At 35.4% G+C, this 429,041-nt stretch overlaps 68 protein-coding genes, 4 long non-coding RNA genes, 2 other non-coding genes and 2 pseudogenes across 117 annotated transcripts in view; 39 read left to right on the top strand and 37 right to left on the bottom strand.

Annotated features, from left to right (window-relative positions):
- LOC111810625 (1-aminocyclopropane-1-carboxylate synthase-like) overlaps positions 1 to 653 on the bottom strand; it is a 2,297-nt gene extending 1,644 nt beyond the window's left edge. Inside the window, exons 1-3 of the mRNA XM_023697357.2 lie at positions 447 to 653; positions 230 to 361; positions 1 to 31 (exon numbers count right to left, since the gene is read on the bottom strand). The exon at positions 1 to 31 is cut by the window's left edge and continues 130 nt beyond it. Coding sequence (XP_023553125.2) covers positions 1 to 31; positions 230 to 361; positions 447 to 620 — 337 coding nt within the window. The 5' untranslated portion in view covers positions 621 to 653. The remainder of the gene's footprint in view (positions 32 to 229; positions 362 to 446) is intronic.
- Positions 654 to 6,678: 6,025 nt separating this feature from the next.
- On the bottom strand, positions 6,679 to 10,152 carry LOC111809751 (uncharacterized). The gene is made up of 3 exons (XR_002817297.2): positions 10,078 to 10,152; positions 9,810 to 9,933; positions 6,679 to 7,092 (listed from the first exon to the last, which is right to left on the bottom strand). It is a non-coding gene; the product is annotated as an uncharacterized LOC111809751 (long non-coding RNA).
- Positions 10,153 to 13,050: 2,898 nt separating this feature from the next.
- LOC111810405 (WRKY transcription factor 22-like) lies at positions 13,051 to 18,127 on the top strand. The gene is made up of 4 exons (XM_087117227.1): positions 13,051 to 13,433; positions 13,505 to 13,739; positions 17,895 to 17,968; positions 17,999 to 18,127. Exons 1-4 carry the CDS (start codon positions 13,147 to 13,149, stop codon positions 18,111 to 18,113), a joined length of 711 nt encoding a protein of 236 aa, XP_086973353.1. The 5' UTR covers positions 13,051 to 13,146; the 3' UTR covers positions 18,114 to 18,127.
- A 2,017-nt stretch (positions 18,128 to 20,144) lies between these two features.
- LOC111810631 (uncharacterized) lies at positions 20,145 to 25,701 on the top strand. Its single transcript, XM_023697364.2, has 7 exons — positions 20,145 to 20,591; positions 21,607 to 21,906; positions 22,744 to 22,890; positions 23,653 to 23,993; positions 24,136 to 24,658; positions 24,780 to 24,812; positions 24,890 to 25,701. The coding sequence occupies exons 1-7, from the start codon at positions 20,414 to 20,416 to the stop codon at positions 25,402 to 25,404; spliced, it is 2,037 nt and encodes a 678-aa protein (XP_023553132.2). The 5' UTR covers positions 20,145 to 20,413; the 3' UTR covers positions 25,405 to 25,701.
- Positions 25,702 to 25,953: 252 nt separating this feature from the next.
- On the bottom strand, positions 25,954 to 27,485 carry LOC111810592 (protein LURP-one-related 17-like). The gene is made up of 2 exons (XM_023697321.2): positions 27,083 to 27,485; positions 25,954 to 26,936 (listed from the first exon to the last, which is right to left on the bottom strand). The coding sequence occupies exons 1-2, from the start codon at positions 27,344 to 27,346 to the stop codon at positions 26,556 to 26,558; spliced, it is 645 nt and encodes a 214-aa protein (XP_023553089.1). The 5' UTR covers positions 27,347 to 27,485; the 3' UTR covers positions 25,954 to 26,555.
- Positions 27,486 to 29,225: 1,740 nt separating this feature from the next.
- On the top strand, positions 29,226 to 37,439 carry LOC111810945 (respiratory burst oxidase homolog protein A). The gene is made up of 14 exons (XM_023697805.2): positions 29,226 to 30,075; positions 30,161 to 30,323; positions 30,795 to 30,843; positions 31,556 to 31,669; positions 33,156 to 33,578; positions 34,236 to 34,619; positions 34,728 to 34,823; positions 34,972 to 35,087; positions 35,558 to 35,725; positions 35,823 to 35,979; positions 36,130 to 36,312; positions 36,392 to 36,520; positions 36,769 to 36,847; positions 36,935 to 37,439. Exons 1-14 carry the CDS (start codon positions 29,400 to 29,402, stop codon positions 37,042 to 37,044), a joined length of 2,847 nt encoding a protein of 948 aa, XP_023553573.2. The 5' UTR covers positions 29,226 to 29,399; the 3' UTR covers positions 37,045 to 37,439.
- A 2,736-nt stretch (positions 37,440 to 40,175) lies between these two features.
- LOC111810946 (putative membrane-associated kinase regulator 2) lies at positions 40,176 to 42,255 on the bottom strand. Its single transcript, XM_023697806.2, has 2 exons — positions 40,932 to 42,255; positions 40,176 to 40,832 (listed from the first exon to the last, which is right to left on the bottom strand). Exons 1-2 carry the CDS (start codon positions 42,250 to 42,252, stop codon positions 40,753 to 40,755), a joined length of 1,401 nt encoding a protein of 466 aa, XP_023553574.2. The 5' UTR covers positions 42,253 to 42,255; the 3' UTR covers positions 40,176 to 40,752.
- A 4,953-nt stretch (positions 42,256 to 47,208) lies between these two features.
- LOC111809632 (uncharacterized) lies at positions 47,209 to 52,809 on the bottom strand. Of its 2 annotated transcripts, XM_023696000.2 has the most exons (16): positions 52,365 to 52,808; positions 51,672 to 51,793; positions 51,492 to 51,580; positions 51,376 to 51,411; positions 51,199 to 51,295; positions 51,066 to 51,108; positions 50,886 to 50,986; positions 49,824 to 49,888; positions 49,240 to 49,736; positions 49,081 to 49,168; positions 48,886 to 48,996; positions 48,238 to 48,806; positions 48,025 to 48,163; positions 47,886 to 47,954; positions 47,673 to 47,801; positions 47,209 to 47,543 (listed from the first exon to the last, which is right to left on the bottom strand). In XM_023696000.2, the coding sequence occupies exons 1-16, from the start codon at positions 52,583 to 52,585 to the stop codon at positions 47,430 to 47,432; spliced, it is 2,490 nt and encodes an 829-aa protein (XP_023551768.1). In that variant the 5' UTR covers positions 52,586 to 52,808; the 3' UTR covers positions 47,209 to 47,429. The 2 variants fall into 2 exon arrangements, with proteins under 2 accessions (XP_023551768.1, XP_086973840.1); XM_087117714.1 differs by having other exon boundaries at positions 47,673 to 47,954; positions 52,365 to 52,809.
- Positions 52,810 to 54,493: 1,684 nt separating this feature from the next.
- Positions 54,494 to 60,738, top strand: LOC111810688 (FAD/NAD(P)-binding oxidoreductase family protein). Of its 2 annotated transcripts, none has more exons than XM_023697435.2 (10): positions 54,494 to 54,605; positions 55,152 to 55,263; positions 55,395 to 55,494; positions 55,860 to 56,003; positions 56,286 to 56,344; positions 57,218 to 57,285; positions 57,361 to 57,412; positions 57,614 to 57,787; positions 57,876 to 58,475; positions 60,276 to 60,738. In XM_023697435.2, exons 1-10 carry the CDS (start codon positions 54,598 to 54,600, stop codon positions 60,489 to 60,491), a joined length of 1,533 nt encoding a protein of 510 aa, XP_023553203.2. In that variant the 5' UTR covers positions 54,494 to 54,597; the 3' UTR covers positions 60,492 to 60,738. The 2 variants fall into 2 exon arrangements, with proteins under 2 accessions (XP_023553203.2, XP_023553204.2); XM_023697436.2 differs by lacking the exon at positions 54,494 to 54,605 and adding an exon at positions 54,641 to 54,960.
- An 860-nt stretch (positions 60,739 to 61,598) lies between these two features.
- On the bottom strand, positions 61,599 to 62,311 carry LOC111810312 (dirigent protein). The gene has a single exon (XM_023697005.2). It carries the CDS (start codon positions 62,283 to 62,285, stop codon positions 61,698 to 61,700), a length of 588 nt encoding a protein of 195 aa, XP_023552773.2. The 5' UTR covers positions 62,286 to 62,311; the 3' UTR covers positions 61,599 to 61,697.
- Positions 62,312 to 64,727: 2,416 nt separating this feature from the next.
- Positions 64,728 to 80,205, top strand: SECA2 (Preprotein translocase SecA family protein). The gene is made up of 31 exons (XM_023696945.2): positions 64,728 to 65,050; positions 65,148 to 65,282; positions 65,385 to 65,454; positions 65,550 to 65,614; positions 65,720 to 65,840; positions 66,318 to 66,409; positions 66,613 to 66,678; positions 66,954 to 67,018; positions 67,096 to 67,183; positions 68,241 to 68,306; positions 68,448 to 68,563; positions 68,788 to 68,878; positions 70,574 to 70,657; positions 70,725 to 70,817; positions 70,932 to 71,027; positions 71,117 to 71,202; positions 73,251 to 73,329; positions 73,425 to 73,538; positions 73,645 to 73,740; positions 73,831 to 73,894; positions 74,011 to 74,300; positions 74,641 to 74,696; positions 76,375 to 76,492; positions 76,578 to 76,658; positions 76,935 to 77,014; positions 77,572 to 77,626; positions 77,714 to 77,783; positions 77,866 to 78,055; positions 78,157 to 78,280; positions 79,348 to 79,422; positions 79,506 to 80,205. Exons 1-31 carry the CDS (start codon positions 64,865 to 64,867, stop codon positions 79,665 to 79,667), a joined length of 3,174 nt encoding a protein of 1,057 aa, XP_023552713.2. The 5' UTR covers positions 64,728 to 64,864; the 3' UTR covers positions 79,668 to 80,205.
- A 143-nt stretch (positions 80,206 to 80,348) lies between these two features.
- LOC111810613 (disease resistance response protein 206-like) lies at positions 80,349 to 81,059 on the bottom strand. Its single transcript, XM_023697343.2, has one exon. The coding sequence runs from the start codon at positions 81,047 to 81,049 to the stop codon at positions 80,480 to 80,482; it is 570 nt and encodes a 189-aa protein (XP_023553111.2). The 5' UTR covers positions 81,050 to 81,059; the 3' UTR covers positions 80,349 to 80,479.
- A 2,131-nt stretch (positions 81,060 to 83,190) lies between these two features.
- LOC111810311 (cation/H(+) antiporter 18) lies at positions 83,191 to 87,543 on the bottom strand. 2 transcript variants are annotated; one of them, XM_087117716.1, is made up of 4 exons: positions 87,379 to 87,543; positions 85,949 to 86,257; positions 84,793 to 85,794; positions 83,191 to 84,692 (listed from the first exon to the last, which is right to left on the bottom strand). In XM_087117716.1, exons 2-4 carry the CDS (start codon positions 86,147 to 86,149, stop codon positions 83,496 to 83,498), a joined length of 2,400 nt encoding a protein of 799 aa, XP_086973842.1. In that variant the 5' UTR covers positions 86,150 to 86,257; positions 87,379 to 87,543; the 3' UTR covers positions 83,191 to 83,495. The 2 variants fall into 2 exon arrangements, with proteins under 2 accessions (XP_086973842.1, XP_023552772.2); XM_023697004.2 differs by having other exon boundaries at positions 85,949 to 86,217.
- Positions 87,544 to 90,303: 2,760 nt separating this feature from the next.
- Positions 90,304 to 93,219, bottom strand: LOC111810911 (cation/H(+) antiporter 18). The gene is made up of 2 exons (XM_023697751.2): positions 92,875 to 93,219; positions 90,304 to 92,656 (listed from the first exon to the last, which is right to left on the bottom strand). Exons 1-2 carry the CDS (start codon positions 93,073 to 93,075, stop codon positions 90,485 to 90,487), a joined length of 2,373 nt encoding a protein of 790 aa, XP_023553519.2. The 5' UTR covers positions 93,076 to 93,219; the 3' UTR covers positions 90,304 to 90,484.
- A 1,911-nt stretch (positions 93,220 to 95,130) lies between these two features.
- On the bottom strand, positions 95,131 to 98,065 carry LOC111810403 (cation/H(+) antiporter 18). Its single transcript, XM_023697110.2, has 3 exons — positions 97,850 to 98,065; positions 95,982 to 97,531; positions 95,131 to 95,900 (listed from the first exon to the last, which is right to left on the bottom strand). Exons 1-3 carry the CDS (start codon positions 98,048 to 98,050, stop codon positions 95,261 to 95,263), a joined length of 2,391 nt encoding a protein of 796 aa, XP_023552878.1. The 5' UTR covers positions 98,051 to 98,065; the 3' UTR covers positions 95,131 to 95,260.
- A 4,901-nt stretch (positions 98,066 to 102,966) lies between these two features.
- LOC111810402 (uncharacterized) lies at positions 102,967 to 112,283 on the bottom strand. The gene is given in 17 exon segments (XM_087117575.1): positions 102,967 to 103,098; positions 103,228 to 103,359; positions 103,995 to 104,168; positions 104,254 to 104,375; positions 104,418 to 104,538; positions 105,454 to 105,622; positions 106,539 to 106,603; positions 106,907 to 107,044; positions 107,046 to 107,231; positions 107,987 to 108,110; positions 108,231 to 108,320; positions 108,634 to 108,765; positions 108,890 to 109,599; positions 110,828 to 110,942; positions 111,085 to 111,192; positions 111,301 to 111,385; positions 112,125 to 112,283. Coding segments are annotated over 16 exon segments (2,532 nt in total). The 5' UTR covers positions 111,315 to 111,385; positions 112,125 to 112,283.
- Positions 112,284 to 116,162: 3,879 nt separating this feature from the next.
- Positions 116,163 to 121,807, bottom strand: POP1 (ribonuclease Ps). Its single transcript, XM_087117752.1, has 11 exons — positions 121,539 to 121,807; positions 120,262 to 120,839; positions 119,905 to 120,001; positions 119,673 to 119,780; positions 119,358 to 119,588; positions 118,695 to 118,813; positions 118,101 to 118,619; positions 117,610 to 117,718; positions 116,920 to 117,512; positions 116,666 to 116,842; positions 116,163 to 116,569 (listed from the first exon to the last, which is right to left on the bottom strand). The coding sequence occupies exons 2-11, from the start codon at positions 120,690 to 120,692 to the stop codon at positions 116,374 to 116,376; spliced, it is 2,580 nt and encodes an 859-aa protein (XP_086973878.1). The 5' UTR covers positions 120,693 to 120,839; positions 121,539 to 121,807; the 3' UTR covers positions 116,163 to 116,373.
- Positions 121,808 to 123,209: 1,402 nt separating this feature from the next.
- Positions 123,210 to 125,203, bottom strand: LOC111810159 (6-phosphogluconate dehydrogenase, decarboxylating 3, chloroplastic pseudogene; annotated as a pseudogene).
- A 1,099-nt stretch (positions 125,204 to 126,302) lies between these two features.
- On the top strand, positions 126,303 to 130,905 carry LOC111810626 (putative glucose-6-phosphate 1-epimerase). 4 transcript variants are annotated; one of them, XM_023697359.2, is made up of 9 exons: positions 126,303 to 126,337; positions 127,152 to 127,239; positions 128,475 to 128,549; positions 128,807 to 128,863; positions 129,676 to 129,839; positions 129,924 to 130,058; positions 130,127 to 130,229; positions 130,324 to 130,423; positions 130,523 to 130,905. In XM_023697359.2, exons 1-9 carry the CDS (start codon positions 126,318 to 126,320, stop codon positions 130,690 to 130,692), a joined length of 912 nt encoding a protein of 303 aa, XP_023553127.1. In that variant the 5' UTR covers positions 126,303 to 126,317; the 3' UTR covers positions 130,693 to 130,905. The 4 variants fall into 4 exon arrangements, with proteins under 4 accessions (XP_023553127.1, XP_023553128.1, XP_086973879.1 ...); XM_023697360.2 differs by lacking the exon at positions 126,303 to 126,337 and adding an exon at positions 126,344 to 126,939 and having other exon boundaries at positions 128,475 to 128,520; XM_087117753.1 differs by lacking the exon at positions 126,303 to 126,337 and having other exon boundaries at positions 126,344 to 127,239; positions 128,475 to 128,520.
- Positions 130,906 to 134,434: 3,529 nt separating this feature from the next.
- LOC111810595 (ethylene-responsive transcription factor CRF1) lies at positions 134,435 to 136,048 on the top strand. Its single transcript, XM_023697325.2, has one exon. The coding sequence runs from the start codon at positions 134,895 to 134,897 to the stop codon at positions 135,855 to 135,857; it is 963 nt and encodes a 320-aa protein (XP_023553093.2). The 5' UTR covers positions 134,435 to 134,894; the 3' UTR covers positions 135,858 to 136,048.
- A 1,954-nt stretch (positions 136,049 to 138,002) lies between these two features.
- LOC111810400 (stellacyanin-like) lies at positions 138,003 to 138,849 on the bottom strand. Its single transcript, XM_023697106.2, has 2 exons — positions 138,600 to 138,849; positions 138,003 to 138,519 (listed from the first exon to the last, which is right to left on the bottom strand). Exons 1-2 carry the CDS (start codon positions 138,763 to 138,765, stop codon positions 138,122 to 138,124), a joined length of 564 nt encoding a protein of 187 aa, XP_023552874.2. The 5' UTR covers positions 138,766 to 138,849; the 3' UTR covers positions 138,003 to 138,121.
- A 1,306-nt stretch (positions 138,850 to 140,155) lies between these two features.
- LOC111809741 (arabinogalactan protein 41-like) lies at positions 140,156 to 141,679 on the bottom strand. Its single transcript, XM_087117339.1, has 2 exons — positions 141,281 to 141,679; positions 140,156 to 140,624 (listed from the first exon to the last, which is right to left on the bottom strand). The coding sequence occupies exons 1-2, from the start codon at positions 141,396 to 141,398 to the stop codon at positions 140,527 to 140,529; spliced, it is 216 nt and encodes a 71-aa protein (XP_086973465.1). The 5' UTR covers positions 141,399 to 141,679; the 3' UTR covers positions 140,156 to 140,526.
- Positions 141,680 to 144,219: 2,540 nt separating this feature from the next.
- Positions 144,220 to 146,923, top strand: LOC111810399 (uncharacterized). Its single transcript, XM_087117664.1, has 3 exons — positions 144,220 to 144,372; positions 144,878 to 144,992; positions 145,085 to 146,923. Exons 2-3 carry the CDS (start codon positions 144,896 to 144,898, stop codon positions 146,782 to 146,784), a joined length of 1,797 nt encoding a protein of 598 aa, XP_086973790.1. The 5' UTR covers positions 144,220 to 144,372; positions 144,878 to 144,895; the 3' UTR covers positions 146,785 to 146,923.
- Positions 146,924 to 147,464: 541 nt separating this feature from the next.
- Positions 147,465 to 153,387, top strand: LOC111809966 (myosin heavy chain-like protein). 4 transcript variants are annotated; one of them, XM_087117611.1, is made up of 6 exons: positions 147,465 to 147,630; positions 148,662 to 148,724; positions 149,204 to 149,261; positions 149,610 to 149,768; positions 149,853 to 152,038; positions 153,009 to 153,387. In XM_087117611.1, exons 4-5 carry the CDS (start codon positions 149,675 to 149,677, stop codon positions 152,033 to 152,035), a joined length of 2,277 nt encoding a protein of 758 aa, XP_086973737.1. In that variant the 5' UTR covers positions 147,465 to 147,630; positions 148,662 to 148,724; positions 149,204 to 149,261; positions 149,610 to 149,674; the 3' UTR covers positions 152,036 to 152,038; positions 153,009 to 153,387. The 4 variants fall into 4 exon arrangements, with proteins under 4 accessions (XP_086973737.1, XP_086973736.1, XP_086973738.1 ...); XM_087117610.1 differs by having other exon boundaries at positions 149,175 to 149,261; XM_087117612.1 differs by lacking the exon at positions 149,204 to 149,261 and having other exon boundaries at positions 149,853 to 152,034.
- A 1,021-nt stretch (positions 153,388 to 154,408) lies between these two features.
- On the top strand, positions 154,409 to 157,931 carry LOC111810233 (uncharacterized). Of its 4 annotated transcripts, none has more exons than XR_015411783.1 (6): positions 154,409 to 154,627; positions 154,896 to 156,968; positions 157,050 to 157,110; positions 157,199 to 157,422; positions 157,516 to 157,709; positions 157,798 to 157,931. XR_015411783.1 is itself a non-coding variant. In XM_087117730.1 (6 exons), exons 3-6 carry the CDS (start codon positions 155,050 to 155,052, stop codon positions 157,586 to 157,588), a joined length of 2,277 nt encoding a protein of 758 aa, XP_086973856.1. In that variant the 5' UTR covers positions 154,409 to 154,627; positions 154,896 to 154,955; positions 155,017 to 155,049; the 3' UTR covers positions 157,589 to 157,931. The 4 variants fall into 4 exon arrangements, 3 of the variants coding, with proteins under 3 accessions (XP_086973856.1, XP_086973855.1, XP_086973857.1); XM_087117730.1 differs by having other exon boundaries at positions 154,896 to 154,955; positions 155,017 to 156,968; positions 157,516 to 157,931; XM_087117729.1 differs by having other exon boundaries at positions 157,516 to 157,931.
- Positions 157,932 to 158,716: 785 nt separating this feature from the next.
- On the top strand, positions 158,717 to 161,876 carry LOC111809770 (high mobility group B protein 13). The gene is made up of 8 exons (XM_023696194.2): positions 158,717 to 159,205; positions 159,357 to 159,479; positions 159,572 to 159,843; positions 159,923 to 160,094; positions 160,175 to 160,345; positions 160,441 to 160,538; positions 160,627 to 160,711; positions 161,485 to 161,876. Exons 1-8 carry the CDS (start codon positions 158,783 to 158,785, stop codon positions 161,596 to 161,598), a joined length of 1,458 nt encoding a protein of 485 aa, XP_023551962.1. The 5' UTR covers positions 158,717 to 158,782; the 3' UTR covers positions 161,599 to 161,876.
- Positions 161,877 to 162,470: 594 nt separating this feature from the next.
- On the top strand, positions 162,471 to 166,696 carry LOC111809769 (putative GABA transporter 2). The gene is made up of 7 exons (XM_087117732.1): positions 162,471 to 162,681; positions 162,845 to 163,075; positions 163,494 to 163,591; positions 164,708 to 164,894; positions 164,986 to 165,116; positions 165,937 to 166,173; positions 166,250 to 166,696. Exons 1-7 carry the CDS (start codon positions 162,609 to 162,611, stop codon positions 166,637 to 166,639), a joined length of 1,347 nt encoding a protein of 448 aa, XP_086973858.1. The 5' UTR covers positions 162,471 to 162,608; the 3' UTR covers positions 166,640 to 166,696.
- Positions 166,697 to 166,814: 118 nt separating this feature from the next.
- LOC147789389 (uncharacterized) lies at positions 166,815 to 167,793 on the top strand. Its single transcript, XM_087117733.1, has one exon. It carries the CDS (start codon positions 167,242 to 167,244, stop codon positions 167,632 to 167,634), a length of 393 nt encoding a protein of 130 aa, XP_086973859.1. The 5' UTR covers positions 166,815 to 167,241; the 3' UTR covers positions 167,635 to 167,793.
- Positions 167,794 to 168,866: 1,073 nt separating this feature from the next.
- Positions 168,867 to 173,116, top strand: LOC111809640 (uncharacterized). 7 transcript variants are annotated; one of them, XR_015411778.1, is made up of 8 exons: positions 168,867 to 169,105; positions 169,988 to 170,243; positions 170,321 to 170,540; positions 170,788 to 171,192; positions 171,289 to 171,320; positions 171,499 to 172,044; positions 172,522 to 172,605; positions 172,736 to 173,116. It is a non-coding gene; the product is annotated as an uncharacterized LOC111809640 (long non-coding RNA). The 7 variants fall into 7 exon arrangements; XR_015411777.1 differs by having other exon boundaries at positions 172,461 to 172,605; XR_015411781.1 differs by having other exon boundaries at positions 171,499 to 171,584; positions 171,751 to 172,044; positions 172,461 to 172,755.
- LOC111809639 (putative WRKY transcription factor 41) lies at positions 169,567 to 171,503 on the bottom strand. The gene is made up of 3 exons (XM_023696013.2): positions 171,066 to 171,503; positions 170,813 to 170,941; positions 169,567 to 170,519 (listed from the first exon to the last, which is right to left on the bottom strand). The coding sequence occupies exons 1-3, from the start codon at positions 171,386 to 171,388 to the stop codon at positions 169,910 to 169,912; spliced, it is 1,062 nt and encodes a 353-aa protein (XP_023551781.2). The 5' UTR covers positions 171,389 to 171,503; the 3' UTR covers positions 169,567 to 169,909.
- Positions 173,117 to 175,345: 2,229 nt separating the features above from the next.
- On the bottom strand, positions 175,346 to 175,984 carry LOC111785148 (subtilisin-like protease SBT2.5). Its single transcript, XM_023665609.2, has 3 exons — positions 175,829 to 175,984; positions 175,612 to 175,759; positions 175,346 to 175,539 (listed from the first exon to the last, which is right to left on the bottom strand). The coding sequence occupies exons 1-3, from the start codon at positions 175,918 to 175,920 to the stop codon at positions 175,450 to 175,452; spliced, it is 330 nt and encodes a 109-aa protein (XP_023521377.2). The 5' UTR covers positions 175,921 to 175,984; the 3' UTR covers positions 175,346 to 175,449.
- A 3,193-nt stretch (positions 175,985 to 179,177) lies between these two features.
- LOC111810231 (ethylene-responsive transcription factor ERF061) lies at positions 179,178 to 180,207 on the bottom strand. Its single transcript, XM_023696876.2, has one exon. The coding sequence runs from the start codon at positions 180,126 to 180,128 to the stop codon at positions 179,196 to 179,198; it is 933 nt and encodes a 310-aa protein (XP_023552644.2). The 5' UTR covers positions 180,129 to 180,207; the 3' UTR covers positions 179,178 to 179,195.
- Positions 180,208 to 185,598: 5,391 nt separating this feature from the next.
- On the bottom strand, positions 185,599 to 189,771 carry LOC111785146 (uncharacterized). 4 transcript variants are annotated; one of them, XR_002813627.2, is made up of 6 exons: positions 189,614 to 189,771; positions 189,355 to 189,507; positions 188,816 to 189,278; positions 187,512 to 187,639; positions 186,195 to 186,758; positions 185,599 to 185,940 (listed from the first exon to the last, which is right to left on the bottom strand). XR_002813627.2 is itself a non-coding variant. In XM_023665607.2 (5 exons), exons 2-5 carry the CDS (start codon positions 189,430 to 189,432, stop codon positions 186,297 to 186,299), a joined length of 1,131 nt encoding a protein of 376 aa, XP_023521375.2. In that variant the 5' UTR covers positions 189,433 to 189,507; positions 189,614 to 189,771; the 3' UTR covers positions 186,006 to 186,296. The 4 variants fall into 4 exon arrangements, 2 of the variants coding, with proteins under 2 accessions (XP_023521375.2, XP_023521376.2); XR_002813628.2 differs by having other exon boundaries at positions 185,599 to 185,934; XM_023665607.2 differs by lacking the exon at positions 185,599 to 185,940 and having other exon boundaries at positions 186,006 to 186,758.
- Positions 189,772 to 196,001: 6,230 nt separating this feature from the next.
- LOC111785144 (endoglucanase 6) lies at positions 196,002 to 199,989 on the top strand. The gene is made up of 9 exons (XM_087117751.1): positions 196,002 to 196,313; positions 196,411 to 196,623; positions 196,774 to 196,974; positions 197,287 to 197,376; positions 197,517 to 197,681; positions 198,258 to 198,542; positions 198,632 to 198,980; positions 199,071 to 199,133; positions 199,213 to 199,989. Exons 1-9 carry the CDS (start codon positions 196,119 to 196,121, stop codon positions 199,509 to 199,511), a joined length of 1,860 nt encoding a protein of 619 aa, XP_086973877.1. The 5' UTR covers positions 196,002 to 196,118; the 3' UTR covers positions 199,512 to 199,989.
- Positions 199,990 to 200,364: 375 nt separating this feature from the next.
- Positions 200,365 to 206,022, bottom strand: LOC111810227 (long chain acyl-CoA synthetase 4). Its single transcript, XM_087117750.1, has 19 exons — positions 205,706 to 206,022; positions 205,124 to 205,187; positions 204,927 to 205,016; positions 204,774 to 204,830; positions 204,534 to 204,582; positions 204,328 to 204,404; positions 204,119 to 204,158; positions 203,909 to 204,003; positions 203,450 to 203,617; positions 203,154 to 203,264; positions 202,991 to 203,078; positions 202,710 to 202,776; positions 202,311 to 202,386; positions 202,089 to 202,206; positions 201,709 to 201,954; positions 201,480 to 201,619; positions 201,194 to 201,376; positions 200,972 to 201,091; positions 200,365 to 200,644 (listed from the first exon to the last, which is right to left on the bottom strand). Exons 1-19 carry the CDS (start codon positions 205,855 to 205,857, stop codon positions 200,603 to 200,605), a joined length of 1,983 nt encoding a protein of 660 aa, XP_086973876.1. The 5' UTR covers positions 205,858 to 206,022; the 3' UTR covers positions 200,365 to 200,602.
- Positions 206,023 to 207,772: 1,750 nt separating this feature from the next.
- Positions 207,773 to 213,872, bottom strand: LOC111810226 (mitochondrial inner membrane protein OXA1). Of its 5 annotated transcripts, none has more exons than XM_087117679.1 (11): positions 213,726 to 213,872; positions 213,452 to 213,511; positions 212,370 to 212,850; positions 212,173 to 212,263; positions 210,916 to 210,963; positions 210,687 to 210,745; positions 209,925 to 210,000; positions 209,688 to 209,819; positions 209,098 to 209,205; positions 208,399 to 208,453; positions 207,773 to 208,267 (listed from the first exon to the last, which is right to left on the bottom strand). In XM_087117679.1, exons 3-11 carry the CDS (start codon positions 212,843 to 212,845, stop codon positions 207,999 to 208,001), a joined length of 1,314 nt encoding a protein of 437 aa, XP_086973805.1. In that variant the 5' UTR covers positions 212,846 to 212,850; positions 213,452 to 213,511; positions 213,726 to 213,872; the 3' UTR covers positions 207,773 to 207,998. The 5 variants fall into 5 exon arrangements, with proteins under 5 accessions (XP_086973805.1, XP_086973803.1, XP_086973804.1 ...); XM_087117677.1 differs by having other exon boundaries at positions 212,370 to 212,854; positions 213,726 to 213,871; XM_087117678.1 differs by lacking the exon at positions 213,452 to 213,511 and having other exon boundaries at positions 212,370 to 212,854.
- A 439-nt stretch (positions 213,873 to 214,311) lies between these two features.
- LOC111810301 (RING-H2 finger protein ATL22) lies at positions 214,312 to 216,535 on the bottom strand. Its single transcript, XM_023696994.2, has 3 exons — positions 215,944 to 216,535; positions 215,701 to 215,866; positions 214,312 to 214,866 (listed from the first exon to the last, which is right to left on the bottom strand). Exons 1-3 carry the CDS (start codon positions 216,475 to 216,477, stop codon positions 214,373 to 214,375), a joined length of 1,194 nt encoding a protein of 397 aa, XP_023552762.2. The 5' UTR covers positions 216,478 to 216,535; the 3' UTR covers positions 214,312 to 214,372.
- A 3,991-nt stretch (positions 216,536 to 220,526) lies between these two features.
- On the bottom strand, positions 220,527 to 221,521 carry LOC111786247 (uncharacterized). 2 transcript variants are annotated; one of them, XM_023666563.2, is made up of 2 exons: positions 221,033 to 221,521; positions 220,527 to 220,775 (listed from the first exon to the last, which is right to left on the bottom strand). In XM_023666563.2, exons 1-2 carry the CDS (start codon positions 221,426 to 221,428, stop codon positions 220,743 to 220,745), a joined length of 429 nt encoding a protein of 142 aa, XP_023522331.1. In that variant the 5' UTR covers positions 221,429 to 221,521; the 3' UTR covers positions 220,527 to 220,742. The 2 variants fall into 2 exon arrangements, with proteins under 2 accessions (XP_023522331.1, XP_086973798.1); XM_087117672.1 differs by lacking the exon at positions 220,527 to 220,775 and having other exon boundaries at positions 220,832 to 221,518.
- Positions 221,522 to 226,058: 4,537 nt separating this feature from the next.
- LOC111810397 (uncharacterized) lies at positions 226,059 to 230,047 on the top strand. Its single transcript, XR_015411767.1, has 7 exons — positions 226,059 to 226,236; positions 226,830 to 226,896; positions 226,996 to 227,057; positions 227,164 to 227,253; positions 227,359 to 227,495; positions 229,348 to 229,405; positions 229,529 to 230,047. It is a non-coding gene; the product is annotated as an uncharacterized LOC111810397 (transcript).
- Positions 230,048 to 230,452: 405 nt separating this feature from the next.
- On the top strand, positions 230,453 to 230,525 carry TRNAA-CGC (transfer RNA alanine (anticodon CGC)). Its single transcript has one exon. It is a non-coding gene; the product is annotated as a tRNA-Ala (tRNA).
- Positions 230,526 to 230,640: 115 nt separating this feature from the next.
- On the top strand, positions 230,641 to 237,701 carry LOC111809863 (Pentatricopeptide repeat (PPR) superfamily protein). Of its 3 annotated transcripts, none has more exons than XM_023696327.2 (13): positions 230,643 to 231,173; positions 231,690 to 231,862; positions 231,999 to 232,076; positions 232,794 to 232,873; positions 233,190 to 233,274; positions 233,970 to 234,386; positions 235,194 to 235,301; positions 235,640 to 235,707; positions 235,870 to 235,957; positions 236,037 to 236,108; positions 236,182 to 236,235; positions 237,234 to 237,340; positions 237,420 to 237,701. In XM_023696327.2, exons 1-12 carry the CDS (start codon positions 230,765 to 230,767, stop codon positions 237,309 to 237,311), a joined length of 1,710 nt encoding a protein of 569 aa, XP_023552095.2. In that variant the 5' UTR covers positions 230,643 to 230,764; the 3' UTR covers positions 237,312 to 237,340; positions 237,420 to 237,701. The 3 variants fall into 3 exon arrangements, 2 of the variants coding, with proteins under 2 accessions (XP_023552095.2, XP_023552094.2); XM_023696326.2 differs by having other exon boundaries at positions 231,684 to 231,862; XR_002817325.2 differs by lacking the exons at positions 236,182 to 236,235; positions 237,234 to 237,340; positions 237,420 to 237,701 and having other exon boundaries at positions 230,641 to 231,173; positions 231,684 to 231,862; positions 235,640 to 235,790; positions 236,037 to 236,088.
- Positions 237,702 to 239,268: 1,567 nt separating this feature from the next.
- Positions 239,269 to 243,396, top strand: LOC111810689 (UDP-glucose 4-epimerase GEPI48). Its single transcript, XM_023697437.2, has 9 exons — positions 239,269 to 239,549; positions 239,711 to 239,760; positions 240,390 to 240,525; positions 240,632 to 240,733; positions 240,817 to 241,044; positions 241,140 to 241,218; positions 241,998 to 242,080; positions 242,366 to 242,457; positions 243,209 to 243,396. The coding sequence occupies exons 1-9, from the start codon at positions 239,367 to 239,369 to the stop codon at positions 243,297 to 243,299; spliced, it is 1,044 nt and encodes a 347-aa protein (XP_023553205.1). The 5' UTR covers positions 239,269 to 239,366; the 3' UTR covers positions 243,300 to 243,396.
- A 749-nt stretch (positions 243,397 to 244,145) lies between these two features.
- On the top strand, positions 244,146 to 250,927 carry LOC111809960 (dynamin-related protein 5A). Its single transcript, XM_087117524.1, has 16 exons — positions 244,146 to 244,469; positions 245,032 to 245,095; positions 245,178 to 245,285; positions 246,034 to 246,135; positions 246,532 to 246,582; positions 246,816 to 246,877; positions 247,254 to 247,344; positions 247,538 to 247,602; positions 247,812 to 248,006; positions 248,128 to 248,247; positions 248,459 to 248,529; positions 248,634 to 248,859; positions 249,322 to 249,372; positions 249,934 to 250,162; positions 250,312 to 250,451; positions 250,540 to 250,927. Exons 1-16 carry the CDS (start codon positions 244,341 to 244,343, stop codon positions 250,666 to 250,668), a joined length of 1,833 nt encoding a protein of 610 aa, XP_086973650.1. The 5' UTR covers positions 244,146 to 244,340; the 3' UTR covers positions 250,669 to 250,927.
- Positions 250,928 to 251,697: 770 nt separating this feature from the next.
- LOC111809961 (SGNH hydrolase-type esterase superfamily protein) lies at positions 251,698 to 254,924 on the top strand. Its single transcript, XM_023696456.2, has 5 exons — positions 251,698 to 252,101; positions 252,223 to 252,350; positions 253,432 to 253,671; positions 254,020 to 254,275; positions 254,360 to 254,924. Exons 1-5 carry the CDS (start codon positions 251,756 to 251,758, stop codon positions 254,587 to 254,589), a joined length of 1,200 nt encoding a protein of 399 aa, XP_023552224.2. The 5' UTR covers positions 251,698 to 251,755; the 3' UTR covers positions 254,590 to 254,924.
- Positions 254,925 to 255,684: 760 nt separating this feature from the next.
- FTSHI1 (FtsH extracellular protease family) lies at positions 255,685 to 262,537 on the top strand. The gene is made up of 15 exons (XM_023696792.2): positions 255,685 to 256,591; positions 256,664 to 256,751; positions 257,388 to 257,822; positions 257,945 to 257,998; positions 258,081 to 258,146; positions 258,780 to 258,875; positions 258,961 to 259,089; positions 259,547 to 259,599; positions 259,934 to 260,129; positions 260,491 to 260,605; positions 260,674 to 260,948; positions 261,406 to 261,489; positions 261,590 to 261,702; positions 261,783 to 262,032; positions 262,135 to 262,537. Exons 1-15 carry the CDS (start codon positions 255,873 to 255,875, stop codon positions 262,342 to 262,344), a joined length of 2,883 nt encoding a protein of 960 aa, XP_023552560.1. The 5' UTR covers positions 255,685 to 255,872; the 3' UTR covers positions 262,345 to 262,537.
- A 333-nt stretch (positions 262,538 to 262,870) lies between these two features.
- Positions 262,871 to 266,001, top strand: LOC111810907 (F-box protein SKIP8). Of its 3 annotated transcripts, none has more exons than XR_015411614.1 (4): positions 262,871 to 263,716; positions 264,086 to 264,282; positions 265,204 to 265,549; positions 265,760 to 266,001. XR_015411614.1 is itself a non-coding variant. In XM_023697743.2 (3 exons), the coding sequence occupies exons 1-3, from the start codon at positions 263,231 to 263,233 to the stop codon at positions 265,460 to 265,462; spliced, it is 942 nt and encodes a 313-aa protein (XP_023553511.2). In that variant the 5' UTR covers positions 262,871 to 263,230; the 3' UTR covers positions 265,463 to 266,001. The 3 variants fall into 3 exon arrangements, 1 of the variants encoding a protein (XP_023553511.2); XR_015411613.1 differs by having other exon boundaries at positions 265,718 to 266,001; XM_023697743.2 differs by having other exon boundaries at positions 265,204 to 266,001.
- Positions 266,002 to 266,146: 145 nt separating this feature from the next.
- On the top strand, positions 266,147 to 267,141 carry LOC147789388 (uncharacterized; annotated as a pseudogene).
- Positions 267,142 to 267,786: 645 nt separating this feature from the next.
- On the top strand, positions 267,787 to 270,259 carry LOC111809673 (RNA polymerase II transcriptional coactivator KELP). The gene is made up of 3 exons (XM_023696053.2): positions 267,787 to 268,189; positions 268,339 to 268,444; positions 269,700 to 270,259. Exons 1-3 carry the CDS (start codon positions 267,914 to 267,916, stop codon positions 269,792 to 269,794), a joined length of 477 nt encoding a protein of 158 aa, XP_023551821.2. The 5' UTR covers positions 267,787 to 267,913; the 3' UTR covers positions 269,795 to 270,259.
- Positions 270,260 to 272,954: 2,695 nt separating this feature from the next.
- On the top strand, positions 272,955 to 273,672 carry LOC111785895 (uncharacterized). The gene has a single exon (XM_023666255.2). It carries the CDS (start codon positions 273,005 to 273,007, stop codon positions 273,581 to 273,583), a length of 579 nt encoding a protein of 192 aa, XP_023522023.1. The 5' UTR covers positions 272,955 to 273,004; the 3' UTR covers positions 273,584 to 273,672.
- An 80-nt stretch (positions 273,673 to 273,752) lies between these two features.
- On the bottom strand, positions 273,753 to 276,121 carry LOC111785894 (DCD domain-containing protein NRP-B). The gene is made up of 5 exons (XM_023666254.2): positions 275,059 to 276,121; positions 274,859 to 274,959; positions 274,349 to 274,432; positions 274,162 to 274,272; positions 273,753 to 274,072 (listed from the first exon to the last, which is right to left on the bottom strand). The coding sequence occupies exons 1-5, from the start codon at positions 275,825 to 275,827 to the stop codon at positions 274,031 to 274,033; spliced, it is 1,107 nt and encodes a 368-aa protein (XP_023522022.2). The 5' UTR covers positions 275,828 to 276,121; the 3' UTR covers positions 273,753 to 274,030.
- A 9,943-nt stretch (positions 276,122 to 286,064) lies between these two features.
- Positions 286,065 to 290,125, top strand: LOC111810594 (auxin response factor 9). The gene is made up of 14 exons (XM_023697324.2): positions 286,065 to 286,623; positions 286,697 to 286,812; positions 286,906 to 287,001; positions 287,099 to 287,155; positions 287,233 to 287,385; positions 287,480 to 287,564; positions 287,681 to 287,771; positions 287,857 to 288,021; positions 288,118 to 288,231; positions 288,325 to 288,397; positions 288,488 to 288,635; positions 288,722 to 289,344; positions 289,444 to 289,631; positions 289,715 to 290,125. The coding sequence occupies exons 1-14, from the start codon at positions 286,587 to 286,589 to the stop codon at positions 289,851 to 289,853; spliced, it is 2,085 nt and encodes a 694-aa protein (XP_023553092.2). The 5' UTR covers positions 286,065 to 286,586; the 3' UTR covers positions 289,854 to 290,125.
- Positions 290,126 to 291,941: 1,816 nt separating this feature from the next.
- On the top strand, positions 291,942 to 296,376 carry LOC111809762 (cellulose synthase-like protein G3). The gene is made up of 5 exons (XM_087117226.1): positions 291,942 to 292,632; positions 293,033 to 293,182; positions 293,310 to 293,435; positions 294,871 to 295,314; positions 295,390 to 296,376. The coding sequence occupies exons 1-5, from the start codon at positions 292,024 to 292,026 to the stop codon at positions 296,278 to 296,280; spliced, it is 2,220 nt and encodes a 739-aa protein (XP_086973352.1). The 5' UTR covers positions 291,942 to 292,023; the 3' UTR covers positions 296,281 to 296,376.
- Positions 296,377 to 296,927: 551 nt separating this feature from the next.
- LOC111809652 (cellulose synthase-like protein G3) lies at positions 296,928 to 300,484 on the top strand. The gene is made up of 4 exons (XM_023696029.2): positions 296,928 to 297,615; positions 298,666 to 298,941; positions 299,011 to 299,454; positions 299,534 to 300,484. The coding sequence occupies exons 1-4, from the start codon at positions 297,010 to 297,012 to the stop codon at positions 300,425 to 300,427; spliced, it is 2,220 nt and encodes a 739-aa protein (XP_023551797.2). The 5' UTR covers positions 296,928 to 297,009; the 3' UTR covers positions 300,428 to 300,484.
- A 501-nt stretch (positions 300,485 to 300,985) lies between these two features.
- Positions 300,986 to 304,187, top strand: LOC111810258 (cellulose synthase-like protein G3). The gene is made up of 3 exons (XM_023696912.2): positions 300,986 to 301,634; positions 302,371 to 302,646; positions 302,723 to 304,187. Exons 1-3 carry the CDS (start codon positions 300,990 to 300,992, stop codon positions 304,067 to 304,069), a joined length of 2,268 nt encoding a protein of 755 aa, XP_023552680.2. The 5' UTR covers positions 300,986 to 300,989; the 3' UTR covers positions 304,070 to 304,187.
- Positions 304,188 to 304,651: 464 nt separating this feature from the next.
- On the top strand, positions 304,652 to 308,434 carry LOC111810259 (26S proteasome non-ATPase regulatory subunit 8 homolog A). Of its 3 annotated transcripts, none has more exons than XR_002817392.2 (7): positions 304,652 to 305,138; positions 305,294 to 305,372; positions 306,012 to 306,114; positions 306,662 to 306,925; positions 307,105 to 307,216; positions 307,594 to 307,787; positions 308,131 to 308,434. XR_002817392.2 is itself a non-coding variant. In XM_023696914.2 (6 exons), exons 1-6 carry the CDS (start codon positions 305,034 to 305,036, stop codon positions 307,732 to 307,734), a joined length of 804 nt encoding a protein of 267 aa, XP_023552682.2. In that variant the 5' UTR covers positions 304,652 to 305,033; the 3' UTR covers positions 307,735 to 307,929. The 3 variants fall into 3 exon arrangements, 1 of the variants encoding a protein (XP_023552682.2); XR_002817391.2 differs by having other exon boundaries at positions 308,126 to 308,434; XM_023696914.2 differs by lacking the exon at positions 308,131 to 308,434 and having other exon boundaries at positions 307,594 to 307,929.
- Positions 308,435 to 314,143: 5,709 nt separating this feature from the next.
- On the top strand, positions 314,144 to 317,999 carry NLP7 (NIN like protein 7). Of its 3 annotated transcripts, none has more exons than XM_087117662.1 (5): positions 314,144 to 314,567; positions 314,778 to 315,361; positions 315,510 to 315,557; positions 315,686 to 316,628; positions 316,709 to 317,999. In XM_087117662.1, exons 1-5 carry the CDS (start codon positions 314,300 to 314,302, stop codon positions 317,848 to 317,850), a joined length of 2,985 nt encoding a protein of 994 aa, XP_086973788.1. In that variant the 5' UTR covers positions 314,144 to 314,299; the 3' UTR covers positions 317,851 to 317,999. The 3 variants fall into 3 exon arrangements, with proteins under 3 accessions (XP_086973788.1, XP_086973787.1, XP_086973789.1); XM_087117661.1 differs by having other exon boundaries at positions 315,656 to 316,628; XM_087117663.1 differs by having other exon boundaries at positions 314,309 to 314,567; positions 314,768 to 315,361; positions 315,656 to 316,628.
- Positions 318,000 to 319,028: 1,029 nt separating this feature from the next.
- On the bottom strand, positions 319,029 to 321,346 carry LOC111809712 (bidirectional sugar transporter SWEET7-like). Its single transcript, XM_087117263.1, has 5 exons — positions 321,234 to 321,346; positions 321,105 to 321,141; positions 320,654 to 321,032; positions 320,310 to 320,429; positions 319,029 to 319,548 (listed from the first exon to the last, which is right to left on the bottom strand). The coding sequence occupies exons 1-5, from the start codon at positions 321,274 to 321,276 to the stop codon at positions 319,384 to 319,386; spliced, it is 744 nt and encodes a 247-aa protein (XP_086973389.1). The 5' UTR covers positions 321,277 to 321,346; the 3' UTR covers positions 319,029 to 319,383.
- Positions 321,347 to 326,762: 5,416 nt separating this feature from the next.
- LOC111810572 (protein KINESIN LIGHT CHAIN-RELATED 1) lies at positions 326,763 to 331,192 on the bottom strand. The gene is made up of 3 exons (XM_023697293.2): positions 330,409 to 331,192; positions 328,428 to 329,336; positions 326,763 to 327,236 (listed from the first exon to the last, which is right to left on the bottom strand). The coding sequence occupies exons 1-3, from the start codon at positions 331,035 to 331,037 to the stop codon at positions 327,002 to 327,004; spliced, it is 1,773 nt and encodes a 590-aa protein (XP_023553061.2). The 5' UTR covers positions 331,038 to 331,192; the 3' UTR covers positions 326,763 to 327,001.
- A 944-nt stretch (positions 331,193 to 332,136) lies between these two features.
- Positions 332,137 to 333,631, bottom strand: LOC111786927 (uncharacterized). 2 transcript variants are annotated; one of them, XR_015411774.1, is made up of 3 exons: positions 333,473 to 333,631; positions 333,297 to 333,355; positions 332,137 to 332,510 (listed from the first exon to the last, which is right to left on the bottom strand). It is a non-coding gene; the product is annotated as an uncharacterized LOC111786927 (long non-coding RNA). The 2 variants fall into 2 exon arrangements; XR_015411775.1 differs by having other exon boundaries at positions 332,137 to 332,504.
- A 5,021-nt stretch (positions 333,632 to 338,652) lies between these two features.
- LOC111810286 (phytochrome-interacting ankyrin-repeat protein 2) lies at positions 338,653 to 341,187 on the bottom strand. 2 transcript variants are annotated; one of them, XM_023696972.2, is made up of 4 exons: positions 340,852 to 341,187; positions 340,507 to 340,646; positions 340,237 to 340,408; positions 338,653 to 339,155 (listed from the first exon to the last, which is right to left on the bottom strand). In XM_023696972.2, exons 1-4 carry the CDS (start codon positions 340,961 to 340,963, stop codon positions 338,941 to 338,943), a joined length of 639 nt encoding a protein of 212 aa, XP_023552740.2. In that variant the 5' UTR covers positions 340,964 to 341,187; the 3' UTR covers positions 338,653 to 338,940. The 2 variants fall into 2 exon arrangements, with proteins under 2 accessions (XP_023552740.2, XP_023552739.2); XM_023696971.2 differs by having other exon boundaries at positions 340,507 to 341,182.
- A 1,155-nt stretch (positions 341,188 to 342,342) lies between these two features.
- Positions 342,343 to 344,483, bottom strand: LOC111809789 (uncharacterized). Its single transcript, XM_087117482.1, has 2 exons — positions 344,272 to 344,483; positions 342,343 to 342,741 (listed from the first exon to the last, which is right to left on the bottom strand). The coding sequence occupies exons 1-2, from the start codon at positions 344,392 to 344,394 to the stop codon at positions 342,658 to 342,660; spliced, it is 207 nt and encodes a 68-aa protein (XP_086973608.1). The 5' UTR covers positions 344,395 to 344,483; the 3' UTR covers positions 342,343 to 342,657.
- Positions 344,484 to 345,236: 753 nt separating this feature from the next.
- LOC111810385 (aspartic proteinase CDR1) lies at positions 345,237 to 346,739 on the bottom strand. Its single transcript, XM_023697092.2, has one exon. It carries the CDS (start codon positions 346,704 to 346,706, stop codon positions 345,402 to 345,404), a length of 1,305 nt encoding a protein of 434 aa, XP_023552860.2. The 5' UTR covers positions 346,707 to 346,739; the 3' UTR covers positions 345,237 to 345,401.
- Positions 346,740 to 348,604: 1,865 nt separating this feature from the next.
- LOC111810266 (vitellogenin-2 protein) lies at positions 348,605 to 350,003 on the bottom strand. The gene has a single exon (XM_023696923.2). The coding sequence runs from the start codon at positions 349,884 to 349,886 to the stop codon at positions 349,029 to 349,031; it is 858 nt and encodes a 285-aa protein (XP_023552691.2). The 5' UTR covers positions 349,887 to 350,003; the 3' UTR covers positions 348,605 to 349,028.
- A 1,886-nt stretch (positions 350,004 to 351,889) lies between these two features.
- On the top strand, positions 351,890 to 354,680 carry LOC111810116 (Protein kinase superfamily protein). Its single transcript, XM_023696692.2, has 5 exons — positions 351,890 to 352,584; positions 352,662 to 352,797; positions 352,871 to 353,007; positions 353,112 to 353,235; positions 354,093 to 354,680. Exons 1-5 carry the CDS (start codon positions 352,171 to 352,173, stop codon positions 354,536 to 354,538), a joined length of 1,257 nt encoding a protein of 418 aa, XP_023552460.2. The 5' UTR covers positions 351,890 to 352,170; the 3' UTR covers positions 354,539 to 354,680.
- Positions 354,681 to 355,076: 396 nt separating this feature from the next.
- Positions 355,077 to 358,321, bottom strand: LOC111810115 (Major facilitator superfamily protein). Its single transcript, XM_023696691.2, has 3 exons — positions 357,930 to 358,321; positions 355,682 to 356,613; positions 355,077 to 355,594 (listed from the first exon to the last, which is right to left on the bottom strand). The coding sequence occupies exons 1-3, from the start codon at positions 358,236 to 358,238 to the stop codon at positions 355,123 to 355,125; spliced, it is 1,713 nt and encodes a 570-aa protein (XP_023552459.2). The 5' UTR covers positions 358,239 to 358,321; the 3' UTR covers positions 355,077 to 355,122.
- A 1,890-nt stretch (positions 358,322 to 360,211) lies between these two features.
- On the bottom strand, positions 360,212 to 366,150 carry LOC111810000 (uncharacterized). 3 transcript variants are annotated; one of them, XM_023696528.2, is made up of 8 exons: positions 363,430 to 366,150; positions 363,208 to 363,326; positions 362,945 to 363,090; positions 362,745 to 362,862; positions 361,612 to 361,680; positions 361,455 to 361,508; positions 360,930 to 361,171; positions 360,212 to 360,722 (listed from the first exon to the last, which is right to left on the bottom strand). In XM_023696528.2, the coding sequence occupies exon 1, from the start codon at positions 365,912 to 365,914 to the stop codon at positions 363,446 to 363,448; it is 2,469 nt and encodes an 822-aa protein (XP_023552296.2). In that variant the 5' UTR covers positions 365,915 to 366,150; the 3' UTR covers positions 360,212 to 360,722; positions 360,930 to 361,171; positions 361,455 to 361,508; positions 361,612 to 361,680; positions 362,745 to 362,862; positions 362,945 to 363,090; positions 363,208 to 363,326; positions 363,430 to 363,445. The 3 variants fall into 3 exon arrangements, with proteins under 3 accessions (XP_023552296.2, XP_023552295.2, XP_023552294.2); XM_023696527.2 differs by having other exon boundaries at positions 360,212 to 360,725; positions 362,745 to 362,851; XM_023696526.2 differs by having other exon boundaries at positions 362,745 to 362,851.
- On the top strand, positions 360,506 to 361,504 carry LOC111810002 (F-box/RNI superfamily protein). Its single transcript, XM_023696529.2, has 2 exons — positions 360,506 to 360,665; positions 360,966 to 361,504. Exons 1-2 carry the CDS (start codon positions 360,514 to 360,516, stop codon positions 361,216 to 361,218), a joined length of 405 nt encoding a protein of 134 aa, XP_023552297.2. The 5' UTR covers positions 360,506 to 360,513; the 3' UTR covers positions 361,219 to 361,504.
- A 768-nt stretch (positions 366,151 to 366,918) lies between the features above and the next one.
- Positions 366,919 to 368,447, bottom strand: LOC111810425 (HXXXD-type acyl-transferase family protein). Its single transcript, XM_023697131.2, has one exon. The coding sequence runs from the start codon at positions 368,445 to 368,447 to the stop codon at positions 367,068 to 367,070; it is 1,380 nt and encodes a 459-aa protein (XP_023552899.2). The 3' UTR covers positions 366,919 to 367,067.
- Positions 368,448 to 376,973: 8,526 nt separating this feature from the next.
- On the top strand, positions 376,974 to 380,490 carry LOC111810252 (pectin acetylesterase 8-like). 4 transcript variants are annotated; one of them, XM_087117479.1, is made up of 13 exons: positions 376,974 to 377,131; positions 377,509 to 377,636; positions 377,710 to 377,792; positions 377,865 to 377,994; positions 378,078 to 378,157; positions 378,227 to 378,313; positions 378,388 to 378,512; positions 379,214 to 379,274; positions 379,367 to 379,420; positions 379,498 to 379,575; positions 379,669 to 379,774; positions 379,853 to 379,998; positions 380,081 to 380,490. In XM_087117479.1, the coding sequence occupies exons 2-13, from the start codon at positions 377,516 to 377,518 to the stop codon at positions 380,204 to 380,206; spliced, it is 1,197 nt and encodes a 398-aa protein (XP_086973605.1). In that variant the 5' UTR covers positions 376,974 to 377,131; positions 377,509 to 377,515; the 3' UTR covers positions 380,207 to 380,490. The 4 variants fall into 4 exon arrangements, with proteins under 4 accessions (XP_086973605.1, XP_086973603.1, XP_086973604.1 ...); XM_087117477.1 differs by having other exon boundaries at positions 376,986 to 377,131; positions 377,475 to 377,636; XM_087117478.1 differs by lacking the exon at positions 376,974 to 377,131 and adding an exon at positions 377,153 to 377,221.
- Positions 380,491 to 381,011: 521 nt separating this feature from the next.
- On the top strand, positions 381,012 to 383,491 carry LOC147789387 (Profilin family protein). The gene is made up of 5 exons (XM_087117480.1): positions 381,012 to 381,177; positions 381,267 to 381,336; positions 381,810 to 381,919; positions 382,982 to 383,096; positions 383,269 to 383,491. The coding sequence occupies exons 1-5, from the start codon at positions 381,114 to 381,116 to the stop codon at positions 383,351 to 383,353; spliced, it is 444 nt and encodes a 147-aa protein (XP_086973606.1). The 5' UTR covers positions 381,012 to 381,113; the 3' UTR covers positions 383,354 to 383,491.
- A 2,245-nt stretch (positions 383,492 to 385,736) lies between these two features.
- LOC111810315 (uncharacterized) lies at positions 385,737 to 389,141 on the top strand. Of its 2 annotated transcripts, XM_023697011.2 has the most exons (7): positions 385,739 to 385,920; positions 386,056 to 386,311; positions 386,697 to 387,725; positions 387,902 to 388,096; positions 388,182 to 388,333; positions 388,549 to 388,659; positions 388,863 to 389,141. In XM_023697011.2, exons 2-7 carry the CDS (start codon positions 386,126 to 386,128, stop codon positions 388,927 to 388,929), a joined length of 1,740 nt encoding a protein of 579 aa, XP_023552779.2. In that variant the 5' UTR covers positions 385,739 to 385,920; positions 386,056 to 386,125; the 3' UTR covers positions 388,930 to 389,141. The 2 variants fall into 2 exon arrangements, with proteins under 2 accessions (XP_023552780.2, XP_023552779.2); XM_023697012.2 differs by having other exon boundaries at positions 385,737 to 386,311; positions 388,203 to 388,333.
- Positions 389,142 to 389,562: 421 nt separating this feature from the next.
- On the top strand, positions 389,563 to 396,548 carry LOC111809889 (beta-amylase 8). Its single transcript, XM_023696359.2, has 10 exons — positions 389,563 to 390,156; positions 390,811 to 391,032; positions 391,727 to 391,807; positions 391,933 to 392,136; positions 392,670 to 392,864; positions 393,092 to 393,256; positions 393,576 to 393,836; positions 394,906 to 395,118; positions 395,854 to 396,073; positions 396,365 to 396,548. Exons 1-10 carry the CDS (start codon positions 389,743 to 389,745, stop codon positions 396,394 to 396,396), a joined length of 2,007 nt encoding a protein of 668 aa, XP_023552127.2. The 5' UTR covers positions 389,563 to 389,742; the 3' UTR covers positions 396,397 to 396,548.
- Positions 396,549 to 397,114: 566 nt separating this feature from the next.
- Positions 397,115 to 402,123, bottom strand: LOC111809890 (uncharacterized). The gene is made up of 2 exons (XR_015411708.1): positions 398,384 to 402,123; positions 397,115 to 398,317 (listed from the first exon to the last, which is right to left on the bottom strand). It is a non-coding gene; the product is annotated as an uncharacterized LOC111809890 (long non-coding RNA).
- Positions 402,124 to 404,067: 1,944 nt separating this feature from the next.
- LOC111810341 (NDR1/HIN1-like protein 12) lies at positions 404,068 to 405,174 on the bottom strand. The gene has a single exon (XM_023697053.2). It carries the CDS (start codon positions 404,775 to 404,777, stop codon positions 404,175 to 404,177), a length of 603 nt encoding a protein of 200 aa, XP_023552821.2. The 5' UTR covers positions 404,778 to 405,174; the 3' UTR covers positions 404,068 to 404,174.
- A 2,447-nt stretch (positions 405,175 to 407,621) lies between these two features.
- Positions 407,622 to 411,378, top strand: LOC111810334 (uncharacterized). Of its 2 annotated transcripts, XM_023697042.2 has the most exons (8): positions 407,626 to 407,999; positions 408,194 to 408,262; positions 408,576 to 408,605; positions 409,359 to 409,391; positions 409,872 to 409,942; positions 410,590 to 410,671; positions 410,752 to 410,844; positions 411,050 to 411,378. In XM_023697042.2, exons 1-8 carry the CDS (start codon positions 407,892 to 407,894, stop codon positions 411,110 to 411,112), a joined length of 549 nt encoding a protein of 182 aa, XP_023552810.2. In that variant the 5' UTR covers positions 407,626 to 407,891; the 3' UTR covers positions 411,113 to 411,378. The 2 variants fall into 2 exon arrangements, with proteins under 2 accessions (XP_023552811.2, XP_023552810.2); XM_023697043.2 differs by lacking the exon at positions 408,194 to 408,262 and having other exon boundaries at positions 407,622 to 407,999.
- Positions 411,379 to 415,131: 3,753 nt separating this feature from the next.
- LOC111810919 (abscisic acid 8'-hydroxylase CYP707A2) lies at positions 415,132 to 417,717 on the bottom strand. The gene is made up of 7 exons (XM_023697764.2): positions 417,467 to 417,717; positions 417,053 to 417,371; positions 416,515 to 416,901; positions 416,242 to 416,410; positions 416,045 to 416,151; positions 415,764 to 415,882; positions 415,132 to 415,672 (listed from the first exon to the last, which is right to left on the bottom strand). The coding sequence occupies exons 1-7, from the start codon at positions 417,652 to 417,654 to the stop codon at positions 415,579 to 415,581; spliced, it is 1,383 nt and encodes a 460-aa protein (XP_023553532.2). The 5' UTR covers positions 417,655 to 417,717; the 3' UTR covers positions 415,132 to 415,578.
- Between the last annotated feature and the right edge of the window lie 11,324 nt (positions 417,718 to 429,041).

Below are 429,041 nucleotides of genomic sequence, written 5' to 3'. Positions count from 1 at the left end.
CTCTCACTTTCGCCATGAAATTCGCCACAGCCTGTGAAAATTCAGTAACTGTGAGATCCCATATCGTTGTTGGGAGTAGAACGAAACACTCTTTTATAATGGTGTAGAAACATCTCCTTAGAATACGCAGTTCGAAAGGAAAAGTCCAAATAAGACAATACTCGATAGCTGTGGATTTGAACTGTCTGATTAATTAAGATTAGTTTAGTTAATTTAGTTTAAAACATACGTTTCTAAACTGTGGCAATCCATGGTAATCCTGGAAGTTGGCTATGTCTTTAAACTCATGAACTCCTTCAACGCTACAAATGGAAGCTTTTGGATTGTTTTTGATCCATTTCTCCACGAATTCAAAAGAAAGCTGCAATTTTGAACAAAACCCATCAACCAAAAACACCAAAAACTTGAAATTTGAGTGAAATTTCAGATCAAAACCAAGTGGGTACCTGATTTTCAGCCAAACCCATTTGAATAACCCCACGAGGATTCATTGTTGGATGAAATGGGTCAGTGTCATAAGCCTTCCAGCCATCAAAATATGGCGAATCCTCGCCATGGCCGTTCCCTTGGGCCAACTTGGACAAGAGTTTGCTAGCAGTGTTGGTTGAGAGGTGCACCATTTTGAAGTAGTGGAAGAAAGTTGATATCTTGTCTTAGAGAGAAGGCTTGTTAATGGTAGTTGAGGAGTGTTTTTCGAGTATTTATAGCTCTTTAGCGTTGCAAATTGGAGTTTTTCTTCCTTGTGGAACCTATGAAGAAATTTCTCTTTAAATTACGCACATCATCCACGTCGTCAGCGCGTGAGAATTGTTGCCTCTTTTTTTTTCTTTTTTTTTTTTATGTTCCAATTATAATTCGATATCCGTATTCAAAGTTTTATTTTGATCCTTACACTCCGACATGAAATGGGTATGTAACAGTCTAAGCCTACTGTCAGTAAATATTGTCCGCTTTGACCTATTACCTATCATTGTCAGCCTCATGATTTTAAAATGAATCTAGTATGGAGAGGGTCTAGCCCTACTACTTTGACTAGTGTGATCATTGTTTAGTGACTGACTTTGATACTATTTGTAACAGCCAAAACTCATCACTAATAGATATTGTAGTTTTGGCCCGTTACGTATCACTGTTAATCTCACGATTTTAAAACCCGTCTACTATGGAGAGGGTCTAGCCCTACTCCGACCAGTGCCTCGCACTGTCTGATGACTACCTCTAATATCATTTGTCACAGTCCAAGCCCACCACTAGTAGATATTATCACGTATTGCTGTGAGCTTCATAGTTTTGAAATGTGTATACTAAATAGAGGTTTCCACACATTTATAAGAAACGATTCATTATTCTCTCTAACTGACGTGGAATCTTACAGTGTAATCGAAGCTTGGCCAAATTATATAGGCTATTGAGACTAAGGTTTCTTTCCGTTCAACTATATAAAAAGTTAGGAGATTAGAACCTTTAACCTATTAGTTACGTTTATAGTGATAATAAAATTAACGCGTCCCAGAATTAAGGAAAAAAGAAAATTTAAGAATCAAAATCATATTTGAACTCAACCTTTATTTACAACATATTTTTCAAGGCAAAAACATGCCCAAATTACCATTTTTTTTATTTAAGGTTATGAGTTTGAACTTATAGAACTTAATTGGTTTTAAAAAAAAACACATTTAATTTCATTGTGAGGATTTGAGAGGGTGACGTCAAAAATAGTAAAAGACAAAAAATAATTATTTAGTTTTTTAAAACTATCAATTATTACTTTTCTAAAAAAATAAAATTTTGATTTTCCGAAGAAATTCGTTAATGCCAAATTAAATCATTAATTATCCAAAATCAAACATTAAATTTTTTTATTTTAGGCAAAATTATAAATTTATTAATTATCTAATAAAATTTTAAACTTTTAACCTCAACAACCGTACATATATATATATATATATATATAACGTAAAAATAACAAAAACCCCCAACGAGCGCAACCTTTATGTTGAGTTGCCAACCGTTGAGGTTGGAACCCTAAACAGACTACCGGTAATAAGTCAGAGGAAGGTGAGGATGACGTCAAGTCATCATGCCTCTTATGTCCTGGGCGACACATGTGCTACAATGACCAGGACAAAGTGTCGTGATCTCGCGAGGGTGAACTAACTCCAAAACCCCGTCCTCAGTTCAAAACATTATAAAAGACAATATCCTCGCTTGATATCAATAATACACGTGTTAGATCATGCGTATAAAACATAAAACGAAACGTCGGAACCGACATTTTAGGAATTGGATAGGGTAAGATAGAATAATAGAATGGGGGGAGAATCTGATAGGGGTGACCTAAATTATTAAGGCAGTGGAGCCATAAGAAACGCGGGAAATGTCCTAATAATAATAATAATAAATAAATAAATAAATAAAAAAGAGTTCGTGGGTCTTAATTTAAGCCTTGGACTGGACACTATCCAGTTGGCAGATCTGACTTTAATTAAATTAAAAAAAAATAAATTATATATATTTTAAAAATAAAATAAAATAAAATAAATAAATTCATTAATTATAGAATCTCTTGTTGGTGTATCCCTTTTTGCCAGAAGGTTTTTAATTTTATTTATTTATTTATTTATTTATTTTTATTTTTGGGATACAGCTCTTGGGACTGTTCCCCATTATTTGAGAAATTATTCGGTGATTAATTATTAAATAATTTCTTTATGTTTTCTTGTCCCCTTAATTTCACGTTTTTTATTTTATTTTATGCAAAATGTTTCTTCTTGACATAATAAATTTAATTATATTTTAATTTGTTTATAAATTACGTCGATAGTATATAATTGTATGTTATTATTTGTAATAATTAAAAATTGGTTTTTATAAAGCAATGAAGAAATAAATTTAGTTGATATTTAGTTCGTAATTAAATTATAATACTAAAAAGAAATAATAATAATAATAATAATAATAATAAATGAAATAATTTTGGGTTTTATGTATTTTTCTAATCCTCTCGTGTGGAGAATATCCTATCTGATGATGTTTTTTTTTTAATAATTAAAAATTACTAATTTATATTTAAATTACAATATTAAAAAAATAAATAAAGGAAATAATTTTGTCTTTTTAGGTATTTTTGTAATCCTCCCGTGTGGAGAATATCCAATATGATGATTTTTGTATTAAAAAAATAATATAAAATTAATTAATATCGAATGGCTATAAAGTCGTCCACTTTATCTTTAATAATCGACAAATTATTATTTTAAAAATTAGGTCAGTTTTCCATTTTTTAAAAAAAAATTGATTAATTGTATCCTTAAATATTAAAAGTTGTTTTTTTTTTAAATTTTAAATTACGATCAAATTATAATAAATAAGGTGCACTACGTTGATATAATTAGTATTTATGAAAAAAAAAATTAAATATTTTTTAATTTGACTTTCTAATTAGAATGAGAAATGTCTATTTTACCCCTATTTAAAGAATTCTATTTAAATGGATAATAAAAAAGTTAGTCGGGAGAGAGATTTCTCTCGTTTAGCTAAATTGAACCATGAACACAAGATTATATTTACCGTCTCCACCCCAATTTAAAAATAAATAAATAATTAATTTATATGACTATTATAGTATATTTTTGTTTATGAAATATTGTTTATAATTTTTCACTATAAATTATATCGAAAAAGGAAGGTTTTCACTAAAAAGTTTATTTGAAAGGAATATATATGAATAATAATAATTTTATTTTGGGTATTTAAATTAAAATTGAGAAAAAAAATGAGAATTTGAATATAATGTGTTTTAAACATGTGGGTGGATAATTAGGACTTACGTCCACGCCTAATGTTGAAGAATAAAAACTTTGGACAAGAAAAAAAAAAAAAAAAAAACACACAAAGGTTGTCACGCCCGAGTTTGGTTAAGTTCCATTCCACGTAAAGTTGCAATAAACAATATTAAAAGTCAAGCCTTGGTTTAGAATGTTTACATACACGTTAAAATTTGGATTGCCCGATATTTACTTCGGGTAGCTCCTTCACCCTTTTTATAAGAAATGTTCATATGATTTGATAACTCGACCAATTCGAACTACACAACCCAAATCATAAAATTTGGATTGGGTTTGATTACATTTTTTTTTTCCGGTTTGGGTTGGGTTGACTTTCTAAACAATCGAAAATTTTGTTCATTTTGTTGGTTGACATTTTTTTGGGGTCAGAACAATTCGACGAACTAAAAAATACAGTTACAATTCAATCCCTATCTTACTTTTTTTAAAACCAGCGTCAGTGATGTATTGTAATTTGTAAATATTTTATATTTGAATTTTATAAAATTTTAGTTATTAATATAACATGTACCGTGGATAAGTAATATAATATTCAACTTTTAATTTTAACTATTAATATGACTCGTAAATGTGATTTTAAACCGATTTACTCTATTTATTAATATTATTTTAATAGAGTTCTAGTTGATAAAATATTTATTGAATAAAGTTTCAAACTTTATTAAATTATTTATTAGATATAACAATAAACGTTTAAAAGAAATAGTCTATTATTAATTATTTTTTAAATCTTTCCTCTCAACCCATTGTCAAATTAAAAAAAAAAAAAAAAAAAAACTAATATTAAGTGATATATGTATTAAATTTTCATTATAATTTTTTAAATTAAATTCCTAATAATAAAACAATATATAAAAATTTAAAGAAAGTGGAGAGAATTATTGAATATTAAAAAGAAAAGAAAATAAATAATAATAATAATAATAATAAAAGAGTAATGGATCATAATAGGATGGAGCTGTCAATAATATTAATTATAATTTTATCATTTAAAAAATTAACAAATATGCATTTTAGATTAATTTCGAAGTGCCAAAAAAAAAACAAATAAATAATTAAAAAAAAACTTGAATTTTGACCTAAAAATAATTTTTTAATATTTTAATTATATTTAAGTTAACTATCATCCTCCAATATGAAAATAGTTTAATTAAAAAGTAACAGGTTCAGTTCATTGTTTTCAATACGGTCCGAAGTCAAGAAAAAAATTACTATTTTATCATAAAGTCGTGTAAATACGAGTATTGATATCGGAATATTGAAATTTTGTTCGTTGACTCTTTTTACCTGTTTTTTTGAAAAAAATTGGAACGTTTACTTATCAAAATATCAAATAGTTGAAACGTTTACTTATTAGTGGTTTGAATCGGAAATGGTTGAAACTATTCCAAATTCAGTCCGAAATAAATTTCTTGATTTTACATTCGGTAAAAACTTTATTTATTTTTATAAAATGAATGGTCAAATAATGTGAAAAACAACGGAACATAATGATTAGGTTATGTAGAAAATTGTTGGTGTAATCCTCACCATATCTTTTCATCTTTCAATATTTAATTAAATAAATTTTCATATTTTAATAATAAAATAATAAATGTTTTAAAATAAAGTCAAATTTTATATAACTATACTCGAGAAGTTAATAATTTAAAGTGTATTGGTCTGAGTTTTTAAATATTAATAAATAAATAAAACAAATTATATATATTTTAAAATATATTATATTTGGCGAGTTATGTCAAGCATAGTAATAATAATAATGGTCGGTTAATTGTATATTGAGACATTTGAAGATTTTGTCGGTGACACGTCAACATGATGATGTGGAAAGTGGTAATACAAAATGTGGGATTGGACAAAAATTGACTGCAGGGGATTTATGATTAGAGGCTTTTGATATATTGAAAACATTATAATAAACTTTGTTTGTTTGTTTTTTTTTTTAATTATTGAAAAGATCGAAAAGATAACCGACCATGTAGTAACCAAATGCAACCACATTTAACATAACTGTAACTGTCCAAGTTTATCAGATATTCTTCGCTTTGGCCCGTTATGTATCGCTGTTACCTTCACGGTTTTGAAACGCGTATGCTAGAGAAAAGTTTCTACAACCTTATAATGTTCCCCTTCCTACCTAACGCGGGATCTCACAATCCACCCCTTTGGGGGCTAGCGTCATTGCTGACACACCGTTTGGTGTTTAGCTCTAATACTATTTGTAACAGACCAATGTTACTGTTAGCAGGTATTGTCCGCTTTGGCCCGTTACGTATCACTGTCAACTTCACGATTTTAAAACACATATGTTAGAGAAAGGGCTTCACACTCTTGTAAAGTTCCCCTCCCCAACCAATGCGAAATCTCACAATCCGGCCCCTTGGGGGCTAGCGTCATTGCTGACACTCCGTTAGCTCTAATACCATTTGTAACAGCCCAAGGTCACTGCTAGTAGATATTGTTTGTTTTGGTCTGTTACGTATCACTGTCAGTTTCATGGATTTAAAACGTGTATGCTAGAGAAAGGTTTCTACACTCTTATAAGGTTCCCTCCCCTGCTGATGTGGGATCTCACAATCCAAGAGAGCCAGCGTCATTGCTGGCACACTGACGGGTGTCTAGCTCTGATACCATTTGTAACAGCCCAGGCTACTACTAACATATATAGTCCGCTTTAGACCATTACGTATCACTGTCAACCTCACGGTTTTGAAACACATCTACTAGAGAGAGGTTTCTATACCCTTATAAGAAATGTTTCGTTTCTCTTCCCAACCGACGTGGGATCTCACAAAAAGAGTCTCTAAAAGTTTTAATCAACATTAAAATAAACATACAATTAAAAGTTGACTCACTCGGAATGAAAACAAGGAAGGAAACAGAAGAATAATAACAAGGGAATGATTGTAGGCAATTTCTATTTTTCTCCCACCATACCATTTTCATTTTCATTCGCATATTGTTGAATGATTAAAACGTTTAATTCAACAATCAACTTACAATCGTTTGCAGGCAAACTATGGAAAATTCAAAGTATTTACAAGAACGCGCATTCCACTTAAGATGGAGCACACTGTTGTTATATTACACTTACACAGCAGCAGTAATGGGAGGAATAGCAGGGCAGGGCAGGGCTGGGCTTCTGTATGAGCAGCAATGCTTCTGTTTTCGCTTTACGAGTCAGCTCCCAGCAGCTCAGAGAGGTTTGTTCTGATAGCTTCCCCTGTGTGGGCTAAGCTTTGGCCTTTGAAGTTTCAATGTGGCATCCAAGTTTCATAAATCAGTCTCACCAGGAACCAATAAAAAATAACACCAAACATGTCACTGTCACCAATCAGATTAATCGAACTTTGAATCTAAAATGTACTGAATTCGAACTATTCGTTTCGACTTCGGTTAACTAGATGGATTCAACTGCCTCATATGTTCATGGGAGAGGCACAAATTTTCAAATTTACTGATGCTTTAATATGGTATCAAGCAGAAAGTCCAAAAGTTCATGCCCCTATTATTCTCTTCTCATTTCACATTATTTGTCCACGGGTTGATATTTAAGGAAACGTGAAGAACTTCGTCATAACTCGACAACTTCAACTTTTACTTTAACGAATATTGAAGAACTACAAAGCATGGGGTACTACCCTTTCCTTAGGACTCTTTAAGAACGTTATCTCACAATGTCTAGACCACCTTGCATGCACCTCAATGACTCTTACACGATAGTTGCCCTAAACCTACTACATTTAGTTACCGAGATAACTTAAAGGATATTAAATCTTAGGTAGATGACCATCATGATTTGAATTCATCCCCTTAAGAGTTTGTGATGTGTATAAGTTACACCAGGGCCATATAATATCACCTCTGTTAAACGAACACGACTCTCCACAATGGTATGATATTGTCCACTTTGAGCATAAGCTCTCATGGCTTTGCTTTGGGCTTCCCCAAAATGCCTCACACCAATGGAGAGAGTATTCATTGATTATAAACCCATGATCATTCCCTAAATTAGTCAATGTGGGACTTTCATCTAACACCTCCCCTCGAACAAAGTACGCCTCCCCTTAATTGAGGCTCGACTCCTTTTTCTTTTGGAGTCCTTTGTTCGACATTTGAGGATTTTATTGACATGGCTAAGTTTAGGACATGACTCTGATACCATGTTAGATGAACACGACTCTCCACAATGGTATGATATTGTCCACTTTGAGTATAATCTCTCGTGACTTTGCTTTGGGCTTCCCCAAATGGCCTCATACCAATGAAGATAGTATTCTTTGATCAACAACCTCCAATGCATTGTCTAAGCATTTGCAAAACGAAACAGTGGATCAAGTTACTTATCCTGACATTTGAGTGAAGGACAATCTAGAAAGCAGGGGCACACTGGTTGTGGCCAAGCATCTATGTCTCAGGTAAGAATATGTTTAATATGAATCCAAAAATCTATAGTGCCTAATTCTATTATAAACTTATTCTTCCATTACTGATATACGTCTTAACTCCCCCACCCCAACCAACATCACTTCATCAGCTACATGACCAGTTGCACAATCTTATCCTCTCTACGTAACTAGAAGATTAAGCTATACTGAGGAATCATAAAATGATATAATGGAACGAAGATGCAAGTGAACGGTCAGTCCAAGTTAATGCAGTACAATTGAAGTTGGTTATGAGACTATATCTAAGGTCCACTTAGTAGACTCGGAACTTTCTTTTAATAATACAATGAACATTTTCTATCAGAGAGTGTACATGTAAGAGCGAGGTTTCCACACCCTTATAAAGAATGTTTTGTTCCCCATAACCCACTCCCTTGGGACCAGCGTCCTTGCTGGCACACTGCTTGGTGTCTGACTCTAATACCATTTGTAACATTCCAAGCCCACCTCGGACAGATATTGCCCAATATTGTCCTCTTTGGGCTTTCTCTTCCGGGCTTCTCCTCAAGATTTTAAAATGCGTCCACTAGGGAGAGGTTTCCACAGGTTTATAAGGAATATTGTCCAAGCCCACCGTTCCACACGCTTTTAAGGAATATTTCGTTTGGGCTTTCCCTTATGGTATTCCCCTCAATATTTTGAAACGCCTCCACCAGGGAGGGGTTTCCACACTCTTATAAGGAATATGTCGTTCCCCTCTCCAACCAATGTGGGATCTTACAATCTGGAATAGTTCGTTCCCCTCTCCAACCAATGTGGGATCTTACAATCCGGAATATTTTGTTCCCCTCTCCAACCAATGTGGGATCTTACAATATGGAATATTTCGTTCCCCTCTCCAACCAATGTGGGATCTTACAATCCAACCCCTTAGGGGACAACGTCCTTGCTGACACACCGTCCGATGTCTGGCTCTAACACCATTTGTAATAGTCCAAACCCACCACTAGTAGATATTGTTCTCTTTGGACTTTCCATTTTGGGCTTCCTCTCAAGGTTTTAAAACGCGTCCACTAGAGAGAAGTTTCCACACCCTTATAAGGAGTGTTTCATTCCCCTCTCCAACCAATATGAGATCTCACAGTATCAACCGGAAACAAAAAAAATAATGAATGTACTCAATTTCTTGAGATGCATACAATTTGACACAAGCACTATTTCACTCCTGAGGAAGAACTCGACATGAATCACGACACTCATAAAATCTCTTTAATAAATTTAATAGTACTCTTATGTGACATATACATATCAAATAAACCAATAAAGTTGAGAAAACAAACAGAAAAGAGTACGTGTCTTGGTTTATCCACTATGCTATTGAGGGACTCTCTAAAGAGAGCAATACGCAAGCATAAAAGATATCGTGACATCAAGTATGCAAGCATATAGATCATCTGTACAGTGTACCAAGTGGCTCAATTTAAACAAGTGAAGTCAAAGAGGACATGATTCATATATAAACAAAGCAAAATTTAGTAAGTACGCAAGAATTTGCTACCACATAACAATATACAGCTTCTTGAGTAAAAACAGATGATGGAGCACCCTTTCATTTGGATCTGAACTTGGAAAGATCAGGAAGCCTCAAAGCACTCAAAATTTCATCAATCAACCACACAGTGAAGAAGAACACCACCCTAAATCAACAACAAAACTGAGCTAATAATTCAAAGCAAAAAAATACACACAACTAATTTGGTAAAAATTTCCCCATTTCTTCAGCAGCAGAGCAACCAACAAGAACAAAAAAGAGAAGAACAACCAAGAACCAAAGAAATTACCATCGGAATGAGCCTCGCAACAGCCTCTTCCCCCAATAATCAAAGGATACCCAGGCTCCAACTTGTGAAGATCATGTCCGGATCAACACAGACGAAAGGCAGCGAAGAGGACGAAATACAACACAGATTTCTTCTGCGAAAGAAAAAGGGATCGGTGGGAGAGACGAAGAAGAGGGCGGGGACAGCCATGGAAAGGGGAAACGAAGCGCTGAGTGAAAGATTGGTTGTACTGTTGGCGCCATCAAGGTGCATAGGGACGGCCGGACGGGGTCCCGTCGACGCCTTATTACATTCCTTATTAAGTTCTTTCATAAAAAAAAAAAAAATAAATAAATATTTAAAATATTTTCTATTTTCTATTTTCTATTTTATAATTTAAATGTAGTATCTATTATTTAGTTTTTTAAATTAATGTATTTTCTATTTTCTTTTAACAATATTTTAAAATTTTAAGCCAAACTTAATTTTCATAATGAATATAACATTTTTTTTAAAATATAAGAGACTAAATTAAAACTTTTTAAATTGTAAAAAAAAAAAAAAAAAAAAAAAAAAAAAAAAAAAACCATTTTATATTGGGCCCATGTAAGTGGGCTTGGGCAGAAATAAACTGATCGAAAAGTAGGCCAAGCCCATGGGCCCAAATCGAATAGTTCATTTGATTAAAATTTAATTGAATTTCATAGTTTTTTCATATATGAATTTGGGAGGTCATTTAAAAAATAAGTAATAAAACCATAAATATTTATACTCAGCTAATTTAGTGATTTACATGAAAAATTAAGTGCATTATTTTCTAATTTTAATTTTAATTATAGAAACTTAATTAATATTGAGTTTAATATTTTTAAAAAAATAACATAATTTAGTTTTATTTAAACTCAAAATCACTTTAAATATATATATATATATATATATATATATATATATATATATATATATATATATATATATATTAAGAAAGACCATTTCAAAGCCACCGTTTGTCCAAGTTGCCCATTCCGCGTGGGAAAATATTCTCATAAAACGTCACATTAAATGGCCCATACTATGCACTAAAACCCAAAAATTAAAACTATATAATATGATTGTGACTCGTAAGTCGATCCTAATTTCTTCTATTTTTATTTTTATTTCCTCTTTCTCGCGAAACCCTTTTCACCTTTTTTTTCAATGGCTTGATCTCGAGCGTAACCTTAAAATCACAATTGATGTTTTTATTTATTGAGCTATGCTATTTATACTCGTTTATAAATTTTAACAGATCTAATATTTAGCAATTATATAATTTGATTAAAATAAATATATTGGTTTTTTTATTTTTATTTTTAGATTTGATTAATGAATTTAAAATGATTGACTTATACTATTTTATATTATTGTTTATTATAAAATAATAAAGGTGTTATTTAGAAATGATGTTAGCATGATGTCATCTTAAAAAATAAAAAAATAAAATAAAATCTATTAAAATAGTATAAATATCTTAAACCTTTTTTCAGTTGATATTTATTATATTATTTAATTGAATAATCTTTAACGTGTGGAAAACTATGAAATGATTAAAAACATTAATAACCAAATAATATTGTTATATTTTAATGGCTAAATTCATTGTTAGGAAGAAAATTCTTAGGTTAAATTTAATAATAATGATATTATTTTAGGTCTAACCTAACGTATTAAATTTAGGAATAAAATATTAGATAAAATGGAGTTAATTAGGGATTAAAAGGTTTTAGTCCTTTTTGCAATAGATTAGGGCAAGGCTGGTGCCAAGTTGCAAAAGAGGACTTTATTTAATTAATTATTTATTTATTTATTTTAAATTTATAATAATTATTTTTAGAAAATAAAAATTGAAGTTTGACTTTTAAGGTAGGTTCTTGAAAAGTAGGATTGGGGATTTGGGAGTGGGTTTCTATAGGACGAACCGCCCCATGGTTTGCTTCGAGGACTGACGGGGCTCAAACCCGCAGCGACCTATACGATGTTGATCTCTCTCTCCCAATCGATACGATTCGTTTCGATGGGACTTTTTTGTTAGTCGATGTCGATGTAAGGACGTGTTGTTGATAAAGATTTTGAGTTTGAATGGTATGATATAGGACCTGATTGTAACGACTTACAAAGTATAAATCCTAAACCCTGAACTCTAGTGTGTCAGTGTTCTTGACTTTGGACTAACCGATAATTTTATATAGAAAAAAAGTCTTACATATTTTTTTTCTTTGATATGTTTTTATGAGAGACTAAAGCTACTTGTTAGGGGTTGTGTGTTAAGTTGAATTGAGTCGGATTTAAACTTTTTTTTTTTTTTTTTTTGTAGACTCAACCCAATATTCGAGTCGTAAATTTTTAAACCCGACCCAACACAATCATAAAGTTTATTGTTGGGTTCGGTCTAACACTTTGTTTAAATTTTTATTTTTTTTTTATAAAAAAAAAGTAAAAATTATATATTTATTTTCAAGTATTTAATTAAGATTTCAACCCATAAAAAATAAATAATCAAAAGAAAATAATTATAAAATTAAATAAAAATAAAACAAATGTTTTATATTTAAAATTAATAATAAATTTAAGTTTGTTCAACTCAATTTAATAATTGATTAATAGATTATTTCATCTATAAAATTTTGATTTATGAATCAATACCGAATTTAATTCAATCAAATAATTTTATGATCCAACTCAAACAGTATAAACTATATAAGTTGAGTTGATCCCGTTTTTTTTTTAATACTCATAGTTTTATATATATATAATTTTTAACGTCAATAATTATTAAAAAAACAAATCAAAGAAAAAGGTGTGAAAATAACACAAGATTATATCAATATCATATTAAAAAAAAAACAATAATTAATTTCTCCTCTTCACACATCAAACGAAAAAAAACACTTTTTAAACCCGTTGACATTTAACAAAGTCAACGAAAACACAGATTAAAGTGTGAAACAATCTCCAAACAACAATTTCACAAGATCCCATTTCTCCAATTATTTAAACAAAGTTTGAGCAAATTAAATTTGCTCAAAGCTCTGAACTTTTCAAAGTCAGCCTCCCATGGAGGATTGGGATTTGCAAGCAATTGTAAAAGGATGCAATGGATCAATTACTCCTTCAAGAACAGCAACGCTCATGGAAGATCCAAATTTGTTCTCTTTTTTGATCGAAAAAGATGAACTTTTAAGTTCTTGTTCAGTGTATGATGAGTTTGAAGGGTTGTTTGGGAGCTCCGATGACTCTGCCTCTGCCTCTGCCGCCGCCATTTCTGGTCTTCTCAGAGAGCTTAAGGAACCGGAAAAGCTTCATCGGAAGAGCCAAATCGCTGCAACTAAACAGAAACAGAGGTGGGTAATTCGAATTTAGATTCAAAATTTTATCTTTTGAAGGATTTGACTGAGTTTTGATTTGGTATCAGCAAGAAAAGTCGGCAAAACAGAGTCGTGAAAGAGGTGAAAGCAGAGGGGGTGTGTTCGGATTCATGGGGATGGCGGAAATATGTACAGAAACCGATTAAAGGGTCGCCATATCCGAGAAGCTATTATCGATGTAGCTCCTCCAAAGGATGCTCTGCTAGAAAGCAAGTTGAACGGAGCCTCTCCGATCCCGGCGCCTTCGTTGTCACCTACACGGCTGAGCACAACCACGCTGAGTGACACAATCGCACTTTCGAAGGCAGCGGACTAGCGATTGTGCGGCACTCACTTTCCAGCGACAAGTGAGTTAAGCCAATTTGTTCTTGCGTCGCCTACGGCCAAGCGACGTACGGTCGAGCCTCTAGCCTCGGTTTTAAAAGAAGGTTTTAGAAAACGAGGAGAGAGAGAGATTTTTGAAAGAGAGATTTTAGAAAGAGACGTTATATAAGCAAGCAAGAGAAAGATAACAACGGCTTAGCATATATAACCTTGGGTAGGGAGAAGTTGACGACTAGTCATATCCCCCTATAGTACATTCTGGGCCATTTTAGTTCTGTCAGGCCTAGACATGATTTTCTTGAGGTGTCATACGCTCTAGAATTACAAAGGGAAAAACACTAGAATGAAAAGACATGACAAGGGTTTGGCTTGTCATGGGCATGCGGCCATGGGCAACAGGCCCTGGACAGGCATGACCGTGACATCCTCCCCCACCTAATTGGTTGACGTCCCCGTCAACCGACTACTTTCATACCTTGCGATGTGGGTGGCGGCGGAGTTCAGATCTTCGGCGCATTCCCAGCTTGTTTCCTCTGTAGGGAGATTCTTCCATTTGACAAGGAATTCACGAATCGTCCGTACAGGTCTTCCTATCTTCCTAACCCTGTCGGCTAGGATCTCTTCCACTTCCTTTGTTTCTTTTTGTTTCAGATCGATGCTCGGTCTTGTGGTTGTATTTCGATGGTCGTCGTCTGGATCAGGGTGATAGGGCTTCAAGTTGCTCACATGAATGACGGGGTGAATTTTCATCCATGCGGGGAGTGCAACTCGGTAGGAGGTAGCCCCAATCTTTTTAAGGACTTCAACCGGGCCTTCGTATTTACGAACTAATCTCTGGTCCTTTCGGCTACGAAACCTGATCTGTTCTGGTCTCAGCTTGATAAGGACTTGATCTCCTGCACGGAAATGAAGGGGGCGACGCTTCTTGTCCGCCCATTTCTTCATATGCTTGGAAGCCTTCTCTAAATATGCTCGGGCTATATCTGTCGTCTGCTTCCATTCTCTTGTAAAGTTGTGAGCTTGAGGGTTTTTTCCTGCATAAGGATGATCAATAATATGGGGTAAGGCCGGTTGTCGTCCACTTACAATTTCAAAGGGACTCTTCCCTGTAGACGAGCTTGTTTGACAATTGAAGCAAAATTGGGCGACATCTAACAATTGTATCCAGTTCTTTTGGCGAGCGTCGACGAAGTGACGTAAGTATTCTTCGAGCAAGCAGTTGAACCGTTCTGTCTGTCCATCGGTTTGAGGGTGATAACTCGAGGAGATGTTCAAGGTTGTTCCCAAGAAAGCGAATAACTCAGTCCAGAATGTCCCAATGAATCTGCCATCCCTGTCACTGATGATGCTCGACGGAATGCCCCATAACTTTACAACGTGTTTGAAAAACAGTTGGGCTGTGAGTTCCGCCGAACATAGTTTGGGAGTGGGGATGAACGTCGCATATTTTGAGAACCGGTCCACAATAACCAAGATGGCGTCATATTCCCCGACTTTTGGGAGGTGTGTTATGAAGTCCAGAGATACACTTTCCCAGGGTCTTGTTGGCACAGGTAGAGGTTCCAAGAGTCCAGAGACTTTGGCTTTCTCGACCTTATCCTGTTGGCAGATGAGGCACGTCTTGGTGTATTGCATGATGTCGTCTCGCATGTTTGGCCAGAAGTACCCCTTCTTTATTAGGGCGTATGTTCTTTGCCATCCCGGGTGTCCGGCCCATAAGGTGTCGTGACATTCTTGAATGAGCTTCTTCCTCAGTTCCCCCGTTCTTGGGACGTACAATCTGTTTCCTTTGGTTATTAGGAGGTCCCCCTCAACCCAAAACTGCCGTATCTTTCCAGCCTTAGCTAGTTCGACAACGGCTTTGGCCGATGGGTCTTTGTGTAAATGTTCCTTGATGATGTCGCGCATCGATCCGTCGATCTTACTTGAATGAATATGGGCTAACATGCACAGGGCCGCATGTTCGCCCTTCCGACTCAGCGCGTCGGCTGCTTGATTACTCTTTCCCGCTTTGTGTTCAAACTTGAAGTCGAATTCAGCCAACGACTCCTGCCACCGGGCTTGTTTTGCTGTTAATTTTGGTTGATCAAAGAAGTGGCAAGTGGCGCTGTTATCCGTCTTCACTACGAACTGCGATCCTAAGAGGTACTGTCTCCAGAGTCTATCAGAGTGCTCTTGCTCAGTCGAGAGTTTATGGTGGCATCTACGAACATAAGCCCTTTCTCTATTATCTCCTTCGGTTCGACTTTCCGTTGGAGGGCTGACAAGAATTTGAGTGCGCCCATTCGGGGGTTGTCGTGATCTTCTTTCTTGTCTAGCAAAGTCTCGACCCTTGCCTCATTGCTCTCTTGAATGGACACTTGGAGTGCAGTGAGAGAGGCCCGATGAGGACAGTAGGATACCTTGTGGGGGCCTTTACATAGCATGCATTGCAAAGGCGTCGTCGGGTGGTTCTTTTGGTGGTAAGGCCCTCGAGATGTCCCCGCTTGATTGTTCTGAGGAGGTCTATCCGTCCATCCATTCGATCTGTTGGGGCTTCCATTTCGATGGCCTGGTGGTCGGTATGGTTTGCCCCCATTGTTTGGGGCTGGTGTCGCTCTTCTTTGGGATCCTGCTTCGTTCCCACAGTCCACGAGTCTCTCGGCGCAGGCCATTGCGGCAGCTAGGGTTTGGACCCTGTTCTCATGTATCTTTGTTTTGGCCCACGGTTGTAGACCATTTATAAAGAAGAACACCTTGTCCTTCTCTGCTGTACCCCTGATATCCAGCATCAGGGTTGAGAATTGTCTGACGTAGTCCCGTATGTTTCCAGTGTGTTTTAGGGCTACTATTTTCTCCATTGCTATGTGTCCTGCGTTTTCGGGGAGGAATTGTTCCCTCAACTCTCTCTTGAGGTCCTCCCATGAGTCAATGGTGCACAATCCATCCTCGATGTCTTGCACCTTCGTACGCCACCACAGTTTGGCGTCGTCTACGAGATACATCGCAGCTACAGTCACCTTCTTGTCGTCGGTACAAGCCGTTGTGGCTTTGAAGTACTGTTCGACGTCAAAGATGAAGTTCTCCAACTCTTTGGCGTCCCGATTCCCTTTGAAGGCTCTAGGGTCTGGGAACCTTAGTTTGTTGGATCCTGCATTAGTTTGTCCAGCCGTGACACCTTCCACGGCTTTCATGGTAACTTCAATTCGAGTGCTCATGGCGGACATCCTTTCTTGGAGGTCGTCGACTGTTGATCTGAATTCATCAGCCAATCCATTGAACAAACTCATCATTGTGTTTTGTAGTACGTCGAACTCTTCGCCACGTACCTCTTTGTGTGCGACAGAGCTATCCGGACTATCAGACGGTTTTGGGCTGCTCGTAGGAGCAACTCTTTCTTCGAGCGAGGTCACTCGAAACAACAGTTCTGCGATTGGCAACCCGTCTAGGCGGTTGCCCATTGCGTCGACTTGGACGACTTTCTCACTCAGTTCGGTCACCCGTGTTTCCAGGAAACGGAGGGTGTCAGGGACTTCTTTGAGGAACAGCATTTCCTCCTCTATTAGCGTAAGCCGATCGGCTTGTGCTTTGGGTGTCGACTTTGTCGTCGACATGATTTCGGTCTATATGACGTTACGGAGCTAACAAAGCTCTGATACCACTTGACACAATCGCACTTTCGAAGGCAGCGGACTAGCGATTGTGCGGCACTCACTTTCCAGCGACAAGTGAGTTAAGCCAATTTGTTCTTGCGTCGCCTACGGCCAAGCGACGTACGGTCGAGCCTCTAGCCTCGGTTTTAAAAGAAGGTTTTAGAAAACGAGGAGAGAGAGAGATTTTTGAAAGAGAGATTTTAGAAAGAGACGTTATATAAGCAAGCAAGAGAAAGATAACAACGGCTTAGCATATATAACCTTGGGTAGGGAGAAGTTGACGACTAGTCATATCCCCCTATAGTACATTCTGGGCCATTTTAGTTCTGTCAGGCCTAGACATGATTTTCTTGAGGTGTCATACGCTCTAGAATTACAAAGGGAAAAACACTAGAATGAAAAGACATGACAAGGGTTTGGCTTGTCATGGGCATGCGGCCATGGGCAACAGGCCCTGGACAGGCATGACCGTGACACTGAGCCTACTCGCCGTAACGCCCTTGCCGGAACCACGAGGAAGAAGTTTCCGGCGCCGGAAAACACGAGTTTGGATAGGTCTGTGGCGGAAAACACGAGTTTGGATAGGTCTGTGGCGTCCGTTGAAGAAGAACAGCCAATGGAGGGAGTTGCAGAGGGGGGAGTTATTATGGATTTGCCATTCGAATTCTTTTCTGGTTTGGAGGATTTTCTTTTTCAATGACCTTTTTTTTTTTTTTTTTTTTTTTTTTTTTTTTTTTTTTTTTTAAGAGAATGTGAATTGGAAATTGTAAAACTTAATTTTTTTTTTAATTTAAAAATACAAAATCACTTGGGTGGAGTTACGTCAAAATAGTTTACAAAATAACACGTTTCAAAATTGTGGATATGAAAATAATATTAAAATAACAAAAAGGAAAATGGCTCGATCTAAAAGTTCTTCCTACTAGCCACACGGCTCTACATGCTACCATCATCAACCGTGATCTACTTGTAGGCTTTCTCTTATTAAATGTTTCTTAAGCTGTGTGCTTAGTCAAGGTCCTAGAGTGTCAATTCCATAGTTTGAGTTCATTTCTAGCCGTCTCAGGTCCATAAGGTTCACATAACCTGCGTACTCAAATTCTAATATCTAAATCAACCATCTGGACATATTGGGGTTCAAGGTCTACATAACCTCTTATTTTTTTACTTTCCAAAGTCTATAAAATGAACGTCCTAACAAATCATAGCATGTCATAGTACTATGAAGACATTTAAATCAATCAAAATCAAATTTGATAATTTCCACCGGATGATTTAGCCATCGGATCTGCCGGTGTAGTGAGTCGGAGGGTGGCTCAACACAGTTGTGGTGGTGACTCCGTGCAACAGAGGCGTGCCAGGCCATATGCACGCTACAATCAGGCACTTCATGAAATGGTGAACTAAAGAAAATTGTTGGATGAAAGTCTTACATCGACTAATTTAAGGAATGATCATGGGTTTATAATCAATAAATACTATCTCCATTGGTATGAGACATTTTAGGGAATCCCAAAGCAAAGCCATGAGAGCTTATGCTCGAAGTGGACAATATCATATAATTGTGGAGAGTTGTGTTAATCTAACATGGTATCAGAGCCATGCCCTAAACCTAGTCATGTCAATAGAATCCTCAAATGTCGAACAAAAGTATTATGAGCCTCGAAGGCATAGTAAAAATGACTAAGACTCAAAAAAGAAAAAGAAGTCGAGTCTCGATTAAGGGGAGGCGTACTTTGTTCGAGGGGATGTGTTGGATGAAAGTCCTTGAATTTATAATCAAAGAATACTATTTCTTTGGTATGAGGCTTTTTGGGAAGCAAAAGCTATGAGAGCTTATGCTCAAAGTGAACAATATTAACCATTGTGGAGAGTCGTGTTCATCTAACAAAAATCACCTCGTAATCACACTCGGATTGAGCTCACCATGTGAGACAACACGGTGGCAGAGCTAGGTGGCCGTGGCAGGCTGACACTGACTGAATCGGAAATACGTGTCTCCGGATGTAGTTGACATGGAGCCACGTAAATCGCAATTGAATATCCCAGAAACGGCCCAAACTCCAATTTCTCGGCCCATTATATATTGGACCTTGCAAGCCGGCCCAATACACATTTTTTAATAGATAAAACACGTGTAATTACATTAACTAAAAGATTTTCTTACTTTTAGTTCTTCTTTTTATTATTATTTTTTTAAAATTATAATATAGAAATATCACATGAAAATAAAACAAATACTCTAAAAAATAAGTATAGAGACATATATTATTTTAGTAGGATGACAAAGATTTAAATATTTTCTTTATAATATTTAACTAAAAAAGTCATCTAAATAAATAAAATTAAATAAAATTAAATGTAAATAAAAACGGTTACTTTATTTAAAAGAATATTGAATATTGTCGTAATTATACAAAACAGGTGTACGCGAGCGAGTAAGACACCGAGGGATTTATTTAGAATATTTTTATAATTATCGACGAGGTAGCGGTACGTGGCGGATGATAATTGGGCGGACGCCAAATTTATCCTTATATAATTTGGGATAATGCCACGTCAAGGTCCGTAAAAGACAACGAGAGTGGAGACCCGTCTCCACGCAAAGCGGGTATTCGCGGACGACCACTGACGGAGAACGGAACGGAATATTCGACCGTCGATGGTCCGTTTCCAAAAAATGACACACATTTTCCCGAAAACTATATATACTCACCATTGTCCCAAATTCGTGCCCTAAAATACTCTGATTTCTCCTACGCATAGCCGCAACATGCTAAACACTCCCGTTTCCCCTTATTTTCCTTTCGTGTTCTCGCACCTAATTCACTTTTCTTGATTCACTTTCCGATTCGAGTCTCCCCAGTAGGATCTTCAAATGTTCTTCTCTGTGTTCAGATTGGTGTCTTCTGGCGATGGAGTTTTGAAGTCATTGGAGATGTTTGGCGGCTGTTGTGAATCGACTTCGGTTTGTAGCTCTTTTCAGCTAGGGCTTCGGTTATGTATGCTCTAGAATTGACTTATCCGGTTGATGTGGTGGTGTCGAAGCTCATGGGACCAGACGGCTCTGTTAGAACAGAGGTAACAATCGAGGAGGTTGAGTTGTGTGAGGCGGATCGCGGTTCTGCCCCTCCTAGCTATTCATTTCAGCATTTCAGCTCGTACGGTAGTAAAAAAGGTGGAATAATCGTAATTTTTTTTAGTAATACTGCTGTTTAATTTTAGATTTGTTGCTGGTTTCGTGTTTTTACCTGCATGCGGTGGCATAGTCATCCTTGTGCATTCGAATTGGCTATAACCGGAGGTTTTGGAGACTGCTGATTGTTTTTCGAAAGATATGGCAATGGATTTAGTGCTTGGAGTTTTACGCATTGGTTGTGGATGAACGAATTGTATGTAAGAGGATGAAAGTTATAGAGAGATTTGAGTCACTTATTGTTGAAAACCGATGAGTTTCTGTAGCCCCATAAAGACCGCCACCACTTCGTTTTACCAGTTTTTAATAAATGTGTTCCGGAAGATTTTGCCAATTGAAGTGCTTTATATGAACCCTAGGCGTTTGGAGGATGTCTTATCCTCTCTTTTTTGCTCTGTCATTATTCATGAAAGATTCGTCTTATTAAATGCGTTCCAGTGGATTTGGAGTGAGGTTGACTTGGGATTCAGTATGCAGATTACTCAAAACATGGCATTCATTTGGGCTTGTATTTTGTTACTTCGAAGGAGAAATATGATAAAGAGAAAATTCTTCTCCGGGGATGTCCCAGTAGAAATATCAAATATTTTGTATGAGAAGAGACATTGTCTTTATTTTCTTTATTCGTTCACTGGATGGTGTATAGCATCTGTCTGCTGAAATCCTGATTATGGAATAAGGTCTATATGGTGAATTTGGAAAATTTGATGAAAAGCTTGCAACTTTTTTATAGTTATTCTATAGATGAATGATGTTGATAGCTGGCTCTGGCTACTGCATCTGTGAAAGGATCGTCATATGTTTAGAATATTTAGACTTTGTGAGTGTTATATTTTCACTCTTGATCGTATATAATCCATGCTATTTCACTTCGAGATGACTTTTATAGAATTTATGTTCACGAGTCTCTGGCTCATCATCTCCTTTATCTGTCATTTCTCTTTCATCACTTTCCATATTTTAATGATCTAATGTTCTATAAATGTCGGTATTTCAGATGGGACGAGCTCTATCAATGATTTGGGTCCTGTTTCCTTAGATAAGGTTCCTGATGGAGCGGTTTTTAAGGATGGTGAAAATACATCTGAAGATTTTGAAAGTAGGAACAAAAGAAGTCATTTGTCCACTTCAAGTCCGGGAGTACAGCCACGTAAACCGCTAAAGGTGTCAAGGGGTAGTAGTAGTTTATGTTCTAAGAGGCCACGTGTGGTTCAATTGGAAGATCCTTTATTCTTAAGTGGAGCTGATGACGTATCTGATAAGCTTGGATCATACCTTAAAAAGTGCAACTCTCATGGTAATATGATATAAATGTTCATCCTTTGCTATTAGTTAAATTATTCTTTTCATATCCAATGGCGGTGTTTTTCCCATGCAGTTTATCTATTACATATTTCAGATAGGAAATGATAACTTTTATTTTTAAAACGAGTTGATTATGCTGCAAAAATCTGATTAAAAATAAAATATAAAGCAAAAAACTATCCAAACGCTTAGCCATAACTACAAGTAAACAAACCTATGATGTGTGTACTATCCTCAGAAGAAGTAGGACGAATTAAATCTAAAACTTAAAAGTACACCCCCGCAGTTGTTTAAAATTATGATATGTGGGTTGTTTTTAAGATGCATGAGTAGAGGACCATGTTAGACAATCCAGTGAACTTTTCTCTCCATTTGTTCATGTCGTGGTTTTTTCTTCTTCCTGCCTTTATTTGAACGTTGTGATTCTTTCATTTATTGTAAATTTGTGAGAGAGGGAGGATATTTGGAAAAACATTTGTGGTTATTTCATTTATAGGATATATGGGAATTTCCGGGTCAAATTTGTAATGTTATTAATTGACTAATCTAATGTACCATATGCTTTCGTTTGGTAAAGTTAAGAAATCATTCTATGCTCATGTTCTGTTTACTATGTATTTAGAAACTAGTGGTACAATGGTGATTTGACCCTTATAAATCTGTATTATCATGCAAGCTTATAATGTGCAATATCTGTTGTCTTTATGTGATTGAGATTGGATATCATTTTCCATTTTCTATACTAGATTTCTATGTTTTCCTTGTGTAAGTTGATGGGAAATCAGGAATTTACTGAAGCTAGTTTATTGTATACCCCACAAAAAAACAGAGAAAACTCAACTGTTGAAACAGAAGAGTAGCCTAAGCAGCAAGCGGGGTGATAAGAGAAATCTCAAGGTGTCATTGAAGACAAAGTTTGATTCATTCTCTACAAATGCTGGAAATGGCTCAGCTGCAGCAGGGAGCAGTTTTCATGGTATGATGATATCATGTGAATTATTTATTAATTTGCTCAGAAACTTGCATTATCTGGTTATAACTTGTATTGAAGATGTTCTCCACTGGATAATGCAGATGTTTTAAATTTCTAATGGTAAAAACATTCTTGGTTTGTTGTGAGGAAAATTTGTCACTATTGTCACAGAACCTAAATGGAGGGACAACTGAAGTATAACCAAATCAAGACAGTTCTAATTCTAATGAGTATGTGTTGGTTTGCTTGTTACTTCAATAACTTTTGTAAATATATGAGTTAGTTTATTCTTTTAATGAAGTTATCCCTGGAAAGATATAATCACACGAAGAAGCCATTTGAATGCAACATCCCACAGTGCAACGGGCCACCTATCTAAAGATAGAACGTGACTCTCTTAAATTCACCTATTTTACTTTGTCTTTCAACAAGAGTTGTAGCTTCAGTATATCGTGCTCTACAAAAATGCGTTGCGTCCCAGTTCCTATGAGTGTTGTAATGAAACTAATTTCTCTTTACCTTTCTTTGATTTTCTTTTTCCTCCATCACTAATAGGTCATAACTTCACCTTGTTTTCAGTTTTGCTAGGAGTTTATCTGCTAAAATCCATTAGTTGTTGTTACCTACGATTATGATATAAGGAAACAAGCCACTGTTTTATAATTTGTTTATAATAATGCTTCTCATCGGTTTTCTACTTGTGTTCATCTGAGTTCGCATTACACAGCATAAAATTACTTACGGACTTTATGAAATTTTATGCAGGATTATACGGGCTGAAATCAGGTGCTCGTGAATTTACAAAGCTTACGGATGATCCACCGCTGAACGATATTCTTGATGGTAGTTATGAGTGTGCTAATTTAAGTAAAGACAAAGGTAAAAAAGACACAAATGTAAATGAATGTTTTCTGCAGTCAATTAGAAAAGCTTGTTCTGTTCTTCAGCTCCCATGGCCTGTCCGCCCGCAAAATATGGCAGAGTCAGATAGTTGTTCTAACAGCAAACCGGATACAAGTCTAGTTAGTTCTGTTTCAAGCATGGAAGAAAAAGTGAATTTTGATGTAAAAGAACTTAGTGCAACAGATTCACCTTCATTAAACAAGGTCAGTGCGTAAGAATTTGACTGTTTATCTCTCTAGTCAGCCGTAGCTGTGTGCACTTGCACTCAAACCCCAAACACTCACTGTATCATCGTGTTTGTTGGTTTAAATTTATTTTTATTAAGTTGCTTGTTTTTCCATGAAGGTGGAAGATGCCTGCAACAATTCTGAACCTTTGACCAATGCACTTGATTTTAAATTATACAAACCTGATCACATGTTCATGAAATTGGGCCTTCCTATTCCAAAGGACTTGAGTTCTTTGCTCCAGGATGCTAGCAAGTCCTCTGTATCTTCAAACAATGCAACAGATTTACGTTCAGCAAAGCAACAATCTCGGCGAGCTATGTTGCAACCATTTGCATGGTCACATTCTTTTAATGGGCACTCTAAAGCAAATTCAGAATCATCCAAGTTTTCTGCCAATAGGACCACGTGTCTTGGTAGGTGGTGGCGAGTTCGAAACTTTTCCAATATACCTAGTGCTACTGCTGATTGTTTTACGAAAGACTTGGAATCGTTGACTTTTAACCAAAGTTTATTTCCTTCAACAATGAGAGTTGTTGGTCCTGATGATGGAAGGTCCTCTATATCTGTTAATCCTCATCAATGTGGATGGGATTCCCTGTCTTCTGCAACTTGTTCGAAAACTTCCTCTGTGCTTGTGGGTAAGGATTTATTGGAAGGCATTTATACCGCGTAATTGAGATACAATATTCACCTTGGAACCGTTCTGCTATTATCGTTCATTTTACTTAAATCGTGACGCTGTTTTTGGTCTAATTACAGAATCTCGAGGGAAGATGAATAACGAGGCAAATGGTATGAATTTCAACTTTCTTATCTGTGTGATACTTTGTATATTTGATAGCTGTGTTATTGATATTGCTTCTCTACAGAGCAGCAGTGTCCAAGAGTAATGGCTGCTGCTCAAACTCTGTACGATATTGCAACTTCTGCTGCATTGAGGCAAAACATAGATGGGATGGTAAGGTGGCCAAAAAAGGCATCACAAAAGTCCATGAGAGCTCGCAAGTTGAAATCAGAGGAAACTGAAGAATTATATACCACACCTACAACATATGGATTGTGGTCCAACAATTCGATCAAGAACGAAGGCCATCATGCTCATCCCTCGAAGAAGCCAAAGCTCGGAACAACGGAGAGCAGAAGAGACGTTGCTCAGACCAATTGTAAAAGAGGACCATTGAATTGGACTACACCCCGATCAAGTAGATCGTCACCCAGTAAGTTCATTAGAGATTCGGTTTCGGAAGCTAAACCTTCGACAGCAGGTGCCATAAAACAATCATCATCTATGATGCCTCCTCCAGCAACTCTTTTGTGCAAGGCTGGCGAGGGTCAACAAAAGACACGGAAGTTAATGCTCATGGATTGGAAAAGAGGGGGATGAACAGGTTAGATTGCTCGAGAAACTCATAGTTTTATTATATCCATGCCTGCCTAACAAAATGCTGTTATTATTAAATTAGAATCACTTGTCTGAAGTAGTGCCTTGGTTGGTTGGCTGGCTGTACATAATATTGTTGTAAGTGTTGGATTAATGATTGTAATGGTTAGGGTTGAATAGTGACACACGCTTTCTAATTGTTGTAACATCAAACTTCATTCCAGAACGCAGTAGCAAATTCTCTGCCACTGTGTGAAAAGTATTTGACAAGGCAATAGAAATTTTAGTTCTTTCTTATTACTATTTGCTTGTGCTCTTCTCTATAGTCCTCGCAACTAAGTCGAATTGCTTGACGAGACCGGGGATGCAGACCATTTTGCTTTTGATTTGAGGGGAAACCCAGCTGCTACCGGTCGGGGCAGACAAAACATTGACCCGCGAACCTGCCCAAAAAGTGGGGCGAAAATCTACGCTTCTGCTTACAAAAGACTACTTTCCAAGCCGAATCAGACGGAATATCCGCTGAATACGATAGATTTTTAACATTAAAGATTGAATGATCTAGGAGAAAATAGTTCAAATGTAACTGTCCAAGTCCACCGCTATACACCTTTATAAAGAATAAGAATGCTTTATTCCCGTCTTCAACTGATGTGGGATCTCACAATCCACCCCATTCAGATCTAACACTGTCACTCGTTTCTCTTTTCAATCGATGTGGAATATCGCAATCTACCCCCTTTGAGACCTGAGACCCAGAATCTTTGCTGGCACACCGCTTGCTGTCCACCCTTTTAGAGCTCATTATACTCGTTGGCACATTATTAGGACTTATTATAAGTTTTCCGTCCTCGCTCCCACCTAGTAAGTTGTTCTGTTCACAATGTAAAATTAGTAGAAACAACGTGTGAAACCTACCCTAAATACTTGCAAATATCTAAAATGTATACATATAATCAAATTTGTTTATAAATATATAGGCCGAGATTTGTATGAAAATGAAATAGACAATCAAATGTTATTACCCTCATTCTTACAAAAATAGGATTACAAAAAACCCGATCAAAATCAAAACGCACTGCAAAAGAAATTATGCACAAGAACAGAAGAGGAAGAGGAAGAGGAAGATGAAGAGGAAGAATCAAACTGGAATTCTAAGAGAACATCTGATCCAGAGCTAAAACCAGAGCCATAGCCAATCCGGGATCAAAACCAGGAAGAATCACCAGAAGGAAAACCTCCGCCCCAAAGCAAACGCCGCCTTTCACCGCCTCCTTCCTCTTCACCTCCGCCACCACTGTCCTCGACGCGTCCAAAACCTTGCACGATCGCTGACCGTACGAACCTTCCACACTGTACGCATACTTCTTCTCCGAGGTTCTGTAATCGTATACGTATGCGAGCACTTTCGCATTCGGAGCGACATGTAGTATGTTCATGTTCTTCCTCACTCGACATATCGGTTTCTTCCTAGCCCTAGTTTCTCCTCCTACTTCCCCTTCGTACACGCACCAGTTCTCCGCTAGTCCAAGCTTCTAATCAACCAAAACATACACAGTTTAGAATCCAATCCGCCAGAAATTACCGCCAAAATCAGAGCGAGTTACACATTTAGTTCAATTTCATCACAAAGAAGAAGAAGAAGAAGACAAATCAAGCGCGTAGTTGCGCAACGACCGACCTTGGAGCGGCACATTGTAAGGACGGAGTTTCCGAGGCCGTCCATCAGAATCACTTCCTCCGGCCGTCCGGTGTAATTATCGACTCTGTATACGATATTTCCGTTACAATCAATCACTGTGAAGCCGTTACAGGTGAGTAGCAGTGACTTCCTCCACACCGTCAGTGAGACAATCGCGGCGGCGCCGTCGCCGCCTCTCTTGACCTCCTCCGCCGGCTGGGATTCCTGGTGCACTGCTCCGGATGAAGATTTGAAGAAGAGCATCTTAATTCCTTCCGGTGTTCGTTGAATGTTGATTTGTTTTCGAATTTTTGAGGGTTTTAACTCGAAGAGGAAGCAGATATTTATAGACTCTCATTATCGGACGGAACTTGGATCCTCCATGAAAACGATGACTCTGGATCACCAGGTAGGCTCCACGTCTCTCCCTCTATTTTTTTTTTAAAAAAAATTAATTAATTAATTTTAATATATATTTTTCTTTTGGAATAATTCCACCAATATATTTTTAATTTATATTGTAAATTATAGTTTATTACTATTTTCACTTGATTTTTTTAATCAAATTAAAATCCTACCAAATAACACTTACTGAGTGATAACGAGCCACGTGTATGCTTAATCTCCACAGCAAGCGACACGTGTAGCTTTACATCTCCTGCTTTCCTTTTCCATTTTTTATATTGGAATAATTGTTTATAAAATATTATTACGAATAAACATGTTTTTTATGTTAAAATAAGCTCTCGTGACTTTGCTTTGACCTCATACCAATATAGTTAGTATTCCTCACTTACAAACTCATGATCATTCCCTAAATTAGCCGATGTGGGACTTTCATCATCCAACACCTCCCCTTAATTGCGGCTCGACTCCTTTTTCTTTTAGAGTCTTTGTCCCCTCGAACAAAGTACGCCTCCCCTTAATTGCGGCTCGACTCCTTTTTCTATGACTTTGCTTTCACCTCATACCAATATAGTTAGTATTCCTCACTTACAAACTCATGATCATTCCCTAAATTAGCCGATGTGGGACTTTCATCATTCAACACCTCCCCTTAATTGCGGCTCGACTCCTTTTTCTTTTAGAGTCTTTGTCCCCTCGAACAAAGTACGCCTCCCCTTAATTGCGGCTCGACTCCTTTTTCTTTTAGAGTCCTTGTTCGAAATTTCTTGTTCAAAATTTGAGGTTTTTAGAGTCCTTGTTCGAAATTTGAGGTCTTAGTCATTTTTTACTATGCCTTCAAGGAGGTTCGATTCCTTTTTCTTTTAGAGTCCTTGTTCGAAATTTGAGGTCTTAGTCATAGTCATTTTTTTTTACTAATCTATTGACACGACTAAATTTTAGGAGATGACTCTAATACCATGTTAGACGAACACGATTCTCCATAATGGTATGATATTGTTCACTTTGAGCATAAGCTCTCATGGCTTTGGTTTGAGCTTCCCAAAAGGTCTCATACCAATGGAGTTAGTATTCCTCACTTATAAACCCATGATTATTCCCTAAAATAGCCAATGTGGGACTTTCATCATCCAACACCTCCCCTCGAACAAAGTACGCCTCCCCTTAATCGAGACTTGACTCCTTTTTCTTTTGGAGTCTTAGTCATTTTTTACTATGTCTTCAAGGAGGCTCGACTCCTTTCTCTGTTGGAGTCTTTTGTTCGACATTTGAGGATTTATCAATCTATTGGCACGACTAAGTTTTAGGGGATGACTCTGATACCATGTTAAACGAACACGACTCTCCATAATGGTATGATATGCTTTACTTTGAACATAAACTCTCATGACTTTGTTTTGATATTGTCAATGTGGATCCATAAATATGTTTTAAAAAATTAATATATTTATTAAAATTGCTACAAAAAGAACTAAATAATTTATGAAATTGCTTCAAAATATTTTGAGTTTTTTATGTTTTATAATTTTAAATTTATCACTACAAGATGGGAAAAAAAAAATTAATAAAATAAAATAAGATAGTCTCCCGCCTTTTACTTGGTGTCATGCATAGAGTATTGGAATGGAATGGGTCCATATCAAGGGTATAATGGTAATTAAGATATGACAGCTCAGCATATCCACGGTTTTCCCGTTTATGCAAGATTAGGTACAAATAATTTTTAGTTGGAGAAAATCATTGCCTTCTCCGTTCAGTTCCTTCAGATTCCGGACGCGCCTTCTCTGCAACTTCTTTGCTCACTACCGATTGGCGGACAGCTGACGACGACGGCACGGGAACGTTCGTCAACTGTTGATGATTAATTAGTTTCACAACCTGGCAGGCACGTTTTCGGTCTGCTAATGAATCAATGACCACAACTGCGGAGCAGGAGTACCGATGCGGATCGGACGACATTACACAACTTGACACGATGATCTTTGAATCGTCGCTGGGAGCGGAGTTCGGCGCGGCGGAGGATTTTGTGGAGGTGACACTTGATGTGCAAGAAAACAACACGATTGTGCTTCGAAGTGTTGAGCCGGCGACTGTGATCAATATGGACGATAGCGTCTCTGGCGGTTCTGGAATGCCGGCTTGGACTCCTGCTTCCATTTTGAGATCTACGTCGGCGAAGCGGAGTTCGTCGCATCGGTTTCGGCAGTTTTCTCAGGAACTCAAAGCGGAAGCGAGAGCTAAGGCGAAGAATTTTTCGCACGAGTTAAAAGCCGAATTGAGGCGGTTCTCATTGAGCCGGAGCCATGCGTCTCAGGCATTCGCCGCGTCATCGTTAACCGTGAACACGAACAGTGATGTTGGAGCAGAAAACGGAATGGATTCGGCTTTAGCGGCTAGAGATTTAAGGAGGCAACGAGCAAAGCTTGATCGAACTCGTTCCGGTGCTGAGAAGGCTCTCTATGGATTAAGATTCATAAGCGGCAATAATAAAACGAGGGGCGTCGATACGTGTAGTGAACTTGAGAGCAACTTCAATAAGCTTGCCAAGGACGGTTTTCTCAGCCGCGTCGATTTCGCTCAATGCATAGGTATAAACTGGCTGCAAACAGGTAATTTCAGTATTTTTTGTGGAATTTTTAATTGATTTCGTTGTTTTCCTTTTAAATTTGAAAGGAATGAAAGATTCGAAAGAGTTTGCTCTCGAGCTGTTCGATGCTCTAAGTCGGAGGCGAAGACTTCAGAACTCCGATCGAATTAGTCGAGACGAGCTGTTCGAGTTCTGGTTGCAAATTACCGATCAAAGTTTCGATTCCAGGCTCCAGATCTTCTTCAACATGTAAGAACTCATAGCATATTATGATCTTAATTTCTTTTTTTCAAAGAATGATCAGGATACTTTTTCTCCCTTAATTATTTTCAACAGAAAAAATGTATATTAGCTTCGCACCAGTTTAGCAGTTAGCACAAAAAAAAATTTAACGTTTGAACTTTGGAATATTTGTTTTTGTTAAAATAAAGGGCATAAATTAATAATTTTTTTTTTTAAAAAAATAATTATCGTGTCAATTTATTATTTATTAAATTAGAAAAAATGAATTATATTATTCTGGAACAAATTTAAAATTAAAATCTTCTAAGTCTAGGAAATAATTAAATCATACCTAAGAGTATTTTGTAAAATTTATAATAAAAGGTAATAATATGCTATCATATATACTCTTTTTAGTTGTTATTTTATGTTTTACAGCAATAATTTGTTTTATTTAAACACCTTGATTTAGTAATTTTAATTAATTATACATGTCAGGGTTGACAAGAATGAAGATGGTCATGTCACCGAACAAGAAGTAAAAGAGGTAAAAATGATATGGCTTAACAACTTCTAAACTCTCATTCTGATGGTATTTTTGGCAATAAAAAAATGAACTGCAAACAGCCTGATCTGTTTTTTTTTTTTTTTTTTTTTTTTTTTCTCTGTATATATAAAACTATACGTGTATGATAAGATTAGGAAGAAAAATTCAAATTATTCATATATTTTAGCCTACAGAAAAGAGGAATGATATAATTTTAAATCTATCATACAACTAACATAGAGCTACTTGTATATTTTATGAATTGGTCGTGATATTATTAACATTTTTTTTTTATACCAACTTCAACTAAAATATAAACAAAAAGTGACCCTTGGTTGGTGGGATCCGGTAGCCTTTATTAAAGTCCCGAATATTATAAAGTAAATGCCATTGACATTCATCTAAAAATAAAATTATTAAATAAACAAGAATGCCGGCATTCTGTTCTGACTTTTTCTTTCTTGTCATGGTATGGAAGAATTATGGAGTATGAAGAAATGGTATCTTGAACTCTTCAACACTTCAAAAAATTTCAGCGCCATATTCTATATTCTGTGCCAAATTATTATAATTTGGTTCCATAATTGTGGTTAGTTAATTAGAGTTTGAATGCATTTGTTTAATTTTCATAATTTCAATTATAACTTCTTGCCAAGAACAATTTCATGGTTGATTTGTCTAACTTTATATTTTATATTTCTGGGATTGGTAGATTATCATGCTAAGTGCATCCGCCAACAAGCTATCTAGACTAAAGGAACAAGCGGAGGAATATGCAGCTCTAATCATGGAAGAATTAGACCCTGAAAGATTAGGTTATATCGAGGTCTGTTTTTTTTTTTTAATTTAATTTTATTATTTATGATACAATTTTAATCAACCTGTCTCTTAAAACTCCAAACTAGTAATTACAACCATTTAGATATAAGGTTTTATAGAGGAATCAATTTAACATAATTTAACAGATGAAAAATCACTCATATTAACTAAAATTGGCTTTATATATTTTGATTCGAATTTTTATTCAATATTATCTTAATTCAATATTTAAAATTTTTTTATGAAAATTCTTGGATTTTTTTATTAAAAAAATCTTATAAAATGGAATTCTAAAGATTTTAAATTAATTCAATTATTAGTTTTTAATTAAACCAATCAAATTAAGGAGATCTTAAAAATATAATATTTTCTTATTTCATGGTCTTAAACACATGATAATTAATTATTCTTTAAAATTGTAGGTTTCTCGTTCTTAAAAAAAATGTTGATAATGTTACTTCTAAATTAATTAGCATTCTCAAACTTTTAATTGCATTGTTCAACTGTCCCTCTTTCCACGATTCCAGGGCGGGTAGCCATTCGTTTACTTAGGTTTTCAATTTCTTTGCCAAAAAAGAAAAATGTTTTCAATCTTTTTTCGGTAAGGTTGTTCTCAATTAGGTTGGTCACCTTCAAATAACTTTTGGTTGAATGATCATTTTCCCCTCCTTTCGGATTTTGATGGTCAATTTGTTGATTTAGTTTTATAAACATCAATCTGTTGCTCTAACAACTCTGACCATGGGAATATGGTTGGAAAAAATATCACGAAGTATGATCTATACCTCTATAATTGCTGGTGGTAGACGTTAGCGCTAGTATTGCACTGCCACTAGGCTGCACCTAATACGCCCAGTTCCTAGCAACCTGGAATCATATCATTGATACCCATGGAATTGGATTTTGTTATCGGGAACTTGTATCATGTCTTATTTAATTTTGGTGGAAGCTCAAATTTTGATGGATTGGCTTCTTTAGATTAGAAAAAGTTGCAACTAAGTCTAGATTTATAGAGCATGGTTCCTTTCAATTTTTAGAAGCGGATCCATATCCTTACAATTAACGCCAATAAATTGGTAACTATTTCTTCATTAACAAGTTGAAATCTATCTGGATGAATTTTATGAACTGCAATGCGGATTAAAAACATTTCTCGAAATACTGAGCATTGAGCAAAAGCCTTGCAGTTCAGGAGTAACTATTTTATGTTTGCCGCATAAAGAGCGAGTATAATCATAGCTAAAATTAAGGTGCATGTTCATATGAACTTCAATTGATTAAAGCTACATACGATTAAAAAAAATCATCTTTAACTTTATTCGCGAAAATTTTAATTTATGTATTGGATTATTTCTTAAAATCTTAAACTAATAATTGTGATTGTAGTGCATAGATGTTTCTCATGCAGTAGTGGCGTAGTTAGTTTTCAAGAACATTGACAGAATTCTGACTACTGATGAATTTTTTACTTCTTCCGTTGAACAATCTTTCAGCTATGGCAATTGGAGACACTTCTGCTGCAAAAGGACACATATATGAACTACAGTCGAGCCCTCAGCTTCACCAGCCAAGCCTTGAGCCAGAACCTACAAGGCATTCGACGAAGAAGCCCAATTAAAAAGTTTAGCACGAAAGTGCTCTACTTTCTGCGAGAGAATTGGAAACGAATTTGGGTTTTGACACTATGGATTATGATCATGGTTGGGCTTTTCACATGGAAATTTCTTCAGTATCGACATAAAAACGCCTTCAGAATTATGGGATACTGTCTCACCACGGCAAAGGGTGCGGCTGAGACCTTGAAGTTCAACATGGCTCTCATTCTTTTGCCAGTTTGTAGAAATACCATTACTTGGCTAAGGAAAACAAGAATAGGGTACTACGTCCCTTTCGACGACAACATCAATTTTCATAAGGTACACGCTGACCCTGCCATTCTCATCATTGCTTTATTTGAGTATTGATCCATCTGCTTCTCAACAGTTTCTAGGGCTGTCTAATCTGTCTTCTTTTTTCATTGGTCTTTTTTAAGCGAGGAAAGTTACGATCTCGGAGGTTAAATTAAAATTTCAAGTATCTGTTCTTGACCTGGATATAGAAGATATATATTCCGAAATTATTAGATGGTCTAAATCGTAGTTTCAAATTTGTGTGTAGTTTCCAAGTTACTCGGAAGTTTCTCCCTACCAATGTGTACTGGAGTTAGTGAAGAACGTACTGATTTTACTAAGAAAGAAGGATTGCTTGCTTCAATCTTTGAATTGGTCATATATATGTTGCGTCGAAGGAAATTTCAAATATGTGGTTTTTGGGTCTTAATGTTTAATTGACACGGGTGTATCCTGGTGTAACTTGGATATCTCTTGTAAGTCAAGGTTGGCTAAGAGTCATCAGGTACCACTCAGTTTACCATGATATTGTTAATTGCAAGAATTAAATAGTTAAAATACTATAGCCATTGAGGTTCCTATGTTCATTTCTTCTGAATGCCCCTGCAAGTTTCCCCAGAACTTGGAATATTTTTTATGTACGTAGCATCACTTTATCACTCTTTGGTTGTCTTACCTGTGTAGACAATTGCGGTGGCCATTATAGTTGGCATCATTCTCCACGCTGGAAACCACCTAGCATGTGATTTTCCAAGGCTGCTTAATTCCTCTGAAGCTGACTATGCGTATGTGATTGATGACTTCGGCAAGAATAAGCCCAGCTATATGGACCTTGTTAAAGGGGTTGAAGGTGTTACAGGAATCATAATGGTGATTTTCATTGCAATAGCTTTCACACTTGCAACACGATGGTTTAGGAGAAACCTCATTAAGCTACCCCACCCTTTTGATAGACTCACTGGATACAATGCCTTCTGGTATTCACACCACTTATTCATTCTTGTTTACATATTGCTCATCATTCACGGCTTGTTCCTCTATCTCGTGCACAAATGGTATCTTATGACGGTAATCAGTTATGGTTTTCTTTAGCTTTAGCTAATGCCTCACAACTACGTGTTCCTTCACATTATACTAAATTAAGAGTTGCTTAACGTACTAATTTCATGACTTCAGACTTGGATGTATGTCGCTGCTCCAGTTTTGCTGTATGCTGGAGAGAGGATCCTGAGATTCTTCCGCTCTGGATCATATAGTGTTCAAATCCAAAAGGTTTGTTTGAATTAAGAAATAAAATTGCACCAAAAAGAACTATGGGTTACATGTGGTCCATATCTCAACTAATATATTTCTGGTTTATAAATTACCACTGTAATGTCTGTGGCTTTCTCCTCTAATCATTCCTTTGTGATGCATTTAGGTAGCCATTTATCCTGGAAATGTTCTCAAATTGCAAATGTTCAAGCCGCCTCAATTTCATTACAAAAGTGGACAGTACATGTTTGTTCAGTGTCCTGCAGTTTCTCCCTTTGAATGGTAATGAAAAACCAGATTTGCTAACACTTAGTTTTTAGAATAAGCTTCCAATACAACCCTTAGTAAGCTAAATACAAAACTAATACTTCAAGAGATAAACGAGCACATATCCTCCATGTTGACTTCACCGCTCATTCACAATTTTCTTCAAGATTTCATTTGTTTCAATCAATATTTATGTACCTCTAAAAATGACTGTTTTACAGGAAGAAACAAATCAGATATTTAAAACAGTAATGTAAATCATAGTTTGAACTCTTGGTGATGAATGGATCTTAGGTAACTTTTGGATCAACTTTGTGAACACTGAACGGTATGGCCATATTAGTATTTCTTAAGATAACTTTTTTCCTTTCAAAATTGTTTCTTTCTAAGTTCTATGAAATATACTAAATTTTAATTTGTTACATATAAATAAACTTCCTTATTTTCACTTCAAGTCACCATCAAATGCTGAACTTTGCATGCAGGCATCCATTTTCAATTACCTCGGCTCCTGGAGATGACTACCTTAGTATCCATGTACGGCAGCTTGGTGATTGGACCCAAGAGCTTAAAAGGGTTTTTTCTGAGGTTTGTGAGCCTTCCCTCTCCGGCAAGAGTGGTCTTCTAAGAGCTGATGAAACTACCCTTAAAAGGTTAATATTTTCCTTATAATATTCCTTTCCTAGACCTCCTTTTAGCATGCTGCATTTCCTTCATATTAATGTTGGAAATTTATTATGCCCATGTCAGTCTGCCAAGGCTTTCAATAGATGGACCATATGGTGCCCCAGCACAGGATTATCATAAATATGATGTGCTACTACTTGTTGGTCTAGGCATTGGGGCTACACCTTTCATCAGCATTTTGAAGGATTTGTTGAACAATACTGTGAAAATAGAGGAGCAGGTAATGACTTGTGCGGATGTATTCTGACTCCGAGGGACATAGTTTCTTTTGTGTCTGCTTCTATTGTAATCAATCAGTTTGTCACAATCTAATAGCCCCGTAATTTGAAAAGGACAATACAAATGTGCTTATACACATTGATTCTCTCAGGATTCATCTACTGGTATCACTAGCGTTGGAAACCTCAGTTATGTGAACAAAAATTCTCAAGCTCCTAAAAGGAAGAATTGTCTGAAGACCACAAATGCCTACTTTTATTGGGTAACTAGAGAGCAAGGGTCATTTGATTGGTTCAAAGGTGTTATGAATGAAATCTCCGAGCTGGATCAAAGGGTAATTCATGTCTGTATGTTAGCAATTGGATTTCATGGCATGGCTGTTAATTGGGAATTTCAATTGTTTTGAGTTTTAGGGGGTAATTGAGATGCATAACTACCTTACAAGTGTGTATGAGGAAGGAGATGCTCGTTCAACTCTCATTACCATGGTTCAAGCCCTCAATCACGCTAAGAATGGAGTAGATATCGTGTCTGGCACCAGGGTAAAATCACAATCCTTCACTGCAGTTTCTAATACCTCTTTTTCAGATCCTTTATTATGTTTACTGAAGTAAATGTACAAACTTGAAAATTATGCCAAATATGCAATCAACCAAACCTTGGAAAAAATAGCGAGGAATTTTATGTGCTCCTATATTGACTAACAAATTTTGTGGCCATATTAGTCCTTGATTCACAGTGTCATCGTTTAGACATCCCCATATTAAAGCTTTTGTTGGCCCCAATGCAGGTGCGAACCCACTTTGCCAGGCCTAACTGGAAGAAAGTTCTCAGCAAAATCAGTTCCAAGCACTGTGGTGCAAGGATAGGTTGGTTGATTTCAACTATATAGCAGTAGAAACTTATCAAAGAAATCTTACCTTTTCTCATATTGTGGTTTTGACATTTTCTACTAGGTGTCTTCTATTGCGGTGCTCCAGTTTTGGCCAAAGAACTTGGCCAGCTCTGCCATGAGATTAATCGAAACGGTCCGGCCAAGTTAGATTTTCACAAGGAACATTTTTAAGATAAGTTTGGATGCATCACTTTCTCCCTCATTCTCATCTCAAAAATATGTCGAGATTAAAAATTTCTAGAATTGTAGAAGTCATGAAAAAGAAAAAGAATAAAAGAAATAAGATTTATAACTTGTAGAGACTAGGTAGGAAAGCAGAGACGAAAAAAAAGAGTTGAGTTATACCAGATGACTTTGTAGATTTAGCCATATTAGTCCAAGCACAATCACAAATAAACATTATGGTTTAGTAGGATTAGGAATTTTAAACAGGCTGAGTTCTTATATTTAGAGAGGGAATTTTTGTTATTACTATTGTTCCTTGAACGCCATGTGATCATCCCATAAAAGTACAGCGTCAAATTTTTTTTCTTCGAAATTAATGGACACTTCTACTCTTGTAATCATTGAACTTATGGTAATGCCTTATATGGATCTCTATTTTAAAAATCATGTTATACTACTTCCATATTTTGCTTGCTTAATATTCTCTGTCCAAATTTCCTTAATAAGGATCATGGTGATATACATGCTTGGCATATCTTAACATCTATATCAAGCTCTATCTGCTTTTTCTAGAAAATTTCAAGGTTGGGACTGGAGAGAACGAAGAGCTGTACTAAGATCTTGAAGCATGGCAAGTCTTGTGGTATGTCATTGCCATATTATCTTGTTCTAGGTGTTATTTTGACATTCGACTAAAGATTTTGATAGAAAAACCATTTATTAAGACAAAGCACATTTACATAAAATTTAGGGAATAGTTGAGTTACTTGACACACGATTAGTCGTGAAACTACAATCTTATTGTTGAAAGGATAACATAGCAAGTTTGTTATATAATGACTCAAGAACTTTTGAGCTTTAGATAAATGTCCTGTTTTCTAAAAACTTGTTTTCCTAACCTCTTACCTGGCGAGGGCCGTAAAAACCAAGCTTTGATAGGGGACAAAGAAACCTTTTGAATATCGTCTCGGATTCATACATTTCCCCCGGTCACAATCTCGGCTAAGAAGAGACCGGGAAGGAAGGCATGGACTTCCTGTTTGAAATCGAACGGGAAGACGAATGATCGATTGTTGGGAAAGGAGTCCCACATTGACTAATTAAGAGGAGTCTCACATCGACTAATTAAAGTGTTTATTATAGATTTACTTGAATACATCATACCTTTTAGGAAAACCAAAAGTAAAACCATGAGAGTATATGTTCAAAGTGGACAATATTATATCATGGGGAGCTCTATAATTCCTAACGTGGTCTGCTAGTTCGAGTCACCAGGAAGGAATGGGGCGACTGGTTGTCGTGTTTGGTAGAAGGAAACAACGAGGAGGAAGAAGAATACAGAGTGAAGTGAAGACGAGTACCGATGACGTCAATGGGTTAGAAAAACAAGTTTCTAGAAAACTAATCATTTATCTTAAAGCCCAATTGTCTTTTAGTAATAATTGGCTAGCTTGTTAGGCAATTTTAGCTCTATAGTTGCTTTAGTGGATAATCTCTCAGTAAATAGAAGCTTCATATTTGTACTAAGGATGAATGATCATTAGGAACAACTTTTGACTTTGAATAATGATAGACATTTGGCAAATGGAATTTTTGGAGAATGCATTAGGATGCATTACTAGCAGTAAAAAGCCTTTATACGTCCATGATCTCAGCTGAAGAAATCTAACGTATTATTAATCAGTTTAAATCTGATTATCCATTAGAATGACTCAGATCAAGAGGCATTCCAAAGCCTCCCAATAGACATAGTATAGTGGTGCCTCTGATCCTCGTTTAAAATTGTAGGAGAATCACAAGACAAAAAGGATGAAGACGAGGTCTCCTCTTCCTTAGATCCAGACATATACGACAAATTCAAAACTAAATTAGAAACAAAAAAAAAAAAAAAACAAGTCCTCACATGTCGACTCGAAGAATCCTATTTGAAAGTTAGAAACACACCGTTTATGATGAGTTAATTGATGTCTAGAAGGGAAGAACTGCTGGTCAACCTCTGTAGCTTCACATGTAGGAGACATTACAATTACAATTACAATTAATCATCTGCCTAATCTCTGTCTCCCGCTGACTTAAAAAGGATAGAAATGAAAAAGGGAAATGGAGATGTGAAAAATACCCTTTGTCCATATGCTACCATAGATGTATGTCTCTGTAACAATCCAAACCCACCACTAACCACTAGTAGATATTATTATCTTTGGATTTTCCCTTCTAAGTTTCCTTTCAAGATTTTAAAACGCGTGCATTAGAGACAGGTTTTCACACATTTATAGAGAATGTTTCTTGTTCTTCTCTCCAACTAATGTAGGATCTCACAATCCACCTCTTTTAGGGGCCCAACATCCTCACTATCACACCACTCGATATCTGGTTCTAATACCGTTTGTAACAGTTCAAGCCTACCGCTAGTAGATTAGGTACTCTTTGGGGTTTCCCTTCTGGGTTTCCCCTCAAAGTTATAAAACGAGTGCACTAAGGAGAAATTTTCACATGTTTATAAAGAATATTTTTCGTTCCCTTTTCCAACCAATGTGAAACCTCACAATTTCATATAATGCCCTGGCCTCTGCACCTGATCAAGTTAGGATATTAATTTTTCAATGGCAACACAGAAGAAAAAGGAGAGGGAAAAGGGTTGTTGTACAGTACAATCAAAGGAGAGTCTGAATCATTATACTTGTGAGATTTTGTAAGTTTCTGCCTCCTTCATTCAACTCTTCATCTTCTTCCTCCAATGAATGATGAAGATTTTAAGCAAGAAAACTTCTATCACATAGTTAAGCTTTTTAGAGTAAATAGTAAGGGCAGAACAACTTAGAAGGAGAAAAAGAAACAGAACTCAGAAAGGTCCAAAAACCCTCTGTTGGAAAAAATCTCCACCATCCATTGAGACAATAATACGTTTATATGTACTCCAAAAGATATTGAAACATAGAAAGAAAAAACAACCATGATATGGAACAAGATAGCATTCCCAGAAGCAGTGATTCTCATGGGACCAAATCAAAACCTTATGTCTTGAAAAGACAGAATTGAATCCATATATAAATACCTAATATTTTAAAAACTTTAGCTCAAGATTTCAACTGATTCATGAATATGGAGACCCATCATCATTAACCTCCATAAAGGCATTCAATAAATCCCCACATGCTTCCCTTTCTTCTTACTTTTAGACCATAATCCATTGGATAAAACAAGAAATGGAGAGAGAAAAGAAAACAGAACAAACAAAGAAACTCATTTTCACTATTTAAGTAAAACCCACTTTTCCCCACTTCTCTGACCACTAAACACACCATTTTTTGCCACAGAGAACACCCTAAGTTAAGACCCACATCCTTTACCAATCTCAAAAGCCAAAAAAAGCAACATAGTTTCATAGCACCCACTTGAGCTCAGTGGTTTTTCAGCTCCAATTGGTATAGGCAAAGGAAAAATCACATACTTAGGGGCAACTGCTCTTGGTTTGTGTGCATCTTTCTACTGATTACAAAAAACGCATACAATCCAATATTTCTTCCCTTCTTCTCTTTTCCCTTCAATGGAAAGATTGAACTTTTACTTAGAAGCCACCCCAGGAATTCAATCCTAACCCAACACAGCTGGCTGCATATGTTACATATACTACACATATTTATATATAAAGCGAGAGAAATCTTCAGGATATCGACCCAAAATTTCTCGCCGTTTCTGTCGGCTTTAATCTGATCATTGTTTTTCTGTTAAATCTGAAGGTTTCTCACGCAGAGTGTCGCTTACTGACCTTGATAGCAAGGAAGACTCTGAATCTGTCATTGAAAGAAATTATCCGTTAATGAAGAGAAGAAGAAGAAGAAAAGGGTTAATTTTTAATACAAGTAACGGAATAGTTAGACAGTTTTATTCACCTCGAGATGCGTTGAAGGATCTCTTGCAATGGAGAATCGCGCTCTGGATTCCGTCTTGTTGCTGGATAAGCGAATCGTCCCTTCTCGAGGGAGCCATCCCTGGTGGCGCCGCTGCTACGGCGGAGGAAGCTGACCGACTTTTCCCCAAATGCTTGCAAACTACTCTTAGTTTAGCCGGCATGTTCCTGCCCTTGCTGTTGGCGGTGGTTGTTGGTGCTTGCACTTGCACACCATCTGTCTGTGTCTGTGTCTCTGTCTCTGTCTTTGTCATGGGTTTCTCCAACGGCGGCGAGGTGGGTGGCGGTGCACCGGACTTGGCTCCGGCTGCCCCCAAAATAAGCTGCCCGGATAGCCTGAACTTCTCGCCGTATCTCCTTGAAACCCGAATGTACAGAGGCTTCACCATCTTCAAGTACTTTTGCATTATTACGTCTTTGGAGAATCGATTTTCCTCCGAAGTTAGTTCATCGGAGCTTTGTTTCTGGGGTTTATTGTTGTTGTTGTTGTTGTTGCTGCTGCTGGTAGTTCCTCCGGAGCCTCTTGAACTGTTGTCTCTGGTAAACAGAGACATGATCGGAACTTCCTCCACCTTAAGTTTCACAGCGAAAAGCTTACTTTTCGTCTGGTTCTGTTCTTTTCCCGGTTGGTTCTCGTTTTTCTCCGGTGGGATTTCCGTCGTCTCTTCCTTCACCTCAGTTTTGGTCATTTCCCCTACAGATCCATCTGTCTCTGGTTTCTTTTCCCCGTTCGATTTCGACTTCTTGAGACCCGACATGAATACCCTAAACTTGGCAGCTGATTTCAACAATGTGACACGAAGCTGCGGCCTGGCGTTTGGTTCAGAACCGCCATTGGAGGAGGCTTCAACTGGGACAAGCTTTCCCTTGAAAAACAAGTCATCAGAAGGAGAAAACGCGAGATTGGCATCGGCATGTTCGTTGCTAGAGCCAGATGACAGCGTGAAGTTGAACTCTTTCTCACCATCCGAATCCCCATCTTCTTCATCATCATCTTCTTCTTCTCCTTCACTTCCACCAGCACAGTTTCTCCTCCCCTCATCATTTCCCCCCTGTTTTCGACTCTCATCCTCATCAGGAACAGCAAACTCCAAATCAAAGAACGGCCCATCATCCTCATCATTCTCCTCATCACTTTCCGCCTGGTTCTGCGGCACGGCGGTGACAACACTGACAGCGCCGGCAGCAGAGCAATTTCCATTAAAAGCAAAATCAACGGTGGCAGCAGCAACAGCAGCAGCAGGAGGAGGAAGAGTAGCACCGCCGCCCCCTCTCCAGTATTTGAGCAAGCTGAAGCTTTCCATGGTTGGGAGAGCCAGAATAGAGGAATGGGTTAGGTTTAGAGAAGAAGGGGGTAAAAAGGAAAAGAGAAGCAAGTATAAGATAAGTGGGAAAAGGAGGTCCCTTGAGGTCGAGGTCAGTCAGAGGTTTCAGGAGAAGGACGATGGTAATGGTTGTTGCACTTTGCAGGTCTGAAAATGGGAGTGTGTCACAGAGTTGGTAAAGAAATACCCTTTTTTACCAAAGAAGAAAGATAAGATTTTTACGTTTATTTTCTCCCATCTCCATTATATCTTCTTCACAACCTTAACTCTGCCTTCAATTAAATTGATGATGGCGGAATTCATTATTGGGGTCAAAATTAAATAAATGGGTGGAGACATGTCAACTCCCAACCTTTTAATTAGGGTTCACTTTAATTTTCAAAATTTTCAATTTTTTTAGTTTATAATACTAGTTTTTACCGTCAATAAATATGAAATATATATATATATATATATATATACTTTTTTTAAATGTATTAGGGTTGAATTTTGAAGACAATATTAACACCAAAATTGGGTATAGATAATTAAAAGAAAAATTGGATTATTTACTATTTTTGGGTTTGGAGTCCAATTTCCCATAATAATATGATGAAGTGGGCCCCTTTGTACTGAGACGATAGCCTCTCCGAATCTTAAATGGGCCTCTCAGGGGTTGCCTGAGAACAGTACCCATCGGCTCCATTTCTCAAATAATTTTTTTTAAAAAAGAAAAAAAAAAAGGTTAATATTTTTCATAATTCATTGAAAAGCTTCCACCTGCATAAAATTCCCCACTTTCTCCTTCCTTCTCTTATCTGTGAATCCCAACCTACACGTGGGGTTATGACATTACATACCCCATACCCCCAAACATAAAGTTTATTTTATTATTTTTTTTTCTCTACATATTTCATTATTATTAATAAATTATTTAACGAAAACATGCTCTCAACCACGCTAAAATAAATTTTCTTCAAAAAAAAAAATATATATATATATATATATATACTAAAAATGTATTTGTTGGATGCAGCGTAATTTAGGGAATGATCATGGATTTATAATCAAGGAATACTGTCTTCATTAGTTTGAGGTTTTCTGGAAAACCCAAAAGTCTTATACTCAAAGTCCTAAAGCAAAGTCATGAGAGCTTATACTCAAAATTGACAATATCAATCTATTATGGAGAGTCGTGTTCATCTAACATGGTATTAGAATCGTGCCCTAACTTAGCCATGTCAATAGAATCCTCAAATGTCGAACAAAGAACTCCAAAAGGAAAGAAGTCTAGCCTCGTGAACAATATCATACCATTGTAGAGAGTCGTGTTCATCGAGTAGAAACAATTTAATTCAAAAACACTTAAAAGCGTGTTCATCGCTTTTGTTTGGTTTTTTTTATGCTTTTCACTGCAGCTCTTTCCACACTTTCAAATGCCGCTCCTTTCTTTATTTCCTTAATAATCGAGTTGGCTATTTTTGTAACGTCAATGGTAGAGTTTGCGAAGAGAGTTGAAAAAGAAGAAAGAACCCCAAGATTTGTTCCTTGAAACGCCCTTATGAAAAAGGTAAAATAGATTGATGAGATAAATGGAAGAATTTATTAAAAATGTTTATAATTAAGTATTTTTTTATAAATAAAAATATATACTTTTAAACATGGTGTTGAATTTTCCTATTTTGAAATAAGTAAACAAAAAAAAAAAATCAAACTATAGTTTTAAAAACTAATTTCATGGCATGAGGACTAATAAGATAATGAAACAAAATAATTAAAATTAATTTAAAGTCATAATGGATTTATTTTTGTAAAAGAATAAAAATAATATATTTTGGTAATGAAAATATAGAAGTGGGTACCCTTGGGTTGTCCTTGTCCCCCCAAACATAGATTTGTTTGGTGACCTTAGTTCAAATGTCATTGTAATATATATATATATTTCATTAATGAAAGAAACATATTATCCAAATTAATATATCATAACATCTGTTGCCAAAAGATGGGAGCTTGGACCTTCCACGTGTTTTTTTTTTTTTTTTTTTTTTTGTCTTTTTCCTTTTCCAAAACAATTAAATTTTCATATTTTTTTTTTAAAAAAAAAACAACTTTTTTCTTGGTGGGTTCAATGCATATTTATAAGTTAACAACAAAGTGGGGACATAAAAGATTTGGTGACGAATGAAACTAAGAATGAAGCAATGTTAAATGTTTGGTTTAATATGCAATTTAAAAATTCAAATTTTAAAATAAAAGATTCGATCAAATCAAAGTCGTGCTTCGTGTTTGGATACATGTGGTTGGAAGCAGATTCTAAGATTCGATACGTGTTTGATAATATATATTTATAAAACATAAAATTAATAATGAATATAAACTATTATTTTTAATAAATTTATGAATTTATTTTAGCGTATAATTCATAACACATATTTTAATTTAATAAAAATGAGATTAATAATTGAGTTTATAATATGAAGTACAATGCCCACATTAACATAGGACAAAACCTTAAAAAAAATAAAATAAAAAATAAAAAATAAACGGTTTAAAGAATCTTAATTTTAGTTAAATTGGTTCCTTGATTGGGATCATAAAATTGGAACCATATCTCGTTTATATCCACCTTTGTCGGATAAATTAACATAAAATAGTTATATTTACTTTTTAAAAACATATATTAATTGGCATTTAAAAAAAATTATCCAAAACTTTTTATTTAAAATTTTAAAAATAATATTGAAACTTTTGATAATTTACGTCTACTTCAAATTTCTAAGCTATTTTTTTAATTTATTTTAAAATAAATTACGTTAATATACCACAAATCTTTTCAAAATTCTAAAAATCATCGACTATCACAAAAACATATTAATTCTTCACCTATTTTATAAGGGTACAGTAGAAATCACTAAATTTTTAGATTTGAAACAAGACTTGGTTTGCTTACCCATTTGACAACTATATTTAAATTTAGGAAGACGTCTAAGTAATAAATGAATTTTTTGAGATATTTGAAATCAAATGCATATGTCTTAATCTTCTATATCATATGCAAAGTCGAAAGACACTTATCATTTGTAGGACAATCATTTAAATCAATAATGTACACATTAACATCTCTATTTCCAAACGAACATTTTTCCGTATTATATATATATATATATATATATATTATTAGTGAAAAAAAAAAGAAAAAAAAAAAAGATGAGCATCTAGTTTATTAGAATGATTTGATTGGAAGTATGATGAAAAATGAGTATAAAGAGAACAAAAATGAGTTGAAAAATGGAAAATATTTCAAAAGAGAGTCAAAGGAGAGCTCTTTTCTCAATGCCTCAATAATTGCAACTCAAACTCTATTTTTTATAATATCAATTTTTTTTTCTTTTTTAATTTCCAAAATAAATATTAAACTTCACAAATTTGATTCATCTTATTAAAAAAAAAAAAAAAAATCAATGGAATTAGAAAATTAATATTCTAAAAATATGGACATTAATTTAGATTTTTTCGATTATTATTATTATTATGTTTTTATTAGAGATCAATCCTGAACCTAATGGATTACAAAGGAATCCACGGGTGACGAAAATTTCAAAGTCCAGCTGCCGAAAGCACGATATAACAGCTGCCGAAAGCACGATATAACAGCTACCGAAAGCACGACATAACAGCTGCTGAAAGCACGACATAAAGTAGCGCCAAAGTGGGAAAAAAAAAAACATTTAAACCTAAATTAATTTTAATATTCAAGATGTTTTTTTCTTATTAAGTGAATTTGTATTATTTATATGTTTATTTAATTTTTTAGAAATTTTAATGGGCCCATGGAGGTATATAGAGACAAAATGATGATGGTAAATCACAAATTTTGGCTTTTTTTTTTTTTTTTTTTTTTTTTTTTTTTTTTTGGGAATTACACATTTTCTTCCTTTTATTATTTCTTTTACCTTTAGTTTTTGTGTTTTACTTTATCACATTTTTTACCTTTTTTTTTTTCTTTTTTTAACCTCCTTTTGTCTTATTTGGACATTTAATCAAATTCAAAAGTGACTTCTTTTATTTATTTTTTTAATCCAAATAGTGATGACGATCGATAGAGGCCGAATTCAAGCCTTGGAGCTCTTAACGCCATAGATGACAGGATAGAAGAAGTGTGGGTCAAATAGCATCGAGAAAGAGAAAGATAGGAAAGATGTCAAGTCATGTTCTACTATCAGCCATTCATGAAGAAATGTTCGAGAATTGAGATATTTTCATAAAAAATCATTACACCTGAACATACTTAAAGAAAAATCGTCACATATTTATGTAATACTCAATTTTGAATGACTGAATTTTTTTTCTTCTTCTGTAAAATGAATGTATAACAGCCCAATCTCATCGCTAATAAATACTGTCTCTATGAGTTTTTCCTCCTATGTTTTCCCTCAAGATTTTAAAACGCGTCTACTATGAACAGTGTCTAGTCCTACTCCGACTAGTGTTTTGCACCGTCTAATGACTGACTCTAATACCATTTGTAACAGTCCAAGGGCAGTGTTGGTAGATATTATCCGTTTTGATACATGCCACTATTGGTAGATATTATCCGTTTCGATACATGCCACTGTTGGTAGATATAATCCGTTACGTATCGTCATCAACCTCAGAGTTTTTAAACGCGTCGTCGAGAGAGAGATTTTCACACCCTTGTAAAAAAATGTTCCGTTCTCCTCTCTAACCGATGTAAGATCTCACGTAATAACTTGCTTTCTTGATATCATTAATCAAGAATCTCGCAAAAAAATGAACATTAGTATGTATAAATTCCACGAACACCAGTTAAACTTAACGTTTGATCTCTCTCTCAGTTAAAAAAACCAGGATCGGAATTTATATCCTTTCATCGAAACCTCCTAAATTACATTGATTTATCCTAAAAATTGAATCGAAATTGGATACAAACAACAATTTAACACAAAATATAGAACATAATGAACTAAGAACCAAAAGAAAAACAAGGTCTTTTACTGTCAAGAACAGCGCCAGCCGCCCATCCAAAGAAACTAGCTGCCTAAGTGGTAATGTAATAACATCCCGACAACAACAAAGCTCCATAGAAATGGAACAAATCATCAAACATCCATACATAAACTCTCCTCGTATTTACACAAACACACAGCTCATGATCCTCACAGGAAATAACTCAACTGTTGCTTCTTCCTACACCCTCCTTCCCCATATAACTCATTCCATTGCTTCAATTCACTCATCATCGACCCTTCCGCTGCAAAACTCGCTGCAACCTGAAAACCAACCGTTCAAACCGTCTTCCCGTTAGAATTCCCGTCTTTTTTCTCGATACGAAGCGTACTCTCCCTATGCCTACCTACCTAACAGGCTCGAACTAACAATGTGAGAAACGTCGACTTTACCTGATTCTTCGCTTGTTTGAAATCCTCCATATTTAGCGCCCTAAGAGTGATGACTCTTTCTTCCTTGCTTTCGCCATCTCCATCCCCTACTGCCTTATTCTGCCCTTCAGCAGCCCTTCGTTTTTTCTCCTTCGAAACAAGAAAACGAACGATATATAAAGAAACAACGACACGGGGATTGAAGTATGGCTGTGATGATTCCCTCATACTTACCATATCCTTGAGTCTTTCTTGCTTTATTAGCTCCCGAACGGGTCGATATGCAGCCGTCATACAGAAGTTCTGGTTTAAAACGTAACGGATAAGTCGATAAATTATTAACGTTTTCGAGGTGGAAAAAATGAAAGCAAACCTTGAGATCACTTCCACTATATCCTTCTGTGAATGCAGCAAGGAGCTTCATGTCTAGCCCTTCTTCAACCTTTTCTTTCCCCAACAGAGTTGTTAATATCATTTCTCTATTCTCTGCTGTTGGTAACCCCACCATTATTCTGTTCATAAAAAGCTTGGCCTTTGGTTAATCAATGGAGAAGGGTACATATTCAACAATGTTGTGGAGAAATACCTTCGCTCGAATCGACGTATGATGGCTTCGTCGAGGTCAAACGGCCTATTGGTTGCTGCAAGAACGAGCACGCGCTCCCCTGGCTTTGTCAACAGTCCATCCCAATGAGCCATGAACTCGTTCTTTATTTTCCTCATTGCCTCATGCTCGCCAACTCTCGTGCGCTGTCCGAGCATACTATCTACCTCGTCCACAAATATGATCGTGGGAGAGACTTTGGCTGCTAATGTGAATAAAGCTCGAACATTCTTCTCGTCTTCTCCGAACCATTTCGAAGTTATGGTCGACATCGATACATTAATGAAGCTTGCTCCGGCTTCTTTCGCTATGGCCTTGGCTAACATAGTCTTTCCAGTTCCGGGCGGTCCGAACAATAATATGCCTCTACATGGCTTCAAAAGACCTCCGAGAAATAAATCCGGCCTTCGTAAAGGAAGCATTACAAGTTCTTGAAGAGAATCTTTTATCTCCTCCATCGCCCCGATATCGGAAAATGTAATATTAATCTCGTTCGCTGGTATGACCTCCGGCCTAATGCGTTTCTCGAACTCGTTGTCTGGTTGAACTTCCTACGTGACAGGTGATCGTAATACAAACATCAGTAATGCCATTCATAGAGCTAGCAAAGGATTATAAGAAGAGACCTACCGGGGCTTTTGCAGCTGGAACCGCGGTCTCTCCCTCGGTTTTCGTCACTGCAGCAGGCGCTGCTTCAGCTGTGGTATCAGCTTTTGCTTCGGATTTCGCCGCTCCCGAGTCCTGGATATAACAATTAAAGCACTCGATGATCTTATTCGACCGTCCTCGAGGTTAAAACAAAAACGATCAAACTAAAATATGAACCTTTGAAGCTTCAGTTTGTGCTTCAAGCTGTACTGAATTCTTGCCAGTGGATTTTCCTGCTTGGAATATGCTCAATCCATGGGACAAACTGCTCGATCGACAACACGATGAGTACTTAAAACGAACAACGAGAACTCAAACAAAAAGAATTCATCTTACCTCTTGCTCGAAATGATCAGTTTTCCGTTTCGGTATTCAGGATCCTTGTTGTTCATTAGATGATAAGAAACTGCAGACACTACAATCTCTTCTACGTAGTTACTGAGAACCATCGTATCAGCAACGCAGATCGAGTCGAGATCATCACAGTCGAGATCATTTGCTGAAAGAACTTCGATGATATGGTTTCGGTTGTCCTGAACCTTGATCTTTTTCATATCTTCTTCCAATTGAGACTTCCAGCTGACATGCTGAGATTCATCTTCGGGTGGCCTGATCTCGATATTATAAGGAAAAAGAGCGGACAGCCGCTCGTCCACCTCCATATAATCATTGCTCGGATCGATAGTACGCGAACCGAGTATCAAAATTGATCCAGACAGTTTTTGTAGCATTTTTTGGAACAAGTTGTAGATCCTATTTGAGGTCGATAAGAAACTATCTACGTCACGAAGATATAAAACAATCGGACTCGCTTTCGACACGTATACAAGAACCTGAAACCAAATAAAAATGACTTATTCTCTAAACAAAGATCCTACAGAACTTCAATTGAATCAGTAAAGAATGCAACTCATTGTTACCTTATATAGTGACTGTATAAGCAGTTTCTCCTCGAACGCCCAGCTGCTCGTGTGCTTAAGGGAAGCTACAAACGATAAAACTTAAACTAAGCCGAGAAATCGGAACAAAGCACGACTAAAAGCAGATTTTTTTGTAACAGTTCAAGCCCACCGCTAGTAAATATTGTCTGTTTTGGCCCATTACGTATAGTTGTTAGCCTCACGGTTTTAAAACATGTCTACTAGGGAGAGGTTTCCACACTCTTATAATGAATGCTTCGTTCTCCTCTCCAACCGATGTGGGATCTCACAATCTATCCCCCTTGGGGGCCAGCGTCCTTGCTGGCACACCGCCCGGTGTCTAGCTCTGATACTGTTTGTAATAGTCCAAGCCAACTGGCCACCACTAGCAGATATTGTCCACTTTGACCCGTTACGTATCGCCATCAGCCTCACGGTTTTAGAACACGTATACTAGGGAGAGGTTTCCACACCCTTATACTGAATGTTTCGTTCCACTCTCCAACCGATGTGGGATCTCACAAATCTACCCCCATTGGGGACCCAGCCGTCCTCGCTGGCACACCGCGGTGTCTGGCTCTGATACCATTTGTAACAGTCCAAGCCCACCGCTAGCTGATATTGTCCTCTTTAGCCCATTACGTACCGCCATCCCTCACGGTTTTAAAACGCGTATACTAGGGAGAGGTTTCCACACCCTTATAATGAATGCTTCGTTCCCTTCTCCAACCAATGTGGGATCTCACAAATCCACCCCTTTGAGGACCCAGCATCCTCGCTGACACACCGCCCGGTGTCTGGCTCTAATACCATTTGTAACGGTCCAAGCCCACCGCTAACCCGTTTTGACCCGTTACGTCTCACCATCAGCCTCACAGTTTTAAAACACGTCTACTAAGGAGAGATCTCCAAATGCTTCATTCCCCTCTCCAACCAACGTGAGATCTCTCATTCTTCAAACTCAAAAAAGATCACAGAACATCTTCAGCAACCAACAAACGAGTTTCGATTTTCAACGACATGTTTAAGTTCAACAACGACACGAAGATTTGAACAACAAACCTGACTTCTCGACATTGCACTGGTTCGCGAGGTTAATAATATTAGCAGCAGCAGACGAATTTCTTCGAAGTTTCGGAAGATTAGAAGATCCTTCCTTTCCCCTGCAATAGTTCAAGCACTAGATACATTACAAGACATCCCTTCTTCTATAACAATTAAACTAACATAGACCAATCATACCACGACGCTAGTTCCACACCACTACGTTGCCTCCGCAACGAACCTACAACGTGCACCAAAGTTTAGAGACTAAAACAGAATCGAAATCAACTTAAAATCATTATAGTTCTAAACTCGAAACTCAAAAACCGACCTGTTCTTTGTTCTTCTCGGGGTGGAAGGATCGAAAACGATCCAAATAAGCTAGACAATTTCTCCAATGTAGACTCTGAGGTAGACCTTCTAAAAGCCTAACACAACAAAAGGGATCATAAACTTGATTTCATGAACAAAAACCAAATAAAAATGACATCTTTTTAAGGATTCATACAGATTCCTTGACAGAAGTCCCATATTTGCTCTGAATCTGAATCAAACACAGGTATTAGTTCTTGATTCCAATGAAGAAAACCCCACAAAAACTGAAATGAAATTAAGAATCTTCACCTTCAAGGAGAAGTCAGTGATATCTAAAAGCAACAATTTGGCCTCGAAGTAGTGAGCCAATGCCTTGGCAAGCATTTGCTGGTAAAGCTCTTCATGAAGGGAACATAAGAACACAAAGATTACAACCTTTGAACATGATTTTTGGAAGATTGAAGTAAAAAGATTAGGGAGAAATGAGACCAGCTGGGCCAGAGAGTAAGATGGCTCGGCTTGCAGGCGAGAGGTTTCGAGTGAACTTCGAAACTTCAGCGTGTTTCAAATGCACGTACGCCGCACTTGTTAATACTACTCGTGTTTGTTCACTGTCCACACAAAAATAGAGTCAAGTGTCACTTATTTAGTTCATAACTCTCGTTTATTTAGTTCGTAGCCCTTTTGGTTAATAGTTCTGATTAAAGTTTTAAGTGGATATATAGTTTCGACACGAAAGAACATAAACATAGTGGTCGTCCAATGAGATGCTACTTCATAATAAGATAGTACCTCTTGGTAGCCGTACACATATTACGTGCTTACACTTATTTAATTTATTATTCTTCGTATTTTAATTATTTTCAAAATAGGATTTCGGCTTGTTTTATCGAACTCATTTCATATCATAGTTCAAACATTAAAGATGGGGTTTACTAATTCTTTTCGGTTCCCACCGAATAGAACCCCTGGATCATCTGTCAAGTGCTGAATCAATTACTTCTTTTAAATGTGGCCTTTTGATCATTTTATTTCGATACATGAATTATCTTGATTCATGACATTAATCTTTGTATCTATTTGTTTAATTTCTATCTGTGAGGGTGTGTGAGTGCGATCAATCTTGTTTCAGCTTCCGTTAGAACGGTATCAATAGCAATAAGAGAGAGGGGGGAGAGAGACCTGAGATAATAAGGGAAATCTTCAAAAGTGACTTTGCTTTGACGGCCATCAACAATCTGTTTAAGCATTTCCTGTTCGAGCTTGTCGGCGGTGATGAGGTTGGAGGAAGAATTAGAGGCGGACCATTTGGTGACGACGCTCTGTCCGGTGGCTAATCCGAGCCCCACTCCAACTCCGACGCCGACACTCAACGCCGACAGCAACAAACCCTTCTGCTCCATAATTAATAACCCAAAAAGCCTCTCTTCCTTTAATTGGGATCACAACGATCAAAATTCCTTATAATAAAAATGGGTCATCAATCAAAATTCCTTCCGACCTCTTAATTTTTCTTCTCTTTTACACAAAGATGGGTATTTTTAGGCGGAGCCGGCAGAACCGGATCTGAGTCACGGCGGCGGAGGGGAGTCGCTGCGGTGGTGGTGGGATATGTCCTCTGTTTGGTCTCTAGTTTTTTAAGGCATACACATCGGAGTGCGTGTTCCTCGGGTGGTTACGTGGCACTGTGTTGACGGTTGTACGAATCGGCAGGTCGGGTTTTTCCCCTTTTTTATTTCTCGGACTGTCCCACTCACGCGCCTACGTCACCCTTTTCTCAGAGTTTGCGCCGAAATGCGAGTCCTCGAGATGAGATAAGGTACCATTTTTATATACTTTTAAGTATATGTCAGTTTCACAGCTTTAAAATGCATTTGTTAGGAAGAAGTTTTTACTTATTTCTTTAATCGACGTGGGATCTCACATATAAACTATAGTTCAAACCAATTCTCGATCAAATTTGTTGGCTTGACCCAAAACTTTTCACTACTTATTCATATGTGACCTTAGTAAACAACATTGGATGTCCATGCACTTTTAATTGCAAGAAGTGCATAGACGTTTCGTTTCGTATCAAGCACTCATGGTATCTTTTAAGATTGTATCCAAAGCAAAACTATGAGAGTCTATACTCGACTATATGATACTATTGTAGAGAGTCGTATTTGTGTTTATCTAACTCCGACAACCCAACCCGAAAACAGAAGAAGATGAATATTGATTTGTGAATGCCAAGTTGGGGTTGTAGTGAAGGGAAAGGAGCCGACATTTAGCACGCAGAACAAGGTAGGCGCAACTGAGGTGGCTGCGTTACCCCTTTCCCGAGTACCCTATTTTGTACTGTTTTCCACAATTTCAGTACCAAATTCTAACTATTTCTCGTCACAGGACCAAATTTTGAGACACACACTTGTTGGAAAATGTGTCTCTCATACAATTTGCATCGCAAGTGCCCAAGTTTCTTCCACCATTTTTCTTCTTCGCTACTTTCTCTAAATCGAAACTTAGGGTTACAATGTTTGTAGACACAATTCTGTTCTTAGGTTCAATATTTGTCGCTGAACTCCTTCTACGGCACCTCAAGTACCTCTGCTTCAGGTGTTTGATGATTATAATCAATATGCTTCAGACTCTCTTGATACAAGACAACCTTTTTAATTTAACTGATTACAACCCTTTCCTTCCCTTGAAAGAAAAATGTGAATTTTTTGTATTCTCTGTGTTATAGATATGATACGTCCCCAACTTCAACAATTTTAATTATGGGTTTATTTGACATGTTTCCGTATATGTCAAATAAGAAATATTATTGTTTGTTTTATTGTTATTGTTTTTCTTCTGTGCATAGAGAGATCTATTATCAAGAACAGGAAAGGAACGAATAGACAAGAACAATTGGGTCTAATTTAAAATTAGGTACGTGGTAATATTTAAAGAGTAAATAATAATTAAAAAAAAAACATAATATTTTTAACACAACTTGTAGGAAAATAAGATCAAAAGATAATATAATTGTAATTAAAAAAAAATTGGAAAATTAATTTCAAATTAAATATACATTTGGGCTAAAAATAAGCCTTCTTTTTCACTTTTGGATTTTTTACTATACCCCAAATTTCCTCTCGAGATTGGGCTCGAACTATTTCGGCCCAAATTGAGGTTGGGCTCAAACGATTTCAACCCAAATTGAGATTGGGCCCAAACGATTTCGGCCCAAATTGAGTGGGCTCGAACGATTTCGGCCCAAATTGAGATTGGGCTCGACTATTTCGGCCCAAATTGAGATTGGGTTCGAACTATTTCGGCCCAAATTAAGTAGGCCCAAAAGAGGGACGCTATCTCAAGGAGATCTCTCGGCCCCCTTCTACATTTCTTCGGGCGTCTTCTGCTTCTTCAGCTTCTGCAAAGGAAAAGAATGAACAGGTATGTAACTCTTCTTCTTTCACTCTACTTAAATTGACGGAAAATATGAATTTTCCTGCTGTTGGATCGTATGAATGATGAGTGTTATTTCATCTAAGCTTTGTTTGTTTCCGGGGAAAATGGTTTATCATCTCGGTTCTTTCTCTTTCCCTTACTCAAAAAGTCCCATGGGTTGCCAATTCAGTAAAGTCCTGTTCTAAAATTTGGCCAACGAAGAATCATGATCAACCCAATTGAAAATTTGTTCATTCAAAAGTGTTCGTTTAATTTAATTTCAATTGGCAACCTACGACCACAGCTAGTTATTTTCTTCGTTGGTAGCTGCTCTCTACCCTCCGTCATAAGACACATAAATGTAGGTGAATAAAAATCTGGCATCCATGGCATAGAATTTTGTATTGGGTGCTCTCTTTTGATACTGGATTTTTAATCCAATATTTTGCTGAAGCTTTTTTTAATCCTTCGTAAAAGGGTTGTTTCGATTTTCCATCAGAAGAGAGCTATCTGCGTTGATATTGTAATATGATATAATATGTGCTGAAACAGGTTAGTTAGAAGAAACCTTGTCACTAATGTCTTTGGACCGAAGACTCGATTGAAGAACTTCTGCTCTGCTTCAGCTGCTAAAGTTTCTGGCTCAAATGGAGACCATAGCTATGTAATACTATAATACTACATCTGATAATGAGTAATATTGGTTTAATTCTTCTCAGAAGATTGTCTTTGCTTTTCTATATTTCCCTTTGTGTGACTGAGAATATTCATATATTTGATGCACCCAAATCTCAGGTGCAAGGGGAGAAGCCAGGTTCCACAGATAGCTTTCCTCAACATGACATTGCTATAGTTGGAGGCGGCATGGTAGGCATGGCCTTAGCTTGCTCCTTAGGTAGGTGATTTTTTGGATGAATAATTCCGCAACTTGTACTATGTCGATACACAAAGCACTCACCATTCATGTCTTCACACTTGAAATGATGTATTGTTGGATAACAGAATTGTTCTATAATTTCGTTTTCTTTTTAGCGACTGAGAGTTATCAATGTACGTTGGAGTCGAATGCTTTGCTTTTGTTGTTTCATGGATCTTTATTTGCTTGTTTTTTGTGTGTTTTGGTTATAATTTTGTGATTATCTTAGAATATCTAGACTCTATATACACGGGAAGTCCTTTTCGTCTTGCAATTTTAACTATAATTTATGAAATTAAAAAATGGAATTCTTATCAATAATCTTACTGTTGTTTGTATTGCAGCAAGCATGCCATTGACTAAGCAGTTGTCTATTGCCATTATCGACAGCAATCCAGCATTAAAGGGTGGAGTCAGCATTAAGAAAGATGGTCCTCCCGATCCAAGAGTGAGCACAGTGACTCCTGCAACTATATCTTTCTTCAAAGGTGGTGAATTTATATAGTTATTATAAATATTCTAAGATCTGATGTTTTTTTTTCTCACTAAAATCACTCTTAGTTATTGAACAACACTGTTATCTAGGCTAACTTTGTCAGAAAATTTGAAAGCATATCATTTTTGTTTCATCCTTTTGCTGTTCCACTGTACGCAACATTGTGCATCATTTAAACAATCCTTTGAAGCTGACACGTAATGTTGGCTTACCTTTCATCTTCTCATATTCCAAATTATTATTGAATTCAAATAACAGAATTCTCATTGGGCAGACATTGATGCATGGAAATATGTTGAACAACAGCGGCATGCATACTTTGACAAAATGCAGGTATAGACTGTTCTTTGTAAACTATCCTTTGGAAATTCTAGTTAAAGGAATATATTGTTATAGATCAGTTTAAATACTTTTTCTATTAGTAGGTCCAGCTCCCTTGTAATTTCTAATTTCATGTCACAGTTGAAAGGGATTGAGTAATTATTAAGATCAATAATACTTCATCCCTTCTTGTGCTTTAGTTATAGCTATTTGAATGTTTTGTTTGTGGCGCATGTATACATTATAGAAGAAGGTAGGTGTGAGGTTTTCTACTCACAATCAGCCTAAAAACTCAATCAAACACAAGCACAACAAAAAATCAATAGCAAATAGCACTCTAAGAAGCACGGATACTCTATTTCAGTAGAGAATTTGTGGACAACGTTTGGACGCGCTTTGGACATGTCCAATTCTCTAATTTGCGTGTCCACTTTTTTGTTTTCGGTTACGCATGTCAACACCCAGATACTTGAAGGGGACACACTAACATATTTTTTCCCTTTAATTTCGTGTTTATCCCAGCCCAAGGTAGAAGCCCAAAAAGTTTATAAACTTTAAATAAAAGAAACATAAAGAAAAGAAAAGACAAACAGGATTTCTGGTCTAATACTATTGCCTTTTTGTTGTCCTTGATTCTAAAATCCTGTTTGAAATGATAATTTTTAAGAGAAGAAAACACGAAAAATATTTCACGACCTTGTTGGATTTGTTCTGTTGCTTTCTAAATTTGTTGTTCATATATAATTACTACTTATTTTTTTAGCATTAACTTGTTAGAAATATGTTATATGCTGCTAGTGTAATGCATACAATTAAGCTTGGGAAGAGTTTTTCGTGGTTAGAAAATTAATCGGAACTATCGTATCATCTTTCAATCTTTGTTAGGTTTGGGACTATACAGGCTTAGGTTACACAAAGTACCATGCAAGAGATGTAAATAAAGAATTTTTAGGGTAAGCTCCAGCATGCAAAATGAAAGCAACTCAATTAAATAGTTATTGGGTGTACTCATTTGGCTTTGGATTCAGCTGCGTGGTGGAGAACAAAGTGCTTCAAAGTTCCTTACTATCACGCGTACAGGTAATCCTCAACTGTTAAATTCCTTCACTGATAAATGGACTTTCCAAACTCTTTGAGTTCAGTGTTCTGCTTTGCTTAAACTTTTCATTATAATGATAGATTTTATCACTGAAAGCCAAGCCGCATCACAACTGTTTTCAATTTATTTCATAATTATGCTTGCACAAAATATCAGAATGCTGAGTACCTAAATTTCAACAGTGTACAGATGCTCAAACAACAATATATTCTTCCAGATTAACCTCAATGAACTTAAGCCCAAGCGGTTCACCAACAGTAGCAGCTAACGTATCGTCCAAGACAACATTGAATGAACCAGGACATTTAGCCAAATTGGAACTGAGTGATGGCAGCAGTTTATATGCAAAATTGGTGGTAATTATCTCTTGTAGGAAGGAAAAAGTTTCTAATTTTGGAAAAGTTGCTAGTTATTTTTCGACATTGTATCCGAGTTTTCTTGCAGATTGGCGCAGATGGTTCCAAGTCACGTGTTAGAGAGTTAGCTGGGTTTAAAACGACCGGATGGAATTACTCACAGAATGCAGTTATCTGTACGGTGGAGCACACTCAGGAAAACTTTTGTGCATGGCAACGATTTTTGCCTTCTGGACCGATTGCACTTTTACCACTTGGGGATAACTATAGCAATATAGTTTGGACTATGAACCCGAAAGAGGCTACAGATCGTAAAGTAATGGATCGGGATGATTTTGTGAAGGATGTAAATTCTGCTCTGGATGGCGGTTATGGTCCTTCTCCACAGTCGAGCATATTTGGAAGTCAAAGCTTTTTTTCATGGCTGAAACCTGATGTCACTGTTTCAGTAGATGAAGGATTTGAAGTTCCTCCAAAAGTGGTCAAGTTGGCATCTGAAAGAATGGTCTTCCCATTGTCTTTGAATCACGCCAAGAACTATGCTTCCAAGCGTGTGGTTTTGATTGGCGATGCAGCACACACTGTTCATCCTTTGGCTGGTCAAGGAGTTAATTTAGGTTTTGGAGATGCCTTTTCTCTTTCGAAAGTAATTGCTGAAGGAGTTGCACTTGGAACCGACATTGGAGAGGTGGGGTATTTTTCTCTAATACTCTTTCATCCGTTGTCCTAACTATTGTGTTTATCTTTTCATTTTTTTAAATTTAGTCTGAGTCCAAGTTTTTCATTTTGTCACATGGAAGGTTGTACTGTAGCTTGTCTAGCCACAATTATTAGGTGTCATCTGACCCTTATATTTGGGAGTGGGAGACTATAGGTTAAAATATACTCTTTGTCCCAACGAACAGCCTTAGGTTTGTTTTCAATTTGATCCCAAGGTTTTAGAAGTTTGAGTAGTGCCCTCAACTTAAGAACGAACTCAAGGACATAGTTGTAACAGCCGAAGCCCACTGCTAATAGATATTGTCCTCTTTGGGCTTTCTCTTTTACGCTTCCCCTCAAAGTTTTCTAGAACGCGTCTGCAAGTGTGAGGTTTCCACACCCTTATAAAGAATGTTTTGTTCTCCTCCTCAACCGATATGAGATCTCACAATCCACCCCCCTTCGGGGTCCAGCGTCCTCGCTGGCACTCGTTCCCTTTTCGAATCGATGTGGGACTCGTTCCCTTCAGGGCCCAGTGTCCTTGCAGGCACACCGCCTCATGTCCACCTCCTTCGGAGCTCAACTTCCTCGCTGGCACATCGTCTGATTTCTGGCTCTGATATCATTTGTAACGGCTCAAACCCACCGCTAGCAGATATTGTCCTCTTTGGGCTTTCCCTTTCAGGCTTCCCCTCAAGTTTTTTTTTTTTTTTTTTTTTTTTTTTTTTTTTTTTTTTTTTTTAACGCGTCTGCTAGGGAGAGGTTTCCACACCCTTATAAAAAATGTTACATTCTCCTCCTCAATCGACGTGGGATCTCATATTGGTTGTTGTTTCATTTTGTCACATGGGAGGTTGTCCTGTAGCTTGTCTAGCCACAATTATTAGGTGTCATCAGACCCTTATATTTGGGATTGTGGGACTATAGGCTAAAATATACTCATCGTCCCAACGAACAACCTTAGGTTTGTTTTCACTTCGATCCCAAGGTTTTAGAAGTTTCAGTAGCGCCCTCAACTTTAGAACTCAAGGACACAGCTCTACAACCTATAGAACACATCCTGTTCACGTAACTGTACAACCTCAGACTTATCAATTGTTAAAAAATTTCCCTTAATCCTGATTAGATTTAATAAGATGTGCGGTTCTTGACGTGCCAAGTTGTACTTGCCTGACAACCTTAACATCCAGGGATTGAATAGCAATGACCAACAATAGATTTGAATTTTTCATGATATTTCCTTTGTTTTCTTGTACATGCTTAACATCAGTAAGTCGAACTTATGTGATAGTTTTAGCATGTATATAACTCTGAGCGTTCGGGTTAGTTTACGTTACTTGAATTGAACTCCATGGAATAAAAATAACCAAAGCCTTCAAAGGCATCTAAGTTTTGATCTTGCCTTTTTAATCACATGTCAATCCATGTTGGTTCATTTGATTGACCCATTATATTTGGTAAGAAGTTCCTTTATCTTTAAACTGAAGGATGATGCATATGTCCATTTCCTGAAGTTTTCTGTTAGTGGAGAGTTGCAAGGCACTCTCGACCCTCCAAATTGACATCTGATCCATTAGGGGGACTTCATAAACATGCTCTTAAATTCAACATCGTCGTCCTCATACGACAACGACTGTACTTTATCTCTGTCTTTGTTTTTGAAATTCTGCTTGTAGAATGAAGAAAGTTGGTCATAGACGACGAACCAAAAACACCATCGTTATCAGATGGTCTGTCGTTTTCGTTGCTTTTGTTATTGAAGTGAGTTGAATGAATGAACTTCATGCAGGTAGGATTGATGAAGAAATATGAAGCAGAGAGGAAGCCTGCTAATATTGCTATGATGGCCATTCTGGATGGCTTCCAGAAGGCGTATTCTGTGGATTTTGGACCTCTCAACGTCTTGCGAGCTGCTGCTTTTCATGGGGCTAACTATATTTCTCCTCTTAAAAAGAGTATTATTTCATATGCCTCCGGAGATCAAAGGCTGCCTCTCTTCACTTGAGGCTTAAATAATACACACAAAGGAGACTGCAAATCTTATAGACAGCAAAATGAATTGGTTCTTTTTTTTTTCTTTTTTTTTTTTTTTTTCATTATGCTTTGGAATAAAATTTGTTCTTTGTAGAGAAATTTCGTAGTGAATCGTTTTCGCTTATTAGAGGCTGACTCTCTTTTCTACTAGACATAAAATTAAAATTTTGTATTTAATGACACGACTAATTAATAGAATATTAAACTTTTAATTTTAATTTGGTGTATAATACATTCATAATTTAAAAAATTGAATAAATCAATAACATGTTAGATAGCTTTTAAAATGATCTATTAATATAAAATTGAAAGTTTAGCGATTTATTAAATATTGCAACAAATTGATTCTATAAAAAAAAAAAAAAAAAAAAAAAAAATTAAGGCTTAAATTAATCTAATAATTAATTAAATGTTAACTTGTACAATTCCAAATTAATTTGATTTTTATTAATATTTGGAATTTTGACTTGACACTTACCTTCATCACTTGTTTCTTAAGAAATTTCGTAAGAAGTTAATGAACAGAAATGTATCATAATTTCATGCGATAACACGACCCTCCGCAATGGTATGATATTGTCCATTTTGAGCATAAGCTCTCATGATTTATTCTTTGTTTATAAACTCATGATAATTCCCTAAATTATGCGACGTGGGACTTCCATCATCCAACACCTCCCCTGAACAAAGTACGCCTCCCCTTAATTAAGACTAGACTCCTTTGGAGTCTTAGTCATTTGTTATTGCCTTCAAGGAAGCTCGACTCCTTTTTTTTGGAGTCCTTTGTTCGACATTTGAGGATTTACCAATCTATTGGCACGACTAAATTTAGGACATGACTTTGATACCATATTAGATGAACACGACTCTCTATAATGGTATGATATTGTCCACTTTGAGCATAAACTCTCATGGTTTTACCTGTAGCACTCTCCCGTAGGTCACTGATGTGTGACTTCATCAAACACTATAGATAATAAATATCAATTCTTTTAAATTTTCTTAAAGGTGATTTCGTTTTAAGAAATTTGAAAATGGACGAAATTGAAATTAATTTTTTTTTTAAAAAACGGTCAAATAAACCTTATCCAATCAATTTATTACATTACATTGAAATCAGATTGGAATTGGAACAAACGAAAACGGGAGAGGGAAAAAACAAAAGCCCTAAAAATCATCACCAACATTCAAACAGTTTAATATCCGCTCGAAGCCGAAAATAAACTTCCCCTTCAAACGAATCCGTGGACAGAGTCGCAATCCCTCTCGCCATGAAGAAATCCCCCGTCCCACCGATCACCGAAACATCTCTCGTCTTGTTCATCAACGGATCAGCGCCAGCGAAGTTCAAGCTCCCTCTGTGTTCCGTCGAGTTGAACACAAACGAGAATCCAAGCCACGCCGTGAAGATCTCCTTCTTATCGTAAATGTAGAATCCCTGAGCCCGTCCCACAGGAGTCCCGTGCAGATTGTTATCGACAGTGATCGGATCGTCAAACACCACCACATCGCCGAAGTGGTTCATTCCTGTAAGAACCGTCGTATTTCCCCAAGCCGGAGCTCCGACAATGGCGGCGGTTGCGTTCGCAGCGTTTTTGCCGTTGTAGAGGATATCGTGGAAATAGAACACCAGACGGCGGCAGGGGCGGCGAGAGCGGAGTTTTCCGGAAGCGGCAGCGGCGGAGAATGCAGAGAGTATGAGGAGGAGGAAGAAGAAGAGATTGGGAATGGGAGATTTGGGAGCCTTGGGAGCCTTGGGAGCCATGATTGTGGATGAAATTAGGGCAGTATTTGAACATGGAATCGGATTGCGATGGTTCTTATAGAAGATGAGTGGAGATTGAATGGGGGAAAAAACAAAAAACGGAGGTGTAACTTGGGATCGAAGAAAAAAGAAGGAAGAAGAGATTGAGGAATTTTTGTTCTACGTTTCGGGATGCTTAATGTCTACTTCTACGACTGATAAGGGATTAGTTGGTCCACTTGCGGCGGCTGGGTGCGGCAGCGGGCTAAATAAATTTTCCATAATTTCATCATGGGAAGGTATAGTTATTTATTTATTCTTTTTTTAACGTTATAATTTATTTAAAAAAAAAAAAAAAAACTTGTGAATTTTTATTCAAAATTTTAATATTACTTCATAAATATTTTTGGAACGTGCTATTTTTGAACTTTTAAAAATGTTTAAAGCGTTTTTTATTTTTTTTTATTATAAAATTTAACGATATTAACGAAACTTTGTAATACTGAAATGAAACTCTTTTTTATAAATTAAAAGATTTTATTCTTGAGCACAGGAGTATATATATATATGAGAAATAATATGGTTTAAAATTTAACCGATCTTAGTTTTTTTTTTTTTTCATACGATGATAATAAAAAGTATGCGTTATTAAATCATAATTTTTAATAATGTATTTGAATCTTAATTTTTTTTCGGGAGTTCATTAGAAAAAAATAAAAAAGATATTTTATGATTTAATTATTTAAACCAGAGCCGGTAATTTAGACTTGATGATTCTGATATTGTTATACAACTTGTTTCTAAGAGTGAAAAATATCCCCACAAATCAACACTTGTCTTTTAAATATTGTCTTATCTGTAAACATATGTTTCCTAAGAGTTTTTCTTATCCCGAACATAACTTTGAAATTTTTATGATTGCGCTACCGAAATAAAAAGTGCATTTTTTTCGGTAGCTATTAATTTCGTTATGATCACTCTCATTTGGATGTAAAACCACTTAAAAAGAAGATGCACATCGTTGACATATATAGTAACTATCTATTATTATTATTTTTTTTTTGTCATTTTTTACTATATCCTTATATCACTCTGGTTTCGATGTGGTTTTGGTCTATTCATGTACCTTTACTTTACTTAGACGTCACATACCCACTAGCTTTTGTCTTGATTCCTCGAAATTATATCATAATGGATTGTATAACGCCTCATGACTAGGATTATGATTAATATTAGAACATATAAGTGTACTCGTTCATACCACCAAGATTATCTAAGATTGTATTATTTATTACAAAGTGGTGTAGTTCATATGTCCTTTCAAACGTTTAAATTGATTAAAAAAATTATTTTCAGATGAACAACAAACATGAGAATAAAGAAAAGAAGAGATGAGTAATGACACAGTTGGGCATGTCTTATGAGATTCAAATTAAAGCAAATTTAATTAAAAATTAATGTAATGGGGGAAGTTCTTTACCTAATTGGTGGGTGAACAAAACCCACCAACTGTTTGTTTGTTATGATTTATTAAAGTCTGTATTAATTAGGGACTTTTTAGTCTGTATTTTGTGTTTGTAACTGATATTAGTGATACGTTATAATTTGTAAATGCTTCATATTTGAGTTATATAAGATTTTAGTGGTTAATATAATAAGTATGGCAGATAAACAATATTTTTAAAAAAAATTAAAAAAACAACCCTACCCAACTTAAAAATAGAGAGTTAGGTTGAGTTAGATCAAGAATTCTGTTCCAGTTCTTTGAATTACCAACCTAACCAACCCAATTTTTGGAGTTGGTTATTTTTGTTAAAACTTTGGTAAAATTATTATTTAATCTATACCATTTATGGTATATTAGGAGAGGCATTGCAAGAATAAATGTATTATGAATGTGTTTGGATATGCAAAGGCACTGTCTCGGATGTTCTCTTAACCCAATTTGGAATGGACGGGAGGGAATCACAGCATGGAGAATGTCAACGTCTTATAGTAAACCTAATTTTAAGTTATGGGTCGTATGGAAGTTTATCTTATTAGGTGAGAAGGGTCCCTAAGGTGAAATTGATCCTAGTGATTTACTCTACACGACATCTAAATTTAGTAAAAGTACAATTAACCACCGTTCTAAAGTTACAAGAATCACAAACTATTTATTTTATTATTATTTTTTTATACGTAGATTTGCAAATAATACAACGTTCATCTGGTTCTTTAAATTTCTATATCCTTTTTTAAAATATTAAAAAAAAAAAGAAAGAAAAGAAAAAGAAAAGAAAGTAATTAAAAAATAAGGGTTGCTTTTAATCCATAAGGTTTGAATTTGGGCCCAAAATAAATATGGGCCCAACTTCTCAACTACAGTGAAGTTTGGGCCCAAAATAAATATGGGCCCAAACTCAACTGTTTGGGCCCAAAATAAAATCCAGCAATCAGTTATCACAGCAAAAAAATCACATACTTAGCACAAACCAACGGCGTCACTTCCGTACGGACGGCGAAAATACGGCTACTCCGTTGAGGCTCGGGGTGACCGAGCAATACTCTAACCGGTTCTGTCGAAGGGGTGCACTGGCAAGAACCCTGGATAAACCTGCATGGCTACCACTCATGCTTTTCCGAAGCCCCCTTCCTTGCTGCCGTCTCTGCGGCCCACCATTGGCTTTGTCAGTCCCATTTCTTTCCAAACGTTGTCATCTTTTCCCTTCCCTCTCCGGCGACACCGTTCAATTGTCACTTCCTCATCGGCGGCCACCGCCTCTCCCGTTGTCGCGTCATTGAAAGTTTGTGTTCTTTAAAACTTACTTGTTTCGACGTCTTTTCCTGGCTGCAATTCTTCTGTTTGAATCTTCACTCTGTGTATTTCTATTGTTGGTTCAGGAGACTTTGGGGTCTGTTGGAAAGACTTGGAGTGATTTAACGAGCATGAATTATTGGGTTGTTCGTGATTACTATCGTCTTGTTAACTCCGTTAATGATTTTGAGCCGCAGATGCAGAGCCTCGCTGATGAGCAGGTTCATTGAATTGACTTGTCTTCTCTTGGCTGTAATTGCTTTTGATATCCATGTAACTCTACGGCCCAAAAAATGAAATTAACTGAATTTTTCAATATCCAGCTCACTGCAAAGACTTCGGAGTTCCGGAGAAGGCTTGAACAGGGAGAGACTTTGGCAGACATTCAAGCTGGTTGAGGCATTCTATTTTCATCTACCTGAATTTCGAAGCTTATATTCCAATTTCACTTGTTTGTTTATTAATTCTTCTACTTACAATCCTTTCAGAGGCATTTGCGGTAGTCCGTGAAGCTGCAAAAAGGAAGCTTGGAATGCGCCACTTTGATGTACAGGTATCCGTTTCCTTCATGTAATTTGGAGTTAGAATTTCTTTTGACGGCTTGAAATGGTGGTGGTTACTATGGTGATCAATGTGGGTTTGTTTATATTTACCACAGATTATTGGTGGAGCAGTGCTTCATGATGGTTCTATAGCGGAAATGAAGACTGGTGAAGGGAAAACGCTGGTTTCTACATTGGCAGCATATCTCAATGCCTTGACGGGCGAAGGTGTTCATGGTAGGACTTCAAATTGTACTTTGCGTGTGATATTATCATGGCTTGTAGCGAATTAATTGAAGTCATCCTGTAGTAATCGGATATGATAATATGTCAACAAATGTTATTTAATAAAGAGAGGAAGAAAGGAGCAAATCATAAGATTGTTACTCGTACTACCTTATTAGTTAGGAGCAAATCATGTTTGTTGAGATGAAGTATGATATTATAGTCCTCACTTGGTGATCCTGTTCTGGTAAATCTTGAAGCGTTCTATTTGTGTTACCAGACATTTAGAGCATAAATTGTTCTAGCACATTTTGTTAAAGGTACCTGTCCTGAGTTACTTTCCTTTTATTAATTCCTTGTCTGTATGGTTGGTTTTGTTTTAGCTTAGAAGTGGCACACCCTTTGAATTTGAAAGGAAGTGTACGGGGTCTTTGTATGTTCATCTGTTATTTTTTTTGGTCAAACTCTAATAATATCTCATTTTTCTAGTTGTAACTGTGAATGACTATCTGGCTCAACGTGATGCTGAATGGATGGGTCGTGTTCATCGCTTCTTAGGTTTATCAGTGGGTTTGATACAGGTGATTAGCAGTTTGCTTGTTGTCCGTACTTTACATGTTTACAAGATATTTTGTTATAGTTATCAATGATAGAGGACAAAATCTTCCTCCTCAATCCATAACGTTTCTATTGTTTATATATTTTTTTTGGGAGGAAACGATGATTTCATTGATGTATTTCAAGTTTTCACTTCATTTTGATTTCTTTTTAATTCAATAAACAGAGGGGGATGAAGGCTGAAGAGAGGAGATCCAACTATAGTTGTGATATCACTTACACGAATAACTCAGTAAGTCATATTTTCGTTATTTGTTTGTTGCATCCTGCTGCACTCTTACCATTGCTTAGTTGATAATACTGAGGCTAGAAGTGCTGGTTGATTGGCAGTGTTTTTGCTCTAGTATGAACCTAAATGATTATAATTAATGGACATCCTTCATCCAACACCCATATAGTCTGAGAAACCATTCCGTGTTTTTTTCTCCTTAATGACATAGCGTAAATCTGAGGGAATCATACCGCCTCTCCCTTCCTGACATCGCATAAATCTGGGGTGTTTTTCAGGAACTTGGCTTTGATTATCTACGAGACAATCTAGCTGGAAATGAGGAACAGCTTGTGATGAGATGGTATGCTTATGACGCAACTTGAACTTGATTGCCATAGCTTTGTTGCCCTGCCAGTGACATTATTATGTAAATGACAGGCCAAAACCGTTCCATTTTGCTATAGTTGATGAAGTTGACTCAGTTCTTATTGATGAAGGAAGAAATCCTTTATTAATAAGTGGTGAGGTAAGAATTTATTTTACCCTCTACATTTTCTTTGTAATTATTTGGAAGTTCAGTATCTTAAATGGAAATCTTGTAAATTAGTAGTGCAGTTATATTGCACGTGGAATCTTTTTGTTAGACTTGCTATTGTAGAGAGAGATATAAAGAAGGAAGAACGAAAATTTCATAAAGCTGAGGAGATCTCTAACCAATCCTATTGAGCAATTTTCTTAGCTTGGTATGTTAAATAGAAAATTTCATAAAGAAAGAAGAAGGCAGAGGTGAGAGATAAGAAGAAGACAGAGACGAGAGAAAAGAAGAAAACAAAGAGGAGACAGAAATTTCAGTTTTGTTTTTTAGATAGAGGTTTTTGGGTTTTGGGTCATTTTGAGCAATTTTCCAAGCTTGGTATGTTTGGTTCAAGTTTGCGATTGTGAGAATGCTAGTCATTTATTCGTATTTCATATGATGACTAAGTTCATTTGGGGAAAAGCTCTCGGTATCTTTACTTGGAACATGCCTTGGTCGGAGAAGGATTTTCTATTGCTCTCTCTCATTGAGCAATAGCATACATTCAAAACTAAGTGCGAACTCTCTCTGGCATTTGGTTAAATTGTAATTTTCCTACTATTTGGAAATTTGAATTTAAAGAAACTGATTGTTTCAAGATTTGGAGGAGAAAATTTCGGAGGGCTCTTGGGCTATTCTTTTCAACTTCTCCAATTGCAGCCTTCCCTCAATGGATTTTGTATATTGTTTTATTATTTTTTAAAATGGATATAGAATTTTACATTGATGAAATAAAGAATTACATAAGGATAATAACAAAGTGTAGGAAAAAACTAGATTTCAAAATTTGAAGTCGCACACACTTGGAAAAAAACAAACTATCTAAACCTGAACTGCCTAATTTCAGACTTTGCATAAGCTTGACATCAATGGATTTTGTAATCTTCTTCGGTAATTTCCTTAGTTTGGCTTTGGTGAATTTTGAATCTATCATTTTTGTGTTCCTTTTACTGTACTGGAAGCAGTTTTCCATAAAAAATTGTATTGTCTTTGTTATTTTCTTTCTTAGGCTAGCAAAGACGCTGCCCGATATCCGGTTGCTGCTAAGATAGCTGAGCTGCTTGTGAAGGGAATTGTGAGTTGATCACTTAATTTATTTCTCCATTCGAACTCTAAGATTCTGAGAGTCTTTGGCTTGTTAAACAGTAACAAGAGGTGCACATACTCTAGTGTTGTTTCTACTCAGCATTTTATTTTATTTTATTTTTGGTTTCAGCATTATAATGTGGAATTGAAAGACAATTCAGTAGAGTTGACCGAAGAAGGAATTGCAATGGCAGAGATCGCTCTTGAAACCAATGATTTATGGGATGAAAGCGATCCATGGGCTAGGTAATGGTGCTATCTTTTGTTTTGAGTTTTATTTTGTAAATATCTTTTAGTCTTGGTCTTGAACCTTCACCATGGAATTCTCTTTTGTATTTTTTTCTGAAATTATTTTTTAAAGAAATTGTTATGTGCTTTTAATTCTTTTTTACTTTATTTTTTTAGTAAATAATATTCTCATCATATATCGGAAGCTGAATCTTTCTCCTTTTAAACTTTGGCACATACAGATTTGTGATAAATGCACTTAAAGCTAAAGAATTCTATCGACGAGATGTCCAATATATAGTCAGGAATGGGAAGGCTCTTATAATAAATGAGGTAAACTTATACTTTTGTTATAATTGCTTTCTTACTGTGCTACTATTGCCATTATTGTTAATCATTGTGTTGGTGTTGGGTTCGTAGTCTACTTTAATTTGATCTTGTTTTAAAAGATTGTGAAGCATATTATGTTCATTCAAAAATTTGTGTTTGAATGAAAAACATGAAAAACATGAAACATGTGTTTTCTATAAGAAAAACATGAAACATAAATATCATTTTCAAAGGTGTTTCATTGGTTTAGCCACTAGTGGCGTAGGTCCTTGGTTGAAATCTATGGTTATGACTTTAAAATCCCATTAGACAGCCTCTGCCAGATCTAATTGAGGACCCTGTAGAGTTAATAATCTCTAGTTTTAAATTTAGTGAATTTTAGAGTTTAGGGATGACACGGCTGGAAAAGAAAGCCAAGTCATAGCACATCTCCTAAAGGCAGTTTTTTCAAGAGTTTGGGAGCACATTACCACTTGCACTTTTGTGGGTCTCTTGGGTAAGAGAAACAACAAAATCTTCCGAGGCGCCTGAGAGTTACTCTAGTGATATTTGGTCCCTTATTAGATTCTTTGTTTCTATCCAGGCCTCAGTTTCAGGATTTTTTTTTTTTTTTTTTTTTTTTTTTTTTGTTGTAATTATTCACGTGGTCTTATTTCTCTTGACTGGAGCACATTATTGTAGTTTGGCTCCCTTTTGTGGGCTTTTTTTGGCCTGTGTATTCTTTAATCTTTTTACAATTAGGGTCAAGTTTTCTGATAAAAAAAATCATTAAGATTATGTCGAAAATGCAAATCCCAAGCATCAGATAAGGCAATCCAATTTTCACCCACAGTCAAGTGGTTAGTCGCTAGAGGCAAGGAAATATAGTTGTGAGGACCCCACAAGTAAAAGCCAAAGAAACAGACTGGCTGTTTCCAAGACATCTTTGAATATGAGTAGCAACAATATCAATAGTAGAAGCTCCCTGAATCGGCAAAGGCCAATGACAATTTCGTGCAGTCAAATAATAGTTGACAACAGTGAGTTCATGCCAAGGAGCATTAGCTCATTTAAGAATCTCCTCATCCATTTTGCCAAAAGAGCTAAATTATGCTGCTGAAATTTTTATCTATGCCTGGCCACCTAGAGATTTAGGAAGTTGAGTCATTTCCCATTTAATATTATGCATACCACTGTTGCCTCTAGATCCTTCCTAAAAGAAATCACAAATAAGTTTCTCCAAAGATTTAGCTAGCTTTGCTGGTAGCTTAAATGATGATAAGTAATAATTCGGGATGTTTGAGAAAGTAGCTTGGAAAAAATTTAGTCGCCCACCTTTCAAAATAAAAGCATATTTCCAGCTATGAAGCTTATGTTGTACTTTCAATACCAGGCTGCCAGAAAAAAGAACAATTCGAACGGCCTCCCAAAGGAAGCCCAAGATAAGTAGAAGGCCAATTACACTGCTTGCAACCAAATGTCGTTGTCAAATACTCCATTTCTGAATCATGAAGATGAATATCCAAAAACTCACTCTTAGCAAAGTTAATATTCAGTCCAGAAGCAATATTGGAACCAAATGTTGCAGAATTCTCCGTGTATTTTCTGAATTGTCATGTATTTGTTGTTTCTTCCATACAATATTGGCGGCATTCTTATAGAACTTTCAGGGGTGAGCATATAGACGACCATATCTGACAATGAATTCACTTTCTGCAGCTGACAGGCAGAGTGGAAGAAAAAAGAAGATGGTCTGAGGGAATACATCAGGCAGTAGAGGCCAAAGAAGGCCTGAAGATTCAGGTATTTTTTCTTAGAAAGAATAAAAGATAACTATTGTTGGTTTAGTCTAATTTTGTATACTTGTCAGGCTGATTCGGTTGTAGTGGCACAAATCACATATCAGTCTTTATTCAAACTCTATCCCAAGTTATCAGGGATGACTGGAACTGCAAAAACTGAGGTGGGCACTAATGTAGAGGAATCAAATTTGATTTCATATATTCTTATTTAGTCATTTTTGCTTTAAAGAATATTTTGTATCTTAATTATCATATTCTGATATATATCATTTCAGGAGAAAGAGTTCTTGAAAATGTTTCAGACGCCTGTAATTGAAGTGCCCACAAATTTGCCAAACATTCGTAAAGATTTACCTATCCAAGCTTTTGCGGTAGGGCTTTAATACTTCTTTAGTCATCTGTAACCTTCCCATACAGTTCAATTTTCAACTTGACCTTCTCTGATCTCTCTTTTTGTTAGTCTGCTAGAGGAAAATGGGAATATGTTCGCCAAGAAGTTGAATACATGTTCAGACAAGGTCGTCCTGTTTTAGTTGGAACCACCAGGTATTTTTTACTCACCTTTTTTTTTTTTTTTTTTTTTTTTTTTCTGGCCAATGTGCCATGTAATTTTGACCCTAAATGGATCACATATATATGTTTTCTAAATCAAGTCCCCTCATCTTTACAGAAGGATTTCCATTTACTAACAGCGTGGTTGATTTTATGTCCTTTCTGGTAGTATATAGAGCTTAAAGCTACTAATGCCATCTGTGATGATCTTTGGCATTTTAAAATCACTAATAAATAGAGACTGCAAAGGTGCCAGATTACATTTCAAGGAGCTAGGGAGGGAACCCAAACGCCTAGGCCCTTTACTTTCTTGATAAAGATGGAAAGGCCCCGACGACCATGTTTAGAAATTTGGTCTGTGCATTAGGTCCATTCCTAGAAAAATGTAAGTTAAACCTTATTCCCAAAAAACAAGGGACAAGGAGTAGAGAATTAAAGGAACTTTTCAACTCTGTCAATTATGAGAACAATTGTTGTATTGACACTGTGGAAGGGAAGCTTAGTGTAGATCAATGAAGATTCCTCAGTGGAATGTCAGGCGCTTTGGGGCTACGAAGAACGAGGAATTATTAAAGATACCTAGTTTTCATTGATCTTGTCTAAGTTTTCCTTAAAGAATCGGAGCTGTAGAAAGTGAAGAACATCAGATGGCTTATTATTCTTTCTGTTGGTATTGCAAGGGGACCGTAGCTTTGTGGAATGATAGGTTCACCTTTGCCGATGATGTTTTCAATGGGAGTATCTATCTTTTTGACAATTGACTTGGGGAACAAATCAGTTTGTTGGGTCTTTAGTATCTATGGTCGAAGAAACACCTTTGGAGGGAAATTTATGATTCTGAATGTTTGGTGTATGGGTGAAGTTCAATGTTCGCTTGATGGGTGCGAGAAAATCTTCACGTCATTCTATAAACAAAAGCTTGAGAAAGTTCAAGCAACGGTCCTATGCCTCTCATGATTCTCCTATTTCTAAATGGGACCTTTACTAGGTCCACCATGAGAGAGCGTCTGTCTCTTATTGGTGGATTTGTTCTTTCAGATGATTGAAGTGGTAGGGTTCATTCGTTCCAGATTCTTACATAGGGAAAGGAATATTGCGAGTATTTTTCCCATTCTGCTTGTAACTAGATTTTTAAACTCGCCATAAGTCCTAATGTTTCCCTCACCCAGGTTTCGATGACTTGATAAAAAATTGTGGTTGAATTACTATAAGGTGGAAGGCTGGGCAAGATTTTCTTTAAATAAATAGCTTAGCTGCTGCAAATTGATCTTAAAAAATTGCATTGATATACTTTTGGGGCGATTCCTCAGTTTTGAAGATGAACATTGCTACCTCTCTATCATGAACCGAGAGTTAAGGAAGGAAAGCGGTGGCCTTATCAATAATGTACCCAGTGGAAGGGATAGAGAAAGACGAAATAAATTAAGATTTCGGTACTTATGATTGGAAGGTGGATTTTAGAAGAAACCTTACTGATTTGGAGGTGGTTAACACAAGATACTTTGGAGACAGCAACTTTGTAAAGTCTAGGAAAAGCTTCAAACAAAGGCACACATATCAACCATTTGTATTTCCAGAAACTAGTTTTATTACCTTTGCCAAGCTTAATTTTGTACCAACCTGCAGAGGATTGGATATTCTTCATGATCTGGGGCCCTTTAACATGTGAGAAACATTCATGGAGGGCCACCACATGCTCATTCCAATGATACATCGTGGCAGTGACTTTCCTCCACAAGATATCCTTCTGCACCATAAAACGCCAGCCCTGTTTGGCAATGAGAGCCTGATTCCTCAATCAATAGAAGTTTTTTCATAGAATCTGATTCCTCTCCATCATACTTTTTTTCAAAAAAAAAATTCTTTTATTCAAGGTTTTGTTTCTTTGTTGACGAGTATTTATAACAAGTTGATTTTTATATTTTGAGAAATTTTTTTATGAATGTTTTACTATCCTCTTTTTTATAGGGGAGGATTTCTATTTCACTATTGTAGGTATTATGAGTATATCTACCCCAATGTTCTCTTATTTCTTGATGCAGCGTTGAAAATTCTGAATACCTATCTGACTTATTGAAGGAGCGAAAAATTCCCCACAATGTTTTGAATGCACGACCCAAGGTTAATATCTTACTTACTAAAACTGTATTTTGATTGATTTGTCTAAATCCTCTATTAAAACCTTTTCGCCCTCCCGTTTCTTATAATTTACCCAGTATGCAGCTAGGGAAGCTGAAACTGTCGCACAAGCTGGAAGGAAATATGCCATCACCATTTCAACAAATATGGCTGGGAGAGGCACTGACATAATTCTAGGAGGAAATCCAAAAGTAGGTTTAGAAGTGAAATCAGTTTTTAAGTCAGTTTAGTGAACTCTGTCCCTTTCTATGAAGAAAAGTTGCATCATTTTTTAAATTTCTTGTCTAATACTTGAAGATGCTTGCGAGAGAAATTATTGAAGACAGCCTGCTTTCATTTCTGACAAAAGAATCTCCTGATTATGAAATTGATGGCGAAGAAGTTTCAAGGAAGGTAATTAACTATGGTTATTTGTTTTTTTTTTTCTTTTTCTTTTGTGAAACTGCTGCCTGAATTTCATATCCAATTTATTTTGTTTTCTAGGTTTTGTCCAAGGTAAATGTTGGACCATCATCATTAGCTTTGCTAGCCAAGACAGCTCTAATGGGTTTGTATCTCTTAAAATGTTTTGCCTCAGAAATCATTTTAAATAAATAGGATTTCACTTCTACTACAAGTGACGCAAATATACTGAACTTTGTTGCTTTGTCTTGTGAATTCCAGCTAAATATGTATGCAAAAATGAGGGTAGAAACTGGACATATAAAGAGGCAAAATCCCTAATCTTGGAGACGGTGGAAATGAGTCAGTCTATGAATTTTAAAGAGTTACAGAGGCTGGCTGATGAACAGGTTGAGTCATACCCTCTTGGCCCCACTATAGCACTTACCTATTTGTCAGTTCTAGAGGATTGTGAATTGCACTGTTCGAAAGAAGGGGCTGAAGTAAAACGTCTTGGAGGTCTTCACGTTATAGGAACATCTTTACATGAGTCCCGGAGAATTGATAACCAGGTTGGCTTTCCCCCTGAAATTTCACCTTTTATGAGCAAAATAATTTTGGTACAAAACTTGGAAGTGAGATTCTATACTCAACAGATAGATATGCTGGTTTATGTACATTGTTTTACTCCCCTTTGTAAATTACATTTTAAACTTAGTGGTATATACCATGATAAAGAAGCTACTGTTTTTTGGTTCTTCTCAGAACATTTTTGCTGTGTCATGGTAACCATCATTGTCTGATCCTTGAATTCGTAGTTCCTTTTTATTTTTGTCCATTTTCCTGCGGGAAAAGAGAATTCATTTTTGGACTTAGATCTTAAATCTAAATGGTCTCATTGATATCTTATAGCTTCGAGGGAGAGCAGGAAGACAAGGAGACCCTGGATCGACCCGATTTATGGTCAGGTAGAATACTACCCCATGATACAAAAAAGCATGCGGACATACAATTTGCCTATTAATGTGCACCTCATTTGAAGTCTGTATATACATAGATGATATCTAGTGGGATGATAGCATTCAGCTTGAGACTGGAACTAAGATCCCTGGTTTTAATCAGTTTTTTTCATCCATTTTTATTGTTGTTATGTGTCAGTATAAGAAATTATAGTACAAATATGGCAGTGTTGATCAGAGAGTATGAATTGACTCTTAGAACACATTGAGCCTAACTTTGAACAATACCAGCTTTTCTGTATAAGAAAACGGGTTCCACCACTAAATCCTTAAGCTGATGTCTAAGGCAAGCTAGGTGCAACAAGGATCCCTACAAGAATTGAAGCACACCTAAAAGGATTAAATTTCTGGTATGGCAGCAGTCTCTTGCCTAAACATTGCTGTTGGCTGCGAGGTGTCCTGGATAGCCTCATCTCCTAATTTATATTTTCTTTGTAAAGCTGAAAACCCTAAACCTATGCACTGCCCTTTGACCTCCAAGATATGGAGGTCATTTTTAAAGCTTTTGATTGGCGTCCATTATATTATATGTCGATATTTTAAATGCCGGGCTAGGTGATCTCCGTCATTGAGAGTGATTAGAAACTTCCTCTGGAAAGGTAATGGAGATTCTAAGGGGCTGTACCTCCATTAGCTGGAAAAAACTTCTCCCCCTTGATAATGGCGGCCTTGGTTTATATAGCCTTAACGAAATAAACCCAGCCCTCCTTGCAAAATGGGTTTGGAGATACCCTGATGAAAAAACAGCCCTATGGAGGAAGGTGATTTATGAAATATATGGGACCTCTCTCCTCAACACGAAATCAGGGTACCTTTCCCTTACATCCGCCAAGGGCCTACGGAAACCATTGTGAACTACTGTTCATTTGTTCTTGACTGGCTGACTGACAGAATTGGTGAGAAAGAATCTCCCTTTTGAAAGACGTGTGGCTTGGGGAAGAACCACTCTACCGAAGATTTCCTCTTATTTTTAAGCTCTCCCTCAATAAAGAAAGGGCTGTAAAAGAAATGTGGCTTGCTGAATTGGGTTCTTGGAACCTTAGGCTAAGATGAAAACCAAGAGATGTGGAGATTGACGAATATGCTACACTGATACAGTACTTGGCTTCGGTCATCTTATCACAAAGGATGGACAAATGTCTATAGAAATTGGAACCAAATGGAATTTTCTCCTTAAACTCCCTTTTTCTTGATCTCTCTCACACAAACAGCGAGACTTCTCCACAATTTATGACCTGATTTGGAAGGAACACTACCCTAAGAAGTAAAATTCTTTCTCTGGGAGCTCTCTCACAAGGCCAGCAACACACGAATGACAAGCTACGAAGAAGGATTCCTCACTGGAATTTATCCCCGCATGGTGTTCTATTTGCAAACAGAGCTTAGAGACCCATTCTAATTAATTGTGAAATTTCAAAGGCTCTCTGAAGACATCTTTTGCTGTCTTTTATATGGAAAATGGTTCTTCTGGAGGATCCTAAACTTCTAATGTGGTGAGAGAAGAAGTGTAGAAAAACAATTCGGTTTAAGCTGCAGAAATAATGTATATAAAAAAAACTAAAAAGGTGTATGTAATATCTTTAACTTAGCTTGCTCTAGCTAATTGATGATCTATAAATTTTGACAGCTTGCAGGATGAGATGTTCCAGAAGTTTAATTTTGATACAGAATGGGCTGTGAGACTCATTTCTAAGATAACTAACGATGAAGATATTCCAATTGAAGGCAGTGCGATTGTGAAACAGGTAACAGTTTCTATAATCTTTTTAATCATCCTTTCCGTTTAAATAAAAGATTATGTTACTAATAATCTTTAATTATTGTTTTTAGCTCTTGGCCCTACAAATTAATGCAGAGAAGTACTTCTTTGGCATACGGAAGAGCCTAGTTGAATTTGATGAGGTGTTAGAGGTCAGTTTGTAGGAGTGGCCAAGTTTTTATGGCAAATTTTTATCATCTGATTAGCCCATGTACTCCTTGGAGGATAGGAAATGCAATACTGGCTTCAAGGGGCCTATATTAAGTAATACCTTCTGCCATTGTCATCAATTAGCCAACTATTGCTGTTGGTTTTTGCTTCATTTCTAGAAGAGAACTTTAGAGTCGAAATTGGATTATATGATTGGCTTGAGAAACTATACGACAATCTTATGGTGACTGATTGAATGTTCGGTTTCCTTTGTTCAGGTGCAGCGCAAGCATGTGTATGACCTTCGACAGTCAATTTTGACGGGCAATAATGAAAGCTGCACACAACACATATTTCAGTGAGTGTACTTTTAAATGTAAACGGCTAGGCTGTCATCTTGTCTAACCAGCTAACTCACCTAGAAAATAAACTCCACACTTGGATGGATTTTCTCGCTCTTGTTATTTTTTAAAACAAACTTATAAAAGAAACCGATCTTTCATTGAGCCAAGTGTGAAAATGAAAAGGTTTAATCTTCACTGTACGGACTACTAATAAATACTGTTCTACTAATAAACTCCACACAAGTCTATATTATTCCTTTTGTAGTGTCAGCGTGGATCATAGGAGGGATCATTGTCGTCACTGTAATGGAAAATTGTCTGCATTCAAATTTAAGATTTTGTTCGAATCAAATAAAAACTCTCAAGGACCTTATTCTTTGGATTACATTATAACATCTATGTATAACAAATTTAAAGTTGGAGAAGGTAGCATGTAATATTCCTAGAATAACCCATAGTATGCACATGCACACTCACGATGAGACGGAAAACATCATTAGTTTCCAGTGATTATAAATTGGTTTCTTCTCAGTTTTTGTCAATGTTTGCGCTAAATTGTAGTTGTTTATAGGTATATGCAAGCTGTGGTTGATGAGATCGTCTTTAATCATGTTGATCCAATGAAGGTGTGGTGATTATTATTAATAGAATTCTTTGTACAAATTTTATGTTTTGCTATCTAATAATTCATCTTTTAAATGAACTTCTGTCAGCATCCCAGAAGCTGGAGTTTGGGTAAACTTGTGCAGGATTTTAGGACAATTGGGGGGACGATATTGGAGGGTGAGTACTAATTTGTGAACATTCCTCTGATTCTTGATCTTCTTATTGATCTTGTGACTTCAACGGAGATGTTCTTCTGAAGACTTGGGCGCAGAAATCACTGAGGAAGGATTATTAAAAGCCATCATGACATCTCATCAAACGATCTCTACGGATGTTTGCAATTTCAACCTTCCAGAAATGCCAAAACCTCCTAATGCTTTCAGAGGAATTCGCATGAAAAATTCTTCATTGGAACGCTGGCTTTCAATCTGCTCTGATGATTTGACACAGTGAGTATGCACCAAGATTTTTTAGAAAAAAATAGTTTTTCTTCTAAATTTTGTTCTCAATCCTACTTCAGAATAGCATTAATGATGAACTTGAAATGCAGAAATGGCAGGTACAGGATGATTGTCAACCTACTTCGCAAATACCTTGGGGATTTTATGATTGCTTCGTATTTAAATGTCATTCAAGAATCTGGTTATGATGATTTATATGTGAAGGAAATTGAGGTAGCGTCCTTGCTCCATTTTCACTTTCTGATGTTTCAAAATACTTGATTTAAGGGTTTTTTTTTTTTTTTTCCTTTTATTAATTAAAAAAAAAGTTTTAATCAAGGAAATGAAAGTACAAAGGAGGGCTTCACAATAAAGGGGTCAAAACAGAAGGGGGAGTGCAGAAGCCATTTTTTTGGAATAACAAGGGATAATAATAAAACAAATTTGATTTAAGAGCCCAGAGGATAACATTAAAATGCACCACCACCTCCCACACATTTTCCCACGAAATATCTACCCAAAAAACATCTTTCCTCCAGGCTCGACACTTGCTTTTGAATTTACCAGGCTTGGGAGGAGATAGTTGCAGAGTGTTTGCATTGCTCTCAGGCGGATATCGGCCAGGAACTACCCTAAACCCTAAACCCTAGAACTCCAATAGACATGTTTTAAAAACCTTGAGGGGAAATCCGAAAGGGAAACCCAAAGAAGAGGGTATCTGCTAGCGGTGGACTTGAGCTGTTATAAATGGTATCAGAGCTAGACACCAGGTGATGTGCCAGAGAGGAGGCGGAGCCCCGAAGGGGGTGGACACGAGGCAGTGTGCCAGCAAGGATGCTGGGCCTCGAATAAGGTGAATGAGGGGGTCCCACGTCGATTGGAGAAGAGAACGAGTGCTAGTGAAGACGTTGGGCCCTGAAGGGGGGTGGATTGTGAGATCTCACATCGGTTGGGGAGAAGAACGAAACATTCTTTATAACGGTGTGGAAACCTTTCCCTAGCAGACGTTTTAGAAACTTTGAGGAAAAGTCCAAAGAGGACAATATCTGCTAGCGGTGGGCTTGAGCCATTACAATACATCAACCCAAGCAATAGTTTTTTGTGCACCTCTTGATTCCTTTCCGTGTAAAAGGTTTTTTTTCATTTGGGACAAAAACATTTCCGTGGCAGTGGATAATGGACTAACGTTAACAAGTGAAAAAGTCTCTTAAAATCATGTTATCTAATCAAATGATACTGAATGTTCTATTAAATTACAGCTCTTCCTTTTCTTATGCCTGTGAATTTTTGTTTGAACGCAGAGAGCTGTTCTTGTGAAGACTTTAGATTGTTTCTGGAGGGATCATCTCATAAACATGAACAGACTCAGTTCTGCGGTACATTCATTACTTTTTGCTCTTTTTTCTTTCTTTCTCCAAACTTTTTAGTTGACCCTAGTTTTACATGGAACATTTGACAGGTAAATGTAAGAAGCTTTGGCCACAGGAATCCTCTAGAGGAATACAAGATCGATGGTTGTCGATTTTTCATCTCAGTGCTCAGTGCAACTCGACGACTCACTGTGGAATCACTCTTGCGTTACTGGTCGTCCCCAATGGAGACTCAAGAAATATTCTTTTGATTATACAGTAAAATTTTCATACCTCATGATTTCCATTGATCTGGCTATCATATGCATTGAAGCCAAACATTCCTCCTCCTCCCTAATCAAAGCCAAAGGCTGAATGTTATTGCCCTGCCTTGTCCTCTAGAAGCCTTCTAACTCCATCATCTTAAACAGCAGCTTGCATTTTTGTGATCTAAGGTTTTGAAGCATCAACTTCTGTAGATGTATTTTTACTGATGAGTTAGTAAAGCATTGGGGCAACCAAAGCCATTCTCCATCGACGTGTAGTTTACCATTACCGATCGATATGCTGTATACTCGTGAAGTTATTTATATCATACGTGGACGAACGCTTTGGAGTAGCTTGCAGGTGTGAGCTTCTTCATGGTTGATTTCAAGCCAAAAGAAACTTTTCTTCTTAATCATGTAATGTTTATGTACATGCTAGACTAGTGATTTGCTTACTTGTAATGAAGAATAAAGGAGATTAGAGGTTTTTCTTTACCTCTTCAACAGTTAACAAAAATGTAATACAATCGGAGTTGTTAAGTCATCTCGAATGTTCTTAGATAATCGGTACTATTATTTTTCAATAATATAAGTATTACTTCAATTTTCATTGATTTTAGTCCCACTTTTTGTTAGTCCTTAAGTAGTTAAGTATATAACAAATAACACATGAGGAACACAACAATCTTTCAATATCTTTCTATCACAACTTTTATTGAACCAATCATTTGGCAATAGTTCTTTTTCAAGAACATTACATCATACATAAATACGATGATAGAAAGAACAAAACTAAAGCGAATAATATCAGCTCAAAATCACCAACATTCATAGAATTTAATATCAACACGGAGCCGAAAGTAGACCTCTCCTTCAAAAGCATCAGTCACAATGGTAGCAACACCACGGTGCATGAAGAAGTCTCCGGTACCACCGACGACGGAGATATCCCTAGCCTTCACCAAAATTGGGTCAGCTCCAATGAAGTTGATGGTGCCTTTATAGGCCGTGTAGTTCAAAGAAAATGAGAAACCAAGCCAAGCCGTGAAGGTGTTTTTGGTGTCATAAATGTAAAGCCCTTGAGCTCGACCCACTGGCTTGGAGTGAAGGTTGTTGTCCAAAGTAATGGGGTCGTCAAAAACAGCTATGTTTCCAAAGTGAAATTGGGGCGCCAAAATGGTCAAGTTTGCACCATGTGGGGCTGCAACAATGGCGGAAGTGGCATTGCATGCGTTGTTTCCATTGTAAATAATGTCATGGAAGTAAAGAACAAGCTCCCTACAAGGCTTGGGTCTTTGCTTCTTTCCCCATGGGAAGGCTGAGGAGGAAGAAATGAAGAACAAGAACAAAGCTAGAAGCATAATGCAATTCCTTGCTGTGGAAGCCATTGAAGCTTTTGTGAGTGAGCTTTCTTGGTTCATTCATGGCTTTATATAACCAACAAAAATGAGTATGCAATTCAAAACATCAATGGGGTTTGCTTATTGGACTTTGCTTCTTTAGAGTTCACTCCTACCTACTCCCATCGAGCATGTCATCGAGTCACTTTCAACACATACATAACTGCATCGAAATTCTAACCCTGAAATTAAGGATTTTTGTCGCTATTCGTTCAACGTAAATCATTCATGGTGCATATACAAAACTGCATTTATCATCCCCTACTTTGATTATTAAAATTTCCTTAATACCATAATGCATGCGTTCTAATCTTACTTGATCATTTTTTATGCTAGATCTTAACAGTAAAATATCATACACGTTTATAAAAGTGAGCTAGAAATGTGTTTGGTATGAACGTTACCAAATAATATTTTAATTTTAATCTTTTGTATCTATGGGTATATATTCTAGGTAACATAATGCTATTAATGGGAAAAAAATTTAGATTATTAATTTAATGATTCAAACTAAATGGGTCACATGAAAGTTGTTATGCTTTATGAGATAGTAAATTGCATTTTAATGACTAAAAGTGGACGAAAATTAAGCATCTTTGACTTGTTTTTATTAATTATTAATACATTGACCTTATCGAGCCTTTCTAGTTAAGCAATCCATTCAATGATTTAATTATTTAAAATGACTTCGACTTCTTTATTGAAATGTTTATTAACAAATTTAAAAGTTACGCATATTTAGAGATGTTCATAGAGATGAGAGAGTACGTGGAGAGAGATTTTTCCTTATTAAATAAATAGAAGTTTAAAAAAATTTATAAATATTATTATTTCTATGCTACAATTTTGAGACTGTAATTGTAATCATTTTTATTTCAAAAAATGAAAAGAATTTGTCGTGGGAACCCAATCTGCATGCATTCTTCATCGTTCCACCCTGCTTCACAGAGATGGGGATGGGGAAGGCTTCTCCGACTCTGTCCCCGCCCAGCCCGTGGACATTTATATTATTTAAAATAAAAAGGCATTTAAATTGAAAATATAATTGGAAGATAGGTGAAGAGTAGGTAAATTAGGATTTGATTTTCCAATTGGTGGGTGGAAGCCTAAGCCTAACTCTTACCATTCATATATATATATATCTATATATCTATATATATATATTTGTTCAAATCATGGTAGGTAAGAAGTTGGGTTCAATCCCTCACTTTCCCACTTTTTAAACATTTCTTTGTCTTTTTAATTCACCCAATTATTTTTTTCTAAATATAATAATTAAGCTTATGGCCTTTACGATGGGAGGTCGAGGCCCATGTCACCGACCGTTGGTCTATTTTCCTTGTTCAGATTTGATCTACGTGGAAAATGAAAAACCTCGTGTCAATATTGTTAGGTCATGGAGTCTACCACTTATTGATAGCTTACTCAATAGGTATAATAGTAGTTAAAGCTGTATATGGGAGATAATTATATATAGTAAATTGAACTATAAATTTATATATGAAATCGAGGTCTCGAAAATAAATAAATATTTTTATTTTGAGAAACGAAAATCATTGAAATTGAGGATTAAAAAGTCATGCATGCTGTCTTCCAAATCAACCTTTATTTTTGTTATGCTATCATTCAACAAGTTTGAAAATAGACAATAAAATGATTCTTTGATTATAAATTAATTTAGTTAATATTTTGAAGGAATCTATTGACGTGACGTATGATTATATACAAATATTAGTTTAGAAATAATCGATAAAAGTTATGGGTACTCGTAGTTTGAGTTAGGTTGGGTTTAAGAACATTTTAGACCTAACCCTAAACTCGTGGTTGTATATGAATAGTTGTTCATGTCAGTGAAGTCGGTCAATTGGACTGATAGTTTCATTGTTGATGTGATGCAACAGTGAGAGTGACACAAATGATTGTGAATGTGATGTTGAGTGAGATAGGCACGGAAGCAAAATATGAGATCACACATCGGTTGGAGAGGGGAACAAAGCATTTTCTATAGAAATCTGATAATCTCTTCCTACCAAACGCGTTTTAAAATCGTGAAGCTAACAGCGATACATAACGGGCCAAAACAGACAATATCTAGTAGTGGTGGGCTTGGAGTGTTACACAAAACAAGATAATGTAAATGCCCATACCTAGTTAAGGATAAGTTGGGCCGCTAGGGTTTCTTTTAAGAACGAAATGGGTTGGTTCGGTTCAATCCGAGACCCTCGACTCACGAACCGAATAGACTTGTTCGGATTCAGAAACAAAAGGTCTGGTATATCTGCAGCTTTAAGTAACACTTGACATGTTTGAGACTAACACAAAAAGAAAGGGAATTAGGAAATCTAACGCTGTGGTTCACAAAGATGCTGCTCTCAGCTCTCCTATGTGCAACTAAATCAACCCACCACTGGACTATAAAAGCAAGAAGCACACACTATGCTGATTCTGATTCTCCATCACCAGAATCTGAAGCTGAATTCACCAGCGACTCGGGACGATATTGCTGCACCACCAAAACCGACGCCAAAATCGGGAGATTTGGGGAAGTCAACAGGTTCCCGACTGGACCGAGCTCTGGACAGTCGCTTCTGTTTAAGATATACGTCGCTTTGACATCTGGTGTTCGGCCAACGAGATACAGATTGCAGTTTTTCATCTCCTGCACTGTATCCATTACTTCTGCAGCAGTTCTTATGGTTTTCTCGACATATATGATGGAATCGTTCTTGCACGTATCGTGCTTGAACTCGGAAAGAAATTCATCATCCTGAGAAACTGACTTCACAGGAGAATTGCCAACAGTATCAGCACTGACTATCTCCCCAGCAGGCTCGGGTTCAACGAAGAAACGAATAACCATCAATCTAATGCCAGGGTGCTCGGCCATACGAATTCCATAAGAAAGCGCTTCGCGATCATCTCCACCACCAAAGAAAAAAACAGTGACGAAAAGCGAAACATGGCTCGATGAAACATGGGTTGTTCCACCAAAACTACGATCAACTAAAATTCCAACCGAACATCGAGCATGCTCGAGTACATTCTGATTAACAACACGAATGCTGCTACGAGTAGTCTCCAGCGAACCATCCACCCTCTGGTGCTTATGAAATGGAAGAATTATGATTGCAGTTCTTTTCCTCTCAGCAGTGGCACAAATATCTTCATGTATATCAGACATGGAGGAGATCGCCGTCATCGGTCGAATGAATACTCTGCTCAGTTGTTGGTAAGCTTCAAATGCGACAATAACATGGTTGGAATCTGACCTCCGACCCTTGATCGAGAACGGCAACCCGTTTTTCCTCGCCTTGTGAACCATTAAAATGGCCGAGGACCTCTCGGACAGCTCCATGAGATGCATTGCATATACACAAAGCTCTTTGTCCTTCTCGGTTCCTCTCGACACCTCGAGCAGATTAATAATCGACGGAATGTTTCCTGCACTATGAAAACAGGTCATAATCCGAAGTTGTGTGTTCTTGTTTTTCCTTTCAATCTTCCTATGCTTATAATCAGCTATTTTGGCACTCCTTGCCGGTTTGTATACAGCAATGACAAGGGGAGTGGTAATGAAAGTAGTAAAAAGAGCCATTAGAATCATTATAGCAAAGGTTTGGTCATTCAAAACCTGAAAAATCAAACAAAAAAGCAAATCAGAACACCAAAACACGAAAAACGACGATAGGAAGGTCCTCGACGAGTGGAAGTAGAGGCTTAAGATACCTTACCTTTCTGTCTTTTCCAATATTGAGAACAATAAGCTCCACCAACCCTTTTGTGTTCATTAGAAATCCTAATGCAAGAGCCTCACGAACGGGTACTTTACAAAGAATGGACACGAGAAACGTGCCGATGATTTTTCCAGAACAGGCGGTAACGATAACTAAAACTAGGAGACCCCAGGACTGTGCTCCTTGAATTGTGGCTACATTAGTCTTCAATCCACTTGAGACAAAGTAAAGAGGCAGGAATAGACCAGAAACAAGATCCTCTATTTTCTCTACCAATGCACCTACTAATGGTCCATCCTTTGGAACTAATACTCCGACAACAAAAGCTCCAAACATAGCATGTATACCGATAAAATCCGTGGCAAATCCAGCAGCTAGGACGATCGCCAATGTAGCGCATATGTAGATTTCACGTACCGGCTCCCCTTGAAAACACTGCTTGGTCATCCATTTGAAAACAGGGGATAAAATGACAATAGCAGCTATAACAAAGCCACAGCCAGATAAAAGGACCCAAACTGCAGTTAGGGGAGATTTATCAGAACCAGATAACGCGATGGCGAGAGCAAGGAGAATCCAGGCAGCTACGTCGTTTACTGCTGCAGCAGACATAGCCATCCTACCAACATCAGTTGTCAGTAGTTTAAGCTCGGCAAGAATACGAGCTAAGACGGGAAATGCCGTTATCGAAAGTGCAACACCCATGAATATGAGAAACGCAGAAGCATTTACACCTTTGGATATGGTTTCTCGAAGAACAAATGATGATCCAATTCCTAACGCAAACGGAAGGCAAATTCCAGTAATGGCAATGCCAAGAGCCTTCTTTCCAGTACGACGTATCGACTTTATATCCAACTCGAGACCCACAAGAAACAGAAAGAATAACAATCCAATGTTCGCTATGGTATCTAACAACGTGATACTATTGGATGGAAATATCGTATGAAGAAAGTTCTTGTTACGTCCGAGAGCTGATGGTCCTAGAAGTATTCCTCCCTATCAAATTAGTAATAAGACGTAATTCAGAAGGGCGATCGCTAGCAGTCGAAATAAACTCATAGCAGTTTCAACTTCAATTCAAGAGTAAAAAGCATTACACTCAAATGAACCAAATGAACACCATTAGCATCCAAAGAACAAAGAGACTTACAATGATTTCTCCGATCACTCGCGGCTGTTTTAACGGCCTCAGAAGAAAAGCAAGACCACGAGTAAGAACAACTACCAAACATATTTGTAGAATGACAAGAGGAAGAGCGAAATCAAGAGGATTATCGCCCTGGAAAATGCCGTTCGATGTTGCTTTCATTGGAGATGGACATTTGGTTACTGTCGTAGCATTCGAAGCCATTCTGACCCCCGAAAATTTACCAAGAACAGCTTACTTTAATCTCAGTTCCTGTTCAAAATAGGCTTCCTCTGCAGTGTGAACAGATTCAATCAAACTGAGCACCCAGATCTGTACAGAAGAACAAAAACAAAAAAGAAACAAACACACAAGCAAAGAGGACATTTTTAGAACATGCCATGCTCTGTGATATCCCACGTCGGTTGGGGAGGAGAATGAAACACCCTTTATAAGAGTGTGGAAACCTTTCCCTAGCACATGCATTTCAAAAATCTTGAGGGGAAGCCCGAAAGGGAAAGGCCAAAGCGAACAATATCTACTAACACTGGGCCTAGGCCGTTACAAATAGTATCAAAGCCAGACATCTGACGATGTGCCAGCGAGAAGGTTGTTCCCCGAAGGGGTAGACACGAGGTGGTGTGCCAGCAAGGATGCTGGGCCCTGAAGGGGGGTAGATTGTGATATCTCACATCGGTTGGGGAAGGAGAACGAAACACCCTTTATAAGAGTGTGGAAACCTCTCCCTAGTAGACGTGTTTTAAAACCGTGAGGCTGACGGTGATACGTAACGGGTCAAAGCAGACAATATCTACTAGCGGTGGGATTGGGCCGTTACATGCTCAACCTCATATACAAATAAGTCAATATTTTTGACAGAAACTGAAATTATCCAGCTGGGTTCATCTCAATTCAACCTAATTACTTGGTAGTAAAGAAAACGCCACTCTCCAAATTTCTACTTTACACAAGAATCAAAGCAGAACCACACAATATTTAAAGAAAAAGAAAGAACAACCGCACAAAGTGTATAAACAAAGGACAGAAAAGTTTGCTTTCGTTGAAGGAATAATTAACATTTTGGGTTTTTAATGTGAGGTCATCAGTTCAGCACCAAAATATTTCTAAGGAGAGCGATAGCACAAAGTTCATACAAAGGAATCACTACTTGAAGAACAAGAATAAGAACAAAATCCAGAACCAAACAACAGGAATCAATAAAATAAACAAACCCCACAAAGAACAATCCAACGAAGAAAAACAAAATCACCAAAATTCAAGAAACAGAGAAGAAAGTTCAATATCCAGAAACGTTTCTAAATCAAAATGATGAAACTAATATGCAATCCGGTGGCGGCCGAAGACAATCGTGGATTATTTACTGAATTTCTACTGGATTGAGCTTGTAAAACAGAACAGGGGATTAATAGAACAAGTACGGAAATAACGCTTACAGATGAAGAAACGAACTGCAATGGCAATCTTCCAGTGCGCGAGTGATCGACCTGATCATAAGATCAAGAACAAAATCTCCATTCCCGTGGAGTTTTCGATTTCTGCGGCAGAAAATAGCGGCTTCCTCGAGTAATAGAATACAAATGAGCTTTATATTGTAAGATTTGTGAGACTTTTCTCAATTTTTGCTTATAATGCGTCAAATCAAGACCCCACTTCGACTAAACTAAATTCTATAAAACAAATTAAAAATAAAAAATTTTAAATTTAGTGAATAAAACCCAAAATTGTAAAATGAATATGATAATTTGAACTAATATTTTTTGTTTAGTGGGCTCAATCGATTCATCATGCTCTAGCACCTTTTGTTAAGAACAAATTAGAAATTAACTTTTCGTATTATTAATATTAATGTAAAGGTAAATTGTAGGAATAAAATTAAGTATAATAATGGCACTTCCAAAATAAACAACTCAAAAGTGGCTTTTGTTTTGATTAATCCCGAGTTTGCCTTTTCCGATTCGCTTTTATCTCTATATTATTCCTTTTTTAAATCAACCTTAATTCAGCTTTTTTTGCTTTCAGGGTTTAGCGTCGCTATCGCAGACACTCATTCTTCTCTCCAATCAATATGAGATACTCATAATCCACCTCCTTCCGTGGCTCAGCATCCTCACTACCACACTGCCCGATGTCTGGCTCTAATACAGTCTATGCACATATATATGAACCCATTAGGCGAAAATCTTTCCTGCAATCCATAATGTACGTGCATATCTGCTGTGAGAAGTAACTCATGATCAATGTATAATATGTATGAGATCCCGCATATAAAGTCATGCTTTCGTAGGTTTGATATGGCATGCATACTTGCGTGCCCTCGTAACATTTCAATCAAACTTTAAATCAATTAATAAACATGGTGGGCAAATGAATTAGTCCAAGTCAAAATGCATTTTTAACGACTTCAAATTTTATTACAAAAATATTTAACGCACGTAGAAAAATCGACATTTTGAGTATTAAATTTGAATAAATTAAATCAAGTTAGTATTATTTATTATTTTGGTTAGTATGGTGGTTTAAATTAAGTATGAATTTAATATTAAAAAATTATAAATTAGTAATTGTTGAAAATTTTAATACGTATATTTACATCCGTTGATAAATAATTATTAATAAATTATTGTTTATTTAACTTATAAAAACAACTAATTTCAGGTTCAATGAATCTTTAGGATTGTGAAATGACTTAATTTAGAAGCAAAATTTAGTCAAATTAATATTATATTTATCAACTTTCACACTCAATATATTTTTTTTTAAATTTTTTTTTATTTTTTTTATTTTTGTTGTCGTGTTTGATGGGAACAATAAATTCTAAATTAATAACATGAGATCCAAGCCGGAAGAAGAGTGTGAAAACATTTTCTATTAGAATATATTATAATAATTAGTTATAAAATATATTTTTGTTATAGAATATATCTTAGATATTCGTGTAATCTGTTAATATTTTTTTTTAGATTTGATTAGTAGTGTATTTTATTTTATTTTCAAGATTTAGTTAGTTTGTATTTTCTTTATTTTTATCCGTATTTAAACATATTAATGAAAATTTAACGGATACTTTTGATCTCACCTATTGATATAATAAGGAATTACTAAAGAGGGGTAAGATTCGGATTACCTTGTCGATCGAATATCTCAAGATAAGAATATTGTTTGAGATTCGAATCACTCCATAAGCAAGATCGATCATGTCTAGCTTCAATGATTCTTGTTGATCAAATATCTCAAGGCAAGAATACTTGATTGAGATTCGAATCACTCCACAAGCAAGATTGATCATGTCGAGCTTGAATGATTCTATATGCAACCTAAACTACATAGAATTGCAAAGAAACTTAGCTATTGGCTAAAGAAAAGGCTTCTATATTTTACAAGTCTACTTACAAATATAACATACCTGGCTTTATATATATAGCCTCAAAATGAAACATAGTTATAATTAACCCTGATGTAACCCTAAAATAAATAAAAAGTCTTAAAATGCATTAATAAAATACAGTAACTCTAAATTACTCTAAATTGTAATCCACCCAAAATTTATAACATGAAACTTCATTCTTCATCAATGTGGCATGAATTGAAATATCAATATTTTCTTTACATCTTCATTAAAGTATATTGTATGATTGATGTCACTTGGTTCATATCACCTATGTTTATGGCACTTTTCGATTCCAATTCTATTTTTCATTTTAACATCTCCCTAATCGACGCGGTTTAAAACCGTGAGTCTGACGACGATATGTAATGAACCAAAACGAATCATATCAACTAACGGTAGACTTAGACTGTTACAAATGGTATCTGTGAGTTTGACGACGATATGTAATGGACCAAAGCGGACAATATCGACTAACGGTGAACTTGGACTGTTACAAATGGTACCAGTCATATACCAAGTAGTATGTAAGTGGATGTTAGACGAATTGCAAGATCTCATGATGGTTGGAGAGAAAACAAAATATTTCTCATAGGGATCTAGAAACTCCTCTCTAGTAAAGGCTTTTCGAAAATATATATAATAGGTCAAAGCCGACAATATCTACTAATTTAAATATATATTAATGGATCAAAGCAGACAATATCTTAAGTTATATTACAAATTTTACCGTGGTATCTAACAAGCTCTACATTTATAATTTTGTGCATAAAAGATATTTAATATTTCAATTTTATATTCGAAAAATATCTAATAAATAAGAGTTTTATTTGAGACAAAAATCAAGCACATATCTCAAGATTGTACCAGGCAGGAGACACGTCTCATGCCGAAGCGAATTGAGATTCCTCTCCGTTAATTAAAGGGTATCATAAATCATTTAAATATTTTGAATGACGTAACGAGAGGTTCGTGAAAAAGAGACGAAACTTTATTTTTATTTCTCGGAGTTCAAATAAAGAATGAACTCAAATCTAATCGGTATAAGAAGTCTCCTAAATCCCAAATCTATAATAAGACAAAAATGATTGGAATCAAATATAATATAAAATCTATAAATTTCAAAATCCCATTTTTAAAAATGGATTCTTTCTTCAACGTTCTTCCTCAGTCGATTCCCCTTTGGAAGCCGAATCCGCGATCAACTGTAAATCACCATGAAACTGCTGCACCACCAGCACCGACGCCATCGTCGAGAACTCCGGCAACGCCAACACGCCGCCGACCGGCCCAAGTTCCGAACCCTCCACAACATTCATATTCAAACTCCTCACCACTTCCCCTTCCGGCGTTCTTCCGACCAAAATCAAATTACATTTATTAAACTCCTTCATCGCTTCAACGGCTTGGCTCCCTTTCGTCACGTATCTCTCTTCATATACAATCGACGCCAATGCCATTTTATCGGCATCGGAATCGGTGGAACCGTTGTCTTTTACATCGACGGTGACGGATTCCGCCGCGAAATCGGCACTGGGGGAGAACCGGACGACATGTAGGCTGATTCCTGGATGCTCTGACATTCTTTTCCCAAATGCCAGAGCTTCACGGTCGTCACGACCGCCGAAGAAAAACACGGTAACAGTGGAAGAGACGTTACTAGCGCAGACGTGGGACCCACCACCGAGGCCTCTGTCGATCAAAATTCCGACAGAGCAGGGAGCTAGTTCCAGAACTTTTCGGTTGACCGACCGGTAATCAGTCCTTGTCGTTTCCATGGATCCATCCAATCTTTGATGCTTGTGAAACGGGAGAATAATAATGGCGGCCCTTTTCGTCTCGGCGCTGTTACAGATGTCTTCATGCAAGTTGGACAGAGCAGAAATGGCGGTCATTGGCCGGATTGAAACACGACTGAGCTGTCGGAATGCCTCGAAGGCAACGACGATCTGGTTTGAATCGGCACGGCCTTTGTTCCAAAAGGGTACGCCATTTTTCCTTGCTTTATGAACCATAAGAATGGCAGAGGATCTCTCTGTTAGCTCCATTAAATGCAGAGCATAAACACAGAGCCCTTCCTTCTTTTCAATTCCTCGGGATGCCTCGATTAAATTAATCGTCGCCGGAATGTTGCTAAATGAGTGGAAACAAGCAAGAATTCGAAGCTCCGAATTGGGATTTTCTCTTTCGAGTGTTCTATGTTTGTAATTTGATTTGCTCTGTTTTTTCTCCGGCTTATAAACAGCTATAACAACAGGGGTTGTTATGAACGTTGTGAAGATCGCCATTAGAACCATAATCGCAAATGATTGATCATTCAAAACCTTCCTGTCTCTTCCAATGTTAAGTACAATTAATTCCACCAAGCCTTTCGTGTTCATCAAAACCCCCAAAGCTACTGATTCTTTAATTGGCATTTTGCAGAGCAGAGCAACAGAGACAGTTCCGACGATTTTACCGAAACTAGCATTGAAAATGACTAAAACGAGCAGACCCCATGATTGAGCTCCTCGAATTGTTGCAACATCTGTTTTCAATCCACTGGAAACGAAGTATAATGGAAGAAAAAGACCCGACACGAGATCTTCAACTTTCTCCACTAGAGCGACGGCGAATGGGCCTTCTTTCGGAACCAAAACTCCGATCACAAAAGCTCCGAACAAGGCATGGATTCCGATCAAATCCGTAATGAACCCAGCCGCCAAAACCAGAGACAAAGTAGCACAAATGTATAACTCCTTCACCGGCTCGCCTTCGGAGCACCGTTGCGACATCCACCGGAACAGAGGTGGAGCAGAGCAAATGCAAAGCACGACAAAAGCAGAGCCAGAGAGAAAAACCCATAAGGAAACAAAAGGGGAATGTCCGGTGCCGGAGAGTGAAATTGCCAATGCTAGAAGGATCCATGCCGCGACATCGTTAACAGCGGCAGCCGACATAGCCATCCGACCAACATCCGTCGTTAAAAGCTTAAGCTCAGCCAAAATTCTAGCCAGAACAGGAAACGCAGTAATGGAAAGAGCTACACCCATGAAGACGAGGAGTGCACCTTGATTGACGCCTTTGGAGATGGTCGATCGGAGTATAAATGAGGTGCCAATGCCAAAGACAAACGGGAGAGTGATTCCGGCAAAGGCAATGCACATCGCTCGTTTTCCGGTACGGCGGAGAGCTTTTGGGTCCAACTCCAACCCCACCAAAAACAGGAAGAAGAGAAGACCCAAATTGGCTAACGTGTCCAATACAGTGATACTCCTCGCCGGAAAGATTGTGTGTAAGTAATTCACGTTCCGGCCAAGCGCCGACGGACCCAGCAAGATCCCGCCCTGCACACCGCCATTAACAACAATTTTTACATATTCCACACTCAAATTTCTTAAAAAATAAATATAATTAGATACTATATTTCTCAATCCAAATCCAAAACTAATTTATTATAATATATAATATATTTAAAAAAAAATGAACATCCCTACTAATAATCATGAAATTGATAATTAGATGGTCGTGATCGAAAGAGATAAGAGAATTAGATGATACATACGACGATCTCAGCAATGACACGAGGCTGACGAATGGGGCGAAGAAGAATGGAAAGGAGTCGAGTGAGGAGGACGACGAGACAAATCTGAAGGATGGCGAGAGGGAGAGCATAATTCAAAGGGTTATCGCCTTGGAAGACGCCATTAGAGGTGGCCTTCATGGACGCCGGACAAGCACCGGACACGGTCGCATTGGTCGCCATTGTTAGCCGCAGAGATCTTGAAAGCCCTCTGTTTCTTCTACTAATTGTTTGTGTGAGAGGGAACTGAATCGGAGCTCCAGTTTTGTAGCCTTCTACTTCTCTCTCCCTTTCTCTCTCTACTGAAACTTTTTCGCAACAATTGCAAATTTTATGGTCAAGAATTTGTTAAAAACATGGTCAATTCGATCCCCTTTTTTATTTCTTTTTTATTTTTTATTTTTTTTTTCCCCAACCAAAACAAATTCAATAATTACTTACTTATCCATTTCCTTCCTATTTAATTCTCCCTTATCATTAATCATTTTTAATTTTATTTCCCAAATATAATCAATTTTGTGTATATCTTCCATTCAAAAAATTAAAAAATTTATGTATCATATCTTAATTTTTTTATTATTTAATTTCGTGTTCAATATGTTGGATGATAAAAGTCCCACATCGACTAATTTAGTGAATGATTATGGGTTTATAATCAAGAAATACTCTCTCCATTCTTACTAGGCTTTTTGGGAAGTCAAAGTAAAGTCCTGAGACTTTATGCTCAGAGTGGACAATATCATACTCCTGTTGAGAATCGTGTTTATCCAAAACAATAAATACTTTGTATCTTATAGTTTTTTAAATTTTATCTAGTAGAATAATTAATGTTTATAATTAAGACGTTTATAGCTATGGTTACTTTTTTTAAAAAATTGGAAACTAAAATAATTTATAATGCCAAATTTGAAAATATAAGTATGCATAAGTTTATTGAAAGTTATGAATTTTTTCTTTAATTATGAGGATATTTTAAGAAAATAATTATGACGTCAATATTGAAAGTTTAATATCAATTAACTTAAAGCATATTCTTAGTTTAATTGGCTACCATAATTACCAATTGGTTGGCTGGCTTAATTAATAAATAAAGAAAAAATAAAAAATAAAAATAAAAACATTACAGATTGGTTTAAATTTAAATTTAATTTTTTTTAATTAATTTATTTATTTTTATAGAATGGGTTTATTTGGTTAGAAGAATTTTAAAAAGTTTTAATTTCATCCATGGATTTTCCATTATTGTTAATATTATTTAAATATAGACCCGACATGCTAATTTATTAGCGAATAATATTTGACATAAAGTTTAAATCATACCATATAAAGGTGGGAATACGCGACATGTATTCTTCCATTTTTATAGAAAAGAATTTTTAAAGTTATGCATCATTTAAAATAGGAATTTTGACCGTAAACGACTTTTATTAACTAAAAAACAAAAAAAAATATTTTTTAATAAACCTATCGTAATGGATAGCCTTTACGTTGGGAATTAATAGAAGCTTAGTTGTGTAGATAAATACTAATTATTATTTGAAAGATTGACCGTTCCATTTTAATTAGGGTTAGTTAAGTCAACCTTAAAAAATGCAAATGACTCGAGTATGGTTAAGTTTATCTATTGAAAATTAAAGATTTAAACCAATGTTTGATACATAATTTTTATTTATCTTAGTTTCTAATAATGATACTAATATTTAATATGATTTTATGGCGTAATTGAGAGAGTCTAACCCTATTCCGATCAGTGTCTTACACTATGACTAACTCTAATACCATTTGTAACAGTCTAAGCCCACCGCTAGCAGATATTGTCTCTCTGGGCTTTCCCTTCTAAGGTTCACTTCAAGCCTCAAGATTTTAAAACATCTCGAAAGAGATTTCTCCGGTCCTCCTCTAATTGATGTGAGATCACACAATCCACTCCTTTAGAGACGTATCATCCTCGTTGGCCCACTACTCAATAATATCACTTGAACTCTCGCATCAACTTTAATGTTAGTTGCAGTTAAAATACGGTTACAGGATATAAAATACTTGTTAAAATTCTAATAACTATATAAAATATATTATAACAATTATATAAAATATATTTTATTATACAACAAAATATATTTTATAAATATCGTTCAAATTTCATAATAAATTTACTAAATAATTAAAGAGTGAAATTTGATTAGTAGGAAGGTTTAGGATTATATTTAAAATTAATTAAAATTATTAAATAATTATTAACACCATTTTGATATTATATATATATACAATTGGGAAAACAAACTTTGCCATTTAACTTCCACATAATTAAATTGAAATACATACAGATATTTAAATTACACACAATTAAAATTAAAATTTTCAAAAATATTTACTCAACGTCTTCCGGCAAGACCATGGCTGTGGACGTCGACGGAGATGGCACCAACGGACCTCGAAACTGTTGCACCACCAACACGGAAGCTGCCGTCGAGAGCTCCGGTGATGTCAACAAGCCGCCGACGGGACCCAACTCCGAGAACTCGGCATTGATCTTCAAATGGAGGCTCTCAAAGACTGGCCCTTCCGGCGCCTGACCGACCAATATCAAATGGCATCGACTGAACTCCTTGATTACTTCAACCGCCTCGCTGCCTTTCCCCACCGCCCTCTCCTCGTACCTCACCGACTCGTCCTCTGTTTTCTTCTCCTTGAACTCCGTCAGTATAGTTTGATCAATGTCAACCACCGTGGATTCCACGCCCATGTCGGAGCTGGGAAGGAAGCGAACCACGTTTAGTGTTATTCCTGGATGCTCTGCCATTCTCCGACCGTAGGCGAGAGCTTCACGGTCGTCTCGGCCGCCGAAGAAGAAGACGGTTATGGTGGATGAGACATTGCTAGCACAGATATGGGAACCGCCTCCTAAACCTCTGTCGACCAAGATCCCGACAGAGCATGGTGGCTGCTCTAGCACTTTTTGATTTACCCATCGGAAATCAGCTCGTGTCGTCTCCAAAGATCCATCGAACCTGCCAATTCATTATCAATTGGGTCAATTGCCTGGTCAATTACTGCTAGATTCATTAAAAAAAACAGGGGAATTTTGAAACCTTTGGTGTTTGTGGAATGGGAGGATGATAATGGCGGCGCGTTTCCTCTCGGCGCTGTTGCAGACATCTTCGTGCATGTTGGAGAACGGAGAAATCGCTGTCATTGGACGAATAGACACTCGACTTAGTTGCTGAAAAGCCTCAAATGCCACAACGATTTGGTCGGAATCGGACTTTCCTCCTTTATTCCAGAAGGGTAGGCCATTTTTTCGAGCTCGGTGGACCATAACAATGGCGGACGACCTCTCCGTCAGCTCCATTAAATGCATTGCATAAACGCAAAGCCGCCGACCACGGGCTTCTTTCCCCTCCGTCCCACGGGAAACCTCAATTAGATTCAAAATTGAAGGGATATTGGTAACAGAGTGAAAGCAAGCCAAAATCCGCAGCTCAGAATTGGTGTCCTGGCGCTCGATTGTCCTGTTCGTGTAATCGGATTTGCTCTGTTTTTTGGCCGGCTTGTAAACCGCCATTACAATTGGGGTAGTGATGAAGGTTGTGATGATCGCCATTAGAACAAGAATTGCAAAGGTTTGTTCGTTTAAAACTTTTCTGTCTTTCCCAATGTTGAGGACGATCAATTCCACAAGCCCTTTTGTGTTCATTAAGAATCCTAAAGCCAGAGATTCACGGAATGGCATCTTGCAAAGCAGAGCTACTGATATTGTGCCGATGATTTTCCCAAAACAAGCGGTGACAACGACGAGTACGAGAAGACCCCATGATTGAGCTCCTTTGATTGTCGTAATGTCGGTTTTCAATCCACTTGATACGAAATACAGAGGGAGGAATAACCCCGAGACCAGATCTTCGACTTTCTCGACGAGAGCTCCGGCGAGTGGGCCGTCTTTTGGGACGAGGACGCCGACGACGAAAGCGCCGAACAGAGCATGGATTCCGATTAAATCGGTGATGAATCCAGCGGCCAAGACGGTGGATAAAGTGGCGCAAATGTAGAGTTCGCTAACCGGCTCGCCGTCGGCGCAACGGAGAGATATCCACCGGAAGACCGGCGGGAGAGTGAAGAAGCAGAGCAGGACAAAACCAGAGCCACAGAGGAAGACCCAGAGGGCAACGAGAGGGGAGTTGCCGGTGCCGGAGAGGGCGATGGCAAGGGCGAGGAGAATCCAGGCGGCGACGTCGTTAACGGCGGCGGCGGACATGGCCATTCGACCAACGTTGGTGGTTAAGAGCTTGAGCTCGGCGAGGATGCGGGCGAGGACAGGGAAAGCAGTAATGGAGAGAGCTACGCCCATGAAAACGAGAAAAGGAGGGCCGTCGACGCCTTTGGAGATGGTGGAGCGGAGGACATAGGAGGTGCCAATGCCGAGGAGGAAAGGGAGGGTGATTCCGGCGGCGGCTATAGACATTGCACCCTTTCCGGTACGGCGGAGGGAGTGGGGATCTAACTCCAACCCCACCAGAAATAGGAAGAACAAAAGACCCAAATTCGCCAACGTGTCCAAAACCGATAAGCTTTTCGCCGGAAATACTCTGTGTAGGAATTCGTGGCTCCGCCCTACCGCCGACGGTCCCAGCAATATTCCGCCCTGAAAACATCAACTCCGCTGTTCAATCACAGTAAATATTGATATTTCTCAAAAATTATAAAAATAAATATTTAAATTAATAAATAAAATTGAAAAATTATATATATATTATTTATTTATTTATTTATTCTCCAATTCACAAAAATAATTTTTAAAAATATATTAATATTAAATATTTAAAAACAAATAAATATTTACATACTATCATTTTTTTAAATTAAAAATAAAAATTTAAATGTCTAAAATAATCTATTAAATATTAAATACTAAAATTAACTCATAAAAAATGGTTTTTAATGAAAAAGAAAGATTACTTACGACAATCTCAGCAATGACTCGAGGTTGTCTAAGCGGTCGGAGAAGCAAACCAAGAAGACGCGTAAGAATCACTACCAAACATATTTGAAGAATAGCCAAAGGGAGAGCAAAGTCAAGAGGGTTGTCGCCTTGAAACACGCCGTTCGACGTCGCTTTCATTGCCGCCGGACAGCCAGCCACCACTGTCGTATTGACCGCCATTTCTACCCACCAAAAACCATTCAATATCAAATGTAGCCGATTATAACTAAATATAGAGGTTAAAACTGGCTGTGATCTTCAATCTAGTACATGAAAATCCTAAAACACAACATCGAGTAGTAGTAGTGCATGTTTACCCGTGATAACCAACACTAGTAAAATCCTAAAACACTACCTCGAGCAGTAGTACTACATGCACGTTGACCTATAATAAACGAACTCGTTAACTAAATTATAAAATAATCACCTGAATATGAGAGTTTGTATCTCCAAAAGCAGAAAATAAATAAGATGAAGAATTTAGGGACAACCACACCTCCCTTTTATATCCAAACCACATCTTCGTGTGCATGCCCTTGTTGGAACCAGGGTCATTTTGGTAATTTGGAAATTCAAATATATTTTTATATTGATCGCTACTTCTTCTTATAAATATTTTGAAATCTTATCCATCCCAACGATTATGGATTTTATATTATCACAACTCACTATCTTAAATTTCAATATAAATTATCTGACACAAAATAATAAACTAAAACCACATCTCGACCAGAGTAGATATAAAAATATAAAATTAGGTTTACAGAGATTATATAGTTATCTGTGCAAAATTACTAACTATATATTGGGACAATATTCTAATCAGTATATTAAATACTAATTTTTTTTAATTAATTAGTATATTTATATACGTAAATAATTATATTAAGAAAATGTCAGGTAATAATTGATATTTTATTTATCGGTATAATACTCGAACATGCGTCTAGATCCCTAAAAGGTAATAGTAACATTTTTAAAATAATAGTGGGATTATTTGACACGACTTTTACAAATTGAAATTTATTTATGATTAAATATTGAAATTTAATTATGGGTTTGTGGGTTGATTAAATATAAAATTTACAATAATTTGCCCTAAAAAATTAGCATATTAATTTAAAATTGGAGTGAATGATGGCCCTCCACATCATGTCTGAATAAGCTTTGACTATTTCAATAAAATATTAATATATATTAAGTAGTCAACCAATTTGCTCAAGCTTGGAATGTTCAATAAGTTAATGTAACCATTCTCAAAAACAAAATTGTAATTAAATTTCTTATATCCCAATTGATAATATTTTTTATTTTTGTTTTAAATTGTGTTAATTCTTTATCTTCAACTCGCTAAATTATGTCATTAAGGAAATAAATTATTTAGAAATTGTTGTCGGTAATTTTAGATTCAAGAAAAAAAAAAGCGAATATAAGACCTAATTAAGATAGATGAAAAGGCGGGAATTCGAATTTCGAGGCTTGATGGGAGGAGAGTAGAGCTCGACTCAATTCTCTCAACCTCAACTCGGGAGAACGGCTGATGAATGCCCTTCGCTAAGAGGACGTATAGTGAGCTTAGTTTAGATACTCTCTTGACCTAATTTATGAGGATATGGGACGAGATCTAGGTCAAACTCTCGTAAAATACACTCTTTGATTTTCCTATTAGAGTCCCACATCGACCAATTTAGAGGAAGATAATGAGTATATAAGTATAAAAAAATTCCTAACTAATGACATTTTGTATTTTGCAGCTGCCACCGATAATAATAAATATACATTTGATAATATTATCTATTTTATTTAATTTTCTCGGTATTTTATTTTTTTTATTAGATATACAACAAGGTTGAAATTATAATTTTATTTTCAATTATAGGAATTGTTGTTTTCTAATTTTGAAAAAATAAAGTGAGGGTAACATGTAGATGCAATTAATAATAATAATAATAATAATAATATTTTGCTTTTTTTTTTGTGAATTTTAATGAAGTTGTGTGATGTCCCGCATTGGTTGGGGAGGAGAACAAATCACCCTTTATAAGGGTGTGGAAACCTTTCCCTAGCAGACGCGTTTTAAAGCCTTGAGGGGAAGCCCGAAAGGGAAAGCCCAAAGAGGACAATATCTGCTAGCGGTGGATCTGGGTCGTTACAAATGGTATCAGAGTCAGTCACCGGACGATGTGCCGGCGTTCTCGCTGTTCCCCGAAGGGGGGTAGACACGAGGCGGTGTGCCAGTAAAGATGCTGGCCCCAAAGGGGGGTGGATTTGGGGGCGGTCCCACATCGATTGGATAAAGGAACGAGTGCCAGCGAGGACGCTGGAGAACAAATCACCCTTTATAAGGGTGTGGAAACCTTTCCCTAGCAGACGCGTTTTAAAGCCTTGAGGGGAAGTCCGAAAGGGAAAGCCCAAAGAGGTGGGTCGTTACAAGTTGTAATTCTGGTTAAAATTTCTAGTTTGGGACAATAATGTTTGTGATGTAAAAGGTTATCTGTTTGTTGGTTTATTGGAAACCTATGTTTTGTGTTGACTTTCAAAATTTGACTAAATGGTTCAATTATTTTTCTTATTCTATAATCTTTACGCTATCATCTTATTTTATTTTTATTATATAGTTTTAATATTAATTACAATCTAGAGGATAGTGATTGGATGGGAAAATTTGTTCCATAATTAAATATATATATATATTTTAAGTTTCTTTTTTTCTTTTTTTCTTTTTTTTTTTACGTAAAATTGATGCATGTGTTTGCTCATAATTTTTTTTCTTTATAAATCCATTTGTATATTAAATTTAAATGTGAATTTAAAATATCACTAAATAATTTAAATTAAATTATTATTCTAAAAAAATACGCACAAGGGAGTCCCACGTCAGCTAATTCAGAAAATGATCATTGATTTAATATTAACTTTTTTTTTTTCTCGTCAACAACTCAAAAATCTACGATACATCATTTTGTAAATATTAATAATAATAATTTGTTTAATCGAGCTAATATGTTAATGGTAGAGATAAAAAACGAGATTATTATAAATTTGAGGGACTAAAATCTCGAATTTATTAATTTATAGGCGTAAATGCAATTCACGTCAAACTTGACCGCTTTAATTTATATATGCTTTTTAAAAAATTGAATCTAAAAACTAAAAATAAAAATAATACTTAAAAACTTTTTTTTTTTTTTTTTTTTTGATGGTTGAGGTAGTTTTAAAATGGGGAGATTTAAGATGTCTTATAAATTGTTATAATCTAAAAATATGGTAGGAAACTCGATATCGACCAATTTGCCCCGATTCTCTAAAAAATAAATGAAAATTTTAACGAGACGGGTAGTGAAACAGATGACGTGAATGTGGACAGTGAATTTGTATGTTAATGAAATTAAATAAGAATATTGATTTCTGAACGTGCTTACGAATCAATTGTGGTGGAAAGAGACATTGACTTTTCTCACTCGTAAGACATCTTAAAATAAAAATTAAATATTAGTATTTCATAGCACGCTTAATTCAGCTAAAATTTTAATGCAGATAACGACACTCATATTCATTTACACACTAAATTAAAGCTCGACCCGTGTACCAAATTAAAACGCTGTAAATATACAGAATTTTTAACCTTAAAAAAATAAATAATGTCACTTTCGTTTCAATAATTTTATTTTATTTTATAACGAGTAAATTGGAAGGGACGAAAATTAGAGGTAAAGCTTAATTTATATTATTAAAAATTGATTAGTTTAATGAATTATTGGAATTAGTGGTTAGGTGTAATAAGATGGCACGTGCGTGACGTGCGTGGGAATTATTGAAGAGAATATGAGGTGGAGTGTGACATGGCACCCTGAAGAGAAAAATAAAGGAAAAAGAAAAAGTCAACCAAAGCTTGGGACACGTCATACTCGCTCAAGCCATTCAGATATTCGAAGTCAACGGAAATAAAATTCCAAAAAAGAATATTCCAAAAAGATATAATTAAAAAAATATAATATGTTATCCCATAACTGAATAGTACGGTTTGACTTAACCTCAAATCTTTTCTTTAATTTTCTCTAATTATATATATATATATATATATATATATATATATATATATATATATATATATATATATATTTATACTTTGAATTAAAAGTAATTCAGATTTTGTTTAAGAAAATATTTTGTATATAATAAACCAAATATTGAATTGGGAATTTATTTATAAAATAAGTTTGCTTTTATTAACGGTGGAGTCAAATAAATCAGAATATTCTGGTTTGTATTCAAACTGCTTAAAATGTTTTTTTTATTAAAAAAAATGTAATGGATAATTTATCATATATTTTAGTTAATAATTTAAAGTTGAGCAAAACCAACTAATAAATATAAATAAATAATTAAAAAAAAACAAAATTATTTAAGATTCTTCAAACTCTTCCATTTTTTTTTTATATATAATATCATTAATTGTGTCCAAATACAACTCCCAAAATTTTATTTCTTATTCTTTTTTTTATTTGATAAAATTTACATTTTTAGTCAATAATTTAAACTTAAAATTAGTTTAAATTAATTTTTCTTATAGAATTTAAATTTTCTATTTAATTTATTAAATATTTCCCTTTAATTTGTTAAAATAAAATATTTTTAATGTATAACGTATACCATCAAAATAATCCTAAAATAATTTTTTTTGTTTTTTTTTTTTATTCTTGATTATCATCATAAATGTAAAAAGAGTATTCTAAAATCTAATTCATAATTCAATTTTTAATAATTTCTTATAATTGTGATTTTAGTCGACTCATTATAAACAATATCACATTCTAATTTCAATTCGGTCGATTTTCGTACTTATTTCGGCTCATTCTCGTGTCGATTTCTAGTAAGTAAACGAAGTTCTAAGGTAAATTGTTTTATTTTACATCAGATGTTAATATGAAACAAAGAAAATAGATTATGCAATGACCTGAACTGTGTGTGTGTGTTCATATACAGTATGAGGGAAGCAGCTCCCATTGAACAAAACAACATATGATACAACTAATAAGCAATTACAAAATTGATCATATATAATCATCCAAACTACCATGAACCTTATATATGATTTACTCAGCCCTCTGCTTCCTCTTCTTAGACAAAATTGGATTTTGAGACTTGTCTTGATCGTTGCTAAACTGAGCAGCCGTTCGGGCCCTCAGTTCTTCCAAGCTCTCGCCTTCTTTCGCTCTCTCTAAGACCTGATAGTTGTATTAAGAGAAACCATAAGAAACGCGTCGTCGGTCCGGGTTCTACACTCTACTGTAACTCGAGCATCACATGAGGTAAAAAGTAAGGCAGTTGATTCACAAGGTGAGTTCAAGACTTACAAGATGTCGGCCATACAAATGGGTGTTTGAAAGTGCTTGAAATGCATTTTGTGCTTCCTGCTTTGTTACAAACTCCACAAATGCAAAGCCTCTATGCTTTCCGAACTTCATTGGCAGTCTTAAGCTCTTAATCTGAGAAAAGATAGATATTAAGCAGAGCAAAAGAATTGACTGCAGAAATGGATACATGACCTCATATAATTTGCTATAATTCAATCGTCGTGAAAGAATCCAAAATCTTTGTGCATAGAACCAGCTAGAGGTACAAAGTTCATTTTCCTGAACAAAAGAATAGTGACAATTTCTAGGTTGACTTTGGGATGGCTTTAAATAAAATGTTTCTAAGAGAAGCACTCCAACTATAATCTTTAGAAGAAGCAATAATTATATGGGTTTTTTTTTTCTAAAACATACTCTACAGGTGCTTTTTAAGTGATTTTAATGAAATTTTGGACGAAGTGACCCAAAAATTGTATCAAACTCACAAGAGGATATTGGTGCTTTATATGAATAACTGTAGGTGTAATGTAACGGTTTGAAAACCTCTCCAAGAAGGGAATATATTAGATTTCAACTTGAATGATACGAATCTTCGTATGAAAATATTATCGAGGCAGTGGTAGCACGCTCCCTTCTCTATAGGTTAATAGCCTTAAACTCATATTCATCTTAAAAATTTTGACAGCATCTCCAAGTAGAATAAAACTCTCAAATATTACTATCAACGAGTGAAAAAAACTGAAATATTAACAAAGAGAAGAGATCACCTGTCCGTATGGACTGAACAGTTGTCTTAGATCTTTCCCTGTCGCCTCGAAGGCCACATTTCTAATGAGTAACTTTGTCGAACTCTTTTCCTTATCTACTTTTCTTTGCCCTTGATTATCCTTCTTGACATGACACATTTGTAACATGACGGCATGGCCATCCAAAACAGTTCCCTGATGCAAAGAAAGGAATTAAGAAATCTAATTTATTCCTAAACTGATATGCAATGTAAAAAAATTGCATTGAAAGGATAATCACCTGCAAATTACTGCAGACACTTGTGGCAGTCTCCACCGAATCAAATTCCAAAAATCCAAAACCCATTGAAACGTGCTGTCCTTTTTTTATATGCTTCTTTACCTGGTAGTCAAGAAATAAAGCTAAAAAATATTGAACTTCTCGAGATCAACAAAATGAATTGCCGAGATCAAGGTATACCTTGGCGCTCAATATTCTTCCCCCTTTCATGTGTTCACTAAAATGCTTTCTCAAACTTTCGTCAGACGTTTTAAAATTGAGGTTCTTGACGAAAAGAGACCGTGACTGAAAAAAATAGGACAGAAGTAAAAGAAAGTAAATAGACTGGATAGACAAGATAACTACGCCCCCACATTCAAAAAACTTATTGAAAATGTACAACATGCAAAATGCAAAAGTACTTGATTCGTGGATTTATACAGTTCCACCGGATAAATATTACAAAGACTCGTAAAAGAATAAGCTGAATGATCTCCATATGCATGTATCTACCATGAGTATCTTGATATAAATGCTTGTTGTTTTTTTCTTTTCTTCATCATCTTTCTTTTTTTTTTTTTTTTTTTTTTTTTTTCGTTTTCTTTAATAGGAAATATGTATTAGGAGCAGCCAACAACCTTATGACCACCAAGGGGCAACAACGCAGGCATTGCCTAAGAGGAGTGAAGAACAAAAGGCCTTGAATCTAAGTTGATGAGAATTTTGGGCAAAATGCCTCTGATTAAGAATGTTAATGATACAAGATCCAAAAAGATTAAACCAAGATTTTGACTTAGCAATATGATTCTGGCGTTTGCTTCTTCCCAAATGAGCAAATGAGAGCTCAAAAAACGATAGGAATAGCCATTTATGGACAGCATGTGAAAGAGAGAGAGATACCAGTGACCTACTTGTTAACGTGCTCTGACAGCATCATTGGTATGTGCACAGATATAAGGAGGGAGCACACTCTCCGGCATTTATAATACAAGATCAGCAATAAAGTGAAATACTATTGCCTGAGAGGCGTCATCCTAGACTATAATTTCCTAAGAAGGGGTCATCCACCATGAGTTAACAATGCATGTTCTCTTCATTGACAACCAGATAGAAAACAATGTGATCATCGATTTTCCAGCGTAAGTAACGAGGACGACACCATCAACCATCACAATGGCTAAAAGCAACGAAAAGGAGGGGAAACAAGAGAACAAAACAAACCTCAAGCCTGTCAGGGTCAAAATCAACATCTGATATTCCATCCATTGCCTGCTCCAATATCACCCTCCTAGCATCACCTTCACCAACTTTCTCGTCCTTCACATTGCCATCCATTGGATTTTGACTAAGAATATTGTCAGGAGCCCATTCCAAATATAACGGAGCGTCCCTAGGATAATGCCAAAATGAAAGAACCATTACTTTTAGGGGGGGGGGAAACCCAGCTTTTTTTTCAACTTTCCTTAGCAATATATAGGGTGAGAATTCAAACCTCTAACCTTTTGATAAAAGATATAATACCTAAACTATGCTCTTGTTGGCAAAAATTAAAATTAAAAATAAATAAAATGATAACTCCCCCACATGCTCACATCAATAATAAGAGAGGTAAAACTATATTTCAAATTTCAAAATAATTTGAAAACAATACAACCAAACACAGTATTCTTAAAGTGAGGGCAAAGATTAAAGGTAGCACTTGCATTTGTGCATCAAGAATTAATTTCGCCAAACACTTGACTCAAATAAACTTCACAAGATAGCATTTCAATGAACAAGGCACGCTCCATGTTCAATGCAACAAAGCTTTTGATCGAAGTAAAACAAGGGACACTCAAACAAATAAATAACAAAAGGTAAAACTAAAAACAGAGCAGTGGAGTATTCAAGCATTAAACATCAATGTTCAACAGATGAAAATGTTAATAGAAGGTAAAACTAAATTTAAAATACCACCGCTATTCACTATCCATACTAACATAAAGTCATTGCTAACAAAGGGGCAGCAAATGAGTAATACTCAACACCTTCCTCATCCATGTTACACAACAAAAACTCTTACGGGATAAGACAAATTAAGAAATATATTTTCTGGAAGATGCACCAACTCATCGTTAATTATACTGCAACCACTCTATTTCCGTATAGTAGATAAAGATGTCATAATTCAAATAACTACAATACTTTTAGCATGATAGTTATACTTCAACCTATGATGTCTGCATGGTAAAACGTAACTCCATTAAGCATATGCCACAAAATACCACAGTTGTTCTCAAACATATAAGAAAAGAGAATGAGCTCACTTGTAACGCTTGTATGCTAAACCTTTAAAAGCAGCACGGGCTACAGATGGCTCAAGAAAAATAACCTGAATCTCAGAATAAAGCAGAGCAAAGGTTAGACGACAATAGATGAAATTGAGAAAGTCCATAAAGTTTATCATAAACAGTTAAAAGATGATTTTATCGGAGCCACCAATACTAAATGGTGCTTCAATCAATCCAGCTGATAAAAAGTCAATCGTGATAAATTATAATTGGTGGGCGTAGATGAAATCGTTTATTGTAAGATTAATCACGTAAGTGTTTAGAGAAATAATCAAGTCTATGATATATTAACTTATAAATATGTATATATATATATATATATATGTATATACAGCAAGAATTACCAAAGCCAATATCTTTGTTGGTGGAAGAATGATCTTGTCCAGACTCCCAAATTTCCCAAACATATTTGCAAGTTCTCCTTCAGAAGAACCATAAGGCAAGTTTTTCACAAGAAGAATATGATTGCTCCTTTTTGTGTCCATCAACTTTACCAGAAGCAAATTCCTCTAAAGATGCAACATTTACTCCAGCATTTGTGAGAGCCTTCTTTGTCTCTGCAACTACTTGAGTTTCACCCAAAGCAACTCGTACAGCAAGGTCATCAGACTCCCGGTCCAATAACTCACCCTTACTAACACCATATTTTCTAGCAATATTTTCAACAACCTACAGATAAAAGAAGACATCAAGGTACGTGACAACAAGCTCACAACAGAAATTTATTATTTACAATAATGAGGGTGGTAGAGAACATTGTATTTCATGCCATGTTATCATACTAACAGTGCCCTTGAAACAGCTTTTGACCAAAAAAAAAAATAATAATAAAAATAAAAAACACTTTTTCAAAAAGTACCTTTGAAAAAGTACTCATTTAAAGTGGGTTTAATACAGCATTTTGAGTGAGATTATTTAGATTATTAAAAGTGTTATTTTAAAATAATAACAAATAAAAGCATTTTAAAAAATTGGATTAATTTTAAGACTCTGTTCAAAGAAACACTTGAGAGTTTTATTATCCAAAAAGACTTTAAAGTGATTGACCGGAAATCTTCAAACTATGTAAGAAGAACAAAAAAAAAAAAAAAAAACAAATTTGTAAGTAATTGAATCACATTTGAATGTAGTGCAACCAAATAAATTTGTTAAAGATGCAATAAATAAAAAAATAAAAAAATAAAAAAACATTTTTTTAAAGATATTTTTTAAAAAATACTTGAAACTAAAAGTACAGTCAAACACGCTTTAGTCTTCTTTCTACAATGCTTAGAAAATGTCCCCTACTCTTTATTTCACTCATGCAATGGCTTTTGTATGGACAGCAAACGACCAGTCACCATATTCATCTTGTACTTTTTCTTTTAAGAAAAAATATATATATAAGCAAGTGGAAAAGAGTAATAGGCTAGGTTATGCCATACTGTGTCAGGGCGCATGAATAAACTATTCCATGCTCTTGTATTGCCACTAGCTTCAGACGCTTTTTTCTCTTCCTCTCTCTTTTTCTTGAAGGATTTTGACCTTTGGTCCTCTAAAATATTTTCCCTGTTCAGTGAGCAACATTCTCCATTAAACATATTGATTAGAGTGGGGCGGAAAGAAAATAGCAATAGCATTCAAAATTGGGCAGTCCAGTCCCAGAGAGCACACACTAATGGAACTTACTCTGGTTTCTCGAATGTTTTCCTCATTTGAGCGGGCATGACATGCAATAATCGCCCTTGGAAAATTGAACTGTCCAATTCTTCAAGTGCCCTTCAGTTACAATATAATTGAAAATTTTTGTTAATAGGTCCAATCGTTTCAAGGATGTACAAGAAGTGGCAACATAGACAAGCATACTGCTGTATTTTATTTGAAGTTAAAATCTGAAGTTCAAAAGAGAATCTTCAACTTTTTCCCATAGATCTCTAAATTAGACCAACCCAACAACCTAGAAGGAGGTTGAGATTAAGTATACATCCTCGACTTGGCCATTAAATCCACAAGAAATACAATATGTCAAGACAAACAAAGATAAATAGGAACAGTTACGCGAGTAAAACATTTTCATTCACCAATCGCTTACCTTTTTGCAAATTCTGGATGACCGTAAAGGATATAAGCAATGCCTTTAGAACGTCTTGTATCTTTATCAACTACAATATGTACCTCCGAGACAGTGCCATATTTTCGGAAGTGCTCTTCTAACTCTTCTTCGCTGATGATAAAAGCTCAAAAAACATATTTTTAAAATCCCTCTATTTACAGCAAATTTGTATGAATGAAATTTAAACAAAAACAAAGAATTGGCACAGTTGAATAATTGCAGAAAAGATTATTACGTCGCTGCATATGGAAGATTACGAATAAAGAGTCTCCCATTCTCCAGCATTTCATCCTTCTTATCTTCCAGAATTGAAGAGGATTCCTCCATGTGGAGTAAATCTGCATCACAATGATTGGAATGGTCCTCTTCTTCGGCCTCTGTTTCTAGTGGTAACTTGGAATCTACCATCTGAACATCCTTCATCTCCATTTTTTTCTTAATAGTTTCATCCTCATTTTTAGCATCCTCATCAATATTATCATCATCACTGGTCTCTGAATCTGACCATTTCTTCGTCACCCTGCTGTTAAAATATTCCATATCCGAAATTTTATCATCATGTGCAGAGTTAGTATGCAATGAAGTTTTCATTTCCTCAGCTTTATCTCCATCAACATTCACCAACTTCAGTTTTTTTCCATCTATCTTTTTCATGTGACTTGGTTTCTCCTTTCCTTTTCCGTTTTGATCAGTTTCTGGAGCCATCAAAATGTCATTTGCCCACACTTTTGAATTAACCCGAGGTTGTGTCACTTGAAGAAACTCTTGGATTTTAGGGTCATCATCTTGAATACTCAATTTAAGGTCATCACCCTCTTCTTTAGACCCCAAAAAACTTAAATTTTTGTCATCTTCAACTTCCATCCCATCCTTAATGCCCTTCTTTTCTTTCGAATGTTTACTCCAAGGTCGGGGAATTTTTGGATCCCCGACTTTCCATGCACTCTGAGAAAAGAAAAGTAGGGTTTAGTAATTATAAAGTCAACGTATGTATCTTCATATCCTCAGGGCTTCAGGGAACATTTCTTCACTACCTATGCACTCTAATTGATTATCTTTACACAAGCAAAACAATTCAACCTTATCAAAGATATGATTCCAACTAAAGATCTCATACACAGAATACTTAATCAACATACTTTGCAAAATGACCAGGCATTGCCATTGCAACACAACTCGATCAAAGAAAATATATGAAACCATCTTGTATAATCACTTTCTTTTCTCAAATTGAAACCGAAATAACATCACTGAAAGATCAAAACAAAAGTGGAAGATAAGCCACCTCCCTAGCCATCACAGGGCTTCAAAGGCAACCAATTGTCAAAAAGTAAAAAAGAAAAAAAAAAAAAAAAGTTACACCAAATAGAAGCTAGGCATTTGATAAGGTCCCAAAGGTCAACGAAATCTAAAATTCTTTTCTTCAAAGATCCTTCTATTCCTCTCCATCCAACAAATAGTAGTTTTTCCTATATGTAATCCAAATAACTAAAGTGATATAGTCTTCACCTTAAACAAAGGCCCACACAAATGCGAGATGACACTTCATTAGCAATAATCGTAGCAATAGGTAAACTAAGGTTTGATACATTCTGGAAGAATCAAAAGGTGTTAGGGTTTAGGAGGCAAATAAAAGACCGAATCACTAAACCAATGGAACCATCAAGAAATCTAATGTGTTTGATATGAGATGCTTCTAAACTCTCATGATCCTAAACCCTTTAGTTTTCCACTATCCTCTTAAATTTTGCTAAGAGCATACCTTCAATTCAATATCGTTATAACTCCAACTAATACGTAAACTTTTCTACGTCTTCTTTGAGCACTTGAAGCTAATGAATGAACAAACAGCCCGACACATACATAATAATGTTCTCAAGAAGAATAGCAACAAATAATCAAAAGAAAGCAGCATAGATTACATCCTTTAATTTCCGGAAAAAATAACATCTGCCTTGTATTGTGTTTTAATAGTATTGTGATTGGTGCTAATCATCAATCATTTGATGTTTTGGTACTATATGGTTGGAGTGAAGAGTTCAAATTTCAATAGTAACAAAAGATCACAAGCAGAAAACTTCCCCGGACCAAAAGCAAAAATATGAAACATCACCAATAATGTAAAATAACAAGAAATAGAAAAACTGATACAAGGCGAAAGAGTACTACAGACCTCACAGGCGATCCTGTGAGTACTGAGAAAAGATTTGTTGAAGTATTGTATCGCTGCTTGAGCTTCATGCTCCGTGCGAAACCCAATGAAAGCAAATTGTCGGCTCTTCCCATCCCTTGAAAAAAAAATTAAGAAGAAAATAGCAACTGTAACCAAAATCTATGAAGTAAAATCATTATGATATCCTGTAAGATTCAAAATGACACAACCAGAGGCAGAGACATTCAAACGAATCAAGAATGGGATATGAAAAATACTTGGTCCGCATAAGCTTAACATCTGTAATCTCTCCCTTTTCAGAGAACAAAGTACGAAGGCGATTGTCATCTATGAACTTGGGCAAATTCTTCACACATATCCTAGACCTGTTATGCAGAAAATTCTTGATCAAATTTCTTTTAGAAAATAACATACTTTTCCATTTGCCGGGGGGACATATGAAACTTAGCAAGCAAGGAAAAGAGTGAGCTCACGTGGAATCAGCCATTGTAATTTGAGGCAATCGGATCAATTTGGATTCTGAAAACCCACGTGAAACATACAGGATCTAGATGCAACCTGGATGAAATCATAAACAAAAGGCGTAAGTTGCTCAATGCCACTCATTAAGCTAGAAGGTAAAGAAACACACAGATCAGAACATAACCCAGACGTATATCCTTGCTGTTAACAAGAAGTTATTAGACATCAAAAGGCGTAACACAAATATTTCATCCAAAAGGTTTAAGGTATATCTAATCTACCCTGAACAGTATCTAAGGCTTCTTGAATCAAGCAAATGAAATTCAAAGCATATATATACGGCTCCTGTTTCTGCTTAATTTAAAGAATCATTGGTTATCGTATAGGTTAATCCAAGAGAATTTCAAATTTATCAAGAGAAACCCACACACATTGTCTTCACTCCAACTGCAGTCTACAAATATAAATATGGTTGATATTGGTCAATTAAAATAACTCCTACAACCTAGGAATTAAAAAGCGAATCAGATAGTGCGATAGACTACTTCGAATGATCCTCTGATAAATAAAGTAGAAGGGAGATGCTGTAAAATTCATGATCGCGGAGAAAAGGTAACTTCCAGCTGAGCACAGCGATCGAAGCCTCAATTGCAGCAAATCAAAACGGCAGTACACCCACGCCCCCATAACCACAAGGCTTTTTTCCTCGTCGCCATTCGGCTATTCTTATTAACGATATATAAATTAAACAACAACTCCTCCATTCTTTCATTAGACCAGTCTTAATTCGTGTTTTCCAAGTGAGAAGAAAGACATATGCAGATCGGAGGAATACCAGTAACAACAACAGTGTAGAAAACGGCGCAGGACCGCTTGGAGGACGCTGCGGTGACGAAAGCCGGCGGCGGCGGCGGCGGCGGTGGCGACACCAAGCGATGAGGAGACGACGTTAAGAAGAAGAAGAAGAAGAAGAAAGTGGCGCGAAGCATGGGATAGTGAGAGGAAGATTAAAAAGTTAGGTTTATTTTATTTTATTTTATTTTATTTTATTTTACAATAAAGGCCAAGTTTTTTTTTTTTTTTCCTTTTTTTTTTCTTTTTGAAAAATATTCACTTTTTTTATTAATTGATATAATTCAAATTATCAAAGTACCCTTCCCTCCAAATTAAATAAATCAAATCTTAAAATTATATATTAATTAAAAGTAAATTAATATTCGTATTAGTTTATATAATAATTTTCACTCGCCTCGTAATTTTAAAAAATATTATAAAAATTAAAAATTAGATTAAAAACTAATTTTTATAATAAGATTTCGTTTCAAGTACACTACAACTATTGTTTCCAAAAATAAAATAAATAAATAAAAATAAATAAATATATTAAATAATTAAAGAGGATAAATCCAAATCTTGGGATGAAAAACAACAGGATTTGTTTTTATTAAACTAATTAAACACAAGAATTTGTACTTAACCTGTGCGTGGGATTTTTTTATTTTATTTTATTCATTTTCGAGAAAAATGTACTTTCCAACATTACCCTTTTCTCTTATTAAATATTTTATCTTTTATAATTTAAATTGCATGAATATAAAAATGTTTTATTATATATAATATAAAATTAAACAACAATAATATTTCGATAATTAGAATTAAATACATATATAAAAAGACAAAAAGGGAATAGTGAGGGCAAAATGGTAAATAAGGAGACATGTACTTTCCAATATTTCCTTCTTTTTTTTTCTTGTTAAATATTCTATGTTTTATAATTTAAATTGCATGAATATAAAAATGTTTTATTATATAATACAAAATTAAACAACAATAATATTTCGATAATTAAAATTAAATACATATATAAAAAGACAAAAAAGGGAATAGGGAGGGCAAAATGGTAAATAACAGTGAAGTGAAAAGGAGACATGTCTAGGAACTTGTTGCTGCAGCCATGAGGGCAATGTCGAAAGCCGAGTTGTCGTAATGCGTGTACCACCACCAGTTCATTCTCCACCATCGTTCTCTGAAACCCTAATTCACCACCGCCGTCCACCGCCGTCCTCCGCCGTTCTCCGCCGTGCCTGTATCAGCTACACACAAAAAAATAAAGAATAAAGAATGGAGAAGGGAAGATTAAGGGAGCTCCCTTCAGTCCAAGAAAGGAAGGTTTAAGATTCAATCTGTCTCCTGCGTCATTCACTCATTTAATGAGCCATTTTGAACTCAATATTTGGATGAATGAGTCAGCAGCTAATTGAATCTCACCGCCTCCCATTAGTGGACTAAAGAAAGCTCCCTCTTTTACGCCTAAAGTTTCAAACTTTGCACGACCCAATTCAGATATGGAGCTTGGTTGTAAGTTCCATAGCCATGGAAGGCCTGGGATGCCTTCAAATTTCGAACCAGGGTTCTGAGAAGAAGAAGAAGAAGGAGATGGAGTGAGAGATTTGAAGGGAATTAAGGGGTTTTATAGGGGAAATTAGATAGAATTGGGGAGTTGTATGAAAAAAAATAAAGAAATTGAAGGGTTTAAATGAAAGTTTGATGGGTTTTGTTGATGTTTATGAAAACCCTAATTTAAATTAGCCAATACGAGCATAGTTCAACTTATATAAACGTTGGATTAAACATAAATAAGTTTATGGGAAACCCTAATTTCATCTAATTGTCAATACGAACATAGCTCAACTGATATAAACGTTGAATTAAACATAGAGGAGAAGATGAAGAATGTGTGAAAGTTGGTAAGGTTTGTTTTTGCAAAGGGAAGATGTTTCCGATGAGCACAACCCATTTTGACCAACTTTTTGCCCTTTTCCTTTGTCCCCAAAAGAACAATCCCTAATGATGCAAACTCGGTCCAATCAAACCCTTAACTCGATGTCTAGATTTGAAAAAAGATTGAAATGATTGAATTCTGGGTATAGGTCGTTACAAATGGTATAAGAGCGGTATTTTTCTCGATAAAATATAGTTCGGGTAGGAACCAAAATGGAAGTTAGTGGGCATGTGCCACCCGAGTAAATAAATGATATATGAATGAACCAATATCATATTCGAACGAGGGGGTTCTGAGTATAGGATAGCTAAGAAATACCTAAAAGAATTGAAATGGTTACTACTCTATTCATTCTTAATACAATATTGAACGAAAGTGGTGCAAAACCTATGGTTGTTTTAACCTTTCTCGTTGAGTTGGTTTGCGTTCGGGATCGAAAACAAGTACTTCATCACGTGGGTTATTATTGAGAACATTTGATATTAGTGAAGATGGTCTTATCGGTATTGTTAAGAATATCGTTCTTCTTAAAGACTCCTCTAACTTGATTATTAGTGAGTAGTCGTAGTAGTTGAGTCACTCGAGCATCATTCTCGACTCTAATGTCGAAGCGTGATTGAGGTAAATTGTGAAGGTAAAGATTATTAACCACTAGTTGAGTGGGGTGAAATTAAAATTAGAATTGAAGGAGTAGAAGAAAAATAGAAAGAAAAGCAAGTCAATGATAATTTATTTAAAGATGAAAAGACAAGACAGTGGCAGTCAACCACTATTTCATGTTACAACGCATGTCCTGGGGACACAACAAAATAGGGCCTCACAAACTGGAAGGATGTGGGACATTACTATTTTCTATTTTCTCTAATAATTTTATTATGAAATTTATGAAATTTATTATTCACTTAGATTAAAAATCACTTTATTATTTGATTTTTTTTTTATTTTTTTATTTTATTTTTGATAATTTAATCGTCAAAATATGACCATTTTATCTTTATTTTTTAAAATTTGTAATGATTTTTTAAAGTAAAAATGTTATATACTAAATGATTTTTTAATGTATTTCCGAGTATATTAAGAAAACTAAATATAGCAAAAATGGAAGTTCTGCAACTTCCCTATAATTTAAAATTAACTTAAATCTATTCATCCAGTGGTTCCGACTGAATTTGAGGAGACATAGACCTAAAGCTTCTAACATGTACAGGGCCTCCTGGAACCAAGAAACCTTTTCGATCTTATTAACCAAAGAAATCAGGCTACAAATAGCTGGACATATGGACGAAAAAAAGAAAAAAATTGCACCTTAGTACTCTTTCTTCAGAGGAATCCAAGACGAGAGAGTAGTCCTCACCAGTACCAGTCGATAATGATCAAAGTCGAATCGTAAACCTACTTGGCTTTTTTTTTTTTTTTGAGTCTCGATGCCAACTTATGTTCAATTGTTTGGCTTTGATCTCAATCATAAAGTTACAAATAGTCTCAAAGTCGACCATAGTGCTCTTAGTCCGTTAACCTAGGGCTCTACATTTTGCCCTTACTTAAAAAAAACTATATAAGAAAACAGAGGGGTGAAATACATATTAAAATTATAAAATTTGAGCTTCAACTTTCTGAATCAATATCAAACCAAAAAAAAAAAAAAAAAAAAAAAAAAAAAAAAAAAAAGCTGCAAATCCCAGGCTTTGGTGATTCAGGAAATGGCACACTTTTCTTTCACCATTTGTCTAATCAGCCATCACTGTCTCTTCTCTCTCTCTCTTTCACTTTTCTCTCTCTTCTGTAAATCCATGGCTTCCCTTCTCTCTCTTCTGTAAATCCATGGCTTCCCTTCTCTCTCTCTCCTGTAAATCCATGGCTTCCCTTCTCTCTCTCTTCTGTAAATCCATGGCTTCCCTTCTCTCTCTCTTCTGTAAATCCATGGCTTCCCTTCTCTCTCTCTCCTGTAAATCCATGGCTTCCCTTCTCTCTCTCTTCTGTAAATCCATGGCTTGCCTTCTCTCTCTAATCCCATGCTTCCCTTTTAACCATTATTGGTCCATTTTATAAACAGATATACATTTTCTCATCTTATGGGAAGACAGTGATATCTCTGCCCTAATCAACCAGAGACTTAGATTCCCATTAATTTTTGTACTCTTTACAGAAAAAAACATCAATGATTGGACAATTCATTGGATACATTTCATTACCTGAAGCTAATTAAGCTCACCCAGAAACTACATAAAAAAACAATGATATTTCACCATACCCCATTTTCTACATGTTACAAAGAATGAACCTAAACATCACAATTCTTAAGTTACATAAATTCTAAATCATTTTCCTTCTGCTCAAGGATAACAGTAGCAAGTGCAACTCGGTATGCTGAAGATCTTAAGTTCCTAACAAGCACGTAAATTTGTTCTTTCTTTTTTGAAAACATACCGTTGAACTGTTGCTCTCGAAGACGAGCTAGTAACGTTGCTTCACAAAGACCCTCTGCAACCGGCTTCTTGCTGCATGAATGATGTCAAAATATCATAACTAAGAAGAGAATGATGTGTTATTATACATATAAAGTCTATGTTTTGAGATAACCGAAGTATCCGAACCTTCCGTGAACGAATCCAGTGGTGATGAAGCCGATGGGCCACCTGTGAGATTCTCCAGCAGCAGCATCATTTTCTGGTAATTGTAGTTCCCACATTGTGGGCGACTGTTCTCTGAGTTTGAAGTAGTGCCTTACAGCAGATTCGGGAATTCGGAGTGCTTTTTCGTCGTCTGCTGATCTGCATGAACATATAGAATGAATGTTAAGTGCCAAACTTTTGCAACATTTTAACGAAGTAATGAAAAGATAAATCACCTTGAAGTCCACAAAGATAGATCAGCTGACTTGGGAGCACAAATAACAGCTCCCTCTTCAAACGCACCTTTCTTATAAGCGCGGAGAATCACTCTAAGGAAACATGATTTGCTGCTATAACTTATTCGGTCGATACTACTTTTGCACTGATCGAGTGTGCTTTTGTTGTTAAGATACTCGAGAATTCTAGCCTTTTTATCTCGTCCACGAGGAAATAGAGGCAAATGCCCAAGGTTTATTTCATTCAAAAATTCAAACAATGAAGAGGATGTTCGAGCCACGATTCCGTTGAACAATTTCTGATCGTGAACACCAACCACTGCAGTTTCACAATTTGCATCATCAAATATCGATGATGAATTGGCGTGAGCCATAGTTTTCTCGGTACAAGCTCCATTGATCTCCACTCCATCACGTCCCTTGCTAAGTGTCAACTGGACACTATGCCATGGAGGTGGAATGGGAACCCTAAAAGATCTTGAAAAGGAAGAAGAACACTCAGCTTTGTCGTCAACTGCGGTAGATTCTTTTGTCATGAATCGTGAGTACGCAGTACAATCAGGGAAATCCCAAGGAAATGATGGCAATCCCACCTACAATTTAAGAGAAGGGAGATATAGGTAAGTAAATATGTGATTTCTACTACTGGGGGATAATTTGAAACAAAACTTTTATTGGAACATTTCTTACTTCACATGCAATCCAGTGTCTCTCTCTCAAACCGATTGCGCGAGCCCCCCCAGATATTAGAGGAATCCAAAATGCCTTAACCCAACTTACGGGTAATATGATTGACCATCTGAAATACAAAGAAGAAATGCATTGCCATTGTTAAACATTCCCTAGAAGACCTGCCGTCACACCTCATTATCATCCATGAAAACACACAACAGAAAGATGAATCAACTCGAGTCTTGTGAAATGAACATGGTCAAAAGGGTTGAATGTCGAGTAAAATAGAACCCTTCATATGATTTTGAGTACAAGTTTTCAAAGAGAATATACACTCAATGAGAACAATCATATAGAATAAGAGGGCAAAACAATGCACTAGTTTAATCATCAGAAAAACCAAACATGTAGACATTGAGCAACCAGAAATCAGAAAAATAACCCAAACTCCTTACTTACACTAAATAACAATGTAAGTGGAATTCACAGAATCAAGAAATAGAGGTTACCTTAAAAGAGTACTGCTTTCGTCATTCTCATTTAAAAGCAATGTGGGACAAGCACTTGAGCTTTGCAATGAGCTCAGATCTTTCGCCATCTCTGCAGACGGTTCATCAAGGCAAAAGCGATTCATCCGTGTATGATGTCTTGCTGCACAAATAACAGTATCTTCCACAGGGGCCCTCATTCCAGTTTTGGCATCCCACAATTCCTTGTTCTCAAGTAAAAAACCATTTTCGTCAATTCTTGAATCCAAAGATGATGATAACATTTCATTACTTTTTGAAATTTCTTTATCTTCAGAAAGAATTGCTGAGGAATCAGCAGGGTTATGCATTGAAGTTGAATCTTGAACGTCTGTAGTCTTTTCATTCGGTAGCATTCGAGGATCTTTGAAAGCGATGGATGCAATTCCATATGATGGAATGTAATTCTCGTTTTCGCGATTGAACAATGTCTTCAAATGAGAATTACCATCAGGACCCCCAGTGGAATGCTTTTTCAACTGCCAAAGATTCTGTGAAGCACTGCAGGAGTAAAGTTAGTTATTAATCACTATGGATAGCATTCTTCTATGACAGTAAGACAAGATGTTATTCTACCGTGTCATAGGCTGCAAAAACTTTTCAAGAAGCTGGGATGCCTTTGAGCCAAATACTTCCAATTTTGCAAGTTGCCCTTCTAATGAAGAACAGTAAATTGGGATATTTTTCTCATCCATCTGAAGAAAAGACAAGACCTCAGTAACTAATTGTAAAGCAAAAATCTTTTCAACATACTAAGTGAACTTTCAGCTTTTTTTAATTGAAAAGATAATAGTATCAAGCTTGAAAATTTTGCAAGAGAAAATTAGATGATCACTCTAAACATAAAAATTTGCAAGAGAAAATTAGAACTTTACTTGGAGCTGAGCTCATTTAGGGAAGTGGGGAGATTTTCAGTTGGCCCCTCCACTTGTAGTGATCTAGAGAATGTTTTATTCTCATTCCTATCGTCGACAAACCTTCTAGGGTACAAATTTAAAAAATTCACTCAATGTTTTGCAGATACTTTTCTTGTTCATTCGCATAATATCCTTAAAAAAAAAAAAAAAAAAAAAAAAAAAAAAAAAAAAAAGAAAGAAAGAAAGAAAAAAAAACCCATAGACTAGAGAAAGACCATAAAAAAAGAGGGTAAGGGGAGATGTGATGTCCCCACAAGATCAAAGGGCTACAAAAAGGAGGTCCAACTGGTCATAATCTGATGGACGTGAACATAATATTTACCTCCTTTTGGCAAGCGAATTTTAGAGCATCATATCCTTCACTAGAGGCAGAAGGATGTAACCAAACCCAAAGCTGGCGTGAAGTAGAAGACGAGTCTACGCCATCTATTGTCTTAAATACACTGCTATTGTGATTATTAACATTGATTTCCTTTTTTCGACAAGGACATGGACGCCACATATATGTTACAGGAGCAATTGCATTAGCACCCGGGGTCCTGGAATCATGAAGCTGCAGAAGAACAAAGTCTAAGTAATTACACATCCAACTACTTGCATCATTAAATTAGTAATACTAAGTAACCAGATGACATACAATTGCTCTACCATAAATAACACCAGAAATAATTGCATGAGAAATGTCTTGAGAATGAGATACTATGGATGGTTCCAACACCATTCCTAGAGCCGAAATCAGAGAGTCCTGTAGGCACATGAGAACGGCCTTTAGAAAACAAATGATCAAGAAAAACAGAAATTATTTAAAACTATAAACAAGTCCTATTCACATGAAAAATTGAAAGGCACAAAGGAAAGAGGCTTCCCACCTCTGGACCCTCCAACTGGACGGGAACGTAATAACTAGCATCATGTATAAGCACTCCATCATTGTACCATTTCAGAAGAGCTCTAGAACCCTTACCTCTGCATAACAGAAGACCGATTTTAGTTCTAACACATAAAAGTCTCAAACTGCAATTGTCCTTCGCATAAACAAAATTCTAGAAGAAAAAAACTACATTAACAAATAGGTTAATGGTCCAACTTCCGATCTTCGAGGATTCCAACTCAAGAACTCTTTCAAAAATTTCACATTTTAAGATCAGCAATTACAATAATTATATTTCCCTTTTTCTTCTTTCAGGACATTAAAGAATATTAAACAAGAAAAAGTAAAGTATTACCTGCCCTGCAACCCTAGAGGGAGATGAAAACCCCAAAGCTTAGTCATAGTGAAACGCTTAGCATGCCAAACATGTGTTCTAAGCCTTTTGGTGCCATCCCCAGAAGTAGAAAATCCAATGCCATGATTCATTTTAAGCTCAGCTCTGCGACGTATTTTCCGAGAAGCCTTCTTCTCGTTTTTCGCTAAATCCAGATGGGTGGTATCCAATTTCATTTTCTTATTTTTCCTTTTCCTAGAAGCATTAGTTAAATAAGAAGAAGTTCTTCTCCTCTTTGACCTTTGATCACAAGTATTACTATTCATCCGATTCAAAACGATGGATTGAAGAGCTTCAAGCTCAGACGCCCGAGGGTCTACAAACTTATGCACATTGAGATTTCTGGGAATTGACCTGTCCTTACCACTAGCAGTGACGACTTTCTCCCCCATCCTGATATTTCAGCAAAAGTTCTTCAACTTTCAATGCTATTGTATCAGAAAGAAGTGTTTCACGTGCTCCAATTCTTCTCCTTGGCTCAAACTCTTTCAAAAAGATCTTGATATTTACAAGTTTGATCAAATAGTACAGGGGCAAATCTACAAGAAAACAATTATTAAAAAAGCTTTAATTCCATACAACCATCAGAAAAGGAAACCATAACCTATAATAATATGAACAAACCATAAACCCCATCCAAGGATGAATGAACATTCTATACTCTTCTGCCCGGAACTGAGGCTAACATCAATTGAGAAGTGTTTCCCTAAAATAACAAAGCTTTATGCAATGATACTACCAGGGTTTTGGATAGACATTGGACAGAGAAAAGATTATAAGCCGTTGGATTACACGTTTTCCACTCGACACCAATTATTATTTCAGCTACTTCGGATTCGCCAAAACCCAAACCCAGAACCAAAAAACATCAAGCCCAACAGAAAACCCCATTCTCTCTTATAATATGCTCATTCTGATTCAACATGTGCATTAAGCACCGAGATGGTTGCAAAAAGCAAAAGGAAACAGAGAATCGTGTATAAACCATAAAAAAACAAAATCAACAGAGAAATCAAAATCACGATAGCAGAATCAGCCCAGAGCACCAACAGAGAAAGTAAAAACCATCAAAGAAGAAAAAAAAGGCAATAGAGAAGAAGCATTATCACTGTTTATGTGGAAACCTGACAGAAGAGATGGAACTAACAACGTCAGGGTTTAACGAGCATGAGAGATGGAAGAAAAGACGGGAAAACGGAACGAAAGAAGAAAGGAAGATATAGATTTTGGAAGCATACCTGTAAAGAGATAGTGGAAAACTCACTGCGAACTGCTAGAGGGAAGCGGCGGCGCCGGCACCGGCACCGTTAAGAGTGGAAGACAGTAGGCGGCCGGGGGCGGTGGGAGGAAGATGAAACTGCATAGGGCTTCTATTTCTTTTTATTTATTTAATTAATTTAATTCAATGTGGCGGCTGAATTGCTAGATTAGATAGGTTAAGTACTTAAGTTTTTTCTTGGTATTTAAATATTAGTATTTAAAAAATTACTAAAACACAATATAATTTAATGGAATTTATTAATTATATTATGACGTAAATGCCATCGTAGAAATAAATTGTAAACTAATAATAAATAAATAAAACTATTAGTGTTTTTTTTATAAATTATTGAACACTTTTAAAAATTAAATACAGAATCTTTCCGTTCAAATTTTAATTGTTCTAATAATTTTGAAATTTTGAATTAATTGTTAATGGATAATTTAGAATAAGAATTTTTTTTTTTAAGTACATTATTATTTTATTGTTTATTTGTTAGAAATAAAATATATGAAAACAAAAACCATTAGCATTATATAAAGGACGTGATAATTTAAAAATTATAAAAGATTCTTTTTATATAGATGGTTAGTTAGCTACGGCCTTCATGGCGTTGGTTTGACCCAGGCCGTATACGGTCGCTTAGGACCTTGGTTCGACGCAGGCCGTATACGGGCGCTTAGGACCTTGGTTCGACGCAGGCCGTATATGGGCGCTTTTTACTGGGCCAGCCTCCCGGCAAATCTCTCCGGAGGCTGTGGGAGAAGAAGCTAATTTCAGTCATTTTGGCATTTCATCGAACACCTTGTCGGTGCCCCGCGTTAGAAAATTGGTAGAAGTGTACCAAAACTTCAGCAACTGGGCTTCTTCTTCCTACTTCAAAATTCCAGGCTTCTCATTCCTAACTCCACTCATTCGGTTCATGGGTTTCAACGCGACATCACAAAACTCAGTATCAACACGATGGAAAGCCGCAAAGAAATACACTTCCGAAACCTGAAATTACCTTTAGGCAAATCGTCGAACACTAGATGTGCAGGGTTTGATGAGAAAACAGGGTCATGCATCCTAATTTAGGAAATAATCATGGATTTATAATCAAGAAATACTCTATCCATTAGTGTGAAGTGGGGGAAAATCCAAAGCAAAGCCATATGAGCTTATACTCAAAGTGGACAATATCATAAAATTGTAGAGAGTCGTGTCAAAGTGGACAATATCATATCATTGTGGAGAGTCGTGTTCCTCTAACAATGGTTTCTATCGTAGCTTTGAAAACGAAATAGATTCAGGTAATGGATAACACAAGCTGATGAAGAATTGGTTCTACAGAGTAATGCCAGTTTCTGAGAATTCAAGTTTTCCTTAGCCTTATTTTCATCCACTTTCTAGCCTAACTAGAACCATATTCTAATTCAACTATACATTACAATATGGGTTTGAATCACCGTCCCTTAGTTTACCTCAATTTGTTAAACCATACATAAAAGATAAACCATTTTAAGGTTTGAAAATTTCAGAAATCCTTAGGAAAAGGAACCTACAAAACTATTTCAACCACGCTCTAATTCATCCAAGATCAGATGCCAGATTGAAATAATCAAAATCCTCAAGGCCTAAATCAGAATTTCAATATTTTCACGCAGCATTAATGGAAGAATAACAAGACTAATGATTAAACAAAAGGGAAATTCCTTCAATTTGAAGTACAAGGAGATGTAAAGAGAACTAACACAATACAACTTAATGGCCATCCTTACTGCTTCTTCTCTCTTTCTTTCTTTCTTTCTTTCTTTTTTTTTTTTTTTTTTCTTCCTATTTTTCCTTATTAATTATTATTTATAGCAAATACTTGAAGCCAGTAAAACTATCTGCTATCTACTCCCCTAAGAAGCATGGAAGACTGTCCAGATTGTGATACAAAGAAGAAAAACTACCAATTTTTGAAATGGGCAAGCAAAATCAAGTTGGAAATGTGTACCCAATTGAAGCAAAGAAAGAAAACCAACCAAATGGGCAGCTCAAAAGCTCACTTGAGAATGCTAGCACCAGCGCCAGCATTGCGAGCGAGCTTTGTCCACTCTGTGTGGAAGGAGCCCTGGCGATCCACTCGCTCATATGTATGAGCCCCAAACAGGTCTCTCTGCGCCTGCACAAGATTGGCAGGCAGCCTAGCGCGCCTGTACGTATCGAAATAGGCAAGGCTAGCACACATACCTGGAGTGCTGATCCCCGCCGATATGGCCAACCCAACCACCCTTCTCCAAGCAGCCTGCCTCTGCACCATCTCTCTGGCGAACTCGGGATCCACCAACAAGCTTGCAAGGTTAGGATTGCGCTGATATGCCTTCTTGATCCTGTCCAAGAACACAGCTCTTATGATGCACCCACCTTTCCAAATCCTTGCCAACTCTCCCAAATTCAAGTTCCATCCCTTCTCCAAGCTCTTAGCCCTCAGCAAATTCATTCCCTGAGCATAGCTGCAAATCTTGGAGGCATACAAAGCCTGCCTTACATCTTCAATCAATTTCTTCTTGTCAATCCCACTCCTCACGGACCCCACGCTGTCATTTAGACCCGCCTCCTTCAACACCTCAGCCGCACTTTCCCTCTCCTCCTTCAACCCACTCAAGTACCTACAATCCAACGACGCTGCAATCGTTGGCGCTGCGATGGAAAGCTCAGCAGCTTGCTGCACAGTCCATTTCCCAGTTCCTTTCATCCCAGTCTTGTCCAAAATCTTGTCCACTAATTCACCATCACCATGTTCATCTTTAACTTTAAAGATATCAGCTGATATCTCAATTAGAAAGCTCTCCAGCTCCCCCCTGTTCCACTCAGAGAAAATATCAGCCAATTCAGAATTCGATAACCCTCCAACGTGTTTTAAAACGTCGTAGGCCTCGGAAATCAGCTGCATATCGCCATATTCAATACCATTATGCACCATCTTAACGAAATTACCCGAACCCCCTTCACCTATGTAAGTAACGCAAGGACCATCGTCGACTTGAGCAGCTACCTTCTTCAGAATATCCTCAACATTAGAATAAGCCTGAAAAGACCCTCCAGGCATCAACGACGGCCCATGGCGAGCACCATCTTCACCACCAGAAACCCCCATCCCAAGATACAGAATCCCCCGATCAGAAACCTGCGCAATCCGACGCTCAGTATTCTCATACCACTCATTACCACCGTCAATGATGGCATCACCAGGCTCCAAGTGGTCGGATAGCGCAGCAATGGTCTGATCGACAGGCAAGCCAGCCTTAACGAGGATAATAACCGATCTAGGGCGCTGAATAGATAGAACAAAATCGCGAGGATTGTACTGACCAAACAGAGGGAGATTACCTTCGTTATGGGCGCGATCTACAGTCTCATCGACCTTGGAAGTGGTACGATTGTAGACGGAAATAGGGAAGCCTTTCTCGGCGATGTTGAGAGCGAGGTTTTGGCCCATGACGGCCAAGCCAGCAAGGCCTATGCGAGAAAGAGCTGCAGAAGCTTCCATCGTAGCTCGGAAATGGAGAGGAGAGAGAGAAAAAGTGATGAGTGAGAAAGAGACGGAGGCGCCGAGGTCAGAAGTGGAGGGCGCTGTTTGGATGATGATGATGAAGAAGAAGAAGAAGAAGAAGAAGAAGAAGATAGATAAATAAATTGAACGCAAAAAGAAAAAGAAAAAAATTGTTTTTTAATTTTTATATTAAAAATTAAATTGGATTAAACGGACCAAGAAAATATCGTGACGGACTCGTCGAGGCTGTGAAGGGTCACTGATTTAATTTTTCTTTTTTCTTTTTTCTTTTTAATTTTGGAAAAGGAATTATTATTTATTAACCTAAAATTTGCTTCTGTTTCAGGCGGCTGTACTTAGGAATGCCCTTTCAAACGACGACGTTCCGAGATGGAAAGTATATTGTGATTAAATTTTCAACTAAGAAAAAAATTAAAATTCATAAAAATAAAATAAAATATGCAAAATAGTCCCCTTGGCCTTTAATTTTTCAATTTTATCTTTAATATATTAAAAATTCTCAATTACGTCGGGTTTAGGGCATACCAATTCATTCGAATGAATTAGACGGGTTTGACCTCTTACTATTATTTGTTAATTGCAGCGACGGTGGGCACATTTGTTGCTTTAGCATGCACCATGGCTTCTAGTGTATGCACTAGTGGATAACTGCTACACTCATTTAGTACTCCATCTTGGTTCCGTACCATGGACATCTCTAATATTTGAGACATCAGCTACTATCTAGACAACTTTATAAGTAACTCGGAGTGTCTGAGGAAAGTGATTGAAGCACCTTAAGGCTTAAGGCATTCCTACGACAATTGCTCTCACGCATGCCTGGTGACGGTTATCGAAAGTCAAAAATTTCTGAATTTTTTAGCTTTTAATTTGATATATAATAAATATTAAATTTATTTTTTTTTAATTATCCTTCTAATAAATTTTGATATATTCAATATATATATATATCTAATTCAACCCCTCAAATTTTCTATATTTAATTAAAAAAACATTAATAAAAAATAAAAATCAACGAAATTCATCCAACAAAAATAATTTTAATTAATTACGTATGATGAGAATGAGAAGGTGTAACAAAAGCTTTGATTATGTTAATTAATTATGTCTAAAAGGTCGTTAATTCAGGTATTAGGAATCAAAATTAAAGAAAGGGCCTACCAAAGCTGTATTTTGTGGCAGCCACTACACTTCCAAAATCAAAATTCAAAGGCCATGGCTGAAACCCAGCAATAGTAATGGCGGCTACCTTCACCCTTTTGCTTCCTTACCGTAATTATACGTTTTTCGTCTCTCATCTGCAAGTGGGTATTTGTTTATTTCAGTCAATCGCCATCCTCGATACTTCCTATTCATCCCATCCTTTAACAGGACGATGAGGATCTGAACTCTTGTTCATTTGACCCTTTGATTTTTCTTTATAACTTGGGCGGTTGTATCGATTCGAGATTTGTCTTCCTTCGTGTTGGGGTTCGGGATTTCTCTTGTCTTTGATGATCATCGATTCTTTTCTCCATTAATGGTTTTTGACCTCGAAATTGGCACTGTTCGAAGTTATCTGTTCATCAGTTTCTTGGGTTCTTTGGGGGTTACTGTTACGCAATCGATTAGCGGTTCTTCGCATGGATTGGTGTTCTTTTGATTCTGATATGCTTTATGATTAAAGGGTTTGAATCTTGTTTATTGCTTTTGTCGGTGGATTTTGGAAAATTCGTGGTATTAGAAACTTTCTGGTGGGGGAAATTTGGGGCTAGTTGTTGTAGTGGGTGGGTGGGATTTTGGTTTAAATTCACGGGAGAAATGGTTTGTCACAAGAAAGTGTGTTGAAGCCTCGAGGGTAAAGCTTAAATTTCTCATCTGCTTCTGAGATATTGCAAATTTCTGTTCATCCTCTTAGTTATTTCAATTAGTTTGCTGTTCTTCAGCGTTGTTCATCCTTTTAGAGAAGGGAAGGGGAGCAAAAAAAGAGTGAGTGAGAGATTTGTATTTGTTTTTGCTTTATTAATTTCCTCGTTGTGTTTTTGGAATGGATCATTCTGGGGCGGCCAGTAACCAGAAACCAGCAGTTGAAGTTGCCAAAGACAAGAATGGTGTGGACCAAGTGCTGCTTAGGAACTCTCGTGGAGCTTCAGCAAGGGTACCATATCCCTTTTATTATTCATCTATTTTACAGTATAGGATTCTACTTTAAATTATAAGTTTAGTATTGGATTTCGACCATTTTCTCTGTTTAGTCCTAGAAGCTTGGAAAGTTTTGATCACTTTGATTATGACTGAGTTGCTGTGATGTTGTTTATAGTTTAACAGATCGATAGCTTTGTCGTGTCGCTTTCTGATTATGTGTATATGAGTGGTATATTATGTACATGGTCTTTGTGATGTTTCTTCCTAGTATTGAGAATCTGAATGTGATATCCATATCGGTTGGAGAGGGGAACGAAGCATTGCTTATAAGGGTGTAGAAACCTCTTCCTAGTAGACGCGTTTTAAAATCTTGAGGGGAAGCCCAAAAGAGGACAATATCTACAAGCGGTGGGTTTGAGCTATTACAAATGGTATCAGAGCTAGATACCGGGCAGTGCCAGCGAGGACGCTGGGCTCCCAAAGGGGTGGATTGTGAGATCCCACATCGGTTGGAGAGGAGAACAAAACATTGCTTAAAAGGGTGTGAAAACCTCTCCCTAGTAGATGCTTTTTAAAACCTTGAGGGGAAGCCTGAAAGAGAAAGCCCAAACAGGACAATATCTACTAGTGGTGGGTTTGAGCTGTTACAAATGGTATCAGAGCTAGATACCGGGCGGTGCCAGCGAGGACGCTGGGATCCCAAAGGGGTGGATTGTGAGATCCCATATCGGTTGGAGAGGAGAACGAAGCATTGCTTATAAGGGTGTGGAAACCTCTCCCTAATAGATGCGTTTTAAAATCTTGAGGGGAAGTCTAGAAGAGAAAGCTCAAAGAAGACAATATCTACTAGCGGTGGGGCAAAATGTTATCCCGTGAAACCTTTACATTAGATCATCAAGTGTAATGGAGGAGATCCAATGAAATTAACCAAATCATAAAAACGAAGTTTTTAGGCTTGTTCGAGAGTGTTTTTGTTTCATGTTTTCGAAAATTATGCCTTACTATAGACTTGACCGTTGAAAGATACTGTCTTGAATTGTACCCGAATTTCAGAAATCCGATTTTGTTTTTGAAACTCAGCTAATATCTATTGAAATCTGAAAATTTTAATGAAGGACACATAGGAACAAGTAAGTTCATAAGCTTATTTTCAGAAAATAAACAACAAAATTGCTATCACACAAAATCATAAAGGAAATAACTGTTCTTGTTCTTGATGTGTTCTTTATTGCTGTATCAATAATTCAGGTTAGCTTGCATGGAGGCCAAGTTCTTTCATGGAAAACTGAAAAAGGTGAAGAATTATTGTTTACCAGTACTAAGGTAATCTCATCTTCTAGTTCTTCAACTCGCCAAAGCCTAAGCAGAAACAAAAGCCTTTGAAATGCTACTCATTGCTAGGCAAAGAACTGTTGTTTCAATGTCATTTTTGTTTTGTCTGCTCTGCTTTGATTTCATGGCTTAGATTAACTTTCTTGGATCTCTCGTAATTAGTCGGGTCGGGTTGAGTCGAGTCTCGATTCTCACAATTGTAAATAACATGTATAAAAACTTAGCATTTCCTTTCTTCTCCATTGTAGGCAGTTTTCAAGCCACCAAAAGCTGTGAGAGGAGGAATTCCAATCTGTTTTCCGCAGGTATGTAGTGCTTATTTATGTTTCTCCCCTAATTTGGTTCGTATTACCTAATGTAACTATTGAGACTGACAGTGATACGTAACAGACCAAAGCGGATAATATATGTTAGCGGTGGGCTTGAGCTATTACAAATGGTATCAAAGCCAAACATAGGGCGGTGTGCCGGCGAGAACGCTGGGCCCCAAGAGGGTGGATTGTGAGATCCCACATCGGATGGAGAGGGGAACGAAACATTTCTTATAAAGGTGTGAAAACCTCTTCCTAGCCGACGCGTTTTAAAACCTTGAGGGGAAGCCCAGAAGGGAAAGTCCAAATAGGACAATATCTACTAGCGGTAGGCTTGGGCTGTTACAAATGGTATCAGAGCTAGACACCGGGCGGTGTGTCAGTGAGGACGCGAACCTCAAAGGGGGTGGATTGTGAGATCCCACATCAGTTGGAGAGGGGGACGAAACATTTCTTATAAAGGTGTGGAAACCTCTCCCTAGCAGACGCGTTTTAAAACCTTGAGGGAAAAGCCCAAAGAGGACAATATCTGCTAGCGGTAGGCTTGGGTTGTTACAAATGGTATCAGAGCCAGACACCGGGCGTTGGGCCCTAAAGGAAGTGGATTGTGAGATCCCACATCAGTTAGAGAGAGGAACGAAACATTTCTTATAAAGGTGTGGAAACCTCTCACTAGCAAACGCGTTTTAAAACCTTGAGGGGAAACTCAGAAAGAAAAGCCCAAAGAGGACAATATCTGCAAGCGGTGGAATTGAGCTGTTACACGTTTACATTAATTTTATTGATTTGTTTCATTATATATGTAGTTTGGGGCTCGTGGAAACCTCGAGCAGCACGGGTTTGCTCGAAACAAGATTTGGAAAATCGACGATAACCCTCCTCCTCTTACTCGTGGCGAAATCAAAGACAAATCCTGCATCGATTTGCTTCTTAAACCGTCTGAAGACGATCTGAAAATATGGCCACATAGGTTAGAAATGAATTGATTGTCTCCTTTCAAACCCAGATTATGAAGCTCAAGATAACAACAACTTTTTTTTGTTTCTCCCAACAGTTTTGAATTCAGACTCAAGATCTGTTTGACAGCAGATGGCAATCTCACTTTAATATCACGAATTCGTAATATCAATTGCAAGCCTTTCAGTTTCTCCATTGCATTCCACACATATTTCTCCATTTCTGATATCAGGTATGAGTAGCTCTTTGCATACTCTTCTGTGATGGTTTCCAATGACACTATCTACTGTCTTCTTACAGTGAGGTAAGGGTCGAGGGGCTTGAGATTCTCGACTATCTCGACAACTTATGCGATAAACAACGGTTCACCGAGCAAGGAGACGCCTTAACGTTTGAATCCGAGGTAAAAGCTAATAATAACCCAATTGTACTTAAACTCCAAGTTGATATTGGTTCAAAAGTCTAGTCCCTTCATTAACTATTCGTTCGCCCGGCAGATCGATCGGGTTTATCTTAGTTCTTCAGATCTCGTGGCCGTGCTTGATCATGAACGAAAACGCACATTTGTTATAAGAAAGGAAGGACTTCCAGATGTTGGTAATATTATCAATCCCCTCTGATTTTAAGCAATATAGCCAAGCAGCTTCCTTAATAAGAACAAGATGGTTGTTTGAATTCTGGTTTCTGATCATGCAGTGGTGTGGAATCCATGGGAGAAGAAATCGAAATCCATCGTCGATCTCGGGGACGAAGACTACAAACAAATGCTATGTGTTGATGGAGCTGCAATTGAGAAACCTATTACATTGAAGCCAGGTGAGGAATGGACGGGCCGTTTGGAACTATCCATCCTCCCCTCGAGTTAACGACCCGACCCAACCCGACCTGACCCAACCCGTAAGGTCATGTAAAGAAGAAAGGATCGAGCCCGGTCGAGATCCCGGTAAAGCCATTGAAGTTTATAAATGGTGTATATGGTAGGTAAGTAATTATGTGGTTTGTTCTAATCAAATTACTGAACTGTGATATACTATAGTTGTCACATACATGTCATGTATGTATGTATGTATGTGATGATTATTTGAAAATTTTCCCTTTCAAAATTAATTTTATTTTATTATAAAAAAAAATGCCCACTGGAAATAACGTTTATGACCTTTGGTTTTATTTTTTAAACAAGAATTAATTTATGAAACTTTATTAAATAATTATAATAATTCTCCTATATAAGAAAATACATTATCTAAATATATTGAAAAAAAATAAATAAAAAATAAATATTAGTCGAAACGATTTTTTTTAAAAATGTAAAAAAAAAAAAAAAAAAAAAAGGCGTCACGTGCTGGTGACACGTGGGAAGTACGAATTTTGTGTACTCGAAACGTGTGAAGGTCAGCTCAGTGGGGCCCACCTCAATCTTCTCCTAATCTAATTTAAATATCATCCATTTTTTAAGCGGGACTAATTTCCTTTATTTAAAAAAAAAAATGTTATTAATTAATTCAACCCAATTTAATCTTTTTTTATTGGTCAAATGTTCGATTTTAAATAAAGAAAAAGAAAATCTTTCAATTCACGGTGATAGTTGATACCATATTTATTGACATATTTTATTTTTTTTTTTTTGTTCTTTAAAAAAAAAAGTATTATTTTGTAGATAATTGTGATTAAATTACTATATATATATATATATATATATATATATAATAATTATTTAATTTTTAAGGAGCGTTTTAAATTACGTATTGAATTGTATTGAAATGTTGAAACCAGGTGACGAGTAGTCTTACCTTATTGTTTGTGCACGTTTTGTGGCTCAATAAGTATGCAAAATTTGAGTTGTGACCAAACATTATAGAACCCAAAAGCCACCAATTGAAACAAAAAAAGAAAAAAACAAAAAACAAAAAGCAATATTTTCTTGTAGTTTGTGTCCATTAATTATGATGTGAGAACAAAAACAAAGGATTTTGTCGAATCCCATGTTCTTCTTCCTTTGTTTTCTTATTATATGTTTGTATTTCACAACTTGCTTACCAAAAGACACTCCCTTTTTAATTCCATTTCTTTGCTGCCTCGATTCTCATTTCCCTTAATTTTGTCTTTTTAAGTAACAGTCGAAACCTACGGTTAACAATCAATCCAAACCCACTACTAACAACCGATATTGTCTTATTTGAGCTCTCGTTTATAGGCAGTTTTAAAACTAGGGAGAGGTGTAGGCTTTTCCTCATGTAAGGTTTTAAAACATGTTCACTAGAGATAGATTTTCACACCTTTATAAGGAATGAGTTTTTATCTTCGATTGATGTGGGATCTCGCAATCCACCCTCCTTGAGGGTCCAACGTCTTCGCTGACATATCACTCGGTGTTTGGCTCTGATACCATTTGTAACAGCACAAACCCACTCTCGATAGACATTGTCTTCCCTCAAAGTTTAAAAAAGCGAGAGAAATTTCCACAATCTTATAATAAATGTTTTGTTCCGTAATCTAACTGATGCGATATATATATATATAGCTTTTTCAAACCTTAATCCTCGAAATTACTTTTTCGTACTTGCGTAGACTTTTCGTCTACGAGTTTAACAACAAAGGCCTTAAGGATTATTTTAAAATAAACTTCAAATTTCAATACTTAAAGTGAAATCTTTCACCGTTCTGGATAATCAAAACCAATTTCGTAATTCATACGTATTTTTTTATTATTTCACTTCGTTGCTAATCAAATGGTCCATGACACATCTAGTAATTACTAGCTAGGTGGGTTATATCTAACAACTAGACGTAACTAAAGTTACAAAGGTACTACTTAGACTCTATCGTTTTTTTTTTTTTTTTTATTCAGCTCGTCTATTTCAATAGCTTAAGATGACTTTTGACCCTCGAGAATTTATTTATTTATTTTTTTTTTTTTTTTTTTGTCTCCTATACCGCTATAGATAAGATTTGGTTGAATAGGATTTTCAAGACAGAAAGTAGTATGAAACAAAGTTTTTATACCAGTGATATCTTTGTTATTTCCTTCCACATTGTAAAGTCACCGTCACAAAGATTTTATTATCACCATGTGAATACTATTCTGTCTTTTTTAACACGTATAACTCTAAATATTATTTTGTCTGGTAAATTATATTTATGATTATGCATACATTAAATATATAATTTATTGTAATATTATTAATAATGAAATAATTATATAAAGCATATGCTTATAATCACTAGAAGTTACCAAATAATCCAAGCAAATTAAGCGGCAAAACAATTTCCTGTCCTCTTCAATATTTTCCAATATTATTTAAATTAATTAATATTTTTGCTTATTATTATCTAATAGCGATTATGGAAACCCAACCACCAATCATTAAACGACACCCAACACCTTTTTATTTTATAATACAATTAATTATTATCAATTCAACAATATATAGTAATTTAAAATTTTAATTATGTTACATTTAATTTTGATTCACTACGCTAAAAAATTATTATAGAATTAATCTCAGTTAGTTTTTTATTTAAAAAAATTAATTATACTAAAGTCCAAATGGCACGTAGACATTTACAAAATTGCCCCTATTTAACCGTTTCTGTTATAAAAAATGGCTGCAACTACGCGAATAAGAAGGGAGGGTAAATCAGTAAAAAGTGCAGAACGGCGTCGTTTCTGTCGATTCTCACTCTTTACATTTCAGCCAAATTAATTATAATTAGCTTCTTTTTTTTTTAAGATTCTAATTATATGTAAACAATAATAACAGTTTTTAAGTATGCGTGGGATGCGAAGCACAGGAATATTTCTCTTCTAATTATTATGAAATTAATTTAATTTTATTTGAAAAAGAAAAGGGGGTGACGATGTGGGTACTTAAAAATGGCGCCAAATTCAAGGCTGCCTCCCACGTTACACTTTGCTGACACCATAACGGTCTCTTAAAAACTTCCATTCACTACTCATTTTACAAAATTGCCCTTCTATTTTATTTTTATAACCATTATTTAACCCTTTAATTAGATAATTACGAATTTTTAAAGATTTTAAATATCTAAAATTTGAAAAAGAATAACCGAAAGCATAATAAATGGTAATTAAAAAAAAAAAATGGTTAAGATTCAATTTAGTTTTAGGACAAAATCGTCTCAGTCAACAAAAATATCACCTTGAATCGCTAATTTCCATAACAAATCTTTTGCCCAGTCAGCACCCACTCTCGTCCCTCCAGCTCCGTTGGATCTCCCACTTCTTCAATCCTCTTCTGCCACGTGTCGTAATCTTACCTCCCCTGTTTTTGCGGCAACTCGTGAAAATATCCCCCGTCGCTGGCATTCCAACTCCCCCCCCCCCCGACAATGGCGGCGCGTGTGAGTGTGTGCGCGTGTACTATTGGAAGTTGGGGGTTGGACCGGGTTTTTTTGAAATACGGGTGTTAAGGGGATCCTATAAAACAGGGAGGTTTGGTTATTCGCTGGGATTTTGTTATCTCCTTCTTCACTCTCCCATTTTCTTTCTCATTTTCCGGGAAAATTTAGTGGGAAAATTTACAGACGCTTTCCAGGAAGTTCAAAGAACAGAGTGAGTGCGTTTAAGGGAAAAGGGCATTTATTCCTCTTCTCTTTCTTCTAAAGCTGCTCTTACCCAACTTTCCTTTTTCTCTTCCACTTCCTCCAATTTTCCCAGAAAATTTCCCTTTTCCATTTCCATTTTCATGTCCTCCTTTTCCCCTTTTCTTCCCTCTTCAATGAATGCTTCTGCGCTTCCTGTTTTCGCCATTTCTTTCCCTCTCCTGTTTACATCTTAATCGCCTTTTTCTACAATTTTCTTTTCGGTTTATTCAATCTTTTTTGTTCTTATGATCACTATAATCACAAACGAATAAGTGGAGTAACGTCGCTGATTAATCTCCCAGCTTCTCTTTCACGTGTTCTTCAATTTTGCCTTTATTCTTCCATGGAATCTTCCCCTTTCTTTTCTCTTTTTACCCTCTTTCCCTAATCTCTATATTTCACTTGCATTTCGCTTTCAATGGTAGCTCTCTGAATCTGCTCTGTTCTTCTTCCTCTGTTTTTCATGGAACCAATGGACTTGTTCTCCAGTCCTGTTCTGCCGCCGATCAAGTACACTGAACATCGTAGCCAGACCAGACTCGTTTCTCCGCCATTAATGACGCCTAAGGTCGTTAAGATTTCTGTAATGGACGCGGATGCCACGGACTCTTCTAGTGATGATGAAGAACAAGACTACGCTTGTCGCCGAGTTAAGAAATTCGTTAACGAGATTACAATCGAGGCCTCGCCGGTGAAGAGTAGCCGAAAGAAACCCACCGGCGGGAAATCGAAGTTTCCGGCGGTTAATCGGGATCCATTGAAGCAGCAACCGACGGGAGGTAAGAAATTCCGCGGCGTACGGCAACGGCCATGGGGGAAATGGGCGGCTGAGATTAGAGATCCTTTACGACGAGTACGGGTTTGGTTAGGCACGTATAATACGGCTGAAGAAGCCGCTATGGTCTATGATAATGCTGCCATTCAACTCCGTGGACCCACCGCTCAAACGAATTTCATTCCTCCGCCTAAGTTCTCACCGGAAGCCGCGGCGGCGAGTTCTGGCTATGTCTCGGCCGAGGAATCCAACGAGAATCTGTCCTCTCCGACTTCTGTTCTTCGTTGCCCGTCGCCATCGGCAAACGACGCCGTATCCGGAAAAACCTCAACAACAACGACAACCGGAAAAGAAACCGGCCGAGACGAACCGGAGAAGATTTCGGAATTCTCGTTCCATTCAAACTACGATACGTTTTTCCCTAATGATATCTTCGACTTCCGACCGCCGGTTCCGTCTCTGTTCGGCGAGACGACACTCAACGACGGCTTTTTGAAGGGCGACTACGGCAGTAGTATGTTCATTAACCCGGCCGATGATTTCGGGTTCGGGTTCGGTTTCGGGTTTGGATTATCCACGTGGCATACGGTTAAAGATTCCTTCCAAGACATCAGCGACATATTCGGGTCGGACCCTCTTCTTGCGCTTTGAGGTTTTTTCTTTTAATTTTTATTTTTTTTAATAGGTTGGATTTTCGGCAATTTTGTGAGTGTCCCATTTTCCTTTTTTTTAATTAGTTTTTTTATTTCTCGTAAATTTTGGGGTTTGTAATTTGTCGATGGTGTATCAAAAATGAAACGGTATCTTCCGTCACAGTAACGGTGACGGACAAATTTTGTGTACGTCTTATCTTTAGCTCTTTTTCCTTTTAACGGACTAGCACGTGCACGTGACACGCACATTTAATAAATAAATAAAATAAATAACCTCTAAACACGTGCCAGAGAGGATACACGTCTGACGTGGCTCCATTGTCAAATAGCCGAATGTCACCCACCAATTTTTTTTATATGATTTTTATTAATTATTTAATTATCTCAAATAAATTTTAAAAATAATTATATTTTTCTGTATAAAGTGTTTAGTAAAATGCTAAAAATACAATTTAAAGTACTTTTAAAAAAAGTATTTAGTTCTTTTTTTTTTCTTTTTTCTAAATGAGTTATAATTAAAATGCTTATTTGTTTCTTTCGATGCTTTTTTTTTTTAATAAATAATTTGTAAAAAAAGTTATAATAATCAAAATGTTTTTGAAACTTTTTTAAAAATGCTTAAAAAGTAATTTAAAGGGCTTTTAAATTAAATGTCTACTGAATCTAATACTTATGCCAAAAACATTCTATATTTTTCAATATTTTAGGTTATCTTTCATAACTATTTAATTTTTTTTTATAAAAAATAATACTATAATTAAACAGTATTTTCCACGTGGAAATTCTTTATTTGTTATTTACTTTTTAACATTATTTTCAAAATCGTATTAAATTTCCAAACTAACTGCATTTTTTTTAAATTTAGCTAATGTACTTAAAAAAAAGAACATCCTTATTAGACTAGTTAGTTTTTTTTTTTTTTTTTTTTTTTTTTTTTACGTAAACTGAAAAAAAATAATAATAATAATAATATATAATATATATATATAAGGTGGTGCCCAAAAGGCGGTCAGGCGTTAGATTGTACAGAAGAACAGCCGCAGGGAATTTCCTCCCTTAGCCAGCTGGGCCCACCAAGACTCAATCCTAACCATACACGTAAGCATCAGACAACTATTCCTGTCCGATCACATGGTCTGTATCTACTGTACAACCGTCTTGCAAATGGGCCGTCTGGTCCCCCAGGCCCAGGTCTTGTTGCTTCTGGTTCCCGCCCATACCCACGTGGCAGATATTCTGATAGTGATTGGATCCCCACAGAATCAAGCAATGGGGTCTTGCGCTGATGTGGACCTTCCTTTTGTTATTATTATTATTATTATTTTTGGATAGGTGTGAAATTAACACGTCAGCAATACCCCCCACCTCCCAATCACGGGCCTTCTTCAGCTCCCCCTGGCCCAATCATTGCCACCGTCCATAGCCAAGTTGAAGAGCCGCCGTCAACCCGATGCAAATTAAATTTTCTGTTCTTTTTTTAAAAAAAATTATTAATTATTAAAATATTGGCAGCATGCTTAGTGGCATGGTGGCATGTTTAACACATGCAAGACAAATGGGAAGTGGCGCTTCCAATAGCAGAATCTCCCTTAGGAGGGAGGGCACAAGTGAGTAACCCGTAAGAATCTCTCTTAGGAGGGAGGGCACAGGTGAGTAACTCGAATGAATCTCTCTTAGGAGGAAGGGCACGGGTGAGTAACTCGTAAGAATCTCCCTTAGGAGGGAGGACACAAGGTGAGTAACTCGTGAGAATCTCCCTCAGGAGGGAGGACACAAGGTGAGTAACTCGTGAGAATCTCCCTCAGGAGGGAGGACACAAGGTGAGTAACTCGTGAAAATTTCCCTCAGGAGGGAGGACACTAGTGAGTAACTCGTAAGAATCTCCCTTAGGAGGGAGGGCACAGGTGAGTAACTAACTCGTAAAAACATACTCTTGGAAGAGGGGCATGGGTGAGTAACTCGTAAGAACCTGTCCTTGGGAGGGAGGACATAGGTGAGTAACTCGTAAGAACTTGTCCTTGGGAGGGAGGCACGAGGGAGTAACTCGTAAAAATCTACTCGTAAGAATCGAGTTAACGGAGTAACTTGTAAAAACTTACTCAAATATAATAATTTTGAGAAGAAACAAAAAGATCCCAAGAGAGAACAAAATTATATATATAATATATATATATAGGTTTTTGATTGAAGTATGGAAACATAAGAAATTATCAAATTTGAATAAGAAACATTAAAATATGCAAAAGGTACAATAAATGGAAATCAAAGTAAGGTGGAGAAAAACATGGCAATGGCGGCCAATCCCGCAGGAACAAGCAAGGCATTGGCATGGGATGCTTTGGTGGCCGCGGTTGGGGCTGCAGCCGGGGCTACGTTTTGGCTCGGATCCAAACTCGTGTGAATCCCAAAAGTTTCAAGGTTAAACGGCAATGGGTCCGCACCAGAAGTGCCATCCTTCGAACCCACTTGGACGTGCAGCTTCTGCCCAGCCTCACAATGCTTCCCAATTCCATCGAAGTAGTAGTAGTCCCCTGCCTCGGTCAGGTTCAGGATGGTCGGCCCAAGATAGTACATGTTTATCACATTCTCCTCACCACATACCTCGTAGTCCGCCTTCTTCACCGCCACTATGTTGTTCGCACCGGGCCGGTAAGGGAAAACTACAAAACACCAAAAACACATATTAGGAATCACAACTCTCCATAATAATACGACAAACACATGATTTAGACACACATACCGAGTTTGTCTCCGACACCGAAGGTTCTAGGCTTAGCCCATTCATCGTAGAATGTAACGTTATCGGGTACTCTCCAGCCATGGCTTGCGCCCACAATGTGAGTGAATGCATTCACCGATGATCCCATCATCATCATTATCGTCATGATCATCATAAAGTTGTCCATTTTGGTCCGCTCTCTCTTTGGAGATTAAGAGAGAGAGATCAGAGAGGAGCGTAGAAATGAATGTTGTTTCTCCTCTAAATCAAAAGGGAACAAAAAGAAGAGAAATAGGCAAAGGGATTTAGTTTGTTCTTCTCCGTTAATGGTTGCTGCTTCTTTGTTTTGTTTGTTTTCATCACTTGGCCTATTTTTTTCACCAACATACCTATTTTAAGTATATCCTTTATTTATTTATTTATTTATTTATTTATTATTATTATTATTATTATTAATGTTTAGGTTAAATTATAAATTTGGTCTCGAAAAATTATATTATTGGGTCGACATTTTTTTAAAAAATAAAAATAAATATTCTCATGGATTAATAAGAAGTTAAAATATCATTTTGGTCTCTTTAAATTTTGTTATAATCTTTTTTATATTATTATTATTTAAACATTTTTTAATCTCTAATAATTAAATTCTATAATAATTTTTTAAAAAATATTTAATGGCTAATGGCTAAATATGTTACTAACTTATTAAATATAAAATAAAAAATTCAATGAGATATTTTTATAATTATTAGACAAACATCAATTCAAGAGTTAAATGGGTAGCTTTAAGATTTGTGCAATTTTTTAAAAATATATATAATATATTTGGTACTATAATAAATAAAATCTGGACTAATATTATGTACGTTAATAACATTAAAGTTTTAGGGTTATTATACTAATTGATTTAATTTGTTTCATAATCATTTAAAATCTTAATTTCACACAATATATTAAAAAAGGTTTAATTTTGGTCGGAAAAATATAGTTAAAAATTCGTCTAATTTATTATTAATATATTTGGATGCATGCCACTAAGATTCCACTTGACAAATCAAATGCAACTTGTCTATTGAAAAAAAAAAAAAAAAAAAAAAAAGAAACATCAACTTTTTATATTTAGATCTAAAAAAATGGTTAGAATCTTATAGATCTTACTATTTGTCCTTTTATATGAATATAATATTCTAGATGCAAATTGAAAATTTGAAAAGTCTTATTAAGCTATTTTTTAACAAATATGAGAATTTAAATTTACGATTAGGATTGAGCTATACTCATGATGTTCTCCCTAATTACGATTAGGATTGAGCTATACCCGTGTTCTCCCTAATTACGATTAGGATTGAGCTATACCCGTGTTCTCCCTAATTACGATTAGGATTGAGCTATACCCGTGTTCTCCCTAATTACGATTAGGATTGAGCTATACCCGTGTTCTCCCTAATTACGATTAGGATTGAGCTATACCCGTGTTCTCCCTAATTACGATTAGGATTGAGCTATACCCGTGTTCGTGTTAATTTCCACTCTTTTTCACTAAAATTCAAATATGAGAGAGATAAAAGAAGGAGAAGAAACATGAAAAGGGAGCCAGGAGTCGCATTCAAACTCAGGACACTGTACACAGCAATACAAGACCACACCAACTGACTTTCATCATTATAAATAAAATAAGAACAAAACAGAAACACCAAAGGAACTGCTACAATATGCAAAAGAATCCAAATCCCTCAAGACCCATTTGCATTTCTAACTAAATTCTCTTCCTCTTTGATCAAAACAGGTTCCAAAGGAACTACAATATGCAAAAAAAAAAAAAAAAAAAAAAAAAAAAAAAAAAAAAAAAAAAAAATCCAGTCCCCTCAAACCCCACTTGCATTTCTAACTAAATTCCCTTCCCTTTTTTGATCAAAGGAGGTTTTCTCCAAGTGCTTGATACAGTCTTTTAGAAGCTGTTGGATAAGTCAGCGTTGTGGATGAGATATGTGAGTGCCAATGCCACCAACATCAACACATAAGCTATCCCTTGGTCTATGGATGTCCCTGTGAAATGACGTTTTAAAGATACCAATTAAGTTCACTAAGAAATCTATGAATTTCAACCCTAATTCCTTAGGATTTTGCATTTCAAAGAACTATTTAAAATGAACTTCTGAGGATAAGACATCAAGACCAAACACCTTTGTTCTAAAAGGTAACGTAATAGTAGTCAGGCCAACCAAATAGCAAACAGAATTACTTTGCATAATCATGGCAATAGGTTTAATTACACTCGCAAATTAATAGTTTATAGAAACTATAAGATAACTTTATGCTGTTGTTACGAATACAAGAAAATAGCTTCTGTATTATTTGTCATTTCTAACATTTGGTCCACAAATTGATGCCAATGACCTCTCGCAAAATTGAGAATACAAATACGTGTAGGAAAATAGATCCACCAAGGCTTGAACAAACAATCAAAACTAAAGGGGAAAAGAAGTGAAGATTTGCGCTTAATATCTTTAATCACAATTCATCAAGAAACGGAAACCGAAACAATGTTTTGGTAACTCAGAAACTGAAACTCTCAAAATAATCCGGAAACAAAGAATAAACAAACAAAACTCATTTCAAGCCAGAGATCAACAGTCCACACAGATCTAGAACAAAAATACAAAACAAAACTTAAAGAAATAGAAACTAAGAAGAGAACTAACCGTCGCTGGTGGGAGCGGGTGCCGGAGCCAAGGACTGAGGCTGAGCAACCGGCAAGAAAATAGCAAAGATGAGCGCAGCCTCAGCAACAAATCCAAAAGACGTCCTGGAAACCGCCATTTGACTCCGAATCGTGCTGTGATTTTCTCCTCTCCTTTCTTCAGGCGATGAATCGCAAGAAATGTAGTACCGAGGCTCGATCTCTCTCTGCGATGCGTCTCTCAGATCAAGAGGCTTTCAGTGCCTTCTTCTTCAATGGCTTCAAAGAGGCTCGCAGAGAGAGAGAGAGAGAGAGAGAGAGAGAGAGAAAGGAATCTCCCTTTCCCTCCTCGAAGGGCGAATTGGAGAAGACGATTAAGAGAAATCTCTGAACGGTACAGAGGCAGTTCAGCGATGGAGGACGGGGGAATCCAAATCTCCAATGCAGTATCATTTTATAGGGTAAATTATTTATTTTTTTATTTTATTTTTAAATTATTATTATTTTTTAATCCATTTATATACGTTTTAGCAATATTATAATTTTTTTGCTTAAATTAAACCTAACTGGATTAATTCAGTTTTATATATTAATGTTTGATAAGTTCACAAATTTAAATCTTTATACACACATATGGTAAATTCAAAAACGACAAAATAATAATAATATTACAAAATTTTATATTTTAAAAAATAAATTAAAATCGCACCTACCAAATAAATTAATATTTCATTGTGTCGTTTAATAAATTAATATGGGACTGTCTCACTAAAACACGTTTGAATAGAACTACAACTCGCTAGACATGCCAGTTCACCCCTATTTAGCTCGACGCTGCTTGAAATCTAATATCATGCGAGTGTGTGCAAATGATCGAGCACCACACCAGTGCAATATTTTGCAACAGATCAAGTTCGGTTGTAGAGATCCCATGTCGTCTAATATATATATATATATATATATATATTTTGGTATAATTAGGAAAAGAAATTAAATAGATGGATAGAATATTAATTAGATTTAGTATAAAAAACTGATTAAATGAAATTATGGAAATATGAGAGAGATAACCGGGAAAGCCGGTAAACAGGAAAAGTCGTGAAGGTTTACGACCGTTATGCGAAAGTGGGGCCCACTGGCCACTAGCATGCTTCCTGGTCACTGTTTCCTTCTGCACATGCCACCCATGCCGTATTTGACAGTCTATTATTTGCCTTTTATTTTCTTTTTTATTTTTTTTTTATTTTTTATTTTTAGAGGGATTGACTATTTAAAAATTATTAGTTTTTTAAAATTTAAAATTTGATTATTTTTCTTTCACCTAAATTGGTAATCAATTAATTTGTCACGCATTTCAACGAAATGACACGATCAATAATTCAAACATTTATTGATGCTTGTATGTTACAAATAACCATCCAATTTATGGTATACTTTTCTCAAATTTAAATACACATATTTAGTATTTAAATTCATATGATAAACCCAAATTTATAAAACCTACATATTATATACTAATTTAATCACGTACGTTTGAATCAAACAAATTGTACGACGTATTAAACTATTAAACTAAAAATCAAACGTCCCCAATTCTACCATTTTTTTCAAACGTTTCCAACGCGTTTTTCTTCTACTTCTTTCTATCCTCGGTTACTTAATAATCAGTTCTTCAAGTGGTTGAATCTCGTGCTCTCTCTCTAATTCCTTCGACTCTTTTATATGTTTCATTTTCCTGTAGGTTCAACTTCAACTTTATCCTACTCGAACGTGAATTCAAAATAGATACTTTACTCATAAACTTTGATATGTGGAAATCACTACAAGGGGAGTAAGATTCGGATTACCTTGTTGATCGAATATCTCAATGCAAGAACATTGTTTGAGATTCGAATCACTCCACAAGCAAGATTGATCATGTCTAACTTCAATGATTCTTGTTGATCAAATATCTCAACGCAACAACACTGGTTTGAGATTCGAATAACTCCACAAGCAAGATTGATTATGTCAAGCTTGAATGATTCTACATGCAACCTAAACTACATAGAATTGCAAAGAAACTTAGTCATTGGCTAAATGCAACCTAAACTACATAGAATTGCAAAGAAACTTAGTCATTGGCTAAAGAAAGCAAAAATGCTCCTTTGACTACATTTTCAAGTCTCTTCGTTCATATCAAACTTGACAATGATTCTAAACGCACATGCAGAAGAAATGAGAAGAAACTCGTGTGAAATGGGGTTTGGTTTTATGAAGAGACAAACTGTGGTAGGAAATGAGAGTTGCATGAACGTCGTGAACCATCGAACCAGAGAGTCGGTAGAAGTCTATACGTGCTTTTATCAATCTTTGAATTTAATGGGCCTCTTCTAAGAGCCCAGTTTCGAGTTGATTATGTAAAAGTCTATTGGATCTTCAAGCTCTTTTTTTAAGCACAATTTGAACTTCTAACTTTAGTATGAATATACGTTGTCACAGCCTCTCGTAGACCTAACAAGATGGAGAATCCCAAAAAATGAAAGAAGCAGAGGAGACCGAATGAAAGAAGCAGAGGAGACCGAAATTATATTTGTGATGTCCCGTTGGTCGAGGAGGAGAACAAAACACCGTTTATAAGGGTGTGGAAACCTTCTCCCCTAGCTATATGCATTTTAAAGCTAAAGCCCAAAGAGGACAATATCAGCTAGGTGTGATAACTTATTTTTCTTTTTAAACAATATTTGTCTCATCCAAAAAAAATATTTTATTTTCCTAATTATTTAGAAAATTCGGTTGAATAAAATATAAAATCAGGAAAAAAAAAAAAAAAAACAATATCTATTTATTCCCAAAAGATCGTATCGCGTTTGTTTGACGATAAAATGGACGAGATCCGAGTCATTGACTTTGTTCGTAAATTGTATTAAAAGCGGAGGGCAAATGAGCGAAAGAAGCGCCAAACTTTGCATCTCCCCGGAAAGACAGAATTAGATCGTTTTCCGCCTTTATTTAAGTTCTATTTTATGTTTTCTTTTCTTTTCTTTTTTTCCTATTTTTATTTTTTTTTAAAAAAATTCTTTTTTCTTTTTCCTTTACAGATCCAGTAGGTCACAGGCTCGAATCAATTCCCAGGTAATTCAATTTCCATTTCTTCTTTATCAAATCTGCATTTTTCTTTTTCGTTCTTCAATGGCTCGATAAACAAATTTGAAGGTTGAATAGAAATTCGACGAGAACGAATCTAAAGTCAAGGAATCGTAGTAGAATTTCTTTATTTATTTCTCGAGAATCGTTCAATTTTCTTAGCAACGAAACACGATCCTAACCCAGTTTTCCATTTATTTATGTAAACTTAATAATGGGATTTATTGAAAGATATTATTGGTCGTTCAATTGTCAATTCTCCGTATTTATTGATAGAACGACATCGTTTTCACTTCTTTAATATTTATATATATATTATTTTACGAAAATGGAACGATGGAAACCTTTTAGTAGTAGACATATTTTAAAATTTTGAGAGAAAGGCTGAAGAGCTTAAAAAGAATAATATCTGCTAATTAATGCATCAAATAAGTCGGTCTTATGATATTTATTTGAGTAGGTTAGTTTAATATTATTTTTAAATCAATATTAGGGTTTAGTTTTTGAAGAGATGGTGAAACATCGGGTGCGAAAAGGATTAGCAGAGTGTAGTGGGATTGATCCAAAAACGGACGAAATTGCGGAGCAGCAGAAGATGACCAAAGCAGGTGTGTTTTTTTTTTTTTTTTAATGATATCTAACCGTTTCGTTTTTTTTAATTTGTCTCGGTTGTTGTTACGGTATGTGGTTTTATTTTCAGAAATGGAACAAAAGATGTCGAGAATCTTGAAGCTAATGAAGAACAAAGATAAAAGTAGAGTGCTGAGAGAGTCGAAGAAGGAAACGGAAGTTGTTGGTTTAGTTGAAGATCTGTACAAAAATTATCAGTCTATTTATGATCAATATGGTCATCTACGTGATGAAGCGGAAAGAATTGTTAAATCTGAAAAGGAAAACGAAGAGGATAAGGAAGATGTTTGTTCTTCATCTTTAAGCTCTAGTTCCGACTCTGATTCGGAGTACTTTTCGTCGGAGGAAGTAAATATCACTAGCAGTGTTCATAATTTACAGAATGAACAGTCAAGTAACTGGTTTGTTCAAATTCAAACTGAGGAACTCGAAAAGCAAATTGTTCAGAAGAATGAAGCTTTGGCTAAGGTTGATTTTCTGCATCGGGAACTAGATAGTGTACGAACACAGAAACGGGAAATGGAAAATAGGAAGAACAAGGAGATATCTGAGAATATGGCTTTGATAGGAAATTTGAAAGAAGAATTGGTCGAAAAGATTGGAGTTGAAAAGAAGATACTGGAAGAGAAAGAGAGAGTTCTTGCTCGGAGTAAGGATCTGGAAATGGAAATAGACACTCTGCATTACCGAAGAAGGGAAATAGAAGAACAGAATATTCGAATGAGATCAGAAAATCAGTGGCTGAACACTAAAATTTCTGAACTGGAGATGGCATTGACGAGTAAAGAGACAGAAGCTTCTTCTCAGACGGTCGCGTTAATGGAGCAAGTCAAGAATCTGAAACATACAATAAATGGATTGCAGACGGAAAAAACCAAATTAGGGCAAGAAATGGAGCAATATAAACAAGAAGTTTCTCACCGATTTTCGGAAATGGAGGAGGAAAACAAGAAATTGAGAATCAAAATTGTCGACCAGGAAACAATCCTAAAGGAAAAAGAGGAAACGATAATTAAATTCAACGAGAAATACAAGAAAGCGAAGAGCTGCTTACCTGATGTCGCCTCGAGCCTGATAAACACAGAGAGGAAGATGGAAGAATTAGCCGAGGATCTTCGTTGCGGCCTGGAAGATAAAATCCGTTTATTGTCGCAAAGGATTCTCGTTGCGGAGCAGCTACACAACGAAAGCAGAGAAAATTTCAGAGTGAAAAACAAAAGACACGAGCAAGAGAAGAGACATTTCGAACAAAAAATCGAAAAACACGAAGAGGAACTGATGAAACTCAGTAATGTGAACGAATTCGGAATGGACAGAGTAGCAAGAAGATTCGAAGAAGAGAGCGTCAAACTTCTAAATCACATATTATGGATTACAAAGGAGCTCACGTTCGCAAAATACTGGGTTAGAACGAGAAATAACGAGTTAAAACAACTAAAAATCAATCTGACTCGATTCGTGGCTCAGATGGAAGAAAAAGAAGAACAAGAGTTCCTGTTAAGAGAGAAACTATGGAATCTAGAGGCGAAAATAAGCAAAGAGGGAGGAGAGAAACTGAACCTGATCAGAACCCTCGGGCAATTCGAGAAGAAGATGACAAAAATGGAGAACTTAGTTAAGGAGAAAGATGAAGAAGTGTTCCGACTTGCAGAAGAGAAGAGAGAAGTGATTCGACAATTATGCGTTGTGATCGATCACTATCGAAGCCAGTCTGATCATCTCAAGGACGCCATGCTCGGGAAGACGGTTAGAAACAGAAGAATGATTTGATGCTGCTTTTATCTATTATATCAATAGGTAACTTTATTTTTTGTTCGTTTTCTCGAAAAATTTTGGAACATGTAAACGAAAACCAACTATATACACACATATATGTCGTTTTTTATATGAAAATTTTGAATTTTGAATTTCCCGAGTTTATCTTAAACCAAACGAATTTATGATTAATATAAAAATTCAGTATTTATAATAGCATCTGTCATAGCATACAAATCTAATGATTGTTGCTTCACTTTTAGGAAGAGAACGAGTGAGGTGTCACAATCGCACTCTTTAAGGATTCAGAGTTTGATTGTGCAACACTTGGGTCATCGTTGGCTCGGGGATATATGCTCGAGCCACCGACCCTGCTCTTGAAAAATAATTTAAGAAAACAATGTTATAGAAATTAACGAGAATTAAACGATAAGAACGACATTGATAGCGGTGGTAGATATGATTTTGACGGAACGTCATTTTCTCGGTTTCTGTAATTCAAGGGCGACAAAAATAAAAGAAAAAGAAAAAAAAAAATTAGCGGGAACGACCAAAACCAAACAGTTCATACGAAAAGAAAAGGGGTGGGATTAAAATCTCAGTGGCATTTATGTAATTATACGACGATATTAAGGGCAAAAATATGGGATAATCTTTAAATGCTATATCAGTCGCGCTTTGTGTATTTTGAGCGCTCTAATCTTTAAACTTGAACCATTTTCTCTTCCATTATTATATTTTCTTCCTTTTTCTTTTCATTTTTTTAATTCTCATTTTCTGTTAATCTCTTCGATTTCTCTCTCTCCACCTGTCTTCCTGCTTTTCCTTGCTCTTACCTACCCGTCTTCCTCTGATTTCCAGGTGATTTTCTTCTTTTTTCTTAATTCTTCTTTCAATTTCATTGTTTCGTTTCTACTGTAGTTCATCTTCTGATTTCGTTGAAATTTTGCCTTATAACTTGATGTTGGAGTTCAATTCGTTGTGTAATTTTCTGGTGTTTGTTCTCTTTACATCGATTCTCTCATTTCTTGTTTCTGGAATTTTCGGATTGATCGGATCCTTGTGTTTGGATCGAGGTTGATGATTGCTTGAGTTCGAAATCGTTTTGGATGATTTCTTTTCTCTCTCAATGTTTATTTGGTTTGATTGGATCTTCTGTTGAGTTTAAATTGATAGTTTCGGATAGCGGATGGACTTCTTTTTAATTGAGTTGAAGCGATTACTGCTCCTATTTTAAAGCGAATCTGATGGTTTTAGGATTTCTGTATGAATCTATTCCGCTGTATACTCGATCACTTCAAAACTTTTCCTGCTGAAACAGAAAATGTTCTCACTGTTGGATGATGGAAGTCCCACATCGACTAATTTAGGGAATGATCATGGGTTTATAAGTGAGGAATACTAACTCCATTGGTATGAGGCCTTTTGGGGAAACCCAAAGCAAAGCCATGAGAGCTTATGCTCAAAGTGGACAATATCATACCATTGTGGAGAGTCGTGTTCGTCTAACATGGTATCAGAGCCATGCCCTAAACTTAGTCGTGCCAATCCTCAAATCCTCAAATATCGAACAAAGAACTCCTAAAGAAAAGGAGCCAAGCCCAGTCGAGCCTCGATTAAGGGGAGGCGCACTTTGTTCGAGGGGAGGTGTTGGATGATGGAAGTCCCACATCGACTAATTTAGGGAATGATCATGGGTTTATAAGTGAGGAATACTAACTCCATTGGTATGAGGCCTTTTGGGGAAACCCAAAGCAAAGCCATGAGAGCCGTGTTCGTCTAACACTCACAACGATTTTGGTTCCGCTAATTTGTTAGAGTTGATTGGAATTTTGTGCTTATTTTCCTCTGTAACCGATTCTTGTTTCTCGATGTCTCCGTGCCGGATCCAGGAATATCACTCTTGGTTGATCCGCCATGAGGAAGGCGGAGGAAAGAGTAAAGTGAATTTTCAGGTAACAAATTTTGTCTCTATATGGAATTAATATTCCCGCATTTAATTTTCTCATACTTATCGTTCAAATGGAAAAACCTATAATTTTATTTTTATTTTTTAAAAAAAAAATCTGTTAATTGGCATACATTTCAAATTTGTGATAATGATGTAGTCGTTTTGCATGGCACAACCAACAAAAAGGAACAGCTTATCTTTTCTAATGTAATAGCTGTCTTTTCTGATGAGGGTATCTTCGTAATTGCTGAGTTCGGCGCTTTTTAGAAGTTATCGTATGCAGCATATGCTATCGTGCGCCGTTTGCTTACATTATGTATTAGAATGAAATAGTTTCCTAATTATCATATAAATCATGTCACGCTGTCTTTATTACGAAAGTCATAATGTTTTAATTGAAATATGCACTAGGCTATTATTTACGTATTTTTCGTCGGGGTTTTAATCGATTCAGATTGTGATAAAAGCTGCTTTTGTAAGTAGGCCCCGGCCATGTGCGATCTGGTAGAGTCTATTTATTCATGAATTAGCTGCAAATAATGTAAGCTAGCTTGCCCTATTACCTAAACTTTCAATTTTTTAAAAAAATTTAATACTATTAAATGAATTTCTAAATTTTTCAATTTTATATTTAATAAATACGTGTCCTTTTTTTATTAACTTTTTATAAAATTTATAAATAAAAAAAGAAAGTACAAGGATGTTTTCATACTTTTAAAGTTTACTGTTCTATTAGATAAAAAGAAAAAAATTTAAAGTTAATAAAAAAAATTATTTATTACTAGTATGCTGATATTTTCCAACGTGGCATATGTGTACATCTTCTTTATCCCTTAAATGTTCTTTAATGGTATAAAAATGTTCGAGTAATTTGAATTTTATTTTTCAGGCTTGGACTCTTGAACGTCCATGTGCTAATGTGCGCTTGCTAGGGGAAGTTGATATTCCCAGGAGATGACAAAGCACCGGTTCAGGAATTCTTTGAAGTCTCTATTTGGGAGTTACCTTGATCCAGAAACAAATGAACGGCTCAAAGGAAATAAATCAGGTAATTAAGGGATATTTTCCTTTTGATTTATGTAGTTTTTGGTGGTTTTCACCCATTATCTTACATTTTACATTTTTGATGCAGTTATCGAGGACAAGGTGAATAAAATTAGACAACTCATAAAAGGTGAAGATCTAGGAGTAGAAGACCACGACCAATCAGAAATTCGCAAGAAACAGTCCATTGATGAATTAATTGATGATTTCCTTAACGTTTACCAGGCCCTCTATGAACAATACGACAGCCTAACCGGAGAATTGAGAAGAAAATTTCAAAAAAGAAGAGAAAAGGAAAGCTCTTCATCTAGTTCATCCGACTCGGATTCAGATGATTCTTCAAAGAAAAAGGTCAGCAAAGATGATCGAGGGTTGGAGAGAGAATTCCAAGAAGTTGGTGAAATCAAGCAGGAACTTGACGCAGCACTTTCAGAAGTAGCCGATTTGAAAAGGATATTGGCAACTACAAGTAAAGAACATGAATCCCTAAATTCAGAACATCTGACAGCTTTAAGTACGATACAAGAAGCAGATGGAATTATCAGAGATTTGAAGGTTGAAGCTGAGACTTGGGACTCTCAGAAGTCTAAATTTCAGCTTGAAATCGAAGAACTGAATCTGGCGTTAAGTAATGCTGGTAGGAATGAATCTGAGTTGAATGAGAGATTAAAAGGTATGGAAACAGAGATGAATAACTACATTGAAGAAAAGGAGACTGCAAGGAGGAAGATTGAAGAAGGGGAAAAAACTATAGATGAATTGAAGGCTTTGGCTTATCAGTTGAAGGAGAAGTTGTCAGCCACAATGGAAGAAAAGGAAGCTCTGAACTCACAGCACTTGAAAACTTTAAGTAGGGTACATGAAGCAGATATGATCACAAGAGATTTGAAGGTTGAATCAGAAACCTGGGGTGTTGAAAAATCTAAATTTCTTCTCGAGATTGAAGAGCTGAATCAGAAACTGGGTGCTGCCGGAAAATTGGAAGCGCAATTGATTGAGAGGTTGAAAGATATTGGAATTGAAAACGAATATTTGATCAAGGAAAAGGAATCTGCGCAGAGGACGATTGAAGAGATGAGTCAGAGGCTGAGCAATGCTGTTAAGATAGAAGCAGAACTCAATGGAAGATTGAAAGATATTGAAACTGAGAAAGATGGGTTGATCAAGGAAAAGGAGATTGCATGGAAGGAGATTGAACAAGGTAAACGAGTTAGAGAAGAATTAAACGCCATGGTTGATCAACTGAACAGTCAATTGACAATTACAGCAGAAGAAAAGAAATCTCTCAATTTACAACTTGAAAATGAGAAAGTTGAGTTGTTGAGATCAATTGCTGATCATCAAAGAAATCTGAAGGAACACGAGGATGCATACAAGAAGCTAAATGATGAGTTTCAAGAATGTAAGCTAAAGCTTGATAATGCAGAAATGAAGATGGCAGAAATGAGTCGAGAGTTTCATAATGACATTAGATCAAAGGAGCAAGTGAAAGATGACCTGGAGCTAATGGTTGAGGATCTTAAAAGAGAGCTGGAAGTAAAAAGTGATGAGATAAATAGCCTAGTTGAAAACGCTCGCACGATCGAAGTCAAGCTTCGTTTATCAAACCAGAAGCTTCGTGTTACAGAACAATTATTAACGGAAAAGGAAGAGATTTTTCGGAAAGCTGAATTGAAATATCAAAAGGAACGGAAATTGCTTGAGGAAAGAATTCATGGACTATCTGCAACAGTTGTTGCTAACAAAGTAACGTATCAAAAGGCGATATCAACTGTTTCAGAAAACATTAACAGTAACCTCTCTCAACTGGAATGTGTCATCAGGAAATTCATATTGGAGTATGCAAAGTATGAGAAGTGTGTTATGGAGACATCCCGCGATCTACGGCTTACAAAGAGTTGGGTTTCAAATGCTATTGAAGAAACAGAAGGCCTAAAAAAAGAGGTGGCAGACCTTGGGAAACAACTTGAAGATAAGAAAGAGAGGGAATCCATATTAGTACAACAGGTTGAGAAGTTGGAGATTAAGGCCAACAAGGAAGGATCTGAGAAGGATGGATTGGTTGAAGCAATCCACGAACTTGAAAAGAGACAGAGAGAATTGGAGAAGATGATGGAAGAGAAGAATGAAGGTATGGTGGATCTGAAAGAGGAGAAGAAAGAAGCGATAAGGCAACTTTGCATGTTGATAGAGTATCATCGGGACCGCTATGATTTTCTCAAGGATGAGGTCTTGAAGTTGAATGTTAAAGGAGGCCAGAGTGTAAGATAGTAAGTAAGTCAATCACCACTCCCTTTAGTACTCATATTTCTTTTTTGTGTTGGATGAAAGTCTAGCATCGACAAATTTAGGGAATGATCATGGGTTTACAATAAAGGAATACTCTCTCCATCAGAATGAGGCATTTTGAGAAAACCCAAAGCAAAGCCATGAGAGCTAATGCTCAAAGTGGATAGTATCATACCATTGTGGAAATTCGTGTTCATCGAACATGGTATCAGAGCCATGCCCTAAACTTAACCATGTCCATAGAATCTTCAAATGTCAAACAAAGGACTCCAAAAAGAAAAAGGACTCGAGCCTCAATTAAGGGGAGGCGTACTTTGTTCGAGGGGAGGTATTGGATGAAAGTCCCACATCGGCTAATTTAGGGAACGATCATGAGTTTATAATTAATGAATACTCTCTCTATTGGAATGAGTTTCTTAGGAATCACGACCCTCCACAATGGTATGATGTTGTCCACTTTAAACATAAGCTCTCATGGTTTTGCTTCTGGTTTTTCCAAAAAAACTCGTACCAATGGGGTACTTATAAACCCATGATCAACCCTTTAATTAGTCGAAGTGGGACTCCTCTCCCAACCATCCTCGACAAAGTCTTGGACGTGGCTAATTAGTACATCTCTTGATATACCTGCTTTCTTTCCACCTTTTTTTTCTTTTGTTATTTTAATGCATATTGCTTTCTTTTCTTGCATGCAACTAATTGATTGACTGACTTTGTCTGGTTCCTTTATTAATATGTTTCTGAATCTTTTCTAGGCAGTCATTAGCCACTCAGGGATAATTGCTAGAAAGTTGTTTCTTAGCTGATCCATCAATTAAGATATGACTTTCCTTCGATTTTTAGAATCTTATTCTTTATTCTTTAAGGCTGTAGTGATTACAAGGATTGCTTGTTTTTGTTTGTTGTTTTTTATTTGAGTATAGATATTTTAATGCCTTTCATTTTCCCTTTGTAGGTATGTTCTAAAAAAGAATGGAGATCATTCGAGAAATAAATCAAAATTGTAGAAAAACGACAACGGTAAGGGTATTTTAGGATCCTTTTCTCTAAAGAGCAAATTCTCTATATTCAAAAGAGAATTTGACGTTGTAGGTAGATGTAAAATTGCAAATTAGATCCCTAACTTTGATTAGGGTATATGAGATCTTCACATAGAAATAAAAAAAAATTTAATGCACTAGAGGAGACATAAATTGCTCGAGATCTAGGCCTAGTCGTGTCGACAAAGATTTATAGAGTTTGAGAAAGACGACTCGATAAATTATTTCTTTTGTATATTTATATTTGTATTATAGGTTTTTGTTTATTTAATGTCAAAGGGAATTTTTTTTTTTTTTTAAGAATGATAAATTTTTTTTTTTCATGTCAGACATTTAGATATAAATATTTTATATGTGTTGGATGAAGAAAATCCCACCTCAGCTAATTTATGAATGATCATAGGTTTATAATCAAGAAATACTCTCTCCATTTGTATGAGGTCTTTTGGGGAAATGAGAGCTTATGCTCAATATCACACTATTGTGGAGAGTTGTGTCGAACAATATAAATGTTTTTCATTATTATAATAATATTTTTGTTGGTATTTATTTTACGCTATGGTATAAAAAGATAAGAATTTAGATAGAAATGTCAGTAATAATGTTATAATTTTGGAAAGAATACTAATACTTTTTCACAATTTACTCTATTTAAATCATTTATATATATAAAGAAATCCAAGGTAGAGTTAGATACAAGAAACAAACTACTCGATTGACTTCATAATTTTCGTCTTTTTTTAATAATTTATTTATTCAGTCTTTTAAGTTATTATTATTTTATTACTTTTTATTTTTCTCATATTAACCCCATCGTGCTACGGTTAAAGTACACTATTTACCACATCCTCTAGAAAGTTGACTATTTTCAACCAACAATAGCAAAAGAAAAAAAGAAAAAAAAATTTATTAATAATATTTTCCGACAAAAATTTTCGTATTCTAATAGATTCAACTATTTTTTCAATGAAAAAAAAAAGTCAATAAAACCCAGTCAATTAATATTTATTTTTTAAGACATTAGATTTCTGCCAAACACGTGTATTTTTTTTTATAAATTATACAAAAATTTCGTGAAATTTTTGTATTTTGTTTGTTTAAAAAATATTTTTGTGGTAATAAATATTATTTTCAACGAAAAAAGTAGCGACAGCTGGCATTTGCTTCATTATGTGCCTTGTCGCACCTGATTGCTCCCCACGTCTCGATGAGGGTATAATTGTAATTGTACTCAACGTGTGTGTAGCCTGATTGGTCAACGTTATTTACTTTATACCATTTGATTGTATCTGCGCTCTCCTTTATTACACAACGCGGGAAAGTCACCTAATTACACCTTACGATGCCGTTTTTCTGACCATGACAGCGTTTTCATGTTTCTCTCCATAGCTTTGAGATAGTCCAAGTTGAGTGATTCGAGATAACCGTGTCGGCATCTTGAAGGTCAAGTTGTCAATAATCTTCCCTCCGTTGCAATCTTCTCGTAATTACAAATTCCAAGTGATCGGTTGAATTCGATTGCTTGTCTCATTAGGTAAAACTCGCTCTGTTTTTCTTCGAATCTACGAGGAAATTGAATGGAATCTTCTATTTCTTTGTATTGAAACTTGTCATGGATTTGTGATTTTGGTCGATTTGTTCTTCAATTAGGTTAAAAATGCCCTGATATGTTTCTTTATGGATTGAAAGGGTTTTGATCGATTTGGGGTTTAGGGATTGTTTGATTGCTTGTTTTCTTTGCTGCGTTTGAAGAGTTTCTAATTTTGATCTTCTTTTGCGTTCTGTATTATGCTGATGAGCAGATAATTCGAGTTCTTCGCTGTCCCAGATGCGAGAATCTCTTGCTTGTACTGTTCTTAGAGGTATGAATCTGCTTTAATCCTATTATTCTCTCTTGGTTAGCTGCTGAGAAATTAATTTTAGGTGTTTTCTGAGTCTAAGTGGGACTGTCCAAGCATGGAACCATCTGTAAAAGAGAGGGTCTTAAGGTCTAGAAGGACTGTCTTTAGCAGTAGTTCAATTAGAACAAATGATAGAGAGGATATAGATGATTATGAGAGGAGAATTGGGCAGGACACCAAGGGGGTTTGGTCTATGCAGAGTCTTGGTGATAAAGAAGTTGGTTTAGTTGAAGAAACACAACGTATCGAGAATTGGATTCGACGAAATAATATCGAACATGACATGGATATTTATGTTAATCCTATGGGAGCAGCGAGAACCCGAGTGGCTTTTGAGCATCAAAGAATTGAAAGAGATGCATTCACAGGGTATTCTGGAAACTCCATGGCTATTGCTGATAGAATAGGTGTTCCGAATTTTCATTATCCTAGTGATCGACCTTCGAGTTCTAATGTGGATCGGCTCTATGGTCATCCGGAGTCTAATCAGGACTATGAACGTCCTTTAGATGGTTTAGACCCGAATCGAGCTGAACTACTTAGAAGGTTGGATGAGTTGAAAGACCAAATTATTAAGTCTTGTGATGTGGGAGATAGACCAAAAGTTGTTGAGAGAGCTGCAGTCGATCCGTACTATGGTCGAGCTACTTATAATGTCCCGATGCAATCTTCGACAAGAAGCCCGCCGCTCATCTATGAGCCTCATTATGTGGATCGGGGCAATGGAACCTTTCCAGCAACGGGTCAACATCAGAGAAATGGTGAGGATTTTTTGCATCCTCCAAGGCATGTTGTGAAAGATACACCACTGTATGAGGATCGGTTTCAGGAGCAAATGAAAAGAAAGACAAACTATCCTCCACGGCTTCCTCACGAACACTATCCAGAAAGCTTCATGGATTTGAGAGCGCCAAACTCTCCTATAAGCAATGCAAGCAATCCAAAAGAGTCAATCAAATCTAGCACGTATCGTAACGAGAATCCTGTAACAGTTGGACTCACGGCTTCCAATCTACAGCGTGCTGGTCGGTTTCCATCTCAAGATGCACTTCCACACTCGAGACAACTTAGTGAGCTTGATTCAGAGATTGATGGTTTCAGTCCGGTTCGACCAAGAACATCTGTAGTTTTGCGAAGAAATGGAAAATCTCGTGATGCCATCGCTGGTGGTGCTCCATTCATTGTGTGCAATAGTTGCTTGGAATTACTAAAACTTCCCAGAAAACTTTACAAGTTGGAGATGGATTGGCAGAAACTACAGTGTGGTGCTTGTTCGGTTGTCATTATCGTAAAAGTCGAAAACAGAAGGCTTGTCGTTAGCGTTCCAGCTGAAGTCAAGCCCAAAGAAGTTTCTCCTGACGATGGTTCCCCCAAAAGAGTTGTCAATGCTACCAGCTCTCTAGAAAGCTCTGATAATTCTAGTCACAAATCGATCGGTACCGACCACAACAAGCCCTCGGACGGTCGAGATTCAAATCTTGGTGAAACTAAAACGCAGGAGCTAACTTCATCTCTCATTTCTTCCAAGGAAAAAGAGACCCCAGCTATAACTTGTGATCCCCTGCCTACAAAAGATGCACCATCTTTAACAAATTCTGACAACCCTTCTTATGATGAACCTAGCAAATACAGAGAGGAAAGTGAAAATAATCAGGATACTGCGATAAACGATGTCACTGGACCAAGTGAGTTGGACGTCTCGTTTGAAGATTATTCGAACATTCATATTTCTCAAGATTCTATGGAAATAAGCAAAGAAGAAGAAGAAGAAAATCAAAGCAAGATCAAAAGCAATGAAGAATCTGAAACCTTTTTTGTGGATCTCAGTAAGAACAACTTAAGAGATTTTTCAAGATCAAGTGAAATTACTGATAATGGAAGGCCTACTGTTTCTGTTAATGGCCAGACTCTACCAGCTCATGTAGTCAAAAAGGCTGAAAAGCTTGCTGGGCCCATTCTCCCAGGAGATTATTGGTATGTTTCTTTCTCAAAAGTTAAGCTTTGCTGATTAATGATTTTAAGATGAACAAAAGTTATCTTAATTGTGGTTACCAGGTATGATTATCAAGCTGGATTCTGGGGTGTAATGGGACACCCATGTCTTGGCATTATTCCTGTGAGTTCAGTTGATTTTTAGCTTCTTTCTTATGGTTTAATGGCTCGAATATGTTAATGAACGAACGTTTTCTCTGCTCGTCATGCAGCCATTTATCGACGAGTTCACATATCCAATGTCGAGGAACTGTGCTGGTGGAAACACTGGAGTTTTTGTCAATGGGAGAGAGCTTCATAAAAGGGATTTAGAGTTGCTTTCTAGCAGAGGGTTGCCTACTACTACGAATAAATTATATAGAATCGACATTTCGGGAAGAGTCGTAGATGACGATTCTGGAAAAGAGTTATATAACCTGGGAAAACTCGCCCCGACGTAAGCTCTCCTGCTCATTAAAATCTCCTATTAGTTTGCTGAAACTTTCATAAACTGAACTTATTTGACCTTGAACACTCTTTGAAACAACAGCATTGCTAAGGTAAAACATGGATTTGGCATGAAAGTACCAAGAACACTCAAAGTGACAGACACAAGCATTTAAGTTTTGGAAATCCTCCTTCAGATGCAGCACAGCAGCTTCCGTTTCGTGTAAAAGAAGCCGATTGCCAATGCAGCAATCGACCCAACCCGACTCGACGCTTGTACATTAAATCAAATCAATGGTACACACCCATACCTTGTGGAACTCGAAATTTTCTTTAGATTCTTTCTGAGTTGTGAGATTGTTTGTCTGAGTATATAAATTTGAAGTTTGTGTTAGGAGGTGATTGCATTCAGAAATGGCTCAAAACTCGGGGAAAAAAAAAAACATAAATGTTGGTGAGAATTTCTCATCCATGTACAAGGAGCAAGATTAATTAATAACCATGAATTCATGTTCCTACAATGTTAGAATTTTGGTATGTTCCTTATCCTGTCTTGTCTTATCTCGGATGTCTTGACTAGTTGATTTATATCAAGATTGGTAAAGGTTAGTGTAACGTTGAGTTGTTATTTTATTAACGTACTTGGGTGCATGGATATATCCTTTGAGTAATATATTGCCCATGAATTTTAGGCAACGAGAAAAATTTCTCCCACTTCATTTTCTCCGATTAAACAATGATTTTGCACTTCGTTTCGAGTAGATCCGATGGATTAATTTGTATATATTGGTCACTAAGTGACTTTCCATCTTATTTTAATTGTAAAAAAAAAAAAAAAAAAAAAAAAAAACTCGGATAATTATTTTTATAACAAATTTCAAAATTTAAGAGTAAAAATGAAATTTTTTAATAAGAATTTTTTCCGGATAATAATTTCTATAATTTAACCTATATATTTTTAGATAAAATTTATTTATTTAAATTTTAAGGTAAAATTAATTATATAAAAAATATATAATCATTTTCTATTCACAGAAATATTCTATATAAAATCATCGTCTTTCTTTGTTATATTTATTTACAGTTTCATGTATGAAATGCTTGCTCCCTTCATTTTTCCCGAAAAATAAAGGAATTTTGGTATATATATATATTATATAACCTTCATCAACCAACGGTCAAATCGGATTTCAAAACAGGTCTTCAATCTGAATAATTGATTTGAATTTTGAAAAGAAAAAAAAAAAAAAAAGATCCGACCGTTGAGCTTCATCTCTCTATAAAAGGGACCCTCTTCTTTACAGAATTCTTACAATACGCCTCAAGCCCTACCCTGCTCTCTGCTCTGCTCCCGTTCCCATCTATCTCCGATGGCTTCCACTGCTGAAATTCCGAAAACAAAGAAACCCAGAAACAGCCGGAAGGCTCTGAAGGACAAAAACTCTACACCGGAGGAGCCACAATCTGAATCCTCCATGGTTACGAAAGTGACACAGCCATCGGAAGAGGAGATCGTCCTTTCTCGGAATCAATCTTCGGCTAAGAAACCGAAATCCAAAGCTGCGCCGAAGAAGCAGCCGGCGAAGCAGTCCTTCGACAAAGAGTTGCAGGAAATGCAGGACATGCTTCAACAATTGAGGCTCGATAAGGAGAAGACTGAGGAGCTTTTGAAAGCCAAAGATGAGATGCTTAAGCAGAAGGATGAAGAACTTAAGACGAGAGATATGGAGCAGGAAAAGCTCCAGATCGAATTTAAGAAGTTGCAGAAGTTGAAGGAGTTCAAACCTACTATGGTTCGTTTCTTAATCTCTTGTATCTCGTGTTTCTTTCTGATTCTTGCTTACTGAGAAGAAATGAACAAAAAATGTTAGTAAATCCGAGATGGATCGTCGGATCTCTTTAGGTTTTCGTTTCTAATTGTTGAAATTTTTTCTTCTGAATCAGAACTTCCCTATGATTCAAATTCTGAAAGATAAGGAACAAGAGAAGAAAGAGAAGAAGAAGTGCGCGGAAAAGAAGAGGCCATCTCCACCTTACATCTTATGGTGCAAAGATCAATGGAACGAGGTAGATTATACTGCTGATAATTCATGGTTATGATACCTGTTAACTGTTAAGCAATTGCTCGTGAATTTCATGTTTACGGATTTTGTCCTCAGATCAAGAAGGAGAATCCAGAGGCAGAGTTCAAGGAGATCTCGAACATTTTGGGGGCGAAGTGGAAGAATGTCACAGCAGATGAGAAGAAGCCATATGAGGAGAGGTATCAGGCTGAAAAACAAGCCTATTTGCAAATCACTTCTAAAGAGAAGCGTGAAAGTGAGGCGATGAAGCTGTTAGAAGAGGAGCAGAAGCAGAAGACAGCCATGGAGCTGCTTGATCAATACCTTCAATTCAAAGGGGAAGCCGAGAAAGAGAACAAGAAGAAGAAGTAAGAGCCACATTCACTCTATCTTCACACTACCTTAATTTTCAAGTGCCTTACAGATGTTTGATAAAATGCCCCTTAGGAAAGAGAAGGATCCATTGAAGCCCAAGCATCCCATGTCTGCATTCTTTCTCTTTTCAAATGAGAGGCGTGCATCCCTTCTTGCAGAAAACAAGAATGTTCTAGAGGTAGCGAAGATAACAGGTGAGGAGTGGAAGAACATGACAGAGAAACAGAGAGGTCCTTACGAAGAGGTTAGCACACTTACTAAAAACAGATTCCTTGTTCATATTTTCATCCAAGATCGGTATTAATATCTCTTGAGAATTTGCAGATGGCGAGGAAGAACAAGGAAAAGTACATGCAGGAAATGGAAATGTACAAGCAGCAAAAGGAGGAGGAAGCAGCAATCCTCAAGAAGGAAGAGGAAGAACTAATGAAGCTTCATAAACATGAAGCTCTGCTGTTGCTGAAGAAGAAAGAGAAAACCGAGACTATAATAAAGGTAGAAGAAGATGGTTTTTAAATTGTTCTGTCATAATATCCCTGGATTAGCCATTGACATGAGTTTCTGGATGTGTGATGACAAACAAAAAACAGAAAACAAAAGAGGAGCGGCAGAAGAAGAAGAAGGAAGGGAAGAAGAGTGTTGATCCTAACAAGCCCAAGAAGCCTGCATCCTCTTACATCCTGTTCAGGTTGAACAAACTAAATCAACCCTTTCTAAATTGCTGCATTTCAAGAGGTTTTTATATATACTGAGCTGGTTTCTTGTATGAACTGCAGCAAAGAAGCAAGGAAAAGTGTAATGGAGGAGAGGCCAGGAGCCAACAATTCCACAGTGAATGCACTGATTTCAGTGAAATGGAAGGTTTGGACTTTAATGATTCAAATATTTTTGTTGTTTTATAAACATTTTGTTTGGAATTCTGGGTGTGCTGAGTATAATGGTCTGTTCTTCTGATTTGGTTTGGGGATGATCCTTTTTTTTTTTTTTTTTTTTTTTTTGTTCTTCTGATTTGGATGATTCAAATCTTTTTGTTGTTTTTAAAACATTTTGGAATTCTGGGTGTGCTGAGTAATGATCTGTTCTTCTGATTTGGTTTGGGCTTTGATGATTTTGTCTTTTTGTTGTTTTTTTAAAACATCTTGGAATTCTGGGTGTGCTGAAAATGGTCTGTTCTTCTGATTTGGTTTGGACTGTAATGATTTAAATCTTTTATTGTTTTAGTTAAGAACGAGAAATAAAATTCATACCCTCTCCACGAACAGGTAGAATGTTATTGACCTACACTCTTTATTTTCACTACTAAGAAGGCAAAAGTGTTATTGACTCTCTTCTCAAAGACAAGTTTAGTGTTGTTGACCTTACACCGACAAGTTGGATGTGATTAACATACCCTCTCCAACTTGAAGGCTAATATTTTATTTTATGGAATATATTTATATATTATATTTTAATATTCTTCTTTGTGATTTAATTTATAGTATATTTTATTTTATTTTCTATATTTAATTAGTTTATATTTTTTTTATGGGTAGATATTTGTTGCTAGCTTGTATCCTATTTGAAACTTTATAATATTAAATTTTCATTCTTAACCGTATTTAATGACTGTATTTCTGATTTGGTTGGGTGAACAGGAACTAAGTGAAGGGGAGAGGAAGATGTGGAATGATAAAGCTGCAGAAGCCATGGATGCTTACAGAAAGGAATTGGAGGAATACAACAAAACTGTTGGTGAAATTAAGGCCTGATTGGTTCCTAACAATGACTTTTTTTGATTAGTTGCTGCTAATCTTGTCTTCCTCCTCTGATTAGTTTGTTATATTATTTATTTTATGCTGATGATTTCTCGAGCTCTTCCGCTCATGTAAGTTGTGTATGTTGAACACAATTTTAGTGTTTAACACTCGCACACACTCTTCCGCTGATCTTAGAAATGTATGTTTGAACACAATTCTTAGTGATAAACACTCAGCATACACTATGTAGAAATTATTGCCTTAAATAGAGTGTAGGAGTATTTATCTTAGAGTCTATAATTTATTACTAAAATATTTGATCATTTATTTATAAAATATTTTAATTTTTTTTATTAAAACAATAGTTTTATGTTTTAAAATATTTAAGTGTTTTTATTCTTAAGATATCTAATTTATTACTAATATATTTTTAAATTTCTATGTATTTTTTAAAAAATAAAATATAAATAATCAATTCATAGTTTTCAAAAATTCATTAAAAAAAATTGTAACCATGTGCCAACGTCATCTAGAACGACCACATTTCTAGCGGGTGGATAAATAATTAGAGCTTTTATAAAAAAAATAAGTTGTTATTTTATTAGCAAAAAAATAATTAAAACAACGAAATTATATATTTTTTTATTGCCAAAATATTTCAAAACTAAAAAATTTGTTAAAACTGTGGTTTCTAATATTTAGAATTCAAGTTAGGATCTGTTATGTTATATTTTTTTAAAGATACATAAATAATTTAATGAAAGATTTAAGATTTTGCTTTGTTGATTAAATAATTTGTGAATAAAATAATTTAGTTGCTGCCATTGTTATCAACCCAAAACAATAATATTAAATAAATAAATAGATATTTTAAAAGCAAACAAGGCACATCGTTATTACGAAATTGTTTGACTTAATTCCATCTTTAAATATCATTCGCCGGAACTTCTCAATATCAGTTTCGCCTCCCTCTCCGTACCGGCCTTGGATTCCACCACCGCCCGCCGACAGCGACAACTACGATGGGGATTCAGCTTCCGGTCACCGAAGACCGAATCTCCGACGCCGGAGCATCATTCGTCCTCCAATCCAAAGGTAACGCAAACAAGAAGAAGTATTAAGAAGAGAGGTTTTGCGATGTTTTGCGATCGTCTCTGTTTTAAAAAATTTCGATTCTCTGGAACAATCGAGAACAACAACGGAGTTTTATTATGAGTCGTTGATTTTTGTTTCCTTGGATTGACGAATAAACAAACAGGGGAATGGTGGCATGCGGGATTCCATTTGACGACGGCGATTGTCGGACCGACGATTCTAACGCTGCCGTACGCGTTCAGAGGATTAGGTTGGGGATTAGGGTTTTTCTGCTTGACGATTATGGCAGTTGTGACTTTCTACTCGTATTTCCTCATGTCGAAGGTTCTCGATCACTGCGAGAAAGCCGGTCGCCGTCACATCCGATTCCGGGAACTCGCCGCCGACGTATTAGGTATCATTTTTAAGAATATCCCTTTCAATTTTCTACCTCGAAATTCTCTGTTCTAAAAAACGCAAAAAACTTCAAAACTCGTAATAATTTGTTTTTATACCATTTACTCTTATATAATTCTCATTTTATAATTCTTTTATTTATTTATTTACATTAAAAAAAATTACTTAATAATCAAATTCTAATTTGAGCCAAATGGATCAACCATTGAGATCTTTTGGTTTTAATCCACGCGGAGATGCATAGACCCTAAGCCTTTTTTAAGCCTTGAGAGACGTATGAGTATCACAAATTTGTCAGTTTCTTATAGCGCCGCGCCCCCACAGACCAAAATTGTTCTACCATTCCTACTATTTATTGATCTCTGTCTCCCTATAAATGGGTCGTATTTTGGATCTTGATTTTGAACTTTGAACAGGATCTGGATGGATGTTTTACTTCGTAATATTCATCCAAACCGCGATCAATACTGGAGTCGGAATTGGAGCAATCTTGCTTTCCGGGCAGTGCCTTCAGGTATCTCATTCTTGCAAGCTTCGCCCACTGATTTGCAGTTCACTCTGTTGTTTAGTTACCGTTTTTATGCTGTGTGGTTGATGTATAGATACACTCAGTACGTACTGCTGCTGATATTAGTGTGAAATGTTGACCCAATAAAAGCATGTGAAAGTTTTGTTGATCTTCTTTTTCTATTCACTTTTGGGTCGTAGTCGTCCATTTATTAGGTGGGTGGTGGCTATCTTTTTCTAGTCGGCCTTTGAATTCTTTCAGACTTGTCATATTTTTTTCACACCTGTTAGTTGTTACATTTTGATTTTTAAACATTTTGAACATTTTCTTGGCTTATACACTTGTAATGGCCTAAAGTCTATTGTTAGCCGATATTGTTGTTTTTGGCTTTTTTTTTCGGGCTTTACTCAACACTTTTTAAAACGCGTCTGCAAGGGAAAGGTTTCACACCCGTACAGTGGGGGTTTCGTTCTCCTCCCCAACTAATGTGAGATCTCACAATCCACACCCTTATAAAAGGATGTTTCGTTCTCTCCCCAACCAATGTGGAATCTCACAATCCACCCCGTTCAGGGTCTAGCATCCTCATTCCTTTCTCCAATCGATATGGGACCACTACCAAATCCACCCCCTTCCAATCGATGTAGGACTACCACCAATTCCACCCCCTTTCGGTGCCCGGCATCTTTACTGGCACATCGCCTCGTGTCTACCCTCTTCGGAGGACAGCCTCCTAAGCTGGCACATCGCCCAATGTCTGGCTCTGATACCATTTGTAATGGCTCAAGTCCACCGCTAACGGATATTGTCCTCTTTGGGTTTTCACTTTCGGGCTTTCCCTCAAAAAAACACGTATGCTAGGGAAAGGTTTCCACACCCTTATATAAAGGATGTTTCGTTCTCCTCCCCAACCGATGTGAGATTTCACAATACGGGTCAAACTGAATTGATTGGGAGAGTTTAGGAGCTAGTTTGAACGTCTAAGACTGGATTTAATATGAACTTGAATGTGTGGACAACATGTTTGTAGGATCACTTTTCTTTTCTTGTTTTCTGCTGAAATGTGAAAGAAGAAAGGAAAGATTGATATGGTTCTTGTTTACTGTTGGGGATGACATACAGATAATATATTCAAACCTTTACCCAAATGGATCCATGAAACTGTACGAGTTCATAGCGATAGTAACAGGAGTGATGATCATTCTGTCTCAGCTTCCAACCTTCCACTCTCTTAGACATGTCAGTCTGGCTTCTCTGCTTCTCAGCTTGGGCTACGCCTTTCTTATTGTTGCTGCTTGTATCATTGCAGGTACTATTTATTACCATTGCTTTAATATCCCACGAGTTTTGAAATTTGATGTCCATGGTTGTTTTTTTCTTCTTCTTTTGTGTTATTGAAGCAATGAGCAAAGAAGCTCCAGAAAGGGAGTATAGCTTAGAATCATCACCAAAATCAAGGGTCTTCAGCGCCTTCACATCCATCTCCATTTTAGCAGCCATTTTTGGGAACGGAATCCTTCCTGAAATCCAAGTAAAATACTAATCAACCCAACTTCGTTTAAATAAGATTAACAATCTTAATATTCTATATAGTTATAATGATATAAATCTTCAAGTTTGTACACATAAGTTATGAAGACATTGGAAATGCTGCAGGTTAGAAATCACAACTCTCCACAATGGTATGATATTGTCCACTTTGAGCATGAGCTCTCATGGCTTTGCTTTGTTGAGCATGAGCTCTCATGGCTTTGCTTTGTTGAGCATGAGCTCTCATGGCTTTGCTTTGGGCTTCCTCAAAAAGTCTCATACCAATAGAGATAGTATTCCTCACTTATACACCCATGATCTTCCACTAAATTAACCAACGTGGGACTCACTCCCAATAATCCTCAACAATCATCCCCTCGAACAATGTACACTATAAGCCTCCTTTGAGGCTTATGGAGCTCTCGAACAGCCTCCCCTTAATCGAGGCTCGACTTCTTTCTTTGGAGCCCTCAAACAATGTACACCCTTTGTTCGACACTTTAGTCACTTTTGACTACACCTTCGAGGCTCACAATTCTTTGTTCAATATTTGAGGATTCCATTGACATGACTAAGTTTAGGGCATGATTCTGATACCATGTTAGAAATCACGACTCTCCATAATGGTATGATATTGTCCACTTTGAGCATAAGCTCTCATGACTTTGCTTTGAGCTTCCCCAAAAGGTCTCATACCAATAGAGATAGTATTCCTCACTTATAAACCCATGATCTTCCACTAAATTAACGAATGTGGGACTCACTCCCAATAATCCTCAACACTGCAATGAGCATGTTCAAATCCCTATATTTGTGAACAGGCAACTCTGGCAGCTCCAGCTAGTGGGAAGATGGTGAAAGGGCTTTTGATGTGTTACAGTGTGATATTTGTAACTTTCTACGCCATTGCAGCATCTGGATATTGGGTGTTTGGAAACAGGGCAAGCTCCAATATTCTGCTGAGCCTGACGCCGGACACTGGACCTCCATTGGCTCCCTCTTGGATTCTTGGGCTCGCTGTCATCTTTGTTCTTCTTCAACTCCTCGCCATTGGACTGGTCAGTGCTCACCTCTCATAATTGCTGCTTATGTTTAACTATGAATGATACATGGATAGTGGTGGAAAACGGGCAGGTGTACTCACAAGTGGCATACGAAATAATGGAGAAGCAATCAGCTGACATGAAGAAAGGAATGTTTTCCAAAAGGAACCTTATTCCAAGGCTCATTCTTCGCTCAATATACATGATCATCTGTGGCTTTTTTGCTGCTATGCTTCCATTCTTTGGTGACATTAGTGCCGTGGTGGGTGCTATTTGCTTCATTCCTCTTGATTTCATTCTACCAATGCTTCTCTATAACATCACCCACAATCCTCCCAAATCCTCCCTCACCTATTCTATCAACCTCGCCATTATTGTCGTCTTCACTGGGGTTGGACTCTTGGGTTCGTTCTCTTCTATACGAAAGCTTGTTCTTGATGCTTCCAAGTTCAAGCTCTTCAGTAATGATGTTGTCGATTGATCTAAAAATACCTCTAAATTTTGTATCCAATTTAAAAATACTCTTAAAATTTCTAAATTTTAAAGGTAAGAATATAAAAAAAGAATGAAAAATATTTAAGGGCATACTTACCTACATGTACTTACACATTAGAAACGGGAAAAAATGACGAAAAAGTCGTAGAAAATGGGAAAGAAAATATCATTTAAAGGTAAAATAAATACAACTCTTTAATAATTCGATATCCAGACCTAAAAAAATAATAGCACATTCAAATTTTTTCCTTTCGTCTAGGATACTACAAAAGAAAATGAATAATGAAGGGTTATATGCTCTCGGTCTTTTTTGACTATTTTCTTTTATTCAACTTATCATTTACCATTTGTAAGTAAGTTGACTTTTTGTTCTCTAGATATCGGAAAGTTGACTTTTTGTTCCCTAGATATCGGAAAGTTGACTTTTTGTTCTAAAATATTTTCTTAGAAAAATAATAATGGGGGAAAACTCCAAATATATAAACAAAAAATTAAGACGATAATGTTGGGATTAAGATGAAGTAATTAATGTGTAAGATATGTAAGGGAAAAAATTGTATGGCTATTATGGCATGGGCGTGAACCATAATGAAAAGTGGCCTCTTCTTTAAACCATTCCCTTTCATACTATCAATGAATGCCTCACTTATCCTCCCACACCCGAGCTCCGCTCCCCCTCCTTGCGTCTCCATGCCCATGTCCAAGCCTTCCTCCAAGTTATCTCGCTCGCTTTCCAAAATACTCCGGTCGCTTTTCCGATCAAAACCTAACTCAAATAGCTCCATTTTTCTGACTCGAGATCAACCCAAAGATGGGTTTTATGTCTTCTATGAAGTCGGGTCGCTCTCGACCATCCCTGAAGTCCCCGAGGCTGACTTTGGAGCCGGTCTTTCGCCGGAGATTAGCTCTTTGGTGAAGAAGACGGCTTCCGAGAGGTTCATGCCTAACTCCCTCCGCATCTCATGTTCTTTGAATATTTGAATATCTAGATTATATTTATTAGAAATTATTTGTGCAATAATTATGTTCCTATGTACTCATTTTTTTTCCTTTTTTTTTCTTGTAATTTTTTTTTAAATGTTTAGGTACGATAATCATGCAGCTTAAGCTTGCATAAATTTGAATATCAATGGTAGAAGTTCGTTTATAATTTTTATTATTCAAATAAGAATTAATAGCATGTTAAAATTACTATATTTTGATCCCTCCTTGAATTAAAAAACTTACTTAATTCATATTATTTAATAAATAGTTACAAGAAATTACTAATTAAAATGTGGAAATAGTAACGGACAATTTTATTAAAATTACTATTTTAAATTCACATGTCATCATTTTCGATAATCGATGCAATATATATAGCGGTGTTTAATTTTCTTATAATTAGATACTCAAATTTCTCCTTTAATATTGTTTTTAAAAAAATAAAAGAAAATTTCTCTCTAAAGGCCAATTTTTAAAGCTAAAACAATAATTATTAAAATATTTATGTAACATCTTTTCCCTATATTGCAATAAAAATAAACGGTTTTATTATTTTTGGGAAGAAATTTTTTTAGAATTATAAGAAATTTACCTCTATATCTTGAAAATATATTCACGTAAAATTAGTATTTTATTTTACTAAATTTGATAAAATTAATTTCCAACTAACAATAGAATATTAATTTTGATATTTATTAAAAGATTAGATACTAAATTTAAAAATTTATAAGTATAAAAATAGAAATAAAATTAGAATCATATGAACTCAAATAATTACTACCTTAAAAAAATATTTACAAATTTTTAAAATTATCAATAATATTTTAAAACTATTTTTAAAAAATTGAACCTTAATAGCCTAAAAATTGAAACAAAAAAAAAGATAATTTATGACGTATATATTGATGATTCCGTTCATATATTCACGATAAAGAACTTTTTAAAACTTTTGTTACATTTAAAAATTTACGGGTACGATAAAAATATTTTTATTTTTATTTTTTAATTTAAGTATATTTATACACCGTAAGAATTTTCATCTAAAATTAAAATTTTAATTTTTTTTAAATTCTGATATTTATTCAAACTTTTAAAAGTTTTTTTTTTTTTTTTTTTTTTTTGTTGTCTTTATTTTATTTAAACAAATTCGTGAAATTGCCCTTTTTTTCTCCTAATATATATATATATATATATATATATATATATATATATATATGTATGTATTTAGATAAATCAGCGCGCAAAACCCTGAAATAAAAGGGCTAAAGATATTGTAGCAGGTGAAGGCGCGAACAAGAAATTGAGAGTTGAGATGGTGAAGGCTATGGTTGGCGACTTTGGACGAAGGCGCGGTCTGTTCAGCTTGGAACTATGCCGCCAACAGATTAGCCACGGAACCCTCGTCATCTTCGATTCTCCTGATCCTTCTTCCTCATCGGCGTCCTTAACTCGCACCTCAAACTTCAAGGTTTTTGAGTTTCATTTCTCTGTTTCTATTTCAGTTGAACTTCATCATCTTAGGTCGAATTAACAGTTGCTTAGAGATAAGCTTACTTTTTTGAACGGTTACTAGTCTACACTTCGAAACTCGGCGGCATTGTAAATTTTTGGAGATACATCAATTATGTTACCAATTTCCTGCCTCGATTATGTTTAGTGGAACCTTTATGTAAGCTGCGTGTTCGTCAGGCAAGAGAGAGAGGAAAATAAGAGAATGAGGAGTGAATTATTGGGGGTGAGGGAGTGAAATTGAGTTCATGACGGCTAAGAGGATAGAAGTGTTGGTATGAGCATCGTTGCATGCTTTGCCGGAAATTGAGTCTTATTTTACCTTCTTACAAAGTAGAATAACTAATTCAAAGCTAGTAGAGGCGAAGCCGAGGGGAACATTCAAAGCCAACAAGGAAGTAGATGTCATCTCACTCAATCTACGAATATAAATAGTAACTTTCTTAGATTATAGAAAATGCACGATACACTACAAGGATATATTTTTCAATTACTATTATTGTTATGGAGCTTCCTAATTTTAAACAAGATGTGCAATGCTTAGTCTAATATTGATGCAATCAATTGGGATCAAAACTAATAAATGAACCAAAAATCAACCTGCTAATTATATTACTAATCACCCTGCTTTGCTAACATTTTAGAAAATGAAATCTGGGTAGAGAGAACCTTCCTTTCTTCTGTCTTAGTGTATGATTGGAAGCTATATTCTGTGGGATTTGTTATTCGCCAGGATGCAATTTTATTCTCATGCCTCCGTGATTTAGTAGAAAAATCCTGGGGAATTAAATGGGAAATTTGGGTTGATCTGCTCTGAATTAAATGGAAAATCCCAATCCAGGATAGGGGATTTGGTAGCTGAACTGTTGGCTGAGAAAATCTCATGAACATCAGGTTCTGGATGTTGTACATTATGAGCCCCTCCTACGTCGCTCCTATGGCATGGCGATGGAGTGAAGTAGTTCGAGTCAGCTGTGGTTGGGGATATAAATGGCTGAGTATAGCTTCCCAAGGTGCTGTGAGTATCGATGGCTAAATGTGAAAAGCCACCATTTACAATGTCCTTACATCCCGCAGAAGTTGAGCCGAAGCAGAAGGTAGATGCCTTGCTTTCGAGCTTTTCGATGTTCTCAATAGTTTGATTACTGAATAAGTTCTCTTGCGAAAGCTGCAGCTGATGATGGTCGTGGTCATTTTCCTTCTTTTCTTGTATTTTTGGTGAATGACATGATTGGGCTAAATAGTTTCCTTGGGAACAAGTGTGCTTTCCTCGATAGGTAATTTCAAACACAGAATGATCTTCATCTGATCTCTGCACTTGCTTTATTGCCCAACAATTCTGTGTATTGCGGAAAGTGCATCTATAGTAGCTTCTGCAAGTATACAGCAAACAGGTATTAGATTTATTGATGTGAAACAATAATAAGATTATAAATTATAGTTCTACAATATATTTTGATATGGAAAATTGGATTCTTGTATTTTATTTGGTTTGGTTTCATGATAATTTTTTCTTTATTTCTTTTAAGTTAGCTTTAAAGAAAGTGGACTTTGACTTTGAATTTTTAGTTGCCGACATTTCCTTATGTCAAATGGTATTAGAATATATGTTAGTGTATGGCTTGCATGTTTTTCGAGCAGGAAGAAGAAGAAGAAGTTATCTCACCTGGGAAATGTTGCACCAAGTATGTCCTTTTGGCCATATTTTCTCCAGCTATAACCATCCTCATGGGGTCCTTCGAATCCCGTCTCGGAGTTCACTTTCACTTGTTCTGTCCATCTGGGCTGTGTCTTTCTGTAATCACAGAATCATAAAGATTTTTTTATTTGTTTCCAAGAATTAAACTTGTTTACTAACTAAGCTCATATTTGTTCTAAGGTTGACTTTGAAAAGCTAGAAAGAAAATTCTTAAATTCACCTCTTCTTTGATTCTTTTCTGGGGTCCTGAGGGTCCTTGAGGCCTTTACCAGAGTCATCACTAGAAAGACTTCCATTAACAGAAATTGGAGAGCCTGGCAAAGCAAAAGCTGCTTCTACCATTTGAGGTTGACCCATTGGTCCACTCCATTTCAGTATCGAAAGAGCCTTCTCATATGAAGATATAATTCCATGTACTAATGATCCTCTGCTTTCTTCTGCAGATGCTGAACTTAACTCTGCTTTCAACTGCTTGGTAAGCTCCATCCCCTGAATTAGCTCACCAATGAGTGACTTTTGATCCCAGCTCCACCCACTTTCCATTTTCAATTCCTCTCAGTTTCATAAAACGAACTGAACCACCCTACCCTACCACTGTGCTAGTTCATGGTAGGAAGAACAAGAGCTCAGTGCATTTCAGTTTGGATTTGTAGGTAAGTCAAGAAGCAGAAGCTGGAGGAAATGGAAGACCCAAATGGTAAAGAATCAGAGACAACAAACATGGAAGTAGCCAGATGAGGTAATTTGGTTAACTGGGTATATTTGTGTTTATTTAAAACTGAACTGAGAGGAGAAGAAGAAGAAGAATGCTTTGGTTTTAAGAAGAACCGATCTTGGTTTTATACAAGTTCAAAAAGGAAGACAACTTTATTTCATTTTTCTTAAAAGAAAATGCTGTTGAACAGTTAGAAGTTGGGGAAACTTTGACTGAGACAGCCCCCTCTGCTGCTTTCTGGTCTTTGGTCATTGGCTGAGTGGAGACTAAGATTAGTGTGGAAGTCCAAGTTCTAAAGCTGACCAAGTCCACTTCCACTTCATAATTTAACTTCCAAAAGGGTTTCTGTTTCTCTCTCTAGATCCTACGGCTGTGATTTGTTGAGAATGAAAATTTCATAATTGAGATAGTGAGACAAGTGGAAAGTCAGAGTTCAAGCTTGGAGAGTAGACTAAGAATTTTCAAACCTTTCGTCCGCGTTGTGGTATAGTAAACAACTACTTCTCATCTTTATTATTATTATTATTATTCTCATTTTCTTTAAATCTCTAAAGCTTATGATTGTGAGTGGACTGCTCTTTTCATGCTATTGTTTTGTTCTCTTACTGATTTTTCCTTAATCGTACTTAGATTAAATCTTAGACCTTAGTATTAGAAAAGCTTGGTCAAAATTAATGATTTCTGTGTGCATATTTGTTTTACTAAATTTTGTAATTTGGTCATTCTGGTTGGGCTTGATTATTTTTATCTGATATGACGTCATAATAGTAAGGTGATGTGAGGTGATGTGATGTAATTGAAATTGCTACATTAAATTTCATTGACACTCTAATGGTTTAGATACCATAGGAAGATTAAACGAGTTTACAGTCTTTGAATCAATAGGTGAATGATTTATAGGGCGAGTGTCTAAAGCCTGGGTTATCTCTCTGAATAAGCTTATTCACTGGAACTTGTATAGAGAAGGATTTCCCGCGGGACTGCCGGTAGCAAAGGCGAAAAGACGAGAGTGGTCTAAGGGCCCCTTTCAAAAGAAAGGGGAGAGGTTGACCTTTCAGACAATTTCATATTTAATTTTTAGTTAGTATCTTTTTGGTTAATCACATATTTAATTTATGTGTCGGGTTCTTTATCTTATGCATTCTTGACACGAGGGATGAAATTCTTATTCTCAGGTAAATTGACTTGTTGATCTGGTACGTTGGATCAAAGTTTGAAGTCTTTGAGTGTTTTAAAGGTATTTTCATCGTGTGTTAAAGTCTTTAAGCATTTAAAGGAAATTTTGGTCTTTAAAGACTTTAGGTCTTTAAATTTTATAATATTCAAATCGGCTTTCCTTTCAAAAAGTCTTCAGCCTTTTGATCTTTGTAAGTCTTCACAATGCTTTTAAACGTGTTTGTGTGAGCTTTAGGTTCTATTATTTGGATTTGGGACACTGAACTCGAATTCAAATATTATGACTCATTTGACTAAGCTAGGCTTATTTGATTATATGGTCATTGTGAACATTATAAAAGCTTCAATTTGTAATTAATTTAAATTTAATATTTTTTTAATTTCTTCAGACACTTGCGATGATTCCTAACTATCTTATTGTCTTTTCATTGTTGTTCACCCACCAACCAAATTCCAACATTGAAATGATAAAAAATTTTCACTTTATTTAAATTTCAAAAAATAACTCTTCATAGTAGAGATTAAAGTTAATTAGTCGTTAGTCGTTGCAACGCTTATATAAGTTTAGGTAAACTTGTCAAGCTTCTTGGTCGTTGAGTTATGCCTCAAACACCTTAACATTCTTTTAATAGTAGAAACTTCGAAAAAATGTCTTAAATTTTCTTTGTTGTATCATTCAATTTAATTGTACTAATTCACCAATTATTTTTAAAAAAATAATAATAAAATATTGATAAACTCATTAATTTTAATAAAAGAAAATAATAATTTTCATTGCATTATTTTGTTAAAATTCATAAAGTTTCGTAAATAAAAAATTTATCTCTAATATCATTGTTTTAACATTTCTCAATTTCAAATTATAAATATGTTTCGTAGTTCATTAAACGGATAAGAAATTTTTTTATAACGATAATTGGAGTGGAAAATCATTCGAGGGTTAAAATTGTAATACTAATCCACTCTTGAAGTGTAACGTAACAAAATAAATTGGTAATTTTGGAGATCCAAATTGATTTTTTTCCCCTAAAAAGTTATTTATTAAAAAGTGTAATAAGCTTAAATTGTAATATAAAATTTACTTTAAAAATTATAATATAAATCTCATAAGGTTAGGTAAAGTATCAAATAAAAGAGAGTAAAATGGAGTGTGCATAAAAAGTGGTCAAAATAGAAAATTATTTATTTAATAATCGGCCTTAAGGCCACGTGTAAAGGGCCGAACAAAGTCAACGGCCTATTAAGAGTTAAAAATTTATGGACCATAAAAGAAGCCCATAAATGTAGTGAACGGCCCATTAAGGATTCAAAACTTATGGACCATAAGAGAAGCCCATAAATCTAATAGCCGAGCAAAGTGAACGGCCCATTAAGAGTTCAAAAATTCTAGACCATAAGAGAAGCCCATAAATCTAGTGGCCGAGCAAAGTGAACGGCCCATTAAGAGCAAAACTTATGGACCATAATAGAAGCCCATAAATGAAGTGACCGGCCCATTAAGAGTTCAAAAATTATGGACCATAATAGAAGCCCATAAATGAAGTGACCGGCCCATTAAGAGAAAATTATGGACATAAGAAAAGCCCATAAATCTAATGAAACAAATTAGCTAGTATTTTCTTTTAGCCGAGTATAATAGTGATGAAAAGACGAAGATACCCCTTTAAGAACATTTTAGTGGGGGTTGAGGCAAAGGTTATGCTGCAAGAAAATTTTAACCTTTTATTTCCATTGTTTTATTCATATATAAAACTTAATATAAAAAGATACAAAATCATATGATATTTATATAATTTTTTTTTTTTTTTAAATTTACTCATTATTAATTTTTTTTTTTTAATAAAATTATATAAATATCATATGATTTTTTTTCTTTTCATATATATATATATTCTAAATAAACATTTTGATCCTCTTGTTAACGTATTTGAAAGGTCAAGAGTAATAAATAGTACCGAACATAATAAAATTACTATTAAGTATGAAACAAAATGAACATATAAAACGCTCTAAACAATACACTCAATCCAATCTTATTCATAGAGTATCTCATAATTTGTTTATATATTCAATAATAAGTTAAGTTATGTTCTTGTAGATCCAAAAGAACACGAATAAGATTTGAAATGCTCTGTCCTTTTTTAAGGTATTCCTATCCGACTTCCTCTCAAGATTTTTAAAACGTATTTGTTGAAAAGAGGTTTTCATATCCTTTTAAAGAAGGTTTCGTTCTCCTCCCAACAGACGTGGGATCTGACAATTCACTCTCCTTCAGAGCCCAACGTTCTCATAAACACTCGTTCCCCTCTCCAATCGATGTGGTATCTCACAATCCATCTTACTTGAGGGTCTAACGTCCTCACTAACACTCTTTCTCTAATAAATGATATGAAAATAAAATTGATGGGGGTGATGAAAAGCTACTCAAAAACCTTACTCTGAGGGCCAATACACATTTGTTTTCCATGCATGTGATGAACAGAAGTGGACATGACCCACAAACGCCAGACCTTTTTTTATTCTTTTACTCTTCCTTGGATTTTTCTTCAAAAATATATCATCTGTATAAGCTTTGATTTAATACACTAATCCAACAAAAACATAACCCATTAAAACTATATAATAAATTTAATTATTTGATTAATGCATTCCCAACACAACATTAACTCAACTCAAACATACAATATTCAATTTAGAAAATTACTTAATTCCCTTAACTTGCTGTTGCATTAATCGGCGGCGCCGCCTGATCTTGATTCTTCTCCACCACCCTCACTCCCTCCGCAGATCTAAGCACATCCGCCTGCACAAACCAAACCACTTATCATAAAAACCATTCCCGAAACTGATAGCTATCAAACGAGACCTTCAATACCTGTTCTTTGGTGATTTCGACCGAGAACCCGTCGACGATGAGGAAAGACGAAACCTTTCTGTAAGTTCCAGGCTCCAGACACCTCCCCAGAACCCCATCATGCTTTCTACTCAGATACTCATCAAGCTCATGAGCCCCTTCCCCAGATCTCCAAACCAAAAAAACAAAACAATCAGTTTCAAATTCAAACAACAAATCATTATTCATTCATACACACCGATCAGCTCGTAGACGTTCATATTCAGGATCGTAGTTCATGAAAACAAAGTAACACGCGCCACCGCCGCCGTCGTATCTGTTCTCCTGCATTGTGGCTTTCTTCTGGGTTTCCGGCGAAGATAGGGAAAATATGAAGCTATTTATGCATGAACCGAATCATCGCCGGATAAATACATAAATCATAATTTAGTTTTCCAAATAATTAATTTTTTTTTTTCAATTTAAAATATATATTTCTTTACAAATAATAATAATAATAATGCTTATTTAACTAGGAAGGCATCGAGCTCATAAAAATTTAAAATGATTAAAAAATTAAAAAAATGTTTGAAATTTTGTAAAGGGTTTCTAGGGTTTCGTGTGTTCATGAATTTGGAATCTCTTAAGCCAAATGGATTAATTTTTTAATTTTTTTAAGATGAAGGGTCAACCCTAATTAACCATTAATTAATTAAATTTTAAATAAAAACCCCACATTTTTCAAGATTTGGAATATTTTGATCTCTACGTTGGTTATTGCTATAATTTTAAGTATGGATATATTTTTCTTATTTATATTATTTTTAAAATAAAGTATTTATAAATACTAGAGAACTAAAAAAAATAATTATAAAATATAGTTGTAATTACTAAAAATTTAAAATCAAGTGATTATCGAATAAAATAATAATTATTAAATTTAAAATTTATATTTTATATATGGTATTTTTCATAAATTTATGTAACATTATGTGAAATTCGTATTTATTTCATGGATAGAAAAGAACGTAACATGTAATAGTAAATGTAATAAAAATGTAGAAACACAAAAAGATTAAGAATTAAAATTATATATTTATATACTTAAAATGTAAATAATATTATTTTTAGAATGAAAAAAGAATTGTGAAAATATGTGTAAGAAAGAGGATGGAAACCAGGCTGTGTGTCAGAGCAGATTTCTGGCACAGTGAAAGTGGTCACCTGCATTAGAAATCTCCACGTGTCAATAAGAGAAGGGGACAAAGGTGGGGGACCCTGGAAATTAACATGGGCCTAACCACAGGGAATCTCTGACCAACACGAGAACTAAATGTTTTTCTTTGACTACTTTTGCTTATTATTCCCACTTTGCAAAACTAACCTCTTAATAGTCCTGAGAGCTCATGCTCAAAGTAGACAATAGTATACGAGTACTCAGAGTCAAGCTCTTATCTTTGAAGATGTAGTTATAGGTTCCTGAGAGCGGGTTTGGTCGGGTCGTCACGTGTCTCGGGCAGTTTGGCGGGCCGAGAAGAGTGAGAAAGGGGTTAATATAATGGTGGTCCTTCACCAATATCCAGAAGAGTGGATTGTGTGTTCATCACTGCAACAGCACACCTGGATCAGCTGAAGCTAAGTTCATGGGCTCAGTGAACAACCCTTGGTTCTCAGAATACACACACACCCTCTGCTCCTCCTCTGCACCATCTTTTATGGTCAAACTTATTTTTAATATATCATATTATAACTGCCACTTGTATACATATATATATATATATATATATAATACACATATATATACATATACATATACATACATACATTTATATATATATACATATAGATATAGATACATGTACGTATATATATATATATATATATATATATATATATATATATATATATATATATATATATATATACATATATATACTTATATTATATTTTTGTTTCGTTTTTCTAAACCTCTAATTTCAATTAAATGACTTTAAAAAATAAAATAATAAAATAATAAATTCTCTAATTTGTTTTTTTTTTTCTTTTTTCAAATGAAACATTTAAACGGGCCTATATAATTAAAAAAACAACTTTATATGGTTCCAATAGGTGGGCCTTTATAATGGGCCAAGAAAAAGTTTGGGCCTCTTCACGAGGAGAAATGTCCGAATCTAATCTTGATGCCTTTCATTTATTAAATTAAATTAAAAGGATAAATAATAGTAATAATATATAGACAGTGATAAGAAAATGAAGGCTGCCCGTTGACCATCTTTCAAGTTTAAACCCAAGTCCAGTCAACGATAAAATCCTATCCCTCCTGCCCGAAATTATCTCTGCCAAACCCTATAAATACCAATTGTCACTCCCCTTGTCCTTGCAATTGTAACCATGACCATGCCCAAACTCACCCGAACATTTGTTCGCTTCATCGTTGTCGCGATCGTCTCTTTCTCCCACGCTCGCGATGGTTTTGTTTCCAAGGCTTCGACCTGACACTAGAGTTGTCGAGGATTTCGATTCTTAGTCCTCGATCTTCCTCCCGAGTACAAAGCTTCAAAATCCATGATAGAGACCGAGTAGATACACACCGAATTGAATTCTTCTCAAATTACCGTTGTTGATACGATGAAGATAGGTTCAGATCCGTTAGTCATGATGACCTTCCATCCAATCAACCGCGAATAAAAACAAGGGATTGGAAGGAAGAGAAAGAAAACAAGGGATTGGTGAGGAATTTGCGGAAGTTGTGAAGATACATGTGTTATATATGTTTACAATAAAGTTAGGTTTACATATAATATGATTGATACTATGTGTGTGACTAAAACTTAATTAATACCTACCCTACACACCAATCCATCTATCTATTTGCTTACTCATATCTTATAATTATTTCTACCTTACTTATCAATCATTATTACTTACCCAATTTAAGTAATATAGGTAATTAGAGAACACGAGGAGACGATTATCTCAAGGCATGGTACAATCTACAGGTAAGATTGACAAGATTTGGAAAGGCAACCCGAGTGATAGTAAGAGATTCATAGTACTTGTGGTCCCATCAATAGTACCTACAACTCCACGAATTGAATATTCATATTTTAGAAAGTCGGGAAGGGATCCGTTTGTAAAGAGTGATTGGAAAATGGGCACGGTCTACTCTTAGGGCCCAAAGGGGATGGGTCAGATCCAATAATTAATTATTTATTTATTAGTGACATTTTTAGTGAAATTGTCATTTTTTGTACGAGAACATGAGATCGCACATCAATTGAAGAGATGAACAAAGTATTCATCACGAGGGTGTGAAAACCTCTTTCTAGTAAAATTGTGAGGTTAATAGTGGTTGACGAAAACAGATAATATCTACTAGCGATGGACTTAGACTATTACCGTGAATGACACATGATATAATTTTCAAATTACAGACGGGAGCTTAGAGAAGTTACATGGGACGGTGTAGATATGAATAGGGCCACCTTTACTTCACATTGCAGTGAATTAAAAAAATAAAAAATAAAAAAATTATAGAAAAATCACTAATGATGGTAAACATAAATTTCAGTGTATAATATTTATTAAATAGATTCAGAGAAGAGAGGAATTTCATTTAATTTAATTTAATTTGCAAGAACTTCCCAGATTAAATCCGGATCAAAAGACGGCATCTTCGCTAATGAAGAATACCCTTCACAAACCCCTTCCCCCGCCACAGCCACCGCCGACCCGGACGACGACGACGACACCGGAGGAGAATTCTCCGACCTCCAAAACCCATCTTCTTCCGAAACTGCCGCCGACGAACACACCATTTCACCTCTCCAACACCACTCCGCCGATACCGGTGATGGCGACGGCGACGGCGACGACATCGAAGAGGACGCAGAAACGGCGCCGTTTTTGGGAATCGATTTCTTGCCACTCGTTTTACCCCTTTCCCTCTTCATCTTCAAACAAATGGCTTGAATTTTGGCATCCACAGAGTGTTTCAGAGCTTTCAATCGGCTACAATCAGCAAACCCCAAATTCCTAAAATCCTTCAAATTGGTAAAATTCAGCCTCGCATATTCGCCTCTCAGCTTGTACGCCGCCCTATCATAGGCATAAGCGGCAGCCTCCGCCGTGTCATAGGTCCCCAACCAAACCCTCATTCTGTTCTGCGGCAACCTAATCTCCGCAACCCATTTCCCCCAATGCCTCTGCCTCACTCCCCTGTACAGCTTCTTCTTCACCGCCCCCGGAAAACCCCCATATCCGCCGGAAATTCCAACTGGGTGGTCGCGTTGTTGATGCTGCAGATTCGGCGACGAGCATCCATGGTGATTCTCTACGCAGAATTGGTGGACCAGATCTCTCTGACGGAGATACACAGAGGACCCCAGCGCCGGCTCCAACACAGGGGCGGCGGCTGCGGCGGCGGAAGGCAGACAATAGGAGAAAATAGAATCGAGAGTGTTGGTTGATTGACGAGATAGGAGGAGATTAGAGAGCAGAGTTCTGATGTCGGTGAGGTTCATGGAATTGCTCTGTTCTTGTCGCATTTTGTTGTCCATGGAGGTTTTTTCAGGTTTCTGGATTATTTTCCCTGAAAATGAAAAGATGAGGAATTTGGGTGTAAAATGGCTGTATTTATAGGTGAAGACGGGAGGAGAAATTAGAAAAGTTTTAAACTTTATAACACCCCCACTGCCCGGGTTCGAGGATTCTGAATGATTTTTTTCCTCCTTTTTTCTGGCCTTGAACTGGAGTTATAGGTCATTTGTTGTTGAAAAGCACTTGAACTGGAGTCAAATGGCGTTGACTTTTTATAATTCATTTAATTAATCACTTCCATGATCTTATGGTCTCTTATTATTAAACCATTGTCACTAATTTTAAGAGAATTAAAATAAATAATAAAATCCTAGTAAGTTTTATTTTTTAAAAATCCAATCATACGGAATTCAATTTTAATTTCAAGAGAATATTCTAAAATAAATAAATAATTGGGAAAATAATAAAAAATAATTAATAATTGTTATATAACTTCACTTCTTGTACCTCACTCATATTTGAGTAATTAACTATAATTTTTATTATTCTAAGTTAAAATAATAATTGTTTTTTTTTTTATATATATATATAAAATAAAATAAAAAGGATCCCGTGTGGTCCCCAATTTTTTTTTATCATCCGATCAGAATAGCTCCCAAAAGCTACTTTTCGGATTAAATGCCTATGAGAGAGAAAATAAGGAGAGAGACGAAAAAAAATCTTTTGAAGGCAAACGAGGATCCACTTTCACACGTGTCGTCACCTTATTGGATACTTACTTTAATGTGATCTAATTAAATGGGTTGCCAACGTAAGTTTATATTTTGATGTTTGGTTTTAATTTTTAATTATGTTTTTTTTTCTTTTCTACAAGTTCAAAAAATCTTAGATTATTAATTTGTTATAAATTTTCTAATAATGGTATTTAATTTTTATTTTTAAAATATTAATAGGAAATAAATTAGTATTTAATAGATTTTAAACTCTATCCTAAAAAAAAGTAACATAAAATTGGAACAAAATACAAAACCTTAGGAGTTCAAAACAAAATAAAAAGACAATTCAACAATATATTTTTAATCCTATTTAAACAAAAAAAAAAAAAAAATTAATTCATAATCAAGTCTATCCAATACTAAAATTTATTTTTTTAATTTTATATTAAAATAATCGATGTCATAATGTTCCAAAAACATGATAATATTACGTGCATTTCTTTTAAATAAAGAAAAAAAAACTCCCCATTTATATAAAATTTTGAAGCATAGAAAATATTGGTTTTTTAAAAATAGCAGTAAAATAGTAAAATAGTAAAACAGGGAAGTGTATTGGGTAAAAAATATGTAAGCTATTTTAAGGAGCTATGTGCATAATTGAGATTGGTAAATTAATGTCATTTAATTCAATTTTGCTCCACATGGTTACCTTTAATGTCGTCTATTTATTTCAGTTTCCAACACCCCATATGCCCATTACATTTTCATCTTTAAATAAATTAAAATTAACTCAAATATACATTTATTTATTTATCTTATTTTCTAATTTTAACACGGACAAAAGCCTTTATTTATGTATTTATTTCTATTTCAATCATTTCACACACTACTTACCTTTAATTTCTCTTTTTTTATTATTTTAAATTATATATATATATATATATATATATATATATATTCAAACTTATATAAAGTTAGAGACGAAGTACATCATACTTCCATGTGATATGTTATATGCTTTTAAAATGATAGGTAACTTTCATTCTCGTCTTATGTATTTATTTTTTCCCACAAATAAATAGTTTCTAAATTCAATCTAATTACCATATTTTTCCATATATTTCTCAATAGCCACCACGTTGATTCAACTAATAAAGTTAAATTTTTAATTTCAACATTTAAATCTTCCCTCGTCTCAATTTTTATATTTATTATTATTTATTGTTTTCATAAAAAACAAAAAAAACAAAAAAAAAAACAAAAAAAAAAACTATCTTCCTTTTCATAAATGATTATCCACATCTTTGTTAATCTTATTTTAATTTGACACGTGAATTTTTTGATTTAGTATATATACATATACTACATTACCATTTATTTTATTTTTAGTTTACAAGCTAAGAGCTCAAGTTCATTTCTCTCTTCAACCGATGTCTATCTTAAGATCTATCTCCCTTTGAAGCCCAGTGTCACGGTCATGCTCGTCCAAGCATGTTGCCCATGGCCGCATGCCCATGACAAACCCAACCCTTTATGTCTTTTCATATTCTAGTGTTTTACTTTTGTATTTCTAGGAAGTATGACGTTTCAGATATATGAAATGCCTCATAATGTACTATAGGGGAATACAACTAGTTGTCAACTTCTCTCTACCCAAAGTTATATACTATGAGCCGTTGTTATTTCTCTCTTGCTTGCTTATATAACGTCTCTTTCAAAAATCTCTCTCTGTTCTTGTTTTCTAAAACCTTCTCTTAAAACCGAGGCCAGAGGGTCGAGCATACGTCGCTTGGTCGTAGGCGATGCAAGAACAAATTGGCTTAGCTCACTTGTCATTGGAAAGTGAGTGCCGCACAATCGCAAATCCGCTGTCATCAAAAGTGTGATTGTGACACCCAGCATCCTCGCTAGCAATTGTTTCCCTCTACGGTCGATGAATTTAAAATGTTATATGTTAATATGTATTTTTTTATAAGGTGTGGGGCCGAAAATAAAGAGAGTAGGGTGGGAAGGCATTAAAGAAGAAAAGGTAGGCGAAGGCATGAGGAAGAGGTGAAAGAAACAGCGCCGTGTTTCCAAATATCTTTCTTTCTTCTTCTGCTTCATCTCGTGAAAATTACAATTTTTTTTTATTATTAATAATAATAATAATAATAATAATAATAATAATAAAAAGCTCATTTCATTCCATGTGAATAAAAGGTTTACAGGTAGCCCTTCTCAAAGTCAACCCTAAACCCTCCATGCCTCGCTGTCATATCCTCTCCTTCCTTCATTCATGTCTTGCATGGGAATGCTTACATCTTCCCACTTTTTTGGATACCCTACTTCTTTTCTGTAATTACATTATTACCCTCCAATCATACTTCTTATCAACTTATTATATCACTCATTACCTAACCATCTGACCCACTTCAACATTTCCTAACTTAACCACATCGTTTTATTGACATGATATCCTAATGAAGTTACAAAAACGAGATTTCATGTCGACGATTCTGTTGACATGACTATATTAAGTGCATAACTCTTATATCCATTATTAGGAACAATAGGCTTTTATTATGGTATGATATTGTCGATTTTGAGTATAATCGACTATGATATCAGTTATTAGAGACATGGGTCTATACAGTGGTGTGATATTGTCGACTTAACCAATGTGGGTCTTATTGTAATTATGTAATGGTCGAACCAACTTTGGTTTGTATGGGTGTTGCATGGACGTGGATGAGTTGGAACATAATAAACTTTCCCGCAATCAATGCTTTAAACAGGAAGCTATGAGATTTGTTGAAATCATATCCCATTTAAAGCTACACATAAAAAGACAGCCCAATTTTTGTTGACTTTGCACCACAACGAAGAAGGAAAATCAAAATTTGTTGACTTTCAAAAAGCTTGTATTTCGGGAGGTTTTTGTCAAACAATCCGGCCGGCATCTGAGCCGACTATGCCTGTGGTCCCTACCTTCTACACTTGACACGTCACCCTTTCCGCCGCTGTAAATCGGAGCTTTTTCGTGCCCCCACGTGTCACCTTAGCATACCCATGAACTCAGAATTTTTCTAAATCTCGTGAATGCCCTTTCCGGGACCTGCCCACGTGAAACCACACTACACGGCGTCGTTTCCCCCCCCCCCCCCCCCCCCCTTTTTTATTTCTCGTGATATTTATTTTTGTTTTTTTGCATCATTATGACGTCATAATGACGGTAAAAAAATAAAGGCCAGCAGCTCACGTGGCCCACCCTCCAATGTCTCATCCCTTCGTAAGGCAGGTATAAGCTCACAAGTTTTGGGCTCCTATTCTTCCAACAAATAATAATAATTAAAATATTTATTCGTTCTTAGATGAACTCAAAAAATGGAATAAGATTTAGATTTTTAATTAAATTCAATTTAAACTATCTAACACAAGCCTAGTCAACAATTTAGATAAAATAAACTTATTTACTCGGAACTATTTACGAATGTTTTATCAAATTGTAAAAAATAAAATTTATCATTTTAATTATAAAAACTAAATTCTAATTTTATGCTTTATATCTTATTAAACTTTTAATATATACTCGGATTCATGGACGAAATGTTAAGGCTTATCAAAAACTTAATCCAAGTGAGTGAGTTATTTATTTTGTAAATACTATATATATTTATGATTTTATTTTTTTTTTGGAATGAAAGGATATAATGTGATCACGTGTATGGCTAAGGATGGCTTGAAAGCAAATCATTCTCTTATCTTTTGATATTTAAAATTGGAAAACATAAAGAAAAAACATTAAAGTCAAAATTAGGAAACCGACCATTTCAGATGATGAGATGGACTGTTGTCTGTGGATTTGAAACTGCTTTGACTTTTGACTTTCTAACATAGGGTAGGGTAGGACGGGGTAGGGTTGGGTAGGTTTACATATTTAACGCCGCTTTTATTTTTAACATTTTACCAAAATGTATATATATATATATATATATTCTTTTTAACTCAAAATACAAAATCACAAAATATTTATTAAGTTTGAATTTGATACTTTTTATTGTAAAGTATGTATTAATGTCTTAGAGATTTTTATTTAACCAAACATGAGTAGGAATAAGAGAGGGAGTAGAAACAGATTTCTTATTATGAGATATATGGGACTAGGCGACGGGGATTATATTAGGTGGGTATGGGTATAAGGAAGGGTTCCTCATTTCTGTCCCACCTTATTGATATTCTAGACTTAAAAATGTAGAACGAGTGATGATACTCTTATATATATAACTAAAATAAGCCATATTACAATCAAATACGCTTATGTATATAACTAAAATAAGCCATAATACAATCAAATACGTCGAAAAGGGTAGAAGAATATAACATGATTCTTCTTAAATACTACCCAAAGTCTATTTTATTTGGTTGTATAAAACTAAATAGTAGGCCTACTTAACATTTAATATCATATCAATAGTTGCTATTTATAATATATATATCTAAAATTTCACAGCAATATACTTCTACAATTATGTTATTTTAAAAATGATTTAATGAAGACCTGATTAAGATTATTTTGTTTAATATTAAAAGAAATTTTGTTTCAATTTTCAAATATACTTGTTTAGAAAAGTGACAAATAATACTAAAAAATAAAAATAAAAATAAAAAATAATACAATAATGGATAACTGCATTTATTTCAGTGAGGAAAACATCGCTTTCCTTCAAATGGGTTTCAGAGTTACCCTAATGCTACGGCCACTTCCTCTTTTGACTCCCAACTTTATCAATAATTAAAACCAAAATTAAATCACAGATTTAATTTTTTTTATTATGTTTTTATCCAATTAATTAATTAAGTAAACAGTAAATGTCAACCTAACTAATGTATTTTGAATGGGTAATTAAATAGAAATACCCAAAAAGCATAAAAAAGAATATTTGTAATCAATTTATTTAAAATAAATAAATAAAGTAACACTGAGTGGTTTGGTTGTCTTCCTCTCCTTCATGCCCTCGTTTATGGGTAAGTTTGACTGTAGCAGTGACTTAGCCGTCGTTTCATCACCGACGCCACTTGTAATTACACGTGGAGCTGTCTAATTGGGCAGTTTTTTCTTCCACATTGACTGTCACTTTTCATGATTTATAACCAACATCAGGCCATCTCATATGTAATTACAATCATCGTTGAATCATATTAAAATAATAACATTGTTAAGAGATACGTTGATTGATAATAAAAGTAATTCGTTATGACATCATGAGGTTCTCATCCACCACATCCGTCTCCAATCCAATAGCCAAAGGAAGATGTTGGATGCAAATACAATAACAATCATATGCTTGTTGGTTTAAAATGACAGGAAAAGGGTAGAGATGAGTGTACCTTGAATGATGAAATCCCGACCGAAAACCCCAGATAATCGGATTTCGGCATTCGAGCGGTTTCTTTCTTTTGTGTATGAACGTGTGAAGCTGACACTAGTGACTAATCTTTCCAGCTCTCCTTATTCAACCGTCGTGAGGCGAGGCCCATCGACGAACGACTTGGAGTAACAGGCAGGGAAGGTTTGTGTGGTGTGTCATCATCCCAATTGTCATCCCAACTGTTTTCCCATCCGTCGTTATTGTCAGCAACGGATTTACCTCCAATGGAAATAGGGAGCTCCATGTCCAGCCTTTGGTATTTAGAGTTGCTACTTGCAAAACTTTTACGACGAATGCTAATGAACACTGAAGCAGCTGCAATTGTCAGAATTACAGCAAAAGCTAAAAATGCAATAATAGGTGGCTTTGCCAGGTAGCTGAACCGTGAGGACTTGGGAAGATTATCAGAATCTTTGGCAATATTGAGTTCAACAAGATCCCTAAAATCAAGACTACAACGGCCGCTACCTGCAGTCAGAATGATCGCCTTTCCATCTCCACCATTGCTGACTGAAACTTTTACCTACATAATTTGATTACTTGGATGTGTAGATTAAGATGAAACTCTAGCACATATATCCTACAATTAGCTAAACAAATTATACAAGAATCTAAACTATGTACTTTGAAGACATTATGTAACATGATCAACGAAATAGATGTGATCACTTATTGGATTCAAATATGGGGATAATTTGTCGACTATTTATTCGATGTTAGCTGGATTGTCAGAGAAGCATAAGACCAGTCTGACATAAAAAAAATGTATACAAAGTTCTGGTTATTCTGACCGACGGGGTAACTGGTGCAAGAGGCAAACCAAGTTATCATTATCTTCTTTAATGTGTCAGAGATAATAGAAGAGTCTTGTACAAAGTTCTTTAATGTCATTTTCAACGAAAGTGTAGTACAAAGAATTTTCACCATGTCTTCTTCCCCTCAAATTACTATATGTCCTGCGCATAATTCACTCATAAGCTTGTCTCGCAGTTTAGCCAATGTTCTAAGGTTAAGTGCCCTACCCACAATTACAATGCCTGGATTGGAGAGATAGCTTGGTATTTTGGAAGTTCAGATACAAGAACGATCATCACAATACCTAATGTTAATGTCCTTGGGAGCTTAGGGAGGATGTCTTATCATCCGTCTTTTTTGGAAGACATGATCGGGGGTTGGTTAGTCGTTAATCTTTTCATTAAAATAACAATCATCTAACTTAAACAGCTAATTATTTAAGGTTTAGTTTTCTTAAGCATCAAATGTAAGGGTCAAATACCTTTTTATCTTCTTTCTCTTGAAGTTGAACTTCACTCTGCTCCAGATGAACAAAATCGGGCGCAGAAATTTTCACAGTAAGAGGACCTGTTCCCTTGTTCTGGATTAGCAACGAAAGTTGAGGAGATTCTGCAACATTGTGTTCGAAAATATACATTTATAAATAGATATGATTCATAATCTAAGATCTTTACTGTGATGGAGAGCACTAAGAAAAGGCAAATACAGCTGCAAGATGTTAGGTTCATGGATAGTAAGAATATGTAAATTTCAATATGTAGCAAGCCCATTATTTTATCCCTAAAAGTCCAAAACCAATATTCTTAACATACATTTAGGGTTCACTACACAGAAACCCCAATCATTTAGAGATCAGATTTGATATTGCCCTAGATATCAATTGGTTGCTGCACATTCATTGTGGGTACCCAGATGCCAATTAGTTGAAGGAAACCAACATCAAAATTCGAAAGATTTTAGTTGGCTAGATAAAATTGGTTATTATTCAGATTAGAAGTTGGATTGGAAAATGATTCACAAAGGAAAACATTGAAAGAGAACTATCAATCACCACCTTTAACAAGTCCATCTATGCTTTTGGGTTGAATCCATGGAACTTGAAGCAAAAAAGTTCTCCTAAGAAAATTCTCCTAAGACTTCTATCCATATCCATAATTGTGCGAAATGATGCAGCTGATTTAAGAGTAGGGCAAATTCATGGCCAAACAAGCGAATTCATCCTAAAATTAAGAGAAAACTCTCTAGAACAAAGTTCTATATTTCAAGTATGATTTCAAAACATCCTTTACAAATCTCACAAGTTGCTATTTATTAAAGAAAATAAAACAAATAACTCTTTAAATCCATAATACTAATTAAGCACTAATTAATCTAAACTAATGTTAATTATCTAACGACTCACCCTTGGAATTTCACCAGGTGTTGAAAATCCAAATAGAATAATAACTATGAATATTCTGTAAAAGAAAATCTATAACTTTTAAAATTGGGGGGAATTAGAACAATAGTTGGTGTCTAACGCTAAAGTTATGCTGTGATCAAGATTATATAGGCTCCTATCCCACCTAGCAAGCCCCACATTTTAAATCAAGAACATGGGAACCTACTAAAATCATAATCACATATTCAGACTAGGGATATAAAATAATAGCAAAATTTCAGAGAGATTAAAGAACGACCGCTTGCAGAAATATATGGGGCAAAATGCATTAGAATAGTTACAAAAAACAGGTGAGAGTGCCATATTAGAACGAAAATTAAACTCAAATTGTTATAAATGCATACCATTTCCTGGAACTCGTAAGCAAGCAACAAGCTTATTTCCCTCATCAGTGCACTTATTTGATGAACCACAATCCTCACCCGAAGAGCCATCCTTTGTTTTCAATGCTGAAGTTACCAAATTGCCGTCCTTCTCACTATTCTTAGACGCTTCTTTCGAAGCTGAATTATCTACTGGCTTCCCCTTCTCTTTCTCTCCCTTATTCTTTCCTTTCTCAACTAAACCACCGTCACTCTTTACTTTATTTGCACCTTCTTCCGATGTTGTTTCACTTTCAGGATCCTTCTTAATTTTATCCCCGCTGCTCTTAACACCCCCGTTTGAGACGCTTACTTGGTGTTCATCCTTCTTTTCCTTACCAGCAGAAATAGAATTGAGAACCTTATTAGAACCAGTGTCCTTGCTTGCATCGTTTACTTTATTCACTGTTTTTGAATCTAGACTGGAGTTCGCAGTTTCTTCCACCTACATTCAAATTCGTCGAGATGCTAAACAGAAATGGAATATTCAATCCTACAAAATCGAAATGAACCTCTCGTACCTTGGAATCAACGAAGCTGCAGTAAAAAATTAGCAACGCCAAAAAGAATCCAACCGAAATGCGAAACAGAGTCTTCATAACGTCAAAGGTAAAAGAACAACAAGATCTCTTCCCTTCGCACCAACATCAAACCATAGTTCCTAGAAACAGAAACTAAAGTAAAATCATCAAACACCATGGGTCAGCTAAGTAACTAAAATCTACAAGAAAAAATGGACAGTAAGTTGAAATCAGCGGAGCAAACTAAGACATAGCTCACCTAATTGAAGACGCCAAATGATTCCATGGCTTCGTCCGATGATCCATAAGCTCTCACCCTCTGCTTCTGAAAGAAGCAAGGAAGAAAGGTGAAGGAGCTCGATCGTAGGGCTCAAGTTCAACCGCAATTTTGAAAAGTATCTGAAGAACACAAGGCGAAAATGGCTTCCACTGAAGTCAATGCTCACAAATGGAAGCCCATTTTCGGCCCAATTGTAAATATCACAAGTGGGCTTTACAGAGTTTGTGATGGGCTGCAAAAATGCTTGCAATGTTTCCAAAGTTTTTCATAATATTAAAAATTTTATTATTTTTATTTCGATTTTACCCTTCCATATTTTAGATATATCATGGTATATAATAACTTTATCATATAAATTAATCATGCATATAAAATATAACATTGGTATATTAACATTCATAATGAAATATATTGATGTCATTAATGTTAAACGAACACGACTCTCCACAATGATATGATATTGTCTACTTTGAATATAAGCTCTCATGACTTTGTTTAGGCTTCCCAAAATGCCTCAAACCAATGAAAATAGTATTCATTGATTATAAATTCATAATCATTCCCTATATTAGCGGATGTGGGACTTTCATCATCCAACACCTCTCCTTGAACAAAGTACACCTCCCCTTAATCGAGGCTCGACTCATTTTTCATTTGGAGTCTTAGTCATTTTTTACTATGCCTTCGAGGGGGCTCGACTCATTTTCTTTTGGAGTTCTTTGTTCAACATTTGAAAATTTACCAATATATTGACACGACTATGTTTAGGGCATGGCTCTGATACCATATTAGACGAATACGACTCTCTACAATGCTATGATATTGTCCACTTTGAGTATAAGCTATCGTGACTTTGCTTTGGGCTTTCTCAAAAGGCCTTAAACCAATAGAGATACTAATATTTGATTATAAACTCATGATCATTCTCTAAATTATGTAAGTATAACTTTCATCCTCAAATAATTTATGGAAGACCATAAAATTAATAAATCTGGTGGCTGTCTTGAATTGAGAGAAAAAAATTAAGACATCCAGCGGCTGTTGACTGTGACACAAGGCTGTGAAACTGCGGTTTCATCTTTCGTCACCACGTGGCGTCGTTTAAATGGTGGTGATGCATGGAGCACGTGCACTGAACAGTATCATTTCGAGAGAACATCACGTGGAGGGCCCCACTCCTTACTGACAGAATACACGTGCTTTCACATTATCATAATTTGATGGTCCATTTAGAATGAAACACGTGTCAACCCATCCCCATGCAACGGCGCTCCAACACTACCTTTGTGACTCCTGTAAATGACACGTATGAAAATTGTTTTTCTTATTAGTTAAAAAAAAAAAAAAAAAAAAAGACTTCTTTTTTAACGGCGTACCTTTCAGTTCTGACAAATAGAAGCCATTGCGTAATTTGGCTGTTCCCGTCCGCCGACGGAACGCGACAAGCAACCCATCGTAAGCCGCCACGTGTATCACGCCCCCCTGTAATTTGCTAAATTTACAAAGATTACCCTTTTCCCCAAAATTTCGGATACCCCATTTTTAATTTTATTTAACTTAAAAGGCAGAATTGCAATAAATATAATTATGTGGGCTGTACTGCAATTAACAGCCCAAAAGTTAGCTTCCCCACTCACTCGGTGACGTGTATTATTTGAGTTTCATTTTCAATAAATTATATTATAGGATCAAGGATAAGAAAATTATTCAATGTAATTAGTATTAATATCTATCCAATTAATAAATTATTTACATCCTAATTTTTATTCGCATGGGCATTCTCGGCATTTCATTATAATTACTATTTTTATAATGTATTGTTATGGAATGAACTTTCTACCCAATATCTCACTTTACGAAGATCTGCCAATATATTTGCTAATAATTTAATAGTTAAAATACCATTTTGTCCTTGTATTTTTTAGTTTTATTTTAGTCTATATCGTTTCAAAAGTCTAATTTTAAATATTTAAAAAATATATAATAAATCTTAAAACTAAATTTAATTATTTTACTTAATAAATATTTTTGGTACTCACTGGTATACAAATTTTCACTCATTTATTTGATTTATTTATAATTTAATAGGTAAATTTGAGGCTAATTAAATATTAATTATATTTTTAATGGGGGCAGAAAAGGAAAAGAAAATTAGTTGTTGTGGGGAAGCATCCAATTCCTTTATTGGGTTTATGGTTTTATTTATTTATTTATTTATTGTTATAATAAAGAACCACACCTTCCATGTTTCCACCACGCTAAATTCCAACCAAACCCACAATCGTCACTGTTTTTATTATTTCCTCTACCTTTTAGGTTCCATTATCGTGTATCATGATTTATGAACTTCTTTTATCATAATCATATATATATATATATCTATATCGATTTTCTAATAGAAATAAATACCAAGGTAAATTATTATTATTATTATTATTAAACAAGAAAGTTGACATATTTAAATATACGCTAAACATGTATGTACGTTATTGTATGTACGTTATTTTCAACTATCTTAATTACTCACGAACTTAATACTAACTTTAGCTTTATAATCTTTGTTTCTGACCATATCTAGCTAGCTAGGATAAATTTTTTTCCTCTCGGTCTATAATTCCTAATTTCTTTCGTACTTGACCCTATGAATTCAATTGACGTCTATAGTTTTTGTTGTTACCTTACCATGGTTAATTATTATTTTTTTTTTAACATAATTGTGGTATGGCATTTTGAAGAGTCGATATTGCGGCATGCAATAATAAGTGCTAGCATTGACCATTGTTACTTCCAAGACATAGGCATGGGATGTAGAGTATTAAAGACACTGTCTAATAAAGACTCCTTCCATTATTATTTAAATAATTATTTGGGGAAGCATGCATTTTATTATTTAAGCAAAAATATTATTTTCTTTTTTAAATGATATTGTCGTTGACTCAGTCAACCTATTCCAACTCAAAAAATAAATGTGGAACATTTTTCAAATATTAATTATTACATTTTTTTTATTCTATTAAAAATAAAAAAATTATATTTTTTAACACCTTAAATTTGGAATAATTTTTAATTTTTCTTTTATGATTTAGTGGAAAATATCTTATAAATAGGGGTTAGGATGAAAATGAAATTTTAAATTTTAAATTAATATTTAAGTTTGAAAAAATAATGCATTTTAATAAAATTTTATTATTAATAATATTTAGAAGAAAAAAAAAAGAAAAAAAGAAACTCCGGAAATATTTGTCGGGTCGGGTGGGGCCCGCTGAATTAAAAAAGTACTTATGCTCTATCATTCCCCAAGAAGTAACATGGCACGTATCTTTTTCAAATCCCTCTGGGCCCCACCCGGCTTTTCATCACGCGCCTGTGGACTCTCACGCGCATCGCCCTCTTTTTCTCTCCAAATGTTTGGGATTTACTTTTAGGGTTTCAAAGTTTTCATGAAATTACCTAACATAATAATATTTTATATCTATCTTTAATCATTTTAAAACGAATTTAACTAAATAAATAATAATGTGTTAACCATATAACTATGGGTTTTATTTTAAATAATCTTGTTCGTACCATTTTATTCACTGATCATCGCTTAAAATAATATTTGGAGTACCTCTGTTTATTACTTATTGAGAAGCTGTTGAACTAAATTACTGTGTACACAAGTCTAGTTCATTACATTTTGTAAAAGCTCGATTTGGGACATTGAAGTCTATTTTGCATTCAAGAAGTATTTAAGCGTTTTTAGATTGATTTGGATTAAGTTGATAGTTCTGAAGAGTGGGTTGACACTATAACCGTTTTTCAAGCTACTTTTTGGCTCTAAAGGATTCGTCCATACTTTTAAGACACTTATGTAATTATAGGAAGTCATGTCGATACATAATGCTTCGACAAAGCATCATTCTTTACCCTTCAAGTCTAAGGTACGCCGAGCCACAATGTATTGACATAGCAAACTGTGAGATCTCACATCGATTAGAGAGGAGAACGTGTGCCAACGAATACGTTGGCCACCAAAGGGAGAAGATTATGAGACCCCACATCAGTTGAGAGGAGAACAAAACATTCTTTATATGGGTGTAAAAACATTTCGCTAGTCGACGCGTTTTAAAAGAAACTATAAAGAGAAACTCGAGAAGGAAAACCTAGATAGAACAATATCCGCTAACAACACGTTTGAACTGTTACACAAACTTTTTACCTACTCATAAAATCGCATAGATATACACGTGTCTACGACGATGCATTGCATGTCGGCCTAAACGCTTTTTGGTGGTAAAAACTGTTTGAAGTATCAAAACTTTAATGGCATCCATAGTTGGTTGACATTTAATTTATATTCTCACATATCTTTTCTTTTTTAATATTCAGATTCCAAAATAAACGACCCTATTAAAAAGTAAAAGGGATTAAAACCCTTTATCATTTACCACGTGGTAAATTTTTAAAAATAAATAAATAAATAAATAATCCCATAGCCTTGGGGATAGAGCTCTAGGATTCTCAAACGAAACTTCATTTTGAAACCAACCACCACTTTTTTTTTTTTTTTTTTTTTCTCGAGACCATAAAATCAATTTATTTTAATATTAAAATTTTAGTTAAAAAAAAATATAATAAATAAATTTCAATACTAAAAACAGCCTCCGACAACGGGTAAAAGTAGCGGCAGAAATGGCCGGCGAGACCGTCACACAACCGGCGCCAACCAGTCATCACGGGAGGTTGCCGTTTTCACACTAGTTGACGTGTCAGGTGATCCTGTTTTTGTTTAATTAAAATAATATTAAATTAAATAATGCATAATTAGAAAAATATTAATAGCCCTCCTTAACTATTATTTCTTGGAGACCGTTGATTGCGGTTGGGAATAAAGCAATCTGACAAGCACCGATCTTTTTGACCGTATCTTCTTTTGTCATTTTCCTTCTTTGCCCTTCTTTAAATTCTTTTCAACTCTTTTTTAAAAACAAATTTATTTCAAGAGAGAAAAAATAATAATAATAATAATAATAATTATTGAAGTATTAAAATGGTAACATTTAAATTTAATTAAAAAAAAATAAAAGTTTATAACAATTTGAAGAATAAATGCATGGTTTTGCACATGAATTGGGACCACATAAATTAGACAAAATTAGATACGTGCCATGTTAAATTAGGAACCATAACAATAATTAAAGTTTAGGTTCCTTTAATAGAATATTAAACATTATTTAGTTAGGTATATATTTCTTATTTTTCAATTAACTTTAAATAATTCTTTTTTATATGGGTATATCAATTAATTAATTAAAGATTAAATGTAACTATTTACTGACGATATTTAAAGTATGATTAATTGTAACATATTAAAATTCACGTGGACTTAATAGTCAGATAGGTTTAAATTTGGCTACTCCAATATAAAAAATAAAACAAGACGAAAATGTTTTTGAACCCCACCCAAAAAAGTGGACGCATTAAAAGAGTTAGGACCATATAATTGTATATTTAAAGAAGAAGAATAGTGAAAACGATTTACTTAAGAAGGTTAATCATTTTAATCTTGATTTGTACTTTCATTTCTAGATATATATATATTTAAATGCCTTAATTTTTTTTAAAACATTTTACCTAAAAATAAACAAATTTTCTTTTTCAAAAATTGAAATAAATTAAATTAAAAATTTATTAATTTAATTATACTATTAACCATAGAAAAGTCTCAAAATTATTAAATTATTATTTAAGTGTAAAATAAAGGAAGAAATGAAGAAATTAGTATGGTTATTATTATATTATTTTTGTGCTGTCGGTGGAGTTGTATAATATTAACCAATAAAGAGAGAGAAAAAAAAAACAATAAATGTGAATAAAAAAATAATAATAAATAAACTGAGGGATTGAGAAGTGCTGATTTGTCGGGTTGTCGGGCCATCGAATCCTGAATACAGGCCACCCTTCGTGCCCGGAAGATAAGGTGAAATTACAATAATACCCTTTCATTTAAAGTTTTGATACCAATTTCTCCAAGTATTTTCTAATAATTTACACTTCTATTTTGAAAATTTTAGAAACTATTATTTAAAAATAATTATTTTGTGTATTTTTAAATTATTATTTTTTAATTAAGACCAATATCTATTAAAAAAATAAATAAATAGAACAAACAATTTTATTTTTTTATTTTTTTATTTTTTAGAAATGTTAAATAAAACATTGCATTATTAAAGCTAATAGTGGTATGTGATTTAAGAAAATAATTAATTGGAATTTAAAAATCCGTTTAATTTTTAAAAGAAAAAAAAATGATTTGCCATTTTTGCCCCTGTAGGGGACCTTTCCAGTTCCCTCCAAGCTTATTTAGTGCCCCCATCTTCTTCTTCCACTCCCCACACTGCCGTTCTCTCCGCCTCTCTCTCCGCCTCTCTCTCTCTCTCTCTCTCTTCCCCTTTTGGGGTCCTCCCGCCGGCATTGCCATTTCCCCCTCCGATTCCTTAAAATGGAGAGTTCCATCTCAGCCATTGCTCTGCTTCTGGTAATTTTGGTCCCCTGTGCCCTAGGCGGCCATGACTACGGTCAAGCTCTAAGCAAGAGCATTCTATTCTTCGAAGCTCAGAGATCCGGCTACCTTCCTCACAATCAGCGCGTCAATTGGCGCTCCAATTCCGGCTTGCAAGACGGCAAGGCTAGCGGGGTAATGCCTTCTATTTCAAACTCTGTTTGGTTAATGAGAAAATTGATGTGTGGAATTTTCTCGGGAAAGTGATTTGGGGGTTTTTTGTTTGGTGTAGGTGGATCTGGTTGGAGGATATTACGACGCCGGCGACAATGTGAAGTTCGGACTGCCGATGGCATTTACGGTGACGATGATGAGTTGGAGCATTATTGAATATGGGAAGCAAATGGCCGCCAATGGCGAACTTGGCCATGCCCTAGACGCCGTCAAATGGGGCACCGATTACCTCATCAAAGCCCACCCAGAACCCTATGTTCTTTATGGAGAGGTACCCTTACCTTCCTTTTCTTTTGTAACTAATTATAACTAATGTATCACTAATTTTGATTAATACTGGGAATTAAACAAACATTAAATTCTAAATATTTGTGATTGGTTGGTTTATTTATTGAAATTATTTTGAATGGGAAATTATTAGGTGGGAGATGGTAACACAGATCACTACTGCTGGCAGCGCCCGGAGGACATGACGACGGACCGACGGGCTTACAAGATCGACCCGAGTAATCCCGGGTCGGATCTCGCCGGAGAAACCGCCGCCGCTATGGCCGCCGCCTCCCTCGTCTTCCGCCACTACAACCCCGCCTATGCTAACGAGCTTCTCTCCCATGCCCGCCAGGTTACCCAATTTAATTATCATTTTTTTTTTTTAAGAATAAAAATTTTACAATTTGAAGTGTGAGCTATACCCAACGGCGCATGCTAGTAAAACTACCGCAATTAATAGGTTTATTTATTGCATCATTAAATGCTGATTTTATTTTTATATATAAATATAAAGTATTGTGTTCTCAGAAATAAATATTTAGTAGAAGAAAAATTATTGGAACAAATTCCATAAATTGAGTGATGTGATACAAGTGTCGGTGGTGTGAAATTACGAAAATGCCATTGAGAGTATAATTTAATTTTAATTTTTATTATCTTTCAGCTGTTCGAGTTTGCGGACAAATACAGAGGGAAGTACGACAGCAGCATCACTGTCGCGCAGAAGTACTATCGTTCTGTTAGTGGCTACAATGTGCGTATCATCCTCTTTTTTTGGGCCTGCATGGGCCACTTCGATTTGGGCCTAATTACACCAAGCCATTATTAATGGGCTTCTCCAGAGCCCATTACTAACTAATTATCATCACTCACGTGTCTAGATTGAATTTGCAGGATGAGTTACTGTGGGCAGCTGCATGGCTATATGAGGCAACAAACAACCAATATTACTTGAATTACCTCGGAGAAAATGGGGACTCCATGGGAGGAACTGGTTGGAGCATGACTGAATTTGGCTGGGATGTCAAATATGCTGGTGTTCAAACCCTTGTCGCCAAGGTTTGTTGATTGTCTGAATAGTGTTAGGAATCATGACCCTCCACAATCGAATGATATTGTCCACTTTGAACAGAAGCTCTCATGGCTTTACTTTTGATTTTATCAAAAGACCTCGTACAAATAGAGATAGTATTCTTAATAAACCCATGGTTTCTTTAATTAGCCGATGTGGGACTCCTCTCCCAACAATTTTCAACAATTTCCATGGAACAAAGTACACCCTAGAGCCTCTTCTGAGATCTATGGAGCCCTCGAACAGCCTCTCCTTAATAGAGGCTCAACTCATTCTCTAGAGCCTTCAAACAAAGTATACAATTTATTCGACGTTGGAGTCACTTTTGACTATACTTTTGAGACTCACAAGTTAAGGACACAACTTTGATATTATGTTAAGAATCATGATCCTCTGCAATGATATGATATTATCCACTTTGATCATAAGCTTTCATGGGTTTATTTTGGACTTCTCCAAAGACCTACCAATGAACGATAGTATTTACTAATAAACCCATAATTTCCCCAGTAATCCTCACAAACAGAAGATTATAAGAGTGATTTGGGTGTTTGTGATGGCAGTTTTTGTTGCAAGGAAGAGCGGCTCACCACGGGCCGGTGTTCGAGAGGTACAAGGACAAGGCTGAAAATTTCTTGTGCTCTTGCATGAAGAAAGGTACTCGCAATGTTCAGACCACGCCCGCCGGTCTTATTTTCCGACAGAGATGGAACAATATGCAGTTTGTTACTAGTGCTGCCTTCCTCGCCACCGTCTACTCCGACTATCTTTCTTCTGCCGGCGCTAATTTGAGGTGTGCCACCGGCAGTGTCCAGCCTTCCGAGCTTCTTCGCTTTGCACAATCTCAGGTACCTATTATTCATCAAATGAGAAAAGGGTCATCATTATTAAACCAGATGGAATGTCTGTTTAATTTAAAATTCTAATTCTCAACCAGGTGGACTACATTCTTGGGGACAATCCGAGGGCTACGAGTTACATGGTGGGGTATGGAAACAATTACCCACGACAAGTTCACCACAGGGGATCTTCCATTGTTTCCATCAAGGTCAATTCTGCCTTTGTCAGCTGCAGGGGTGGCTATGCCACATGGTATGGCAGAAAGGCAAGCGACCCCAACCTTCTCACCGGTGCTCTTGTGGGTGGGCCTGATGCCTACGACAACTTTGCTGATGAAAGGGACAATTATGAGCAGACTGAGCCTGCTACTTATAACAATGCTCCAATTCTTGGCATTTTGGCCAGACTCAGTGGTGGACATAGTGGCTACAATCAGCTCCTTCCAGGTACTAAGCTCATTACGATCATTTGGTTTCTCTTGAAGCATTTTCGAGTATAATCATGGCGCACTGATCATCATTCTTTTCTTTCTACAGTGGTTCTTCCTCCACTTAATCATCCAGACCCATCTGCATACCCCAAAACACTTCCATCTCCAGGTATGATGACTTTATAAAGACCAGCCAATCTTTATTGATCATAGGAGGCAAAAATTTGACTGAAGAGCTTGTTTTGCAGTGTCGTCTTCTACCCCGATTACCGTAGAGCAAAAGATGACGACTTCCTGGACTGCTAAAGGAAATACATACTATAGATACTCTACAAAAGTGACCAATAAGTCATCAAAAACTCTCAAAGACCTGAAACTTACAATATCCCAACTTTATGGCCCTCTTTGGGGGCTGGAGAAATCTGGTGAATCATATGTCTTCCCATCGTGGCTCAACTCATTAGCTGCAGGAGAAAGCCTTGAATTTGTGTACATTCACACTACTTCTCCAGCCAACATCTCAGTTTCCGGCTACACTCTCTCCTAAATTGGAGGAAGATTATTAGAAACCAAACCAAGAAGATACAGCATACAACAAGCTTTTTGGAGTTCATGGAGTGGTGTAAGAAATGTGCAGTTATAGATAGTGAGGTTGCATCGGTTTCTTTCTCGTCGTTTTTTTCAGAAGAAAGTCAACATTTACGCGTGATATGGATTTGCTTAGGTTTTTTAGATGCAAATCAGCCAAATAATGGCGCTGAAGTTGGGGAAGAAAGGAGAGAAGGGAGTTTGAAATGGTGCTCATCCTCTTTCTCCACCTCTTCAACGCTTTATAGACAGAATGAATAGCTGAGAGTGTCAGAGAAGCAACAAAAACATGGCTTCTCATAGGATTTGCAAGAGAGTTCTCTTTTCTTTCATTGTACTTTTGAAGTAGCTTTGTGTAACTTTTAGATGTGTGTTCTGCAACATTTTCTTCATTCACACTCAAATATAGTTTGTGAAACATGGTGTGCTTTTGCTTATCTTGTTTTCAAGGTGTTGTAAATCATCACTAAATCTTAAAAAAAAAACAAAAAAACTCTCAAATGGTTCATACATATACAAGCATATATGGAGGAGATGAAACAAGAAATACCTTTCTTTCTTCCCTCTGCTATCTGCCTGAAATGAAGAAATGAAGACCTGCAAGGAAACTCTTCTACAGATGGTCAATTTTAGCACAATACAATTCAATTCATCTAAGCATATACAATTTATCTAAGCATATCCAATAAATCAAATATTCGAAGACTATGTCTTAGTCTATGATATTTAAGTGTCATCTCAGTTTGGTCTCTCTAGTCCTTCATAAGTTTCAACGATAAAATGTAGTAATTTTTACTTGTTTGTCAAAGTAGTAACTTCAAAACAGGCATCCCCAATTTAAAATGATATCTGTCTATAATACACAACAAATTGATTCAATATAGCAGAGATGTTTGGGTCAATTTCCATGTCCCCTAAAAGTACAGATTTGTCATTCACATAAATGGATCGATTAGGTGGATTAGTGACCCATATGTACAGTAAGAAAGTATCATTTCAATAGAAACACTGTAGTCTGGCAATGGATTCCATAAATGTCGTCTTCAGTCATTAGGGCTTCTTTGAATTTTTGTACATGCTGTCAATTACATTCTGCACAAAAAGAACAAAAAATGTAATAAACGCAGCCTAAAGATATTGGAAAACTATTCCAAACACGTCATTTACGAAATAGAGAATGGATGAAGTAAACAACACCTCAGAAACTAAATGCAAAAAAACTGAATGCCAATGAGCAAAAATTTAGGGCCAAAGCACAACGATTATGTGTTTTAAGATAAAGGTCGAGTACCATGAAGTTTAAATTCATTCAAGTTCTAATGATTATTTCTAAGTAATTTATTTTATCCCGAATAAGTTTGGCAAGTTCGGGGAATTTGATTTAATTGAAGGGAGATAGGTCGTTATTCGAATACGAACCTTATAATATTTTAGCAGCTGAGGCCTCTTCTTCTTGTATGTTGGAGTTATAAGGTCGCGTTCCATATCAAATGGTAGAGGATCAAGGTGAATGGCTTTAATAAACTCAAAGCCTTTCAACTGCCAAGAACAAGAGTGGGATTCATGTTACTTTTTGACAATCGAGTAAATATTTGTTTAGTCAAATCAAAAGAAGTCTAGCAAATCGGCAGGAAATAGAACCTTCTTCTCTTTTGCAATTTTGTTGAGCTCCCCAAGTAGGTAGTCCTTTGCCCTCTTATCCTCACAAAGTGCATCAAAGTCCCCTTCGATTCCGTTTTCGTTTGCCCAACGTTCGAGTGCTAGCTTGTTGGGGTTAGCAACTGCAACTAGAAAGGACTCAAAACTGTTCCCGTAGACCCAGATCTAAATTGAACAATAGAATACCATGCATAAGGCACAAATAACTGAAGATTTCTTTCTAATGTATACAAAACATTTCTAAAGCTGACAAAAGTTTAGCAAATACCATGTCTATAGCAGATACAAGACCATAAATATTCTCCAAATTTTCCACGGCAACATATTCTCCTTGAGAAAGTTTGAAAATATTCTTCTTGCGGTCAATAATTTTCAAGCTGCCATCCGATTGCCACTCACCAATATCACCTAAAGAAAATGGAAAAAGAAGAGGTAAATTTATGATAACAAACCATAGAAAACAGAGGAATGAGTTTTATTGCACGGATTAAGATTACCTGTATGGAACCAACCGTCAATCATAACCTCATTGGTTAGGTCATCACGCTTGTAGTATCCAGAAAACAATGGTTCTCCCCTCACACATATTTCACCTCGTGGTGTAGTTGAAAGGGCATCGTATCCCATTTCGGGTACAGATTCTAGGCAGACATCCACATTCGGCACTGGAGGGCCAACTGTTCCCAACATTGACAGTTCATTTGGCAATGAGACAAAAGTCCCAGCACAAGTCTCTGTCAAACCTACATTAGCATGAACATAATCATCATTGAAATATGGAAGGAACAAAAAGTGAAGGAATGCCAAAAAATTATAAGATATCTATACGAGTCCATGAAGAGCAGAAACTTCAGAATATACTGCCGGGATTATATACCATATCCTTGTAGAACATGTGCACATGCCACAACTCTCAAGAAAGCTTCTACGTGTGTAGCTAGTGGTGCAGCTCCAGAGAGAATAAGTCTCACATTACCTCCCAGCCCTTGCTTTACCTGATAGAGAACCCACGAGAACAAAATATGAATTTAAAATTTTAGTAAATCTGAGGATTATCATGTCAATTAGGAGGTGCGACACGAAAGAAAAAAAATGCCACCTTACTGAAGACAAGTTTGTCACAAATGGGAGATGCCTCGCCATGTTTATGCCCCTTTTGCATGTTACCATATTTACTGCACCAAAGGATAAAACCGATTAGAGTAACAATAAGAGAAATAATCAATAACTGGTGAAGTTTTGAGTTCATAACAATACCCTAGAAACACCCTCTGTGATAAAATTAAAAAAAAAAAAAAAAAAAAAATGTAGATCAAATTATCATCAAGTTCTAAGGCAGTTAATGAACCATGCCCAACATAGGCGAGTTTGTATACACATATCACATGCCACAGTTCATAAAACTATCTTCCAAAAAAAATAGGATAACATTTAAAACTCATCAGCACTATTTACCACGCATATTTTAAGAAAATTAACCGAAGTGAAACTGACTTACTGTGAGTATGCAAGATTGAATAATGTCTTCCTAAAGAATCCCCCTGCATCTAATCTCTGAGTCAACCCTGAGAAAATATAATAACAATTATTTTGATCATGGGAGATATGAACTTGCATTCAAGTAAAAATATTAGCATCCACAGACCAAAGAGATAAAACCAGTACTTCAATTCATACAATTGGTTTTGCGTATAGAGACACATGTCCTCAATTATTATTATCAGGCAAAAAGGATTATGACGACATCAAAATCATATAGTTCACACATGGACAGCTTACCAGCATAAATTCTATCTAAAACACGTGGAACGGCACAGAAAATGCTAGGTTTGAGCTCCCCAATATCTTCAACCAATAGTTTAACATCCTGCAGAATAAAAATGGTAAGGAACATTTACAAACCTTATATTTGGTGCATGAAGAAAATCAAATGATTACTCACCCCACGCCAAAACCCAATGGAGGCACCATGTAAGATAAACAACTCCTCGAGTACCCGGTCAAAGATATGTGCTAGTGGAAGGTATGACAAATAGACATCTTTCGCATTCATCTGTATGAGAGAGAGAGAGAGAGAGAGAGAGAGAGAGATAAGTAAGAAATTGTGCTATTAGACACGAGAAATACAATGCATATCAATCTAGATCGACTGTTCCATAGGTTATGTTGGTTAAATTTTCATTTCCAGGTTATCATAGATAAAAGATTGTGAAGTACAAATTTACTAAGGAAAACTACCTCTTCATTTACACTCTCTAATAGACGCTGGACACCAGCTATAAGTGAAATTATGCTTTTGTTTGATATCATCACTCCTTTGGGATCTCCAGTAGTCCCACTTGTATACATGATTGTGGAAATGTCACTTTTCTTTTTCATAGGGAGATCAAAATGCTGATTTTCACCCTGTTTAAAGCAGACACCAAAAATTTGATGAGTAATACTTTTCTCATTGTGATGAGAAATGAAGGAAGTGGAAACAACATTTCAGTTCATCATCCATATATACCTAGATTATCTTAATGATGAAGTTATCAGTTCATCATCCATACTCAGAAGTGAAAACAACATTTCCAAACAAAATGTTACCATGGAAAACTTTGTGCAGTTGAGACAAAGAGTTTCAGGCAAGATACTAAATTATTTAACAAGGGTGACCTTATGCAGGTGAGCCAAGAGATCAAATATAATACTTACCAGAAGCAAAAATTCATCCCAAGAAAATATTTCAAGCCCATACTTCTCAAACTCCTCTTTTAGATTAGGTGCAACCTTGCCAAAACTCACAATTGCTACAAACAAACAAATGAAATCTTTTAATAAAAATAAAAAATAAAAAAAAAATGAAAATGTTGCTTCAATAGGCACATCATTGGAATGAGAATCTAAATAGAAATAAAAATTTACTTTTCAAGTATTTGGTTGTGCTTGGGAATGTTTTCAAGACCTGAAAAGAAAAATATAAACTTCATATGATCAAAACTACCCAGTAGAAGTCAATCTGCATAAATGAAGATACTAAATTCTCAGAGAGTAAAGATGCATATTTAATCTGCATATATGTAATTCAAAAATAAAGATAATAAACTTCTGACTTCCACCATATAAGTCGGTACCTCAGGAAGCTTCTTCTCTTCTACAAAAACAACAGAAATCTCTGCATGGCAAATAATAAATTCCACAGCTCCAGCGCCTGAACAATGAATCAGTATGATAGAAAGTTCATCAGCTTCCTTTTATTTTACTGATGAAAGAGATACAGAGCGTGCTTGATATTATACTCAAACCACACAATATAATTATAAATTTAGAACAAGCATACCTAATGTGTCGTACAAGGGAACACAATAGAGCCCATGAGCATTACATGCCTGCAAGTGAACTTCAATGTCATGCAATATTCGTCTAGAATAAAGTAGCAATAACTTAGACGGATGTCAAGAATACAGAGACAAGTTCCAAGTCATCCACAAATGCATTAACAGTTAAAGAAAAAACTCTCGAAGAAGATAAAAGATGAACGGTATCAAGAAAGAAGTCAGGAGCAAAAGTTAAACTCTACCTCCATGCTTATTATCCACTCTGAGCAATTGGCACCGTAGATACCACATTTTGCTCCCTATAAATAGAGATTAGTTAAAGCATTAATCCACAAGATTTGCAGAGATGTACTTGCATAAATGAATCGAATAACCTCGTGAGGATGGAAACTTACTTCCTCAAAACCACGACTGCGCAAAGAATTTCCAATTTTTATGACCATATCGTACACTTCCTTATATGTTAGCCACACATATTTACCAGCCTGCGATAAACAGATCCAAGATACAACTTATTGCAAGGTCTTAGTAGATGATAGAAAAACAAAAACAACACTTTGGGGCGTCTGGATTATATGCAAGATGCATATACCTTCCCATTCACAATCTCACGTCGGCCAAGCATTCGATTACCAGGGTTTCTCTCCACTGACAACCTGCAATACAACAGGAATCAATGAATAAATTGATACACTGCGTAATATTCCCCAAACTTTTCCCCGGAAGGATTGCATAGAAATACGAAGGCCTCAACATGATAAGCTCATGCACAGCTGAGAGCCGAGAGAAAGGTGTTGATCAAAGCTCAGAAACAAGAAAAAAATAATGGAACAGCGAAGGAGGATGAAGCTCAAATATGAAAATAAGAACAGAGCAAGCAGAATACAGACACCTATCATGATACAATAATTTATATCTAAAGAAAAAAACATTTTAATCTCAAGCAATTTAAACTACGACAGTTCCAATTAAAGCAGCAGAAACAACAACAATGAACTTCGAAACTTTGAACAAAACTAATCGAACTGAACTTAACTTAACTAACGATATCAATAAAACAGGAAACCATTTCCACTTAGTTTCCTTCCACAACTGAATACCAAAACAGAGCACAAAATGCAGAATCTAGTAGCGGTTTTTCACAGCAACAAAGTAGATAGTGAAGAAAACACACCGAAATATATCCCAACAGCTATCCAATCCTTCAATGGGAAGCGGAAACCCATCCTTAGCGAAAATACTTCTGTAAACAGGTCCAATCGAAGGCCTTCCATCAATGGCGGCCTTAGACTCCTCCACCTGAATCAAATACTTCATCTGCGACATCCTTCAGCCTCCGCTTTACAGAGCAACAATCCAAATAACGAGTCTGTAGTGTATGAATCCTTCAAATTTCGATGAATTTGAGAAGCTGAAGTTGGTTTTATACAGACATCAAAGTACAGAAGTCGTGAAGACCGGTGGCTATGGGTGACCTGACCAAGTGGCGTATGTGGTAAATACACCCACTTTTCTTCTTTTTCTTCCTTCACGAAAATAATTACAAATTTAGTCCCTCACTTTTTTGGTATTACCAATTTAGCCCCTCAATTTCTTTAAAATTTAATTACATTTTTTAAATATTATGGTGCACTATGATGTGATATATAGCCAAACAATAAATGACATATTGTACTTACTCCACATAAGTTTTAAATTTAATATATGGGTCCAAAATTTTAACATTTTAATTAATATACACTTAAAAAACGTTATTTATTAATAAAAATATGATTGAATTATATTCATATAAGCAAAGTTTTTCATTATTATTATTATTATTATTCTTTTTACAAATTTGATATTAAAAATGAATTTAATTTTCTAGAAAGAGGAAAAGACGCAACAATAATAAAAACTTTACATTTCTTTAAAAATATTTAATATAAAAAAAAATAATTACTGAAACTGAATGGGGGAGAAATAAATGTAATTTTAGTGGGCCCCACAGAGATTTATTTTTATTGTATTTTATTTTATTTGTGGGGGAGAGAATAAACTTGAATGAGGTTGGGATTGGGTAGACCCGTTTGGGATTGGATTTTGTAGAGTTAATAAACGGTCCACGTCAACATTTAATATTTTTCTTAAAATACCAAATTTATGTGGGGTTTACGTATTCCATTGTTTTTTTTAATAAATAAATAAAATATTTTATTTATTTTGTTAAAAAAAAACGATGGAAATCATATGAAAATCATTACATTTAAATTTTATTTAAATTATTTACTATTTTCATGAATTATATACAACAATTTAATTAATTTTTCAAATAATTTTGATGGATTCTTGATACAAATGGGTATTTTTTTTTAGTAATTAACCAGTTCTAAAAATTTTGCGTAATAATTTTTTTTTCATTAATTTTGATGCGGCAAAAATATTTGTTAATGGATAGAAAGAAAATTAAAAATTGGATAAATGAGTGAATAATTGAATTAAGGAGAGAGTTCTGGAAGTTGGCTATACACATCAGGTTAGTTGGGAATTTATGTTTAATTTTAAACGTGTCTCTAAAATATTCATTATTGTTATAACCCGTCTAATAAATTTTAAAAATTTTAAATTTACCTTTAAAAGATTTAATATGGCCGTCCTTTATAAACTTTCAATTATATATGAAAATTCTGTATTTAATAGAATTCTAAAATTTTAATACAGAATTTTCATATATAATTGAAAGTATAAAGTTTAACGAGATTTTAATACAAGATAAATATAAATAAAGTCAAAACCTATCCTTATATAGTATGAAACTATATCATAAAATTGGGCAAAAAATCAAACGTCACAATTATGGCGAAACTTATTGTAATTTGCTTCCAAAATGGACCTTCAATTGGGTTGGTTATCCAACTCGTAGAATTTTTTTCCTAATTTTGGGTGTTTTTTCTTTATTTATGTGTTCAAATAATGCCTAATTAAGTTGCACAAAATATAAAAATTGCTTTAAATTGATGATCAAAATATTTAAATTATTGATAAACCCAAAAGAAAGGACCAAAAGAACATGAACAGTTAATAAGATAAGCATTTAATCATAGCATCCCAGAAGCAATTAATACTACTCTCATTCAATTGGGTCATTTGTTGTTGGTTGATTGGTGAGCTTCTTCAAATGGTTCATTCATCTTGTGTGAACACTTTAAATTTGGAGTTTGTTATTTAAGCATAACCAACTTCTTGACTTTACAACAACACCTTAAACACAGATCATCCAACACTTTTCTAATATCTCAGCTCTGTTTTACAAAGTATTCTTTTCAAAAATCCAAAATTCAGATTCAACTTGTAGAATTTCTTACAAGCAAACAATTTATTTTCTTTTCTAATATCTCTATCTCTTCCTGGGGTATCAAAATTATCGAAACTACAGAAAGTTAAATAAATGTAATAACACATCAATACCTGAAACTGAAGTATAACCCTCACTTTTTCTTGTTCTTCATCTTTTTCCTTCCCTTCACTTCTTTTTCCAAACTTCTAAGCCTCTGACTGATGACCGACGATGATGGGATTTTCCGGTCTTGCGACGGTGACAGTTCAGCTGTTAATGTGGTGGCGGTAGGTTCAGGTGCTGCTGTTGCTTGTTTCATAGCTGTAAGAAACGAGAAGGCAGGTTGTGGAGTGGTATTGGTGTTTGCTACAGGTATTTCTGGAACACCCAATGCCTTCTTAACCCCGGGGACTTTGAGAACTGAAAATTGTCGAACATGTCATTCAGATTTGTCAGGGGGAAAAGTGAACAGCAGAAAACTATACAAATCTATTAATCAGAGGAAAACAGTAAAAGATCAATGGTGATAACTAGGAGCTTGAACAACTCACCAATCCCGTATACAAGTGAGAACACGTTAGACGTAACCCAGTAACAGAATATTGCCTGCATGTAATACCAGAGTAAGTGACCTGATAAAAGTTGAGATATACAAGGGAAGCTATTCCCCATCCAATGCCACAATCCAATTTCCAGGTATTATGAAGCTTGTAAGGAAAAGAAGGATCTTGTAGCATAAACTCCCAAGCACAATCATATACATGATGCAGCATTAGATGACTTTTTATGTGTAAGATATTCTCTTCATACTATGATGGAACTTATCACTTACAGATTACTTAGTGATTTTTTAATATAAGACCCCCGGTTCTACCAAATACATGTAATAAAAAATTTATCAAAATGCACAATAAATCATAGATGTGTACATGTATGTTACTTAAACCATCAATCTCGCTTCAGATCTTGTCATAGAGTTAATAATTACTGATTTCAGAAATCAAAACTTAAAAAAGACTTTAAGATGTGAAGCGAAGAACAAAAGTGCAGGATGCAACTAACCATCAACTTCGCTTCAGATCTTGGCATTATATTATCATGACTACTAGAGAAAGTGCAAACATTAAAATTAATGCCAGTAACAAAATTGAGAGCCAGAATGAGGTGACTGCTTGATGTCCGGTGCTTGCACTCAACCCAGAAGGAAACAAACAAAAGCATTTTTCCTGGTACAAAAAAATGGCAAATACCTTTGGAAAATTCATGGTCAAGGGAACCGTAGCTATAGCAAGACCCCTCATCACATTTTTCATTGTGGCAGCTATAGGATTACCTTCCATACCTTCTTGCATGTTGTACTGAGAAAATGAAAGCAGTCAGAATTTAAGATTATTTGTGTAATATACTACTACAAAAAAGAAATAATATTGTTAACAAAAACAAAAGGAAAATAAAAGTTATGAAACCGGTCAAGTGAATCGATCTTCATGGGAAGATGCGGATGCAGATGATGCAGATGAAGATGAAGATGAAAGAAAAATAATTCTCAAGTGGCTCTAAATAAGTGATTAGGGAAGCAATTTCGTTTCAACTTCAGCAAATTAAGCTCAGTTTCATTCTACTACCAATGGTTACTCCATGGAGACTTTGCTAGATTTTTTATTGGTCCAAGATTTATGCTACTGTGATGCTACAAACGACTAGTCTAGTACAAGTACCAGGAAAAAGAAAAGAAACAAAATAATATTAAACATAAAGAAGGGATCCATGTATCTAATCCATAACAAGCCATAACTGCAGGTTTGGGAAAGTAGACAACTACAAATTTACGAATGTCTACCTCCACGGTGATCCAGAATGTCAGCGCAGTTAAAACTGGAAAAATGTACATAGTATCTGGAGTCGTGAGATCAACAAACCAGTATGCTCCACCATTTTTAAAAGAAGGCATTTTCTCTGCCATGTTTGAGACCTGCCAAAGAAAATAATGATTGAGAACAATAAAAGTAATAAACACTATACGTCAATACCTAAATGATTTATCATTAGTCATTCCTAAGTATAAAAAATACATTACCCCAAGGAAAAAACTGATGAAGACAGGACCCTGAATAAAAAGTCCCTTCAATGGAGTAAATGGGCTCACACCAAACCTGCAAGGACAAACTCATGAAACTGAAGACCAACCAAAAACAGTATGTCGAAACCTCCAGAGAGGTCAAAGAGAAAACCAAAGCACACTGATTTGCGAAAGAAAGGTTGCTAGATGAAAATGATCTACAATCACGTTTTATCACTTTTTTATTATTTTGTTCATAACCCCCTGCCACCACAAATAAGAATAGTTTTGTTCGTTTATGAACTTTTGTTACTAATATAAAATAATGATTTCACAAGCTATAAAACTGCGACATTATTTCAAAAAATAAGAATGCTATTGTATATATTAAAAGGACAAAAAAAATTATGGCAAGTTTGAGATACTAAACATTTAGCAAACAAAATAATAACATTTGTTTCCCTGTTCAAGTGACTTCAACCACAGCCCAATCAAGAAAATTAACCACTGCAATATGGACATATTTAAAACTATTCACTATTGGGGGCCTAACAGCTAGCTTTTACCAAAAACCTCCTGATCTGTATTATTTGGTTGCAGGAGGATCCATCTCTTCTGACTTCCAATTTTGAAAGCCATCTTGTTCGTGGGATTGAGAAGTTAGCTGGTCATTACTTCAGCTAATTTTCCTTACCTTTCTCTTGGTCACACACAGACACACTTAAGCCACAGAACGCTATTTCAATTTGATGTGTCTCAAGTTTTAAAAAGTGAACTTACTCATTAAAAAGTTTTTTCATTTTTTGTTGACCCTCAGCAACAGCCCTGGGATCCATACCCTGATGAAAAAGAAAACAGGGGAAAAAACTATATAACTTCATTACAATTTTTCAAAGAGTGAGTAAAGTGGTGCATGAAATACACTTGCTTTTACATTAAAGAAAAATTGTGATATGATAATCAATAAATGATACTGATCGCATATAAATACAAGAATTGGACAAGATACCTTTTCTTGCATCTCCGTCTTAACTTCCTCCAAGTGAGGCCTTAACAACTATACAACAAATGAGACTTGATTCAATCTTTAATCAAACGCCACAATCCCCAATTAAAAGTTGCATATATTTCACAATAGTGAAATATCAGCATATAAGCTTGCATCACATTAAAACTGATAACATAGTAAAAGATGCAGAAAGTGCAACAAAAGCCAGAGGGAAAAGGTTAAAAGAGATAACAGCAATGCCACAAATTAATTCTATCACAGAAGGTGACAGCTCCCGCCATAACAAGTGGGTGAACCCTAAAAGTTGCGAACCTCACCATTCTTTAGCCTCTGTAGCATGATCAAATTGCATCACCCAAAAATTTGGTTGAGCAAGGATATAAAGATATGTTGAATTTAATAACAAGCTAGAAAATTCTCTATACAGCTAGAAAAAGAATGTGGGACTACATCATAAGAACATATCCACATGCATGTTTTTCCCTTCCATTAGATCATTGTTAGAATTAAATGCAAACGAAGAAGCAGAAGAAATATAAAATATTAAGTTCATCATGCCAATTCAATGAAACGAATGAACAGACATACAAGGTCAGAATTCCAATTTGCAGCCAACTTACCTTCTTCCTGGCTCTAATTAACCAGCTCTCTAGACACAAAGTGGCAGCAATTAAGATAAGCAAAAAGGATGTATATTTTCTTTTTTCCCACCCTTTTTTTGGATAACTAGGACATCAGAGGCTTCACTCCTAGCAATTTTGTTCATGGGACACCCCCTTAACCTCGGGAAGGCTTTGCTCACTACAAGACCGCCTCAAAAAACCAAGAACAACGAGGATTTCCAACTATTAAGTTTCCAAACAGAGACTACAAGCTATCTCTGACTCTAAGTATCCTCACAGCCCTTACCACCCAGATAACACTTAGTGTTAAAGGATGCATGTGTCTTAGAGAAAGAAATAGAAACTCATGGAAAAAAATATCTACAACAACCACAATTTGAGTCACGTCAATATCAGAGATTTATTAAAAGACTGCTCCTTGGTTGAGAATGAGGACTATGAGCTGTATTGACTATTGTTCTAAGGTTCCAGTGCCAAGGCACTGGGTCGAAAGCTCAAAATAAATCCCTTGATGACGCTACAGTAACCCAAAAGAACAATAAATTATGAACAAGTGCTAAAATCGAAGAATTTGCATCTAGAAATTGAAGTTGGAGTAAACATGGAAAATCGAGTGCATAAAAAACTGACATACAGTAAGCTTTGCAGTAGATTTTAGTTGATTTATCAAAAGTGGGACTGTTGCACCACGGATCAGTAGGGTTGTTAATACAATGCAAGCCCACCTGACGGATTCCAAAAGTTAGATTATCAGTGAACAGTTAGCTATAAGAAGTTCATGGCAAAATATATGATAAAGAAATACAAGTATGAAAAATTGCGGATCCTCACCAATTTAATCCAGTAAAAGAATGAATACCATCTATAAAGTACTGCACACCCTTGACAGAGAGAAAAGAATCAGCAGCAGCAATGGCTACTTCATCAGCAACAGAAGCCTGAGATACAGCTGATTGAACGGTTGTATCTGTGAGAACTTCTGCAACATCACTCATGAATTCAATTTTTTCAGACCCTTCGCCAATAGTACTTGACATGTAGCGGCAGAAAAAGGAACCAGCGCTCGACGAGAGGAAAGTGTTTGGATATTTTCTATCATGAGTAAAAAAATTAGACCTGGATGACTTGTTAAAGCTGGTTCCAAATGATCTGCTCTGCAGGAAACTATTGATTTTTTCATGGGAAATTGAATCTCCATCCAAATGTTCATTTTTACGGTCATTAGTATGACCGAAAATACTAATCGATGGATGACACTGCCGGGCTATAAGATTTGCTCTTGTGCAAAGGCTGCGCCTGTAAGCCATTGATACTGTCTACCGACAAACAACAAGTAATCATATTAAAAAATTGATTGCAGAATTAACCATGAAACAATTACGTTGGAAAGCAAGAAAAATATTTTAAAGCCGTATTGAAAGACATTCTTAATATGGTAAGAACAGACTAAACACCAAATTTAATCCAGTATGCCTAATTATTGGTTTTCCACATCAATGGGAGCACAGCCCAGAGTGCTCCAAGAATTTACTTTATTTTCATCCAAATCATGCATTGGCCGAACTTTTTTGCCCACTAGAATCACATTCATCAACCTCAACCGTTGATTCACGTTCCTCCTTTCTTCCCGTACTGGAGCTATTTGAGTAAACTCTCTTTCCGCTCCCCCCAAAATAATAACAATAATTTGATTCTCTTCTTAGTTATAGCGGGAAATTTTCTCGAGTGAATTCAAACATCCATCAAACCAATAGATAAGAGTCAGAAATCAATACCTCCAACTCCCAAGACAGCATTAAAGAAATTTCGAGCCTATGACTATCAGGAAGGGACCAAATGTATGCGCACCTATCATTTTATTACCTCCAAATTGAATCTTAAGACAATCTTTCTAAGAAGTCAATTGAAATTACCTGTCTAGAGCACAGTCATGTAATTGATTAATTTTCTCAGATTGCTCGCTTGCTTTTCAGCTGCAAGTGATAGATTAGTTTGGTTTGGATGTTGCTTTAGCCATAGAGTGAAATAAAAGGGTAAACAATGAAAGGAAAAACAACGAGTTAAGCGATTCGAGTTAGGTAAGACTGCATAAAACGCACATCCAGAACGAACACTAATCAGATTAGGAGATGGTCAAGAAGATGGTGAACAGAACATTAAAAAAAAAAAAGTAACGAAAAGAAGTACCTGATTGAGAGCTCGACAGTGATCGCGAGGACGGAGGCGGAGAAGGGAGGAGGCCGGAAGAACAGTGCCGGAATCGAAGCGTGGCGCTTACGAAGAGATGCAAATCAAGGTTTTGGGTTTAGAAGGGCGAAAAAAAAAATCAAGTGAAAAGTCTTTTTTACCCTTATTAAAAACTAAAATATATATACACCACTAAATCTCAAAATTGAGTATAAATATTATTTTATTTTGGGAAAATAATAATATTAGTAATATCATATATTTATAATATATTATACGGAAAAAAGATTTTGTCCATTTTGAATATTACAATTAAATTGCTAATTACTGATTTGGCGGAATTATATTAGTATAATAATATTTTTTATTTTGGTAACTGGACAGTTCGATAATATTTTATATTAATTTAATAATATTCTTTTATTTTGAGTGACAAAGGTATATTGAAATTATGATTAGTTTTGTACCTTAATTTACAAATATATGTGATTTTCATAACAAATGGTAAAAATCGTCAATTTTTTAAAAACCAAACTAAAATTAAAAAATAAAAAATAAACAAAAATTTGTCAAAATTATGCTAAGATTGAAAGCAGAAGCATCCATCTATATATATACACAAAACGCAAACAACTTAACAACCTTCACTAGTCATGACGTGGCAATGACCCTACCGACCCCGGGGACGTCGGCATTGACACCGACACAGTCTGAGAAGGTGTGGAGGTTGCGGAGGAATCCTCCGGCGAGCTCCGGCACACTGGACACGTGGCATTTAATTTAAGCCACTCATCGACGCAATTGGCATGGAAAAAGTGACCACAATCTGGAATGGTTCTGATCGCTTCTTTCGGCTGATACTCCGACAGGCAAATAGCACAAGTGGTGTCGCTGGGCTTTGGGAGTCGTCGGCTCTGGCCCAATATGGTTTTGGGGAATGATTCAATTGTCGGCCCATCGAGGCCTGCTACGGCGGAAGTGGGCTGGCGGCCCATTGAAGGAGAGAGATATGATGATGGACTATTGAGGCGAGCAAAGGCCTTGAACTTGCCGCAGATGAAACAGATCAGCCCAATAAGGAAGAGGACGCCTGGGATTGCCACGCCGATGATCAACCCGTATTTGGCACCCCGTGGAATACCTGAAAAAACATAAATTGTTATTTAATTATTATAATAATTGGTCAAACCAATTTCTTTTATAAACAAACTAAAACGTCGATTTTGGTTTATTTATTTATTTATTTATTTATTATTATTATTATTATTATTATTATTATTATTATTTGATTCAGTCAAACTTCAGTTCACCAATATTTTAGGCCTAATTCTTTTCAAACTCTCCCATTTTATCTCTAATCTCGTTAGGTAATACAAATTGATGTGACACTTCCCAAAAAAATAAAAAATTACTTATTTATTTATTTATTTTTTTTTTTTTTTTTGTCCCCTCCACTAATATTAAATCATGTAAAGTCATCTTCGACTAAAATATAAGACTAAATTTATATATATATATATATATATATAATGTTAATTGACGAAATTTAATGAGTAAATTGAGAAGCAAAAATAAAACTCAAGCACTAAATACTAATCTTTTAGAACCCAAAATTGCAATAAATAAGCGGAAAATAAATAAAGAATAATTATTATTTAAAAAAAAACACAATTATAATTATCTTTTTCTTAAAATTGTGTGGAGGTAGAGAGCCTAAGTTATTATGGCTTTACTTTCGACTTTTCAAAAGACTTCGTAAGTTTATCTCAAATTAACCGAGGTGTGGGATGAAACAGACACATGTTTGTTAGTCTTAAAAGACCACTCGCCCTTCGCACTCTTTTTAGTTGAATTATTCCACCGTCCGATCACCGGTAAAAAAACTCCACTCGCCTCTCTCGAGTTCACAAATATCCCCGGCGGAGAGAAAATTCAGAAGAGATATAGAGAGAATGGAACAATCAAATTAACATACCGCCGTTTGGAAGATTGAAACACTCGATTTCGGCACTCGAATTGCTTTTGAATCCACAATCTCCACCGCGCATCTCGCAATATCCGCAATCTGGCTCGCTCCAATTCACCACCATTCCTTCTTCAAGCTCCATCCCTGTCAACGGAAGCCTCTTCGTCGCGATAACCTAAATATAATCACAATCACAAAATCAAATCACTAATTTCAAAACAAATCCTAACAAGACGATGTTTCGATTTATACGTTACACGGTGATGGCAGGAAAGCGGAAACCGCCTTAAGGTCTCTGTTCGGCACATTGATTACAGAGTGGTTTCTGCCGCTCATACATTTGATCTTCCGGACACGATCGAACGGCAACGTATCGACGTAATAGGAGCAATTAAGGACAGTATACTGTTCTAATCGATAGTTAGAAACAAACGGCGAGTTCTCCAGATCAAAAGAGTTTACAACTAGTCGTCTCGGAAAACATTGATCCGGATCGTTTATCCACAGCCTCTGAAATCTGTAATCAATAAACTCCACCACGAGGTCTCCAGCGTTCGGGAGAGTGAGAATCGTCTGGCTTCGATTGTTGCAGAACAGGTCGAAATCCGGCTGGAATCCACATCGAGAATCCTGCGAATTCTTCAGTCGAAACGGAAATCGAACGGCCGGCAAGGAAACGCCACTGCAGGAGGAACTTTTGCAAAGAAACTGCGATTCGGCTCCGTCAAGAATCAATAAGCGTAAAAGGAGGAGGAGGATGGCGACGGAGAATTTGGAGGGGGCCATATGAAAGCTCCGATTGGAGAGAAGAAGACGAAGAGCCGAAAAGGCATGAGGCTCAACAATTGAACATTCAGAGTTTTCGTAAATTAATTAATTAATTAATTAATTACAATGATTAAGGGTATATTTGTAAATTCACACAACTTGATTTGACTGCTATCGAAGTGGATTATTGTAAATATTTTAAGTGGCTCATATTCTAAGGTACGTTTTAAAATAATAAATGGCATTTTTTATTTATTAAATTAAAATTAAATAATTTTCTAATTTTGTAGTTATTTCATTATTCTAATATTGATGGCATGTTCTTCCAATTACCCTTTTAATTAAATTTTAATCCAAAAATATATATTTATGAGTTATTTATCCCAATTTAAGTTGGGTTAGGAAATGACAATTTTATCCTTATATATATATATACACAAACACATGATTCATACTCATGCGACATATTTAAATATTAATGCATTATTTAAACAAGCAGTTAATATGAGGATAATGTCCCAATTTAAAAATATATAATGACGTGTCATGTGATTACTATACCAAGCATACCATAATGAGTAATTTTGAATATAATTTTTTTAGATTAAATTGATGTGAATCCAATATATCAATAAGACAAATTAAAATCAATATCTTTACTTTTTTATTCTTAAAAAAAATTAAATTATGCCGACAAAAAAACATTAATTGTTATTATTATTATTATTATGAAAAACACCGTTAATTAATTTTAAATGTAATTAACTTAAACAAAAAGAATAACTAAATAAATTATATAAAATTATAATTAGCTTTTTTAAAGCTAAGAGTATTAAGCTTTCACATCTATTTTACTAAAAAGAAAGAAACATAAAGCATCAATCAATCATTGTTATCTTGCATTAATAACGATTTAGTTGACTATCAAATAATGATATCGACCTTTATAACAACGTCTAGAAATTACCTCGTTCCAACTGTTGGATGATAAAAGTCCCACATCGGCTAATTTAGAGAATGATCATGAGTTTATAAGTGAGAAATACTAACTCGATTGGTATGAAGCCTTTTGGGGAAGCCCAAAGCAAAACCACGAGAGCTTATACTCAAAGTGGACAATATCATACCATTGTAAAGAGTCGTGTTTAACACCAATTACATTCATAATTTTTTAAAAAAATATTATTTTGAATTCGTTCAATTTTAGTATATTACTTTTAATGGCCCAAAACGAGTCTACCTTTAAAATTAAATTTAATTATTCAAAGTTGACTTTTATCGAAGATGACTAAATTATAACAATAAATTTTCGTGTATGAATGACGGAATATGTAGATTAATAAAAAAAAAATGAAATTCAAAGTATAACATCAAAATGGTATTTTAGTAAATAAAAAAGAAAAAGCTACTTCGTGTATAAAAGTAAATATTGAATATTGAAATCTATATTTAAAGTAATTTGGTTATTTTTCTAAAATCGGCCGCTCTAATTTGCAAAGAGAACACTTAAGCCGGCCGTAATAGAATATTGGGCCGTAAATGGATGAAGCCCAAACGAATACTAGTTAATCGGAGCCGTTCAGTTGGGCCCATAAAGTAGGATATTGGGCCGTAAAAAAGCCCAAATAATTGCCGGTTGATCGGAGCCCATCAGTGGGCCCATAGAGTAGGATATTGGGCATTTACTTGGGTTTCTAAGACGATAATAATAATAATAAACGGTTTGTTTGTGTTAAAAAATGTCTCGCGTCAATTTATGTTATTAATTTTTATATTATACTAACAATATAGATGATTATAACTCGATCAAATCAAAAGGAAGACCATATTGTTAGTTAGTCATTTTTTACTGACTTCGAGGAGGCTTGAATCCCTTTTCTTTTGGAGTCCTTTGTTCGATGTTTGAGAATTTACCAATCGACTAAGTTTAGGGCATGACTCTGATACCATGTTAGACAAACACGACTCTCCACAATAGTATGATATTGTCCATTTTGAGCATAAGCTCTCATGGTTTTGCTTTGGGCTTCCCCAAAATGCCTTATACCAATGGAGAGATAATTATTTGTTTATAAACCCATGATCATTCCCTAAATTAGCCGATGTGGGTATCATCTAACACATATAAGGCTCTTCACTCTCCTCATATGCAAGTCGAATTGATCTACGCGATAAGCCTACTAGTTTTCATATTGAAATGAACGGGTATAGTCATGTTTTTTTCCCGAAACAAAAGGCTTTAAACCAAAAATATAATGTGAAATCACGTTACACCTTAGGTAAGGAAACCGTTCGAGGAAATTAAGGCAAATATTTTGGATTTGACTCCAAATGTGAACTCGATATTTTTCAAACATTAGGTTAAATAGAGCTTCCCATCAAAATGTATTAGGTAATACCAAAGATTCTTAAAAGAAAAAAAAAATAATAAATCCTTATTTCTTTAATATGTAAAACTATGTCGTTTTCCTATTGTTGACGGTCGGAATGTTGCGTAACCAATGTTTTATTTGTGCCATTTCCATATTTTAATATAATTAAAATTATTTTGTATTTTATATAATATATAATAATTAGAGAAAAACACGTGATTTAGAAACACATGTACTTCAACAAAGTTGTTATATTTAGAAAATTATGCTTCATTTTTTATTTTTGGAGGGAAAAGATGAGAAAAAAAAAATAATAATAATAATGTTTTTTTTTTTTTCTTTTCCTACTTGGATAAAATAAAAGCGTTTTATTTATTTTAAATATTTGAGGGGAATTATAAAACATTTTATAATATATTTTCATAATAAAATTGTTTTAAGCACCAAACCACACGACTACGTGATTAAAAATTAATTAAATGTTTTTTAATTAAAAGAGAATGTTTATCATAAAAGTTGACACGTGTAGGCCCAGAATTAAATAATAATTAATTCCGGGGAAATTTGTGAAATTACAAGAAGGCACATGGGCTGTAGGCTGTAGCTTTGCGTGTCAATTTTGTTAATTAATTACACGAGAAATTGAGGGTCCGTTCGAAAATTTCGTTTTGTTTTAAAAATAATTCGTAATAAACTTTTAAAAGTCTACAAAAATTAATTATAAAAATTCCATGTTAGAAACTATATGAAATCGATATTTTCATTAAAAAAAACATAACTGCTTAATAATTATTATCTAACTCAATATAAGTTGACAACCATTCATCTTGTAAACTAAATAAATAAATAAATTATATATATATATATATATATATATATTTTATCCTTACTAAAAAACTTAAAATATATTTTACAATTTGATCAAAAATATTTTATTGGCATCAACATTTGTGATATTGACATTTATATCACATTAACATTTTAAACCTTACATAAATCATAAATTACTATCTCATTGGCCAAATTGAATCTAGATCAATAATAATCAACATGTATTGTTGATCAAAAGTTCAAATGCCCATAAAGTTAGGGCGATTCAAAACTCGATCAACTCAACTTGATTCAACGATTTAGATTGAGTTACAAACTCATTTAGGTTGAATTTAGTTGGTTCACGAGTCCTCTTAAACCTATAATAGGGTTGACTAAACCAACTCGAGTTTATTATTCATTTTAAAATATATTTTTGTTTACGAATTCCCAACGGCCAATGACGGTGGCGGCAATTTCATAAAACTTCGACAAAATTAGTGGGCAATTGCGTGGAAGGAAAGAAGAATTGGATGGGTAAGTTTATTAACACGTGATTAATATCATGATGAACACTACAATAATAGAGATCGAATCACAATATTTGAGAGGCTTATTTTATGTCTTAATATCAACTAAATTATGTTTAGTATACTAATTTAAAAATAAAGATAAAAAATATAATTCTTTTTATTTAAATATTATTTCCATTCATTTTAGTATCGTACTTTTGATATTTTGTATCTTTAAAAACAGACTATTTTGATCTAATTTATTTTTTTGAAACTCTTTATCTACAATTTTCTCGTCTAATCTGTTCTTCGAAACAAATCGTGTGGTCAGGAACGTGAATCGAACCCAAACAATAGGAAATATATGTTAAAAATTCCACAAAAATAATGTTGGAAGTTTGATTGCAGTTAGTAGCTTCACATAAATGCATGAAATGGAATGAACTACTCAACTACCGATCATTACGGCTTGCTTTTACTTTATCAGACAATTCAAAAGCCGTAATTTCTAGAAAGCTACCATTAATGTTGACTCTTAAATTCAAGCATGTGGTCTCTCTTTTTTCTACGTAAAAATTGGAAGCCGCCCTCACTCCAGATCCAGACATCGGCCATAACATGTCTGCAGAAATCGGTGAATGGATATCAATGCCTCTGTTCTTAATGCTTAATACATAATTTCTACAAAAAATTTGACACTGTGTGATAATATAATTTACAATCCTAACTCCTAATTACACCAATTGAACTTATAATCTACTAATCACAAGGAAATCAGAAGCAAAAATTGAAAAGAAATGCAAAGATTAAGAATATAATTTCCGAAAACCCTAGAAGTTCTCCAAGAAGAACATAAGAGGGGAAAATTCAATTGACTACCATAGAAGAGCTAACGCGAGCCGCAGGAATCCGCATGAGCTCACTCGCAACATCTCCGAATTCTAGAACGCCGCCATTGGAGCATCTCGAAAGCATCCGATTCGCTTCTTGCTTCGTCAATTTCACCGTAATTCTAACCACTTTCTTCTCTGTTTCCTCCTCTGTACTCCGCTCCTCTCTGTCAATGGCGATTATCACCGGTTCCGTATCTGCAAATCTCACTCTCTTCTTCACTTTCTCGATCTCCGGCTTCCCCTGCGACGGCAACTGCGGCTGCTTCTTCTTGCTCATATCGCCTCTGTATACGTTAGTCGTCTTCTTCGTTCGTCTGCAGCGATTACTGATCTCAACCGCCTGCAACTTTTTGTTCAAGCTTGAAATCAAATTGCCGATCATGATTTTTCAGATCTGAGAGAGAGAGAGAGAATTAGAGAGAGGTGAGATTGTGAGGAAGAAAGGGAGGGAAAAATAACTATTTATAGAGGAAGAAAATGCTTGAGAATTCAAAGCCATGTTATTTGCTTATTGAAACTTTTGGTCATAGACATTTTTTTTTCTTTTCAATTATTACAAAAATTAAAAAAAAAAATCGATTTTTACTTCAATAGTTTTTCATTATTTACCATCAACAATAATTTAAGAAAGATAAAGATTAATTTCTCGATTAAATTACAAATTTTTAATAGAATTTTAAATTATTTGTTTAATCCGCTTGAGTTCAATATCAGAGTCCATGAAGCCTGAGCGGGTATTCGGTCTAAAATTAGGATTAATCGAAACGACCCAATGTGATGTCCCACATTGATTGGGAGGAGAACAAACCACCATTTATAAGGGTGGAAACCTTCCCCTAGCGTTGTAAAGCCTTTAGGGGAAGTCCGAATGGAAAAGCCAAAATAGGACAATATTTGCTAGCGGTGGATTTGGGCCGTTACAAACCATCACAGTATAAAATAATTTTACTATCTTTATACGATACACGGGCTACTTTTCTAGCTTCGAATATACATAAATTGAGTTAAATATAATTTATATAAAAATAAAAATCAGGAAAATCAACATGTTTGGGTCAAGTAATTTTTGTTTATAGTGTATTTTCCAAAGTCTTTAGATGTGACCAATGGACCAAAACTTCCACAAGAAAAGGAAAGCTCTTTCCGTTTGATTCTTACAACTCCCCTTATGAAAATAGATAAAATTAAGTAGCTTTTGGGAGTAGGACCCACTTCCAATGCCAAAAATACCCCCACTTGACTTGGTCCACCCTTTCGTTTCATAAGGGCAAAGTAGTCATTTCATCATATCCATATTTTTTTTATATCATCAACTTAAGTATAGCTCAATTCGTTAACAATTTAACTGTTAAACTTTAGTGTACATTGTTTCGGTCCAAGTATTTTTAAACTTATAATGAATTTTTGTCCTAAGCTATTAATCACGATCTACATATTCGATAAACTCGATCCTACCTTAATTATACTTTTATGGTAAAAAAAAAAATTTCATTACCGATTTAAAAATATAATGTAGTAGATGGCACAAGATAAGACCAAGACTTGAAAAAAAGGCACGATTGAAGTTGATTTTTAGAGGTTAAAATAATAATTCCACAATTACACGGTTTTATTTGAAACCTAACGATAAGTCGAAATTAAATCATCAGTCATATAGAAAGACCTAATCAATTTGGAGTGTAGAATTAGTTTTATTTTAAGAAAACTACAATTCAACATGTCGGTTTTCTTATGCTTAAATGCATGCTAACGTTCTTTTCAATTCTCTTCGCATCATTGAATTGGTCGTTGAAAAGTTTCAATTGTCTATTTCACGAGAGAAGGTGATTTGGATGTAGGAAAAATGTTTAATTCTCGTTTTCGTAAAAAAAAAAAAAAAACTAATATATAGTAAAAATAAGGAAATAATTACTAAAATAATTGAATTTCAAACGAAAATTGTTAAATTTTATTAAATAGAATTCTACCCATTAACCACTCCATATATCATTTCTCAAACTCGTTCTTCACAATGGTTTGACCATTCAATTAGTTTCACGATATTAAAAATTATGGAAAAAAAATATCAATTTTTGTTCTCAAACTAATTTATATTTTGTAACGGGTCAGATCCACCGCTAGCAAATATTATCCTATTTGGATTTTCTCTTTCGGGTTTCCTCTCAAGACTTTAAAAGTTTGTTCTCCTCCCCAACCAATGTGGGACATCACAATCCACCCCCTTCCGGACCCAGCGTCCTTACTGGCACACCGCCTCGTGTCTACCCCCCTCGGGGAACAACGAGAAAGCTGACACATCGTCTGGTGTCTAGCTCTGATACCATTTGTAACGGCCCAAATCTACCGCTAGCAGATATTGTCCTCTTTGGACTTTCCCTTTCGGACATCCCCTCAAGATTTTAAAACACGTCTGTTAGGGGAAGGTTTCCACACTCTTGTCAATGGTGGTTTGTTCTCCTCCCACCAAAGGGGGACTATCACATATTTTTTAAATTTTAATAAATGGTTGAAAAGTATTATAATGCTTATGCTATGATACTTTTTCAATAGAATGTGGAATAAAATTCATATTTGCACATGGTTTCAATTATAAAATATTTGTATGATAAAAAATTGATAAGATTCTAATGAAAACTACATTAAAATTAAATTTGGTTGTATCACATACCGTGGGCAAGCATCATGGGGCGAGCGTTTCGAGCATCTTCCTTTGAAAATGATATTTCAATGATAGTACTGAACGACACAGATCTACTAGTATTGCGCCCCAATTCATGTATTAGAGGTTGGATCATCTAGAATATATGCCATAAATGGTTAGGCACGGACACGAGAAAGTCTAATACTTGAGAGAACTTGAATGGATGGATGTTCGAGATGTCTCGATGAGAAGTCTAATGCTCAAGAGAACCCGTATTCATAATTGCACCAATTTCGAATGCAATCCATTCTCTCCCTTGGGAAATCGGCAAGTTAAGCCCAAAGTTACCCAATCATTCTTAGGAACACTACTATTCACACGTGGTGGTCTCAAAATTATTTATGTATCTCCTCTATTACTTGAATGTCACATACCACAGACTTGTACGTTGAATTTTGGTCAAATCACGTCTAATTGGGAAGGGGTATGCTATAAAACCAATTGTAATGACTCTACTTAGGAGTGTACATGGTCCAGGTTGAGTCGGGTTCCGGGATTTTTTTTACCCAACCCAAAAGTTTGGGTTGGTTGGATTAATAACCCAACCCGAAACTTTTCACAACCCAACCCAACCCAATTCTCTATTTTCGGGTTGGGTTGTCAAATTTTGTTTAGTTTTATTTATTCACAATTTATAATTATTCATATACAATCTTACCTAAAATATATTAAAAGTTCACAAACAAACACAAACCAATATATAATTATTGAATTATTAACATAGTTCAACATTGTCACAAAACTAAAACAACTAAATAACAACAAGATCATGAAATTAAATAAATAATAAAAATAATAAGTATAAACATATTGTATATAACAAAAAAATATATATATATATATATAAATATTTTAATTGAAATATGCTTATTTATATGTGATAGCTCATTCTAAATTTTCTAATATCTTTTAAAAATAGTATGAAATATTAGAATTTTTTTTGTAAAAAAAAAGTAAAAAAAAAAAAGTAAAAAAAAAAAAAAAAAAAAAAAATATATATATATATATATATATATATTAATTGAAATATGCTTATTATTTATCCTTGATGTTAAGAGTCCTAACTATTAGAAAAATTAATTATATGCTTATTCTAATTTTTCTAATATATTTTAAAAATAATATGAAATATTATAATATTTTTGTATATAACAAAAATAATAAATATATATATATATATAAATATTTTAATTGAAATATGCTTGTTTATACGTGACCTTAGAGAGTCCTAACTATTAGAAAAATTAATTAGGCGTGGCTTATTCTAATTTTTACTAATATGTTTTTTAAAAATAGTATGATATATTAGAATATTTTAATATATATTTATATATAAAAAAGAGATTAAATAAATAAATTATAAAAAAATATAAAAAAACTAAAGAAATTAAAAATAATAAAATAACAAAATAATATTAAAAGAAAAAATAACTATATGTAGCCTAATATTTAAAAAAATAGTATGAAATATTAGAATATTTTTTAAAATATATATATAAAAAGAAACTAAATAAAGAAATTAAAAATAATGAAAAACTAATATATTAGAATATATATATATATATATATATATAAAATAATAAAAAACTAATGAAATATTAGAATATTTAAAAAAAAAATATATAAAAAGAAACTAAACTTGAGGTTCAGGAAAAATGAATGAACCAAACTCTACTCGAAACGCTAATCAAATCCAACCTAATAGTTTTGGGTTGGTCCGAGTTGTCTGAGTTGAGAATGTACATCCCTAACTCTACTCCAATTCAATAACAAAGATATTACTTATAAACCATTATAAATCAAGTTGATTTAAAAATAAAATATAAAATTAGAAAATAATTATATAAATACCATACAACAAGCATACTATATTAAAATTTGAGAAATTTACATACGAAACGTACCTACATATACAATTCATTTGTATAAATTTTAGTCTTAAATTTTGGATATCTTTAAATTGTATACATAATAATTATTATCAAATATTTAATTTTGTTAAATTCACTAACTAATTTTAATAAAAAAAATTAAAATATATTAAAAATAATTTTCATTAATGCCAATTTCAACCATTAATTTTATAAAACTAGAACTTTCATATATTTTAATTAAGGAAAATAATTTATTTTCACTAATGAAATTATTAGATTAAATATAAACCAATATTAGTAGAAATATTTTAAAACAGTGCAAATTTAATAAACTTTCACATACATCACCAAAACTTTCCTTATTACGTGAAGTTTCCTTATTACGTGAGGTTTATAGGGGAACGACGTCGTTGCTTTCTCCTATATATAATACCTCCCTTGCCCTATTTTTCTACCAAGTCTCCTCTTCCTTCGGCGGCAAGGAATTGACTCTCCCGCGAAGCTCAGGCAGTTTTCATTGTGTTCGTTTAGGTTCTTTGGGAGTTTTCTGTCCTAAATCTTCACTGGTTTTTCTCCGATCCTTTTTCGAGCGACGAATTATCTTATCGTCAAGAGGTTCGTTCTCTCTTCTCCGTTTGGATCTACGAGGTTTACTTTACGATGAAAACCCTAGAAGTTGTATCCGATTTCGTGATTCTTTTGTATTGATGTTATTTGATGTCTTGTGGGAGGCGTAGTAGATTATTGTACCTTCGGGTATGCCTTTTTATTTGATTTAAGGTTGAGTGCGAAGGGAGATTTCTTGGTTCTGTTGGGATTGTATTATTGAAGGTCTGTATTAGGACGAGTTTTCTTCCGGTGTTTCTTCGGTTTTTAATGAGACCTTGGAAGCATATTGTAACTGTTGACAACTTTTACTTCTGCGACTGATGAGAGGACATGGATGGGCTCTAAGAGTTTTCTGAGGCCATCTGTTCAGTTTACGCAATAGAATTCTATTTCTTAATTCTTTGAGGATACTGTGTCAACGAACTGTATTATTTCGTTCGCTTTAAACCTATCTATTTTTCTGAGCCACCTTGCTTGCCAATTGTTTCTGCTCTCGAGGCTTTGCACCTATTGATCTACTTGCTTTTTTTTTTTTTTTTTCCTAACTGTTACTTTTCTTTTAGTTCCGCACTAACTTTTTATTTTGAATCTCATGTTAGATGGCGGCTAAACCACTTACTACTGAGGCTATTGCCGTAACTGAGAAGAAGATGGACATGGCTTTAGGTTGGGCTTCGGAATATCTTTCAGTACTTGAGAATTTATGGGCCTCTTGAAAATTTATTGATTATTCTGTTTCTACATTTTTTTTTGTTGTTGAATTAGACGATATTATCAAAATGTCCAAAAATACTGCAAATAAAGCCAGGAAGGAAAGAAGGTTTCCGGTAAGAATCTTTTATTTTTAGCTTGCCTTTAACCTGAGCAGTTTATTGTTGAAAGTGGAAGTCTTCCTTTTATTATATGTGTAGTGATTTATCTTTCCATTTGCAGAACAAAATGCAGAAATTTCCAAATAATGCTACTCAAGATAGACCTAGGAAGTTGCAGCGTTTCATGGATTCAAGATCTTCTGCAAGACAGGTTTGTACAGTCATTTAGCTTGAATATCATTTATTTTGCTTTTTTTTTTTTTTTTTTTTTTTTTTTTTTTGTATGTTGAGTGCCGATTTTTCATTTTGTATTTAGGGGGCTTTGGCCAAAAGAAGGTCAAATTTTCAAGGGAATCAGTTTGCTTTGACAACTGAGGTTGCAAGAAGGGCTGTAGTTGCTCCAACTCGCCCTAGAGCTTTTTATCGTAGGGCTCCCAACTGGAATAAGACAAGGTATATCGAACTATACATTTTTAGCCTACGGAAAGCTCTCATTGTGAATTATGATTATATGTTTTACTTCAGCTACCCTGGCAACATACCGAAACTATATGATAGTTTTAAAGAAGAAATTTATTACAGAGGCAGTTTTAATTTGATGGCTGGTTTGTTTACTTTGTTATTTGATGCTATGACAGGTAAATCACGTTTATACACAATTGATGATTTCTACAGTGTCCATCAAGTTTTAAATATGAAGTTAGAAACATAGATGTTGGTTGGATAAGCTTGGATGATAAGTTTCAGTTGAATTGGAGTGGGTGTATTTCCAATTATTTCGTTTCTTCCATTCTACCTGGGAATTGATTCTGCTTTATCTTCTTAAGTTTGGTTCTGGAATGCATTGAGTTATCTTTTGGTTGTCTGACAAGTAAGTGCTTGGTGGGAGTTTCAGTTGCTGGGACAAAGATAATTTGAACTTTTGATTGAATTTGATTGCTGCGACCATCTGGAAAAATGTGGTTTGGTGAAAAGGGCTTTTGTGTTCATTGGATGAGTGTGTATAGTTTTGAGTTTTAGCTCCTTATTGAATGTGCTTATTGTCTTGGGTTTCTCAATTCTTCTTAGACAATCTACAATATTATAGCAGCCTCGTCTAGATTCCCTTTTGTTGCATTGATGTGGAAGCTGTTTGCAAGATGTGATGTTTTTAGAGCAGGAGTTGACTGAGATTGTGGCACATTCCCTTTAATGATTATTCCACAATTGTCTCTTGTTCATCGTGTTCAAAGTTCGCTGTTGTGAACTTTCATTCCTGGTGGATGACAGTCGATAAAACTTTGTTTGCTTGCAATAAGGGATGCAAAGAACCCTAGGGGTTGTTGTGATGTCAGAATTTGCACATCTTTCTATGTTTAGTGATCCGTCTACTAGTTTTGTTGATTCCACTTGGTGTTCTCTTTTCGTTTGCTGTTACATCCTGGGTACATTTGTCAGCCTTCCAACTACCATGTCTTGACGAGTCTCAGTAATTCTACTTATTGAGTAACAGTAAAACTGCAAATGAGGAAACCCTTGACTATGGAAAGTTTTCCACTTATGAAAAAATGCTTCTTTATCCCTGTAGTCAGCCTGACCTGAGGAATATGACATCTCATCATCTTTAGTAGATACTTGGGGATGGAATTGAAATTGTTGCAAGTAAATCAAGAACTCTGTACTTCTGGTTATTTGTCGTTGCATAATTCTATGAATAACAAAAGTGCTGAAGAAATTAAGTACGGTTAGTTAAAATGTGTTGAACAATGGCTTTATGGCTTCTTCTATGAGGTATTATGTGTAGACTTCGGGTTTATCCACGTGGAATACACTAGTTCTGCAGAAATTCATGCTACTGCCGCTTTTAAATCATATCCTGGTTGAAGCCTTCATTTTCTGGTTCAAGTTCCGGACAGGAGTCTTCCTGCGGAGCAGTTTATCTGTTCATTGATAATACTAGTTTGGAGCTTTCATTGTCCATTAAAGCAAGCCAAGCGTGCGGTGATTGATTTGAGGTTCTGGTTTTGCTATTATAACTGGACAGTGCTTTTTTTGGATTGGCAAGCGCAACACATTTTGAGCTGATTCTCTTTTTTTGATGACTGCATTCTCATGATCTGGTTTGTTTTTTATTTCTGTTAATGCATTTGAATTTGCTCATCGAGGTAAGATTCTCTGATCTATCTGCATCTTGCCGCTCAAGGAGTGTTGAAAATATCTGGCGTTTGTGGAAGTTTAATTTGGATAGTAATTTTTTTACCTAGCGGGTCTACTTATAAATGTTATTTCTTTTGTTCATCAATCATTTCAATAATATTTGGTGCAGGGTTGATGCTCCACCGGTTCCAAGAAAGCCTTTTAATAATCGAACCTTTGTTCCCAAGGTACTGTGTTTGTAACTGAGCTTGGTCTGAAGTAGTGAAGTTACTCCATCAAATGAGATGATGAATGCAAGTTTGGATCGCAGTAGTTTAATCTCATTTATTCCCCCTTCTTCCCTTCTCCAGGTAGCTGCACCGGCCCAGCCACAAACCAATGCCACGCTGAGACAGAGACCACAAACAAATGCTACGCAGAGACAGAGACCACAAACTCTGGACTCACTGTTTGCCAACATGAAGGAACAGAGGCTGAGGGTGTTGTCACAGCGACAGAATGGCGCCGCACAACAACGGAATGGTGGTCGCCAGCAAATACCTCCATGGCAAAGAGGCCGTTTTGGTAACTGAAGAACACGCCCACACGCCAAAACGCCAACATCGTGTAATAAATGGAGTATTTGTATGGGAAATGTAGATGTTTCTTGCTTGTCCTCGGCCGATAGCTGATACCATCAAAAGAAAGGAATCTAGTTGTGTCTTGTCATTTTTTTTTTTACCCAAACCTTTGGCTTGCTGTTTTTAGCGTTTCTAGCGTTTTTAGCATTTTTAGCATTTTTAGCTTCATTATGATCAAATGCTATAAAAGTTGTATCTGCCGTTCATGTAAAGTGTTCTTTTTATTTTAACTTACTGTTTCTGTTCTTATGGTCCAATTTTCCAATTTTCTCTATTAAAGAAATCTTAATTGCGTACTACATTTTTTAGTCCACCAAATACTGATAAATATAGTAACAGTTTTAACCTCTTTTATTGTCAGCAATCAACAAATAAAGGAAACTAACATAGATTTCTATGGTAATCTTCAAAGCCACACCTAGCAGTTTTGGCATTGTTGAAAATGGATGTTCTTTAAAATGGTTATATTAATAATCCTTGGCTTTTCACTAATACAGAAACTTTGTTTATAGGTAATATATTTTTATCTGTTGTGAATTAATAGCTGAAAAATGCACTTCGTTGGAACTTTTATTTGCTTTCATCATGTGAAATCGATTTAAAAATTGTGAATATTTTGATAAATATTATTTTAAATTCTTTGCATCAACAAATGGGGGTGTAGCTCATATGGTAGAGCGCTCGCTTCGCATGCGAGAGGCACGGGGTTCGATTCCCCGCACCTCCATTTTTTCCTTTCTTTTTTAATTTTGGACGGCTATGATCTAAGTAAGGTTCCATTCTGTCTTCCGATGACCCGCCCACATGCAGCCATTGCCCAACCTCGTCATCACGACCTCTCATTCCTCATCCTTTATCCGCCAAAATCCCCACTCTAGAGAGAGAAAAAAAGCACAGAGGAGAGAGAAAGCATTCGACGAATTCTATGCCATTTTCCCTCGTTTCAATCCAAAGCTCCACTGTACAATGATTCTGCACTTGAGTTCACCATGGCTCACTATCACTCGCCTCCCTCCTCCTCCAAAACTCATCGAACCACTCGCCTCTGCAAGCAATGGCACTAGCGTCCTCATGCCTCTCCTTCTATGCTCCAAGTCGACGCGAGTTAGAGCTTCTTTAAATGCCAGCAACATCGATGGCGCCGCAGCTTTTGAGAATCCTGTTTCGGAGTTACTCGACGACGAGCTGATTAGTGTTGTTTCGGGTGCTAAGGATGCCGATGAAGTGCTGCGGATGATCGCGGAAAAGTCAGGGAGAAATGGAGGTACTGTGTCTGTTCCGGACTGTCGTTTGATTATTGCCGCTGCACTTAAGCGTAACAATTCGGAGCTTGCTCTGTCCGTGTTCTACGCAATGCGCTCCAGTTTCTATGAAGGTGTGTGCCTGTGACTTGTTCGTTTTTATGCTTGTGTATTCGAAGTTCCATATGTTTAATAATTAAAGCTAATGCTGCGAAGTATGTGACTAAGTATATGGATTGGTTTCTTTAAATTAGTGAGTAGTTAAGAAAGACGTTTAACTTTGGCCGCTGGGATTCGTCTCTGATTTGGTGTCTTTTACAATGCTTCAATGATTCCTTCATGTAGTTTGACGCTACTTTGTTTCAGTGTCTTCGTCTATACTACAGATCAAGCTGATATCGTGTCCTCGTTACTTTAAGGGCACTAAGCAGGAAGACTATGCAATTAGGATAATCACTGAATAAGAGTGATTACTTTTTTTGATTGAGATTAGGAAGAAGAGGAGCCTAGCAGGGTTCTTAGTGTTGTAGGCATGTATAGTTGCTAAGTTTGGGGCGGCATTCACTGAAATTTCTTTACATTAATTTTCAATGCCCGACGGTAATATATCTGCTAATTTGCTAATCCATTGCCATTGTAAATAGTTACAGCATGGGAGGGTGTTAATGACAATGTTTCCTCTGTTGAGAGATGGAAATGGGCAAGGCCAGATGTCCATGTATATACATTGCTGATTCAAGGTCTTGCAGCATCCTTGAGGGTCTCTGATGCTCTTAGGATTATCGAGATTATTTGCCGAGTTGGTGTATCACCTGCTGAGGAGGTGAGAAACTAATCTTTGTTCAGATATGTATGTGTTTCTTCATAGGCAGACATTTACGCAGTTGTTTGCTACTGCATTGTGATGAACATCAAAAATGGTAAGACAGGCTTCCTGAATAGCTGTAAAATGTTTGAAGGTCCCATTTGGAAAGGTAGTGCAGTGTCCCAGTTGTATGGTAGCAGTAGCGGTTGCACAACCCCAGCACGGTATTCAGGTATGGAAGGACACGGCTGCTTTTGTTGATTGCATTCTATCACGGAGTGTCTCTAGAATTAATGTTTGATGAAAATCTCTTCAAGTTCCCTGGGAAAACTAGGATTAGATAGAGCGTGACTATACTGCATTAGCTGTTTCAATGACAATAACTACTAGATTAAATCATATTATAGTTTTTTAGTTTGATTATTAATTATTTTCTACATCATAACAACACATGCTCGTCCAATGTCTGTCATGATATAGGACATTCACGCCGTGAAAAGATAGGATGGATATAAAATAGAACATCTCCTTTGTTTATTTTCATGATTTGGGCAATTATTTGCCTTCTGTATTACAAATTTCTATTAATTTGTTCCTACTTCAGAATTCTCCCTTCCGTTCGTGGCACTATGAAGTACTGTAGATTTTGTCTTGTGGCCTTTGCCAGTGGACATACCACAAAGCCACTATAGTTTCCATGACTTTGATGTTGTGCACCTAATTAAGCATATGTTCAGTGCTCCTGGTTTATTTTTGAACAAATGCTGATGCTTTATCTCTGAGATATGTGGTTTAGTAGCTTGAATGTTTTATCCCTGAGAAATGCAAATATTCTTATCTCCCTTCTTTTTTTATTTTATTTTTTTTATTTTTTATTTTATTATGAACTATACGTGTCCCTCTGCAACCTCCTACCTTTGACAAAGATTTTTTTTTTCTTTTTTTGCAGATTGTATCCTGTGCAAAGTGCCGCTACCAATATGAACTTATTTCAGGAAACATAGTTAGTATTGAGTCAGAAGAAATTAGGTACGTTTACTTGCATATCACAAACTTTATTTATTTAGTTTGCTAGTACTTTAAGCCCTTTTCTTTTGTTTTGTGCTTTCAACAAGCTTTGAATTCTTATGAACGAAAAAGGCTATAGGTTCAAGTTCTGAAATGTCTTTTAATATCACACTTCCATTGCCCACTACCCTGAACACTATGCACTTATGGTTCAGGATAATATTCAATTATTGCAAACCTTATTACTTAATTGTATATTAATGACAAAACAAATTTGCATTAGATGTTGATCCTGGAATATTCACTTTTTCTAAGGATCTCCTCCTACCGAACGCAGCATGGATACTCCAGCATGGGAAAAAGCACTCCGGTTCTTGAATGTAATGAAGCAAAAACTCCCTGCTGCTGTGCACTCCATTGTGGTATGCATAACTCAGTTTGACTTTGAACTGTCTGGTTCGTTTCCATGCTTTTGTTATCATCTACAAATATTTGCTCATTTGATCTGGTCAGCATCAGCGAGATGAGTAGATGCATGATTATTATATTTCTAATTTTATTCCAAATTTGCAATAATTTCTCCCCCTTTCCACTACCTTTTGTGTCTGTTGAGTAATTCATCCATCATACGTTTCACTAATAGTTAATTGTGCGGCCTTAAAAGTATTCAACCGCGCAGAGTTGTGTACTTATCATAGAAACGTCATTTTGTTCTCTTCTCCCACTATCATATCTAGGTGGTTGAGTAACTAATCTTTCATCTCTCTCATGAAAACTTGGCACATCATGGTTTATTTGTAGGGTCTATTTTTAAAGTATATACATAGATCAGTAGGTCTCATTAATGTCTTTGAACTACTAAAAATAAACCACGTAAGGTAGGAGTTTTTACTGACTGGTATATAGGAAAATATGCTATTCATCTCAGGAATAAGTGTTACTCCTGTTAGTCACCTAATTAGTTTGCTAGATTGCTGGTTCTGATGAAAGTTTCTAAGTAATCTGGATATTATTATTTCCCTGCCTTGATTATCCAAAGTTTTTGAGGCAATTAACATATAATTCTCTCTGTTCTCGTGTTCCTGTTACTAATTTTTTCCTTTGTCATTCTTTGTAGGTACAAACTCCTTCTGGAGTAGCACGAACCCAGAAGTTTGCCACTGAAACAGCAGATCTTCCAGCACGAGAAGGAGAAAGGGTGACAATTGCTGCTGCAGCTCCATCAAATGTATACAGAGAAGTTGGTCCAATTAAATTTAGTCCAAAGGATCCAAATTTGTACTCTGGTGAGCCTATGTGCTTGACAAATCATTCAGATGGCCGAGAATCACTATTGCTAAGAGTGCCAGCAAAGGAAACCTCATTCTTACTTAAACCGTCAGCCCTCTTTCCACTCATACTTTTATCTGTCGCTGGAGATGCTGCCTCTGGAGTTCTTGACCCCAGCTTGCCTCGGTTGCTTTTAGTTGCTGGATTTGCTTCTCTAGCTGCAGGAGCTACTTTGAATTCATTTATTTTGCCTCAATTCAATCGGGTACAGATTTCTTTAATCACTATTTTCTGTATTGCTACACCTATGTTTAAACCTCATTTTATATTTCAATATTTACACACGCACATTACTTTTTGCATAAGGTTGTTGTCACTGATGCCATGTCTTTGTACGTGTGTATTTCTAAATTTTGGCTTGTGGTATCGATAGACGCATTAAATTATTATTTGAATGTTGTCAACTGCTGAAAATGACTTGAGATGAGTTTAAAAAAATTAATTCCTGCATCCCACTTTTAGCAAAGCTTCATGCTAAATACTTTTTGGAGTGCACTTTAAATTCTCTGAACATTTTTCAAAATCTTTAAGAATAAGAATGCCTAACAGTTGAACATGAAAATTTCGAGCATGTACGTATAATGCTGAAACACAGTTTCCATTGAGAAATTGAAAAGCACTCCAAACGTAACAGTACTCTGCCTTTTGTACCCAAATTTCTTGTTTTCAAAATTGATCTTCTTTTCTTTAACCAAAAAAAGCCTGTTTTTCTTGATGGAATGCTTAAAAAAGATTCCAATATTTTAGACTTTGTATTGTTTATTTTCCTACTCAATTTTCTTCTTTTAAATATTGCCTAAAAGTTTGTACAAATTCCGCTGCCATTAACAAGTTATGCCCTCGTGAACCAAAAATTGGGTACCTTGCTCAAATACCTAATGAATATCTGATTATAAAATAGTAATTAGTTATTACACCCATATAGTGACCATATTTTTCTTCTCTAATATTATTATTAACTTTTCTCCTCGAATGCTTGATTAGAACTAATTCATATGTTTCTGACTGTCAGCTTCCTCAACGATCAGTTGATATCATTGCCATCAAACAGCAGCTTTTATCTCAATATAATGTGCTTCAGTCTCGTATCAGGGATTTAAAACTAGCTGCTGAAAAGGAGGTATGCACTCACATCGTCTTGGTCATGGCATCATGAAGTAAATTTAATTTTTAATTCATATCTCAACATTAACTACATATTATATGGTTAGCTAAATTGAATACATGAGGTTAACAATTTGTCGCGCTTATACTAATCTTTTATTACTGAAGAAAAACATTGGAAGTTATTACCAGTATTGTTCTCTAATCTGTAGCCTGGGTCTTCACTTACGCACTCATCAGTGATACAAAGATTGGTTATCATCAAATAACTGAAATCATGTTCTTTTCATTTTGTTATTATAACATTATAGATCTGGTTATTGAAGTTCACTTGAATTTCTGTCCTCTCTGTAGGTATGGATGTTGGCTCGGATGTGCCAATTAGAGAATAAAATTTTTGCCGTTGGAGAACCTTCTTACCGGTGAATCCTACTAAACACTATGACTGGTCCTTTCTTAATTCAATGAACTATTGCCAATGCTCATTTTCAATTGACTTATTAAGGTTGTAAAAATATTTGGAAATTTCATTTTTCCATCTTTCTCAATGTCCTCCAAACTCAATTTTATATTATTGTCTCCAGTGCACGTAGAAGTAGGATAAAAAAGGTGCGAGAAGGCTTGGAAAATTCCCTTAAGCAACGGATTGAACTAATAGAAAGCTATGCAAGGGTATGTATAAGACATATCACTGTGTTAAGAATCCTACTCCCGGAAGGGTATGGTTACTAAGTGGTATCTTTTTTGACAGATTTCCTCAATGATTGAGATAGAAGTTGAAATGGAGTCTGATGTTATAGCTGCTGAAGCAGCCAGCAGTGTGGTGCGTTCAGTTTCTGTCTTATCATAGGTTTTAGAAGGAATAGAGTTATTTAACTTTGTGAACCATTTTACAGGAAAGGGTTTCTGAACAGATTGAGCAAATCATGGTGCTGGAAAATCTAGAAGAGGTATGTCTATGAATTAGTTTTTTGTTTGCATGCGTAACTATTTCCCCCCCTATTTTTCTATTTTGGCAGAGGGATAGCTTGTCTGTTTACTTAGTTGTGATGTTGAAGTATTGCTTGAAGTCTAATAGACCCCAGTTTAAGTTAACTGTTTATGATCGTGTCTTTCTCTAAATGCATCCATACTACCGGTAGTATATTACTTGTCAACATTTTGAGAAACTTGCTCTTGTTTACTATATTCACTATCACTGCCAGAGTTTGCCAGGTGGTATACCCACTGGACTTACCTTCAATCACTTCCATCCACACGGTATTACATGGAGTACTGGACTTGCCTTTTCTATCTCCCATTCCTCATAACTGAGTTATATTATATTTAGGGAGTTAGGAGAGAAGGATAATTTTATGTTCAGAAGCTTTTGTTCTTGGGAAATGGGAGGGGTGTAAGTTCACGATCCTACTAGTACTTTCTTTTGAGTTTTTTCAGATTTCATTTAACATTAGGTGATAGAATTCCGTTCTTAGATGGACCAGATAGCGGTGCCCTCTGTCGCCGCCACACTTAGAGCCAGCCTTACAAACCACCGGTCGTATTCCCCTTCATCATAATCAAGCCCTTGGCTAGCAAGGCTGTTTATAAGTCATATTGCATTGATTTTCGATTGCATGAAAATTATATTTGACTTTGTGTAACCAAAGTTGAGTGTCTGCTGAGTTTTTAGTTCCTTCACAGAAAACAGTAAGTTTTGACTGCTTTTTAAATATGTGATTCGCATTGTTTTTTTTTGTTTTTGGTTTAATAATGAAATCCTCACTTAATACCCTTAGTTTCAGAACGAAATAAATGGTTTTGGTTTCTGTTGTCTTCTTAGTTCCTCGTGGTTTCTTCTGGACTATAATGGTTTCCTCATTTTTGGAGCCAACCAGCAGACGCTATTTCCATCTTTTGGCTAATTAATTGTTTTTTCTTCTAATCTTTTATGTCAATACCAATGCAGAGATGGAGATTACAAGCAGAAGCCAACGATGAAGCCGAAAGACTTTTCAACCAATCAATGCCAACAGAAGAGGTTTAAACAGGCTTGTGCTCATGTTTTCAATCCAGGTAACATTTATACCTCTTCTCCACATCGCCTTGTACCTTCACTTCTTACCCAGACTTGCAATTTGTCAAATCAATCTAGGAGTATGGACACCTCCATCACGAGTCCAGATACTTCCCAAACCTTCTTGCTTGTGAAAATGTCAATCAATCTCTACTTGGTGCATGTACATGAAGTTTTGAAGCAGCATCAGGTCAGTGCTTCGTGGTCAGATGTCTCATTACTGAACATCTCATTTGTTAAATTGTATCATTAAGTTTCTTTGGAACTTTTCTCTCCTGAGTGCTGAAATGTTATTTATTTACCACGTAAATATAACACATTATTGCTTCTATTCGAAGAATACCTGTCTTTGCGTTCCAATTATGTTCTTAGTTTGGTTTGATTGTGATCAAGTTAGTCACGAGTTAGATAGTAGGAGTCTAGTATTATATTGTCTACTTTAAGTTTAAATCCACACTATTCTAATTTTTAAAGGAGTTTTTGTGCTTTAAAATTAAACAATCTTTCCTTTATAATTTATAATATCCTTCTACCTTTGTGGGTTTGGTAAAGGATACAATGGATAATCTTTTTTTTTTGTTTTTTTAATTTCGTATTATTGGAGATTTCATCCTATGCTTAGGTGTTTAGCGAAAGAGAGTGACGCCTAAAAAATAGGAACGTTAGATTATACTTTTCATATAGTTTGCCACGTCATTTTTGACATTTTGTAATAAGATTTTTATTTTAATGCATTGCACTTTATTTATTTATTCTTAGCTGTACTGTAGTTGGGGGCACTCGTGAGACATCAAGAGTTAACTTTTCTAGGAAATTAATGTTAAAAGAATATGATAAATCTATGTTAAATGCAATTGGAATCTTTTAAAGTTTATTCCCATCTCTTAATTTTATAATACCATTGGAAAATTAAATGGCTGAAATTCTTCCACGTACCATAATATATAATATGAAAAATAATGTATTTACCTTTTTTTTTCTGGTTATTTTTAATAGTTTTTTCTTATTAATCAAATTAAAAACAAAATTTTGAAATATACTTTAAAACACCTCCAATTTGAAAATATATTTTAGAAGTAGATATCAAATAAGTATATAAATATAAATAGTATTATAAGTTTAAAAAAAAAAAAAAAAAGAATAATTTTTGAATAATTTTTTCGTATATCTAACTTAAAATGTATACCTTATTTCAATAAGACAACATATTTAATTTTATTTGCACAAAATTATCTCTTTTTGTTTAATTCTAAACCTATCTTGTTTGGTAATTAAGGTTGGTGAAAAGGGCTAAATGAAAATTTTAAATTCAATATTTCTTAATTATTATTTTTTTAAGTGTGACAAGCAAAAATGAATTTTGTATGTTATTTTGGCTAAAGTTTTGAAGTTTATAAAAAAATGATAAATATTGGACTCATATGGTTATTGTAATACATTTAATCTCAAGAAAAAGGGAGAAAGTTTGTGTAATTAGGTTAATGTTCAATGTACCATATTCCAAAAGTGGATGGCAACCCTTATCTTCCTTGGAATTTTGTTTCTACCAAACCAAACAATTTTTATGTTGTCTATCAACTTTACTTCAAATTCATTATTAAAAAATAACCATTTAGAAAAAGAAAAAAAACTTTTTTAGACCATAAATTACTATAATTAAAAGAAATGTGTTTAACAAAATTTTAATATCTTTCATATGTTTTAAATTAATTAATTTATGGAGAATGAATATGTGAATTTTAAAAAGGTTGAATAGACAAAAAAAAAAAAAAAAAAAAAAAAAAAAAAAAACTATTAAAATACCAAAATACCAATATTACCCCTCCCAGTCCCCACCTATTCTTTTTCCTAGTGATTACAAAAAGGAAAAAAAAAAAAAAAAAAAAAACAAGAATAAGTAAAAAGAAGAAAAAACAGACTTTTTCTCTGATATTCTCTTCCAGTTTAGCCTCTACTTCTATAAATTTGTTCTCCATTTCCGAATCTTTCTTCTTCAGCGGCCTTTTGATCTTCTCTTCTCTGGTTATGGCGAAATCCATTCTTGTCACCGGTGGTGCTGGCTATATTGGAAGCCACACTGTTCTTCAGCTCCTCCTCGGCGGTTACCGGACTGTCGTTGTCGATAATTTGGATAATTCCTCTGAAATTGCTGTTCGTCGTGTCAAGGAGCTCGCCGGCGATCTCGGCAAAAATCTTTCGTTCCATAAGGTTTCTGTTTCGGTTCTGGTTTTGTTATGTTTGTCTTCATGTTTACTCCTGAACTGGATTTTCATTTTTAAGGTTTCTTTGGTTATGAACTTCTAATTTGTTCTGTTTTCCTTTCTGGGTTTTGAATTTCTGTCTTCTGCTGTTTTGTCAAATCATAACAGGTGGATCTCAGGGATAAACAGGCTTTGGAGAAGGTGTTTGCCTCAACACTGTAAGAACTTGCTCTGTTCTTCAACAGTTTTGTTGGATAGGAAAGTAGGGATTCATTTATTTAATGCCCTTCTGCACGAATTTGCATGATCTTTATATAATCGGTTAGGGAGTTGTTTCCATACCCGTATAAGGAATGCTTTGTTCCCCTCTCCAACCGATGTGGGAGCTCACAAATCCACTCCTGTGATATCATCCCACATTGGTTGGGGAGGAGAACGAAATACCCTTTATAAGGGTGTGGAAACCTACTCCTAGCAGACGCGTTTTAAAGCCTTGAGGAGAAGCCCGAAAGGGAAAACCCAAAGAGGACAATATCTGCTAGTGGTGGGTCTAGGCCGTTAGAACCCCCTTGGAACCCAGCATCCTCGCTGACATAACGCCCGATGTCTGGCTCTGATACCATTTGTAACAGCCTAGTGAGTGCAGCGCAAGCCCACTAGGCTATTACAAATGGTATTAGAACCAATCATGAGATGGTGCAAGACACTAGTGGGAGTAGGGCTAGACCCTCTTCATAGTAGACGTGTTTTAAAATCTTAAGGGGAAACCCTGAAAGGAAAGCCCAAAGAAGACAATATCTACTAGCCCAGCCTTTTCTAATGCTCAGCTGACTACTCTTCATTGCAGATTTGACACTGTTATTCACTTTGCTGGGCTGAAAGCAGTTGGAGAAAGTGTACAGAAACCATTGCTTTACTATGACAACAACTTGATTGGAACAATTACTTTATTGGAAGTCATGGCGGCCCATGGTTGTAAAAAGGTACTTGTTTCTATTTAGTTGCTACTAAAAACATTGTTCTACTGATATAAATCGAAAACAAATGTTACTTTCCATGATTGTTTTCGTATATTTTTCGACATTTCAGCTCGTCTTCTCGTCTTCAGCCACCGTCTATGGTTGGCCAAAGGAGGTGCCATGTACAGAAGAATTCCCCCTCTCTGCAGCAAACCCATATGGACGAACCAAGGTATCAATTCACTGTTGCACCGTTGCTGTTTTCCTGTTCTTGCTTGGTATTGAGTATAACATGTGGTTTTGATTCTCTTTCAGCTTTTCATAGAAGAAATATGTCGTGACACGTACCGATCGGACTCGGAATGGAAAATCATATTGCTAAGATATTTCAATCCAGTTGGTGCACATCACAGTGGCTATATTGGCGAGGATCCTCGTGGAATCCCGAACAACCTTATGCCTTTCGTGCAGCAAGTTGCTGTTGGCAGGCGTCCTGCCTTGACAGTCTTTGGAACCGACTATGCAACGAAAGATGGAACTGGAGTAAGCTGATTTTCGGGACACTAGAATCGTGTTGCTTGCATGATTGCTGGTTTTTCGTGCAGGCGTCCCATTAAAAGATGTAATGTCCTTTGCAGGTACGTGATTATATTCATGTTGTTGATTTAGCTGATGGACACATTGCTGCATTGCGCAAGTTGGATGCGGCTGGTATAGGTAATACACAACTCTCTGGCTCTTTGCTTCTGGTATTACATGGTAGAGAGGAATCGAACCTTTGACCTTTTCGTCGAAGGTGCATCACACATTGGTTGGAGAGGGGAATGAAGCATTCCTTATAAGGCTGTGAAAGCCTCTCCCTAGTAAACGCGTTTTAAAACCGTGACGCTGAGAGCAATACGTTACATGCCAAAGGGGACAATTTCTGCTAGTAGTGGGTTTTGGCTGTTACAAATGGTATTAGAGCTAGACACTGAGCGGTGTGTCAGTGAGGACGTTGTCCTCCAAATGGGGTGGATTGTGAGATCCCATATTGGTTGGAGAGGAGAACGAAACATTCCTCATAAGGGTGTGGAAACCTCTCCCTAGTAGACGCATTTTAAAATCGTGAGGCTGACGGTGATACGTAACGGACCAAAACGGACAATATCTGCTAACGGTGGGTTTTGGCTATTATAAATGGTATCAGAGCCAGACACCGGGCGGTGTGCCAAGGGTGTAGATCCCATATCGGTTGGAGAGGAGAACGAAACATCCTTATAAGGGTGTAGAAACCTCTCTTAGCAGACGGGTTTTAAAACTTTGAGGGGAAGCCCAGAGGGGAAAGCCCAAAGAGAACAATATCTGCTAGAGGTTTGTTTGACTGTTAGTTGACACGTAAAATTTAGATTTTGAGCTGTAATAACGTTCATAATGCCGTGAGGACACCTCGGGCTTATACCGTCACAAATGAAAATTAAATCATTCAAGAGTTTGAACGATATGTGTCATGACAGGTTGTGAAGTTTACAATTTGGGAACTGGAAAGGGTACATCAGTTTTGGAGATGGTTGCAGCTTTTGAAAAGGCATCTGGAAAGGTATTTTTGCCTCTTTCATTTGCATTTTTACCTCGAAACTCGACCTCTTTAGATATGATCGTTACGCTCCTGGTTCCTGAGTATGGTTGGATCCAAGGCAAACTGGATGGTGATGGGACCTCAATAGCCTATCCCCGTCCACGACAGTCGTTACCGCCACTTCCATCACGAGCACGAATAGCGTTTATTTCTTAGAAGTTTAGAAGTATTTGAATGTTTGTTCTTCCCATCATGGCACTACTTCATCTCCCATCTGAATTCACTGGTTAAATGTCTCTGATCCAGAAAATTCCTCTTGTAATGTCTGCACGCCGACCCGGTGACGCTGAAATCGTCTACGCGTCTACACACAAAGCAGAAAAGGAGCTGAACTGGAAGTATGTCTCACTGTTCTTTAATGGTTTCCTTTATAGATCATATATGTTTGTTTACGTTCCACCTGCTATTTCCTCTATGTCATGTCGAGTGGGTTTAGCTTGCTTTCAAAGAAATAACTTGGTAACTAACCCCTCAAATACTGTGAGATTCCACGTTGGTTGGAGAGGAGAACGAAACATTCCTTAGAAAGGTGTGGAAACCTCTCCCTAGCAGACATGTTTTAAAACCGTGAGGTTGACGGTGCTACGTAACAGACTAAAGCGGATAATATCTGCTAGCAGTGGGATTGAGCTGTTATAAACAGTATTAGAGTCAGATACCGGGCGGTGTGCTAGTGGGGACACTAGGTCCCTAAGAGGGTGGATTGTGAGATCCCACATCGGTTGGAAAGGAGAACGAAACATTCCTTATAAGGGTGTGGAAATCATTGGTTGGAGAGGGGAACGAAACATTCCTTATAAGGGGGTAGAAATCTCTCTTTAGTAGGCACGTTTTAAAACCGTGGGTTAACAGCGATATGTAACGAGCCAAAGCGGACAATATCTGTTAGCGGTGAGTTTGAGCTGTTACAAATACACCGGATGAAAGTACTGCTTCAGCAACACCGAACGTTGTAATGGATTTGCAACACGTTTCTCATTGATCTGTTGTATTTTGTTGGGCATTTGTTGGACCTAAGAAACAAATACAGAATCCAGATAGTTTGGAGGTATGGAAAAGATGATGTTACAATTTCATTTGTGAATGCAGAGCAAAATATGGAATAGAGGAGATGTGCAGGGATCAGTGGAACTGGGCCAGCAAGAATCCTTATGGCTATGAACCTCCCAGCTCCAAGTGATGGGTATTACTTCTTGGTTACCTTCCAAGTTGATCATAACTGAGATATCTCGATGTAATGAAGCCTATTTAATAAAAACAGCTCTTTGAAGTTCGAAGTCCTCCAGTTTTTGATCAATTTCGTTCGATTTTGTGAAAACAAGGAGAGAGTTAGATCTTGATGGATTATGATATAACCCGTTTCGTTAGGATATTGATCGGTCTTAGTGTGACAAGATTTACACATTACGAGCTATGAAAGTGTTATATCTCTCTTAGCCAAACCTTTTTTTATGCGGGCTCTTTCGAATCGTGTGAATGAAAAAAGGTGATCGGGTGGCTATTAGAACTAAATGATGGCATCCCAGAAAGAGCATGAACTGCTGTTGAGAGTAGATTAGTTCAAATTTGAATTTGAATGCGTAAATTGATAATGACAAAAAAACCATTATGATGGGTTTCTAAATCCAAGAAGAGGGCTTTTTCAAGAGTGGTGACCTTCCAACGGTTCTAAATATCTTGGGATCTAATGGGTCCAAATGGTCGAGGGTTGTAGACTGTATATTGAATATAACTCAATTGATTAAAATATTTATTGAATTAAAATTTTAAAAAAAATATAAATATAAAAAAAAGTGGTTGTTTTTATATTATTTCTTTATAATGTTCCTATGATAGCCTTTAAATTAAATTCTAAAAATAAAAAATAACTTTGTAGTTTTCACAAACTTTCAATGAAATTAAATTAAAAAGAAATTCAGAAATGGCTTGATTTTTAAAAAATTAAATAAATTTTAATTTAAAAAAGTAAAAAGAATTGCGGGTACATGGCTACAAGTTTCTGAAGTATAAATAATAGACTAGCCGAATGCTTTCTACGGCCGCTCTATCTTTTCCTCTTTCCATTTCCAGTTTCTTCAAACCCGATTCTCTCTCTTTCTCTGAGCCGGAGATCTCGGATTTTGAAGTTGTTTCAAGCGTCGTCGTCGCCTTGATTAGTTGTCGGATCGAGGCGATCTGATCTGACTTCGTCTTGACCGATTTGGATATTTGATTTCTAAAAATGGACAATTTGATCTCTCTCGTTAACAAAATTCAGAGGGCTTGTACGGCTCTTGGTGACCATGGTGAAGCTAGCGCATTGCCTACACTCTGGGACTCTTTGCCGTCTATCGCCGTCGTCGGTGGTCAAGTTTGTTTCCGATCTCTCTCTCTCTCTCTCTTTTTTTTTTGCCTTGCTGTTTCTTCTAACTGTGTTTGCTCCTGTCTGATTAACGCTACTTCAGCAATCTGAGCTGATGGTGGTGTTTTGGGAATGAGATCTTCTTGCTCTTCCTTATCCTTTAATGTTTTTATTGTTTGGAGTGGATGGATATTTTTGCTGAATCCTTAGTGCGGAGGTTTTGTTGCTCAATCAAATATTAAACATAGATGATTTTGCGAATAGATCGTTTCGTTGTCTGATTTAGCAATCGAGTTTGGTCTGCGGATCCATGTGACTCGTCGAAAGTTCAGCTCAATTTTGGGTTGGGTTCTGTTCGGGAAATAGGCGTTAAAGTAATATCCGAACTAAAGTAGACGCTGCATTAAACTTTTGTATCGGAACTTTCTTGTTGGCATAGGGCTTCTCCGCGATCATTTTTCTAATCGACTGGACGTCCTATCTGTTGCTATGTGTCGATTTAACTGGAGAGAGCTGTAGCTCTTAAACCACAGGCAAGCAGAAATAACCTCTGTTTTTTCCACTCTCGCAGAGTTCGGGCAAGTCTTCAGTGTTAGAGAGCATTGTCGGCAAGGATTTCTTACCCCGTGGATCTGGTAATTAATGGATAACTAAGATTCTTGACAAGTAAAATGTACAGTCTGCATTTTTTTGGCTAAATAGGATGATGTCTTACAGGTATTGTTACTAGGCGTCCTCTTGTCTTGCAACTTCATAAAATTGACGAAGGAAGCAGAGAGTATGCGGAGTTTCTCCACCTTCCCAGGAAAAGATTTACCGATTTCGGTAAATATCATTCTATTTTCTTGATATTTCAATTTACTTGTGTTTTCCTTTCTTTCTATCTTTCTTTTATTTTATTTTGGGGGGTGGGGGTAAGAAACAAAGCTTTACTACTAAGAATAAAAATAAAGATGCAGTATGAAGACTAGGTATGAGATGCCTCCTTACTGAATGATTGGATTACATCCCATGTGTGTTGGAAGGAGTGGTTCATGTCATAAGTGTTGGTAGAACCTAATGTCAAAGTCCTCAAATTCGCCTTTTGAGTTACTTCTATTGGGCTCCAATCAAATTACTTGCAAAAATATTTTGATTCCACCTTCTAGCAAGAAGTCATTTTAGTCTTTTGAAGCTTTCATACTAATAGAATCACCAGTCAATGGCAAAGAAGCCGTTTGGTACACAGTCCAGTTTTAAAATTCTTGGGAGACTCAGTAGTCCGGCATGGCAAATGAGATGCGAGAATGATAGAGTGAAATGAACCATATTTAGGAACTGACTGGATGGTGTGGTCCATTCATTTGCAGAAGATCATGAGTACTACTTTGTACTTCTCGATGATTTAATGCATTCTCTGGGAGGAATATTCATATTCTTATGATTTGAACTAGCAAGAGTCTTGGATAATGTGTTGTGATGACAAATTGGTTGAACAATGTTTTTGTGTGTACACTTTTGAACGAGGCTGCAAAAATGTGTAAATGATTTCTTTATCTAACTTTTTACTTATTGCACAACCATGTTTTTGCAGTCGCTGTCAGGAAGGAGATTCAAGATGAGACGGATCGAGAGACTGGTCGTTCTAAACAAATTTCCAGTGTCCCAATTCATCTTAGTATATATTCTCCCAATGGTAGGTCTTTGTTTCTTTTTTTTTCCTGATACATCTTTTGTACATCTTGTGTCCGAGTATTAATTTTCTTTTTCATATTAAAGGTTAACTGACATTCTTTGGTCAAAGACATTTTCAAACCTAGCAGAAAATAACTTTTGCTAGTTGTTCTTCATAAAGTTGCATGGTTGAGATTGTCCATGATGGAATAGTGTTTTGAGATTTAGGGTAGTTTGAGAAATTATTTTGAAAACCATTTGTATTTTTATTTTCTAAATTAATGGAAATGCATCTTGGGAATATTTAGCAGATATTAACGTTGCTATGTTTTTTGACTGAATATTTAGACGCATTTGGTATTCGTACACTTTCCTTGCATCTTCTCACACATTCTCTGTATTTTTCAAATTTTGGCAGTTGTAAACTTGACACTTATTGATCTTCCTGGGCTGACGAAAGTAGCTGTCGGTAAGTCATTTCTTCTCAACAATCTTGCTGTCAAGTTGTACGCGAGTGATTTAATCTGATTTGTCCATCCATGGAAGTTAATGCCTATTTATCAAACCTAATTGAGAACCTCTCCTATTTCATGTACTCCTTGGAAACTTTAAAACAGCCCAGAAATATCAACTTATTCTGATTTCTTATTCTCCTTCTTGTGCTATGGTCTGACAACTTATGTATTCTCTTACAATATTCAGAGGGGCAACCAGAAAGTATTGTTCAAGAAATCGAGACGATGGTTCGCTCCTTTATTGAAAAGGTAAGGTTCAGCAAATGGTGGATGCTCTTTTGATTTTAATCATCTATTATAATCTCTTGTTATCCACATTAATTTTTATTTCTCGGAAAGTAGTGTACCTTTTTTTTTTCCTTTTTTTTTTAGGAAATTGAGTGAGATTCAGTTAACTTTTTACAGTTTATTTGATGAATTGAGTACATCTTGTTCCTACCTTTTTTTTAAGGAAATTTGTTGCGTTTAGCTTTTACCTCTAGCAGAAGAATTTACATCTTAATCCCATTTGTGATGCTGCTATAAATGTCTTGTAACTTTGAACAATTTTTGTTTACACTTCCATTGTTAGTAGAAGGATGAAAATCACTCTGCTCATTAATTTATTTGCTATGCCCTGATGCAGCCTAACTGTATTATACTTGCTATTTCACCTGCCAATCAAGATTTGGCTACTTCTGATGCAATTAAAATCTCTCGTGAAGTTGATCCTACAGGTAACTCCAATGTTTGTTGTTATTTGTCATAATCCATGCTTTCTTTTATTAAAAAAAAAAAAAAAAGAAAAACAAAAACAACAAAAAGTTGCATACTTCGTGCTAATTTTTGTCATTGTTGTTTTCTCAAGTCTTCTTTGAAGGAGTAAATTTGTTACTGGGTATCTTTAACCCTTTGCTATATTTCTCTTAGGGGAGAGGACTCTTGGTGTATTGACAAAGATTGATCTCATGGATAAGGGAACCGATGCTGTTGATGTAAGTATTTTTTTAACTCCCTCAAGTTCAAACATAAAGTAATTTAATTCTATAAGCCCCTTTGAAGAACAGTAAGTAGAATTTGAAAAGATTTTTTTTGCCCCTACAGAGAATTGGTATTTGAATATTTGTTTCCTTGATTTGGTGGATGTGTATTCACCTACTGGATCATGTATTCTAAATTGCATTCTTTGCGTTGCATTGCTAAGATGCTGGAAGGCAAAGCTTATAGGTTGAAGTTTCCTTGGGTTGGTGTTGTGAATCGTTCACAAGCAGACATCAACAAAAATGTTGACATGATTGCTGCTAGGCGTAGAGAGCGGGAATATTTTGCTAATACTCCAGAATACAAGCACCTCGCTCGTAGGATGGGCTCTGAGCATCTAGCAAAGGTTCTTTCTAAGGTAAGCTTACCCTTTATTTTGTCTCATATCTTCCCCTCCTCCTCCTCCTCTTGAAATTGTATATAGTAGCATATTCTGGCTATTAATGTCTGATTTCTTGTAATTGCAATGTTAATCTCAGCATCTAGAAACGGTAATCAAGTCCAAAATCCCGGGCATTCAAAACCTCATTAACAAGACCATTTCTGAACTTGAATCCGAACTCAGCCGTCTCGGAAGGCCTGTTGCAAATGATGCTGGAGTAAGTTCCTTAAGTTCAACGGGCTGCCTCTAGTCTATTGGTCCTAAAACTATCTAATAGAGTTCACTTTTACTGTTTAGTTTTACATGATCTTAATGTTGGATGTATGCTTTAGATTGAGTAAGATGGTTGTGGAGAGGTTGTCAATATATGTTTCTTCAGCTACTTCTCTTATGTTGACATTTTATTGTTTTTTGTTTGCCAAATGCAGGGAAAACTATACATGATTATGGAAATTTGCCGTGCTTTTGATCAGAATTTTAAAGAACACCTCGATGGCGTGTATGTTTATGCTTCAATTGTTCTCTTTTGTAATATGTAATGCTTCCTCGCCAATGACTTTTCTCATGTTTCCTGAACAATTCCATATCCTGATCTCTCTACAGGCGTCCTGGTGGTGATAAAATTTACAATGTCTTTGATGACCAACTTCCTGCTGCTCTGAAGAGGTTGCAGTTTGACAGGCAACTGTCAATGGAAAATGTAAAGAAGCTTATTACTGAAGCTGATGGATATCAACCTCATTTAATAGCTCCTGAACAAGGATATCGCCGTCTGATCGAATCTACTTTAGTTACTATTAGAGGCCCAGCTGAGTCATGTGTTGATGCGGTATGTGCAGAACAACTTGCTTTACTTGTGAGATATTGATGCAGGAGGGAGGGGAAGATGGACACCTGCCATATAGACTTTTAGCTGTTAGAAGTTGGGTTTTGACTTGGACATTTTGTTGTTCTTGGCCTCTGCTTCAAGGACTTTGATCTGACAATTCTTCTTTCCTGTTAAAACCTGAATTTTAGAGTGACCGGTTTTGTTTGATAACAGGTTTACATATCGTGTCCAATGTAATGGCTTACCTGTTAAAAAATTTCCTCCATGGATCAGTCACTGACTGCAGTATCTCAAGCATACTTGTATTGTTTGCATTATCATTTTTACATGTTTTCCCCTTTTTACTTCTCTCTTAGTTGAAGTATTTTCTCATTATCAGATCAGATTTCACTGCCATTGTTAATATTCTATTAGACGCTCATCATTCTTCATGTGTTATTAATCTTTTTTCTCTAATTTCAGGTTCATGCTATATTGAAGGATCTGGTCCACAAAGCTATGGGTGAAACTCTGGTATGTATTTTTTTTTTTTTTTTTGAATCTTGCATATGATACTCTTAATCAGAACCATGTTCCGTGCTTTTTCAGTCTGTCATGACTTACTGCTGTTGGTTTGGTGGTCTCCAACTTAAGAAGTTTTGCATAGAATATAGTTGATTACATAATTTTTTGTCTTGCACCAAAAAATCCGTTCATGAGAAGTACTGTCTTAAAATACGTGTTTTTTTAAACCTTACTGTTCACTCGTGCAAGAAATGGTCAAACGCTGTTTAATCAATCTTTTATCATGTGCAATATTTTCAAATTTTATTGTCGTTACTTTCTAGATTGGTTTTTTGGGGAAAATTCTTTCCTCCCATCCTTGGTTATTATATATTTATTAGTGTTATAGAATTTGTTCAAATTTAATTTGAGCTGCTTTATCAGAGTTGAACCTTGTTGTCTTTAATTCTCATTCCTACCTTAATTGGCAATACTTAAGGCAGGGCTGATGACAATATCCTCAGTTTCTGATACATAAGATTGCGTTTTTTATTTGAATCTTATTCATAAGTGTTCTTTTGCTGCTGTCAGGAATTAAAGCAGTATCCTGGTCTTAGAGTGGAGTTGGGAAACGCAGCTATTGAATCACTTGAAAGAATGAGAGAGCAAAGCAAGAAAGCATCACTTCTCCTTGTAGATATGGAGTCCAGCTACCTGACAGTTGATTTCTTCCGGAAGCTTCCTCAGGATATTGAAAAGGGAGGCAACCCGACACATTCAATTTTTGACCGATACAATGACTCGTATTTAAGGCGTGTTGGTAGGTCTTCAACTATATAATTAGAGTATCTTACCCTACAACTTTGTTTCTACACGTGCTATGCTTCTTATGTAACATTTATTTTACGTGTTTAGTACTTAAATTCTTGAATATGTTCAATGATATGTATCTTCTTGTGGCACATACAGGTACAACAGTGCTATCTTATGTCCATATGGTTTGTGCAACCTTACGAAACTCGATTCCGAAGTCCATTGTTTATTGTCAAGTACGAGAAGCCAAAAGAAGCCTCCTCGACCACTTTTTCACCGACCTGGGAAAACTAGAGGTAGAATAATTCCCCTCATTCCTTGTGATCAAACATTCCAAATTTGCCTCTCTCTACCCAAATTACATCTTTGGTATTTCCTCTGCAGCAAAAGCGCCTATCATCATTATTGAACGAGGATCCAGCGATCATGGAGCGTCGGACTGCGCTAGCAAAGAGGCTGGAGTTATACAGAAGCGCGCAAGCAGAAATTGACGCGGTTGCTTGGTCGAAGTAAGATTGTTAGATGTTGTATGATATCTTCTTCTGTATCTAGAATCTGGGAGGTAAGATGGCAGCACAATTCTTTCATTCATACATTGCGCAGAAGAAGTTTAGGTGGATAAGCTGATTTTGTTGTATTCAATTTTAGACGCTATATAAAGAAGTGATTTTGGCCATCTTTCTTCGACACACCCCTTGGTGTAATATGGATACCAATATCTGGACTACAATTATACAATATTATACGAAGAGATTACCTGCGTTTCTTTTTCTTTGTTTTGAATTACTTCACAGGTGATTCTTCTCTCTTTTGGAGATGGATCTGATGGCTGAAACACTCTCAGATAAGGTAAGCAAAGCAACAATTTGTACCTCAAAAAGTACTTTTCTCCAATTACCCAATGTTCCCCAGGATATGACATGAAATTAGATTTTGTTTGGTATTAATACGTTTGGGTTTCATGCCCTTTGAAATGAAAAAAAACATTTGATATATGTAAATCATGGGTGAAATTATAAATTAAACTTTGGATTTATGCTGATCGATCACGATGGTTACCTCAAATTTAGCATGTCAATGAGTTAGACTCGGCTTCACAAAGTGAGAATTCTCGTTTAAATAGAGAATGAAAGAGAGAGTGCGGAGAGATTTCTCCTATTTAGCTAAACGGTCAGAGGACGAGGATCATATTCCCTGTCCTGCTCTCCATCCCCTTCCCACCTTCTCACTTTACTTTTTAAGTAACAAAATTAAGATACAAAATTAACTTATTTTTTTACTTTTTATTTTTTAAGTATCAAAACTAAGATACAAAAAAAATGGAAACGACGGCCATAATAGCTTTTTAATTATGTATTTTTCTAATTCAAACTTCATATAAGTTTTGGGGATTAATTTAATAGATATAAAATTAAAATTTAATTTTGAGTTCACCGTATTTGTAAATTTAAAAAAATATATATATTTAAAATTGATTGAAAATTAAAAGTTATAAGTGAGAATTCGAAAATTTGAACTTTTGTCATTGTGATTGCAGTTTGGTTGAAGCCGTTATCTTCCCGCTTAATTCAAGTACGATCTCTCTCCGAATGTCAAATTAATGGCGCTTAATCTGCTAATTTTCCTAATCTTCATCCTCATCTCTTCCATTTTTCTTCCATCAACAGCTCTCATAATCCCCAAACTTCACAATCCTTTGGCGCCAACCCCTTACGGTTTCACAACCCCTCCAAATTCATCTTTTCCCACTTTCCCCGCCTCTCCCCCGCCCTCGAATTCTCTAGTCCCCGCCCTTTTCGTCATCGGCGACTCTACCGTCGACTGCGGCACCAACAATTTCCTCGGAACCTTCGCCCGCGCCGATCACCTTCCTTATGGTCGAGATTTCGACACGCACAGACCTACTGGAAGGTTCTGTAATGGAAGAATTCCCGTCGATTTTCTTGGTATTATTGCTTTACTTTCTTGATTATTTTTGGTTTATGTCATGATGTTTAGACGTTTCTCTTATTATGTCTTGAATTTCTGAGTTGATCTTTTTTTCTTTTTTTTTCTTCCGCTTTTCAGCCCAGCGTCTTGGACTTCCGTTTGTTCCGAGTTATCTTGGGCATGCTGGAGCAGTGGAAGATATGATTCAAGGAGTGAATTACGCATCAGCTAGTGCTGGAGTTATCTTCACCAGTGGATCTGAATTGGTACTTCTTTTCTTCAATTTCGACTAGCTATATCAATTGATTAAAACCATCTATAAAAGATGTATGCAAACGGACTAGTTTCAAATCAAACGTCCAGGGCTTCGTTGAATGGATTGACTTGTTCGATGATCTCAATTTCTTTCAGCATTTGAATATTCTGTTCTGTTACAAATTATTTTATTCATAAGAGTAAAGGAGTTTCATAATGCATTAAGTAATCTTAGGTTGATTTACGTGAGATCCCACGTCGGTTGGGGAGGAGAATGAAACATTCTTTATAAGGGTGTGGAAACCTCTCCCTAGGAGACACATTTTAAAAACGTTGAGGGAAATCCTGAAAGGGAAAGCCTAAAGAAGACAATATCTGCTAGCTGTGGGCTTGAGCTGTTACAAATGATATCAGAGCCAGACACCAGGGTCCCGAAGGGAGTGAACACGAGGTGGTGTGCTAGCAACTCTCTCTATGACGGAAGAGACGTCGAGATGAATCGGGCGTAGTCATTGCGGGGAATACTCCTACCTACTCTCCTAGCCCACGGTGTTCAGGGAATGAGCTAGCTTCAGACGATTCTGACGTAGACCTCGGTTAGGAGACTGAGTCCTCTTCTGACAGGGCCGGACTCCGACTCCTTTCTTTGGGGAGAATTTGTGATCAAGGCTCCTAGCCTGGAATTCTTGAAGGATGCAGGATCACTTCCTTGCTGGGGTAGATTTTGGTGGCAAAGGCATTTGAGCCGGGGCTTGTCTCTGGGAACGAGTGACCCGCGAAGGCAAATTCTCAGTGACTTTGGGCCCCGAAAGGGTGTGGTGAGATCCCACATCGGTTGGGAAAGAGAACGAAACATTCTTTATTAGAGTGTGGAAACCTCTCCTTAGCATACACGTTTTAAAAACTTTGAGGAGAATCTCGAAAGGAAAGGACTAAAGTGAACAATATTTACTAGCGGTGGACTTAGGCTATTACAATTTAGATGGTAGATATTATCGTTATTCGTCATTTACCTCATTATCCGCTAAGGAGATGGAAGTATAACTTGATATTATGGATTCCTTCGCTTTTTTGAAATGTCATTTGTGACAGGGCCAACACATTTCCTTCACACGGCAAATTCAGCAATTTATGGACACTTTTCAGCAGTTTGTTCTAACCATGGGCGAGAATGCTGCTGCTGATCACATTTCCGATTCAGTCTTTTACATATCAATTGGAATCAACGATTACATCCATTACTATCTGTTTAATATATCGCGTGTGCAAAATCTCTACCCTCCATGGAATTTTAACCAATTTCTGGCAACCACAATCAAACAGGAAATCAAGGTGATTGATTAATAGTTCTTGTTGCATCAGTTTTCTAATCTCAGCTGGAAGAAATGCTAGTACATATAGACATTTGATTAATAGTTCTTATTGATTCAAGAGCTCAAAATTTGGAAAATGAAAATGCGTGCACAAAAACAATATCTTGAAGGCAAAGAGATGCCATCATCGGTTTTTGTGCACGAATTTTCATTTTCCAAATTTTGAGCTCTTGAATCATCTTAGATATTGGAAATTAACCCTGCATTTGTTTTTGGGTGCTGCTTCTGCCCTGCATAGATGTTCAATTTTTGTGTTAATTTATGAATTGTTAGAAACCTTCCTGAAAGATTTTGTGTTCGTGGTCAGAACTTGTATAACATGAATGCTAGGAGAATTGTTGTAATGGGATTGGCACCTATTGGATGTGCTCCATTTTACCTATGGCAATACGGCAGTGAGAATGGAGAGTGTATTGAGGAGATAAATGATATGGTCATGGAGTTCAACTTCGCCATGAGATACATAGTTGAGGAGCTCGGCATGGAGCTGCCTGATTTAAGTATTATCTTCTGTGATTTGCTGCAAGGTTCAATGGATATTTTGAAGAACCATGAACGTTATGGTGAATGACACAATCTAACTTCTTTTTACTCTTTTCACCATGAACCGAATCTGCCTCTCATCGTGTCATTTTGTTTTCATCCAGGTTTCAATGTAACTTCTGATGCTTGTTGTGGGTTTGGTCGCTACAATGGTTGGATCTTGTGCATCTCACCACTTATGGCTTGCAAAAATGCTTCGAATCATATCTGGTGGGATCAATTCCATCCAACAGATGCAGTGAATGCCATTCTTGCAGACAACGTGTGGAATGGCCTCCACACAACAATGTGCTATCCTAAGAATTTGCAGGACGTGATAAACTCCCAAGGCTGAGTGGCACTTTGGCCAGACATGTTCATTCACAAAGCTGCACCAACACATTCAACGTAATACCCGGTACCATTCATATTGCCTTTGTCTAGTAATGATAGGAAACATTGACATATAAAATAGACTAATAGAATTCCAAATGCTATATACTTGCTTGCTCCTTTTTGTTCCTTTTTTTGTATGCCCTTGTTTTCCTTTCTTTAGCGTTGATTGACCTTGGTGAGGAACCATAGCTATACGTCAGTCACGATGAAGTAACTAAATGGGATAAATGGTTGATGTGATCGAGTATCGTAGGTTGTTGCTTTTAGTCCTATTGTGAATTAGATCTTTACGTTTTTAATCTTGTATTCAATAAATTCTTAAACACGTTGAACACAACTCTTTTGTGAGAAACACTAGCGCTCTCTGTCAAGACCAATCGAGAAGAGAATATAAAACGCTCTGTAGAATACTCTCTTTCTTGGAATACACTGTCTCTTTCCTACAATCTATGGTAAAATAAATATATAATGGGCGGGTACGGCGACTAGTAATGATATTTTAACAAAACATTGACGATTATCTAATACATTATCGAGTCTCTAATTTTGGGTTTAATAAATCATTAATTTTTAGTAAGTTATGGAGGACATTTTTGTATCTAAAACCTTTGTACGATATTGACTTTAGTTTTATGCTTGTTTTTTTCCCAACTTTTTTTAACTATCATTTATTTTACTTGTTAAATTTTTATTTTATTTTTTGTTCTTGAGACTATGTATAATTTTAAAAAAATATTTTTTTCTTTAATACTTAAAACTTTGATTGATTTGCGCATATGAGACCTATACTTCAAAAATAATATAATTTATATTTTCTTTTTTGAATTTTTTGAGATTTGTAACACGACCCATCTATATTTTAAGTCCTAACACTAACTTATAGTAAATTTGATCATGTATTGCACTCGAACCAGATAAATTTTCAACCATCATAAGTAACGAATTTAAAAACTCTCAAGTAAAATGCCCATTCAACCATCATAAGTAACGAATTTAAAAACTCTCAAGTAAAATGCTAATATGGGCATTGAGTACAAAATTCAGAATAAAATAAAATTGCAGACCATGTACTAAAACCCGCCTTCAACCTCTTCCTATCTCAGATTTCCCGATAAATCTTTCAAGCTGCACCCAGCAGAGAAGTGGAACTTATTTCCTCATCTCTCCATCGAAATTCTCTCATGGTTTTCACTTCAACCATTAAAGCTTTCTAATATTTGATTCCCCTTTTGTTCTTCATTGATGGCTTCTGTTGATTCACTGCTATCTCCGAGGGCTTTCCTTCCAAAATCTTCCTTTATCCAACCCACCCCGCGTCTGAATCATGTACAAGCTAAGCGTTTCAATTTCAGTCGGAATCCCAGAACGCCATTGTTGTTTCTTCACCGAAACAGGTTTGCTCTCTGCTTAGCGCTTTCGAATTCTTCGGATTTACCGTCGAAGTCCTCCGGTGGTGGTGCAGCTGCCGGAGATGATTTTGTAACCAAAGTTTTGAAGGAAAATCCCAGCCAATTGGAACCCCGGTATTTAGTTGGCAATAAGTTGTATACGTTGAAAGAGAGAGAGTATTTGATTAGAAAATCGGAGGAGGGTGTGTTTGATTTCGTGGTGAAGTGGTTGAGGTCGAGAAAGAATTCGAAGGAGGGGGAAATTGAGGGTCGTAATGAGGGTGGAACGAAGAGTGAGAGTGTGTATTTGAAAGACATTTTGAGGGAGTATAAAGGGAAGCTTTATGTGCCTGAGCAGGTTTTCAATATAGAGTTATCGGAGGAAGAAGAATTTGATAGAAACCTTGAGGCGTTGCCAATGATGAGCTTTGAGGACTTTCTGAAAGCCATGGAGAGCGGCAAAGTAAAATTGTTAACTTCAAAGGAACGTATAGCTGCGTCTTCAGGGTTCAGAGATTTCATTGTCGATTTAAGAGAAATTCCAGGTGAAAAGAGCTTGCAAAGAACTAAATGGTAAACTCGACTTGCTTTCATCCTTTCTTCAGCATTTTTACTCCGTTTGTCCTAACAATATGCTTTGATCAGGACGTTAAGGCTTAGTGAGAGTGAAGCTCAAACAGTATTGGAGCAGTATACAGGTCCGCAGTACGAAATTGAGACGTATACTACCTCGGTAGGTTATTAATTTCTTAAACTAGCATTAGTTTTGACTGGTTGAGTATGGGGATTTTAGGTTGCAGAATCTCTCTAAGCTTAATATTTTCCTTTTCTATTAGGAATTGCCATTTTACGTGAGGAATTTTAGTTTGTAGTGTTCTTTCTTGGTTAAGGCCTTAAAGGTAGGGAGAGCTGGCAGGCAGGTTTAGAAATCCTATCATCACATTCACTATAGAACTTGCCATGACTGATTATCTTGTTCTTCACTATCATAATCACGATCTCATGCCTATTTTTGGGGCCCAAATAGATGGACGAAGGGGAATACAAAAGTAGCGGTGAGAAAAGTAGACATATATCATACCAAATACACTGTTAAGTTTTCTTCATTCATCGAAATACTAATAGTAGGGTTTTTTACTTATACAAAATAATATGCACATGTTTTAATCAGAATGATAATTTCTTGTGATTTTGTATTTCAATTGGAATTCTTTATCCTAGCTTTTGTATAGGGTATTTCATCATATATGGTCTACCCCTTCTTTACAATAAAAATTATTTTCTATTTCCTTTTGTCATAAGGGAATAAGAAAATAGGCGAGAAGATTTTATGTTCATCTTTCCTGATACCTTGATTCTTCTGATACAGTCTTGGGTAGGAAAACTGCCTGGTTACCCTCATCCCTTAGCAGCTCGCATATCTAGCAGAGTGATGGTTGAGCTTGGAGTAGTGACTGCTACAATGGCTGCTGCAGCAGTTGTTGCTGGAGGGTTCCTGGCTTCTGCTGTATTTGCTGTTACCAGTTTTGTCTTTTTTACTGTTACTTATGTTGTATGGCCAATGTTCAGACCATTTGTTAAGCTTTTTCATGGTCTGATCCTTGGCATTTCTGAGAGAGTTCGGGATAATGTTGTTCATTTTTTTGATGATGGAGAAATTTTTGCCAAGTTTTATGAGGTTTATACTTTTGGTGGTATCTCTGCCAGTCTTGAGATTTTAAAACCAATTGTGCTCGTTCTTGTGATAATGGTTCTTCTTCTTCGCTTTACACTTTCAAGGAGGCCAAAGAACTTCCGAAAGTGGGTATGTCCTTTTCTATTCATTTTTCCATTTTTTGTTCTTGTTTTCCACGCCTTTACATCATTTGCAACTTTTGATGAAAGTTTATGAAATATTCTCTTTTTCTTGCTCTCTTTATCATGTAGGATCTTTGGCAAGGGATTGATTTTTCACGCTCCAAAGCAGAAGCTCGTGTTGATGTTAGTACTCATTTCATGTTCTTATAGTACCCTTAGAGTAAAGGATAAATCCTAAGCATCATCTGTTGCAAGAAATTTGCAGGGTTCAACCGGAGTCAAGTTCAATGATGTAGCTGGAATTGATGAAGCTGTGGAGGAACTCCAAGAGGTACTTAGCCATCAGTTGAAACCTTGCCCACCCTGTCCCTCTTTGTGCTCAAAAGAAACAATGGGATCTTTCATAATTCTGTCTTATAAAGAGAGAATCACATTTTCACAAATATTAGATGAAGTTTGAACCATCATGTGGAACTTTCTAACCCTTTTAGCTCTTCTGTTTGCTTGAAATGTGAGTGCCAAGCTCTTTGTTATTATTTTCCTTCTATATAGATTAAGAAGCAAGGGAAGGGGGGAAAATGGGAATGATTGGAGATGGGACTCATAAGCCAGATATCTCGATACTAATAACAACTATATTTTTCTTAGAATTAATGAAAATCCAAAATTTTATTAGGACATATCAAAGAAAACAAGCTTGCAACAAACGAATCAAGAACAGAGGAGTCATGCAAAATGACAAAAAAATATACAAGTTACCAAAAAAAAGGACTTCAATTGTTGAAAAACTACATTCCTTCCTGTAGTCAAGAATTTCAATACGATTTTACTTTTGCGTCTGGTTGATAGGTGTCTTATCTGAATGTATTATTTAAACGATTTACATAGATATATTTGTTGTTGTTTGGAAGCTATAAGTTTAATCAAGTGGTGAATTTACTTCTTTTATTGTTAATCTGTTTAGCTGGTGAGATACTTGAAAAACCCTGAATTATTTGACGAGATAGGAATAAAGCCTCCTCATGGAGTTCTTCTGGAAGGACCTCCTGGCTGTGGTAAGGTTAGTTTCACTCTCTCTGGATCTTGAAATATTTGATTTGTTTAATATTCATTTACACATGTTTAACTCCAGCCACATGTTTCAGACGTTGGTGGCCAAGGCCATAGCTGGTGAAGCTGGTGTTCCATTTTACCAAATGGCTGGGTCCGAGTTTGTTGAAGTTCTAGTCGGTGTTGGTTCTGCTCGTATTAGAGATCTGTTTAAGAGAGCAAAGGTGATTACTTCAATTCTTGGCACCTGGGCACTTTTCTAGTGACTGTATGAAGTATCCTCTTAGTTATACAATTTTCACTATTACGCTCTTATCTTCAATAAGTTGAGTTTCATGCCATGAATTAAAGTAACTTTAACACTTCTCCAATGATATGTTTTCTCTTGGCTCATTTATTATCATTTTGGAAGCTCATTAACTAATAAGCAACTAGGTCCTTGTATAATGTTTTTGTTTTTAAGCTTAGACAGTTTGCTTTATTGGCTAATCTGTAATTTGTCTGGCTAGTGGAGAAAGTTGGGGTCTTCTCAGTGGCCTACAGAAATGAAAAAATGCCTTGAATTTGAACAATGCTCTATTCAGATTTCCTGTCATCAAATAACTATGCATGAAGCTTTGAATGTAGAGCTTCAGCTGTAGATTATTTCTGAAGTCACTTGTCTATGTTATCTATACGCAGGTAAACAAACCATCGGTTATCTTCATTGATGAAATTGATGCTTTGGCAACTAGGTATTGGCGACGTTGAACTTTTTTGGTTTTAGTTAGATAATTGATTACATTTAATACAGTACGCTGTATGACCTGTCATATTATGTGATGGTGGTAAGTGTTTGGGATGTTTGAAGATACCCTCCAAGATCAAGGGGGCTTGGGGTTCAAGCCCCCAAGTTGAAAACTTAATAACTTAGTGAAGTCTCTCTAAGAATTAGTGGGGTGGGTGTTCATGAGCATAATGCGAGGAGTGTGGCCCAACACCCCATTTTATTGGAGGATATTAGATGTCATTTATTCTGTTAATTTATTTTCAACTGTCTTCATTCTCTTTAAAATTGTTATGTCTCAGGCGTCAGGGAACTTTCAAAGAATCTACCGATCATCTCTACAATGCAGCCACCCAAGAGAGGGAAACCACATTGAACCAACTTCTCATAGAGCTTGATGGGTTTGATACTGGAAAAGGTGTTATATTTTTAGCTGCTACAAATAGAAGAGATCTGTTAGATCCTGCACTTCTCCGACCTGGTCGTTTCGATCGAAAGGTTCAATTTTTCAATTCATGAATGTTGCTTGTTTCTCTGTCTGTGAAACGAATACAGAAAGAAATCAAGTGCTTGTCTAATATTCTTGCAATGAACTGTTTTTAAGACATGAAATCATTTATTGAATACCTGCATTTCTTGTTAATAGAGAAATTATAGTATATTCAAATTAAAAGATTATTCATGATGATGAGCTTCTAATGCTTTTAAATATATTTTCCCCTGGCAAGCAAAGAAATTTTCCCTGCTAATGTTATATAATGCGTTGATACTTGTAAACATACATAAAAGGTATACAACACGCGTTTATGATTCTATATCTTATTTGTCTTTACTCCTGAATACCTTCTTTCCTGCATAGATAAAAATTCGTCCCCCGGGCGTGAAAGGGAGACTTGATATTTTGAAAATTCATGCAAGCAAAGTGAAGATGTCAGACTCTGTTGATCTAAGCATCTACTCACAGAACTTACCTGGTTCGTTCTCTTTGTACATTTTATATTGATCTGTAACTTGGTTTCTTGAGATGACATCAAATTATCAGGTTGGACGGGAGCAAAGTTGGCTCAACTTGTCCAGGAAGCTGCTCTTGTTGCTGTGAGGAAAGGGCATGAATCTATTGCTCAGTCGGACATGAACGATGCAGTTGACAGGCTCACTGTTGGACCAAGACGTGTCGGCATAGAGCTTGGCCATCAGGGACAATGCCGGAGAGCTACCACAGAAATGGGCGTTGCTATGATTTCACATTTGCTTAGGAGATATGAGAATGCAAAAGTTGAATCTTGTGATCGCATTTCAATCATCCCTCGTGGTCAGGTCCGTTCAGATGCTTCCTTATTTATTCACTGTGATCAATTTGACTTAAGTTTCACCGGTGCCAAACTGACATGCTAGACTTGATTCCAAACCGTCTTCGTTGTTTTATACTTTCGTACCCATTCCCCCGAAATGTTTGTACCTTTTGACATGCTCATGGTGGTTTCCACATTCATACGAATGGAAGAATTTATTACCAAAAGGCTGTAATTCTGAAAATTCATGTGGGTCAGTTGGGTTTTATTACCATACTTAGTTTGAGTGTGAGCTCTTGGAGCTTAGAAGAAGTGGAGTCTTTTAATAGCTGTTCTTTTGGGATCAAATGCCAACTGAAGTACTTTGCTATGAGCTCTTTGGCTTGTGGGTGGATATCTATCTTATCTCTTCTTTCTATTGGCTTAGCAGCCTTAGTTTTTAAATGAAATTGGATTCTCATTGAAGAAAATATGTTCCACAGACACTGTCACAAGTTGTGTTTCGTCGGCTTGATGATGAATCATACATGTTTGAACGACGACCGCAATTACTTCATCGTCTCCAGGTTCGCTAACATCAAAAAAGAGCATGCCACTTTAGATTATACCTTTGTGTGTCTTTTTTATCTTCTGGAACTTTTAAAACAAATGTTCATCGTTTTGTAGGTTTTACTTGGAGGTAGGGCTGCAGAGGAGGTTATTTACGGGCGGGACACGTCAAAGGCATCGGTTGGCTATCTTGCTGATGCTTCTTGGCTTGCTCGTAAAATTTTAACAATGTCAGTTAACGTTCCTTGATTTCGAAGTGATTTTATATGCACGTCATTCGCTAACATCGATGGTTGCTTCTCTTCTGTAGTTGGAATTTGGAGAATCCCATGGTGATACATGGGGAACCACCACCATGGAGGAAGAGTGTACAGTTTGTTGGTCCAAGGTTGGATTTCGAAGGCTCACTTTACGATGACTACGATCTAATCGAACCCCCACTGAATTTAAGTTTAGACGACAAAGTCGCTCGGAGAGCTGAAGAGCTAATACGTGACATGTATGATAGAACGTTGGCTATGCTCCAGAGGCACCATGCAGCATTGCTTAAAGCCGTAAAGGTAGATAATCCAACAGTGTGTGTCTGAAAACGATCGAGTTTTCGGTTTTGCGATTCGTTTCTGAACTTGAGGCTTTTCTTGGACATGGAATTTGAATTGCAGGTTCTTATCAACCAGGAGGAAATAGTTGGAGAAGAAATCGACTTCATTCTCGACAATTACCCTCCACAAACACCCATTAGCGTTCTTTTGCAAGAGGAAAACCCCGGAAGCCTTCCATTTGTAGGACGAGGACGAGATCAAGAACAAGAACAAGAACAAGAACGGGATTTTGAGTATGCTGCCATTCCTCAGTCGACTAGTGAAGCCTGAGAAAGACGTATGGCTCCATGACCTTATTAACAACCCCCTCCTGTTCTTGCAATAGCTGCTTGCTTTAAAGTCTCTTTTTTTTTTATTAAGCAAATGCTCGTTGGTGAAATTTGTAATTCTTATCTCAATATTATATATTCCATAGGTAAACTTTTCATATTTATATATATTTAAAATGCGCTTAAATTCGAAATTTCAATTTTTTAAGAAATTTATGAGTGATTAATTAATTTTTTAAAATTTTAAATTTGTAATTTAACAATTTTTTATTTATTTATATAATAATGGATCAATAAAATGTATTTTTTCATTACGGCTAAAGTTGAACTTTAAAAAAAGTAAACAAGACTTTTCAAAAAAAAAAAAAAATCAATTTTTTTAAAAATAAGCATAATTTTCAAAAAGAAAAAATAGATGTGAGTTATCTCCAAAGAATTAAACAAATACCATATAAAAATTAATGAAATTAATCAAATACATTTTTTAATAAAATGAGTTGGGGAATTACGAAAATACCCCCTCGATAAACAGACTGACTGACAGACAAGTTTCACACGTTGGAAATTTTCCCCCTTTGGGTCTGTTACGATACCATTCACGGGTCACTAACCCAAAACCTCCACCTCCTCCTCCTCCTTCCGCCTCTCCGATTCCACAGAATTCCGATTCCGTCACCGGAGATCATTTCTTGAAACTCATCTCCGGCGTTGGCCTACACATTTCATGTACCAAACTCCATGGTTGACCATCTATTGCACAGTTGAGCTTCTCACGGCGACGGCGCGTTTACACACCTTCCGCTGAAACGCGACGCGACGCGACAAATTTCTTAGGGTTTCATGTTCTGTGAGGCTGAACGTCATATAGAGGCTTTCATGTCGTTTGAATGGAGATTGCCTCTGCTGCCACCATTGCCTTGTTGTCCCAACCTTTTCCTATAGCTGCGATTGTTACTTTTCTTTGTTTTCTTCTCGCTCTTTTCGCCGCCGTTCGATTGGTTTCTGTTCCTTACATTAGAAGGACGAAAACGGTACAATTGGAGGGCGTGGGTACGAGGAATTTTAATTGTACCTGTTCGCTTAACGGTGGTGTCGCTATTGGGGGTTTGAACCCCAGGGCTGAGATTACTTCTTCGACTAGTACGAGTATGCCTTATTTGAACGGCCGTGCAGTGGAAGTGCTGGAGAAGGCGCCGGTTGTTGTGACGGAGCGGCAGACGGGCGCTTCGATGATGGAGCAGTTGGTCCCGGAGATTACTACGCACGCTCTTAGTTACTTGGATTATCCCAGCCTGTGTCGTTTGTCCATGACTAATTCCTTGATGCGGAAAGCCGCGAATGATGATAGTGCCTGGAAGGCGCTTTATCACAAGGTACGAGTTCGGTTTAATCTTCTTTTGTACGGTTTTTGTCTGAACTGATGGAGTTATGGTAATTTATTTTTCTTCTGTAAGATGAGTGCCGGGGAAGAAACACGAATGGAATATAGTGTTATTTGTTTCAAACTTTTGCTACCATAGTCGTCAGCATCTTTTTGTAATTCTGGAGGGGAACGAACTGACTTTATTAACTCTTTATCTTTCAACTAATGAAATCGTTTCAATTGATGGCTTGTGGCCGAAGTTCTGGAATTGGCAAGACCCATCTCTGTGCTCCCCTCCACTTTTGTGTGTTGTTCTAGATGCTTAAGTCTATTTAGGATTCGCTGGGGCTAAGACAACATTTCCCATGAAATCTTTTAGGACTTCACACTGGAACAGGATACTGTAACTCCAATTAACGGGTGGAAGGCATATTATGCTGCAACAAGAACAATTATGAATATCAATGCCCAATTCTATAACATCATCAGAGACAGGTCTCTTCAAGCGATGAGTCATTTTTGGTTAAATGCAGATTATGTGAAGTGTATTCATGCCTCAGGAGAATTCTTTTCCGGGTATTTACCTTATTGTCTTGTTTTTTTTTTTACCATGATATCTGACTGCTGCTTGATATGGCCAACTAAATTATCAAACACGTTACACTTCCTGCATTTGCATATTTTAGAGACACTTTTTGGTCTCCTCATCTGATATTTACATTTTCTAAGCCTTTTTACTGAGAAGAAGGTGATATATAAGGGATTTTTAGAAGTGACATGAGGCTTATGATTGCTGTCATATGGGTGCTGTGGATTATCTGAATTTCTTGATTTTTAAGTTTTTTTTATATAAGAACGTTTGAGAATAGTAACTTATGTACTATGATAGAGCAATTTATGAGATTTCGGATAAAAGGGTCTTCCTCGTATTTTTGCACAAATTTCTCATTTACTTTGGAAAGGCCACCTTTATATGCTGAAACATGGGCAGCATGTGCTTAGGTTGCCACAAGGCCCTCAACTAGTTGTGGTGGACCAATGCTGCATTGTGGACTTTGTTCTTTGAATCCGGCCATATCCAAAGCGCTTCTCTAAGGGGAAAGATTTTTGGTCATGTGCATGGGTAACTACATTATATGATTAGTGAGATACTGAAGAATGTTGCTTGTAATTCGCTCGGGTCATATCAAGTTTAGTAGGAATTTGTATTAATATTATAACTTCAATTTAGAATAGATGATATATGACGATAAATTAACTTGCCTAAGTATGTGGAGCTTTATCGTTCTGCCTCTGCGGTTCTTTTTATTTGGCGGTGGGTGGATGGGTGCTGGAACGATCAACAAAAACACTTATTACTTTTAGATTGAACCATGTTGAAGGAATTGAATATTGAACTTGTCAAGTTGCTATATCAACAAAAATACTTGATTGGGAAAGACTGTTTATATATGTTAATCCAGTACTTACAATGATTGGGTTTTCTTTGTCAAACAGGTATAATGCCGTAATTCAAAGTTGGCAGGTTGCATTCAATTGGGAACAAGGGATTAATTTTCAGGTCCGTGATGTACGGGCTCGTGTGCTTACAGACATGGCTTGGGTTAGCATGAAAACCTACGTTGACATGGAAACAGGGCCATTCAATGTGACTAACATCTATGAGTTCCATAATGGTCGATGGTACATGGTGCATCATCACAGCTCCGTAATGCTCATTGTTGGGGAGATGGAACAACAAATGGTTCATGGGTAATTGAGAGAAGATAGAAGAGAAGTAATGGAAAAAGTATACAATACTAGGAGGTACAAAGATAGGGCGGTGTCTGGTAGCAGAAGCAAGGTTTAAAAGAAAGATTTCTTGTCGATTACTCTTAAACAACACCATTTTTAACTTTTCCAACCTCAGTTTTGCTTGATCTGTGTTCATTACTCCCGTTTTCCTTTCAAATTTGTTTTTTTTTTTTTTCTTTTTTTTCTTTTTTGGTCCCTAATTTTTTTGTTGGTTCAGAGCTTTCAAGAGTTCAATCACTTCAGAAGTATTTTTCCGCAGCTTGATTCATGCCCAATGCTCAAATGGCTGTGCATGCGTTTCCGGCAATGGAAGGAGTCATAACAAAACTCACCAATGTCTGTACTTGAATTTCTTAAGGCTTGTTATTGAGATGATCAATTGACTCCTTCACCTTGACAGGTACATCACTTGTTCAGTAACTCTTTGTAAAGGAAGGATAAGGAATAGGAACTTTGGAACAATTTTAATGCAAATGTGTTTAAACTTTCTTTGTTCTGCAATCTCAGTGAAGTAAGGTTGAGCATCTGCTCTGCATGATGATATAGTTTTGTAGTGAATAAGATATTAATTATCATCTTAAATATCGACAGTTTTGTATTCTATTTGAAGCCCATTCTTTGGGCTTCGTTGTGTTGCCCTATCTTCCCGTGTCAACCGCGCACGCACACATGGGAACTGCGCTTCTCTCAGTTCCTGCACCTAAGCGAGCCCCATTCTTCCACTCCTCATCGTATGCTACCACTCCTACACCCCCTCATCGATCCACGACTTCACTTTGATTTTCATCCAGGCTCCCTCTGGTCGTAATAAATCCTATTGGTGTAATTAGCTGAGGGACAAGCCGGCACAGGAGAAGATGTGGCTCAGCATTGATAATCACTGGCACCCCATTCAGAGTTGAATGTTCTCCATTTCTTTAGTTCTTTCGCTCGTACCTATTGAAGGCCGTGTATTTCAGTGTGTAAAGGGAATTGAAAGGTTCATTTTAAACCACATCTGGGGTTTTTTTCAAACCATCAATCTGGACGTTTGTTTTGAAGTAATTTTCACTTAAATTGTTATCATCTGAGTTCTGCTTGGCTGAAGTTATTATAATGTTGGTGCCGAGGGTGCGGGTTAGAAAGAGCTTGTTTTCTGTTCCATTGCTTATAAACAGAGGGTGTAAGGCAAGGCCTTTGGAAGGGAAGAAATTGAGAGGGGGAGGATACAACAGTCCCTGGTTTTGGTTGGTGGCCTATAATGGCATACATACATGCGTTGTCCTGGATTTGTAGCATCCGGTGGCAGATATAAGCGGCGTGGACAAAGCATGGACGAGGTTACATCCGAAGGAGGGAGGATTGAAGCCTCTGCCAATATTGGCAAAAACGGCTCGTTGAGGTATGTGAGATCCCATATCGATTGGGGAGGAGAACAAAACATTCTTCATAAAGGTGTGAAAACTTCTCCCTAGCGAGGGAAAACTTGAATAGAAAAGCCAAGAAACTTGAAAGGGAAAGGAGGACAATATTTGAGGAAAAACCTGAAAGGGAATGCCTTAAGAGGAAAATATATCTGCTACCAGTGAGGTTGAAGTCAAAAATCCCTTTTTTTCAAGGTAAATTCTTCTTTATGTTCGTGTACCGCCTTTGGAATTTATAAAATTGGAATCTAACAATTTCTTTTATAAATCGGTCTCTAATTTATCATTTTGCTTCATTTTGATCCAAATGTTCTTACCAGCCTCATAGTCAGTAGCAGTTAGAATTAGCCATTAAAGGGTTCATATTCAACGTGAATTTGAGCTTAATTTAGCATATTAAAACATGAGCTTAATTTAGCATATTAAAACATATATCAATGACCAAAGTATTAGCATGTTAAAACATATATCAATGACCAAAGTATTAGAGCTTCAAATACACGTTTTTATATGTTGTCAAATTTTAAAAAAAATTAGAGTTCAAAGTCACTTTTCCCCTTCAAACTTTCTTTGTTTAGTTAGGGTTGATTTTGTGTTTCTACTCTAAAATTTGTAATTATTTAAACTTTACAATTAAAAATCTCACCTAATTACGTCTTAATTTTGATTATGCATAAACTTATTTTTTTAATTAACAATTTTATATATATATATATATATATATATATATATATATATATATATATATATATATATATATGTATGTATGCATATATTAACATCGTTGAGAAATTTCCAATATTTTAAAAGCCAAATCGGACATGTCAGCTTTTTTTCTTTATATATATATATATATATATATATATATATATTTCCTGAACCGGAATGTCAATTAGAAAGATTTAGCTGAGAACAGCAACTTTCCCTAAATTTTCTTCGGCTTTCGACTTTTCTGCTCAATTCAGTCTCTCTACCAGAAATCTACGGAGAAGTAATCGAAGAATTCGGATATGGATTCCGAAATCCAATGTAGAATCGAGGAAGCCGTCCGCAGAATTCTCGAATCCTCCGACATGGACGAAATGACCGAGTCCAAAATTCGAGCCCTCGCCTCTAAGGACCTCGACCTCGACCTCTCCAAATCCCCTTACAAGGCTCTGGTTCGCAAGGTTGTGGAATCCTTCCTCCAGGAACGGTCTGAAGATCAGCCGCAAGAGGAGGCCGAGGATGCCTCTGCTGCTAAGGAAAAGGAGTACGACGACGATGGCGATCTCATTGTTTGTTGGGTTTGTTTTCTTTTTTTCTGCCTCTTCTCCTTGCTAGTAGCTTGCGGTTGCAATTCTTTCTGTTTATTAGTGGAGATTTGTCTTTCTTTTTTTAAGTTCTGATTGTATATTTGTGGTAAAACTTTAAAATATGGTGTTATTTGGCTCAGTTATCCAGCAAGAGGAAGGTGACGATTCAGGATTTTAGAGGGAAGACTCTGGTTTCGATCAGGGAGTTCTATAGAAAGGATGGGAAAGACCTCCCTACAGCAAAAGGTAATTCTCCAAATGCTCTACTTGCTTGCGTTTGTGAAATTTTGTATGTTAATATACTACTTACAGAGTACAAATTAGGCGAAACTCCTGTTATATGTGTGCTTCTTGTTTGATTTTGGGAAGATAGTGAACATTTTACTACTCCATAACCACACTGATGCATTGAAAACTTTGACTGAGTGAAGCAATTGAAAGTGGGAGAAATCGTACCAAATTGACTGTTTCTTAGAACATGTTGGTGAATTATAAGTAAAAACGAAACAATTATTGGCTTGACATGGGAAGTGGGAAGATGATTTTCGTTGAAATATAAGGCAGTGCACTTTGTCGAAGTTAAATGTGCAACCAGGGCCACACATTTGATTTGTGATGTCTCTGATACAAGGTAATGTGTGAAACTTGTATGAGTCTAATATGAATAAAGTGAGGAACAGGGATGATATTTATAAAACCACTTCATGTTGATCTCTTTGTTCGTGAACTTGGATCTATGATTAAACTTTAGGTTAAACTACAAATTTAGATGTGTGTCGATTCGGTCTCTAAATTTTCCAACTTTGTATCTAATTGATTCTTAAACTTTCAATTTTTTTTCTAATAGATGCATGAACTTTCAATTTTGTGTTTAATAGTTTCTTTAACAAATTCATTGATCTATAGGTATAAATTTAAATCTGATTTCTAATGAAAACCTAAACTTTCAATTTTGGGTTTAATAGATCCATGAATTTTAACAAATATGAAAGTTCATATCCAATAGAAGTTAGTCCGGTAGCCAACCTAGCAACAATAATAGAAGCGGATGAAATAAGTGGATTCATGATAAGTTCCTCACACCAAATGAAAGAAATGGTTAATGATACAGTGAATCAAAGAAACTTATTATTACATTTCTAAGATTTATATTATTATTGAATCCTCCGAACTAGTTCAATATTCCTTTTTTAGTTCCTATCCATCCTCGTCTTCTTTCTATTTCTTTATTTTTTACTTAAGTGTCCTTTGAATTCTCTGTTCTTTTTTCTGGATTTAATCTCTCTATTCATTCAATATTCAATTCAAAACTACATGACAGATGAAACAATGGAATAAATTTGTGATGTTGAAAGTTTAGAGATCAAATATACACCAACTTCAAAATTCAATGACTAATTTGTAATTTAAGCTCAAACTTATATAACTTTTTTCTTTTGTTTTGGAAATTTAAATGGCTTGTTCTTTTAGATTAATAACACTGGTCTTATTTTTGCCTCAGGAATAAGCTTGACTGAGGAACAGTGGTCCGTCTTTAAGAACAATGTACCTGCCATAGAAAAAGCTATTAAGAACATGCAATCACAAGTAATGTGAAGTAAGTTATCGCCTGATAGTTGATGGTTTGAAGCCTTGATGCTTAGTGTCTATGGAAGCCAGATTTATCACCGTGAAAAGAGGAAGGAATTGTACTTTTGGGAATTGCTGCAGTTTCTTGGTTGCACAATATTTTGGTATTTTGGTACTTCTGTTTTGAGCCTAGACCGCCAACACTTATTAAAACTTCCAAGGTACCTACCTGTACATTCATGGCATCAAGATGCACAACTGTGGTACACATTCTCCATCACCGGAACTCATAATGATGAATGATCTCTGATCTTTTTGTTTGATGCTAAAAAATGCATGACACTAATATAAATGTGTGTCATCCCAGCCATGCCATGAAGGGTTAAATGTCTGACATTTGACATCGAACTAATTATAATTTAGGAGACTGAGTTAGGCTGTGACTATCTATATATATATATATATATGGCAGACATTGATTAGTCTTCAGAAGCTCTTTGTGAATTGTGCAGGTTTGTTTTTAGGAATTATTATCATGCTCGAATTCATGCAGCTTGCTGCATTCTGCAAAGATACCTCTAATTAGGTGTGGTGATTCATTTTATGTTGTTTTGTATCTGTTTTCAGCATTGATTTTCTAACTTTCTAGGTTAAATTATAAGTTGAGTTTATAAATGGTGTATATACCGTGTAAAAGTCCAAGCCCACAAGTAGATATTGTCCTCCTTTGGATTTTCCTTTCTGACTTTCCTTCAAAGTTTTTAAAATGCCTCTACTCGGAAGAGGTTTATAAAGAATATTTCGTTCTCTCCCCAACTGATATGAGATCTCACAATCCATCCCCCTCTGGAGTCCAATATTCTCGGTACTCGTTACCTTCAATCGATGTGGGATCTCCAATCCACCCCCTTCGAGATCTAGCGTCCTTACTGGCATACCACCTCGTGTCCGCACCCCTTCGAGACTCAACCTCCTTGCTAGCACATCGCCCTGTATCTGGCTCTGATACCATTTGTAATAGTTCAAGCCCACCACTAGTAAATGTTGTCTTTTCTTTGGGTTTTCCCTTTCGAGTTTTCCTTTATCTTCAAAAAGCGTATGCCAGGGAGAGGTTTTTGCACCCTTATAAAGAATGTTTCGTTTTCCTCCCCAATCGACGTAGAATCTCACATATAGCTTTTAAACGTAAGTATCTTATAAGTATATGAAATTTCAAATTTGTGTTTGCCAGGTCATTCAACTTTAAAAATTCTCTATTAAATACTTAAATTTTCTGAATTTTTTATTTTGGGTAAAACAAAATTTTGATCTATTTAACATTTTATACAAATTCACATACCAAATTTAAAATTAAACCGGGTTTTATGGTTGGAACGAGTTGGAACCACTTTAAAAAACGTTTGAACGGCAAACTAACTGGTTTAAATGTGTACTTAAAGAACCATATTTTTATCCTAACTTTTTACCCCCAAAAGGTACGTTAGGCTTTGTTTATATGGTTCGTGGTGACTCCCAAAATTATCAGCTTTGTCGACTTTGCTTTAAAAATGTAATTGGGTTTTTTTTTAGGGATGCTCACATTCCTTCTTTTTCTTTTATTTATGATCATAAAGGTTCGATTTTTTGGGTTACGCCATCTTTCACATACGACGTCAAGGTAAAAATATGATTCTCTTTTACTGAAAATGTCCAAAATTTTTGAATATTTTATTAAAATTAGATCTAAACAATAATAGACGGTGTGGAAATTAATTGTCATTTCTAGTGGACAAATGTAGAATCAAAAACAAAATTCATGAACCTAAGTAAATACATGAATTTGAGTTGTCACACGTGGCATGTGAAATCATATATCAGTTAGAGAGTGGAACCATGTGTGGAAACCTTTCCTTGGCATAAGCGTTTTAAAATTGTAAACTGACAACGATACGTAACAAGTCAAATTGAACAATATTTGCTAGCGGTAAGCTTAGGCTATTACAGTTCCGTATAGTGATCAAAGTGAACAATATCTGTTAAGGGTGAGTTTGAGCTATTACAGTTGGTATCAAAACTAGAAATCGGGCGGTGTGCCAGCGAGGACGTTGGACCCCAAGAAAGTGGATTATGGAACCCAATATCGATTAGAGATAACAAAACATTTCTTTTAAAATTACGAAAATGACACCGATACATAATAGGCCAAAGCACGTAGGTTACATATCACGTTAAAATTAATATAAGTTAGGGAGAAATTTGAATTCATTGAACCTATGAAAAAAATTTTAATTGTTACGACAAACACAGAGTTAATTTAATATATTATGTGTTGGGAGAAGGAATCAATCAAACGTGAGATTCAACACAAATTGTCTCATAAAAAACTTATCTTTTTTATTAAATTATTATTATTACTTATCAATATAACTTCCTTCATTTATGTTGTTTTCCCTCAAAATAAGGCTGTGTTTTTGTCCTTCTCCAAACCTTATCTTCTCCCTCCAACGGTCCAAACTCACATGTCTCTCTACATTTTGAAAAAAAAAACACACTCTAAATTGTCGGTTTCCTAATTCACTAGCTCTTCGTTTTCTTTCTTCTTAGATTTTGACATTAACCGATTGTTAATTCATCATTAACGTGTCATTTTGAATAAACAAGCTAAAGATTCAATGACTGAACAGTTAAGACATGTGACGTAGTAATTAATGTATAAAATTTAGAATGTTGCGTAGAAAATGCCACAAATGTATCACTTTGCTTAATTTTTGTTTGTGGGTGTATGAGTGTGATCAGTTTTGTTTCTGCATTTGGGCTACAACAATTGGGTATCAGAGCTCTTTGGTGGTGCCATTTGGACACAACAAGTAGTATCATAGTATTTTGGTTGTGACATTCCGCTACAACAATTGGGTATCAAAACATTTTGGTTGTGGCATTCCGCCACAACAAATGGTATTAGAACCTTGAAAATTGTGGTATTACGGCACACAACATAGAACACATTTACGATGTTTCTTAGAACTAAGTGAGTGTTAATATTTCAAATATATTAATAAATTCTACTTTTATCATTTTTAACATTGATTATAATAATTGAAATGAGAATTCCACTGGCATTAAACGGTCCTATGAATTAAATTTTCAAAAAAAGAATCTAAATTTTTTAAAAAAATAAAATTCGAATTTTTACTATAAATAAGACCACTCGAGAGCTCCGCCATTAATGACCTACCAGAAAAGGCGTCGCAAATCGCAATGGGGAACTGTTCTCTGAAAGGAGTGGCCGCCGATTGCGAAAAGCCCATCAGAATCTTAACCGATTCCGGCAACATAATCAACTTCCATGGCCCTAAACAAGTCGATCAAATCCTCAAGAACTATCCTCCCGGCGTCTATGGCGTTTTCCGGCGCCCCAATCTCTCTTCGCCGTTACCCATTTCGGAGCCTCTCGACGCCGGAAAATCCTACTTTCTCCTCCCGCTTTCCCGAGCGGCAGAGAAAGAGAGGTCCGATGCGGCGGAGGATCTGAGAACTGGGTCGGGGCTGGAAGTGCTTCCGACAGGCGGCGACGGCATTTGGAGAGTCAAATTGGTGATCGATACGAAGCAGTTGGGGGAAATTTTGGCAGAGGAAGGGAACACAGAGGCGTTGATTGAGAGGATGAGAGCGGCGGCGGCGACGGCAGCGGTGCAGAGTCCACGGCGGGAGAAGATCGGAGGGTGGAAGCCGACGTGGGGGAATTGGTCGAAGTTTCTTCCAATTGATGTTGGAAACCACAATAAAGCACAAATCAAGGATTTTCATTCTGGAAATGGGTGTTTATATGCCACATAAACTCCCCCAAATAAATACTCAAATGTAAATTTTGATGTTTTTATGGAAAAATGCATCTATGTTTATATTTATTTCGTTTCTTAAACGGTTTAAGATATGATTACGAGTACATTAGTATTAAGATCAACAAATCGATGAACGAAATAGAGTGATTCGAACTCTGATAACGTGAATTAAACGTTCATCTCTTATAATGGAACCATGCAATATCCATAACTCAAACCATATAATACATATTTATTGTTACATTACACTTCAAACCTTTTCCATCTTCAGTTTACTCTATCAGACAGCACCACACAAACACCAAACACACTTATAGCTTAAACTCACATGATCATGATGATCCTTTCGATCATCGTCGTCGTTGTTGGCAATTCTATCGATTAATTCGCATATGAGTAGTACGTGTCCCTGCCTGACTAGTGTAAGTGCATGTTATGCTGTTCAACAGGATTGTTCTTCAAATATATCCAGAAGAGAGAGTGCCTGCAAGTTTTTCAGAGCCAATGTTAGAGTTGTTGAGGTCTTTGGTTAGCTAGCTACAGAATTCATGGTTTTGTTTGCTCTGCAATTACCTCTGGGATGTTGAGTTCGAGACGAAACTTGGGACCGTCGTAATGGTGAAGAATCGGTCTGAAAGAGTCCTCTTCCAGTGGCTCACATATCTTCCTAGTCACAGTTCTGACCTGTTCCAAACAGTTGAGTTCATCTTAGATCTATGGAAGTGCAAGATTGAAGGAGTAGGTTCTATCCAAACATTACCTGCGCCGGGAAACGAGATTCGCCCGGAGTTTTCTTGTCTTCCCAGGCAGTTGGATCAATGTTTGTCCCTCCAAAGCTTGCAGCCTGAAAACACGGATCACAGTTTTAAAAGAAGTAAACCAAACACGTATCATTATCATGCCCTTAACTTAGTCATGTCAATAGAATTCTCAAATGACGAACAAAAAAGTTGTGAGTCTCAAAGGTGTAGTCAAGAGTGACTAAAGTATCGAACAAAGGGTGTGTACTTTGTTCGAAGGCTCTAGAGAAGGAGTTGAGCCTCGATTAAGGAGAGGTTGTTGGATGGCTCCATAGGTCTCAGGAGAGGCTCTAAGGTGTTACTTTGTTCAAAGGGAGCGATTGTTGGGAGAGGAGTCCCACGTTGGCTAATTAAGGAGATAATCGTGGGTTTACAAGTAAGGAATACATCTCCATTGATACGAGGCCTTTTAGGGAAACCAAAAGGCAAAGCCACGGGAGCTTAGGCGGAAGGAGGAGACATAGACATACCTCAAAGATTCCATGGAGTTGGTGGGTAGAATAGTTGTAGAGGAAAATAGGCAGCCCAGGAGTTATGGCCCTGACAGAATCCCTGTATCTTGGAGGCAACCCTACAACGTTGATCAAACAACAAAATCTTAGAACATCCTACACAACAAAACACAGATACATAAAACTAAGCAAAAACCAAGTGGGATCATTAAACTTACCAAAAAGCTGCCTCTTCAGATTCTCTTGCATTGTATCATTGTTGCACACAAAGATATATCCACCAATTGTTTCATTTCTGGGCAAAGACTCAGATGGGGGAAGGGTTTTGAACCTCTTGTCCAAACCATTCTTATTACTTTCCTTATTATCATTGCTATTTTCACCATTAATCTTCTTGTTACTGTTCTTCTTCCCATTCTTTCCTCCATTTTCTTCTTCAACCCTCCCACTGTTCTTGTAGTTCTTCACATTTACAAAACCATTACTGTTAAAATTCCCAATTTGTGAGTAAATCCCTTGGTTAAACCCTCCATTAATACCCTTTTGGGTTCCTCCAATCACTGGATCAACCCCCATATTTGCAGAATTAAGCTTCCACCCATCGTTGAAGCCATTAAAATCAGACCCCTGTGGCTTCAAACTATTCCACCCATTATCAAACACATTCAGTGCATTCTTTTCATACCCAGTTGAACTAAGATTGCTACTGTTACTCCAATTATTAAGATCAGAAGCAACACTCGGCTTAAAACTATTCCATCCATCATTGAACCGATTGACATCAGAATCACACAGTTTGGGCTTAAAATTATTCACTAAATTTACCTCTCCGCCATTTCGCACATCGAAATTCCTCCTCTCTTCGTGCCTCTTGGAGACATACGAATTGCTCCAGATAGAATCGTTGAGCGACAGGTTCGTAAGATTCCCAGATTGCAGTCGAAGCTGGTCGCTGAATTGCCTAAGCGATTGCGGGTTACTCTCCATTTCTGAACAAACCCACCTCCGAACTTAGCCCCTAACTCAGAGAAATCAAAACCCCAGAGAGTAATACCAAACAAAAGAGATGGGTATTAGGTAAAGGAAGAGGAGATTGCGTGTTGAAGATGAAAAAGGGCGAATTCAAAGGAAGAAAAAGGCATCAAAATTCAAAAGAAACAAACAAATAGGATAAGAAATCATTAAAGAACGAAGAAGGTTGGAGTGATTAAGCAAATGAGAAAGTGATTATCCCAAACAACGCGTAGTCAAATGGAAGGGAGTGGCCGTGTGAGGAAATTGAAGAATTCTAGAAAGGGCTCAGACTTTTTGGGTTCGGTGGGAGCAAGGTCGGCCATAGCCACGTGACTCCCATTTTCTGTGTTAGCTTTGGCGTGGTCCGTCCGTGACTAGTTAGTTGAGCCTTCACCCGTGACCCAGGTCCCTATCTAAGCAACAGTGAACATTATCCCATCTGCTAACATGAGTCATTTACGAGATCAACACTATCCCACCGGCTAACATGACTCATTTACGAGATCACATTGTTGGATGATAAAAGTCTCATGTCAGTTAATTTAGAGAATGATAATGAGTTTATAAACAAACAATACTCTCTCCATTGGTGCGAGGCCTTTCGGAAAGCCCAAAGTAAAGCTATGAGAGCTTATACTAAAAGTGGACAATATCATACAATTGTGGATTATCATATCATTGTGGAGAGTCGTGTTCGTCTAACATAGTATCAAAGTCATGCCCTAAACTTAGTCGTGCCAATAGATTGGTAAATCTTCAAATGTCGAACAAAAGACTCCAAAAGAAAGGAAGTCAAGCCTCTTCGAAGGCAGTAAAAAATGACTAAGACTTCAAAGGAGTCGAACCTCGATTAAGGGGAGGCGTACTTTGTTCGAGGGGAGGTGTTGGATGATGAAAGTCTCACATCGACTAATTTAGGGAATGATCATGGGTTTATAAACAAAAAATACTCTATTAATTGGTGTGAGGCCTTTCGGGAAGCTCAAAGCAAATTCATGACCACTTATGCTCAAAGTGGAGAGTTGTGTTCGTCTAACGCACATTACCCATAAAATTGTTTCAAATAAGATGCATAAATTTAAAATTTTTATAATTAAGCCGCATTTATTAATTAATAATATACATACCCTAATGTTCTGGTATGTAAATATTTGTTTAAATAGATAGAAAATCATTTCGTCATAAGCCCAATAAAAACGGAATTAAGATCCATTAAGCCCAATACTTTGATGAGTTAGGATCCATTAAAGCCCAATGGGCCCTAACCGTCTCATTCCTGATTACTACTAAAATGGTTAATTAATTAATTAATTAATTAAAAAAAAAAAGAAGAAAAACAAGAATGAAAGAGTACTAAGTGGGAAAATAAATAAATATATAATGGAAACAAAAAGTTGTCCCCTAAGCTTCTATACGTCCTCTTCTCTTTCTAAGATATAATATTATAGAAATTAATGAGATTAATTAAATTAATGTTAACTTTAACACCGACATTAATTAAAAAAATAAGAAGGGCAAGAAAAGTAAAAGAAAAGCTAGTTGGGTTGGTGGTGGTTACTGTAGTGGCTGCAGGTGAATGTATGAGCTACCACATGGGTACCCATGCATCATCTCGACGCGCTTATCTCGTTCCTCAATTTACTTATATACCCTTACCTTCTTTTTTCTTTTCTTTTTTTCTTTTTTTAATTTTTGAGTTTAAGCTCGAATTATTATTGATTAGATTTTTTTAAAAATATTTTAATCCCATTAAAAAAAAATGGCATAGAATCCCAACAGCATGAGGGCCTAGTTGGGGAGAGTTTGGAGGGAAGAGGAAGATGTAGCCATGACTTAGATTATTTGTAAACAAAAAGATTATTCTGAGAATATTCCCTGTCAAGATTCTCAACAAATTATTGCAATTCTTTATTATATATTTATTCTCTATTTAACAATCTTGTAGAAAAAATTATCATGATTATTTTCCCTTTTTTTAATTTCATAACTTAATTTTTTTTTTTTAATTTTATTATTATATCCATCAATATCATGGAGTGTGAAATGTCAACCATCCTTGATATACATGGAATAATATTTTTTATGACTCAAAATATTCATGAAATTACATCACATCAGAATAAAAATTATTTATTTAAAGATTAAATTTATATTTGATAGGTCGATTCATTTTTAAAGAAATTAATTTTTGAGATGTATTAATACAAAATTTAAACTTTAAAAATCTATTAGTTTAAGGACCAATTAATTTTTTAATATTTACGAATTAAATGGATGCAAAATTAACGAGATCAACTTAATATACACAAACATTTTATTACATGATCGTCCTACCATTCTTACGCATTAATCAAAAAATTTATTTAAAAATAATAATAAAATACTTACTTTATAAATTTTTTCTCGAGGAAAGAATATCTCGAAAACTTGTTAATGTGAACTGGCTTGTTATATATATATATTATTGAATTAGAAAAGAAATAACTCGAAAATAATTCAAGAAGTTCCCTCATTTTTTTCAATTGGTTTAATTCTTACACAAATTTTTTCGTCAACGGAATTAAAATTTAAAATAAGTTAAAAATATAAAATCCACAAAATTCTTCTCGAAATCAAAATCTGACCTCAAAACTTAATAAAATAATGAATTCTTAAATATATAAAAAGAATATCACCTTCAAACACGAGAAACACTTTAAATGACCACAACAAATAAATTAATTTCAAATGTAAAAAAATATCGACAAAATCTTTATCACTACAAATTTTTTAATATACATGTCTTCTTTCTCTTCCCTCACCAATGGTTCTCAAAATTACAATACAAATTTTCTTTGTATCTCTCTTTACTATTATTAACGTGCAACCTTATTAAAACATTGAAGTCCTAAGGTTCTCGGGTAGTTCAATATGAAACAGTGGGTCCTAAAGTAGCAAGTGAAAACAGAAGCAAAAATGAAGAAGTATTAGGTCATCGAAAGAGCACGTTAGAAATTAAATCCAATAAGCCGTTAAGGATTGTGAGGTAGTAGGTATGGCATTGACCTAACTTTGAGCACTAGAGTTCGTCACACCATAAATTAGGGTTTTCTCGCCAATCTTTATCCTTTTAGATTGACTAATAACATAAAATTAAATAGGCAATAAAAAGTTTGACTAATTACAAATTTTTCCAATTTAAGGTTGACCAATCTTGTGATTCCTAAATGATTTTGGTTTTGCTTTTCTTTAATTTCTTGTCTTTTCTATATTGTTTTTTTTTTTCTTCTTAATTACATGTTTGCCATCCTCAAATCTTTTTCCAAATTCTTGCTTTGTGAGGGTTGCTAATTTGGATACACATGTATGGCAAATATTTTCCTTACATTTTGTCTTTTTAATTAATAATTTATTTATCCAATAACAATAAATTTAAATTAAATAAAAAATTATATTTATATAGCACAACGGAGCATAATTTTTATTAATAATATAAAATAAAAAATCCTCCACTTCATCAAATTGGATTATTAATGGCTAATTTTCCATTTTCCCATGATTATTTCCACTTGATTTCCATCCCTTAATCAAATTATACATTATGGAATTGCAATTGAAAATCTTAACCAAGATCATTACTTTTTTTAATTTTATTTGTTTCCATTATTATTTTTAAATATAAATAAAAAAAAGAATTATATTAAATATTATCATATTTTATTGTTAAGCAATTTATTTGATTTGATGGTTCATAAATAACTAATTAAAGAAAACACCATTGAGCGTACAATTCTCCTTACTCTACTCCTGGTTGTACTCAATTGTGGCCTTGTTTTTTTAAATGAAATATTTGGATTTATTTAACACATGTGACTTCCAGTTGGCTTATATATATATATATAATTAAAGACTTATTTGAATATTATGGAAATTTTGAATGAATTATACTTAGCAAAAACGACGTCGTTCATACTGCAATGAAATAATATTATACATATAAAAAAATCTCGAGGAAAAATATTGCATTTCAATAATTAAAAACAAAATTTAGATTAAATTACTCTAAATAAATAAATAAATAATCAAAATCCATATTATTTTTTTACCTAAAAATTTAAATTTACGAAAAAGGTTATTAAATACAAAATTAAAAGTCCGTAATCAAATATGATTAAACTTATAATCTAATAAAAAAATTTATATTGAGATAATTTATTATGATTATAGTTTTGAATGAATTCTTTTTATCAAAGTATAAAGATGATGAACGAACAGGTGACGTAGTTTTTTGTAGTAAATTTAAATAATAACCTATAAAATATTTTAATTGCATAGTGTAATAATGTTGTGAATCGTGCATGTTTTAACAAAGAACAAAGATGATGTCATTTTGGAGTAAACCCAAATAATAACCTAATAAAATTATCTTAATTACATAACGTAACATATTAATTTTATGTCTCGTGTTTATTTATTTATTTATTTATTTATTTTTAAACAAAAAAGAAAAAAAAAAAAAAAAAAAAAGTGTGTGTAGGAGTGGTCCTTTGTGCAGGCGTAGGGCAAAGGAGGAAAGACAGAACAAGTTGGAATGGTGTCCACATGGGGAAGCTGCAAACAATATTTATAACACATCCCAATAATGCTATTAAATTTAATTTTTTAATTATTTATTTAATTATTCCTTTTTAGAGCCTTATAAATTCCCACGGTGGGGTCGCCTTCGAACTCGGGTGGATCAAGTACATCATCTCTATGATTATCATCCTCGCAATTACTTCCAAATCAATCATAGCCGTCCGATTCTCTTTTTATTAGGTCACATGCATTTTTCATCTTCCATCATTATTTAAGGTTTAAGCACTTCACTAATCATTGTCTTAATCATCATTATTCATCTCATCTTTTCTCTACCTAAACTACCCTCCTTTCTTTCTAAATTCATCAAAATAACTCCTTCAAATTTTAAAATTATTTTTTTTCTTGATTTTAGAAGGAAATGATTTATTTTAAAAATAACCTTCAAATTTTAATAGTGTTTCAAAAGTACCCGTCAATCTTTTAAAATTTTAAAAAATTTCTACTGTTAATACTATATTTAAAAAAATATACATTAAGTTTTAAAAGTAGCATTAATATTCGTAACTTTCATAAAAAAATTAAAAATTTATCGTCGGACAAAAACTGTCTATCGATACTTCATACATTATGTCCAAACTTTTTAACGTTACTCTCAAAAGTTGATAAGTATTTTTTAAACTTAATATTAACCAAAAAATTATTTTTATTTTTTATCTTTAAATTAAAAATATTTTTGAAGTTAGGTAAAAAAGTTCAAATATATTTTTGAATTACTTTTAAAAAAATTAAGAATATTAAAATTTAAGTTAATTTAAACTTAAAGAATATTTTTTTAAATTTTGAATAGAATTATTTTAAAGTATATTTGTATTAATTTAGCTCGAGCTTCACACATCTAATTCAAAATTTTGGAAGGGTATAAAATTAATTAATTTTTTTTTTTTAACCTCTAGTTTTTAAAGCATCAATTTAACTATTAATATTTTCAATAATTAAATAATAAAAATACATTCTTATTTTCTATTGAATTCACCATCTATTATTATTATTATTATTATTATTATTTCGTTAATCTTTTAATTACATCAACCAAAAAGTAGCATTATCTCCTTTTTGGGCTATAAAAGTGTAATTTGGGTGAATAATAAATAAATAAATAAATAAAGAGAAATAGACCCCAACCCTTGAATAGAGGCAAGGGACAGCTTATAATATTTAATTATTAGCATAATAATGGACACGTGTCAGAATATTAAAGTATAGCTTAAGAAATAACTATCTGGTGCCCTAATTATGTAGAGGTACAGCCAACACATACACATTACCATATCTTTATTGGCTTGTCCTAACCATAGTCCATCTTCTTCTCCATTACAATTAAAATAAAATTCAACTTTATAAACCTTTTTTCTCTTTATAAATTTTTAAAATTTTAAAAATTAAAACTTTCCTTATATAAATGCTTATCCATTGCCACTAAACCATCGAGTGTAATCGCGATTGTGGGCTCTACAAATATTGTTTAAATTATTTCTCAAATCCAAGATTAGAGTCATATTATTGAGCTTTAAATCCCAATTATTGTATCGATTTACGTCCAATCTTATTGTTTGTGTCAAATTACTTTTCAATTCTTTATCGTAATGGTCTCTGATGAATGACTGAGATTAAATATAATCGAAAAAGGATTACGTAAGCTTAAATTGATTGTAATATCCATAATAGAGGAATAAGATAATGGAAAAGGCTTGTAATGTGATTTAAATCATGTACGTGATTCGGTCGTCTTGATGGGGTTGCTCTACTTTGAAAGAGCTTGAGAAAACAAAGAAGCAAGAAGGTGGAAGGTGTTAGCTTCTCTGCGCTCTTAGAGATAGGAGAGAGGTTGTGAGATCCCACATCTAAATCATGTGTGGGGTTGTTATAGTTGCAAGAAGATAGGGTGGACACTAGGTCGTGTGCCAATGAGGATTTTAGGCCCTGAGGGAGGTGGACACTCGGTGATATGTCAACAAGAACGCTGAGCCCCAAAGGGAGATGGACTGTGAGATCCCACATCGGTTGAAGAGGGGAACAAAATATTATTTACAAGGGTGTGGATTCTTCTTACTAGACGCGTTTTAAAATTTTGAGGAGAAGCCCAACAAGGAAAGCTTAAAAAGGACAGGGCTTGAGTTGCTATAGAGGCACGATGATCCATGTTTTTTCACGAGCTTTTTTTAGATCCGTGGTCAAAAGGCTTATAAATGAATTGATATTCAAAAGAAACTTCTAAAAAAATGTAAACAAATTTACAACAAATGCACCACAATTTGTAAATAAATAAAACAAATTTTCCTTGTAATTTCATAGAATCTTCCTTAAAAAACATTTTAATTTGGTTTACTTATAATTTAGGTCGTAAACATGATGTTTAAAAGACAATTATTCCAAAGTCAAAACTCTTTACGAACAATAATGAGAAAAAATTAAAAAAAAAAAAAGAAAGAAAAAAGAAACATATTCTACAAATAAATTGAATCACAATATACTAAATTAATTACGGCGAGATCATCTTGATATGTTTTGATAGAATGAAATCCCTTTTTAAGATATCGTTCCACAACCCTTTTTGAATGAGAATATTTTTTTTATAAAAAAAAAATATATATATATATATATATATATATATAAACATAATTTTCAACATGACACATTCCGAGACGTATAAATTAAATTGAGGGACGCGAACCAAAAAAATGTAACATTCATATTGAGTAAGATAATTAATGTTTTTCTTCGAGTAAATATAGTAGGTACATTAAAGTAGTTAACCGTAAATATAAAGGAGTCAAGATAAAGTCACAAACGACAATTTAAATAAATAAAACGCGTGAAGCTGAAGACATTAGGTTACATAGCTCATATACATTGAACTGTAACCGCGTCAATCCATATTGAGTAAGTAGTTCATAAAGGCATCGAAAATTCAAATAAATAGCGTTAGATGCACGATAATATTTCTAATATTTAATGTTAAAAAATCAAAAATTACTTTTAATAACTATTTATTTAATACTGGTATCTCCATAAATAAATATTTGAATTTTTAATCCAATTCATAGACAAATATAACCTTGATTTAAAAAAGAAAAATGTTTGAAACACTTTAAGTTCACTTCCAGCAAATATTATTTTGTTTGAACTTTTTCTTTCAAGTTTTTCATAGGGAGAAATTTTCACTCTCTTATAAAAAAAATATTTTGTTCGCCTCTACAACTAATGTGGGATCTCACAATCTAACCCTTTGGGGCACAACGTTCTCGTTGGCACACTACTCGGTGTTACCTTCTTCAGGACTCAGCGTCTTCGCTAGTACATCGCCCAATATCCACCGAAATTAGAAGTTTCCACATCCTTATAAAGATTGTCTCGTTAGCCTCTAGAATTTGACATAAAAATTTTATTATTATTTTTTATTTCGAACTAAAAATAGGCATTAGACCCACTCATACATAAATTTTAGTTAAAAAGTTTATATTGAATGTGAAAAATGTGGAATTCCACTTATTTTTGTCCCATAAAAATAAAACATTAAAATATAAAATATTAATTTTTTATTAAAAAAAAGAAGAAGAAGAAGAAATTTGTGGAAAGCATCTTGGATAGGTATAAATATATAATATCTTAGGGGACACAAAGTTTGGTTAATGTGTTAGAAGATGCGAAGGAATAATAGAAACCTTTCATTTAATTAATCTAATTAAATTTTAAATTGTTTTTTCACGATAAAAAAGAGTAACCAAATAATTGATTATCTAATAATTACTTTCAGTTCATCAAATATCTTAGAGATTTGAATCATTACTTGTAATTGATCATGTCAAGAATTCTAAATATATAATTTTAAACTACATAGAATTGTAAATAAACTTAGCTAGTGAGACCGACTTGACAATAATATAGGAGGGAGTATATAGTAGAGGGAACGTAATAATTAATATTTTTGGGAGATGGAAATTTCCCAATAAAACAGAACATGTGGTGACGTGTAGAGAGCAGGACCACTCAACTGGTGGCAGATTATCTGGGATTGGGAAGGAAAAATAATTGGTCAAAGAGAGGAGAAAAAATTTAAGAATTATCCCCACGTTTACACGTGGGACCCATGTAAAGTGGAGTGGCATATTCAGCAATTATGACCACACATCAAGGTCAAACTTACAATTATAAGCATCTGACAACAAGAAAGGCAGGGGGGAAATAAAGAAAAACAACCCAACATAAATAGAATATAAAAAAACAAAATAATATGTAAATATTAAAATAAATAAATAAATAAAGCCTTTTAAATTTTCCTGCCGGGTTAACCCGAGCCAACGTTGTTGCCTGCTTCGAAGCAGACAACGAAAGGGAACGGCAACAGCTAACGGTGACGGCTCTGTCTCCTCTTAACTCAACTCTCCCGTTAACTTCCACCACACGCATCTCTATGTCTTTTCCGTACTCTCTACATTTAATTTAATTTTTTTTTTTTAAATCGTCGCCGGCCGTTATTACACGGCAGCTGTCGCCGTAAACCATTTTCTTTGCCCCCCAACCCCCACCATTCTTCTACCTCTAGTTTGCCTCACCCGGGTTACAATCTAACCATGGTTCTTTTCTTTTCGAATGAATTAAAAATTTATAATAATATAGAAATGTTTTGTCTTCACTCACATGTTTCTCCGTCAAATATTCAAAAGGCCACTCAATATAGAATTGCTCGAACTAAAAAAGGAATACTATGTCATTCGTTCGTAAATTAATAATATATAAATAATATAATTGAGCTTCAAAGAAACGCAATACAAATAATAATAATAATAACCGGTCATGCATTGGTTGAGTTAGCGTAGACAAATCAATAATCATATACTTCCATAATAAAGCATTAAATAAAAGTTTTTACACAGCAACAAAATAAATACACGTATTTACAAGAAACTTTCAAATTGTCAAATAGTTTTATTGATATTGTCAAATAGTTTCATTGATTTAAGCAATGTTAGACGGAGTCTTTTACTGGTTTAAAACTTATATGGTATGTGTTTCAATTGACAGGACTCATGCAAATTGGAGCATCAAATGACCAGAACGTTTCCCTAAAATGTGGCATGTCGGGACACCTTATTAATATATTTACAATGTAAAATTGAAAAAAAAAATACTAAATAATAAAGTATATAAACTCGAGTTCATATATCCTAAATTTTAATTAGATGTTAGATTTAAGAAGGGTCCTAATTAAAAAAAGTGAACTTTTTAATTTTAGAGTTATAATTAATCATGGTTCAGTCATGTTCCAACTTTCTCCCAGGTTTTTTAAATGTTGAGAGGTTTTCACACTATTACATAGAGGGTTTAGTTCTCCTCTCTAATTGATATGAGATCTCACAGTAGTAGTATAATAAGTTGAATGTGAGAATTTGAAGGTTCCGTTCGGAGAATAGATAGGGTCGAAATGAAAATTGAAATAAAAAAAACAGTGGAAAATGTTTAGGATTTTTCAAATTAAAAGAGGTGGGAGGGGGTGGATTTATTCGATGAATACCCAAAACAATAACAATAGTGTAAACTGATATCATGTTTATTCTCCTCACAACAAAATAATGGATTGCGACTCTGTTTATTAGAAAATAGGAAGAAATTGAAAAAGGGGAAGTAGAGAGAGAAAGAGAGGAGAGAGAAGAGGGAGCTGAAGCAGGAAGGCACCGGTATAATAGGAAGGGGGGAAGGTTTTTTTGGCATTCTCTGTAACGGCGTTTTTCCCGGATTCCAAAGAGATAAAAACCAGAGAGAGAGAAACAGAGAGAGAGAGAGAGAGAGGAGAGAACAAGGCGAGAGTAGAAGAGAAGCAAAAGCGGGTTTAGAGCTCTTCCAAAAACGGTTCTGTAACGGCAGCCATAGGCGGGGGGGAAGGGGCGGCTACTGCTGGGAGCGTTACAGTTTTCATCATCATCATCTTCTTCTTCTTCTTCTTGCTGGGAAATCTATAAAATCGCCATTAACCTTCATTTCTGGTTATAATTGGAGGTGGGTTTATGCGTATTTTGCTATTAGTGGCGGCGGCGAAGGCGGCAGCGGCGGCTCTGTTTTCGGATTATCTTCGTTTGCTGTTGTTGACTTGTGGGGGAGGCGGGAAGGTTCAGTAATGGCTAATCGGGGAGGAGGGTCGTTTTCGTCTCAAGGTAACTTCAAATGGGTCGTTCTTGTTTCCTCTTCTTAAACCCTTTTCTTCTCTGAAAATTTATGGTTTCTCAGGTGGGGGAGGAGATGGACTGTACACCGAGCTTTGGAAGGCATCGGCTGGGCCTCTTGTGGAAGTTCCTCGAGTTAATGACAAGGTTTTCTACTTCCCTCAAGGCCACATGGAACAGGTAACTTTTCAGATCGAGCTCTGTTTCTGGATTTCTAGGGTTGTTTTTGTTGTTTCCTTTCTGGGTTTGATTGAAAAATGTTGGTTCATATAGTTGGAGGCATCTACAAATCATGAACTGAATCAGAAACATCCTTTGTTTAAACTTTCCTCCAAAATTCTCTGCCGTGTTGTTGATGTTCGCCTGATGGTACCTTCTCTTCTTAATCCTCTGTTCTTGCTGGTTCTTTGTTTGATTAGGCCTCTAAATACAAGCCACTTTGTTTGATCTTGTCTTGAAATTTTAGGCTGAGCAGGAAACAGATGAGGTTTATGCACAGATAACTTTAATGCCTGATTCAAATGTAAGAACTCTTTGTTAATTTTGGACAAACAAACGTGAGTTTTAGACCCTTTTTGCTAATTTTGGATTTCTGTTCAGCAAGAGGAACCTACTAATCCTGATCCTTCGCCACCGGAGTGTCGTAAACCGAAAGTTCATTCGTTTTGCAAGGTCTTGACTGCTTCTGATACTAGCACCCATGGAGGATTCTCCGTGCTTCGTAAACACGCCACGGAATGCCTGCCTCCATTGGTAATTCTCCTTCACTGAGTTGTCTTTTCCTTTTCGTAAACACGCCATGGAATATCAATATGTTTTCTGATCTTCTCGTGTGAATGTTCCTCAGGATATGACCCAACAGACCCCAACTCAAGAACTTGTAGCCAAAGATCTTCATAGTTACGAGTGGCGATTCAAGCATATCTTTAGGGGTGAGTCTCTTCATATGTTTATGAACAGTTATAGCTTGAGCATATAGCCAATTTCAATTCAATTTGTGTCCATTTTTCGGTTTATAATAGTAAATCTTCGCTATGATGGACGACAGGTCAACCACGAAGGCATTTGCTAACGACGGGTTGGAGCACGTTTGTTACTTCGAAAAGACTAGTTGCTGGAGATTCTTTTGTGTTCTTGAGGTATCTTGAGTTTTCTTTTGTGGATGTTCGTCGGTATGGGGAGGTTATAATTTATCTGTTAACTCGTTATGAAATGGTTTCTTAGAGGGGAAAATGGGGAATTACGAGTCGGAGTGAGGCGTCTTGCTCGCCAACAAACCAGCATGCCTTCATCTGTGATTTCGAGTCACAGCATGCACTTAGGAGTGCTTGCTACTGCATCTCACGCCATGTCAACTCTAACTCGCTTTGTTGTCTATTATAAGCCAAGGTGATATGAATTATTTTCGTTCTATGTACTTCCGTGTTATTCGATCAAGATGTTCATGCTGTCTGTTTGTTTCTATTTCGTGTCGGTTGATACCAGGGCGAGCCAGTTTATCGTCAGCTTGAATAAGTACATCGAAGCAATGAACAGGAAGTTCTTAGTTGGGATGAGATTCAAGATGAGATTCGAGGGAGAGGAGTCTCCCGAGAGAAGGTAGTTTGAAAATAACATGCTGCGATGCATTTTCGCCTTCTTTTTTCATGAGCGTTATCACTTACTCTAGTTTTACTCGTTCTATACGACCAGGTTTTCGGGTACCATTGTCGGAGTTGACGACATATCTCCTCACTGGCCCAATTCGAAATGGCGATCGCTAAGAGTAAAGTCTTCATCTGGAATCCCGAGTCTTACTCCCACATCGTTCCTTTAACAAACTCGATTTCTGATTGTATTATCTCTTTCTTTCCAGATTCAATGGGATGAACTTGCATCTATTCCTCGACCTGATAGAGTTTCGCCATGGGAGATTGAACCTTTTGTGGCGCCTACGTCCCCGAGCATTCCGCAATCGGTTTCGGTAAAGAATAAAAGGCTTCGGCCTCCACTTGACATTCCAGGTATTGCTGAGAGTTAACTATTGCTTCTTTTGGCTGTGGGAGGAGTTAGAAATGAGTTATCGGCTAATCGTGACGTTTTGATACAGATTCTGATAATTCAACCGTAACAACTCTACGACATCCAGGATCAACTCAATCACACGACGATAGAACACAGCTTAGCGTTACTGCTGCTGAAATGAAACGATTTGAAAATCACGCAACGTGGAATTACAAGCAAACGGATGTTAGCAGCATTGGGAATTCTATATCAAGGACTCCGAAGGAGGGCTCTTGGTTAGCTTCCCCAAACGGGAGTGTTTCGCAGCATCGATTACAGAATTTGACAGATGACCGAAACAGCAATTATGTTTGGTCAACCGTCTTCTCGGGAGCGCCAGCAGCACAGTCGACATGTCCAGCTCCACACCCATCTAATCCAAAGAGCAGCGACCAAGTTAACGATCTTGGGGAAAAGGGGAGGAAAACTGAGGTGGCTCCAAGCTGTCGCTTGTTCGGGATCGATATCATCGGTCATTCCAAGAGCCCAGTTCCACCCGAAATGGCTGCTGATCAACCGATTAGCGCACCAAATGAAATCACTGATGCAGAGCAGAACTCAGACCAGCCAAAGGCTTCTAAAGAAAGAAAATTAGGACTTTTACAAGTACCTCCTAAAGAGATCCAGCACAAGCAAAGCAGCTCGACCAACAGCCGAAGTCGGACCAAGGTGAGACTATACGAGATCTATTATACAGATTACTCATGTTTAGAACTTTATGGGCATACGCTAATTTATCGACTTCTTGTTGGTTGTCAATACATGAAGGTTCAAATGCAGGGGATGGCTGTCGGACGTGCGGTGGACCTTACGATGTTGGAAGGGTATGGCCAACTCATCGACGAACTTGAAAAGATGTTCGATATCAAGGGAGAACTTCACCCACGTGATAAGTGGGAGATTGTCTTCACAGACGACGAAGGAGATACGATGCTCATGGGCGATTACCCGTGGCAGTAAGTCATACACCACCAACCACATTTTTCGATTCGACGATATCGGTTGCGTAACGCTCATATGGTTTTACACAATCTTGCAGGGAATTCTGTAACATGGTCAGAAGAATATATATATGGTCGAGTCAAGATGTGAAGATGATGAGTTCGGTTAGCAAACTTACAATGTCTGCAATGGAATGCGATGGAACGGTAATAACCTCAGAGTCGGCCGACAGCTGAAGCTCGAAGTACATCGCTTCGGAAACTTAAATAATCTTTTGGGTTAGTCTTTTGTTGTTTGTCAATGAAAAAAAAGAAGAAAAAAAAAAAAAAGAAGAAAAACACAGAACAAAGAAACATGAGAGAATCTTTGTCTCATTTCCAAGAAGCTTTTGGAGGAGAGGTGAAGATTAGAATTTGGAAAACTTTGTTGAAATTAATGATGAGTGGGTCGGAAAATGTAGAGCTTATGCTTCTTCTATTTATGTAAATATAATACCCATTTTGTCAAATCTTAAACTTTTATTCTCGGGGTCGGTCGGTCGGTTCGGATTGAATCTTAACCAAAGCCACTCCAAATCAATGACCCATAAGTTCAAAATGGGTTACGTTCAAGACGTATCAAACTTATTAAAATAGTCTTGGTTTCGTATTTACATGGAATGAACGACTGGTCTAACTTTGAATTACATCATTGTTATTAAAAGGAAGATTTGTTTTGATATTATCGAATATAATTTGACCAAGAACTATAAAAATTATAGAAAGAATATGATGAATATCATATATTAAAAAAAAAAAAAAATGTGACAGCTCATATTAGAGAATAGTGGGAAGAATGATGAGAATAAATAATTAAATAAATAAGAAGGGATTAAAGGAGAATCATTAATGATTTCTTCCATAATCCATAATTAAACTCATTGCTTTAAACTTCATCTTCTCCACTCATTCATTCATTAAGTGCTCCAACAAACCAAATTCCCAATGGGAATAACATATTTATTTATTTATTTATTTATTATTTTATTTCTCCAAAGGAAACCTTAAAATTTGTGGATGGGCTCAACCCAACCCACTTTTTATTATTTTCTTTTAATATTTTAATTTATTGTTTTTATGAATTTTTACTTTATTATTCTAATTTAGAATTAATTAATGAGAGTAAACTTGAGTGCTTAATAATTAAAATGACATTAAAACCTAATGGCTTTAGGATTTTAAATTATGTTTATGAATAATAGTTATATTATATTATAGCTAACAAAAACAGTAAGAAAAAATTATTAATGTGAATTTAGTATTAATAAAAAATTAAATTATTTTAAAATGTTTGAAATTTATTACTAATTTAAATGATCATAGGATATATACACGAAAGAGATTTCCTATAAGAGGGATTTAATCTCTTCACCTGCGGCAGCGCAGATCAAAATGACGACGGAACTATGGGCGGCGCCACCTGACCGCCTCCACTGTCACTGCTTCACTCCACCGAATCCCCTCGTTCCACTGCCTCTTCACGGCTGTCGACGTGAGTGCGGTGAACTCGGCACTGTCGGTGATAGCTCCGCCTTGACTCTCTTAGATACATCCTAACCTTGGGCCTTTGTTGGTCCATCATTCTTATGGGCCTTTGTAGGCCCATCATTATTTTGGGCATTGTCGGTCCATCATTCTTATGGGCCTTGTCGGTCCATCATTCTTATGGGCCTTGTCGGTCCATCATTCTTATGGGCCTTTGTTGGTCCATCATTTTTATGGACCTTTGTTGGTCCATAATTCTTATGGGCCTTCGTTGTCCATCATTTTTATGGACCTTTGTTGGTCCATAATTCTTATGGGCCTTTGTTGTCCATCATTCTTATGTGCCTTTGTTGGCCCATCATTCTTATGTGCCTTTGTCGGTCCATCATTCTTATGGGCCTTTGTTGGTCCATCATTCTTATAGGCCTTTGTCGGTCCATCATTCTTATGGGCCTTTGTTGGTCCATCAGTCTTATGGGCCTTTGTTGTGCTCACTATGTCTTTGGGTCCATTTGGCCCATTCCATTTTAAGGCAGACACATCCAAAAAATTTGCTTTTTTTTAATATTTAATTAGTGACTATATCCTGGTCAAGTCAATTATTAATTATTTTGCTTGTCTCTATTCACTAATATTATATTTGAATTAGTAAAATAATAATAAAAAAACAAGAGATTGGCACAATTTCTAAAAAAATAATAATTCACCTAATATTAATATGAATTTTAAGAGGCAACCGGCATCTAAAATGTTTAAATAATAATAAATAAATAAATATATTTTTAAATATATGCCCTCAGAAATAAATTGATATCAAACCCACTCCTATAAAATTGGGAGTTCACTTCACACCACCAACAAGTATAAAGAGAGACATAAAATCATGGAGGATATCAGAGCACGCGCCGCCGCCGCCACGGCCTTGCCTCTAAACTCCCAACACATTTCTCGACGCGCCACCACCTTTAACCGCTTATTCGCCGCCATTTACAGCGGCGCTATTTTGGCTTTGTTTTACCATCACATGGCTTCACTTCTCAAACCCACCTCTTTAGGTTCCTTCTTCGTCTCTGTTTCCCTGTTCATCTCCGACATCATTTTAGCCTTCATGTGGGTCAACGCTCAATCCTACCGGATGAATCCACTCCACCGCCGTGAGTACCCCGGAAACCTGAAAGAATCACTAAACAAAGACAAAGATTTTCCGGCGTTGGATGTGTTTATTTGCACGGCGGATCCATACAAGGAGCCGCCGATTAACGTTGTCAACACGGCTCTGTCCGTCATGGCCTACGACTACCCGACATGTAAGATCTCCGTGTATGTGTCCGACGACGGCGGCTCCGCCCTGACGCTCTTCGCTTTTATGGAGGCGGCTAGGTTCGCCGCCGAGTGGTTGCCGTTTTGTAGGAAAAACGGCGTCGTAGAAAGGAATCCCGATGCCTTCTTCACGTCCAACAACGATTGGAACTCCGAAACGGACAAGACGAAGGTAATTTCATCTTTTTCGTAGACAACAAAAATTTAATTAATTATTATATTTTATTTGGCTTCATTTAAATTACGAATTTAATCTCTAAAAAAAAGGACCAATTTAACCATGTTCGAAGACTTTTGAATTCAACTACGGTCGTCGGCACACATTTTAAAGAAATTATCGTCTCATTTTTTTAAATTAAAAAAATTTGAAATTTTAAGACCATAAATAATTTAATAAGGACAAAATACACGTCTTTTCATAAAAATATCTACATTTTTTTTTAAATTTAATTTATAAAATTATGCCAAAAAATAATATTTGAGCACATATTTATAAAAGCTAAGGTTTTTATTTATTTTGTTATTTTAAAAATATTTATGAAGAGAAAAGTAAAGTATTTGAATTTTTTCAGGAAATTTATGAGAAAATGAAAATGAAAGTAGAAAATGTTGTGAAGAAAGGGAAGGTTGGAGATGAGTTGGTGAATGGAGAAGAAGAGCTTATGGCTCTCAATCAATGGGCTAAGTCCTTCACTCCTAAACGTCATCCCTCTCTAATTAAGGTATTCTTACCTATTTCTTTTCGATTATCCTTTCGTTTTTTTCTATTTTTATTTTCACCGAATATGTATTTTTATGTTTATGCACGTGAAGACTCGATCACTGACATTTGTGTTGTGTGTGAGGTAGGTACTCTTAGAGAGCGCTAAAAGTAAAGATGTTAGTGGAGAGTCGTTACCGAATCTCATCTATGTTTCGAGGCAAAAAAGTGAATCTTCTCCGCACCATTTCAAGGCTGGTGCTCTCAATACTCTGGTATTTGATTCTATCACTCACTTACTTTTTTTGTTTTTGTAACGACTCTACATTTCTACTAACTTAAAGTTAGTACTGTCGTCGTCGTAACTTGTCAAGGAAATGAAATACCACTATCCTATGTAATACTGTCAAGGACTTACACATTCAAAAGCCTCTTTAAAACAACATAAAGATATCTATTGAATAAAACAAATAAAACATTAAAAGTAAAAAGTACTCTACACTAACTTAAGTATAAGAAAATGAAATACCACTATCCTATGTACGTGTTATAGTCTCTACTTGTGATGTTGTTGTCAGCCGTATAGGGGTGACTTGTCTTTACCTGAAATAGAAGTAGCACACGAATTGAATATTTTAAGAAGTACTTAATAAATGACTCAAGTATTGAGGTTAGAAAAGGCAAACACATGCGACTTATGTTTAAGGACATAGTGTTAAAACATCATAAGTGTGGCTTCTAGTCCGGACAAAATTGGATGTGAAGTACTTCCCCATGCACGACTCACAAGTGTGAGTGGATCCCTAGGTGGTTCGCACCTCCCTGGGCCCATCATCATTAACATTAACTATGGTGGTGTTTTAAAAAAATTATCGTGGTAATGCATCATGATATTTAATACGTGCACATCATCTTAACATGGAATAACGTCATATTAAGTCATCTCATCATCATACATCTTACATCATGTTATCATACATTGTCATCATATAACATCGTCGTATAACATCATATAACGTCATATAGCATTTTCATATAACATAGTCACATCATCATATATCATAATCTCGTCATCATATAATATAAAGCATAAATGACACATGCAAGGGTCATTGGGAACGTGTCGTCATACGTAAGGCAAATCTTTCAACTGAGCAAATAGTAAGATCACTTACTTGGTTGGCTTTAGTTGACGTTCTACATAAGGGGCCTCACAATGATCAATTAGAATTTTAATGTGAGAATTAGCTCGCCCAATTTTGCATAAAATAATTTAAACTAAACCTTAATAATTTAAATCCGCTAATACTAATTTTGAATAAAATAGTTTAACATAACTTATCCTAATTATGCATAAATAATAAATAATTTAAACTTAATTCCAAAAAATTAAATTACCTCAAAAGCAATAATACAATTCTTAAATGCTTTATTGAAACTAAGGGTAAAGGGTATGAGGGTATTAAACTCAAATCAACTAAAATGCTGACCTAGAGCAGTCAGAAAATGTATTATCTAGACTTTTAACTGTTAAAGTGAGATGATAAAATGAAGTGAGAGGCCTCTATTTTATAGTGGAGGTCGACCTCGCTTATGAACGTAAGCAACATGGGACAATTTCCCGTGTCTTTATTTTTGGTTATTACAGTTTTCTTACATCAGATTCATAGTCTTTCTCCACTCTTCTTTATTGTGTATCTATCGCAACAGCTGCGAGTATCAGCTACAATGACCAATGCACCAATTATTCTAACTTTGGACTGTGACAACTATTCCAACGACCCACAAACACCTCTTCGAGTCTTATGTTACTTCCTCGACCCAAAACTTGCAACCACCTGTGGCTACGTTCAGTTCCCTCAACGTTTTAATGGAGTTAGCAAAAATGACATCTATGCCGGCGAGTTAAAGCGCTTATTCATTATCAATTCAATCGGAATGGATGGGCTATTAGGCGCAAATTACGTCGGCACCGGCTGCTTTTTTGTCCGAAGGATTTTCTTTGGAGGCCCATCTTCATTCCAATCACCTGAACTCTCCCAACTTAGCCCAAATCATGTTGTCGGAAAGCCCATTAAATCTCCACAAATCTTGGAATTGGCCCATCGAGTTGCGGGCTGCGATTACGAGACCAACACCCAGTGGGGTTACAAGGTATGGCGGCGCAAATTCAAACCACCAAATACTTTTCTTATTTTTGTTTCAAACTTTTATTTGGTCGTGTCGCAGTTGGGGTTTAAATACGGGTCTCTAGTCGAGGACTATTTCTCGGGCTTTCGATTCCATTCCGAGGGGTGGAATAGTGTATTCTGTAACCCAAACAGGGCGGCTTTCTATGGCGATGTCCCCATCAGCCTCCCCGACGTGCTGAATCAAGTCAAGAGATGGGCTGTTGGGCTTCTGGAAGTTGGTTTCTCAAAGTACAGCCCAATTACATTCGGTGTAAGGTCCATGGGCCTTTTGATGGGCCTGTCGTATGCCCATTATGCATTCTGGCCCTTATGGTCCATTCCGGTTACGGTTTATGGCTTCCTCCCCCAACTTGCCCTAATCAATGGCGCCGCCATATTCCCAAATGTATGGGATCCATGGTTTGTAGTATACGTGTTCCTGTTTGTTGGAGCTTATGGTCAGGACCTTCTGGACTTCGTTGTCGCGGGAGGGACGTTTCGAAAATGGTGGAATGATCAAAGAATGTGGAGCTTAAGGGCGCTGTCTTGTTTATTGTTTGGAACCATGGAGTTCGTGTTGCAATCTGTGGGGTTTTCGAATTTCGGGTTCAATGTTACCAGTAAAGTAATGGATCCTGAACAGAGCAAGAGGTACGAGGAGGAGTTGTTCGAGTTTGGAGTTTTCTCGCCTATGTTCGTGCCCATTGCCACGGTTGCAATCGTGAATTTGGCTGGTGGGGTCATCGGAATTTGGAGATTGTGCGGCGGCGGCGTGTGGGAAGAAATGTTGGCTCAGATGTTGGTGGTCGGATTTGTAGTGGCTAATTGCTGGCCGGTTTATGAGGCCATGGGTTTGAGGAAGGACGCAGGGAAGATGCCACCCAAAATCACTTTCTTGTCAGCCTTTCTTGCTTTGTTTCTTTGCTGTTTTGGTGCTTTGTGTTGTTAACAAATGTTTTATATTTGTCTACTTCACTCCGGGTCCTTTTGGATACGACCACGATCGAAATATGTCAAAAGTAAAATAAATAGAGTAATGAGTTTAAGAGATAAAAGAAAGGCCACTTCCTTTTTTAATTCTATTTATTGCTGACAAGATCTCAAGAACATAACTGAAAAACATTAATCTTTTAATTCTTCTACTCAAGTTAAAATCCGTGAAGATCTTAATACAAAACTTGATCCATGAATGAATCAAAAACACTAACTATTAATGTGACACTCAAGTAAAGAAGTGATACATGAATGAATCAAAAACGTAAAATTCAGTTGACTTGAGTTAGTACAAAATATACCTGTCTGGTCGGTAGTTCAATTATAAGAATTTTATGGTTAAATGTGTTTTTGCTGTCTGGTCGGTAGTTCAATTATAAGAATTTTATGGTTAAATGTGTTTTTGCTACGACTAAAGAAGAAATAATAATATTTTAATTGAGTTTTAACTTTATATTATCATATTATTTTATATAATAATTATTATATATTATCATATTATTTTATATAATAATTATTATAATAAATTAGGTTTGAATGGGTAAATTTTAAAAATGAAATAAAATAAACTATTAATTTGTAGAGAAAAAAAATAGAAAATTTTACTTTTGAAATCAAACCCACTCGCTTTAGTTGAGACTTCGCTTCACTTCATCTCCAAGGGAGAAGAAAGAAACAGAAAATCATGGAGGATATCAGAGCACGCGCCGCCGCCAAGGCCTTGGCACTGAACTCCCAACGCATCTCCCGACGCGCCACCGTATTTAACCGCTTCTTCGCTGCGATTTACGGCGGCGCTATTTTGGCTCTTTTTTACTACCACGTGGCTTCACTTCTCAAACCCACCTCTTTGGGTTCCTTCTTCGTCTCTGTTTCGTTGTTCATCTCCGACCTCGTTTTGGCCTTCATGTGGGTCACCGCTCAATCCTTCCGGATGAATCCACTCCACCGCCGTGAGTACCCTGGAAATCTGAAAGAGTTACTGAAGAAGGACTCCGATTTTCCGGCGTTGGATGTGTTTATTTGTACGGCGGATCCGTACAAGGAGCCGCCGATTAACGTGGTCAACACGGCCCTGTCCGTCATGGCCTACGACTACCCCACATGTAAGATCTCCGTGTATGTGTCCGACGACGGCGGCTCCGCCCTGACGCTCTTCGCTTTTATGGAGGCGGCTAGGTTCGCCGCCGAGTGGTTGCCGTTTTGCAGGGAAAACGACGTCGTAGATAGGAATCCTGCTGCCTTCTTCGTGTCCAACAAGGATTGGAACACTCGGACGGACAGGATGAAGGTATTTTCTTTTAATTAATTTATTAATTTTATTTAGGATAAGATAAAATTACGAATTTATCCTTAGACTTACTATTTTAATTTTATTTTGCAAAAAGAAAAAAAAAATCAATTCAAACATCTTCGAAGACTTTTCTACAAACAATGACTGAACAAAATTGACCCTAGTAATTTAATATACGTCTTTTTCTGAGCCCACTTTGAATAGTTTTTAATTAAAATATATTTGGATAAAAATGTATTCGGGTGGATGAAAGTGTCCCACATGTTAGGAATCACGACTCTCCACAATGATATGATATTGTCCACTTTGATCATAAGCTCTCATGACTTTACTTTGGACTACCCAAAAGGCCTCGTACGAATGGAGATAGTATTCACTCCCAATAATCCTCAATAATCCTTAATAATCCTCTTCTCGAACAAAGCACACTATAAGCCTCTAAGCCTCTCCTGAGGCTTATGAAGCTCACGAGTAGCCTCCCCTTAATCGAGGCTCGACTCCTCTTTCTAGAGCCCTTGAACAAAGTACACCATTTATTCGACACTTTAGTCATTTTTTACTACACCTTCGAGGCTCACAATTCTTTGTTCAATATTTGATGATTCTATTGACATGATTAAGTTTAGGGCATGACTCTAATACCATGTTAGGAATCACGACTCTCCACAATGATATGATATTGTCCACTTTGAGCATAAGTTCTCATGACTTTGCTTTGGACTACCCCAAAAGGTCTCATACTAATGGAGATAGTATTCACTCCCAATAATCCTCAACACCACATCCGTTAATTTGGGGAATGATCATGAGTTTATAATCAATAAATACTCTCTTTATTGGTGTGAGGCCTTTTGTGAAGCCCAAAACAAAGTCATGAGAGCTTACGCTCAAAGTGGACAATGTCATACCATTGCGGAGAGTCCGTCTGACATGGTATCAGATGTGAGCCTCGAGAAGGCATAGTCAATACTCTCGGTGTGAGCGCGCGCATATATATATATATAAAAAGTGATTGATTGATTGTAAATTGGGGTGTTTTAATTTCAGGAAATGTATGAGCAAATGAGAATGAAAGTAGAAAAAATTTTAAAGGAAGGGAAGGTTGGAGAAGAGTTCATGAATGGAGAAGAAGAGAGAATGGTTTTGGATAAATGGACCAGTTCCTTCACTCCTCAACATCATCCGACAGTCATTCACGTATTGTCGGAGAGCAGTAAGAACACAGACATAACCGGAGAGTCGTTACCAAATCTCATCTATGTTTCGAGGCAAAAAAGTAAAACATCCCGACACCATTTCAAGGCGGGGGCTCTCAATACTCTGGTAATTAATCCCATTACTCAAATTCATAATCTTTCTCCGCTATCTCTTATTGTGTGTCTATTGCAACAGCTGCGAGTATCAGCTACAATGACCAACGCACCCATTATCCTCACTTTGGACTGCGACATGTATTCCAACGACCCCCAAACACCAGCTCGCGTCTTATGCTATGTATTGGACGCTAAACTCGCGACCCACTTGGGCTATGTTCAATTCCCTCAACATTTCCATGGAGTTAGCAAAAATGATATCTATGGCGGCGAGTTAAAGCGCCCATACATAATAAATCCACCCGGTATGGATGGGCTTCTAGGCCCAGATTACTTCGGCACCGGCTGTTTTTTTGTTCGGAGGATTTTCTTTGGAGGCCCATTTTCATTCCAATCACCTGAACTCTCCGAACTTGGCCCAAATCATGTTGTCGGAAAGCCCATTAAATCTCCACAAATCTTGGAATTGGCCCATCGAGTTGCGGGGTGTGATTATGAGACTAACACCCAGTGGGGTTATAAGGTATGGCGGCGCAAATTCAAACCACCGAGTACTTTTTTTATTTATTTTTGTTTTGAACTTTTATTTTGTCGTTTGGCAGTTGGGGTTTAAATATGGGTCTGTCGTGGAGGACTTTTTCTCAGGCTATCGGTTTCAATCCGAGGGGTGGAGGAGTGTATTCTGTAATCCAAACAGGGCGGCTTTCTATGGCGACGTCCCCATCAACCTCCCCGACGCGTTGAATCAAATCAAGAGATGGGCTATTGGGCTTCTGGAAGTCATTTTCTCAAACTACAGCCCAATTACATTCGGTGTAAGGTCCATGGGCCTTTTAATGGGCTTTTCCTACGCCCATTATGCATTCTGGCCCTTATGGTCCATTCCGGTTGCGGTTTATGGCTTCCTCCCCCAGCTTGCCCTAATCAATGGCGCCGCCATCTTCCCAAATGTATGGGATCCATGGTTTTTAGTGTACGCGTTCCTGTTTGTTGGAGCTTATGGTCAGGACCTGTTAGAGTTCGTTGTCGTGGGAGGAACATTCCGAAAATGGTGGAATGATCAAAGAATGTGGAGTGTAAGAGCGCTGTCTTGTTTATTGTTTGGAACCATGGAGTTCGTGTTGAAATCTGTGGGGTTTTCGAATTTCGGTTTCAATGTTACCAGTAAAGTAATGGATCCTGAACAGAGCAAGAGGTACGAGGAGGAGTTGTTTGAGTTTGGAGTTTTCTCGCCGATGTTCGTGCCCATTGTCTCGGTTGCAACCGTGAATTTGGCCGGTGGGGTCATCGGAATTTGGAGATCGTGCGGCGGAGGCGGCGGATGGGAGGAAATGTTGCCTCAGTTGTTGGTGGTTGGATTTGCGGTGGCGAATTGCTGGCCGGTTTATGAGGCCATGGCTTTAAGGAACGACGGAGGGAAGGTGCCACCCAAAATTACCTTCTTATCCCTCTTCCTCGCTCTGCTTCTTTGCTATTTTGCAGCTTTTTTGTTTTAATTAAGTTAAATATTTGCTAAAATTTAACTTAATTCTAATTATTAGCTCTTTAAAATATTTTGAATGTTTTTAATATTAATACAAATTGAAAATATATAACAGAGTATACCTTCAACCCGACAAATTGTATCAACCCAACTTAAATTATCGGGGTCGAATTGGGTGGGGTCGAATTGGGTTGAGTTTATTTTTCTCACCCGAAATAGGGAATGAGTTTATTTTTCTAAACAAAAATTGGTTTGATTCAATTTTAGATTTATGGGACAAAAACCTAACGTTGACTGGAATAGAAGTATTAGGTTATCAATCCAATCAACCAGAACTTCTCCAATAAAATTCAACCCAATCCAACTTCTAATAATTGAATATGGATGTATGAACGAAGACGTTTTAGAGTCCACATTAAATAATTTTCTATTTATTAAATAAATATTTTTTTTTTTACCTATATTTTCATAACATAACATTAGAATATTCGCTCACCATGCCCAGGCCCGCACTTCTAAATTTAGGAAAATGAAGGGTTTCGAAATAAATTATAAAATACAACCAATAAGTTCGGATGCAAAATCTCACACTCCAAAAAATCATGGAGCAATACATTGCACGCGCCGCCATACCTAACCCTCCGCCACTCCCACTAAACTCCCAACACCTCTCCCGCCGCACCACTCTCTTCAACCGCCTCTTCGCCGCCGTTTACGCCGCTGCCATTTTATCTCTGTTTTATTACCACTTAACTTCACTTCTCAAATCCCCCACCTCTGTTTCTTCCTTCTTCGTCTCTATTTCTCTATTCATCTCCGACGTCGTTTTAGCGTTCTTGTGGGCCACCACTCAATGCAACCGTATGATTCCCCTCCGCCGCCGCGAGTTCCCTAATAACCTCAAGCAGTTACTCAAAAACGATTCGGATTTTCCGGCGTTGGATGTCTTCATTTGCACTGCGGATCCGTACAAGGAGCCACCAATCAACGTCATCAACACAGCATTGTCCGTCTTGGCTTATGACTACCCGACAACTAAGATCTCCGTCTATATCTCCGACGACGGTGGCTCCGCCGTGACGCTCTTCGCTTTTATGGAAGCGGCCAGATTCGCCGCCGAATGGTTGCCGTTTTGCAGGAAAAACCACGTCGTTGAAAGGAATCCCGAGGCGTTCTTCGAGTCCAACCAGGATTTGGACTCTGAATCGGAGAAGATCAAGGTACATAATCTATATTTTTTTAATAATAATAATAATAATAAAAACATACTCGTTTATTCCAAATTAATTTAAATTACTATTTTTGGAAAATTCACTGAATTTTCTTAAATATTTTAAATTTGGATTTGAAATGTGAGTAATAGAAATTATTAGCCAGGCTGTTTAATCTGATTTAAAAATCATTATTGAAACTGTTGGATGATGAAAGTCTCAGGACTCATCTAGGAAACGATCATGAGTTTATAAACGAAGAATACTCTCTCCGAGGCCTTTTGGGTAAGCCCAAAGCAAAACCACGAGAGCTTATACTTAAAGTGGACAATATCATGCCATTGTGGAGAGTCGTGTTCGTCTAACATGGTATCAGAGTCATTCCCTTCACTTAGTTGTGTCAATAGATTGGTAAATCTTCAAATGTCGAATAAAGGATTCCATAAGAAAAGGAGTCGAGCTTCCTCGAAGACAGTAAAAAATGACTAAAACTCCAAAAGTGTCGAGCCTCGATTAAGGGGAGGTGTTGGATGACGAAAGTCCCACATTGACTAATTTAGGGAATCCCCTCCTGTGGAAGCTCAAAACAAAGACATGAGAGCTTATACTCATAGTAGACAATATCATACCATTGTGTAGAGTCGTGTTCTTCTAACAGAAACAACTCAATTTTAACTGTGTATATTAGTTCTTATAAAACAAGAAAAATAAAAATTAAAGAAATGGGTTGTGTTTGGATGTGCAGATAATGTATGCAAAAATGAAAATTCGAATAGAAAATATTTTGGAGAAAGGGAAGGTTGGAGAAGAGTTCATGAATGGAGAAGAAGAGAGAATGATTTTGGGTAAATGGACCAATTCCTTCACTCCACGACATCATCCGACAATCATTCACGTATTGTTGGAGAGCAGTAAGAACACAGACCTAACTGGAGAGTCATTACCAAATCTCATCTATGTTTCAAGGCAAAAAAGTGAAACTTCACGACACAATTTCAAGGCTGGTGCTCTTAATGCTCTGGTAATTAACCCTTTTACTCATTTAGTTTCTCATATCGAGATTGTTGTTATCACTTAATTGTGTTTTAATGTATCAGCTGCGAGTGTCAGCTACAATGAGCAACGCACCGATTGTCCTGACTTTGGACTGTGACACCTATTCCAACGACCCGCAAACACCTCTTCGGGTGTTATGTTACTTTATGGACCCAAATTTTGGAAGCAATTGTGGCTATGTTCAGTTCCCTCAACGATTCCATGGGATCAGCAAGAATGATATGTATGGCAGCGAGTATATGCGGCTGTTTATATTTAACCCAATTGGTATGGATGGGTTGTTAGGCCCAGGCTATCTTGGCACCGGGTGTTTTTTTGTTCGACGAACTTTCTTCGGTGGCCCATCGGCGCTCAAACCACCTGAGCTCCCCGAGCTTCACCCAAGTCATGTTGTCCAAAACTCCATTCGGTCTCGACAGGTGTTGGACTTGGCTCATCTAGTTGCGAGGTGTGATTATGAGACTAACACCAAATGGGGTTCCAAATTGGGGTTTAGATATGGGTCTTTAGTGGAGGATTATTTCACGGCGTATCTACAGAAATCGGAGGGGTGGAAGAGTGTGTTCTGTAATCCAAACAGGGCAGCTTTCTACGGCGACGCTCCGATGAACCTTCTGGACGCGGTGAATCAAGTGAAGAGATGGGCTATTGGGCTTTTGGAAGTGACATTCTCAAAGTACAGCCCAATTACATTCGGCGTGAGGTCCATGGGCCTTCTCATGGGTATTTCTTATTGTCATAACGCGTTTTGGGCGTTTTTGTGTATTCCCGTCACGGTTTATGCCTTTCTCCCCCAATTGGCTCTTCTCAATGGCGCCTCCGTCTTCCCTAGGGTTTGGGATCCATGGTTTTCAGTGTATTCATTTCTGTTCCTCGGAGCCTATGGCCAAGACCTTCTGGAGTTTCTTCAGGAAGGAAGCACGTTCCAGAAATGGTGGAACGATCAGAGGATTTGGAGCGTAAGAGCGCTGTCTAGCTACTTCTTTGCATCCATTGAGTTTTTGTTGAAGTCTCTTGGGATTTCGGCGCTAGGTTTCAATGTCACCAGCAAAGTTGTCGACCAAGATCAGAGCAAGCGATACGATCAGGAGTTGTTTGAGTTTGGAACCTCCTCGCCGATGTTCCTGCCCATGGCCACGGCGGCGATTGTTAACTTAGCCGGTTTCGCTGGCGGACTTATTGGGATTTGGAGATCCGGCGGCGCGTGGGAAGAAGTTTTTGTTCAGATTTTTCTGGCTGGATTTACAGTGGTGAATTGCTTCCCGCTTTATGTGGCCATGGCGTTTAGGAAGGATGGAGGGAAATTGCCACGCGAAATTACTTTCTTGTCCCTATTCCTCGCTCTGCTTCTTTGCTCTTTTGCTGCTTTTTTCTCTTCATTTAACTGAGGGGTTTTCTAGAATTTCACATTTGTTTGGCTGTCTGTGGTGTTGGGATATTAGCATTTTGTTTGATGAGATTAGTTTGAGGAATCTTATATAACGAAAGATTACTTTATTATAATTATATTAGTATTGTTGTTAGTACCCTTGATCAAAGCGAATAAGCCGACAATTTTCGCCAGTAGCAGGTTTGGGCTGTTACAAATGCTATCAGATCTAGTTACCAATGAAAATTGTTAGTTAGTAGCAGGTTTGGGCTGTTACAAATGCTATCAGATCTAGTTACCAATGAAAATTGTTAGTAGTGGATTTGGACGGTTATAAATGGTATCAAAGCTAATTAAAAATTACTAGTAATGGATTTGGGTTGTTACAGAAAGTTAGAGCCTATTATCAATGGAAATTGCTACAGAAAGTTTGATGGAAGTTTGAGTTTGAGTTGGGTTGTTACAAATGGAAGTTTGAGCTGGATTGTTACAAATGGCTAGCAGTAAGTTTGAGCTGGGTTGTTACAAATGGTGGAGAGGTTAAGCAAGACACTAGTTAGGATTAAACCACTTCCCTAATAGACACGTTTTAAAACCGTGAAACGAGCATATCTGTTGCTAGTGATGATGTTATATAGTAATACATTATCGAGCGATTTACAACTCAATGACAAGATAATTTCACACGTGTGAAAAAATAAAAGCATGCAATACAGTTTAACTTAATTTAAATAACTTAGCCTAAATTTTTTAAGTATGATTAGTAATAAATTTCCTCTCCTAGGTCGGGTTGTTCTATTAAGTTTATTACAGTATCTGGGCCGGGTATGGGTGTCGGTTCGGATTCGACCCATTTGTGAGTCTTAGAGAAAGGGCAAATCCTTCTTGAAGAGCAAGCAAAGACAACAAACAAAGGTGACCATCTTCATTTCAATTTCATCTGAGAGATTCGGAGGAAGAAATTGAAGGAGACGAAGATCGCCATGGATCCAAAGCTAACTGAGGTCTCGCAGCACTTCGATCGCTTCAAAGCTGCGTTTGTTAGGCACGATTACGATTCTTGTAGCAATCTCCTCCCTCAGCTGAAGGTGTCGGTTTTATTTCAGAACCCTAATGTTTCAACCTATGACTCCTCCGTTCGCTACGTTTCTGGAGTTTTAGCGTGTTTTCTTCTTTTCTTGAGAAGTTGGTTTTGATAATGTTGTTCAAGTTTCCGAAATCTTTCTTCATTTTATTTTTGCAGGTTTTTTTAACTGGATTTAGAAGTCTTCCACCATTGTTTGAAGATGCGCCCAATGCAGTCCATGAATTGACGGTAGCTAGTAAGAATGCATACTCCATGCCGTAGTTCTATATCTCTTATTGGCTGGCCTATATTTTTCTGTATGAATAATTTGGAATAATTTACTGTCGCTTGGGTCTTGAAATTACTCAACTGAAGAGAAACTTATAGTCTGGTCATGCATCTTCATAGTAACATATGGAGACTTATATTTGTATGGAGCTTGGTAATTGTTATTCAATTGCATGATTAGTGACTGTAAAGCTACAACCCGAACTACAAGCATAAGCTACTAGCTTCTGTTATCTTCAATGATAAGATTATTATGGAGCCTTGGAACCATTTTCCCATCTTAGAAGCTAGATGACCGATACCAGTCGATGAAAATTTGTCTAACGTTTTAATGAGCCATTGAAGCAATTTTACTCAGATGTACGAAATATGAGAAGCAAATGTCGTAAATTGATTAATTATCTAATAAAAATTTGAGAATCACAGAAACTTGATCACTTGGACGTGGATAAATAATTTACTTTCTGGGTCATTGAATATTCTGATGCATAATTTTCTGTACGGAAGACTTTGTTATCTGTATGGAACTTTGGTTTTTTCTTTCCCTGTATAGTCATTTTCTAAATTGAAATCTTGTACAATTTTTATGTTCACTTGGGGACTTCAGGGGATATATACGAGCATGCTGTATTACTTAGTGTGAAGATTGAAGATCAAGATGCATTTGAAAGAGATTTCTTCCAATTGAAGCCTTACTATACTGATGCTCGGTATTTTTCTCTTAAGTGAAATTTGAATTCCTAAATTCTATTTAATTGATTAAATCTCGGTATATTTGCTTGTTTATTCCTAAATTCTCGTAAGAGTTAAATGATTTATACTCATTCACGTAGATATAAATTTAACTGAAGTTCTATTGAGCTATTTGATTCTTTGTTTATTTAAAGTGAAACATCATCGAAAACAAAAGCTGCTTATTGATATTATTTGCAATTATAATTCTCTTAGTTCGTCAGTATTCACTAGTTTACTTTAATGTATTATCTTCTTTCTTTCATGTAAATAAGTTAATTAATTCAACTGAACTGATTCAGTGAGATGGTGGACTGACAATGAATTGCTGCAGATTAGCAAATGGATCCAAGCTTATCAGACAAACATCTTCTATGAGTTATATTTATGTTCAAAACTGATATCTAATCTATAACTTTAGGCTGAGCTTCCTGTAGTTATCTTGCATTTTACCAGAATTGCCACATTGAGATCACTTGATATTACCTTGTGAGTTTGAACTTTTTTTTTTTGTTTTTGGAGCAGTAACCGCCTTCCGCCATCCCCTCAGGAGTATCCCATCTTGGGTCTCAACCTTTTGAGGCTTCTTGTACAGAACAGAATTGCTGAATTTCATACTGAACTTGAACTTCTCTCCACCTCTGCTTTGGAGAACCCATGCATTAAACATGCTGTAGAGCTGGAGCAATCTTTCATGGAAGGGGCTTACAACCGTGTTTTGAGTGCTCGACAGACAGTGCCACATGAAACTTTTGGTTATTTTATGGACCTCCTTGCAAAGACTGTAAGGTAACTCATCTAAATAAGGTGTCTAAGTAATATAGTGATAGATGAGAAATCCCACCTCCTTCGAAGTGTTTGCCGAATACTCTCTCGCTCTCTCTTCTTACTTGGGGTCACTGACAAGTAGCAGGTCCATTTCATTCTTAGTTTCTATTCATAGTTTGCGTCTTTTCTGCCACTTCCAGGGATGAAATAGCCGGTTGCAGTGAAAAGGCATATGATTATCTTTCAATAAGTAATGCCCGCCAAATGCTGCTGTTTTCCTCTGACCAGGAACTTTTGGAATATGTCAAGGAGGTAACCTCTGTTAAGTCTGTTGGATGGTATCTAGCCATCGATAATCTACGTAATCACTAAAAAGTTTTAGGTTAGACCAAAGTTTTTTTTTTTTTTCACTGAACTGCGAAACATTTACCATGATGCGGTGCATATAGTCCATTGAACTGATCTGCAGTATGTTGAGTCTCACCCTGGCTAACTTAGGGGATGATCATGAGTTTATAAGTAAGGAATACATTTTCATTGGTTTGAGGCCTTTTGGGAAAACAAAAACTAAAACGATGCTCAAAGTGGACAATATCATATCATATTATGAAGGGTCCGTGGTTCCTATTAGGAGTAGTTTCCATTGGAGGGTTTGCACCTGTTGATGGAAATCTTATGTTTCAATGCAGGAGCATCCCGAGTGGGAGATAACGAACGGCATCTTATATTTCCAGAAGGTGAAAGAATCTGCACCTTGCAAGGAAATTCCTTCTCTTCAACTTATCAACCAAACACTCAGTTACGCAAGGGAGTTGGAGCGGATTGTATGAACCAAGCTAGCAGCTTCTCATGATTGTCATCTGCAGATTTACAACATGCCTAGGTTTATGATTCTCCCTCCCCCTCTTATGATCATTATGGGTTTCAAAGTTATTTTTTTGTTGACATCGACTCAGATTTGCATCGAATTATCTTGGTATCTTCATTAACATAAGATGACTGTCCATGCATTTTTCTTTTTCCAAGTGTTTGTTTACAATTACATATCCTCGGCATCTAGTTAGAATCGAACGTCAAGGAAGTCGTTATCATTTGATTATTCCTATGGGATTAAAAAATGGCTTCAAACATTACTTTGAAGCTCAAGTTTACAAAATGGGTTTCCATGTATTCGAATCTGATAAAATTGTGATTCAAATACTAAGGTGTTTGTAATTGCAGAGCAGAGTTGCTTCAGGTTCGGAAATTTTTGAAGCGATGAAAAAATGAAATAATTAGAGGAGAAAGGTACGTTATAATATTTTAAACTTTTTATCCATGTTCCATTGACCTGGAATTTATTAATTTTTAGATTAGTTATGATTTCAGAACTTCTATTAGATTAACTATTTTATTTTTAGTTTTCTTTCAAAATTATACTTGTTTTTTTTTTTTTTTTTTTTAAATAAAATTTGTCTATTAGATTATGTAACAAATGAACACTTGGAATGGATTTATAACACTGTTTCGCACTGTACTTTTCTTCTTTTATTCTATTATCCATTTGTATTCTTTTATTCATATTAATGAAAATTGGGATATCATTAAAGGATAAAGTAAGTCAAAGGACAGATTATAAATATATATTAAAAAAAAAAAAAAAGAGCAAACAAATATGTACTGATTAAAATTAGAAAATCAAATGAAAACAAAATAAAGTCATTGTCAGATCAAAATTGGGTCTTTAAAATAAAAAAGTAGATAAGATTTAAATAAGCTATTTATTATTAAAATTAAAACAGTGAATGGAAGAATAGAATATAAATGAAATGCAATTTGTTGTCTGTGTCGCGGCGACGGAAGTTGCGACGGCGCGCCGAGTCCCGGCCGGTGGGGGCGGCCCCCATAACTCTGGAACGTTCCGAACCTGTCTCTATCCGTACAACTTGTGCCCTTCATTGTCAACCTCGAATATTTCAAAATCTCTTGTGGCTTACAACTCCCTCTTTCTTTTTCTTTTTTTCTTTTTTTTTTTTTTTGGAATTTGGATCTTTTCTATTCTTTAACCATTTTTTTTTTGCCATAAATAAATAAATAAAATCCCATCCCCATTTTATTCAATGTCTCTATTTTTTTTAATTCCATTGATTACCCCTCTTTCAATTAATACTTGTTAGTTTCATTTTTTTTTTTTTGTCAAATATTCGAGTCTTCTTGTACAGCTAGACGAATGTAAATCCGATTTGAAAAAGTTAACGGGTAAAATTTAGGAAGGGATAAATGACGGCGTCCCTAAATTTTTTAGAAATAAATATTTTATATATAAAAAGTTACCCGACAAAATTTAGTTCTATCTCTAAAATAATTTCTAAGCTATTTATTCGTTAGTATTTTTATATTTACTCATGCTAATTTTCTCTTTTTAAATAGTACATAAACCTACCTAACACATAATTATGGCGTTCTAGAGCTATGTTATGGAGTGATGGCGTTCTAGAGCTATGTTATGGAGTGAAATTTAGATCAACTAACATCATTAAACACGCCTTAAATTAAATTATTCAAAAGTACTTTTAAACAAAATGGTTTTGTTAAAAAGAAAAAATCATAACTATTCCAACAATAGAATAGAAGTGTTGGATTTAAAACTTTGGACATCAAATAAACACCGGTTTGAAATTTCACGAATTAAATGTATATCGTTTCCTAAAGTAATTAAGCCAATAATAACCAACATTTTTTTATTAGAAATTCATAGAATAAACCATATTTAATATTCTTAATCTTGCCGACCTGAAATTACCTTTTGTTATTCTATTATTTTCTTGGGGATGCTTATAATTACTATAACATTTTAAATTTGTAATTTGAAATGGTCAATTAATTCACTAATTAATGTTGTATTTATCTCCAACCCTTGAAACCTCCAAAAACAGAAAATAATAATAAATACATGGTAAACGATGTTAGGTTGACAAAATTATAAATTTATTTTTAAAAAATTAATTAAAGAATATTAGTTTATTTGAATTTTTTTTTTTAAGACATTTACAATATCAATAGAGGGGTTGAATGATCATGGGTTTATAAGTGAGGAATACTAACTCCATTTGAATGAGACCTTTTGGGGAGCCCAAAGCAAAGCCATGAGAGCTTATGCTCAAAGTGGACAATATCATACCATTGTGGAGAGTCGTGTTCATTTGACAGATATTATATTAATATAATATACCATTTTCCATCCAAATTTATATTTTATTTTTAATTACATGTTGCAATGTTAAACCGATTGATTGATTAATAATTAGAAGTCCTGAGATAATAAAATAAATAATTTTTTTTTTGAATTTCCATTGGTGATAGCTAATTCCTCCCTGTTTGACCTAATAGAAAAGTCAACTATATAATTTTCTAAATTTTTCAATGATTATTTCAGCTGTTATTTGAAGTTTAATAAAGTGTAATTTTTGTAATTAGTCGGGGATTATATTTCTTTGTGTAAAATACAATGGGTCTTAAATTATTTTGCTTTGAATGATAATTCATTCAATAATTTAATTATATTATCGTTAAATTCGTTTTTTTTTTGAAACATTGTTAGAAAGATTCATTAAGCTGAAAACATTAAATCGACTTCTAATTTAATGTTTAATTGGTCATTAAACATTGGAAATTTATGAGATATAAAAATTTTAATTCCGTATCTATTATATCCTTAAAGTATTTAAAAATTAATTAATTTATGAGATATAAAATTAATTTTAAACAAAAATAATAAAAAAATTGAGATTATTAGATATAAAAAATGAAATTAAGAGAATTTTAGATACTTTCGAAAGATCATGACCAAATACATACGTTCTTCAAAAATTATAAACTTAATTATACTTATTATTAATAGTATTGTTTATAATATAGAGAGAAAATATTTAATATATATGATATTATATAATTGGTTGCATAGATTCTATGCCACAACATTGGAATATTCCTTCTTTCAAGATAGAATCTTTCCATAAATATTGGATTCTTTTTTTTTTTTTTTTTTTTGGGAGAAAAAGTCAAAATCTTTTATTTCAAGAAAAAAAAAAAAGTCATAACCTTTAAGCCATGTCTAATCAAACACCAAAAATATTTTCTTCGCTTTAATTACTTTTTTTTGGGGGAAAATTATTCCATCAAATCAATTTCTTCTCCCAATCATTTGATATAGAATAAAACTTAGGGAGAATTAAATTAATCATTTATAACAAAACAATTAAAATTTAAAGTTACATTTCATTTTAAATGTGTAAAAATAAAATATAAATGTAATTTTTTAAAATTTTATATAAAAAATTGGATTTTTGTATAATTTAATGAATGTTACATCACTGTTTCTTGTTTACAATTAAATTAAAAATAATTTAAATAAGTGATGGGAAGGAGACAGATTTGGTTGAGGATATGGATGAACCCTAGAACCATTGACAGCCACACCTCCTTGGAGCTTTCCCACGATCCACAATTTTTTATTATTTATTTTTTATTTCTAAAAACTAGAGTAAAAAATAAAAATTATATAAACAAATAAAAAATAAAATTCATCGTTCAAGTTGAAGAGACAAGTGGGCTATAGTCGGAATCTCTCGATCTAATTTTTAAAAGGATACAAAAGAGAAAATAAATATCTTTCGAGGACTTGCAACATACTAAGTAAACTCTTTTATATTATCGAGACGTTTAAGTTTTATTAGTTTTTCTGTCTTCTTTGTATAGTTTTCATTCTTACCTTTTTGTTTAAGATGACATCATATGTGACCTGGATTAGTTTGAGTTCTAACCATTAGTGATCACCAATCTCGTCTCAATAAACAAGGGACATGTACCTCTTCTCGTGCATAACTTTTGATACATTTTCTACCATTTGAGTGCATCAAGAGTGTTGAGTTCTGAGCCTCAACAAAGACCTTCATTTTGAACTCATCAAACTCAGGCACACACAACGATAAAAGGACCCCATAGGAGAATAGGGAAAACCCATTTACGAGCCCCTAATACTATCTAGCTCAAAAGCTTGATAAGGTTGGGATCCTCTCGTTAGGAATCTGTGATAAGTTGTCTCAAGGCTGGTTGAATTGTTATGTGATTCAACTCCGAATCATGGATGAGATGGTTCTACACCACTTTGAACATACACTCTTCTAACCTAAAGATAGTGTTCCTTACTTATAAACCTACGATCATCTTCTTAATTAGCCAACGTGGGACTCCCCGAATAATCATCAACAATAATAATAAAAAAAAAATGATTATTATACCGACTAATTTGTTTGAGTTCAAAAAAGTCCGAGTCATTATTATATAAAAAAATTATGGCAACTAAAAAAAAGTACCATTCAAGTTGACGAGACAAGTGGGTTATATAGCCTATACGAGAACAATCTCTCTACCTAGTTCTTCAATAAAATTAACACGGAAATTTATATTTTTATATATATATTTTTTGTATAATAAATAAATAAAAAAAAATGCAATAAAGTATTAAAGTCAGTCACTATCTCATCAGCATAAAAATCTTGGAGAGATCAAAGTCTTCACTTCCTCCATACATTTCTTTAAACTTTATGCTCTCATTATATTTACTTAATTAATATGCTAATGTCACTAATTAATAAATTAAACATTTTTCTTTATTCCAATGCTAAAGTATGTTTTTTTTTTCAATTATTAAAAAAAAAAAAAAACATGAGAGAAAAATTAATGGGGTGGGCTGCTTTGTTATTTGATAATTATTTACCTTTGTCCTCATTAAGGGAAATTATTAAATAATATTTTAAACAAAGGAACCATCATTGCCAATTAAATAATTGGAGTGCACCAATCAAAATTGCTGAATTAGAAATAGAATTAAAAGTCAATTAAAAAATAATTACAATTATAATTCAAGCTTATCTTTTATTGTTAATGCTAACAACTTTTCCCAAAAACATTATTTTTTTCCATAAAAAAGAAATTAATATAAACCAACTAATTATTGTTGTTTTTGTCTTGTCTTTTTCTTGTATATAATAAAAATTATGAAAATTGGATGATGTAAAATGTAAATCCAATTAGATTAATAAAATTTTATATAGCTTTATGTTAATGCTGTGTGACATTATATGCACATTGTTCTATTGTATTAATTAAAATACACCACTTGACTAACCCAATTACCCATAATTATTTTCTAGAACATCAAAGTACATGAGATTTTTCTAATTATTATTATTATTTTTTTGTTGACATTACATTATAATAATTAAGAGCAAAAGAACCCATTACGGGTTTCGGAATTATTAATGTAATGAAAATCTTTAAAATTTAGTTCGAGAATTTAGGGTTAGTTTATAGATAATGTGGTAGGAATGACAAAAGTAGGCGCGAGATCAAAAAAATATGTTTGATTTAACTTAATATAAGGTTAAATCGAGGATGAGAAAGATATTGTTGGTCTTACGAATGGATCTTTGCGGGTTTGAGGAATCTTCACCCTCAAGTTATGGGGACAAAGGTGGAGGTGAGGAGATGCACTCGTTCCAAACCTTGTAGAATAAAATTATTGTATTAGTAATAGTACTGTGAAATCCCACGTCGATTGGAGAAGGGAACTAAATATTTTTTACAAGAGTGTGGAAACCTATTGTTAATAGACGCGTTTTAAAACTGTGAGACTGACAGCGTGTGAGATCCCACATGGGTTGGGGAGAAGAACGAAATATTCTTTATAAAGGTGTGGAAACCTATTCTTAGTAAACGCGTTTTAAAAACCTTGAGAAGAAACTCGAAAGGGAAAGTTCAAAGAGGATAATATCTGCTAAATGTGAGCTTGGAGCGTTACAAATGGTATTATAGCCAAACATCGGGTAATGTGCATGCGAGGAAGCTGCGTCCTGAATGAGAGTGGACACGAGGTGGTGTGCCAGCAAGGACACTGGCCTAGAAGGGGGGTGGGGATTGGAGGTCCACATCGATTGTAGAAGAGAATCATTGCTGGCGAGGACGCTGTGGATCGTGAGATCTCACATTGGTTGGAAAAGACTTGGACCACTACATAGCGATATATAACGAAGAATTTCTGCCAGTGGACGGTGAGATTTGAAGTCCAAAAATGGGAGGAGACAAAAGTCTGCGGAGTATCGATTGCGGTAGTGGGTCGCAACACGGAATCAAATCTGCTTTTATTTTATCCAAAAAAAAAAAAAAAAAAAAAAAAAAACTCCCACAAAAACCAAGTTGTACAACTCGTTGTTGGATTCGATGGAATCACACTCCCCAATCAACCACCACCTCTCCCTCCCCTTTCCTCTCCCCCTCACCATCATTTTACACCCACAACCCCATCAGATTTCCGACCTTCCGGTGGCCTTCTCCGACAAAACCCCCTAAATCGCCATGACCGAGCCCGATTCCAATCACCCATCCACCCTTTTCCCCAAATCCACCCACCGTTCCGCCCCCGACGACCGGACCCAGCTCATGGATTTCGATCTCGACTTGGACTTCCCTTGGCCCTTGGATCAAATCCCTTCATTCGCTTCCAACCCCATGTCCCCTTTTCTCGTTTCCACCTCCGATCATCTCGGTTCCCCTCTCTGGGCCTTCTCCGAACCCGACGACGACGACGATTCCAAGTTTCCTGCCTCTACCTGCTCTGTTCTTGGTCAGTTTTCATTCCATTTTTTACCCCCTTTTCTCTAATTTCTTGTTTTGTCGATTCCATGGAGCTTTGAGTAACTTTATGTTTATGATTCTTCGTGGGGTTTCTGGATTTTAGTTTTCTGTGAGTTTGAATCTTGTCATTGTGAGTTGTAGTTCATATTAGGAGGATTCTTTTCTATTTAAAATGGCTTAACTGTACAGCTGAGAGCAGGTACTTCCAATTCCAATTCTGTACCACAAAAGCCGTCCGAGAATCACAAGTTTAAAATTCTTCCAGTTCAATCTTCATCATGGGGACTAATCCCATCGGAGAATCCAGATGGGTATTGCTTAATCAAAGAAAAAATGGCACAAGCTCTTCGATACATTAAGGAATCCTCCGACCAGCATGTTCTAGCTCAGGTTTGGGCGCCCGTAAAAAGTGGTGGCAAGCTTGTACTTTCAACTTCTGGCCAACCCTTCGTCCTTGATTCACAGAGCAATGGACTTCATCAGTATAGGATGGCCTCTTTGACTTTTATGTTTTCTTTGGAGCCCGACCAGGATGGATATCTTGGTCTCCCTGGTCGTGTTTTCCAGCAAAAGTTGCCTGAATGGACTCCAAATGTGCAGTATTACTCAAGCAAGGAGTACCCTCGACTTAGTCATGCTCTTCACTACAATGTTCAAGGAACTTTGGCTTTGCCTGTTTTCGACCCATCCGGGCACTCTTGTCTCGGTGTTCTTGAGCTTATTATGACCTCACCAAAGATCAATTATGCACCTGAGGTGGACAAAGTCTGCAAAGCTCTTGAGGTTTAAGTTTCATCTTCTATCATGTCTTAACAAGTGTTGTGTGTTCATGTTAATGCTTCTCGATCTCGATTGTATTGGACGAAGGACATGACATGTTTAGCCATCATAAATGTTTTGCTAACTTTATGAAACTCTTTTCTTGTTGCAGGCTGTGAATCTAAAAAGTTCAGAGATTTTGGATCATCCAAATAATCAGGTCAGTGATGAAAAGTTATATGTATGAAACTCGTGTTTGATTCCATTTCGGATGATGAATATTGTCTAGTTTGGTTTTTTTCTTGCTCGATCTCACAGATACATACTTCGCAATGCTTTTCAAACCAGATTTGCAACGAAGGTCGACAGAATGCACTGGCTGAAATTTTGGAGGTACTCACAGTTGTATGCGAAACTCATAACTTACCATTGGCTCAAACCTGGGTTCCGTGCAGGCACCGAAATGTGCTCGCTTACGGTGGAGGTTTGAAGAAAAGCTGTACTAGCTTTGATGGTAGTTGCATGGGACGGATTTGTATGTCTGCAACCGAAGTAGCATCGTATGTTGTCGATGCTCACATGTGGGGTTTTCGTGACGCATGTTTAGAACATCATTTACGAAAGGGTCAAGGTGTTTCTGGGAGAGCGTTTTTATCCCACAGCTCATGTTTTTGTGGAGACATCACTCAATTCTCCAAGACTGAGTACCCTTTGGTACATTATGCACTCATGTTTGGATTAAAGAGCTGTTTTTCGATCTGTTTACGAAGCACGTTTACTGGAGACGATGAGTACATTCTAGAGTTTTTCCTGCCACCGAGTATTGTCGATTATCAGGAACAAAAGACTTTGTTGGGTGCATTGATGGCAACAATGAAGCAGCATTTCTACACTCTCAAAGTTGCTTCTGGAATCAACCTTGAGGATGAGGAAGGACTTGTCGAGATCATTCAAGTGTCGAGAAATGGAGGATTCGAGTCGAGAATTGAATATATTCAAATTCCTCGACCTATGGAATTGCCTCCTCACTCTGATGCCATGCCAAATGCAGGAGAGGTAGTTGCATCAGAAAAGCTGCAGCAGCAATCTTTAATGGTTCATGATACTCCAAAGGACGAAAACAATAGCGCTCGGGACGACGAAAGCCACAACCCTGCTCCTTGTCCACAGAGTAAGGAAGTAAAAAAGACGTCGGAAAGAAAGCGTGGAAAAGCTGAGAAATCGATTAGTCTTGAGGTTCTTCAACAATATTTTGCTGGCAGTCTTAAGGATGCTGCTAAAAGCCTTGGCGGTATGTTGTTGATTCTGTAGTTAAAGACTATAAAACTGTGCTTGCTTATCTTATCTATCTTGTTTTTTCCATTTTGACAGTTTGTCCGACGACAATGAAGCGTATCTGTAGGCAACACGGGATTTCACGGTGGCCATCTCGGAAAATCAACAAGGTCAATCGTTCACTTTCAAAACTAAAGCGCGTAATTGAATCGGTTCAAGGAGCCGAAGGAGCATTCGGTATATCATCTCTAGCTACGAGTCCTCTTCCTGTTACCGTTAGTTCGAGTTCTCATCCTTTAACTCCGGAAGGGTCTAATCAGCAAAACTTTGTTGCTTCCCAACCATCTGATCCACAATATAAAGAAACGAACACCTCGGAAGGACAGACAATCGACACATGGGCTAGATTGGAAGATCAATTACATAGGGGAGTGTTGAGTCCCGAAGAACCAATCCACGAACAAAACGGATATCTGCCGAGGTTTGGAAATGGTTTGAGCAATTATAGAACGGGGAGTGGATCACGGGAAGAGAGCGTCGGGACACCTACTTCTCATGGTTCATGCCAAGGTAGTCCTGCAAATGACAGTGGTGTAGCTAATAATCCTATTTCTATTCCCCAGCAGCAAGAACAATGTGTTAGAAGAGAATCCCCTGAAGTAGCATTCCATCCGATCGATAAACTGAATATATCAGCACCTGCTCGTCCGATCCCGGATACGCTCGTAATGGTTGAGCCCACTGAGGAAGCATTTGGAGGAATGCTGATTGCAGATGCAGGTAGTTCCAAGGACTTGCGAAATCTTTGCGCTTCAGTGGCCGATGCTGTTCTCGACGAGCAAGTACCTGAGTTTTGTTGGTCCAACCCTCCTGATATAGCTCTGAGACAACCTATGGAGTCTGTTTGTCACACAGTCCCTTATATGTCAGCAGGGCAAGACGCAAGAAGGATGACTATCAAAGCGAGTTATAAGGAAGATATCATTCGGTTTCGAATTCCGTTGAGTTCGGGTATTGTGGAGTTAAGAGAAGAAGTGGCAAAGAGATTGAAAATGGAGGTGGGTACGTTCGATATCAAATACATGGACGATGATCGAGAATGGGTTCTTATGGCGTGCGATGCAGACCTGCAAGAGTGCGTAGAGATCTCGAAGTCATCAGGTAGCAATATAATAAGATTGTTGGTTCATGATATAAGTGTGAATCTTGGGAGTTCTTGTGAGAGTACTGGGGAGTGAGGCTGTTGGGGTTGTAGATATCAAAAATTTGTTGACATCTCCTGTCTCTCTATATATATTATATTGTATTAGGAAGCCAAGATTTAGATCTTAGGTATTGATATTATTTTGATCAAACTGTATAAAATCTTTCCTATCAATTGCACTCATTCTCTCCTTTTTTGTTTCTTATTCTTCTTCTTTGTCAAACATGATCTGTTTATGAGAACGTGTTGGGTACCGAGAAGACGATATAAAACTTAGCATCGATCGCTTGAATATAGACATCTAGATTGTTGCTAGGATCGTTGCTTATAAATGATTTTCGGCTTGAACTTGAACCTCTTGATGTCGATTGTGAGATTCCACATCGACTAGTGAGGGGAAACGAAACATTTCTTATAAGGGTGTGGAAACTTCTCTCTAGTCGACGCGTTTTAAAACCTTGAGGGAAGACTGGAAGGGAAAGCTTAAATATGACAGTAGCGGTGGATTTAGGCGGTAACAAATGATATTAGAGCTACTCACCAAAGGAGGTGGATTATGAGTTCCCACATTGGTTGGAGAGGAAAAACGAAACATTTCTTATAAGGGTGCGTAAATCTCCCCCTATGTACGCGTTTTAAAATCTAGCGGTGGATTTGGACGGTCACAAATGGTATCAGAGTCAGGCACCAGGTAGTGTCCCAGCGAGGACACTAGCCCCCAAGGGGGTGGATTGTGGGACCCCACATCGGCTTGGGGGTGGGATTGTGAGATCCCACATCGGTTTTTTTATAAAGGTGCGGAAACCTCTTCCTAGTGGACGCGTTTTAAAATCTTGAGGGTAAGCCCAGAAGGAAAAACAAAAAAGAACAATATCAGCTAGCGGTGAATTTAGGCGGTCACAAATGGCATAGAGCCAGACACTAGGCAGTGTGCCAGCGAAGACACTGGCCCCAAGGGGGTAGGTTGTGAGATCCCACGTTGGTTCGAGAGGAGAAACAAAACATTTCTTATAAGGGTGCGGAAACCTCTTCCCTAGTGAACATGTTTTAAAACCTTGAGGGAAAGCCTAAAAGGAAAATCCCAAATATGACAATATCTACTAGCGGTGGACTTGGGCTGTTACACCGAGGATCTTTGTGTGGCCGTTCATACAAGTTTGAATGAGTTTTACCAATTCGAAGACAATCCGATCCACTGAACGAACTCGAGAATTAGAAAAAAGGCATTGATTTCATACATTGAAGCTTCTCCAACATACATATTGAACACAAAACAAAGGCTGGACCAAAAAGGAAGGAAAAAAAAAACAAAAAAAACAACACTCAAAATGGCATTATACGAGGTTGCCAATTATCCGTCACTGGTCTGTGCAGTGACCATCTGTTATTACCCTCCAAATTAAAACATTAGGAGTTTGCTAAAGTATTTAAAACACAATTTTTGTTTTTTTGTTTTTTTTTTTTTTTTTTATATATCTGTATATCATTATAAAAAAGTGACAGATGGACGGTGGAGATGCTTCGTGTCCATCAAGCTCCATGGACCTGAGCTCTACCATTCCCAGTCTCAATGCTGTCTTTCTTCTAAGACTTTCCCATTGGTGACCACCTCTGATAAAATCACCTGCCCTTTAGCTTCCCTTTCTTCAATTTGGAGCTTCGTTGATTTGTAAAAGCTGGCATAGAGTATCAATTGGGCCAGCCCAAACAGTGTGCCCAGCCCATTTGGAATCTGAAAAGTTTCAATTATTGAACATTATTCAATAAAATATTATATATTCACAAAATAAATAAATAAATAATAATAATAATTCATGTGGGCTATATTCCCTTTTTTAACCTTTATTTTCTTTTAATAATCTAACTTTTATGGCTAATTTATTTATTTTTATTTAAGAAAAAAATACTTTTTTTTTTTTTTAATTTTTTTAATTTTTTTAATTTTTTGTTCGTAGGATGCGTATCTATAACCTTGACCTCACACATTTATAGAAAATAAATATTTAAAAAAGCATAATAAATTTGCAATGGATATAATTGTAAGAACTAAGATTACATGCATATAGAACACCTTCATTGGTGTTTTTATTTATTTTTTAATTAACTCAAAAGAAATATTAGGATAATGATTCCTTCCTTTTCCATCAAAATTTCATATTTTAAGTTAAAAGTATTTCAAACCTTTTTCTTTTTATGTTGCCTCTATTTGTGTGGGAGAGAATAAAATGAAAATAAAAAACAAAAATCAAATATTTGTTGAAAGAATACTTTTTTTTTTAAAGATAAAAATCCACGAATCAATATTAGGCTAATGTTCTTTTTCAACACTCGAACTCATAAATTTTATAATATTTAAGATTGGAGATTCGAACTTCTAACCTCTTGACTTAAAAGAATATATCTTAATCAGTTAGCGTGATGAATACTAACTTAACCAACTCAAATTAACTCGAGATTAGGGTTAGATATTGAGTTAGAAAAACGAGTAATTACCAAAATATAAGGGTCAAACGGGAGGCAAGCATAAATAGTCCAAGCCACACCATTGGCAAAAGAAGCAACGGAGAGGGATAGAGGCATATACTCCACGCTCTTTGTTTTAATCACCAATTTCTGCAACACACGAAAAAAAATTCACTATTAAAATGATCATATGAAGTACAACAAATAGGGTATGAGAATTTGACGTCCAGTTATGCTCATGTACAAAAAGTTCTCGGATATTTATAATGAGTTAAACTTTTAGTATGTTTCGAGTCTTCTTATAAGACGGGTTTTTGTCAATTAAAGTATTATATAATCAATCGAAAGGTTAGAAATTCGAATTAGAAACCTACCATGACTGCCAATGGAGAAGCATACATGCCGATGTTAAAGAGAATGCAGATCGTTCCAACCACCATGGATCGTTTGGTATGAGTATGAAAGATGAGCATAACGAGAAGGGTGAGGAGCGTGATGAAGACGAGCTCGACGAGCAACACGACCATGACTTTGACCCGCATCTTCCGGTTGGAGAAGACGAAGAAGAGGATTATATAAGTCAACTCGATTAGGATTCCAGCTCCGTTAATGGTGATGACGAGAAGGCTTCCTGGATGCACCAGTGGAAGGCCGTAGAGCACCCAAACTAGGCAGTTCACAAGGGTCGCGAGGTACGGGATCGGCGAGAACTGCTCGACCGATCTCTTCTTCCATATCGTGACGAAAGTCGGCCTGAAAATGAAATCAATTATAAACACAATGATGTAGAGAATTAGGGTTTTGTGGGAAAAGGGTAATCCTTACACTGGAGACAAGAACAAGAACAGTGCTATGATGTTTCCTGCACAAAACAAAAGATGGTGTAAAGATATGAATGAAGTGATAGCAAAAGGGAAGCTTTTTGGGGTTTGTTTGCAATAATAATAAGCTCACCTATGATACCCACAACTGTTCGAGCAAGCTCCAAAGAAGCCATTGTTAAGGAGAGAGTGAAAGAAGAAGAGACCTTTAAAGAGAGAGAGAGAGATGGGTTTGACTCTACTACATGCTAGCTGCTTCAAGCTTCACCTTTTTATAAACTCTTATATTCATTGCATGGACATTTCATGGGCCCTACCACACCCACCTTTATATCAACCTATGAGTTCTAGATCATTTTGATCTATAGCCATTCGTCTCACGGTTTTAAAATACGTCGGTTAGAGGAAAGTTTTCCACACCTTAACCTATAAGGAACGCTTCGTTTCTCTCTTTAATCGATAGGGGATCTCACAATCTACCTCTCTTGGGGCCAGCATCCTCACTGACACACCGCCCCATGTCTGACTCTGATACCATTTGTAACAGTCTATTAGGAAGGGGTTTTCTACACTTTTACCTTATAAGAAATGCTTCGTTCCTCTCTCCAACCCATGTGAGATTTCACAATCTACCCCTCTTGGGGGCCAGCGTCCTCACTGACACCGCACTATGTCTGGCTCTGATACCATTTGTAACAGTCTATTAGGAAGGGGTTTTCTACCCTCTTACCTTATAAGGAATGTTTTGTTCCTCTCTCCAACCGATATGGAATCTCAATCTACTCCTCCTGGGGCCAGCGTGACACACTGCCCATGTCTGGCTCTGATACCATTTGTAACCGTCTATTAAGAAGGGGTTTTCCACACTCTTACCTTATAAGGAATGCTTCCTTTCTCTCTCAAACTCGATGTGAGATCTCACATGTACTTTCAATTTTTGTTCATTTCGGTTTCTGGGTACAGTTAAAATGTCATTTTGGTTCATTCGTTTTTCGTTTTTCGTTTTTATCTCGTTCGAGATCAAAATGGACGAAAGTCGAGGGTGGAGATATGAAAGTAGTGTCAAACCCAAAAAAGTGAATGAAAAATTCGGAAATAGTTGAATGACAAGGAAGTAAGTGTTAAATAGATGTAGCTTTTTGTTACCTAATTGGATGCCTAAGAGGTAAGATGGAGAGAGAAAGGAGAGAATTTGATAATCCCATCAACGTTGTCCTATTTTCCCCACTAAAATTAATTCCAACATATCCAAATCCTTTTTTGGAATTTCAACTGTTCAAATTACAATTCAATATTCAAACACCTCTTTAAAACATCATAGAGAAGTTCAATCAAACAATCTAAGGTATCAATTCCTTGTCAACATTTTGTACACTTATAAATAGTTCACACTTAACAAACATTGTTTGTTTTGATCTGATATGTATCGTCGTTAGTTCACGATTTTAAAACGCATCCCTCTCCAATTAATGTGGTATCTCACAATCCATCCCCTTGGATGTAGGCTAGCTTCCTCATTGACATATCGTTCGGTGTTTGACTATGATATTATTTGTAACAGCCCAAGTCTACCGCTACTAGATATTGTTCATTTTAGTCTATTACATATCGTCGTTAGCCTTACGATTTTAAAATGCGTCTATTAAGAAGAAGTTTTTCACACTTTTATAAGAAATGTTTCGTTCCACTCTCTCATCGACATGGAATCTCACATATATATATATATATATATCTATATTTTTTTTTTCCATCCACATAGTATTAAATTTTTAAAAAATACGAGATTCATTTTGTTAAGAGAAGACCCGTTATTGCTTAAATTGGTTACCCGATATGATTATCTTATTGTTAATGTAAAAGGCTTTCAATTTAGTACGATAAAAATCAAAGATTTAAATTTTTAATCTCGATAAAAAAGAGTACCTATCAATTACAGTTAAGTTATGTTTCCATAGCTGATAACATGTTTATTTTCAATTGATATTTATAAGAATTCGGTTTATTAAAAAAAAAAAACTCATTTAAATTAAAAACAAAAATATTTTGAAACCAGTCTTAAAAAGTTTGAATTTTTTCTTTTTCTTTTTTGAAAGAGAACCTCTTTTTTTTTTTTTTTTTTTTTTTTTTTTTTTTTTTTTTTTTTTAAAGCACAATTTCAAGTATTTTTTGTTAAATTAAAAAAAAAAAAAGAATTAAAATAATGCCAAATTGGCATTAGTCTATTTCCATTATTTGGAACCCATAATCTCTTATTTCAAAAAGCTTTCTTCCTTTTAATTAATACAAATTATGTTATGATCAAAAGAATCACTGCTTTATATCAAATCAACGTCAAAATGTCAAGATGCATCCATTTTATTTATCCCATTTAATTCAACCCAATATCATTATCCATTATTTATAACCCCCCAAAAATAAAAAAAAATTAAAAGAAACCCGACATAAATATCAAATAAACCTCTCGTTACGAAACAAAACCTAAACCATTCATATAAATGTTGGAATTTAATAAGAATATATGAAAGTAAAGAAAACAAAAATAAAATGATTATTAGACGGGTATTAATCTATTTTATTATGGAGCGAAAAATAATAAATATTTAATAATATTATTATTATTTGGGGGTGTGTGAGAAAGAAACAAATACATGTGTTACATTAAAGTTTAATATTCTAAAGCATAATTCCATAGTAAGAGAGGAATCCAAATCATGATTTAGTGGAATTGAAAGGTTCGTCAATCTTTTCCCTCCATTATTATGAATATATGCTTTTTTTCTCTATTTATATCCTTTTTTTTCTTTTTTATTTTGTTTTCTTAGTGATGAATTATATTCCCAATATTTAATCTACACTCTTCATGCAACAAAAAGTGCATTTTATATATACACACATTATTATTATTATTATTATTATTATTATTATTTTTTAAACCCTCCAATTATTCTCCTGCTTTTCAATTTTAAATCAAAACTCTCCCTTATTATTATTATTATTTTTTTTTTAGTTTTGAAAATTATGTTTAATTTCTTTTTCTTATTTTCTAAAGAAACATTTTAATTTATACTCAAACTAAAAAATTAGATTAATCTCCAAAATTAAAATAAAAGGTTTAAATTCTATTTTGAACAATTTTATTTTTATCAAAATTAGTTAAGATAATAATGATTATTTTCTTGCACGTGTATATATTTCTAAAATATACAAGGAAAATTAATATAGGCTATTTAAAAAAAAAAAATTAACAAAAAAAATGAAATATTAAATTTATTTTGGTTAGACCAAAATATTATTGGAACCAATAAAGTACAAACAAATCAAATTTCCCATAAATATTTAGAGAAATTATTAAAATTTCAAAAATATGGTAAAAATAAATTATTCCTTAATTTTTTTTCTAAAAAATGTTTAAATTATTTCTCATGAAATTAGCATATGGATTATAATATTAATTTGATAACTAATATGCTGATTTCGATTAAGTGTAAAATGAAGGTAATTAATTAATGAGTTAAGCTAATATTGGAATTTAATCAGCCTTCCACTACAACGATTGAAACCTCCGTTATTATTTTTTTATTATAACGTTATTGCATGCATGAACCGTAATGAAAAAGCAAAAAAAAAAAATTTAAATATATATATAATTTAAGAATATTTTTAAGATTTTACTTTTTATTTATTTATTTTAAAGTATTTTCGTAGTTGATTCTGTGATTAATCTTCTAGAATGGGTTGGAGGAATTTAAAAAATAATAATTTAAAAAAAAAAACGTTACAAAAATTACTTTTCTTAATAGTGAATACCTAACCCTAATTTAGATCTAGGTTTTTTTTGTCATGCATTAATGTTTTTCAAATATTTTCTTGTTGAATTTTCTAAAGTCCGTTGAATAATTATTTGATTTTTTAAATTCAAATTTTAAAATTAAGTTTATAAATCCTATTTTCACCAATATTTTTACTTCATTGTTCATTTTTTTTTATCGATATTTTAAAAAATATATATCAAGAAAACTAAAAAAATAGTTTTAATTTTTTTTTATTTTAAGAATTTAAATATTTCTTTAATAAAATTGAAATTTTTTATTAGAAAATTATGAGTAAACATTTATACTTAATTAGAAACCTGGAGAAAATAGCAAGTCAACTAACAAAGGTTGTTAATTTACAACTTCAACTATTTTGGAAATAAAATTTTTCAAATTTTTATGTAATAAATTTTACCGAGGAGAAAATTCATTATTTTAATAAGAAAAAATTTATATCTCTAGACTTTACTAGATATATAAATTAAATATAACGATCCATATCAAGTCTCCATATATCAACACGAATCATTTTAGTATATTTTGTTCATGTTTAATTATTCTTTCTATCGTTGTTATTATTTATTTTATTTTCATATTTATCTCTAATCTATATTAACGGTCGTATACATATTAAAATAAAATTTTAGCGAAGGGTCTAAATCGTTAATACAATTTCTTTAAAATATATAAATATAATTTGATAAAATAAACATTTTTGTCGGGTTTGGAATATGAACAAATAAATGTTTGGTAATATATGATGGGGGAGAATTTTACAATCCAGAAAGCATTTTGTTTTTTGTGAGCATGAAAGCACGTGTAAATGCTAAATTCTCATCTAAATGAATAAAATCTTTAGGTTTGTAGATTTTTGTTAGGCTTTCCCTCTCTTTCTGGAGCCCTTTAAATATTACAAACAGATTTTGTCTCTTTTTCAGCTTTAATGCTCTTCAAATTCTTAAGAAAATTACCCTTTTTTCCCCTTAATTATTTAAACACATCTCCTCGTACTACGTACTACTTTGCTTTTCTTTGTGCTCCGAGTCAGAGAACCTCAACCGATAATAACTTATAGTATATGGTTTCGGTTTAGTGTTTAATAATGAATCAGACTCAACTTAAAACTCAACTCGTACGATTGGGTTGGTTATGAACTTGTTTAGGTTATGGTAGGTTGTGTTTAAACAATTGAGAAGTTTATGGATTTTGTTGGTTTAATGGTTTTCTTAAAAATTAGATTGGGTTAACTTGAACTAACTCGAATGTGAGATCCCACATCGGTTGAGGAGGAGAATGAAGCATTTTTATAAGGGTGTGGAAACTTCTCCCTAGCAGACGTGTTTTAAAAACTTGAGAGGAAGACCGAAAGGTCAAGCGTAAAGAGGATAATATCTGCTGGTGATAGCTAGACACCAGACACTGTGTCAACGTGGAGGTTGAGCCTTGAAAGAGCAGGACACGAGGCAGTGTGTCAGCAAGGACGCATGGCCTAAGTGAGGAGACTGAGCCTCGAAAAGGGGTGGGACACGAGGCGGTGTGTCAACAAGGATGCATGACCCTAAAGGGGTGAATTAGGGGGTTCCGCATCGATTGGAGAAAGGAACAAGTGTCTGGCTGGCCCGGAAGGGGGTGGATTGTCAGATCCCATATCAGTTGAAGAGGAGAACGCATTCTTTATACGGGTGTGAAAACCTCTTCCTAGCATACACGTTTTAAAAATCGAAAGTAAAAAAAATACAATATCTACTAGCGGTGGAATTGGGTCGTTACATCAATTTACCCATGTTCGTGTTAAATATATAACAAACGTAGACGTTTCAATTCCAAACTAAGAATTAAGACGACGAAAATGAGAAAACATTCTTCGAAAATCCTATTCAATCAAGATCAATGTTTTCTTTCTCAATCAACAGCCTTACACAGATATTGATTCAATCAAACAATGAACAGCACAAAGAGAGGAAAAACAATAAATGAGTTCAGTTCATAAAGAGAACAAATTAAATCAACTCTATACATGATCTTATATGTTACAGAATGTGAACGTTGGATCCCTAAAGCAGCTCGATCTCGAAGGAGACTTTTCCATTCAGATTCTAAATCCCAAGCTCGACCACTTCTTTGTTGCCTCCTTCTTCGTCTTCCTCGAGTTCGGGTCAATGAGGTTTTCCAGAGACTTTGCTTTCCGGTTTCGGGTTCGGCCTGCTTCCTTCAGTAGCTCAGCCAGTCTCCTCTTTTCATCCTCAAAATCGGGATTCGCGATTCCGAGCTTCTCTTCTCTCAACTTAAGAACAGATTCCAATATTTCAATAGCATCGTCGACTCTGCAATAGTTTTGGAAGAAACCATTAGACAAAGCATTCCTTAGCTAAGCTACATTACCCATCTTTGCGTTTAAGTAACTATGAAGTTGTGAGATCCCACATCGGTTGGAGAGGAGAACGAAACATTCTTTATAAAGGTGTAAAAACTTCTCACTAACAAAACGCGTTTTAAAAACTTTGAGGGAAAGCTCGAAAGGGAAAGCCCAAAGAAACAATGTCTGTTAGCGGTGGGCTTTAGTTGTTACAAATGGTATTAGAGCCAGAAATCGAGCCGTTTGCCAGCAAGGACGCTGGGCTTCAAAGGGGGGTGGATTGTGAGATCTCACATCGGCTGGGGAGGAGAAAGAAACATTCTTTATAAGGGTGTGATAACCTCTCTCTAACAGACGCGTTTTAAAAACCTTGAGGGGAAACCCGAAAGGGAAAACCTAAAGAGAACAATATCTGCTAGCGATGGGCTTAGGCGGTTACCAATGATACTAGAGTCAAACACTGAGCGGTGTGCCAGTAAGGAGGCTGAGTCCTGAAAGGGGGTAGACACTAGGCAGTGTGCTAGTAGTAGTGGGCTTGGGCAGTTACAAATGGTACCAGAACCAGACACTGGGCGATGTGCCAGTAAGGAGGCTGAGTCTCGAAGGGCTTGGGCAGTTACAAATGGTACCAGAACCAGACACTGGGCGATGTGCCAGTAAGGAGGCTGAGTCTCGAAGGGCTTGGGCAGTTACAAATGGTACCAGAACCAGACACTGGGCGATGTGCCAGTAAGGAGGCTGAGTCTCGAAGGGCTTGGGCAGTTACAAATGGTACCAGAACCAGACACTGGGCGATGTGCCAGTAAGGAGGCTGAGTCTCGAAGGGGGGTAGACACTAGGCGGTGCCGGCAAGGACACTACGCGGTGTGCCGGAAAGGGAGTGGATTGTGAGATCTCACATTAGTTGGGGACGAGAACGAAACATTCTTAGATAAGGGTGTGGAAACCTCTCTCTAGCAAACACGTTTTAAAAACCTTGAAGGAAAGCCCGAGAGGGAAAGTCCAAAGAGGACAATATCTACTAGCGGTGGGCTTGGGCTATTACAGAAATCCATGAGAGTAAGGGGGTCGAGCTCCCGAACAAGCTATGCAAATGCAACGAAATATGTATAAATATGATTGGCAGTGATAAGGAAACAGCTTAAATAAAGTGAACTACCTTCCCATAGCATCATAGGTTGCAGCAAGGTTGCTATAAACTCCAATGGTATCTTGATGACAATTGCCACACTCCTGCTCCAAAATGCCTCTTGCTTCTTCAAACAGCTCAACAGCTTCATCTATCTTGAACAACTGCACACAGGCCAATCCCATTTGATTCAACACGACGCCAAAGAACGCAGATTTCCTCTCACCGGTGGCTCTAAGTTTCGATATCGCACTCTCGAACGCAATCCTCGCATCTTCGTACCTTCCAACCATGTAAAACATGACTCCCATCCGTGCTTCTATCCCAGCAATTGTGCTTTGCTGTCCCGGTTTATCCTCCAACATCTTCATAGCCTTCTGCAACAGCTTCAACGCCTCCTCGGCCTCACCAACAGACTCGTAAATCGCTGAAACTCCGGTCAACCCACCAGCAATTTCTTCTGGTGAAGTTCCAGGCACAGGCTTTGAGTATATCCTCATTGCATTTTCGCAATAAGATCTCGACTCCCGGAGCTTTCCAGTCCGATGATACAAGTCAGCGAGGCGTATGAAGACCGAGGCGACCAAAGGATGGTTATCACCCTTGGATGCTTTGAACACAGTAAGAGCCTTTTGGTAGGAGAAAACTGCCTCATCGAAGCGAGCTAGAGACATGTAAATATTTCCAATGCTCACATCAATGGCAGCAACCTCGCCATCTTGCCCGTTTGCAACCATCGCCATACTGGCCAGGACGAGATGCTCAAGCGCCTGTTCGTAATCGCCTTTCGCCTCACAAATGAGCGCCATCAGTCGACGGTCAGCTGCTTCTTCAAGTGATGCAGGCTCACTATGTGCATGATGAATCTCAAGAGTTTTCTTGCATAATACTTCTGCTCTATCAAATTGCATTGCTTGAACGTGCGCCTCAGATAAATACCTGCATATAACATGATGCGATCCCAAATGAATAACAGACAATAAACTAACCATTTCATTTCATCAAAGAAAAATAGAAACACTACATCACACTGTAAGTATATCGGTCCAAATCTACGATATTGTCCGTTTAGGCCAATTACATATCGTCGTCAGCTCACGGTTTTAAAACGCGTTTGCTAAGAAGAGGTTTTCCACACCCATATAAGAAATACTTCGTTCTCATCTCCAGCGTCCTCATTGGCACACTGCCTAGCGTCCTCATTGGCACACTGCCTAGTGTCTTGCTCTGATACTATTTGTAACAGTCAAAGTCCACCGCCAGTAGATATTTTCCACTTTCACTCATTACATATCGTCGTCAGCTCACGGTTTTAAAACGCATCTACTAGGGAGAGGTTTGCTATACTCTTATAAGGAATGCTTCGTTCCCCACTCCAACCAATGTGAAATCTCACAGTCCACCCCTAAGGGCCCAGCGTCCTCGCTGGCATACCGATCGGTGTGTGGCTCTGATACCATTTGTAATAGTCTAAGTCCACCGCTAGCAATATTGTCCGCTTTGACCCGTTACGTAATACCGTCAGCTCACGGTTTTAAAATGCATCTACCAGGGAGAGGTTTCCTACACCCTTACAAGGAATGCTCTGTTCCCTCTCCCACCAAGGTGGGATCTCACAATCCACCCCACCCCTAAGGGCCCAACGTCCTTGTTGGGACACAGCCTGGTGTCGGTCTCTAATACCATTTGTAACCGTCCAAGTCTACCGCTAGAAAATATTGTCTACTTTGTCAGTCTCACAATTTTGAAATGCGTATGCTAGGAAGAGGTTTTCCATACCCTTATAAGGAATGTTTCGTTCCCCTCTCCGACCAACGTGGGATCCACTTCACACAGAATTCCAAGGAAACAAAAATGCAAAAAGTTGACTCATAAACCATCAAGTCCCAACATATGTCGATCAAGCTCAGTCACAAAACTTAAATTCAACCCACAAAATAATCCAACACAAATTCCCACATTTGTGGAAGACTGATATGCATCTAATACAAAAACATTAGAAATTTCAAACCTGCAAGTCTCCCCAACTCTGGGATCCGTCTCACCCAAGGCATCGATCTGAATCTTCAAGCCCTCTTCATAGCATCCAATCGAGCGCTCGATCTGACCCACCATCGAATACGTATCACCCAGTTGCATATGTCCGGAAAAAGCAGCAAGGGCATGATCCGTCCCTCTTCCAATGTCAGGAACCTGAATCGCCTGTTCAAGAACCGGCACCGCCTCCTCGAACCGGCCCAAGCTACAATAAATGGCAGCCAGAACATGGAGGCTCATGGCCAGGTCAAGGCTCGGCTCCCCATCCACAGCGCACCGCTCGAACGACTTCGATGCTCGGATCGCGTAATCTAGGGCTTTATTCGGGCCGTCACCAGAGGCAATGGTGTCGCGAGCGAGCTTCAGAAGAAAAGGCCCAAGATCGGGGTTGTCGAGAGAAGAATCCGGCGGACATTGGGTCGCCGTCGGACTCTCCAGTTGAAGCTTCTTCTTCCCGTTCGTAGATCGGGAAGAAGACGGAGAGGGCTGTTTGTTCGTTAGAGGAGATGGGGTTCGATGATTCGACACCGGCGGCGTGTCGGGGACGGAGATCCGTAGCGGCGGAGTGTCCGGCGGGGTTTTGACGGAGACGAGACCCGGCATGGAGGCGGAAACAAATAAAAACAGGAAAAACAGGGGATTTAGATATGGATTTGAAGAGGGTTAATCTTTGATCTGGGAAAATGTGGATTAGCACGATGAATCAACGGAATGGAACGGCCCACCTTGAGAAGATCAAATTTTCAGTGGGGGTTTGAAGCTGAAGCTGCAGTAGATCAGATGTCAATGGCTGTCATCGTGGTCAAGTCTAAGCCGTCGGTCTGCTCCAGTAAGACACCGCAGCAAACTTAAGCTGAGAGGGTGAAATAGTAATTTCATATATTTTATCTTTTTTTAGAGGTTGAATAATTCATTTTTCTCTTATTCCTATTGATATTTTCACAAATTATAATTTATTTAAATAAGCAACATTAAAAGATTAATTACATTGGAAAAAATGATTATATTTCCAATATTTTGATTAGAAAACTGATGTGAAATTAATTAAAAGTTTATCTATATACTTGTCTTGTTAAGTTATTAGAGCCTTTCCACTTTTTTTCTTTTTGATGTTTTGTTCTTTGCATTACTTTTTAATATTCTAAACGAGAAAGAATTGAATTATTAAATCAACTTAAATATAGTTCAACTGATCATGATGTGTATCTTGAACTAAAAGGTCGGAGGTTTGATCTCTACTCTCATATGTTGCTGAACTCAATCTTGACTTAGGTTTGAATGATAGTAGTTTTTTGGAAAATCACGAAAGAAAATATCATACCGGACCAATATGAAAAAAAGAAAATATATCCAAATACTCCAACAAACAAGTTAATTACTTGACCAATTGGATCCCGACATACCCATAGGTACTAGAAGAGAACACTATAATCGTTACTATATCCATATCGAAGAGATGCGACAAAGTATTCAGATCATTGTGCCAAAACTTTGAACCTTCTATGTTTGCTCAGACAAAAGATGCGTTGAGATAATAAACTTTCATTCCAATTTCATCTAGTAGAAAAGATCGGCCTGCACCGAAACAATGCAATTACCAGCTAAGCCTCAACGTATTTCGAGGAGAACCCGCTAATTTTGAGTTCGAGTGTCATTTCCTCCTCGTAGTTTTGATTGCATATATTAAATCTTGAGCTCAAGGTTAAGACACAACCATCATTAATATCTGAAAACAAGTTTAACACACAACATTTTGGACACTCATAGCCATATTCTTACGTATATTACATTCCAAATAGCACTCTTTTGCACACCATATCATACTCACTTTCTACAACAAACATATGTTTATGAAACACACTCCATATATAATTAAAACTCTCTTCACAAAACCACACTATAAAGCTCACTCAAACTTCACCAACCACGTTTGGATTGGCACTCTTATGCTCTTCCTCCAGGGCTCCCAATCCTTGGCTCATGTCTTCTGTTATGTTCTGGGCTTGCATAGTCTGAAAATTCTTCTGCTCCCAAAAGCTTTCTTGCCACTTTGTTCTTTTCAACTCTCACCTGTAACTTAAGGACGACAATAATTATAATGATTTTACGTTGTTCGTTCATTCAGAAATGGACATAAATGGATGATATGTTCGTTGATTCCTTGATGAATTCGACATCGATGACAATGTATAGTTATTCCAAATACATGTGAAGCTTTGAGTTCGTGTACCTGGGTGAGCGTTCAAATTTGAGTTCGTGTGGGTTTGGCTTAAGATGTTGAATTCATGTTTGGTTTGTGAGTTTCTTAAATCTAGGGTTTGGATTCAGGCGATTGTATTCCGAACACACTCTCTCAATTTTCTTTAAGTAAAAGACTTTTGAGATTCATGTCATAGAACATGGATTAGCTCAAGTCCACCGCTAGTAGATATTATCCGTTGTGGCATGTTACGTATCGCCGTCAACTTCACAATTTTAAAACGTGTCTGTTAGAGAGAGGTTTTCACACCCTTACCAGAAATGTTTCATTCTCTTCTCCAACTGAGCGGTGGGATCTCACACTAACTTTAATATTTTCAAATATTTTAAAAAATAAAACAATTATCATCTCAAAGGTCGATAATTTTCAATTCTCACCCTACGAAGAAAATTTTGAACTTCGAGCTTAGGGTTTCTCACCTGCCCACAAGGGTTTGGTAGAAGAAATGTTTCATTCTCATCTCCAACTGATGTTTGATCTCACACTAACTTTAATATTTTCAAATATTTTAAAAAATAGAACAATTATCATCTTAGAAGTCGATAATTTTCAAATCTCAACCTACGAAGAAAATTTTGAACTTGGAGCTTAGGGTTTCTCACCTGCCCAGAAGGGTTTGGTAGCTTCAAACCCTCCTTCAAGATCAGAGCATCAGCAACCCCTACAAAAGGAAGAAAACCAACAAAAATCTCAGCCAAAAATGTACAATTATGAAACCCTAATTTCCATTTTGAACACTGACAAACAGGTATAAACCCTAAACCCTAATTAAAAGTACCTGAATTAGGGTAAGTAAAGAGGAGGAAGATGAAAAAGAAGGTGTTGAAGGCAGCCATGGAAGCCATTGTTGAAGGATCAAAGGTGGGATTGAAGGTGAAAATACAAGTATAAGTGAAGGTGGGAGTGGCTAGGGTTGGAAGAAAACAAAAGGGTTTTATAGAAGAAGGTAATTAGAGGAAGATAATGGAGGCTAATTAAGAGAATTAAGCTAAGTGTCATGATGATAACCTCCATTAAAGCTTCGTGTAATGATTCTGTAAGTGGTAGCTGTACCTGTTCTCCTGGTCAACCACTTTCTCAATATTTATGGCAAACTAAATCCAAATATGCTTGTTTACCACATTATTACAAGAATTTACTTTAAGATTTTCTTTTTAATTTACTTCGGGTTTTAAAATCTTTTTAAATGGCTAAATTATTTTATAAATATATACTTTTGCAAGAGAAAAAAAAAAAAAAACATTCACAATCTAACCTAGTACAACGGTTCGTTCTCGAATTAGGTTGTTTTGATGGTCCAATTACTCGTTTTTTAAATTATTAAAAAAATAGTCATCCATAATATATATCACATATCAAACATTCGTGAGTGGTTACCTATATCATTAATATCTAAATTATTAATTTTCCCTGATAATCAAACTGTATTTTTTAAATTTTTTTAAAAATTTAACGTAATTCAACCCAACTTAACCCAATTGATCGAACAAAATATATATATATTAAGGGGTGGGTTTAAGGCATTTACACGTGTGGGGGGTTAGGTAGCATTCCATTAAGAGGGTTAAGTCTTCACTTAGAGAAAAAAAAAAACCCTACATGAGAGTATATAATTAATAAATATATATAATTAAAAAAAATGGTTAGTATATTATAATTAATTTGAATTATTGAAAGGGAGTTTGTTGTATATAAGTGAAGCTGTGTCGGCAAAGTTAACAGCAAAGGCCCCTCTACTATACAAAATTACAATTTCTATCTTATCCCTATTTCTTCATAATTTCCTCCTTTGGCCCATATTTTCTTCTTTTTCCCTCACTCTATAATTGCAAATTAGTCCTTTTTTTTTTTTTTTCTTTTTTATAGCTTTTTCATTATTTGCATTCACACATCAATGTCGGGTTCTACCCGTTAAGTTAAATTTAATCTCAAATTAATAACTATATTAAACCCTATGCAAAAAAAATATATGGATTAAGACGATAAGTGACGATTTTTCATTAGATTTGAATTATTCATCATCTATTTTTCTCGACTTGTTTAGAAAGAATTACTTGATTATTTTCTCTACGACACGTACACAAACATTATTGTAAACGAAGAACGAGGAATTGATGGAGGAGAAGAATGTTGATTAGTTTAATAACGATTTGAAAAAACAGAAGAATGAATGAATGAATGATTGATGATAGATGTTTCCTATTGATAATGCAAGAACACATTCATCCCTTAGCTTCAAACACCAATTTGGTTCCTCTTTTTTGTTGCACTTTGGAGTATGGAGTTCGTACGGGCATTGTCTTTAATTTGCCATTCTATTCAATCATGCCTTTGAACATGTGGGTTTGCACTTCAATTATAACTCCAACGCTTCTTTTATATATATATATATATATATATCTTCTAATACATACTTTAATTCGTTTACCCTCTTATTTTAACTCGTTTTTATTAATGCAACTAAAGTACGGGCGAGTGAAAACTTGAACTTGGACGTTTTAACGGTTGAAGTTGTACTCATGTTGTATACTTTTTGTTTTGACGTGGGACGGAGAAGAAAAGGTGTAACGCCTATGCTGCCCAAGATTCGGATCACGATTTAGAATTTGGATTCAACTCCTAATGATCCTGACGTTTTTCTACGACATGGTCACGGTACATACTCCTCGCTTAGGAATGAAGACTAACTCCACAAATCAATACAAGTCCTTTTAGCGTTATTTGTCTTCACTCACTTGCATTCTAGAAAATTTTGCAAGCTTAATTATAGAATTTCTATTAAAATCAAGACTGGACCTTGTTTGTATAGGTAGTGACTTTCAATTTATTTGAGTCTTTTCTTAACCATCTTATCTTGAAGATTGCTCTCATTCGGATGTGGTATCAGTTCATTCTTGTACCTCTCCTTAACTCGAGTGTTACAAAAGGAGACAAGAAGGTTCTTTCATGTGGTTCGATTATTTCCTCATATCTACCTTAACATGTCATGTTCAAAGAATAAAGTTTATTAAATAAATATTTAATGCATCAAGTTATTCACATTTGAAACGATAATTGGTATCTTTGTCCAGAAAACAAGTATGTCGATCATCTTTTTTAGTGGCATTGGGCTTTATAATGATATTGACCCGAACATAGTTCAAATAGTCGAATGGAAGTAGTTGATGGGTATTATTTTTATTATTACCATTACAAAGTGGTGGAAATCCATATACAACATAATCAGATACATTTATTTATAATACACTGAGCTTCAAGTTGATTGGTTGATTAAGAAACATTCATGGATTGAAGCTAGCTCGACCTCTAGGGCTTCCTTTTCTTGGCTCATGACTTGGGTTAGCACTGGGTTCATTATAGTCCATCAATATTGCTTCATTTCCCAAAAGCTTTCTCGTCACTTGAACATTCCCATGAGCTCCTCCTGCAATGGAATACCACAATCATTCTCGATAAAGTCAATCCAAACAGACCCGAAATAAGGCGGGAGAGTAACGTACCTGAAATAAAGGAAGCAAAGAAGAGGATGAAGATGAGGAGGAAGGTGTTAAGAGGCATGGAAGACATTGTTGTTGCTTAAGAGGTTGAAATTTGAGTGTTTAGGGTTAGAGGAAAAGGAAGGGTTTTATAGGAAAGAAGGATGTAATGGGAGACCCAAAGTTGAGGCTTTGTTGTCATCATCAAACTCTCTATTAAAGCTTCCCCCTTCTTTGTAATCATTCTCAACTTCATGTTGTACCTGTTCTCCACTACCTCGGAAAAGTCAAATTTTTGTTTTTTTTGTTTTTTTTTTTTTTTCATTTAGTCCTCGAACTTTAGATATTTACTGTGTTTCTATCCCTACCATCCTAGGTGTAATAGCTCAAGCCTACTGACGTCTTGATATGAACCAAGAGACATCAATCATACAATATGTTTCAACGAAGATGTGAAGAAAATATTGTTGAAATTATTAAAAGATGTTTCAATTCAGGCCATATGGAAGAAGAATGAAGTTTCATGCTTTGAATATTGGGTGGATTACAATTTCAACAATATTTTCTTCACATCTTCATTGAAGCATATTGTATGATTGATGTCTCTTGGTTCATATCACGTTTACTCTAGAGAGGTTTTCACCTCCTCATCAGGAATGTTCATTCCCCCTCTCTAATTGACGTGGGTTCTCACAATTCACCCCTTGTAAGGAATGCTTCGTTTCTCTCTCCAATGTAAGTGGGATCTCATACTTCCCGATCTTAAAGAAAATATTGTAAATCAATTGGTCTTATTAATTTTAATGATCAATAATTGAAAAGTTAATAATCCATTTCCAATAAACATAGGGTTAAAGAAAACATTAAGAAATAAAAATGTGATCAATCTTTTTTTTAATAATTTAAAATGACCAATAATTTAGTGAGATTAAATTATAAAGATTTGATGAACATTAAATTAAATTAAATATGGAAGCAAGTTTAATATTTAATTTTGTCAATAATCTGTATTAATCATTCATGTTTAGCATTTTCACAGGGTTGTTGGGGTCCCTCACACGTGTGCTACGCATTATTCTATTAAAAGATACAGTCTCACTTTACAAATCCCATATTAACTTTCCATTTATATAACAAATAATTAAATACCCATAATAGAACGGTCATAATTCGAACATGTTAACCGTCCATCACATCAGTCACAAATATTGAATATTTTTAATCTTCCTAATAATTTTAAAAATATAATAAAATTAGATTGGTTTATAACCCTATTTTCAGATTGGTCGAATTGACCCAACAAAAAAAATGTCAATCTGATTATTTGGTTATATGAACATCCTTATCCGTACGTAATATTAATTTATATCACTTAACATTGCTTTATTCAAATATAACATATAAAAAGAAAAAAATAAAAGCATAATTAATAATTTAAATGGGTTTTTGAAGTGGATGATTATAAATTATTGGTTAAGGAGAAAAATGATTAAGATTCCAAATGTCTAAGTTTGCTTGAATAAATGAAGCTTGTCTCCAAACATACAAACAAATGGCCCTATTTCATTCAATTTTGGACAATAATCTATGCTCTTTCTTCTTTTCTATGCTGCCATTCATAATTGGAATTCAAAACATTTAATTAGTTTGCGTGTGATGTTGGAATAAAGAAGGAATATATAAAAGAACCGTAATAGATTAAGCCCACCGCTAGTACATATTGTCTGTTATGGTCCATTACATATCGCTGTCAGCTTCACAGTTTTAAAATGCGTCTTATTTTACTATTGATAATATCTATTGGACGACTCCACTTATAAGTCACATTAAATTTATATTATTCCATGCTAATGTGTGATACGGGCATCTAAAAACGCTTAAATATATACAAAAGAGACATTAGTTTAAGCTAAAAATAATGTTTCACCTAACGAAACATCATGGTTCCAGCACTCTTTTAATTTAATTATAGGATAGTACTAAAAATGATGAACACTAAGTGTTTGTGTTTAATAAGAATTTGATTAGTTTAAAACAAAATTAGAAAAGCAATTAACAATAGTGTCTCCCCTCCATAATGCAATAACCTTTATCCCTACAAATACCCTTTGTGTTCCTCTTTTTCCCATTATTCTACCATATCAGCAAGCTTTTATTTATATCTATATATATATATATATATATATATACATCTCGAGAATAGCTTACCAATACAATAATAAGTAATTGGTCACGAGGATGATTAACCAAACATAATAATTAAAGGTATTACATCAAGGACGTCCTTGCATGAGATGTATGTACTTATTTCATTCAATATTTGACACATCATTAAATAATATATTTCTTGTGACATCCGAGTAAATAATAAATATATGAATAAACTCATACCACATTCAAACGAGAGAAATCTCAATGATAGGATGATTAAGAAAGTCCGGAAGAAAATAAAAATTACTATTTATATCAACAAAGATGTACCTTCTTTTTCAGCAATTGAATCATAGAAATTTCATAATTAAGCATGTTTTGCTTGAAACAATGCTCGAGAATCTTTCTAATTCAAATCTTAGACATGGGTCGTTACATTTATAGTCCCAGTCCCAAGTGGCATAAATTCGGACCAAAAACGAGTAGGTCCATCGAACAAAGGCTGGCAAAGGAATGCGAACACATAACACACAGCAAGATTAAGATGGATAGATGCCTTGATAAGAGCAGAATCAAACTCAACAGCACCACCATCAGGGGTGGGGGGGAGGGGGTTTTTTCAGCTCTCAGAGCTGCAAGATGTCTCACTAGACGAACCATTGTAGTTTTGAAGACGCTTGACCTCCTCGTACGCCCACTCGAGGCCGGGACAGTAGTGCAGTGGAGGGTTAAATCTGCAGTCATTTATGTCATCAGGCAAGAAAGCTCCATTCTCCACGAGGAACTTCACAGCTTCCTTCCTTCTCTCTTTGGCTGCACTGTGCAGAGGTGTCCCTGGGGTTCATTGTCAACATAATCAATGTTTAGGATCTTTATTACAACAAGGCTTCAACGTTTTATCTATATTCTTACCCATCCTAATGCCAATATCTTTAACTACTTTCAGAACAAGAAAATTTGGTTGTTTATCCACATTTGTTTAAGGAAATATAAGAGCTTTACAAGCCCGAGCACCACCGCGTGCCACAGTCTATGCCTACACGGTGCATGTCTGCTTGCTCCTCAAAAGTGTTACGTATAGTGAACCCAGCAGCATAGCATCAACACAATATTTACAGGACATAACATGTGAGATCCCACATTGGTTGAGGAAGAGAACGAAACCTTATTTATAAGGGTGTGGAAACCTTTCCCTAGCAGACGCGTTTTAAAAATCTTGGTAGTAGTGGGCTTGGCTGTTACAAATGGTATCAAAGCCAGATATCAAGCGATGTGTCAACAATGAGGCTGAGCCCCAAAGGGGTGGATACGAGGCTGCGCCAACAAGGATGCTAGGCCCTGAAGGGGGTGGGATTGGGGTCCCACAAAGGGAAAGGACGCTGAGCCCCAAAGGAGGGTGGATTGTGAGATCCCACGTCGGTTGGAGAGGAAAACGAAGTTTTCTTTAGAAGGGTGTGGAAACCTCTCCCTAGCCGTTTTAAAAACCTTGACAGTAAGTCCGAAAGGGAAAGCCCAAAGAGGACAATATTTGCTAGTTGTGGACTAGGGAATTCATTTCCCTTCCCACTCCCTTCTTAATCGAGGATTCTCATCCCGTTCAGAGCATGTCCCATGGAGAAAAAGGAAATCTCTATCCCGAATCAGCCATACTCTTAAATCTTTAGTTAGTTCTGTCGATGAATTTTAGCAAATGTTAATTCTTTGTTCTTCAGATTCTATTCTATTGGGCATAGCTTATTCATTTCATATTTAACAGTACAAGTTAGCAAAACTGTTCATGATTGAATTGAATGAGATGACTTCCCAAGAGCTTTTCTAAAACTCCAAATACTTGATTCAATAAAATACCAGATAAATTCAGCTAATCAATTCAAGCTTTATATTGAATGAATCCGTAAGAGATAAGGATACTTACAGCCACAAGCACCCTTGGTTCTAGCATCAATGTTGGCACCACGTTCAAGCAATTCATCCATTAAATCAAGATGCCCACCCTCCGCAGCAAGGTGAAGGGGTGTCAACCCCTTCGATTTGGGGCCCCATGCTTCAGCATTCACATCCATTCCTTCATTCAGCAGACGCTTCACCTGATCAAGATTTGCAAAACAAAATTCAAGAATCAATCAACAAAAACAACACCCATCACTTCAACTAAGAAAATAGCAGAGGAGAAAACGAAACCCACCTCTTTAAGGTCACCCTTTCGCGCACCAATGTGGAGTGAAGTCCACCCCCTATCATCCCTATTCAATACTTCATTTCGGAAGGAACGCCTTCTCGAAAGGCTTCGACTCATCGAGCCTCTCTGTTCTTGAGGCATGATCTTAAATCCCCCCTTCAATCAACTCACTCACAGTAGTTCGTAAATCACAAACTAGAAACAGAGCTCCATTCAACAACAACTCTTATGGAAATATGATCAATAACAAGAAAACCCAGAACCCAAAAAAACAAGAACTACATGATCCTTAGGAAGAACAAAGTAAAATCAAAATGCTTAATGAGTATTAGGGGTAAAGCTAAAATCAAAGAGAATGATGAGCAACGCAGTAGGGTGCAAAGGGATTCAACCCAGTACCAAAAACACGAAGATTATGAACGATTACGATGAGGGTCATAAAGGGTTTTAAGATTATAATCATAACTGATGCGAAATCCTTATCTCTTGAATGAAGAACCAAGCGATGGGGATGGTTGGAGGCAAGATTTGGCGCGGATTAAAGAAACCCTGCTTTGAATCGGATAGAACTCAAAGGCATATAAGAGAAGAGAGATTGAAGCGAGGGAGAGAAGGTCCAGTAGATTTCGGTTGGACTGCTTGTAATTCTACGCAGAAGGAGCTAATTTTGAAAAGGCCAACTCAATTACGCTCACGGACTAGAACAACGGAGGATCTTTTTTTTTTTTAATAAATAGTAATTCTTGGATTTGTATTTATCTTAATTTTAAAATATATTTAATACGTCTTTAAAATTTTAATTTACGGTTAATATATTTTTTATTAATTAGTCATTAAAAACTTACTAAAAGACAAAGCCTACTAAATATAAAATTCAAATCAGTTTAGAAGATTTTTAAAATCCGTAAATTTACCTAAAATGCATTCAACCTAAAATTAATATTTTGGGAATTTATTAACGTATATTTAAAGTTTAGTAACCTATTTAAAGAAAATTAATTTGTATTTGACATTTTGAATTATTTATAAACTAAACTTGAAATATAATGAAAGAAAATAACATATTGTTTTAATATTATATTATATAATATAGAAGAAAAAAAATCAATTTATACATTTAATAATTGTACCGATTTAAATCTTAACTTTCAATATTTGAATCGATATATATATATATTAATTACTAACAAATAGAACACTTCCTCAATATTAATTACTAACAAATAGAACACTTCCTCAATTGCATTATTAACATAATATTATAAATAAAAAATTCAAGATCAAATGGGTAAATGGTGATTCTTCGATAGTATAATTTTTTTTCTAACTTATTTAGAAAGAATTATGTCAATTAAGAATTATGTCATAATTGGTCTCGTCATTAATAGAATTTTGGAAGAATAATAATTTATTAAAGTGTTTTTTAATTGAATTCAAATAGAATTAAGGGAAATTAATTATATATTACTAATAAATGGTCTAAATTGATTCACCTAAAAAAAATTATGATTTTTTAAGTAGAATGATGAAGGTTATGGTATTGAACCTAAAAATTGATTTAACTTTCTTAAAATTTCTTAAGTACATGAAGTTTTCTCTTTTAAATCTGGGAAATCCCATATCGATTGAAGTCTTGGAAAGAGAAACGAAGTATTTCTTATTAGGGCATGGAAACATCTCCCTAGCAAACGCGTCTTAAAACAGTGAAGTTGACGACGATACACAACGGACCGCGGCAAACAATATCTAGTAGCGGTGAACGTGAACTTTAACTCTTACAAAATCTCTCTTTCATAATCTCTTAGTTACCAATGAACGATTCTCAATTCTAACAAACAGATGTAATACAGAAGCTTCTTATGCATTTGCAAGATTGTATCCTTTTATAAAGAAAAGGTCATTTCTTAGGATTCCATAGTTCATAGGCACAGAGTAAACTAGACTGGGACGACTCTGGAACAAGCGTATTAGAGTCTTGTTTATTTTACAAGTGCCACAATGACTCGTCACTTTATACCCTTACAAGGAGGAGTACAATTTTAAGAACAAGAAAGATGAAGACAATCAATCAGAGCAACTTTCATTGATCTGCACAGAAGGGAACTTTGAAATGCCTTCAATAAAGCTACTCACATACTTCAACTTGCAAGGGGCGATTCAGCCAGATTCTGACGGTGGCTTTTCCTTTGGATGTTTGGAGGCATAGTGATCACCCAATTGGTTATGATTTGCTAGTTGTACCTATGGTAAGAAACAGATGATTAGATACATAGTCGAAAAAACCTTCTGAGCATCATAATGGGAAACTTCAAAATAGAGGAATTTATAACTCTCTTCTATGTCTAATTCAATATTTAGAGTCTCTATGACTTCGTCCCACATGCCAAGAGAAAGTATTCACAAAATCCCACGAGAAAAGTTTGATAGACATGGATTCTAGTAGTAATGTGAGATCCCACATCAATTGGAGAGGAGAACGATACATTTCTTATAAGGGTGTGGAAACCTTTTCCTAACAGACGCGTTTTAAAACCTTGAGTGGAATATCCAAAATGGAAAGCCCAAAGATGATAATATCTGCTAGCGGTGGGCTTGGGCTGTTACAAGTATGTGTATGAAGAGAATGGTGTACGCAGATTAGACAACACATGGGGAGGAATGAAAAACTAGGCATTCCATTTCTTCAAAGGCAAAACATCAATCCACAGCCTAAACATAAGATGAAGGTAAGTTTGGCACGGCAAGTACCTGAAGAAACGAAAGTCTTAATATCCAAGACAGGTTGCTAACTATATATATGCAAATCGAGTCTTATCCCGCATGGCTTGCTTTTTATGTCTTAGAGATGGTGAATATGTGAATCATTTGTTTCCCCTATTGCCACTTTGCTATTGGGGTTGGATGTACATCTTAAATGAGTTATCCCTTTGTGTGCCTAAAAGTGGTGATAATTGGCAGATAGAAGCTCCAAGGGGCTGGTGTTTTAAAGGCAATGATCTTTGAAGATAAGATAAAACTTTGTTAGTCTTCTAATGATTATTAACAATTGGAAGGCTCTCCTTTTTTAGGCTCTTAGGTTGTTATCATCTATCCCAAAAGAAAGAAAAAACTCAACATACAAATTAGGAATCCAAAGGAGTAAACAAAAAGAGAATTATCCTCAGAAGTTCTACAAATAGAGCTGTGAATTTGGATATGGAGTATCAAATTCTTGTTTTCCCAATAATCATGAATTCAATCACAATTTGACTAATCTGGCAGCATTTCTCGCAACAAGAGAATTTCTTAAGACAATATCAGAGCTACACATAAAAAATATTGAATCAAAGTTTCTATTCAATATTTCAAGTAGATGGCTCCTATATTTTGTAGCCTGAACTCAAAACCTCTTTATCATCTAGAATTAAGGCTTGAACATTTTCCAGTCAATAAACTCATAGTTCTGGTACCAGTCCTGCCAAACCCTATAACAGATGATCCGCCAAAATGATCTACTTTTGGATTCTAGCATTGACTTAAAAGGAAAGATAAAACCAAAATCAATCAAACTCCAATGAATTTCTTATCAATTGAGAGCATCGCAACAGCAATATCAAGTGCATTATAACCTAGATTAGAAAACAATACGGAAAAACGATAACTGGAAATGAAATTTTCTATTGCTTTGACATCATAAAATTAATAAGATTATGATCCAGATCAAAAAGAAAAAACAAACACTCAAATCCAATCGAGAATATAATAGAAACAAAGATTGAAGAGATGAAGAACCTTGCAAATAGGGCAGATGACTTTAAGGGCAACGGCTCTAGCCTCGAACTGCGAGCCTTTCTGCTTCTGATTCTTCTCCGCATTTCGCCTCTGAGCTTCGATCTTTTGTTTTCCTCGGGTCATCTTCTTCGTTCAAGATTTTGAGAAGCAGAGGATCGGAAAATTCTGCACCAAAAATTGTCAGATTTATTTTACGGTAATGAATATCGAACCCAAGTTGACCGAATCCAGAAAGACAAAACTACCCCTCCATGTTTCTTCTTCTTAACTACGATTCTCATTTAACAGACTCGTATTTTCGTCAATTCACTTTTATAAATTATTACGAATATTGTGAAAATAATTATAATAGGTTAAAAATATATTTAAAAAGGATCTTTCTTAATGGTTAATTAAATTGTATAAAATCATTTAGGCGTTTTAAAATAAATATATTTCATGATTTTTAGATTTTTAAATTATATTTATATGTTCATGAGTATTATTATTATTATTTAATCAATTTTAATAAAATAAAATAAAATAAAAACTAAACTTAGGTTTGTAAAAAGTATATAAATCAAATTTAAGATTTATTCAAAATATATAAACTAAATTAGGAGCACTATAAAATGGAATATATAAACTAAATTTAAGATCCTGTTCCTATTTAGGATTAACTTTTTATTTTTTATTTATTTTTGCCTTAGATATATTTTTTACAACATTGACTAAATAAATAGTCATTTTTAATAAGATTCACAAATAGTCATTTTTTTTTTCTATTATATTTTAATTAATTTTATATATATATATATATATAATTTTAGACCAACTCGAAATAGTGATACATTCCGTCGTATATTTTCATATTGGATTGGGTTAAATTATGTTATGGTGTTTTCATTTTTTAATTATCTAATACATGTCACGCTAATAATTAAAATATTATAAAGTCAAATATCAAACATTGACAAGTTTCAATATGTTACAAACTTGGAATATATTTGATCTACGTAACAATTCTAAAGTAAAATTCAACTGGGTTGTGAAAATATTATTATTATTTGTATTAAGCTGTATGGTTGGAATTGTTAGGGTGATATGAACCCTACTTGAATAAAGGCGGTGGTGAAACAGACATCTATCCTCTAACCACAAACAGTACGTTTAAACGACACTGTCTTCTGCTCTAGATCATATCCGACTAAAAAGTTAACCTGCGCCAAGTTCCCAAAAATGGCAAATTTCTTCGCCGGTGCCAAAGTCAAACAAGCCACATCTTCATTTACCAAAGCAAACGTATTATCCGGCTGCAATTCTACAGCGGCGCCACCAGCAAAATGTGCCGTAATGATCGGAATATTCAAGTCGTCAATGCTGCTCACACCATAACAGAGTTCCAAAATCCCAGATGGATCATTCACCCGCTTCGCTTTAACAACTCTCGCCAAAGTCGAAACGATACCATCGTACAAATTCGGGGGCAAAAGTGTCAATGTCGTACCGGAATCAATAATGATATTCCCTTCTACTACTGCAGACGACATGTTGTTTGCAACCTCAAATCGCTTGTTAGCAACCGAGACCGCTTCAAGAGTCAAGAAATAGTACGTGTAGGGATGTTTCTGCACGAGAGGGGTAGAAACGACTTTTCGCCCCGACACGGCAGCTTCTTCACCGAAGCTTATTTTGCCTGTGATATTTCCGTCACTGAAGAATGTCGGCAAGCAATACGAGAACTGCCGTTTGACGGCGGCAATTGTGTTCAGTTGCGAAACCAAAGAGAGAGGGCCGCCGCCGAGTCCGACGATCCCCGAGGTCTCTCCGAGGAAAGTGCCGCCATTTTCGTGGCCGCATCCAATGACTACCTTGTTGAGTTTGAAGGACCCAATGGTAATTTTCTCATATGCCAGGTCACCATACGTGAAGGATTGGTCTCCGTAGCTGTAGCCATAGGTGCAGGTTTTGAGGTCGGGACCACAACGGTGGCTGACGATGGAGTTGCAAGTATCAGACGTGCAAGACACGTTGCTATAAGAGGATGATCGATGTGGATTAAAAATGGGACTTGATTGGTTGAAGCATTTGACACATGGCAAACACTGTGTCCACGTCAGGTCACTGCCAGTGTCGGCGATGGCGGTGAAATCCACCGGCGGGGTTCCAATAGAGAGGGAAATTAAGAACTCGCCGCTGTCAGGTATGAGCGGAGAATGAACGCCGCCAGTAGAGACGGTGGCGGCCCGATTGGTGAGGGTGGTGGAACGGGAGAAAGAGCGGTTGAAGGCACCGGTAAGCCGTTCGTAGTGGGAGACAGATGGGTTGTGGAGAGGAGAGAGAAGGGAATCACGGTGGATTATAGAGGTGGTGAAGCCATTTCCACCACCGCGACCGGTGGCTGCTACGGAGAAGGAAAAAAGTAAGAAATAGAAGAAGATTGAAATGGCCGCCATGGATTCCGGTTTGAAAGCTTGAGAGGATGAAGATTTTTTACTAGACAAATATATATATTAATTATTATTTTTATTTTTTATTTTTTGCATTTTTGACAGGTGAGAATTTGCATGGGATAATGTGACGTGGATATTGTCATGTTTCCTTATATAAAATTTTCCCCTTCTTATTTCTTCATTAAGTATTACCATCTTAAGTCTAATTGGATTGGAAAGAATTTGAATTTCTTACGTTTAAAAAATATAATTAATTAATGAATAATAATATATTATTAAAAAAATATATATATATATATTATAATTAATTTTTTTAAAGTATATTCGAGCCTCATATTATCATAATTTTTTTTAAAAAAGTTCGGTTTTTTACCAAATGGCACTTAAAAAAAAAGGGTTAAACAAATAAAAATAAATTTTAGAAAGGCTAACGACCAAAATGAAAATTATTATTTTGCTAATAATTGAGATATTTTTCCCTTTTTTTATTTTATCAAATAATTATTTAGAACGTTTCATAAAATTAAATTCTGATTTATTAAAATTTGAAAAATGAAAATATAAAAGGTAAGCTGATCTCGAAAAATTATGAACCATATATAGAAATAAATTAAATTTCCAAGGAAAAAATCATGGATATTTTTCCACCTACTATTAAAAATGTTATCTTTTCGTAACTCAATTAATTAAATCAACATAATTTCATCGAAAATATTTGTTCAAAAATTAAAAAAGAAAAAAATATTTTCTTTCCTTTATTTTCATAAATGCATACTTTTCTTTAGTTGATTGTGTATTAGAACCTAAAACCGAGTAAAAATGAATAAATAATTACTAGACTAAGTAAAACACACAATATTTTAATAATAAAATATCGAATACCACGTCTTTAATACAATTATCCTATTTGACCTTACAACATTATAAAGAAATATAAATACTCATCAATCTAAGCATAACTCCAACTATATTCTCGAATGAAAAAGTTAAAGAGTCAAATTTCCAATTCCACTAAGTCTTAATGGGTACACAAAAGTCAGACTAATAAATATATTCCAAGCAAGATTAAAAAAAAAAAATTGGATTGGGTTGGGTTGAATTAACATTTTGAGTTGGGTTGGGCTAGTTTTTTTAAATCGAAAATATTTCATTCAAATTTTGAGTTCATGGGAAAAAATTCAAAAAATATATATATATATTTTGAAGATAAACTTGTCAGAGTGGTGTTGGATGATAGAAGTCCCACATCGACTAATTTAGGGAATGATCATGGGTTTATAAGTGAGGAATACTAACTCCATTGGTATGAGGCCTTTTGGGGAAGCCCAAAGCAAAGCCATGAGAGCTTATGCTCAAAGTGGACAATATCATACCATTGTGGAGAGTCGTGTTCGTCTAACATGGTATCAGAGCCATGCCCTAAAACTTAGTCGTGCCAATAGATTGATAAATCCTCAAATCCTCAAATATCGAACAAAGAACTCCTAAAGAAAAGGAGCCAAGCCCCTCCTCGAAGGCAGTCAAAAATGACTAAGACTCCAAAGGAGTCGAGCCTCGATTAAGGGGAGGCGCACTTTGTTCGAGGGGAGGTGTTGGATGATAGAAGTCCCACATCGACTAATTTAGGGAATGATCATGGGTTTATAAGTGAGGAATACTAACTCCATTGGTATGAGGCCTTTTGGGGAAGCCCAAAGCAAAGCCATGAGAGCTTATGCTCAAAGTGGACAATATCATACCATTGTGGAGAGTCGTGTTCGTCTAACAAGTGGTACTTGGGCATTAATACAATTCTGGTGCCTGCGTGTTCAATTCAAATATCAATTTTCACTCATCACATAATTCCATGTCAATGTGTTCTATGGAATGTCTACTCCATTGAAGGAGAAATTGAATTCATGTAGAATGGAAACTTTTAACAGTAAACTTCATTGAACTATACAATACAATTAGCCCTTTCTTGCAAAGGGTACTTAGCGTGATGAAGGAGAAAGATTAGAACAAAATTAAGAAAAAAAGGAACATAATCCAAAATAAGATTTCTACACTCAATTATCAACAAGAGAATTAGTAATGTTGTTAGAGAAGATTATAATCATATAAACATAAATGATAAATCTATATTTTCTCCATTTCAAAACTCCAAAGAAATTAGGTTCATCTTCACCAAATTCCCTTGATTCAAAGTGCTAAGCCAAATATATATTTCATACCATATTTCTATATATATATATATATAAAGAAACTTCAAGGGATTATGCTTGTGTATATAGTTGATTATATGCAAGAACAAGATTAACCATAAACAGCAGCAAAATTGCGTACTCATTTTTTGATTTCTGGATCGCTGAGCTCGTCTTCAATGTCTGAAACATTCATCCTAGCCGAAGCTTGTTTTGCCCATTTCACAATTTTCTCAGCTTCCCGATTGATCTTCTCTTCCTCTTTCATTGCCTTTTTCAGGATTTTCTGTTGCTCTTTTGCCGAAAAAATGTTCAAATCTGACAGGAAATCGTTGTTCTTACCCCATCCAAGGCCATTATCGAGAGTTCTGTTGCTGCTGTTCTTCTTCTCTGAAGCTTTCTTCGGTGAACACCAAAAACAACCGGCTCTTCTCGGCGGAGATTGTGGCGGAGAAGCGAAGGATCCCGATTCTGAGCTGGTTTTTGAGCGGATTTTGGTACCTTTCTTCGGTTCTAAAAATTCATCGATTTCACCAGATGAAGACGAAGAATACGAAGGAGATGAAACGTACCTACATTTCGATTTCGCTCTGGAACTTCCATAATTCCGCTTCTGATTGTCCAACGGTGGCGTCGAATTTCCTTTTCCCGATGAGGAATCCGGCAGACGCTGCGACTGAGATTTAGGGCTAAACCCTAATTCCTTGTGACTCTGTTTAGAAGGAGAGAAAACTGCAAAATCATCGTCCGGTTTCTCATCGCAGGAGTGCACAGATCGACTACTCTTCAAATCGAAACCGGATCTGGTCTCGGATTTGGCAGCAGGAAAGGATTTGAGCTTCCGAAATCGAGATTCAAGGTCAGTGGGAAGAACAGAGTCGGTGAAGCCAGAGCAGTTGATAGCAGAGAGTTGCTCGAGAACACAGAGATCCTGCGTTTGGGAGAGCAGATCTTCGACGGCCGAATCGTCGGTGTCGGAAAGAAAGGAGAAATCCGCCATTGATGGAGAGAGAGGAGAAGGAAGAAAACCAAAAAAATGGAATCGTGTTAGGGAAGAAGCAGCCGAGTGAAGCCCGCCATAGGTGGATGGCGATTGGCGAAAAAGTCGGCAAAATGGGGTTTCTAACGGCTAATTCATTTGTCACAAAGTCACGCCTTACAACAAGTGGAGCCCACTCTTGTCACTTTGAAACCCGCTCTTCCATTATCCTGAACCGGACCGGACCGGAGCCATTGTTTACTCCCCATGATAAATATTATAATAATAATACTGACTGAATTTTTGTTGTTGTCATTATTATAATTATTTGCACATTGTTATTATTATAATTATCTTCATATACTAACTAAAATCATATACTAAAATGCGTTATAGATATTATACATTATACTCTTTTTTTTTTTTGGTCAAAAGTATTAGTTTTGACCACCGTACCAAACACAATTAAAAATCCTTTCTTTGAGCTAATCCATTGTCCCTTTATTCTTTCGACATTGAAAGATATAATTTTTAAAAATATAAATTAAATTAAATTTAAAGATATTTATAATTTTTTTTAATTATTATGAATAGACGGATCTATTTAAATATAAATTTTATGTTTTAATTTAATAGAATTGTTCAAATTTAAATTTTAGTAATAGTTTTGTTAATTTAAAAATATTGAAAGTGAATAGATTTATTAGATATATTATTAACATTTTTTAACTATTAGAGATAATATATACATATATTTTTATAAAAAGAGAGAGTTTAGTGATTAAAATTAATTTAATCTAATTAAAATAAAACTTAAAATATTTATAAGAGAAGTTTTATCCACGTCATAAGGGAAAGACAATTGGTGCAACACGTGTAGGATTCTGATTCGTTGAGAGCTATAGTCGTTGAGAGACTAAAAACTGGTATGACGTACAAAGTGCATGTCCTTGGAGTTGAGGTGGAGCAGAAGAAACAAGGATACGGCCACAGGGCTGTCATCATCCCTTACATCACAGCATTCAACTGCTCCTCCTTTTCCCCTATTCTCAACCAATCACAAAAGTCCTGCACCCGTCATTCGTCACCGTGTCGGTCACACAAATTGTATTGAATTTCCCGATTTCTCCTTGGGGATGTAAACATTCGGTTCGGTGTGGGGATATTATGGATCCTTTGGCTTCTTTGAGAAGCTTGTAAATTTGTGTGTTTTAGTTAAATAGTGTATCGAAGGGTATTATTGTAATTGTAAAACCATATTTAAAATATTAAAACAAATTTGAAGAAAATTTATTTAAGCTTATATCAATTTTTACAATAAATTAAATCCAACCTTAATATTAAACACAGAAATTTTACCCATGTTTCATTTATAATAAGTTCATCCAATTTTAGTTAAGTTATATAGTTTTCAAAATAATAAAATAGTGTTTAAAAACATAAATTTAAAAAATTAAATAATAATCAAACAAAAAATTAACATTTGTCTTAATTAATTAAAAATTATATTATAATGGAAAAGAAGGTAAGGAAAACGTTTGACTTTTATCGATGAACTTAACGTGTAATATGGGTTAAAACGTAACTTTTATTTGATATACATAGGGAATAATCATAGGTGTATAAGTGAAGAATACTAACTCTATTGGTACGAGGCATTTTGAGTAAGTCCAAAGCAAAACCATGAAAACTTATACTCAAAGTGGACAATATCATACAATTGTGAAGAGTCGTGTTCGTCTAACATGTTTATCTTAAACTATGTGATTACCAACTCTAAAGATCGTAAACTTAAGCCATCAAAACGCAAATTTAGAAAATCTAATGCAAATTTATACTAACTTCATTAGATCTTAATCTATTAAAATAACTTGCTTTTATCTCCATTATTGCTTCTTATTTCATTATCAAAGTAAATATATTTTTTTATCAGAAATTTGCATATATATATATATGATATAAAAAATGTATTTTCCGCCGTCGAAAAAGGTAGGGGTCTAATTTAAATATTTGAAAAAAAAAAACAGAAACTCATTAGTTTCAGTACGAAGACAATCACATAAGAGACAAAACTTCAACCAACCAAAGAGAGAAAATGGCATGGAAGAATCAGAAGAAGAAGAAGAAGAGGAGGAAGAAAGAGAATCATCAACAAAAATACTCAGAGCATTAGTAGAGTGGTTAGAGAGCAGTTGAAGAAAGGTACCATTTCCAATGCCTCCTCTCCTTCCCAACCCATTTCCCATAAGAAACCTCCTCCTTCACCTTCCATTTCCAATCCCCAAATCCCTTCTCTTCCACAATAATGAAGGAATCCAAGCCATGGCGCCCTTTCGCCGCTAATTGCTGCTCCGCCGACGACCAGACCGCCTTCGGCAACTTCAGCCGCTGCCGCCCCAACCGCTCCGATTTCTCCAAGAACATCGCTCCTTTGCCGTCGTTCCGGCGGCTCTCCTTTTCCGATCTCAGCCGGTCCTCTTCGATTCGATTGAACGAGGATCTAGCGGCGTCGTTTGGGGCTGATTTGTTTGACTTTCAGTTGAGTGAGTTACGTGCCATTACTCAGAATTTCTCCAGCAATTTCTTGTTGGGAGAAGGGGGATTCGGCCGAGTTCATAAGGGCTATGTCGATGAGAACTTTCGGACTGGACTTAGGGCTCAGGCCGTCGCTGTGAAGCTTCTCGATAACCAAGGCTTGCAGGGCCACCGTGAATGGCTTGTAAGATAACATTGCCCCTATTCCAAGTCATTTCAATATGAAATATTCTAACAACAAAATTTGTGTGTGTTTGGTAGGCTGAAGTAGTGTTTCTTGGGCAGCTGAGGCATCCAAATCTGGTAAAATTGATAGGCTATTGCTGTGAAGAAGAAGAGAGGCTTCTTGTTTATGAGTTCTTGCCCAGAGGCAGCTTGGAAAACCACTTATTCAAAAGTCAGCTTTTCTTCATTACTCTAATCCCACTTTAGAATTCTGAGTTTTTTTTCTCATTGTTGAGCACTTGCAGGGCTTTCTATCTCGTTGCCATGGACGACGAGGCTCAAAATCGCCGTCGGAGCAGCGAAGGGCCTCGACTTCCTTCATGGGGCAGAGAAGCCTGTCATTTACAGAGACTTCAAAACCTCCAATGTCCTGTTAGACTCGGTTTGTGTTCTGAACTGCTCTTGTTTATGATCTTACCTTCTTCTTGCAGTGTTTTTCTAAGAAGAAAACGAATTGATATAGCAAAATCTTGGGGGGTTTCTTAGGATTTTACAGCGAAGTTGTCTGATTTCGGACTGGCAAAGATGGGGCCTGAGGGATCAGACACCCATGTTACCACCAGAGTGATGGGTACATATGGGTATGCAGCCCCTGAATACATCTCCACAGGCAAGTTTTCTGTCATTTTCATCTCTGGTTTTCAATTGTGAACTCTTCATGAAGTTGCATCACAGAGCTGGTTCAGTATTGTCCTTTAATTCTGGTTCAACATTCTAAATTATTTGGCTCACTTAGAATCTGATAACATAGTATTAGAGCACGTTCAGAATTGTCCTTTACTCTAACTCCTACTAGTAGTTACCCTCAAGTTAAAAGGGTTTTTAGATGTTCGGTTGTAGAATCCTGTAACAGCTCTAGCACACCGCTAGGAGATATTGTCCGTTTTGGTTCGTTACGTATTGTCGTCCACCTCACAGTTTTAAAATGCGTCTACTAGGGAGAGGTTTCCACACCTTTATAAGAAATGCATCATTCCCCTCTTCAAGTGGGATCTCACAATCCACCCCCTTAGGGACCAGTGGCCTCGATGGCACACCATTTGTAACAGCCCAAGCTCACTACTAGCGGATATTATCTGTTTTGGCCCGTTATGTATTGCCGCTAGCCTCACGGTTTTAAAACGTGTCTGCTAGGGAGAGGTTTACACACACTTTTATAAGGAATGTTTCGTTCCCCACCCCAACTGAGGTGGGATCTCACAAATTCATTCTTGGTCTTTGAACACGAGGTCAACATTTAATGACTTAAAACCTTTGTTGTCTACTGATATTGACCTTTAGGTGTCATGCAAGGAGTGGTGTTTGAGTTTGATACCTAAAGCTTTTAGGTTGAATGACTATCATGTTGAAGACATAGGCCTCCAAGAAATATAGTCACTATTGGAGTAATCCTAGTGCCCAACCTCCATTCACAAATGTAGTCTTGTCTAAACACTAATGCGGGTTGCGGTCTGATGTTTATCTTAGGGCACTTGACAACCAAAAGCGACGTGTACAGTTTCGGAGTGGTACTTTTGGAGCTTCTCACAGGAAGAAGAGCAATGGACAAATCAAGAGCAAAGAATGACCAAAACCTTGTGGATTGGGCAAAGCCATATCTCAGTAGCTCTCGCAGGTTGCACTTCATAATGGACCCAAGGCTTTGTGGGCAGTATTCTGTGAAAGGGGCAAAGGGAATGGCCAGTCTAGCCCTCCAATCCACAAGCTTGAACCCTAAAGACAGGCCTAGAATGCCAGCCATTGTCGAAGCTCTTGAAGGCCTTCTTCAGTTCAAGGACATGGCTGTTACATCCGGCCACTGGTCTGCCTCTGCATCGCCCAAACATGCCAGAAATGGCGTCTCTGCTAAGGCCAAAACCGAGACAGGACGAGGAAATCTCTCTAGATCTCAGGCTGCCGTGAGCCATGGATGATATATATGTGTGTATATATATATATATTTAGGCAAACAACTGCAGAGTTTCTACTATGTGGATATATATGTAAATCTTGACTGCTTTGCTACACTACAATATGTAAATGAAGAGTTCCTCCCCTTTGATGGGATTGGTCTCATCTTTATCAGAGTATAAATGTTAGAAGAATTGAACTGAAGAACAATCCAAAGGTTGATGAAAATGGCTTTAGGTGTCTGTTTTTTACAAGGATTTTGCACTACTACTGCTAACCAAAGCTACCTAATCATAATCCTTCAATAAATAGTAAGCTTAGTTTTGATTCTAACATGTTTGATCTCTAAATTTTGTTCTTGATTTCAATTTGGTTGTTTGAAGTTTGAAATTGGTTTCTCATAGTAACGGTGATCTTTTTAAATCCAACTTTAGTCTTTGGTTTGAAAGTTCAAATCAAAACTAGAACTATACTCGGAACAAAAAGAAAGAAAAGAAATGTTCTCTCCCCCAAAATTGAAATGAAATGATGCATTGTGAAAAAAAGAAGAAAAAAAAGAAGGAACTAAAATCAGGTATGGAATGAATAATGATAACAGTGAGATAAATTAATACAATCTACTTGAACTACTGGAAATCCTACTACTTTCGAAGTGATCATAAGCGTGTCTGGTTCTCAAGAACAGTAACACGCTAGAAACCAATCCTACAACAGAAATGCATCCACAAAATACAAAAGTCAAGAAATAGCACCTTCTTCCCATGCATACAACCGCCTCTCCGTGCCCGGAGTTCCTTCCCTGCGAATCGTATACCACCGCTGCAAACATGCCGTACAGAAGAGATCCGATTGGAATGTTTGTGATCAGAATGTTGTGGTTAACGCCTAAGCTATTTGGCCCGAACAGCTCCGCCGTAATGGAAACTGCCGCCGCAAATATGAAGCCGGAACTCAGACCGATCAGTGCCGTGCCTATGTACACCGCCCCCGTGCTCGACGACGCCGATAGCAGAAAGAAAGCTATAGGAGTTGGAATTAGAGCAATCGAAAGCCATCCTGTTCTTGCGAAATATAATTTCCTGCGGAGAAAATAAAATTGGCGGTGTGAGTGTTCGGAAAAGCAGAGGAAACAGTGGAGAAATTGAATAGAATCGAATATTAATTACGCTCGAATGTAGTCCGGTACGGCGGAGAGCAATCGGCCGAAGAAGGAGAAGGAGGAGTAGAGTGTTACGATGGCGTTGGTTCTTGAACTCAACCCTAGCGATTGCGCAATCTGTCCTATATTGTTACTGTAAACGAGTCCAATTGTGCCACCGCAAATGTAAGCGGTGAAATACAGCCAAAAATCCAGTCGTTTCACCAATCGGCTCGACGGATGCTCTTCCCCAAGCATCGCCAATTGATCCTTCTCAATCAATTTCGGAAAACAGCCTTTCGATTCAATCTCACCGTCAATAAGCGAAGCAGATTCAGACAATAACTGAGATCCGCCATTGCCAAAGCTTCCATTCGCTTCACGACTAAGCAGCTCCTTGTGAAACTCAAGATCTTCGTCGTGGACAAGAATAAAGCTAGATCCGTCGAGGCTGAAGCTGGAGTTAACGGTTCGGTGGAACCAATCGTTAGCGTAAACAACGCCGGGAATACAGAGAGGCAACACGAGAAGGACGATGGCTCCGATGAAGAGAAGCCTCGCCATCATCGGATCGGCAGAAGTGACAGAGCCGAAGAGGAGAAGGTAGATTCCAACGGCGACGGCAAGGAAATTCAAAATGAGAAAAATGAGAGAGTCTCGCTGAACGGCATCGGAGGAGAGAGAAAGCGAGTGCAGCGGCGGTTGATGGAGGACAGGGAGGAAAGCGGCAATGGAAGTGAGAAGCGGAATGAGAGCGTTGAGAAGTAGGTAAATGGGAGGCGAAGAGGGATTAATGGCGTTGCCGGCGAGCGTGTAGAAAGCTGCACTGACGCCATTGAAGCTGACAGTGAGAGATAATGCCAATGGCCGATTAGCAGAGAAGTTCCGAATGCAAAGGACGAAACAGACTGTGTTGAACCAACAGATGCTGCAACCCGCAAGCAAACACAGGAAGAACACCTGCCCATAATTAAAAATTCGTTAAAATAAAATATTTAAATAAATACCAAAATAAAATAAAAACTTTATGCCTGAAATAATAATAGAAAAAGAATACACAATATTTTCATGTGTCCTAGGAATATTGGAATATTGGAATATTGGAATATTTCCAATACGTGACAATTATGCATGTGAGAACAACAATCTAAACTAATAAATCATACAAAGAATCTTACCATGTGACTATTCTTTTTCTTTTTTAGTTTTCTTTTCTGAAATTCGCCGGTGATTGATAAACTCTTTTAACCTATAGTCTCTAAAAAAAAAAGGAAAATATATACCGAATAAACTATGATATATTTGATTAATTTTTAAAAATGTGGTAATTATTTTATCATATGTAACCTTCGTTATTTTTTACAAGATAATAACATCATTGAGTTAGATGTAGAAATTAAAAATAATAAAGTGTCACTTTGTAATAATTTGAATCGAAAATCATTACTTATATTAAATAAAAATTATTTGATGAATAAAAGATGTGATTAAAATTATAATAATATTGTTTTGGATTTTTTACACAGAAAACAGAGATCCACATGGGCGTCATGTGTTGATGTCTTTAAAAAATACCATAAGAATACTGCAACCAAATTAAATTTTCTTATAAATTAGAAGGAAAAAAAATGAGGTTCTCAAAATACTTCTTAAATATTTCCAAAAAAATTGCATTGATAATGTTATATTTTTGTCTCTTTAATGAAAAATCTTGGTTTTATTGTTTTTAACGTATTATATTTTTGTCAATATATTTAAATATAATGTATTAATTCGAAAATTAGGTGAGAAATAATAATATTCTGTTCGCTTCCAAATATATAAATAATTCTCGATCACGCTGTTTTTTGTTTATATATTTCTATTTTTTTTTATTATTATTATTATTTTTTTTTTTGGATTCAATTCCATTGAAAACATGATTTGAAAAAATAGAAACGATTTAAAAATACTGAACTACTAAATAATTTTCTAACAGGAAAACAATCCGAATAAGTTGTAGAATTTTTCAAGAACGACGGCAGTTTTTATAATCCCAAGAAAATCTTGGGAGAAACGAATCAGGAACCATGTTTATAATTCATAGTTCGTTTCTGTACCGAACTTAAAAAAAAAATAATATTCATAATCCATCACCAATCGATTTACGGAATCCGGTTTTGTTTTGGGAGAAACGAACAGAAATTTCATCTAATATTTTGAAGTATCGATAAGGAAACAGAGAAGCAGTTAAAGAAACAAAGATTTCTAGAGAGAGAGAGAGAGAGAAAGAGTACCAGGAAATAGGGCAAGGAGATGAAATCGGCGATTAGGAGCCATTGGAAGCCGTAACCGATTAGTCCTAAGAAAGCGGCGATGAAGAGAACCACCGGCAACGGTAGGTGAAGCAGAGCTAATCCAGAGGACCAGCCGAAAACCTTGCCTAGATCGGAGGCGGTGGCGAGGTAATTAAGCTGAACCTGAGAAATGCCTAATACCGATTTCAATCTCGAAGAATAGGCCGAGAAATCGAAGTTCGTGCCGGTGAATGCTTGAATCCATATCGTCGCCACCAGAACCAGCCACTTCCGCGACTGGCCGGCCATCACAAATCGACCTCGATCTCGACGATGGCGGCGGCTGAGGCGGAGGCGGATTCCTCTTCCGTCCTCCTCCTCCTCCTCCCGGCACTTGCCTCTAGAACTACTGGGCTTCCAATCGACGTGTATCACGATGCGGCCTCATTTATTTATATTATATCCAATGGTCTTTTTCATTAATTTTCAATTTCCTCGCACAATGACCATTCATTTCCCTTCTTTTTAAATTTAATTCAAATAAGTTACGTCGACATCTTTTTTAAGAATATAGCCATAGGTTTTATTTTATTTTTTTAATAAAAAAATTTATTTACAACATATTATTAAAAATACAATTTAATCAAAATTACAAATTTATTTCTTCAACTTCTAAATTTTTTAAAATTCATAAATAAACTAAACGAGGAATTAATTAAAAAAATTTCATAGACGATATTAGTCTTTGTCATGTCTCACATCAATGGATTAGAGCGAAAAAAACAAGTCGGGGAAATTAGAAAAATTAAATTAAGAGCAGTATTGAATAAGATACGAGTGAGTACAGTCCACCCGATTTTACTTGCTAAACTTTTGTCCATTACATAAAGTTGCGTAAAACTTTAATTTCTTTCATTTTAGGTATTTGAAAATGAAAATGTGTGTTCCTTTCATTTTTATTTTATTAATTAATTGAAATACGAACGCAAAAAATTAAAAGCGAGCGTCCGTAAAATGCATACATAATACTTAATTTCTTAGTAATTGACTTTTTTTTTGTTTTTTTTTTTTTTTCTTGAAATCCGACGTTAAATTATCCCTGTCAAAATTTTATTATTTTGATTAAACATATTTGACAAAGAAGATATTATTGAGAAAAAACAAAACTTTTAATGACGTAATAAATGTCATTCATCCGTCTCATAAAGGGCAAAAAAGTCATCCCTGTTTCGTGGCCCAAGAAGGATCATGAACGAGCAATATTGTTTCAATTTTTTTTTCGAGATATTATTAATTTTTTTAAAAGTTTTTTTTTAAAGGAGTTTAGGTTTAATATTTTATAAAATCGTGTGTGGCTAGAGATTAATATTCAATATATATTAATTTACTGTAAGAAAATGTTATTTTAAATATCATAAACATATAGTTTCTATTCCTTCACTAATCACATTATTTTTTATATTTTATTTTATGGAAAAGGGAAGTGAAAGAGACATAATTGGTAACACCAAAATGGTTCAATATGAGATTTTTGGGGAGAGCCCTCGTTAGGAGGAATCTTTCCCTTATATTGTTTTACATACCAAAGCTAGCCACAATTACTCTTTTATGAATATAAAAACTCGATAGTAAATTTAAATATTAATCATAAATACACGTCCGTCAACATGAACGTCAAAGAAATTACCGTTAATGTGAACATAGTTCAATAGTTAAAAAATGAGTTCGAGTATGTTTAGCCATAAATTTTAGTTTCACCATCTTAATTTTTATACTTAAAATTTTATAATTATAATGAAGCAAGATTGAATGGGTTTATAATTTACTAAAACAACTGATTTGATTAAATTTTTAGTGTCAGAGGCCAATTATTACAAAATTTAGAGTATAGAAATTAGATTATTATAATAAATTAAAGCTCGAAACATAAATTAGTATAATTTTAAAATTTAGGAACTAAACTGCCCAAATATATAAAGTTTAGGAAGTAAATAATGTTAGTATTATAAACATTTATTGATTTGGTTAATTATGCAATAGAATTAAATCATTATTAAATAGCATAAAAATAATTTTGAATAATCTTTTTTGGGGGAAAATTAATGTATTTGGTGCTATTAATAAACAATAACTAATAAAAAATAATCTAAGTTTTGTAAATTGAATCAATTAAAATTAAAAGGATGAACTGTGTGGACTGATAATTATATTAATTAAATTTCACCTAATTTTAGATGGAATGATATCGACCAAAAAGTTGGGATAACAAGAAGAATGATAAATTAGATGTCCCAATCGAAAAATAAGTGGACTAAAATTCCCTTTCTCAAACCCTAAAAAAGCTCCTGAAATCAATGGTTTCATTATGGGCCAGGAGGTACAGATCAAGCCCATTAGGCCCATTAGGTAAGTCAAGGCTCAGTGAAAGCAAAGCCCATTAGGCCCAATAACATACTTTAGCTTATGGAGTATGGGAAGAGGAACTTTGAAGGTTCATTTTCACAAACCAACTCCAAGGAGTGGGCAGCACAAAAGGAGTAAATAAAAGGACAAATTCATCCCATTCTTCAGAATCTTCATAGGGATGGAGGAAATGGATAGCCTCACTTTTCACCTATATATACAAAACAACCAAATTCCCATTTGTTCATCCCATCTTCACTTACCTCATTGGGAGGAAGGCATGGCCACTGCATTTGTGAGAGGGGCTCAGACGATGAACTCCATGTTCTTCAAGTAAGTTCCTTCTTCAACTCGGCCATCAACTAATTTCCTTGATCTAAGATTAGAATGCTGCTAAACGAAACCAAAAACAGAAACGGAATGACTCAACTAGGTCCATTTAAAGCATGACTGTTGGTCGTATAAAATCGAATAATAGTCAGTTAGTTCTGTTCAAGTATGATCAATTTGATGGTTGATTTTGTCACGTTCAATCGATTAAGTTGGGGAGGGGAGATGTATAACGGCCACATACGGAATACCGATACAACACAGTACCTTCTTTATCTGATTCGGTTGAATTCTTTAGCGCAGGCCGATCGGGCGGAAGGGCTTCCACAGAAAAAGCTCTTCACCAGATATGATGAGGGAGAGAGTTGAAACAGAAAGCAAGGAACTGAAGAGCAACAAGAGCCCTGTGAGGGGTGAGGAAACTCCATGGGTGCTTGATGGGCGAACTGGAATTTATTATCCTAAAGGCCACGAGAATGTCCTGGAGAGTATTCCCAATGGCGGTGGGGCTGCTGTTAACACCCAGGTCAATTGGTTTAATGACGAAAACAGTTAAAAGGGTGTTTAACAAAGGCCTGTTGCTCCATCCAGATAACCTTATTGCTTTTGAATTCACAAGAAGCAAATAGAGCCAGGCCCCTTTGTTGTTAAACAGATGAAATCAACAGTATCCATTTAAAAAGCAATTGTATTAAATAACCTCACTAAGTCTACAAGCCAACAACAAGCACAGAAAATTTCCCAAGATTTGTGATTGTGTTATATATGAGAACTAGAATCAACTGTACTTACAAGCATATCCCGACGTGGTGTATACAAACAAGAAGCGTATTTGTCCAAGACGAGCTGTTTTAAGAGTATTAAAGATTAGCTATATTGAAACTACAACGTCGATTCATAGCGTACATTTTAAATGACTAGTATGAATAGAGAATGTAAGGTTACTCACAGAATGAAGGGCTTATTCAACATCCATGTGGCTGAAGTTGATTCGCTAATCGGGTAGATTCGAATACCTCTGCAAAATCAGAGGAAACAAGAGTGAATCGTGTCCATTTGCAGAAGGGATAGATCTTGTTGAACCATTTAACACTTTTCTGATTTTTCTTCTCATATTGATTGCTTTTGCAGTATAATTGATTGGCTCAAAATGAATATTTCAATTCTTATCTCATAAAATTCAAATATAATTTACATAAACGTATTTCACAAGCATTAGCTTACGATTTGTTCTGTTACAATTTTCCCAACAGAAGAAAAATTACACAGCAGGCTGATCAAACAAAAGGCCAACCAGAAAAGGACAGGAAGAAAGGGATACTCATATTACCTAAAAAAAACAAGCCCAAATGGAGAAAAATCTGGCTAGCATGGGCAATAAATAGACCAAAGAAGAGATTATATGCCTTATGTTTTTTTAGTTCAACAACATGTGAGGATGACAAATTCGAACCATAAACCTCTGATCGAAGGTATATGCCTTAACCAGTTGAACAATATTCAGGTTGGTGGCTGTTAAATGTTCATACAGTGATACATCTTCAATATAATTTTAGAAACCATTTGGTAACTTTCCAATTAATTTGATTTTGCGTCTGAACTTTCAAAACGATTATTTAAGGTCCAAAACTCTATGAAGTAATGGCTTTGTGTTTGATATTATACCACCATCAATTATTTGTGACAAATGGATAATATGGTTTTAAATATGTATATAATCATATTAACACGAGGATATCTTGAGCAACGACCTGGGTCATATTTGAAACCCAATCAACACTCAATCTCAGGATGCCCACGTCAACACGTTCGTGTGCATATTCAAAGCTAGTCATCCCTTTGCCCAATAATTCACAGCAGAACTAATAATAAGTACCACAAAAATGAGTATTTTCTTGAGTTGAGGGACTAAATAGACCTTTTGAAAGTCAGAGACGAAAATAGATGGACAAATAAGATGGTATAATCCAACATGTTTTTCTTTTGAACTCATCTTAGGCCAGGCAATCTGAGTATTGTTCAATTGGTTAAGGCATTTCTGTGAGTATATGACTGATAGCAAGATGGAGTAGATGAACTTACATATCCATGAAACTGAGCAATTTCTATGCCCGATTCCAATGTGCCGATGAAAACCTCCCACAGATGACGACATTGTTTCCTGAGATATAGATTCAAGCCTGCAAAATCTGCATCAACACTATACATGCTCATTACAAGTCATGAAAAATCTAACTGTTCCAGCTTTCCATGCAAGAAACATTGCAATAAAAATGACATACCAGATCTAATACGTTTGCCAAGTTTCATTTGGGTTCGAGTCCAATGTCACTGTATCATTATCACATTGATTGCTATCGTTTTTTGCTGGGGATCTTGATAGAGCACTTTATGTCTCAACACGTTACGAGCTAAGCACTTCCCCGATCTGTTAAATAATAATACCAAGTTTTCAGAATATATGCTTAAGCTGTTGCAATACGACATATAAACTAATGATATATATACTGAGTGGAAATGGAATACACTATAAAATAAAGCCTACCAGCCTCAAGAGACTAAAGACGGATCTTTGTCTTTGGCTCTTTCATTTGGACAAGAGAAGGTTGACAGCCTCCAATATTTCAGAATGCATAAGCTAAACAATACTGACGTATCCAGTCACTAATAAATAAAAAACAAAGATAAAACAAAAGAATAATGTTTCAGATCAGTTGAACACGAAACAGTAATCACATTATCAACAGATAATGAGGTAACGAAGAACCTCGGAAGAAATTAGATCAGTCTTGGCTCGTAATTGTTGGTTGATTCCAACCGTGCACGAGAGTAGTGTAAGTAATTTCATCTAAAGACAATCCTCCGGTGGCCATTTCATCGCATGTTTTAAAAGCTTTATCCATGTCCTTTCCCTTGCAGAACCCATTAGTCAAGGCATTGTAAGTAACGACATCTGGGACGATTCCACTTTCTTTCATTTTGCTCAAAAGGTTATTTGCTTCTTCCATATTCCCTATTTTACAGTACCCGTCAATCATGACAGTATAGGTAATTTTATTAGGCCTTATGTTAAAAGAGGTCATCTCGAGCCAAGTTGCTTCGGCAATATCCATTTGCCCCAGCTTACAATAACCGCCAATTAATGCAGTATAGCAAACAACATTTGGCAACAATCCCTCGTCTCTCATTTCATCAATAAGATGTTTTGCATCTTCAACACGGCCAATGTTGCACATGCCGTGTATTAGAGAAGAATATGTGGCACAAGTTGGAAAAATTCCCTTGCTTTTCATATCATCACGAAGTTGCAAAGCTGCAGCAACGTTTCCATTACGACAATGTGCTCTGATAAATATGTTGTAGACAATGGAATTTAGCTCCATTTTCTTAGTGACCAACTCATTGAATAATTTTTCAACATCTTCCATTCTGTTAGCTTTACAATAAACATCCATCATAACCCCATAAGTGTGGACATTAGAAATTAACCCACTGTCTTTGAATTCATCCCAAAGCTTAATAGCATCATCTAATTTTCCAGCATTGCACAGTCCATACAATAGCAAATTGCACGTATAGATGTCTGGTTGAATTCCTTGGTTGGTCATCTCTTCTTTAAGTCTAAAGCACTCCTCGACTTTTCCCTCTTTGCAACAACCTAAGATGAGCGTGTTGTACGTGATCCGGTCTAATGAAAAACCCCTCTCCAACATCTCCTTGAGTATTCTAACAGCCTCTGCCATTTTACCAGCCCCACAAAGTCCATGAATTAGAGCGTTGGAGGTTGCGGTACTTGCTGGAGACCCTTTCTCCAATAACCTAAACCAAAGTTCAGTTGCTTCTAGATGTTTACCGTCCTTACAGAGCCCACATACCAATATGGTTAACAGCTGATCACTAGGCCTGAAGTTCTTCGATAACATCACCATGGTAAATCGCAATGCATAGTGGAACCTAGATTTCGTACATAACCAGTGGATAACTGAATAACAGGTAACAGGGTTTATAGGAAATCCTTGTGATAATATCTCCTCAAGAGTATTCTCTGCTTGCTCGATTTGATTATTCTTGCAAAATCCTTGCAAGAGAGTATATAAAGTAACTGAAGTAGGAGTTATATTTTTGGATACCATCACATCTCTAATCTTAAGTGCTTCATTGATCTTGCCCATTTTGCAGTATCCATCAATTAAAGTATTGTAGACAACTGCATTCGGAACAAAACCCGCATCAACCATTTCATTTAAAACATCGTTCGCTTTGTCAAATTTTTCCAGTTTCGTCAAACCATTAATAAGCACACTATAAGTTATAAGACTTGGCTTTACCCCTTCTATTGTCATCTTCTCCTTGAGCTCAAAGGCATCGCCTAATCTCCCATTCTGGCATAAACCATGAATGATACTATTATAAGTAACAACATTTGGAGAAATACCCAACTTCTCCATATTCATTAATAACTCCATGGCATTTTCCATCTTCCCTCCTTTGCACAAAGCATTTATTACATTCGTGAACAGGAAAACATCCGGACGAACACCTTGGGACATCACTTCAAATACTTCACAGCATTTCTCAAGTTCATTAGCCTTCACCAAAGAGCTCAATAAAAAGTTACAAGTCTTTAAGGACGGAAAGATTCCGTTGCGAGCAAACAAATAAAACACATCAACAGCGTAACTAAAGCCAAGATTTCTGAATTGTGTGCTGTATACGTGTATCAACAAATCAAATGCATGTGTGCATTCAAACCGCCCAACAACTGAAGTTAAACCAAATAATTCATTAGCTATCTCAATGTGAAGCTTATTCGAATCCGAATTCAACACCGGGAGCTTCCGGTCTATCAAACGAATCAGAAGCAATCTCGCGGGTGGTAAAAACTTGGAATGAACAAGCAAAAGAATCAATAAACAATAGGAGCGAATGGTAAATCGAAACTTGAAAGAATCAGACGCAAAGTAAAAGAAATTAAGACAAGTTTTGGGATTGGCTTTCAATCCAACGGAGAAGAAGAGCAGATCAAACTGAAAAGGAGACAAATGGGGCAAGAGGGCTCTACATTTAGAAGAGTCGAGAGACGAATTAGAGAGAATAGAAGATACCGAATAGAGCAACTGATCCTGGAGCTGCCATGGCGGGTCCTGGTGATGTTCTTTATGCGGTTCGGTGGATAACACACAGGCCACCTGACGCGAAAAGGGAAATACTACAGGAACTGTCTTATTGATTTTGAATCTTGTCAAATGCATTGAAGAACTTGAAGAACGAAGGTTAGAGATTAGAAGTTAACGAAGATTGATTGAAAATCTCTAATGGAAGAAGAGGAGGAAGAAGAAGAATGTTGAATTGGATTGATGAGGATGGAGGTTGCGCTAGGGTGTGAGAGAGGAAAAAGCTGTGAGATCGGAGGCGGGGAAGGAGGAGAGGGCGGGCGGGGGAAGAACGTGGAGGCCTGGAGTTGGGCCACGAGAGAACAAATTGAGTGGCTTGATTTGGTCGACGTTTTTCAAGTGCGAGATGTGCTTATGTTGGGTTGGACTTACCTTATTTGGGCTTTGGCCCATATTTCGGACCCTATTGTTGGGCTTTCTGTATGGAATATTGTTGGGCTATTTTTTAATTTGGTCTATAAACTTTTTAAGATTTTTTCATTTTTACATTTGAGTTTGCGTTATTGTCTAATTTTAGTAGTTTACCCTAATTTTATTTAATTTAAAATAATTAAATTAGTTCCTAATTTGTAATCCCTATTAAATTAAAATTTCACATTTTAATTATATTAAAATTAAAACTCAATTTGGAAAGTTTTAATTCGTGACAAAATGATACCTATCAAATATAAAAAAAATTCACACTAAAACGTTACAAGTAAAAAAATTAAAAAAAAAAAAAACAATCAACGTCTATATTGGAATAGAATTTGCTTTAAACTGGAGGACCATCGACGATTTTTTGCTCGTGTTCTAGGGTAATTTTCAAAAAATGTTTTTTATTTCCAACCTCTCAATGTTCTCGTAGGAGACAAAATTGAGTGTCTAACTTCGAAGAAAGAGAACCAAACTAAATCTTCAAAGAACCCAATGTTTGTCTTGTAAATGGGACACTTTGCTAGGCCTTGTCCTCGGGGCGTATAGATTATGCATTAGTTCATACATATGTAGTTCGTTTGTCATCAAATTCAAAATCCTCATAACTCTTTAGAAATTAGTCTTCTTTTATTCTTGTTCGAATGTTTCATTTCATACCATAGTTTTTTATTTCAGGACGTTTCCGCCTTATTCATTCTAATTTTCACTTTATCAAGATTGAAAACATACTCCCAACAATTCCCATCGTCATTTTCTAAAATTAAGATGATTTCGCTCTTCTTTTTATACCAATAAGTAGGACAGTAGAAGGCAGTTAAAGCTGAAGGAGAGTTGCTGTCATGGGCTGAAACACAGAATCCAACTCCAAAGCAGCAGCCAATTCAGGCTCTAAAATGGCAGACACAGTCCACGACCCATCCCCCTTGGCACTGGGCCTCTGATTCAAATAACTAACTCCAATTCTCTCTATTGTCGAGCCCACAGTCCCAAGCACTGGGCTTCCAAATCCAAAGTCCAATTCAGCAACTGGAAACTTCCGGCCCGAAGACACTACAAGGCCCGGCCCACCAAGGCCCAATACAATCCTCGACAGCATCAGCCCAGGCCTGTGACACTCGATCCAATCAATCAAGTCCAAGAAATGGGCCTTGTTCGTCGCCTTCGAAATCGCCGAGTGGACCACGTCAGCAATCTCCGATATGGAATATCGTTTTAATTCCTCAATACTTGCCTCCCCAAACGCAACCGACAAGACGTTACCTATGTAATCCGACATGTAGTTCCAATCTCCCCCCAATCGGCTTCTCCCATCGATTAACCATCCCATTTTGCACCTCGAATGCTCTGTTTCCATGGCGGAAACCATAATTTTCCAAACATATGCAGAGAACGCTTCGATTTTAGTCCTCTTAACTCCGCTTGAACTCGCGAGTTTCTGTAATTTATCGATACTCGTTCGATCGACGTAATAGAGTCTCTTGATTAGCTTCTTCAACGTCGGAATGTTCTTTATCTCTTCCATGGTGCATTTCACCATCGTATCGTCCAAATCCGGATGATAAATCGGCGGCGAACGAGGGAGAATGTTTCTCCGATGATCCGGTATTGTAGAAATCGGTTTTCCCCTAGCGATTTCCGACCAGGCGAGAAGGAATTTTCCAAATGCACTTGCGTCGCCAAGCGCATGATCAAACGTAAACGTAATCGAAACTCCGCCGCAAGCATAACTCGTGATTTGAATTTGCAGAGCGAAATGTGGATTAACATTGACGAGTTTTCCTCGGAGAAGTTCGTCGAGATCGTAAAAGTTGAATGCGTTTAACCTGAGATTGGCCTCTGCTTCAACAACCAGAGCACCGGAGTTATCGCAGAGGATTTCAGGTTCGTTCGTTGTTAGGTTTTGGAGAATTGTACCGGCGAATGGATAGTAATGAGTTAGGGTTTCAGCAAGAGAGGTTTTGAGAGCGTCGATCATGGCAGCGGAGGAGTTGGCCGTCGGGCGACGGTAGAAGTAGAAATACGTGATCGGGAAACGACCGGAGAGGAGGTCGAGATTTGAGAGATGCAGAACACGTGGTTCCGGCGAGTGATTGGTGGCTTTGACGATGGATTTGTTGGTGAATGTAACTTGGAGTTTGGCATGGATTGGAGGGTTTGCCATTAGAGCTTCACGTTGGTTCGGCCAATTCGCCATGGAAGGTTTGGAGGGAGAGCGCATTTTAAGATGCGTAGATTCAATGGATCGACAATTATGGTTACTCTTACTTCACTTTTGATTTGATTGAGTCGACTCCTCCACTAGTCTGTGTGTGCCTATGTGATAAAAGCCTCAAAACTATTATAATAATTTCATTTTTGAATTTTGTTATTGTTTAATTAGTTTCTTTAAAAAACAAACTTATTCTAATTTTGGGTTTAATAATTATTTAATTTTGACATATTATTTTAAAATTGATAGATATCTTAGACACAATTAGGATTTTTATTATTATTTACAATTCTAAAATATCTCTAACCAACCAAGAGTCTAGTAAAAAGTAGATTAGACCAATATATAAGATTATTTATATATATAAAAAAAAAACCTTTTGCCCCTTAATTTGAAGGTAATCATTTTATGTCCCTTGGTTTAAAGTTGTGTATGAAATTTTGTAATCTTGATTTAACATTTGATAATATTTTATTGCATCATGTGACATCATTTTATACCCTTTAAGACAAAGCAACGGACAAACAATTGTTTCGAGCCAAATATATTTAATTTTAAAATTCTAATTTAGCTACCAAAAATAAGTTTCATGTTATGGGTACAAGTAATAACTATAAAATTATATTAAGCGTTTCTCAACTAGAACTCCGTATTTTTAGAATCACTCTTATTCTTATTTGAATGTGGTATTTGTTTATTAATATACCTTTCATACAAGCAGCATATGAATATCAGTTCTCGCCTTTTGATATCATATGCCCACCAAAATTCATACAATAACAATAATAATAGTAAAATAAAAATAATAAAATAAGCAATAAAAAAAATTAACTGACCACCCCTCCTTTAATCTCTCCACCACCCATCCTTTAATCTCTCCACCCTATCCTAAAAGACCCTGTCATCAATAATTCTACAAACAAACAAGATTTCATGAGGAGAAGAAAGGCAGATAGATTTTCTGGGAGAAAAAAAGGGCAGAAAGGCAGATAGATTTTCTGGGAGAAAAAAAGGGCAGATAGATTTTCTGGGAGAAAAAAAGGAAGATAATAGAGGGATGATTAGGCAGATAATTGAAGAGAGATGTCATTTTAAAAGGTTAGTAGTCAGATCTACATTTTCCTTTTCTTGTATGGAAGGATATTAATATGTTGCAATTATTTAGATCTGAGTTAGAAATGATGATATTTTAACCCATCATATTGGATTGAAAATAGTCCGTCCATCATATTGGATTGAAAATAGTCCGTACAATGGGCAGAATTAAAAAAAAAATGATGATTCCTGATATTATTAGGAAAGAAAAGAAAAGAAAATTAGAATGATATTTTTTTGGAAAGAAAAGAAAAAATTCAAAATCCTTCATCGAATTATCAGGCAAGTGGTCTTACTATAGGATAGGCTAAAAATTGTATGAGTTACGATGTTGTATGAACTATGTCGTACGATGCGGTATATGAGTTATGATGATGTATGAGTTATGATGATGTGTGGGTTATGATACCTGATGATGTGCTCAGTATATATATATATTTTGATGAATGTCGTACTTGATATGTGTGATGCACTTTGTGGCAATATGATGACTATGATGATTGCGTGATGTTTACCTTAATATGCGGATGTTTTCCATATTGAGCATGCTATATGATGATGAGTGCCATATTGCATCATGTCGTTAGATCGACATAGGACACAACACTAAGAGCGTGAAAATGATATTAATATAAATATCCACGAGTATGTGTTACCTAGAGTAACAAAGAGATGAGACTAGAGGGTAGGAAAGAGACTTATCGTAACCAAAATTCACACTTTGAGAACTTGGCATACAACTTGTTCTCTCTTAGGGTGGCTAGGACTTTTCAGAGGTGTTCCTGGTGTACCAAGTTTGTTTTTTAGCACACTAGGATGTTATCAATGAGCACGATCACAAAAGTATCTAGCTAATCAGGTAAGTGGTCTTTACAAACCCTACACAAAAGAAAATAGTACATATATGGTAGGTGGATGAGCATGTTGGCAATAAAAATTAAGTGATGCACTAAGATTTGAAGCATATGGGTTGAATATAAACAATATATATCGTACTCCACTATCATATTTCGATCAATTCTTACGATAAGAGGTAGAACAATAATAATCTTATCTTACATCATCAACTTTATCATCAAAATCTAACCTCAAATGGTTTGTAGTAGTGGGAGAACCCTATTTCTACACAAAAGTCCAATTCTCATCAAACTTTCACATATCATTCTCTTATGCCAATAATTCTACTCGTTCTTTCCACCATTGTTGCATACGCACTTCCGAGTTCATCTTCTATTCATCTCTATTTTTTTAGCTCAAAAATTTTGGTTACTAGGTTATGCAGTATCTTGTAACAAAATTTTAATTTTAAAGAATCTCATATCCCTTGATATTGAACCACGTGACCTATTTTTTGGTTGAAGGTATTTATATATTACCACAATATATGTGGCTCTACCCTTATAAGATTTGTTAGTACATTTTATCATGTTCAAATTATGGATCTTTTGACATATTTTAACCGAGAGAGTATGCTCGGGTAGAACTCACCCGATACCCTTATGCTTGGAATGAATCTTCTCTACAAAAAAAAAAAAAAAATAATAAAAAAAATATATGTGGACCATATTTGGGCCAGTCATATGGAAAGTCCAGTACAATGGCCCACATATAAGTTGGGTTCATTTCAATATTGGAAGTCTAATTGGGCTTATAATCTCATAATCCATTTGTCTTATTGGGCTCATAATGGGCTTCATTCATAACCTATCACAATGCAAAATAGTAAACGCTAAAGATTTATACTTTTTTTTTAAGTTTTATTTAATTATTATTTTCAAAAAATAAAAATTTCTCGACAATAGTTTTTTCTTTCGTAGAAATTATTGTTATTAATATTTTGTTTTTAAAATATCTTTATTTAAAAAAAATGTAAAAAGTATATAAACAAAATTATTAGTATCTGTTTTAAACCATACACCAGATGAAAGTTGGATAAATATTGTCTATATATTTGAATATGTATATAAAATATTTCTAATTTAGTCGGGAAGTTAAAAACAAACTTAATTATTAGTTTAAATATTTTTATTCAAAATGTATTTGGTTACAAAAATATATGTCCATATTGATATTTTATCGAGTAAAATTAATTTTTGATATTGACATTTTAATCCTCGTTTATAATCTAATTATTGTATATTGTAATTAATTTTATCATTATCTTGATTCACGTAGATAAATTTATAAATCGATTTCTGGCGTTAGATCAATTGACAGTTGTAATAAAATATAACTTATTATAACTTAGCCTAATTAATCCATCATAAAATTATAATCTTATGAAATTAAAAAAAGTCAATCCTATTTTTTCAAAAAATTGAATCGAATAAGACGTTTTTGAGTTGACGAACACACACTCGTACATAAATTTATTTTTATAATGAAAATACAAACAATTTCAATCCATACAAAAATAATTTTTATTCATAAAAGTAAGAGTATTTTAAAAATATTAAAATATTAATGAAGGTTAAAAAAATATTATTTGTAAGACCATTTTTTAAACCTTTAAAGATATTAATAATAATTTGATTGGCACCTCTAAAGTTAAAAAAAATATATTTTTTTTATTAAATTATGATTGCAAAAATAAAATATTTTACAAAATCTGATCACTCCTCAATAATAACACCCACTTTCAAATTCTTCATTAATTCACATAATTATTACAATAATTATAGAAATAATAGATTGATACATTTTCTTTTTTCGTGAAATTTGTAAATAAAAATTATATGATGATATGGAATAATAATAATTGAGGCAAATAGAGTGATATTTATTTTGCAGTTTTATTAAATGAAATATGTGTGGTCCGATTTAAATGAATCTTAGAAAGTCAAAAGGGACTTGAAGAAATTTAGATAGTGATTTGAAGAATTGACAAAAACCGAATTTATATGAAATTAAATTTCTTATCTACAAAAAAAAAAAAAAAAAAAAAAAAAAAAAAAGAGATAGGATTATATTAAATATTTTCAGCCACTTGAATTTCCAATTTATTGCACCAACCATTATCATACAAATATATGAAATTCAAGTAATTATATAGACTATTCATTATGGAGACCATGCCCCTCCCAAACAATGTCACATTCATTATGGTATTGAATTATTTTTCAAAAGTCAATTTAGGAGTGTTCCCATTATAACAGATTAAGTCTATTTAAAGATGTTTATTAGCGAGATGTTTCACAAATAAACATCAGTTTGTGAATATCACGAGTGTTCCCATCTCGCCATCATCAGTTTCACCGTTTCTTAGGGAGACGTTTATTTGTAAGATCCCATGTCAATTGAAAAAGTGTAAAAATCTCTCCTTAAAAAATGCGTTTTAAATTAATGAGGTCGACCAATATACATAATGGGTCAAAACTGATAATATCTGTTAGCGATGGACTTGGTTGTTACACACATGATTTGAGAATCTGACCATCCTCCAATTAGTTTTTTTTTTACTTTAGTTTAATTTTTTGAAAATAAAAATTTTGGGTTTGTTTGGGGTTGATTTTTTTTTTTTGTCCTATGAACCAAAAATAGAATTACAACTCAATCCCACCTTACTTTTGAGATTATGATGAACATATAATATTTGATGTTTATAACCAATGTTAATGATGCATTACAACTTACGAATGCTTGATATTTGAGCTCTACGTGATTTTAATTATTAATGTAACATGTATCATGAACAAATAATTAAAAAAAAAAAAAAGGGTTGGAACGTGAATTCTATTCAAATTGATCTACGAGATTTTCTCAACCCAACTTGTATACACTCTTAATATTATCAAAGACATGCCGTTAAATCATCTAAGGCTCCACAAATTGACTAAAGGTATATTTTTCAGCCCCTAAATAGTTGTCACGACATTTTTGTTCTTCGATCACGACTCTATAAGACCATATCTGTGGTGGATCAATATTCTATTTATCAACCTCATTTATTTTTAAATTAAATTTTCATGTATTTGTGCATTTATAGCCCATTCATGTACCAGACCATATCCATATCCTTCTACTGTCAAACCGCTCTCTTTATTCCACTTCCTACCCATATAAACATAATTCAATTGATATATATATATGTATGAATATTGATAAATCTGGTTTAGTGGCCCAAAAAAGAAAGCACTTTGATTCGAACCTTCTAGCTACAAGTTCATTGCCGTCCAACTCACATGAAATAAAGATGCCTTTCTTTTTTAGAATTGCACCAAAAAAATTCCCATTAAAATTTTACCATGAAATAAAATGTAATGTTGAAAGGGTAAATGGGAGGTAAATGTACTCCCATTTATTGAGCTTCATTTTAAGGATCAAAAAGTATAAAAGGGACTGGTTCCTGTTAATTACCTTTTTATGATTATTTTAGAATTTGCGTGCAATAACAAATAATAAATAAAATCAACAACAAATTCAAATTTGAAAGTGACTTTAAACCAACTTAAATATAATTTAATTATTCAATTCACTACTCACCTCTCTAATATTATCTTAATTAATTTTCGATTTTTTTTTTTATAAAAAATTATGTGATTTAAATGGAATGATTTAATTATCAATCATCACTCTTTTTTTCTTTTTTTGATAATTACCAATTTATTGAAATGATTAATTAATTCATTTACAACTTACTCGAAATTTCCACTCATTTATGAAAATCGTTAGGTGCTATACAACTAATCACCTTTTATATATATATATAACATAAAATTAATTAACAAAATAATTTGAAAGATTGAAATAACATAATAATGTATATCTCCATGAGATCCAATTGGAATTATTATTATTATTATTGAATAATTCATAATCCACGCTGCGTGCATGTGATTTGGCCAGCCAAAGTATTACTGAACCCTTTTAATTAAGCTGTGACTTCTCAACTACCTGATTTATTCAAACAACTTATTGATTTTAAAAGGGCATTATCGTCTTTTCAGCCCCAAAATCTTTTTAAACCTTATCCTTCACATGACTATATTAATGTTTTGAGAGAGTTCATCCACAATTTGAATATGTATACCCTCAAGTAATTGTTTTCAAGATAAATTTTATTTTTATTTTTAATTAAATGTATACCTATGGAATCAAATAATAGTTGTTTAGAACATTTTTCAACTTTTTAATTAATATAAACGACAAGTTTAAAGAATAAGTTACGATTACCATCTTAAAAATTGATAATTTTACTTATGGTTAAATGATATTTAGTTTACGGTCAGAAATTTACCATCCAATAAGACAATAAGACATGTTAGTTTGACCATTGTCAAGAACTCTCTTCAATCATCATACACCACCACTTTTATATTCATATATTTTTCTAATTAATCTTACTATATATATATATATACGCATTTTGACTTATGTCCACCAGTACAACCCACTGGCTACTTTAGTCATATACATTATTATTCAGTTTGAAACAGTGCTCAATTATTTATCATTATTTTTTACTAAATAAAAATTAATAAAAATATATATAAGGACGTAGATTCAACAATTATATATTTAAATATTTAAATGCGTTGATTCCAAAATAATAATATATACCATAAAATTCAAATTATATACCGTTTTTTTTAAGGACAAACATAAAATATCACAATTTTATCGTAGATGATGATGATAATAATAATAATAATTATATATTTATTATTATCATTATTATTATTTTGTTGTTTTCATACTCAACTTATTTAATTCAATTTATTCTCGAGGCTTGAAATAGATTTAATTATTTTTTTTAATATCACATTTCTTATATAAAAGGTAATAAAAAAATAGATTAAATTATAAATCATTTGAAAATATAAAATTAAAAGTTTTAAAAGTATTACGTTTTTTTTTTAAGTTTATGGGGGTAAATTATAACTTAGGTTAAAAAAAATGCGGGTGGGGAGCAAAAATTGACGCGTTTATTGGAGACCAGCTTTTCGAAGTTGATGGGAGGGGGCAGGAATTGTCTGCGGCGGATCATGACCATCAAGTTAGGCCCCACTCCACCCGATCACCGTCAATCACTTTCTTCACGCATCACGCATCGTCACCGTCCATTTCCATCGCCCATGATCACGATCAGCCATTGGTGACTCAAACTGTAATGCATCCGATTCCCCCTCCCCTCGTGTGCGTATTATGCACAACGATTTAATCATATTTACGATCGCGAAAATAAAAAATAGATAAAAATACCATTTTCTTTAGAATTTGTTCCATTTAATCCCTCCATTTTTTTTTCTTTCAATTTTTGTCTCTGATAAATTAGCCAACATTTAGAGAAAAGATAAATTATATTTATTTAATCGATTTAAATGATTTTTTTTCGTAAATTAAAAGTTTCAAATACAACCTTTAATTAAATAGATTCAATTTTCAATCAATGGAAAAATTTCAAAAGAAAATAACCTTTTCAAAAAGTGAAGATTTTCTTTGAAATAAAAGAATAAGTAAGCAATTCTTTGCTTTTTTTAGTTATTAAATAAAACTCGAATATTTGTTTATATTTTTAATAAATATACAAATATTTTAAATAGGCAAATTTTTTTAATATATATTAGAATTCGAGTTTAACGGTGGCTAACCCAACAAAAATCTAATCTAATTTATAATCATATTGTTAAGTTGAGTTATATAATAATATACAATTAATTTTTTATTTGATTAAATTTAGTTTTTAGAAGGATAAAACAACTGCTGCAACACATGTGAGAACCAAATTATAATATTAAAAAGAATAGTCCAATCATACTATATAAAATTAATTGAGATATAATAAATTTTTAAAATTTCAAAACATTTGCAATTTGAAAAAGGAAAAACATTTGGGAATTTAATCTCTACCCATTCTATTCTCAATTTAAAATAAAATAAAATAGGAGAGAAGCAGTATAAAAATTATACGGTGGGCATCCATCCACCGAATAATTTCTCGTAGTATTATTACTTTCTTTTTCACCTCACCTACATTTATGTAGCACATTGGAGACGGAGCGCGTAGGGCCCACAACGCAAAGATTCGCCATTTCTGTCAGCAGTATTCGGGTCAGGTCGGGTCAGCGAAACAGTCAAATATCTTATTTATTTTTACATTAAAATTTTGTTTAATTTAAACTTATTCATTTAATTTTTTTAAAATCTAAATTAGTTGAATAATATGTAATAGAAGATGGTACGTAAATAATAAATATATTCTTAAAATTAGGAAGAATACTAATAAACGCTAACTTTATTTAAAAAAAAAAAAAAAAAAACAATAAACTAACTATAAAAACTGTTTATTAAAAATATATTAAAAGTAAAATTAAACATTTAATTGGCGTTAGCATTTGGGTATGTGTGTCGGTTCTCGGGTTGGACGCTCAAAATCGGAATGGCCTGTAAATATGATATACTGTTATTAACAACATCTCTATATTCTCCTATATAAACATTTCGATTTCCAGAAGTAACAAACAACCCGGCTCCCATTTTCCCCCATTAAACCTCTCAAGATCCTTCGTTACCAAGAAAAATTAAAGCCGTTTGATTCTCCATTCCTGACTTTTCTTCTTCGCTTTCTGTTTCAGGTATTTTTAGGAAACTTTTCTTTTCTTTTTCTTCTTTTATGAATGCTGCTGGGTTCTTCTTGTTCCCACTAATTATTGTTCCATTTTCATGTGCGTTTTCTTTCTTGAATCTACTTTTTGGTTTCCCTTCGTTGTTAAGCTATTTCTTGTGTTATTTAGTTAATCTTCTGTCTGATTATTCAGTTCTATGTCTCTTCCTCTGTGTTTGATGTGTGTAATGTGTTGATTTTTCAATAGATTTCTTGTTTGTTCTTGTTTTAGTCCATTTGCGTTGGTTGTTGATGAACAAACAAGATGAATCCATTTCTAGATTCTTATTTTTTTCGGATTTTTTTTATCGTAGCTGTTATGTGAATGGCTATTGGCTATCTGTGCAGGAAGAAGATGGCCAGAGAGAACTTCGGTTTATGGCTATTTTTGGTTGCATCTCTGCAGTTTTTCCTTAGAACACAGTGTATTAATGTGGGGATTACTTATGTTCAAGAAGCTGGTATCAAAGGAGGCGGTAAGAAACTCGAGCATCTTGAAATCACTTTTAGTTTCATTATTGGTTTCGTGATTTGTGAACAACCGTGCAGTTTGTTTGGATGGAAGTCCTCCAGCGTATCATTTCAGCGAAGGGTTCGGCGCTGGGATCGATAATTGGTTGATACAACTCGAGGTTTGTTCTTTCTCTCAGAGCTGAAGAAATTAAGTGTTTGTTGTGGTAATTTCAACTTCATTTGATTCACAGGGAGGAGGATGGTGCAACAATGTCACGACCTGTCTCCAACGCAGGGACACTCGTTTAGGCTCGTCTAGGAAAATGGTTACAGTTCTTGCGTTCTCGGGGATTTTGAGCAATAAACAAAAATTCAATCCAGGTTTGGCCTTAGATGAACAATATGATTTGATTGATCGGTTCACTCTTTATCTCAATTATACCAACAATTCTTCCACGCCACAGATTTTTATAACTGGAACAGAATCAAGGTTCGGTACTGTGATGGATCTTCTTTCACTGGAGATGTTGAAGCGGTTGATCCTGTAAGTCTCAATTGTTTCGAGATTAAAGTTTAGATTCATTTCTGAAATAGTGATGAATCTTTGGACCAGGCTACCAATCTGCATTTCAGAGGAGCAAGAGTTTTTCGTGCTATCATTGATAACTTACTCGCCAAAGGAATGAAGAATGCGAAGAACGTATGAACTGAACTTTCTTCTTTGTTATACACATCATAATCATTTGGATCTATCTGATGTTGCTGATACTACAGGCTATTCTCTCCGGTTGTTCCGCGGGCGGATTAAGTTCGATTTTGAATTGTGATCATTTCAAATCGCTACTTCCTTCTACTACTAAAGTAAAGTGCCTCTCAGATGCTGGATACTTCATTAACGCGTAAGCTCGTGTTGCTTGTTTTATCTTGTCTTTCTTTGTTCGTGTAATATTCCAAGTCCACCGTTAGTAGATATTGTCTTTTTCGGACTTTCCCTTTCGAGCTTCCCCTCAAAAATTTTAAAATGCTTTTGCTAGGGAGAGGTTCGTTTCGCTCTCCAACCGATGTGGGGTATAGTGTCATCGATGACACACAATCCGGAATCTGGCTTTGATGCCATTTGTAATAGTCAAAGTTCACCGCTAGCATATATTGTGTTCTTTGGGCTTTCTGTTTCGGGCTTCCCCTCAAGATTTTTTAAAACAGAGAATGTGAGATCTTAGATTGGTTGGAGATGGGAACAAAGCATTAGGGTGTGGAAACCTCTCCCTAGTAGACACATTCTAAAACTGTGAGGCTAACGGCGATACATAATGTGTCAAAGTAGACAATATTTACCTGAGCTGTTACATTGGTATCATAGCCAGACACCCTCGTTGGGGTCCCGAAGGAGCATAGATTGTGAGATCTCGCATTAGTTGGAGAGGGGAACGAATCATTTCATATAAGGGTGAGTAAACCTCTCCCTAGTAGACACGTTTTAAAATCGTGAGGCTGACGGTGGTACGCAACGTGTCAAAGTGGACAATATCGGCTAACAGTGGGCTTGGACTGTTACGGGTAAATTTTTCGTGTTGATCTAATGTAATAATGTAAATACCAGGAAAGATGTCTCTGGCACACAGCACATCGCGGACTTCTACAGCGACGTAGTTGCTACCCATGTATGCTCCTTTTGCCTATCTCTCTCATTTCTCCATGCGTACAGTTGCATTAGTGTATATTCAATTGTGCTTGTTTTCTCAAAATTGTTCAGGCTTCTGCTAAGAATTTGCCTATATCATGCACATCAAAAATGAAACCAGAGATGGTAAGTAACTTATCTTTTTGAGCTTCTTGTTGAACTTCCGGACTGTTTATTAATGCTTTCCAAGCAAATTTCTGCAGTGTTTCTTTCCCCAAAACGTGGTTCAGCTCATTCAGACACCAATATTTCTTGTAAATGCAGCCTATGATTCATGGCAGGTTAGCAAAATTAGCCCATCTAAAACATGTAAAGCCCCCAACTTTTGATATCAATTGTTTCTGAATCATCATGTTCTTGAAACCACCATCCAGATCAAGAACATACTGGCGCCCGGCGTCGCCGATCCGCACGGTACTTGGCACAGCTGCAAGCTCGACATCAAGAACTGCTCGCCTATTCAGCTACGAACCATGCAAGGTAGTAGAACATCAAGCTCAGCAGTCTTCAAACTGTTTGAGAAAGTGTTTTATTCTAATCTTTCTGGTTTTGGATTAGATTTCAGGGTTCAGTTCTTGAGTGCATTGAATGGCGTTGGAAGTTCTTTATCTAGAGGATTGTTCATAGATTCTTGCTATGCTCATTGCCAAACCGAAACGCAGGAGACATGGCTACGAGCAGACTCTCCCACGCTGAGTAAGACGGTAAGTAATCAACATGAATGCCATTGCCTTTGCCATTGTTCTTCAAACTATACCAACTCTTTTCATGAATTGGAATATGCAGACCATTGCAAAGGCAGTTGGAGACTGGTATTTCGACCGGAGTCCGTTCCAGAAGATCGATTGTCCTTACCCGTGCAACCCGACATGCCACAACCGCATTTTCGAAGCGAAAGACAACCTCGAATGAGGGATCTATTACAACAATTACGTTATAACTTACTATAAGAAATGATATAGTTTAAAATTTGAATGCGATTTACGACGGATATAGATGGAATCATCATTCATCCAAGTGTTGGAAATAAGAACGAAAGGCCATTGGCTGCACCAAACTCAATGTCTGGCTTAGCGTTGCCATATTGTTGAAAGATTAAACGTGGATTTCTCTTCAATGGAAATCTATCACCTTAAATTGTAATGATTGTTTGAACCTTTATAGATTTCTCTTATGTGAAAATTAATATTTCCTTATATTTGGTACTTTTTATTTTCATTGTTTTGAGCATTTAATATTCACCTGATATACTTGAGAAATAAATAAAAAATAAAAAATACTCAAATAGGCAATAAGCCAAGAACAAGAACCCTTTCGTTGAAATACTGTAAAATTTAGTTTTTGATTGGGGTTCATAAAAAATTATTATTATGATTTTTTATTGTAAAAGTTTCATCATAATTTAACTAATAAAAATCCTAATAATTATAAAAATATTCATTAGTATAAATATTTGACTTTGATAAATCAATACTTTGTACGAAAATTTCTCGAAACTAAAACTATTTATATATAATTTGAAAAAAAAAATTTCTCGTTATTTATTTTAAATGTATGTTTTTAAAATAAAATGTTTAAAATCATTTAAATGAATTTTGATGATATAAAAATCAAGATTAAAAGTATTAATTTAATTTAGAAGAATTAGATGTGTATTAAAAATAATTTTAGATTTAAATTTCTAAATTTATAATTAAAAAAAATCTAGTCACACTGGGAAAGGTCTTCAAAATTTCAGCCATTTACGCTCGCGGGATCTTTGCTAGAGCTCACTGGTTCATTTCCATGGTAGCTTAGACGCCTAGTAGGTTTCGCTTAAATGGATTGGGCATTCGTCCGCAAAGCTTGGGACAAATGGGCTTCCGGCAGCATTGGCACCTTCGGTAACCAACACCGTCCGCCATTTTCAATTCGTATAGAATATCGATGTGCTCAAATGCGATTTTAATGGATGTTTGTTTGTTTGTCGTAGGTCAGCCATTGAAAGCTGCTCTGTTGATCAATTATGATCCTACTGGACCTTCCCGTTTGCTTTCGACCATGTAAGCACTCTTCATTTCCGATTTGAATGTTCTCATTACTTTCAATTTTCTGTTTTCATTCTTGTGTAGGGTTCTTGGCGATTGAAAAATCTTTTGTTTTCTGAGATTAAACAATTTTCAAATTCAATAAGAATATTTCGTAAGGAATTGTTTTTCTCTCCAAGTAGTTCATCGTTTCCTAATTTTTACTTATTATGCTAATTCTACTGTCTTTCATAATTTTACAAGTTCTAATCGCTAGTTCTAAGTCCATATTTGGGATTAGGGTTAGGGTTGGAACTAGCTCAAACTGTTAGGGATTTGGTTGTGCTATAACTTCCAGTTTGATAATTCTAGAAGTTAATTTGTCCCAGTTTTTTTCTAGTTCAATCTCTGTCTTTGAAACATGAATCTTCTGGCTGTGGGTCTTCTCTGTATTTTCATTTAAATCTGTTTTGGAAGCTCTAAGAGCTTGTTTGGTGTTTGGCCTTCAGTGCAGAACAAGAAGGAATATTGCTTAATCCTATAGAACTGAATCAGTTTATCGATTTCATCAAACGTGACAAACCCCAAAATGAGAGTTTCAGCATCGGCTCAAATCAATGTAAGTGTTCTTGTGTGCTTTTCGTTCATTTCTTCTGTTAAACATTTTGTTTTCTTGAATTGATGGCAATATTCAAACATTATTGTTTAACGCTACATTATTATTATGTGTGTAAAGTGAGAGTTAATTTAAGATTAGTTAAGGCTAGTTATTGTCTCTGAGATCCCATATCGGTTGGAGAGGGGAACGGAGCATTCCTTATAAGGGTGTGGAAACGTCTCCCTAGCGGACGCGTTTTAAAACCTTGAGGGGAAGTCCAAAAAGGAAAGTCCAAAGAAGACAATATTTGCTAACGGTGGGCTTGAGCTATTATACCAAAGCCAGACACTGCACCCTGAAAGGAGTGGATTGTGAAATCTCATATCGGTTGGAGAGGAAAACGAAGCATACCTTATAAGGGTGTGGAAATCTCTTTCTAGCAGATGTGTTTTAAAACCTTGAAAGGAAGCCCAAAAGAGAAAGCCTAAAGAAGACAATATCTACTAGCAGTGAGATTGAGCTATTACATTGTCATCTTTGAAAAACGGTCGTAGGCTCATGTGTATAAAGATGTATATTCTTTTTCCGTGCTTAGACCCACCCAAGTTTAGCAGCCTCAAAATAGGGGAGAAGCAAAAAAAAAAGGCGTTGGAGGCCTCAAAATCATCCGGAGATGTGGAAAAAAGAAAGTAGAGCAATAATTTTATTTTGAAGTACGAGGGCAGGATAAGATATTATCTGTTGAGCCAAAAGGAATTGCAAAAAGTGAAAAAAGAAAAAACTTCGCAGTGAGTTTGAATAACAGAAGAACAATGCTTTTCCGGAACATTTCTGATTTCAATTAGGCTTTTCTGTCTTTACCTTTGAAGTTGGGGCGACTGCTTTTAAGATAATATTCTCATCTTCATACCATACCATCAATGAAATTGTTTCTTTATAATATGCATGCAATATTCTCATATAATAGCAACCACAGAATGGACCAAAACTGGGAATATTTGGAATTGTTTGTCTGCAGTTCATGCTGGATTATAGTTTGGTTTTTATACGCACGAATCTAACCTTAATAGAACTTTATTTCAGACATAATGACATCGGTCCATGAGAATTGGTTTTGTGCAAGGTGCATGAACACTATAAAGCATGCTGGTGAAGGCGTTGTTATAGTGCAAACAACAGCCTTTATTTTGGTTGCTATGTAAGTATAGTTTACTGCTAAAAACTGCTTTGTTTTTCCCGCTTATCCAAATATTTCTCGCATTGGTAGAGACTCGATAAAGTTCAAAGAACCAGAAGATTCTCGTTTATGTGTGCTTTTTTTTTTTTTTTTTTTTTTTTCCTAAAATAGAAGTCCTCTTAAATCCTTACAGGTATGATGGTTCGATTGCAGCAGCGTCTCGCGCTATGGCTTCTGCCGATCAGTTATCTTGGCAGTTAGGCAGGAAAAATCTTTAGTTGCCTTGAAGTAAAACCTTGTATGAACTGATGTAGAATTGCACTAGAGTAATGAATATATTTTTAAGCTTTGGACCTCGGTTTTGACTGTTATAAAACTATAGAACTACTATCTATTATCAGGGATATCGAGCATGATGTATGATAGTTATTTCGTAAAGATGAGATATATGGTAGGTATTTGGTAAAGATTTGATAGAGATATATTTAATAGATTATATCAGGTACGTTAAATCTGACTGAAACTATATATATATCTCATTAAATAGTATACTTTCTTCCTTTTCCGTATTCTCCTTGAATTTTATCTCTCCTATTCTTTGTGTTTATCCTGATCGAGTGTGTTGTTGTGCGATTGTAGCACATTTTTCAAATGGTAAACAGGCTCAAGGTTCTAGAATCTGTTGATGACTATATCATGCTTTCTTTTTTGGGATTTGAATTTTGTTGAATGTGATTTCAATTTTTTTTTCTGGCATTTATATTATATAATATGATCTTTTGTTCTATACGTCATCTTCCCAAGTTGCTGTGGTTGCTGCGTCTTAATTTGATTCATAGGGAGCGGCAGCTGAAGATAAGGTTTTAGCAGCATTATTTTATTAGAGTTTTATCTTTGTTCTGCGCAATAAACCATTGTACAGATAGCACCTGCATTCTTTGCATTACCACAACTTGGCTCGGTTACTTAGGTTTAATGATCTCATTCTTTGATAAGTAGATTCGACGTTTGGTTCTTGATTCTAACTCTATGGATGTTATAATTTTAAATCATTGCTCTCTCTTTGAAATGTCTAGTCTCTTCGAAGCCATTTTAAAGATTAGAACTGGACCACAAAACATAATGTTTGGTGTGCGCTTTTTTAATGTCTCGATGGACCACGTGCTTTATTGAAATCTTATAGGAAGATACCCCTCGAGAAAAATGAAAAGGTAAAAACCAGCGAGAAAAATACTTTTCAAACGTTTTTTTTTTCATTTTTTTATTAAAAAAAATTTATCTGAGATCTCGTATCAGTTAGAGATGTGAATGAAACATTTTTTTTTTATTTTTTTTTATAAAGGTTGGGAAATTTCTTCCTAGCAGACAATGTTTTATTGTGAGATTCACGGCGATACGTAACGGGTTAAAGTGGACAATATATATCTACTAGCGGTGTACTTTGGCGGATACAATTTCAAACTTTTCATTACTAAACGGCTAGTAGTGCATTTTTTTTTTCGATTTCCGTTCTTCTATTCTTATTTGTTTAGTAAGAAAACACATTACCCTTTGTTTTTTTTTTTTAAGTCACAAAACAATATATTACACAAATGAAAAAGGGATAAAAAAGGGGTCAAATATCCAAATCATATTTCTTGTGACCCAAAAAAGAAAATAAAAAATATACAATCATTTCACCAAAATTTGAAGATTGGCTCTCATGGACGAAGATTCTCTCCATGTGCCAAAAGTTTCATCCTTTTTATTTATTTAATTTTCAAATTTGGTGTTGTTTTGTATTTATATATTAAGTACCCATTTTCCTTCCAACCTTGAATTAATTTAAAATTGTATGTTTCCATATAAATATAAGCCATATCTTTCTGAAAATCCTCAAAAGATTTGATGTTTGTATGAGAGGTGTTTGAATTATTGCTCCATTTTCAAATAATCTCTCTTTTTGAATACATATAGTTTCCCTAAGTAGGTGGATAATGATTGTATTATTGTAGCAATATTCAAAACCAGGGAACCAAGGGACCTTTTGCAAAATCCTTTATACTTCAAATTTCACTTTTCAATCACAACATACAACCACCGTATATTTAATATGCTTTCAAATGAGTATCAGATCCAGACACTAGACGATATACTAACAAGGATGCTCAGTTTCGAACGCGGTGTATTGGGAGTCCCACATCAATTGGAGTAGAGAACGAGTGCCAATGAAGATATTAGACCCTGAAGAGATAGATTGTGAGGTCCCACATCAATCGGAGAAGATAACCAAACATTTTTTATAAGGGTGTGGAAACTCCTCCCTAACAGACGAGTTTTAAAAATCTTGAAGGAAACCTCGAAAGAAAAAACTCAAAGAGGACAATATCTGCTAGCGGTGAGTTTGAGCAGTCACATGTACTTGAAATCATTACCTTTATTGAGTTATTGATACACCTGTTAATAGATTAGCAATAATCATTGATGTACTTAGATTAAATACAATTATTCAAGACATATTGCCACCAGAACTTCAAAAAATACAACCAAAATTGACTGGAAGATCCGAACCGGAAGACAAAGGAAGGCCCAAGAAGAAAGTACGGAATTGGGCCCAGTGGCCCACGGGTGCAATTTTCGAAGGGGTCGGGTGTTTGAATTTTTTCCCCTGAACGGGGGCTGAGAAAGCGCCATGTTCTTCGTTTTTCAATCTGAAAATCAATATCTAATCTATCATTAAATTCGCACCGGAAATTACTCTCTACTTCAGTTCCGTTCGTTTCCTTTGCTTAGCATTTGGATAATCAATAATCTGTACACCAAGAAAGGAACTCCATTTCCACGTCTCTGTTCTGCAAGTTACTTTGTCTCTTTCTTCCATCTACTCATCACTATATGCATTCCAATCCCACGCTTTTCCCTTTTTCTTACTTTTCCAGTTCTTATTTCTTACTTTTAATCTTACATTAATCTCAAATCTGCGTTTATGGACTCCTTCTAGATCTGTGTTGTTCCAATCTTTGCCTCTTTCGCATTTTTCATGGAGTAAGAATCGGCCTTGGTTGCGAGGAATGGGAGCCAGTGGGAGTAAGTTGTCGAGTAGTTCGCCGCCGCCGCCGCCACCACCGTCGGCGGCGGCGGCGAATCTCTCATGTTCTGGGAGAATCCGGAGGGGGAGATCCAAAGGCCGTAGAGTTTTCCAGTCTGCTTGCCTCGGTACCCCCTCTGGATCGCACCACAGCGACAATGACGATAATGTACGTGATTTCCCCCCTTTTTTTGAGATGGAAAGTTGGTTTTTGTTGTTGTCTTATTGATGATACTGATTCAATGGGGTGGGCGGATATAGATTGTTGAGATTCAAATTTCTGCATCTTTGTGGGGTTTTTTTTAGGTTTAGCCGTCGATATTTTACTTGTGGGTTGTATGAAATTTTTTGATCACGAGTGCTAAATCATAAATAAACTGAGCTATGCTTCATTATAACTCGTATGAATGGGCCCTTTTGATGAGTTTTCTGAGTTAATTCGAAGCATTTTTCCATGGAGAAGTGAACTTATTTAGTTATTTGATTTTCTGATGTGCAGTCTGAAATCTTAATAATGTTAATTAAGTTATCCTGGTTTATGAATCATTCTGCAGGATTGTAAAAGTGAGAACAAAAAGAATGCTCATGATTATTCATCTGCAAATCAGACTGATCAAGCTAATGATCAGATGAAAATTGAGGGTTACAGAAGGGTCAAAGCTGAGGAATCTCTTGAAATGCCTTGCGTATCATCAAATGTTGAGTTTGATGGATGGGATCAAGCAGGTGTTGCTGTTGCAGCAGCAGCTCCCAGAGCTGGAAGTACCTCTGCTCGTGTATCGTCCCTGCAATCGTTGAACCCTTCGAGTAACTTCCTTTCTCGCTTTAGTTTCATTCCTGGTAATATAAGCTTCAGACTTAGTAGAGCAAGCAGTTTAGGATCATCTAGATCTTTTCCTGTGTCTTCAACAAATCTTTCAATGTTGAACGATGAAGCCGAGCTTCATTTATCAGACAGACCTGCTGGAGGCTTGGGTGCTCAAGATGAAACTCAGCAAGGTAGTGACTTGCTTCCTGCGTCGCTGGCTAGTGCAACTCGTGCTCAATGTTATGGAGATAGTCCTGCCAATTTTAGGCTAGATACACAAAATTTGAGTCTTTCTGATAACTTACAAGACAATCAGTCAGTTGGAAACCTTTCCCATGCTCAAACTCTACCTGAAAATGAAAGCAGTGAGATTAGACAATCTGACAGGCGGACTGGATCTAGGGAGCCGGTTGAACGCAATTTTCGTTTCAGTCGGACCCTTAGTGTTGGAAGACTGCGTGATAGAGTTCTTCGTAGATCATCATTGTCTGATTTCACATTTTGTCCTCCACAACAAGATGGTGAAGAGAGAGGTGCAAGTCACAGTGGTGATGGTGGACATGTCTGGACTGCTGAGACGAGGGCGTTGGCATCTGTAGATAATGCTATGACCTCGCCAACAACATCAGGTTATCCGGCTTCTAGTCTATCCAGTTCGTTGTTCAGCACCCAAGGTTTTGAAATGGAAACTACACGACCTAGAGAAGCTAGATATCATGATCTGCTGGAACACAGATCAAATTTCCTCGAACGGAGAAGACGAATACGGTCCCAGGTTTTGTAATTATTCTTGATGGAATTTATTTTTATGCTATGGTCGATAGGCAATAGTACATAAGTATTGATGTTTGGTCATATTTCATAACAGTGCACCTTGCGGGTGGGGGCGGGTACAAAACTAATTCTAGGTATCTCGTATTCTTTTTCCTCTCTTAATCCACTTTCATGCAGGTTCGTGCCTTACAGCGGTTGGGAAGTCGCTTTGAGAACCTATCTGGGCACGAGAGATCGTGCATATTATCCGGTCAACATAGAACCAGTCATTGTACTTGTCGTATCAACAATCGTGACACAAACGTAAACGATAACACAAGTGCTAGAGCCAGTATATCAAGAATTGTAATGTTAGCTGAAGCCTTATTTGAGGTAAACTCATATATTATCACCTTCTCTGCTTAGTTTCCTCACATTTTATCTATACTAGTTGAATCTCTGTACTCATTTTAATTAGGTTCTGGATGAAATTCACCAGCAATCTGTAGTTTTATCCTCCCGCCCTGCGTCTTCTTTTGGCTCTCTGCCTGCTCCGAACGCTGTTGTAGATTCTTTGCCTGTTAAATTTCATTCCAAGTTGCAAAAGCATCAAAACGAGGAAGCTGCCCAGTAAGCATTTACCTATACTTCTATTTTCTATGCACTCTATCGTGTTTTCGACACGATTGAACGCTTCTTTCGTGTTTAAGACATTCTTACCACATATATTCATTAAGTTTATGCCAACTTCTTCTTTCCCTTTTCACACAAACTGTTTCATGTCTTATCTCGACGTGTGTCTGATGTGTTCTTGTGTAACCGCTCTTGGTATTACGAATCTACAGATGCTACATATGCCTGGTCGAGTACGAGGAAGGGGATAGCATGAGAGTGTTGCCTTGCCATCATGAATTTCACGCAGCATGTGTCGACAAGTGGCTGAAGGAGATCCACAGGTATTATCGGGTCCATGTACCGTTTTCTTGCTTCTTGAACTGTATAAAAATCAGTACATATCATCATACACTAGTCATCTAGTACATATCATACATGGGGTAGGCCTGACTTCACATGATCAAATAAATGAATCTTACTATCGACTCGGTCGATGCATCCAAAACTCGATTGTTCTGACTCACCTTTGCGTGGTATTATACAGGGTGTGCCCGCTCTGTCGAGGGGACATATGCAGCAGATCTGATGCGTTATCAGACGATGTTAAGTGAAAACAATTCGTTTCCATCCAAAACGTGCTGTCTTCTGTGTATGCTTCGAAATCGAGTGATGGCTGCTAGCTAGAAAATTGTAAGGGTTTGAAAATGATGATGAAATATTCAGGTTTTTTGTTCTATAAGGATGAACTTGCTAGACTGTTGTATGTAATGGAAAGTGGAGGATTCAGCAGTTGAGAAATATATTAGCCTTTTTTTCTCTTTTATTTCTAAGGGCATAATTTACTTTTTTATGAATTATTTTTTGTTTTTTGTTTTTAATTTCTTTTCTTCAATTTGAGAATGATAAATTAAATTGTATTTTTAAATATCCAATTTTTTCTTTAATAAATTTTAAAATTGACCCCTAATCTTAGTTTTTTTTTTTTTTTTTTTTTTTTTTTTTTTTTTTTTTTTTTTTTTTTTAAAAAAATTCATTCCCCTTGGAAAATATATTTTCATTGTTTTAAGTATATGAAAATTATTATTATTATTTTAAAATATTTAAATTAAAATATAGTGGGTGAAATAATATTTATTATTTTTACTTTAAAAAAGTTTAGTAAGGAAATTTATTTTAAAATTAAAATACTCTAAATTAATTGAAAATTTTATAATTGTTGTATACATAAATGAGTGAGAGGCCAAGGGAGGGCAGAGATTTGTTTGTTTGCTAGCATCGGCTTATGAGTGAGAGGCGAAGGCGCGCTCGTCTTGCCGGGAGAGATGGACGCAGAGGAGAGCTGCAATCGGAATTCTTGAGGGTTACTGATTCGAACGAATCAATGTAATTCGAAATTGTTTGTAAGCTGCTAGAATTCGACGAAGATGAGCGGCAGCTTAAACGACGATAGTTTCCATCAAGATCTTCAGCCCCAAGCCAATCATGGTTCCGACTACTTATCGCATCAACTTCAACCTCCGCCGCCGCCTCGTCGTCCTCGTGGTTTTGCCGCCACCGCTGCTGCCATGGGACCGACTAGTACCACGGCTGCTGCTACTGGCGGTAAGGCAAAGAGAGAGAGAGAGAAAGAAAAAGAGCGGACTAAGCTTCGCGAGCGCCATCGCCGAGCTATTACCAGTCGAATACTGGCGGGACTCCGCCAGTACGGTAACTTCCCCCTCCCTGCTCGCGCTGATATGAACGATGTGCTGGCCGCACTTGCTAGGGAGGCTGGCTGGGTTGTCGAGACCGACGGCACCACCTACAGGCATTCCACTCCTCCTTCTCAGTCCCAAGGGGTTGGCACTTCTATTCAACTCTTCATGTATTTTAAAAATTCAATTTAAGAGTTATTGTGACGCTAATTTTTTCGTACTTAGATATGTTTATAGATTCTTTACAACAATTATTGATTGATCTCTGATGTCTCTAAAAGAATAGAAAATGAACGAATACAATTTAATGGAGCACGAGAAGATCGTAACGACTAATGATGAATGCTGCAAAAGGAAATAGGAAGATAAATGAAGTTTCAGTGATGAGTGATCTTAGCGGGCGCTTGAATTATCTCCTTGCTTATTCTCGCAGTTGCACTGATACTTTTACAGACAAATAAGTAATTTAAGAATTATGCTGAATTTTAGGTGTGGATATCTGGCAATGCTTCATAGATTTCCATAGTCCTTGGAAAACCTTCGTGTATCTGTGCTATATGTTTGCTTTGTACTAGCAGACAACGTAGATGGTGTTAGAGTTTTAACTTGGGGAAGATGATCTAGGCAGAACACTTTGCCTTCTTCCTGTCCGCCAATGAGGATTATAAAATATAAAATATGTCATCATATGATAAATATGGTTGAATTTGATCGTCCTAGTTTCTATGCAGCTTAAATCCTTTGTATTATCCATTCTTTCTAAAGTGTTGATCACTGTTGGTTGTAAATACTTAACAGGCAGCATTTCCAGTAAGGTCAGGTGTAAGCCCTATCTCATCCGGTTCTTTTAAGGGATGCTCTATTAAAGCAGCATTAGATTGCCAACCATCTGTTCTCCCGATTGACGAGAGTTTGTCTCCAGCATCTTTAGATTCAGTTGTCATCACAGAACGAGATGCAAAGAATGAGAAGCAGACAGCTTCAAGCCCTCTTCACGCTGCTCACTGCCTGGAAGATCAGGTGAGGTTTTTCACTAGCTAGTTCTTTTTCCCCCATCCAACTTTATGTGCCCAGTTTGATTTCTTAAAAAAGCAATGTATTATGATTTACATAACTGAAATTTAAGCCTTTTGTTTCCTTTCACACGGTTAAGTGATGTCTTGATACACATCAGGTATAAAAGAAATTCTCTGCTTCTTCATTTTACAAAGATTGACCATTTAGGACATTCACAATGTGAGTACAGACATTGTACAACTGGAAATTGATATATTTTGTATGGAACAAAGAGTCTAAGTAACGAATAATATTCCCTTCGTCCTTTTATCAAAAAGACAAATCCCTTCGTCATATGGAGATATCTCTCTGTAGTGACACATGGTGCTGTCTACTAAGACATGCTGAAATCTTCCATTGTAGTTAACGAAAAAGAAAAAAAAAAAGACGTGTTGCCTATGCTACTTAAGAAATTCATGAAAAATTGATATTGTCCAGATGTTTTCAGTTTATTTAAAATTTTCACTTTAATTTGTACTTCTATACTATAAATAATTGAATAAAATGAGTTAATTATTATGGGAGTAGTATGAAACTTTCTGACCAGTATCAACATCCTGTGATGTATTAAGCATGTTCCTTCCTATTTTTCTGCTTCCCTGATCTTCTTTGAAACTTATGAGTCTGATAAAGACAATTTTTTGGTCGACTGGTGCAGCTTATTCAAGATATTCACTCTAGGGAGAATGAGAGTCAGTTCAGAGGCACTCCTTATGTTCCTGTTTATGTAATGCTTGCTGTAAGTGGTTATTATTTTGTGTTTTAATCAGTTTTTATTTCATTTGTTTTTTCAGATTTGTACCTTCTTTGTCTTGTTTACTTCGTCAAAGTTTGGATTGCTAATTTATTCCAACTTTGTTCCAGACTGGTATCATTAACAACTTCTGTCAATTGATTGACCCTGATGGCGTCAGGCAGGAGTTAAGTCATTTGCAATCACTAAATGTTGATGGTGTTATTGTCGATTGTTGGTGGGGTATTGTTGAAGCTTGGAACCCACAAAAGTATGTGTGGTCTGGCTATAGAGACCTGTTTAACATCATACGTGAATTCAAGCTGAAAGTGCAGGTAGTTTTCCCATAATAAGCTGCACATATGGCTCCGTTTGTGTTTTGGTCAGATCCTGTGAAATCTAAATCAAAGTAGCGTCAGTAAATATGCTATTGATTAATGCAGGTGGTTTCCCTTCTGTTTTATTGCCAACACAGAAATATTTTCATAATTTATATGTTGTAAGAAGCCCCAATTTATTGACTGGCCTTCTTTTTTTTTTTTTGTTATCTCATTGCATTGATCTTCATGAGATTGAATGTATATTCTAACTCCTGATTTGTAAATGAACAAAGTCTCATTGAGTATTCTAACATCTCAGGCACCCATTTAGATTATTGTCACCTTTAGACTCTTTGCTGCTCTGCATAAATTTCTGTTTGTGTATTTTGGATTTAAAATAAGAATCCTTGTCCACCTTGAGTTTGAGACATGATTTTGCTTGTGAGGATGCATAGCCTGCTTTAGGAGTATTGTGATTAATGATTGATTGTCATAAATTTTGAATTTCTAACAATTCTCTAATCACTTTTGGAAATTTATTTCAATAGGTCGTGATGGCATTCCATGCATTTGGAGGAACTGAATCAGAGGATGCATTCATCAAGCTCCCACAATGGGTTTTGGAGATAGGGAAGGATAACCCAGATATATTCTTCACTGATCGTGAAGGAAGGAGGAATAAAGACTGTCTGTCTTGGGGCATTGACAAAGAGCGAGTTTTAAGAGGAAGAACTGGCATTGAGGTAATGAATTATTTTGTGTGCAATAATACCGCAATTTATAGGATGTCAAACTGTGATAACTTAAGATTTCTTTTGTTGGTTTAAATTAATTGAATACTTAAACAATTTTCTAAGTTCGATGATGCATTTCCTTTCAGGTTTTCAGTTCTGGCCATAAGCTTCTTTTCCATTATCATCCCAATTATAACCTAGTTTTATGTGCCTGAATTAATCTCAACTGTTTTCAGGTCTACTTTGACTTTATGAGAAGCTTCCATACAGAGTTCAATGATTTGTTTGCTGAGGGTCTCGTCTCTGCAATTGAAGTAGGACTGGGGGCATCTGGAGAACTAAAATATCCTTCTTTCTCAGAAAGAATGGGATGGAGGTATCCTGGTATCGGTGAGTTTCAGGTATCTATTAACCCTTCCATCATAATGTTAATCCTCTGTTCTTTGGATTTATTGGCCATCCAAATATTGTGTTTCTTATCTTATGAAGCTCCTATCAGGTTTTAGGATGTTCAACAAATGGCGTGCTTTATATTGGCTTGAAAGTACTTGGTCACATTTCTAAGTTCCTCTAAAAAGTAATAAACCTACTCCTAAAATGGACTCTCAAGACCTAATCACCTTTTAAGACCAAGCAGACTAATTTATGACCATTGGATATTATGTTTTGGGACCTAAATAGCTGATTGCCTATTTTACCTCTGGTGAATTTGATGTGCAGTGTTATGATAAGTATCTACAACAGAGTCTGCGCAAAGCTGCTGGGCTGCGTGGTCACTCATTCTGGGCTAGGGGACCTGATAATGCCGGCCAATACAATTCTAGACCACATGAATCAGGGTTCTTCTGTGAACGAGGTGATTACGATAGCTACTATGGGCGCTTTTTCCTCCAATGGTATGCCCAGACGCTGATATATCATGTAGATAATGTATTGTCTCTTGCAAGCCTCATCTTCGAGGAAACAAAATTTATTGTTAAGGTATGAATCATCTCATTGGTCAATCTTAGCTTTATGCTAGATTTTTTCCATAGCTAATGACATGTAATACTTTTCATGAAATTGTTCTTGTGCCCTTCAGGTGATTAATTCTTCAAGAAATAAGTTTATCTTCAGGCCACGAGATCTAGATTAGTCACCTTCATAGAACTTGTTTTTAATCAGTATCATAATCAGATGTGCTTCTGTTAATTTGACCGGCGTTTGAGTTATCTTCTCTTGTAACTACCTAACGCTGGTTGTAAGATATACGTTCGGAGAATTGGACTCCACCCTTGTGTGTTACATGTTCTAGGCTTGAGAAGGGGAGTGGCGGGTGATATTCTATTGGCAATTTGGATTTAGACATTGAGCTAACAGAGAGAATATTGGGGGCAGATTAGGAAATAGCAGAAAGGATTTGGGTGTATTATATATTATGTTACGAGAAGAAGAGGAAAGTGAGGAGTCTATTAATATTATATATTATGTTACGAGAAGAAGAGGAAAGTGAGGAGTCTATTAATGTTTAAGAGTCCTCCAACAGGGAGAACGAGTATCTCGGAGCTTTTGATTCCCCAGAGGTGGATGTAGAGGGCCATAGTACAACCAAATCCTTAAATTTCTCATCCTGTCTCCTCTTTTTTCTTCCCTATTATTCACTGACCAATCCGAGATCATCCCTTTATATTTGAAGAATCTTAAGTGAATATAGAAGAAGCTAGAATATATAATAACGTTTTTCAACTATTAATGAATATTTTGTTAGGGGATTCTGCCTAAAAATTCCAGTGGGATAACGACTGTGTTTCTGATTCCCACGCAACTTCAGTTTTTTTTCTCGGTATAACCATCATATATCATTGTATTCCCTACTTGCTTAATTAATCTCCAACCATGGATACAACAACTTCTATAAGACAATCCGCATGCCATATAAACTTGCCAACTTTGGTCCTCATTTTCTGGGTTCAATTCCTGAAATATTTGATGTTCATCAGTCAATCCTATAGCTCTTAGTCATGGACTTAATTGCAAATCTGTTCTTAAATGGATGTTTTTGTTAGCACAGATCCCTGCAGTTTATTGGTGGTATAAGACTTCTAGTCATGCGGCAGAGCTCACAGCTGGGTTTTATAACCCCTCTAACCAAGATGGTTACTCCCCTGTTTTTGATGTTTTGAAGAAACACTCTGTAATAGTCAAACTCGTCTGCTGTGGCATGCCAGTTGCTGGTCCGGAAGAGGGGGATGCATTGGCTGATCCAGAAAGTTTGAATTGGCAGGTGGAAATTTTTTTAAGTATCTTATGCTTTTTCTTTAGATCATTGAGCTTCTATGGGTGCCTTGCTATGATTTTTTGGCCATTGATTAACGCCTTTATAAAGTCTAATGGATAGGAGTTCTCTTCCGGATGCCCATAAAGTTTTGAAAAATCCAACATCTTAGAGATAGATAGAGAGATAGAATTATACATTGTTAATTTTTTTATCACAATTTTCATATTTTATCGAGAAACAAATCTAATCTATTTCAAAAGTTGTTTTGAACAACCTATCTGGGAGATTGTTTGGAAGGAGAATTTTCATTCTATGGTTATAACATTATGGTGACTTCATTTGTTTGGAAGTGTTTTAAAAGATAGTTTTCTATTTTTTTAGAATATAAATTCTTCAAAATTTTATTTAGATATTATTCAAGTTTATTTTTCTTGTAGCATATTTACTGTAAATACTTTTTTCTTAAAAAAATAAAAATAAAAATAAAAATTCAACATCTCAAATTTGTAAATTGTGATATTATTTCAGTAGGATCAATGATATTAATTGTACATGTTACTTCAAAATTTTCTAAAACAGACAAATTTGAAAACAATGACAGAAAACTGTTCTCAAAACAAAATTCCTTTTTTCTTGTTATATAATGACCTTTAACAGGTTGAAACTTAACTGTTTATTCTCTCTCATGTTTTCCTTCTCTATCAATGCCTTTAAAGAGAAATCTCCATGTCTTATCTGCAGATTTTAAATTCAGCGTGGGATCGAGGCTTAACTGTAGCTGGTGAAAACTCTCCTTCATGCTATGACAGAGATGGATATATGAGAATCATCGATATGGCGAAACCGCGGAGTGACCCTGATCGCCATCATTTCTCTTTCTTTGCATATCGCCAGCCTTCTGCTTTGATTCAAGGAGCGGTTTGCTTTCCAGAGTTGGACTACTTTATTAAGTGCATGCATGGTAAGTATCTAACTTGTTCGTCTTTATCTTTTAGGGTAATGGGTCGTTGCATCAGAAAACTATTAATTGATACATATATGTTATAATTCAGACATATAAACAGGCCCTTAGTTCATTCTAGTACTGGTCAAACAGGCCCTTGTCCAATCTTTTACCACGAAGAACTTTATCGGGTAGGCTGGGGGGGAGAAGAATCCCGTGTCATTAACATAATTTATTCTTAACGAACTTTGAAGAAACTTGGATTCATAATATATGTTTCTCTGGTGCTATTTTAACAATCTTTTGCAGGCGAGATAGAAGGCGATTTGGTGCCCAGTTGAAGTTAAAAAGTCTCTCTCGTGCATGGATTTCAAATAGTGGCTATCATTCTGGGCATGATCAGGTAAACTATTGTTGTCTCGAACCTCGTAAAAGAGCATAGTGATTGTAAATTTTATCTTCTATGCGATTCAAGTTGCTGGCTTTGAATTTACCTGTTAGAGTTTGTTAGTGACTTTTTAACTGGGAAAATTCAGTAGGTTTAAAATATTATCGAGGTTTCAAATCTTCTACCCCATCTAGGTCCACAAAAGAAAAAAAAAAAACTCGAAGGTCGAGAATGAAGGTCGGATATGACTAAAGAAAAAAATGGCATCTTAATACTCGAGGATTTAGTCTATAAGAAAATCTCTCTCTTTTCTTTCTTTTCTGTAAACTTTTAGGGTAAATATTTTTCAGATGTGTATCCAGACAGCGGCCAAGTTGTGTCCCAATAGGAGAAATAAAATAAAATAAAAAACTTGTGTTCAAACATAGCCATGTCTAACACGTGTCTAAGATCAATGTTGTGGATTTGTTTCCCATTAGAAAACTGGAGACGAGCAGATTTGTATGGATAATTTTGTGAATGGTTTGGATAGAAATAATAATTAATAGGGTAGAAAAACCCTAACTTTCTTGTGACCTAGAGTTGAACGACCCTAGTTTTCTTGTGACCTAGAGTTGCTACCATGTACCTGAGATAACTTCTTTAGGTAGAAATATTAATTTATCTTTAGGTAGAAATATTAATTTAAAACTACTCATAAGATGATGTCATGTTTACGAAAGGGATCTTAAAACAATACAAAGGGAATATTCAAAGTAAATTAAATTAAAGCAATCTATTGAACTAACTCATGATCTATGAAAATAAATGCAACTATCAAAGAAGGTTTCATGGTCTTTGAAACGATGTCGTCGTCAATCTGGTGGCCTCGAGTCCGAACAAATTGGATGTGTAGTACTTTCTTATACATAACCCACACATGAGAGCATGAGCAAGCGGGCTTGCACACCCCCTAGGCCTGCTGGTCGGGCTAGTTAACTGTATATGAATGTTCGGAGGTACAACAGTCGTCGTGTTGTGCATCATGTCAAGTATGATGGTCATCCCATCATCATAGTGTATGCGCGTCTGTACTCATCATAAAAAAGAAAGTATCCTAACGCATGTGAATATATAGTATGCATTAAGTCCCTATACTTTTCATCTTAACCATTCATATATTACACAACCTTATACATTCCTCACATATTACCCTGTAACATGCATGTATAAACTTTCATACATTACATCATTTGAAATATTACATAGATTGTGCATTAGAAAACTCTTCATTGTCATACATGTCGTAGCATGTCATACATTTCATTGCTAAGTATATTTATGTCATAATGCAACATGGCATACGTATTATTGTAACATGAGGTATCATCATAATATATCGTGCCATTCTTTTGATCTATAAAGGCAATTCTTTTGATCTAGTCAATAGTAGGGCCACTTACTTGATTTGGTTTGGTTTGGTCGGGTATAGTAGGGCAACCTACTTGTCTGGTCTGGTCTGGTCTAGTAGGACCACCTACCTGGTTTGGTTTGGCCTGGTCTAGTAGGGCCACCTACTTGGTTTGGTTTGGCCTGGTCGACCGCCTACCTGGTTTGGTCTGGCCTGGTCGACCGCCTACCTGGTTTGGTCTGGCCTGGTCGACCGCCTACCTGGTCTGGCTTGGCCTGGTCGACTGCCTACCTGGTCTGGCCTCGTAAGACCTTTTGCCTAGTCGACCGCCTACCTGGTCTGGTTTGGCCTGGTCGACCGCCTACCTGGTCTGGCCTGGCCTGGTCGACCGCCTACCTGGTCTGGCCTGGCTTGGCCGACCGCCTACCTGGTCTGGCCTGGTCGACCGCCTACCTGGTCTGGCTTGGCCTGGTCGACCGCCTACCTGGTCTGGCCTCGTAAGACCGCCTACCTGGTCTGGCCTCGTAAGACCGCCTAGTCGATCGCCTACCTGGTCTGGCTTGGCCTGGTCGACCGCCTACCTGGTCTGGCCTCGTAAGACCTTTTTCCTAGTCGACCGCCTACCTGGTCTGGTTTGGCCTGGTCGACCGCCTACCTGGTCTGGCCTGGCCTGGTCGACCGCCTACCTGGTCTGGCCTGGCCTGGTCGACCGCCTACCTGGTCTGGCCTGGCCTGGTCGACCGCCTACCTGGTCTGGCCTGGCCTGGCCGACCGCCTACCTGGTCTGGCCTGGCCTGGTCGACCGCCTACCTGGTCTGGTCTGGTCTGGTCTGGCCTCGTATGGCCACTTACCTCGCCTGGCCTGGCCTAGTATGGCCACTTACCTCGCCTGGCCTGGCCTAGTATGGCCACTTACCTGGTTTGGCTCGGTCTAGTAAGGCCACTACGACACATTCTTCACAACATATCAACATCATCATAACATATGATATCGTCATAACAATCATAACCACACAGTCATCATACATAAAACAAATATTCTAATTGAGTCAATGATAGAGTTACTTCGTTGGTCTACCTCGATGCTAGCTTAAGGTTGCTCTCTAAAACTTGATTCGGTCTCACAATCACAATCATAAATTAGAATTCTTCTAAAAAAAATAGCTTATCTAATTTTTAATAAAATAATTTAACTAATTTTGCATAAAATAGTATAAACTAATTACAAATAATTTAATAATTTAACTAATTTTTTTTGCATACTGGTGTAGTTATTACATGTATAAAGATAATAAACTCATAAAGTTTAGAAACTTAGAAGTGGGGCTTAAACCCTAAAAAACCAAGCATGCAATCGCCGTCTCCAGCACCAAAATCAAGCATAACTCCAGCACCAAAATCAATTCATGCATAAATTTACTTTAATCAATTTTGTAATTACGTTTAAAATAAAATATGTAGAGTAAGTCTTAATTCTCATGGATAAAAGGTCGAAAAGTATAGACAAAGGTCAAAAGGAATTATTTTTATTTTTAAACATAATTGAATTTACACATACAAATTATCCTACATATTTGAATTTAGACACATACAAATTATCCTACATATTTAAACACAAATATTTAACCCTACTCATTTTAAATTTAAGACATGTAGTATCGATACTCCGAACTCAGAATGAAAAACAAAGTGAAAAAGAAGTGCAATACAGCTAGATGCCAAGTATGCACAAATTATACAGCGACAAAACAATTTTAATATTTTCATTTCTTATTTAAATGAATTCAGTGTCTTTTTGGTTATCATTAAGGTTATCCAGAATCTACTCCTTTAAGCAAAGTGGTAGCTTGAATAAAACAGAGGGAGAAGTATAGGCAACATCAGTTAGGCAAAAATGCAACTGAGAATATTTTACTACTTTCCATGACTACACAAAAGATTAGCACCAATATCTAACTTCTCTTTTAATTCAAAATATTTTAAACTAATATGCCTAAAACTGTGAATTAAAAAACACATGCGTATGATTCTCTTAAGAATTTAAAATTCATAAACTCGAAACTCGAACCCAATTCTTTGGTTTAGTTATTCGTATTAAATGGGACGTCACAAAACGGAAAGAACACTAAACGAATATACAAACACAAAAAGAAAACCCTTCTTAACCAACCAAACCGAGATTTGAAATAACGGAACAGAATCAATCCAAAGAAAAATTCACTTATAACTGGACATCAGTTCGGTTCCCAATTTAAGCCCAAACCAAGAAACCCGAACAAAAGTAACTACTATGGATTAAGAGAAATCTATCCAAAAAAAAATCTATCCTTAATTAGTTCATCAATCTACCTAGGAAGAGACTATTAAATCTTGAAATAATTTTCACAATGAGAACTAAATTATACAAAATAAAGTTGGAACTACTAAATAGTTAATTATTTTCATGAAAGTTTTCTAAAAGTGGAACATATTTATTATACTTGCAATGCATAATGCATTGTAATTTTGAAAGAACAAAAATAAAATCACAAAAACTAACTAACTATATATATATATATGAAATAACTACAAAACCTTGTGCTATTTCCTACTAGTAAAAACAAACCATCTCGCTTATATTTTATTTTCCCAACACAAGGAATCGGATGGTCTCCATTTCCATAAGCTACCATCATCGAATGATGGAACTCGACGGCCCATGATTCGTCAAATGGAAACAAAATTTCCCTCCCTTCCGGAATACAACTTTCATTGTTCTTAATTCTACTTTCCTCAAAGGAAACGAAGGTCACAAAATTTCAGGAAACTTGACCTCGTTTTGTGGGGAATCCAACAGTCATATGAGAATTAACATAAGAATCCAACTAACTAACAGTTCGCTACTTCTTTCCCTCTTTCTTTTGTTACGTTCTTCCTTCCTAGAAATTTACTCAGAAAAAGGATCTATTAATTGAACCAAACACTAATTACGCAGTTCAAAGATTATCATCATCTCTCTATTTTTCCTTTTTTGCTTCTTTTGGCAGAAGCAGAGCATGGATTAAAAACAAAGTTCTACTAATTCAGTTTTTTTTTCTTTCTTTTCATGAGAAAAGTTCTAACAGTTCAGTTATTGTGCATGGATTAGAATCAGAGTTTTATATCAAAACTAGAGTTATTATCTGTCACTGTTTTCTATGGACTGAAGCAACCAAACGGAAACCAATTACTTCAACGAATATCAATAGACTTTATGATACACAAAAAACATTAGCCGAAATTAACAATCAAGCTTATGCTCCTCAGTCCTCAACTTCGTAAGCGAAAGACAGAGGAGAATGAGAATCATGATTCAGACACAGTCCAGATCCATTAATTTCTAATTCGGTCACGCAGATAAATCAAAACTAGCAACAAAAAGCTAAAACTCCGATTATGAAAAATGCGAACGGTTAGATTAACATCGCCCTATATCGAAAGTAAGAGGAAATCCGTACCTGAGATCTGGAGAAAGGCAAGAATCCAAGCAATCTTCACCACGGTTTCCGATTCAGTTGATGCAAGGCGGGATCCAATTCGCCCAAACATTTCCCGAACAACAACACCACGCGGCCGCAAAGAAATTAAACAAAAAAAAAAAAAAAAAAAAAAAAAAAAAAAAAAAAAAAGCTAGAAGCAGAGAAGAACAAAAAGGAAGGTGAAGAAAGGCCGGCCGCCGGCAAACACAAACCGTACGCAGAGCGAAGCAGTTCCCGACCTGCACCAAGCGAATTAGAGACCGCCGGTGTTGTAACTGAAAGGAAACAACGCGGAGCGATTTCCGGCAAAGCTTCTCGCCTCTACCACTGCCGCCGCCGCCGCGGCGTACGCGTGCAGCGACGGTTAGCTGAAGTAAGCGGAGAGAGGACGTAGACTAAACCCTATGCACTGCGAAAAGAAACTTAGACAGTTCAGGAGTATTTATTGCACTAGAATCGAAGACGATGATGACACGTGGCCATTGACAACTGAGAAGCCGCGTCGATCCAACGGCTCGATAGGCTTCAAAAATTGGGGTCCACCGGCACTAATTGATGTGAGGTACAGTGACCTCATGTGTAAGCTCCTTCACAGCTCCAACATCTCCATTAAAAAAATTTCTAATTGTTTTGTAAATATAAATTTACAATTCCATAATAATTAGTTCTATTAAACAGCTTTTAAAATTTGGTCATAAATTCCTTTTAAAATAAAAAGATAAAACCCGCCATAAATTATTAAGAAATAATAAATACAAATTTAAAAAATAAAAACGAAGCGGAATTTGAAGCAATGTTTGGGCCATGAAATTGACACAAAGCTTACAACTGTTTCCACTTTCCATCCCAATCATAAAAGATTCTTCACAAAAGTAGGGAGGCAACAAATAACCAAACTTCACCTTATCCAATATTTTTTGCCATTAAATATTTAACTCTTCTTTGGAGCTTATCATAAAATCCAAAATTGTTGTTTAGGAACTACTTTATATGCCTCCTAAAACACTACCTTGGATAAAACACTACCTTCTCACCTTCCAATTGTAAATTATAACGAAACTATAGCTGAAAAGGCTTTGAAAAATTAAAAGTCACTGACTATACTAATAAGATGAGCCTTCTTTATTGGTGGCTCAGTCATAAGAACTTCATTGTTGAACATATTTATTTGAAATAATTATATATTGGGTGCCACCTAGAAATTTCCACATGTAAGTGATGACCAAACATATTAGAAGCACTCGTGTTAATACTAAGTATGAGGCGTTAAATTTGGTCAAATTTTCGTCTCGATTATGATGAAAGTGTAAAATTTTGGGTCCTCTCAACTACATTTTTGTGTTTGAAGATGCCCAAAGTTTATCTGATTCGATTGTAATTGGAACCAAAAATCATTGTGTGGAGGAAAGTTTTAAATTTGTGAAAAATATTCCTAGATTTTTTTTTTTCGAAATTTTAATGGCTTAGTTTTTAAGTTAGATAGTTAGGAGTGGGTTTGAAAATTTTAATTTGTTAATCAATTTAAAGTTTTGTTAATCAATCACATTTTTTATGCTCAAAATTAGGATTTGAAATTTAATGAAAAATGTTCCATTTATAAGTAAAGAATTTAATAGATGAGTCCATTCTTATCCTAAGTTTTCTATTTCAACAAATTAAAATCTCGATTATATTATGCCTATTTGTTTCTTCTAAAATTCTTGTCAATTAATTAAATATTATATGCTATAATAAGAAACTTAATTAAAACTTTTTAAACAATGATAACTAAATTAAAAACCAACAAATCAACTAAAATCAAACTAATTTGGCAAAAAATCAATCAATTAATCTAACTAAAATTTGAATAATAAATTCAAAACACCCCAAGTCCAATCGTTCTTTTCTCTTGTTAAGGTGGGATCCCACCAAATTCATCCCCCATACTCACTCTTTTCTTGAATCGACGTGAGACCCCACCAAATCCATCTCCCTTTGGGGCCAGCGTCCTTACTGGCACACCTCCTGATGTCTAGCTCTGATACCACTGATGTTGTGCCAGCGTTCTTATTGGCACATCGCCCGGTGTCTAGCTCTGATACCATTTGTGGTGTGTCAGTGTCCTTACTGGCACACCGCCCGGTATCTAACTCTGATATCACTTGTGTTGTGCCAACGTTCTTATTGGCACACCGCTCGGTGTTTAGCTCTGATACCATTTGTGGTGTGTCAGCGTCCTTACTGGCACAGCACTCAATGTCTAGCTGTGATACCCATTTGTGTTGTGTCAGCGTCCTTACTGGCACACTGCTCGATGTCTAGCTCTGATACCATTTGTAGTATGTCAGCATTCTTACTGACACATGATGTTTAGCTTTGATACCATTTGTGGTATGTCAGCATTCTTACTGACACACGGTCTGATGTGATACCATTTGTGGTGTGCCTGGCTCTAATACTAACGGCCCAAGCTCACCGCTAGCAAATATTGTCTTCTTTAAGTTTTCCTTTCCGGGCTTCCCCCAAGACTTTAAACGCTACAATGAGGTTTTCACCCTCTTATAAAGTTATAAAGGGTGTTTCGCTCTCTTCCATAGCTGCTAGTGGAATCTTACCAATCAAATCAAAATTAAAAATTAAAGGCTAAATAAGAGTTCTTCAAAAATTATTATTAAGAAAAAAAGAAAAAAAGAAAAAGAAAAAAAAAAAAAAAAAAAAAAAAAAAAAAGCTACGGTATACGAATAGTACATTTTCCAAGAAACAGAAGGAAAAATTCTCATGAAATTATTTGAAATTTTTATTTCCGCTAATCCAAATTGGTTTGAAATGGAGGAAAAGGATGATCCTAAAGAACAGGGGAGAAATTATTTAGCTCTGGAGCTGCAAGGCGGACTGAAGTAAGTTCCATTAGAAGGATGAAATTTAAGCACGCAATGAAGATGGCACCTGTACTTAACAGATCCAAGCAATCCAACGCGCCATTGAACTCTCGTATCCCCGATCAAATCGAACCGGCTCACATCCGACTTCAACGCGTAATCCACTTCCTCCATCTGCTCCGGTGTCAGAGGAATCGAATTCGAAGGCACTACGTAAGGCAGCATCAGAGAACTGTTCTTCCTCACATCGAAATCCCTCGCCACGAGCTGCGCGATCTTAATCCCTAGGAAATGGAGGAAGAAACTCGTATCGGAGAAACTCGCATGCGCTTTCGCGTTATCGTTCTCCGCCTTCACCACCACCGTCAATTGAACTTCCAGACGCCCGGCGATGTCGTTCTGGAAGTTATCGAGATGAGCGTCCATAACGCCGATCATCGGAACCCTAGGGTGGATCACTAGGTAACCGATGAAGATGACGATGCCTCCGATTATGACGGCGATCGAAACTACAGTACAGAGCAGGGCGGCGAGCCAAACGAGAGGATGAGTGCGGCGCTTTGCGTCGGAGATCAGTTTCGGTGGCATTGGGCGGTTGGAGATTGGGGATTTCGTGAGGCCGTCAACATCCGGCGGCGATTTTTCTTCGAAATTATGAGGTAATTTGACTCTGCTTTTGAATTGAGGGATTTAGGTATTTGATTTTTGTTTAAATTTATTTTGTGGAATTCGAAGTTCAATCTGCTGGGGAAGGTTTTGGTATCTCTACCTTTCCCGGTTGCAAAGCATTTGAATTCCGAGAAACAAAACTCCCTGTTGGGATACCACAATTTTTAGAGGTATAATGTTCTTGGGAATCTTTGCCCACTCACATCCCTCTTACTTTTTTTCTGTTTTCTTCCAAAGTAAAATACCAAACTTGCACTGCTAATTCCTTCCCCTTAGTTGCAAACTTGGATGACTATTATTCAATGTTAAGGAACCTATTACAAATGCTTTTTTTAAAGCATAATGAATAAATTAGATTTAATTTTGAAACTTGAATCGATTTCATTTGTACCAGTGTTCATTCCATTCATTCCATTTCATAGCTCCTCAAATCTGCACTATCCAACCCAAATTATAAAGGGTTGCATTGGGTTGAGTTTCGTTGGGTTAGATTTTTTTTTTTAATCAAATTGGATTGGGTTGAATTTTTAGAAAATCGAAAATTTTGAGCCCGTCCATGGGTTGACATTTTTTTTGGTCGTGTCAACCTGAAAATAGAGTTCCATTACTTTTAAGATTATATTGTAGATTAAGAATATTTAATGTTCGTAACTCATATTAGTGATACATCGTATTTGTGAATGTTTAATATTTGAGTTTGGTGAGATTTTAATTAATAATGTAACATGTATAATAGATAAGTATAAATTTTTAAATAATTAAACCGAACAACCTAAAAATAAAAAGTTGGGTTTGGTTGAATTGTGAATTGTATCTAGGTTGCTATGGCAGCCAACCAACTAATACAAATTTTTTTTTGAAAACCTAAATTTTTGAGTTGTTTTTCTAGCTCAATGTATATATGCCTGTCATTTTATTTTATATATATATATATTTTTTTTTTTTTTTTTTTTTTAATTTTTAGACTAACTTCTAAAAACTAAAACATGTTTTAATTAACTTTTCACATTTCTTTAAAATAAAAATACATTTCAATTCTAAGGGAAACCAAATAAATTGAGTTTAGAATAAGATATGGCTTTACTCAACCATAATAGGTAGTAGAATCTATGGAGCTATGTGTTTTTAATGAACTTGAGTGTAGGGAGAAAAATACAAATTAGACTCTTTTATAGATGAGAGGGGAGGGAGAATCCCATTCTTTTTAATGCTTAAATAATACAAACAATGAGATAACTTATATTCTCGATCATAGATAAATTTTATTTTTTATTCTTAAGTTTTAAAATTTGTTCTAAAAAATAATTTTTTTATTCATTTTACAATTGAGGTGTGTAAATCATTTATGAATGAATTTAGCTTGTAAATAATATTATTGATGTCTTTAATTTTTACACATTAGTTCCTGTGTCATATTTTATCATTTTTTCCATTTAAAATAAATATTATTGATTTTCTTATAATTTTAAGGTTATTTTGAGACAAAATTTAAAAGTAAAAAATAAAAATTTTTATTGATGCTTTACCCTTGGGGACATTTTGTATAAATTAATATCTTTTTAGTTTCCAAATGTTGGTAGAAGTAAAAAAAAAAAAAAAAAAAGAAAGAAAAACCCTTTTCTTTTCTTGATATCTATGCTAACTTGCACTAGCCATAAAATATTACATTTTAAATAAATGATTATTATAATATTAAATTTTGTCTTTGCTCAAGTTTGTCATTTTCTTACGATTGTACCATGATTTAATATTGTCGTGAAATTTTGTTATTTAATTAAAAAACATCAAATAATTATGAAATTTCTCTTTTCTCTCTGTGTCATCTTACCTAAGATGTTTTCAAGATCATTAGACGTCCAAATTCTTTAAAATTTTGATCTAAATCTTAAGTATAATCGTAAAAAAATATTTAAAAAACGTATAAAAAAGTGGTCACGCAACTAAAATAAGTTTGTATGGAGGAAGGTATGAATTTTTTTTTCCATCTCGGTAGTGCCTTTTATCATGGTGGTGTTGATTTTTTTCACCCTTTCGATAATATATATATATATATATATTTCTCTTTTTAATTAATGTCGTAGTTGATTAATGAGAAGAAAAAAATTGATACGAGAAAAATGAGAGAAAAAAGAGGAGAGAGAGATTTTGTATGTATTTCATATTTTTTACCCCGAGAGTAAAAATATAATTTCACTCCTCAATAAGGTAAAAGATAGTTTTTATTTATAGCAAAATCTGTGTATTTTGGGTTCGTTTGAGATTTTTTTTTTTATTTTTAAAAAAAGAGTATTTTTTAGAAAAACTAATATTTTAAGGATGGTATAAAAGGAATTAAGAAGTAATTTTTGACAATTAATCCGACCAATAAGAATCCTCAATAGGATAAATATCAATTTATACTCCTAATTTTAAGACTGTATCAATTAAAAATTTAAATTAATAAATAATTATATCAATTTAAATTCTAATATTTTATTAAATTTTGTTTTAAAATTATTAATGCATAACTTTCACGCGAACAAAACTTATTTAAATATAATAATTAATAAAAATTAGAGAAAAATGCTAAAATCAAATGGACGTTAACAAATTTTCATGAAATTTGAATATTCGTTTTGTCAATTATTATTCAACTGACTATAAGTAGTTGGGAAAAATTGTTTTAGTGCGGCCCAGTGGGCCAATGGGCCGATAAAACCTCTTTTTGGTAATATTTTTCAAATATTTTCGGTATCGACCCTTTATTTTGAAATATTGCATAATTCCCCCAGGCTTTCTACTCCGAAAATCTCCCGCTCGCTAACTACTTCGGATTTCTCGGACTTCGATTTCTTCCGTCACTTGCAGTTCGTCACTTCGCCGCCGCGACTCTACGGTATTAACTGGAGTCGACTCACCGACTCGTTTCACTGGCAGCAGTTTTCTAATTTATTCCATCTGCTGCGTTGCTGTCGCGCCATTTCCGCATCGTTTGATTTCAGGCAGAATTTAGCAAGACAGGGTTGGGGATCATAGTGTATACAAGTTTTGAAAATGGATAAGAAGCACGAGATTGGTACGCCGGTGAGCTCCAGCCAGATCGATCTGAAAAAGTCATTCAAGCTTGCTGTTCGTTCTCTCCTCACTTCCTGTTCCAGGGAGGTAAGAACGAAAGTTTCTGCAATATGTATAATGTCTTGTTCATACTTTTTATGGAAATGGTGCGGAATTGGTACTTAGGAATGAGAATTAGCATTCCAACTGGCAATTTGGTCACGAGTGATTTTTTAGGCTACTTTTATTTTGAAGGAGATGGTAAAATTTCTGTAGTTGTGCTTTTTTGTTACATAATTAAGGAGTTCCGGGAATGCTTTTCGAGATTTACGACTGCGGAGCAAGAATATCTTCATCGTCTTTTCATTCAGGTACTAGTATGTTGCCTTTTTATGCTCCCCGCTACCTCTCCGGAAAGCTGAGGTGAAAGCAAATTAGTATCATTTGGACGCAGTGTAATTATTTAATTTAAATTGGAGCATGTCGAGTTTATTGTAATACAGTTCTAGGACGTTTTCTTGCTTAAATCCTTCATAAGTTTCTTGCATGTGCAAATTCTGTACTGTCTTAAATGGTTAACAGCATGTTATTTGCTTTAGTTGTTCATAATTTGCATATTTTCTTATTGCTTCTTGTCTCCTTGGTCATTGGAATAATGAATTTTGGTGTTCATCGAACTTTCAGGTTATAACTTCTTTGCATGGAAACATAGAGGTATATATTTCCATTCAAGGCTTTGCTTCAGAATCCATCCTGATAATTCCATTTGGGAATTCTTAATTAGTAATGTGATTATGTCTCACCTTTTTCTCAACGAGGCACTTAATGACATACTATGCTTAGCTTACTGTTTTATCAAAGCTAGACACCGAGCGGTGTGCCAACGAGGATACTAGGTCCCAAGGGGGTAGAGTGTGAGATCCCACGTTAGTTGGAGAGGGAACGAAGCATTTCTTATAAGGGTGTGAAAACCTCTCCCTAGTAGACGAATTTTAAAACCGTGAGGCTGAAGGTGATATGTAATGGGCTAAAATGGACAATATTTGCTAGCGGTGGGCTAGCCATTCTATATATATATATATATATACACATACAAACACATGGTAATGATAACCAAAAATTTGATTGCTTCTGGTTCTAAGTGTTAAGGGAATGGGAAAGGAAAATTTTCTAAAAAATATGTAAAAAGTGTTGAATAATTTTCTTTCGGTATAGTGCAAATTGGCTTCCTCAGCGGGATGCAAAAGCAACCCAGGCAACCACCTGAGAGAAGGTGCTTACCATAGACTAGTGCAGTCTCTGTCACCCATTGCAGTAGGCAATCACATAAGCTTGTCTCAAAATAAATCTCACAATAAGCTTCTCTCCTATTACATTGTGTGATCGTCAACAGCATTTCATTTTTAATTCTTTTTTTACATATTGCAATTTTTGGTCAATAACACTACCATTGTCTGAAATGTACAGGACGAGTTTGAGTCATTATGTGTTGAAACACAGGTAATTCTCCTGCTTCTGAGAACGAAATAATACTTTTTATTCCTTTTTCAGTACATATATATTTTAAGGTATGGGCATGATTTCTTGGACAAGTTCAATATGATTACGGGGAGAACCTTCATTGAAACTATTGATATCTCAGTTTTGAAAAACTCAACTTAGTTTGAATGTATAAGATATCGGAGTCCAAACAGGCAATGGCGGGTTTCAATCAAAAAACAAAAAAGAAAAACATGAGTGATGAGAAAGAAATAATGGAAATGGGAGTGTTGATCATGATGGTTCGCATGATAGTAAATGTTATCGACATTATGTAATGTTTCATGCTATAAAATGATTATCTTCTCAATTTCCAATTTTATATGTTGGGATTTGTTTGAAGTGATGTAGTGCTAGCCATTTGTGTCTGTATGCAGATGACTTTCCCTCTTAACATCGTGTCACTGTTCTGCTTGCATTATAATAGTTTTCTTTATGCAGGTGGGACTTGTACTTGATAATGTTGAACAACTTTTGGAAGAGCAAGATCTAGACCCGTTGTATTCCAAAAAGTAGGTATCTTCTGCTGCAAGGTTATTTTCTGGATCATATTTTAATGTTCTAATTAGATATAGGCTAAAAGATACTTTTGGTCCATGAAGGTAATAACCTTTATAATTTTTATGATGGAAAGACTTTGTCTTGGTTGGTTATGAACACATTTGGTCCAAAATAAGTTAATCTATCAATATATGAAAAAATGTGATTAAATATTGTATGGATGAAATTGAAAATAAGTTAATCTATTAATAAGTTAATCTATCAATATTGTATGGTTATGAACACATTCCAAATATTTGAAACACGCGTTGATTATACAACTGTTAGAATGTTAACTAACTAGCCTAAACCCTTCTGTTATAACACTTGTAGTGACAGAAGTATAAATTTTTGGTTAAATTGTGACAATTCTGTTCGAGAATTTGATTGCGATAATTATTATAATTGGGAGATGGTGTGTACATTTTGCAATACATTACTTATGGCGTCGTAGGTACAATTGTAAAATTGTCTGTAAGTTTGTTGTTAAATGCCCTCGTATTCCCTTCTAGTTTTTCTTTTTTATGCAATGGGATGGGAATGGGGTTTCACAGTCGTCGGGTTTTCATAGCTTTACAGATTGAATTTCTCTGGAGTTAATAAATAACATGTAATGCAGGACAAACATAATGGAAATTGCCAATTATCTATCCATGACAAAGAAGAATGAGATCCAACACTTGAAGGACATGCTAAAAATGGTGAGCAACACTTGTAACTAATCAAACCAACTTAACTCATCTTTTCTTCATCAGTAAATCTAAATAAAGGCTTTCTCTAGGCTGAGGAACAGAACCGGCATGTTCAAGGCCGTATTGATATCCTAAGGAAAGGAGTGCAAGATGCCTCAGCCATGGAAGATGCTGTTGAAAAGGTGCAGTTTTTATTTGGTTACCTTTTTCCACCTCTTCCAAATGGATAAATAATTTGAGAATGCTGACGAAAGTAAACTTTGATTGCCTATCAAACATCAGAAAATCCAGAATGCTAACCAAACATGCTTAAACCATTGCAAAGAAATTCAAACTCAAGACATTAGTTTCTAACCTGTATATCTGAACTCATGCAATCGTCCACAGCTAAGAAACAGATGCAGAGCTTATGCAGATGATGGTGTTAGCAGAACGACCTTCGATACTTAACCGATGCTCCTCCGACTCGCTGTTGCCATCCCATGTGTTTACATCCAATAATTGCTGTTAAATAACCAGGTCAGTATTTAATCTAGTACTAGATTTCACTTGGGTAGTTTTATGTGCCAATTTCTTCAGCTTAGCTCAAGCTTTATATTTATTATTTATGTCACGTCTGCAATTTTACATGTTTTATTCCGTATAATTCATACACTCTGTATTGTAACAAAGAAATATTAAATGCCCCATCAAGCATCAGCTATGTTAGAACTCTATATGGCCCTTGTTTTTCTCCTTCACTCTCTCTCTAGAGATATCTTTGGTAGGCTTTAACATCCTCTTTGCAATGGAATTTGTACACGCAATTCATGATGAGTTGAAAATTTATGGGCAACATCTCATAAAGGACACCCTAACCATCAAGTATTTTTTGATGCAAACGTTCCACGACTGGATGCTTACGTAGTATATACATCTATATATTAGATATTTATATGTGTATGTGGTGTAGGTGTCATTATGAGCTCTCTAAGAAAAGGAGTGATTGACCTTTTTTAGGCAGGGTTGGGTGAATTGGCATGTTTGTCCACGAAATGGCTTGCCAATTAAATTAATTGATTATCGTTTGAATTGCTCTAAATTTATGTTATTTTTTGCGATTTAGCATGCTAAGTATGAACCACTATTTCAAATTCATTGAACTCTATTTAGATTGATTCAAATATTTGGAATCAATTAAATTAAAAATTTATAGTCGAAATTGATATATAACTAATTGTTAACTCGCTATAATATATACTTGGATAGCATTATCTCATTTAGGTAATCCATTTTACCTCCTTAATAGTGACTATCAAACAAACTAGTTTTTGAGGTGCTAAAGTGAGCATAGCATTAAAGATAACTAACATATTCTCTTGATATGAATGGTTTAAATTCGATATGGATGGTTTAAATTCTCGAGCAATTCATCGCACGGCTTCTAAAACCTGTTGGTGCACATTGTTTGTCAACTTTTATATTTTCCAAATTTGGTATTACTTGTATCTCTAAAGGATTCTCCATATTTGCTTTGCATCCCACATGGCAAGGAGTCTTAATTAAAAGCAAGTGAAATCCTCCAAAAGAAAAAAGGTAAATATAGCATTTAAGGATAAATAAATTAATATTTGCATCAATATAAGCCATACGATTAGAACATAATGAGATGATTATTTAAATAATCTAAATTAGGAACAATATTGTGATGTAATGTGTAATTGAATCACAATTAATGAATGAAGCTAAGCAATGACAACGCATCAAAATGTCAAAACCAAAACTTGATAATCAACATGACGGCATCAAAATGTCAAAACCAAAACTTGATATTCAACATGACGACAATCGGAGGAGATTTCATAGAAGGAAGCTCCATTACGATAATACAATTAAAGTCAATTTATAATTAATACAGTTGTAGATTTTTAAATCCTCCTAGACTTTTTTTTTATTTTTTTATTTTAGCGGAATCTTTTAGATTTTATTCGTTGATATTTATACACGTGTCAATAGTTTTGATTTGATATACTAAGCAAGATATTTATAGAGTTTTCTTTCCAAGGGCGATCAAAAATACTTATATAGGTAAATATTTATATACAAAATTCATTATAAATATTTAACATCTTTTATTAAATAAGTTTACGATATTTTATTTTTATTTTTGATAAAATAGAAATATTTATGACAATTTTGGGTTGAAATTGTCTAAGTTGTGGCCAATTTTGTTTATAATTGTTTAGATATGCATTGGACGAAAATAAAATAAATAATAAAACAAACTGTAAGAAGCATGCAATATATATAAATATATTTTCTTATAAAAGGTGGCAGCCACGAATGCAAGCAAACCAAATTCAGCTCCTTTTGTGGCGCCACGTGTCTCTCTATCTCTCTCTCTCATCATTTCATAATAATTTCGCTTACTTTCGACCATTATCTTATAATAATCTTACAGCTAGTAAGTATATCATTTCTTCAATAAATATTAGAATTTTGAGATTTTGAACTTTGACCTCGAACCGAAATAAATAAATTATTGAACAAGTTTCGTATCGGAAAATATATATTATTATCTGATTTTGTTCTTTATTTTGTAATTTACAAATCAAACATCGTCGATTATGAAATTTTGTAGTTATGTTTAATAGGCCATAAACATTAAAATGTAATTGATAAGTCATTCAAATTTGTATATAGTAAGTGTTAAAATTTTTAAAATATCAAATAGATCGTTGAAGTATTTGTATGTTAAATTTTGTATTTATTATAATATAAAGCTTTTAATTTTTTTTAAGTGATAGGGTTGTAGATTTAAAATGTCGAATAAATTAATAAATTTTTATTAGATATTAATAAACCATTGAGAAAAAATGAGATTAATTAAAAAAATTCTAAATAAGCCATTGAGAAAAAAGGAAATATAATTATAATTTATAGTAAGAAAGGATGAAAATTGATTTTATTTTAAAGTACTTTGAAAAAATATAAAATATGAAAGAATTAAAAATTAGAAATGATTTATTCATTTTAGGAGAAAGTCAACGGAAACAGCAGCGGTTAGTAGCTGGTTTAATAATTATAAGGGTAAATTATATCATATGTTAATTTAAATATTTATCTAATTAAGTATTTAATAAAATTCAAATATTTTTTGTGTTTAACGTTTGAATCTCCAATGACTGTATTGTTTTATTTATTTAGAAATAATGTTCAATTTAAATTAATAATGGCATCATAAATAGCCACTTCATTTTTTCTTTGGCAATTTAACTAATAATAACATAATAAATAGCCATATAATTTTCATTTTTAATTGTTTTATGTGCATTGTTGGTTTGTAAAAAATTGTAAGTATATTCCATTGGCTAATAACCTCGGATAATCCGTTTAAATCTCGATTAGAAAAAAAAGACTCCTAAAGTCTTAAACCCTAATTAGATACTTTCTCGTGTGGGACTATGTCATAACAAGAACCTTCCAAGAAAGATCGTTAACTTTATCATGGCTCAATTACTTGCCAATAAAATGTGTACGAGGTTGGTTAGGGCAATATAATTAGCATTAAAATTAACTAACTAATTTATTTTTTTAATATAGTAAAAGAAATATATATATACATATATTAGAAATATTTATATTAAGTAAGGACGGGGAATATAATTCCGTCTTCTGTCCTTGGCCGTATTTATCTAATTGAGAAAATGTTTTCCGTTCTCTTGCTTATGCTCCATCAAAACGGGATATCTTCTTGTTCTTAGCGAGTTTTGAGTCTTGTCGACAAAATGGACATTTCTACTTACCTATTGGCTCTCGTTAATGAGATCAAATTAATTTTTACCATTTTCAACTTTAAGAAATTACGTTTCTCCATTTTCACCATTTTTTTTTTTTTTTAATTTTAAGAATTCAAACAAACAAAATAAAATTTGAATGATTCATAGATATTTTGATTTGAAAATTGAATAATTAAAGAGAGATAAGGTAAGTCACGTGGCTTTTTTTCATTGGAAACATAGAAGAATCTATTTAATATAACATTAATTTTTTGTGTTGAATAAATAATAGTCATGGGAAAGTCAAAGTTGAGAAAAGGGAGGAAGAGAATTAAATTCCCTAATTAATATATATTTATTTATTATATGTCGAATATTCAAAAGGGTTAGGGTAGATGAGATGATTTATTTCCAGCATTTTAAGTCAACACGTCATGGTCATGTTTGGCTGTCTGTTCATTGTTTGACTCTTAAATACATAAATAATAAACCCTTTTTTTACTTTTTTTAGTTAATAATTTCCCCTATTTCTATTTCATTTTATTTCTCTTAAATTCCCAATTTTTGTATTTTCTACCTTAATAATAAAAATACTAAATCCCTCTAATTCTTTTATCGATCCATATTGTTACGAGTTTACGCATAATACCAATCGACTGACCGACCGACCCATCTAAATTACCATTATACCCTTGCATTTAGTGATGGGAGTAATAGGAAGAGAACTTATATTATAATACTTATTAGCCTTGCGTGGCAATTTTTGGTTACAACAAAATTGGTATGTAAAAGTAAAGTAAATACAGTTGAGGACTTTTCCCCATTCATTTCATGTAAAATTAAAAAAAAAAAAAGAATAAAACTCAAAAAAAATCAGGACCGTTGGGTTTTTCTAAAGTATATCCAAACTATAATGACTCTCTTGCGAGTCAGAAACTGTCCCCTTTTGCCCAAAAAACCATAACAGAGCACATTTCCTCTGTTTTTGATTCTTCTTTACCTCACTGATGCTGATTTGACCTTAGACAACAGTTTTCCATTGCTCTATTTCTATTTTTAGAAACTTTTTCTGAATTTTTCACTCAAAGTTTTGGAACAATCTTCGTATTCTCTTCTCTTGATCTTTTTTTTTTTCTGGGTTTCTGTGTTCTTCTGTTTTTACTTCTTGAGAGAGATTTTAATGGGAAGCCCATTATGGGGAAGCGCAAAAGGACCGTATTGAATGCCTTCTTGAGCGCCCACTACACTCCATCTGCATAAATTTCAAGCCAACAGCCAAATCAATCACATGGGTCTTCTTGGATCAGATGATTTTGAAGGTTAAAGATTGAGAAATTACCGACCTGTACTTGGTGGTTAAATGATGGAGAAGAACGAGCATTTCGAGCTTGGCCAGTTCATTTCCTGGACAAGAGTGGGTTCCATTGCCAAATGGCATGTAGGTATTGGGTTTTTGAGGGACCTGTTTCAATCATAATAAACACAATCATTGAATGTTTGGGCTAACCAAATTTGTGTGGGAAAAAGGAAAGGGAAGAAGAATATGTTCTTGTTTTTCTAAATGAAGTAAGCAAGCAAGCAATTAATAAATAAATACACTGTGCTCTGTTTCCTCTGTTTTTACCTCGAATCTTGAAGGATCGAACTTGTCTGGTTGAGGGAAATTTTCTGGGCTGTGATGAATGTTTCTGAAAAGAGGAAGAACTTTCCATCCTTTTGGAATCAAATAGCCTGAAGATGGAGAGTTTTTGAATCAGAAAACAGATGAAAATGGGTTTTGATTTCAGAATTAACTTTTTTTTCTTGGGTTTGTGTTCTTACCGTCAAATTCTACATCTTCCACGGCTTCTCTGAAGGTAAATGATAGAACTGAAGCAACTCTTAGAGTTTCTTGAATCACCCTTGAAGTGATCGGCATGTTTTTGGTGTCAGCCCAGGTGAGATTATCATCTCCACTCTGTTTTTCCTTCATGATTGCTTCTTGTTCATCCTATAAACCGAAGAACAGAGGAGAATTCATTTCAATTCATTTCTAAGCTCTAGGAAAAGAAAGTGGAATTTGGGTTTTGGTTTAAGTTTAGAGATGATTCTTACAGTGACAGCTTGAAGAACACTTGGGTTTTCTCCTAGATACTTCAAGATCCATGTTAGAACACTTGCGGTCGTGTCCCGAGCAGCGAATATTAGACCGATGACGTTATCGGCGATCTGTTCATCGGTGAGGCCTTCCTTTTCACCCATGAAAGATCCAAGGAGATCGTTGTGATCGCGCTTCATTTCTCTTCTGGTTGAGAGGATCTTGGTTAAGATATGTGCTAGCTCTTTCCTTGCTTTCATGGCCTTGTGGAAGAGTGTTCCTGGCAGGTTTATCGGCATTGAATTGTACCCTTTTTCAAGTGTGTAATAGCATCGCTTCAAGTCTTCGAAGTAAAGAGCTTCTTCTTTTCCAAATATCGAAAGTAAAGAAACCTCGAATGCAAACTGAAGAAGAACAAGAAGAACATAATTAACCAAATATACAAACCATTCGAAAAAAAACCAGAGTATATGAATAAGAAACAGAGATGCTCTGTTTTTGCTCTGTTTTTACTCTGTTTTTAATGTAAAGAATTGAGGAAGAACTGTATTATACCATCTTCATTTCTTTGAAGGTATTGATTAATTGTCCATCCCATGATTGAACAGTGTTCTTAGCAATGGATTCGATACTCGGGACGATGTTTCGAATCGCTTCAGGCATGAATGTTCGAAGAACGAGGCGTCGTAATTTAGCATGGTAGTCACCTTGGTGAAAGAAGATGGCATTTTTGCCCAACATCCTTTCCTTACTGGCTGGAAATGTAGGCTTAAAGAGATGAGCTTTAGTGACCAACACAAACTTAGCAGCTTCAGGGCTAGAAACCATCACACAAGGATAACCCAATATGTGGGACTTAAAAATAGGACCATATCTGTAATCAAAACACAACAAAATCAATCAAATTAATCAAAACCCATTTGAGAAACAAACCCAAAAACATGAACAGAGAGAGAAACAAATAAAAACCTCTTCTTCTTTGAGGCGAAGAAGACATTGGGATCTTGAGAGTAGAGTTGGAGGGTTTCACCCATGTAAGGCCAGCCCATTGAGCCCGGCGGAAGGGGAAGTTTCCGGCGAGCAGGGGCGGAGAATTTGAAAAGAAAATGAAGAAGAAGAAGAAAGAAGGCGGCGATGACGGCGGCGAAACAGAACATGTTTCGGAGTTGTTTGGTTTATGGCGTATGGATGAAATTGGGAGAAGAAATTAGGAGGGTGAAGAAAAAAGGGATTAAGAAAGGGGTATTTATAGTGTTTTGATGGAGTGGGGCGAGGAAAGAGGGAAGGAAACAAGGAAATAACACACACAAAGGGGTTTTCAATACAGCTCAAGGCGCACACACGGAATCTCCTTCCAGCTCATACTTCTCTCTCCCCCCTTCCTCTGCCTCCTAAAAATAAAAATCATATCACCTCCTCCTTCACACCGTAACTGTCTCGTAATAATTACCCTACATTTAAACACGTGTAGGTACCCAAATAACTACCGAGCACAAACTCGACATAATTTCACACTCAGACATAAACCCGACACACTTTCACGGCTTTTAGCTCATACGTTCATCAATCACAGGCATAAACCCAATACACTGTTACGATTTTCCTCAGTCAGACATAAACCCAAGTCACTTTTATGAGTTTTCTCTCGTGGGGTTATCGATACAAAGCTGTCAGCTACATTGTGACTGCCGTTTACTTTAATTTTTTAATTTTTTTTTAAATTATAGGGAGAGAGATGAAGGCAAGCTAAGAAGGAAATGGACTAAGAGAGCACGTGTCCCAAGCCAAAAGGACTACAAAAATAGCGTGTGGGGGATACTTTAATTTTAATATTATTATTTTTGTTAGATAAAGAGTGGCGCTAGTGATCAGGAGAGGTTGCAATTGTAAAAAAATTAAAATTTAAAAATTTAAAATTTAAAATTAAATGTCCTTTGGCTAAGACAAAAGGGGACTTTGTATTATAAATATTTAACAACCTTTTCCATTATTTTAAATACACTCACTAATCTCCTCTTCCTTTTTCTTATAAATAAATAAATAAATAAATAAATAAATAAACTCCGACCTTCTACTAATTTTTTTAATCAACTTTAGATAATAATATTCGTACCAACTTAAAACATTGACTAATTGTATAATCGTTTAGTACGTGTAATCTCTATGCGTCTTTAAGGATTACAGCTTTTTATATCGAGACATGTCTTTTCTTTTACTTTTTAAAAAAGAATCGATTCCAATATTAATTACGTGTTCATTTTAAAATTACCGACGGTTTATTTCATAAAAATTGAAGAAAGAGAGAGAAAATTAGGTCATGTGTTAGAAGTAGTCATATAATTAACATTTTTTTTAACAATATTAACCGTCAATTTTTGTGTGAGATTTGTTAATTGTCTCACAATCTCTTCATGAACAATTTTAATCCCATCAACTTCGACCTAAAATCTTAGGTGCCCGAGAGCTAGTTAGATCATGCAACCAATTTTTCTCTTTTTTTCTCGTTATTATAAATCCGTTTAAATAGAATCGATGAGTATTTGTACAGATTTGTAAAATTTTGAGAAAAAAATAATACCGACCCTAAAAGTTTATAATTATATACTTTTTGAAAATTTTAAAAATTTATAATTAAAAATTTTAATTCAACAAACACCCAATAACTCAACGTCCGACAATATATCATTTTTCATCAAACCTTATCTAATTAGCATGCATGCACAACTAACCAATGGAGTTGACTTTTGCTTCCTCAATAATGAAAAAAATTAATTATGCAAATGAGAGAGTCAAAATATTAATTTATATTAGCCCTAAATTAATTAATAAAATAATGATTATTGATCAAAAGTCTTGATTATATTATATTTACTTTAGGACATCAAATTGCATATATGTCACTTAAAATGTCTTTTTGTATTTGAAAAAAAAAACAATTCTTAAAAATACGAAACTTAAAACATTAAAAAAATTATTGAAATTAGTTACGGTTATTTTAATTAATTATTTATCTCCGAATATCATTAGATTATTAATTTTTATCCTCGTATGTCAATTGAGACAACTACGATTAGTATATCTGTCATAGTGAATAATCTGTGTATAAATTATTTGAGTAAGTAACTAGAGTATTCTGTATACGCGCAATTCACTCGTACACGGTGCTACTTTTGAGTGCTAATAAATAGATGAACGAAAGAATGGGGAGAAATGAAATTGATTTGGGGGAATTAATGCTAGCTCCCATCCCTTTTGAATTCAAAGGACAGGTGATGCATTTTGCCTTTGTGCATTAATGAAGGCTAAAAGCAAGTGTGTGTAGTAGTTGCATCTACCTCCATCAAGTTTGACCATGACCAAAAATGTCAATGTCTTTATGTTTGGACTTTATTGCAACTTCTTCTCTTTTCATTATATGAATTTGTGTGGAAAAAATGTCATTAGGTTTTATTATTGTTAAGGCCCATATTCGATTTGACCCATTACGTATCACTTTCAGTCTCACAATTTTACAACAATTCTGCTAGAGAGAGGTTTCCATGCCCTCATAAGGAGTGCTTTGTTCCCCTCTCTGACCAATGTTGGATCTCACTAACATGATCTACACAGACCAACATGAGTCCTTCCAACATACTTTATCCTTACCCATATGCATTTTTAAAAAAATTTCAAGAGGTTACCTAGAGCTGCTCCAAACAAAACATGTTTAACTATGAAATTTAATACCATAAATTTAACTTAAATTTTAAACTTAATTTCTAAAAAAAAAAAAAAAAAAAAAAATCTATTTATAATGGATTTTAAAAACATTAGAAAATAAAACAAAAATGTGATTGAGAAATTATTAATTAATTTGTGTGTGATAAAAGTAGTTAAATTGATTATTTGGGCAGGTAAGTTTTCAGGGTAATTAATAGGCATCTTATTTGTAATTTATTTGGTTGGTTCAATAATTCTCATAATTAATTGTCAAAGTTGAATGTCAAAACCTAGGGATACATGAAAATTGTAATTCTAGTCCAAAATGGTTCACATTTTTTTTAATATATTAATGTGAAAATTTTGTCAACATTAGTTTCATCTTAAAATTATTAATATCATAGACTTAAATTCTTGAATTTTGAATCCATTTAACTATGAAAAAAAATTTAATTGATTTAGTCTATTAACTACAACTTGTTATAATATAGTTTTTATATTTGAAAATTTTAATAATTTAATAAATTCCTTAAACTTTAAATAACTTTTTCTATAAAAAAATTATTAGATCGATATTAAATTTTTTTACAATTTTACGTAATTTAAGTTGCATGCTGAAAATAATTAAAAATTTATGATATGAGAAGGAATCAATACAAGAGGAATAAGATTCAGATTACCTTGTTGATCAAATATCTCAAAGCAAGAACACTTGTTTGAGATTCGAATCACTCCACAAGCAAGATCGATCATGTCGAGCTTGAGTTGCATAGAATTGCAAAGAAACTTAGCCATTGGCTAAAGAACCGCACAAATGCTTTTTTAATAATATTTTTCAAGTCTACTTACAAATACAACATACATGGCTTTATTATATAGCCTCAAAATGAAACTACTCAAGACATTCAAAGAGTTGTAACATTCATATTTAATGGCTATAATTAACCATTATATTATTGTAACCTAAAGTAAATTAAAAGTCTTAAAATACATTAATGAAATACAATAACTCTCCATTGTAATCCACCCAAAATTTATAATATGAAACTTAATTATTCTTCCATGTGGCATGAATTGAAATATTTTTTGATAATTTCAACAATATTTTCTTCACATCTTGATTGAAGCATATTGTATGATTGATGTCTCTTGGTTCATTCATATCATTTTATATTTTAATATTTATGATCTAATAGATTGCATATTTATGAGCGTTTATGAAGGTTCTTAAATCTTATGGCAAAGTATAATTAATTAAGAACTTTAAACAAAAACCATTAAATTAAGTAGAACAAATTTTTAATATTTAACCAAATAAAAACTAAAAACAAATATAATTTTGGTTTGGAAGAATTTGTGGGGGCATAAAAGTCAGCGGTCATAAATGATAAACAGTCAAATGAAATATATACACATAAATAAATAAATAAATAAATAAATAAATAAATAAAGCAGAAATACAGAGTTTCTGTTGTATCTCAAGTCAATTATTACAGATTCATAAAAAATAAAAAATAAAAATAAAAATAAATAAAAAAAAGGTACAGAAATTTGTACAACATGAACACACCTGCTTATTTGTGCCAAATCCTGAGAACCTTACCCAGTTGTCATAATTTAATAATTTTTTATTCTTTTTTATTTTTATTTTTATTTTATTTTTAATTTTTTTGTAAAAATAAAATAATAAAATGTTTGCAATGGATATGTACAAGGGAAGGAAATTATCCTGAAAGGCTGTATTCTACACTGCCAATGCATATAATTCATCCATCCATCATTTTCATCTATTTAATTTTACAAATTAATTTATTAATTATAAATCCGTGTCGATTTCGTGTTTTTTTAATATTACAAACACACTATCAATATTAATATTATAAGGATGGTTTCTTTTTGATATGAAAAGTCAACGTCAAGGTTTAGTCTAACATATCAATCAGTGGTTGTAACAACTTGTTCATTAACTCAACTGTTTCTTGTATAATGGTTTCATGTTCCTTGGTTGATTGTTTATTCTTCACCGTTAGTATCTCTTTTTCCAATTTAAATCTCGATTAGTTTACAAAGTTGACTGATTGAGTTTTTGTTCGATCCATTGTTAGTTCATTTTCATTTAACGATCTCGTCTTTTATGAAAACGATCTCTATTTGACTCCTAGAACATGTTGAGCGTGTCGTTTTAGCATGAGGAAGAAGTGGACTCTAGAAGTAATTGGTCGTTTTACAAAACATTTTGTGAGATCTCACGTTAATTAGAGAGGGTGGATTGTGAGATCCCACGTCGGTTTGAGAGGGAAAAAAATCATTCCTTGTAAGGATGTGGAGACCTAGAGAGAAATCCTGAAAGAAAAAAAACACAAATAGGACAATATCTGCTAACTGTGGTCTTGAACAAGTTACACATTGATTTTTTTTAACATAGGCATTGTGGTTGTCGTTTGAGATACCAACGTTCACTTGTTTATCATAGAGCCTACCAGCCTAAAAATGGGTTGCGACGTGGACTAATCATGTCTGAACATGGACGATTGAAAATTCAAAGATGTATGTTATTGTATCATGTAAGTTTAAGTTACTGTTGAGACATGGAAGACATCTGTAAAGTCACTTATATTAGTTGTCGTTTAGATGAGGTGGGGAGGTAACAATATTTGACTATACTAGAGTGGAGTGATGTAACTGAGTTAAATTTAAAATTTAACCATTTATTTATTTTTAAATTAATGAAAAGTAGATAGAAAGAATTTACTAAAGTAACTTTACTTTTCAAAAAAATAAAAATAATTATATATTAATTTGGAGGAAAGAGTGGGCCAGAAAGATAGGGTTACACCAAAGACACAACCAATTATGTACATAAAAGCAAGTGGTAATATGAGCATGATAGTATTATTAAATAACATAATTTCCCTAAACCAAACTTTTTATGAAATCAATCAAGTGGACTTCATATTCTCTCACCTTTGCTTTAACAGATTTTCCTAACTTATTTTTATTAATTATTTATTAAAACTTGCTCATATACAGCTTGCTTGCCACTTTATATTAATTAATTATATATTATATAACACTAACCCACTACTACAACTTCTAAACATTTCTATTTAAAGTATAAATTTCTCCTTTTTCAATTATATATAATATCGATTTTCAAAATACGGCAGGGATAGATTTTTTCACGATGGCTACTACGTTGGTTCATCAGTGTCTTACTGATAACCTCTTTCGGTTCTTAAAACGCGTCTATTAAGGAGAGGTTTCCATACTCTTATAAAGAATGATTCGTTCCTCTCTCCAACCGATATGAGATCTCACAATCCATCCTCCTTCAAAACCTAGCATCTTCGCTGACACTCGTTTCTCTCTCCAATCGATGTGGGATTTCACAATCCACCCTCTACAGGCAAGTGTCCTTGCTGGCACACTGCTCGGTGTCCACCCCCATTCGAGACTCAACGTCCTCATTGGCATATCGCCCTGCGTCTCCTCCCCTTCGAGGCTCAGTGTGTCCTCTTTGGGATTTCCGTTTCAGGCTTCCACTCAAGGTTTTTAAAACGCGTCTGCTAGGGACCTTGTAAAGGGTGTTTCGTTCTCCTCCCCAACCGATATGGGATCTCACAATCCACCCCCCTTCTAGACCCAGCATCCTTGTTGACACTCTTTCTCCAATCTATGTGGGACTCCTATCAAATCCACCCCTATCAAGGCTCAGCGTCCTTACTAGCACACCGCCTCGTGTCTAACCCCTTCGGGGAACAGCCTACTCGCTAACACATCACCCGATGTATGGCTCTAATACCATTTATAACAGTCCGAGTCCACCACTAGCAGATATTGTTCTCTTTGGGCTTCCTCTCAAAGTTTCTAAAGAATGCTTTGTTCTTCTCTCCAACCAATATGGGATCTAACACATCCATACCAATATAATACATCAACTAAAGAGCATGGAGAATAGTAGAAGGTGAGCCATTGATTGGTCCGAGTAGGTAGTAGACTGAAGGTGTAAATAATTAGGAGAATGTGAGAAATAGGGGAGACAAGGAGTTAAGGGTAGATTTTGGGCATGTTCTTAAAATTAAAATTAAAATTAAAAGAGAAAGAAAAAGAAAATTTGTGAATTGGATTTGGTTGAGGAAAGGTGTGGCTGTGAAGAGGGAGAAATGTAGTTACTTGGGTTACAGCTATCATTTTGTTTTTTTATATACTTTTTATAGTGAAAGGAGAAAGAGATTGAGATCTTCCACTTGCAATAATTTTAATGATATCTCCATTTTTTTTTTCTTTTTTTTTTTTTCTTTCTAAAAAATCATATATATCCTTAACTCCTTATCACCTTCAAAAAAAAAAAAAATAATAATAATAATAATAATAATAAATCATGAGTCTATCGGGTCCCACTTTAAGATTAACCTGCTTTTTATGATTAATAAAGATTTATCGAACGAAATAATTGGAAAATGACATACGTAGACATTTTGAATTTGATATTTTCTTCTCGTCTACGTGACTTTAAAATTATTTTTTTATATATATAAAAATGGGTTAATGATTGTTTGTTATCATATGTCTGTTGACTGACGCTAATGTGATGATAGTTTCCCATGACAACTAGAAGCCTTTCTCGTTATGGCTCTTATATAATCTTTCGTATAATTATCGCAAAATTAAAGGGCATAAAATCGTTTAAAACTGGTCAATTCCCATGCACACAGACAGATGAACATAGAGATGATTGCGATTAGACTGTATTACAAAGAGATAGTATAATTCACCTCGAGACTATATCATATAGTATAATGTAATTCTCATGCACAAAATAGGTAATTTTTATAAACCTCATGGATACACATATGTAATTGTCTTGTTGGGATGAAATTACTGTAATTTTCATACATACATATAGGTTTTCATGCATACTGGTTCACTAATTTGAACTAGACTAGTCTACGTGAATAAAATTAGACTGGTCTAATTGTACCTATGGTTGGAGTGTGAATTGATCCCATGCGAACAAGTTTGTGCGTTGTTTGAGCGAGTGAATGAGAGAGCATTTTCCCCAGGCATGTAAACGAACAAGTGCTTTTGCTTTCTCCCTCCTTCCTCGGTTGTTAGTAGGGACTCACTTTCACTATTCTTCTCCTCCCTCGGTCATGATGGATCAAGCACAAATACCTATGGATGCAGCAACGAAGTTATATTCAAGGAATTTTAAAACTGAACCCACGCAATTCGACCCTAAATGATAATTAGTGGAATCGAGCTTACCATCGGTTGGATCTTGGTGCTGAAGTCGAGGTGGAGTATGAGAATTGAAGGGTAATAGAATCAATTAAAATTAAAATTAAAACGATAATAAATAAAATAAAATTGGAAGATAATGATTTAAAAAATGACAAGTGGTGAATTATCCAAAACAATTTGAACAGATAAAAAAGTGAAAAGAACAATTAAAGTTGGCTTTTAAAAAAAAAAATAATAATAATAATAATTGAGAAATGTGCTTCCAATAAATCTATACCAAAGTGCCTCTAAACAAGTTGCATCTTTGACTAAAGAATCAACCCTACAACTTCTTCTTATTATTATTATTATTATTATTAACTAATATTCTAATTAATATTTTAGTGCAACTCTTCCAATACAAATTTTATATATAATTGTTTTTTTTTTATAATTTTTTTATTTATATGGCACGCGGTCTAGAATTCCGACCACGATATAGAATTTAAATTCGATATTTGATGTTTTGGCATTTCCTTGTAACATGATCACGTTATGTAATTCTTTTATACCCACAAATTAAACTATTTTTAAATGAGTGTATACTCAATGACTGACTAACACCAATCATTTCAGCATTATATCATGTTTGGCTTCTCATTTAAATGTTGTCTAAGAAAAATTAGTGAATGAATGTAAAATCCCACGTCGGTTGGAGAGAGGAACGAAACATTCTTTGTAATAGTGTGAAAATCTCTTTTTAGCTAACACGTTTTAAAACTGTAAGGTAACAGCAAAACGTAACGAGTTAAAGCAGATAATATCCGCTAGCGGTGGACTTGGATTGTTACAAATGATATCAAAGCCAATCATCGAACGGTGCGAGACACTAGTCGGAATAGAGCTAGACCCTCTTCATAGTAGATGCGTTTTAAAACCCAGCAATACGTAACAGACTAAAGCAAATAATATCTACCAATAATAGACAATGAAACACTAAAGTACTAAATATATATATATCTTAAAAATATGAAACTAATTAGAAGAACCAAAATAATATTTATTTATTATTATTTTGTCTCCTGAAATTACTCCAAATGATTTAAATTGGAAAATATTAAAATAATTATTAATGAAATTAAAAAATGTCGAATATTTTTATAAATTATGGACTTATTTAATATTTTTAAAAATGGATGATTGTATTAAACACAAAATTTAAAATTTAAATAGAAACAAATTAACGTAAACTTCAAAATATATAAATAAATAAATAAAAAATAAATAAATAAAGATTGATAGTCTATGGGCCAAAAACCCAGAATACCAGAGAAGCCACAGTTTGTGGAAAACCACTAGAAAGTGCAGAGAGAAAACCAGGGGGGAGAGAGGAAAATAAAAGAAAAAATAAAAAAGTCTTTTTTTTTTTTTTTTTTTTTTTTTTGAATTTTGGCAATTTATGTTATGAGGGGTCAGCTGGAATCAGATAAGTAAGCAACTTGAGAGGCACCTTCCAATGCCTTCTATAATAAATAAATAAATAAATAAAAAAATTAATTAATTAATTAATTTATTAATTAATAAATTAAATTAATAATTCCCATCCCCCACCATTTCACCACCTCTCACAATTCCTCTTTATTTTTCACATAAATGCATTTAATTTTTTCATAAATTTCTAACCAAAAACCATATACTTATATATTATTCAATTTATTAGTTTAAAATGCTTTTTATGAGAGCAATTAAATTTTTTAAATAAATAATAATAATTAGAAAAAGACAAACCAAATATCTTATTACCCCACAATGTCATACTTTTGTGTTTTCCCACTTTCTAGGGTGGCAACCACTTCATTATCAACAACCCTTCATCATTCAAAATCCCATGTAATGCATGAAGCTATCCCTTTTTTCTTTTTTTCTTTTTTTTTTTTAATTTTCTCGAATTGTGTGAGGTCATGTAGACCTACACGTAAATTTTTAAGAAGCCCAGTGAAAAGATCGATGAAAATATCTTGATTGTTCATAAAATCATTTTAGAGTTACGGAATGAAATCATTTGTTTCTTTCAGAGGTGCTGACCTGTAATGAGGTAAAGATGACTAAGTTACATATCGTTTCCGTCTCTCCTAATTTAAATATAAATAATTTAAACTATTTTTTTTTATTTTTTTAAAATTGTAATAGTTTTGAAGCCACCATTAATAGTTGAAAATTGAATTGAATTACGCCCGGGGACAAACGACCAAACTGAAAAGGAAAAAAAAAAAAGCTTTGAAATTCAAACCATTTATTAATGAATTCCTTTTCCTAAGTTTGATGGAAATTAATATTAAGCTAATGAAACGGAGCATCTTTTTTGACCAAGGAAAAATCAACCGATACTTTTTTCAATAATTCAGTTGTACAAATTTGATTATTTTTTTTTTCTAATTTTAAGTGACAAAATGTAATTGATTGATAATATATTTAAATTCTTAAATAAAAAAAATTATAAAATATTAAACATATTTTAAATTTATATGACTATTTGTTCACGATATTTTCTTATTTTATAATATTGACTATTTAATATTTCAACGCGAAAAGTTATTCACATCAATCATAATAAAGAACCGAATATCAATTTAATTATTATATATATACACATTAATCTAAAAAAAAAATAATGGATGGTTGAGATGAAAAGATTTTATTTATTTATTAGAGGCAGGGAGAGTCAAGATCCCTCAAATATTGATTAAAGAAAAAAAAGGGATTTTTTAATAAAAAATAATAAAATAAAATAAAAATGAAAAGTCAAATGTACCTAAATATACGTGGTCCAACCAAAAACACGTTGGGTGGGGCTTACTACAATTACGAAAGGGTGTGGAAACCCATGCATTCTGGGACACGTGTTTAAATATGATTTGATGTACACATGCAGGTACATCTTGTGTACGTACGTCTGTCACAATAATTGAATAGAATTAAAATAATTGGAGAAAGTAAAATAAATAATTGAATAATCATTTACTTAAACTATAAATTAAAACAACATTAAGATTCTGAAATATATATATATATATATATATATATATATATATATATATATTTACATTTTTTAAACTGATTTTAAATATTTTCCTATTTAATCCTTTTTTTTGTCTGTTAATTACCGTTCATTAACGTTAATTCAACTAAAATTAGAGTAAATTATAATTTGAAAAATAAAATTATAATTTAAAGATATTTTAGAATTAAAAATAAGAAAATATGGGTGAGAGAAGTGAATGGATTACAGCGGGGAGAGTGTATGAGGTTTTGGAGTCACGTGAAAAAAAATATTAATTTAATTTCTTTGAATTAATTTAATTAATAAATCAATTAATAATAATAATAATTGAGATAAGAGTAAACCAGACATAGCCAGTTGTATTGTATTACTTCCATTTCAATTCTCTTTTTTTTTTTTTATATAATTAAATTAAATTATTAGTTTCGATAAATTATCGCTATCTTTCTAACCACATCTCATGTCTATTTTCAGGTCTCGTGTTCAATTTGGATGGTTCAACCGAGATACAAAAATTTCATCAGTGGTTTAATTTCTAAATCTTGTCAATTGTCTTTGTCA

The sequence above is a fragment of the Cucurbita pepo genome, chromosome 14, assembly GCF_057944985.1.
Source record: "Cucurbita pepo subsp. pepo isolate OVF chromosome 14, ASM5794498v1, whole genome shotgun sequence".
Classification (NCBI taxonomy): Eukaryota; Viridiplantae; Streptophyta; class Magnoliopsida; order Cucurbitales; family Cucurbitaceae; genus Cucurbita; species Cucurbita pepo.
Note: the sequence above shows the minus strand (reverse complement) of the source record. Positions and strands in the feature narration are given on the sequence as shown.

Coding starts and splice junctions, on each gene's coding strand:
- LOC111810405 (XM_087117227.1), top strand. CDS start 13,147: ATGGAGGATTGGGATTTGCAAGCAATTGTAAAAGGATGCAATGGATCA. Junction 13,434..13,504: donor GCAACTAAACAGAAACAGAG/GTGGGTAATTCG, acceptor ATTTGGTATCAG/CAAGAAAAGTCGGCAAAACA. Junction 17,969..17,998: donor GAAAACACGAGTTTGGATAG/GTCTGTGGCGGA, acceptor GAGTTTGGATAG/GTCTGTGGCGTCCGTTGAAG.
- LOC111810631 (XM_023697364.2), top strand. CDS start 20,414: ATGTATGCTCTAGAATTGACTTATCCGGTTGATGTGGTGGTGTCGAAG. Junction 21,907..22,743: donor TAAAAAGTGCAACTCTCATG/GTAATATGATAT, acceptor ACAAAAAAACAG/AGAAAACTCAACTGTTGAAA. Junction 23,994..24,135: donor ATTCACCTTCATTAAACAAG/GTCAGTGCGTAA, acceptor TTTTCCATGAAG/GTGGAAGATGCCTGCAACAA.
- LOC111810592 (XM_023697321.2), bottom strand. CDS start 27,346: ATGCTCTTCTTCAAATCTTCATCCGGAGCAGTGCACCAGGAATCCCAG. Junction 26,937..27,082: donor TTACAATGTGCCGCTCCAAG/GTCGGTCGTTGC, acceptor TTGGTTGATTAG/AAGCTTGGACTAGCGGAGAA.
- LOC111810945 (XM_023697805.2), top strand. CDS start 29,400: ATGACCACAACTGCGGAGCAGGAGTACCGATGCGGATCGGACGACATT. Junction 35,726..35,822: donor GATGAAACTACCCTTAAAAG/GTTAATATTTTC, acceptor TGCCCATGTCAG/TCTGCCAAGGCTTTCAATAG. Junction 36,848..36,934: donor GCACTGTGGTGCAAGGATAG/GTTGGTTGATTT, acceptor ATTTTCTACTAG/GTGTCTTCTATTGCGGTGCT.
- LOC111810946 (XM_023697806.2), bottom strand. CDS start 42,252: ATGGAAAGCTTCAGCTTGCTCAAATACTGGAGAGGGGGCGGCGGTGCT. Junction 40,833..40,931: donor ATCCTTCAACGCATCTCGAG/GTGAATAAAACT, acceptor TTTCAATGACAG/ATTCAGAGTCTTCCTTGCTA.
- LOC111809632 (XM_087117714.1), bottom strand. CDS start 52,585: ATGGAGCAGAAGGGTTTGTTGCTGTCGGCGTTGAGTGTCGGCGTCGGA. Junction 49,737..49,823: donor TTATACAGTCACTATATAAG/GTAACAATGAGT, acceptor ATTTGGTTTCAG/GTTCTTGTATACGTGTCGAA. Junction 47,955..48,024: donor ATAGTGGAAGTGATCTCAAG/GTTTGCTTTCAT, acceptor GTTTTAAACCAG/AACTTCTGTATGACGGCTGC.
- LOC111810688 (XM_023697435.2), top strand. Junction 55,495..55,859: donor GGCCTTAGCTTGCTCCTTAG/GTAGGTGATTTT, acceptor TTTGTATTGCAG/CAAGCATGCCATTGACTAAG. Junction 57,286..57,360: donor GTAAATAAAGAATTTTTAGG/GTAAGCTCCAGC, acceptor CTTTGGATTCAG/CTGCGTGGTGGAGAACAAAG.
- LOC111810312 (XM_023697005.2), bottom strand. CDS start 62,285: ATGGCTCCCAAGGCTCCCAAGGCTCCCAAATCTCCCATTCCCAATCTC.
- SECA2 (XM_023696945.2), top strand. CDS start 64,865: ATGGCTACCACTCATGCTTTTCCGAAGCCCCCTTCCTTGCTGCCGTCT. Junction 74,301..74,640: donor CCCGGAGAATTGATAACCAG/GTTGGCTTTCCC, acceptor GATATCTTATAG/CTTCGAGGGAGAGCAGGAAG. Junction 78,056..78,156: donor TGCTCTGATGATTTGACACA/GTGAGTATGCAC, acceptor CTTGAAATGCAG/AAATGGCAGGTACAGGATGA.
- LOC111810613 (XM_023697343.2), bottom strand. CDS start 81,049: ATGGCTTCCACAGCAAGGAATTGCATTATGCTTCTAGCTTTGTTCTTG.
- LOC111810311 (XM_087117716.1), bottom strand. CDS start 86,149: ATGGCTTCGAATGCTACGACAGTAACCAAATGTCCATCTCCAATGAAA. Junction 85,795..85,948: donor GAGTGATCGGAGAAATCATT/GTAAGTCTCTTT, acceptor CTAATTTGATAG/GGAGGAATACTTCTAGGACC. Junction 84,693..84,792: donor ATATTGGAAAAGACAGAAAG/GTAAGGTATCTT, acceptor TTGATTTTTCAG/GTTTTGAATGACCAAACCTT.
- LOC111810911 (XM_023697751.2), bottom strand. CDS start 93,075: ATGGCGACCAATGCGACCGTGTCCGGTGCTTGTCCGGCGTCCATGAAG. Junction 92,657..92,874: donor GTGTCATTGCTGAGATCGTC/GTATGTATCATC, acceptor GGCGGTGTGCAG/GGCGGGATCTTGCTGGGTCC.
- LOC111810403 (XM_023697110.2), bottom strand. CDS start 98,050: ATGGCGGTCAATACGACAGTGGTGGCTGGCTGTCCGGCGGCAATGAAA. Junction 97,532..97,849: donor GAGTCATTGCTGAGATTGTC/GTAAGTAATCTT, acceptor TGATGTTTTCAG/GGCGGAATATTGCTGGGACC. Junction 95,901..95,981: donor CCATTCCACAAACACCAAAG/GTTTCAAAATTC, acceptor ATGAATTGGCAG/GTTCGATGGATCTTTGGAGA.
- POP1 (XM_087117752.1), bottom strand. CDS start 120,692: ATGGGGGAGAAAGTCGTCACTGCTAGTGGTAAGGACAGGTCAATTCCC. Junction 119,781..119,904: donor TCCAGTTGGAGGGTCCAGAG/GTGGGAAGCCTC, acceptor ATGTGCCTACAG/GACTCTCTGATTTCGGCTCT. Junction 119,589..119,672: donor TTATTTATGGTAGAGCAATT/GTATGTCATCTG, acceptor GTTCTTCTGCAG/CTTCATGATTCCAGGACCCC.
- LOC111810626 (XM_023697358.2), top strand. CDS start 127,129: ATGGATCATTCTGGGGCGGCCAGTAACCAGAAACCAGCAGTTGAAGTT. Junction 128,550..128,806: donor TATTGTTTACCAGTACTAAG/GTAATCTCATCT, acceptor TCTCCATTGTAG/GCAGTTTTCAAGCCACCAAA. Junction 130,424..130,522: donor GGAAGGACTTCCAGATGTTG/GTAATATTATCA, acceptor CTGATCATGCAG/TGGTGTGGAATCCATGGGAG.
- LOC111810595 (XM_023697325.2), top strand. CDS start 134,895: ATGGAACCAATGGACTTGTTCTCCAGTCCTGTTCTGCCGCCGATCAAG.
- LOC111810400 (XM_023697106.2), bottom strand. CDS start 138,765: ATGGACAACTTTATGATGATCATGACGATAATGATGATGATGGGATCA. Junction 138,520..138,599: donor CGGTGTCGGAGACAAACTCG/GTATGTGTGTCT, acceptor GGTGTTTTGTAG/TTTTCCCTTACCGGCCCGGT.
- LOC111809741 (XM_087117339.1), bottom strand. CDS start 141,398: ATGGCGGTTTCCAGGACGTCTTTTGGATTTGTTGCTGAGGCTGCGCTC. Junction 140,625..141,280: donor ACCCGCTCCCACCAGCGACG/GTTAGTTCTCTT, acceptor GTCATTTCACAG/GGACATCCATAGACCAAGGG.
- LOC111810399 (XM_087117664.1), top strand. CDS start 144,896: ATGGTGAAACATCGGGTGCGAAAAGGATTAGCAGAGTGTAGTGGGATT. Junction 144,993..145,084: donor GCAGAAGATGACCAAAGCAG/GTGTGTTTTTTT, acceptor TTTTATTTTCAG/AAATGGAACAAAAGATGTCG.
- LOC111809966 (XM_087117612.1), top strand. CDS start 149,675: ATGACAAAGCACCGGTTCAGGAATTCTTTGAAGTCTCTATTTGGGAGT. Junction 149,769..149,852: donor GCTCAAAGGAAATAAATCAG/GTAATTAAGGGA, acceptor TTTTTGATGCAG/TTATCGAGGACAAGGTGAAT.
- LOC111810233 (XM_087117730.1), top strand. CDS start 155,050: ATGGAACCATCTGTAAAAGAGAGGGTCTTAAGGTCTAGAAGGACTGTC. Junction 156,969..157,049: donor ATTCTCCCAGGAGATTATTG/GTATGTTTCTTT, acceptor TGTGGTTACCAG/GTATGATTATCAAGCTGGAT. Junction 157,423..157,515: donor CTGGGAAAACTCGCCCCGAC/GTAAGCTCTCCT, acceptor TTGAAACAACAG/CATTGCTAAGGTAAAACATG.
- LOC111809770 (XM_023696194.2), top strand. CDS start 158,783: ATGGCTTCCACTGCTGAAATTCCGAAAACAAAGAAACCCAGAAACAGC. Junction 159,480..159,571: donor GCAAAGATCAATGGAACGAG/GTAGATTATACT, acceptor TTTTGTCCTCAG/ATCAAGAAGGAGAATCCAGA. Junction 160,095..160,174: donor AGAGAGGTCCTTACGAAGAG/GTTAGCACACTT, acceptor GAGAATTTGCAG/ATGGCGAGGAAGAACAAGGA.
- LOC111809769 (XM_087117732.1), top strand. CDS start 162,609: ATGGGGATTCAGCTTCCGGTCACCGAAGACCGAATCTCCGACGCCGGA. Junction 165,117..165,936: donor GAATCCTTCCTGAAATCCAA/GTAAAATACTAA, acceptor ATTTGTGAACAG/GCAACTCTGGCAGCTCCAGC. Junction 166,174..166,249: donor AACTCCTCGCCATTGGACTG/GTCAGTGCTCAC, acceptor GAAAACGGGCAG/GTGTACTCACAAGTGGCATA.
- LOC147789389 (XM_087117733.1), top strand. CDS start 167,242: ATGAAAAGTGGCCTCTTCTTTAAACCATTCCCTTTCATACTATCAATG.
- LOC111809639 (XM_023696013.2), bottom strand. CDS start 171,388: ATGGAAAGTGGGTGGAGCTGGGATCAAAAGTCACTCATTGGTGAGCTA. Junction 170,942..171,065: donor AGAAAAGAATCAAAGAAGAG/GTGAATTTAAGA, acceptor CTGTGATTACAG/AAAGACACAGCCCAGATGGA. Junction 170,520..170,812: donor CTTGGTGCAACATTTCCCAG/GTGAGATAACTT, acceptor GTATACTTGCAG/AAGCTACTATAGATGCACTT.
- LOC111785148 (XM_023665609.2), bottom strand. CDS start 175,920: ATGCAGGAGAACAGATACGACGGCGGCGGTGGCGCGTGTTACTTTGTT. Junction 175,760..175,828: donor GAACGTCTACGAGCTGATCG/GTGTGTATGAAT, acceptor TTTGGTTTGGAG/ATCTGGGGAAGGGGCTCATG. Junction 175,540..175,611: donor TCGAAATCACCAAAGAACAG/GTATTGAAGGTC, acceptor TGGTTTGTGCAG/GCGGATGTGCTTAGATCTGC.
- LOC111810231 (XM_023696876.2), bottom strand. CDS start 180,128: ATGGACAACAAAATGCGACAAGAACAGAGCAATTCCATGAACCTCACC.
- LOC111785146 (XM_023665607.2), bottom strand. CDS start 189,432: ATGAAGACTCTGTTTCGCATTTCGGTTGGATTCTTTTTGGCGTTGCTA. Junction 189,279..189,354: donor GCAGCTTCGTTGATTCCAAG/GTACGAGAGGTT, acceptor ATTTGAATGTAG/GTGGAAGAAACTGCGAACTC. Junction 186,759..187,511: donor AAGAGAAAGAAGATAAAAAG/GTATTTGACCCT, acceptor CAAATTATGTAG/GTAAAAGTTTCAGTCAGCAA.
- LOC111785144 (XM_087117751.1), top strand. CDS start 196,119: ATGGAGAGTTCCATCTCAGCCATTGCTCTGCTTCTGGTAATTTTGGTC. Junction 197,682..198,257: donor TTCAAACCCTTGTCGCCAAG/GTTTGTTGATTG, acceptor TTGTGATGGCAG/TTTTTGTTGCAAGGAAGAGC. Junction 198,543..198,631: donor TTCGCTTTGCACAATCTCAG/GTACCTATTATT, acceptor ATTCTCAACCAG/GTGGACTACATTCTTGGGGA.
- LOC111810227 (XM_087117750.1), bottom strand. CDS start 205,857: ATGTCGCAGATGAAGTATTTGATTCAGGTGGAGGAGTCTAAGGCCGCC. Junction 204,583..204,773: donor AGTGGATAATAAGCATGGAG/GTAGAGTTTAAC, acceptor GTTCACTTGCAG/GCATGTAATGCTCATGGGCT. Junction 202,387..202,709: donor TTCAATCTTGCATACTCACA/GTAAGTCAGTTT, acceptor CCTTTGGTGCAG/TAAATATGGTAACATGCAAA.
- LOC111810226 (XM_087117679.1), bottom strand. CDS start 212,845: ATGGCTTACAGGCGCAGCCTTTGCACAAGAGCAAATCTTATAGCCCGG. Junction 212,264..212,369: donor TCTTTTACTGGATTAAATTG/GTGAGGATCCGC, acceptor GGAATCCGTCAG/GTGGGCTTGCATTGTATTAA. Junction 208,268..208,398: donor CTCACTTGTATACGGGATTG/GTGAGTTGTTCA, acceptor GACAATTTTCAG/TTCTCAAAGTCCCCGGGGTT.
- LOC111810301 (XM_023696994.2), bottom strand. CDS start 216,477: ATGGCCCCCTCCAAATTCTCCGTCGCCATCCTCCTCCTCCTTTTACGC. Junction 215,867..215,943: donor TCCTGCCATCACCGTGTAAC/GTATAAATCGAA, acceptor GATTATATTTAG/GTTATCGCGACGAAGAGGCT. Junction 214,867..215,700: donor TTTCAATCTTCCAAACGGCG/GTATGTTAATTT, acceptor ATGTTTTTTCAG/GTATTCCACGGGGTGCCAAA.
- LOC111786247 (XM_023666563.2), bottom strand. CDS start 221,428: ATGATCGGCAATTTGATTTCAAGCTTGAACAAAAAGTTGCAGGCGGTT. Junction 220,776..221,032: donor CTCGCGTTAGCTCTTCTATG/GTAGTCAATTGA, acceptor CGATTTCTGCAG/ACATGTTATGGCCGATGTCT.
- LOC111809863 (XM_023696326.2), top strand. CDS start 230,765: ATGATTCTGCACTTGAGTTCACCATGGCTCACTATCACTCGCCTCCCT. Junction 232,874..233,189: donor ATTGAGTCAGAAGAAATTAG/GTACGTTTACTT, acceptor TACCGAACGCAG/CATGGATACTCCAGCATGGG. Junction 236,236..237,233: donor TGCTGGAAAATCTAGAAGAG/GTATGTCTATGA, acceptor ATACCAATGCAG/AGATGGAGATTACAAGCAGA.
- LOC111810689 (XM_023697437.2), top strand. CDS start 239,367: ATGGCGAAATCCATTCTTGTCACCGGTGGTGCTGGCTATATTGGAAGC. Junction 240,734..240,816: donor ACCCATATGGACGAACCAAG/GTATCAATTCAC, acceptor ATTCTCTTTCAG/CTTTTCATAGAAGAAATATG. Junction 241,219..241,997: donor GTTGGATGCGGCTGGTATAG/GTAATACACAAC, acceptor GTGTCATGACAG/GTTGTGAAGTTTACAATTTG.
- LOC111809960 (XM_087117524.1), top strand. CDS start 244,341: ATGGACAATTTGATCTCTCTCGTTAACAAAATTCAGAGGGCTTGTACG. Junction 246,136..246,531: donor TAGTATATATTCTCCCAATG/GTAGGTCTTTGT, acceptor AAATTTTGGCAG/TTGTAAACTTGACACTTATT. Junction 248,248..248,458: donor CTGTTGCAAATGATGCTGGA/GTAAGTTCCTTA, acceptor TGCCAAATGCAG/GGAAAACTATACATGATTAT.
- LOC111809961 (XM_023696456.2), top strand. CDS start 251,756: ATGGCGCTTAATCTGCTAATTTTCCTAATCTTCATCCTCATCTCTTCC. Junction 252,102..252,222: donor AATTCCCGTCGATTTTCTTG/GTATTATTGCTT, acceptor TCCGCTTTTCAG/CCCAGCGTCTTGGACTTCCG. Junction 253,672..254,019: donor CAATCAAACAGGAAATCAAG/GTGATTGATTAA, acceptor GTTCGTGGTCAG/AACTTGTATAACATGAATGC.
- FTSHI1 (XM_023696792.2), top strand. CDS start 255,873: ATGGCTTCTGTTGATTCACTGCTATCTCCGAGGGCTTTCCTTCCAAAA. Junction 256,592..256,663: donor AGCTTGCAAAGAACTAAATG/GTAAACTCGACT, acceptor TGCTTTGATCAG/GACGTTAAGGCTTAGTGAGA. Junction 260,949..261,405: donor CAATCATCCCTCGTGGTCAG/GTCCGTTCAGAT, acceptor TATGTTCCACAG/ACACTGTCACAAGTTGTGTT.
- LOC111810907 (XM_023697743.2), top strand. CDS start 263,231: ATGGAGATTGCCTCTGCTGCCACCATTGCCTTGTTGTCCCAACCTTTT. Junction 263,717..264,085: donor GGAAGGCGCTTTATCACAAG/GTACGAGTTCGG, acceptor GAAATCTTTTAG/GACTTCACACTGGAACAGGA. Junction 264,283..265,203: donor TCAGGAGAATTCTTTTCCGG/GTATTTACCTTA, acceptor TTTGTCAAACAG/GTATAATGCCGTAATTCAAA.
- LOC111809673 (XM_023696053.2), top strand. CDS start 267,914: ATGGATTCCGAAATCCAATGTAGAATCGAGGAAGCCGTCCGCAGAATT. Junction 268,190..268,338: donor GCGATCTCATTGTTTGTTGG/GTTTGTTTTCTT, acceptor TATTTGGCTCAG/TTATCCAGCAAGAGGAAGGT. Junction 268,445..269,699: donor AGACCTCCCTACAGCAAAAG/GTAATTCTCCAA, acceptor TTTTTGCCTCAG/GAATAAGCTTGACTGAGGAA.
- LOC111785895 (XM_023666255.2), top strand. CDS start 273,005: ATGGGGAACTGTTCTCTGAAAGGAGTGGCCGCCGATTGCGAAAAGCCC.
- LOC111785894 (XM_023666254.2), bottom strand. CDS start 275,827: ATGGAGAGTAACCCGCAATCGCTTAGGCAATTCAGCGACCAGCTTCGA. Junction 274,960..275,058: donor TCTGAAGAGGCAGCTTTTTG/GTAAGTTTAATG, acceptor TCAACGTTGTAG/GGTTGCCTCCAAGATACAGG. Junction 274,273..274,348: donor AATCTCGTTTCCCGGCGCAG/GTAATGTTTGGA, acceptor TGTTTGGAACAG/GTCAGAACTGTGACTAGGAA.
- LOC111810594 (XM_023697324.2), top strand. CDS start 286,587: ATGGCTAATCGGGGAGGAGGGTCGTTTTCGTCTCAAG. Junction 286,813..286,905: donor CTCAAGGCCACATGGAACAG/GTAACTTTTCAG, acceptor TGGTTCATATAG/TTGGAGGCATCTACAAATCA. Junction 288,232..288,324: donor GAGGAGTCTCCCGAGAGAAG/GTAGTTTGAAAA, acceptor CTATACGACCAG/GTTTTCGGGTACCATTGTCG.
- LOC111809762 (XM_087117226.1), top strand. CDS start 292,024: ATGGAGGATATCAGAGCACGCGCCGCCGCCGCCACGGCCTTGCCTCTA. Junction 292,633..293,032: donor CCGAAACGGACAAGACGAAG/GTAATTTCATCT, acceptor GAATTTTTTCAG/GAAATTTATGAGAAAATGAA. Junction 293,436..294,870: donor CTGGTGCTCTCAATACTCTG/GTATTTGATTCT, acceptor CTATCGCAACAG/CTGCGAGTATCAGCTACAAT.
- LOC111809652 (XM_023696029.2), top strand. CDS start 297,010: ATGGAGGATATCAGAGCACGCGCCGCCGCCAAGGCCTTGGCACTGAAC. Junction 297,616..298,665: donor CTCGGACGGACAGGATGAAG/GTATTTTCTTTT, acceptor TTTTAATTTCAG/GAAATGTATGAGCAAATGAG. Junction 299,455..299,533: donor ACACCCAGTGGGGTTATAAG/GTATGGCGGCGC, acceptor GTCGTTTGGCAG/TTGGGGTTTAAATATGGGTC.
- LOC111810258 (XM_023696912.2), top strand. CDS start 300,990: ATGCAAAATCTCACACTCCAAAAAATCATGGAGCAATACATTGCACGC. Junction 301,635..302,370: donor CTGAATCGGAGAAGATCAAG/GTACATAATCTA, acceptor TTGGATGTGCAG/ATAATGTATGCAAAAATGAA. Junction 302,647..302,722: donor CTGGTGCTCTTAATGCTCTG/GTAATTAACCCT, acceptor TTAATGTATCAG/CTGCGAGTGTCAGCTACAAT.
- LOC111810259 (XM_023696914.2), top strand. CDS start 305,034: ATGGATCCAAAGCTAACTGAGGTCTCGCAGCACTTCGATCGCTTCAAA. Junction 306,115..306,661: donor CCTTACTATACTGATGCTCG/GTATTTTTCTCT, acceptor TTTTTGGAGCAG/TAACCGCCTTCCGCCATCCC. Junction 306,926..307,104: donor CTCCTTGCAAAGACTGTAAG/GTAACTCATCTA, acceptor TGCCACTTCCAG/GGATGAAATAGCCGGTTGCA.
- NLP7 (XM_087117661.1), top strand. CDS start 314,300: ATGACCGAGCCCGATTCCAATCACCCATCCACCCTTTTCCCCAAATCC. Junction 315,558..315,655: donor TGGATCATCCAAATAATCAG/GTCAGTGATGAA, acceptor TCGATCTCACAG/ATACATACTTCGCAATGCTT. Junction 316,629..316,708: donor TGCTGCTAAAAGCCTTGGCG/GTATGTTGTTGA, acceptor CCATTTTGACAG/TTTGTCCGACGACAATGAAG.
- LOC111809712 (XM_087117263.1), bottom strand. CDS start 321,276: ATGGCTTCTTTGGAGCTTGCTCGAACAGTTGTGGGTATCATAG. Junction 321,142..321,233: donor AACAGTTGTGGGTATCATAG/GTGAGCTTATTA, acceptor TGTTTTGTGCAG/GAAACATCATAGCACTGTTC. Junction 320,430..320,653: donor CTTCTCCATTGGCAGTCATG/GTAGGTTTCTAA, acceptor CGTGTGTTGCAG/AAATTGGTGATTAAAACAAA.
- LOC111810572 (XM_023697293.2), bottom strand. CDS start 331,037: ATGCCGGGTCTCGTCTCCGTCAAAACCCCGCCGGACACTCCGCCGCTA. Junction 329,337..330,408: donor AGAGTTGGGGAGACTTGCAG/GTTTGAAATTTC, acceptor TGTTATATGCAG/GTATTTATCTGAGGCGCACG. Junction 327,237..328,427: donor ACCTATGATGCTATGGGAAG/GTAGTTCACTTT, acceptor AAACTATTGCAG/AGTCGACGATGCTATTGAAA.
- LOC111810286 (XM_023696972.2), bottom strand. CDS start 340,963: ATGATTATAATCTTAAAACCCTTTATGACCCTCATCGTAATCGTTCAT. Junction 340,647..340,851: donor CTGCGTTGCTCATCATTCTC/TTTGATTTTAGC, acceptor AGGGGGGATTTA/AGATCATGCCTCAAGAACAG. Junction 340,409..340,506: donor GAAAGGGTGACCTTAAAGAG/GTGGGTTTCGTT, acceptor AATCTTGATCAG/GTGAAGCGTCTGCTGAATGA.
- LOC111809789 (XM_087117482.1), bottom strand. CDS start 344,394: ATGACCCGAGGAAAACAAAAGATCGAAGCTCAGAGGCGAAATGCGGAG. Junction 342,742..344,271: donor TCATCTGCCCTATTTGCAAG/GTTCTTCATCTC, acceptor TTCTTACCATAG/GTACAACTAGCAAATCATAA.
- LOC111810385 (XM_023697092.2), bottom strand. CDS start 346,706: ATGGCGGCCATTTCAATCTTCTTCTATTTCTTACTTTTTTCCTTCTCC.
- LOC111810266 (XM_023696923.2), bottom strand. CDS start 349,886: ATGGCGGATTTCTCCTTTCTTTCCGACACCGACGATTCGGCCGTCGAA.
- LOC111810116 (XM_023696692.2), top strand. CDS start 352,171: ATGAAGGAATCCAAGCCATGGCGCCCTTTCGCCGCTAATTGCTGCTCC. Junction 352,585..352,661: donor AGGGCCACCGTGAATGGCTT/GTAAGATAACAT, acceptor TGTGTTTGGTAG/GCTGAAGTAGTGTTTCTTGG. Junction 352,798..352,870: donor GGAAAACCACTTATTCAAAA/GTCAGCTTTTCT, acceptor GAGCACTTGCAG/GGCTTTCTATCTCGTTGCCA.
- LOC111810115 (XM_023696691.2), bottom strand. CDS start 358,238: ATGGCCGGCCAGTCGCGGAAGTGGCTGGTTCTGGTGGCGACGATATGG. Junction 356,614..357,929: donor TCTCCTTGCCCTATTTCCTG/GTACTCTTTCTC, acceptor AATTATGGGCAG/GTGTTCTTCCTGTGTTTGCT. Junction 355,595..355,681: donor GTACCGGACTACATTCGAGC/GTAATTAATATT, acceptor TTTTCTCCGCAG/GAAATTATATTTCGCAAGAA.
- LOC111810002 (XM_023696529.2), top strand. CDS start 360,514: ATGGAGGAAATGGATAGCCTCACTTTTCACCTATATATACAAAACAAC. Junction 360,666..360,965: donor ATGAACTCCATGTTCTTCAA/GTAAGTTCCTTC, acceptor TCTTTAGCGCAG/GCCGATCGGGCGGAAGGGCT.
- LOC111810000 (XM_023696528.2), bottom strand. CDS start 365,914: ATGCATTTGACAAGATTCAAAATCAATAAGACAGTTCCTGTAGTATTT.
- LOC111810425 (XM_023697131.2), bottom strand. CDS start 368,447: ATGGCGAATTGGCCGAACCAACGTGAAGCTCTAATGGCAAACCCTCCA.
- LOC111810252 (XM_087117477.1), top strand. CDS start 377,486: ATGGCTATTGGCTATCTGTGCAGGAAGAAGATGGCCAGAGAGAACTTC. Junction 378,158..378,226: donor ATGTTGAAGCGGTTGATCCT/GTAAGTCTCAAT, acceptor TCTTTGGACCAG/GCTACCAATCTGCATTTCAG. Junction 379,775..379,852: donor TCAGCTACGAACCATGCAAG/GTAGTAGAACAT, acceptor GTTTTGGATTAG/ATTTCAGGGTTCAGTTCTTG.
- LOC147789387 (XM_087117480.1), top strand. CDS start 381,114: ATGGATTGGGCATTCGTCCGCAAAGCTTGGGACAAATGGGCTTCCGGC. Junction 381,337..381,809: donor TCCCGTTTGCTTTCGACCAT/GTAAGCACTCTT, acceptor TTTGGCCTTCAG/TGCAGAACAAGAAGGAATAT. Junction 381,920..382,981: donor CAGCATCGGCTCAAATCAAT/GTAAGTGTTCTT, acceptor ACTTTATTTCAG/ACATAATGACATCGGTCCAT.
- LOC111810315 (XM_023697011.2), top strand. CDS start 386,126: ATGGGAGCCAGTGGGAGTAAGTTGTCGAGTAGTTCGCCGCCGCCGCCG. Junction 387,726..387,901: donor GAAGACGAATACGGTCCCAG/GTTTTGTAATTA, acceptor ACTTTCATGCAG/GTTCGTGCCTTACAGCGGTT. Junction 388,097..388,181: donor TAGCTGAAGCCTTATTTGAG/GTAAACTCATAT, acceptor CATTTTAATTAG/GTTCTGGATGAAATTCACCA.
- LOC111809889 (XM_023696359.2), top strand. CDS start 389,743: ATGAGCGGCAGCTTAAACGACGATAGTTTCCATCAAGATCTTCAGCCC. Junction 392,137..392,669: donor AATTCAAGCTGAAAGTGCAG/GTAGTTTTCCCA, acceptor TTATTTCAATAG/GTCGTGATGGCATTCCATGC. Junction 395,119..395,853: donor CAGAAAGTTTGAATTGGCAG/GTGGAAATTTTT, acceptor TCTTATCTGCAG/ATTTTAAATTCAGCGTGGGA.
- LOC111810341 (XM_023697053.2), bottom strand. CDS start 404,777: ATGCCACCGAAACTGATCTCCGACGCAAAGCGCCGCACTCATCCTCTC.
- LOC111810334 (XM_023697042.2), top strand. CDS start 407,892: ATGGATAAGAAGCACGAGATTGGTACGCCGGTGAGCTCCAGCCAGATC. Junction 410,672..410,751: donor TGAAGGACATGCTAAAAATG/GTGAGCAACACT, acceptor GGCTTTCTCTAG/GCTGAGGAACAGAACCGGCA. Junction 410,845..411,049: donor TGGAAGATGCTGTTGAAAAG/GTGCAGTTTTTA, acceptor AATCGTCCACAG/CTAAGAAACAGATGCAGAGC.
- LOC111810919 (XM_023697764.2), bottom strand. CDS start 417,654: ATGTTCTGTTTCGCCGCCGTCATCGCCGCCTTCTTTCTTCTTCTTCTT. Junction 416,902..417,052: donor CCTTCAAAGAAATGAAGATG/GTATAATACAGT, acceptor GTTCTTCTTCAG/TTTGCATTCGAGGTTTCTTT. Junction 415,673..415,763: donor CATTTAACCACCAAGTACAG/GTCGGTAATTTC, acceptor AAATTTATGCAG/ATGGAGTGTAGTGGGCGCTC.